Source organism: Cydia strobilella, chromosome 1, assembly GCF_947568885.1.
Source record: "Cydia strobilella chromosome 1, ilCydStro3.1, whole genome shotgun sequence".
NCBI classification, from domain to species: Eukaryota; Metazoa; Arthropoda; class Insecta; order Lepidoptera; family Tortricidae; genus Cydia; species Cydia strobilella.
The window spans coordinates 11,104,119-11,623,846 of record NC_086041.1 but is presented as its reverse complement, the minus strand read 5'-3'; the positions used below and the strand labels follow the sequence as shown (position 1 = coordinate 11,623,846).

At 36.2% G+C, this 519,728-nt stretch overlaps 6 protein-coding genes, 1 non-coding gene and 1 pseudogene across 14 annotated transcripts; 4 read left to right on the top strand and 4 right to left on the bottom strand.

Moving 5' to 3' along the window:
- Positions 1-11,401: 11,401 nt before the first annotated feature.
- On the bottom strand, positions 11,402-25,372 carry LOC134741204 (tol-Pal system protein TolA-like). Its single transcript, XM_063673970.1, has 7 exons — positions 25,214-25,372; positions 25,089-25,130; positions 21,187-21,393; positions 19,527-19,705; positions 18,963-19,094; positions 12,499-12,702; positions 11,402-11,659 (listed from the first exon to the last, which is right to left on the bottom strand). The coding sequence occupies exons 2-7, from the start codon at positions 25,117-25,119 to the stop codon at positions 11,471-11,473; spliced, it is 942 nt and encodes a 313-aa protein (XP_063530040.1). The 5' UTR covers positions 25,120-25,130; positions 25,214-25,372; the 3' UTR covers positions 11,402-11,470.
- Positions 25,373-70,614: 45,242 nt separating this feature from the next.
- Positions 70,615-83,787, bottom strand: LOC134741061 (gamma-taxilin). Its single transcript, XM_063673824.1, has 9 exons — positions 83,629-83,787; positions 82,412-82,635; positions 81,292-81,412; positions 79,737-79,934; positions 79,045-79,229; positions 78,381-78,480; positions 76,836-77,009; positions 75,795-75,926; positions 70,615-74,519 (listed from the first exon to the last, which is right to left on the bottom strand). Exons 1-9 carry the CDS (start codon positions 83,695-83,697, stop codon positions 74,025-74,027), a joined length of 1,698 nt encoding a protein of 565 aa, XP_063529894.1. The 5' UTR covers positions 83,698-83,787; the 3' UTR covers positions 70,615-74,024.
- A 4,513-nt stretch (positions 83,788-88,300) lies between these two features.
- On the top strand, positions 88,301-107,416 carry LOC134740898 (skin secretory protein xP2-like). 5 transcript variants are annotated; one of them, XM_063673557.1, is made up of 3 exons: positions 88,301-88,426; positions 105,647-105,823; positions 106,441-107,416. In XM_063673557.1, exons 2-3 carry the CDS (start codon positions 105,667-105,669, stop codon positions 106,653-106,655), a joined length of 372 nt encoding a protein of 123 aa, XP_063529627.1. In that variant the 5' UTR covers positions 88,301-88,426; positions 105,647-105,666; the 3' UTR covers positions 106,656-107,416. The 5 variants fall into 5 exon arrangements, with proteins under 5 accessions (XP_063529627.1, XP_063529622.1, XP_063529632.1 ...); XM_063673552.1 differs by having other exon boundaries at positions 88,301-88,430; XM_063673562.1 differs by lacking the exon at positions 88,301-88,426 and adding an exon at positions 88,437-88,567.
- A 4,424-nt stretch (positions 107,417-111,840) lies between these two features.
- Positions 111,841-124,048, top strand: LOC134741079 (uncharacterized). Of its 2 annotated transcripts, none has more exons than XM_063673856.1 (9): positions 111,841-111,966; positions 112,342-112,486; positions 114,498-114,611; positions 116,418-116,537; positions 116,852-117,015; positions 117,803-117,921; positions 120,279-120,390; positions 121,383-121,510; positions 123,905-124,048. In XM_063673856.1, exons 2-9 carry the CDS (start codon positions 112,386-112,388, stop codon positions 124,016-124,018), a joined length of 972 nt encoding a protein of 323 aa, XP_063529926.1. In that variant the 5' UTR covers positions 111,841-111,966; positions 112,342-112,385; the 3' UTR covers positions 124,019-124,048. The 2 variants fall into 2 exon arrangements, with proteins under 2 accessions (XP_063529926.1, XP_063529917.1); XM_063673847.1 differs by having other exon boundaries at positions 120,279-120,468.
- Positions 124,049-130,127: 6,079 nt separating this feature from the next.
- On the bottom strand, positions 130,128-153,693 carry LOC134741095 (putative glutathione-specific gamma-glutamylcyclotransferase 2). Of its 2 annotated transcripts, XM_063673867.1 has the most exons (3): positions 153,201-153,693; positions 147,087-147,122; positions 130,128-131,425 (listed from the first exon to the last, which is right to left on the bottom strand). In XM_063673867.1, the coding sequence occupies exons 1-3, from the start codon at positions 153,438-153,440 to the stop codon at positions 130,895-130,897; spliced, it is 807 nt and encodes a 268-aa protein (XP_063529937.1). In that variant the 5' UTR covers positions 153,441-153,693; the 3' UTR covers positions 130,128-130,894. The 2 variants fall into 2 exon arrangements, with proteins under 2 accessions (XP_063529937.1, XP_063529945.1); XM_063673875.1 differs by lacking the exon at positions 147,087-147,122.
- Positions 153,694-156,204: 2,511 nt separating this feature from the next.
- LOC134741027 (rho GTPase-activating protein 7) lies at positions 156,205-503,729 on the bottom strand. Of its 2 annotated transcripts, none has more exons than XM_063673759.1 (20): positions 503,519-503,729; positions 233,315-233,386; positions 208,984-209,132; positions 187,501-187,614; positions 185,683-185,825; positions 173,541-174,150; positions 173,286-173,428; positions 169,834-169,974; positions 169,279-169,388; positions 168,727-168,894; positions 167,929-168,041; positions 165,964-166,216; positions 165,761-165,864; positions 164,649-164,776; positions 163,037-163,196; positions 162,503-162,597; positions 160,904-161,041; positions 160,413-160,553; positions 159,811-159,987; positions 156,205-159,559 (listed from the first exon to the last, which is right to left on the bottom strand). In XM_063673759.1, the coding sequence occupies exons 1-20, from the start codon at positions 503,709-503,711 to the stop codon at positions 159,445-159,447; spliced, it is 3,267 nt and encodes a 1,088-aa protein (XP_063529829.1). In that variant the 5' UTR covers positions 503,712-503,729; the 3' UTR covers positions 156,205-159,444. The 2 variants fall into 2 exon arrangements, with proteins under 2 accessions (XP_063529829.1, XP_063529840.1); XM_063673770.1 differs by lacking the exon at positions 503,519-503,729 and adding an exon at positions 472,623-473,081.
- On the top strand, positions 372,211-372,984 carry LOC134747087 (3-oxoacyl-[acyl-carrier-protein] reductase FabG-like; annotated as a pseudogene).
- On the top strand, positions 503,375-503,447 carry Trnak-cuu (transfer RNA lysine (anticodon CUU)). The gene has a single exon. It is a non-coding gene; the product is annotated as a tRNA-Lys (tRNA).
- Positions 503,730-519,728: the final 15,999 nt, after the last annotated feature.

Genomic DNA, 519,728 nt, shown 5'->3' with positions numbered 1-519,728 from the left:
TAGTTTGTAGCTGTCGATGCAGAGAAGGCCTAGCCTGATTCTCTTGATTTAATTGTGACAAGAATCGCATATATTGGAAACAATAAGAAATCAATTTAAAACAAGCCTTTGTTTGTGCTGTCAAATGTTATATGACTAATATAAAATAGGCTCAACAAAAATATACATACATAGTTACACTCTGGCTGGCACACCCACTTTGCAAGTAGAAAAGGCGCGATATTCAATTTTTTTTGGGGATCAACCTTAGGCGCAACATTTTTTTAATTTGCCTTTTTCTACTGACAAAGTGGGTGTGCATACATAGAATAAAAACAATCACCAGATAGAACAATCATTTTTCGCACAATCTGATTGACAATTTAATTGGTAACGTGGAAAAAAAGGTCGCGGTGCGGTGCGGTAGTCTGTTACGGCTTATCCTTTGACGGTTGTGCCCTAGATTGTCTATCACTGCCAAGTAGATTTCAAACTTGGCTTAGGGACATAAGCTTGTCACTTGATTCACTAAATTATGCTAAAAAAGATGCCAGATGCTAAATGGAAATTTTCGATGCCATAGAGTGTGAAATTATGCCAGATATGGCACCAATTATGCCAAGTTGGCAACACTGCAGCTGTGACAGACGATGCAATAATTGTTTGATACTGACAGTCTCAAGTGACAGTTCTTTTTCAAGTTGTACGTTCCATTTGACGAACATTGGAAGTACTATGAGTGTTGCTTTCTTATACAATTTATCAAAAGCTAACAAAAAGAAAATATAGTTGGTCAAACCAAATTGTCAGTAAATAATAACAAAAACAAACAGTACTCATCCTTTTCTTTTGGGTGCTAGTACTAGTGTAAGACAAAGATAGTATGATTAGCTTTGTCTATGTTTGAAATGAGACAGTTAGACCTGTACCGCTGGCTATATTTTGACCCCTAGTTTATAAAAATATTAAAGTCAATTCTGTTTTCGCTTATGAATACTTTGTTAAGATGTAAATCTTACATTTTGTTTTGTGTCATATATATAATTTGCTTTTCTAGTAATTTGTTATTTTGTGGTAATTATTTTTTATTTTGAATTATCTTGGAGAAAAAAATATTCGAGAGAACACATGTAACTGTGTTGCATTTAGGATAGTGTTTTTAGTGTGAAAACATAGTTTGTGTCAATTACGTCCACTGCAATCTGATACTATGTCATAATATTCTAAATGACACAAAAAAAAATTAGAGTTAAAAAAAATTACTTAGGTCGAATTTAATCGTTTAAATAGGTCCATTAAATGATTTTGTGTCTTATTAAGGCATAGCTTCATAAGATATTTGATGATTTTGTTGTAACAGGCAGTCACCGTTACAAAAGAATATTAAAGATATTAGAGTTTACATCTTATTAATTTGAAATGCAAGATAAATAAGATGTATGAATTTGTGTCACTTGCATCCACTGCATAAACAAATATTACAAAAATATTATTTGCGTTCAAACGAAGCTAGCGGGCGGTCTGAATGGGCAACGGAGGCCGTGCAGGGTGGGGCCGCGGCGTGACCTTGCCGTACGCAACGCATGTTTACTTCGCCTGTGCGCCAAATTAACGCAACTTATTCAAAGAAGTTACGCAAACAACACAACAACAAGCAACAAGCAAGCAAAGAATGCGTCGAATTATCTTTTACCTATTTAAAACTCATAGATATTGTACAATGTCACCATTATGCAAAAGAACTGTAAGTACATGTTTGATTTGCGAGCGAGCTGGCAACATTGCGCAGGGAAATCTTAAAAATATCGCGTTTACGTGAACGCCACATACATTTGTGACAGTGATAGGGAAAAGGTACCACTAAAGTAAAATTTGGTTATTAATACCGTGACTTTCTTTCATTCTTTGATAAAAAAAATTGCTATTTATGCAACAAGTGCGGAAGTCATCTTTACGCACGTGTATCATACAATGTTTTACTATGCATTGTCCGAGTAAATAAAAAAACATGTCATGGCAAATAAGTTTAATTATTAAAAGGAGTGTTTTAAATCGACACGAGTTGCGAATTACTTATTCGCACGTGTATCGTACGTTTTACAGTACATATGGCCCTTTAAACTTTCGACATATGCACGGTAAGTGCTCTTTTCCGCACTAGTGCGAGAAAGTAGCACCATATGTACTGTAAAAACAAAAAGCACTAGTGCGGAAAAGCAGTACTTTCCGCACGATATGGCTCCGTAGGAAACGCACTTTTCGAGCACATGCATTGTAAAAAAATATATAGGACTGTATCTCCTAAACCATGCGTCGTTGCGCAAAAATAATAAAATTTTCGTTCCCCTTTATGTAACCCAAAAGACATACATGAAAATACAATGAAAAAAAAAGAAACAAAATCTTTATAGGGCTGTATTAGCTGTATCTCCTATATCGTGCATCGTAGCGCAAAAATAATCAAATTTTCGCTCCCCTTAAGAAACCCTTAATTAAAACTTTAAAAAAAAACCAGGAAAAAACTTTATAGAGCTATTATAGCTATATATATATATAGATATAATATCTCCTAAACCGTGCGTGGTGGCGCAAAAATAATAAAAATTTCGTTCCCCTTTATGAAGCCCCAAAGTAATATACTAAAAACACAATGAAAAAAAAGAAAAAAAATAACAAAAAAACTTTATAGGGCTGTATCTCCTACACCGTGCATCGTAGCGCAAAAATAATTAAAAAAAATCCCTTTAAGAAACCCCTAATTAAGATTGAAAAACGCAAAAAAGAAAAAGAGGAAAAAAAATCATTTTAGGGCTGTATCTCCTAAACCGTGCGTCGTAGCGCAAAAATAATAAAATTTTCGTTCCCCTTTACGGAACCCCAAAGTAATATACAAAAAACACAATGAAAAAAAAAAACAAAAAAAACTTTATAGGGCTGTATCTCCTAAACCGTCGTAGCGCAAAAATAATCAAATTTTCGTTCCCCTTTGTGGAACCCCAAACTAATATACAAAAAACACAATGAAAAAAAAAACAAAAAAAAAATCTTTATAGGGCTGCATCTCCTAAATCGTGCATCGTAGCGCAAAAATAATCAATTTTTCGTTCCCCTTTAAGGATCCCGTAATTAATACTTAAAAAAAAAAACAAAAAAAAACAGGAAAAAATCTTTATAGAGCTATATCTCCTAAACCGTGCGTGGTAGCGCAAAAAGAACAACATTTTCGTTCCCCTATACGGAACCCCTAAATAATATACAAAAAACACAATAAAAAAAAACAACAAAAAAATCTTTATAGGGCTGCATCTCCTAAACCGTGCATCGTAGCACAAAAATAATCAAATTTTCGTTCCCCTTTAAGAAACCCTTAATTAAAACTTAAAAAAAAAACCAGAAAAAAAAACTTTATAGAGCTATTATAGCTATATATATAGATATAATATAGATCTCCTAAACCGTGCGTGGTGGCGCAAAAATAATAAAATTTTCGTTCCCCTTTATGCAACCCATAATTTATATTTAAAAAAAAAACGCAAAATTAAAAAAAAAAACATATCATTATCTCTTAAACCATGCGTCGTAGTGCAAAAATAATTTAAAAAAACCCCTTTAAGAAACCCGTAATTAATACTTAAAAAAAAAACAAAAAAAAACAGGAAAAAAAACTTTATAGAGCTGTATCTCCTAAACCGTGCGTGGTACCGCAAAAACAATAAAATTTTCGTTCCCCTTTATGCAACCCATAATTTATATTTAAAAAAAACGCAAAATTAAAAAAAAAAATCTTTATAGGGCTGTATCTCCTAAACCATGCGTCGTAGCGCAAAAATAATAAAATTTTCGTTCCCCTTTATGCAACCCATATCATCATCATCATCATCATCATCCTGCCCTTTTCCCAACTTCATTTGGGGTCGGGCCTTCTTGTGCATCTGCGCCAGGACAATCTGTCCCGTGTTGTCAGTGGTGGGATGTTTTGCGTCTTCAGGTCTCTTTTGACAGTGGACCACCAGGAAGCCGGAGGTCTACCCGATGCTCTTTGCTTGGTGGTGATATTAAGCACGGTTTTTACGGAATAGTTGTCGTCCCGTCTCATCACATGACCGTACCATCGGAGTCTGCCCTCTCTGAGTTTTTCGGTTACAGGTGCCACCTTGAAGGATCCTCGTACGTACTCGTTCCGCACTTTATCTAAGCGCGTTACGCCACCTGCCCAACGAAGCATTTTCATCTCCGCTGTATGAAGTTGTTGCTCATGTTTCTTCAAGGCGGCCCAACATTCAGAGCCATACAGCATAGCTGGTCTAACGACCGTCTTAAATATTTTGCCTTTGGTTTTGATAGGCATTTTGGCGTCGCAAAGTACCCCAGTCAACGATCTCCATTTTAACCATCCCGTATTAACTCTGTGACTCACATCTTCGTCTATGCGTGCGTCGGCCGTCAGCACAGAGCCAAGGTACTTAAAACGGGACACTTTAGGTAGGTTGTTGCCGTCAATAGTGATGTCACCCCCGATTTGCTCAGATCCTCCGAAGTCGCATTCCATGAATTCTGTCTTCGTGCGGCTGACACGCAGGCCGTGTCTTTCAATTTTCGACATCCACTGATCGAGACTTCTTTGAAGTTCTGAGGCACTTTTCTCTACGAGCACGATGTCGTCAGCATACAACATATTCCATGGTATCTCCCTTTGGACTTCCTGCGTTATGTAGTCCATTGTTAAATTGAATAACATAGGGCTTAAAGCTGATCCCTGATGTACTCCAACTTTGACCAGGAATGGATCGCTTACACCTGCGGGGCTACGGATTTGTGTGCTGATGTCACGATACATGTCTTGTATAATATTAACATAGACCTCAGGTACTTTTTGGGCCCGCAGTGACTGCCACACCAGGTTTCTTGGGACCCGATCGAACGCCTTTTCCAGGTCAATGAAGATCATATACAGATTCTCCTTATTTATTTTATATTTTTCCATAAGTATCCTGATGGTCTGTATGGCCTCCGTTGTAGATCTCCCTGCTTTAAAGCCAAACTGGTTTTCAGTTGTTTCTGTTATGGCTGCTAACCTTGCCCCAAGGACTCTTTCCCATAGCTTGAGGGTGTGCGACATTAGTTTTATCCCTCTGTAATTATTGCAGTCTGCGATGTCACCTTTATTTTTGAATATAGGGCATAGGTAGCTCCTTCTCCAGGAGGATGGTATTTGGCGCTGTATTAATATTTTGTTCATGAGGTCTGTGAGCCAGGGTAGTGCTTCTTCCCCTAATAGTTTCCAAATATCAGCGGGCACATTATCCGGACCGATAGATTTATGGTACTTCATTTTGCGTAAGACATTCCCTATTTCTGATGGCGTTATACATTCAATTGGTCCTTCACAGTGAGGCATCGTTGACAGTGGTTCACTCGGATTTTCCTCGTTCAAGAGTACTTCATAATATTGCTTCCATCTTTATGCAACCCATAATTTATATTAAAAAAAAAACGCAAAATTTAAAAAAAAAATCATTATAGGGCTGTATCTCTTAAACCATGCGTCGTAGCGCAAAAATAATTTAAAAAACCCCTTTAAGAAACCCGTAATTAATACTTAAAAAAAAACAAAAAAAAACCAGGAAAAAAACTTTATAGAGCTGTATCTCCTAAACCGTGCGTGGTACCGCAAAAACAATAAAATTTTCGTTCCCCTTTATGCAACCCATAATTTATATTTAAAAAAACGCAAAATTTAAAAAAAAAATCTTTATAGGGCTGTATCTCCTAAACCATGTGTCGTAGCGCAAAAATAATAAAATTTTCGTTCCCCTTTATGAAACCCCAAAGTAATATACAAAAAACACAATGTAAAAAAGAAAAATAGAAAAAAACAATAAAAAAATCTTTATAGGGCTGTATCTCCTAAACCATGCGTCGTAGCGCAAAAATAATAAAATTTTCGTTCCCCTTTATGCAATCCATAATTTATATTAAAAAAAAAACGCAAAATTAAAAAAAAAATCATTATAGAGCTGTATCTCTTAAACCATGCGTCGTAGCGCAAAAGTAATTTAAAAAACCCCTTTAAGAAACCCGTAATTAATACTTAAAAAAAAAACAAAAAAAAAACCAGGAAAAAAAACTTTATAGAGCTGTATCTCCTAAACCGTGCGTGGTACCGCAAAAACAATAAAATTTTCGTTCCCCTTTATGCAACTCATAATTTATATTTAAAAAAACGCAAAATTAAAAAAAAATCTTTATAGGGCTGTATCTCCTAAACCATGCGTCGTAGCGCAAAAATAATAAAATTTTCGTTCCCCTTTATGAAGCCCCAAAATAATATACAAAAACACAAGAAAAAGAAAGAAAAAAATAATAACAAAAAACTTTATAGGGCTGTATCTCCTAAACCGTGCATCGTAGCGCAAAAATAATCAATATCCGTTCCCCTTTAAGAAGCCCCTAATTATGATTTTAAAACGCGAAAAAGAAAAAGAGAAAAAAATCATTTTAGGGCTGTATCTCCTAAACCGTGCGTCGTAGCGCAAAAATAATAAAATTTTCGTTCCCTTTTATGAAACCCCAAAGTAATAACAAAAAACGCAATGACAAAAAAAAGAAAAAAAAACTTTAGGGATGTATCTCCTAAACCGTGCATGGTAGCGAAAAATAATCAAATTTTCGTTCCCCTTAAGAAGCCCTTAATTAAGATTTAAAAACGTAAAAAAGAAAAAGAAAAAAATCTATATAGGGCTGTATCTCCTAAACCGTGCGTCGTAGCGCAAAAATAATCAACTTTTCGATCCCCTTTATGTAACCATTAATTTATACAAAAAAAAACGCAAAAAAAAAAAGTTTTTTTTTATAGGGCTTGATCTCCTAAACCATGCGTCGTAGCGCAAAAATAATTAAATTTTCGTTCCCCTTTATGAAACCTCAAAGTAATATACAAAAAACACAATGTAAAAAAGAAAAAAACAATAAAAAAAACTTTATAGGGCTGTATCTCCTAAACCGTGCGTCGTAGCGCAAAATAATCAAATTTTCTTTCCTCTTTATTCAACCCTTAATTTATATTTAAAAAAAAACGCTTTCACTAAACTGCTGTAACTCGGAAACTTAGAATCCACAAAGGGGACTTTACTAAATTATGACACATATTAAAGCCTGACCAGTAATATATGATCATTGTCAAAAGGGGGCTGTTCATTCTCACGTATAGGGTGACAGTTCAGTATAGTATGAAAAAATATTGTATTTAATGAACATCATCATCAATGTAATTAATGTTGCTTGCCACGCTTAAACATAACAAAAATCACAATAAATTGAGTCTTAAAATAAACTTAAAAAGTCTACTAAAAATCGAAACAAAAGTAATTTTTAAGTCGCTGATGTGACATTCTCAATCAAAAGGTAGGTACCACTTTGTCGTTTACCATAAAGACGAAATTTGATTATATCTTTATACAAATAACCTGACAGAGAAAGTGGTACCTTTTGATTAGGAACGTCACAAATGTTGGTCAGTATGAGGAGTGCAGCCTACAGTTTATTTTTAATTATATTTATATACCTACTACGGTAAGATTGATAAGACAATGTAATTATGCCTCCGAATGAAATAAATACACTGTATCGCAAAACTAAGTGGCGAGACAGCTCATAATGCCATCTCTTGGTTGGTCTTAACTTAACAAGGGTAAAGGAGATAGTATTAAGATCTCAGTCGCCAGCTGATATTGCGGCAAGTATAATAAGCACCCCACCCGCGTAGGTACCCTTCCCCGCGCACGCCCTTCTTGCTCAATTGAGTTTTATTTTGCCAGATAGAAAAAAAACCGTGGATCAAAATGACCCAAATTATGAATGATGTCTCAATGTGGTATTATAATATTATAGACGTAAACTTAATAATATGAATTTTTTTTTGTGGCAGATACAGGGTGTTAATTAGAAAATTTTTTTTTTTAAATAAAAGCGGTGGATGAATTTGACACAGATTTGTTTGAATAACATATAACAATGTTCTGTAAAGTACAACACTTCACTTACCGACTCTAATATTTTTTTAGGCGTTTTAGGATCAATATTAGGTATTTATTAAATGCCATTATACCCGTGGATGAAAATGACACAAAATGCGTGTGTACGTCGGAAGCCACTTTGCCTTTACAGGGAAACAAAGAATTTCGTCTCGAATATTTTTTTTACAGAATGCTGATTGAAAAAAGAAATACCTAAATTTCTACCTAAGCAAATACCTAGGATGACACAAAATATTATTTTTAGGTTTAGTATATGGTCTGGACACTATATATAAAAAATAAGCAACATTAATATTCTTATAACCTCAGAAGTTATTGGTACAGGTCTAAGTCCTTTGACATACAGACAGTGAGTATTATGGATGGTATCCATGGTGAGTATTATATTCTTTGATACAGACAAACTATATTTATCAAGTAAAATTTATATATAGTTGGTCAAGCAAACTATGTCAGTAGAAAAGGCGCGAAATTCATATTTTTTATGGTACGATATCCCTTCGCGCCTACATTTTTTAAACTTGCCGCCTTTTTCTACTGACAACTTGACAAGATTTGCTTGACCAACTATATAACATCATGGGCGGCGATGACTGCTTCCCATCAGGCGGCTCGTCTGCTCGTTTGCAAAAATGAAACCGAGTAAAAGTCGATTTAGATTTGCGTACGTTTAAATCTAAATGAGCGCGAAATAAAAACCAATACTTCAACTACAGTTTAATCACAAAAAATAACATTATAAAAACTTAAAAATACTTAACAATGTTATAAACTAAAATAACAAAACAAAGTAATGGCATGTAAATTAATAGGCGGCTTTTTGCGTCATTTATTCCTCGCAGTCTTCTTCTTCTTCTTCTTCTTCTTCTTCTTCGTCTTCAGCTGGTTCTTCTGCTACTTCTGAAAAATATATTTTACGTTCAAACAATAGTTCACAACACCTACTGCTACTGCCCCACCAGTCTCACCACGCATTATAATTATAAGTGACATTGAAATAACAGATCTAAATCAGCCAAACTTTTTTTTAGAGAGCCACAAAGACGGTTTTGGCTTGTAGTACCGGGCTTTTACCTAGTTCAGATGGCAAGTAAGAAGTATACCAGGATCCTGGCGGGCCACCAAAAAAGCACGGCGGGCCACAGGTTGAGTATGGCTGATCAAAATGTTTTTCTCGGTAGACCCTCAGTCCTCCTTTGCTTAGACCAATCAACGCAGTAGATGAATTCGACAGAAAAAGCCGTATTAAAATACGGTTTCTTGTTTTGCGATACCGGTATCGGTATTTTGTTTTTCGGGACAATTTCTTTGAAATTATTCTTATTTACTGTTTATTAATTGATTTTACGGTTTATTTTTAGAGCTTTGGTGTCACGTAGGTAGTAGAGGTACCTATATACTTGCAGATTATAAGGCCAACTTCCATCCAACCAAATTGATACTTTTCATGTACCCAAATCATTACTTAAGTATAAATACAGTATAAAAAGTAATGGATCAAAACTAGACTGCGCCGATTGGGGGTCTTTATACTTTGCATCGGCGACCGTAGGTTAGGTTGGTATTAGGTGAACGATCTGATTGCACCCTCAATTCGCGAGTTATAAAGCCAGTCATTATATTTTATGTAAAATTAATGGATAAGAAGTGTTTTTATTTTCCTACCGGCCTTAACACTCGCGATACTACTTATGATTAACTAGTATTGTATATAAAATCAAAAACACTTACCACTTTCCATGGATGAGGGTTAGTCACAAAGGTTTAGTCGTCTTAGGACTGACATTTCAGTCTCGAAGTCAGTCGTTATTCCATAGCATCGTTGGCACAGCTAAGCTAACCGAACATTTGTAAACTATATTACAATGAGATAAAGTCTACGAATGATCTGGGTGCCTAGCCAAGATGCCAATCGTTCGCTCCGTAGTGAACGATACGCTATATAATGTCTCTATCGCACAAATATGTAAGAGTGTGGATAGAGAGAGATTACCCTTTCGTTCGCTACGGCGCAAACGATTGGCATCTTGGCTAAGCCCTCTGTTAAGAGCGTTGCTGTTGGTATATAACGATCAGTTAACGATAGCCATGGAATAACGACTATCTGAGAATGTATATTAGTCACAAGGTGTTTAGTCGATTCAATAAGGCTGACTTTTCAATCTGGATGAACGTTATTCCACACGTAACGGTAGGTATGTTACGAAATAACGTTATATTGGAGAGAAAAATACAGTGCAAACAAAGAAGATTAGTCAGTCAATAGTAGGTAGTCGTTAAGTTAGAAATAAGAATCAAGTGAGATGTCGTCTAGTCAGATTAAGAGTCAAGAACAGTCAAGTAACAGTCAGAAACAGTCAAGTTATTAAAATAACATGTTATCACAAAATATTTTATTTAACAATTATACATTTGTTTGCTTTCACCATTCAGCAGTTGGACATCGCACTTAATTACGAGTTCTTATGGTCGAAATAGTATAAGGATTATAAGAAGTCAAATTTGCTTCACTACTCGCTATGGCCGGCATATCCTTAACACGGTCAACCTTGTACAAATTTGCAAAACTTTGTTATATGTAAAGTTACAAGTTAGTATACTCTCCCATATAAATTAAATTAACTGGATGTTGTTGCTTGTTGCCCAACTCAGTGGCAGTGATATCTTATCTTACTCATACTATTTTTCCCAAAGTTCACTGGCGTCAGATTAGTGTTGTTATTTATTTTATTGTACATGTATTTTCATTTGCATGACAAAATTGATGATATAAAAACTCACTTCGGTCTACTGTAAATAAATAAGTAAATTTTATAAAAAAAGCTATAAAAATCAAGTAAAAAGTATATCACAAAAAAGTTTCGTAAAAAATTCAAACTTGAACAACTAGGTAGAAAAACCTATTATTTACATTTTGTTAATTAGTTAAAATAAGAATAGGATTCCTTGAGAGCAAAATGACTGAAGTTAAGAACAGATTAACTAAATCACTTATATAAACATAATTACTATGTCTAAATAAATTATGGCTTCCTATTCTCATGTTAACCTTGTTAATTTGTATCTGGGATTTGGTTCACTTTGTTGATTAATTAATTTGTATCACTGGAAGTCGTTGGAGAATCTTGGAAATTAAATTGGTTTTCATTCACATTTGAAAGACGATCTGTTTTTTTGCCAACTCTCTTAGGTATACCTATATATATGCAAATGCTAAAAACGTTTCGAAACTTTTATGAGCATTAATATTTTACTAAAAGTTGCCGTCATTTTCTAATCATCAATATTGAAATATCAGCAAGCTTTTAGCAGTATTCAATCGATTGAAATATTTGAAATTGGTGCATAATGGCATATCAAAGCATAACGCGATGCGGCTTATTGTTTTAGGGACTTCCAATGATGCAAATTAAGAAACAAATATACCAATCCCAGACTGGACTAAAGCTTAGCTACTAGTGTTTGTAGTTCGACGGGACGTTGATATAGTACTCCTGCGGCGCCTCCTGCGCGGGCAGGGAGTACTGCTCGTAGCTCGTACCTTCGTGCGAGGCGTCCTTGTGCGCCGCGCCCGCGCTCAGCCCGGCCGCCGCGGCCTTCGCCGCCGCCTCCGCCGCGTTCGCTTGCGCTTGTTGGGCAGCGGCCTGGGGATAAACGATTTATGTTACTTGGATCACAATCATCATCAAAGACTGGATGAAAATAGCTCGTCTTTGGATCGCAAAAGAGGAGCTTTTTTCGCAAAAGTATTTTATTCGATTTATTATCACTTCATAATTAATACAAAACAATAAACATTACCTAATACCTACACCCAGTGGTCAGTTTGATTGGATTTTCTACCGAATCGAACGGACCACATATTGACCACATATACCTAACTTCAATTTAAAGACGAAGCTAAAAATGGTGATTTAAAAACCGTTAGAAAAAATAAACCATAGAAGTTGAAGGAGATGTAAGAAAAGAAGAGATAATTTTGACTAGGTTTTTATTTCAACAAGACTCTTTCATGCACCTTCGTTCTTCATTAAACTTGTAAGAGCTGTAAGTAGTGGATGGCTCAAAAGGTGATATCAATCGTTATGTCCTCGAATACGAGCACTGGTGGTTTCTTCGATACCTGTGTACCAAAGTGCAACCTGTTATTTATTTGTTTTGATTATTTCATAATTCTAATACTACAAAGTAAGACAAATGATTAGGCAGTTTCAGTCGACTTTTAGAAAGATTTAATGCCAGTTCTAATTATTTACGTAAAAAAAATCCAGCTATTTTTAGCCTGCAATGTTTGTTTTGAGCTCAGCAAGAGTGATTGAAGACAATACATGGCGGTATATTTCTTCATAGATCCACTAGAACCAAAACCATAGGTATCTGCCCTAATAAGTCGGCGTGATTCCGAAGTCGATCTCGACTCCATGTAAATCCTCCTAGAGTGCGTCAACCATAGCGCATCCTATTAATCGCTTTGCATATATACCTGCGCTTTCCTAGCAGCAGCCTGCGTAGCCTCGAAGTCGATCCTGACTCCGTGCAACTGCTCCTGAAGAGAGCCTAGCCTCTGCCGCGCCGCGCCAACCATGGCGGTCTGTGCACCGAGCTCGCCGGCCGCTTGAGACGCCGCCTCGTTAGCGTTCTCCGATGTCGCCTGCGCAGCGTTCAACGCCGCCTGGATCACGTTCACCTGGAAAATTGAGGTAAAGAAATTATAGTGTTGTTTGTGTTTCCAGTTCGAAAACCTAAAGAGAAAAGAGTAGGTATAGTAACTGAAGGTATACATGATCCATGCAACCCACAACACATGGTTGCTCTTAACACCCGAAACATTTCACTGCTCGGATATTGAACCTTAGCCCTCAGGTCAGGTAGGTTTCTTTAGTATTGAAAAGTAACTGAAACTACATTCGCAATTAATTCAAGTCAACTGGCACGCCTAGCAGAATCGAAAAATCATCTGCCGTGAAAGTGAAAAATCTACAAAAGGAACACAAGACACTTGTGGGAGGGTGAGATCTGTAGATACCTACCTATATACACAACCCTTGGATTGTTGTACGTATATACCTCCCTAAAAAAACATGCAAATACGTAACACATTTTCGATTAATGGTCGAATTTATTTTTCAATTAATTGAAAATGTAAACTAATCGTTCAACTGTTTAATCATTGATTAGACATCGGAGCTATAAATTATACACTCTCGTAATTCGAGAGAGAAAATAAGGAAGTGGTCAATGTAACACCAGTTAGATCATGCGTGGCAATGAACTTCTCACGGATTAGGTTTCTTGTGGTATTTTAACATGCCTCATGCATTCCTTACTAACAACATTATCATAAAATCATGACCGTTGAAGAAATCTATATAAGTATACAGCTAGGTCTAATTAAGAATGTTAATTCATAATATTGTCTTCAGTTACCGCGATAGTTACTCATGAAATAAAACTATAAAAACGGATTAAAGGATGACTCACGTTAGACCGGGACGTGTCCGGGCCGGAGCTTCCGGCGCTTCGTTTTCTATGGAAGGCATCACGTGATTACCTGTCATGTCATAGAAAAGTAAGCGCCGGAAGCTTCGGTCCGGACACGGCCCGGTCTAACGTGAGTCATCCTTAAGTATATCGCGTATATTGAATTTATAATACATCCCGATGTTTCGATACCGGGGGGGGGTTAACGTCGGGATGTATTATAATAAATTCAAAAACGCGATATAATCCGTTTTCATAGTTTTATTTTTAATGTTAATACATGATATGCAATACTGTTATTATAAGAATAAGAATATTTATTTAAAAGAAAAAACCTTATTAACATTAGTCGATGTCCTGTGGCCCCACACTAGGCTAGGCTATAGATAATTGTTTTAGATAAGATAAGATAAGTAACCAAACAAATTAAGTGAGTCTTAACACAGTGATATTTAATTGGTCACAATGCATGTCCCGCAATCTATACATATAATAAAGCGAAAGAGGGTCGAAAGTCTGTACATGGAAGATATTCGAAAAAAAATTGGCTGGGGATACTTAGAATCGATAACAGAACACATTCCAACAGTTTTTAGATTTTTTGTCTGTTTATCTGTTTGTCTGTTTATCTGTTTGTCTGTTTATTTGACCGCGCAACTAATGAAAACGGCTGAACGGATTTTGATGAAAACTTTACTAATCTGTCGAAAAAATCCACGGCCAGGTTATAGGCTATAAAAATTTGAGAAATTTTACCCCTAAGGGGGTTAAAAAGGGGATGAAAGTTTGTATGGGGTTCAAGATTTATTTTAAGCTAGCAATTTGAAACTTCGTAAGAAGATATATTATTGAAATACAAGAAAATTAATTTCAGCGTTTTTGAAAATTCATCCCTTTAGGAGGTGAAATAGAGGTTGAAAGTTTGTATGGAGATCAATTTTTTTTTTGAGTGCGTTACTTGAAACTGTATAATGGGCATATTATTATAATATAGGAAAAGTGATTTTAGCGTTTTCAAGAATTCGTCCCCTAACAGGGTTAAAAGGGGGTTGAAAGTTTGAATCCATTACAAATGCTTTGAAACTTCTTAGAAAGGTATGATAGACGATTACAAAAAAACTAATTTTGACGTTTTTGGAAATTTAACCCCTCAGGGGGTTGAAAAGGGGATGAAAGTTTGTCTTGGGGTGCAAATTTTATTTTAAGCTAGAAACTTAAAACTTTTCATAACTTTATTATATTAAAAAGCAAGAAAATTGCTTTCAGCGTTTTTTAAAAATTCATCCCCCCATGGTGGTGAAAAAGGGGTTAAAAACTTTATCTTGATAACTATATCATTTTAAGTACTAGGCCAAGTTAGGTATCGTTTTTGTATAAATCGGGTATGCCGAATTGATTTATGATATCAAAATGACACCATTCCCAAGTGAAAACACAAAAAAATATGAAAAAACTTTTTTTAATTTCTCTTTACGCTTAGACCGCTAAACCGATTTAGATAAAATTTGGTATAGAGATAGTTTGAGTCCCGTGGAAGAACATAGGGTAGTTTTTAACCAAAAAAATGGAGACTGCGTTTGCATGGAGAAGCGGCCGTGCCCTTTCCTCTTAATAATGGTCACGAAGGTGGGTACTTTAAAAAAAACATTTTTCATTAAATGTCAAACGATTTGGGACTTAAACGCGTTACCATGCCTTCCCGAAAAAAATCGAATCTTTCGCGAAAGTCTCGCAATGCATTGCGGCCACAAGGGGCACGGTCTCAGGAGTCTGAGAAAAACCACGGTGAGAGACTCAGTGGCGCTCTAGCCAGGCAGGTCGCTTCGCTTTCGGCTGAAACGGCAAGCCAGCGCGAGTTCGATTGTGATCCCAAATACATCGTACGTAATACATATGTAGGCGCAGATCCTGACGGAGTGTGGCGCCGGAGAAGCCGTGTTCATCCCGCGTATCCCCTTCAGTCCGAGCAACTTCCCGTTCCACTTCAAGCGCCTACAGGTCCCCGTGAGCGTCTGCTTCGGTATGACCATCAACAAGTCGTAGGGGCAGATGCATTTCCCACTCCGAAAACAAAAAAAAAGGGGCAGACGCTGCCCGCCGCCGGCGTCATGCTTAGACTGATTTGACTGGAGGACCGATTTGGATGCCATGATTTTGATGGGAACACCCAAATATTCCGAAATACGTTTTTCCGATTTTTATAACCACGACTTTCATAATCCCGATTATTTATAAGTCCGAAATATCAAAATTACGATTTTTAAAAACACGATGGAATAAAATCACGAATGCTATAAATAACGAGTGCTATTTCCGAAAACTTAAAATCCGATTGTCACTTGACAGAAAGCTTAAAGTTCCGATTTTACACTTTTCCGAATTTTTTTTTTCCGAATTCTTAAATTCCGAAAAATCATTGTCCGATCGGAAATAAAATAATTCGGTATTCAGAAATTCGGTTTTTTACAAGATCGGAAAAATGAAATCCGTGATATTCAAATGAAGACTCGCGTTTTAGTAATTATTACGGGTACCTGTCGTGCCGCATCATGTTAAATTCGGCATAAAATATTTTTGGCATAAAAATTCGGCATAAATAAACCGAACCCGAACTGTTGCTAGAAGTGGGTTAGGTTAGGTTAGAACTGCGACCCCCAAGAAAACGAACTGTTGCCAGAAGTGGGTTAGGTTAGGTTAGAATTGCGACCCCCAAGAAAACGAACTGTTGCCAGAAAAGTGGGTTAGGTTAGGTTAGAACTGCGACCCCCAAGAAAACGAACTGTTGCCCGAAAAGTGGAAATTAAAAAATTGGGATATTTAAAATAGGAATCACGTAAATTCAGAATAAGGGCAATTCCGAATTCGTGATTTTGAAAATCGTAAATGTTAAATTCGGTGTTTGCCACCATCGGAATTGTTATAGTCGGAATTATGTAGTTCGGAATTTACAATATTCGGCTTTTTGGGTTTTCGGAAATATAAATCTTCGTGATTTTCATCATTCGTAATTATGACAGTCAGAATTTTGATGGGTCGAGCATTTAAAAATCGGAATGATAAAATTCGACATTCTAAAATTCGGAATAAAAAAATTCGGAATTATGTAGTGTACCCGATTTGCATAGGTACAGTCAAGGACGTAAAAATACATAAATGGTACTGTATTTTTTATTATTTTGACCCATGTTCTTTCACTGATATGCGTTAAAATTGTTAAATAATAACAAACGAAACCGTCAACGCCCTCTATACGAGAGTAGGCAAAAGGTAGTAGCGACATCTGATCGAGAATCAAATTTTCGTGATTTTCGAGGCACGTTTTTTCCTTAGACTGTATCCATCTATTACGGAGTTATATCTATCTTTGGTGGTAGGTACCTAATTGTAAAATATTTTATCTGGACTACAGTCCTCTAGCGTATCCATCTGTCAACTTTACTTTAAGTTCTGTCTCCAGGGGACAGGGAGATAAATTAGGGCTGAATTAGCCGCTTACTGACACAGACCGAATTCCACGCAGGCGAAGCCGCGGGCACAGCTAGTAGGGAATATTACGCGAAACTCTACGTAGTGGCCGACACTACCACAATCTGAGGATCTATCGCGAAACAACAAAATCGAAATTTCGTATCTAACAGAGATGTTCACTCTTGCATATTCGAGCGATAAAGAGGCAGATAGCAAAATTTTGGATTCGCGTTTCCCGGTAGGTCCTCTGTAAACAAACCGCCTTGATGCATCAATGTCATAAATTTATCATCTCTGAAAACTTGTCAAAAAAAGTTAGTCACAGTATGTATAAGTTAGTGGCAGAACATTGCAGTAATACCCCCTATTGCTAATGCGCTGGGGCGTAGCAGCGTCGGAATTACTTTCGAAAAAAATGTCATTTCTTCAACTCAATAAGTACCAGTCTAATAATAGTGCGATAATAAGCTATTGAACTTGAACTACTTTAAAACATGACCCACATTTAGTCTAGTTTATATAATACTACCTATCTACTTAACATAATAAAAAATAATGTATTCCTACATTTTGAATGTAGCGCTATGTATGTTCAAACAAAACTTTTTTTTATTAATGTATATTTTAAGTGACGTTTCATAAACAGTAAAGTAACTGTAGATATCGAAGTTAATTACCTATTTAATTTGGTTTAGCAATCGATCTGGTGTTGTGACATGACGCACGTAACAAAAGCGGAGCTGCGCAAGAGTGGATTTTACAATTATTTGCAAATTTGCACTGCCTTGTGGCGTAAAATTAATTTATATTTATTTTATAAGACATTATTTACAAATGTCAAGTATGTAGGTATGTATTAATTTGTTGTATTTAATTTACTTTTTAAAATATTTTATGTTAAACGGTAGCACATTGGCAGGCCATAAAACGAAGTTAAATACTTATATTATTAAATGAGTAGTAATAAGTAAAAACGGTAAAAAAATTACATTTTCACCACACCAACTGGTAAAAGCTCTCTTGGTTGCTTAAAAACTGATTAGAAAGTTGCATTTTATCCACATGTGTGGCAAAGTAATCAAATGCAAATGTTAAGTTGTTCCCATACGTTGGCTGGTAGAATTGACTTTTAAATGATGATTTTGAATGATAAATTTAATAGGTATTTAATAACATTCATTTTGAATGGATTTGTTTTGATTTTGTTTGATATTTTACAGTCGGTATTTCCCTTGTGTCGGTGTGGTGAAAAACGTTGTATTTCACTCGGTGGCAAAATAGGTTTAACCCTCGTGCCTTAAAACCCTCGCAACGTTCAAGATTCCACTTTTCGAACCACTCGCTATACGGTTCAATTTTTGGATCATTTGCTTGCTCGGGTATCAATATTAGCACGAGAGGTTAAACAACAACTTTGCCCCCTTGTAAAACAAATAACTATTTTATTAATATTGAGCAAAAAGATCCAATAGCAAACTAATAGTACCTACCTAATAGTGCTCCATATTTTCGTTGACCTACTGCGTTTACGATAATGGCATTTAATTTTAATATAAAATTGTCGTTGTAGCAATTTGAACAATCTTACGTAAAGCGGTTTCGACGTTGACTTGTCTTTAACCTTGCGTAACTAACTTTTTGCCCAAGTGTTTCAGCTAGCACCTTTTAGTATGTTTTTTTCATTATTTCTTAAGTAGTAGTCTTGTTGCATTTGCATAAGTTGCAAAAAGTTCAGTGTCATATCGATAGCAAACAAAGCTTTTCTATTTAATAATTGAACATATAGAAATCGGTTATCTACTATATTTTGTAAGTGTATCCATATTTATAAGTTATGTATATACGTAACTTATAAACTAATATTAGTTTCCATGAATTATTATGCGTAATGCATATATTACGTAAAAAAAAGTAAGCTGCCGCTATTGATTAAAATGATTAGGTAGGTACTCAAATTGGGCCATGAAATTGTAAATAAGTAGAGCATCTTATACTAACTTGGTGCATAGCCTGCTGGGCCGCCTGGGCCGCGGCCTGCGCCGCTCGCTTAGCCTGCTGCAACTGCATCTCTTCACCCTGGAGGGCCACCTTGGCGTCACGTACTTGCTGCTCCAGGCCCGATAGGATCACCTGGATAAGATAGTAATTGTTAGTTAAATATGCATTGCATTCGTTAATAGTTCTAGGATATTCGTAAACGATTGGGCTCAAATCGACTTGTTCGTGATACGTACCACGTGCCAGTAATGTCAACGGATAATTGTAATCATATTGTAATGTTTAAAATAGATCCATATGTCTATATTAATATGGACGTATGGATTTTTGGCAGGCGAACTGGCAACAAATGATGTTGCGTACGTCAATCCGGCGGAGATGTTATTGTCTGGTGATCAGCAGTTTTCTGGTTTCCCAGTTGCTTGTTCATCATCAACCTGTTGCGCGAAGGTATCCTTGTAAACGGTTGCGGCTACGAATTGCCGGGTGGCTAGCGCGGTTCTATTATCCCATAGTACTCTTCCATTGCCTATAAATCTAATATCAACAGTCATTCAAACTAACCTGTTTGCCAGCAAGCGCAGCCTGAGCGGTCGCGCTAGCTTGCGCAGCGGACTGAGCCAGAGTGTTCTTGGCCACGTAGGCGGCCTGGTGACCAGCGGCGTTCTGATTGCCCAACGCGGTCTTGGCTTGGTTGGCCGAGCCGACGGCTATCGTTCGGAGACCGCTGCCTTGACTGTAACCTGGAGTAGAAGTTAAATGTTAATTTTGTAGAAAACTTAAAGGAAACGAGCTCTGCGCTGCCATCGGAAACAAAGGGCCTGTACTTTAATCATTTAAAAAAAAATTCAGGATAAGCCTTCCCATATTTAACGGGTTTTTGTTAACACAATAGTTCAACAGCACAGTAAATGGTTTAATTTGAGGTAATGCATGGTCTTATTACTGACGCGTATAATGTTACAGTTACATAACCGGAGCATGCAGAGTCGTTGTGAATGATCGACCCTCAGTTTTCCTGCTTGCATAAAACAGTGAAAGAAGAGAGAGAAAGTGAAAACATTGTGTTTTTTTATAACACCTCTGCACACTACACTTGTAAAAAAATTAATAACTAGGTACTTTGTATTGTTATTAGTTATAGGCCATTTAACTTTACAACTTGTATCTATTATTTAATTGCTACATTTGCCTGTAAACTTGTCTATAAAGTGTCATGTAATAAATTGTAGATATAGGGTTGAAATTCATACGAGTGCCAGGTAGGTTGGCTAAAATATTACAATAGCTATTTATTTCTTTATTTGTCATTTTTCTTAGGTTAGGATTTTATAACATGTATATAAAAGTAAAATACAAAAACACGTACAAAAACAATACAAAAAACCGGCCAAGTGCGAGCGGACTATCCACGCCATGTCCAAGATCACCGCCTTCTGCATCTGACCCTTAATCCAACCACCTAGCGAGAGTCTCTCAAGGTGTTGGTCGAGACTCTTCGCTATGAGACCGTTCGCTAAAACGGCTATCGGGACAATGATCGTCGAATCAGCATCCCACATGGCGGTAATCTCGAGAGCCAAGTCTACTGGACTTACTGGATTTGTCCTTCTTTATTTAATTGTTATACCACCCCGGCAACGTTGTTGTTTAATCCCTCGTGCTAATGCTAATAGCCGAGCAAGCTAATTGTTTTAAAATTGTTTCTAAAAGTTGAATCTTCAGCGTTGTAACAGTGAAAAGTGCGCGTAAGCACGGGTGCTGCAGCCGTCTTGTAGACGTACGCAAGTTCGGGCATCATACATAAGCTACTGAAATGATGGACTAGCTGTACCTTTCTTAGCACCACCACCACCGCCGCCGCTGGCCGCAGCCTTCACATCCTGAATGTGCGCGTCATAATTGCTGACGCTGGCGGACTCCTGCGGCTCCTGTGCGGTGTACGCCTGTGGGCGTGCGGCAGGCGTCTTATAGTCATACGCCACTTCATAGGCCTTAAGTTCAGGCATCAGTGTGAATCACAGCTGCTGGAACAAGGGCCTAGGTGTACCTTTCTTAGCACCACCAACGCTACTGGCTACGGCCTTCACATCCTGAATGTGCGCTTCATAATTGCTGACGGACTCCTGCGGTTCCTGTGTCTGCGCCTGCGCCGAAGCTGCACTCCACTTACTGGACTGCAAGTTCGGGCATCACTGCTACTGAAATGAAGGACTAGGGGTACCTTTCTTAGCACCGCCACCACCGCCGCCGCTGGCCGCAGCCTGTACATCCTGAATGTAAGCGTCATAGTGGCTAGCAGACTCCTGCGGCTCCTGTGCGGTCTGCGCCTGCGCGGGCGCGGCAGCCGATTCGTATTCGTAGTCGTACTCCACGTGCTGGGGCTGCGCCGCCGGCTCGGGCACCGGCGCGGATGACGTCAGCGCCACAGCTGAGGGAAATGAGAATTTATAAAGGTAACTACATGCAGGCAGCAACTTAACAATTATTGAAAGCGGAAAAGAAATTAAATATACATAATTTAACAAAATATTTACTTAATATGTAAGGGCTACTTTCACAATTCCACTAACCGCAGGGTTAACCGGTTAAACCTGAATTTACCATGGTTACCAGTAGAATTTGACACTGGGTCAACAGTATAACCGCTTAACCTCGGGTTAGTGGGATGTTGCAAGTGGCCCTAAGTGAGTTAAGACAAATCACTACAGCGAGACTCTAATTTTTGTAAGGTACATTTTTTTTTTCTTGGCCTATTTGAGTGTCCCACTGCTGGGTAAAGGCCTCTCCCCTGGTTCACCATAACTTCCGATTTTGTGCTTCCTCCGGCCAGTTGTAAAGGAAGGTGTCAAAATCGTCTCGCCATCTTCTCCTAGGCCTACTCCGCCCACGCTTCTTTACCGGCATCCACTAAGGGGCTATGTAAGCCCACCTATCCAGATGCATGCGATAGATAGATGTGACATTTGCATCCCATTTGCAATGCGGGTTTTGGAGCGCAGCGTAGTGTTCCAGACGCGGTCGGTCCTTCTAACACCTAAAATGCTGCGCTCCATTGCGCGTTGGCAGACCTTCAGTTTGGACTTATGATTTTCTGTGTGTGACCAAGTTTGAGCACCGTAGCCCAGGTAGCAAAGTGACGTCAGCGACGTCATAATGACGTAATAAAGACGTCGCTGACGTCATAATGACGTATAAATGCTACCTGGGAGGTTAGGACAGGCAGTATACACATGTCGACGAGTTTTCGCTTAATTTATTTATTTATTAAAATATTTTTTTACAGCATTACAGCTAAGGGCGCCAATGCGCTGTAAAACTAAGTAATTAAAGCTATATGTAATAAAGTTATAAAATAAATATACGGACAATAATTAATAAGCTAGAAATTTTCACATATTTAAGTGACAGTGGAAGGTTTCCCTTCATTAGCATAGGTATTTTAAGTCTATTAGGTATTTCCGGAACAGGGAAGAATGGGGTTCCGGATATTTGGAAGGCATGCACTGAGCCGAAGTCAACACATCTCAACCGTCGACACTCGACAATTTACTGAAACACCTACATGTTTCTATATGCAGAGGTGCTACTAAGCTAATTGCTTTGCTGACTGTACTTGTAAGATGTACACTCGTACAGCGTAAATATTGTAATTTTATTCCTTTTTATGTAGTTCGAGCATTTCCGATGTGGCTCGTACTACCACAGCTGGTTATTAACGTACTATATTCCGAATTACCACGGTAAACAACCATAACTTTCGGTTAAAACAATGCACATATATATTTGATATATGTTCTGCATTACGGTACAAGTATAACATATTCTTATGAATGAAAGTTATTTTAATTCCACTATACCTAATGTCAGTAATGTCTGAACAAATAGATTTCAAAAAGTACGTAAGGATTGTAAAATCAGTAAGTACTCGCGACATCAAACCAAATCAAAGAAAGCATTATTTAAACGGTCGTAACACGATTGCGTGTAATTAAGAGTAATTTTATTGTAATTTGTTTATGTAATTTGTCGAGGAAATGCGTGTTAACGATAGTTCCGATTCTGTTACATTGTGGGTACAGTCGAGTTCATAAATATGTATACATTTCTTCACCTTAATCCGTTGCAATAAGGTGAAAAAATGTATACATATTTATGAACTGGACTGTACATGTTCACTTTTACGAGGAAAGAAGGTTGGGTTTCACCCGTTATCACAAATCAGATAGGTATATAATATAAGTGTGTGTGTTTACATTACGCGTTTCAAAATACCAATGCCAAAATGTTCAGGTATTGCAATTTGTTTACTGTGATTAAGATATTTACAATTCATATAAATATTTAATTTACCGAACAAAAATGCAATAAATACGAATACCTACTTCTTTATCTCTACGGTGGCTGATTAATTAAATAAAATAGTACACTTCGATGCTAGTGCGGAAAGTATGTCATTACAAGAATGACATTTCCGCACGTGTATTTCGATACACGTGCAACTGTATTAAAAAACGTCGTTCGCGACGTTTTTTAATACAGTTGCGAAATAATAAGAAAAACAACAAGTAAGGAATTCGAAACTTTTATATTATTAATTCTGTGACATCATTGACATTGACATTATGAAGAGGTGTTTTTTTAGCTTTTATTCGACTAGAATGGATTTTGTTATTATTATTGAACCCACTTCAATGAGTTTTTTTTTCAAATGCGCATGCTCTATAAGACAGAAACAATTGTAAACATAAAACATTGTACTATTATTACCCAAATATCGTTATTTACGATTATTTGAATATCGTATATTTATAAAAACAATATCGAATGTTGCATTTGGAAACTTAAAACATGCTTGCAGTAAGAAACAACGCCTCTTCTTTGACAGGCGTTCCGTTCCATTCAGACAACGTATTAAGAACGGTTTTTCAACATTAGAAAATTAACGGGTTATAATACTTATAATAATGAAGAGGTAAGTAATAAAATATGAAATATGCATATTTTTCGTATTCTTACATTAACAGTAGGTTTTTATATTGATTACGACGTTTAAATGAAACTAATATTAACACTCATCAATAAGTAGTCATGAATTGGAACAAGTATAAATTTAAAAAAATTGGAACAGTAAAAAGCACTAGTTCGCGAAAACCAACTTTCCGCACGCTAAACAGCCACGAAAAGTAGCACTTTTTGAGCAACTGTATTAAAAACGTATTTTGCATCACAATTTAGATAAAATTAGCAATGTAATAAGTGCAAGAGTTTTTCAATTAACTAACCGTTAATCTGTAGATTTGCATACTGTTACGTTCATCAACACACACGAAAGAGCATCTAAGGCCTAAATATTTGTAGACCGGTACCTACTTACTTACTTTTTGCAAAATAAATATTTGAAAGTCTTTTAAGTCCTATTTGTATACCTATTTACTTGCAAAATAAATGTTTGAAAGTATAATTTAATGCATATTTATCTTAAAGAAAAGTAAATATCTTCATTGGTGAAATGAGATGAAATAATATAATTTGAAACTCTATGACATGTTACATGAGAAAATTAGGCACATGATTGTGACGCGCATCTAATGCGAGGCTCTACGGCGTAGCACTAGTTACGTAACATCCACTCATGCGCATTCGTAGCGCGTCCGCTTACAGTGGTAGATGTCATCGGAACTGAAATACATCCCGCCTATACTAAGTATAATCATTTGCTTTACTACGGCACTTACGTAGGTGATATTATTAATTGAAATGTTTTGTTATTTTTAAGTAGATAATAAAACCTTCAATAAAAATTATTTACGTACAAAATATACTTAGAAATAATGAGAAGTTATTATTGTTAAGTAAACAAATTGCTTTAAAAGTATACAAAACCAACCAAATAATTATAATACGTCTAGTTTTTACTAGTGACATTGAGCTGAACTTTATATTATAAACCCATTATTAGCTTTTTCTTTTTAATAAAAATATATACCTTACTGAAAATCTAATTAAGAAAGTAAGTAAATATTTTTATTGCGTCAATACATTTTACATACATGTAAAAGGTACTATATTTTTTTAATTATTGTTTTAATCAGTTTAATGTTTACCCATAATGAAAAGACTTACCAATACATAATAACAACGTCCTGGTCTTCATTTTCAGTCGAACTGAAATCACAACAACACTTTTATATATAAATTATCAAAAATTGACAAAACCAAGAAAAAGCACAAATTCACTGAAATCTAACCTTCCAATACTTTCACAAATGTAAGTGGTGGGGGGTGTGACCCCTTGGCTCGGCTGACGGTGAGGCAATGGCAGGAATGGCCGAGACACTAATATTTATAGTGAGCCGCTTGGACCCCAGAGAGAGGCACACGCAGGAAATATAGAGTTGATGCTACTCCAAAATATGATAGAACAAAGAAAATCTTTAGGATGCATTCGCATTTTGCAGGTTTTCTTTTGTTTATTTGATAAATTGGTAGGTTACACCTTTCTTTTGTTTTAAATACTTAATTAATTCCTGGGTTTATCTTGTCGTATGTCATCAATAATTATGCGAATAAAATCCACTTCGGACTGTTCTAATTTAATTTAGATGACAATGGAAGCTTATTATTGCGATCGATTATTGCATAACAATACCCACATATATACTTAGTTATTAACCAAATTTTTATTATTCTGTTCTTTATTTATTATTTTTACTTATACGACTTACCACCAGCAGCCAGTAAAACACTAAGAATTGAATGTTTGTAAGCGAAATTGAAATTACTAACGATGAATTTAGTATTTGTAAATTTAATTTATTTTATTTAAAAATAAACAATTAGCCCGTTTCAATTAAACGTTAAATAAACATACCTACTTACCCAGAATATGTACGTATGTCCGTTAAAATCAATCAGCCAACTAAGAAACGTTTAAATAATATAATATTACAATTTGGTTACTAACATTAATAAAAACAAAACTGCAAAATAATCAACAACGAAAAGTAATATTTATCATCTCTATGTTAATACAGGTTCTGAGCGCATACGTCTGCATTATGCGCAAACGCATAATGTGATTGATGAACCCGAATCCTTTATCAAAACTCATATAAGTTTTTTATAAGGAAAGGGAAATGCCATATCACTTTTATCTGCATGCATTCAAAACAAATTTACACTTGCGAAAAAGCATTCTCCTGCAAGAAAAAAACGGGCAAGGGCGAGTCGGACTCGCGCACGAAGGGCTCCGTACCATTACGAAAAAAACCGGCCAAGTGCGAGTCGGACTCGCGTTCCAAGGGTTCCGTACATTACACAATTTAAACAATGTATTTTTTATGTGAAATGTCTTTAAAAAACCCGTAGGGGTCGGATCAAAAACTAAGTAATTAAGTCCGACTTACGCTTGACTGCACAATTCTAATAGGTTTTCCGGTGATCTATAGGTAAAGATCTATTTTGAGTATTTTTTTCAATATTTTTGACCTAGTAGTTTCAGAGATAAAGGGGGGGAATGGTCATTTTTTGCCTATTTTCTTCTTCTTAAATCTTAAAATTATAAAAAATATATACTTGAGATTCTCACAATGAGCTCTTTCATTTGATATATAACACGATGTAGTTTGACAAACTTTTTTTTTTTTAATTTTCTCATTTCCCCCCAAAAGTGGCCCCCGTGTTTAAAATTAATTTGTTTACGTTACATGTCCATCTTTGGGTCACAAACTTACATATGTGTACCAAATTTCAACTTAATTGGTCCAGTAGTTTCGGAGAAAATAGGCTGTGATAGACGGACAGACAGACAGACGGACAGACGTACTCAAATTAGTCCGATTTGTGCAAAAGGTGGGATTTTTTTCGATAGCAAATGTATGAGAATTGTAAGGGGGTAATTCAAAGGGCTGGTGGGGGTAACGGCACCACTTTTCAGCCCGGCAACATCGGGTTTCTAGGAGCGAGGAACCCCACTACAAGGATCAGTCAAACTGTGGTCCGCACTTTTTGCAAACGAACATCTCATTAGAGCCTGCTCTATATACATATAAGACATGCCCATAATGGGCCATCTACGAGTATCTGCCAGTGATACAAAATTTGATGTAACAAATCCACAACAAAATATTTATCAGTACGGTTTTTACTCACTATTATGTAAAACCGTACTGATAAATATTTTGAAATATGTCTCACGATAGTTTAAGTGCGATTAAATCCACAACAGTTTTATAGAGGTAAGATCAGGGCATTTCTATTTCAAGTTGTACCCCAAACTTGCATTTTAGATTTTTATATTATTTCCACTCAAAATCACGAGCTATTTGACCGAGGGGGTACATCAATCAAGAGCAAGACTATGTAAGTACATAGATCGTTTGTAAATATAAATCGAACCACGAATTATTATTGTAGAAACTATAATTTTTCAGGGAAAAATGGCTGGTACCACGGTAAAAAATAAAAAATGTAAAGCAAGGATTTTCTGACAAAGTCGTAGCAAGGGGGATGATATATAATATCCTTTTTCAACACACTTGCCACCGATTTTTGGCTCATAATCCTAGATATTAAACACGCGTGGTCTTTCAGTGTATAATTCCACTCGTGCTTTTTCATTATATTATCCGACTGAGTTAAGAAGCTAACTGATTGCTAATAATATGCATGGAAATTGAGCCTTCTTTAATTGGTCGGACTGGCGGGCACCGGCGCGCCCGACCGCCTGCGCGGTGCGCGGCCCGGCCGGCCCGCCCGCCGCGCCGCCCGCGGCCGGGGCGAGCGAGGGCCGGCCGGCAGTACGAGTATGACAGATGAAACACACAATACTAACTGTTTTAACTATTAAAATTTGATTAATATGAAAGTTTCTTTTTTGTCTCGCAAGTGTGTTGAAAAACGTCGTATTTAACGCGTGTGCATTGGTCATTACACAATTTTTTACTCACTATTATGTAAAACCGTACTGATAAATATTTTGAAATATGTCTCACGATAGTTTAAGTGCGATTTAATCCACAACAGTTTTATAGTAAAAATCGCTTACAGCTCGCGCGCACAATATCGCCTCGTGTGTAATGACCAACTTAGCACACTTGTATCATAATGTACTATAATTATCGTTTATTGTTTTTTTTAAGGGGTACTTATTGGCAGAATGTCATTCCGAACCATAAGCAAATATTGGTTATAGTTTTTTTTTTTTGCTGAATGCCATGATGCTGTGTCACAAATATATGTGGAATGGAAATTAAAAAAGAGCCACTTCCCGGCCTAGGCCTGCAACTTCGTATGAAATTTCATTACAGGCCCCTCGTCTAGCCGCGCCGGAGTCGTGATACTTCCCAGCCAAATATAAAGAATGTAATATCAATATTACATAGCATGTTTGAGAAAATAACTATTCTCAAACATGCAATTAAATATTGATATTATGTTCTTCATATTAAGCTGGGAAGTATCACGTTTCGGGCGTGGCTAGACGAGAGGTCTTTAATGAAATTTCATACAAACTTACAGGCCTAGGCCGGGAAATTGTTTTTTTTTTTAATTTCCATTTCTCATATATTTGTGACACAGGATCATGGCATTCAGCCATTTAAAAAAAAACTAGGCAATATTTGCATTTTGGTTCGTTATGACATTCTGCCATTACGTTTATTTTTGTGTTTTTTATTATTAAATAGTAGTGTTAAAGGGGAACGAAATTTTTATCATTTTTGCGCTAAAGAAAGTAAAGATTTATTTATTTATTTTTACCAGAAGTTATTTAGTCATGCAGAAATATTTATACGGCTAATTAGGGTAGGGATAATTTTCGTTCCCTTTTAACGCACTGAATGACCTATCACATTAGAACATGAAACAATGAAATCATTTTTTTTATTTCATTGCATGTTTGCAAAAAGCACTAAGTATAAATAGGCGTGAAAAGTGATTGCCGGCCTCATAAGTCATAACTATCCGTCTATATGTACTCGGTCGGCAACCCCTTACTTCCCGGCCTGTAGTAATTAATGTACTTTTATCATTCTAGGATAAATAAATGGTCCCTCGAGGGTTTTAAAGAGTCCGCAACGCGCATGTAACACCACCAGAGTTGCAGACATCCATAGGCTACGGTGACCGCTTATATCTATCAGGCTATGCCATCAGGCGGAACGTATGCTTGTTTGCCACCGAGGTGGTATATACAAAAATGTCCTATTTCTAATGTTGAGGACACGACACAGAGCCTTATTTCATTAGTCATTACAATACAAATTAAAAGTTTAGCTGTCTCGTTTTATTTACTTATTATATCAAATGACAATCAATTACGTAGTGAAAGTTTTAATTGAGTTAATTGACAAATAAAACTGTTTAAAAATGAACCAAATAGAGCGGACATAGCTAAGTTACTTTAGACTTTAATTTGTCTAATTGTATAATATTGTCTAGACTTTGGTTTTGGTCTAATAAATACCGTGTAATACAGATTAGTAACAATTATACGAATTACTGCACCGGTCGAATTTAATGTAAATAGTATAGATACGTTTGTAGGAACTACCCAATTATGCCGTGTTAGACCGTGCAACGTATCAGGTTTTTACGTACCGCTTTAATTAAATATTCTCTGGATTACATCTGAATTATAAACAGACAAAGTGACATTGTAAGAAACACAGCGAGCCCGGTTCAGATTGAACCATTTGTTATGGTTTTGAACTGGTTTTGATACGATCTAGAAGATCGCTTGCGCTGATTGGTGCACAGAGCAACGAAGTGAAAGTCGTGCGTGTCGTGTGAGATGCGCGCCAATCACCAAGACAATCGTCAGTCTTATCAAAACTAGTTCAAAAACATAGAGTATGTGCGGATTTTCGGAAAAAAAAGTCGTGGAATATAAGGGAACCAATACATTCTACAACTCTTCTCTTTCCGCATAGATTAGAATCGACCTCCTTCTCATTTTTATCTGTCTTGATGTTTTCCGTAATTAAATATTAAAAGTTCACATTGAAATCCGTAAGCACTTTCATTTGATATGTGTGTGACACATATGTCAAGTTTACAAAGCTTTTTTTATTTTCAAATTTAAGTACCCCCCAAGAGTAGACACTGCCCCAAATTTTTATACAACATTAACATTATCATAAATATCACAGGAAAAATATAATCACACTTCCACTTCACACTTCCCCATCACACTTCTATCTTGTTGACTTTTTTTAATTATCAAAACACATTTTCTATTTTTATTTGCAAATAAACTCCAATATCTGGGAGACCGAGCTTTGCTCGGAAAACATATAAGAACTCAAAAATATGCGTTTTCCCAGAGATAAGACCTAGCTAGATCAATTTTTCGCCCCCGAAAACCCCCCATATAGCAAATTTCATCGAAATCGTTAGAGCCGTTTCCGAGATCCCCGAAATATATATATATATATACATATAGATTACATTGAAAACACCTTCTTTCAAATAAAACAAAAAAATTTGAAATCTGTTCACCTAATAAAGAATCAGGTATCACAAAAAAATCAACATAAGTATACACAGGTTAGGCGCAAATTTGTTACCCAATTTACCGATAGATGGCGCTGTTTTACAATTATGCTTAGTATACTTCTGATCAAAAGCCTTTTGTGTTTTTATGGTTCCGTACCTCAAAAGGAAAAAACGGAACCCTTATAGAATCACTCGTGCGTCTGTCTGTCCGTCTGTCACAGCCTATTTTCTCCGAAACTACTGGACCAATTAAGTTGAAATTTGGTACACACATGTAAGTTTGTGACCCAAAGATGGACATGTAACGTAAACATATTAATTTTAAACACGGGGGCCACTTATGGGGGTAAATGAGAAAATTAAAAAATAAAGTTTGTCAAACTATATCGTGTTACATATCAAATGAAAGAGCTCTTTGTGAGAATCTCAAATATATTTTTTTTATAATTTTAAAGTAAATAGTTTAGAAGTTATTCAAGAAAATAGGCAAAAAATGACCATTCCCCCTTTATCTCCGAAACTACTGGGTCAAAAATTTTGAAAAAAATACACAAAATAGATCTTTACCTATAGATCACCGGAAAACCTATTAGAAATGTGCAGTCAAGCGTGAGTCGGACTTAATTACTTAGTTTTTGATCCGACCCCTACGGGTTTTTTAAAGACATTTCACATAAAAGATATATTGTTTAAATTGTGTAATGTACGGAACCCTTGGAACGCGAGTCCGACTCGCACTTGGCCGGTTTTTATTATATGAGATAATTTAAAGTTTGTACAGAACCCTCGGTGCTGGAATTGAACGGACTTTCATTTGACCGTTTTTTTTTCTTTTTGAGGTACAGAACCCTATAAGACAACATTTATTTACATACAAGATATATACAGTGGTACTACGTAAACGAAATTAATAACTAGCTTAAATCTAAAATAGGCCCTTGAGGCATTTAAAGGCATTTAACCCTATTAAATTAGCCCAGATATACTAAATTTCAACTCCAATACATATTTGCCACTCATTGGCTAAATATGTAGATAATGAGATTCAATGCCAGATAGATAGGCTTAGCGGTGCAACGCGGGACTCGAGTGACGTGGACGTGGACGTGACCTCCGCCAATATCACAATATCGATATTATTAATATTATCACAGATACCAGCACGATTTGTTATGAAATAGATTTGCAACAAACTATTGTTACTGGAATTAATGGGAATGCCGTTGTTGCTAAGGGTAAGCAAGGGCTGTTGATAATACACGTTGTAGGTAGCATGTCATAGAAACCAATAATAATTTAACAAATTACTTAAATCAATCTAAGCAATTATGATCCTTTATTTAATTAATCATATTAATTAATAATTAGTGTTAGTTTCTAGGATAGTATAGTTTAGAGTAAGAGTAATTTGTTATTGTGATGTATAATTGTATATTTGATTTAATGTAATGTAATTTAGTATAATTTTTAGAGTATGAAAGATTGACTATTTATTACTTAAATTACTTATAATAAAAATGAAATATATTGTAATCAGATTTAGTTTTTTTTGTTTCTTATAAATTCAGTTAAACCGCAACACGTACGCGTTATAAGAAACATGCAAAACTATTAATTCAAATTAATTAATTAATTAATTGATGAAATATCAAACGAGGTTCCATTTTTAAAGGAGGGGAGGCCAACAGAAAACTGAGAACTCGGAAAACAATACAAGTAAATAGGTAGTCTATTAAATAGGCAAATGATACGAAGTCAGCAAATGGGGTGGTAATCTGATATCATCATAATATTAGAAGTTTAATTAACATCCAAAGCATGCACCTTGGTGGTAAACCGTAAGGTTACACGAGAAATACGGAAAGAACATTTTTAGTAATCTTCGTTAAAACAACTGGTTTCTTTTGCTTTGTTTAGCTATTGCATGATTTTAGGAAACTGAAAGTGATCTAGATTCCGGATGATTCAATCATCAAGTCGTCCTTTCTTGTCTGATCACGATTGATTTGGAAAGTGTCACGATAATTTAGCAAGAAGATTTTAACAATGGATTATTAAGTTAACTGAAACTCACCGTAGTTTATTGAGACGTAGACGATGGGTCAGTAGCCTCGTGATCGTTGGGGAGCACAGACGGGCGGTAGAAACGCGGCGATTAGAACGCTTGTAAATTGTTTTTAATTAAGAATAATTTAGGTAACAATATATTCGTGACCATTTGGTGCATTAATATATAGAATATCTGCATAAGTATTTTTTGCAGACTAAATAAGACGTGGACAGTTAGATATAATCATCGGAATAATTCCAAAATGTGTTAGCACTACTACTACATATACTGATATGATGCATCAATTCAGCTAGCCATCTTATTACGAGTAGATTTAGATCTTTAGCAAGTGATAGAATTTTTATGCGAAAGAGTAAATCGTTGAGTGAAGAATATGTCTAGTCATATAAGTACCATTGGTATATGCTGAAATACATTAACGAGTGTTGAACTCTTCGGATTGAATAAAATGGGCGTTTGTAGTAAAATAATTGGTATGTATTTACATAATATGAACAGACGACCTAGCCAAGATGCCAATCGTTTGCGCCGTAGCGATCAAAACGGTAATGTATCTCTTTCACTCTTCCATATAAGTGCGACAGAGGGACATTAGCATTTCGTTCGCTACGGCGCAAACGGTTGTCACCTTGTAGCCGCTCGTCTGCCGCGTTGAGAACGCGTGCGGGGACAGCAAAGTAAATAAGTGCAGTTTTTTCGGAAAGGGAAAGTGAACTGACAAGGCCCTTGACCTAGCGCCCGATATTGCCCGTCGCTTTATTTGCGATCATTTTAATTTTCTGACTGAAACACGACTAACGTTTTATAACAAGTATTATTATGGGTAACTCTTCAATGATTCCCCGGAAATCATATTAATTTACTAATTAATTACAGAAAATGCCTCAAAAGTCACAAAAGATAAGAAGACGGACGGTCAATGTTACATTGAAATAACCTCTTGCATTATCTACCCATTAATATCGATTACCAACTACATTCGATCTTTCTCAAATTTAAAATTAACCTGATAAAAAAATATTTGTTGAAATTTGAATTTTAATAGCTGTCAGCCTGTCAATAGAGTTGAATATCATACATATCCGCCATACATATATGAAGGGTACACGGAAAAAACATGTCTAGTCACTTTTTTCGGAAAATGAGATTTTAATCTCAAAATGTAGACCTCTTAATGAACTATTAGTTATATATTTTGCTACCATTGTATAATATATGTAACACAACTTTTTTTTAGTTAAAAAAGACCTGGTCACGGAATTACCATATACATTTTGACATGGTTCCAAATTTTAAAACCGCGATTACTCAAAATGTTACTTAAGTGACTAGTGACATGTTCTTTCCGTGTACCCTTCATATGACTTCGTATGCGGTAAAGGGTTTTTTGCGGACGGCCTTAAATCTAACAAATATTTATTGGTAAATACTTAGAACGTACTGATTGTTTGTGCCTGAAACACGATGTACCTAAAGTTGTATAACCAGTATTTTATGGGTTACTCTTCAATGGTTTCCCGAAGAACATAAATAGATCACGCTAAACCTATTTGTAAATAGGTAATTATTTCAGTAGAACACGCACATATAATGTGCATATATACATACAAATCACGTTTACATTGACATGGTTAACCGGCAGCATTAACTATTAGGTATACAGTATATTATTTCACGTTTGGTGCCGAGTTTACCGACAGTCCGGAACTCAAAGTAGGTATGTTAATTGTAGATGTAGACACTGCGTGCAGTTTCACGTACCAGTAACCTAATAACCTTAACATTAAAGCAGCATAATTAAATCGAATAGGTACTACTGAATCAACGCCTAACAGCAAGAGAAATAAATAAGAATCTGTTATAATAATTTTTAGGAAAAAAAACCGACTTCAATGGGGGATGCCGCTGAAAGTTCACTTATTGTTGATGGTGCACTCTTAGATTCCAGACAATAAAATGAAAAAGACAGCATCTTTTGCCTAATTATGTAGAAAAATGAGGTAAAACGATCCACTTTTCTAGTAGCATTTCGTTTTTGTAAGGGTCGCAGTTCTAATAACCTAACCTAACCTCTTTTCTGATAGCATTTCGTTTCTGTAAGGGTGACAGCTCTAACCTAACCTAACCCACTTTTCTGATAGCAGTTCTGTTCTGTGAGAATCGCAGTTCAAAAAACCCACCCACCCACCTAACCCACTTTTCTAGTAGCATTTCCGGGTCCGGGTCTGGGTCCGGATCCGAGTCCGGATCCGTGTCCGGCTGTCCGGGTCCAAGTTTGGGTCAGTTCGGTCCGGGTCCGAGTCCGGGTCCAAGTTTAGGTCTGGGTCCATAAGGAAGAAAACAAATCGCCAAACGTGAACTGTGTCATTGAAGAGTTCCATTCTGATCATCATCAGCAGTTCCACTTCATCAAATGTCACTTTTTTAAATGTAAATGCTGGATTTGTTGATGAAAATACAAAAATCACTGTATGTATGCCTTTCACATTTGAGGAGTTCCCTCGGTTCCTCGTGGGTCTCCTCATCAGAACTCGAGCTTGACAAAAATATGTCTTAAAAATTTAAGTTGCTTAACAAACATAAAGAAGAGGACAAATCGCCAAACGTAAACTATGCGTCATTAAAGAGTTCCATTCTGATCATCATCAGCAGTTCCACTTCATCAAATGTCACTTTTTAAAATGGAAATGCTGGATTTGTTGATAAAAATACAAAAATCACTATATGTATGCCTTTAATATTTGAGGATTTCTCTCGATTCCTCATGGATCCCATCATCAGAACTGCTTTTTGACAAAAACGGGACCAATCTGTATGTATATACTTATAATCAAAAAAAGAATTTTCAAAATCGGTCCAGAAATGACGGAGTTATGGAATAACAAACATAACAAAAAAAAAACAACCGAATTGAGAACCTCCTCCTTTGAAATCTTGAAGTCGGTCAAAAAGAGCACCGGTAAGGGAAGTACAGTTTAGCGGTAAGCAGCTCCTTCCAAACTGGACGCCTTGGATTGGAAGGATCGTACAAAGGAGGAAACACCTTTGAATTTACCAGTAAGGGCGAACCCTTCCCTTCCCGAAGGGAAAAGGATCGTGATGAAACCAGACTACTTAACAATAGAGTCTATTACTATACCTTCCCCTCCGAAAGATCACACAGTCACTTCCTGAAACGAATGCCTGCGTTAATCAATTTTTAGGATTAGGTTGCCAGATTGTGCTCAGCGGCCGTAGCACCGATTACCTGTCACGTTCCAACAAGTATGTAAGTGCGAAAGTGATAGGCATAGTGACAGGCGATAAAAATGGAACTATGCTGCCACCGCAGTAGGCCGAGCACATGATTGACGGGACAGTATCTCGCGCGCGAGATAGACTACCCGTCTTTTACTGACTGTGTGCATTAAAGGGGGACGGGTAGTCTATGACGCGGCGAGATACTGTCGCGCCAATCATGTGCTACGCAGCCCGTCTGGAGTCCTTAAGGCTTAAAGACGCAAGCAGGAAAGCGACAAAATGCGGAGTAGGTAGTTCAAATTTAAGTTTGCAGAACATTAAAGCGTTGGCGCACGTTAAGATAGTTAAAATACGTGTGAACTAGGTATAATACTGGTTTGTATGTTTTGACTACGATAAGGGCTTAATTACACCGGTCAAGTACACGGTTGTTGTCCTTCTCAAGTGGATACTTTATTCAGCCCTTTATATTAACTGGAAGTAGACAAAAAAATATCGGCGTAGGTCGTTTTAGGTACCTAATACAAATTGGTTAGAAACTTGTCACACAACTGCATTTATAGATTAATTTACTAATAAATGGCGGTAAATACCTCAAAAGCCACCAAAACTAAGAAGAAGGACGGTCATATTTAATTGAAATTACATTATCAAGTAAGAATTGATCTTTCTCAAATTCTGCAACTGCGGACGACACAAGTCTGACAAATAATTACTGATACTTTTAGAGTGTACCTACTATTTTTTTGTGTTTTTGGTAATAAAATATATATTTTTCTATTCGTCGACTGTAAAGGATTTGCCACACTGGATGCGTTCTGCGGGCAGCGGTCAGGTCAAACTTCAACTTCAAAGGTAGCTGTCAATGTTGTTAATACATAATGCGGGTTTGACCTGACTGCTGACCGCAGAACGCATCCAGTGTGGTGGCAAATCCTTAATGGTTGAATTAAGATTTCGTACACTAAACTGTAATTGCGTACTTTTCATGTATGGGATCCCACCACAACTATAATATGCATAAGCAAACGCTGTAGTCAACTTTAATGAATTTGACCAATCACATGGCGGCACCGCGGTCCAGTGGAAAAGATACCAACGCGCTACTATTTCATGAGTAATGTTCATATAATATGCACGCCTTGATGTCTTTTGTACTACGAAGATACTTACTTATTTTCTTTAATTATTTGGGGTTTATAGTATAAACAGTATAATTTTAAATGACTCGTAGAAAATTTTTTGTATGCTTTTTGTTAATTAAGAGGCCTACGAACCGACATTCAGCATTGAAACTATTATTGATGCTGACTGTACGTAGCGTATCGTAGCATGTAAATCATGTAATCAATAAAACCGCTGTGTTAATTGAAATAAGAATAGGAAGGATTTAGATCCTTAGATAGGTGAAAAATATAAATATCTCTTTTTCTTAGTGTTTTTTAATGACTAGGTTGTTTCATCATCATGATCATCATCATGTCAGCCGATAGACGTCCACTGCTCGACATACCTCCCCCAAGGCTCGCCACTCCGACCGATCCTGTGCCGCTCGCATCCACCGAATTCCCGCGACCTTCACCAGGTCGTCGCTCCATCTTGTTGGAGGCCTACCGGCAGTTCGTCTGCCGGTACGCGGACGCCACTCCAGAACCTTCCGGCCCCACCGGCCATCAGTTCTGCGAGCAATGTGCCCCGCCCACCGCCAAAGTGCCGCGCCTATTTATTTCAATAGAAGATATTTCAATACCTATATTAAATAAATAAGTAAATATAATGGGACGATCTTACACTAAACGACCTGGGGGCGTAGCCAACGTGCCAATCGTTAACGCTCCGTATGCGTATCGTAGTCATCTCTCTTTATTACTCTTCCCAACTAGTGCGACAGTGACAGTTGCGTTTCGTTCGCTACGGAGCATTAACGATTGCACGGCGTTACAAAAAAGTATCTTAGTTAGGTAAGTTAAATTGGATTAAATGTGGATTAAATTAACAATGACTGCCCACTGTAACGCACGGTAAGATTTGTTTATATGTATTCGAATTGCGTTAATATGCACGCCGCACACATCCACTATTACACTCTTTTAGTTTTCTTCTGCCTTGTGCCTAGGTATCTCATGTAAGTCCAATGCGTGAATTCAATATTGTAAGTGATGACATTAATGCTCTGGATAAAGGTAGGGAAAAACTGAGCCCACGTACAACGTATGCAATGCATTATGAAATCTGGACCCTTAAAATTTGTATGCTTAGAAACATACTTGTCATACGCAACCAATACGCAACGCAACGCATGACAAGTATGTTTCTAAACTAAACGTACAAATTTCAGGGTCCAGATTTCATAATGCATTGCATAATACGTTGCGTTGCCTGGGCTCAGTTTGTCCGTACCTTTAAGCTCTACCCACGTTTTACGAAACATGATCATTGTAATGTGTCTTCTTTACAGCATATACATCAATTCAAACATTATTTAGTGCTTGCCTTACTAACTGTAACGAGGTGAAGCAAAAACTGTCAAGTTTCATTTTTAGTATAAAAACAGCCGTACGCACACCTAGTTAGACACAGTTGCTTGAAAACAGCTGTTGATCCCTCTCACACTTACTGTTTCAGTAAAGGACAGACAGACTAACTGTTATAAGTACCTATTGAGATAACTGAAACGAAGAACCTATAGAACATTATAATGAATGTTTCAATAACATTAACAATTGTGCTGTTTTCAACCAATAGGGTACTTATTGTCGATTGTCAATAAGACGCTATTTCCACATAGCTTCAATTTGAAAACAACCTTATCTACAACTGACAATGTGGAACCTTTTAGTTGAAAACGTCACAATTCAATCTTGTAGTTAGGATTTTAGTCATAAGGTCAGGGGTAGGTACATTTGTAGAGCAGGCATGAGTCCTTATAAGAGGTGCCTATAGAGAGTAGAGACCATCTAGGCCTATGTAGAAGGTATGTAATTCATATAAATTTCCTTTTTATTGCGTTTGGAATTTCTTTCTTTCAATCATAGTAAATAAATGCACTAGCAAAAATAACACTTGCACAGTCTGGGGTATCAAAATCGCTGCCAACTTAGCTTAGCTCTATAAACCAGGATCCAAGGGGAAAATGATGAGAGTCCCTTCTTTAATGCTTCTCAGAAAATAGGCTACTTACGACTCCACTTATTTAGTATGACCCTTCAAAACGCAACAGTCGATTATACTTATTTAGTATGACCCTTCAAAACGCAACAGTCGATTATACTTATTTAGTATGACCCTTCAAAATGCAACAGTCGATTATACTTATTTAGTATGACCCTTCAAAACGCAACAGTCGATTATACTTATTTAGTATGACCCTTCAAAACGCAACAGTCGATTATACTTATTTAGTATGACCCTTCAAAACGCAACAGTCGATTATACTTATTTAGTATGACCCTTCAAAACGCAACAGTCGATTATACTTATTTAGTATGACCCTTCAAAACGCAACAGTCGATTATACTTATTTAGTATGACCCTTCAAAACGCAACAGTCGATTATACTTATTTTTTCATGTCGTAAAACTGACGTCGTTTTCCCCCTGAACTCTTCACCTGTAGAGGTAGATAGGTATACTTCAAGTGATCTTGCCACTGATTTTAACCAGCCCAGCCGTCAAATCAGTGCACAGAATGCACCATTACACCTGTGGGGTAATGGTGCATTCTGTGCACTGTCACCAAGTTTCGCGTCACTCTGGACGCCTGTAATCTCGAAATTCGACAGGGTCACGGTCCATAATCGGTTCACGTGCGCATTGCCAATCTTTGTGCAACTGATGTTCCGCAAGCCTCGGATCCTGGGAGCAAATTTGTGAAATTTTGCACTACTTTTCAATTTGAAATTAGTTTATGCACTTAGTTGTTTCAATATTGAAATAATTTTCACATAAACGAAAAAACCGGCCAAGTGCGAGTAGGACTGCACAAGAAGAATTCCGTACCATTACGAAAAAACGAAAAAAAAAATAACGTCTGTTGTATTAAATATTTATTTTATTCTGTTTTTAGTATTTGTTGTTATAGTGGCAACAGAAATACATCATCTGTGAAAATTTCAACTGTCTGGCTATCCCGGGTAATTGAGATACAGCCTGGTGACAGAAGGACAGACAGACAGACAGCGGAGTCTTAGCAAAGATAGATATAATTCCGTAATAGATGGATACAGTCTAAGGAAAAAACGTGCCTCGAAAATCAAGAAAATTTGATTTTCGTTCAGAGGGCGCTACTAGCTTTGGCCTACTGTCGTATAGATGGCGTTGACGGTTTCGTTTGTTATTTAACAATTTTAACGCATATCAGTGAAAGAACATGGGTCAAAATCATAAAAATAATTCATAAAAATAAAATAAAAAACATTTATCCATATTTAAATACATTTTATCGTATTTTTATAAATCTTCATTTTTAGTTTTTAAGTGTGTCGACAGATGGCAGTGAATTGACTGGGGTTACAAAATTTACTATGACAGTACCGCTCTAGTATAAGTTACTCTATGGTCTTAGTAATAGGGTCCCGTTTATACCCTTTGGGTACGGAACCCTAAAAACAATGCTCATAATGGGCCTGGTGTAGGCTAGACATCACCTAAGAATTTCCATAACGACCCAAACAGCGCCTCCATTACCCTCAAATCTGGTTAAGTTCACAGTTTCCCGAGGGATCATCTTCGATCCAGGTGGTGATCGCGTCCTCAGGTGCGCGGTTGACACAATACCTTTTGCCCTAGAGATCTGGCACACCGACTGTCAGTAGAAAAAGGAGGCAAATGCCTGATTGGCTATAAGATTGTACCATCCCTTCCCTTCCTACTCGTAGTGTATTGTGCTTGCCATAGTATTGCACGAATCAGAACAAAAGAGTACTGTGACAGTGACCATAGTTTTTGTTTTTGATGGAAAAAACGTCAAAAAACATTTAAAAAGAAGTACCACTTTTTTATGTGCTGTACTGCTGATCTTTAATGACATATTCAAATATGGCTAACTGGTCAAAAATAACCCTGTAAAAACAATAAAAAATACATCTTGCATTCAAATTAAATTGTAGGTAACTGTCAGTTTTTAGCTTGAAGAACATGTCTTGTATGTTTTCGAAAGTCAACCAAAACCATTTAGCCATTTTAACTGACAATGCCAAACTCTTCAACTTTTACATTCACCAAGGGGTTGACATTGACCACTTATCAATATGGTTCACCAACCAAGTTATCTGCAAATCGGATATTGATTGTTACTTAATTAGCTCTTTCGTAATACTTACTAACCGGCTAACCACAGTCCTTTAGTTTTATACAGTGATATTGTTTATTTTTTGCATTTGTTAGGCACTGTAATTTTAAAGATTTCATTTACCTACTAGTAAGATAATATAGACATAATCTGAATCTGGCTCGAATCCGACGGATCTTTTGTACAATTTACTAATTACGTACTAGACCGATAGTGGGACCATATTTTTGACCTTAAAGTTATGATAATTCTAAAGAAGGAAAAGTGATGCTTATATGGCAGGGGACATGTTTTTAAGCATATTTGTAATTTAAGAGGAAAAGTTAGAACGAGCGTTAGGTATAAATTAGGTATTTATATATTTTGATTGATGCTTTTTGAATATTGAATTAAAGTGCAAAGTTTAAGCTTCATCGTTTAAATTATGTATGACTCTTTAAACTGTTACATTTTTAGAAAAAAAATTAACGTGCTTCTTTGTCAAACTAAAATTAGCTTATTATTTTGTCGATATTGAATTAAAGTTTTAAAAATCCACAATAATATCTCTAAATTCTTAAGTTAATAGACAAAGCCGAAAAATTAGAAAAATAGGATTGCTGCTTAAATTTTAATATGCGTTTTTTTTCCTGTAAGGTCCAATATTGAATTAGAGTCTGTAAAGATAAGTGTTGAGCGTAGACTGTTTTTCCGATGAAGCTCGTACGCCGAAGACTGGAACGCGCTGGCCGAAGTGAAGCTACCGCTGCCAATTACCTCAGAAATACCACCACCATGTTACCGGGTTAGTGTGAGGGTTAGTAAGAACACTTATTTTAGGGTTAATAAGATGTTAAGTGTAGAGGTGTTGTAGAAAGACTGACGAGGCTAGGTTGGGCAGTCATATTTATATGATAGCGCGACCGCGCCCCGCCCACTGTGTCACGTGGGTGTGTTGTGCAGAGTCAGTATCCATTTATTGGCCAATCAGCTTACGCTATTTTACAAAGTTAGGGAATAGGTAATATTTATTGTGGGACATTGATTCTTATAACTATGCACGAAATATAAAAATAAAACATAAACACACAATGATTAAAAGACATAGAAAGTTACACAATAATAAAACACAAAATTAGAGAATCACAAAACGTACAATAAAAATATCTTAAAAGCTATATACGACAATCTCCCCCGCGTGTGCCAACACCGTCTCCATTCGTGGAGTATATAGGTATAAGCCGGGAAACTGGACGACGGACTTCACCCGCTCGGGTGCGAACAATGGCTACTCTTACGTGGCCATCCGGGCCGGGAAAGAGTTGTGCGATTTCGCCTCTAGGCCATGTTCCTCGTGGCATAGAGCTGTCCGCTACGATGACGATGTCGCCTATATTTAGCTTCTGCACGTTCTGGTGAGCACTGGGCCGAGGGAGGAGGCTGGGTCTGTATTCTTTTTGCCAGCGCCTCCAAAAGTGATCGGCTAAGTTCTGCGCTGTCTTCCATGACGACAGTGACATATCTTTGTCTGTGAAGACGCCCAGCGGTGCCATTGCGCTCGACCGGCCGATGAGAAAATGGTTCGGCGTCAGAGCCTCGACATCTAGGTCTGGATTCACAGGTGTCAGTGGTCTGGAGTTCACTACGTGCTCGGCTTCTAGCAGCAGCGTGTGTAGAACTTCTTCATGAGGTGCTCTCTCTTTTAGTGTAGCTTTCAATGCAGTTTTCACGCTGCCCACGAGTCGTTCCCATGCACCGCCGGCGGAAGGGTTGCCAGGCGGTATCTTTTTCCAGGTGATCGCTCGTTCAGTCAGGAATGGCTTTAGACTGTCTGGCAGCGTTTTCTTGGCCTCTGCAATTTCTCGTTCTGCTCCGTAGAAGTTAGTTGCGTTGTCGGAGTACAGAACGGTAGGCGTGCCGCGCCGAGCTCATTCTGCGCAGTGAGAGTATCATAGAGGATGCCGAAAGTGAGGCGGCAAGCTCTAAGTGCACAGCTCGGGTAGTGAGGCAAGTATATAATACGCCCCATCTTTTCTCGCGGCGGCGGCCTATTGTAATATTCATTGGGCCAAATAAATCTACGGCTGCGGCGGTAAATGGCGGTTGATTCGCCTGGAGCCTCTCTGGTGGTAAGTCGCCTACAGGAACCTTGAGTGTGGTCCCCTTATAGGTCCGACACCATTGGCACTTATTCGTTATATAACGAATGCTACCGCGCAGACCGATAATATAATATCTTTGTTTCAGCTCGTTTATCACTGTTGAATGGTTGCCGTGATTGTAGAGAGCATGAAAATGATGTATTAGCAGCTTGACGAAATCTTCTTTAGCGTGTAGAACGGGTATGTGTACATCTTTATCTATTCTGGCGTTCAGCACGATGACTCCATTTTTGTCGAGTTTTACTGCGATTTTATGGAGTGGCGATTTCTTCGGAATCGGCCGTCCAGTTTCCATTAACTTGATTTCCTCTGGAAAGGCTTCATGTTGACTCCGGCGTATAAGCAATATCTCTGCTAAATTCAAATGCCCCTTATTTATGTCTGTGTCTGGTTTCTTTTTAAGCAATGCGGCTTTAAAAACCTCGGCGGCAACCAGTGTTTTAGCGGTGGCGCGGACTAAGCGTACGAACTTTGAGAACCTACATACTTCCGGCAGGTACTCAAACTTATTTTTCGCGGCGCCTACCGAGCATACGAGCTTGTTAACGCGTTCTTCGCCCGTATCGGCGACGGGCGCGGGCGTTTTCTCTGTCGGCCAATGCTCCTCGCTTTTACGTATGAAATCGGGCCCTATGAACCATCGGTGGTTCGCTCCAAATTGCGTAGGTATACCGCGCGTCGCGTCGTCAGCTACGTTAGCTGCACTAGGCACCCAGCGCCAGTTGGCGGGGGTGGTAGTGTTCTCGATTTCCGCTAACCTATGTGCGACGAACGTTTTGTACCTACGTGGGTCCGACCGTATCCACGTGAGTGCCGTTTTGGAGTCAGACCAAAAATACTTGTCCTTTATTACGTAGTCTGACTCTTTGACTATGGTCTCCGCTAACCTAGTCGCTAGTACGCAGCTCTGTAATTCCATTCGTGGAATACTAACTACCCGGAGAGGTGACACTCGGGCCTTTGCGGCCACTAATGCGGACGTTCTAGTCCCCTCGGGGTTGACGCTGACTAGGTACACGGCCGCGGCATATATTTTTTCACTTGCGTCGCAAAAAACATGCATATATGCCTCCCTATTAAATGCGGGCACGTGTCGCGGAATTTCCAAGTCCCGTAATTGTTGTACGTTATCTATGAACGATCGCCATGCGGGTGCGAGCGAGACGGGTATGGGCGAGTCCCATCCGATTCCGGTGCGCCATATCTCCTGCATTAATGCCTTGCCTAAGACGGATATGGGGCTTACGTATCCGATCGGATCGAATATCGACATCGCACTACTCGTAACCTGTCGTTTTGTAGGTAATTTCTGACCGTTAAGTACGTCCTCGGGCGTGTTGCGAAAGTTTACGTTGAAACCTAAGGTGTCACGCTTGTGATTCCATTTCAAACCTAACGTACGTTCGCTCTCGCTAGCGCCTAACAATGACGTTTCCTCTTTACTGTTAACTACGTCAGCAATAACCGCAGGATGGTTCGACGCGAACCCGCGAAGCTCGAATGACGCGCGCATATTTAGTTCGTAAACCTCGTTTACTATGCGCCTGGCGTCGTCCTCGGACGTATCGAGCGCGATCAACATGTCGTCCATGTACGTATTTTTTATTGTTTTTTCAGCTGCGATCGGAAATTGTTCGCTATGCGTTCTTGCGTTTTCGTTTTTGACGTATAGCGCGGTTGTCGGCGACGCTGCCGATCCAAATATAAGCCGCTTCATTCTGTATTCTTGCGGTGGAGAGGTGCGGTCCTCCCCCCGCCAAACGAAACGTAACGCATCGCGATCTTGTTCAACTATCTCGATCTGTAAAAACATTTCTTTGACGTCCGCTATTACCGCGATTTTACCCTCGCGGAAACGCACTAGAACGCCAAAGAGTGACTCTAACAAGTCGGGGCCGGCCAAAAGCGCGCTATTGAGCGACCGTCCGTAGGCCGTGGCGGCCGCGTCCCACACTAATCTCATTTTGCCGCGTTGCGGGTGAAAAGTTGGGAAATGCGCTAAGTACCACACCCGGGGCGCATCGAGGGGGGGCGGCGACTCCATTTTCTCCGCGTAACCTTTGTCAAGCAAGTTAGCCATATGCTTTGCATATTCGGCCTTTAACGTTGCATCTCGGTCTAGTTTTCGTTCTAGACTGTACAGCCGTTTTAATGCTTGCGCTCGGTTATCTGGGAGCTTTTCGTCGTCTGTCCGCCATAATAAGCCCGCTCGATACCTATTCTCCCCCGGTATTTTTACACAGGTGGTTTTCAGCAAGTCTAGCGCGCGCTGGTCGGGATCGGCCCGAGGTAGCTTTTGTGAAACGCCTAATGATTCTATGTCAAAATGCCGTTTCATTAGCTCTAAAGCCTCGTCGTCCGCGGTTTTAGGCCGTGCGTGCCCTACAAAATTTACCGCGGCGCGGCGCGTTCTATCTGGGCCGTGTAAAACCCAGCCCAGTCTAGTTAGGCTAGCAATGGGAAGCTCAGGCGGGCCCTCTAAAATTTGCCGAGAAATGATGAGGTGCCAATTATCTTGTCCTATCACGATGGTAGGTATGCCGGTCGGGTAACTTAATTCGTCCGCGATTTTAGTCAAGTGTTCGCACTTGTCGACTACGTCACGCGGTACGCCCTGCATTCCTATGCCAATATCGCCAATCGTGATTACCTCCATCATTTCCATGTGTCGGCTACAAAAACCCCGTATTGCGACTCGTAACGTATACGAATCTGGATTTCTGACTACGCCGCCTATGCCTTCTATTTCCAAAGTTTCGCCTTTTACGCGAGGCGCGAGTTTATCGGCCGTTTCGTGAAGCATCAAAGTCATAGCCGCGCCTTCGTCTAGCAGCGCGAGGGTTTGCACGGTACCTAGCGGTCCCGACACCTCTACAGGCATGACTTTGAGGTACGTTTGCGGGAGCCTAATATTATTAACCGCTGCCGCCGGAGTACTATTACCGTTCGCGGGCGCGGCCGCGTTCAGTCCGTGTAATAGCTTATGATGTCCGGCTTCGCATTGGTTAACTCCGCACGCGATGTACTTGCACTTGAACTTACGGTGAGCCGCGTCTAAACACCTATAGCACAATTTAGCGCCCTTCGCTAAGTCCCACCGTTCAGGAATCGTCGCCGCTAAAAATTTACGACACGCGCTAACTTTGTGCTCGTGGCCGTTCTGGCAAACGGCGCACGTGCTGCGCGAGACAGGGACGGACGATGTCGGTTGTTTGGGCTTAGCTCCGGTCGACGCGGGTTTTTTTTTGTTACTATCGCGAGGCTTAACTTGCGCGATAGCGGGTTTATTACTACGCGGCGCTTCGCGTACGTAATGATCGTGGGAATCTGATTCCGACTCCGTGCTAGGATCGCGGGAAAACGCGGGGGCGCGACGCCTATCGCGAGAACTGCTTGCTCGCCTAGGGTCGTGCTCAAAAGATACCGTGTTTACTGTGTTCCGCAATCTGTTCGACGGCCTATGTCGGTTGACGCGTTTGGCTGCAGTGCTAATTTCGTTCAAAAACTCCGATAATGCAACTAGACCGGGAGTTTGACTATTAGACTGCCTATATTTTGCCCATTCGTAACGCACAATCAGATTAAGTTTGTCCACGATTTTGTTTACAAGTTCAGGCGCGTGTAGGTACTGCTCTTGTCGCAGCGAACGTATGGTTGCGACGGCATTCGCAATATGTGCGGCGAAGGAAGCTATGTTCGCGTTGTCTTCTGACAAGCGCGGCATACGTTTTATATTATGCAACTCCGTTAACACAATTTCCTCCGGGTCGCCGAATTGCCGTTCTAGCGCCTCCATAATTTCGTACGGGTCCTGAACTGTGTACATAATTGATTTCACGGCGGTCCGAGCCTCGCCTTTGAGCGCGCGCCTAATACGACTTACGTTATTGACGGCACTAAACATGGGAGACGTGTCCTCGAACTCTGCCCTAAATGAAATCCATTCGGTTATATCTCCTCCGAATGAGGGTAACTCGGGCGGCTTATGGTAGATAGGTGCATAACTGCCGTGTGGCACCTCTAAATAACGCGGTTGCGGCCTACTAGTACCCCGCTCAATGGCGGCGGCGCGCGGCGGCGGCGCTGTCTCCTTCGGCAAGGGAATTTTACTATTCACGATCGCGACGTCGTGCTCCTGCGGCCTACACTGTTGTCCTACCCAATTCCTAGTACGCCGTTCAGACTCGTCAGCCACGGTACTGCCTCTGTCAGAATTCGCCTCTAATTCGGCGATCTGCAGCTTTAATTTGGCAGTATCGGACTGCTTCTGAGCGACAACTAGAGCGGCTTTATGAACCTCGAGCTCGGCCATGAGCACCGATAATTGACTATCACGATCCCTATTTACCGATTCGCGACCTCTGATTGATCCACGAACAGACGGCGCCCGCGGCGGCGGCGGCGCGACCACGGGGTCTTTATTTACTAGCGTATTCGACCTACTGCGAACTACTACCGTATTTTCTAACGCGTCCGAGTGTACCGAATTGTTGTCTATCTCTCCACCGCTATTCACTTGGTTGCCGGTGGAGCCTTTGCTCCATGTATGTGTCTCGGTAGACGTGGTCTTGCCGGACGAGGGGGTAGGGGTCTCTGTGGGCGCGGGGGCAGGCGGGCCCTTAGCGCGCGGTCGAAGATTTCTCGTACTCTTCGTAGACATCTTCTTCTTTCTTGACACACACGCGGGGGTCCCTAACTATATACAAATTTACCTGCCTAACACCTATGCCCTGACGCCACAGAGCGCAACGTCAGTGCCCCTAAGCGTAAATCCCTCGATGCACTGAATCTCCCGCAATGACAAAGTGCAATGCCTAGAGCGTTCGAAAGCAGTGTGATGGCATCACCATGTGACACATGCAACGAAAGTTGCCAGGACGCGTGAGTGGAGGAAAACCTACAACACAGCACGGTCCGACCGGCAAGCCGGTATAGTGGGGTATGGAGGGGTAATTGGGTAAGGGTCTGAGCCGAAGCGTACTTCAAGGCTCAGCGCGTTCGTTTTTCAAGCTTCTTTTTTCTATCTGAGTGGAGAAAAATCTCGACACTCAGCGCGTACTTGTTTCTTTGTTCTTTCTTCTATCTGAGTGGAGAAATTCTCAACACTCAGCGCGTACTTGTTTCTTTGTTCTTTATTCGGCTATCGAAGGACCATAATTGTTGAGCGTAGACTGTTTTTCCGATGAAGCTCGTACGCCGAAGACTGGAACGCGCTGGCCGAAGTGAAGCTACCGCTGCCAATTACCTCAGAAATACCACCACCATGTTACCGGGTTAGTGTGAGGGTTAGTAAGAACACTTATTTTAGGGTTAATAAGATGTTAAGTGTAGAGGTGTTGTAGAAAGACTGACGAGGCTAGGTTGGGCAGTCATATTTATATGATAGCGCGACCGCGCCCCGCCCACTGTGTCACGTGGGTGTGTTGTGCAGAGTCAGTATCCATTTATTGGCCAATCAGCTTACGCTATTTTACAAAGTTAGGGAATAGGTAATATTTATTGTGGGACATTGATTCTTATAACTATGCACGAAATATAAAAATAAAACATAAACACACAATGATTAAAAGACATAGAAAGTTACACAATAATAAAACACAAAATTAGAGAATCACAAAACGTACAATAAAAATATCTTAAAAGCTATATACGACAATAAGTTTCATACTATAAAATAATATATGCAACCATATTATGAAAACTAAGAAATTTCTGTGTGTAGCTTCCATTGTTATAGCCAAATCTATTTAAAAAGGCGCGAAATTCATACATACGCCGCGCTGGTCCGTCAAGGTGCCGGCGCGGCACGCGGGAGCCTATCGTAGCATTCGTATCTATCTATACCTATAGGTACCTCGCCCGGTCGCCCCACCCCCCGCTCAGCTTCGTAAGTACTTCGTACTTTTCTTGTCATTCATTAGTTTGTTTACCGTGCACATAAATTAGATGCCGATATTACGTGAAATTAATGTAATTATGACTTCAAAATGAGTACAAAATGTTTGTTATGTGGACTGATTATTTGTAGTTACTTAGTGGTCCGAGAGCTGGTAGACATTTTGGAGTAGGTCCTTGAGGCAAGCTGAAAATTTGCCTGATACTTCTCCTATCATACCCTAACTTAGCACTGGAGGTCTGGCTGCAGGGTAGCGGGGCTAAATCAACCCTTATATTTTTTAAGATTTTTTAGGGCTCCAAAAAAGTTCGTGAGGCAATCTGTAATTTTTACAGGTTGAAGTTAACTATCTAAATAGTCACAAAAAAATAAGCCTGAACGTTTGGTCGGGTCTTTGACCTTGCCAGAAGAGCTAAAAAGTAACGTATGGCACTTACTCGTACGTAAAATTAAGTTTGTCTACTATAGTAATTGTATGCATTACAAAGTTATTTTTGTAGTACAGTAAATTAAAGACTACTGGGTAGGATGTACAGTCAGCAATACTATTCGCTTAGCACCGTTGCATACAAACTTCTTTACAGGGGTGGTATCTTTTCTCTGCAGCTGACTGTACAATGTGATTGTAACTATGACGATGGTGTGTATTTATGATGTATGTTATTTATTGTGTTTTTTGTATGTTACTTAAGGGCTTCTGTTAAGGGAACGAAAATTTGATTATTTAAGCCCTGTAAATATTTTTTTCTGTTTTTTTTTTCTATTTCTTTTTTTTTTAATGTTTATTAAGGGTCCACTGCAGGCGAACGAAAATGTTTATTATTTTGCGCTACGGCACACGGTTTAGGAGATACAGAATTGAAAAGGTTTTTTTGTGGTTTTTTTTAAATATATTAATTAAGGGTTTCTTAGTGGAACGAAAATTTGATTATTTTTGCGCTCCGTCGCACGGTTTAGGAGATACAGCCCTCTAAAAAAATTTTTGTTTTTTTTTTCTTTTCTTTTTAAATGTTAATTAAGTTGAACGAAAATTTTATTATTTTACGCTACGACGCTATTATTAAATTATGTTAGATTTTGAAATTTTTATATTAAATATATCTACTTATATATAAAGTTGAAGTTTGGTTATTGAATTTTATATTATATAAATATACAAAAAAAGAAATATAGGGCTGTATCTCCTAACCCGTCCGTCGTAGCGCAAAAATAATAAAATTTTCGTTCCCCTTTAAAAACACTTTTAATATACAAAAAACACAATGAAACACAATAAGAAAAAAAAAACTCAACACGGCTGTATCTCCTAAGCCGAGCGTCGTAATATAAAAAAAAAATACCAAAAAAGTCTTTATAAGGCTGTATCTCTGAACCGTGGGTCGTAGAGTAAAATAATAAAATTTTCTTTCAATTTAATTAACATTTAAAAGAAAAGAAAAAAAAAACAAAATTTTTTTTTAGAGGGCTGTATCTCCTAAACCGTGCGTTGTAGCGCAAAAATAAACTAATTTTCGTTCCCCTTTGAGAAACCCCTAAGTAACATACAGAAAACACAATGAAAAACTAAAAAGAAAAACAAAGAAAAAATCTTTATAGGGTTGTATCTCCTAAACCGTGCGACGGAGCGCAAAAATAATCAAATTTTCATTCCACTAAGAATCCCTTAAGTAATATATTTAAAAAAACACACAGAAAATCTTTATAAGGCTGTATCTCCTAAACCGTGCATCGTAGCGCAAAATAATAAAATTTTCGTTCCATTGCAGTGGACCCTTAGTTAACATTAAAAAAAAAAAAAGAAAAAAAAAACAGAAATAGTACATTCCGATGCTAGTGCGGAAAGTATGTCATACTTTACATACTTTCGAAGAATGACATTTCCGCACGTGTATCGAACGACGTTTTTTAATACCGTTGCGAAAAACAACAAGTAAGGAATTCGAAACTTTTATATTATTAATTCTGTGACATTATTGACATTAGACTTATATTGACCGGGATATAGACCGTGATTACCTTTTGTATTATTTGTGAGCTCCCGATATTTCAAAACCACCGTGAATCATTCAAAACTCTAATTATTGACATTGACATTATGAAGAGGTGTTTTTATAGCTTTTATTCGACTAGAATGGATTTTGTTATTATTATTGAACCCACTATATACAACATTATACACATTGTATTGTTTTACAAATATAAAACATTGTACTATTATTACCTAAATATCGTTATTAACGATTATTTCAATACTCAGTAATCAACATAAAAACCTACTGTTAAAGTAAGAATACGAAAAATATACATATTTCATATTTTATTACTTACCTCTTCATCATTACAACACGTCTATTTTTTTATATATTGAATATTGAAAAACCGTTCTTAATAAGTTGTCTGAATAGAACGGAACGCCTGTCAAAGGAGAGGCGTTTTTTATTTCTGCTTTAAATTTCCAAAGGCAACATTCGATATTGTTTTTATAAATGTACGATACACAAATAATCGTAATTAACGATATTTGGGTAATAATAGTACAATGTTTTATATGTACAATTGTCTTATAGAACATGCATTTAAAAAAAAAACTTTCATTAAAGTGGGTTCAATAATAATAACACCCAGCTAAAAAAACACCTCTTCATAATGTCAATGTCAATGATGTCACAGAATTAATAATATAAAAGTTTCGAATTCCGTACTTGTTGTTTTTCTTATTTTTTCGCAACTGTATTGAAAAACGTCGTTCGATACACGTGCGCAAATGTCTAATAATGACACACTTTCCGCACTAGCATCGAAATGTCCTATGACAGGGCTGTATCTCGTAAACCGTGCGTTGTAGCGCAAAACTAATCTAATTTTCGTTCCCCTTTGAGAAACCCGTAAGTAACATTCAAAAAACATAATCGAACAACAAAGAAGAAAACAAAAAAATAAAAAATCTTTATAGGGTTGTATCTCCTAAACCGTGCGTTGTAGCGCAAAAATAATCTAATTTTCGTTCCCCTTTGAAAAGCCCCTAAGTAACATACAAAACACACAATGAAAAACTAAAAAGAAAACAAACAAAGAAAAAAATGTTTATAGGGTTGTATCTCCTAAACCGTGCGTCGGAGCGAAGAGCAAAAATAATTAAATTTTCGTTCCACTTTAAGAAACCCTTATTAATATTTAAAAGATACAACCCTATAAAGATGTTTTAATTTTTTGTTTTCTTTTTTGTTTTTCATTGTATTTTTTTAATGTTACTTACGGGTTTCTCAAACGAGAACGAAAATTAGATTATTTTTGCGCTTCAACGCGCGGTTTAGGAGAGACAGCCCTGTAAAGATATTTTTTTTTTTGTTTTTTTTTTTTTGTTTTTTTTTAATGTTAACTAAGGGTCCACTGCAATGGAACGAAAATTTTATTATTTTGCGCTACGATGCACGGTTTAGGAGATACAGCCTTATAAAGATTTTTTTTTTTTAAATATAAATTAAGGGTTTCTTAAATTGGAATGAAATTTTGATTATTTTTGCGCTACGACGCACGGTTTAGGAGTTACAGCCGTGTAAATATTTTTTTCGTTTTTTTTTTGTTTTTTCTCATATTAAAAAAGGGTTTCTTAGAGGCAAAGAGGATATAATAAGATAGAGTGGTACTGTCATAGTAAATTTTGTAACCGCTTTAAATTCACTGCCATCTATCGACATACTTTAAAACTAAAAATGAAGATTTATAAAAATACGTTAAAATGTATTTAAATATGGATAAATGATTTTTTTATTTGCATTAATTATTTTTATATGATTTTGACCCATGTTCTTTCACTGATATGCGTTAAAATTATAAATAACAAACGAAACCATCAACGCCATCTATACGAGAGTAAGCCAAAACTAGTGGCGCCCTCTGATCGAGAATCAAATTTTCGTGATTTTCGAGGCACGTTTTTTCCTTAGACTGTATCCATCTATTACGGAGTTATATCTATCTTTTTTAGAGGGGAACGAACATTTTACTTTTTTTGCGCTCCGACGCACGGTTTAGGAGATACAGCCCTATAAAAAGATTGTTTTCTTTGTTTTTTTCTTTTATGTTTTCATTGTGTTTTTTGTATGTTACTTAGGGGCTTCTGATAGGGGAACGAAAATTTGATTATTTTTGCGCTATAACGAACGGTTTAGGAGATACAGCCCTGTAAATATTTTTTCTGTTTTTTTTTCTTTGTTTTTTTTTTAATGTTTATTAAGGGTCCACTGCAGGCGGACGAAAATGTTATTATTTTGCGCTACGGCGCACGGTTTAGGAGATTAAGCCTTATACGGATTTTTTGTGTTTTTTATATACCTATATTAATTAAGGGTTTCTTAAAGTGGAACGAAAATTTGATTATTTTTGCGATCCGTCGCACGATTTTTGCTCTACAACGCACTGTTTAGGAGATACAGCCCTCTAAAGAATTTTCTTTCCTTTTTTCTTTTTTTTTTAATGTTAATTAAGGGTCCACTGCAGTTGAACGAAAATTTTATTATTTTGCGCTACGACGCACGGTTCAGGAGATAGAGCCTTATAAAGATTTTTTCGTTTTTTTTTGTTTTTTTTTTAAATATTAATTGAGGGTTTCTTAAAGTGGATCGAAAATTTGATGATTGTTTTTGTGCTACGACGCGCGGTTTAGGAGATACAGCCGTGTAAAGATTTTTTTTTCTTTTTGTGTTTCATTGTACGACCGGTCTGGCCTAGTGGGTGACCCTGCCTGTGAAGCCGATGGTCGAATTCCGGTAAGGGCATTTATTTGTGTGATGAACACAGATATTTGTTCCTGAGTCATGGGTGTTTTCTATGTATTTGTATATTATATATATCGTTGTCTGAGTACCCATAACACAAGCCTTCTTGAGCTTACTGTGGGACTGTCAATCTGTGTAAGAATGTTCTATAATATTCATTTATTTATTTATTGTGTTTTTTGTATATTGAAAGAGGGGAACGAATTTTTTTTATTTTTGCGCTGCGACGGACGGTTTAGGAGATACAGCCCTATATATATTTTTTTGTTTATTGTTGTTTTTTTTGTATGTTATATAATATAAAATTCCATAACCAAAATTCTAATTTTTATATAAGTAGATATACTCAATATAAAAATTTCAAAATCTAACATAACTTTTAATAGAAATGTCCTCATACATCATAAATATACATCATCCTCATAGTTACAATTACATTGTACAGTTAGCTGCAGAGAAAATATACCACCCCTGTATAGGTTTGTATGCAAAGGTGCTAAGCGAATAGTATTGCTGACTGTACATCCTACCTAGTGGTCTTTAATTTACTACAAAAATAACTTTGTAATGCATACACTTTGTTTAGTAGACAAACATAATTTTGCGTGCAAAAATAACTGCGATGCATACGCTTTGTATAGTAGAGAAACTTAATTTTGTGTGCAAAGATAACTTTGTAATGCATACAATTTGTATAGTAAACAAACTTAATTTTGCGTGCAAGTAAGTGCCATACTTTTTAGATCGCCTGGCAAGGTTAAAGACACGACACGACCAAATGTTCTGGTTTATTATTTTTATGACTATTTAGATACTTAATTTTAACCTGTTAAAAATACAGATTGCTTTTAGAACATTTTTTTTAATTTTGTGAAATATTATTTTGCACGCGTCTAGCAAGGTTAGGTTACCCGCTAGCCCGTTGATCTATATACCGTTGATCTACCTATATATCAATACCGTTTGATCGCTGCCTCGGCGGCGCACAGCGCGGCGCGCGCAACCATGCCGCGCGTTTGAAATGTAACGTAAATATAAGCACGGAATGCATACGTATCAGTATTTAGTGACGCACAAATTTTATATTTCTAATCTTTTGTGTGGGAACTAAGATCATTGTCATGACCGTTTAATATTAACTCTACAAACTTTAATTCAATATTGGCTATACTGCTTAACCAGATATCAATATCTAGAGAAGCACATTGTCTACATTTCTAATTTTTTACAAGTATAATAAGCTGATCCATAATATCGTAATTTTGCAATATCAGCTACTCTAATTATTTATTTACAAAATAATTCATGTTTTTAAGTTCACCAGAAAGCACATGTTCCAGATTTCTAAAAACCGAATATTGTGTATAAATTAAAGTGGTATTGAATATGTTAAAGTTTTTTGTAACTTTAATTCTATATTTACAAAGTTATTAGCAGAAATTAAAATATTTCAATATATCCGAACGCTCACCCTAAAAATTTCTAACTTTTTACGAAAGTCTTATTTATCATGCTAACAATGACATATCGAAAAAGAAAAAACTTTAATATTATCAAAACCCATTTTTGTTCCACCGCTGGTCTATACCTACTAACCAAGTGAGCGTGAAGCGTCTGTTTCAGCTTGAGTACGTAGAGGCCGGTACAGACGGACTGCAATCCGACTGCCACTTATATGGGAACTTAACGCCGACGGTGCAGTCGGCGTGCAGTTCACATACAAATTGCAGTCGGGTTGCAGTCCGTCTGTACCGCGGCCCTTAGCTTGGTCCGACTATATGATATTATTTATTTATTTAAACTTTATTGCACAAAGATACACAATTATGTACAAATGGCTGACTTAATGCCAAAAGGCATTCTCTACCAGTCACCAAGAGGGCCAAACAGAAACACTAAAAGATGGTGCAACGAGAAACAAACAATGCAGTAAATTAGGCAATTGACAAATACATTTCAGAGGCCAACATTGTATAATATATATATATACTTACATAAACATACATATGTATATAAGTAATGTTTAGTCAAACTTAGATTTTACTAAGTACAGTCCGCATCAAATATATACTTAGTATATTTGATTCGGACACACACCGGTGTGAAGTTAGCGGCCAAAGTTATCGGCCAACGATAACCCGACCAAATTAAGAAGTCAACATTTTTTACTTGTGCATTTCTATTAAAAAGAGCTTAAGTCGGATATTAAATGGTCAAAAGTGAAGGAAAAAGTGAGGCATCATCCTATTAATAACATATCAGGATACATTTAACCAACTAGGTATCAAAAATGACTTGAACAGATCCCGACATAATGTACTATACAAACCTACTATAAACGCATTTTTAGACACAAAAACGCTTCAAATATATTATTTACAGAAATAAAAAGCTTTTATCAAAGCTTTTAAAACCAATTAACCGCGCTTTTCAGAGTTGTTACACGAAAACTATCCATTGGCCGAGTCAGCGGCCGAAAGCTTCACAAATCACCAATTTTACCCAACTTCTAGAAATAAAGACACTTTCATACTTACTTCAACGTACATAGCTGTCATAAGCTTTCGAAAAAAGCTTTCCGAACCGACTTTCCTCGCTAAATATAGATATTGCAAAAGAAAAATCGTTAGCGGCGAAACGATTCTGAAAATATTTTTTTAAATGATAATAATTTCTAGATATGGAAAGTAATTATTATTATTATTATTTAGCGGCGAAACGATTCTGAAAATATTTTTTTAAATGATAATAATTTCTAGATATGGAAAGTAATTATTACATCAATGTAAACTGTAAATCAAGAGCTTTTGTCAAAGCTTTCCAAACCCAATAACCGCGCTTTTCACAGTTGTTTAACGAAAAATATCCACTGGCCTAGTCAGCGGCCGAAAGCTACAGAAATCACCGATTTTACCCAACTTCTAGAAACAAAGACACTTTCAAACTTACTTCATCATACACAGCTGTTATAGGCTTTCCCAAAAAAGCTTTCAGAACCGACTTTCCTCGCTAAATATAGGTATTGTAACTGAAAAATAGTTAGCGGCCGAACGATTCTGTTTTTTTTTTTTTTAATGGTGATACACATCTAGATATGGAAAATAATTATAACATTAAGGATAAATATAAATCAAGAGCTCTTGTCAAAGCTTTCCAAACCCAATAACCGCGCTTTTCACAGTTGTTTAACGAAAAATATCCACTGGCCTAGTCAGCGGCCGAAAGCTACACAAATCACAATTTTACCCAACTTCTAGAAACAAAGACACTTTCAAACTTACTTCATCGTACACAGCTGTTATAGGCTTTCCAAAAAAAGCTTTCAGAACCGACTTTCCTCGCTAAATATAGGTATTGCAACTGAAAAATAGTTAGCGGCCGAACGATTCTGAAAATATTTTTTTTAAATTGTGATACACATCTAATTATGGAAAGTAATTTTAACATCAAGGATAAATATAAATCAAGAGCTTTTGTCAAAGCTTTCCAAACCCAATAACCGCGGTTTTCACAGTTGTTTTACGAAAAATATCCATTAGCCGAGTCAGCGGCCGAAAGTTACACAAATCACCGATTTTACCCAACTTCTAGAAACAAAGACACTTTCAAACTTACTTCACCGTACAAAGCTGTTATAGGCTTTCCAAAAAAAGCTTTCAGAACCGACTTTCCTTGCTAAATATAGGCATAGCAACTGAAAAATAGTTAGCGGCCGAACGATTCTGAAAATATTTTTTTTTAATTGTGATACACATCTAATTATGGAAAGTAATTTTAACATCAAGGATAAATATAAATCAAGAGCTTTTGTCAAAGCTTTCCAAACCCAATAAACGCGCATTCCACAGTTGTTTTACGAAAAATATCCATTGGCCGAGTCAGCGGCCGAAAGCTACACAAATCACCGATTTCACCCAACTTCTAGAAACAAAGACACTTTCAAACTTACTTCATCATACACAGCTGTTATAGGCTTTCCCAAAAAAGCTTTCAGAACCGACTTTCCTCGCTAAATATAGGTATTGCAACTGAAAAATAGTTAGCGGCCGAACGATTCTGAATTTTTTTTTTTAAATTGTGATACACATCTAATTATGGAAAGTAATTATAACATTAAGGATAAATATAAATCAAGAGCTCTTGTCAAAGATTTCCAAACCCAATAACCGCGCTTTTCACAGTTGTTTTACGAAAAATATCCATTGGCCGAGTCAGCGGCCGAAAGCTACACAAATCACCGATTTTACCCAACTTCTAGAAACAAAGACACTTTCAAACTTACTTCGTTGTACACAGCTGTTATAGGCTTTCCCAAAAAAGCTTTCAGAACCGACTTTCCTCGCTAAATATAGGTATTGCAACTGAAAAATAGTTAGCGGCCGAACGATTCTGAAAATATTTTTTTTTTAAATTGTGATACACATCTAATTATGGAAAGTAATTATAACATCAAGGATAAATATAAATCAAGAGCTTTTGTCAAAGCTTTCCAAACCCAATAAACGCGCTTTCCACAGTTGTTTTACGAAAAATATCCATTGGCCGAGTCAGCGGCCGAAAGCTACACAAATCGACGATTTTACCCAACTTCTAGAAACAAAGACACTTTCAAACTTACTTCATCGTACACAGCTGTTATAGGCTTTCCCAAAAAAGCTTTCAGAACCGACTTTCCTCGCTAAATATAGGTATTGCAACTGAAAAATAGTTAGCGGCCGAACGATTCAAAAAAAAAATTTTTTTAAATGGTGATACACATCTAGATATGGAAAGTAATTATAACATTAAAGGATAAATATAAATCAAGAGCTCTTGTCGAAGCTTTCCAAACCCAATAACCACGCTTTTCACAGTTGTTTTACGAAAAATATCCATTGGCCGAGTCAGCGGCCGAAAGCTACACAAATCACCGATTTTATCAATCTTCTAAAAACAAAGACACTTTCAAACTTACATCATCGTACACAGCTGTTATAGGCTTTCCCAAAAAAGCTTTCAGAACCGACTTTCCTCGCTAAATATAGGTATTGCAACTGAAAAATAGTTAGCGGCCGAACGATTCTGAAAATATTTTTTTTAAATTGTGATACACATCTAATTATGGAAAGTAATTTTAACATCAAGGATAAATATAAATCAAGAGCTTTTGTCAAAGCTTTCCAAACCCAATAAACGCGCTTTCCACAGTTGTTTTACGAAAAATATCCATTGGCCGAGTCAGCGGTCGAAAGCTACACAAATCACCGATTTTACCCAACTTCTAGAAACAAAGACACTTTCAAACTTACTTCATCGTACACAGCTGTTATAGGCTTTCCAAAAAAAGCTTTCAGAACCGACTTTCCTTGCTAAATATAGGTATTGCAACTGAAAAATATTTAGCGGCCGTACGATTCTGAAAATATTTTTTTTAACTTGTGATACACATCGAATTATGGAAAGTAATTTTAACATCAAGGATAAATATAAATCAAGAGCTTTTGTCAAAGCTTTCCAAACCCAATAAACGCGCATTCCACAGTTGTTTTACGAAAAATATCCATTGGCCGTCAGCGGCCGAAAGCTACACAAATCACCGATTTTACCCAACTTCTAGAAACAAAGACACTTTCAAACTTACTTCATCATACACAGCTGTTATAGGCTTTCCCGAAAAAGCTTTCAGAACCGACTTTCCTCGCTAATTATAGGTATTGCAACTGAAAAATAGTTAGCGGCCGAACGATTCTGAAAATATTTTTTTAAATGATAATAATTTCTAGATATGGAAAGTAATTATTACATCAATGTAAACTGTATATCAAGAGCTTTTGTCAAAGCTTTCCAAACCCAATAACCGCGCTTTTCACAGTTGTTTAACGAAAAATATCCACTGGCCTAGTCAGCGGCCGAAAGCTACACAAATCACCGATTTTACCCAACTTCTAGAAACAAAGACACTTTCAAACTTACTTCATCATACACAGCTGTTATAGGCTTTCCCAAAAAAGCTTTCAGAACCGACTTTCCTCGCTAAATATAGGTATTGCAACTGAAAAATAGTTAGCGGCCGAACGATTCTGAATTTTTTTTTTTTAAATGGTGATACACATCTAGATATGGAAAGTAATTATAACATTAAAGGATAAATATAAATCAAGAGCTCTTGTCGAAGCTTTCCAAACCCAATAACCGCGCTTTTCAGAGTTGTTTTAAGAAAAATATCCATTGGCCGAGTCAGCGGCCGAAAGCTACACAAATCACCAATTTTACCCATCTTCTAGAAACAAAGACACTTTCAAACTTACTTCATCTTACACAGCTATTATAGGCTTTCCCAAAAAAGCTTTCAGAACCGACTTTCCTCACTAAATATAGGTATTGCAACTGAAAATAATTAGCGGCCGAACGATTCTGAATTTTTTTTTTTAAATGGTGATACACATCTAGATATGGAAAGTAATTATAACATTAAAGGATAAATATAAATCAAGAGCTCTTGTCGAAGCTTTCCAAACCCAATAACCGCGCTTTTCAGAGTTGTTTTAAGAAAAATATCCATTGGCCGAGTCAGCGGCCGAAAGCTACACAAATCACCAATTTTACCCATCTTCTAGAAACAAAGACACTTTCAAACTTACTTCATCTTACACAGCTGTTATAGGCTTTCCAAAAAAAGCTTTCAGAACCGACTTTCCTCGCTAAATATAGGTATTGCAACTGAAAAATAGTTAGCGGCCGAACGTTTCTGAAAAAAATTTTTTTTAAATGGTGCTACACATCTAGATATGGAAAGTAATTATAACATCAAGGAAAAATATAAATCAAAAGCTTTTGGCAAAGCTTTCCAAACCCACTAACCGCGCTTTTCAGAGTTGTTTTACGAAAAATATCCACTGGCCTAGTCAGCGGCCCAAAGCTACACAAATCACCAATTTTACCCAACTTCTAGAAACAAAGACACTTTCAAACTTACTTCATCGTACACAGCTGTTATAGGCTTTCCAAAAAAAGCTTTCAGAACCGACTTTCCTCGCTAAATATAGGTATTGCAACTGAAAAATAGTTAGCGGCCGAACGATTCTGAAAATATTTTTTTTAAATTGTGATACACATCTAATTATGGAAAGTAATTTTAAAATCAAGGATAAATATAAATCAAGAGCTTTTGTCAAAGCTTTCCAAACCCAATAAACGCGCTTTCCACAGTTGTTTTACGAAAAATATCCATTGGCCGAGTCAGCGGCCGAAAGCTACACAAATCACCGATTTTACTCAACTTCTAGGAATTAAGACACTTTCAAACTTACTTCGTCGTACACAGCTGTTATAGGCATTCCAAAAAAAGCTTTCAGAACCGACTTTCCTCGCTAAATATAGGTATTGCAACTGAAAAATAGTTAGCGGCCGAACGATTCTGAAAATATTTTTTTTAAATGGTGATACACATCTAGATATGGAAAGTAATTATAACATCAAGGACAAATATAAATCAAGAGCTTTTTACAAAGCTTTCCAAACCCAATAACCGCGCTTTTCACAGTTGTTTTACGAAAAATATCCGGCCGCTAACTATTTTTCAGTTGCAATACCTATATTTAGCGAGGAAAGTCGGTTCTGAAAGCTTTTTTGGGAAAGCCCATAACAGCTGTGTACGATGAAGTAAGTTAGAAAGTGTCTATGTTTTTAGAAGATGCGTAAAATCGGTGATTTCTGTAGCTTTCGGCCGCTGACTAGGCCAATGGATATTTTTCGTTAACAACTGTGAAAAGCGCGGTTATTGGGTTTGGAAAGCTTTGACAAAAGCTCTTGATTTATATTTTTCCTTGATGTTATAATTACTTTCCATAATTATATGTGTATCACAATTAAAAAAAAAATGTTTTTCAGAATCGTTCGACCGCTAACTATTTTTCAGTTGCAGTACCTATATTTAGCGAGGAAAGTCGGTTCTGAAAGCTTTTTTTGGAAAGCCTATAACAGCTGTGTACGATGAAGTAAGTTTGAAAGTGTCTTTGTTTCTAGAAGATGGGTAAAATCGGTGATTTGTGTAGCTTTCGGCCGCTGACTCGGTGAATGGAAATTTTTCGTAAAACAACTGTGAAAAGCGCGGTTATTGGGTTTGGAAAGCTTAGACAAAAGCTCTTGATTTACAGTTTACATTGATGTAATAAATACTTTCCATATCTAGAAATTATCATCATTTAAAAAAATATTTTTAGAATCGTTCCGCCGCTAACGATTTTTCTGTTGCAGTATCTATATTTAGCGAGGAAAGTCGGTTCGGAAAACTTTTTATAAAAGCTTATGACAGCTGTTGACGTTGAAGTAAGTATGAAAGTTTCTTAATTTCTAGAAGTTGGGTAAAATTGGTGATTTGTGAAGCTTTCGGCCGCTGACTCGGGCAATGGATATTTTTCGTAAAACAACTGTGAAAAGCGCGGTTATTGGGTTTGGAAAGCTTTGACAAAAGCTCTTGATTTATATTTATCCTTGATGTTAAAATTACTTTCCATATCTAGATGTGTATCACCATTTAAAAAAAAAAAACAGAATCGTTCGGCCGCTAACTATTTTTCAGTTGCATTACCTATATTAAGCGAGGAGAGTCGGTTCTGAAAGCTTTTTTGGGAAAGCCTATAACAGCTGTGTACGATGAAGTAAGTTTGAAAGTGTCTTTGTTTCTAGAAGTTGGGTAAAATCGGTGATTTGTGTAGCTTTCGGCCGCTGACTAGGCCAATGGATATTTTTCGTTAAACAACTGTGAAAAGCGCGGTTATTAGGTTTGGAAAGCTTTGACAAAAGCTCTTGATTTATATTTTTCCCTGATGTTATAATTACTTTCCATAATTAGATCTTTATCACAGTTTATAAAAAAAAAAATTTAAAATCGTTCGGCCGCTAACTATTTTACAGTTGCAATACCTATATTTAGCGAGGAAAGTCGGTTCTGAAAGCTTTTTTTGGAAAGCCTATAACAGCTGTGTACGATGAAGTAAGTTTGAAAGTGTCTTTGTTTCTAGAAGTTGGGTAAAATCGGTGATTTGTGTGGCTTTCGGCCGCTGACTCGGCCAATGGATATTTTTCGTAAAACAACTGTGAAAAGCGCGGTTATTGGGTTTGGAAAGCTTTGTCAAAAGCTCTTGATTTATATTTATCCTTGATGTTATAATTACTATCCATATCTAGATGTGTATCACCATTTAAAAAAATATTTTCAGAATCGTTCGGCCGCTATTTTTCAGTTGCAATATCTATATTTAGCGAGGAAAGTCGGTTCTGAAAGCTTTTTTTGGAATGCCTATAACAGCTGTGTACGACGAAGTAAGTTTGAAAGTGTCTTAATTCCTAGAAGTTGGGTAAAATCGGTGATTTGTGTAGCTTTCGGCCGCTGACTCGGCCAATGGATATTTTTCGTAAAAGAACTGTGAAAAGCGCGGTTATTGGGTTTGGAAAGCTTTGACAAAAGCTCTTGATTTATATTTATCCTTGATGTTAAAATTACTTTCCATATCTAGATGTGTATCACCATTTAAAAAAAAAACAGAATCGTTCGGCCGCTAACTATTTTTCAGTTGCAATACCTATATTAAGCGAGGAAAGTCGGTTCTGAAAGCTTTTTTGGGAAAGCCTATAACAGCTGTGTACGATGAAGTAAGTTTGAAAGTGTCTTTATTTCTAGAAGTTGGGTAAAATCGGTGATTTGTGTAGCTTTTGGCCGCTGACTAGGCCAATGGATATTTTTCGTTAAACAACTGTGAAAAGCGCGGTTATTAGGTTTGGAAAGCTTTGACAAAAGCTCTTGATTTATATTTTTCCTTGATGTTATAATTACTTTCCATAATTAGATCTGTATCACAATTTAAAAAAAAATATTTTCAGAATCGTTCGGCCGCTAACTATTTTTCAGTTGCAATACCTATATTTAGCGAGGAAAGTCGGTTCTGAAAGCTTTTTTTGGAAAGCCTATAACAGCTGTGTACGATGAAGTAAGTTTGAAAGTGTCTTTGTTTCTAGAAGTTGGGTAAAATCGGTGATTTGTGTGGCTTTCGGCCGCTGACTCGGCCAATGGATATTTTTCGTAAAACAACTGTGAAAAGCGCGGTTATTGGGTTTGGAAAGATTTGACAAAAGCTCTTGATTTATATTTATCCTTGATGTTAAAATTACTTTCTATATCTAGATGTGTATCACCATTTAAAAAAAAAATCTGAATCGTTCGGCCGCTAACTATTTTTCAGTTGCAATACCTATATTAAGCGAGGAAAGTCGGTTCTGAAAGCTTTTTTGGGAAAGCCTATAACAGCTGTTTACGATGAAGTAAGTTTGAAAGTGTCTTTGTTTCTAGAAGTTGGGTAAAATCGGTGATTTGTGTAGCTTTCGGCCGCTGACTAGGCCAATGGATATTTTTCGTTAAACAACTGTGAAAAGCGCGGTTATTAGGTTTGGAAAGCTTTGACAAAAGCTCTTGATTTATATTTTTCCTTGATGTTATAATTACTTTCCATAATTAGATCTGTGTCACAATTTAAAAAAAATATTTCAGAATCGTTCGGCCGCTAACAATTTTTCAGTTGCAATACCTATATTTAGCGAGGAAAGTCGGTTCTGAAAGCTTTTTTTGGAAAGCCTATAACAGCTGTGTACGATGAAGTAAGTTTGAAAGTGTCTTTGTTTCTAGAAGTTGGGTAAAATCAGTGATTTGTGTGGCTTTCGGCCGCTGACTCGGCCAATGGATATTTTTCGTGAAACCACTGTGAAAAGCGCGGTTATTGGGTTTGGAAAGCTTTGTCAAAAGCTCTTGATTTATATTTATCCTTGATGTTATAATTACTTTCCATATCTAGATGTGTATCACCATTTAAAAAATATATTTTCAGAATCGTTCGGCCGCTAACTATTTTTCAGTTGCAATACCTATATTTAGCGAGGAAAGTCGGTTCTGAAAGCTTTTTTTGGAATGCCTATAACAGCTGTGTACGACGAAGTAAGTTTGAAAGTGTCTTAATTCCTAGAAGTTGGGTAAAATCGGTGATTTGTGTAGCTTTCGGCCGCTGACTCGGCCAATGGATATTTTTCGTAAAACAACTGTGAAAAGCGCGGTTATTGGGTTTGGAAAGCTTTGACAAAAGCTCTTGATTTATATTTATCCTTGATGTTAAAATTACTTTCCATATCTATGTAGATGTGTATCACCATTAAAAAAAAAAATCAGAATCGTTCGGCCGCTAACTATTTTTCAGTTGCAATACCTATATTAAGCGAGGAAAGTCGGTTCTGATAGCTTTTTTGGGAAAGCCTATAACAGCTGTTTACGATGAAGTAAGTTTGAAAGTGTCTTTGTTTCTAGAAGTTGGGTAAAATCGGTGATTTGTGTAGCTTTCGGCCGCTGACTAGGCCAATGGATATTTTTCGTTAAACAACTGTGAAAAGCGCGGTTATTAGGTTTGGAAAGCTTTGACAAAAGCTCTTGATTTATATTTTTCCTTGATGTTATAATTACTTTCCATAATTAGATCTGTATCACAATTAAAAAAAATATATTTTCAGAATCGTTCGGCCGCTAACTATTTTTCAGTTGCAATACCTATATTTAGCGAGGAAAGTCGGTTCTGAAAGCTTTTTTTGGAAAGCCTATAACAGCTGTGTACGATGAAGTAAGTTTGAAAGTGTCTTTGTTTCTAGAAGTTGGGTAAAATCGGTGATTTGTGTAGCTTTCGGCCGCTGACTCGGCCAATGGATATTTTTCGTAAAACAACTGTGAAAAGCGCGGTTATTGGGTTTGGAAAGCTTTGACAAAAGCTCTTGATTTATATTTATCCTTGATGTTAAAATTACTTTCCATATCTAGATGTGTATCACCATTTAAAAAAAAAACAGAATCGTTCGGCCGCTAACTATTTTTCAGTTGCAATACCTATATTAAGCGAGGAAAGTCGGTTCTGAAAGCTTTTTTGGGAAAGCCTATAACAGCTGTTTACGATGAAGTAAGTTTGAAAGTGTCTTTGTTTCTAGAAGTTGGGTAAAATCGGTGATTTGTGTAGCTTTCGGCCGCTGACTAGGCCAATGGATATTTTTCGTTAAACAACTGTGAAAAGCGCGGTTATTAGGTTTGGAAAGCTTTGACAAAAGCTCTTGATTTATATTTTTCCTTGATGTTATATTTACTTTCCATAATTAGATCTGTATCACAATTAAAAAAAATATATTTTCAGAATCGTTCGGCCGCTAACTATTTTTCAGTTGCAATACCTATATTTAGCGAGGAAAGTCGGTTCTGAAAGCTTTTTTTGGAAAGCCTATAACAGCTGTATACGATGAAGTAAGTTTGAAAGTGTCTTTGTTTCTAGAAGTTGGGTAAAATCGGTGATTTGTGTAGCTTTCGGCCGCTGACTCGGCCAATGGATATTTTTCGTAAAACAACTGTGAAAAGCGCGGTTATTGGGTTTGGAAAGCTTTGACAAAAGCTCTTGATTTATATTTATCCTTGATGTTAAAATTACTTTCCATATCTAGATGTGTATCACCATTTAAAAAAAAAACAGAATCGTTCGGCCGCTAACTATTTTTCAGTTGCAATACCTATATTAAGCGAGGAAAGTCGGTTCTGAAAGCTTTTTTGGGAAAGCCTATAACAGCTGTTTACGATGAAGTAAGTTTGAAAGTGTCTTTGTTTCTAGAAGTTGGGTAAAATCGGTGATTTGTGTAGCTTTCGGCCGCTGACTAGGCCAATGGATATTTTTCGTTAAACAACTGTGAAAAGCGCGGTTATTAGGTTTGGAAAGCTTTGACAAAAGCTCTTGATTTATATTTTTCCTTGATGTTATAATTACTTTCCATAATTAGATCTGTGTCACAATTTAAAAAAAAATATTTTCAGAATCGTTCGGCCGCTAACAATTTTTCAGTTGCAATACCTATATTTAGCGAGGAAAGTCGGTTCTGAAAGCTTTTTTTGGAAAGCCTATAACAGCTGTGTACGATGAAGTAAGTTTGAAAGTGTCTTTGTTTCTAGAAGTTGGGTAAAATCAGTGATTTGTGTGGCTTTCGGCCGCTGACTCGGCCAATGGATATTTTTCGTGAAACCACTGTGAAAAGCGCGGTTATTGGGTTTGGAAAGCTTTGTCAAAAGCTCTTGATTTATATTTATCCTTGATGTTATAATTACTTTCCATATCTAGATGTGTATCACCATTTAAAAAATATATTTTCAGAATCGTTCGGCCGCTAACTATTTTTCAGTTGCAATACCTATATTTAGCGAGGAAAGTCGGTTCTGAAAGCTTTTTTTGGAATGCCTATAACAGCTGTGTACGACGAAGTAAGTTTGAAAGTGTCTTTGTTTCTAGAAGTTGGGTAAAATCGGTGATTTGTGAAGCTTTCGGCCGCTGACTCGGGCAATGGATATTTTTCGTAAAACAACTGTGAAAAGCGCGGTTATTGGGTTTGGAAAGCTTTGACAAAAGCTCTTGATTTATATTTATCCTTGATGTTAAAATTACTTTCCATATCTAGATGTGTATCACCATTTAAAAAAAAAAAACAGAATCGTTCGGCCGCTAACTATTTTTCAGTTGCAATACCTATATTAAGCGAGGAAAGTCGGTTCTGAAAGCTTTTTTGGGAAAGCCTATAACAGCTGTGTACGATGAAGTGTTTGAAAGTGTCTTTGTTTCTAGAAGTTGGGTAAAATCGGTGATTTGTGTAGCTTTCGGCCGCTGACTAGGCCAATGGATATTTTTCGTTAAACAACTGTGAAAAGCGCGGTTATTAGGTTTGGAAAGCTTTGACAAAAGCTCTTGATTTATATTTTTCCTTGATGTTATAATTACTTTCCATAATTAGATCTGTGTCACAATTTAAAAAAAAATATTTTCAGAATCGTTTGGCCGCTAACTATTTTTCAGTTGCAATACCTATATTTAGCGAGGAAAGTCGGTTCTGAAAGCTTTTTTTGGAAAGCCTATAACAGCTGTGTACGATGAAGTAAGTTTGAAAGTGTCTTTGTTTCTAGAAGTTGGGTAAAATCGGTGATTTGTGTAGCTTTCGGCCGCTGACTCGGCCAATGGATAGTTTTCGTGAAACAACTCTGAAAAGCGCGGTTAATTGGGTTTAAAAGCTTTGATAAAAGCTTTTTATTTCTGTAAATAATATATTTGAAGCGTCTTGGTATCTAAAAATGCGTTTATAGTAGGTTTGTATAGTACATTATGTTGGGATCTGTTCAAGTAATTTTTGATACCTAGTTGGTAAAATGTATTCTGATATGTTATTAATAGGGTGACGCCTCACCTTTTCCTTCACTTTTGACCATTAAATATCCGACTTAAGCTCTTTTTATAGAAATGCACAAGTAAAAAAATTTGACTTCTTAATTTGGTCGGGTTATCGTTGGCCGATAACTTTGGCCGCTAACTTCACACCGGTCGGACACACCATTGTTACTATAGAAACAAAGATTCGTTCCGATGGTACTGTCTACCAAAGTGCGTGGAGCTAGCGTGGGCTAAACTTGTAACACACCCAGTTTTCTCAGAATCCTATTTTTTTTATAAATGTGGCTTTCCAAAGAAGGTTATGCTTCATGTGGACCCTTCTCTGTTGGAAAGCCACACATAATAATAGGTTACATTAGTTGCAACGTTGTTCCGATAGATGCTTCTGTCATTAGTTCATTACCTAACTCGTTGCTAACTGATTGGAACCAGCGGAAGTCTGCTGAAAAAAGATAATGCGGACGCTTTTTAGACGGCAAAATAAAATAAATTGCTATTAGATCTCGTTACTTGTTGCACTTCTTGATTTAGTCATCTCAGACTTACTATTGTTCATTCTTACTTGTCACTCAGATTGAATTAGATAATTACAGTAGCGGCAAAAAATCTATCATAATTTCATAATACCAGGCAGGTATTATCTTGCAGGCATTCACTGGAAAATTCGTGAAATTAGACTAACGTATGCGAAGTGAAATCTGGACAAAATTCAATGTCGTATTAAATAGAAACGACATGGTTATTTTTATAAATTTTCATGTATTTTAATAATGTATTTAACAACGTTAAATGCAAGATAAAGTTTACTCCAATGCGAGATGTTTAACGGAAGTTGTGATACTTTAAAGCCATCGGTGTCGAAAACACGCATGTTTGCATTTTTGTAAGAAAAAATTTTATCTTCCTTAGGAAAACTTTTTTAGAAAACATCGTATGTGCGACATATTTCACATTCTCGTCCGTTGGACCATTGGTGTTCTCAAACTAATAGTTACCTTGCCATAAATTTCCATTTTAAGTGACATATGATTAGTCCCCCATAAATCCCATTACGCAAAAACAGCTGGTTTTTACACATTTTGGTCGGTATGACGTTCCCACATTTTCAAAGTTATTTATTATTATTTTCAGATACGGTACCTTCCTTAACTTTTCTTAGATGTGTGCCGATGGTCATATCTTCAAGATATTTTTAAACAGTTTTACTGCCACATTTGAATAATCTCATGACCTCTCTGTAAGATTTTGTGACTCGGCGGGCCGTCATTTTCATTAATCGATCTCTCTCAGGAAACTGGCTAATGCTGGAAGGTTTACCTAAACTAGACTTTATACCCGTAGTATTTTTTAAAGAAAAAGGATGTAAAAATATTATAAACATATCGTCACCTCTAACTCGCTTCCACAAAATGTTCCACTATCTTCGCTTTCGGCCATAGGGAAATAGTACTGGAGAAATTACATACAGTTTCTCGATGGTGTTCTTCTAGATTGACCACAATTTCAAGAGAAAAAATCCAATGCCCATGAAACTTACCGGAATTATTGACAGATATACAGACTTTAAATTGGCAGTTGGATATAATCTCAGTTTAATTTTTTGTTTACTTTTTACATGTTTAAAACTTTGTCCAGATTTCACACCGCATACGTTATATCATGTAAGTAAACAATGATTGTATCATCATCACGATCTTATATATATATTAACGTCCTACTGCACGTGGCAACATAGGCAGCCACGTTAGCACAGTGCGGATTGGGGACTTCACACACACCAATTAATGTATGTTATAAATTTTGGATTTCTTATTTAAAAACACTCAAAAGCGAATATTACTAACAATAAAACCTAGATGGATCGATTTTTCACCCTCGTAAGCCTCAGGTTTAAAAATTTAATCGAATCATTACAATTTAATACCCACCGGGCTACCGCGAAAACTCGGGCAAACTAATTATTTTTAAAATGTACCCTAGTATGATAGAATTGTCCTTTTCATACGCTATACTGTAAATTTCATCGAAATCGCTAGAGCCATTTTTGAGAAATTACAAAAAAATATGCATAAGTATCTTAAACAAATACGATAGATTATTTTCCAGTACTGTATGACTAGACAGTCAATTAGTAAACAATGTACCTACCTACATAATGCCCCCGGAAATAACTTGAGACATTTCTCATTGTGTTAGTGTCGTGTGTACTGTGTATACTCCAGATTATGATCCGATCCGAATTTCAAACGGATACGTATATGCTTTAGTCTGAGACCCTTTCCCAAAAGATAGGTTGGTACTGCTGGTAGGTTTTTACACTTGAAACAAGTACACTGGACAACAATAAAAACGGATCAGCTTGCATAAAAAATATACAATGAGATCCATTCATTAGGTACTTTACACTAATATACGTACAAACATTGCAGATTAAATAAAAGCTTGTAAAATAGGATGTAAGAAGTAAAAAAATACAAAATTAAGATTACAAAATCTAACTTTATTACAAAAACTAATTAATCGTCCTGACAGACAAAAACCTAGCCCACAATGGACAGATGGACTGTAAAATTCGTAAGATTTGGTGAAATTGACAAGCAATACCTACAAATAAATTATATTATACACCTTGCCATTATAAATTCTGTAAACAAGGACAAGTGAACCAATAGACGTGCAAAAACAAATATTTCGTGATTTCACTTAAAAGTGATCGTGATCTCACTTAAAATGAATTTGACATGGTGTCCTAGTCATATCCACCCCACCACGCAAAACTACTCTACTCTACGCTAAATTGGGATACCAGCTCTAACGTGTACCTTATTGCACGAAAATACTGTATGAGTTTCCCAATGTAACAGAAGTTTTGTAGGCGTGGTGGGATAGAAAGATCTATACTTTTAAATTCTTTATTTGCAAGTCTATTAGTTTAAATCACAGATGGGCAAAATGTAATCGACTAACGATTAACGATTAAGATTACAGGAATTAATTGCGACTGACGATTGAAAACGACGATTGATCAATCTTAGTTGTATAGAGTGCAACTAATTTAGTTGCAACTAAATTAGTTGCCGATTGATTTCGGACAACTAAATTTTGTAATCGACTAATTAGTTAGACTATTTTCTCGCGACTAATGTTAGAAGCAAATTGAATAGAATACCTCGGTATGGCTATGTTGACAGACTGATTAGGACATCTTAACGGATGTTTAAAAATAAAATAGTCATGTATTACTTACGATATTTTGACCGTTTCTAAGGAGTGAGATCTGTTCTCACTATTATTTTGCTACTAAAGTAAGTAAGTTTAATGACCACACGTTGAAAACAAAATAGACCGCGTAGATAATAAACAACATGCAGATGTGTCATTCAATAGAACGTGTTATTTTTAGAAGATGCGTCGGCACTTGCACCAAAATGCAACAAACAACTTCCAGTTCTAGGTAAGTAGGAATATCCCATTGTTTTGTCACCGCGTGACACTAAAAAGAGTTTTACTATTGTCAGAGACAGCAAAATATTGATAGTTTCTATGTCTAAGATTTACTCAGTATCGTATAATTCAAAGTATTAATAATGCACCAACCTACTTTATTGTTTGCGATTTGTAAACAATGCAGTTTTTCGCTATTTGTCGTTATTACCAATATATCGTTATAATAATATTGGCATTATTTGCATTGTCATTCAAGCATTTCAAATTAAACGTGTATACATAATTTTAGCTCAATCGGATGAAGATATCTGCTTCAAAATAAGTCGCAAAGTTCTACCCAAACTAACATAGTTACAACATACGAGTACCTCCGTATGTTACATACATACGTACTTGTAGTTACATATTGCAAGATAAAAAATGCAAAAACGGGTAGGTAGATTTAATCGTGAAATTTATTCGATTGAAACTAAAACTAATTTAGTTGTTAGTCGAACATTCTCACAACTAATTTAATCGCAACTAAATTAATCGCGATTAAAAAATGACGATTGATATTTTTAATCGATTGATTAGTTAACTAAAAGATTAATCGATTAATGCCCATCTCTGGTTTAAATGTCTTTTACTTCGATTTTTACGACTTTTATACTTTTAAGCAGGGCTCGGAACCGGTATTTTTTAAAAACCCCGAAATAGCCCAATATTTTGAATTATTTTATGCTCATTACGTAGGACTGAATCATGTGTTTAGGAAACAATTTTGCATTATTAAAACGTTCCATTAAAAATGAAATTATAAACAAAAGAACGTAATAATACCGGTATTTTTGTATGGAGCAAATACCGGTTTCCGACCCCTGCTTTTAAGAGCAGTCTTTATCTATGTGATATAAAACAGTAAACAACAAGTGTCGCAGCATGGATCAATGGTTTTGGTTAGTCAAAATCAAAAATTGCAATAATTTGCGATGCTGTGGGCACTTAAGGATTCTCATAATTCTAGGCCGAAATGTATACACACGTACCTAGACTACAGTTCAGGGGTCGGCAAATTCGCAAGCCACACGTCACTCTTGTCAACGTTTTTTTTAATGAAATAATCAAATGTTGCTCTTAGAATTTCTTGAAACTGGTAATTATTAATGCGGTTGGCGTATCTCTTCAAAAACTTGTCGATTCCTGAACTAGAGGTATCAATTTTCTCATCTGATTAGATTATTTATCTACAATGTGACAAACCGTCAAATGTCCGCTAATATATCGTACAAATAGTAGTAAAAAACGGAAGCATAATTTTATAGCTAAAATGTGAACTACCACGAATCAACGAATTTAAATTATATAGCGATCATCATTTGGCCATAAACCATACGGCCTTTCTTGAATTTCCAGAGATATTTTTTCTAGGATTTAGGACACAACCATGTTACTCATATACCATTGGTAGCACACAAAAACACTTATCTACAGATATAACAACCCTTAGGAAGACTTCTTAGAAATCTTTTTACCGCTTTGTAATCCTTATTACAAAGTAATAAGGTCTTCTAATGGATACTTCTATGCTTTGTTTGTTAAATTTTCAAAGTGTATTATGTATTCCGTACAAAATGGTAGAATGCCGATATCCTGACTAGAGACATTATAGGCACTTTTGAATCAAATACTTTTGAGTTGTAGATAACTAAAATAACCTAACTAATCACACAAAAATCTAAGTTGTGCACTATATTGCACACTATTCGGCTCATGGTATAGCTAAATCGGAAAAATATGTGTCGTTTACAAATCATTGGCAAGCTTTTAAGGTAACATTAGGGTAAATTCCTTCATTAAATTTTAGCGCAATACAGAATACAGAACTTTATTGGTAAAAGCAAATTTTACAGGTCACATTTTACATCAATCAAATTATTTAGGATTTTTACTGTACAAAACTGGTTTCTATCAAGATCACATATTAGAATTTGACGTGTCACGTATACTAAAAGTCACCAGCTGATCTGCTTTTTCAGATTTAACTAAACACGTGTCAAATTAAGTACTGTAACATTATAATTTGCTTGTAGATTTTTAAACACTAAGCTTTCATTGGTTTACGTTGATTCTGGTCGAAGTATTTCGACGTAACTTATATATATAACCATGACATGAACTAGCTAAATTCCCGATTTCTGGCTTTATCAGGAGCTAAAGAATCAAATAGAACCTTGTCACATCAATAACAATCATATAATAAAATACTACCTTGCTTTTGTCAGATGAGGTCTTTTACGCTAAACGATACTCTATGTCCAATTTCCCTTCATACAGGATGATAATAGACACCCATAATGTTAGTGACCTGGACCTATTTATGAATCAGCACCTGACTAAAGAATACAAATTACACATCACTGATCACTCCTCTCAAATTTTGTTCGTAAACTACACGTTGTTTGGATTACGCAGTCGATATAGGTTTTACTTCGGTTATATGTGACACCTCATCATTCGATGTGTTGGCGATTTCATTGTGTGAACCATCTATTACCTTTTCAATGTCCACTTGCTCGTTATTTTCATCTACTGATAAATCGTGTAGATTTATGTTAGCATTGCTTATAGCTTGGATTAGAGTTTCCATGGCTTTCTCGTCTATTTTTTCTTCTAAGCTATCTATGTCGTTTTGGATTGAATCTTCATTAGGTGAGTGAGGTGGTTCTTCTGATGTTTCTTTATTATCATCTCTGACTGGTTCTTCGGTGACTTCTATAGAATTTGTCGCCTCCTGTGACTGTTTTTCCGCTTTCTTTTTAGATTTCTGTTTCTTGGGTTTGTCTGCTTTGGGTGCGTCTTCCTTGACACCGTTCTTGTTGTTGGTGAGGGTGTTCAGTTGGCTCTGGAGGTGCACGAGGCTCTGTCGAAGTTGTGCACAATTCGCCGCCATTTTGTCGACCTTAAAACACATATAAAACATTAAGACCCCGCAAAAGGTTAGCCCACAAATCAATTAAATAATTGATTGGTGTCTGAAACAAGACCTATTCTAACTACACTGACATTACCAGTATAATTTAGATGAAAAATCCCTCTAAATGCTTCATTTATCTTAACAGGATACTTGCCTGAGATGTAATTAATTTCAGCAAGTTGTTTTTTGTTGTTTAATCCATTTTCATTACAGACAGTTATCATAATGACGTATTCGCGAAAAACTATTGATTAATTTGAAAATTAGGCAAAGTTTTGCTGTGCACGGACAGCATAGGTCTTGACAGTTTGTGCGCGTAAGTTGAGAATAGCATCAGCATTCAGGAACGATTGAAAAGATAAATCAGAACCGACAGAATTTTCCAGGTACATTGACTAAATATCACAGTTAAATCTTGGTCTCAAAGGCAAAAGAACATTATTAATCTAAAGGGCCTGCGCAAACCGGCAGACGGTAGCGTATATCATCGAAGAGGATATCCGCCACGCAGCGCACACTGACGAGGGAAAATCTCCCGCGATACCGCGAGCGCCCGTCGGCGCCCAAGGGAGCACTCCGGCGCATACCGGGGATGCCGTGGCATGCTGGCGCCCACCGCCACGGTATCCTCTTTCAAAAGAGATTTGTGACCATTGTGCGCGTGTTCTCCTCAGTCTTCCCCTGAGTTGCGCCAAGCCTTCCCCTCCGGAGGTCCTGCTACCTAGGCGCACTCATACTCCGGCGCATACCGAGGGATGTAGTGGCATGCTGGCGCCTGCCACCGCGGTATAATCTAACGTGCTCCTCGATGCCGCGGAGAGAAATCCTTCGTGATGCTCCATGGTCGGTCTCAGAGCATTAAAATTTATACGATGTAATTGAAATAGGAAAAATATACATTGATAAATTTAATTTGCTCTGCGCTGCGCTCCGCCGGTGCTAGAGTCAGTTATCCCAAAGGCAGTTAGTTCATTCATGTTACAACAGGACAACAGAATGTTACGAACGAGTCATACATAAGCGAAGCGAAAATTGCCGCTCGATGTTGTCCTTCAGCGGGCCGAGCAGCATCGCGCTAGATTGTGCGGATAGTGAAGCGGGTCCATATACCTTGTCGTTGCTCTGCTTGCTGTGCGCAGGCGCGGGCGCGGGGGCCGGCGCGGGCGGCGGCGTGGGCAGCGGGGGCCGCTCGATGTTGTCCTTCAGCGGGCCGAGCAGCATCGCGCTAGATTGTGCGGATAGCGAGGCGGGTCCACATACCTTGTCGTTGCTCTGCTTGCTGTGCGCAGGCGCGGGCGCGGGCGCGGGGGCCGGCGCGGGCGGCGGCGTGGGCAGCGGGGGCCGCTCGATGTTGTGCTCCTTCAGCGTGCCCAGCAGCGTCGTGCGCTCCGCCTGAATACAATACAATGGTTATCAATGGACTTGTTTCGCTTTCATGTCTCACTCAACAGAACCTGATTTTTGCGGGTATTTACAGGGCAGCCGCAATAAAGCAACGCAACAGTTAGAAATGAGTGCCAATATCGGATGTTCTTTTTGGGCATCCGACGAAAGAAAGCTTAGCTCTCAGGGACAGTCGCACCTACCACAGTCGACGGACAGATTAACGAGCTGATGAGTGACGTTCATGATGAATGACATGGGTAGTTACCCATACAATAATATTTAGCGTACTTTTTTACGGTGACAGAGGTTCGGTGACCCGAACTGTCGCGGGCTGTTTCGACCACTACACATTATATTCGCTGCAAGCGTTACCATCTTTCACCAAGTCTTTTTAGCGCATCTTGCGACAGTCACTAGCGACCCGAAGCAGCTGGCATTAATAAAAATAAAATTGTTGACTTCGGAATTGTTGAGAAGCCATAGAGATGTGTTAGTTAAATAATGCATCTTAAGAGTCCCCGGCAAGCTCGACCATATTTTACCTTCCCATACAAACGGAGTTTCGTTCTCATTTTAAAACTACGGGTTGGATTGTAATGAAACTTTGCACATACAATGACCTGACGTATATCTAGGTCTGTAATTAGTTTATAAACGAAGTAGAGCAAAAACAAGTTTGTATGAAAAACTTTGCTGTATTTTTTTAACTTTGGTATCAGAAGCTACATAAACTAATTACAGACATAGATAAACCTTATCCTATTGTAAGTACAAAGTTTCAGAGCAAACTAGCTACTCGTTTTAAAATGAGAGCGTAACTACGTTTGTATGGAGAATCGAGCTTGCCGGGGACCCTTAAAAGCCTAAAGATTAGTGTACACAAAGAAAAAAGAAATAATGCAAATGAATAGGGACCTGCAGCGTGCGGCACAGGCTCTGCATGTGCTGCAGCTGCCGACTGGCGGCCGCCGCGCGCTCCTCGCTGGCCTGCCGCTCCCCGCACATGTCCAACAGTGCTGTTTGAGATGTCTCCCAGCGTTTTTTCCATGAGAGAGATTCCTTCTCTAGCTTTTTGATTTTCTTGGACATCTGGAATAAAATGAAAAATATTTAAAAAACCGGCCAAGTGCGAGTCGGACTCGCGCACGAAGGGTTCCGTACCATTACGCAAAAAACGGCAAAAAAATCACGTTTAAAATCAATTTTTTAACATGCAGATACGTCTGCGAGCGATACTCCAAATTTTATATTAAAGGAAAAAATGGAAAAAGTTACACTTCCACAAGTGTAACTTTTTCCATTTTTTCCTTTAATATAAAATTTTAAAATCACGTTTGTTGTATGGGGGCCCCCACTTAAATAATTTACCTATTTTATTCCGTTTTTAGGGTTCCGTACCCAAAGGGTAAAAACGGGACCCTATTACTAAGACTCCGCTGTCCGTCTGTCCGTCTGTCACCAGGCTGTATTTCATGATCCGTGATGCTAGACAGTTGAAATTCTCACAGATGATGTATCTCTGTTGCCGCTACAACAACAAATACTAAAAAGTACGGAACCCTCGGTGCGCGAGTCCGACTCGCACTTGGCCGGTTTTTTAGTATTTGTTATTATAGCGGCAACAAAAATACATCATCTGAAAAAATTTCAACTGTCTAGCTATCACGGTTCATGAGATACAGCCTAGTAACAGACAGACGGAATCGGACGGGGTCGGAGTCCTAGTAATAGGGTCCCGTTCTTACCCTTTGGGTACGGAACCCTAAAAATTCGATATAGATATTGTTTCTCATGTTACCACGATAATGTTATGTGTTATGTTGTGTATTGATGTATTTGTGTTGTGGAATAATGGTGTCTCCCAACTCCCAATAGAGGCATTTTAGGCCTTAATGAACGGCTCCATCCCCTAGATCATAAAAGCTATGTCTGTATCAAATCAATTCTTTACTTAAAACACTTGCGATGTGAGAGATGGAAAAAATCCCAGCAATATCATATAAAAATATTTCCATTGCGTTACGTAACCCTTCATTCAAATTATCTGTGAGCCTCAATCTATTGTTATACTTGGTATTTTGAGAACAAACTGCATATAACTTTTATTTCAACATGTTACGAGTATGTGGCATTCTTAACACAAATTCGCATACTGAAATAACAAGTCTCAACAAAAACTACCATTCTAATTGCTTTCATATTTCTGTTAAATAAGTTTAGTTTAATTCCTTTAATAAACACTTAAATTTTTCAAGTCAAGCAAACTCAAAGATTGTGATTTAAACTTTCACGATGTTTACTTTTACTCATTATTATTCACTGCAGCGGGACTTAATCACGTAAAAATAAGTTTTAAATTACGTCAGAGGTAAATTTTTACGCGATTAAGTCCCGTTGCAGTGAATAATAATAAACTTAAAGATTTTTCAATTTGAAAACAGAAACATTTAAAACCCTTACCTTCTCCATCTGTTCCTTGAACCCTCCGAACACCTGGTTGCTTTTCACTAACGCGTTCTGGAACTCATCGTACTTGTCCGTGTACACGCCAAGCTGACCCCTACAGTGCCAAAAAGTAAATATATATTAAAATTTGCACACACTATTTGTAAGCCAAAGCATTGTAAATTTTATTCTTGGATTAAAGATTTTATAATATTTAAAATCTTTGGCCCAATTAAAATGTAGCCGTGAGCATAATAAAACCCCACAAATTATAATTGTAGTTCCAACCTGGTCCCAATAGGGTATTCTCCTACTAGTCAAATCATTTTCTTTTTTAGAACTGTCAAAACGATTTGCTAATAATACCCTATTGCCTTGAAACTGAACAAAAGTCTGTAGTCTATGGTTTACGATTCTTTGGATTTGGATTTGGCATATGTTACACAGACATTTTTTTGTAACGTTTGTACCGTCATTTGCGTTAATTTTTGCGCGTTTATCCTCATTTATGGTTATGCAATGCATAGAATCATTCCCAGATTAAGTTTTAACTACTATGAACGGGACATTCTTATTTTACACGACTGCCCAAAAAAGGAGTGTATTTTCTTTTGGTCAGTAAAAGGCAAAAATCTAAGTCTGTCAGAGACTATTCAGATATTTTTTTTTAAATATGTACCTCAAAGCAGTCTCCGTCCCCTGCAGCTCCATGATCTTGGCCGTGCACTGAGCCACCGTGACCTTCAGGTGTTCCATCTCTGCTAGCAGCCTCTCTTTCTCTGCCTGGTGCTCTAAAGCTGCTTTCTGAAGTTTAGCGTCAGACAGCTGGGACTCTAGCGCCATTTGCTTCCCCATTTTTTCAACCTACAATTTAATGACAAAGAAAACTGTTACTTTAGTTCACATTTTCATTTTATTTGGTTTTGTAATCGAATCGAGATAACAATGATAATGACGTGATACAGATGGATGGCTAACATCGTCTTATTAACACATAATAGTTTTGGCTTGGTAAAATTATCAACTCAGAATCCAAACAAACCCAAAATCGCAAATTTTTACCGTATAAGTTTCGACTGTTCAGACGTCAATCGTTAATATTTATTCGCGATTTTGGATACTTAAGATCGTGTCACATAAGATCAGGTAGACAATAAGGTAGAGTCGGGCCAATCGTACTCTGCATGGCATTTGCAATGACAAAGGCCACACTTTGTCATTACAAATGTCCCCATTAATGCCGAATTTCTGTAAAAGTACGTTTATAATGACACTCCCACGCTTTGTTCTGTTTAAGTCAGACCTTAGAAAGACTATTCCCAAGTGTTCATTTTACCTTTGGCATTGAAACACTAAAAGACATAATCTTACTTGCTGTTCCCTCAGCTGGTACTGCTGCACCACACTCTTGAATTTCTCGCTCATGCTGATGTTGTCGTCTCTCAACTTGGCGTTCTTATCATTATTCTGCTGCAGGAGAGCGGTGATCTCGGTCAGCGTGTTCTGGAACTTGGCTTGAGTCTCCTTCCGGCGTTCCTCCTCTTCACGGATCTTTAGCAGGGACTCTTCCTGTTGACGTTAATGAAATATGGTTTAACTTCTGCACTTTATTTTATTTATTTTATTCGGTCATAAATACGTTGAAACACAATAATTGTCTCCTGTATTCACGATAGTCGATAGATAAGGATAAAAGAACCTAATTTCTGGTAACTAAATTGCCTAATACGAGTCCAAACCTTTTTTATGACTGTAGCAAAATTATAAAAAAATTCTAACACCAATGATTTTAACTTTTAGCTACTCAAAACAAATAGGCCAAGCAATAAGAAGGTATAGAGGGAAATGCTAGCAACACAATTTTTGACTCCGTAAAGTTTGGACTAGTTAGGAGGTAAACATATCAAAAGTCCCTGGTCGTAGCCCTGGTGCAGCGGGGGAGAGAGGGGTTTGAAGGTTCCATTTTTCGGTTTTTCGATTATATCTCGGAAAGTATGCGTCTGAGCGACATGGCCACTTATACAAAATGAAAAGTGATTTAATTTGTTACAAGTTTTATTAAGTCTAGTTTTTCGATACCTTGTATAGTTTTTGAGGTTTTTGAGGCTTCTGAAGGTTTATTTGGGGCTCTCAATTTTATTTAGATATCTACACCAATGAAGCTACTAGGCTATGTTTGGTATCGTTTTCATATAAATCGGGAGTGCCAAATTCCATAAATGAAATTCCTCCAAGTTTCATATTAAGAGAATATCCCCTGAAAGGGTATAAGCGCTAAATCTGGATTCAGCTATTATTTTCTATAACAAGATGTATTTTTTCCGCAAAGATTTCTAGGACTAAATATATAGGATATGTAGAATTTAATAAGCTTTAATGTTGCCTTACACCATATTTTAATAGAGAACGTATATTTAGAGTAAAACGCAAATTTCTCCAGGATGGTACACATTTTCCAAGATGGCTGCGATTCCTCGAGGTCCCCAAATGTCAAATAGTGTGGACATGAAAAAGAGACCTTTAATTAACATATATACCAAATTTCATATCTTTGGAAGGATTTCGAGGTCAGATTTAATCCGATTGTGCTATTAGTTAGTTAGTAATACTGGGCATTTTCCGCAAATCGACAACCATTGTGCCTATTTTGCGTGAAAACTGCGTGAGTAGTGCTGTCTGCACTACTCTAGCCACCCCAACTCCTCCACGAAACCTAGCAGTGTCTTCAGGTTGCTAACTGCCTCCTTTTGTGTGCACTTTCCTGTATACTTCTACCTGTTTACAGTGTAGGAGAATATGTTTTGCCGTTTCCTCTTCTTCAATGCATGCTCTGCACATGGGGCTGTCTGTTTTACCCATATTATGTAGGTGGTGGTGGTGGTACTTTTGCTGGAAAATGTCACAAGAGCAGAACATAGTTGATTACCTTGATGGCTTTGTTCTGTTTCTGCAGCTCACGACAGAGGCTCTCCAACTTGGACTTGACGAGGATGGTCTTGTTGAATTCATGTTGCAATTGCTCTTTTTCTTTCAATAAGATAGCATACCTGGTGGCCGAAAAAACAAATTGTAGGTCATTCTGAATCCTTGTTACTTTATATTAAGCATAAAGAAACAGTTAATAATGGACCTCAGGCTGATTGTTATGTGACACATCAACATCAGTCTTAGTAATTATATCTGAATATATATTCTCACCCTAATAAATTTAAAAAATCATTATAAAGAACATAAAAAAAAATTATTAAGGATATTGAGGTTATAAGCTCTTAGTCCAAACCACATTTAGATTAAGCTGTTGGAACAGTATATGTGTAGTAGAGAGTTATAATGATTGGTAGTGTTAAGGTGTTCCCCTTTAGCCAATAAAAACAATGGCTGAAACAGGTTGTTTGCTTCAGAATTCTGGTTGGACCCTAGAACATGCATTTAATTATTTAAACTTACTACATACATCCTCTTTTTTTTTTGAACCTGACTTGGGCTCTATGGCACTAGGGCCATTAGAGCGGTAGGACTGTGTGGGGGGATGGTAGCCTGGGGAAAATCCAGGACCCTTCCGCATCACACGAGACGGTTTTGCTATGCTGGAATACTCCTAAAGAGATTTCGCTCCAGCGCAGATCAGTTGAGCGGTCTCAACCTGATCTGATGGTGTAAAGGGAATCAAGCTAATGGGAGTTTTGTCGCTGGTTCGCTACAACCTAGCCTAGCCGAGAAGACACCAGCAAGAAACTCAGCTAGGCCCGACGACTGTCGGACATACATCCTCATCAATGTCATTATTATTAGGCAAATGCGTAAATACTCTGCAGTTGGCTTTTCTACAAGAGTTTGGAAATGATGGTAAGACAGACATTAAGGTTGTCTGAAGGAAATCACTGTTTAGCGAAAAGGCCACCTGTTCTTTACCTTTGTCTTTTTATTATTTGTCTTACTTTGTAGATTTATTTTGGGGTTGTGCAATAAGAGTTTTTGTATTGTGTTGTAACCAACTGCACCTAATGTGTGTTAAAAGAAGTCTTTTTTTAATGGATTGCACCTACCGCTTATCAGACTGCTTGATATAAAACTGCAGCTTCTTATTATCATCAGCAGTCTGCACATATTTCTTGCAGACCAGAGACAGTTTTTCCTCCAGACTTGGCACAGAGTTCAGTGATTTCATGAACTGTTCCACATTTTTATCATCCTTTTTATTGCGGTCTTCCTTCTTTGACTTCTTTGGTGTGTCTCGGATGGAAGGAATGGAAGGTGTAGGAGCCTTTTCCTGAAATAAGAGTGACATTATTTTAAATTGGGTATGTAATTTTGTTCACTTTACAAATTTAACCGTCTACTTGACACATTAATAAACTATTAGGAGGAGGCCTATGTCAAAGGACGAGTTGAGTTGAAGTTAAAGATGTTAAACCCAATAAATATGCTATGTACTGCAAACTTCAATAATAAAGGCTATTTTCATTACAATACAATATTTGATGTCAGAATAAACAGTTATTTACCATTTTCGGCCTAATAATTCAATTGGTAATCAGTATGGGTAATTTTTTATATAAAGACAACTTTCATCACCAAAAGAAAAAGTCTACGGTGAGCATACATTAAACCCACTTGTTTATTATAAGAGACTTGAAATCTTTATCCCACACTCACAACAGCAAATATAAGCTTAATTTGACCTGGCATACATAAAAGCAATGCAGCAGGCATAAGGAGTTTTGATTACAAAATGGAATAATGAGTGGATATTTCCAAATGTGTCCTTCCCTTACAATCCAGAACAATATATTAAATTATTGATACGTTCATGGCTATAATACAAAACCCTGCTAGGATGTAATACTTGATAAGCATTCCACAATCAGAATTAAATCTACCACATTCAAGATTCACATTACATCCATAGCAAAAATCTGGTTACACAATGCAGTGTCCAGGACAACTTGGCATCAAGTTGTCGTCAACCATAAAAGAAGAAAGCGCGGAACGTGCTTCCGAACAGAAATATCATAAACATTCCCTATTCTGGCATCATGCCAGGCGAGTTTTAGGTTAACTGTTTTACCTGTTTTTAGGTCTAATTTCGTAACAAATATGCAACAATAAACAGCTAAAAGCTCTCGAAATGGATGTATTAACAGAAGCGATATAAAATATTATGAATTAAGAACCAAATTCCTATGAATATAGAAAAGTATTTTACCGACATTCGATCGCATTCTATTTATAAATCAGATATAAAATAAAAACTTATACATACTTCGCCATTTTTTTCTTGTTGTTCAATATCAATGCTATCTTTTACTATCTCTTCTGCGGCGGCTTCCATATTTATTATTATTTAATTTTAAAATCTCTTGGTTATTCGTCAAACAACAATACCAAACGAACGAAATTAATACTGTAAATGCAGAGTACGTTCACTTTAGCGTAAAATCAGTATATATTTTTAATCTGAACTAAACTGAAACGCAACAAGTTAAAGTTCAAATTGAAATGTTATTAATGTTAAAAATAAATAGCGACAATAGACCCCTAAGATACTGACAATTTGACAAATGATTAGTACTGATTGCTACTATATCTGTGGCGCGGTCATGACACAGATAAGAAAAGGTAAGGAAAAACAAATATAAAAATATAGAGGCGAATTATGTTAAATTTAATCCTTTCTTAAGTCCTTTTCTAGATATCGATTTTAAAATAAATAAATTCTTTATTAAAATTTGAAATCTCATAAATATCCAGAATAAACCAGTTTTTTTCGGTTACACCTATTGGGTTGCCATCGATTGAAATTTCTTCTAACGTAGTAGAAAAAAAGGGATTCGTGCCTAATGGAGTTAGCCGGTCAAAATAATTAGCAGATGGCGCCAGCATAGCTTGCCCTGTCAATCCCTAGAATTGTGTCAAATTTTTGTTTTTTTAATACCCTGGATGCCAGCCCTTTAAGCCAAATCTTATAGAAAAAGGGGCAAGCTATGATGGCGCCATCTCTGCAAACCTTTGACAGTTGCCAACCCCATTCCCGATTTTGTACATCTCGATAATACGGCACACGTTACTTCGATGCTCCGGTATACTCTATAAAGGACGACTCACGTTAGAACGGTCCAATTCCGGGCCGCGGCGTTTTCATTTTCTTTAGAAAGCATCATGAGATCACCGATCACCCATCATTTAAAACGAAGTGTCGAATCGAAATTTAAGCCTGGGTCCGGACCAATCTAGCCTCTATAGTGAGCCCATGTTAGGTGAACGGTGAACTTTTGGATTTAGACTGTAAGTAAGGGCAAGCAAGGAGCCAACTTTCAAGTAACGAAATAGCCCAAAAAAGTGCTCAACATATGTAACATGGAAAAATCTGATTATAAAAAAGTTAAAAACTATTTTTTTTGCAAGTAAACCAATGTTCATGAATTAGGTTGTAGGTAACATTTTATCACGACATTACATTAAACTAATATAAAGGCCAGTTCTGAATAAAATTATGGTGGAATATAGAAACTCACATACATACATACAAACATGAACGCTGAAAACAATACACTCCTTTTTTGGGCAATCATGTAAAAACCAGCCAAGTGTGAGTCGGACTCGCCCACCGAGGGTTCCGTACTTTTTAGTATTTGTTGTTATAGCGGCAACAGAAATACATCGTCTGTGAAAATCTCAACTGTCTAGCTATCACGGTTCATGAGATACAGCCTGGTCAGACAGACAGATGGACAGACGGACAGCGGAGTCTTAGTAATAGGGTCCCATTTTTACCCTTTGGGTACGGAACCCTAAAAAGCACAGTATAGATCCGACTGGCTTACTCTGGAGGAGGCCATTACCTGAGAGAGGATTCTTGCTATAAAATAATTATAATTTAGTAAACAAATTACAAATAATAATATAATTGTATATGTATAACATAAGTGACCAAAGATTTTCTCAACACTGACTATAAGAAAGATAAATAAATTGTATTGTAAGAAATGTTATGTTTGACATTGTACTTCTATGCAAGAAATTAAAGGCTTTTTTATTGTTATTTAATTATTTATTCTCTTTATTTGTCTTTCATCTTATTTTTATTTATTATTATTACAGTCCAGTCCAGACGGGAACAATTTTACGCCAATCTGATTAAATTGCCTGATGAACTTGCCAGAGCCGGATCTGCAAACACCTTATACCTATAGGTCCGGAACCATTCGTGGGGTTCTCACTGGGAACCATTACAACGGCTATCAAAGAATGGGACAGTCTGACAGGTCTAAAGTACTCAAAGCTCTTAATACAAGGGGTAGACTCTGGTTGGAGCAAAAAGCTTTGGAAACTTAGCAAACGGCAACTTCAAATAATGACGGGGGTGTTTACTGGCCATTACGGGGTCAAGGGAATCCTGGCAAAGATGGGGCACGCTGACAACACCGATTGTCGTATGTGTGGCGAGGAGGAAGAGACAATAGAACACCTTATGTGTGAATGTCACGCCCTCGCCAGACAAAGAATGAAGGACTTTGGAACAGGCTATCTGGAACCAAAGGAATTCAAAACGCTACCCATGAGATCCATCATCCGGCATATGGAGATGGTGGGAAAAGCTCTTGAGTAGCGGATGGATCTTTCCTAGGGGGTAACTGCACAAAAGATCCCTATGGGTCGAAGTGTAACCGCAAGGGCCCCGAAACCATAAGATAAATTTCAGGTAGTGTATTTGCATCAAACGCCAACTTGGCTCGCCGATTTCGATCGCCGATTATGACCGATATTACAGATAAAATGGAGGTGCGGTCACAAGAATACCAATTTGTGACGGTATTAATTTCGTTTGGGGGCATTATTTTAATTTAGCGGGCTCAAATATAAATCTAACATTGTGATTAAATTGGAAATTGACTTCAATTTCTTTTCTGATCAAATCGGTCGATTTCATCTTCCCGTCTGGACTGCACTTAACTTACTTTTCATACAAAAAACTATTCTTACTATTTTATTAGTGTGTCACTGATTTGTACTCCCTTTTGTGGAGTTTAATTTTTCCCAATCCAGCCGCATTATGCTACACTCGGCGTCACGGAAATCGCACACCCACGGATTTTTATTTCAAGCCGTTATAAACCGTATGTTGTTGAAGGTAAAGTATGAGTGTGTGGGTTCATTTTAAAGATAATTTAACCCTTCATTTAAAAACAATGCAAAAGTTACTAAAGAGTAAAAAAAAAGGCATTTTTTCAATAAGAAATAAAAATCGTATATTCATGCAAAAAATCAACAAATTAAAACACAATAATATCAACAGATATTGGAATACAAATGCCTAAAACTAAACTTTAAAATCTAGTGTTGCCTCCTTTGGCCTTAATTACTGCCTCCATGCGAGCCTTCATGGACCTCACGAGAGTCACGATGTGCTCTTGAGGAATAGCATCCCACTCCTCAATGACGGCATCTCGAAGCTGTTCCAGGGTCGCAGGTGCAGGATCACGTGACCGCACCTTCCGTTTTAGCCGATCCCAAAGGTGTTCTATGGGATTCAGGTCCGGACTCCTTGCTGGCCACTGCATAGCTGTGATCCCAACCTGATCAAGGTAGTCCCGTACAATCAACGCTGTGTGGGAGCGGGCGTTATCCTGCATGAATGTGAATCCAGAACCGACAAATTCGGTGTATGGAACCACATGGTCCTCCAGGATCTCTGTGATGTACCGATGAGCAGTCATGGATCCCTGGCCTCGACCACCACCAGTGAGGGAAACACAAACGAGCTCGGTTTCGCCGGCGAGGGAAATGCGACCCCAGAACATGCAGGATCCTCCTCCGTATCCGACGGTTTCTTCAAGACAGGCCTGTGAATAACGTTCCCCTTGCCTCCTGTACACTCTTCTGCGCCTATCGTTGCTGAAAAGACACACCCTGGTCTCATCGGAGAAGAGAACAGCCTTCCATTGGTCGACCGTCCAATCCTTGTGTTCGCGAGCAAACTCACGTCTGATTCGCCGATGCTCTGCCGTCAATTTGGGACCCGTAGCCGCTCTATGGGGCATGATCTTCTTCTCCCGCAACCTTCTCCTTACTGTAGAGACGCTCACCACCGTCCTCCGAACTGCTCGTAGCTGCTGCTGCAGCTGGACAGCATTGGAGAAACGGTCCCGTAAAGACGTCGACACAATAAAGCGGTCGTCTCTCTCGGAAGTGCAGCGTTTTCCTCCGGATCCAGGCTTCCTGGTGAAGTTTCCAGTCCTTCGGAATCGATGAACTGCTCGAAGAACTCGGAAACGGCTTATGTTGAGCTGCCGAGCAACCGCAGACTGCGTCATTCCTGATTCCACCAGGGCTACTGCTTGAGCTGATGCTGCTTCCGTGGTATCAATTTTCTTGGGGTCTCCAGCTGTTCCGGTGTGACGTCTGTGAACCCTGGGTGCCGAATGACCCATATCTCACTTTTACCCCCCCTTTTATTCCTATCCAAGTTAACGCAAATAGCGACCCTTACAACGCGTATTCTAGGTGTTCTTTCAGAACGCCATAATTTCGTGATTATTATTATTTATTCCAAAAATGCTTTATTCATGCTTTAAAGCTTATTAATTGTACTTTTTAATGATATTAATATTGATAGGGGTATATACATATGATAAGAGCTGTGTTCGCTTGAAACAAAAATCGGTGGGTGTGCGATTTCCGTGACGCCGAGTGTATAATATATAACTGTATGAAACGAAAACTCGTTTGCTCAACACTTCCAACATGTCGGCTGCGATAGTTGTTTAGTTCTATCCACGGATGTAGAGTTCTATTTAACTCTCCTTCTCACTCTGATGGGTCGGTAATTCGATATACAGTATAGTACTCGATTATAGTCTGTCAATCCAGTAGAAAAAAAACGGCAAATTTAAAAAAATGTTGAAGTTGTTTGACAGACTATATATTTATAGTAAACGTTTGGAGAGCTCTTAACAGTTGTAGTAAATTGATTTAGAGACTTGCAACATTTTAGAAGAACGTCCATCTTTCTCTTTCTCTCAAACGCATTCCTTCAAAAAGAACGAAATCGGGTGGTGGTGGTGAGTAATCAATCTTTGCTTTGATAAAAATCGTTACTAACGCTTCTTCTCAGTAATATAATTATTTCTTTAATTCACGAATTTGTATTTGCGGTAAGCTGTTTTGAATATATCTTTATTGTGCCATCTACTCTTAGGTAAGTTTTTTGGTTCTTTTTCATATTTGCAAACCATCTGCAGAAAACGTTGAATATCAGTCCGTTATTTTTCAAGATTTCGTAAAGGTCAATGCGCTCAGTTGTCGTTAGAGAATGCTTTTATGCTGTCTGATATGGTTATATGGGTTATTTGCTATATATATCCTGTTAATATCGGGCATTTCTGTGCCTGGTAGTCGTAACGGACTGCGAGGCATGGCGCGTTCGAACAAAGAGGACACCGTTAGTAGTCCCGCATGACCGGCTGTCTCTGTGATAGATTGATGAACTACAGTTATGTGTATAAAATTACATTATAATTGCTAACTTTACATCATTATGTTTTTTACTGGCTCACAAGGTACATTGCATAGTTCGATGTGTGGTGTGGTCATGACATTTCACTATAATAACGATTTTCCTGTTTAGCTCGTTTTATTTCTTTTTAAGAATGTATTAAGCATTGTTACTTTATAACGTACTACTCGTATCAAATGTGGCTTGGATCATGTTCCATTTAAAAAACTTCTATTCTAGAGTCCATTTAATGACAGTACATACATTTAATTTTATTCACCCAGAAACCAAAATGAACGTTGTCAACTTGACAATGTAAAGTCAGTCTTACCAGATAGTTTACATCACAAATAATATATTGATTAATAATAATTTCATAAATAACAGGAAACCTCGAGTTATTTTTTAATAAATGGATGATAGTACTGAACAATGGCTTCATTGAAGCCAGCTGAAGTAGTGAATAAAGGAGATAAAGGTTATTGAAAGTTGGATTAAATAACAACTCTATCCTTTTAGGGTTCCTTACCCAAAGGGTAAAAACGGAACCCTATTACTAAGCCTCCACTGTCCGTCTGTCTGTCTGTCTGTCTGTCACCAGGCTGTACCTCATGAACTTGAATTAAAAGTGCTTATTGCTAGGCCTATTTGAATAAAGAATATTTTGACTTTTGACTTGAATCGTGATAGCTAGACTATGAAATTTTCTAAGATGTATTTCTGTTGCTGCTATAACAACAAATACTAAGAAGTATGGAACCCTCGGTGGACGAGCCCGACTCGCACTTGTTTGGTTTTTTCTGTCTACTTTATCTGATAAAATTAAATTAAATCGTGATTTTTTGTCAGTTAATATGTCTGGAATCGCTGCACCACAAGTTTGACCCTAACTGATAAAATAGTGTGTTGTTGTATATCTGTGTGATTATTGTAAGGGTCACTCAACTTTCAGTTGTTATGCTGTCCCATAATGCTGGAGACCGATTTCATATCTGCTTATAAGCAAAGATGAATTGAATATGGCAGTGTTTTACAGTATTTGAAATTAAGTTTTCTAAGATATAGTGTGACTATCTAATGGATTTTAGAACCAAACTTACAAAGTAACACAGGAGACATTGCCATTGCAATTTGCAACTAGCTTGTCTATAAAGGTTCGTATTTTAAAATTATTATATAAATAAAACCTAGCCCTTGTTCACTATGGTGTAGGTTTAATTTTATCCATTGTCAAGCATATTTTACTGATTCACAAAAGCCTCACTTGAAATGCCTAATAATAACTTGGTTGTTGCAACATGTCATGCAGTAGCATTCTGATTAATTATTTAAACAGTTGCACTAAGGGGTGCAATGGGTTTTCCCATAATTTCAATGGGGGGTTTTGCCCAAAATTAAAAGATATATGGGCATCATTCTGAACCAGGAATTTATTTTGTAATCTCAATGAGTTATAAAAGTCAATAGATTTCAATGGTATAACAGGGTCATTCCAAAGTAACGGGTGGGACATTTTTACTCCTTTTTAGGGTTCCGCACCCAAAGGGTAAAAACGCGGGACCCTATTACTAAGACTCCGCTGTCTGTCTGTCTGTCCGTCTGTCACCAGGCTGTATCTCGTGAACCGTGATAGCTAGACAGTTGAAATTTTGACAGATGATGTACTTCTCTTGCCGCTATAATAACAACAAATACTAAACTCAGAATAAAATAAATAAATACTAAAAACAGAATAAAATAAATAAATACTAAAAACAGAATAGAATAAATAAATACTAAAAACAGAATAAAATAAATAAATACTAAAAACAGAATAAAATAAATATTTAAGTGGGGCTCCCAAACAAACGTGATTTTTTTTGCCGTTTTTTGCGTAATGGTACGGAACCCTTCGTGCGCAAGTCCGACTCGCACTTGGCCGGTTTTCACCTACACTGATTTATTTCTTCCTAAAAACTACAATATCAGACCTGTTAGCATGAGTTGCGTTCTCGCGCGCGACTCCATATATCTAGCGCGACTTCAAGTATGGACTCGCGCGCGAGAACGCAACTTATGCTAGACCGCCTGTATGAAATAATATATAATCATAAACCCAAATAATCATTTTGTACTTAAAAAATTGAAAAAGTAATATATATATATATATTTTATTATTATTAGAAATGGATTGTATTAGAAGTGTGACAGGTGGGACATCAAAATGGCCCCTCCTCTGTGAGGTTGCTGAGACACTTTGCAAATTGTAACAAACTATGCAACTTTTATTAAACGACTTTTTTATATATTTTTCTGATGTCCTGAATTAGTAGGTACCTACATGTATAACTTATGCAATGAAATTTATGCAATTTGTAATAAAATATAGAAATGCTTCTCATAGCTTGTGACAGGTGGGACAGCACCTTGTGACGGCATTTTTAAAACTATGTACTACTATAGGCACATTCAAAAATAATTAAAATTCAAAAACGATTAAAATTCTAATCAAACATTGATTTCTAATAATGTGATGTGAATGATGTGGAAAGCCTCTAGATATTGATTTTAATGTAAAACAGTTTATGATTTTTTTCTCTGGAAAGACCCAACAGTGATTTATAGACAATTATTATCATTTAAATTGCCAAAGGATACCTATCAAATGGAACTATGACTCCACTGTCGCTGTCGGGCAGGGGACTGTGTCACATGAACCATAATAGGTAGACAATTGGAATGAGACTAATATTGACTGGGGTATGGACCGTGATTACCTTTTGTATTGATTTTGTGTCTAGTGAAACTAACCGTGAATCATTCAAAACTGAGACAATTGGAATTTTCATTGTTCTTTTTATGATTGTCACTATAATAACAAATTATAAAGATTTTTATCATGAATTTGATATTTTGGTGTATTAAATCGTAAAAATATAAGGACTGGTATTAAGTGCTCAAAAAATATGAACCTGTAAATAATTACTTTGGTACTTACTAATTATCGGTTTACATATTGTATAGGTAAAAAAAAAACTTAATAAAACAAGTTATTCAATATGGGAGTGAAGTGTCTAGGGGTCGATCAACTATTTCTTGTTGTTATTCTGTTTCATTGGCCAGGGGGACATTAGCACAGTTTGTTAGAAGAACTACCACGTAGAGGTACCAGGTTCTACTAACATGCATAGTAGATGACCCATTATGGAAAGGGTTTATGCCGTTTATGAACACCATAAAAAATCATTTGTTAATTTAAATATTAAAACCCGAGATTTAAGAGTCCCAGGGGTACGTAACCAGCGAGTGACAAGAAAAGTTGATTCACCCAGAACATGTATATTTTCTAAATTTAGTCTAAACATAGGGTACGTGCTTGAATACACTTGGTGTCCAACTGTCTAGGGTAGGGCATGGCGCCCCGCATGTTAAAACCCACGTTTAGCGTTTATCAGTTAAATGTTCCCCCTTAACGTCGCCTAATTGAACTATAAAATCTGCCTCCAACCGTGCGCACGCAATCTACCCATATTGTGGACAATTAGGTATAGTAAATAGCTATATCGTTAGGTTGCCCATATTAGCAAACAGATAGAGCATTATTATTCCAATGTGTTTCCTTACGGTATACATTGCCTTGTGGACCTTGTGGTTGGACTTGTGTGAACTGTCTTATAAATACATTCCATTCCGTAATTAAGTCATGTACCTTACTACCTTATTTCAAAGATAGATATAACTCCGTAATAGATGTTTACAGTCTAAGGGAAGAACGTGCCTCGAAAAAAAAAAAAAAAATTGATTCTCGTTCAGAGGGCGCCACTAGTTTTGGCCCACTGTCGTATAGATGGCGTTGACTGTTTCGTTTGTTATTTAACAATTTTAACGCATATCAGTGAAATAACATGGGTCAAAATCATAAAAATAATTAATGCATTTAAAAAAATCATTTATCTATATTTAAATACATTTTATCGTATTTTTATAAATCTTAATTTTTAGTTTTAAAGTGTGTCGACAGATGGCAGTGAATTTACTGGGGTTACAAAATTTACTATGACAGTACCGCTCTAGTATAAGTTACTCTATGCTTATTTACTTATGAAGATAGGTATACCTAGTCGGCTCATAAGTTCTGTCACTGGCCTTTAAAATTTAAATTTGGAACTCCTAAAACAAAAACCGTTCTGCATTTGAATTTCGAATCTTTATTAAATGTTTGAGTAGTATTCGCTCCGTGCAAAGCGGGTGGTGAGGGAAGCCGAAACGATCACAGCGCTCACTACGGCTAAAAAAGTCAACTACGTCGGGAGGCATGTCCTGTCAAATGTATGATTTTGTAGTAAACATTCGATGTTTTTAAGATAAAAATGGTCTACACAGCAAGCTGTGTTGTTATAAATTGTGAAAACACTAGCAGAAATAGTGACTGCAAATTTTATAGATTTCCTACAACATTGTGGAAACAAGAACAGCGCAATAAATGGATAATTGCCGTAAGAAGAATAAAGTAAGTCACCTATCCTAACCTCTAAAATCATACCTTCCTTAAATACGCAATAATTTGATTTATGTTGTAATCGTATGAAGTTTTGACGGTGAATTATTTTGTTACAGTCCCGATGGATCTCTATGGCACCCAAAACTGGACGACAGAATTTGCAGTGCTCACTTTATCAGTGGTAGAAAAGCTGATGAACAAGCCAGACCCAGTTATGTTCCAAGGATATTTCCCCCTGAGTACAAATCAAGGCGGATTGACGAAAATGCCGCAATATCGAGGTTTCAACGTTATATGGAACGAAGAAACGCGAAAAAAATAGAAGCAGTTAGTGCTAGTGCTAGTAATACAAGTGAGTTTGAATTGCTGGAAAATAGTGTTAGTGTGTCTTTAAAAATTTATAGTGAATGTCAAGTGGACCTATATCCAGATGGACAAAATCCAGGAAAGACGTTTACCTGTAACAAGTACATATTTTATGGAAAAGAAACATGTGATGCTGAAGTTCAAACAGAAATAGATATCAGTACAAAGATTATGAAGGATTTTAAAATAACAAAACACCGAGGCTGTAATACTGCTAAAAGTATTTCTGTGGATCAAGCCACCATAACTGACAATAAATATTTTGCTGGATTTCAATCTATTAAAACCGATAAACAGCTTCTAGATCTTGCAGGTGTTACTCTTAACAACTTCTACTTTTTATTAAAAACTACACAAAAAAATCACAAATATATGGTGAGCGAAAAAGATAGACTTCTACTTTTCTTGATGAAAATGAAACTTGGTGTCACATTTTCAGCACTGAGTGTTTTGTTCGGTATTCATAGAACAACAGTGTCAAGAATATTCTGCTCATACGTTGAAGAAATAGCAGCTGCTACATCGAATTTGGTTTTTTGGCCAAACAAAAATGCTGTGGAGCAGACAATGCCAGAATGCTTCCGTCCGGAGTATAGTAACACTCGAGTAATTATTGATTGTACAGAGTTTCCTATAGAAGTACCATCAAGTGTCGATAATCGTGTGTTATGCTACTCACACTATAAGAAGGGTTTTACAGCTAAAGTGCTTATTGGTATTACTCCAGGAGGCTTCATTTCGTTCAAGTCAAAAGTAAGTGGTGGAAGAAAAAGTGACTCACAAATAACAGTAGAGTCAGGATTAGTCGACTACTTAGAAAATGGGGACATTGTATTGGCTGATAAGGGATTTCCGGCAATAAAAAAGGTAATTGATGAAAGTGGAAAAGAAATTGCTATTATTATGCCACCTTTTCTCAAGAATAAAAGTGAATTTACAAGAGAAGAGACAGATGCAACTTATAAAATAGCTCGAGTCAGAATTCATGTTGAAAGAATAATGCAGCGACTAAAAATTTATCAGATTTTACATAAAATTCCTGAAAATTTATTTGATCACATTGATGATATTTTACATGTTTGTTGTGTACTGGTAAACCTGCAACCACCTATATTTTCCAACAAATAAAACAACAGTTTTCTTTACAATACTTATGTATTTGTACATTATTGAAAAAGCTATTAAAACATTGCATTTTAATTTGTTTTTATTTCACACATAAAACCTGTAAATGTTATGTTGCTTTTCATGCCTGATGGACCCTTATGCACATGGAGCACAAGGAACCATTATTAGGCATTGAACGCCACATATTTATAACATGGGCCCGTGGACCTATGAAAATGTGATAATCAATTTAAGGTATGTTATGACCTAGCACTGGACTGATCAAGATCTTCACAAGTCTACTGTACAGTCAAGTTCATAAATGTGTGTAAATTTTATCACCATATTGCAATGGATTAGGTGAAGAAATGTATGCATATTTATGAATTCGACTGTACATACCTACCATTTGTCATATATTTAGGTATGTTAGGATTCTAGGATATTAAAATGTTAAGTTCCTTACTTACATTTAGAAATGTGTATTGCAATTTTGAACTTAGTGTGATACTGCAATATTCAGCTACTTTACTATACCTATAAGTACATATAAAAAAAACAGTAATAAACATTTTCAATTACAACATTTAAACATTAATATAATTTAACTCTGTTAACTAAAATTTTATAATTAATCAGTATTTAGTACAGCTAACAACATAAATAGGTGATTCTTTTTTACACAAACATCTTTAATTCAAAACATAACACAAAGACTTGGAAGAGGAAAACAATGTAGAAGTTGACTTATGTCATTTATATTTAATAATGATGCTAACTGTACTTATTGAGATCAGTAATAGTTACCTTTTATTACATATTTGAAATGTTAATTACCTAACATTGTATTAATTATATTTTTACCTGTAAAACTACGCTGGTTTTTCTCACTTTGGCTTGTTCTTGTAGAATACAAGAGCGGTAGATAATAAGCAAAGTAAAATTCTTCACTTTTTAAAATTGCTGCTTTAATAAAGTCTTCGTCTCTGTCTACTCTTACTATGCAACTACCTTTTGGTGAATATATAAAGAGATCACATATAGTCATACCAGTGACATACATTTGCACTTGGATTTGGGTATAATATAATTTGCTTCTTTTTAGTTCTGGTTCATCATTCACAAACTCCAAATATTGCACGTTACATTTTTTTATATCAAAATCTACAATAGGTTGGTTTTTACAAGATATAGGACATTTAACTTCTACTAACATTCTGACACATTCATCGCATACAACTACACCGTCTACACTAGTGCACAACCAAGGCTGATCTTTGCTAACAATCACTCCGAGTCTAATTACTCTGCAGGTTGTCAAAATTTGGTATTCTTCCAATGCATACTTTTCATTATTTTTACCATACTGAGTAGCTGAGCAATCAATTGGATTTGGAAATAAAATCTGTTGTGCTAGTCTCTCCACTGTTTTTGTTTTACGTACTTTTATGTTGTGTACATTAGTACTGGAAGAAATTCTTAGCTTCCTCGCCGAGTACCACTCTTCGCACATTGATTGTTCTATTGTGTCACTACATAATTTAAAAATGTCTTTATCTTCCAACACAACATTTGTTTCATAAAAGTTTTTTAATGTTTTTTCTATAACTAGACTAGAATCACTTTTGTATACTTCAAACTCTTTTCTAAAAATATTAAAGTTTTCAAGGCATGTCACACAATCTTCTCTTTGAATATTAATATCAGTCTGTTCTACTAAATTTTGGACAACTTTGCTAACGGAAATTTCAATATCTTCTGCACAATTTTTTGCAGCAGCTTCCAGTACACGTTTCAAGGCACAATCTTCCTTAAAATCTGAGACACCAAACTGAAAAGCCTCACACTTGTGTTTTTTTGATGTAGGATACATTTCGTGGAAGTATCTGCCTTTGGAATACTTTTCGTTCGTAAATTGTCGGACACTTGGCTTGCCCCATCTTTGTTCCTGGCTGGTTTTAGTGGAACTCTCTTCATGATTGATGTAGTAAATTAGTGCTGCAATGTGCTTGCATTTTCCACTTTTGTTATAAACACAATCGCATGTTACACTTGTAACATGACGATTGGTATTAAGAATTAAGGCTGTCTTGTACGCTGTCGCCGTCACAGAGGCTTGACGAACCACTCTGGCTTTGATCATGTAGCTCCTGTCGCCTTGCCGGATGTCTTGCACCTCCACTACGTGCCCAGCTAACACCACATTTTTGCCCTTATTCATTGTTTCGGGCTGGAAGATAATTTCATGAGTAATGGCACGAAACCCTGTTTCCGTCACAAGCACGTTCATTTTTAACTGAAAACCACAATGCTAATGTAATTGGCAATACAACCACCGTCCAAATATGTCTAATATACTGTAAAATCATTAGATTTCATTGAAATTATTACGATGTTTACTTACTTCTCGTTTGAAAATTTTGTGACAGATTATCCCAAAGTTGCGCCCGCTAGGCGGCGCTGTCGTCGTGCACGGTCCCAATAATTTTGCAATTTTCTGTTTTCTTCAACATGGAGTGGACGCTTAAAGATAGCCGTACCGCAATAATTGCACTATATCGTTGTGGTCACTCGCCGACTAAAATTTTTAAGCTACTTGAAAATTTAAAATTCTCTTAAGATTTGTGTATCGTACCATAGAAAGATACAGTGAGGTCTCTAGTTTAAATGACAAGAAAAGAAGCGGTCGTCCGCGTACAGCTAGGACTCCAGCGGTTGTACAAGCAATTAGGGCACGCATTGCCAGAAATCCCGCTAGGAAACAAAAAGTTATGGCCCTCCAGATGGGTTTGAGCAAAAACACGGTGAAAAGAGTGCTTAATCAAGACCTGAGACTTCGTGCTTATAAACGAAAAACTGGCCATCTTCTCAATGGTCGGCTTAAAGCTTTAAGGCTTAAAAGATCTAAAGCTTTATTGAAGAAGTACGCTAAAAATAAGCACCGTTGTATACTGTTTTCGGACGAGAAAATTTTTGACATAGAAGAAAACTGTAATAAACAAAATGATAGAGTGTACGCTCGCAATAGTAAAGAAGCGTCTAATAGCATTCCCCGTATTCAAAGAGGTCATCACCCTTCATCTGTGATGGTTTGGATGGGAGTTTCTTATGCGGGCATCACTAGTATGCATTTTTGTGAGAAAGGAGTAAAAACTAGTGCCAAAGTGTACCAAGACACGGTGTTGACTAATATTGTGAAACCACTATCCCATACGATGTTTCTAAACCAGCATTGGGTTTTCCAGCAGGACTCTGCTCCAGCCCATAAGGCAAAGTCTACACAAGCCTGGCTCGCCTCCAATAAAATCGACTTTATACGGCATGAAGATTGGCCCTCCTCTAGCCCAGATCTTAATCCTTTAGACTATAAAATATGGCAGTATTTAGAGGAAAAGGTGTGCTCAAAACCTCATGCAAATCTAGACTCGCTGAAAAAATCTCTTGCTACGGCAGTGGCCAATATCGACATGAAAGTGGTGCGTGAATCCATTGACGACTGGCCACGAAGACTTCAAGCCTGTGTAGATAATTATGGCGGTCATTTTGAATAAATGTTATACATTTAGATTCTCTAGTTTATAAGCTTTCAAACGCTGTACAAATTATACGGAATAAACTTAAACTTTAGATTTTATTTGATACTATGTATATGACAGAACTTATGAGCCGACTAGGTACATCAAGCATAAGTAGAATGCTTCCTAATCTCCTCAGTCGTCCCTTAGCTAGGGACTAAACGGATACGGTTACCAGACAGACGGATTTTTGTAAGTATATCAATCTGCTTTACACCTACATGCAAAATAAAATTTTACTTGTTTTTAATTTAATTATAAATTTCAACACTTAAAATATTATAAGTAGGGAAATGTATAATGTATGTTTCAGAAATTGCACATCGCTAATACATATATCGAAATTTCATGTGATTTCTTAGAACAGCTAACTAGAAACTATTCCGGTTGATTAGGTCGGCAAGGATTGAATTCATCCTTATTTGCAAATAGGGGATCATCCATTAATAACATCACACGTTTAGGCGTAGGGAGGGGACAAGAAAATGTGACATGCTGTGACAAGGGGGGAGCGACAAACTTTTTGACGTCACTAACTTCATCAGTAACTGATTTTTTAGGGTTCCGTACCCAAAGGGTAAAAACGGGACCCTATTACTAAGACTCAGCTGTCTGTCTGTTCGTCTGTCACCAGCCCGTGTGTCTCATAAACCGTGATAGCTAGACAGTTGAAATTTTCACAGATCATGTATTTCTGTTGCCGCTATAACAGAATAATATAAATATTTAAGTCAGGCTCATTTATACAACTTTTTTGCCGTTTTTTGCGTAATGGTACGAAACCCTACGTGCGCGAGTCCGACTTGCACTAGGCCGGTTTTTTATTCGTTGTAATGTCAAATAACGAGTTTTTGGAACGATAATCGCTTTTATTCGTTTAATTTTCTTACCTAATCGATTTTGTGTTATAAAATTACTAATATTAGATTTCTTTTATCAAATACATAAAAATTAATAATAATACCTAATTCGAATTGCCGATATCGTTGAAAACAAAATTGCCAAAAATGTGACGTCACACCAGGGGGAGGGGTTTGCCAAATGTGACGAAGTGTGACAATGAGGGGGGAGGGGTCAAAAAACCTAGAAATTAGTGTGACGTAATTAATGATGAAAACCCCTCGTCATCGTCAAGCATTATTGAACTAAGTATAACAAACCTTATCACTTTAGTCACAAAGCGCAATAAAAAAAGATTAGTTTTTACGTCACTTTGAATTAGTCATAGTATACCTACATTACCTACTGTAATGAGAAAAATGACTGTCTGAATCAGTGAATCGATCTTATTTAGTAGCGAAAATTGATCTTACTTAGAGGTTGAGCAAAATTATCTACCTACCTACTTTCTGGGCTGTGTTGTTGAAGATTGTCACAGATGATAAACTTCCCGTGAGAATTTTACACGGTTCTCAGTATTATTATTCTTGTAAGTACTTACAAAAATACCAGTGTACCATCCTAATAAATGTATTGGTAGGTCCATATGACAATGGAATAGGCATTTTGAATAGTAGATGCAAAATATAATTATACGTAGCCAACATGTTCGCCTCTTTATTGAACGATCCATCCACTCGAGACTCGAGCATCCATTTAGAACTGTTTTTTATAGCTTATTATTTTACAAGTTAAGCTTTCGTGAAGCAGGTCTATGACAATTTCTCTTGTACAAATATTTTCTGTAAACGCAAATAAAAAAATATTCTGTATTCAAAGGCACCAATGCCAATATAATCAGCGTGAGCGATCTTCGAGGTCGTATCAAAATAATATCGCAACCGTAACAAGTTGTTAAATCTGAATCGGATCCCTGAGCCCTGAACTGTATTCAAATAATGTTTCATTATAGCAAGTAATACAATGCACCCATTATTCCTTGAGATATGGCGACACAATTATCATGATAATGAATGAGCTTTCTGTTCCGTCCGATCTTAATTCATGTTAATTCAAACGATGCCGTCACATAGTTTCACCATTCTCAGCACATGTTTTCAAACGCCGGCTTGCCAAGCATGCAAAAGCACGGGTAGTTAGTTGGGTACTGGGTATCTATGCTAGACGAAGGAGATGTATTTGAAGTAATAATACATACGGCTTTTTAATTAATAAGGAGGCCAGATGTCTTAATTATTGGCCCTAAGGAATAACAGAGCTGCAAATTGTGTTAATGTTGTATTGGATTGGATGGTTTGAAGAGCCACAATCGTACATCTAAAGAGCCTTATAGATGTAGTGAGCAATCATTTCCCATCGTTTTTTCTCGAAAACATTTGTTTTTATCATGCTACTTTAGTCAGCCTCAGTACTTTTTGTACTGAGAGTACTGAGACTAACTGAAATAATATTCCGAAATCATATGACACACCGCGAAAATACGATGGAAAAGGATTATTCACTAGTCACTAGATCTGTACCAATTTTATTTATTTTATCCGAGCATTGTTTCAAAATCTATGTCATTAGCAGTTCCTATGACTTTAAGAACTGGTGAAATAAATAAAGTGGGATTTCTCTTTTTTATTTAGATAGTTTAGACTCGATTGTTGACAGTTAGGGACGACTTATAGTGGCGTAAAATAGGTGAGGCTCATTAGCCACTAACATTAGTAGATCGATGTGACCAAAACTATAGAAAACTAGCACAAAAATATGACGGGTCGATATAAGAGCCATTATACTGTAATAACCATAACCTGGTCATTGTAATGACCAAGTAATGCGCACAGTTTTATCAACAAGATCAAAACGTATGTTTTCAACATGATGGAAATATAGAAATAGAAGTATTTTACTTTAAGCACAGAGAAGGACTAATTTGAACCAGTTTGTTCGTGTAAAAATACAAACGGAACTGGATTACAAGATACAAGATTAGACAGTTTTACGGCTTCGCGTCGTATTGTCATAAACTAGATCTCAATCGCGACGGTGCGTCATTAAACCTTTTATTACGTGCTTAAATATAACTTGAATATCCTGTACTTATGTTTCAACAATACTAGGATTCCATCTATTTGATGGGAATTCTTAGATTTTCTTTGTTCTACGTCTATTGTGTGTTTCTCATTATGTCACATATTCCTTATACGAATATAAGAAATAAAAATATGTAACACGCTCCACGCTGTGTATGTAAAATATGTAAATGTATGTAGCCTTCGTTGTGTAAGAAATGATTGAAGGTACAGACAGGCGCTGTATGTCCACACTGCGCGGTGACTAGAATATTTTACTGGACACAGTGCCGTTGAACGAACACAAGTTTCAAATAGGAAAGAAACAAGATGTGACATGCAGGTTCTGCCAGGAGTCAGAGGAGATTTCTATGCACAATCTCTGTTCCTGTGGACCACTAATGTCAAAAAGAAGTCCCTACTTAGGGCGACACGTAACCCTATGAGGTACAACGCATTACGGCCCAAAGAATCTGGAATTTCCTGGATTCAACGGGCATTACACGGTGTTCCCGCCGCGGGACAACAGCGGTCATAAGTAACTTATCTTCACTAGTGAATTACATAAGAGTTAGTTATAGGTTCCTATGATGGAGTTTATTATACAAAGATACAATGAATATATAATTAAATAATATTACATAAATTTGAACATAACATTCTTTATAGCTACAACAACTTAAAAAATAAAGGGTCACATGCACATATGACCTATAAAGAAATAAATTTGTAGCTATTAGCTAAGATGCTCGTTTGTTTCTCAATAAAAAATAATAATAATAAAATATGTAAACAATAAATAAAATCAAAACTAAACTGTTAAATTCTTAAAAATTACAATGCTTTTGGCTTGGTAATACCTCTTTTTTTTATGGGAAAGTTTCCGTGCAGAGTAACAATCTAAGTATTAAATTAAGTCGATGTTGGTTAATTCTCTCAACGTTTTCCAAGTATGCTGCCGCCTAAAACCTTCAAATTTTTATTATTTTTTCTTTAAAAAAATTGTCCAATAGACCTACTAAAGCTTTTTTGCCACTTCAGTGTTATAAATATTTGTGAACATAAGCTGTTACCTGCTTACCAGTATGGTAGATAATTATTTTCGTTCACTGACATACACCGTGTCCAATAAGTCCGAATACAGTACAAATATTGAGTAAAATAAATGTACGAATAGTTACAACAATTAAAATTATATTTTATTAATGGCACACTTATATAATATATATTTACAACAAACGTTTCGGAATAAATATAATAATGGAATAAATAACCTTTAACATTTTTTACCAGCCTCAAACGCTTGTCGAATGAATCACACGCATCACGCACCATTTCCATTGGCAATTCGTCCCAAATACGCTCGATAACCTTTTTGAAATGATCCAGGTTTATGATTTTATAATCATGTAGTTTCGAAAGCGTTCAAGTCTGGAGAACTGGGTGGCCAATTGGCCATTCATGTTTCGGCAAAAAATCTGTAAAATTAGCCAGACACCAAGCTTGAACAGCATTTACCGTGTGTGAAGGAGCTCCGTCTTGTTGGAACACATAATATTCAATCCCAAACGCAACAATCTTCTCCAAAACCTTTATAGTAAAGTGCGTTAATTTTAACGCCCTTATCTGTAAATACTAAAGGTAGTTTACCCCTCTTACATACTGCACCCCACACCATGACCGATGGTGAGCTCTGGAACCTAGGAACATTTTTCTGGTTGTCCGGAATGTCTTCAATCCGTGGCGCCCACAATCGATCATTTTGGGCATTATGAGGCTGTTCTAACACAAACAGTTTCTCGTCAGAAAAAACAAAACTCGTCACCTGCGTTCCAAGAAAGTATTATGTTAGATGTTTGCACTCTCTGTCGCTTCGGAAATGCCATGTACCTTGCGTTTTTTATAAGCATGGCATCCAAGATCCACCCTCAACGTCAACATAATTTTTTACTTAAAATAAGAATTTGGTGGCATGTAATCACGAAATATGAAACACGGGGACTATTTTTTTTCTTTAATAGTGACGTATTGAGCACCAATTCGATTATTATATGTATCTGAAAATTAAACTTAGGTTATTTCGTAGACTTTCTACGCTCAAGTAATATAAAAGCGTACAGGCTTCACCAAACCAAAGGTCGCAAGTACATAGTTGCATCCAACTTTCGTTTTATCAAAAGTATTCACTCAAAGGATTATTATTACAATAATATGTGTATATGTGTCAACACCTTTTGAATTCCCAGTTTTTATAAGTCGACGTGAAGTTAGGTATTAGACAAAATATTGAGGGTTAAAATCTGCGGCGTATAGGGCTCGGGGTTTAAAATAAATAAAACAATATAGTAAAATACATAAAAATAAATTGAACATACTTTTTTCTTGTATCTCCATGTCACTTTAGTAATAAAATAATACAAAACTTCCAGAAAAGTCACACCCAAAGTCAACTATCGGTCGAGTCAGTTGATAAGAGCGGTTGCACTAATTACAAATATTACCACAGATTAATAAATAGTTACTACGTAACAGATACATCATTCCCATTCAAAAGCGAAAATACCTACGCTATAATAGCCTACAAAATCTTAATAATAATACCTGCTGCTCAGGACGAGAAGAAATATACCATAAGTACGCGCACAAAGAGTCGAGACTGCCTTGCTCGCCGTGCGAGCCACGTGCCAACGCGTCATCGTAAGAATGCGCTAGGGTTGTACCATAGAGTAACTTATACTAGAGCGGTACTGTCATAGTAAATTTTGTAACCCCAGTAAATTCACTGCCATCTGTCGACACACTTTAAAACTAAAAGTGAAGATTTATAAAAATACGATAGAATGTATTTAAATATAGATAAATGATATTTTTATTTGCATTAATTATTTTTATGATTTTGACCCATGTTCTTTCACTGATATGCGTTAAAATTGTTAAATAACAAACGAAACCGTCAACGCCATCTATACGACTGTAGGCCAAAACTAGTAGCGCCCTCTGAACGAGAATCAAATTTTCTTGATTTTCGAGGCACGTTTTTTCCTTAGACTGTATCCATCTATTACGGAGTTATATCTATCTTTGGTTGTACTGTTACTTATGTTATTATTGTAATAAAACGAATGTTGCGAATCAACCATATTTTATATTAGTCAATCAAATATTTAAAAACAACACTTATAATACCTGACTCAAAAAACTCCTTAATTTACGATTTACCTACTTATGTTCAAAGAAATAAATGATGACAAAATTCATAAAGATAGATTTAAAATACTACTCACCTTTCTTCGTCTCTCGGAAATGAAAAAAAAACGACAAATTTTCCTTTGTTTTTTGACTTTTACACCCATCTACTGCACAATAATTACGTGGTTTCGGCATTTCGAAGCGTAGGCGCGGGAAACGTGCCGTGCGAGCGCTCAGGCGGGCGTTCGGCGGCCCTCTGTCGGTTGCATCGTCGACGATACGCCGAGCGGTAGGCATATAGCGCGTGGCTTTGAGCGAGTGAAGGAGGCCTGATATTACGATGTATAAACTTGCACGGTCAAAAACAAGGTTATAATCAAAATCAAAACAAATAAATAAATGCGTGTTACATCATCAAAAAGCTTGTTTATTTTTCTTTCGAAAGCTGTTACTAGCAGTCGTATTTGGGCTAATGACTTTTAGGGACTTATGGCCTATGGCGGGAACACTGTGCATTAGTAGTGAACTTTAAAGGGCCGTCACAGTAGATCACTGCTTGGTCGACGTGGCACTCAAAGGCCCACAATACCCCAATAATAATAATGTCAATGTCAACAGATGAGATTATGAGTTTTACGAGTTTTTAATATAGTTCTGCTGTTCAAGGTTTTTTCACTTTTTTCGAGTTCCTTTTTTTTGGTAGATCGTTGTTATGATAGCAAATACGAAATTAAATTCGGTTACTTATGTTTAAGATAAGAAATTAAAACGAAAGAATTTTATTTTTTAATAATATATTTCAGACAAACTGTATCCACCAAGTGCGAGTCGGACACGCGCACTGAGGGTTCCGTACTTTTTACTATTTGTTGTTATAGCGGCAACAGAACTACATCATCTGTGAAAATTTCAACTGTCTAGCTATCACGGTTCATGAGATACGGCCTGGTGACAGACAGACAGACGGACAGCGGAGTCTTAGTAATAGGGTCCCGTTTTTACCCTTTGGGTACGGAACCCTAAAAATGCTATATGCAACCAGTGTATTTTTTTAATTTGCTTGTACCTACTGATGCATTTTGTTCATAAAACTCGTTTTATCCTTCCAGATACATATCTAAATAACACAATGACTTCAGTACCGTTTAACGTTGGCCTCGGTGACGACAACCGTCTATCCAGCAGGGTGCTCCGCCCCCCGGGCGGCGGACATACTGACATTTTCGGAGGGGACCCGGAGCCGCCACGCGGCCGTCGCCAGAATCCTGCCGCTGCGTATGCAACATGTAAGTTTTTAATTCTTTAAATATTACGAGTACTGTACAAGACCATTTAATTTTATATGTTAAAAAATATTTGTAAGAAAAATACTACTGCCTCTGAGTTCTAAGATTGAGCAAGATGCAAGACATCATTTACGGGTGTGCAGCGTTTGAACCGCACCACGGCTCGATCCAAAAAGTTCATGTTATGTTCAAATTCCTTGTTTTTTTTTATACCACGTCGGTGGCAATCAAGCATACGGCCCGCCTGATGGTAAGCAGTTACCGTAGCCTATGGACGCCTGCAACACCGGAGATATTACACGCGCGTTGCCGACCCTAACACTCCTCTCCCTCGTTGAGCTCTGGCAACCTTACTTACCGGCAGAAACACAACACTATGAGTAGGGTCTAGTGTTATTTGGCTGCGGTTTTCTGAAAGGTGGAGGTACTTCCCCAGTTGGGCTCTGCTCTAGATCTGGAATAACATCCGCTGTCCTGTGCCCTACCACACAAAGCGAGATGTCATTCACAGTGCCCATACCTCTCTTTTGGACGTAGTTTAAGGACATATCCGGGTCCGGACGCAGTTTAAGGACATACCCGGGTCCAAATTTGATTTTGAAATTCGACCTTTTCAGCTCTCGGCGAGCATCAGCCTCAGAATGGCAACGCTCCGGCTCAGAATGGGCAAGAAGCTCCAGCACCAGCCCCGACTCCCGAAGCTCAAGCCAAGACTGAAGCGCCGGCCGCCGAGCCAGCCAAGCCGGAGCCCGTACCGGCCGCCCAGCCGGCCGCGGAGCCTCCGAAGCGCGTCCGCGTGCCCCCGGGCGGCTTCTCCTCTGGGCTCTGGTAAAACTGGATACCCTTAGCTTGGTTTCGCGGCGTTAACGTATTCTCGCTGGGACCAGTGATACTATTTTTTCTATTTAGCCTATTTGTCAAACGTGCCTTTGCCCTTTGTTACGAAAAGCTAAGATTTTCGGTTGTTTTGTTTGGAGTCGTTCTGGTCCCATGTTAGTTTTCTTAGCGTATTTGCTTAAAGTAAGCCAGTGTTGCATTGGTATTTGTTTAATCCTCGCAGAATGCAATTTTTATTTTTACTCAACATGTAACTTTCGGTACTAGTATTATTTTAAATTATTCTATATTTAACCACTGCATTTTGAGCTTTTGTCAAAGCAAAAGTTGGTAGCCAACTCTCTATTAGACTAACTTCTTGTCACAAAATTTTTGATAATTTTAACTTTTATTGGCCAAAAATCTATTTGTAATGTTTACACCGGGTTCTGTACCATACACGTTATAAACTTTTGAAAAATAAAGCTCATAGAGAGCTGTTTGAAAAACATTCCCCAATTTCTTACAGAGATGACAAGTCTGATCTTTATGCTTGGTATGGAGCCCCTAGTTGTTTCTCTATTTTAGTGTTGTAGGTTGAGAGCTTGTGTGTGTGGCTCTGACTGACTTGTGCCTCCACGTTGACATAATGTTGTACTTAAAGGTTTCGATCTTTTGCATTTAGTTTTATTAATGATGGCCTACGGCAAAGAATGCGATTATGTATATTGATAATTATAATTGTATTTTTATATGAATTAAAACACCATTAAAACACATTTTTGTTTTAGTAGTTTCTAACACCTGCTACTGGTATAATCTGCCCAGGGACCGGCCTGCTATCCCTTATCGGGGTTTTATAAGGGTATTGCATAAGGCTTAACTCACCATACCCTTTGCCAGACGAAACCCTTTGTTTTGCTTTTAAAAACCCTTATATAAAGCTACCACATTTGAGTAATCGGTAGCCCAAATACCCTTACAAAACCCTTATCATCCGCTCACCAACACCTTGCATATTGCTTATAAGGGTTAGCCTTATAAAGGGTTTCCCTTTTAGCATATAAGCGTGCTAATTTAAGTCGTCATAAACCTTGTTCATAAAGCACACATTACTTCGAATCCGAGCGATCGTCGGCGGCGTTCTTTGACTAGGCACGTATTTTCTTTCCTTTTCATACACTACCGTAGATATATACTAATCCCGTCTCTTTCACGCAAAGGGAAACCTTTATAAAAAGCGCTTAAAGATAAGGGTAACCCTTATTAAGAGCTAGCCTTATTTTTGGTTAGCTTTTCGGTAAGGGTTAGTCAAAGGTAGGGGTATGAATGGGCTTGCAGTTCAAAAGGGAAAGTCTCAATGTGTTAGCCGTGTTTAAGTGTTGCCCATTGAAAGGGTTTTATCGCGGAAAGGGTTGTCCGGTCCCTGAATCTGCCTCGGAAGTCGATAGAAACTTGGCATGTTCGGATGGAGTCTTAAGTTCAAAGTAAGTCAGTTATAAGAAATAAATAAAAAAATGATTCGAAATAAATAATTGAATTGAATTGATTTGAAAAGCCAAGGTGCTATTGTCCAGCGACTTTTGAAAGTCTACCGCATCCTGGCGACTACAGATGCCAGGGTTCCAAATATTGTCAAAGAGCTAAATAAATACAGTAGGAAAAAGTTACATAATTATACCTACCCTTTAATTACATGACAAAATGTTGAATTGGCAACTATCACAGCCAGAGTATTGTAATTTACTTTTAAAATTTCTATTATTATTTTTACTAAATTGTCAATGAGTAGTATAAAATCCATCGCTTAAAAGATCACACTTTTCTATTGAAATACAAGCTTGTTTCCATACTTTTGGCCTGGGGTGTACGGCCCCCCAAAGTGAGTATCAGGATGGCGAGTATAATAGTATTACGGCCCGGCCACGACATCGCGCGGCGGCGGCAGCGGCGAGCGGCGGCCATAGGTGGGAACGAAAGGTCCGATTGCTGTGTCTCGCTCCAACCTATGGCCGCCGCTCGCCGCTGCCGCCGCCGCGCGATGTCGTGGCCGGGCCGTTACAGCGATGTTTGGTGAGTATCAGGATGGCGGGTGTACATCAACAAATGGAGCTGCGGTATACGTCAGGAGTTAGTGCTAGCAATGTGCCAAATGTGCGCCAAAATTGGAGCAATGTGCTCTTTAAACTCCAGAGATATTTAGATATAAATGACGTCCGCCAACCTGACGTCAGGTTGGCGGACTCATTTCCAGTTCTAGCTAATGGCTGCCTACTCAAGGGTGAAAGTACTGCCTACGGTTAGTGCTCGCAATGTGCTTCCACATGTATGAAGCACAATCAAATTCAGAGAGCGGTTAAAGAGTAATATGGAATTGAATAACTATAATTATATATATATAGACGCCTGCTTATTTGAAATAGCAATGATAAAGATATGATTTGTGATATCGCTATTTCAAATAAGCAGGCGTCTATATATATATATATATATATATATATATATATATATACTGACGTCAGGTTGGCGGACGTCATTTATATCTTAATATCTCTGGAGTTTAAAGAGCACATTGCTCCAATTTTGGCGCACATTTGGCACATTGCTAGCACTAACTCCTGACGTATACCGCAGCTCCATTTGTTGTTGTACACCCGCCATCCTGATACTCACGATGTTTGCTAGATGCATATAACCTGCGTTTCTGCGTGCTCCAACATGTGAGTGCAATAGATGCAATGTTCTGCCACCAGAGTGCAGCAGTAGCCCGTTAAGTAAACCATAGAGTAACTTATAGGTATACATACTGTGCCTTTAACAGTTTTTTGACAAGTTTTCAGAGATAATACGAGGGTTGATCCGTATGCACCACCCCTAACCCTCTTACAATGAAACTACATTAAAAAAATTTTTTTATTTTTCTACATAGTCTTTCTCAACACTAATACACTTATTCCATCGGTGCTCCAGCATTTCAATAGCCTCCTGAAAAAAAAATGTCCGACCTCTGAAAACCACTCCTTCACAACAGATATCATTCTCTTGATTGTCCAAAAAAAAATTTCCACGTAAAAATTCCTTTAATTTTGGGAATAGCCTGTAGTCGCTGGGGGTCAAGTCAGGCGAATACGGTGGGTGCTCCACCAATTCGAAGCCTGCTTGGTGTATGGCAGCCTTAGCGACACAGGACGTATGGACGGTAGCATTGTCTTGGTGGAAGAGTACGCCACTTGTCAACTTGCCCCGGCGTTTCTCTTTAATAGCTTCTCGCAATTTTAGAATTAAGTTTGCATAATAGGCCCCTGTAATAGTCTCTCCCTTTTTCAAATAGTCAGCCAGGATTATTCCTTGAGCATCCCAGAATACAGACAGCATAGCCTTTCCTGCAGACGATGCCACTTTAAATTTACGTGGTGGCGGAGAACCACTGTGTTTCCACTGCTTACTTTGAATTTTAGTTTCGGGATCATAGTGATGTACCCAAGACTTGTCCATGATTACGTATCTATGGAGAAAATTATCTTTATTAGCTTGATACATATCCAACAGACGCTGGCAAATCAATACTCTATGTCTTTTCTGATCAATGGTCAACATTCGTGGCACCCATCTTGCACTGATCTTGTTCATACCCAATTCTTTAGTAAGTATCTGTTGCACTACATGATATGACAAGCCAGTCTCTTCAACAATTTGCCTGATACGTATTCGCCGGTTTTGTAACACCATATCGTGAAATAAAACTATGAAAACGGATTATATCGCGTATATTGAATTTATAATACATCCCGACGTTTCGAACTCTTTACAGCGTCCGTGGTCAACGGGTGACTGAGGAAAAATTACAAAATGCAAAAATACCCACATACTAAAATAATGAACAATCATAGACTACAAACTTTAAGGCTGGTTGTACATGCAAAATCGGTTCATAAGGCTAGTTATACACTATAATTATTTTTCAAGTAAAGATATATATATATATACGCGATAAAAATAAACTATGCCGGCTCCAACCCTACACCACGGACCCGAGAAGATTTAATTCCCTCCTAAATTAATATTGGGATACCCTCCTACAATTTAGGAGGGAATTAAATCTTCTCGGGTCCGTGGTGTAGGGTTGGAGCCGGCATAGTTTATTTTTATCGCGTATATATATATATCTTTACTTGAAAAATAATTATAGTGTATAACTAGCCTTATGAACCGATTTTGCATGTACAACCAGCCTTAAAGTTTGTAGTCTATGATTGTTCATTATTTTAGTATGTGGGTATTTTTGCATTTTGTAATTTTTCCTCAGTCACCCGTTGACCACGGACGCTGTAAAGAGTTCGAAACGTCGGGATGTATTATAAATTCAATATACGCGATATAATCCGTTTTCATAGTTTTATTTCATGAGTAACTATCGCGGTAACCGAAGACAATACCATATCGTGAACTTTATTAATGTTTTCGTCTGGAGTGACCGTTACAGGTGGTCCACCGCCATGTTGGTTTTCACAACTTGATCTTCCGCACTTAAACTCTCGACACAAACGTTTTACTATGTAATAGGATACTGCACACTCCCCTACAGTTGCCACAATATCTTGATGGATTTGAGTTGGTGTAAAATATTTTTTTGTAGATATTTTACTACCGCCCTCTGCTCAACAAAATTCATTTTCATACAAAAAAACCACGACTCAACAATTACAGTAAGCTGTAGCTCAATAGTTCGACATTTAAAAATGTTTTTTTTAATAACCTCTAAATGTCTATTAACCTACAGCAAATAAAAGGTTTTAATAACCAAGTGACTACAAAGAGGTCAGGGGTGGTGCATACGGATCAACTATATATTATACTACTCTTTGGGATCAACCCTCGTAAAATATGACATTGATGCACCGAGGCGGTTTGTTTACAGAGAACCTACCGGGAAAAGCGAATCCGAAATTTCGATCGCTCAAATATGCAAAAGTGACAGACAGAGATGTTAGATAACGAAATTTCGATTTTCTTGTTTTGTGATAGACCCTCAGATTGTGGTAGTGGCGCCCCCTGCGCAGAGTTTCGCATAATATTCCCTATTGCCGTACCTTATGGACCGTAACAAATAAAAAAGTTTAAGGTTCATCAAACTTGACGCTGAAACAATACAATCAACACTGGCCGTATTTTGACGGAACTGTCAAACTTCAAGCAGACTGGCAGACACTTGACATCCGCATAAAATGGCTTGAGTGCTGTTTTATTCAATAACATTTATAAAAATGGATTTGTGCAAAATAAAAACATCCATGTCGTTTTCACCTCATCAAAACTCCTTCTAAAAGGTAAGCATCTATTTCGCTTGTGTACCTACGTCTACGCAATATTAGCGCCCACGTCAGTTTTACGATTTAGCCGGTAGTAACACCTATTGTTTATATTTGATGTAAGGTAGTCGTTTCTTTACCACTTGCACATAAAATATGCTTTATCGCTGACGTAAAAGTATTACATGCGCGAGACGTATTAGATCTTTCTGACCTATGGTACCAGCATGTGACTAGATTAATGCTGAAAATCGATGATGTGGTTAATATCACGGAAGTGAATGGAGACCATCCCATCAACTACAAGCAGCATGCTGCCCTCCACGCGCAGATTGATTTGCATCTTTATAAAGGAGTGGGGGTAATAGACGTGTTCCTATTATTTTTTGCCAGTACCACCACGACACCATATCGTAACGGATCTTCCGCCCAGTCGAATGGAGGGTGGGAGGAGGCAATTGCGTCTGCTGGGTCGACTACTGGGGAAACTGCGCAGCGGTAACAACACGTTTGAAAAACGGCTTTCTACTTCTAGCGGGTAAGGCCTAATGCCCCTTAAATTATCTAAGTGCTATTAAACAAAGGGTCTTAGGGTTACCGTGGGCAAGACCACCACTTGTGCTTTATTTCCACTAGTTACCACCAAGTTGTTACCAGTGGTAACTACTGGGATTTTTTTTCCCAGTAGTTACCAACTGGTAAAAGGTGAGATTTTTTTCCCCAGTAGTAAACAACAAAATTTAGAGTTCAAAGGCTTTAATAAGTAACTATAAGTCGATTAGTGTTTCAGTAAACTGCCTTAAAAGTGAACTAAAATATTAAAACAGTTTAACTGGTACAAGGCAAAAACTAAAAGAGTTAAGGATAAATTTAATTATCCATATAGATTTTTTTCATTATCTGTTCTTCAAGTGATTTTATTAATTAAATAGTTTATGTTTAGGCATTTTTGTTCACTTTTAAGGAAGTTTACTGAAACACTAAGCGACTTAAGTATAGTTATTTATTAAAGCCTCTATATTTTATAGTATACAATTTATATTGTTTTTATTACTATCGAACTCTTAACAAATCCCCCTTTTTACCAGTGGTAACTACTGGGAAAAAAATCCCAGTAGTTACCAGTGGTATAAGGTGGGGAAAAAAATCACAGTAGTTACCACTGGTAACAACTTGGTGGTAACTAGTGGGAATAACCTGCACGCTACACCAGCGCCCCTAGCGGCAAACTCACTCGCATTAACCCAACTGTAGGAACTACAGTTACTACAAGAGGTTGAGGTTTTACTACATTTGCCCCCGCTACCTATACCCGCTTTACACGGTAATAGGTATATAGGCAACGATCTGTTTTTCTAGACAAATCCACGGTGTTTAAAGGTTTATCGTACGAACATGAAGTTATGTGCTACGAGAGTTAAATTGTGGTTTTAATTGTGCCTACTGAGTACTAAAATAACAAACGTCAAACCATTATACCAACCGATAAATATTACTTACTCGTACCTCCGGGAAAAGGTCCCCCTAGAAATTCCCACATCTACAAGACCTGTGCTGCGCTACACTTCTACACCGGTACAAAATCCTTCGTCTACCTTACTGAAGCTGACCGTACGCTACGTATGTATACTTGGTCGTCAATCAAGAAACTAACGACTACTACCTACCTTCTTCATTCTCGCAAGAAAACGGGAATATAGACAGAATAACTACGTTGTGAAGTGAGTGCTACGGGTGTGTGTAACGGCGGTGTTCGACCAATATTGACAACGCACCTCGGGACTGTTTGTGTCACAGTCAAGAGAAAGGAACAACAAATCAATTAATCAGAACCAGAAGAAAATCAAATCCGTAGCTGAACTAATACGGAATCCCCAGAACTTCGCAGGAAGAAACACTAAGGCGAGAGCGGTTCTAATGATTTGATTAATATCCGAGATAACGTAAAAACGACGGGGCTATCCAGGTTTCTACAAAGGAGGGGAAAAGGGGAGGGTCATAATGCAGTCACCCACGCAGTCAGCCACACACCTCGTATTTATTACACACCAAGTATAGTATCTTTCTTCCCCATGCTGACTATACGATGCCTGTAGCCCTGTATTCGGGTCGGCTGAAAATCCCCCGTCTCCTACCATCCTGACTGCAAATCCTACACTCCAGTCCTATCTACTGGGTGCTTCGGTGTCTCGGGCAGGCAGCGGGTGCCTATGGCGGGGTGGCAGGGGTTGCTGCTTAATGAGTTGGTTTGGACGCGTACTTTGTTTGACTTAGCATCTGAGGCTTAGCCGGTGTGATGTGACGCTGACATAGTGCACCGACTCGCTGCCGCTTAGGCTGAATCACCAGAGTCATGCGAGCTCCCAGTGCTATCTTGCCTCAACTTCGCCTTCCCTTCGTAGTCTCTTCTTCCTGGTCCTTGCTGCAGGATCTGCTGGCTGGAGCTACCCCAAGTATCAGTATCAGTATAGGCAACGATCTGGTTTTCCAATCTCATTAAATAAAATACAGCTTAATGTTTACTGTGTCTATTACGTCCTTGGAAACAGGGTTATGTTCCCAAGTACCATCAGCAACAGCGAGAGCACGATGACCGACGACGAAGACGCAGTGCCCTCTGTTACGTCCTCACGGAAAACCCTTGGCGCTAAGATCGATTTGAGGTTAGAAAATATGTTTTCATTTTTCATGCTCTGAAAGGGGGTCATTGTTGTTCTAAAAGGTGTGCAGAAAATGATACGTGTCTGCACTAGATCATTTTACGTTCGAAGTACGATATTTTTTTTGTACGATAAGCAATTGAAATTTGAGTTTAAATGGATTCTTTATACAATTTCCATTCTGATATTTGACTCTCCATTCCATAAATAACGATACTTTTGCCTAAATTGTTAACTGAAAGTACCCTTAACCTTTTGGACACCAATGACGGAATATCGGCACCGCAGGTCCAACGCCAAAGACTGATTAATCCGTCACAGGTCACAACAAGAAGCGCTGGTGGCCTAGCGGTAAGAGCGTGCGACTTTCAATCCGGAGGTCGCGGGTTCAAACCCCGGCTTGTACCAATGAGTTTTTCGGAACTTATGTACGAAATATCATTTGATATTTACCAGTCGCTTTTCGGTGAAGGAAAACATCGTGAGGAAACCGGACTGATCCTAACAAGGCCTAGTTAGTTCCCCCTCTGGGTTGAAAGGTCAGATGGCAGTCGCTTTCGTAAAAACTAGTGCCTACGTCGATTCTTAGGATTAGTTGTCAAGCGGACCCCAGGCTCCCAGGAGCCGTGGTAAAATGCCGGGATAACGCGAGGAAGCAGCAGGTCACAGACCACAGAGCAACATAGACCTACGTGTATGTGCATAAAGTTCACTTTCAGTTTTGACAATTCGGTGACGTGGCGTCCGAGTGACAGCTTTTGTGTTTGACACGGCGTCGAAAAGGTTAAGAAATACTATAAAAATGTATACTTGGTCATGTTTTAAAAAAAACACATGCATGTTACTTTCCTCGTATTCGAAATGAAAAGTAGAGTGTTTAATTCGGGTGAAAGGCATCATTTCAGTCTCGGACTATTGGCGCTCGAACGCAGTGAGTTAAGTTGATTTACTATAATCTACTATTGGTGCTTCCGCATTGCAGTTATATAACTGCCACTGTAGAATCACCATTACAAAAGACAGTAAAGGAGAGATATTAAGAAAATACCGTCCTGTAGAGCTGCACACTTAACAATCTACTATATCAGATTGTTAACAAAGGGATGAAAGGCACTCATTTCTGCCGAAGCTGAAATGATGCCTTTCACCCGAGTTAAACACACTACTTTTCATTTCGAATACGAGAAAAGCAACATGCATGCATGCAAGTATACTTTTTAATAATAATAATAATATATTTATTGCTTTCACATTGGTAAAATTACAGATGTTCTTAATCGATAATGTATCACAACATGACACCCTGTAAGGGTATTGCAATTTTATCTATCTACTCTAAACTAATACTAATACATTTTTATAGTATTTCTTAAGGGTACTTTCAGTTAACAATTTAGGCAAAAGTATCGTTATTTATGGAATGGAGAGTCAAATATCAGAATGGAAATTGTATAACAAATCCATTTAAACTCAAATTTCAATTGCTTATCGTAAAAAAAATTCAAAAAATCGTACTTCGAACGTAAAATGTTCTAGTGCAGACACGTATCATTTTCTGCACACCTTTTAGAACAACAATAACTCTCTTTGAGAGCATGAGAAATGAAAAAGAATAATATTTGTTTAATCACTTCAATTATAGTCACAACCACTATTGAACAATCACTATTGGAAAACTGGAACTAAAGAACTAGATCAAATTTACAGTTAAATCAGTGTTTATAAAAAATGCGTTTAATCGATCTATATGTTTAATTTAGGTAGGTAATAGGTACTGGAGTATAATTGTAAAAATGATACTCTGTATAGATACAGCGGGCAATGCCTGACGCCGGAGCAACTACCCGAATTCTGCAACCAACTACACCATCTGGTCGAGGTGATAAGAAACATCCAGTCTTATGGGAAAATCACTGGTGAATATCCAAGGTCAGGCATATATCAATTTACTGGTCTATATAATATATCTTCCTATGTTTTAGGCGATAGACTAGGTACAGTACTTTTTTCCACTTCGTTCTATTTTGGACATAGTCTCCATCCACCCAACAGGCATTTAGATCTTTTCTGATAACATTAAGTCATAGTTGCCTTTCTATTATATTTACCTCTTTGATTAGGGCCAGGCAAATTTTCCAGACGTTTCATTTGATGCTAGGTATACTTCATGTTAAATAATCATGATAAATCTGCACTGAATACAATAGAAATTACCTTTCTATTGTTGTAACTAATGTGTTCAGTGAACTTGAGAAGCGTTTAGAAAAGGAGGCGCGCGAACTTGCCGCGCTGGCGGCGGAGGCGCGTAACGCACGCGACGTGGTGACGCGTACGCGCGCCCAGCGCCGCGCTGTTCGCGCACAGAAGAAGCAGCTCGTCGCGCACCTCACCAGCCTCAAGGAAACTGGTGAGTTAATTTTATTTTGAGTGTTTAAATGAGTCGCTTGTTGTGTTTGCGAAGGCGCTTAACACGCGTGACGCTTTGACCGGATGACGCGAATACGCGCCCTACGCTGCGTTAGCGGCTCATTGCGCATCTGGTCAGCCTCAAAGAGAACTGGTTGGTTTATCATGAGATTGTATGAGGGCAGCAATGGGATAACTAAATAGGCACTCGTGACTTTTTCCATGCAATTGTATACAAAATCGACTTTCAGAATTTACCGCTAAGTTGCAGTCGGGTAACAGTTTTTTGTGGAGTTTACTTTTTTAATTTAACAGACTTATCGAGCTTCAAAATGATGTGCAGAATATTCGAGTACATTGCCTGTTTACCAAATGGCAAGCGTAAAAAAATCCATAAATCGTTTTCCAGTACAAAATCGTTTCATTTTGTATAAACTAGTACATAAGGGTTTTTTTAATCGTTGCATAAAGTAAACTCGAGATTTTAAAGGATGTCTTTGGCAACAATTTTAGGCTCAATATATTTACCTTAATAACAATTCAATCCAACATGTAAGAGAGTCAATTGCCTGCGATCAAACAGTATGATTTTGAAATCTACTTAAATACTTTTGAGCGGTAGTGTAGATCGGCAAAAAGGAAAAAAGCTCATTGACATCGCGCGGCATATTGTCTGTAAATTTGATGGCCGCTGGAATCGATGGTGTGGTCAATATCGCGTAACTGATGGATGAGAACTGCGCCCGCACAGGATAGCAGAGAATAAATGTATGTACCTATTCTTATAGAAACACGCGAACTGGAGAATACCATTCGACTGGCGGACCGAAAATTTTATTTGAGTTGGGAAGCCCTCAAAGATTCTACCGACCCGACTGCCTTGGACCCTTTGTTGGAAGAAGTTAAGGTGGGTTCCGTTTGATAAGTTACCCTTTGATTTCTACCATATAGGAAGTACAATAATATATTATAGAGATGAAATGGGGGAGGCCAGATGAACGAACGAGATGCACTTATGGAACTTTCAGTAGGAGTAGCAGAGAAAGCGCTATTATTGTTTGTCCTTGTCACAGTCTCACATTTTTTATTCCCCACCGTAAATTTAGTATGGTTTATGGTGGGCAACAAATAACCCGACCAAATTACGTAGGTTGTTTCTGTAAAACAAAATTATTAAAAATGAATTATGTTTATATCAGTGACAACCCTACAAAGTCATTTACATGTCATTTACATTTTAAGTTGACACATGTCATGTCATGTTTACCATATCTACTTCAGGATTTAATGTAATTAATTATGTGAGGGGACCAGTTGGACCCCAACGCGAGTAAATTTCATTATTTTACATTTTTTCCGACGTTTCAGCCAGGTTGCACTAGCTTTGTGGTGTCGTGTGGTGGTGGTGGTGGTGCTTGAGTTTTGTGTGTAACTGTGTGTGTGGTGGGGGTGTGGTTATTACATTACATTAATTATGTGTACAAAACGCGAGAGTTTAAGGTGTTGTATTCCCTGACATGACATTAATTATGTCAGGGGATCAGCTGGACCCCAACGCGAGTAAATTTCATTATTTTAAATTTTTTCTGACGTTTCAGCCAGTTTGCACTAGCTGTGTGGTGTGGTGTGGTGTGGTGGTAGTGGTGGTGTTTGCGGTGTGGTGTGTAGCTGTGTATGTGGTGGGGGTGTGGTTATTACATTACATTAATTATGTGTACAAAACGCGAGAGTTTAAAGTGTTAAACCCTGACATGACATTAATTATTTCATTAATTATGTCAGGGGACCAGTTGGACCCCAACGCGAGTAAATTTCATTATTTTACCTTTTTTCCGACGTTTCAGTCAGGTTGTCATAGAATCTACTTGCTAATATGTGCCTCGTTTTTAGCATTAGAAAAAGACTAGGTACACGATTGTGACGTGTTTCTTTATTGATAAACACTTTTGAAAAATAAGTCACAGCAAATATACAAACAATTATAAATCATATATGTATAATCATTTACATTCTTTTGCTTTCATAGGTTGTTGTAGTTACTGGTTTTTAAAAAGCGCTTTTCAATAAAAAGACACGTCAAGATTGTTTATCTTTTTCTAATGATAAAAAAACGAACTATAGGGTTGAAACGTACAGATTTTTGCACTAATATTTAACAAACTGTATCTCAAAAACGGTTATTAACGTGATTAATAAGTGAAAAACAAAGTAGGTACGTACAAAGTCCCTCATTCTGTTCCACCGGATATATACTTACTAGGTCTATGATTTCTACCCTTTTAGATTAGGTATCGTAAACTTCCTCCGCAAATTATTGCCTAGCTTGAAAAAATAGCGATTCTCTACCATAAAGCTGTCTATAAATATTTAATTCTTAATAATAGGAGAAGGGTGGCCATCATTTGTGATGTAAGATACTCATATTTAGGTATATTCTGGCTGAAGAGTGTCGTGTTTCGGCGGTTCCGGGGCAAACTGCCGAATCCGACACAAGACCAGACGATTCAACCCAGCCACGCCGTTTTGTCGCCTAAATAGGTAGTGTTTTAGTTTTAAGTTTATACAATGCATATACAAATGTATAATAATATGAGTCTGTAAGGTATTTGTAATACGGGCCTTGTTGCCTTAATTAAATTTTAAATAAAATAAATAAATATTTATTTACAAGAGCGATTTACAGTGTTAATACGAATTAAACTTGTTATTTAAATCAGGGACCGAATACCGGTATATTTTTCATACAAATGACCGGTTCATCATCATTTATCATCATATTCTATTTCGATATCACGGTTGTTTATGTATATTTTTGCACTTAATTTAGCTAATCTGATCAATCATTATCCTTGCCTAATTACTATTTTATAATATCAAAGAAATATGTATTGTAAATGCTATGAGATATTTTGATTTTTAGTTATACCGGTAACGATTTAAAGTAATTTAACAAATAACCGTAGTCATGTTTGTAACAATGTTAAAATAGACGAGGCGCTTGGACGTTAGCTTTATCTAGATCAGTGATCGACGAAAATGTCCACTTGTGCAAATGTGCGCAGGGGTCCGTGCGACAGCTGTTTGGTAGAGAATCACTGTTTTGAGCAAATTTCCTATGGAAATTTTGAAATTAGTACTTGATATTTTTAATCAGTCACCAAATGAGGTAAGATATTGCTGCGTAAAATCAATGTTGTGAAAATTAAAGAATTAATGTGTTCACCGAACAATCTGTTTAAATACATGTAACTTCCTTGTTTACAGACCAAACAAATAGCTTTGGATAACCTGGTGCGTCTGATAGAGTGCCGGCGTTCGTCCCTAACTCGAAGCGCCTCACCGCCTACGCTGTTCGCAGGAGCCGATAAGTCAGATGGTTCGTACAGAAAACCCACTGGCCTAATACCGACACGCGACCAGGCGAGACCAGCTCCTTCAATGGAAGCGACCGACGGTTCGTACAGAAGGCTTACTAGAAGCCTATCAAAGTTTACGCGATTATTGTGCCGATGGGTACGAAGTACCTACCGACCGGAGCTCATGAGAAGAATTATCATTCTTAAACAGTAAAATGGCGAAGGTTCAAAGCCCACATCAGCCATATACTTACCTGCTTATATAAATTCGAAGACAGAAATGTTTATACGACGAGTCACCGCAATATTACCTAATAACAATAACTTCGTTCTACGTAAGTATTTACTAAGATATACACTACCGCTCAAAAGTATTTAGGCACCCGCAATTTTCACCATACAATTGTATACAAAAATTATTTTCAAAATCATACTGTTCGATCGCAGGCAAATGCTTACATTTAATTTTTTATTTAGTTAAATATATTGAGCCTCAAATTGTTGCCAAAGACATCTTTTAAAATTTCGAGTTTACTTTGTGCAACGATTTAAAAAACCCTTATGACGATTTTGTACTTGAAAACGATTTATGGATTTTTTTACGCTTGCCATTTGGTAAATAGGCAATGTACACGAATATTCTGCACATCATTTTGAAGCTCGATATGTCTGTTAAATATAATAAAAAAACTGCACAAAAAACTGTTACCCGAGTGCGACTTGGCGGTATAATTCTGAAAGTCGATTTTGTATACAATTGTATGGAAAAAAGTACGAGTACCTAAATGGTTATGAGCGGTAGTGTACCTACCTACTTACATATCTTCTTAACTATTGTATAAGTAAACTTGTTATATACCTAATATATTATGATATCTAACCATTATGTGTTTTCAGAGACGATTTCATAAGCTGTATGAACCACTAACAACAAACTGATTTCTCTGAGCGATTTAGATTCACTTTATTTATTGCGGAAATGTGACTAGTTATTTTTAATTTTTATGAATAGACCAGTCGAGTGCCGCAGGCAAGAAGCGTTTCGACGGTTCCAAACGGGCCTTCAAAAGAAAGCGGGCGCGCGAGCCGCGTTCGGTGCCTCTCTCGGGCGAGCCTAGCAGACATGAGCCGCAGCAACAGGTAAAATATAACCAAATGTCTTTTTCGAGAACCTTTTTGGTTGACTTACCTACTACCGCCTGCAAACGCCGGTCGCTATATTTTTTCACCACACCAGCTGGTAAAGGCTCTCTTGATTGTTCAAAAACTGATAAGCGAGTTGCATTTTATTCACATGTGAGGCAGTTTGCTGGTAGAATTGAATTTTAAATGATGATTTTGAATGGTAAATATATAATAACATTCATTTTGAATCGATTTGCTCTGATTTTGTTTGATATTTTACAGTTAGTATTTTCCTTGTGTTGGACGTTGGTGTGGTGAAAAACCCTCGCAACGCTCAAGATTTAATTTATCGAACCACTCGCTACGCTCGTGGTTCAATTTTAGAATCTTTCGCTTGCTCGGGTATCAATATTAGCACGACAGGTTAAGCAACAACTTTGCCCCCTTGTAAAAAATAACTAGGTACTTATTTCTGTTAAAACTGACTTATGTTTACTACTTTCTTTTTTAATTTATTTAGAACACAAACAGTCATAATAAACATTTAACATATGTTGTACACAATGTACAAAAACTGAGAAGTGATACAAACAGACCTGGAGGTTCATTAAACACAATATTAATAAAATAAAAAGGTAGGTAAGAACAACGTAATAGTAGTTTAAGAATATATAACTAAGCATACAATCAAGGAACAATGAAAACGGGCCACGCTGTGTAGTAATTGCCACACAAACAGACCCATCCCCAAAGCCCCGTCGTAATGTTAAGAATACAGTTAAGAATTACTAATAGAGTTTACGTCTTACTAGCATTTTTAGACTAAACAAGGAATTATCAAAAGTATCAATACCGAACAAATATCTGGGGGCACGGCAATGCCCCCGCCAAGTCGAGCAAAACAAAGAGGCACGGCCGTACCATCCTTTTCTCGAAGCCACTCAGGCCATTTTCAACGTTCTATAATTTTGTGATAGTTTAAGCTAGAACCCTGAATTTTCAGTAACGTATTGAGCATAACATGATTTAGATATATTCTCAAATACATGTAATTTTAACATGTAGTTTAAGAATTATTGCATGACAAAGTTCCTTAGTTTTGTCACTGACACACTCACTCACGATCATCATAATTCTAAGGCACTTCTAGCAGACCCACAAGCACCAAATTTGAAACTTAATTAGTTTTTAGCGTATTAAGCCAATAAAAACTTAAAAATACTGCAATATCAGCCACGTTTTAGAGATTTAATACCTGCACAAGTAAGTTTGTAATCCTATATAAATATATGCGATAACAAAGTTACGTTTGCAGTTCCTACAATTAGTAGGTTAAGTATAAGGTACGTTACGTTGTACGATATGCGTATGAATGAAGATGTGTATACATAGTATGAGTATGGTATGGGTATGAGTATACGAAAAGAAGGACTGCCTACAAAAAGAGATGAGATCCCATCAAAAACATTACTATGTAAAAAGATGCAAGTCTCGCAACGCAATTCTTCTACTACAAAAAAGTTTTGAGATGTAATGTGTTTCACATTGTCTAAGTCATTGTATGTATTAAAAATAAAGATATCTAATATTGATACGATTTTAACACCCCCTGGCACTGACTAAAATACCGACTTGGTTTCACATTGCATCTCAAAACTTTTTTGTAGTAGAAGAATTGCGTTGCGAGACTTGCATCTTTTTACATACCTATATAATGTTTTTGATGGGATTTATTATAGAAACGGGGACTCGTCTGAAAAAGATATGTCTTCTTGTGAGAAAAGCTCACATGGAATAAATATCTAGGTCGTAAGGGGAGACGGGGACAACCAAACTTTTTGAATATCAATAAAATATGGTTAATGTTATTTTGCAACAATTATTTATTATTTTTAGGGTTCCGTACTTCAAAAGGAAAAAAACGGAACCCTTATAGGATCACTTTGTTGTCCGTCCGTCCGTCTGTCAAGACCCCTTTATCTCGGGAACGCGTGGAGGTATCGAGTTGAAATTAGAACCATGTACTCAGGTCTACAGCCCCTCGGAGCTGTGAAAAAATCACTTACAAGTTAACGTAAAAAAAATACGGCCGCTTAAGCCGCAAAAAACGTATATTTCGACACTCAAGGGAATCCAGATTTATGGGGTAAGTAATATCGTCTTACACTACAAGTACAGGGAAAAATCTAAAAACTATGTAAAATATAAAATTAAAAAAGTTAAAAGGAATAGTCGGAATGTCTACTCCACAAACCAGGCGCCTTAGACTCCGTGAAAATACCTAGAAATTCCGGTAGGGTGCGTAAAACCATAGTGGAGGGGCGTTTTTAAGGATTGGTAGAACTTTCGCTTATTGTCCATAGTTCAATGCAAAGATATCACCTAAATGTTAACACATTTTGTTTCCAGGATTCTGAGAGCACCCGCTACAGTGTGGGCAGCGCCGCGGCGGTGGCGCTGCCGCCCGTCGAACTGCCTTCCCGCGGAAGCTACCGGGATATTATCTTCTTCACGGTCAACTGATAAGAATCTTGAATAAAACAGTTAAATGTCTTCCTATGCCTAATTATTTTAAAATAACCTCAATCACGCTATTTGGAATATCGGCTTCACCGAAGCTGAAACGTACTACTTTGCTACCTAATCTAGGTAAACAGCATTGCACCAGACACCAGACGCATCGCTGATCACTTTTATAGTAGGTATATACTGTCGATGGCCCCAGGAGACGCCTAACAGCAATAAGGAAATGGCAGTAGGTATGGGAAATGCAACAACCAGGCAGAAGGAGATGTATCTCCCACATGGTTTCGTAGTTTTTGTTTCCTTTAGATACCTGTCAGCTAGACTTATATTGACCGGGATCATTCAAAACTCTACCTGTCAGCTGTCAGCTTTTACTGAAGTAAATACCTACCAGCCAATTGAAAGCATTTTTATATTAGGTACCTATTTTGTAGATTTTGAAAACACTATGTGGGAGGTGGGAGATATAGCTCACCGATCAAGAGCGATTTACCTACACTAAAATATGGAATATGCCGTTCATTGTCCAGACAGGCAATGGGTTTACCGTATCCCACATTTTTAGGGTTCCGTACCCTTTAAAGGAAAAAACTGAACCCTTATAGGATCACTGTAGTCCGTCCGTCTGTCCTTTAGTCCGTGGAGGTATCGCTCGAGTTGAACTTAAAATCATACACTCGGTCTACAGCCCCTTGAAGCTGTAAAAAAAATTAACTTCTAAGTTACGTAAAAATAAAAAGATACGGCCGTTTATGCCGCAAAAAAGTCAAAAAAACATATTTCGACACCCTCAAGGGAATCAAAATTTATAGGGTACTACCCGTTGACCTAGAACTATAAAATTTGGCAAGTAATATTGTCTACACTACAAGTACAGGGGAAAATCTAAAAAACTATAAATTTGTAAAAAATAAATAAAATAAAATAAAGTTTAATTTGTACGGAACCCTCGGTGGGCGAGTCCGACTCGCACTTGGCCGGTTTTATATGTTTAATAATAATAATACCATTTCGTACAAAACACAATATGGTTGCAAATCTATATACAAGGTATTTATTAAATTACACTTTTTTTTCACGACCTGGCAAAAGGTTAAGAAAAAATAGATTTCTATATTTCATTTATTTCAAAATATTTAACACATATTCGTGTTGGGCTTTGTTGTTTTCACCCATAGTAAACGACTTGGACGGGATCTTTAGAAGTTGTTTGAGTCGTGTACTTGTCGGCTACCCGTGGGCTTCTTCTATTGCGGAGGATGCGTCGACGGCGCTGCTGAACTTCCTTCGGATTTCTTTAAGGCGAAAAATTGAAGATATGTTTAATCAAATAATTTGTTAACTGCGCACCTTTCCCCTGCACCTGTACCTATCTATTCCGTGCCTTTTCCCAATACATTTTCACGGATAGGTAAATAATAATAGCGTCCCGAACATGACTATAGGTCCGCCGATTATGCAGGCCAGAGCACGGCAAATTTTTAAGAACAACTATGGTAGAAATCAGGTTCAGCAGGAAGATCAAAGATTCACAAATGTTGATTCTTTCGGAATAAAAGTGCCGGTTTGTATGGTCGGCAGCGTGGTAGACCGGGGTGTTCAAAATTACCTTGACATGCTCTTATTCTCAAAACATTAAAGAGGTGTTCAGTGTTCAGTGTTCAGGTCATTATTTTGAACACTTCGCTACACGAGGCGCGATTTGCTGACTCCTGATATATACCTATAGATACCTCCTCATATACCTAAAGCATATATAAAGCCCAGATCCGTTACCCATTAGGATCGGCGCTTACCGCGGGAGCCGCCGTTGTCTCCGACGCAGGATGCGTGGCAACCTCCGGCGCTGCTGGGGCGGCGGCCGGCGGGGCAGGTGGGGCGTCTACGGGCTTGTCATCGGGTACTGGCGCCGACTGTAGAATGTGCAACATCAGAAAAGTGTAGAGTACTTGACGAAACTACGCGTCATGTCGCCGACAAAAATTTAACTACCTATATATCGAATTTGGAATAGAGATATAGAGTTTCCACTGATTAAACATGAGACATTTATTTTGGTGAGGTATAAAATAAGAAATAATCTATTTAAATAAAATAAAATGCACGAGCTCAAATAGTCAGTAATAAGATTATTCGCAAAATATATGTAGGTTGTGCAAATATAGTAGTAGGTACCTGAACAGCAGCAAATGCGAATATGGCTACGGCGAGGACAATCACGAACTTCATTCTGCCCACGTTAAATAGCTCTGAACACAATAGCGTTTATCTATGTTTAGGGCAAATTTATAAGCGTTGTGCCACGGTCGAGGCAACACAACGATTAAGAAGCCAACAATCGCTGTTTATAAAACATGGGGAAACAATTAATTTCTTATCGTTTTAATGGTTTTATAGTGCGGTAACGCGGCGACGTCAGATTTTGTGGGGTGAGGCTCTCTAAGAAATTATATTCAGATTCTTTTTATTATGGCATTTTCTTGATTCAGCGTTTTAAAGAAACCCAGGATTTTCTTGGCAAGCGATTCCCTCGTAGGTATCTCGTAGCATAGCTAGGTATACTAGGTGTAACCAGAGTCTATCTAGCCTTTGAGCAAGTATGTGCTGGGTACTTTAGAATCTTCTTCAGTAGTTAATGGTTTCTAAAGGTAAAGTCGGCAATATAAGCATGTATTAAAAATATTTTTTTTACATTGTTCCTAACTAAGCGTTGAAATCAATTAGTCATCATCATAATTAAAGTCAATTTCATGTACGAAAATGCTACACGTGTTGCTTTATTTGAACAGTAATTAAAATTCGATGATAGATTTACAGCGAATCTAATCTATTAATTGCAACGAGTAATAATTTTAAAGTGTATAATATAAATCATAGTAATAATATTAGTAGGGCTTTATAGGGCTTGACCACTTATTGACCGAGGCGTTGGGTAAAGTTATTTTTAATACAGTTGCTCAAAAAGTGCTACTTTTCGTGGCTGTTTAGCGTGCGGAAAGTTGATTTTCGCGAACTAGTGCTTTTTACTTTTCCAATTTTTTTAAATTTTTACTTGTTCCAATTCATGACTACTTATTGATGAGTGTTAATATTAGTTTCATTTAAACGTCGTTATCAACATAAAAACCTACTGTTAATGTAAGAATACCAAAAATATGCATATTTCATATTTCATATTTTATTACTTACCTCTTCATCATTATAACACGAATATTGTCTTCGGTTACCGCGATAGTTACTCATGAAATAAAACTATGAAAACGGATTATATCGCGTATATTGAATTTATAATACATCCCGACGTTTCGAACCCTTTACAGCGTTCGTGGTCAATGGGTGACCCGTAATTTTGTTATTATTATTGAACCCACTTCAATGAAAGTTTTTTTTTCAAATGCATGTTCTATAAGACAGAAACAATTGTAAATATTAAAACATTGTACTTATTACCTAAATATCGTTATTTATGATTATTTGTGTATCGTATATTTGTAAAAACAATATCGAATGTTGCCTTTGGAAACTTAAAACATTCTTGCAGTAAGAAAATACGCCTCTTCTTTGACAGGCGTTCCGTTCCATTCAGACAACTTGTTAAGAACGGTTTTTCAACATTAAAAAATAAACGTGTTATAATAAAATAAAACTATGAAAACGGATTATATCACCCGTTGACCACAAACGCTGTAAAGGGTTCGAAACGTCGGGATGTATTATAATTCAATATACGCGATATAATCCGTTTTCATAGTTTTATTTTATTATAACACGTTTATTTTTTAATGTTGAAAAACCGTTCTTAATAAGTTGTCTGAATGGAACGGAACGCCTGTCAAAGAAGAGGCGTATTTTCTTACTGCAAGAATGTTTTAAGTTTCCAAAGGCAACATTCGATATTGTTTTTATAAATATACGATACACAAGTAATCATAAATAACGATATTTAGGTAATAAGTACAATTGTTTCTGTCTTATAGAACATGCATTTGAAAAAAAAACTTTCATTGAAGTGGGTTCAATAATAATAACAAAATTTATTCTAGTCGAATAAATGCTAGAAAAACACTTCTTCATAATGTCAATGATGTCACAGAATTAATAAAATAAAAGTTTCGAATTCCGTTCCTTACTTGTTGCTTTTCTTATTTTTTCGCAACTGTATTAAAAAACGTCGTTCGATACACGTGCGGAAATGTCGTTCTTCACTCGTCCCATACGTAATGACATACCTTCCGCACTAGCATCGAAATGTACTATTATATTTAGTACGTGCGACTGTATTTAAAAATTAAAAACTAGATTAAGTAAAACCAGAGAGAAAAGAGGGTTAATGACATAGTAAATTTGTAGTCCCAGTCAATTTACTGCCATTTATCGACACAGGATTAAAACTAAAATTGAAAATGTATGTGCCCTCTATTATTTTGACTTGTTCTGTAAGACGAGCAAAGCGAAGCCACAGGGCGGACACGCTATACATCAAAAATCACTTACGTTTCTATGTGTAAACGGCACGTCTGTACACGCGTCATAGTGTGAGTAAATAGTACTGAGTGTACGCCAGAAGTCCGCCAGATTTCTGTCGCGGGGCGAGATAATTCGAGTCAGGGCGGGGCGGTACGTGGCCGTTCTGTATGATAATACTATTACTTATTCTGTGGCGAAGCGAAAGGGTTGCTCCTGGCAGTAGGTAATACTTTCCTAAACTTCCTAATTTAGAGCACTTGCGGCTTTTATAACTACTATACTATGTCTATGGGCTTTTACAACCCGTCAGTCATGCCACTTGTCATGTTTGTAGTTTTCAAACGCAGGACGCACCTAGGTTATGGATGGTATAGAAAGGATGCCAATCTCTTATGGCAGAATTGTGGCAAAAGTGACCGCTTTCAGCTTTAAATAATAGTTCATAATCTCTCCGGTGGCGTTAGTTAGGCTCTGGGACATGAGTATAACATGAACCATATAAGGCAACAAATAACCCGACCAAATTACGTAGGTTGTTTTTGGTAGTATTTCGGTGTATGGTGGCGCCGCCTAATTACTGTTTTTTGATGGACACTTTTCACACATAGAGATTTGGCTCCTTTATATAGTCTCCATGACCTAGGTCCTTCGTGTAACTATGTAGTATGTATGTACATGGCAAGTAATTTGTGCAATAAGCAAGGACGTAAAGTAGGTAAGTGAAAAATTGAATGCGTTTTCTAATGTCACTTACGGTTCCTTTGTAACGGTAGGAAGTAAAGTGAAAAAATTAAAAAACGGGGGCAGATTTTTTTTAAATTGCGCGCCATACTGCGTTTTTGGGACGTATCCTAGCTCATTCGTGTTCATAGAAGGTAGTAGGATCCTATAGAAGTGGCCTACCGCGTGCGTCCGTGAGGTGAGGGACAGAACATACGCAATGGGACAATATGAAGGGTACACGGAAAGAACATGTCTAGTCACTTAGTAACATTTTGAGTAATCGCGGTTTTAAAATTTGGAACCATGTCAAAGTGTATGGTTATTCCGTGACCAGGTCTTTTTTAACAAAAAAAAAGTTGTATTACATATATTATAATACAGCTCTACATTTTAAAATGAAAATCTTATTTTTTGAAAAAAGTGACTAGACATGTTGTTTCCGTGTACCCTTCATAATTATGATTGCTGGTCGAGTAGATTATTAGGCCACCATAAGCCATACAAATAAGGTAAGGAATAAAAAAAATGTGAGACTGTAACAAGGACAAACAATAATAACGCTCTCTGCTACTCCTACTGAAAGATACCTACATAAGACTACACAGTTCTGACAGTTTCGCCACCACTCATACCTAATCCAGTTTTATACTAGATTCATGTTCGTGTTAGGTACACGTTTTTCTTTGTAAGAAACGCCATCTTAGTTGTAATCGTAGAAATCAGTTACACACAGTGAACTGCACGCCAACTGCAACGTCGGCGTGCAGTTCACATACAAGTTGCAGACGGGTTTCAGTCCGTTTGTACCGGTCCTGTCAACAGAGGTGACCACAGGCTGTCATCGTTAGCACGTAGACCACTAGGGCTTAGAACGGTAATCTTACATATATTATTGTTTTTAAATTAGAAATGAAACCGAACATGATTTAATTCATAAATTTATTTTTGTCGTTGTAATTATGGCGTTGCCTTACATTGTCATACAAATTGTTTATATCAAAATTATGCTAGTGATCATTGCGAACATACAAACTAGTTCAAAAATTACACGACGTACAAATTCAGCCCTTTAAGAGCATTTTGTTCCTTAATTACAAATTATAAAATTCTAGCACAGTAAATCTTATGCATCAATTAAATAGTTTTTTTATTGGTAATGACATATATAACAAACATAACGTCATAGGATATAAAACAAATTAGCATCACTTAATAAAATAATCACAAAATAATCTTAGTCTTAATCTAGATTCATAACATAATACTTGTCAATTTAATATTTTTGGTCAGTTTTAGTTGATTTGTAATCTAACTTAACCCTAACAAGATTGTATTAATTCAGTGTTTTGGGAACGTAACATTACCAACATTATCGTACCGATGGTCAACGGTTTAAATATTTATGAAATTGGCTATTGTAATTGTATAACAATGGCATGTTTTGCTAGCTGTCACGGAACCCTCCTGGGAAACATAATATACCTTACAAAAGACATGAATATCACATACATTTACGGAAGATTTATTAAAAAAGAGAGTGTACCATCATCGTTCAAACATGTCATGTCATACATTTTTAAAGCAAAGTCGAACATATGTTTGGCATTAGCACCTCATTCATTCCATATCATACTCGTTTGAGCTTAAAGCAACATACCTAATTACCATACAATCGAGCACTCATCACATGTTCACGCAACGCAACTTCTTTTCGGGAATTCTAGAAGCAAACTGGTAGCTGGGGACAACCGCCGTCGCTTCTTTCTCTTCCGATACCTCCACATTTTCCACAACCTGGTCTCCTCCCATCAAGTTTCTTAAGCAAATCTTCATATCGGCAGCAAACTTTCTGACGAGTCTCTCTAATGAAAACAAATGGTCGTCTAAAGCTTCAGGTATCTCTTCCCTCATGAAGTCAGCTAGCCTCAAAAGGTATTCGGCATTGGAGCCGGAAGATCCGGAACATTCGAGAATTTGTTTCGCGATGTCTGGTAAAGGAGCAGCGCCAAGCCAGTGCCGGTTTTCCGGGACTGCGATATATAGAACTGCGTCCTTTTTCTCGCTTGTGGAGCTTGAGGGAAGGAAAGATGGGCGAGAGTGGAAGTTGACGGTGTACGTCCGGTAGCCTCCGAGCTGGCACTCCCTTGTGCTGAGATAGGGCAGGGCAGCCTTGTTATCGGCGGCAACTAGGAATGCTTTGCCCCAGGTAATACCCTGGAATCAAAAAAAAGATCATGTTAGTTCGTAAATCACACATTCGTATATAAAATTTACGAGAGAGACTTTACTACTTTTGTAAGAAATTCAATTTAATATATTCTTAGACTTAGTTTTTACGATATACTTATGCAGTTACAATTACTGGTACGTAGAAACATTTTCTAGATACGGCATTCAGGTCGGTGCGACTGAATAGAACTTGATTAACCATGACAAATGGCTGTTTAGGTAATTTGATCGAAACTGAATTTGTTTGTAAACGATTGCTTCGCTTTTTGCTTTATAATTTCTAACTTCCTCAGTGTGACGACAAATATTGCCCGGTTTGAAAAAACTGTCTAATCTATATGTTACCTAGTCCCAATGGTGGGAGAATGGCGAATTACTTTAAGGAATTAGATTCAATCAACAAGTGTTTGATAGAAAATCACTGTAGGAGTATTTTCAAGGAAGGCTCCAAATACTTTTTACACACGACTCTGTTGTTATAGTAGATTGTGTCACAAGGGAGCAAAATTACATATCTACGGCGAGGGCGTACAATTGAATCCTAAACGAAGCGAAGGATCCCGAAAGTAGCGAGGGATTCTAAAGTAGAATCCTGAGCGTAGTGAGGGATTCAAGTGTGATACGCCCAAGATAGAAATAATTTTGCTTCCATGTGACACATACTGCTTTTCATATCACCTATGAGGTAATTATAATGTTTAAAAATATTATCAAAGCTAAAAAAAAAATTGCGCAAAAAAATGTAAAAATAGTGTCCTAGAACAGAAAAGTGTTACTTTGATCCCTCCTAGCAGGGAAGAAAAAGCCCTTTTTCGAATTGGTCACGTGAAAAAAGTATTTTGTGCATGTTATTTTACGGGGCGAAATTTTTATTATTTTTGTATCTAAAAATATGCTTTGCTGTAGGAACATCTAAATTGGGAAACTTTATTTAAAGAAACTGCGCGCACGCAATAGCAGACTTAACCTGTTTCTTTACTAGGAGATAATAGCGAATGAGTACGGAAATAAAAAGACAATTTATATCATGAAAAATGTGAGCGACCTTAATTCAGGCCTTGTCACTTACCTCTTGACAAAATTAGTGAAATATGATCTTTTAATCGCAATATATAGAAACATTGATACTATATATTTTGTTTGCAGGATATTTCTATACCATAATAACAAGATAAAGGTATTTGTCACATGCAAAGTTATCATAGTCTCTGAATTAATTAATTAGAACCCGTACTTAAAGGGTAAAAACGGGACCCTATTACTAAGACTCCACTGTTCGCCAGTCTGTCTGTCTGTCTGTCATGAAGCGTGATAGCTAGGCAGTTAAATTTTCACAGATGATGTATTTCTGTTGCCGCTATAACAATAACAACAAATGCTAAAAAATGAATAAAATTAATATTGAAGTGGGGCTTCCATACAATAGACGTGATTTTTTGCCGTTTTTTGGGTAATGGTACGGTACGAAACCCTTCGTGCGCGAGTCCGCCTCGCACTTGACCGTTTTTTTATTTAATAGTCTACTGACGTCTGATAACTATATAAAACAACGTCAAAGATTATTAATAAACGAGATTTGTGAATAAAAGATGAAAATCTGTTCTGAGTCTGTTGTGAGTAGATTCGATATGTCGTGATCAAAGATCAGGACCCAGAACCTTTTGTTCTGATAACAGCGATAAGGCGGAGGACGTACTGGTATTATAAGATTTCCCGTCTGCAATCATGGAGAAAGGTGCAACAATAATGTAATAATAATAATAATAACAACAAAACAGGAAAGCGGGACATAGTGTTTCTTTCATTAATCAGAATTGGTACGTCTAAATTCTAGACTCTAGAATAGGGTGTTAGGTATTGCAATTTGACCTTTGCTTGTACCCGTGAATTCCTTTCTTGACAACGAGGCTTCGGCAAATGCGAAATAAAAACAAATGGAAATATATAAATATTATTAAACACTTTTATAACATAAATCTGTCGCAGAATAATCTCCAAGGGATTAATCACATATTAGTTGAATGATCTGATCTGTTGTTGACATGTTCAGCTTATTAAGATAAGATTATGTGAAAATAATATTTCCATTATGCCACGTGTATGTCACAAGTGGCGAATTAGCGATATCAGATAAATACACAGTGTTAGGAAAATCACATGAACACAAGAATACAAGATACAAGACTATACACAACACACAATCTATGGATACAAGATTTGTACTGATAAAATAATAATATGTAGGTAAAAAGAGACTTACTAAGGACAAAAGCACCGCAAGAAATTGTCACGTGTGCATGTACTAGTTGGGTTTTGAAAGACAATATCGCCCCCGATACGACAGATACCGATAATGTCTATAATAGTACTTTGATACAAAATGTATCATGTTGATATTTATAGACAGGCTTTCAAGACGGCGCGACAGAATGTCTAATAGCAAAACCAACAATACCGTATAGCTATAATATTCTCGACATCAAGGGAGCTACCTGCCTAGCCTCTGGTACCTTAACGTACTAGGTAGATTGCTCCTGAAAGTAAGAAGAATAACATCTTGGTAAATAACATTGATTACTTTATTCTGATTAAGTTCTTCATAAAGTATTATGTAACTTGACAGTACCGAGAACAATGACAATATCGTTACAGTACAATCGAAGAATACCTACTTAATTACGTAATTAATTAATATTTCAAATACCCAGAGGAAGTTATTATCTCAGAACAATCAATAAGTAATGGTGTTAACAATATCTACTGTGCCATATGTACCCCCATTGTTTTATAACAATAACATAATTGACCCAGGGATCACATAATAATTACGTTTTGTTTAACAATTTGGTATGTTTCATACTCTTATCTTATTCATGCCATAATACTGATAACATTCAGGTATAACGAGGGCATGGTTTCGTTATTTTAATGTACAATTTTGGGTATTTGAAAATCAAGATTGATAATTATAAACAATTGTAAAATAGTCAAAGTATGGTATGGTTTTTTATTTATTTAAAGTAGTAGGAAAGAATAGGAATTATGTACCATACCTATAAAGAATATACTTTCTTTTGAAAAATATAGACTGATTCTTTATTATAACCACATAACGATGTTTGTAAAACAACATAGAGAGGATTACATGTAACATAAAAGAATTAAAGGAAGACATAACAAATAATAAATCGACTGACGTAAGAAATATTGTAAATAATTGATACGCAGTCACTCACTCAGGTTATCGGTTGTTAGCAGCTGGATGATACCAGATCAATATAAAATCATACAGTCCATAACCTCACGACCTCACAATGAAGATAATTTAGAAATCACTAGTTTCTGCAAAAATGTATCATTGGCACGTCTTGGTTATACGTCTGGTTGTACAGTGAGGATCGAAATTGCATGGAGAATGCAATTCAATTATGAATGAAATTACAATTTGAATTGAAATTGCAATTTCATTCATAATTTCTCCATACAATTTCGAAACTCACTGTACCTACAAACGAGGGTAAATCTAGATACTAAAAGATAGAGTAAGGTTTCCGTTAAGACTTTGGATTTAGCAAATGCATATATCAAAGACAACTTGCCAGACCGCATAAATGTCCTCGTAAAACGATTCTGCGGAGTCGTCGGAGGGCCTACAGCGAAAAATCAAAATTTCTATATTTGCCTCTCTGTGGCATGAATATGGAAGAGCGAAAGACAGGCATATAACGAAATTACGATTTTCGCGGTAGGTCTGATCGACTGTTACTAAATCTCGTGGCGCGCATTGAAACAGGGTGGCGAGCTGGTGAGTTGAACGAATTGAAAATTGCCGGATGCAATTAGAGCGCCAATAACTAAATTCCTTTATGCGGAACACGATTCATCTTTAGACCATACTCGTTATCTAACAATTCTAAACTACAAATAAAACGAAATCCCCCGTGGGAATTATATCTTGACTAATCTCCTGATTAGGAAATGAGAACATTGCACATTTGAGGCAGCATATATTACTAGAGGCTCGTCCATGCCCGAGCCTTTTCATGTAGAGTGACTGATATAGTTATTGGCCACTCCTAACAAACCAGAAAGAAACACGCCAATAAAAGTCTTATTGTTAAGAGTGGCGTAATTTTCTATATTTTTCTGTAATGTTCTTATGGCGGTCAGCAAAATATTATCGGCGCGTGTCGATAACTTAGTATAGGTTAGACTGGTTAGAGCAAGCGCTGATTTGATTAAGATAATGTCTGTACCGCCGTAGATTAGAGATGTATAAAACACTTGATTATGGTTTAATAAATCAGTCTGTCTACCCGTCAACGGTACCTTTTACTCACCCAACCACGTTCCTCTAAAGTTCTACTACTGTTAGTAGCGAATCAAGCCAATATACAGTGCATGTAAACGTGTATAGGTAGAATCTTGGTGAAACAATTTCAATAGTTATTTGTTATACAAGGGTGCAAAGTTGTATTTTACCCGCGAGTGTTTCAACACACGAGAAGATACATTTGCACCCGTGTGTAACACAAAACTTTTCCCCTCACTATAGCGAGGAAAGTGCAACATCCACAGGCGTTAGATCATTTTTTTACGATATTATATCAGAAAACACTAGAAATTCTGATTTTTACGTGAGTACAAACAACAAAGAACAGTAAAAATTTTGTTGACAATGTTGACATTTCTGTTCTGACGTATGAAATGTCAACGATGCGTTTTTAAAATTGCATCGACTCAACTTGTGCATTCAGAATTATATTTAACATCATTATAAAAAATCTAACGTTTCTCATGGAATTTTAAGGTTTATGACTTAAAATTTAAAATTAATAAATAAAGCTAAATTTGGTATTTTTTATTAGATTCTCAAACCATTTATTTAATGATAATTAATATCGAACGAACCATTATTATGAGCGTTTTACGTTTTGTTATCTGTCAAGCTACTTAAACACGCTCCATCCAAGGTCAAATTACTTTCCCCACTAGTGGATAAAATGCGTTTTTCTCCGCTTGTTTTAAAGGATAAAAGACGGCTTTCCGAGCTAGTGAGGGGAAAAATATGGTACCCAACACCTACTTATGTAACCCAATATTCATATGCAAATAAATCATTCGTTCAAATCATTCATTCATAGCCAATTACTATGTAGTTGGCCAATAACCTATATCAGTCACCCTACCTTGGTACAGGGGAATAAGAAACTGCAACAGTCTTTAGTTTAGACGATGTTATTTTCGTGGCATGGATAGTATTCAGGTACATGTTTAAACTAATAAATATATATAAATTAATTAATTAATCCGGTACGCTCGCGTGTAACCCATGAGACTGTGGCTGAAAGATTAATCAATTCGTATATGCCATTGAACTTTTATTGTTACCTAACCAAATTGCAAATCAAACTATGCTTAGAATTTTTCCTTTTTCTGGAACCACTATAGAAAGGGACGGGTTCTTTATCTCGTCTATAACGCGAATATTATAATGTATATATACATACACCTGATACACCTGCAATATTAAAGTGGCAGTACTATCTATTCTTATGGAGTATTTGTTTATACAACTTTATAAATACAAAACCAACACGTGTTACCGATGCGTCACACTCAGAAAGCGCAGTTCAATGACAATCTGATTGTGATTACTATTGGCACATGCTTTAAATGCCCGTCATACGCAATACATCGATAGCATGAAACGGTATAGTAATAAATCTATTAATGTATGCACGACTTGCACGAGTAACGTTCAAGCCGTTTAAGGACATACGCTGAAGAAAAAAGAACCATTTCAGAAAATATTTAGTGTAATAAATTAAATGCTGTATTAACACATTTCGTTTTTTTAGCATCACTGTCGCAAAGAATAACTAATCAAAAGACGAATGTTTCCTTTCAAGGTAAGATAACTTAATTTTTCGCCGTTGTGAGTAAAAAAAATTGAAATATACCTAAATAATTAAGGTTACGCCGTTTTCACGTTTCTGTTTATATTTAATAACACCAAAATAATAACTGTGCATAAATAAGGATAAATTTAAACTGAAATTATATTTATGTATTAGTCTTAGCTTATTCAGCACTAGCTGTGCCCGCGGCTTCGCCTGCGTGGAATTCGGTCTGTGTCAGTAAGCGGCTAATTCAGCCCTAATTTATCTCCCTGTCCCCTGGAGACAGAACTTAAAGTAAAGTTGACAGATGGATACGCTAGAGGACTGTAGTCCAGATAAAATATTTTACAATTAGGTACCTACCACCAAAGATAGATATAACTCCGTAATAGATGGATACAGTCTAAGGAAAAAACGTGCCTCGAAAATCACGAAAATTTGATTCTCGATCAGATGTCGCTACTACCTTTTGCCTACTCTCGTATAGAGGGCGTTGACGGTTTCGTTTGTTATTATTTAACAATTTTAACGCATATCAGTGAAAGAACATGGGTCAAAATAATAAAAAATACAGTACCATTTATGTATTTTTACGTCCTTGACTGTACCTATGCAAATCGGGTACACTACATAATTCCGAATTTTTTTATTCCGAATTTTAGAATGTCGAATTTTATCATTCCGATTTTTAAATGCTCGACCCATCAAAATTCCGACTGTCATAATTACGAATGATGAAAATCACGAAGATTTATATTTCCGAAAACCCAAAAAGCCGAATATTGTAAATTCCGAACTACATAATTCCGACTATAACAATTCCGATGGTGGCAAACACCGAATTTAACATTTACGATTTTCAAAATCACGAATTCGGAATTGCCCTTATTCTGAATTTACGTGATTCCTATTTTAAATATCCCAATTTTTTAATTTCCACTTTTCGGGCAACAGTTCGTTTTCTTGGGGGTCGCAGTTCTAACCTAACCTAACCCACTTTTCTGGCAACAGTTCGTTTTCTTGGGGGTCGCAATTCTAACCTAACCTAACCCACTTCTGGCAACAGTTCGTTTTCTTGGGGGTCGCAGTTCTAACCTAACCTAACCCACTTCTAGCAACATTTCGGGTTCGGTTTATTTATGCCGAATTTTTATGCCAAAAATATTTTATGCCGAATTTAACATGATGCGGCACGACAGGTACCCGTAATAATTACTAAAACGTGAGTCTTCATTTGAATATCACGGATTTCATTTTTCCGATCTTGTAAAAAACCGAATTTCTGAATACCGAATTATTTTATTTCCGATCGGACAATGATTTTTCGGAATTTAAGAATTCGGAAAAATTTTTTTCGGAAAAGTGTAAAATCGGAACTTTAAGCTTTCTGTCAAGTGACAATCGGATTTTAAGTTTTCGGAAATAGCACTCGTTATTTATAGCATTCGTGATTTTATTCCATCGTGTTTTTAAAAATCGTAATTTTGATATTTCGGACTTATAAATAATCGGGATTATGAAAGTCGTGGTTATAAAAATCGGAAAAACGTATTTCGGAATATTTGGGTGTTCCCATCAAAATCATGGCATCCAAATCGGTCCTCCAGTCAAATCAGTCTAAGCATGACGCCGGCGGCGGGCAGCGTCTGCCCCTTTTTTTTTGTTTTCGGAGTGGGAAATGCATCTGCCCCTACGACTTGTTGATGGTCATACCGAAGCAGACGCTCACGGGGACCTGTAGGCGCTTGAAGTGGAACGGGAAGTTGCTCGGACTGAAGGGGATACGCGGGATGAACACGGCTTCTCCGGCGCCACACTCCGTCAGGATCTGCGCCTACATATGTATTACGTACGATGTATTTGGGATCACAATCGAACTCGCGCTGGCTTGCCGTTTCAGCCGAAAGCGAAGCGACCTGCCTGGCTAGAGCGCCACTGAGTCTCTCACCGTGGTTTTTCTCAGACTCCTGAGACCGTGCCCCTTGTGGCCGCAATGCATTGCGAGACTTTCGCGAAAGATTCGATTTTTTTCGGGAAGGCATGGTAACGCGTTTAAGTCCCAAATCGTTTGACATTTACTGAAAAATGTTTTTTTTAAAGTACCCACCTTCGTGACCATTATTAAGAGGAAAGGGCACGGCCGCTTCTCCATGCAAACGCAGTCTCCATTTTTTTGGTTAAAAACTACCCTATGTTCTTCCACGGGACTCAAACTATCTCTATACCAAATTTTATCTAAATCGGTTTAGCGGTCTAAGCGTAAAGAGAAATTAAAAAAAGTTTTTTCATATTTTTTTGTGTTTTCACTTGGGAATGGTGTCATTTTGATATCATAAATCAATTCGGCATACCCGATTTATACAAAAACGATACCTAACTTGGCCTAGTACTTAAAATGATATAGTTATCAAGATAAAGTTTTTAACCCCTTTTTCACCACCATGGGGGGATGAATTTTTAAAAAACGCTGAAAGCAATTTTCTTGCTTTTTAATATAATAAAGTTATGAAAAGTTTTAAGTTTCTAGCTTAAAATAAAATTTGCACCCCAAGACAAACTTTCATCCCCTTTTCAACCCCCTGAGGGGTTAAATTTCCAAAAACGTCAAAATTAGTTTTTTTGTAATCGTCTATCATACCTTTCTAAGAAGTTTCAAAGCATTTGTAATGGATTCAAACTTTCAACCCCCTTTTAACCCTGTTAGGGGACGAATTCTTGAAAACGCTAAAATCACTTTTCCTATATTATAATAATATGCCCATTATACAGTTTCAAGTAACGCACTCAAAAAAAAAAATTGATCTCCATACAAACTTTCAACCTCTATTTCACCTCCTAAAGGGATGAATTTTCAAAAACGCTGAAATTAATTTTCTTGTATTTCAATAATATATCTTCTTACGAAGTTTCAAATTGCTAGCTTAAAATAAATCTTGAACCCCATACAAACTTTCATCCCCTTTTTAACCCCCTTAGGGGTAAAATTTCTCAAATTTTTATAGCCTATAACCTGGCCGTGGATTTTTTCGACAGATTAGTAAAGTTTTCATCAAAATCCGTTCAGCCGTTTTCATTAGTTGCGCGGTCAAATAAACAGACAAACAGATAAACAGACAAACAGATAAACAGACAAAAAATCTAAAAACTGTTGGAATGTGTTCTGTTATCGATTCTAAGTATCCCCAGCCAATTTTTTTTCGAATATCTTCCATGTACAGACTTTCGACCCTCTTTCGCTTTATTATATGTATAGATTATGATCGCGAATAAATTGTTAACATCCGCCGATCCATTCAGAGGATACGCAATGTTTTCTCAAAATGGATCGGCGGCCAAAGGGGACTGAAACGGACCGATGACAATTGCAATGTTGCGTTGCACAATAGGGTCTAGTCAAATCAGTTTCTTTTTTCGAACTGTCAAAACGATTTTGCTACTATGGAATTTATATGAAACTAGCAAATGAAACCACAATCAAATTACCTACTCTTTATAGTTTTACCCCCCTTTTCATAAACGTCTACTAAAGTTGAGAAGCCGCTAATAATCGTTTTTGTCCCTTTCCATCATACCAATACGTCGGAAAGGGACAAACGATTATGAGCGGCTTCTCAACTTTAGTAGACGTTTATGAATAAGGGGGTTATACAGCTTTAAAATAGAAATTGTGTCTAAAAATAACTGCTGTCTACGTTTCTCTATTAATCCTCTGGTGTTTTATTTCATGCATGGTGTAAAATAATTTATTTTAAATACAGTCAAAGACCCTGTTAAGTTTCTGCGATGTGGAACAATTCAACAATAAAACCGCATTATCGCTCGTGTTAAAAAAGGATTTTCAGTAAACTAGATCGATTTTGGAGGAAAAAAACTGCCTAAAACTCCGGTTGAAGCTAGAAAACACGAAGTTTTATTGTGGAACCGGATAGTCTTATCCCCTTATTCATAAAACTTTACGGGCCTGATTTATTTAAACTATGTTTTATCCCTTTCTTACAAATACAAGTCAAAATGACAGATAAAGACGAACGACAGTAACGCGTTTATGAATAACGCCATTAGTATTTTAAAATTTGTGACTTTTGTGAGTATCGACCTTATAGGTTATGGCTATGGTTCTATAAGGTGGTCGCAGGTGTTTCCGTATCCTCAATGAAAAAAAAAAAAAAACAATAGGTAGGTTTCAAATTGCTGAGGAACATATAGCTATTATTATGGAACCATCAAGGTAAGTATCTGACCAAAAGAAAATACTCCAATTCATTATTTATTCACATGCCCCTTTGGATTACTCATGGATGCAAGAGCACATATAAGTATATAATCATATAGCGCTATATTTGTCATAACTCCGCTATATTGTTAACGAGGTCATTACTCATTACATAGAGATAAAATCAATAACACCATGAAATCGCATTTTTATGACAAAAATACCTAACCTTTCATCGTCTAGACTGGTTTATCTGTTATATTCGTAACCTGGTTGTGCCATCATATTATCGTGGTGATTAAAATAGACATGGTAATCTATCATGTATTTATTTATCACATACGACATTGTTTTGTATTGATAAGCAGTCGTCAATATTCCCTGCACCATTACAATAGGGTATTCTCATACAAGTCAAATCAGTTTTTATTTTTTAGAACTGTCAAAACGATTTGCTAATATGTAATTTATATGAAACATTACACAATGATGTCACGGTCAAGTCACCTTTTATATTTATATCCGATTTATTAAATAGAACTTGTGTTTAAAAATCACTGCTATCCAAATAATTGGTTTTTCCAATAATTATCTGGTGCTCTTTAATTTACGCATGGTGTGAAATAATTTATTTTAAATACAGTGAAATACTTGGTCTATAGTTTACAATGTTAAAAAAAGCTCCTTTCTTTTGATAAGAATATTTAGGCTTCAGTTTATTCTTCTTAATTTGAAAATACTTTGATCTAACAGGAATAAGATTAGTGACAATTGGGTCACAGAATTAGACCTTATTATTCTTAATAGAGGCGGCGAGCGGCAAAGACAAGTCGGCAAGTAGAAAAGTATCTCAGTGATTAGTAAATCATCCATTAATGATTAAATGACCTCTAAAATATTGCAGGTATAGCGGATAGGCGAATAAAGGACACAATTATTGAAACAGAAGATTGTGAAAATTACGAAAGTACCAACGTAATTTAAATAAATCTACAGAGCGGAACTAACTAATAAAAAAATTCAAGTGCGTGTCGAACGTAACGCTGCGTCTTTACGTAAGCGAACAACTCGCGAACGCGAAGCGGCGCGGCGCGGCGGGCCCACGGCGTTCGCGTTCGCAACTTGATCGCCCACGTAGGACACTTCTATAGGTATCAAAGGATTGATTCGTTCCGCGCCGCATCGCTCCGCTTCGCGTTCGCGTGTTGTTCGCCTACGTCAGCGGTCGGCAACAGGCGGCCCGCGACCCTCTCACTTGCGGCCCGTGAGCCTCCCTGGCTATTTTGTATGTAATATTGACATACAACAATGTCTGATAAAGTTACTAACTTCGTTAACTACTATGTGGCCCTTGGCTGCTAGAAGGTTGCCGACCGCTGGCCTACGTATTAGTACGCTCCGTTATAAGGAAGGTTCTGTTCCTTCATATAATACAGTAACTGTTTAAGATATCGCTGAGACCAATACGCAAAAAAGTTGTATTTACAACCTCGATGTTATAGTTAGTGATATAAGGTCGTTTACGCATATTCTCAATTGTTCAACAACATATGACGAACAACCGTTTCTTGTGACTGTGATATGATGGCTCTTGTTATTTTTAAAGTCAGCAGATTGGGACGGACTGCGTGAGTTCTACGCGTCGTACCCGTGGAGGCAGCTCTGTTTCACATCAGAAGATCTTGACTCCTGCGCAGCCAATGTCGCCGAGACAATACTGGTGGGAATGGATTGCTTCATTCCCAACTCGGTAATAGCTGCGGGAGCAAAGAGACGTCCTTGGTTTAATCGGCCCTGTAAAGAAGCTACAGTTCGCAAACAAGCCGCTTACAGGGCTTGGACCAAGGCCGTAGCTAATAAGGATCCGAACGTTTCTGATGTGAAACGCAAATTAAACGCTGCCTCGAGGTCTAGTAAAAAAGCCATTGCCAGAGCTAAATTCGATTTCGTCGGCAGAATTGGTGAGAAACTAGCGGGCTACCCCACTGGGAGTCGCGCGTTCTGGTCACTTGCCAAAGCTGCCGAGGGAAATTTTTGTCAGCCGTCCTTACCACCACTGCGAAATGCTGATGGTGATCTGGCCCACAGTGCAAGAGAGAAAGCCGATCTTCGTGGTACTCTTTTTGCCTCGAACTCTACCTTGAACGACGACGGTAGCGCCGTGCCGCCCACGGATATTCGGCGGGAGTTGCTATCCCTGAACGTTCATAAGTCGAGCGGGCCAGACGGCAAACCAGCAGTTGTGCTTAAGCAGTGTGCTCCTGAGTTGAGTCCCGTGTTGGCGCGTCTTTTCACACTCTCTAGCGACAAACGGCATGTTCCATCTTCGTGGAAGACGGCCCTTGTGCACCCTGTGCCTAAAAAGGGCGATAGATCGGACCCATCGAATTACAGGCCTATCGCTATTACCTCCCTTCTCTCTAAGGTCATGGAGCGTATAATTAAAGCAAAGCTCCTGAGATACCTAGAAGAACACGATCTGATCAGCGACCGCCAGTATGGTTTTCGACACGGTCGCTCGACTGGTGATCTTCTAGTGTATCTCACACACCGCTGGGCTTCGGCCATTGAGAGTCAAGGTGAGGCATTGGCAGTTAGCCTAGATATAGCGAAGGCGTTCGATCGGGTCTGGCATCGGGGTCTCCTGTCGAAGTTACCATCTTATGGATTGCCGGAGGGACTATGCAAATGGATCGCTAGCTTTTTGTCCGGCAGACGCACACGAGCCGTAGTAGACGGAAGCTGCTCCGATAGCATGGACATTAACGCTGGCGTTCCGCAAGGTTCTGTGCTATCCCCAACGCTGTTTTTGCTGCACATCAATGACATGTTGTCTATCGACGACATTCATTGCTATGCAGACGACAGTACTGGGGATGCCTATTACACAGGCCGTGCCAACATCCTTCGTTCCGTGGTGCTGGAGAGTCGTGAAAAGCTTGTGTACTCTATCCAGAGTTTCGGTGTGGGGCCGAGACAATTTAGTGCGATTCAACCCCACCAAGACACAAGTTTGCGCGTTTACCGCTAAGAAAACCCCATTTACTGTGGTCCCTCACTTCGAAGGCACAGCCCTTACCATGTCGGGGAGTATTGGGATCCTCGGTGTCGACATCTCCAGTGACGTCCAATTCCGTAGCCACCTGGAAGGGAAGGCTGCACTGCCATCCAAAAAACTCGGTGTGCTCAATAAAACGAGGCGAGGTTATACTCTGGGGCAAAGACTGCTGCTATATAAATCGCAAGTCAGACCCCATATGGAGTACTGCTGTCACCTTTGGGCAGGAGCACCTAGATGTCAGCTTGGACCCTTCGACTCGGTCCAAAGGCGCGCTGTACGAATTGTCGACGATCCCAAACTCACAAGCGGTATTAAACCTTTAAGTCTAAGGAGAGACTTTGCCTCCTTGTGTGTGTTCTACCGCCTGTACAATGGGCTGTGCTCTGAAGAATTGTTTGACATGATGCCAACGGCCGCTTTCTATCACCGCACCGCTCGCCATCGGCAGGGCGTTCATCCTCACATCCTAGCACCTAAATGGTCGCGTACTGTGCGGTTTAAGAGGAATGTCCTCCCGCGTACGCTTCGGCTGTGGAATGAGCTCCCTGCCGAGGTTTTCCCGAGGGGCTACAGTATGGGGTTCTTCAAAAAAGGAGTGTACAGGTTTTTAAAGGGTCGGCAACGCGCATGTAATATCTCTGGTGTTGCAGGCGTCCATAGGCTACGGTGACTGCTTACCATCAGGCGGGCCGTATGCTTGTTTGCCACCGTCGTGGTATTAAAAAATAAAATAAAAAATAAAGTGACTTAATTTTTATTACTACCTGTTATTCGCTCCTTGAAAAGCGGGTGGTGGGGGAAGCCGAAACGAGAAAAAGAGCCCCGGGTTGGTCATTTTTTTGCTATTTTTTTTTAAATAACTTCTAAACTCATGAAATAAAACTATGAAAAACGGATTATATCGCGTATATTGAATTTATAATACATCCCGACGTTTCGAACTCTTTACAGCGTTCGTGGTCAACGGGTGACTGAGGAAAAATTACAAAATGCAAAAATACCCACATACTAAAATAATGAACAATCATAGACTACAAACTTTAAGGCTGGTTGTACATGCAAAATCGGTTCATAAGGCTAGTTATACACTATAATTATTATTATTATTTATTATTAGTTTGTTGAAATTTGGCATAGTGATCGTTTGAGTCCCGGGAAAGGACATATTTATTTATTTATTTAATCTTTATTGCACAAAAGAAAATACAATCGTACAAAAGGCGGACTTAATGCTATGAGGCATTCTCTACCAGTCAACCTTCGGGCAAAGCAGATAATTTGTAGGCGGTGCAACATAGTGATTACATATATACAAGTATAGTTAAATAATGGATAGGCATAGACATACATACATATACCTGTATATATAATATTCATATAAATACATACAATATACATACATACAAATACATAAGATATCAGATGAAACTTTCAAAACAGAAACACTAAGAATTCATCGTTCTGCCAGCAAAGTACTCACGTAAGGATTTTTTAAATGCAAATCTATTCGGACACTGTCTAATTTTAACAGGGAGACTATTCCAAAGGCGAGCTGCCTGAATAGAGAAAGAATAGGACATGAAACCTGTTCGGTGAGATGGTATGGACAAAGAAAGGTTGCCAGTAGAGCGAAGTTGACGGACACGAGAAACACCATAGTAGTTGAAGAAAGATAGATGAGATATTCGGGAGATTGGGGATCATTAATAACAGAAAAGAGGGTGCAAAGCATGCGAATATTTCGACGAACACGTATAGGATAGTTTTTACTGTCGGAAATCATCCGTAAAGAGGGTGACACGGGGGGTGGAATTGCCTGTTAATTGATGTAAGCAATTAAGCATATGCTCAAATTGAATAACTGCCATTAACTTTATCCGGGCGCTATACTTACTTTAGGTGCTCACTAATTCCACGCAGAGGAAGACGCGGGCAAAAGTTAGTATAAAATATATCAGAACTAGATGTTTGTTTGCTAGATACATGTATGTATACAGCATTAATATAGCGCGTGCTCATATTATCCTTTTTATTAAAGCTAGATAATGTTAGTGTTCTATCATGCCTTTTTCATATAAAAATCATGTAACCAATGTAGCCCAGCCCGGTGAAAAGATAACTTGTTGTCAGCAGGGGCAAGATAACATAACAGCTGATAAATGTCTACTCCATACTCCATCTTATTTATTTTTTGTAATTAATATTGTTTTTCGTTATGTACATTGGTTGTTCCCTAGGTTTAATCAACCTTACGTTATGCATATCTCAGCCCGATTGACACTTCAGTTATTATTAACCTAGTGTGAAATGAAGACATAGAGTATAGATATTTAATCAAGAAGCGTCCAGCTGCTTTCAATCTTGCAGTGATTTATGTATGTAGCTGTAGACCTGACATAGAAATCCTAAAAATATCGACACGCTCAGTGTGGACGAGGATTATTTTGAATATTAAATACATATACTCACTTCTTGGTCCTCTATTAGCGTAGCAACTCGACCGGGCTGCAACAAAAAAAGGAACAATTATTTAGGTAGGTTATATAACATGTATGAAAAAATTTGCCTGGGATGGGATTAATTTGAAAACAGAAAATGCGACTACGTTAAACCTTGGTTAATACAATTTTTATTTAGTTGGAAGTAAAGTACTGGAGTTACTGTCATATGGAAAATCTGAACCAGGGCACACCCAAAGTGACTTAGGTTAGGACACGCGAATCCCCAGGGGTTCGCAAGTGATTGTTGAGGGTTTGCACCAATACAGTATACGAAAGGTAACGTGACTTGCTTATAAAAAAGTTTTGAAAATAATGCTTGAGAAATAGACATGCAGTGACCCGGACACGGAGTTTACTAATAACTAAGGCAGTCGCAAAAAAAAATTGTAGCACGGGCTTACGTTTGCTAAATCTTGCCGTGTTAAATTATGTTATGTATAAATTTTTAATATTTGTTTAATTGTACATTTAACGATTTTTTATAAATAAATAGAGGTAATTGGTATAGCAGTTGTTTTTAACAGATGTAAGGTTCTGCATTTTAATTTATAGGAATGTGTTTTACAGAATACACAGATAACATAACTACAACAAATATGTAATAAATACACTTATTACTTTTTCTTAATAGAAATGCAAATGTTGGTGACTTATACATATTTTATTAATGTAGATTATGTTATTGTATATTGCAGTGTTTTTTACATCGCCCATCGCCCATCCCGGTTTTTTTTTATAAGATTACAAACCAGTTTGAAGAATTTTGAAACATTAATTAAACAATTTAAACACAAATCACTAAAATTACATTTATAACTTTATAACTAAACGCGTCTTTTAACAAGAGTTTGAAGAAGTCGTACCTATTTTAGTCCATTCAATTTGACGCACACATACACAGCTGCCAAATGTTTACATTAAATACGCGTGTTGTTAAAAATATAACTGAGTTTAACGAGGGCGCCACCGTCTATACATTACTGGAAGTTATCTGCTGTTTTTATTAGTTCACAGTATTTCCGTTGTCAGTTTTTAATATGGTTCAGTGGTATCATGAGGTAGTAGCGTGTTCTACGGCCAATATTCGCAAATCTATAAATAAATTGTTAGATCTGCGTCACTGTGAACATACTAAATGGCGATTGTAAAGCTTTTCCAAACATACCGTTCCAAAAATAATTTATTCATTCATTTACCGCATGATTATGGCTCAATGAACCCAAATAATCGAGGCGAATTGGCGAAGTCAATCGCACACCGCGATGTCGCTGAAAACACAAGTAACGGTCTGTTTCTTTCTGTAAATAAAAATTGCAAGGTAAATCAAAATCACACTTCTCGGTTTCCTATTGAACTCAAATTTACCATGTACCTGGTCTACATAATCTACGTTACTTCGGTAAAAGTTTAACGCAACGTTATGATAGGTACCTACTTGGTACCATCAAGCGGATCTGATGATTGTGTCAAAATGTTTTCTTTTGACAAAAACTTGTTGCCCTTTTACGATAATTTCCTGGAATATACAAGTATTTAAAATGGACAAAATGTGGTAATCCAATTCCAAACAAAAAGCCATGTCAGTGCGCCGAATTTAGTCCAAATCCTTTTTACTTGAAAAATAGTAAACATCATACTAACTCGTATTTACAATACTTGTATAATACGTGGTAAAAACGATGCTTCAACACCTGGCGTACCTACTGCATGCAATGGTAAATGTTATCTTGTATAATAAAACCAGTTATCAACGCCAAATACCTAATGAGAACTATTTAAATTAGTTTATTGTTCAAATTGGGTCAACCTGTGTTTGCCGTCATCGCCAGCTGTTTTGGCTATATTGTGGCACGAGTTTGGGTTGTTTTTATTATGACTGCAAAAGGTTCGTCGCATTTACATTAGAAGATAGTCTGTTCGGAAAGAGAAGTCATGGAATGTATTGGGCCATTTGGGCCCCATACATTCCACGACTCTTCTCTTTCTGCACAAACTCCACCGAAGCTTGAGACTATGTTGGCATTACGAAAATCATAAATTTCGGGTTCTATTTTTTCTTAACCATCGTTATACACTTAATTTGATCATTTTTGCATGATTCTTGGAAAAAAGCCTGCCGTCTGTAAAATCCTGTTTCAGAACTACTGACGTGTCTTTGGTTTCGACATGCATTCGAAATAGCGCAGCAATTGAAAACTTTGTAATTGGCAACAAGAGATATCGATTAAGCTGGTTTTATATATTAAAATAAAACTAACAAATTATGTATGTACAGTCGCTATCAAATATATCGGAGCGGCCAAGGTGCTCACAAATATCTGAACTCGCCTCTATTATCAAGGCGTTAGAGTGCGTGTTCAGATATATTTGAGCACCTCGGCCGTTTCGATATCTCTGGTGACGACTCTACCTATAGGGCATAATTATGAGATGTTGGGTTTTGAGAGGGACTGCCAAAATACGCAATCAACCAGGGAGCTGGCCAAAACTATATTAACCGGCAATATAGCTTATGACAAAGGCGAAACAGGTATCGACGATGAATAACAAAAAACGCAAGCATGACCTAAATTAAATGAAAATTTTAAGTTAAGGTCGCGGGTTTTGTGGTGGCCGGGACGGCATTCGTCTCGTAAGAAAGTGCAAGTCTTGAACTGGTGCCAACAGTATTATGCCAAAAACATTATGAATGAAACAAAGCTCTAGTCATACAGAAGTATCTAGACAAGGGCTGATCATTCTAAGTAATCCTCAGGAATAATTGCTTAGTTTGGATCAGTAAATAATCAGTTCATTAGGCTTATACTTAAGAATCTATATTGAACAGTAAAATATGTCCGTGTAGTGTAGGTTCCGTAAGCGACGAAAACCTTTACGATAATATAATAAAAATGTAGAGCGTGTAAAATTTACAGGCTAAATTAATTAAACGCAGGCTACAGATATATACTACGGGATTATAAATAGGACATACTACAAAATCTAGTCGAGAGCCTGCTTTTTCTCGAGATTCTTATTTTGTAATCATTTTAGATAGGCATAGGCAGTGCCAATCGGATGTGCTAGTAATTTTTAACGAATTAGATGCAGTTCAGCTTCTTGGTTTTAAGACTTTTAAGCAATGTTCTTTTGTCACAAGTTAGTTACCCAACGTCGCAAAAACATTGCAAACCACAACATTCAAACAAATTTCAATAATCAATTAGAGATTGACAAACAAAAGTAACCGAATTAGTTTTCAGATAGGTAAATAGGTACTCTGCCTGTTCCGTACCGCCATGCTGTCATTGTGTAAATTTTTACGTGAAGTAAATACAAAGACTACTTTAATTATTTTCTTTGTTAATTTACCTCCAGTAAGTGTTGTTTTTTTAACCCTAAGTATTACATATTGACACCCAGTTTTACATTATATATAAAAAACATGGAATGAAATCGCCGTTTGGTTTACTTTTTTGTGGAATATAAAGGCGGGATGCCACCAGTGTGCGGCACTGTGCGGCACAAGCATATACAGTACAAAAATGTTCGTGCCCCACTCTGGTGGAATTCCGCCTTAATGACTTTAAGAGCTCGAGCTTAAGTTTATTCTAGGTACTAGGTAGGTAGGTTTCTAAGTAGGTAGGTAGGGACACTACTTTCCAGTGACAGGGAGCATATAAAACTCGATCATCGGTGTGCCTTACATTTAAACATCGAGCAAACTAAAGTCTCATGTTATTTTTATGTTGATTACAATTATTCGACCCTACCCACTTGTATAGTTATATTCTGGCGTAGGTATTTCTGCACTATTCTTATTATCGGTACATCGTTGGTCACGTATTGACGGACTATCTGCTTGCCATTTAATTAGGATATCGCTAGTCCGCACTTCTAGCTAAGAACATTACTAAAGGGTAACGGTAATTATGATCGCGTAAAATTCGGTACATAGTGTTTTTGAAGTAAAACTTCTTTAGGCGCGACTAGTGGATGTCAGATATTTTTTCTGACGGAAGTAACGCTCAGTAGTGACACACGTCCAAGTGCCAACATAGCGATAAACGTCATCGCCAAAGAAGTTTTCCTTCAATCGCGCGTATAGATTACACGGACAATTTTTTTTTATTACAGATATGCCGAAGCGTACGTAATTCGCCTGAATAAAAAGGTAAGTAGGTATAACCTTTTGGGTTCGCTGTAGCGTGTGATTTCATCTTCTCCCTACCTATTGTCGCGAATATTTTCGCTCCGCGGGCCCGAAGCGACCAATTTTCCATTACACGCTCAGTTGATCCAGCTCCAGCATTAAAATTATTAAAAGACAATTTTTATTGTGACAATTTTCGCAAGGTCACTTGTAGCATTTGTAACCTAAAACTAAGTTTGATTTGACTACCTCCTACTGGCATAGTGTTGAATAGGACTAAAATAATGATAAGTAAGACAACAGTGTACCTAACTCACATTTTAACTTGTTAGCATGGAAGCATAAAATACCTACCACAGGTTTGTAATTAAAATTATATTTTCACCACACTCAATGGGTGATTACTGATTAGTATTGTAGTGACAGAATGAGAAGCAGTTTGGAAAAAAAATATTTTAATACAGGTGTTTCTATGAAAAATATAAAATCAGTAATAAGATGTACCTATATGACGATGTAATGAAATACACCCCTGCCTAAAGCATGTAGAAGGTAAAGGTAGCTTTACTGATAAAGATAATACAATTGTCTTATGGCGTTATTTATAAACGCGTTACTGGCCTGAATTAGCTATGAATTGTTTGTCTTTATCTGTCATTTTGACTCGTGTATTTGTAAGAAAGGGATAAAACACAATTTAACTAAATCAGGCCCGTAAAGTTTTGTGATAAGGGGGTTAGTTTTTTAAATATAAAAAAAAACAGACCAAAAATATTGACATAGGTACTTATATTAATAACTGATCTAGTTGGTAATGAATCTTTTAAAAAATTACGAATATTCTGGATGTATAAACACATTCTTTGGATGAAATGGTAAAACGCAAACCCTGGTATGTATGTATTATGCGTAAAAAATATCACCCCTTTTCTAAAAGCTTTACAAATATATATGTAGAACAAATAGATTATAGGTACTACAGATACATTGGAACCAGAGGTTGGCGGGGGTGAGATATTTACCTTATAATTTGACATGCCCTACTTCATATTATAAGGCAAATAGCTCACCCTCCCCGACCTCTGTTTAAAACACAAACTGTTGCAATATATATTTGGAAAATTATTCTAGGATGGCAGATAGGTACCTACTCTTGAAACATTGTTTCATCTGATATTATTGATGCTGACTTTACGAAATGGCAGCAGAATTTATGGATTTTATTACAAAGTTTTTGTAATAAAATCCATAAATTTTGCTACCATTTTGGAGGACTCGACTAGAAACTCGATCTTGAAATAAACTAGTTATGTAAACAAACATGTTATCAATATCTGTAACCCTTGATCTCTTGTCCACACCATAACACTTAAATCAATTAGCAATACACATACATTTATATAGTTTAGTTTTTTAGGGTTCCGTACCCGAAGGGTAAACACGGGACCCTATTACTAAGACTCCACTGTCCGTCTGTCTGTCTGTCACCAGACTGTATCTCTTGAACCGTGATAGCTAGACAGTTGAAATTTGCACAGATGATGTATTTCTGTTGCCGCTATAACAACAAATACTAAAAAGTACGGAACCCTCAGTGCGCGATTCCGACTCACACTTGGCCGGTTTTATTTTATTTAAGATTATCTCATCATGGTGCTCTAAGTATGTATAGTAAAAAACTAGCTAAGCGGCCCAGATGTTTCAACAGTAAGAATGGGTGTATCTCACTTACATAGGTATTTCTGCTAAGCTCACAATTTTAAATCTAAAAATCATATACCATAATTCCAATTATTTTTCTTGATGGCACCCATTGTCACAGAATTAGCACAATTAGAGACGTAAAGAAAATGTTTACGAATAAAAGGTGCGTGCCAACGATCGCTTTTTCCGGGTTGTTAATTGAAATTTGAAATTAACAAATATAATGTTCATACAATACATACATACCTTAAGGTCTGTTCCGCGATGCGTGGTATTCCCTTGCCAAAACCTTCTGGAAAACCCCTTCACGTAACCAGTAACACTCTGCTTATATTCAAATCCTGGATTCCAGCACAACGATCCGTAGCCGAAAACCCAAAAGGGTTCCTTTCGCGGCTCTATGACCTCCAAACACTGTGGCTGATCCAGTAGGTTCCTGGAAATACTTTCGTATTTGCTCGTACTGGCTTCATTGCTATTCTCCATCGTTAACTATTCCCTTATGCCGAAAGTATACTAGTGCAAAAACAACTTGCGAAATTCGCGACTACGTGTGACTTCAAATTAAGTGGTGAAAGTATAATATTGTAAGCTGTGTTAGATTAGAAGTAATTTATCACAGATATAAATGTCACGTTATTATTCTACTTGTGTCTCATCGTTGGTAATTTCGGTACGTTGTTACAATAATAATAAACTACGAGTATTTTGATCTAAGCCTTCCCATAACGACGTTCGATTACAAACTGACATTTGTTTTTTTATGAAGTAATGAATAAAACACGAATAAAGAGCAGATTTTTCAGTCATGGCAACATTACATTACGTTTCAGTTTACGCTGATGTTACAATAGAAAGGAAAATCACTTGTTTTTAACGATCATTCTATTGTTTTTTGAACAAAATATTCAGATTTCTAAACTAGTAGGAATTATAAGGTAAAAATGTATTTAAAAAAACATACATTTAATTAGACTCTTCAAGGTGTTATTCATTTCACGTTCCATTATTTATTTAGTCTGAATATTTTGTGGCTTGCAATACTGAAATTTATTTTAGACCAGTGAACGATCCTGCGGAACGATCGCTGCCAAAATGAATCACTTTCATTGGTTTATGTCTTGTCTGATGCAATTTTCGAAATGTTTTCATTTACAATCGATTAATATATTTAATTGTATTTTGTAACAATTAACGCAGGTGCAGCAATGCATATTGCTTAATTTTATCAATGTTGGACGACTATGTTACAGGATCTGCTTTAAGTATGTCATACCATTTTTTTAGGGTTCCGTGCCCAAAGGGTAAAAACGGGACCCTATTACTAACACTCCGCTGTCTGTCTGTCTGTCCGTCCGTCTGTCACCAGGCTGTATCTCATGAACCGTGATAGCTAGACAGTTGAAATTTCCACAGATGATGTATTTCTATTGCCGCTATAACAACAAATATTAAAAACAGAATAAAATAAATATTTAAGGCGGGCTCCCATACAACAAACGTGATTTTTTTGCCGTTTTTGCGTAATGGTACGGAACCCTTCGTGCGCGAGTCCAACTCGCACTTGGCCGGTTTTTTTAATAATTATAGTCTGTCAAACAACGTTGCCCGTAGAATAAGGCGCGAAATTAATTTTTTTTATGGGGCGATAACCCCTTGCGCCTACATTTTTAAAATTTGCCGCTTTTTTCTATTTACGGAAATGGCTTAGGGTGGTTCCTATTCCACCTGTCCAATTTCTTTGTTTAATGTGTATTTTCGTCTCGCATTTTGCTTAGTGAGAGAGTGAGACGCAATGCACTTATCACATTAACCTGTCGCATGTGTGCGGTGGTCTAAAATTGTGGGTTCAAACCTCGGTCGTGCCGTATCGAACAAAAAAATACGTTTTGGAAAAAAATGCAAAGAAACTACTGAAAAATTCGGCTCAGATCCTTATCAAATACAGACGAAAGGTTAACATTAAGTTCACTTATGATACTAAATAATTTTAAGAAAAAAAAAACCGACTTCAATGGGGGATGCCGCTGAAAGTTCACTTATTGTTGATATGTTGATGGTGCACTCTTAGATTCCAGACAATGAAATGAAAAATACAGCATCTTTTGCCTCATTATGTAGAAAAGGAGGTAAAACCACCCACTTTTCTAGTAGCATTTCGTTTTTGTAAGAGTCGCAGTTCTAACCTAACCTAACCTACGTTTCTGATAGCATTTCGTTTCTGTAAGGATCACAGCTCTAACCTAACCTAACCTACTTTTCTGATAGCAGTTCTGTTCTGTGAGATTCTCAGTTTAAAACGCACCCACCCACCTAACCCACTTTTCTAGTAGCATTTCCGGGTCCGGGTCTGGGTCCGGATCCGAGTCCAGGTCCGTGTCCTGATGTCCGGGTCCAAGTTTTGGTCAGAGTTCGGTCCGGGTCTGGGTCCGAGTCCGGGTCCAAATTTGGGTCTGGCGGGTCCATAAGGAAGAAAACAAATCGCCAAACGTGAACTATGTGTCATTCAAGAGTTCCCTTCTGATCATCATCAGCAGTTCCACTTCATCAAATGTCATTTTTTTAAATGGAAATGCTGGATTTGTTGATAAAATACAAAAATCACTATATGTATGCCTTTAACATTTGAGGAGTTCCCTCGATTCCTAATGGATCCCATCATCAGAACTGCTTTTTGAAAAAAACGGGACCAATCTGTATGTATATACTTACAATCAAAAAAAGAATTTTCAAAATAGGTCCAGAAATGACGGAGTTATGGAGTAACAAACATTTAAAAAAAAAACGTACAACCGAATGAGGGCTAACGCGTATGAATTCGCCGCTAGGGCGCTAGTGTAAATGGTGGTCTTTTCCATAGTTCGAAATGTCACTTGTCACTTCAATGACTGACAGCTGTTCTTTAGTCTTTTGGACCACCATCAACAGAGGCGCCAACTGGTGAGCAAAAAAACGATAGCCCTCATTGAGAACCTCCTCCTTTGAAATCTTGAAGTCGGTTAAAAAAAAGGTTAACGTAGTCACTAGAAAACAAGCGACCAATTTAAAAAAATTATATAGGCACGAAGGGTTACCGTCCCTTACAAAATTTGAATTTCGCGCCTTTTTCTACTGACAAAGTTGTTCTCTTTGTATACTTATGCCAAAAAAAGACTCAAACCAGATCGCCATCGCCATATCAAGAGGAATAATATTTTTTACGAGGTTTGGGTGGTACACTTTTACTCAATCAAAAATAAAACTTTGTCAATTCACAGTAATGGTCCATATATTTCATATAGAATAAAATCACAATGCAATAAGGTATAATTATTTTACACATTAATATAACAGACATTTTGGAGTATTAACGGTGAATATTTCAATAACTTATTTGCTATTTATGTAATACCAGTTGCATATATGTGCATACCGTATAAATGCAGCTCGCATACAGCATAATATTGATGGTGATTCTGAATGTAATGTATTGATGGTGATTCTAAACCTGATACAAAAAAGTAGTCCGACTTTTAAAATTGGTATTTTTAGTGAGTTGGAATAAATTATTTTAACCATAGCAAAAAATATATATTTACTTGCTCAAAATAAACTGTATGTACACTCAGCCTAACAATAATCTTAGCTAAAGTAGCCAAACATATTACAATTACAACATACCTTTGTTCCTACTATAGGAACAAGGATGGTTTGCGATATATTTGGCATCTTTGGCTATCACTGTCTATGTCTATTTGATGCTGACTATACAAATGTACATAGGCGATATCTATAGGTAATGTCATTTTGAACTTGGTACGTTATATTGACCATAAGTTACAATTTACATTGTATAAGAATAATTTTAATAGGTTTATTTAATTTAATATCTGAAAACTACTGGTCATTTATGCAATATTGTCAAATACTTTTCAGATTTTGAAATACAATAATCATTATGTGACAATATTTTGCAATGTCTGGCAGCATGTCTCGCAAACTTACTGTGTTTTTGGCAGGTAACTCATAGTAATGTGAAGGTTTCACAGTCCTACTAACACAACTTCAGTTTTCGTATACTGAAATACATACATGTAGTAAGAATGTGACTAGAACCCCTTTAAAATTGAGATTACAACGTTACCTAAGTATAGGTACTTAAAGATCCATTATTCTATGTAAATATATTTACAAATATTTAATCTAAATACAAATATATTATTTATTCCATAATGTGATTTTTTGGTTTGAATTTGTTTTCCGAAGGAAAGTATAGAAAAATATCGTGTGTTTCATAATAATAGTCCAAAACGATTTGTATTTATTATACGTCATTTGATATTAACACAAGTAAAAAACTAATCAAAATGTGAAATACTGGCCACTTTACGGTAATCTTAGGTATAGAAAATAGAAACCTACAGAAATGAAATGAAATTAGTCATTTATATTTTGAAACACATTTTATGAAACACATAATACAAATTTTTACTATTAGGTATACCTACCAACTAGGTATCTCTAAACATTTGATAGTTTATTATGAGATGTATTGTATATCCTTTTTTTTTGCCTAAATATTCGGTTTAAAAAAACTTGTGCTGAAAAATATGTTTTTTTTTTTAAATACTCTCACAAAGATAATTGTGATGAAATGTAGGTACCTAAATACAAAAACGAAATTATATAAAATTATATTCAGACTTTTTACATATAAAAATGTCAACCGACATTAGCTCTTTTTTAAATATTCACATTGACAATTATTCATTTTATATTTTACCCATAAATATAATAAAGGATTCAATATTTATTTATTATATTAGTAATATTAATGAATATATCATAAATACAATTTAATACTATTCCTGAACACAGGACAGGTACAGTTATTATGTGTTTAAAATTTATATATTTATTGTTATTTATTTATATATATATATGACTAGTGATATGTAACAACAACATTAACACGAAGGTATGGTAAAGTGATCCGCAAGTATTTGAGATTGTTGATTTCAATACTTTATAAAATATTTAATCTTAATATTGTATGCACCATGGGGAAACTAACATCACGATGGTAATTTAAAATATAACTAACTAATTACACATAAACTAATCTTATTAAATATATTTCAGGCTTTTTGGTAGGTCCCTTTACTAGGGAATTTAACTAGGGCAAAACAATCTTGAATATGGAGGTAGGCATTGAACATACATATTACAACTATGTTTATTATGCATTACACCCAGACACATTTAGAAGACTATAATTTTGGTCACTCGCACAAACTTACAAAAACCACACATGAATATCAACGATAATCGCATACAAAACAATGTTAGGAGCTACGTGCTTGAGTCGTCTTCGTATTTCTTAAGAACAACTTCAGATTTATGAAACAGTCTCAGTATGAGAAAACGCCCAAGTTTCTTCTCCGTATACCTACTATTTATACATTTTAGACTCATGATTATAGAACATCTCCAGATCTTCAGGCTTAAACTTTTGAATAATCTGTACACCACATCAAGTCACAGTCATACGTTTTAGCTTAGTTGCTTAACTTCCAATAACGATGTCAAATATATTAAACACCGTCTCCAACGGTTTAATAAGTTCACCAAAGGTCTTAAGTTATATATTTTAACAACAGACACTGTAGACGAATATGTTTTTGTTTTGCCAACTTGATTACTTATATACCATGCAATATATTTGTTTAGCTATTTTGGGCAAAAAGGATATGTTCATTGTATAGTTGTCATGGAACAGGAAACCTACATTATTTTATATACAATGGACTTGTGCAAATCGAATGCTGGTGCGTAGTTTAGTCAACTGATAATAGTTATTTTCGATACAAGTGCGGAAAAGAGGAAATTCGAAACGAGTGGCGATAAATTAAAACACGACCGCAGGGAGTGTTTTAAATCGACACGAGTTGCGAATTACCTATTCGCACGTGTATCGAACAACGTTTTACAGTACATATGGCCCTTTAAACTTTCGACATATGCACAAAAAGTGCACTTTCCGCATTAGTGCGAGAAAGTAGCACCATATGTACTGTAAAATATTTTTCTATTGTGCTAATTATTTTACTACAATAATCATCACATGAAAATGCTCAATTTTACGTGTTTAATGGTTACTCAATTTTATTAATTTATTTATAGGGTCTCAGAACACCTGGGTCTCTCAAAGTAACATCGCATTTATACTCTCACGTATTTTCTTACAACAATTACAAGAAAAGTCCCTTCAGTACAATGAATAATAACAATTGTTCATCCTTAATATTCTTATTAAGTAATTCCCTTGTGCTTAAGAACTATGATTTATTAACTACATTGAGACATCTCATGATGCACGAGTCTGCATTGTTTCTAGGAATTCCCCGAAGCATAAAATTATGCCTTTAGAATAAGGCTATGTACACACTGACGTCCCTTAACGTCAAACTTAAGCTGGCACTACATTGCCGGCTTAAGTGGAATGCTTGGATCATACATTCGACTCTGGTCCTTCGGTATTGTGCTTGAAAGAGGCCCGAATTCGTGCCAAATATAGCGCACATATGTGACCATAGCATTTGTTGTACCATTCTGGAGTCCGTCCCCTGCAATCAATAAAAAAAACTTAACATACATGCATGCTGACGCCTGCGTACTGAATAGGTGAAGAGCGATTACCAACAGAGCAGCACCCAGAAGGCTTAAAAACATCTCCTAGTCAAGTTACCCACTCACATGACACAAGTTTTTGGATTATTTATGTAGCTGAGCGGTCGCCGGAGCCGGATGAACAGTCGTCGTATCGAGTGTAAAGTTTCAACGACCTCAGTAAGGTAAGATCTGATTGGATTCTTACATAGTGTCAACCCTGGCCAGATGCACCAGTCGGCTGCGGCCCTTGCCGGCCGGCTGCGCGAGGTAGCGCGACGCAAGCACCACGCCGCGGGAGCCGTCGGTGGGCTGGTTGCCGTGCGCGACCGACGTCTCGGCCACCGCGCACCAACCTCCGCCACCGCCGCCTTGCTGCCAGGATCTAATACGAACGAACGTTAAAATACAGCTTCGCTTGGACAAAAATCGTAACGAACATAATAAGGACTACCATGGCTGGTGCAACGTAAGTTATGAAAACAATGCCCAACATGTTTGTGCAATTTGTTTCGGTTTGAAAATATTTTATACCTACGATTTAATTGAAGTTCCTATTAATTTTGTATGTTGTTTTTCCAATAACGTCACTATATACGTACTAACGAATTTCCTGTTTTTAGCCTTAACGTCATAACCCTTGACGTTATGTCACCTCGTCATGTTTAATCATTGTTTAATCCAAATGGTTCGTGATGAGTCTCGTCATGGTCCCTCCAACTGTGAGTAGGTAGTCGAAGCGGTGATGGGCGGGCCAAACATATAAAATTGCTCAAAAATAAATTCATTATGAAAAATATAAGTACCTACCTTAAAACACAGTAATCTCTTGGTGGCAGGTTGATGCTCGAGGCTGTTATGAACTGGAACACCTCTGCGTTCGTGCCGAGCTTCTCGGCGACCCGCCACTTCACTAACGAGTCGTCCCAGATGTGACGCTCGCGAAGAATTCTAAAATTAAAAAAATCACAATTATAATGGCCTGAAATAAGCAGATGAGAATGTAATCTAAACTCGTAAGGTTGATGCGCTGTTATTGGTTTGAATTTAGCCTCGTTCATAATCACATCACCGTTAATCCAACGTCCTAAAAAGTAAAGTGTATGATCCTAATTCACTCCTTTTAAACTAGTGCTTTTCTTGGTTCCTATTTAGTACAAAGCTTTCATTTAAAATTGAAACAAGCCGGTTCTACATTAAATATGGTACTTTGTGCTGAATGACTTATTAAGTTATTAAGATAATCAGAATTAGTATAGTTAAAGGAGTCCATTTTACTTATTGTGGCAGTTAAGACGAACCTCTGCATAACCTCCTGCGGCGGAGCCTCCACGTCCGTAGTAGCCCTCCATAGCCGCAGTGGGTGGCCATCGCCGACCTTCTTGCAGCACAACTCCACGTGAGGCGCTGCCCCGGACACTGACATCCATCCTCTCGTTCTGGAAGTTTCATGGTTTATTGGTTATATCGTTCACAATTCCTAACACTTATTTAAAGTCAGTTAGGCCCACTTGCCCCATCCCACTAACCCGGGGTTAAGCGGTTAAACCGTTAACCAAGTGTCAAATTGTACTGGTAACCATGGTGCAAGGGGCGATAAGAAGTATTGTTAAGACCTACATGGCTTTTTTATAAGAACACCGTGTTAGGTGTTTTACCTATTTATGAAGTTTCATTGACTTTCAAAATTTCTCCATTGGATAATAAGTGGAGGTAAACCAAGAAAAGTCTGCAGATATTTTGACAGCACACGCAGTGCAGGTGTTATTTTAAACGTCAAACTACTATGAAATTATGACATATAAGTAATACTGGCACTGCGTGTGCTGTCAAAATTTCTGCAGACTTTTCTAGGTCTAACTCTAGACAGGTAGTAAAAGTCTTGTCAAAGTTTTATAGAACGGTTTTAGAGTTGAAGAAGACGGTGCGGCACCATATATTTTGTGGTAATTGAGTTGTCAAACCTCAACTTCTGACAACTAAAGTTACCGTATAATGTACGGAGCCGCGTCATCTACATTAGCTGCCGAATTTGAAGTATGTAGATACCTAAAAAAAAATTTTTACACATCTAATACAATATATAATCAGAGATTAGTTAGGAAATATATAAGGTACTAGTATCTAATATGAAATTATCATATGTTATATTATTTGAACTATTTGAAAATTTATACTAGGTATAGAAAAAAGCTTAATTATATTAGCTGCATACTGCATATCATTAAATTAGTAATGCCCTAAGAAGTCGAAGACACTAACTAGTTAACAGAAAAAACAACAAACAAAAACACCTAAGTGGCCACTACAAATGAAAATGATGTGCCGAAGTTAGTAATTTTTTTTATTATGCCTACTCTGAACTGAAGCGCACTGATATTGTATCAAGTCGGTATTGATTTAAGAGTGAAATAAAAATATTATCTTATGTTACTTTATTTTATGTGCTCGATATTTGGTTTATTAAGTTGAATGTCGTTGAAATATCATAACCAGATAGCAGATAGGTACGGACAAAATAATAAAGCATACAAATCACGACTGTATTAACCCGACATTAACGAAAGGTAAAACAAGCTTACATTCGAATATAATGCTAATAAAGCTATTATTCCGAAAATTTATGAATAATTGTATTTAATGCTATTCTTTCAGTACAAAGCAGACATTCCATAAAAGGCTACATCAATGGAAATGAAGATGGCAGACGTTCTATATAACACCGAGTCTCACCTCTTTCCTGAACGGCCACAGATTCTAAAAAAGCACGAGAAAAGTTAAAACTATGAGAATTACCAATATCTGACAAAACATTTCTAAGAGAACAGGTCTACGTTAGTAAACACGTAAATATCGACGCCAAGTGAAAGAAAGTAGGTACGTATCTGAAGTTGACTTACTTTTCTTTGGCTTCTTTTAGTAAAGCTTTGATGCAGGCTTGTTGAAAACCTTTCCAGTCTTGGTTGAAATCTGCTCCTAATTCTTCTAGCGAAACCTGCAATGACAAAAAATATATATTATATCTCCTTATAATTGCAAAATATTTATTTTACTAAGGGAGCGAGAATCGTGAGCGAAGTGTCTCCGTTTCGTCTAGGGCAAACATGTTTTTGTATGTCCGGCTGTCCTCCTTTACAGGTCGATTTTTCAACCGATTGGGGTTGCGAGGCCTACACAGCGCCTAGTTTATAGTTAGATTGGTACCAAAATATTTTGATTGAGGGCCATCAATCTAGAGGATTCCTCAAAGCTCAGGGTCGTTAAAATCAGCGGCGCTGCTATTCGGCTGCCCAATCCAAACCCTTTGAGGTGTTTTGAGATAGACGACATTACTACTGAATAATGACACTCGTGGGTTTTAGATAGAGTCTACTCAAATCAAATCATAAAACCCTTTTCTCAATCTACACCAAGAAAGAAGTCATATTACTCACAGGCACACTCTCCTCGAAATAGTTGAACTTGCACCGCGCCAGCATATCCGCTGGCGCCAAAAACAGCTGCTGGTGCTTCTGAATGAGTAGTAGGAGACATGCATGAGCTGCGCGACTTTCGCTGATTTGACGCTGATCGGCCACGCTTTCTATTACCATTCTGGAATAAAATTATAATTTTCAGATTCATTATTCATCTACACAGACGGCGGTCTTTCGAATATCTTTCAGACCCCATTTTATGAAACAGCAAGTTCCAAGTTTAAAAATGTAAAACGGCTTCTGACATGCGTTTGACGAATAGCGAAAGGAGTGTTGGGTAGTGTTGCCGCTTTACACTTTTAAAACTATAAAGTGGTAGCGTTTCATAAAATGCCTCCCTGCTTCCCTCTGGCGACACCCTTGTTATTTTGCAATTTATTTATAAGTAGAAAAAGTATTGTATGCAACGTTGTATAAGTAGACCAAAAACTGCTCGTGACGTATTCCTTTACACTTTTGTAACCGACGCCACTCGCATTTTTTGACCCTTCTTATACAACGGTTGCATAAATAGTTATTTTCACCTCAGCAGCTCAAACAAGCCTACTTTCGTCACTCCCTGGAGTGAGGAAAGTGCGACTTTCCTCACTCCAGGAAGTGAAACAATGTAGCTTTTTAATTTAGTGAAGGCCATGAACTTCATACTTTTATTACATTTTTTTTATGGTACGGTACGGTATGGTACTGTACGGTGCGGTCCGGTCCGGTCCGGTCCGGTCCGGTCTGGTCTCGTATCGTATCGTATCGTATCTTATCGTATCGTACATATTATAATACTTTTTTTTTCTGTTTATTCTGTGTAATTCGAGATACATTTTAACCTTTAATATGTTCTCACTACTGAGGTGAAAAATTATGTGTGCAACACGAGAGCAAAGTTATTTTACATCTCGTGTTTTTGAGTCCCTCGCTACGCTCGAGATTCTACCTTAGAATCACTCGCTTCGCTCGTGATTCAATTATAGAATCTTTCGCTTTCTCGGGACTCAAAATAAACACTCGCAAGAAAAACCAACTTTCCTCTCTTGTTGCACAAATAACTATTGTGCAACAAGAGAGGAAAGTTGGTTTTTCTGGGAGAGCACAAATAAGTATTGTGCAACAAGAGAGGAAAGTTGGTTTTTCTTGCGAGTGTTTATTTTGAGTCCCGAGAAAGCGAAAGATTCAAAAACACGAGATGTAAAATAACTTTGCTCTCGTGTTGCACACATAATTTTTCACCTCAGTAGTGAGAACATATTAAAGGTTAAAATGTATTTCGAATTACACAGAATAAACAGAAAAAAAAAGTATTATAATATGTACGATACGATAAGATACGATACGATACGATACGATACGATACGAGACGAGACCGGACCGGACCGGACCGGACCGGACCGGACCGGACCGGACCGGACCGGACCGGACCGTACCGTACCGTACCGTACCGTACCGTACCGTACCGTAAAAAAATGTAATAAAAGTATGAAGTTCATGGCCTTCACTAAATTAAAAAGCTACATTGTTTCACGACGAAAGTAGGCTTGTTCGAGCTGCTGAGGTGAAAATACTATTACGAGTATCTTACCGGTTTGAATTTCCTTCCTTCGTGCTACCAGTCTGAGGCGGCGCATGATGAAGCCTTAGCAGCGTGGGGGCCAAACATACAGCCAAGTTAGACGCTGTCATCTGGTTCACCGCCGAATGCTCTGCAACCTGTAAGTTACCCAACATTAACAATTTAACAATACTACATTGAAAATAAACTTAAGCCTGGGTTGATGCAAATACCACTAATATAATCGGCGGATCGTACCTACTTATTCGTTGACCACCACATAAGTGGTTTTAGTTCTAAGTATGTAAACACACTCTCGAACTGTGATTCTTTCGAAATGGATCAGTTTTGTTTTAATATTTATATAAATACAAAGAGGATATAATAAGATAGAGCGGTACTGTCATAGTTAATTTTGTAACCACTGTAAATTCACTGCCATCTATCGACATACTTTAAAACTAAAAATGAAGATTTATAAAGATAGGTTAAAATGTATTTAAATATGGATAAATGATTTTTTTATTTCCATTAATTATTTTTATATGATTTTGAGCCATGTTCTTTCACTGATATGCGTTCAAATTATAAATTACAAACTAAACCGTCAACGCCCTCTATACGAGAGTAGACCAAAACTAGTGGCGCCATCTGTTTGAGAATCAAATTTTCGTGATTTTCGAGGCACGTTTTTTTCTAAGACTGTATCCATCTATTACGGAGTTATATCTATCTTTGATAAATATGACGGCAAGCACAATACCGCCCACTTTTGTATAAAACTATGAAGAGTTAAAACAATCATTTGCAAATTTTACGAAAAGTATATGAAAAAACAATCTGCCATTTACAGTGCTTACTAGTGCTTAGCTTACCTACCTACTTAAACCAACCTTGAGTAAAATGAATATGCCGAAAATACTATTTTTTGAACTATATAGGAACGTTAACCTCCAGAAAATAACATAAATAGGTATATCTAGGTGAACATGATACGGGTATGTTGATGACTCATTAGCTCATTACTGATTCAAATGGAGATTCTAGGTACTCTCTTGCATATGGAATAGCTCGCAACGCCATCGATCAGTTTGCTCTGACCGCCTCATGAGAAATATGCGAGAGATAGCTAGTTTATTTACCTCGGCAAGGAATATAAGTAGTGACTGCAATGCCTCCAAGTGTTCTTCAGGCAGCAAAAGTAATGCGCACTGTACTGCGTCAGGCCTGAGAGGTTCTGGTACGTCTGGAAATAATAAATAAAATTGAAACTAAGATAAACAATTTCATGTAGGTACATAATTATGTAATGTTCCACACGTTCCAGTACTAAAGTTTTACTCACGTTGAAATATCGCAATGAACGTTTCACTAAGTTTATTCGTCAGCAGCGCATCGGGCAACTCTCTGAAGTACTGTTTCACCATATCGGCCACGTCGTGGGCTTGGGCGCCGTCGAAGTTCAGGCTTGACTGGTGAGGGTCCACTGTGTTCATGTTTTCAATAGCGAAGGCGGCGTTCACGGCCCCTGCGCTTTCGACTAATGTGCGTAGCTTCGCTATTCTTGACTTGACACCGGCTTTCCGGAAGATACCCATCTGGAAATGGAATTATTTTGCGTTAAATACTCGTATTTAAAGAAAAAAAGTACATTTGGTCAAGATCAATCACCACAATGACAAAGATATGATATGGATATCCATACAAAAACCATCCGAATGTTGAACCATTTTAGAACCGGAAATTACGTTATTGTTGTTCATTTCCTGCCCACTAGGGCCTAAATAAATTGGCTAATTAATAATTGACATCAATAAGATGAGTCAGACAAAACAGCTTCAAAGGTATATACTTAATCGAAACTTCCAAACAATTCCCAGTAAAGAGCGATGACAAAGTCTGTTAAAATTAATTGTGTTTAAATACTTTAAACAAAGGACTTTTTGAAGTCCTTTTGATCACCTATATCTGTCAATTAGTTAAGTAATTGGTAGGTTGGCAATGGCAACGCACTGTGGGAAGAAATTCGGCTCTAATTGACATAGAAACCGAAATCGTTATTTTTATGTTTTTTTGATTGAAATAAATAGGTTTAGTCCAGCATTGTTATGGTAACTTATGAATTTTAGACGATTGGAAATGAAAACTATCGAGTTACCATTTAAAAAAAAATGTATGGAGCAGGAACAAGAAATCATTATTACTCAAGAACCGCAAAACGAACCGTAATATCCTCGCAGATGGTAATACTATGAATTATTTGTGATTTTTTTGGCATATGGTATGCTGGTATGGTGGCATTTGGTGCGTTTCTTTGTAGATCATTAATTGTTTCTATGAATAAATACAAAAACCAGTCAACATTTTAAGGATTTTTTGAATGAAATGGATTTTGCCCAGTACTCAGTTAGTACAGTTTCAGACGATTTGAGTTGAAAATAGTAGTTATGTTTTTTTTTTTATATGTATGGAGCCCGAACAATAGTACATTGCTATAGAGACTGCGAAGTAAAGGGTTGCAGGCCGAATGCGTAGACCGGATAGTTATGAGGCCGACAACCCCTTTTCACGCCGATGTATGTATAGTGCTTTTCTCAAAAGATCCAATGAAATAAATAAAGAAATCTCCACGAAATCAGTTTTATTTCTAAACTAAAGAAACAAACAAAATATAACTACCACCTATTCATATCTTTATCACACGTGTCGTATATTTTACACATGTAGTTTATCAATTTATTACACAAATCAAGATATATTTATGTATCTTTGATTTTTTCGCCTTCCATCCGTGGTCCGTCTGACTGTCGGTTTAGCCACATAACTAAGATTACAATAGTTTCCATTTCACATATATTTGTGACACAGCATCATGGCATTCAGCCATTTAAAAAAACCGGCCAAGTGCGAGTCGGACTCGCCCACCGAGGGTTCCGTATTTTTTAGTATTTGTTGTTATAGCGGCAACAGAAATACATCATCTGTGAAAATTTCAACTGTCTAGCTATCACGGTTCATGAGATACAGCCTGGTGACAGACAGACAGACGGACAGCGGAGTCTTAGTAATAGGGTCCCGTTTTTACCCTTTGGGTACGGAACTCTAAAAAGAGCCACGAGCCACTTCCCGGCCTAGGCCTGCAACTTTGTATGAAATTTCATTACAGACCTCTCGTCTACTCGCGCCTGAGACGTGATACTTCCCAGCCTAATATGAAGAACATAATATCAATATTTCATTGCCTGTTTGAGAAAAAGTTTAATAAATAAACCGAACATAAAAGATGAAACGCCACAATAGCATGCCATACCTGGTCGAGGGCGTTGTTTTTCAGCCAATTGAGTGCGCACTGTATGGACTTCGGCAAAGAATGGCCTGTCCTCTGCAGCGACACGGTGAGGGGCACGCCGAAAACGGTTTTATCTGAAAAACAATTTGTTGGAATATAGAAAAGGTTAACCAGGTTAGGTATTGCCGACGCGCACATTGATGACTTTTATGCGCTCATGCGCAGTAAAGCCGCGTCGCTCATCAGACGGGTTAGGGGAAGCCCCAACAGTCTCCTGCAGGTCGTGCCCGGGAGGCAGAACAGCGCCGTGCTCGGCAGGTTTAACGAGCTGTACGTGCGCCACGGTGAACCGCGCGCCGCGCCTGTTATGCAGGGCTCTTAGTTTATAATAGCTTAGGTTAGTTTAGGTTATAGCCGTTATAGGTAGGTATACCTTTGTTATTAATACTAACTCATTTTAGTTTTAGTATTTAGTATTAATAATTTTAGTTTTAAGTACTAAAAATGCTATGGACCCATAAATTTTCTGAAAATAAACGCATTTTTTTTTATTTAATTAATTACACAGGGTAGAAACCTTAATACCCAAAAATAGCCAAAATAATCTAGTCTTAAAAAAATGGCATACATAAAGGGTGCTAAGGATTTTAATAAAGGTTAAAGTGAAACTAAACAACATACTTTTTATTAGAGTATGTGTTCACTTTCTTCTCTTTTGTAGCAAAGATATGGCGTCCATGTAGAATTTCAGAGAAAAAACTACACATACTAGGTACTACATATATACCTATGTATTTTTTGTCAAAAGTGTTAAGGTACCTTTATAATCAGGAGTTTTGATCTTTCTAATAAGCTTTGGTAGTTCCCAGTTCCAACCGGACTTGTGTGAAGGGCAGTACCGCTCCATACATGCGGTGAGTCGAAGCAGTGCCAGTTTTCGCAAAATGTGCAGCTGCCCGCAGGACAGAGATGACATGGGTCGAGACACTGAGAAGGAAAAAGACAGGAAATATTAGCAGTGGTACCCTATTTTTAATAAATAATAGTCTATTACATCTTAAATCCGGTGAACAGTGGAGTCCTTTGCATGAGTTAACCAAGATAATATCCACTGTAGATAAAAAAAATAAGTAGGTAATATTTTGCAAAACTTTTGCTGGACTGCCATTCAGGTCCACCAACGAACAACTGCTAGGCAACTGGATCAAATGCCCAATTAAGCTTCGTAATTCTACAAATGGCAATGGCACAGTTATTTCTGGAGCAAGTCTCTCTCCGTCAAAACGTAATAAAACAGCTTAATTGAGTGCCTCCTTTAAGTAAAAGGCCATAATTACAATGCCACCAAATTACCCATAGAAGATTACTTACAATAGGCTTCTGGATCCTTTTGATTGGTTACTGGCTGCAGGGTATTGTGGGCTTTGGGACCGCCGTTTAGCGTAGTCGTCCGGAATGAATACCACCTCTGAATGTTATTTCTGGAAACATACGTGTTTATCATTAAAACCCATTATTTCTAATAGTAGTTTAAGTTTACTTTCAGATACCAAATTTAAAATTAGTAGGTACCTACCTACACTCGGTACACTTCTATAGAGACAACCCATAAAAAATGTTATTATCACTACACCTTATAAAACGACGCGTCTGTCTGTTTGTGTGTATGTATTATTTATTTTATTTATCGTATGGCAATTATATTTTACACTGTTCATTGAACTGTTCACTGTTCACTGGGTCATTGAACCCAGGCGCGTATGTGTATGTATATTCGCGATAAACTCAAAATCTACTGAACGGATTTTCATGCGGTTTTCACATATCAATAGAGGAAGGTTTAGGTGTATAATTTGTTAAGGTTTTTTGTAACCCGTGCGAAGCCGGGGCGGGTCGCTAGTTTGAAAAAAAATACAATAGACCTACTTTTTAGATTTGATGTCAACGCTGTCATCATCGTCGTCCTGGTCACCGTCATGGGACCGTGACCCCGCAGAATTGGGACTGCCTTCGAGTTCGGAACTCCTCGATGCTGACTTGTCTCTCTTCAAGCTTCTGTCCCTAAATCTGAAATAAATATGGCGACTTTAAATATTACTGAAGAAAGACTGAAGATATTTTACTTCAGTTTCATTGTATAAACAATTGAGCACAAAGTATACAAATAAAGTTTGGGTGCTTTGGGCTTTATCTAGTTTAAAACATCATCCCTTTCTATTTTTAGACCTTTCAGTTGCGCTTTTCGAAATTCTCAATTAATAATAAAATTATCAGACTACGTAGGTACTTGTAGTTAGTTAAAAGAAGATCAAAGTGATGTCTTATGGTCGGCACGAAGGTATGGTATTTACACAATCGATTTTATTTAAAATTTAATAATTAAATGTTTATAAAAACTCTAGTAAATTCAAATGATTTATAGGCGGTTTACTGATGTTTCGGCGAAAATTACTTGACAAACTTTCAGTTCCCAAACTATTTATCGCATATTTTTAGTTGGGCGAAATTTCATTGCGCAAATTTACATAATCCAACCTAACCTAACCCAACCTAGTACGTCATTTTCATTTCGCAAGTATGGACTTGCGAAATAAAATAGTTGCGAAGGTTATGCCAACGATTGGTTTGTCAAATGAAACTTTGGCGAAAAGTTGGTTGCCAAGTGAAAAGGAAGTTAGAAAAAAGGAAAAAGAAGAAGAATTAATGTAAACAAACTACTGTCACTGTCAAAGTGACACTTGCAGGTAAGTCAGGGGTTCTCAAAGTAAGGGCTCGCAGAAAAACTTAAAAATAAATGTAAGTAAGAAATGAATTAACTCAAAAACTATTTATTCATGACACACTATTACATATTTGTAATTAATCACGATGGACTAAATGGAAAACTAGAAAAAAATCCACAACAACTAAAAGCAAATACCTGGGTAGGTACAATATAAAAAAATAACATGTACTATAAAGTCCTTAAATCTTATAGGGAAGGGATTTCCCTACTAATGTTATAAATGCGAAAGTAACTTTTTAATACAGTTGCTTAAAAAGTGCTACTTTTCGTGGCTGTTTAGCGTGTGGAAAATTGGTTTTCGCGAACTAGTGCTTTTTACTTTCCCAATTTTTTAAAATTTATACTTGTTTCAATTCATGACTACTTATTGATGAGTGTTAATATTAGTTTCCTTAACGTCGTAATCAACATTATCAACATAAAAACCTACTGTTAATGTAAGAATACGAAAAATATGCATATTTCATATTTTATTACTTACCTCTTCATCATTATAAGTATTATAACACGTTTATTTTTTAACGTTGAAAAACCGTTCTTAATAAGTTGTCTGAATGGAACGGAACGCCTGTCAAAGGAGAGGCGTTTTTTCTTACTGCAAGAATGTTTTAAGTTTCCAAAGGCAACATTCGATATTGTTTTTATAAATATACGATATTCAAATAATCGTTAATAACGATATTTAGGTAATAATAGTACAATGTTTTATATTTGTAAAACAATACAATGTGTACAATGTTGTATGAAGTGGGTTCAATAATAATAATAAAATCCATTCTAGTCATATAAAAGCTAAAAAAACACCTATTCATAATGTCAATGTCAACTCGCCTCCAGGCCATAAATGATTAAAAAAAAAAAAAAATGTCAATGTCAATAATGTCACAGAATTAATAATATAAAAGTTTCGAATTCCTTACTTGTTGTTTTTCCTATTTTTTCGCAACTGTATTAAAACACGTCGTTCGACACACGTGCGGAAATGTCATTCTTCACTCGTCCCGAGTCTTGCCATTTGACATACTTTCCGCACTAGCATCGAAATGTACTATTAACGGCCCGCAACTTGGTCGCCCGGGTGAATCTCCATAGCGATACCAGTGCAATAAAAAAACTACACGACAAGAGCAGCTTTTTATTTTCCATAAATACATATATCAAAATGTTTTTTGTTAAAATTTAGTTTCCTTTTAACAAATTCATTATTTATGTAGTAGAATATAAAAATATTTAATAAATTATGGAAAATATGGACAATTTAAGTACCTTGAATGCTGCAAATTTTTTTGTCGCCGGCCACACCTTTGTTTACATTAATTCCGTGTGTTTAAAAATTCCAGCATAGTAAACAAAAAGAAATTACCAAAACAATACCTATTTATTTATTTATTTAAACTTTATTGCACAAATTTACACAAAAAGAGTACAAATGGCGGACTTGACGCCTTGAGGCATTCTCTACCAGTCAACCATTGGGCTAAACAAAGACAGTTAGTTTGGTGTAGGATTGTAAAGAGTAAATATGAAAAAGATCCAAGTCAGACTACTATGATACTATATTTACACAAATATCCATAAAGAAAATAATAATATACCTACATATATACAAATTTAATATATATGTAAATAAATATGTACCTAGTGTGAGACATCACGTAGACATTTAGTCGCGAATGTTAAATATACATATAAAAGGTCATTACCCATACTGGTCCGCCAAGCTGAAACGTATCCTTCTAAAAGGCAGTAGGCGCTGCAGAGAATCGCAACTTTTACTACTCGTTGTAGTCTATTACTTACATAAATGCATTAAAACTACAAAGGTCTAAATTGGTTTAAGCGCTATAGGAAAACTAAGCACATGGTGCGTTTTGTCCGAGGAGGTAATTCGTCACGACATAATTACCATGCGAATATCTTAAACGCGTTAACGAGAACGTTTGTAGGATAATCGGGTTTAACTAAAGGAGCAATTAGTCTTGGCTTTAGTAGATATTTAAAAATGGTTCATGGTGGTTAAGTTAGTCTAGTCAATTAACGTAAGCTGAAATAACTCCTAAACATGGCAATATAACATGTAGATACTAAATTCTTTGAACCTCCTATCCTAACCACTAATAGATTATTAAAAATTTGTAACAAGTTTCCAGTAAACAGAACGACTGGAAAAAAGTATTTTATTAATAAATGTACTCTAGACTTAGATTACTATTTTAATGCATGTAATTTCCGTTCTGATAGGTCATATCATTATATTATGTACTTGTACTCGTAATTATCTTTAACGTGGTAATAAAATAGCCGTAATCATATAAAAAATAGGTATTACTTATTTTAACCATTACTGGTTGTCTAAGCCGATCGTAAAGTTAATGCTAAAATATCAAAAACGAGATTCAAGATCCAATAACACTCATTTTCTTATTTTAGCAATATAAAATACCTACGATAGCTAACAACCAACAGTAAACAGCTTATATATTCTCAATAACAAACTCTGATTTTAAGTTTTCTGGATACCTAAACTTTGAATGTCTTGTTTTGGCATTATTTCTGCCACCCTATGTCATTTATGCAATAAAAAAATGCTTACTTCTGTCCATCTTTCCCCAGGTTTAGTGAGCTGGTGCGAATAGCCTGTCGTCTATGCGTTGTGTGTCCAGGAGACTTCTGTACCTCCTTCAGCACTGCCGGGTCTGGCTTTAGTTCTATTGGTGACGGAGGTTCCACGTACACCTGAAGCCAAAGTCAATCATTTTAATATAGGTAAGTAAAATTGCATAAAATATCATAACTCATAAGGTCAAATGATTTAGTAGCATTTAGTTCAATGTGTAAGACTACTCACCTCAGTATTGTGATGAGTATTATGATCTCTATAATAATTATGCCTCCAGCTGGCCGGTTGGCATTCCGAGTCACTCAGTGCACTGGAGTCATCATTCTTGATCCCTCTGTGGAAAATGCGCTTCGCCTTTCCTAATTTTGACTTAGAACTCTTATTACTCGACCCCATACTTCCGTCTGAGGCATAACTAGAGCTATCGTCTCCAAATGGATGATTTAAAACAAAGGACTGCTCCAGCGGAGCGATGGGAGATGGTGGCATAATGGTCATAGGTGAAGGAGGTTGAGTTCGAATAGCTGGAGCATGTAAAGGAGAACTAGCAAAATCTGGAAAAGGAAACGCTGTAGGAGTCGTGGGAGTCATGTCAATATAATTTAAATCTGGATATCGATCAGTTTGTGTATCTAAAAAGTGGGGAGAGGAGACAATGACTTCGGTTCTGTTTTGCCGTTTTCTTCTCCTAGTTTTGAGGGATTCTACACGTCTGAGCAAAGCTTTCGCGCCGTCTCGGAGTCGTTCTGAGCCGGTTCTTCTAAATCTAGTGCCATTTTCTTCTTCATCCTCCTTGTCACTTGGAAACTGTATCATTGGTTGGCCTGGTACCGTTAATCTGAAACAAAAGTATACGGCTGTCAATTTAAGTATTGCTTTGTGCTATTTTAGCAACTATTTATTATATTGTCTTCGGTTACCGCGATAGTTACTCATGAAATAAAACTATGAAAACGGATGGACGGAACGCTGTAAAGGGTTCGAAACGTCGGGTTGTATTAAAAATTCAATATACGCGATATAATCAATTTTCATAGTTTTATGTCAACTATTTATTGTTTCCTGCTAAGTATTTCAAATTAAGCCTCCAATTTTTCTTCTGCTTTAATACTAAGTATTATTTTACTGATAGAAGTTCCTAAGTTTTAACATGTAGGTACTCTTCTCAGAGCACGGTATTAAATAAGTTTTAGACAAAAATTTCATTTTTGGTACAAGCTTTTATCGCTCACTGTACTTTTTTCCACAGGCAACTAATACTCATCGAGACAATTCTAAAAACCCCAAACACGATTAGGTTGCGTTGTTTTATCACAGAGTTCCTATGGCCACCTCCTGTCTCCATCATCAGATCAGCTCGATGGTACCATAATATTGCATTGTCACACGACTTATAATCATAATCATAATCATAATCATCATTTATTAATAATATAAAATTACAAGTCAATAGGTACTACAATATGTAGGTATTATACAATATTAGTCTTATTCTATGACATGGGTTTACTTATAAAAAGCTCTTTGTGGTCATAGAACGTCTGCTCGAGGAGCCATTGTCTGAGTTTAGTTTTAAACATTGACGCACTTTTTGCAGTAACAATTTCACGCGGAAGGCAATTATACACTTTTCGACCCATAACATGTGATAGCTTTTTAGTTTTCGCAAGTTTGTGCGATGCGAGTGGCAGCATTCCGGCGCGCGCGCTGCGCGTTGCGTACCTACGCGGGGCTTCGATGATTGGATTGGAGTCTACTTCATCACGTGTATTTATTGCCATTTGCATTATTAGAAGCGAGGGCAGCGTAAGTATTCCCAACGACTTGAACAATGGCCTCGCGGAGTGACATTGAGGGACACGGCCTATCGCCCGAACGGCGCGCTTCTGGAGCCGGAAGACCCTCTCCCAATCGGCAGCACCGGCCCACAGTTCGACTCCGTACTGCAGGAGTGCGTGGGCTGACGCAAAATAGCATGCTCGGACCATTTCTAATGGAAGTACTCGAGCCAGCCGCCTCAACGCAAAGCATGCCGTTGCGAGTTTCTTGCACATCTGATCTATATGGCCACTCCAGGTGAGGCAGCTGTCTAACTCGAAACCAAGAAATTTGGAGTTCATGACTTGTCTGATTACAGTGCCATTTGCTATTACTGACAGCTGCCTAACCTGCCGTCCAGACAGATCAAAGCCGATGTAATGCGTTTTGCTCGTGTTTAAGATAAGTCCGTTAATGCCAAACCAATTCGAGAGTGATGCGGCGATCAAGTTAAGTTTGAGTTCGAGCTCGTCGTATGTAGGGGCGGACACAACAACAGCCACGTCGTCAGCATACATGAAGGTCTCTCCACCGGTGATAGCCTCTGGCAGGTCGTTCAAAAGTATAGAGAATAGAATATTCGACACCGACGAGCCCTGTGCGACGCCCATACTTGTGGTCGCGGCGTCAGATCGAACTATACCGCCATCAGAGACCACAACTTGTGTTCTGTTCCGTAGAAGGTCTGATAACAAAGTCAGGGCGGTACCTTCAAAGCCATAGTGACGAAGTTTGCTGGTCAGAACTTCGTGATCAGCAACGTCGAATGCCTTTGATAAGTCGCAGCATAAGACTGCGACTTGGTTCCTGCACTCGCGGGCTTCAGTAACCTGCCGAATCACGGTCCGAGCCAAGGAGGTTGTTGAGCGGCCTTTTCGGTAGGCATATTGCCTCTCCGAAAGCGCATTTTTGGAAGATAGAAACTCCGTTAATCTGGAACTTAAGCCGCACTCAAATATCTTAGCTATGACTGGAATTATTGCCATAGGTCTGTAAGCGTCGATATCCTCTCTCTTTCCTTTCCCTTTGAATAACGGAGAGATTCGGCTTTCTTTAAGTGGGTTCGGAAAGATACCTTCGCGTAGACACCTGTTATAAACTATGGCGAGCACGGGTGCTAGTTCCGCGGCGACGGAGTAGACTAAGTTCACAGAGATGTCAAAAATATCCCTAGTTGGTTTTTTAGCTAATCGGGCCGTGATAATGTAAAATACTTCGTCAGGGGTGAAAGGTTTCAGCCTGATGCAGCAGTCGGCGGGCGGGCGCGCGGCCTGCAGCGCAGCGAGTGCGCGCGGCACGTCAGCAGGTGTCGCGCTACAGGCCGCCGCCGCTCCGGCAAACCGTTTGTTTATAGCATCGGCTGCCGCCTTTTTTGTTTTAAATTTGTTTCCATCTAAGTCGGTAATTACCTCTGTAAAATCGAGTTGATTGTTGCACGTTTTGCCCCTTTCCCTGTTTAATACTCCCCACATGGATTTCACGGTGTTCGGATTGTTTTTTATTTTTTTTGTGTAGAACTCGGCTTTTTTTGAGTTAAGTAGACTAATGTATTTGGTGTTCATACTGGAAATAATTAAATTTAGTTTCTCGTTATTGGAAAAACGTCTTCCTAAGTCTATTATTTCAAACAGTAGGTTTTTTAGGTTGTAAGTTTCGTTCGTCACCCACGATTCTCTTTTTTTATTAAACACGGTTTTAATTGGGAAGCAAATATTAAATTTATTTTTTAGTATATTTATAACAGATGACGTTAGATTTGTGACGGAATTCCTATTTCTGTGTATAACATCATGCCAGTCCACGCTTTGCAGTGCGGCTCGAAATTCGTTGTAGTTTCGTGTGGAGTAAATCCTAGCGCGGCGGGTGCGGGGCGCGGGCGGGGCGCGCGGGCGCAGCAACTCAGCACGCACGGCTAGGTGATCGCTGAGGTGAGTGGTGACAGGAGCGGCGCTCAGCACTGAGCGGTCTCCGTTCCAGTAAATGTGATCGAGGTTTGTGGACGTAGTACCCGTGACTCTAGTAGGGAAATCCACCACATTTCTGAAGTCGTGGGCTCGAAGTACGTCGTATAATTTTTTTAAGTCTGGCTTTACGTTACTCACTGTGTCGTCTATGTTCGTGTCCCCTAAAATAATGCACTCCCTATCAAAAATACTTAATTTATCGAGCAGACGTTCTAGGTACCCTAGAAAGTCATTACTACTAATTTGACAGTTCGATCTATAAACACAAACTATTGTTATATTAAAATCTATAAGGTCAATAGCCGATATTTCGCAATATCGTTCTTCAGATAATGCTGTCAGTTCTAGATTTTCGATGGCCCGTATGTTATTACGTACATAAATACACGATCCACCGTGTTCATAACTCGAGCGGCAAAAATTTGAAGCTAGATAATAATCTTCGAGATATATGCATTTTAATTTAGCGCTACTCAACCAATGTTCGGTCATAACGACTTACATATGTATGCAGCAGCTTAATCGGAAACCGTGGGTCAAATTTAACTTGCAAGATTTGACCCTTACAAACATGTTACATACATACTTCATAGGTACATTGCAAGTTAAATAAAAGCTTGTAAAATCTTATAACCGTCCTCGTTGACAAGTCATCAGAAAATTCAACATAAAAATAGGCAGCTTTATGGAAAAATTTATTTTCCTTTTGTTGTAGTGTTCTAAAGTTTGTCGTTTAATCTCAATTTTGTCAAATTGAACTGAACTCCAACCCAGTTCAAAAGGAAAGGGGGTTAAGATTAAATAGTGCTTCTTTATTATGTTAATTACTAATTATGCTGAAATTTGCATATACTCGTAACGTAAATAATAGACCATACCAATGTCATACCATCTCGTCTAGATAGATTCTGGTTAGTACAAAAAGTACTTGAATATTTTATTTTGGAGATTGAAAATTGCAGTATAATCTCCTGACGTCTATAGTTAAAAAAATATAAATTTGTTTCATTATAATTAAATATTCGTTTACAAGCAACTTCACCATCATAATGATGGGTAGTCTTTGTGGTTAGGCCGGTGTCACTGCTTATACGAAGACCTTTGGACATTAGGAGAAACAGTTACTTGTTAATTGAGAAATGTACCGATACTTACTTGGACCTGACAGCTTATAGCTCGGATCTCTAGATCAATAATTGTCTCACGAAAGTCCACTATACAGTGTGGAAAAAAATATGGGGTCTGGAGGGCAAGTACCTTAAAACCTTAAGTTAGCTCATTTCACTTAAAGGAAACAGTTTTTTATTTTTAAAAAGAAACAATACTGCATTCAAAGATTTTTTTTAATTCGCTTATCTCGCCCGGGAATCGAGCCGACTAAAAATTCCAAAAAATAAACACCCTCTATTATTATTTTACTAGTCGACACAGTTAATGTTAATGATAACATGAGGTCTTACACTCGTCTGTCGTACAAAATATCCATAAAATCGAATATTTAGTACTCAAGAATATTTTTAGACAAGCAAAATTGAAAAAAATTATTAAAATATTTGAATGCAGTTTTGTTTCTTTTTAAAAATAAAAGAATGTTTCCATTAAGTAAAATGAGCTAACTTAGAGTTTTAAGGCACTTTCCCTCCAGGGCCCATTATTTTTTCCACCCTGTTATACTACTCGTAGTAGCATTTGTTTTGCAAGTGACGTAGATGGATTGAGCTTCACGAAGTCACAAGTGCGCAATCAAATCTCTTAAACTTAATCTTGACATTAAATTTAAAAGTGTATTGTGTAGCGATCCTGAACACAAGTAAGGAGGTCGCAAAATGTTACCCCTGAATTCGTAGCCATGCAAATTCTTGCCAACTTCCGAATTTAGATAAAGTATCTTAACTTTACAATAGCGTTTTGATGGAATATCAGGCTAAATATACAAGAAACGGTAAATTGAAAAAATTCAACGAGAATGGCTAATTCAATCTACAGTTATTCTTTATTCAGGGTAGAGGCAAATACCTTTAGTATCTCCATTGACTTGAGTAGGTTACCTACATACTTTGCTAGTCTGTGCTACAAAGCTAAGCATAGTACTTATTAAAATGGTTTGAACATAATTTTCCTTTCCTTATAGTACGTAATTTAATTGCGTCATAATTTGTAACTACAAAACTGTACTCGAGTTAAAGTCAACTCAACTTGCTAAGTAGCATCAACCAAGTTAATTCGACTAACATTAACTTGCCTAAGTTCAGGTAAAAGCAAACGATCTTAACGTTTTACCCAACTTTGTTCTTAGATCTCAAACGAGAAACACAGCTAAGGTAATTTACCTTTTTGCAGTTCGCAACTAAGCGACATGAATATACTTAACAAGGAGAGTATTGTCGTGGCTAAAAGTTTAATGCCATTTCATCACTGGAAAAGTTGCACGTGTTCCTGACAAAAAGTATTGATTTCCAGTCACGTAGTCTACTTAACTTCTTGGTTTGCCTTAAGCCAAGGTACCTAAAAAGACGGTGAAGTGGTCATTGAAAGCACAAAGCCTCATGGGAGTTTTATAGTTAGAGCCCGACTTAAGGGCAATCATGCAATTAAACTGCATGAGGCTATGCGCTTGGCGCCTAAGTACACGTAGGAGGCTGGTCTTCAACATAAGGACATGATGCCGCGATCCTCAGCATTTTGGAAACGAGTCATGATGGTGGTAATGAGTTTTCCAACATGTCAATAGAACTACAAATTCAAGCTTACTTTTAAAACTGCTGTTATTAAGATTGTTTTGGCTTTAAGAAAACAAATGTGACTCCGAGTCAATGTTTTACTGCGTCAATAAGTTGAATTACAGAAAGAGAAGTCGTTGAATCATTCCTAAACACATATTAAAGCGTAATGAGTTCGGAGTAAGTTTGTTCGTGTGGCGACGAAGTTCGTTAATAAATGGAAAACAATACCCGATTTAAATGCTTGAATACTCAGCATGTACCTAATGTCAAAAGTTAATTTAACTTCTGGAAGCCGTGTGTTTAACCTGCTGCTGAATTAAACACGCAATAGGTATATATTATTGCGACCACCACCACCACCTAGTGTATGTACAATTGTACATACACTAGGTGGGAACCGATTTTAAGGCTACAAGTAAAGATAGAGAATACTTGCATTAAAAAAATGGCTTCGTTCTTTTCGCTCCTATTTGTCACCGCTTTTGATAGATATCTAGATTTAAATAAACTTCCAATATACAAGAAAATTCGAATTCAAATTCATTTAATTCGTGCTTGGTGAAACATATGAAAATGTTGATGATTCTGCCATTTCAATATTTTAAATACTTACTATGTACATTCCCATTTCTACTGATGCTACTATAAATAGCGCATCGTAACGACCGTCTATGAAACTTTTCTCATTAACTGGTGTGAAGTCACTAGCTTATCTCCTTAAGTTCTTCTAAGTTTGCGCAAAACTACTAAAATATCTGCTACTTTGCCTAGTGCCTACTATGAGCCAGTACGTGTAAAGTTATAATGGAGTGGGTACTTTTGCCACTTAAGACTTATAATTTTATGAAATAATAGATTGTACATTAATAGAATAACGTATCTAATACAGGTACATGAAAATAAGATACGAGTATCTACATATGTCTATTGTTTATTGATATTGACCCAAAATAAATTAATACATTAAGTTTTTAATTGGAGTCGGTTAACAAAACCAATCCACTACAAAAGCACGGATTCGAAAATCCCGCACAATTCAATTTAGTTTAGTACCCAGGCGCTTGGCGCTTGTTAAAAGTTTTCCGACAGGAAGCAACTGATGTTGATTCCGAGGCGCTTATTCACAATGCCAAACACAACCACCGACAAACCAGTATAAATTTGACCATAATTAAGAAGAAAGTGGACGACCCCTTCTCCATTCATTTCCCTCTCTGGTCACATTATGGAAAATAACTATTCTAGAACGGCCAATGATCAGATGGACTAAAGCGTTCGTTCTCTAGCATTTTATTTTACGAATTTCAGGGTAAAGTAGTAAGTACTCGTAGAACAAAGAGGCGAGTAGAGACACATTTTTTGTGAATCACATAGCGTGGCGGATGCCGTAGGTATAAATTAGCACAGACCAAAATTGCAATGTCAGTGGACCGAGGTTGAACATAAGTTTTCTTGTTTTTTTTTATATCGCGAAATTTATACTGCATGTATAAATTAATCCGTGAATAAAATTCTAAACAACTAGTACCTAGGGTGCGCTTCAAAGAACGTAATAACATAAGGACGTTATTATAGATTTTTGTTAATCCCCGTAACAATATACAGGTTGAGAAAAAAAATGGGCTAAGCATACTACAAAAGCTTGACACTAAGGCGTAGGGTGCTTTTTTATGTGTGTTAAATTAGGGTATTGTCGGGGGCGCTTTTAATGCCTACGTTTTTTGGTAAACAAAAAGTCTAGTTTCACGTTATTAGTAATAGATGATTAAGATACAATAGGGGATATTACTGCGATGTTCTGCCACTAGAGTGCAGCACTAGCCTTTTTAATAAACCATAGAGTAAGTTATACATACTGTACCTTTAACAGGTTTTTGACAAGTTTTCAGAGATAATACATAATAAATATTACAGGACATTCTTACACCGATTGACTAAGTCCCACAGTAAGCTTAAGAAGGCTTGTGTTGTGGGTGCTCAGACAGCGATATAGTATATAATATACAAATACATAGAAAACACCCAAGACTCAGTAACAAATATCTGTGCTCATCATACAAATAATTGCCCTTACCGGGATTCGAACCCCGGGCCATTGGCTTCACAGGCAGGGTCACTACCCACTAGGCCAGACCAGCCGTCAAAATAATAAAATATGACATTGATGCATCAAGGCGGTTTGTTTACAGAGGACCTACCGGGAAACGCGAATCCGAAATTTCGCTATCTGCCTCTTTATCGCTCGAATATATATGCAAAAGTGACAGAGATGTTAGATATCGAAATTTCGATTGTCTTGTTTTGCGATACACCCTCATATTGTGGTAGTGGCCCCCCCTGCGCAGTTTCGCGTAATATTCCCTATTGACAGCTAATTGTAATCACAAACCAGCCGAATCGTATCTAACCGTTGAAAATTGGCCCGGGGCCTTTGTAGCTGCGGTTAACATTAATTTAAAACCAACAAGCCTGTTCAAACGCTGCCAAATCAAAGCCTTCACAAATGACTGCGCTGTATAGGGAATAGGAAATAGTAGGGAAATACGACTGAATTTTAATAACTTACCTATTAGGTACAATGGCTAATTGAACGGTCGCCGATTGAGTTACTATTTCCGACAAATATTTATAGAAATATTTCCTTAACTTTAGATATTTACTTAGATAATATGTTTAATTTCCTGTATATTTATTCGAGTATTAGATATTTTTAGAACACGCCTACTTTAGAAAATGTACTTACGTAGTTTTGAACTAAGCAATAGTAACAGGATAAATAGAAACTTTAAATAAGTACCTTATACCTTTGAACATTTATGCACTTCACTGTACCGTTTCAAAGGGCCAACACAATGACTATAATTAAGTCCAACGATTGTTCTACTTACAATTCGGGTACTTAGCCCTTCACCTATCACGTTTCCATTTCGGATTGCCAAAGCATAAGTAATAATGATAGGCTGTTAGTCAATGTATGGCGTCACTGAGAGCGGTGGATTCTAGCGAAAGTACATGTGATATTATTTATGCATAAACAGTTTTGATTTACCCGCCAAAAAATTTTTATTTGTATATTTTTAGTTTAAGTCATATATGTAAGTACCTATTTAAGTTATTTGTGGGCTCACAGCTAAAATGTATTTTGCACGAAAAAAAAAAGAAATACTCGTGTAAGTGAATATTCAGTGGCCGATTAGCCACGAGGTAAAAGGGCCCCGCGCACCTACGCATTGTGGCCGTAAAAAACCTGAGTTTCACTTCGTTTGCTTCGTCCGACAACAAAATTAAAACAATCCATGGTATGATAGAATTTGCTACAGGCCCCGCGCTGGCTAAATCCGGCACTGTGAATATTATGTAGTCTTATGAGAAAAAAAGTTAGATCTTTAAATCTAAACAAACATAGGTACACTAAGTATAGATTGCTAAAATATTAAACTGTCGCATGATAACGGGTTTGTGTGAAAGTAAGGACACACTGCAGGCGCGAGACTCTACGAGAGACTTACTTACCTTTTTTTTCTAATAAGTTTGAAGTCGCTCGCACTGACGACCTACGCGAACCTTAGTTGCGTCAATCCCAATAACCTACATAGACCTACATCTAGAGCGGAAACCTCTTATCATAAGATTAATAATATCTTAATAGCCTCTTGAAAGTGCAGTTTAATTAAAGAAACAAAACAACGTACTTAACGGTTATATTCACACGTTCATTACATTTCGAATGAAGTAATTAAAATTTTCTACTCCAGCACTCTAATTTGTAGATTAAATGAGTGCCAATGAGATTGAAATCAACTTCATAAGAAGTGCGGCGCGCGGGGCCCCGGCGCAGCAGCTGCCGCAGTGTTCTTAGGATCCTAACAGCAGTGTTCTTAGGAATACTCATTCATACAATATTATGCAACTGTTGTTTTTTAGGGTTCCGTACCCAAAGGGTAAAAACGGGACCCTATTACTAAGACTCCGCTTTCCGTCTGTCCGTCTGTCTGTCTGTCACCAGGCTGTATCTCATGAACCGTGATAGCTAGACAGTTGAAATTTTCACAGATGATGTATTTCTGTTGCTGCTATAACAGCAACAAATACTAAAAAGTACGGAACCCTCGGCCGACTCGCACTTGGTCGGTTTTTTTTTTAATTCTGACTTCTAGGCAAAGATCTACAAACAAATATTTACTTCGATTTTATTTATAATTTTAGGTGTTTGCTGCTGTCTTAGAAAAATATTGTGTGCGTTCGTAACTTCGTTTTATTTTGTAACTTCGGCCCTTGAATTTTAAGAACCCTTTTATGTACCTGTTGCACAAAATACTAATTCTGTGTCGCGGGAAGTAGCATCGCGACTTTATTTGTTCAACCAGTTGTATTGATGTTTTTTTATCGATATTGCTGCAAAAATGTCATATTGCTGCAAGAACTAGTTTAATTAAATTAAACCAGATCATGTTCCTCTTGAAAGTCACGTAACATTTTAGATTTCAATGCGTTTCAATAGGTTTGAACCAAAAGCGAATCCGATGTTTAGTTTATAAAGCAAGCCAAATAAGTGACACATACGAGTAGTAACTAATGGATAAATTGTTTTTGATTGAAAACGTAAAGATTCATTTTCTAACATTATGAATCTACAGTAACAGTAAACGCAGAAGCTTGATTCAAGATATCTCTTACTTAAATGCGTCAGTCATCGCCGTGGGCAACCATTTAAGTTATAAAATAGTGACCATGCCCATTGATTACTCTTATCTAAAATGCATCAACGGAAATAATGTCGTGATGATCGATGCAAACAAACAAATAGAGTCGGACACTTAACAGACTAGTCCATTAGAATTGACAGAGCGAGCCATTTAGCCATGTCAAGAGTCCGTGTTACAAAACGTGGTAGCATGAAAGTGACGGGCGCCCCATACGACGTGGAGTGTGGACCCACCAGGTTAAGAAAACCCCCACCTCAATACAAATTATTTTGAGATTGAAATGCAGATTAGAACTCAAAAGGGCATGAGGCTCAAGTTAGCTTTGAGATAAAGAATGACGGAGCCAAAGAGTTTTTCTTCACAGAGGCCGTTGAAAAGATACTCGTATGTTTTTGATTGGACGGATGTTTTGGCATTCAATCTGCTTAGGAATATTTGTGACAAATTTAATGTCTTAATGCATATTTAACATCTATAAGCGATCTTATGTTATAATGTATAAAAATAAAAGCCTTTTACTAAACTTTTCGAAATGATTTTTTTACGATGGATCTCTTGAAATGCAGTTCTTGGGTGCATTCTAGGTAGCAATCTTAGCAACTTACATTAAAAAGTATCATGTTTAAAGATCAGAGTGCACCATCTACCATCTATTATATATCTATTACGTTCCCTTTGTATCTAACATTTCAATCGTTGCGCAATCAAGGGCCAATTATTGGTGTGAGCCTTCGTGTACTGTTACTCGCTCATTAACATATCAAATCATATTTAAAACTTACATCTTATTCAGCCGTCACAACCAAAAATCGATCAAACTCCGTTCAACTTAAAGTTTACTTTTGAATTCAGCTTTCATCAGTTATATGAGCTTATAAAAGCAACCACGTGTTCTGATGTGGAGATACGGTCTCGTTAATTTCTTTGTTCGAGTATTGATTGTTATATGATCGGAGATTGATTTTGGTTAACTAGAAAGTGGCCTAAGGGCTATTTATTTTTCATAGTCTTCTGAAGAGTGCATACCTTAATAAAGGTGAATTTTAGTCTGTAGGGTTTTGTAACCAAGCATGCAAAAAAGAACAATTAGCTACTTATTTTTTGTTATGTCATAAGCTGTGGGGACATCAACGCCCTTTCTAAATCGCATTGTACGTACAAGTCAGGTTCAACATCGGTGTAGTGCCCATCAGCATCGACCAGTCCTACTCTGATGGTGGGAAGGGTGTCGTCCTCGTCGTCCTCCTCTTCCCCTCTCGCTTCTCTTGCTTCTCTCTCTGCTATCGCTCTTGCAGCTATCACCTGTAGGCAAAAATGTTACTTTTATTTAGCCCGTATTTAACCGGGCAGCTAAGTAACCTAAATCTGGTAGTTAAAAAAATAGGAATGGATAGGTTTGCATCGAATTCGGAGCCTCATAATAAGTATCTCCATATGAGTTGCATTTTAATGCGATTCTAGCTATTGATTGATTATAGGCAGGTATATACCAAGTATGGAAATAATATATGGGAGACAATTTAAAGACGATCTTTTTTAGGGTTCCGTACCCAAAGGGTAAAAACGGGACCCTATTACTAAGACTCTGCTGTCCGTCTGTTCGTCTGTCTGTCACCAGGCTGTATCTCATGAACCGTGATAGACAGTTGAAATTTTCACAGATGATGTATTTCTGTTGCCGCTTTAACAACAAATACTAATGAAGGCGGTTAAAAAGTACGGAACCCTCGGTGCGCGAGTCCGACTCGCACTTGGCCGGTTTTATTTAAAGAAGAAGTCCTTTTAAAATATTTTGATAGAAATGGAAGAAAAGTTATTAAATTTTATAAAAAAATTACAATATCCTTCTCCCTTATATTACCGCTTTCCCGGTTGCGCCCCAAAAGTAAGTAAGTAATAAATACTTTATTGTACTAAACAAGGAAACTGTAGGTAACAGGAGGGGCCCGAGGTCCGTATTAGCAACCTAACCCCAAGAAGTACCTATATTTGGTCAAACCAAATTGTCTATAAATAAGAACAAAAAAAACTATACTCATCCTTTTCTTTTGGGTGCTACTCATGCTAGTACTAGTGTAAGACAAAGATAGTATGATTCTCTCTATCTATGTTTGAAATGAGACAGTCCTTTGATAGACTATACCTACTGCGACTGCCATGCCTTCAGACCTTTTAACCCAGCGGGGTTTACTCACCTTGTTTTCATATTTTGACATAAACGTTTTTTTTATTTATAAAAAAAAAAAATATTATGCAAATACAGAAAAATTATGCAAAATATTTAGTATGTAAATTAGACTGCGATCCACCTGATGCTATCATGAACGTAATTAACCCTTCAACTTATCGCATAACTTTATAATTATCCCAAATTTGACCTTATCTCGTATATGAGCCACCGGTCTTCATATCATGGGCTATTTTGCGTTTATACTGGTATAATAAATACAATCTCTACTTTGCAGGTAACATTAGTTTTACTTATGCAAGTTACACCTGCATAATTATGTACACCTACATAATAAATTAAGATCCTTGTCTCCTTGATGATGCAAGAAAACAAAAAAAAATATTCACACCCTTATTCTTAAAACTTTACAAGCCTCAATCAGTTAATTTATGTTCCCTTTCTTACTTTCTTATGCATGTGTGAAAACTGTATAAATGAGATAAATAAACTAAACTAAAGTTAAATAAATAGGTACATATTTAAGTCAAAATAACAGATTAAGGCAATTAAGGCAAACGATTGATAGCTAAATGAGGCTTGTAGCGCATTTATGAATAATGCCATTAGACTCCCAGCACGAACTTTTTAAGTTCGAATGAAACTTTTTTAAATTGCATAATTAACTCATTACAAAAATTGCTAAAAATGTTCGGCGTTTTGTCTTGTGAACATATATTTACGGCGCTCTCGTACTGCCATTTGCGAGCGTTGGCCATCAGTAGGTATGCTCATAATCATGTTGCACACCTGTAACCTCCGCTGCGCCTGCGGTGTGATCTCGACGACTCGCGACCACCGCCGTGACTTCCTCTCGTACTGCCATTTGTCGCTGAGCGCGCATTGGTCATCGTCAGAGTCGTTCTGTAAACAAATTACTCATATTAAAATTTATGTGTGCAATTGAATAGGTAGAACGCAATTAATGCCTTTGTGGTTTCATATCAGCCTAGTTTGAGTAGGTAATTAAAAGTAGCGCTTTTTATTATTAAAGTGAGCACTTCCGTCCTTTTGAAAGCAAATTTAATCGTTGATGCCAGCTATCATTAGATAAAAGTAGTCCAGCAAAGTGCGACTTTCAGATGGCTCCAGACCATCAATTTAGTCAAACGCGTGCACCAATTTACGGGATTAGGACGAACAAAGGATGTGAAGTGAGTGAAGCTTGGATGGAAGCTTTATATTTATTATCAGAAATATTAAAGAAATGTATCATCCCTAATTATTTTTAAGTCATATTCTGACTTATGTTCTTAGTCGTCATCATCATCAAATGTAATCACTCAGCTCATATTATATACTCAGCAATGTCAATGTGTAATAATTTTTAAGAAAAAAAAAAACCGACTTCAATGGGGGATGCCGTTGAAAGGTTACTTATTGCTGATGGTGCACTCCAGACAATGAAATGAACAAGACAGCATCTTTTGCCTAACTAAAATGAGGTAAAACCACCCACGTTTCTAGTAGCATTTCGTTTCTGTAAGGGTCATAGTTCTAACCTAACCTAACCCAATGTTCTGATAGCATTTCGTTTCTGTAAGGGTCACAGTTCTATCCTAACCTAACCCCCTTTTCTGATAGCAGTTCGGTTCTGTGAGGATCGCAGTTCAAAAAAAAGTCCAGGTTCAAGTTTGGGTCTGGGTTTATAACGAAGAGAATAAATCGCCAAACGTGAACTATGTGTCGTTGAAGAGTTCCATTCTGATCATCATCAGCAGTTCCACTTCATCAAATGTCACTTTTTTATGTAAAAGCTGGATTTGTTGATGAAAATACAAAAATCACTATATGTATGCCTTTCTCATTTGAGGAGTTCCCTCGATTCCTCATGGATCCCATCATCAGAACTCGAGCTTGACAAAAATGTGTCTTGAAAACCTAACTTGCTTACCAATCATAACGAAGAGGACAAATCGCCAAACGTGAACTATGCGTCGTTAAAGAGTTCCATTCTGATATTTCTGATCATCATCAGCAGCTGCACTTCATCAAATATCACTTTTTTAAATGGAAATGCTGGATTTGTTGATGAAGATACAAAAATCACTATATGTATGCCTTTCACATTTGAGGAGTTCCCTCGATTCCTCATGGATCCCATCATCAGAACTCGAGCTTGACAAAAATGTGTCTTGAAAACCTAACTTGCTTACCGATCATAACGAAGAGGACAAATCGCCAAAAGTGAACTATGCGTCATTGAAGAGTTCCGTTCTGATCATCATCAGCAGTTCCACTTAATCAAATGTCACTTTTTTAAATGTAAATGCTTGATTTGTTGATGAAAATACTAAAATCACTATATGTATGCCTTTAACATGTGAGGAGTTCCCTCGATTCCTTATGGATCCCATCATCAGAACTGCGTTTTGACCAAAACGGGACCAATCTGTATGTATATACAATCAAAAAAAGAATTTTCAAAATCGGTCCAGAAATGACGGAGTTATGGAGTAACAAACATAAAAAAAAACCGAATTGATAACCTCCTCCTTTTGAAATCTTGAAGTCGGTTAAAAATGAGAACGTGCGTTTTCAGACATAATATATTTATTTCTTGCTTAGTATTTACTGGAATCTGAATTTGAAAAAAGGAAAATACAGTTGCCCTGTTAACGTCGGTGTGGTATAAAACTCGAAATAGTCAAGTCCCATTTGCGGGCTTACGAAATCTCGTGTTTTATAGCAATGTTTAAAATCGTAAAAAGGTTAAAATATAAAAACGACTCCAAAAAGTTCGCTGATCTTCACATTACTCAATCAATCAATCATTAATAACAACTAGTATAACATGACTTGGCGTTTTTTCTGTTCGTCATCCGTACAAATTGGTGAAGCGATGATGCGCTACAAATACCGAATTATTGACATTGTGTGTAAAACGGCCAGTTAATCTTATAGACCAGGAGACGGGTGGATTAAGGACCACTTCGAAGCTTTTAAAAATTATATCGTTATTTGACTTATTTGTGTCACGATGACGGTAAGATTTGTTGTAAGCAGAATAATGAATAGATAAAGGTATATGTATGTACCTATATAAAAATTAAGCCCCTTTAAGACGATTCAAGAACTTGCATGTGATTTACGTTGCGTTGCAGTATTTGGTCGATCGACTGAATTCATTGTACTCTGTAGTTAACAATCTATAAAATCTTTAAGTACATATTTCTGTCTTTGTGTATAAATATGAATTCCTTGACTGCTTTTAGCAATTTTGTAACAAATTCTAATAAAAGGTAAAAATATATTTTTGAGTTCCTTAAAAAATATTAATATTCAATTTAACTCAATTGTTGCAAACTTGTCAACTCTTTTACTTTTAAATCGTTTCCGAATGGTAGTTAAGAGGAACAGTGTCCGTAGCTCCTACTACTATTCGGACATCGTAAAAAACTCCGACAAGTATACTCGCAGATAATTATTTTAAGGTTTGTTTTCGCTTTTCAGTCAATTTTCCTCAAGTTATGCCATGTTTTCGTCTTTTCCTTCGTTTGTCATAGGCATAATTGCTTCGATTCCAATTTCATATTTTACAACAGCCGGTATACTTACTATATTCACGCTTCAGTACACTAACAAGGCTTCATAAATCATCCGGTTTTATTCTGCATCATTTGGTTTATTGAATTTTCAGGCGGCAAAAATAATTTTCCATTTAGTGGCTAAGTGTACTTAAGAGAATATGATTTAAAAAAATATGTTTGAGAATATATGTAATATTTATGGTAGTTATATTATCTAACAATAAACTGGAACAACAAATGGAGTATTAAAAAAATCAAGCTTTTTTTGTAGCTGTAAATACTATAGAAAAATTAGACAGATAATAATAAATAATTTACAAGATTTATGTCATTCGTTTAGGAAGTCCTTGTTGACGTTCAGTCCTTGTTGTATTCAACTTTATATACGATTGTAATAAAAACATGTAATACTTATTGAGAAATAAATGATCTAAATCTAACACAAAAAGTGATTTCGAGAGATATCCTTGAAAATATAGTAATATAGCTAATTATAAGTACTTCGAAAATAACAATGTAATTGACATAATTCATAAATAATGCTTGTCATAAATAATGTTGCTTCTGAGGAGAAGTATATACGTTCATTAATTAAGTATAATATTAAGGTTGTAATTTAGAAGGTATTTTACAGATGTAGTGGATAATTGTGTTCCATCGTATTTTCTCGGAAACGATCGTGTTTGTCATGCTACTTCAGTCAACCTCAGTATTTTTTGTACCGAGACTGACTGAAATAGCAAGGACACGTTCGTACGTTTCCGTGAAAATACGATGGAAAATAATTATGCACTACATCTGTATAAAGGAAAGCTTTTGCTAAAACCTCAGGGAAATGAAATTCACTAATGATGAAGAAAATGTTGTGTTGGCTAGTTGGGGAAGATAGCTACTGCGTTTCATGGCATTTAAGGACTGTTTTACTTGTCATTGCCGTGAAATTATAATACAGAAAACACAATCTCCATTAAAACAATGACGAGTTTGTTTTATATACCTATTATTACTTTAAATACCACAACTCTTCGCTAATATAAATTAGGAGCATGTTAATTACTTACTAGTATTAGTTACTCTTGAAAATACATTTACATATATAAAACATACATTATATTTGATGTACAAATTATGGACTTAAGGCCATAGGGCCAAACAAAAACACTAAAACTTGGTGCAAGGAAAACCAATCTACTTAATAAAGATAATTGACAAATACATTAACAACATTATCATTATTAATGAAAATTATAATAAATTTAATTAATATATATACTAGGGTTAATAGGGTTTTCTAAAATTATATTTTTTTTTAAACGAGACTCATGTATGACTTGTACGAGTAACTGTTATGTTTGAGGAACTGTAAACGATTTTCTAATACACTGCTACTAGTTAACAAGGAAGATTAATCCTCTTTGGCCTGGTTAGTGTTAACCATTTTAATTGGATTTCACTTCACGCTACCAAACGAGTGTATTCAATACATATGAATAGGTGTTCCGTCTTTTTGCATTTAATAGCGTAACAAGTCACTTTGTAGATGTTGATGATGTGTGCTGCTTAGTAAAGATTCAGTTGTATTTTTAATTGTAATTATACGAGTTTCACGTCCAGAAATACTTCAATGAAAACCACCTACACTAGATAATATAATCGCTTTTATTAAGGTTTAACATGCAGCAAAATATCAGCAACTTGTTATGTTGTTACCGGGATCTTACAAAAAAATAAGAAAGAAATTAAATCGGCAAGTATTAAAAAAGTCCATTATTCTGTTTTCTCACGCATTTTTAAGCCTGTCACTTAGGTCGGGTTGCACCAAACCGTCTGCTCCTTGACGTTGATCAGTCTGTTAATTGTGGTTGGTTAATATTTTAATTTTAAACTACCGGCATTAATTAGCACTTATTACACCCGTTAATTGCTAACGGATCGCGTGATCTGTCAAATTCTAAGGTTTAGAAATATAATTGATGGAGTCCATTTTAAACGTTCTCACGCAGTATATTTCTGGCTATCTGAATTTATTTACGATGTTTCAAGTGATTTGTCAGTATCGTTTTGAAAATATTGTGAAGGTCTTTACGTAATTTTATAAATGGTTTTAAGCTAAAGACGTTGGCTGGTTGGTTAGGTGGAGATAAGGTTTAAGGTAAAGAAGTGGTTGGTCGGTAATCTGCAAAAGGGCTGTTAGGTTTTGTTATTACAATTATTGTTCAATATTATTTCATATGTACATGCTTGGTTGCAAAGCAGACCCCAGGCACCCTACGTGGATTGTGGCTAAATGTCGGGACAACGCTAGGAGGATGATGATGATCAATGAGGTATGTATTAATTACAAAAAAATAGTCATATTTTTTGAGAAATAAAATTAAACTGGCAAGTTTATTCGTATTATTCACACCATTTTATAAACTTATTTATCATAGATTACGTTATTTAAGTTATGTAGGCGGTACATTCCATCATTATCACACGCACTCCGGGACGCACGTAGGTAACAGAGGCCATTTCAGGCATGACCGGTCTTTTGCACTATTGCAATAATCGCCTTGGCCAATGCACCTGATAGACCGGGCTCTCAGTGAAGTTCCGTTTGCAAAAATAGCGCACCGCAGTTTGACTTCTGATCCTTGTAGTGGGGTTCCTACGCTCCTAGAAACCCGATGTTGCCGGGCTGAAAAGTGGTGCCGTTACCCCCACTAGCCCTTTGAATTTCCCCCTTACAATACTCATACATTCGCTATCGAAAAAATCCCACATCAAAAATATAGCTCATAAACAACAAAAATATATCAACATTAAAAAAACCGGCCAAGTGCGAGTCAGACTCGCGCACGAAGGGTACCGTACCGTTACGGTATATATGTCACGTTTTTTGTATGGGAGCCCCTTATTAATTTTATTCTGTTTTTAGTATTTGTTGTTGAAGCGGCAACAGAAATACATCATCTGTGAAAATTTGAACTGTCTAGCTAACACGGTTCTTGAGATACAGCCTAGTGACAGATTGACAGTCAGACAGACAGCGGAGTCTTAGTAATAGGGTCCCGTTTTTACCCTTTGGGTACGGAACCCTAAAAACGCTGTTTTTAGCGTCTCCTGAAAACTAGCATTTTGTCCTTTACGCCAATTGAACCCAAAGGTATCGATATGGAAAGTACTGCCAGAGTACAACATTCATAATACATACATAGATTTCTAAAATACGTATATAACAACTACAAGCAAAATTGAACTCGAAAATACAGGTAAAAAAATAAAGATAGAAAGAGGAGTCAGACAGGGGCCCCAATATCACCAACTCTATTCATTGCCGTCTTACATAACATCACTAAATCTCTTAACTGGAGAAATAAAGGCATCAAAACCGACGGGAAAAGCTTAAACCATCTCTGCTTTGCAGATGATATCGCAATATTTTCGAACAAGCCCGAAGAAATAAATACAGGATATGATGCAAACACTTCAAACAACGAGCAAACGAATCGGCCTCAAAATGAATATCAATAAAACTAAAATAATGAGTAACGGAAAAAGAGCCAAAATATACAGGGTGGCTAAAAAATAAGTGCATTCCCGATGCCAGGGAGGTTTTGGGATTATACTGAGCAACTTTTACTATGGCACCAACCACGAAATCGTAAAAAAAATACCCTCCCGTAAAAAAAGGGACTGCTAAAATGTATGAAACAGCCAATTTTTATTCGCGTTTTCGAGGTTGGTCCCACATAGTAAAAGTTGCTCAGTATAATCCCAAAATCTCCCTGGCAACGGGAATGCACTTATTTTTTAGCCACCGTGTATATCGATACAGAAGAAATATGATGATGTCCTCCCAGACGTATCCGTCGACGGCGATATCCTGACAAATTAAATAAAAAGGGTCTTAACTATTACGTGCGTGGGCGCGAGCGTGGCTTGCAAATCCAAATTTAGTTTTGAAAATGCGACAACACAGAACACAGTAGAGTTGCCCAGATGCGTTGTATGTGTAATGGTAGGAGGGCTTGGGCCGAGTTTTTCGGAGCTGGCGTTTGGCGTCAAGATCTTCAAGTCGGGTGTGCTCAAAGTTATCAAGACCCGTGAAATAAAACTATGAAAACGGATTATATCGCGTATCGCGTATATTGAATTTATAACACGATACAATCCAATATACGTGATATAATCCGTTTTCATAGTTTTATTTCATGAGTAAGTATCGCGGTAACCGAAGACAATATTATTTATCAAGACCCGTATTGACAGCAGTTCGCCAGTCCGATCTCCGAGATGCAAGCTCCTCCCACGACTCGCATGATATGCCGGTGGCCAAAAGTTGGCGTTTCAAGACATCCCTGTATCGCAGGTACTGCCCACCAGCCTTGCGTTTACCTGAGGCTAGCTCAGAGTAAAATACTGCTTTAGGGGCAGTCTCGATGGTGCCATACGTACAAGGTGCCCACACCAACGCAATTGACCTTTTATGAGTAGACATTCCACCCGGCATGCCCGTTCGACGAAGAACCTCCGAGTTTGGAACACGATCCTGCCACTTCAACCGCAGTATTGCTCGGAGACATCGTAGATGGAATGTGTCTAGACGTTTAATGTCTCCTTTGTATAAGCACCATGTCTCCGAAGCATAGAGCAACAGAGGTAGAATAATTGCTCTATTGCAAGCTTTGTGTGGAGGCTAAGATCGTACGATTTCCAAACTCGTTGGTTCAGACCGCCAAAGGCTGCAGCAGACTACCTAGATACCTAAATGTACCCACTTCGTCCAGTGCTTTGCCCCTTAAATAAGCAGTAGCATCGTTCGCAGATTTCCCTCTTGCAGGTTGTTTGACAATCTGAGTTTTCGATGCACTAATTACTAGGCCAAATTTGCGGCATGATTCGTCTAAGTTTTCCAGATAACTCTGTAGGACTTCCATGCTATCAGCCATAAGACATACATCGTCAGCGTATAGAATTTCTGTGACCGAGACACACTGTAATTTGCTTTTAGCCCTGAGACGTGAAAGGTCAAAAATACTTTTATCCGTGCGAAAGTTCACCGATATCTGGTTGTTACACTTTTGAAGTGCATCATTCATGTAGAGAGCTATATTTAGGCAAGCAAATTTCATTCGAAAAGAACAGAGGAGTTAAGACTAACTGGACAGAAGAATAACAAAAATATGGAGCAAATTTTGGACCCTGAAAAAGCAATCTTCTAGTCCTAAAAAGCAATCTTCCAATAAGTTTAAAGAAAAAAGTTCTAGACTAGATTATTGCTTGACCTACGGCTGTGGGTGCCAAACTTCGTCACGGCGGCGCCACAGTGGCAACGGTGTGGGGCCACGCATGCTGTCCCCAAGCGCAGCGAAACCGCAATCCTGAAAGTACTGATGGTTAGCAGAGTGCTGAGTTTGCCGGAAGGGAGCACCTGTAGCCATGCGCCGGATTCATATTTCTTTCCAGCAAGAAGACGAACTCGCTCTGCAGGGCTAGTGGCCGTTTCATAAAGATTATCACGTATCAGCATGCAGAACAGCTTTTTTATTTTTTATTGTACATCTTGTTTAATCCAACGGCCTTTGAGAGTATAAAAAGGGACTATTACTTGGCAAGCAATTACATATTTTGGACATCACGAGTTTTACATGTAAAAATTATGAAGATTAGGTACTACAATGTAAAACTAATGTAATGATGCTAGGTCAATTCTTACGATAAATGTCACCAGAGAGAAAGCTCGCAAGTAAATTTACACACTAAAAAATATATGATACGTAAACACCTTCACATTATTTTTCAAAAAATTCTGACATCTATTTTTTGGCAAATATCCACTACCTGAATTGCTACATCAGTAGCAAGCAGTAACGTGTCGAAACGTTTCTATCATTAACTTGATCATCGAGAGTCGATAGATTTCGCGTGAGGTGAAATTGTTATGATCTTTGTATGACTCACGATGGTTACAATTTGACGTGACCTTACCCTGCGGTTACGACTTTAGGGCAACCGTTTATGTGCTCACGAATTTGGTTTCTACATAATTACCTTAGTGATTCCTGGAAAGGTACCTACCTAATTGTAAAAGTTTTGAATAATTTTAATTTTCTTGTCAATCTTATTTTTAGACTAAGTGAAAACAATAAATCAGCGAGCCCACAATAAATAACTTTAATGAATAGACATTTATTATTGGTACAACGATATTTTGATTTTCTACTTATGTTTATGATAATGGACACTTGATACATTTCGTCAATTATAGTGTTTCATAACCGGAAGCGTTTTAAAGTAAAATTGTTCATTATTTTAAATTAAAAAAACTATTTAAATTTCTAAGAACATTTGGAGCGAACTAGCTATTTTTTTTAATTCATAGTTGGGTAACTATTTTATTATACACAAAATCATTTCTAAAAAATTCCGGGGTATACCTATAAGCATTATTCGAATTTTGGGCAGTCTTAAATATAATATCCAAACGAAACATATGGTTTTTCTAAATTTTAAAACAAATAATTGGAAAGGCAGAGTTGCGGCACAGAGGCCATCACGAGCATGTTTGACATTCTTAGTTGCGCGTTGGAATTAAAAACAGGAAATCCAAATGCTTGTAGATAAAAAAAATGTGATTAAAAATAATAAAACAATATACAGTGTGGAAAAAATGTATGGGCCTTGGAGGAAAAGTGCCTTAAAACCTTAAGTTAGCTCACTTGACTTAAAGGAAACATTCTTTTATTTTTAAAAAGAAACAAAATTGTTTCCTTTAAGTAAAATTAGCTACTTTCCCTCCAGGGCCTATCAATTTTTTCCATGCTGTATATTCAGTTATTGATGCTAAAAACAATACCTATCGAATACATCTCGAACATATCAAATAGCGCTGTTCCGAACCTCCTACTCTAAAAACGCTCTATCGCCCATCTATAGAACAAACAAGTATAATTTGTATGATATATCGATATGCAAATAGTGGGAGTGGTAATCGATACAGCGTGTCGGTATCGAATAGACTTAGCCGATTATTCGATAGTATTGTCTTAACAACGGCTGATACGTTTGAATGGTCTTTATCTTCACACCTAATCTTGTTATAAAAGCTATTCGCCAAGAAAGAAAGTATATACTTAGTTATGACTGTCATGAGGCAAACTTGTTCAAAAAACAACTTAAACACATAGCGCACAATGTATAGTAAAAAAACCGGCCAAGTGCGAGTCGGACTCGCGTTCCAAGGGTTCCGTACATTACACAATTTAAACAATGTATCTTTTGTGTGAAATGTCTTTAAAAAACCCGTAGGGGTCGGATCAAAAACTAAGTAATTAAGTCCGACTCACGCTTGACTGCACATTTCTGATAGGTTTTCCGGTGGTCTATAGGTAAAGATCTATTTTGTGTATTTTTTTCAAAATTTTTGACTCAGTAGTTTCGGAGATAAAGGGGGGGGGGGGATTTGTCATTTTTTGCCTATTTTCTTGAATAACTTCTAAACTATTTACTTTAAAATTATAAAAAATATATATTTGAGATTCTCACAAAGAGCTCGTTCATTTGATATGTAACACGATATAGTTTGACAAACTTTATTTTTTAATTTTCTCATTTACCCCCCAAAAGTGGCCCCCGTGTTTAAAATTAATATGTTTACGTTACATGTCCATCTTTGGGTCACAAACTTACATATGTGTACCAAATTTCAACTTAATTGGTCAGTAGTTTCGGAGAAAATAGGCTGTGACAGACGGACAGACAGACAGACGGACAGACAGACGCACGAGTGATCCTATAAGGGTTTCGTTTTTTCCTTTTGAGGTACGGAACCATAATAAGAAGTACTTTCAATAAAAGTTATAAATAAACTGTTCTTAATAAAATTCATATCCAGTAACAAAAAGGCTGCCAATTTCATTTTAGTTCTTAGCAAACAACATGAAATCACGGTACGTTGCATGTTATTCTAAGACAGGAATGTTATTTTTACCAGACCGATTCCAAAGGATATTTGATACTTACAAAACGTTCGACAGCTAATTGAGCTTTGCATCTCATTTCGTACCTATTTTATTCGACCATAAAATCACAAACTAGTACAGCTAGGCCGTAATGTTGTAGATTGAATAAACATTTTGCTGGAAAATGAACATGGACGTTTAAGCTTTAAACGTGTAGGTAGGTATGTTACAATAAGCAACAATATTTACATTGTTAAAATAGGTACATTCATTTGAATCATCGAAGTGACCGCTATTTACTCACCTAATCCAGAATAGTTTGGCATTACTTTTGTGTGTAAGTTAGCAGCTGCAGTGGTTAAGCGAGCAAGGTGTTCAATATAAGCCAAACACAACTTTTTTGGATGTTTCGTCCGCGTAGGTATATATTATTATGTAACTTGTACTTTTAAAAAATATAGCCTCGATTTTTTTTAAAATAGCTTTCTTGGGGTTCGATATCAAGATATTACGTATCATTTGTGGTATATTGTACAAAAAAATCAGTAAGGTATATCGTAGCTGGAGGATACAACCTTGATATTTTGTGTCAATAACTAAACAAATTATACCAGCTGATGAAAAGGCGCAGTTAAAGGGCTAAAGAGGTATTTCCCGTTGGATATATGGATATTGCGTATCATTTTATGATTATTATGTACCGTATCTGCAGTATAGTTCCATAAGTCTCGTGAAATAGGTATTGAAGTAGAACTGTGTCACTTTGTAAAATTGAAAAATTAAAAAAAAAAATGTTAATGATATTATTTTCAAAATTGCTTTCTTGGAGTTAGACATGAGGATATCACGTATCATTTGTGGTATATTGTACAAAAAAAAATCAGCCATATCGTGTCTGGAGGAGCCCAAACTTGGTATGTTTCGAAAATTCTTTTTGTTTTAATTTAAAAAAAAAATGCCCGAAATGTAATGATGTGATATATTTTTAGAATCGCCTCAAAAAGCCCTTTCGTATGATACTACACACGATAGGTTTAGGAAAAAAATTTTTTTTTCCATACAAAAAAAAATGTTTTACCACTCCCCCTCCAGCGAAATTTTTTTTGGAACTGCGGGTCAAAAAAATTTATTTGACCTCTAGTATGTGTGTGCCAAACGGCTAACCTGTACATCGATTTGCGGTATTTTTATACGAACGGGTTAGACTATTTCCGTGTCTACGACTTATTTACTCATCCGACATGTAGCTAAGTTTTAGCTAGGTAGGTTAAAACTAAAGAAGTTTATTAAATAGTTACTGTAAAATAAAGTGTTTTTACCAATAGGATTTTTATTTTGTAATCTAGTCTTGGCGGTTCAGCGAGGAAACGCCAGCGTAATGGGCACCATGCCGCAGGCGGACCTGCTGGATGGGGTATTCTTTTCGTGACGAGGTATTTTGACGTGATAACGTCTTATAAATCAATGAACACCGGTAGCATGCACAAAAAAGTGTCACGTTGTGGAAAGACCTCCATGGTAACATTGTGGACAGATCTACGTGTGTTGACGACCGGTCTGGCCTAGTGGCTGCCCTGCCTGTGAAGCCGATGGTCCTGGGTTCGAATCCCGGTAAGGGCATTTATTTGTGTGATGAGCACAGATATTTGTTCCTGAGTCATGGGTGTTTTCTATGTATTTAAGTATTTATATGTAATTTATATCGTTGTCTGAGTACCCATAACACAAGCCTCCTTGGTCTTACCATGGGACTTAGTCAATCTGTGTAAGAATGTCCTATAATATTTATTTCCACACACTTGCTCAAAACGACGTTTTTATTCCACCGATTTTTGGCTCATAATCCTAGATATTAAACACGCGTGCTCTTTCAGTGTATTATTCCACTCGTGATTTTTCATTATATTATCCGACTGAGATAAGAAGGTAACTGATTGCTAATAATATGCATGGAAAGGGAGCCTTCTTTAATTGGTCAGACTGGCGGGCACCGGCGCGCCCGACCGCCTGCGCGGCGCGCGGCCGGGGTGAGCGAGGGCCGGCCGGCAGTATGACAGATGCAACACACAATACTAACTGTTTTAACTATTAAAATTTGATTAATATGAGTTTCTTTTTTTTCTTGCAAGTGTATTGAAAAACGTCGTATGAAACGCGTGTGCATTGGTCATTACACACATCGGATTTCTTATTGCACGCTCGCTTAGAGCTCGCGCGCACAATATCGCCTCGTGTGTAATGACCAACTTAGCACACTTGTATCATAATGTACTATTATTTATCTGTCTCATTTCAAACATAGACAGAAATAATAATACTATCTTTACACTAGTACTAGCACCTAAAAGAAAAGGATGAGTATAGTTTTTTTGTTCTTATTTACTGACAAGATTTGCTTGACCAACTATAGGTACCTATTATACAATTTAAACTAATATAATTAAGATAACCAGCTAGATAAGTACTTAACTAGGTAAGCTTCTGAAATATTACGTTCAAGTACGGGTTCATTCATTCATTTATTTATTTATTGCAATCATGTTCATTACATACATGTGGTAAATAAAATATAGTCGCTATATGATACCCTGTTAGGGCACAGCAAAATTATCTTAAATACTAGACTAACAAAACATTTTTTTTTAATTTTGATAAACATCGTACATTTTGATAGAAAATTACATAATTACTTAATATTAATTATTCATTCTATATTATTTCGTTATTTGTTTATATTATTATCATTTAGATATTCACTCAATGTGTAATAATTTTTTTTGATTAAAAGAGATTTAATTAACTTAAACATTTTTTTATCATTTCCTACATTTTTTATAGCCTCTGGCAGTTTATTAAATATTTTTATGGCCATTACATAGGTACTATTGGAGTGCTTTTTAATTCTAGAGGCCGGTAGTAGTAATTTGCTTTGATGTGTCGGTAGGTGGGTTGTGGGTAATTCGTATCTTTTTTTAAATATATGATTATTTTGTCTTGCAAATTTACACATTTCGAAGATGTATATAGATGGTAATGTGAGAATTTTGAACAGTCGGAAAAGTGGTTGGCATGTGTGTGTGTAGTTTACGTTGGCCAGTATGCGGATCAGCTTTTTTGCTGTATGCTTTTAATGATGGTACGTCAGTACTGTTCCCCCATAAAATGATCCCATATCTTAGCCATGCGTTGGCGTATGCGTAGTACCTACACGGCGAGGGCTGTCTGTAAGTTTGTGGTTTTCTTTATCTCGCTCAGCGCGTATGTAAAACTAGAGATTTTAGATTTTAATAATTGTAGTTTATATTTTTGTCTATAACAAGTTCAAGTAAAGAGAATTCTTCTACTACTTCTATCTGAGTGTTATTATACTTATTATAATGAAATACTAAATCTAATGGAGCTTTTTGATGAGGGTGGAAAGTCATTAATTTGGTTTTCGTGTAATTTATTTCGAGATTCAAATTGAAAAGCGTGTATAAATTAAATATTTTCTTATTACTGGATTTCAGCTAGATAATTAACTTTCTCATCGCAATTACCAAATTCTTTTAAGCTGTGAGGTCAAAAAATAATTGAACGATTGAATATTAAAATATGAATAAAACCATACCTATTACTTCATCAATATTCAATATAGGAAATAATTTACGTCAATTAGAAACGGTATTACTTAATATTATTACGGCTATTTCGAACGAACTGAAGATGTAATCGAGTAGAGTTCGTTTTATTATTACGGGCGGTATAGCAATAAGTAGGTAAGTAGAGTCAACACCAATAGTAGCGAATAGAACAACGGCCAAAAATATCTGCTATCCTCTAATAGTTATTAAATAGAGAGACGTTTTCACGCTATCAAAAATATTTTTCAAACTTTAAATTGTATTAGGCACTTACATTATAACTAACACATATATTTTTTATAAAGCTGTTAGAGAATACTTACACCCTTATTTATAAAACTTAGCAAACCTTTGTTAAATTTTGTCTCTTTCTAACAAACAATAATGACACAGGGACTAACGATTATCAACGGCTTGTTAGAAGAGACGTTTATGAATAACTAATACTACATTATTCACAGAATAATAGTACTTTTGACTCATGATTTCATTCTTTATTGATGGTGAGTGTACCTACTATATTTTGAGTATTTATTTACCTAACAATAACAATATAAATGCCGCTCCAGAGATTGTGTTGATATTCAGTTACACATGCCACAATTCAAGTCAATATATTCAAAGTACAACATAATTATATTGAATCTATTCGTTATTCCAACAACAATCTTGTACGTCTACTCGTACTTTATTCCAATTAAAAGTTATGGGGAGAAGAGAAAGGCCATGCCAGGATAAGCTAAGTGAGTCTGCCCCCAGCGAGTTTAGGCTTGTATTTTTTTTATTGATTTGTCTTTCTATTAGTATCAAGTATGCCAAATTTCAGCTCCCCAAACTTTATAGTTAAATAATAAAAATAAAATAAAAACAAAATATGATCTTTCTTCAATATTTTTTTTTCTAGTTAGCCGATTTTGACGTGCGTCATGTATATTGTGCATGTAGTAAGGACAATTACATGATATTAATTTTGTGACATATTGCCATACAAAAACTTAAAAAAAAAAAAAAAAAAAATTTTTTTAAAAGTATTATCACGCCAGCGACACCTCCAGATTTTTCAACAGAGTAGGCCTCTTTAATAAGCTATCAAATGAATATAATTACTTTATTTTATTTGTGGTAGAACAAGGTGTTCTTTTTACTCGTAATTGAATACATCACTATACATTTACTCGCATACCCGCTCGTTAAAACTAATCGCATAGAAACTCTTTAGAGAATCGTGCACGTTCGTCATGAACACTGGCCACTTAAAAAAATATAATTAAAAATGTGAATATGTTTTTTCTGTGCCGGTTTTTTAAATAAACTTTCGATATCGCAAGTCTTAATTAATAACTAACAAAAATATTAATATCATGTAATTGTCCTTACTACATGCACAATATACGTGACGCACGTCAAAATCGGCTGGCTAGAAAAAAAATATTGAAGAAAGATCAAATTTCTTTTTTTTAAATTATTTAACAATAAATACATTAAATTATAGTTTTTTTTTTTTTTTTACATTAACATTTAACATGTACAATTTAAACTTATGCTAACAAAACCTAAAACTAAACCTTAAATTTAATATAAAAGACTTCCCCCAAATCACCTCCTTCCGGCATGGTCGCAAGGACGCTAGCGGCGTTACCCCTCTGCACCGCCAGACTTAGCCTCTGGGCAAAGAAAGCGCCCGCCCTATGATCGCCTGAGACGCCTATCAACCGGACCGACACTTCCTTTACAAAATTCTTGGTGTCGGTCGACCACGGGCCCAATGTCTCCATTGCAAGCGCCGCAAACTCGTACTCATTCGACAAGAACGCGTATTTGCGGCGCTTGATAGTTTGGGCCTGGTCCGCGGCAGTCCCAGGCTTCCGAGCCGACCCCTCCACGTGGGACGGAGCCAGCGTGTCCACGCAGGTGGCGTCCCACGCCAAAGGGCGACCCAGGCTCCAGGGCACGAGCGTGCAGCCATCAGGTCTCTTCCCGTCAGCTGCGCAGAGACCTGACGGCTCCAAAGTCGCTGGGAAAGAGGCAGTGCTGAGGGCGCGGCGGATTAAGTCATTTAGGGTGGCATGCCTGTAAAGCCTGCCAGCGCTCAATCTGCAGTGCAGGCCATGCCGCCCCAGAGTGTCCACCGGCAGGGCGCACCGACTGCAAGAGTGGGATTCGCAAATTCGCAGACCCAGGCGAAGGCAAATCGCGATTCGCAGAGCTGATGGTTCTAGAGCGGAGCCCAAGTTTCGTGAAGGGAGCGCGTGCAGCCAATAACCCGATTCTTTTTCCGCCACAGCCATGAGCCTGGCTCGTTCATGGTGGTCCGCGGAATTTTGTAAAATAATTTGGTGGTTCCTCTTAACATTAAAAATGTCCCATGCCGCTTGGCTTGATTTCTCTCTCGGTGATTGATCAACGGAATGGTCCGCCTCCCAAGCCATTTCCGCGTCCGCCAGGTACGACACCAACACGTTAGCGGTTGCAGGATTTCGAAGAATACCGCCAACGAGGGTGAATGTACTGTAAGCAGACGACAAAAACGCCGGGAGGGCTAGATCTCCCGTCAAACGGATACCGAGTCCACCAAATTTAATCGGGAGGGTAGCCTGAGTCCAACTTGATGGTGTAAAATTGACGTTTAGGATCCTACTAACCGTTTCCCTCAGAATCTTATCGACGTTTGACGTAATTAAGGGAAATTTCCAGACTGGGGCACAGCGGAGAATATACATGAACCTTGGTGAAAAAAGGCAAAGCCGCAGAATGTAGATCGCCATGTGTGGGTTAATGTCGTATAACAAATTTGAACATTTATTAAAATGCTCGATCTTACCATTTATAGACAGCGGAATGGATTCCTCCAAAATAGGGGCTCCTAAAAGCGTAAGGGTGTCGCGCGACAAAACCGAAATGTTTGGCGTGATGAGGTTAAGGTCATCGATTACAGACGACCTGGCGTCGGGGGAAATGGCGTCCGAAATGAACACCTCACACTTGTCGTAGTTAATTGCCAAACCAATCTGCGCAAACCTCTCATTTATAGTCTTTAAATCCGCTAAAACCGATGCCTTTCTGCCGCCAATAGTGCCGTCGTCAAGGTACCAAAAATTTAAATCAGACGCAAGCTGGGTGATGATCGGGTGGATGGCTAGACTAAAAATTACTGGACCCAGCGGATCCCCCTGCTGACAGCCCACACAAGATGATATTTCCTTATTTTTATACATGAGGCTAGAGGCGGAACCGTAACATTGGCATAGGTAGCCGTATATTTCTGGTAGCTCTTTCTCTACTTGGGTCAGAAGAACGCCGCGATCGATAGAGTTAAACGCGTTACGGACGTCAATCTTTACCAGAATTTCAAAATTTTGGCTATCTATAAAAGATCGGGCCGCATGTACCGCTCCCTCGCACCCCCCCTTAAGGCCAAAACCCAGCTGAACGGGTTCAAACTTTTCGGTCAAGCGCGAATGGAACTCGCGACAGCAGATTTTAGAAGTCAGTCGCCGAAAAGTGTTTCCCACTGCTATTGGCCGAATACCGCCATCTTTTTTTTTTAGGGCGATAAGGTTAGCCCCATACAGTATAGGAGTAATTTCTCGGCAAACTTTGCCTGCGAGCATTAGGTTCGTCAGCGCAGTAAGCTCCTCTAGTAATGTTTCACCGGCATCCCCTGCGAGTCGGCTGGTCAAATCCTTTAAATGTTGCGGTGTGATGCCATCTAGGCCGCCGGCCGACCCCGCAGGAAAAGAAAGCACGGCCTGCAGAACTGCAGCCTTTGTTACCTGTAGTGGTTGGTGAGAGGGAGCTGGTGGCCCCGATGGGTTGGCTGAAAGTGAGGACGCGGAAGCGGCGGGATGCTTCTCCTGTAACGCAGTAAGTACGGCAGGGGAGTATGACGCCAAAGTGTCACTGGAAAACAATAACCTAGTCGCACCTTTTAAGTCGCCATCGGATATTTTTTGTTCGATTGCCCTGCACTTATATTTCGGATTGGCTTGGGCTGTATGGTCTGAGGCGTTCGGTGTATTAGTAGAATTTGCCTCGGGAAATGACGGGTGAGATAAGTTATCTTTGATTATGGCTGTTAAAGTCCGGTTTGATTTTGTATGAGGAATGTGAAAATTTTTGTAGGCAAAAGTAAGGAGATTTTCCCAAGCCGCGAAACTGTTTTCCGAAATTACTCTGGCTATGGACTCCGCTAAACTTCGTGCCGCAATTGCTCTAGCCCCCTTCGGGATTCTTTTTGTTACCTTACAATCGGACTTTAGGGAAGCCAAAGATTGAGCAAACGACACCGGGGCAGGGCCCGGATTTGCGTCACTATTATCCGTCACGCACTCAGTGCGTGGAGCAGTTGTTGTTATATCAATGCGCGGACTGTGAGCACGAACGCAATGTATTTTCAGACCCCGCTGGCCTTTGTAACGCTTATGATCGGTACAAATTGGACACTCCAGGAGCGGAACCTGTGGCGAGGCATCTGGGGTAGCCATTCTAATTTAAAACTAATAACTTATACTATTATCCAAAAATTACAATTTACGAATTACATTCATACATCAAAGTTATAAAATTTATCGTTATTATTCCAACACAACACATAAAAACGAGAGAGAAGGAAACATGTCAACCTAATAAATTACAAAAAATAAATTCTATTTTGCCAAAACCTACAAACAAATTCAGTCTTTTTTTTTATTCTATTCAAATTCGTAGTGAAAGCACTAAACAATTAATTAAAAAATATTAATACAATAAAAAATGTCAAACTATAACGCACTAAGTACAAAAATTTACCTAAAAACAAAATTAAATCACTAATAATAAAATAAGACAACCTAATATAGGCACCTTAAACACAAAAAAATATATCTATAAAAACACAATTAAGATTAAAAGTTACAGTGAATGTCATATTGTGAAAATTTGGTAACTATCCCCACAACAACACACTTAAAAATACAAAATGTCTCAATGAAAGTTCATAAACAGGCTGCTTGAAGTTGACGCGCTTGCTAGGAAACAGCTTGCCGGCGCCCTCTCTTGACACACGTACCAACGTAACACGTTCCGTTAAGCAGTGGCTCCGTCGACGACAACTTCTACATTCGTACAGTAAATAATACAAAAAGTTCATCGTTGCTGGGGATCGAACTCGGGACGCTGATGCTTTCACAGCCAAAAGGAGTGGCGTATGCCACTAGACCAAACGGGCCGATATAAGAACTGCGAATTTAAGAGTCTTATTACTACAGCCCAAAGACGTTGCCCGTTAGCCGTCACGACCGACGTTTAAGTTCACCCTCAAAAATAAAAAGATAAAACGAAATAGCACAAATCACTTCAACCGATAAATTGTACCTTTGTTCCTTTTTGTACACCACAACACTACTTAAACTTCCAGCACCGCACTCCTGGTGTTGATTTGCGTAAATAAAAAACTCCGTAAATTATAGTTAAATAATTAAAAAAAAGAAATACTCGATACTAATAGAAAGACAAATCAATAAAAAAAATTACAAGCCAAAACTCGCTGGGGGCAGACTCACTTAGCTTATCCTGGCATGGCCTTTAGCAACAATATAAGTATTTCAACGATACAAGCATTTCTCTACGTTAGCTGCTGGTATTTTCTAAACAGAAAGATAGATTTTTCTAACAACGTAGATACCACAAGTTTCAATTCCTGCTTCTTCTTCCTCGCGTTATCCCGGCATTTTGTCACGGCTCCTGGGAGCCTGGGGTCCGCTTGACAACTAATCCTAAGAATTGACGTAGGCACTAGTTTTTACGAAAGCGACTGCCATCTGACCTTCCAACCCAGAGGGGGAAACTAGGCCTTGTTAGGATCAGTCCGGTTTCCTCACGATGTTTTCCTTCACCGAAAAGCGACTGGTAAATATCAAATGATATTTCGTACATAAGTTCCGAAAAACTCATTGGTACGAGCCGGGGTTTGAACCCGCGACCTCCGGATTGAAAGTCGCACGCTCTTACCGCTAGGCCACCAGCGCTTCAGATACCAAGTATCAATTATTCTATTTTAGCCGAAGTATAACGAGACAAGTTTTCCAACTAAGTAGTAGTTTCCACAGACAATAGTAAGTACAGCGTAACAAATAACAATCTAACTTTTTCAATCAGTGTAGCGATTGAATCTTGCTTAAAGAATACAATTATAGAAAAAACCGGCCAAGTGCGAGTCGGACTCGCGCACGAAGGGTTCCGTACCATTACGGAAAAAAACAGCAAAAAAATCACGTTTGTTGTATGGGAGCCCCATTTAAATATTTATATTATTCTGTTTTTAGTATTTGTTGTTATAGCGGCAACAGAAATACATCATCTGTGAAAATTTCAACTGTCTAGCTATCACGGTTCATGAGATACAGCCTGATGACAGACAGACAGACAGACGGACAGACGGACGGACAGACGGACAGACGGACGGCGGAGTCTTAGTAATAGGGTCTCGTTTTTACCCTTTGGGTACGGAACCCTAAAAATGACTACAAAATCAGTCACTATATAATAATATAATGGTATATTTATTGTATATGCTAGCTGCGATATAAAAAGCGCACGAGATGTAAATAACTTTGATCTCGTGTAGTACACAAGATTTTTCACCTCAGCAGTAAGAACATATTTGAAAGGAAAAATACAACCTGAAAAAATATAATCCTTCTTCATCACTTTTTCACTCATGTTTTCATAAGGTTGATTAGCCATGTTTTACAATGTAATACTAGTTGATGCTGCTCTGAATCTTTTCGAGTTTCCATGACTTATGCGACCAAATAAGCAAATGATTAATTTATGTTGATTTTTACAACGGATTTCTTGTACTTATATATATATATTTGTGTAACAACTTTAGATAGAGTACCTGCAGGGTCAATGAACTATTTCCTTGTTGTTATTCTGTCCCGTCAGAACAGTTTCTAAGAAGAACTGTTGTACCCATTCCATTTGTTTTATAAATACTACCAAGAAAATTTAGTTTTGTTAATTTAAATACCATAAAATACGGGTTTACCCAGGGAATGTAACCATGGTAACGAGTGACAAGGAAAAGTTGTTTCACCCACCTATTTGAGTGAGGTTTAAGACACGATTAGCGAAGAAATAACTAAAACTCACCGATCTCTTCTGATGGTGATGGTGTTCTAGCTTCATGTTGGCGCATCGGTTGAGTGCAGTCAGTCGCCTGAAGAGGGACTGCAAAGAATCCGCATCCAGGAACGGGTGGTCGTTCTGTACCCCCGACACGTCGATGGGAAACTGGAGGTCTGTAACAAACAAGAAGTTATCATGTTAACTTTTTCACTGTAATTTGATTGTGCTTGTCGTATTAGCGGATACTACAACCTACAAACATGTAAAGACGGACCCGACTATGAAAGTATTGAAAACCACTAAAGAACTAATTAGTGATTACTCGGACAGCCTTGATCTGAATGTTGCAAGTTTAGTTCCTGACTGCCCCGTGCCTCCAAAGTTGTATGGGTTGCCAAAAATACACAAACCTAGTGCCCCACTACGTCCCATAGTGAGCCAGATAGATGCTCCCACATATAAATTGGCTCAGTACCTCGCGGGAGCCCTCTCAGCATTACGTGGTAGGGGAGATGCGGATAAGACGGGGACGCTAAGGTAAAGAAGTAAAAAATCAGGGTATTTAAAAATAATATCTGAGTTATTTATTAATCAAACATTCATTACTTATTATAGTTTTATTTGGCACAGCTTTGGACTTGCTAACTAATCATACAAAATTAAAAAAAAATCAATTAACAAAAATAGCAAATACACCATCTTACCCCACATGTGGGACAAGACGGGATACTAAAAAAAGGGACAATATAGGGACAAAGGGTAAGATGGGGACTTAATTCTCTTGACAGAAATACATATCAAGACATCTTCCAAATCTTCGTCGTCGACTCCAGCACAAGCTGTGTGGGCCCATCGTCCACACTGCTGACACCCAACGCAGTTTTTCGACGATTTTAGGTAGGAATTATTGAGCCCCATCATGCCTCGCATAATTTGCCCCGTCTTGCCTTCGCCACCATTGTTTACCAAAAATATTAGTAAAAAAAAACACACTAAACTTCAAGCATTTTGAGTTACGCCACACGATAATTAATACAATCACAAATGCTTTAAAAAATCCACGTTAATCAGGCTCTATTACTTACGGTTTTATAACAAGTTATTGAGCTCCCAAATAATAGAGCGATGAAATCGGTAAACACGTTTTGACCTGCACTGAACAAACGCACGCACTCTCACTCGCTGCCGACATCGGACTGATGGCCGCGCGGGAGGGGCGTCCCGTCGGCCATTACGATGCGTTAGTGTGACGTATAGTTTCGTCTATGTGTGGGTGGCCCCATCTTACCTCGTGTCCCCGTCTTATCCGCATCTCCCCTAACACTAGCACGCATACAAAGGATTCTTACCATTTCATCGGTGAGATTAAAGACCTAACATTGACTGATGATGAGATCATGGTCAGTTTTGACGTCCAGTCGCTATTTACAAGCCTACCGGTACAAGACTGCATTGAAATTGTCAAGAAGAGGTTATGTGAGCAGAACATGTCAGAGGAATATGCTAAGCTGTTGGAACATTGCCTTACATCTGGCTACTTGCTATGGAATGGTGAATTCTACCTTCAAGTCGACGGCGTGGCCATGGGGTCTCCGGTGTCTCCAGTAGTCGCTGACATCTTTATGGAGGACTTCGAGGAGAGGGCACTCTCATTGGCTCCTGTGCGACCGAAGATATTTAAAAGATACGTAGATGACACCTTTACTATACTTCCAAAAAGTAGTGTTTCAACTTTCTTGGATCACCTAAATTCCATCCATAGCAAAATAAAATTTACTATGGAGTTGGAAAAAGACTGTTCTCTCCCCTTCTTAGATGTATTGGTAAAAAGAAATCCTGATAACACCCTAGGTCGCACTGTGTATAGGAAACCTACTCATACTGATAGGTACTTAAATGGCAAATCGCATCACCATCCCAGTCAACTTGTTACAGTAGGCAAATCTTTGTTTCAGAGAGCCCAGAGGATATGTGATGACCAGCATCTGGCCGCGGAGCTCCAGCATGCCAGGCGCGCGCTCCAGGCAAACGAGCTCAGGATACCGCGGGTCAACCAGAGGTCCCACATTAAGATCCCCACAGTTGAGCGCAGGCCTGCCATTCTGCCTTTTGTCAGGGGGGTCACGGACAGGATCAGCCACATCTTGAAGCGTGCTTCTATAAAAACATATTTCAAGCCAATGAAGAAGATGTCACAATTCCTGAGGCCTGTAAAATGCAATACCCCTCTACAGACTGCAGGAGTGTACAGGCTGGACTGTGAGTGTGGCCCCTCATATGTCGGGCAGACGAAACGGAGCATTTCCACTCGGGTGAAGGAACACATAGCTGATGTCAAGCACCGTCGACCTAGGTCTGCTGTCTGTGAGCATGTCATGGATAAAGCCAATCACTCAATCAAGTTTGATAAGCCTCTGGTTCTTGCCAAGGAGAAGCGTTACATACCCAGAATGCTGCGCGAGGCCATTGAGATTAAGAAATATCCAAACTTTAATAGGGAAGATGGCTTTTCTCTACCACCAGCTTGGGATCCTGTAGTCCACCTGATAAAGGAGCAAGCGAGACATAGACTGTGAGACCGTAGTGTTGGATGATGCTGGACATTCTGATGTTTTGAAAAGATGTGTCCCGCCGAGTTTGTTGCCGGTCCCATATTGGGATACCCTCCTACAATTTAGGAGGGAATTAAATCTTCTCGGGTCCGTGGTGTAGGGTTGGAGCCGGCATAGTTTTTTATCGCGTATATAATATATATCTTTACTTGAAAATAATTATAGTGTATAACTAGCCTTATGAACCGATTTTGCATGTACAACCAGCCTTAAAGTTTGTAGTCTATGATTGTTCATTATTTTAGTATGTGGGTATTTTTGCATTTTGTAATTTTTCCTCAGTCACCCGTTGACCACGAACGCTGTAAAGAGTTCGAAACGTCGGGATGAATTATAAATTCAATATACGCGATATAATCCGTTTTCATAGTTTTATTTCATGTGCTTGTCATTTTAGATTCATTTTTAAAATGACACGCACAAGCACATTAACATCATTGTACAAGCTAGCATATTTAAACCTTGAAAGCGTACGTTTAAGTAAAAACGTACGCTTATTATATAAGCGTTCTTGGTGCTATGGAACCAAACCCACACGACACCTTACGGATTCTGTGGCGTTCACAACGGTATTTTACTTAGTAAATCTCATCGCGAAGTAGACATTTCGAGTAGGTAAAACGGATCCATAATTGAAAACTATAATATTAATCTCGGCAGAGGCGAATACCACTATACACTACCACTGTAAGTATGTACATATCTAATATGTATTTTATAGGGAGGTATCGTAGGAAACGTCATTCAAATTCTATGAATGAAACTTGCCCGTCGCGTCAACGTATGAAATGAATGGGCATCTACGTCACACAATTTGTGTTGGTGCTTCATATCGAATTCTATTCTTATCATTCTGTTAGGACAGAGCAATAATTGTCTTTGTAGTGTGATAGGTGTCTCATGTATCAGGGCAAGTTATCTCCTTGTGTTTATCTATTCTAGGGGAGACTCGGGCAAGATGAACCTTGGGACGGGACGGGAAAATGTGCTGTTGTGCGTGAGTTACGCACGATATTGAGCTACGGAAGCGCCATTAGTACCATTTTAAGTCGCGGTTCACCGGTCAATGGATTAGAACAAGCTCCTTCTTTTCAATAGATTATTAGTTGCCTGTGGAAAGAAAAATACAGTCAGCAATAAAAGCTTGTACCTACGAAAAAATATTTTTTTTTCCAAAAACTTATTTCTGCTGTGAATAACTGGCAATTTTTGTATAGATATTAAACTGTTTAATAGCAGTCACATCGTGGTTAAACATATGTATGTTAAACATATCTGTGTGTTAAGTTAAACACCTAAAATAGGGTTATATATAGGTATATTTTTGTGCTTTTAAAGATTTGAAGACTTAGTTGTGATTTAGGACAGCTCATTTTTTTTTATCTTGTAACTAATCGTTTTGATGTTTCATAAAGAGTAGCTGTTTTGATTCCGTAAAGTAGCCCATTGATTCAATGACGTGAAAAATTATTTTAAACTGAACATAATGTTAACTAGCATTAAACAGTATTTAAATACCCTTGTCTATCGGCCTTTTATTATTTAGGGTTGAAAGCTGCGAGTAGATAATATAATGTTATAAAATCCGCAACAAATTTACAACTGTAGCTGAATACGCCGTCACGCATATGAAAAGGTTTCAGCACAAACAAGGCTTTGTTATTCCTATAAAATTATGCATATGAGATAATATACCTATACATAGACCATAAAAACTTTTATAAAAAAAAAGATAAACCGACTTCAAAAAGGATGAAATAAAATATTATCCTTTTTAGGGTTCCGTGTTTAAGTATATGCGTTACCAACTAATATGTTTGAAGTCGGTGCCAAGCCAAATTTTAAACCAGGGATTTTGGTGCAATTCGATAAAGATGCGGCTATATAAGTATGTACGTTGGATTACCTAATGCAGCGTACTACGTAGGCTAACAACACGCGAATGCGAAGCGGCGCGGCACGGTGCCTTAAATTAATCCTTTGATACCTATATAGAAGTGTCCCACGTGGACGATCTTGTTGCGAACGCGAACGCATTGGGCCGGCCGCGCCGTGCCGCGTCGCTTCGCTTCGCGTTCGCGAGTGTTCGCCTATGTAAGACGCAGCGTTACACGACGACAATAAACAAACTTCCTGTACACCTCAGAACAGAACACACGGTTGAACCTTCTTGGCGCAGTTCGTACCATGCTTGTCGGCACGTTAGTGTAAATCTAATACGTTTTGTCGTCGTATTTTTTTAAAGAGCATTTCTTACTAATTCTTAAACAGTCATAGCACGCAAGTGTGGGATTGGGACTGAGTTATTTTCTGTCGCTTATCCAGTGGACTACATTTCAAAATATAAAACAATTCAAGGAACCTTCATGCAAAATTTCAGCTAAAGCGGTTCAGTTGTTTAGCCATGAAAAGGTAGCAAAGAGGCAGACATAATTGCTTTCACGTTTATAACATTTGTATAGTTGTAATGGGATTTATTGACATAAAGCTGATTATTTTTGACTGGTATTGTTACTACTTGGAGTACTTGGCTTGGCACCGACTTCAAACATATCAGTTGGTAACGCATATACTTAAACACGGAACCCTAAAAAGGATAATATTTTATTTCATCCTTTTTGAAGTCGGTTTATCTTTTTTTTTATAAAAGTTTTTATTTTTCCATTTTTAGTTTTAAGACATTGTTAAGAGCGTGACGCATGAATGAAAAACATAATCATGTTTATCTGTAAATTCGTAAACTTTATTAAATAATCAGAATTTTCCTCGAGTCCGTCTGGGAAATCATTCCTGTCAGTAAATCCATTCTCCGCCCCGCCACTGACCCAATCCCTCAAACCCCCCGATCACTCAACCTCACAGCACATCAACCCCTGATCACTGAACCCCTCGATCCTAAACCACCAACCCTTCAACCGCCATTCCCCGACCCCTAACCCCAGACCCCTTAACTCCTAACCCTAACCCCCAATCCCACTCCCAACCCCTCAGTCTCCGACCCATCAACTCACCTCCCCTCAACCCCCAACCTCAAACCCCCCAAACACTAATACCCTCTACCTTCACCTCTCAGTCTCTTTGGTTGTTTCCAACACTACCTACATCAAAAATCATAATACACATACGAGGGAAGTTATCAGTAGCCTTACCACGAGTTTGACATTGATATATTCGCTATCGTGTGCGTAACTTACTGTTTATGCATCTCGCTCGTACTGGCGTATTAGTACAAAGTAAGTTACGAAGAATATTTAGTGCCAAACTCGTGGTTAGGCTACAGTTGCACTACATCAAATTGGTGGTTTTGGTGAGGAAATGCTTGAGTTACTTTAGAAAACACCGAAATTACCATACACGTGCCTTTAAAAATTGAGGAGTTCCCTCAATTCCTCACGGATTCCATCATCAGATCAAAACCAAAAATATTACGAAAACACCTTGGAGAGGTAACTTCTTTCAAACAGAAAAAGAATAACTCAAATCGGATCATGGGTGCCGGAGTAATCGCTGAAAAAAAACAATCATCATCATCAGCTCCACTTCATCAAATTGGTGGTTTTCGAGAAAAAATGAACAAGTTGCTTAAGAAAACGACCAAATCACCATACATGTGCCTTTAAAAATTGAGGAGTTCCCTCAATTCCTCATGGATCCCATCATCAGAACAGCACCAGATTAATGTAGAACCACCTTGGAGGTAGTTCCTTTCAAACAAAAAAAGAATTGTTCAAGTCGGACAACGGGTCTCGGAGTAATCGCTGAACATCCTACATTAAAAAAATCATCATCACTACCTTCAAAACAATCATCATCATCAGGTCCACTTCATCAAATTGGTCGTTTTCGAGAGAAAATGCTCAAGTTGCTTATGAAAACACCCAAATCACTATACATGTGCCTTTAAAAATTGAGGAGTTCCCTCAATTCCTCAGGGATCCCATCATCAGATCAGAACCAGATTAATATGGGACCAACTTGGAAGTAGTTCCTTTCGAACAAAAAAATAATGACTCAAATCGGACCACGGGTCTCGGAATAATCGGTGAACATACATAAAAAAAAAAAAAATAGCCACAACCGAATACAGAACCTCCTCCTTCTATGAAATTGAAGTCGGTTAATAAAAAAAATGGTAAAGGGGAAGGCAAACCATGGCCGTGCGCTGGGTATTTTAAATTCTAAGGGTTTACTATATAGGTATTGATTTTTCTGCTAGAAATAAAGTTTTTATTTTCAGGATTTCAGGTCATTATTATCTTTATTTCATGTAACAATGTATGTATGCAGTATAAAATTAAATAAATTTATTTACTTAGTTGTTTACGAATATACATATACTTACCTAATGCATACTTAATAAAAACTTGTAGCACATTGTATTTAAGAAAAAAATCTCATAAATATTTTAGCTGATACATGTACATAATTTTTACTGTACATTTGTACACACAATATTCTATAGGTATTGTAAAAATATTGAGGGCGCGCTGGTTCCGGAAAAGGTTTGAATATACTTAAGTCTCAATATACTCGTAGCTACGTAAACATACGTGTGTTCGATATTATATTTGCGCTTACCCTTCCTACCCCGAAATTAAAAGTCTGTTTGGTATCAAAGTACCTTCCTATAGTACGAAAGGGACATGTACCTATGTATTTGTATATGTACATATATATACCATAACGTATACAATATTCACATATACAAATTACAATATGTACATATACAATAGTCTAAAGGTCCTTATAAAACAGATAGAATAGAGTTAGACCAAGCTAAGTTGGCAGCGATTTTGATAGCCCAGACTGTGCAAGTATTATATATTTAACCGTCATAAGTTCATTGAAGTTTGACGTTTAAAATAACACTTGCCCAGTCTGGGCTATCAAAATCGCTGCCAACTTAGCTTGGTCTAACTCTAGGAGTATTGTTTTCGTTTCGTGTGAGTTTTCTCGTACGGTTAAAACAAAATTAGATTTAGGCGGTGGCCAGGGGGCCACTAGCACAAATGCACGAGTTATAAAAATATCTATCACTAACTTGGAGGGCCTATAATAATTAAGGAAATGTCTTGATTACACTACGATCCCAGCATCAGATCCTTTAAAACAAAAACAAAAAAAAACAAACGGCCCAGACAGCCGTCTTCGAGAAATCGGGGTACGTACAATTTCTGCCCAATTTTGTACACAAATAAATTTTAAGAAAAAAAAACCGACTTCAATGGGGGCCGCTGAAAGTTCACTATTGTTGATGGTGCACTCTTAGATTCCAGAGAATGAAATGAAAAGGCAGCATTCTTTGCCTAATTATGTAGAAAAGGAGGTAAAACCACCCACTTTACTAGTAGCATTTCGTTTTTGTATGGGTCGCAGTTCTAACCTAACCTAACCTACTTTTCTGATAGCATTTCTTTTCTGTAAGGGTCACAGCTCTAACCTAACCTACTTTTCTGATAGCAGTTCTGTTCTGTGAGAATCGCAGTTCAAAACCCTTCCCAATCGCAGTTCAAAAGCATTTCCGGGTCCGGGTCCGTGTCCGGCTGTCCGAGTCCAAGTTTGGCTCAGAGTTCGGTCCGGGTCCGGGTCCGAGTTGGGGTCCAGGTTCAGACCCGGGTCCGGGTCCGAGTCCGGGTCCAAGTTTAGTTCTGGGTCCATAAGGAAGAGAACAAATCGCCAAACGTGAACTTTGTGTCATCGAAGAGTTCCATTCTGATCATTATCAGCAGTTTCCACTTCATTAAATGTCACTTTTTTAAATGTAAATGCTGGATTTGTTGATGAAAATACAAAAATCACTATATGTATGCCTTTCACATTTGAGGAGTTCCCTCGGTTCCTCATGGATCCCATCATCAGAACTCGAGCTTGACAAAAATGTTTCTTGAAAACCTAACTTGCTTAACAAACATAACGAAGAGGACAAATCGCCAAACGTGAACTATGCGTCATTGAAGAGTTCCGTTCTGATCATCATCAGCAGTTCCACTTCATCAAATGTCACTTTTTAAAATGGAAGTGCTGGATTTGTTTATAAAAATACAAAAATCACTATATGTATGCCTTTCACATTTGAGGAGTTCCCTCGATTCCTCATGGATCCCATCATCAGAACTCGAGCTTGACAAAAATGTTTCTTGAAAACCTAACTTGCTTAAGAAACATAACGAAGAGGACAAATCGCCAAACGTGAACTATGCGTCATTGAAGAGTTCCGTTCTGATCATCATCAGCAGTTCCACTTCATCAAATGTCACTTTTTTAAATGTAAGTGCTTGATTTGTTGATGAAAATACTAAAATCACTATATGTATGCCTTTAACATTTGAGGAGTTCCCTCGATTCCTCATGGATCCCATCATCAGAATTGCTTTTTGACAAAAACGGGACCAATATGTATGTACATACTTACAATCAAAAGAACAATTTTCAAAATCGGTTCAGAAATGACGGAGTTATGGAGTAACAAACATTAAAAAAAAAAACAACCGAATTGAGAACCTCCTCCTTTGAAATCTTGAAGTTGGTTAAAAAACCGGCCAAGTGCGAGTCTGACTCGCGCACCGAGGGTTCCGTAATTTTTAGTATTTGTTGTTATAGCGGCAACAGAAATACATCATCTGTGAAAATTTTAATTGTCTAGCTATCACGGTTCATGAGGTACAGCCTGGTGACAGACAGACGGACAGACAGACAGCGGAGTCTTAGTAATAAGGAAGGTTTTTACCCTTTGGGTACGGAACCCTAAAATAATACATCTGGCCTTTTTGAATTTTGAAGTCGGTTAATAAAACTGGAGAATGACTCGTATTCACTCGTAGCAGTCGTAATGATAATAGTATGGTCTTGACGGTAGAGGATAAGATTGTCTTTGTAAGATCTCTCTTTGTGTTTTTAGCATTTCCAAATGGAATCCATGATGGAACAAAAATAAAAGCTGACGTAGAATTGATAACCCTAATCTCAAATACGATGACATTGCAATGAAGCATAAACAAAGGGGTTGGAGTTTTAATGTCTTGTATAGTTTTTATATTCTCAGCAATTACCTGATTTCTGGGTCCTTGCTCAATATCAAAAATAATTGTACCATTGCAAACTAAATTCGGAAATGTTTTTTGTTTATTAATAACAATGAAGAGAAAATCAAGAAAAGAAGTGGTGTGATTGTATTTTTCCTGTCATATTTACTATTAATAATGTAAATGTTTTGTAAACAATTCATAATTTTTCTTCAGTAAGCTTCGGAGATAAGGGGAATGGTTTTTTTTTTTTATTTCGTTTATAAATATATATATTTTCACTGTGAAAAATAAAATAAAAAATTGTTTTAGAATTTACTTACAACTCAAGCTCTTTCAAATTATACCCAATTTGACCGATTTGAAATTTTGCGCCCCCTCCATTTTGGGCATTTACCATGGCCAGTATAATAATACATATATAACAATGAGTCTGGGTTAGCCTTGTTCATGACTATTTCAAATTTCAAATCGATAGCGTAAGCAGTGTTCCAGATATTTAGCAGTAGACGGACAGACAGAGTTGCAGCATAAGGGTTCCTTTTTACCTTTTTGGTGCGAAATCCTATATACCTAATATATTCCTAATTAGTTTCCATAACACGAGGTGATTTTGTATAATAGCCTTTTGTTTCGTGTGCTTAAAAGGATCTACTCAATAAACTAGTTATTAATAAGGCATCCGCAAGGAAAACATATTACGTAAATACTAGTAATAGTAATGAACCCTTAGTTTTGGTAGTCAAATTATGTTATCTCAGAGTTGCTCATTGATTCTGTAAAAAGTTCCATCATATTTTTTCTCCGTGATTTCGTGACTATAATCTAAATTCAAAAAAACCCTTACGACCGATACGTTCTATGTCAAATAAGTAAATGTATGTGCTGTTATATTTATATAGTTATCTGGTCATTCATTGTCACGATATTTCTGTACTGAAATATATTATCATTTGTAAACCCAATCTAAGCAAACTCTATTACGTTGACAGTGCATCTACATAAAGGTATGTGTTCATGTAAACAAACATACATGTTCCCGTTACATATCTCTATTCTAAGATTTTAATATTTCTTATCCAGCCGAATATATCGCCATCATAATATTTGATAGGTCTCCGCTGAAGCTGCTGGTTTTGATAGGTTTTTTTAAATAGCTCATTTCAATGTCCACATCACTGGAACAATAAGGGAACGTTTCACAATCATTGTAATGATAACTGACTTGCGATTTGCGCTGTAGCTGTAATGCGTTCGTCTGTGTGTTCTTCCCTTTAGTAAACTTAGTTAAATCTAGTCCGGATTCTCGCACACCCGCAAAGCGTACATTTGCCATTGAAATTGGAATATTTCGGAAATTTCTACTACGAGTAGTCGAGTACGCCTTATTTGTAAAGGTCAGTTAACGTCACTAAGGGTGAAGTGGAATTGTTACCTAAATACGCTCGTGTACATTTCGCTTTGTGTTTAGGGTTCCGTACCCAAAGAGTAAAAAAGGACCCACCAGGCTGTATCTCATGAACCGTGATAATAGACATTTCAACTGGTAGACAGTTGAAATGTTCACAGATGATGTATCATTTATATTGCCGCTATAACAACAAATACTAAAAACAGAATAAAATAAATATTTAAGTGGGGCTCCCATACAAAAGGGGAGCGTTGCGAGGGCTTCAAAGCACGAGTGTTAAACAAATTTTGCCACCGAGTGAAACACAAAAAATTTCACCAACACAAGGAAAATACTAACTTGATATTTTACTCGAACAAAATCAAAGCAAATCGATTCAAAATGAATGTTATTAATTCATTCACAGTCATCATTTAAAAGACAATTCTACCAGCAAACATAAGAACATGTGAATAAAATGAAACTTTCTTATCAGTTTTTGAACAATCAAGAGAGCCTTTACCAGCTGGTGTGGTGAAAATAACTATTTCTCATTTAATAGTATGAGATGAGGTAAATATAAACTCGCAATCAAAGCGACCCATCAAATACCAGCATTTATCGCGAAACGTCACGATCCCTCCGACGCGAACAATCCCTCAGGCAATCTTCAAGTCACCAGGTATTCATAACTGGGTCGTTCACAAAGCCTTCGGTATCGCGTGACGGCATTTCCGGTCCGACCGGAAATAGTGGGGGAAGCTACCGCCACAGCCGCCTGTCCCGCATGTAGGTCGTCAAGGAAATAGCTGTGAAAAACTGATTTCCTCGGCATGTTGGTGTGATGGATGTTATCTGATTTTGAGATTGCGTAGACTGTTTCCGATTTAGAGCTTGTGGATATTGGGTATTATATTTGAATATCAGTACCTAATTCAAAGAGTTAAAATGAGAGCTACAATTCACTTTCTGTCTATCGATACGGACGATTTTTTACGACTAGATGGCATTTTTTAAATTTTATTCTAAATCGTATATAGTGGGTATAGATAGGCACTAACGAACAGATAGCTCAAATATGAACCAACCATAATATCATAAAGTCGGTAAATAAGCTAGGTGGATTTTGCTCGTTTTAAATGTTACCTAATTCTCCGAAAAGCCAAACCTGCAATAGACAGACGGCAAAAAATTTGCATTTTTCTCTAAAGGGTAAAAAATTGAACAGTATTTAATTGTATGTAATTCACGAATTTTCCGTTTCTGAATACTGTAAAAATTTTTACGGTTACACGGTCAGAGAAACTTTTCTGAAATACTAAATTTTCAGCACAAAAGTGTTCTCGATTTTTGAACAAAAGGGTAATTATTTCCATTACAAAGCTATTGTTCTCAATTACAGGTACACGTTGTATAACATTCAAAGCATATTTATAGTCAAGGCAATTGTAGGAAAATATTTGAGAAAATAGTGTTAGACCTATTCATAATTGGAAAAGATATTTGTTTTCTTTCAATCTGTACAACCCTTTCTGTTTTAAATACCCAATAGAACACCAACAGGGGTTAATACGAGTATTAGCCCGTGCGCAGTGGCAGTGGAGCGCGCTCGCTCGGGCCACTGCGCCCGCCTTTCATCCCAAACCCTATACCTAGCTGTTAGGTTATACCTTCATGAATGATTGGCTGACGCTGACGATGAGTACTGTTTGAAGATTCTCGAGTGAGTGCCATTCATTAGTGTTTGTAGAGATTTTTGTTGATGTAATATGCACGATTTGAAAACAGGTAAGTACCTGTTTTTTGTTTAAAGATTAAATTTTCCTGTATTAGTTGAATATTGATATTATTGATAGAAAAATTATGTAGGAACCTAACTAAGTATTTATGCAAAACACGAGGGTCAAGAGAGAGTTAACGTTGAGGAAATGGCGTTATCAATATGTCATCATAGTGCCGTTATTTAAAAACCGGCCAAGTGCGAGTCGGACTCGCGCACGAAGGGTTCTGTACCATTGCGAAAAAAAAAACAGCAAAAAAATCACGTTTGTTGTATGGGAGCCCCATTTAAATATTTATATTATTCTGTTTTTAGTATTTGTTGTTATAGCGGCAACAGAAATACATCATCTGTGAAAATTTCAACAACCCCGACCCCGAGACGCAGGTCCTTATTTAAAGATTTTTGTGTTTGTGTGCGTCTTAATTTAATTTAATCATATATTATTACTAGCTTTTGCCCGCGACTTCGTCTGCGTGGACTTAGTAACCCCAGCAAGAGTAAGAATAGCGCCTGGAGAAAGTCTTATAGCAATTATTCAATTTGAGCATATTATGCACACAAATTAGCAGACACTTCATTAATTATCTTAATTCCACCCCGCTTTTTACTTTCTTAAGGGATGATTTTCGGGATAAAAACTATCCTATGTCCTTCTCAGGGACTCGACCTTTCTCTATGCCAAATTTCATCTAAATCGATTCAGCGGTTTAAGCGTGAAGAGGGAACACACAGACAGACAGACAGACTTTCGCATTTATAATATTAATATGGATGTAATTCGTTTTAAATGTTTTAACCTCATATGGAAATGTTTTCTGGATTAAATAATTTCATTCGTTCATTCATTCAAAAGGGAGTATCTACGCAGCAGCTACTTGAAAGGTCTTTTTACTAAGAAGGGAAGACTTGCGTAAACTGTAAAACAGCTTAACCGATCGTCTTCGCTATCGTTTTCAAGACCCCCTATTCATTTTGAAAGTCTTAATTAAGCTTTACTTTCATGTTTTTTTTTAAATATATTTTAGACCCACGGATCAAAAGTTAGAAGGGAGGAGGGGAACATTTTTTTTTCCTTTCAAAGGTATTATTTCCGATAATAATCATTCAATCTAAAAATGGTTTTTGAAGACCTGTATTCATTTTGAAAGACCTATCCAACAACATCCATCAATATAGGGTTAAAAAGAAAAAAAAAACTTCTCTACGAATATGGCAGGTACCTAACCTAAAAAATACGTTGTTTTTTTTTTTGTACAGACACGACGAAACAATAAGCATTCCTAGTTGACTACGGAACCTTAAAAAGCGGTATCGCAGAAGGGGATTAAGGATAGGGTGCAGCAACCAGAGTATTATCATTTCACTGTTCTAAAAATGCAACTGTAATCTTATACCTACTTAAGGCAGTATCTTTTGCGATAAGGGACAGGTAACAAATAATAGTTTTAAGTGTACGAGTAAGTATGCATGATTCACGTTTCCACAGACTTATCATTTGCTACTAATCTGTGTATTGATTGCTTAAAATGGCTTTTTTTCGGAGGTTCTCACTAATTTTGTGTTCCTTCTAATTTAAATCTAATGTTGTCGGAGGTAGAGCTAAAATGCGATTAAAGTTGTAATAAAAATAAGTTTAAAAAATATTTGAAGATGATCATTTGCGGGTTACGCTCAGGGACTGATTATTTTAATCTATGTTCTAGCCGAGCCGCCGCAAAACATAGCGGTTGTAATAGGACAATTTTTACAATCTTGTTGGGATTTTATATTATATATTAAAAATATTTATAAAAACCGGATATTCATCACCATCATCATTATCATCTCCGCCGAAAGACGTCCACTGCTGGACAAAGACCGGTCGGTCGAACGGTCATTCGCTGCCCTCAACCAACGGTTTCCCTCGACTTTAACCAGATCGTCGGTTCCTCTAGTCTGGAGCCTTCCCACGCTGCGTCTGCCGGTACGTGGTCGCCAATCGAGAACTTTTCTGCCCCACCGGCCATCGGTTCTGCGAGCAATGTGGCCCGCCCACTGCCACTTAAGTCTGGCAATTCTCTGAGCTATGTCGACAACTTTAGTTCTCCTGCGGACCTCCACATTTCTGATTCAACCAGATATTGCAACCTTACATTTTACATTTCAAACACAATAAAAGTTTATTTGAAGGGAATCAAGTTGGTTTGCGGTCATAGTGTCGTACAGTCGTGTTCACAAACATCTTTACAAGCCAACGTTCCAAAATAGTATATTATTGCAGAGGCCGGGAAAGGGCAATTGGCGGACGACTTTCGATTTTGTCGGACGACGTGAAGCGGAGTCAGACAAAGAAGACGAATCCACGAATTGCTATTCCTGCTGAGGCATATATAGTGCTTTTCTCCAAACATGCGAGGAAATAAGGTAAAACAATTATTATTTAAGCATCACTCAAACCGAACCTTCACATCAAAAACGTCAAAAACAATTTCCCTCTTTAACTATTTTTTAAAAGTTAAAGGCACAACTTATTCTGCCGTTCAGTACCATTCATTATAATTGTCCAATATAAATAAATAAATAAAAATAAAAATGTTATTTATTATATAGTTAATGTTATGTATTATACAGGTCAACCCATTACAATACAATAATAATAATTAGTACATGCCAACTATATTAAATTTAACTATTCTACACTAAACTAAAATTAAAGCCATAATTAATTCAAAAAAAATACAAATGAAATAGATTCCACTGCAGCCTAGCTCATACAGTAGCAGGTTCACCAGGTTACGTATATTAAGATGCATGTGCTGTCCTTAAAAAATATAAAAAATATATATACTCTGGCACAGCAACTTTGTCAGTAGAAAAGGCGGCAAATTAAAAAAATGTAGGCGTGAAGTTGACTACCCATAGAAAATTTGAATTTCGGGCCTTTTACTACTGAAAAGTTGGGTGTGTTTCACTGTAGTCTTTAAAAAACAGTATTCAGTTCAGTTTTAAGCAGTATTTGCACGATCATACACGACGGTCTTGTAAGAACGAGACATGTAAGGTCGCTTATCATACTATCTCAATCTATCCTATAGCTTGAAATGATAGCTGACCGGGTGGTGTAGACGCGACCCGCGACTATAATAATTTGCTGTTTGCATTTTTCTTAGTAGATACATATAAAAAAAGTAAACAATACAATAATGAACTTCCCGTCCGCTAAAACGGGACTAAAATACTTCTCGTACTTTTTTTGCTGCAATAAGGTAAACATTTCCGAGCATATTGAAGAAAATATATTTACACGCCTTTTACGCAGTTAACAAACATCTTTACAAGCCAACGTTCCAAAAATTTATTTACACGACCTTATTGTCAGTGTCTTAGACTGACAATAAGGTCGTGTAAATATTTTTTTGGAACGTTGGCTTGTAAAGATGTTTGTAATAGACCGCGGGCCAGGAACAGATTTCCAAGAACAATCGCCTTGCGGGCGAAAACTCGTATAGTGGTTAACGGCTATGTATGATGAACCCTCGTGAACGTCAGCTGCCGCTCCGTTGGTGGGTTGAGGAACGGCAGCAAATAAAGTCTATAAAAAAATATTGTCATCGCCTCCCGCTTGATACTTTGTCAGATGATAGTTTAGATGCTATTGTGATATTGTGAATAAACAAAATCGTCAGCCGATTGTATCGCTGTGGAAAGATCGTCAGCTAGTCACATGAACATGTAAAAAATAAAATTATTTTCAGTCATCGGCGTCATCGCCTCCCGTTTGATACTTTGTCAGATGATAGTTTAGATGCTATTGTTAATAAAAGAAATCGTCAGCCGGTTGTATCGCGGTGAAAAGACCGTTTTACGCGTTTGGTGGCTGCCATTCCTCAACCCACCAACGGAGCAGCAGCTGACGTTCACGAGAGTTCATCATACATAGCCGTTAACCGCTATACGAGTTTTCGCCCGGGAGGCGATGACTGACGAAATTTACGCCTGGCTCGCGGTCTATAAACTCGACTGTACACGTTTCAATTGTATTATTTGTTATAGGACATGAATCACATGGACTCATCTAATGAAATTTTATTTTTAGATTTGCTGAAAACCACATTTCTAGCAAGGCTATATTTCACAAAAGGTCAACCCTTTACCTATTCACATCAGACGCAGTCAGGGCGTCTGAAGTCTGCATACCAGTGTTTCTTACACGGGCATATCCATTTAGATTAAGTAATAACGAGTCTGTATTTCTATGGACTTTCTTAAAATTAAATTTTCACTTCTGCTGGAGCCAGGTTAAGAGATACGAGTAAATTATGTAAAGCAAACAACCATACTGCTTGCTTTAGGGCCAAGTTAAATAAGATCATAATTTAATTTATTCTCTTAATGCTTTTGTTTTAATTCAGCATGTATGCAATTTGACATTTCTTTGTTGTGTATAAAATGTTATATAATTTTTGTTATGTTATGGATCCTATTTATGACTTTTTCTTCTCCTCCGTATTCTTGTGAGGTTAAGTAAAATGCCCACCATCACGTTTACAGTGAATTTAAATCCGTCGACCTATCTACATAAAGCAGCCAAGTTATTCATCAGCAGGAAACCCGTCAACGAATCAATTCATGTTGTTGATGCAAGAATGGCGGCCATTGGCGAAGTTAATCGAATGCATGGTCCAGTGGACACAAGCTTGGATGACCTTTTAGCAGACAATGCTTAATTTGTGCAGTGAATAGCCATGTAAAATTTGTGCTAAAATAACATGAATTAAACTCTTACAGTTTATTGGCAGATCGATGAATGAAGTAAGTGTATAGTGGTATACATTGACGAATTGACTGAATGAGCGTGCCCCTTTTTTTCGTTGTCTATGGTATAATGTTGTCTATGTTTGATAACTAGCCATTTGCACTTTTGTTGTAGTTAGTGACGAGACACTTAATGAGGAGGAGTACCAAAAGAATAAAATAAGGTTACGGGAGAAGTATCAGGCAAATTTTCAGCTTGCCTCAAGGACCTACTCCAAAATGTCTACCAGCTCTCGGACCATAAGGAACAATCGTGCCAAGCGGCATGGCCTGAGACAAAAGTGCATACTCAATGCGCTTACTAACACCACTATGTGATTTACTAAAAACTATGGCATTGCATGGCATGGTAATTTCGTTTGAACCCATAGGGTTGTCCCAATTATGAGAATTATTTCAATCTTTCCACCCGAATAATGAGTACCTATACCGTCGCTATTTATTTTATTGAACGGCCCAATTCGAACAATGCTTATAAGATGTCACAGCGATACGATACCGATCTGTCAGTGTCAAAAGTGACGTTTTTGATTGAGTGAGTTGAATAAATGTATAATTTATTTAAAGTCTAATAATTCTCCATCCATCCAAATAGCAAGAGTATTAAAATTAAAATAAAATAAAGAATATCCAAAAGCCACATAAAGCCCACTAACTATCAGTCCGCCGGACGATATCGGCCTGTCAGTTAGAACAAAAATTTGACAGTTCCGAACAACTGACAGGCCGATATCGTCCGGCGGACTGATAGTCAGTGGGCCCCTTAAATTACCGAAAAAACAAAGTATAAGCTGCATAATTCGTGCGTTCTAGAGAGTTCGAGCGATGATCTTGTTTGTAACAGCTTGTAAAAGCCGATTCAATTTCAATTGACAAGTTTACTCCTCGGGTGCCGGGAACAGCCCGTAAAGTTCGCGAAAACAAACTTATACATACTTTGTCACCGGGCAAGGCAAAGGTTCTGTATATATTTAAAGGAATAATACGATATTTTTCTCGACTACGGCAAAGCCAAATGAAGGGTTTTGATAGAATTAATCTATGTACATACTCGTATAGTACGTAGGTGCGTGTGTAGGTATGTTTTTGTCGCGTGTTCCACGGTAGCGTCGTAGCGTCAAATCTGAGCCGATTTTCATGAATGATGCGCAATTTTGTTTCTTTAACCCCGGGTGACAGTTTTAATTTCAAACGCATAATAAAAAAACGTTCAAGTTGATAAGCCAGACCAAGCTAGCAGAAGCTATAGGGGCCGTGCGCGTTGGAGGATCTGCCATCTTGTGGCCTGAATCGTGACCACAATATGAAAGCATATACCTACTCTTTTTATTTACTTATTTATAGGTTTAAAACAGTTAACTTTCGTACCTTGTACCCGCATTTACGATGTTTTACCACTTAGGTGAATTGAAAGGACCCTTGGGACGGTCCGTTTTATGGCTATAGCCTTTTTTGCTAACGGTATTTTTACTACTCCTTTGTTTTCTTTGGTACGACGATAGTTGGCAGAACTGTCAGAAGACTAACTATTTAGGCTCATTATAAAAAATTGCACATAGATAATTCGTGTGTCACGGTGCCTATGCCATATACCAACATATCTGTACTTTCGTACTAAAAAATCACACCTACTTCTTATAACTTATATTGATGTATACAATTATACATTTTACTGCAAATACTAGTATTCGACTTTAAACTGTTGTGAGACATACTATCATCAAATAATTTCACGGTTTAGACTCACTTGTTTTAGTCACTCGCGCGACATGTTACTACTAGTATTCACTTTATATGTTCCTTTTTATCGGCAGGCATTATGTATTCCCTACCCTGTACATATATCAAGATTTCCTGTAAACATGAATAATTGAATCACAATGAAGTACTTATTGGTAGCATCTGGTGGCTTGACCTTGGCGGTTCCGCTCTGCATCAGCCAGGGAGGACGTAAGTATGAAGCGGTAGCGGGTACCAGTATGACGAAAAATAAACCCTAAATGGAAAGGCTTTTTGTAATGCATTTTTGCTTGATTTTAAGACTATTGCATTTACAGTGAAATGCAAAAAAAAATACTTAAGTAGTTAATCATAGCTAAGGATCTTTAATTACTTAATAGCTTCGGTGCATTCGTTAATCAATTAATCATTTGGCTCTTTTTAGGGTTCCGTACGCAAAGGGTAAAAAACACAGATGATGTATTTCTGTTGCCGCTATAACAACAAATACTAAAAACAGAAATACATCATCTGTGAAAATTTCAACTTTCTAGCTATCACGGTTCATGAGATACAGCCTGGTGACAAACGGACAGACAGACAGACAGCGGAGTCTTAGTAATAGGGCTCCGTTTTTTACCCTTTGGGTACGGAACCCTAAAAAGAGCCAAATGCTGATGTATTTCTGTTGCCGCTATAACAACAATTACTAAAAACAGATTAAATAAATATTTAAGTTGGGCTCCCATACAACAAACGTAATGTTTTTGCCGTTTTGTGCGTAATGGTACAGAACCCTTCGTGCGCGAGTCCTACTCGCACTTGGCCGGTTTTTTAATACGGGCACATAATGTTACTACTTTGTGTATGTGTGTTATGGATATATTGGAGATTTAGTAAAGGTTGATATAGTGTGTTTTACAACAGTATCCTTACCATGAGTTTGACACTAACATAATATGCGCTACCGACTGCGTCAAACTAACTCACAATTGACGTGATTGACGTTTCAGTTGACGCAGTTTAAGGTCGCGTAGTGAAAACCTAAACCGAGCAGTGCTTGATGGCGATGTAGACGGAAATATTTCGAAGCAAGTAGTCCAACGTGGCAATTAGGTAAGCGTAGGCTCTTCAACGAGGCATTTTCCTGACCGTTTAACTTAGTTATATATGTTCTTGTAGACTGTAGAGTACGCTTCGAAGGATACAAGTGTCTTTAAAACCCTATTCCGCCATTAGTTTATATTGTGAGAGACCTAATGACCTCGACATCTGGCTGCGATTATTATCAAATTAACGGTCGCGAATATAAAGACCCATTGATGAACAAGTAATGAGTTCATGAGGTCACTAATTAATTATTACTGTAAGTATAAGGCAACACAAGATATTATATATGAACGGCTCTAACTTTAAAAACCCCGACAATAGTACATTACGATACAAGTGCTAAAAGGAGGGAATTTGTAACGGCTGGCGATAGGTACTTATTTAAAATGTGAGAGTAACTATCGCAAGTCAAGATTAAATTTTAAGATAAAGAATTTAAGATACATATATGTTTGCAATCAATTATGATTTGAGATACTACTTGGCCTAGCTAAAATCGTAAAATTGTCACTTGCCTCAGGAGTTATACTTAGGAGGTATCGATATTTTAGGCACCGTACCCTACAGTCACTTGAAAGTAAGTACTTATTATTGTAATGTATGTAAAATGTTACTGTTAATTTGTTAAACTCTTTCGTACACCTTATAAACACAAACCTGGATTTTCCAATATGCAGTCCATTACAGCACAGTCGTAATAAAATGCACTATAATCCAAACTTTTAATGATATAATTCGGTGGTTATATTTTAAATATCCACTTTAACACAGTTGAGTAATTAATTTTTTATTTATTGCCCCACATCACCAAAATTATGACTGACCTCTACCACTCACAAAATTGGACTGGTACCTGAACTAATCAGAACAGACGAAAAAATATTTTGACAGATACGCTATTCGGCTGTCAAAAAGGACGACCCCCTACCGCCTTTTAAATTTAACAAAATACTGCGTACATTACGACTTTTCAATCAGATTGAATATCAGCTCTGACACCTTACAATAGAGTTGAAATTCAACTTATTGTTTTAGTTCAAAAATGGACTTCGTAGGTAAAGTTAAAACGAGAAATAAAATTCAAATTATGCAAATAGTAGCATTGGATTTGAAACCTTATTCTTAAAGTGAAACGTTTTTTGTTTGTTTGTTTTAACGAGTGTTTAAAAAAGGAATTTAGACATTTACAAGAAATGTATACCTGGATTCGAAATAAGGCTAATCGGTTATGTTTTGTTTGGTCACAGACTGACGTTAACGATCGTTTTGTAGTCTTTTGTGGTTAATGGCGGACACTTTCACTCAAACTTTGACGTCATTTTTGTTAAGGTAAATACGTGACGGTAGACACGGGCTTCTTTTGTCATTATAATAAACTATTAAAGTCCCTTTTTTGTAGGCGGACCGTTACATCACCAGTAAGTTTTAGTTTTGTTTAAAAAAGTAATACAAGTATTAGAACGTTCAGATAGCGATTATTTGGGTGTGATTTTATCCAAAAATACATACATTTTGAAGAATTATATGACATAAAAATTTGTTCATTAGGTTAAAGAAATGATATGCAAGCAATCCTTATGTTACTTATGTGTAAATATACACCGTGAAGCCAAAAACTTATCAGAAATCAGGAAGTAAACAATACCCAAGCAGTTTACATTTTGCTTATCTTATCTTTAAGATTAGTCGCTATATCTAAAACCAGTCGACACCAGGATTTTGATAGTTTGCTTGATTTTATAGTATAAATTTTGTTTTAATATACATTTTGGTGTAATTTTAGACATGTTTAAGATTTCAATGATAACCTTGTTAAATTACTTAAATACGTAATAAAAAAAATTGGTAAGCTTAGTAAATTTTCTTGATATAACTGTAATAGTAAGCTGAATTTAAAAAATAGTGATCCCACCAAAAACATTTTCATGGAAAATGTTGCCAAAAGGAGACCATAAATATGGCTCGCACTATCAAAAAGTTATCAGATCTCATGTAGGGCCAAGCTTCTAACTCTACACGCCCTAACTCTACAAGCCCTACAATTTCACAAACTACGCCTGTCTCAAAATATGTGGCTTGGCCGTTTTGTTACTACAAGCAGTGTATAAGAGAAAAGTAATCAACAACAACAACATATATTTTTTTACTTTACATCCATGTGACCGTAGCGAAATGGACAAGCCACATATTTTGAATAAGGTGTAGAGTTTGTGAAGTTAGGAATTTCAGTTTGTTATAAAATAAATATTATTTGCATACATATATTAAAATTTAAATACATGTGCCCTTTACTGACTAGTTCCGACGAATATTTAATAAAATACTTACGATGGAAAAAAGAAAACTACTAACCTCGGGTGTGAGAAAAGGACGATTTACTTTATATTGTCATGGTGGTAGGCAGGAATAGCATAGGATGGACAGGTACAGTCGAAGGCAAAAATATCGATACAGATAAATGGCTCAAAAATATGTGAACACGAATTTATTGTCCAAGGTGTAAGAGCATACACATGTTTTTTTAAATTTTGGGAATGTATATATACTTATGCCCTTGACTGTACAATTATAGGATAATAGTTTCGTACCTACATCATTATTCATTATTATTCAATTCAATTCTATTCTAAATTAAATTATAAGTATGCTTAATTAGTACAATTGTATACCGGAAAATACTTGACTGTGATGTAAAATAATTTGAATGTTTCTAAGTATTCTATTCTATTATTCGAAGCTTGTGGTTCTCGTATTAGTCAGGCTCTACAATAATTGGTGGTTATTAATTAATCATAGTATATCATAGCTATAAGGTAATTGTTTTTGTTTACCGCAATTTCTTAAGTCATCAACGTCATCGGAATATACTCAGTGGGATCTGCGAACCAGATCGTAAGTACTCAGATGCACTAACTCTTAGGCCGCTAACTAATCTAATTATGCCCTGATTGCTCAATTCGTATTGCATTTGTCTCGAGTATTAAAAATAAAACATGTGCAGAATATCTGCATATATTATATTACAGTGAAATGAGTACTGTGAGTAGATATAGACTAGGTACAGGTTGTAGTACCTACCATATATGCATAACTGACGTACTGACTAACGTTCCTTTACAAGTTCTATGAAATTTCTCATACAATACATATTAGCGGACGTTTCTAGAATTTCTGAATGTTTGGTGCAATTGATCCTAGACATTAAAACAACGACTTTAATCGAAATTTTTTTTTGGATAAAACTAGCAAAAGGCCTGTCTACGATGTACTTTCGTCACTAAACGTTAGAATAGCGGTCAATTGAATAGGATTTGATCTCATCCTCGCAGCTGCGCTTCGTTACCACGGGCAGGATGAATACACAGCCTCACAATTCCCAAAAGGACACGCATTTGAATGTACATAGCTTGAGTCTAAATTGTCTGATTGAATTTCCACCTCGTATATAGGTATGTATTTATCCAAAATGTTTGGTAAGGGTTGCATTCGGATGGCGATTGCAGGAGCGTTACTTCTGTAAAGTTTGATATATGTGCCTATAAGATTCAGTGGGACGGGTCACGTCCTAAGGGCTGTGTGTTTCTGGATTGGTCAGTACTAACTTGAATTTTTATTTAACTAGGATGAGGACCAGGGAAATTATGTACCTGTATTTTTTAACAGAAGCACTTGCCCCAACAGGATTTTGGCCACTTTGGATAAAGTTTAAAGATAATTTTAGTTCTTAGAATATTATGCCTGGCCAAGACGATGGGACAGCCCTCGATGCCGTTCTCCTCTCCTATGCAATAAAGTTCATTTACTACGATTTTGTACTAATAGTTGTCAACAGTTTATAGCGTCGTTAAAAAATCGTTTTCTTTTTATCATTTCATACATTTCGCAGTTTTTTCTGTATGTACCTATGAATGGTGATGTGGCTTACCTTCGTACATCTGCGCGTACTGAGGGAATCCGGCGGCTCGTAGCCATTTGCACGCCTCCGCCGCTTCGATCTCTGAAACAATAACACAATAACGTTAAAATATTTCACGCAAATATTGCTTATGCAACAAATTACATAATTGCAAACACGAAGCTACGATTTTATTTATTTATTTGGAAGTAAAGTAAATATATTACTATATATGTTTATAATATTATAACAATTCTTGATGAACATCTATTTGACTACGTCTCTTATAAATTCATAAGAAAACATGTAATATAATCATTTTATTGCAACATAAAAATAACGACAATTATTCTGCATCTGGGTTAAGAATGGCACGAGACAAATGACAGAGAAACTAAAGCGCCTCAAGCTTATTAAACTAATCTAATAAATAATAGCATTAGAAATTCAAAACAAATAAAACCAAATTATTTCCATTACTCCAAAACGGGGTAAACCGCTTACGCAAACAAAAAAACCTTCAAGGGCCGGACACAAACAATAGATAGAAACAAAATGCCTTTCTCCTATAAATATTAATAGTCGGACAACCAGTGTTATAGATCCATGCGTGCCTGACAAAGTTAATGAAAATTCAAAGGCGGCGGAGGTTCGAGAGTTCAAGTGATGTCGGTTACGTTAACTGCTTTATCCACGGTGTAGGCCATAGGGCCAATCAGTGCCATTGTAGGGCTGACGGCTACAAATGTCTAAATAATGGAGAGAAACCACTCTTGAAATAAAACACAAATCTATGAGCATGCGTGAAAGTGCAATGGATACGGCTGTCGACCTAACGAAGCATGTGACGAAATCATTAACTAAAGGGACTTAAAGTGTTTTATTTAAGAGAGATTTTACAGACTAACGCAAACTTTTTCAACATTAAGTATAGAAAAAGTAGTTTCGAGATATGAAATGAAATATATTTATTGTAAGAACATAGTGTTTGATACAATCGAAGGTCTTAAAATAAAAAGTAGTCCTTATGACCCTATGATAGGCATGCAATACAAAGCAAGCGGCAAGCAAGCATGCAAACATTATTTACAATTTAAAATATAAACATTAATAACATGTCGCGCGAGTGACTAAAACAAGTGTCTAAACCGTGAAATTATTTAACATTAATAACATATCGGATGATAAAAATTACAATAAAAAATTCTTAAATAACGAATTATCAGATTAGGTAATATAAAGTTAAACATGTCTATTTTAAAATTATTGAATTACAAATAAATAAATTACCAGACGTTAAATAATAATAATAAAAAAAGCAAATATCAATATGTCAACATGATAACAAAATAATCTACTTATTGGTTTTCGTCGGACATGAATTCTTGAACACTTTAATAATTACCATTCACGGAGGGATTTTTTAAATAGCCTCGGTTCAGTTTCTAATATGTATTTGGTAATTTATTATAAATTTGGATAACCATTGAGAATACATTATTTTTTAACACATTTTTTCTTGCTGGAAAAAAGGTAAAATTTGTGTCAAAATATTCAGGGTGCTCTCTCTCAAAATAAAGATGCCTGTAATACAGAGTGGGCCACTGAAAAATGCATTTTTTTTTAATAAATATTCATTTTTTATGTTTTTAAATAAAAATTATAATTATAATTTGGGATAAATAAATAAATTTTACGTTTTAAAAATTGAATAATCAAGATGTCGTCCGTAGCGGTTGCGGCACTCTTCCAGTCTTGCTTGTAAATTTTGACAGACTTTCGTTAGAAGTTGCGGAGATATTGATTGGATTTCTTGACGAATATTCTCCTTTAATTCTGCTGTGGCTGTCGGAATATTGGAGTACACTTTACTCTTCAAGTAACCCCAGTAACAAACAGAAGTCTGCCGGAGTTAAGTCAGGGCTCCTGGGAGGCCAAGCAATGTCACCTCGCCTCGATATCAATTTTTGAGGAAACATTTCACGCAAAACTTCCAGGGTCACGTTACTTGTATGGCAGGTGGCCCCGTCTTGCTGAAACTATGTGTTGTTGTTGTAACCATATGATTCGTGAAGTTTCGGAGCCAGGAAATCTCTTAACACGAAAGTCTTTCAAAATCTACAAGCAAGACTGAAAGAGTGCCGCAACCGCTACGGACGACATCTTGATGATTTAATTTTTTAAACGTAAAATTTATTTCTTTATCCCAAATTCTAATTATAATTTTTATTTAAAAACATAAAAATTATTTAAAAACATAAAAATTGATTATTTATTTTAAAAAAATGCATTTTTCATTGGCCCACCCTGTATATACATGCATGGCAATAAAATAACTTTTGTCGATTTAAATAGTGGTTGGATAGATGAACTTTACCAAAACACATCAGCATTACACTACTTCGTCGGGCTGTTGGCCTGATTGTAGGTATAGGTATACATACAAATAAATAATTAATTAATTATCTACCTATATATAAATACGATTAAATAAATATATAAATAATTATATTGCAAAAATACTCTAATACAGAACAATAACAAGTCTGGCACGTACTAGGTACACATCAAAATGGTCACCCGAGGAATTCAGAAATACCTTTGAAAACACTTAAGGACTTCTTGAAATAAATCTACACAAAATGCAAGCAGATATCTAGACGAATATTAGATTTAATCTACAAATTAATGGATACATATAAAAAACAAGTTTTGATATTTGTTCTGTATAAATACCACAATATCTACCACCAAAGTTTTAATATTTCTAAATCTGTTTACACTACATCAAGTTGCATCAAGATGCAAAAATTTGAAAGTGAGATCTCATTTGAATTACAAATGAATAGCTTATTTAGTCTTAATTCTACAGGCGATTAATTTTAACTACAAATGGTTGGACACAGTAACCTTTGGCTGAAGAATTTGTTGCATATAAGTAAAACGAATGTATATGTTTTACTTCTTGGTTAGCTCAGGAGTGAATCACGTTTCCTACAATAGGACAATAACCAGATCGTTGTACCAGAAGATATGTTACATAATGAAGGATCTTGTTATTTTCAATCAAGCCGTGTTTCATGTTTTCCGTGTATGAAATTCATCACAATATCTTCAGGAATCTTTTACTTGGATCAGGAGCCTCAATAATAATAAAATAGTATTTTATACAATCGTGATATAATAGAGAGCTTTTCAGTCGAGTACCGTGTTTAAGCAACGAAGCTTGCTGAGTTGCTTAAGTTAAGGTACGAGATTGAAAAGCTTGATTATATCACTATTGTATACAATACTTTTTCTACGAGACAAAAAAATAATACTTTCAACTAGTAGAATCATTTAGGTAAACAAACCAAAAGTATACAGCTAAGATACGCGAGCTGCCGCAGCCCGCGATACCTTCATACTCGTACGCGCGCCGGCCGCCGGGCCCGGCGCCCCCGGCGGGTTGGTCAACGACACCTCCTCGTAACTCATGAGGCCCTGGTACCTGCTCCTTGCTAAATTCAATTTTAAGACAGTTTTTTTCTCGATTTTGGCCACCGTAGCCTAAGACTAACAAGCAACGCTAAGCGGTTTTCGTAGGGTATGGATGTTGCTATATGAAGGGTGTCACATGCGCGTTTCTGACTTATGAAGCAATTGTTTCTACTACAACATAAAATAAAATGTTTTTGTTAGTCAACCAATCACAAAGCAAATGCGACGCAGCAGCGTGTTTAAGTAGGCTAATTTGCATTGAATCGAGTCTCCTTAAACAAGAAATATTTAATCGAAATGTATGAAGTTGTATTTTCAACATTTTTATAATTGACTAAACCGTATCGATAAAATTCTTATACTTGAGTCGGAAGTGCCATAGACTATCCAACGTTGAAAAGAGTAAGGTTGTAGTGTTGCTTATGAAGTTCTAATACACAGATTATACTCGACGAGTAGAAAAACTAAATGTATAATGTAAAAGAAATTCGTTTATAGCAGCAACTTTTGGGAGCTTTGAAATATAATGAGGGATTAGTACGAACCTAGTGACAATATTCTCAAATAGAACACGATAATACAATTGGAGCTTATATTATTATAACAGATAGAATGATTCAATTTATAAAAAAATATTTTATCTGTATTCAGTTTAAAAATCCTTGCATTTGGAGCCGCTTGCATTAAAATGCTGCAAAAGTGAATGAATTCCATTCATAAAGTGGGTATGCACTTTCGCAGTTCGATGTACCTTGTTTTTACCATACATATATTGTACTAATAAGGTTTTGAACGTACCGGCTTACCTTTATAAGGTATGGTACGTTTGTTAAAGCTTTTATCTCTGCGGGTATTAAAGATTGCATTGAGTTAGGTCACGAAAAATATGACGTCTCAGAATTCTAGCAAACATACATAGTCTAACAAACATACTAGTATACATATAAACAAGATGGAGATGCCTTATCCAGTCTACACTAGCGAGTAACTCCTCATTTCGGAAGGTATCGAGGTCGGGAGTTCAGATCAAAGTGGCAAAGTGTGCGGCAATTTTTCACCGCCGCGTATTGACTTACTTTGAATGTTTCAATAGGGTTCCTCACGACAACTGTTTGTTTAAAACAGGACCACTATGTAATTGCATTGTACTGTAAACTATTAATACTATTATGACAACAAGAAAAGTAAACAATAAACATGTGAAATGTAGTACCTACTAAGTTGTAGGTAGTTCTGGCGTCGCACAGAATTTTGATTTCAAATTTAATGGGTACACATCGACGCAGATTGGAATCTACTGGTATGTAAGTAGAGTGAGCGAGCCAATATTGGTTTCTGCATTGTACCTAGAAGGTTCTATTTTGTGAAAAGCTTGTACTCTAATTGGAACTTCTAACATTGTCCGATCATCGAGCTGATCGCCTTAGCTATAGGTATAGGTATTTACGCTGTAATAAAACAATTAGCGTCAATTTATTGCCGCTATGAACCTTTTTGCGTTGTTGACAGTGAATAAAATCGTACAACGAAAATATTTTTTTGACAATAACTTATTTAGTTTACGCTTCCGTCGTATACAGAACCCAATCGTTACTTTTCTAACAAGTTAGCAGCAACTACAATCTGAAGACGTATTACCCGTTGAAAGGGCCCCGTGTTTTGATACTAGCAAGTGATTTAGATAGTTCATCTCGGCTTTTATGTTATTTCGGTTATTTATTACATGTAAAGAGCCTTTAATTGGTTTCATCACCTGTGTTAGACCGTGGAATTGATTTCAGCCATTATTTAAGAGATAACTAGTTTTGTAAACGTTTTGTTTATCGCTTTCTTTCTTTAATGAGAATTTTAAGTTTGATCAATGTTTATTTTATTGCTTTATTACTTTTGAGTCCAGCGCTCATTAGAACGGTTGTATTTATTTTGATAAAATGATGAAGTGATACTCTCATTGATGTAAAATTGAGCTGTATCCGAAATATCATTAATAGTTTATTTTGTACCTACTTTAGGTATATGTTCTGGTTTGCCGTTAATCGTTGACATACTTGGTAGAGGAGGTGAGACTAATTTCAGACTATTATTAGAGATAATAATGCTTGCTGCAAATAATGCTGCTTGTTCCTCGGTATACGAGTAGGTATGGAGTCAATCGCTTTGTGCGTTTTGTAAGTGCAGACATCTCCACTGTCCACCTGTAATGTCATAACACACAACGTTTTTAATTCAATAGTCGTCACTGAGCAGGGTATGGCCTAGTTGTATTAATGAGGCGGTATGCCGCACGCTATTTGTTCTGGACTTAATTAAGCCTTGTAGTTGACAGACGAGTAATATGCGCTCGGCCAAATAAAGGTTATCACAGAGGCAGCTAAGCCATTTGTTCTTTATGAAGCGTAATAGATTATTCTATTGCATAATATAATATCTACTTACGCTATAGGTATGTATATATCATATACCCATTGTACCGAACTCGATTAATTAAAAGTATACGTGGCATATATATACAAAAATAAGCTTTGTGATATATTTTCAGTTAAAGCATCATGCATTGGTAGGTATTTGACTGGGGATGACTGGGTGTTAGTATTAGCAATTCTATGCAGCCCTTCCTAGTTATGACTAACGGCCTGATTCGAACTTTAAGATACGTCCGAAATTTGCTAAAGATACGACACGGATCGGATATGTCAGTGTCCGATCATATCGTATCTTTAGCAAATTTTTGACGTATCTTAAAGTTCGAATCAGGCCGTAACTAATTGCATGTACACAGTCAGCTGCAGAGAAAAGGTACCCCACGCCCACACAAATTTACAGAAATATGTATGCAGGGGGGGTGCCTTTTGTGCAGCTGACTGTACCTATCTAAATAACATTCTTAAGTGAAATATTCAAGTAGTTATTAGTCTCTCTTTAAATTAATTACGTAGTTTCACATAACGACGAGTACTATATGTAGGTACTATTTATTTATACTTACTGTAAGATAAAGAAGACGTAAGTAGCCCTGTAACTTTTAAAAAGCTAAAACCATAGCTCATTATTTATTTACCTAAGAATTTTCTCAGCTGTTAAACAATACTGTTTCCTATACATATTTTTACTTATGCAAGTTACCGGTTTATAGTTCTTTACGCTTTAGGACCTAGCTGGTTGCGAATTATCAACGACTATAATGCCGTAGGTATTTGTCGTTTGTTTAAACGTTGAAAGCAAATAAAAAGGTGTCAAAAACACCCATATAAGACCTTTCACACTTTTGTGATACTATTATGTGTGTTTACAATTTACATAACTCGATTTTACATTATGTTGGATTTGCAACATATTTCAATACTAGATAAAATAATTCTAATAATAAATTAAGGGCTGCGGTATATGAGGTGATTACAGAGTAAATAATAATTGACATAAAATATACTTGAACAAATTCAAAGGTGTATGTGAAGTCTCCAACCCGCATTGGGCTAACGAAGGGAGTTGGGGACATTAGCCCAAACCCTCTAGCGCATGAGAGGAGGCCCTGTGCCCAGCAGTGGGACGTATATAGGCTGAATTATTTATTTTTATACTTGAACATAGTTTTTTTCATGTTTTCTGATGTGCGTTTAATAAAATTATTTTACAAATTATTTTTTTACAACAAAAAAAAACCGAAATGACGGATACAGCAAGCATTTATCAATGGAATTTTACAACACCAATAAGTACATAATTAGAGTACGCGTTCCAGTTATTTCTAAGCAGATAATGAAGTGAAGTGGACATCGTTACGATAGTGGCCCGGAAGGTGTTAACGTTTACATAGACGAGCCATCTACTGCTGATGTCAGAGCCGATAACATTTCATCTGTTTTGAGCACGGCTTGGTGCTGGTGGGGGCTGTTACTTAGTACTTTTTTTGTTGGGTTAAATGCATAAAGGTATCTATGGAAACTAGTTAAAATTAAGTAGCTATGTAGCTTAGGAATTGTCTGCCTGCAGTTTCGATTGATGAAATAGGTACCTAAAATATAATAGGTACATAATTGTGTATAAGAAATAAGAAAAAAATAAAAACAGAACACTAGTATTTTCAGTAATAAACTGACTCGAAATGTTGTTGGTTTATCTTCGTATTTAAATGTAAATTGCATGTATATGTACACACAGCTATAAGTGCATACCCACTTCATGAATGTAATTCATTCATATAATGAATGTAATTCAATCATAAAGTGGGTACTTCATATGCGCTTTTGCAGCTCGCTATAGAGGTAATTGGGTTAAACGTGGGTTAAACAAAATACAATTAAAAAGATACTAAATATTAGAAAATAAAAATAAAAACCTGTGATTTGCACTATGTTCAAATTAGGAACACTCATGCTGGCTCGACTGCCCACCAACTCACTTGCACTTCGAAAATCGGTTAAAATCGTTCATGCATTTATTAACACCCTTTTCTACACAAATTAACACATTTCTAACGAACAGTTTTCCATCACGTTACACCATCAACCGGTTCCGATATAAAAGAGTTATGGTTTTTATGGTCACGTTATACGTTTACTTTCACTCGGTTTTATGGTTATTGTTGATTTTCAATGGGCTTTTCGCAGCGGTTGCGTAAAGATTAATAGAAAATTTACGATTGAAAAGACATTTAAATAGTATAAAAAACCGGAATTAGAGCGAAACAATTTTGATACTTTTCGGTCGAAGTCATTAATACTGCAATAAACTTGTAACTAAATCCATATAAACAAGCTATTTCATTTCATTTAAAAAGCATAGTAAACTACTCGATAACCAGATTTTGCGCTTTGACAAACATAACATTAAATTCAAAAACCAGTTTCCTTTTTTAAATTTAAACAATTTTGTTCTTATATTTTTTATAAATAAAAGCAAATCACATCAAACACAAAAACATTTTTCGTAAATTTAAAACATTTTTCACCACAACAATACACTACAATCACATTTTTCTCGTTGTTTTTCGTTAAAAAACATGCGTTCGCGCACCAGAGCTGTGCTGGAATGATTATCAGTTTTTTATCAGAAACTAGTCACTTACGTATTGTGTATTAGCGTCTGCGATAGCGGGACTATGATTCAGTATTGGAAATTGTTTTTGGATACGGTAATTTTGTTTTAGTTTATGGGTTTTTAATCTGGCTTTTATGGTACTTACGTACCTAGTTAGGTTAGTATTACTAATTCTTCTTAGCAGTTAAGTCGATTGGTAACGGAAAAAATCGATACGTATCATTCCGTTGAATTCATTCATCGTTCTATTTAGGCATGATTGTATACACCGTGTTTTTTTTAAAGTCAATTAATTTTAAGGGTGCATTTCTAAGCTTAAATGAAGACGTTAGTATTCTCAAAGGGAAGTTATACGAGCGAACTTGTAGTTTAAGAATTATTGCACGTCAAAGTTCCTTAGTTTTGTCACTGATACACACTCACTCACTGACGATCATCATAATTCTAAGGTACTTCTAGCAGAACCACAAGCTTCAAATTTTAAACTCAAGTAGTTTTTAGCTTATGAAGCCATAAAAAACCTAAACATATTGTAATATCAGTCATATTTTCAAGATTTAAGAACTGCATAAGTAAGTTTGTAGTCCCATATAAATATATGCTATTACAAAGTTACTTTTGCAGTTCCTACAAATAGTAGGTAAAGTAAACAAAGGCCTAAGATGTGAGTATGAAGATGTGTATAGTTATAATATGTGTATAGTATGAGTATGGTATGGCTATGAGTATGGTAAGGATACAGTCATCGTGTTAGATGACGGCGACCCCAAATAAACATAATGGACGTTGTCTAGCGTGAGCCCTAATGTTGCTGGCCAGGCCGAACTTGCTCTTATAGTATTTTATACAATCGTGATATAATAGAGAGCTTTTCAGTCGAGTACCGTGTTTAAGCAACGAAGCTTGTTGAGTTGCTTAAGTTAAGGTACGAGATTGAAAAGCTTGATTATATCACTATTGTATACAATACTTTTTCTACGAGACAAAAAAATAATACTTTCAACTAGTAGAATCATATAGGTAAACAAACCAAAAGTATACCTACAGATAAGATACGCGAGCTGCCGCGGCCCGCGATACCTTCATACTCGTACGTGCCCCGGCCGCCGGGCCCGGCGCCCCCGGCGGGTTGGTCAACGACACCTCCTCGTAACTCATGAGGCCCTGGTACCTGCTCCTTGCTAAATTCAATTTTAACACAGTTTTTTTCTCGAGTTTGGCCACCGTAGCCTATGGAGACTAACAAGCAACGCTAAGCGGTTTTCGTAGGGTATGGATGTTGCTATATGAAGGGTGTCACATGCGCGTTTCTGACTTATAAAGCAATTGTTTCTACTCCAACATAAAACAAAATGTTTTTGTTGGCTAACCAATCACCAAGCAGATGCGACGCAGCGTGTTTAAGTAGGATAATTTGCATTAAATTGAGTCTCCTTAAACAAGAAATATTTTATCGAAATGTATGAAGTTCTATTTTCAAAATTTTTATAATTGACAACCGTATCGATAAAATTCTTATGCTTGAGTCGAAAGTGCCATAGACTATCCAACGTTGAAAATAGTAAGGTTGTAGTGTTGCATATGAAGTTGTAATACACAGATTATACTTGACGAGTAGAAAAAATATTATATGGTACAGGTATGAGTGTGGGTATGGTGTGGGATGGGTAATGGTTATAATGAGTATAAGGTACAAGTAAAGTTTGGTATGGCCATGACTATTGTATAGTTATGAGTACGAGTATAGTGTGGGATGGGTATAAGTATGAGCTTTGAGAAAAGTGCTAGCTGACGTACAAAAAGTAGTACCCGAAAAGAAGGACTACCTACAAAAAGAGATGAGATCCCATCAAAAACATTACATGTAAAAAGATGCAAGTCTCGCAACGCAATCTTCTACTACAAAAAAGTTTTGAGATGTAATGCGAAACCAAGTCAGTTATTTTATAGTATCGGTATTAAAATTAAAACCTTATCAATATTAGATATCTTTAATTTTTAATACATATAATGACTTGGCAATCGCAGCTAAACTGTGGGATGAACCTGCGGTATTTCCGGACGGATACGACCTTCAAACCTTCAAGAAAAGATCGTACTTCCATCTTAAAGGCCGGCAACGCACTTACAACCCTTCCGGGGTTTCGGGTATCCATGGGCAGCGGTAATCGCTTACCATCAGGTGATACGTCTGCTCGTTTGCCTCCTATATAATAAAAAAAAACATAATGCTTTACTCGTATACCGTACTCGTAAATTGTTTAATGCTCAAACTGCATGTGATTAGCGTTATGTTCAATTATAAGTAATTATTTTCAATAGTTGACCATGATCCTTATAATGTCATTATGCAGCCGTGCGATGGCCAACTCATTATACGTATTAAAAATTTAAGATATCTAATAATGATAAGGTTTTAATTATAACACCCCCTAGCACTGACTAAAATAACCGACTTGGTTTCGCATTACATTTCAAAACTTTTTTGTAGTAGAAGATTGTGTTGCGAGACTTGCATCTTTTATTACATGTAATGTTTTTGATGGCAGTTTGCATTTGCTACTAAACGCAAGTACAATCTCGGGCTAACAATATAAGAAATGACATTGATATGTCATAGTTTTCAATTGTTTGGTCGAGTTAAATATAATGCCCGTCTTACAACACCCGTGCCCGTGCCTGTGTATTATGCAGCATTTAATTACTTTTTATGAAAAATAAAAAAAGCGCCGGCGGCCTAGCGGTAAGAGCGTGCCACTTTCAATCCAGATGTCGCGGGTTCGAACCCCGGCTCGTACCAATGAGTTCTTCGGAACATATGTACGAAATATCATTTGATATTTACTAGCCGCTATTCGGTGAAGGAAAACATCGTGATGAAACCGGACTAATCCCAATAAGGTCTAGTTCACCCTCTGGTTTGGAAGGTCAGATGGCAGTCGCTTTCGTAAAAACTAGTGCCTACGCCAATTTTCGGCATTAGTTGCCAAGCGGACCCCAGGCTCCCATGAGCCGTGGCAAAAGCCGGGACAACGCGAGAATTCAATAAAAACACCGTGTATTTTTTTTGCATCATTTAGATAAACCATTGTTAGGATTCGTAGTAAAAATGGCAAAAACGGAATGTTTATAATTTCGTAATGCCCGTCCGTCCGTCTGTATATATGGTTGATATGAATATCGCAGGTACGATGAAGATATGGAACGCTCCATTATGCATGGCTAGACACGCACTTGGTATATTGTTTTTACTGAATTGTAAGTCTCTAATCTATGTCTAGATAATAAGTTGTATGCATGTAAAATAAATAAGAAAATAATAAGTACATAATATTTATTATAAACTTTAAATAAACATCCAATATCTTATCCAAGTTTTCTAACATCACGTTTCCTAACATCCGTAACGTCTTTAAAAATTAAGTAAAATATTTAGAGCCCTTGTTATCAGTGACTGTCATTCAATATGTTATTATTTGTACACATATTTGGGTGACGTAGATCAACATCAGAACCATGTTTAATCTTATACTTTTGTCATAGAGTTTGTTTTGCATTGATGCGGTCAGTCATTAAAATAAAATAAATAGGAACTAAGGATTGGAATTAAAAGTTGATTTTTTCCTGTGTACGATTTTTGAATAATGATCGATTACAGACGTCAGGAAGTCTAAAATATAACAAACAATGCATGCACTGAGGCCACGCAAACTAGGTAATCGGACCATTACCAGAACCTTACTCATACACCGTGCGGAATAAATCAGCGCTAAACAACATTGCACGATAGCCATCAATCACTATCGATAGTAGGTACTCTTACATAAAAAGTCACATCATACAAAAGAATTCATGGCACTTATAACACTTTTTTTAAAGAGCCGTCGATGTATGGTGTGAGTCATATACGCTGTTATCAGTTTCTAGATTTGCGAGATCGGTGAATGAATGTGTCATCGCAGGTATGAAAATGTTGAATAGCATTATCGTGTTACCTCACTTACCAAGTACATTGTTGAGTACACAATGCGACTTGATAAAATAATTTGAAGCGGTATTCGAACTTTAAAATCTAAACTTGATTTGATAGTACTTGTAATGTATCGCGCGCAATCATATAAAATGTTATATTTTGTGGATTTTTTTAGAATGAAAGAGGCAAATGATTCATAATCATAAAACGTGGATGTGTTTAAACTGAAAATCACTTTTACTTTCGTTTTAAAAAGTCCTTGTTATTAGCGCTGAATGGGCACCCTACGCATAAATCTTTACGCCGATACTCGCGGTCGCGGTGTTAATGCAGCCAAGAGCCCATATTTCTGCGTGAAGTGTGGTTATACGAGACAGTGCTCCTCTTGGGTCTTATAAAGATATTACGATGTGTGGGGTTAAGCACGTCCCTATATTAGAGATGACTATAATATAATAGGTAGCTGAGAAAATCAAGTCCACTTTAAATTCTTGTCATTTCGAAAGGCATTAATTGTTTACTTACAATGCGTATTTATGTAGAAATTTTAATTTATGTAATTAAAATTATATTATTATTATTATTATATCTCCTTGGATATCACGGGCCTATAAATCCCGGTCTTTTGATAGGCTTGCGTGGGGATATAGATCCAACACGTAGAGGCCCCTTGGAGAGCTTTAATGTCATGTAGAACGCCTGCTGGAACCCGTTCACAGGCGCAACAATAGACACCCATGAACCGGTCGCAGCAGGCATTGGGACTATTGCAGAAAAAGTGAACAGTATACCGGTCTATGGATTGAAGTTTGGGTGGGCAATGAGACTGGGCTATTGTAAAGAACTCCGGACACCTGCCATAACAATATTAATACACGTTATCGCGGCAGGTGGTGACTTGCCGCTGACTAGATGGGCCCCTGAAACTGCCGTCGTGAAGACGACCAGGAGCAACACCGGTGTGAGCGGCTCAGGGGTGTCGAGAGGTGTGCGCCGCTTTCTACCCAGTGACTGTTAACAGCCACTGTGCCAACTCGCGTCTTATGCATCTTTCACTTCCACCCCTGGACCATATAGCTCTTACGACTCCCCTCTGGACGGCCAATGAAGGCAAGCCAGAGCTGAGAGTCCTGCGGGTCCCCTTGGGGTCCACTCCGACCGACGAAGACACACCGGAGACGGAGACCCTGACCGACTCTCTGGAGCACTCGGGTCCGTGGGGTCGTCACTCCCCAACAGCTCGCCACAAGCTGCCCTGCGGGCTTATTATTATTATTATTATTTAATTTTAATTATAATAAATTAATAATTGTAGTAGGTATAGAGTAAGACGAAAATGGAGCAATTTTATCATAGTGAGATGAGTTTGACAATTTAACATGATATATGCGGCATCTTGTAAGGCAATTATGTAGGTCTATAATTCTTTCGTTTCTAAATTATCCTTTATAACTTATATCGGTGGCATATTCATAGCGAGTTTCTATATTCACATGCCTTATGCCAGTGCTAAGTAGCACAAACCAGCCACAGAACAGAAGTATATTTGGGCTTTTACGAATTGCCAGATGTTCCTGCGAGTATGTTTGAAATAGGACGCTAATATGTATATTCCGTATTTTATTGCGACTTGGTGGAGGGTGATTTAGAGTAAATTCGCGTGCTGATTAGGGCTCATTCAGGTAACTCGTAATGTTGGCAAAGCCTGTTTGTATGAAGATGTATATTTAGAAATGCGTAAAAATGGGTAAGCAACGTTTTGAGTTTTTCGGACTTATGTTCTGTAACAGAGAAAAATATTTATTTATTTATTGACTGCGCTTGTTTCAGAGGGAGTCCAATTATACGAAATTGAATTCATTTAAGAGCCTCGGCAAGCTCGAACGAATTTTACCTTCCCATACAAACGGAGTTTGGTTCTCTTTTTAAACTACGTGTTGGCTTGTAATGAAACTTTGCACATACAATGACATGAGTCACATGGGTTATATCTAGGTTTGTAATTAGTTTATATAGCTCCAGTTTATAAAACAAACGAAATAGAGCAAAAACAAGTTTTGTATGAAAAAGTTAAATTTGCTGTATTTCTTTTTGATCTGAAGCTACATAAACTAATTACAGACATATGTAGATATACCTTATCCTATTGTAAGTACGTACAAAGTTTCAGTTCAAATTAGCTACTCGTTTTAAAATGAGAGCGTATATAACTACGTTTGTATGGAGAATCAAGCTTAAAATTAGCAAAACATTTCCGCAGGAGTCAGTTATCGCTTTATATATATATTTAAAGAAGTCTAATCGTCACTAGACATTAATATATTTACTTTAAGAAAAAGTACAAAAAATATCTGATCACTAAATAATGGGAAGGTTTAGGATATAATGCCACGCTAACAAACATATTTATATAAAATAAAATTGGGTCGGCGGTAAAAAAATATACCGACTATAAGAATGCAGTCGTTGACATTATATTTTTAAAGTTAGTTAATTATGAATAAAAATCGGTTTGCTTTTAAGAACCCACAACAAATAATACCTACCTAATTTCGTGTATGTATTATCCAAAAAAATTATTGAAAACACTTAATTAAGGTTTAAGGACTATAATTGTCTTATTTGAGCGTTTCAATATTTTTAATGCTAACCAATGAGACTTTATATTGCTGTTAAATATTGGATTTAAAACAATAAATTATTTCTGAAGATAACTGCATAGCATAGCATTATTGTGTTTTAATCCACATAGCAAAAATAAAAACGTGTATCTACTTACATACGTAATTCTACATTTACTTGGAAGTATTGTTTTAGTCTGTGCTCAAACCTGATAATGGGAATCCAACAAATTATCATAATTTACCGGGCCATAATTTTCATCATTTGGGGAATTTTCTATGAAATCGGAGCATCGTAATAATGGCGTAAGCACCATCGACAATAAGGTCCCTTTTTAGAGAAAATACCACATTTTGTTGAACGAGCAAAGTGCAGTATTTTGTCAACAGATTTTAAACGCCCACCCGCATTAATTTCGCTTTTCCAGTTGACTATGAGTATGGCCGTAACGAACAGTTAAAAGGTGCAAAGTGGCACTCAGAATTCAATTTCGCAGAGAGAGAGTGCGTAAAGCTCGTCATAAAAACATATTCACGTGAAACAAGGCATTTGTTGCAGTGGACGGGGTGTGGACTGCGGCACGCCTTGGGATAAGCGGGCCGGGTAGCGTGTATTGTAGCACTTGCTGTTTACATGTATAGCACTCACACATTTTGTTAAAAAACGCTACAGCAGCGTTATGACGAAGAGGAAACGGTAAGATGATTTCGTTGTACTACTATGTATTTTTATCTATGCACATATCGTTAGTGCTCTAAAATGCGTTCAGAAACCGTAGGAAATGACCAGCATTATTACAACCAATTTTACTATGAGAACTTTCTTATCTGTGGTAGTAGGTAAAATCTGTACTTTAATGTTATTACGTTATAGATTTTTGTAAGGTTATAAGTTTAAATTTGGAACAGCTGTCGGAACTCAAGTGGGTCCCTATTCTAGTATCCATAGATATTAAAACAGTTATCGAAACGAAACGTCAATTCAGTATGTTTTTTAATATAAACCGCACGACATTTGATCCCGAGTGACATGAGAATAGGGACTTCATTCGTTTGTCTATAATTTAAAAAAAAAAACATTCGTCTTGACGGAGGATCGAATTGCCGCCATTACTGTTATCATTGTTTGTTGGTTTTTTGACTTTTTACTGTTACGAAAGTAGAATTGTGAAAAATTGTTTGTAATTTACATTTTAGTTTAAAATATGAGTAGTTTGTTTCTGTATTTGTACAAATTTATTTTTTATTGCATTATTTTAATATCTATAGTCTTTAGATATTTTACAGGTTGCACTAGTAACAATGCAGGTCATTTCTCTACGGCTTCTGAACCCGTCTTAGAGTACTTATGATATGTGTGTAGATAAAGTAGTGTATGCAACTGTACATAATTAGGCCTTAAAACACTCGTGTGATTCTATTATGAAACTCGCTGACACTCGTTTCGTAAAACCACACTTGTGTTTTAAGGCCTCTCATTATGTATCAGTTGCATAAACTACTATTATGCCTTACTGTTTAAGCGGCTTAACGGGTTTTTATTGTCGTTAGAATCGTGTCAGTTGTGGAAATAACGAAAATTGATGATGATGTTGATGGCGATGTCATATTAAAAAAAAAGAGTTGTAATTAGTCGATTTTTAGGTCAATCAGATTAAACAAATATATTCGCGAATTACGTTGTACATAGGTATATGCTGCTTCAGCTGTGTTTTCTGACATACCTATGACACGCACAAATAATTATGAGGCACTTCGCTTTGAAAGTTCTTGTTTAGGTAAGTATCAAGCTAAGCCATAGCCTTACTCGAATCACATACAAATTCATGGCCTCGACATAGGAGGTTCAGCCCATAAAGCATGACGTTAGGACATTTTTACGAGACCCCGTGACTAGTTCTATTCGAGATCTTGATTTTATATTCTGTTTAAAATTCTACTACTTAGGAGATGAAATGTTTAGTGGTGGCAATAGATTTAGAGACACGATTATTTTAGCCACAAATAATGAAGGCCGTATACTTGTAGATTCAACACCTGTTTATTTTAGTTATTTGTTGTAGACGCAAAATACAATTTTTTTAACAGAATTACATATTTTAAAATATGCCTCGTCTATTTTGTAAATATGTATTCATGAACAATTTTACGTTATTCTTTACAAGCTACACCAATACCTTTTTTTATACATTATCAAATCTACTTACTCATACTCATAATCTTTGTTGTATATCACATTGTATCTTAACCTATTACATGGAACTTATTTAATGTATGTACCTACGCTATGGCATTTAAAATGGGTAATTTATGTTAAGTTGTCAGAACCAGCTGCATTTTATACAAACTCCATCTACTCAAGTCTTATCTAACTCATAAAACTAACAACTTCCTACTGTCATCAAAGTTTTAAAAACTTTCGTTTTCAGCTTTCTGCGCTAAGACATAATTTAAACGCCATAAAGATGCCTTGAAACAGAGGAAAGTGACGGCCGCGCGAGTTTATGGCTAACTTATGCCAAGTTAAAGCAGCATTTTATTGGCACTACACTACCTTTACACATGACACTTTCGCATATTTTTACTTATAGTTAATAGTTATAGATGAATACTTATAGATAAAAAACTAGAGAGGTATATAGATACTTACCTATTTAAAGAAAAAAACAAATGCTATTAGGCAATTCGACTGCTCGTTTGCCTACTATATCATAAAAAAATATTGTGATTTTAAACTCGGTTGAATAGTCTAAGTAAAGAAAGCATATACTTACATATAGTTGCATATGACGCTGAGATCAACAGTAGGATCGGTGCTGCAGCTGCAGCATTTGGGAAACTGTGTTCCAAGGTCTACTGCTCGCACGACCTAAAACTGGCCCCCAAAATTTCTGTTTACATTGCTATCGTGCTGCTAAACCTTATATACTCGTACCTACTCTTCCGAGACGTGATGCGTGTACCGTCATCAGTCATCACATTCGTACCTACTGGTTCCACCTCAAATGCTTGCGTAAGATCATGAACATCAGATGGTCTGACCTAGTGCGAAATACCGAAGTTCTGCGACGAGCCAAGGTCAGTGGAATAGAGGCTTTTCTTTTCGGTGGTGTGGTCACGTATCGCGTATGGCGGAAGAGAGAGTGGCGAAGCGCATCTTTTATTCTGAGGAGGGTAACCGGAAACTTGGCGGACAACTCCTCCGATACAAAGATGTTCAGAAGCAACACATGAAAAGATGCAACATCGAGCCCTCTCAGTGGGAATGCTTGGCAGCACAACGTCCTGAGTGGCGTAGGCTGGTGCAGGACAAAGTGCGTGATTTCGAGGAGCAACGTAAAGTTGACATCGACGCGCTACGTGCGACGAGCTGAAAACACGCCAGCCTGCTCCCATTCACTACCACTACGTGGCTGGTGTCCTCACGTGCACTCAATGTGCGCGGGGGTTAACCTCGAAGATCGGCTACGTCAGCCATCTTCGGGCGCCCGAGCGCCGAGCAAACTAGGAGTTGAAGTGGTCACCATGGCCGAAATCGTCCGGAAGGATCATCATAGCCGTCATATAGGATGTTAACCTATACAGTGAATAACGATTACTAAAGACATAAAAGCAATGAATGAGCCCAATGCTCCCCCTGAAAAGAGGAACCACAAAACGCCATTAAAACTGTTTGAAGAGGATAATTAAATCCTTAATTCACCCGATGCACAAGACGATCAAATCTCACACTCGAATCGAAGAAATCCTTAAATCTTACGAGGAAAATATTTGCAGGAAATAAATTCCATTCTAATTCATTTTGTGTTCTCATACTGTGGGAGTCTGATTGCCAAATTACCTATAGTTAAAGTGACAAGGCGTGAAAATGATAGGTTTTCGAAGCCACTCGTATCCGCTTCACGTATGTGAGTCTATCTTGCCTCTAATGTATCTTGGGGGAGACCTCACACCAGTCACACCTTCTGTCATCAGTAAATCAAGCTAATGATTGCTAATGGACGATGACGCAGCGATAATTCATTGTGCTACAAATGTTGTAACGCTGAATTAGCATCTGCCCACGTACTCATCCCACTAGATCCACGCCAGTTTGCTGTTGCAAAATATGTACTACATGTGTCATTACTCATGACAGTTGGACCAGGAGGTTGGACAGTTGGAAAGGAGTCCCTAATAGTTTGACAATAAGTATTGAGTGTCGTGTTGCTGGCACCATCGCATCGGCTGCTCAGCTTCAGAAATGTAAACTTATGCAGGACATTATTATTCACAACGACGGGGCTTAATCCCGTAAAAAAAGTTCGGGGAAACGAAACGTACCATTGCGAAGCGAGTTAAGGAGCATATCGCAGCTGTCAAGAATCGTCAGGTAAACAAGTCTGCCGTTGCTGAGCATCTACTAGAGTCAGGGCCAAACCACTGGATTGAGCTTCACAACCCTAGAATACTTTCTACAGATCGTGGGTTTTATAGTAGAAAAATCCGTGAAGCCATTGAAATCAAAAAACAAAGAAATTACAATCGAGACTAAGGTTTTAAGATCTCATCCACATGGAACCCAGTAAAAAAAAATAGTGAGTAAAAACTGTACTGATAAATATTTTGGAACCCAGTCACGTAAGTGTAAGCGAAAACAAATATCGAAAGTTGAAAAATCGAATATTGTGAGTGTTGTGTGTCGACCCGGTGACATCCCTAGTGCGCAAAACGTTCAAGTTAATAAACAAGACCAAGTGCGGGTAGTTCGAAAAACTCGCGCGCCTAGAAGATGTGGATGTCAACTTGAGCCAGTCTTCTCCGAGACCACGGGGACAACGCCGTCCTCGAAACATCGGAGGTGAATTTAAAACTTTTTTACGCGATTAAGTCCCGTCGTTGTGAATAATGATGAGTAAAAATCGTGAAAGTTTAAATCAGTGTTATGCAGGACAGTCATTATACAGTGATGACTGAAGTGGGTGATTGCTGGAACAAGAGCACTTCTGACCATTGGATGCTGTTTCAGAACTTCTACCGATCAATGTGCCTACGCTCATTATTGTCTGACTTCAAAATCTAGATCTGCAAATATTGGGATTAGGTCAGGAAGCGTCTCTCTAGCTTCAAAGCTTTATTATAATAAAACTTTATTATACAAGAGAGTATCACATGAATGATATGTAAATAATAGTTACGTAAATACGGTCAAACTTGTTGCCGACTAGAAAAACACTGTCAAAACTGTAACAAGGGCTAAATTCTTAAAAAGTGAGGGTTTACTCGTATTTTAAAAATGCATTTTTACACATTAGCTTCAAAGCTTTATTATATTACAAGAGAGTGTCACAAGAATGATATGTAAATAATAGTTGCATAAATACGGTCAAATTTGTTGCCGACTAGAAAAAAACTGTCACATACAACGTCACAAGATAAAATCGTAATTATAACGCTAAATTCTTAAAAAGTGAGGGTGTACTCGTATTTTAAAAATGCATTTATACACATTGTCGTTTATAAATATAGTAAAAAGTAAAATAGAAAGATAGTTTCAGTCTAATACATATTTAAATTAATTTCATTTTACCTTCGTTTCTGTACCAGTTATCTGTATATTAAGCTTTTTGGTCCAGTGTTTTACTGAAGTCAGTAAAACGAGTGTGACGCGTAAAATGTAATTCGCCCGTGAAAGGCAATTGCTAATTAAGTTTGTTTTTTAGTCTTAAAACTTTTCTTTATTTTACTTGTGATAAAATGAGAATTGAGCAATTTTAATCAATTTAATTACTTTAGCCACGAGTTTTTACAAGTTTGGAACAAGAGAACGCACTCAGGACTTTCATTATTGAAATTGTTATAAATTATAATCTTGCCTTGGCGATGTGATCAAGTAAAGATTACATTTGTTACGGCAAGGGCAGCAAAAAAGGGCGGTTATATATTTTCGCAATGCGCTAGAAGCTAGAATATCGGTTTAGGTTTAACATTACGTACTTTCGATTAAAATTAGGCATGGCCCTTATTGTTTTTCAAATACAAAAAGTGTAGGTACATGAAGTTATAATACTTTTATAATCTGAAATTCTTCTTTATACGTCCTTTAACAAAACAACTACAATCTTAAGAGTAGTGACATCGTACTATGTATAATAAATGTCGATTGTGGTTACCAGATATATAGATAGTAGTAGGCTGTTTCCGCTCTGTCTTGTGACTTAATTACTTAGCATTATCAAGCTTCATAGGCAAATATGTTACGTTTAGTTTTGTGTATTTATTAACGCAATCACACTTACGACACACACTTAGTGCGAAACGTGAGGTTGTGTTTTCAACGGATTCTTAATTTCGTTTAACAAGAAGTAGGTATTGTTATTTTTTACACGTGGTGTATTCGGATCTTTTATAAACAGTGAATAGATTCGTTCAATCTTCAAACATTATTTAATGTGCTGGGACCTACTTATGCTAATGCTAAAAATAGTTATAAGTACTTACACTTGTCTGTTTATCTTGTCTTACTTACTTGAACATACCACGATGAATCCTTATGAATTGCAATAATTCTCTCTCTCTAATATTTATTTTTTAGTCCTAGTTTAAAAACGTACGCAATATATAAAAACACCTGAAATTGTTGATTTAAATTATGCAAGGCGTGGAAGGTGTAGTTGCGGTAGGTAATTCGTAAATTTCGCACTCTGCGCTGTTGAGTGATCTCTGACCTATAATTACGGATACTAGGCAAGAATACATGTGTCAAATAATAATGGAAAAAGTTTATCGCGAATTATAAACTTAATTAAGAATAGCGTAGTGGTACGTGGCTCATCCTTTGAATTAAGAAAAGTCTACCCTTTGTGGGCACTTACCTTTTAACTTATCCCAGTCAATAACGTGAGGGCTCTTTACACTGTACGACAAAATATTTAAAAACTTGAACCAAACAACCCAACCATCTGATAGTATGGGACCACCTTAGCTTATGGACACTTTCAAGTCTGCATTGGGCCTTGTAAACAAATATCGCCTTTGCTTTTGTTTAGACACATTTAAGATACTCGTCAAGACAGATGCGAAACCTGTAAACGGCACAATATTCTTAATTTAATTTATTTTTATAATTATTTCGACAGGAGTAAGTCACATTCTGTAAAAAATAAACAGCCTTTTGACTGACGAATAGGCGTACAGAAGGAAAGCGAAGACTTATATCGGCTGTCCTCTTCGGGTACATAACAAAATAAGAACTACATTAATTGCCAAATATTTTGAGTTCTTCTACGAGCATGAAATATAAGCAAGTGAACAAAATAGCGTCGCATAATGTAAAGGCTCGAGCCCCGAGGGTAGTAGCCTCTCTCGGCAAACAAAATGTTTACCGAAGCGGACGCCTTTGTCTTATTCCCTTATTTGTTCAAAAGTGGACAAGAGGTACGCTTGCTCCCAGCTTTGTCATGTGGAGAACAAAGTATCGTTCGCCACGAGATTACTGTCAAAGGTATTTATGGAGATTAATTATTATCATGAAGTAAAGATTTAAGAATTATATCATGAACTGCTCATGGTATAAACAAATATTTTGCAATAACGCGCTAGAGATTGATAATTAAGGCTCTGAAAACTAAGAAACTAAGATGAAATCATCAAGGAAAAAAGGCAAGACATCAAAAGCAGAGAAAAAAGCTAAAAAAGTAGAATACTAGCTTTAATTTTGGAACCTATCATAACAACACTAATGAAATTAAAAGTAAAAAGATCCGAGCTGAGAAAAGAGTGGAAATATGGACTAGAAATTTGAATATCGACAAATGCCTATTAGTTTGGCATTTGACCGAGCTGAAGAATAGAATAAGTAGTATCTAGTAGCCTACTTAGACGCTGACGTGGAGTCACGATCCTTCGCAGTTATGTAAAAAATGCTAACTTGTAATTAGGCATAAATAAGATAAAAATAATTATACATTTAATACTTAATTTTACGCGATTAGGTCCCGTCGTTGTTCTAATAATGAGTAAATATCGTGGAAGTTTAAATCAGTGATAAATAAGTTTAGTATTGTAATGATATCAGAAAAAGTTCTGCCTATAGTGTTCGCGGTCGTGTCCGGGTTTCGTATACCCATCGGCGGGTCCTCATTTCCGTGTAACACGGTAATTAGGCCCCGTGTTATTAAACACAATTATACGCGGGCCTAACCCGCGTTGACGTATAGTGGTGACGGGTAGACAGAATACACGTGTCGGCGTGTAACACGGATATCGGGAGCTCTAGTCTAAACCTCTTTAGCTTCCTTTATCCGAACTAAACGGTTATTGCGCTTATTGAGCTCCGTTATATGAATAAGTGAATTTGTTTTGATATTTTCTAACAGATATTTCTGAAAAAGGCCCCGTCGAGCAGTGTTTACGAATTTGCGTAGGTAAATCATATTCCAATTTGATTCCCAGTAAAGATGACACATTCAAAAAGGCATTTTAGTTTACAATCCCGTAAATCCCTAATGGTACGAGTATACAAGTTAAGTTGGATTTTTTCTGTATGTTATAATAAAATGAAACAAATTTACTTTTGGGGTGACATTTACAGTAATTTGAATTGAAAATAAACTACAAGAAATTTAAAGCTTATGTTAAGTTCCCATGCAGCCCGCGTTGGGCCAGTGTGGGGACATATCCCAAGCCCCGCGCGTGAGAGAAGGCCTGTGCTCAAACAGTGGGCCTATATAGGCCGAGAATGTCTTTACTCATCACGGAACATTGGTGTTCCTGACATTTGGACGTGCGCTGAGCCGAAGCCAACACATAGAAAGAAAGAAAGTAAGAAAGAAAATACATTTATTTACAACATAATTTGACTACAATACTATAAAAAAAATACAACCCAAAATAAATGCTAAACAGGATCCCCACTCAGCGTATTCCCACGGCAAGCCACGGCGCTGATTTTCAGTAGTTACCTGACTAAAACTAAGCTAGAACTAAACAAAATCTAAACGAGTGACAACACACAGTTCAAAACAGATTACAGTATACCGACACGATAAACAAAATAAAATAAACTGAATTTGGCGGTAGATAAAATACAGGCCCTTTTGATATTTAATGAGATGTAAGGGGTACACCGAGCGGATGCTGCCCTTATCATGGGAATCACGCAGATACAGCCAGGGACCGTGTACCTCTCTAATCTCTCTACTACTACTACTACTTAATATAACTACCAGAATTGTTTGAAAAAAATTAAATAAAATATATAAATTTGGCCATGTGATCGTCTAATGTTAAAAATACGTTGTGAACCTTAGTACCCATCGTCTTTTATGTGCAGATTGATTAGATTTGGATTTCAAATACTATCCCTAAATATTCTAATAAATTTGTAAATATTGCTACTATGTTTCTTTTATGACTCTATTGTATGATAAATAAAGAGTAAAATATATATTTTTTTGAATTTATCTCCTACCGGGCCCTACCGTGACCAGTTACCGTGGACAGTAGTAAGTCCTTTTAGTTTGTAATTTAAACCTTATATTTTCCTTTTATATATATCCATCCGCTAACCTAGCTAGCTAAAGGAAAATAATTATATTAATGTAATGTAAAAATAGTACGTACAAACTTACTTTATCTACTGCCACGCCCGGATGAAGACGGGTCCCTAATCTAGATAATACCCATTTTATTTTATTTTTATTTTTAATAGGTATCCTATGCACTATGTAATATTTATTTTACCAGCGTTTCGTAACCTAATTTCAGACGAGAAGAAACGCCAAGAAACTCATCTGAATATACTTTAAATGAATGAAATACTGAAACAATCGTCTATTAAATATGATTTATACCCTTATTTACCCAGTTATAGAAAAGCTCAATTGTCACTAGTGAACTGCTCTGCCTGTCACTAGCTCCCTATAACAAAATTATTTAGTATGTCCTCAAATAACTTTGTTCCCCTATCTCACCCAATATAAAAAATGTGTAAACCTTTATATCATATTTAATGTACGAGCCACAGTAACCCATCCATATGCTACTGAATCTAGATATTTATTTTGTATTTTGAACCAATTAGCACTATAAAGTTTTTTTTATACTGTACGCAATCGAACTATGTGTGAAAGAAAATAAATAAACTTAACACCCAAATAATGACTCTACCCTAACTCTACCCCAATTTCACCTATTCTAATAAGTAAAACTAGAAGCGAACCACTAGTTTTACAGGGAGGAATGTGTAAGAGGGACCCTAATCTAAGCTGTAAACGTTCGGCCGACAAAACCGAGGTATGCAAACCCTAGTGTCTGTGTTCTTGCCTCCCCCCGTCTGTGTAAGCCGAAGCTAAGGGTACAAACGAGTAAGGCGCCCTATCCAGATATATAATGTGAATATATATAAATATACATAACAAGACCACGCTTCTTCAATTACTAACAGATTTCAATGAGCCTGGATTACTCCAAATGGTCCACACGTGAGACCCTCACATCCCTCTGTCAGACCTTGAAGAGAACGTAAGAGGTATATTCGTCACCTGTGTTGGTAAAAAGGTTGACGCCAGGCCCCTCTCGCGACCTGGACCTAACACTCTACTGGATTCCCGGAAATGCCTGTTTAACAGCCGCAAGGTTAGGCGTTTCCGGTAGATCGACCATGCGATCTGACACAAATCTGGCTCTAAAACACAATAAAAATCACAAAAATAGGTAAACACTGACACTAAAAATAACAATTGAACAGTTTGACAAAAAGCAGCATAATAGCTACGTCATGTCATACTTTCAACCGTCAAAATAACCACCTTTGTTTTAACGTCTACGAATTAGCCAGAGATTGTGACAATCCGACGAACAAAAATTGAATAATCCCTTCCCCGCTTGGTTTAGGGGTATTTATAACCAAACAACACATTAAGAAAACGCATTCCTCGACGTGCTTTTTTAATAACTCGAGCACCATACTTGAATAGTTTCTGCAAAGATATTATGTGACTCGTATAAGAGAAGCAAAGTTTAAGCAAAAAACGCTCATCGGAAACCAAGGAACAATCACTCTCAAACAGATGGTGCCACACCTCTGATACTTAACAATAGAGTATTATCCCTCCAATCGAGCCAGTTTCTCCTTTTAGAACGGTCAAATCGCCTCGCTAATATGGAATTCATATGAAACACCACATAATGACGTCACGGTCATCTCATCCTCCTTTTATAATTCTATCTGATTTATTAAATATAACTTGTATTTCATAACAACTGCTATCTATGTTTTTCCAATAAATATCCGATGCTTTATTCCATGCATTTCATTTATTTTAACTACAATAAAAATCCTATTTTAACACATATTAACGAAATAACATGGGTCAAAATCATATGATGATCCAATAATAATAATTTACATATATATATATATATATATATATATATATATATATATATATATATATAAATCTTTTCGTTATTTTTATACATTTTCATTCTTAGTTTCTATGCTGAGTCGACAGATGGTAGAAAACGAATTATAATCATAATCAAATTGTTAATAATAAAAATTACAAATCATAGTTATTGTCTATATCTAATAGGCAAATATCAAACACTTTTAATACATACAAAATACTGTACGTAGCATTACGTATCTGATTTTATAAGACCATAAACCTAGAATTTACCATAACAACAACCCTCTTAACAAACTATTCTCTTTGGTGTCTGCAATCATTTTTTCTGGTTAACGGCCCACTTGGACACATGATTTGGTTAGAGTTTTTGTTTGTTGTTTGGGATTTGGCGTGAGAACACTTTTGCTTTTATTTACATATTGATTTACTGAATGCATACGTATTTACTTTCATGTATTCTATATGTAACATTGATACTTAGTAATCAAGATTTTAAGTTTATGAAAATATTATAGACTGATCAGCTGTGTCGATCATCCTAGTATAAACCAAAGTCGCTTTCCGCTGTCTGTATGTCTGTCCCTATGTATGCCCAGATCCTCAAAACCACGCAACGGACCTTGATGCGATTTTCCCCAATAGATAGAGCGATTTAAGAGGAAGGCTCATATGTATAACTTGTAAAGATTTTGTTTAAATCAGTTGAACCACCCGTGCGACGACGGGGCGGGACGCTAGTTTTATAAATTAACTAGTTCAGCTAGTGCGTCTAGTTACAATCGCCCCCTCGAGAATTCGCAATGTATTGTCATACACATACATGTAGTATTCTCGGACCCTATTCCAATAAAACTGAAAACTATCTCCTAAATTTGTTGGTATTATCCCCTTTCCCCCCTCTATAAACGTAATCGTGTGGTGTATGATGTGTGTTTAAACCAATACTCATTGATTGCGATTGATTCGGTATAAAACTCAGATCATTGAATTCTATTAATGAATCATGATTATCTTTTCGTCACGATTTTCCTACCAGCACAGGGTATTGGGTTGTGAATCCAATAAACTCTAGTAGTTCGATTTTATGGTCGCATCCTAGTCTATGGATCTTTCTATCCGGCGACTTAACCACATTGTCCGGTTAATAGATGAACCAGCAAAACCTCCCTTCACGAAATAGGAAAAACATTTGGTATAAGTACTGGGATACTCATTCCCCATTAATTAAAAATCAATCCGAATTCCAATACCAAAGCATCCCTCCCAATCAAATTTTCTTGGAGCATGTCACATACATGAACAAGATATTTGTCCAGACTTATTCCCATATTAACAATAAAGTATTTAAAAAAAAACCTAAAATACCATGATAATATCCTGATACTTGTATCAAAATATTACCTTTACAAACATAACATAGATATAAGCAAAAAGATACTATGCAATGTCTGCAAATAGATATTAAAAATATTTTTATTTATTCAATCGAAAAGTTTTCTAAATTTATAATTTCCTACAATAATATAAATACTTCACCATTATAACGTATGAAAATAAGTCTTACTTGTAGATATGTAATACTACTATTTATTTTTCTATTTAATAAATAAATTCATAAAACCATTTTTTACACAAAGCCGTATTTCAAATGTCATTAAAATTTTATAAAAAATATATTAATAATACTTTCTTTAGCATATAATAATATGATAATGCATGTTCATTGACATATCATTATCAGATTTGATATCAAAGATCTTATTCACGATGTGGTGTGTAATTAGTCATGGTCTTAGCTTCTTGTGTAGTGTATAGTCAACAAAAACTACCCTTTGAAATGGGTCGAATCGTCATACGATTTTAGCCTACTGATAAGAATTTGTTGACTATTTTGTGTATTATTCGCAACAAAATACCAACAAATCCAGGTTGACTGCAATCTAACAGTTGTCTAACCGTAAAAATCATTCTTACAAAAATACAAAAGTTTCACACTTTTCTTGCAACAATAACAAATATCCATCAACCTTTTAAAATTAAATTAATCATTAAACTTTCATTGCCTTTCATTTGCCAGTTCACACAATCCATACCAGGCCATTTCTACAGATAGCCAACGTTAACGATATGCAATCAAAATAAAATGAAACAAATGAAACTAAATTTTTTTTTAAAGACAAATCAATAATTCTAACATAACCCCAAGTTCCCTCCTATTAATTGTAAATCAATAACAAACGTAATTTTAATTTTGCAAACCTATTTATTATTAAGTTAAAAATTTCAGTTGAGATAACGTTATTACCGATTAAGTTAACGTTACGTTATTATATCTTACTATGGCAACACAATAACTCATTATTTTATCACGGCAACCCCGCAAGGATGCGTCGCAAAGTGACAGTAAAAGGGGGAAGATGATTCGCGCCTATCTGACCGTTGTCAGTTTGAATGAACAGTTTTAAATTTTACTCAGTGCTGTGTAGATCAGTTTAATGTTATTGTGAATTGTGACTAGTGAAATTTTGCTGCTGAATAAAAATCGGTAAGTTTGGATATATTTCTTACTTTTTACATCCTATCTAGTTTTTTATTTATACAACTTAAATCGTTAATTTTGTACATTAATGCCATTGTTTCTGCATTATGTATATCACGTGTATTATTTTATTACCATCTCATGTAAAATATGTATTATGTAAAATTAATTTTAAAGTATTACCTTCAAATATATTTTTAATTCTTCTTGATATGTATTTTAAAACAAATATTTAATTTCCATCGTTTTAATCCAAAGATATCATATTTTATGATACTATAACAAATATTATATTAAACTATTTATTTAATAGTTTAATAATCAAAAGTATCATTGTATTAATATTTTGTTAAACATATTTATAGACATGTTAATATCTCTACATTTATACTATACATACTAAAGACCACAAATAATTGCAAGTAACCGGCATTCGATCTATTCGATCACTCTTGCTAAATATTCAATATTCAACTAAAATCACTATGCGTGGCATATTTATTAAATACTTGTGTTAATTTTTAGTATCTAGATCAGTTAAATAACATTCTATCTCTATCTTTGTACTCAAAAACCCCACACATTTCGAACCCAGGTATAGAATCTTCGAGGCGCTGGACGAACTTTTTTTTTCAACAATTTCAACATGTGCAACCAGGCTGACTCTTCTTCGAAAATCTATTGTCTTTAACGGTCTTTTGTTTATACGACCAATGGCTCCGGTTCCAACTTATCAATTTTATGACTTGAACATGTTTTTATGGTAGTGAATAATGATAATTACTCAAACCCAAGTTAAAAATATTTTTGAATGGTTATTAATATACTATTGCAAATAATTTGATTGTTAGCAACATTGATGCTACTGTTAAAACTATGACTATGGCGTCCTCTGTGGCGCCCCCTGGCATAAACTATAAGTTACAAATTGGCACTTCGGTATATCCAACGTCAAACTCTTATTTGAAGTGCTAGCTTGTGCTTGAAACGTGTTAATCATGAAACTTGAAAATATTGACCTTTTGATCTGCGACTTTCCAATAATTTGGGATAGAAATAATTTATTCTATGGAGACCAATTTTTAACTGAATTGGCTCGTAAAGAACTTTTGAAAGTAATCAAAAATGAAAATCCTCATTATAACATAAACATGGTAAACCAAAAAATTAGAAATTTCAAGGACCGTCTCCGTAGATTAACGGTATATATTTTCATGTTTATATATTTATTTATTTATATACTTGTTTTGACAAAACATTTTATCATAATGATCTCTTAACTATTATCATAAAAATGTTTAATTCTAATACCAAAACATTTCTTATTACAGAAAAAACTAATCGACAACAGACAACATTTCCGGTATAAAATCCGAATAATCCAATCGTCTCCGGGATTCCCACACTACGCTACTATCACCGTTGAAGAAATTCAAGATCAAAATCAAGTAAGTATAATCAACATATTGATAACCTATTTTATTTATTCATTGTTTAGCTTTTTGTTAATTTTATTGTGTTTATTTATTTTTAGATTCCATCACAGTTAGAAAATTTACTATTCGACATCCCGGAGAAAGTGGTTGAAAACGAAGAACCTCCTTTTGACATCAACGTACGTTGTTTTTTTTTTTATTACATATATTTTACTTTCTTATTCCATTATCAAAACTTATAATAATGCTTATCTAAAGAAATTTTAGGCCCTAATCAATGAATCCGGATTGCTGAAGGACGGATGATCATACTTGATCCTACCCTTTATGTAAGTAATACACTGTTCTTTCTACTATCATACATTTCTCTTTCTCTTTTATGCAATGTTTTTCTAGGAATGCCAATTTGGTAGAACACGATCAATTCTTTAAGTATATAATGCATTACGTAATGCTAATTTATACTTAACATTTAATGAATATCTATTTATGTTGTACTATCCTAGTGCCATTTTATTAACTCATTACGTATAAGTATAGGTATATTATATAAATTCAACTCATTGATCTATACCAATTTTTCTCGTCTAAAATCTTTGTTTACACTAACTTTACAGCTAACCTTTTTTTTCCGATCCCTTTTAAGTGGCTGAATGCGTCTCTCGATGTTCATCAGCTAATTTTGGAACATTTATATGTATTTGTTTTACAGTTTGTAAATTTTTACTTAAAAATGATTTCAGACACGTAAGGCGATCGGGCAAGCTGATTATATGTAATTAGACCTCCTAATTATGTGACAACAGTTTCTAAGTAAGTATGCTTTTCCTAACCTTATAATATTTCATTTTTATTTATAAATTAACTAAAATAATTTTAATGAACTATCAAACATCTTCATTATAACAAATTAATAAATTATATTGCAGTAATCAAACATTTACTCTATTTTCTTATTCAGATTAATTATTTTTAACCAAAAATGTTTTTAAACAAAAATGATATTTGAATATGTCTTATTAATATGCCCAAGTTTTTTTTTGTTCTGTATGACATATTGAAATCTACGACTGCCAAAATAAATACAAATCGATCTTTGTTCTTTGTCTAAATTGAATTCTTCCCGTTTTTCAGATGTTCCACCTAACTAGAGACCGAGTGTGGCTGAAAGCTGGCTCTTCATTTTATTAGAGGTAATTAAATTGCTTACTTGTTACTAACATACCATTCACTTTTTCTATCAGATTATAATATGATACCATTTAAATATACTTTTCAAAATGATTTACTGAATTCATAATAATTACTACTAGTCTCTTGTTGATTTAAAGATATTTTCTGTATATACTTTATTTTTATTTTTTTATTTTTTTATGTATATAAAAATATTTTTTATTTTTTTTTGTGAAAATCCACTACCCCTATTTGTGCCTTCGGGTAACATAAAGTAGCCCAACACTTTATTTTTCATGCTTAAAGAATTATTATAATTAACACATATTTTTCACTTATTTAAAACACCCATTAAATACACTTATGTAACACAACTTTCACTGGTTTTCTGTGCTGAGTTGATAGTAACAATACATATATGTATACGCCCGCACATATACATATATGAACATATTTGTTTGTTAAAAACAAAACTATCGCCCCCTATCTTTTTGAACTCGCATAACGCATTGTATTTTTAGCTAATTTATACTAACTTGTTTATACTAATGTATTTTTGTGTTTGTTACAGGTGATATTACGCTAAGCCACGCTACGTCGCTACACACACATCGGTACAGTGAAGTCAAGAGGAGGAGAATTTAATATTGATGTTAAAATAATATATAGAAATAATGTATAATTTTTAGAAAAATCCAAATCAAATCAACTCACATTCCAGTTTTCTTACGGCAGCAAAAATGTAGCCAAAGAGGCTACTTTCTATAATAAACTATTTATATATTTAATCCTGGTCATTCTGGTACCAAAAATGTACCTCTCTAATCTCTCTACTACTACTACTACTTAATATAACTACCAGAATTGTTTGAAAAAAATTAAATAAAATATATAAATTTGGCCATGTGATCGTCTAATGTTAAAAATACGTTGTGAACCTTAGTACCCATCGTCTTTTATGTGCAGATTGATTAGATTTGGATTTCAAATACTATCCCTAAATATTCTAATAAATTTGTAAATATTGCTACTATGTTTCTTTTATGACTCTATTGTATGATAAATAAAGAGTAAAATATATATTTTTTTGAATTTATCTCCTACCGGGCCCTACCGTGACCAGTTACCGTGGACAGTAGTAAGTCCTTTTAGTTTGTAATTTAAACCTTATATTTTCCTTTTATATATATCCATCCGCTAACCTAGCTAGCTAAAGGAAAATAATTATATTAATGTAATGTAAAAATAGTACGTACAAACTTACTTTATCTACTGCCACGCCCGGATGAAGACGGGTCCCTAATCTAGATAATACCCATTTTATTTTATTTTTATTTTTAATAGGTATCCTATGCACTATGTAATATTTATTTTACCAGCGTTTCGTAACCTAATTTCAGACGAGAAGAAACGCCAAGAAACTCATCTGAATATACTTTAAATGAATGAAATACTGAAACAATCGTCTATTAAATATGATTTATACCCTTATTTACCCAGTTATAGAAAAGCTCAATTGTCACTAGTGAACTGCTCTGCCTGTCACTAGCTCCCTATAACAAAATTATTTAGTATGTCCTCAAATAACTTTGTTCCCCTATCTCACCCAATATAAAAAATGTGTAAACCTTTATATCATATTTAATGTACGAGCCACAGTAACCCATCCATATGCTACTGAATCTAGATATTTATTTTGTATTTTGAACCAATTAGCACTATAAAGTTTTTTTTATACTGTACGCAATCGAACTATGTGTGAAAGAAAATAAATAAACTTAACACCCAAATAATGACTCTACCCTAACTCTACCCCAATTTCACCTATTCTAATAAGTAAAACTAGAAGCGAACCACTAGTTTTACAGGGAGGAATGTGTAAGAGGGACCCTAATCTAAGCTGTAAACGTTCGGCCGACAAAACCGAGGTATGCAAACCCTAGTGTCTGTGTTCTTGCCTCCCCCCGTCTGTGTAAGCCGAAGCTAAGGGTACAAACGAGTAAGGCGCCCTATCCAGATATATAATGTGAATATATATAAATATACATAACAAGACCACGCTTCTTCAATTACTAACAGATTTCAATGAGCCTGGATTACTCCAAATGGTCCACACGTGAGACCCTCACATCCCTCTGTCAGACCTTGAAGAGAACGTAAGAGGTATATTCGTCACCTGTGTTGGTAAAAAGGTTGACGCCAGGCCCCTCTCGCGACCTGGACCTAACACTCTACTGGATTCCCGGAAATGCCTGTTTAACAGCCGCAAGGTTAGGCGTTTCCGGTAGATCGACCATGCGATCTGACACAAATCTGGCTCTAAAACACAATAAAAATCACAAAAATAGGTAAACACTGACACTAAAAATAACAATTGAACAGTTTGACAAAAAGCAGCATAATAGCTACGTCATGTCATACTTTCAACCGTCAAAATAACCACCTTTGTTTTAACGTCTACGAATTAGCCAGAGATTGTGACAATCCGACGAACAAAAATTGAATAATCCCTTCCCCGCTTGGTTTAGGGGTATTTATAACCAAACAACACATTAAGAAAACGCATTCCTCGACGTGCTTTTTTAATAACTCGAGCACCATACTTGAATAGTTTCTGCAAAGATATTATGTGACTCGTATAAGAGAAGCAAAGTTTAAGCAAAAAACGCTCATCGGAAACCAAGGAACAATCACTCTCAAACAGATGGTGCCACACCTCTGATACTTAACAATAGAGTATTATCCCTCCAATCGAGCCAGTTTCTCCTTTTAGAACGGTCAAATCGCCTCGCTAATATGGAATTCATATGAAACACCACATAATGACGTCACGGTCATCTCATCCTCCTTTTATAATTCTATCTGATTTATTAAATATAACTTGTATTTCATAACAACTGCTATCTATGTTTTTCCAATAAATATCCGATGCTTTATTCCATGCATTTCATTTATTTTAACTACAATAAAAATCCTATTTTAACACATATTAACGAAATAACATGGGTCAAAATCATATGATGATCCAATAATAATAATTTACATATATATATATATATATATATATATATATATATATATATATAAATCTTTTCGTTATTTTTATACATTTTCATTCTTAGTTTCTATGCTGAGTCGACAGATGGTAGAAAACGAATTATAATCATAATCAAATTGTTAATAATAAAAATTACAAATCATAGTTATTGTCTATATCTAATAGGCAAATATCAAACACTTTTAATATATACAAAATACTGTACGTAGCATTACGTATCTGATTTTATAAGACCATAAACCTAGAATTTACCATAACAACAACCCTCTTAACAAACTATTCTCTTTGGTGTCTGCAATCATTTTTTCTGGTTAACGGCCCACTTGGACACATGATTTGGTTAGAGTTTTTGTTTGTTGTTTGGGATTTGGCGTGAGAACACTTTTGCTTTTATTTACATATTGATTTACTGAATGCATACGTATTTACTTTCATGTATTCTATATGTAACATTGATACTTAGTAATCAAGATTTTAAGTTTATGAAAATATTATAGACTGATCAGCTGTGTCGATCATCCTAGTATAAACCAAAGTCGCTTTCCGCTGTCTGTATGTCTGTCCCTATGTATGCCCAGATCCTCAAAACCACGCAACGGACCTTGATGCGATTTTCCCCAATAGATAGAGCGATTTAAGAGGAAGGCTCATATGTATAACTTGTAAAGATTTTGTTTAAATCAGTTGAACCACCCGTGCGACGACGGGGCGGGACGCTAGTTTTATAAATTAACTAGTTCAGCTAGTGCGTCTAGTTACAACCGGACAACCCTTTCCGCGATAAAACCCTTTCAATGGGTGACACTTAAACACGGCTAACACATTGAAAGACTTTCCCTTTTGAACTGCAAGCCTATTCATACCCTTACCTTTGACTAACCCTTACCGAAAAGCTAACCAAAAATAAGGCTAGCTCTTAATAAGGGTTACCCTTATCTTTAAGCGCTTTTTATAAAGGTTTCCCTTTGCGTGAAAGAGACAGGATTAGTATATATCTACGGTAGTGTATGAAAAGGAAAGAAAATACGTGCCTAGTCAAAGAACGCCGCCGTCGCCGCCGACGATCGCTTGGATTCGAAGTAATGTGTGCTTTATGAACAAGGTAGACGACTTAAATTAGCACGCTTATATGCTAAAAGGGAAGCCCTTTATAAGGCTAACCCTTATAAGCAATATGCAAGGTGTTGGTGAGCGGATGATAAGGGTTTTGTAAGGGTATTTGGGCTACCGATTACTCAAATGTGGTAGCTTTATATAAGGGTTTTTAAAACCAAAACAAAGGGTTTCGTCTGGCAAAGGGTATGGTGAGTTAAGCCTTATGAAATACCCTTATAAAACCCCGATAAGGGATAGCGGGCCGGTCCCTGGATACAGCACCCGCTAATAGGGTGTAAGGACTATTGAGAGTTGAGGTGATCTAAAATGAACTAGGCTACTGGGTGAAAACGATGGACTAAATACCCAGTATTTAGTCCATTTAGGCGACACATAGAGAGAAAGAAAGAAAGAAAATACATTTATTTACAACATAATTTGACTACAATACTATAAAATAAAAATACAACCCAAAATAAATGCTAAACAGGATCCCCACTCAGCGTATTCCCACGGCAAGCCACGGCGCTGATTTTCAGTAGTTACCTGACTAAAACTAAGCTAGAACTAAACAAAATCTAAACGAGTGACAACACACACTTCAAAACAGATTACAGTATACCGACACGATAAACAAAATAAAATAAACTGAATTTGGCGGTAGATAAAATACAGACTTTTGATATTTAATGAGATGTAAGGGGTACACCGAGCGGATGCTGCCCTTATCATGGGACTCACGCAGATACAGCACCCGCTAATATGGTGTAAGGACTATTGAGAGTTGAGGTGATCTAAAATGAACTAGGCTACTGGGTGAAAACGATGGACTAAATACCCAGTATTTAGTCCACTTAGGCGATGCAAAGGTGCATTGCACACATCGCCATTCAACGTGGTAATGCGGCTAGTGTGGTACCTTTTCGCCAGGGATGGTTTGAGGGGGACTGTTTCTAGGCTTAAGCTATATAGTCTTGTTATAATTTTGTTGTTATTGACAGGATTTTATTGGAAATAAATTTATTACTCTTATAAAAATATTAAAACTGGGCTATGGGATATAAAACCGGATGCCTCTCTTATTATATGTTATTATTTAAATATTTATTAAATAATTTATAATATGGATAGTTTAATGTTTTATATCATATGAAACGAAATGAGGAACAATATATTCCCAAAGTTATCACTTTAATCTTCGTTGAAAGTACAATAATGATATGAGGCGCAATTATGATTCTCACCATTGTGTCTCTTCTCACGGAAGTGCATTAGTGGACGGCGCCTTAGTTTGATACGTTAGAGATAAACGGTACTACTTTAACTCGAACGGATTTCTATAACACTAAATTTATTTTGAAAATAATTTAAAACGAGCTCTGGTATTAAGGACTCATAAGTGTCCGCTTCAATTTTATTATTAGGGGCATTTCACGTGAAGCGGACAGGACAGTCGAGAACTCGTACATGTGTACCACTCGAATACCTATACTTAACCGAAATCGGAAACCTCAACCAATTTACCATGTCCGCCTCACGTGAAATGCCCCTAGTATAGATACATACATATTCCATAGCAAACGGGATTGCGTTACCTTAATCAGCTCATGGATAATTAGGAATTAAACGAACTTACCTGTAAGTGAAGTTCGATTCTAATTATATTTCGCCGCACAAACTTCTTCAATGATGTATACAACTTGTAGTAGGCGCTATCAGCGTGCCTTTGATCATGACTTTTAGAGCAATAATTCAGAGTAAAAATAATACATCATAATTTCATAGAAGTTTGACGTTTAAAATAACACTTGCACTGCGTGTGTTATAAAAATCGTTGCAGATTTATCTTGGTCTAACTCTACCTATAATCGTAAATAAAAAAAAAATCATACTTATTATGTTTTACACAGTCAAGAGTGATGAAGTTATAGGTTTATATATTTCCCGTAAAAAGTGCACTAAGTTTTAAATTTAGCATAAGTTTTTTAATTAGAGTTTAATTATTACACCGTCCATTATTAATATGCTTTTTTCGCCTTATTTAGGATTGACGTACCTGAAACAAAACAACCAATATATGAATAAAATATATTTATGATGACATAATCTTGACATTGACAAATACTAAATTATTATTTTTTCAGTGATAAAAAAATTAAAACCGAATTGTTTTCGAGAATAAGCTGTAGCCAAACAGTGGTTCTTGCATCGTCCCCAAAACAATGGAGCTATGACAAATGCATAGTGGGCTCAATACATCTTGGTGAGAGATTTGTCAAATTTTGTCCGTAATCCCATCAGTCCGTTGACAAGCCCACCGGGCAAGACGGACTTATCATATGTATGAATAGGTACATGTCGTGGCGTTTATTGATCGTTTTGAAACTGTTTAGTATTTAAATAAATAAATAAATATTATAGGGACATTCTTACACGAATCGACTAAGTCCCACGGTAAGCCCAAAAAGGTTTGTGTTATGGGTACTCAGATAACGATATATATAATATATATATACTTAAATACATAGGAAACACCCATGACTCAGGAACAAATATCTGTGCTCATCACACAAATAAATGCCCTTACCGGGATTCGAACCCAGGACCATCGGCTTCACAGGCACTACCCACTACGCCAGACCGGTCATCAAAGTATTTCGATTTCGATTTGCGTAGTTGTACACTAAATGTGCATAAATTTTGAAATAGAATTTATTTATTCCTGTTTTTATAAATGGTGTGTTTTTAAGAAAAGTAACAAGTTAATTTCATAATACAAAACCATACAAAAATTTGTTATGAATTTAAACGTTCACTGAGTTAATTTAAGTGCCCATACGGGCAACATTTATTTCAATATTAATAGTAGGTTGATAAAACCAGACGAGTCAAAAGAGTAGTTCCAACAATGAGAAAAACTAACAAAGGATGCTTGTGAGTGGTTGATCGATTTGTTTACGAATTAGTGTTTGTACGGAGACCGCAAATAAATCTAAAAGAAGGTCGAGTCGTGTTTGACAAGCGGCAAACATACAGTGAAGAAGTACTTTTTTAAGGGTCATATCTCACACATGTTTTGTGCTTGTTCCTTACATTTAAGAGTCCAAGGCAAGCTCGGCCGAGTTTCACCTTCCCATACAAACGGAGTTTCGTTCTCATTTTAAAACTTGCGTCTGCCCTTTTAACCTATCTAAATTTAGGACCCGTTTGATTAATACAAAGCGAATATTTAAATTAGTTCCGTACCTAAATTTTTAAACTGCCAATCAAACCTAAAACAACATTATAACCGAACCTTTATTTCAGAAGTGAGTACTTATTACGTATTGAAGATATTTTTATTCTTGATAAAAAAGCTTTAGATCTCAGCGTGTATTTAGGGTAAAAAAGCTGAATAGGGCGAATATTTTTGCCATTACATATTAGTTGTGAATAAAAATTGTGACTCCATAAATATTACAGCACATGTTATTTACCTACATAATATAATCCCTTCTCAATAGTCATACATAACTTTAATATCACGTAAGATTACGTGTAGGCAGAATGCAATCCATCACCCACGCATATACTAAACTATATCATTATAAACCTTGTATAACAATGTTGCATAAAAACAGTGAAACCAATAGGTTAGGCTATGTTTTATTCATGGCAAATACTCTGGCTATCAAAGGAAAACGTCATATGTTGGCATCATTTTATAAGATCGTAGGACTTTATGGGTGTGATAAAGCGTATAATATACGTGTCTCATTGTATTCAAATGTAGCAAACTTTCCCCAATTACAATGATGCAGTTAGTGCTTTCGCAGGCAAAACCTGGGTAGACCGCTAGTGGATGAGCTTTCGAAATAAATGACATTAGACATTATATAAATAATTTTCAAAATATTAACTTTGTCACCGCGTTTAAGACCGCGTTCACACACGATTATGTAAGCTAAAACTGTAAAATGAGTAAATATTTCTATAGTAAATAATTAAAAATGAACAAACAGAACTAAGAACGAATTTCTACAAGTTAACTGCACAACACCAACAAAAAGACCCTTGAAGACAGCCATGAACTGGACCCTAAAACAAGAAAAGCTGATTTAAAGTATAATTCCCTTATTATCTTTAATTGTATAGAAAAAAGCCAATGGTGCAAACAGGTCTTGATCAAAATGCTGCATTATTAACTTTTTTGTCGCGAATTGCGAAGCGGAGACCCACTGTGCTGTGTTTAAATTTCTTTGAACAATAGGGGAATTTAAAGTGTTCAAAGGAAATAATTAATTACCCTTTTTACGGAGTTTGCTGCTGGTTTCGTCAGGAAAATGTTTCAAGTATATTTGTTTCAGGACTGGTTTTCAATTTGAAGAACGTTATGTTGGGCCAATAGTTATACTGAATATATGAAATAGGTATAATATATTATGTTAAATAATCAGTTTACACGTGAATTACTTTGAGAGCAAAAAATATTCTGGTAAGTAGATGTTATTCAAACTGTCAGCACCTACAACTAACCCTCGTAAATTCTAGTGTAAATACATTTATAACTCGAATCCAGCAGACATCAAAGACAGCTCTGAAAAAAGATAACAATATTGAAAAAATACACTTGTAATTTCGTAATTTTCTTATGTCATAGTAGTTTTTTATAGTACACAGACCAATAAGAGTTTTGAATGATTCACGGTTAGTTTCACTAGACTTATATTGACCGGGATATAGACCGTGATAATCACGGTCTATATTCCGGTCAATATAAGTCTACACAGACCAAGTTCTGTGTTATAGCAAAGTGGGAAACACGTTAAGCTAAAACACTCAAGAGGACCGGTTTTCATTCTGTTAATATTCTAACTGCAAGTTTTCAGACGTAAAGGGGCCCACCCATTATCAGTCCATCGGACGATATCAGCCTGTCAGAACAAAAATTTGACAGTTCCGAACTGACAGGCCGATATCGTACGGCGGACTGATAATGGGTGGGCGCCTTAACAAAATAACGTATATGTAACTTTTCTAACTGAATATTATTATATTTATTATTGCATAATTTCCTAATATTACTCGTAGTTCTCATGGCACTTGGAATTTGGAACAACAAAATACATCGCGGTAATGTCAGATTAGAAACACTGGGACCAGTGAGCGCAGGTTATGTGACGTCGACCTCAATTCCATGTAAGGAGGGTACTAAAAGAAAATAGCCTTTGTCGTAGTTCTCAATAGTACACATATTGTGCGGAATGCATTTGACTTGCTGTGCCCATTACTTGCGTCTACTAGAGGAATAAGGCAAAAACATTTACCTATGTATATATGTATTGTACCTAAAGGTTATCGGGGCCATTTAGTGTCTAGTGGCATAGTTGAAGTATGAATGTGTTTTTATCAAGATATGTCACCTACATAAATTACTGATGGTGTTGCTTTTACACGTAGAACTAAAAATAAAACCCAAATTCCAAAAGTAACAATCTGTAATTTGATCTGAATTTCACTTTCCCATACAAACACATACATTTTAAAACTACGTCTTAGATTCTAATGAAACTTTGCACTTACAATGACATAAGGTAAATCTATGCCTGTAATTAGTTTATATAGCTCCAGTTTATAAAACAAACGAAAAAGAGGAAAAACTCAAACTCGCTGTATTTTTTTTACTAAGGTATCTGAAGCTACATAAACTATTTACAGGCATAACCTTATCCTATTGTAAGTACGAAGTTTCAGAGCAATCTAGCTAGTCGTTTTAAAATGAGAGCGTAACTACGTTTGTACGGAGAACCGAGCTTGCCGGGGACTCTTAAGAACGATTTTAAGGATTTTAAACGTCGATTACAACACCCACAAGCTCTTATTAATTTCGAGATAAAAATTAACGAAAAGATTCAATTAAGTTAAAAACCATAAATTACACTAATAACTTATCATTAAAATTAACGATAGATAGTGCTAAATCCTCGATGGATTGCCGTCCTTATACGGAACTAGGGGCCTCAAAGTGTATCTAATTGACATGTCCAGCTTACTGGTTAATGCGTTGACCGGGTTCGGGATCATTAGGCAATACACATGAATAAGTGGCTACTGAGGTAGGTATGTGCAGCGAAAGCGTGTGTGCGCAGAAAATTAGAGTAGGTACTAGAGGCCCTTGATCAATTGCTGCAAGTCATAAGATTCTGCGGTGTGAGTTTTGGGCACATGAAATTTATTTGACGACAAAAAGCCGTATGTTATTCGTATGTTATTTCGAGAAATGCCTTTACATTGATTACCATAAAGCACGCCTGTCGAATGTCAGAAATCACTGACCATCAATCGTAGGTGATGTTTCACAACATTAATTTTTCAAAGGAAATTTATTGAGAAAACCCTTTCCTACACACCAGGTGAAATAAAACAAGTCAACGCCAGAAAGACTTTTTTAGACTTTTTTACTAGCTGTAGGAATCTGAATTAAAGTTATAAATACTTAGTCCAAGTTGCGAATAGGCAAAGATAGATATAACTCCGTAATAGATGGATACAGTCTAAGGAAAAAACGTGCCTCGAAAATCAAGAAAATTTGACTCTCGATCAGAGGGCGCTACTAGCTTTGGCCTACTGTCGTATAGATGGCGTTGACGGTTTCGTTTGTTATTTAACAATTTTTACGCATATCAGTGAAAGAACATGGGTCATAATCATAAAAATAATTAATGCAAATAAAAAAAAATCATTTATCCATATTTAAATACATTTATCGTATTTTTATAAATCTTCATTTTTAGTTTTAAAGTGTGTCGATAGATGGCAGTGAATTTACTGTGGTTACAAAATTTACAATGACAGTACTGCTCTAGTATAAGTTACTCTATGGAATAGGTATGTTACCATTTTAATGGAAAGGTTGTAAAAATACGCTGACTAAGAATAAGAAAATATCAAATAAATATGCGGAACTGTAATAATGTGACCTACAAACCCATAGTTCATTACAAAACAAGCTTTAGCAGATTGAGCACTTATTGACATTACTGGCCGTCTCATCAGCCCATATCCGACCAAAGCATAGTCCGAATGTCCGCGTAAATATATAATGTCGCGTCGGCCTGATGAAAGAGATTTATAATTGATCCGTTAATTTATGTGATTGCTGCGTGTGCGCTACTTTCGCAACTTGTGACGAGTCCTCTACACTTATGTGCTTGCAGTATGAAAGAGTTAAAGTATGATTGAATACCGTTTTCTAACCGGGATAAACGCTCAGATCTGAGATGAGGGAGAAAGGTCGCTTTATTACAATAAGACCCATTGTAATAAACTTTTTAAAACAATGAACAGATCTCGTCGTAAACATTGAACGAACGTCGTGAATGTTTCATTGAGGTAGAGTCCCGTTGCAATAGTATCCCTTATTATCGTCCGCAAAAACATCTTTTTAAAGGCCAATAAAATACAATAAAAGCATCTTCTCAGGTTCCTTCGCGATGTATGAATGAGATGTTTTTCGGGTGCATTTTTATGGTGGTGTTCGGTAAACGGGTCTTATTTTAGTGGATGAAATGTGGTATGAAAGGAACATTCATTGATAATGTTATGTACCTACTTACCTATAGTACTTTTAGATGTTGTCCGCTTCTTTCACAGAAAATTGTTTCATAGAATGTAATGTTTCGCAGAATTTTCATTAAATATAAACTTTTTTTTCAAAAACCGTTAACTTTTTAAGTACAGCTAAAAGGTCATTGTGTAGAACCCATATTAGGTCTAACAGAAAAGTAGGTAAGGTTAGTTTGGAACTGCGACACTTTGTGAAAAAATATGATTTCTATGAAATGAAAATTCTGCAAAACAATACATTCTATGAAACAATTTTCTGCAAAACAAGGTTGTATAACCACGTTTAGATAAATGAAAATATAACATACTTAATTTTGTTGTCTACAATAAAAGTCTATTATTTATTGAGAATGCCTTGGGTTACCATAGTGAGGGAAGTAGACACCCAATGTTTGGGAGGTGCAAATTTTAGTAGGTATCGGATAAATTCATTTAAAAGTGGAAAAATTACAGTCTTAGGTGAGACTTGAACTCACGGCCTCTGGCGGAGTTCAAGTCTCACCGAAAACAGTAATTTTTTCACTTAATTTTTTTAAGCTTTAGCATCAGACCTTAAGCGACAGTCAATAACTAAGTTAAGTATATATTCTATATATTTTGCATAAAAAACAACTTAATACTTGCAACAACTTATGTAAGACTAGATTGGAAAAGTTCCTAGGCACCACCGCGTACCATGTCCGATTTTTTTAAGATAGATGTATTATGATAACTATATATAAAAAAGTACATATTTTTAAAAGCTAGATGAATAGTCTTTTAGATAGTATTTTTATTTTTGCATAAAATACAGGATTTTCAAAGACACTGATAGTTAAATAAAAAACAATTGCAAATGATTTTGATATGTTCTTCAATATTTTCCTTTTTTTTTCTATTTAACTATACATTAAATGTCTCAAAAATGGATTCCTCGTGCCCGATTTATCAGAAAATGACACCACACTCAAGGTGTTAAATAGAAGCTGATATGTTTTTTTTTCTGAAGGCGGCGGGTAACTTAGGATGCCCCTCCTGGTTACCCACCAGGGGGTGCCGGATGGCTACCGGGCTAAATTAGCTTAGCTTTACGTATATTACATCTGTGCCAAGTGAATTTATCCGATGCCAAAATTTGTACCTTGACACTACTTCCCGTACTACCATGGAAAAAGTAAATAATTAACGTATTGTCATTATACGGTACTGTTAGTAAACCGTCCGGGAGAACAAAATTGTTTTTGAAAAACAATATTCGCTTGAAGGTAGGTATATTCAATAAAGAAGTATTTTTTTGATATAACGGTGTGATTTCCACAAGCGGCGGGATACTTTACTCATCAGTATTCCCGGTGTGCCGGATTTCGGCGCAAACGCATTCAAGTCAATGCGGTTGCGATTTCTTAACCGGCCCGCGTGTCGTTTTAGGGTTGGCACTAGTCTGTTTTTATTTGGGTTCTAATTATTGTATTATAATATAATAACCTAACCTATAAAAATGCAGTCGGCGAACGAAATAATAGCCCTAAGCGACTAGTAGCTGATTTTATAATTTACGTTTCTATTTCCGATAAAACTACTAAATTGATAGGCCGATATGTAAACTGGATAAGTCATTTGGCCCAGTTTACTAAAAGGAATGTTGTGAATCATGTTGGCTTCGGTAGGTACGTTAGTCAAAATAAATGATTAACAGAGGATTGTGGACTTGTGGAGAATAGAAAATAAAATAGAACGAAAAACGCTTAAACTATGCTAAGGGTTAACAACAAAGTCTTCAATGTTTTTTTTATGTAGGTACCAATGTTTACAGAAAAGTATCTATGTAAATAAGGACATTAAACTTAAACAGCGTGTATCTAACATGCTGTTTAAGTTTAAATTAAATACGTTTCATTAATACCTATATCTACTTGCTCAATATGGAACATCACAAAAAACTCTAAATTATGATTTAATATTGAAATTTACAATAAATAACGTTTACGGTAGGGGGCAACCCTGAATGCAATGTTCAAGTGATTGTCACGAAAAAAGAAAATGACATCGAGGCTTCTGAATGGTGGACAAAAAAGTAAAGTCCCTTCAGACATTAACTGAATGAAAATATATAAATATATTTCTTTGGTCATTGCCCTAAGACAATGGTGCATTATTGCGACATTAAGATTTGTATCGTGAAAACGAGTGGAGTTTTAAATGCGTTTCATAATCTTTTCCAATAAAACTGAATACATAACATATTACATACATACATACATATTACATATTCTTTTACCTTCCAAGCGATTCGGTTGTGGAATGCTCTGCCGTCGGAGCTAAGACGAGCTAAATCACTCCCCATTTTTAAGGCTCAGCTCAAAATCCACTATCTGTCCCTTCCTCAAACTCGTTAATTATTAGATTCTGTCTGTCTGTCTGTATTGTGTGATATGTTTATATATATATATATTTATTTATTGTATATATTACATTTATGCATGTATTGATATTGTTATATATTTAATTGTGCTGATATATTTTTTTTTTCCTGTACTCGTTCTCCATTTATTTTTGCTACCCTTATACATATTTCTTCCTTGCGCTAATTTCTACTACCTGAAGGTTGTCTGGAAGAGATCGCTTTTAAGCGATAAGACCGCCTGTTGCTGCTTAGTTTTTTATGTTAATTTGCTGTATTTAATCATGTTTCATTGTGCACAATAAAGAATATTATTATTATTATTATTACATATTATTCATTAGTTTAAGGCAATTTAGCCTAAACCTAGGCTTGCTCTACTTGTACTTTACTACAAGATAGATTTATTTGTCGATCAGTAAATACTGTCACAAAACTATTTTACATTAAGTTCGAAATCTTTTATTATATTTATTGGCAACAAGTACAGAAATTATAGTATTTTAAATTGTACTTTCTGTGAATAAATTTTAATTAGTTTCAATAAGTTTGATGAAGGGCACAGAAAAACTACCACATGTCAATAATCAATATGAACGCTGCCATTTAATACTGACCAGTCCTCTCAAATATCACCGGTATCGATCTTTTTTTGCTCAATTGATTAATATTAATTGTTCCTTTAAGGAAAATTGATTACGAGTGAATCTTGCGCATCAATCTGAGCAGTCGCTTCAGTGAAGCTCATACATGATAATGATAACGATTTCATTTACTTTTATTGCTTATTCAGTTATCGTGGATACCGAAACCGAATATCATTAGCCATGTTAATTCCAAGCTTTTTTGACGTTGACATTGACTATGAAACAATGCGATTTTTTATTCATAATGTCACTTAATAAATGATGCAACAGGTATGTCACGACGTTGCCTAATGTATAAACTTCATAAAAATTTGTATACACACAGGTACAGTAAGCATTAAATAGATAGTGATGGCCAAAATGGCCAAACATATCGATTCATTTGTTACCATGAAAATAAAGGTGTGTTACGATATTTCGGCCACTGTGGCCGACACTATCTATGTGATGCGACTTCTTATTACTTTCGGAACCACGTTTTAGAAAAACTGACATCCTTTTGTCATTCTAACCGCGCATACATCACTTAATTTATGTTAAAAAGATTTGTTTCATATGAATAGCTATTAAAATATTTGTGGATCAGCGGTCGAGGTGTTCTAGGAATTAGGGTTGTACAAGTCAATATCGATAGTTAAGTTCAACGTTCAACAAAAAAACTGACTTTTTTAAAAATGTTAATGTTGCGGAGCAATGTTTATTTAAATTCGCATAAACAGAATCATAGGTTTTTATAGTTTAGTTTAGGCTTAGTTTTATTTATAGTCAGGTTTAGCTGTACGTCGTTTTCTGTATTGTGTTTTTATGAGTAATAATTTTTTTTTTAATTAATGTGAAAAAAAACAGAATCATGTACATGTATATTTTATTCATATTGCTCTTACATTGGTATTTTTTCCAGAAGGTTTTTAATTAATTTTAAAATACTTAAGTATTTTTAAATGCGTACTCAGGTATCTTTTTCATGGTTTGTGTAGGTTGGAGTCACATATATATATATATATAGAAGGAAACTCGGATTCTGACTGATTCTAGATCAAAATAATAAAAATCACAAGATAAGACGAAAACACATTGAGTGCCAGGAACCCGCTCGGCGGGCGCTCTTTTCGTAGTCGCTTTCCTCTACAAATCGGGAAAACGCTCGAATCGGCTACGCGTGTAGCGCTACGAAAACGTTGGCAGTGAATTTGTTAAGACCCACATAAAAACTTATAAATGTGATGATTTTTAATATGTCACTGTTGATCCCACAGTCGAAAATGATCTTACCTATAGTTTTAGCATTAACCTCTAGCCAACCTGTAGCATATAAAAATGCTTTTCATTGTATTTTGAATCTTTATTTTGACAAATCATGTTCATCATGAAATCAAATCAATTTTGATTTGTGAGCGTCTCAGATATAAGCTACATCTTATCAAAACTAGATCTTAGTCTCACATTATATTTATGCGAATTTACGTAGTAAGTGAAACAGCGGTTATCGATATCGATAATATGGATACTCATGCACTACGAAAAGGGTTTGGCAGCTCCAGTATTTATTGATTTAATCCTCTTAGTTGCACTAGGACATCGTCTGAGTCGATCTTTATGATTTGTGTTTGTCCAGGGTGTTTTGTATGTTTAAAATATTCTGTACGGTGTACTTTAATTTTGAACGGCAATTTACTTTACCAATGTTATTATTATTATCGGTTTCCATGATCTAAAAAAATATGTATTGCAACGAGTACCTATCTAAGATAAAATTGAATTAAGTAGGTATTTTTTACCACTTCTGTTTATCAAAATACCAAAGCCTTACTTCTTGAAATTAAACTTCTATACCATTTTAAACGAAGTATCTAAATAAGTATAATTATGTTTAAAAGCATCTTAAAAGTCATACGAACCCGCCGCCAAGAAGCCGGTTCCATGCACATATTTATATTGATGTTATGTAGGAAAATATTCAAGTGAATCAAAGTGCCTTGAACGTGACTTGACCTAGTTGACCTGGTAAAACAGTTTTCTTTGTAGTCACTCTAGCCCAGTCTTTTTTAGAGGCAAATGTCACGTAAACATACATGCCATGTCGTTTTAAAATGAGAGCGTAGCTTCGATTGTATGGCGACGGCTAGGTTCGTGTGACTCTTAAGCCACAAAATAAAGGAGCAGCATAAAGAAACTGTAATAGAATAAATAGGTGTAGCATGTATTTGTCGCTTTCTTACGTTACCCAAATGTAATTGAAATGTTTTATTGAAATAAACGAATGTCCTCGGTTCGTATCGCAATAATTAGATTTTCACCAAAACCTCGTTAGAAAGCTTTCAAGATTTAACATAATTAAATTTGTTTTGTCTAGCGGAAGGTCCTTGAAGAAAGACGATTGTGTTTAAAATTATTTTGCTTTGTCTTATACTGTTTTATATTGTTACGACGATAAATCACTTTTTTATACACAGATTAATGGTTTTCTTTTTTTTAATTCGATAATATACATGGTGTCGACAACAACAGATCTATTTAAGTTTTTATGCATAAATATTTTTATGTCTACTAAAACTCCAAATAAAAGCTGTAAACATCATGGGTTTACTGAAAAAGAAGAAAGAAATATACTTATTTATATAAGCTTTTGACTAGTTTTGAGTGATACAAAATATTATAAAAGTAGCAAATAGGAGGTAACAGAAAGTAAAATAAGCCATGGCCGATATTTTTATTCTTAATTAGTTCCGAGAATTCTGTTATAGAACGTCCTGTATTCAAATGAATAAATGATGCTCTATGATGAAATAAAAATATGTCAGTAGCTGTATGATAGTATTTGTCGTCGCGTAAGCCGCTTTTGCTTCAACCCAAGTCAGACAAATAAAAACTTTGTTTATAAGGTAATAAAGCTGGAATTTGAGAATCGAGTTTGGATTGTCTCCTGGGCCAGTAACTTTTTTATGGGGGTATTATGTTTTTAATCTCATACGCAACGATTGTAAGGGTGGGATTTACGTTATTTATTCGAGTCAAGGTTGGCTCTTATAGTTAGTTTTTATTGAGAATCGGCTGAGCGTTTTATGACTTAGTCTTGAGCTAAATGATGAATGACGATACATTTTGAGTGTAATAACTTAGATACAGACATATTTATTATACTAGAGATTCAAACGTTATTGAAGTACAATTTGCCTATGTAAGGTAATTTCAAAGTGTAACTACGCTATTTCGCTACTAATTCTAAATTCTATGTTTAACAAAAGAATTAATGAGAGTGGTAATTATTTCATCTCACCTCAAAATTGTGTATTGTAGGTATTTGTTGATTGTTATTATGCAAACTGCTCGTACTGCTATTCTAGTGTGACATAGTAAACTAACTACCTAATGAGGTACTTACATCATTAGTGATTTTTGAGAAGATATTTTCTAACATCATTAATCTTTTTTATTGTGCCTATTGTTATTTGAAAATGCACCATTCTCCAAACATAAAAAACGTAATTTTATCTTTTTTATCGCGGACCCTTTAATTAATGTTATGTTTCTTTACAATTCCTATCCTTTTATTGAGATATTATCTTTTAGCCTTAACAACCCTCGGTTCTTAAAAGGGCTATTACATTTAAAGGAGTGTAAGTTTTTACAGATCCAATTTGTAATTTGCCGTGGAACATGAAAACCAGGTGACTTTATTTACTCATGTAGTGAGATAGAGGTAGCCAGTTAAGTAAATAATAAAGCTGTCACTACTATGTATACACGGGTTTGTCCAGCATGATTTTTGTTGCTAAGATATTATAATTTAAATAAGTTTGAAAAACAAGTTAAGGTTATTTAGGTTATTTGAATAGGGTTACTCACGCAGGTTAATTTTTAATTCGACCGATTATTCGACTAAAATTAAATGTCGCTCGACTAAAATAGTTTAAAAAAATCGAGTCTTACGGTTTTACGTGACGGCGAAAAGGTTAAATAGTAAGTAAGTGATATGTAAGTAATAAGCTGGTTTTTATCAAATCCTTTAAAAACCTTAACAGATAAATAGAATATTATAAATGCATGGTGTTTAGTTCCATACCTTCACGACTAAAAGGCAGAAATGAAAACCTTAGCTTAACAACAGCATATTATTATTGTCATGGAAGTCATGGAACCAGTATAGCCCAGCCCATTGTCAAGTTTGGCTGTGGTATGGCAGGGTTTATTTAATTTCCAACCCTTATTTAATTTCCTGCTTTTTATTAACTTTTTGTTAGTAAGGAGTCTCGCGTTTCTGTTTGTTATTTGACTGAATGGGTATTATCACAGCTTTGTCGTTACATATTAAAGCCAAACAAATATTTTTCAAATTAAAATTATTGTTTAAAAAAACAAAGATTTCGTCGAATTGAGAACCTACTTTTTTTTTGAAGTTGATTATAAACGTGATTAAAGCCTTGTATTTATTTAATAAACACACAGCATTCTAGGTTCCATTCCAGAGGCGGGTAGTTTAGGAGAGGTATTTTATATTTAGTTCGTATTTAGATTTAGTTTTAATTTTTGTGTAATCAACTTACTAGATTTCGTTGCTAGAAATTGTAATACAAAGAAATTAAAGTACAAAAATATATAAATACAAAGGTAACTATGTGAGTTATGTGACAGGATATTTTAAATATGTAGCCGATTTAATGTAAAACTATAGGTGTTGAACTTAGGTAGGAGCAATAAAAATACATCATTTTACAAAACAATGTACAAATTATGCAAACAGACAAAAAATACCTTATAATAGTTAGGTATAATGAAATGTTTCCTTTTATGTCTTCTTTAAATTGACTTTCTTATAATCATTTATAACATGTACTTACATATTTCTCCAGCCATTGTAGGTATATTAAGCTAAATAAATGTCACGGACGCATTACGTGCTAACTATCCCGAGTTTTGCTACATATCGTAGCAAATTATTTCGTAGCACAGCTGCGCGGTGAAAGTTTTATTAACGGTAATTATGAGGAGAAAATAACGAATTCTGTGTTAAAATATACTGTCTACCGTCCCCATACAGGTCTTAGCAACGCGCGGTGCTTCCCATCTAACGATCGGATGTCATCAGTCAAGTGTCGGCCTGCCGAGAATGCGTTTATTTGGGCTGATCGCGATATGAGTACAACGTGCCGACAAATTATTTTAATTTCCTGGGATGTGTTGTGTACGTAATTGCTGTGATGTGCGTGCACTGCACAAATGCTGTAGTTTCTACTGCATTCTTGATTTTTACATACTGATTTATTTTATTAAACTGTTCTTGACTTTTGCTAAAACTCAAGAAATAAATGTATTTGTCAGTGTCAAATGACATAATGAAATACTTACGACAAATATAAAGCGAGGTTTACTAGCAAGAAGCACTTGCATGCAATTTACGTTACATTGCCGACTACTAAGGTAAACTGCATTCAAAATGTTTATCAGATACCGCAATGTAATGAAAATTGCATGCAAGTTCTTGCTAGTCTAAACCTCGCTTAACATATGTATTAAAAAAAAAAAGTTATTATACGTACTCATGCATATCGTAATTAATAGTAATAGGCTTAGGTATGTAGCTACAGAAGCTTTTTGCAATAGTAACCGTAAGGATATTTGTGACAACTCCAGCCAGCAGTTCTGTAGCAGAAATCGGAAGACGTGCCTACGACTAGGAGGAAAGAAAATGCCTATATATATATAGCATAAGCGGACACACAGACAACAAGACAAGACGTATTTTTTTTACATTATTTTGACAAACTTAAGTTTTTACGACAGTACTTATATTAAAACCCCGTTTATGCACATCCTTAATATTATAAATTGTTGTTGCATTAAGAATCATCGTATCCCGTGCCCTGCAGTGTACACATACTGTTAAATTGCATTATCTAGCATCTTTCATTTAATGTATTCTTCAGAGATACTGTTTATTGATGTACATTACGGCTATTCGGGCCAGCAGCTTATCAAAGTATATAAATTAAAGATTAATCTTCATTGGCGCAACGAAACGTTTAAACGAGAGATTGTGTTATGGGAAAATATGTGAAATAAAATACTTGCACATTAAGATAAATACTTTTTTATTTGAGCTTACGTTTGTCAGATTAGTAATAAAGGCCAATATGTACAATGTTTGTTTGCTTAGATTGTTTTAAGAACTAGGAGTTTAGTTTAGAAATGCAGAAACTACAGAAAACATTCCAGTATTTAGAAAAGGATCTTCCAATCAGTACGGAACTTCGCTCATTATACACTCTAGATCAAGATCAATGAAAGCGGGCCACTTTTTGTTGACATTCACATATTATATGAGTACGTGTATAAAGTGACCCGTTTTAAATTAAATTAAATTAAATCATTTATTCTCATGTAACTGTGACACATACATTTTGTTAGTAAAAAACAGTTTCAAAAGGGTTAGTACCTAAGCCTAATAACAATTATACCTATACCTAAACCTACACACTTAACCTACACGTTACCACTGTATGGAGCCCATTGGGGAATGTAGCCCCGCACAGCATTAGCGGACAATCCGGCTTATCCGCTATCATTCTTAAGATGATGTTGGGACTGTCCCGCACCCGGCGCACCAGGGATGCGGCGCGCCTGCGCAAGGTCGTCTGAAAACAATCAACGCGCGCCTCCGCAAACATTCCTGATGCGCTACAGAAGCGAGGCAGTCCCACAATCACCCGGAACGCGTTATTATATTGGATACGGAGAGCCCCATAGGCCCGCTGCGAATACTGAACCCAAAGGCTGCATGTATACAGGGAAGTACAGAACGCTATAAAGAGAGTGATCTTTACCCCCCCGGAGCAGCCCGCAAACCTTCGAGCTATCATATTCGCCCGCACCGACAGGGCCCTCCGTTCCCGTTCAATATCCATATCGTCCTTGAGGTCGGCCGCAACAACATGACCTAGATATTTAAATTGGGTTACTCGGTCCATCCGGCTACCATTGAGATAGATTGCGGGAAACCCCGAAGACCTGTCGCGGCTGCTCTTCTTCTCATTATATTTGAGCCCGTGACACATCGCATAATCCTCACATACCTTCAGCAACCTACGCATGCCACAGACCGAGGCGCTCAGAAGCACCATGTCGTCTGCGTAACTGATGTTATTTACACAGACTCCGTCTATATGGCATCCGATATGGATGCTGCTGAGCTCCTCGATGAGTTTGTTCACATACAGGTTGAATAGCGTTGGTGAGCTCAAACCCCCTGCCTCACCCCACACTCTAACCTGTACTCGTCCGACAACGCATTTGCCCATCTAACGCAGTTGAGCTGGTTTCCATACCAGTACCTAAATATACGTACCGTTTCCGGTGGTATACTGGTTTTCCTTAATTTTTCCCATAGTATGTCATAGGAAACCAGGTCAAATGCCCTAGAAAGGTCCAGGAAACATGCAATCACCGGGGTCTTACTCTTGGTGTAATACTTGACAGTATGCTTTAGACACAGTCACAGACACAGTTTTGATTGTTCTTGAGCGGAACATTGGAAAGTGACCGAATCGTCCGAATCGTTGTGATTATAATGAGTAAAAATCGTGAAAGTTTAAATCAGTGTACATATAATATATTCGCAAAATTCTAAACAATCTGGACATACTTATACCTAATACCGATGCCTATTAACTATTGCCATAAATACTTACAATACAACACGTAAGGTTAATACCTTATGTGCTGTATCCGAACTATCCGAAGGGAGTCCGAAAACATTCCGAAATGATTATCATAAGTAAAATTTTTAATTCAATTAGTTGCACTAGACCTTAAATATGCTCTTTGGAAAACTATATTTATTAATGAGCAGTTTTTATATCTATACATGATAATACAAGACATAAAGGTATATATACTATGTGCCTCGTTCGTCTTTTCTCATCAGTTGCAAACCTTTTTGTCATGTCGGATCTGGATTGCTTTTATGCAGCCAAGTAGCGCAACTATTTATCTATGTTGAAGGGAAGGGGAAGAGACTTGATGGTTGAAGATGATAAGATAAGATCTTTCTTATGTTACTGGTTTTCTTCCTTTAGGTGTAACGCGTGGACAGCTTTATATCAATAATACGCAAGAGAATCGCTTCCCTGATGCGCCGCGTGCAGGAGAGTACCAACAGTCTCCTGAATCTGTTGTCACAGTGCCCGACTAGTGCAGTCTGGCGGTACTAGAATTCCATTCATATGGAGTCAAGAGGTACTGTATATAACATATTTTAAGTAGTCTGTAAGTTGCTAACGTAGAAAATAAGTTTTGTTAGTTACTAACATTTCTATGGACTAATTATGTCGTTATGTCTGATACAAATACATTGAATTGAATATGAGATCTATCAGATAGATAAGCACGCATTGACATAATTTCTTTCGATTTCAGTCTAATTTCTTGCGGTTTCAGTACTTTCAATCTTGCAAGTGCGTGCGCTTATGAAGCATGCCATATATACGTTACACATTTTGCGGTTCTGAAACCGTGCGTTCTAAGCCTTACATACCTTACTTTAGCAGTTATTATAATTTTATGGTGACAAACCACTTTTAGAATTGAAAATTTTGAGATCTAGGGTTCTAGCCTAGTTCCATAAAACCGACATGTTAAAAAGAAAAACCAAAATACCAATAGGAACCTCTATATATGTCGCTCATAAATACAATAAACGAGTAGGTAAATGAGTGATACTACAATGTAATTGCTACTACATATATCAAAATAAAAATGGCTTCAGTACGGTTGCCAGTATTCACTTTCTAGTCTTTGGTATTTTGTTTTAAATCATGTTTCTTGATGCCCCCCTTAGTCCTATTTCTGCCAATGTAACATGACTTGGAAATTTTTGGGCCCATAAAATACATATTCTCCAGGAGCATACATATAATTATCATTAGAGGTTCAGTTGGGTTCATTTTTTTACGGTAGCTTTTTGATTAATTATCATAATGATAAAAAATGTTCCACCGTCAAGTAGCACTGAACTAACGAGTCCTAATTAGTTCTAAATTAAACTTTATAAGCTTATCTTTACATAGTTTCTTTGAACTGCATATTTATATCTTTTCTATACGAGAATCAGTTACCTTCTCACGTTTTTATTGAGGCTAAGTTATAAAAAGAAGCGGGTTTTAGAAAACTAAAATTGATGATCAGGGTATACAAGTTCTTTTATGTAGGAACATAAACCTGTATGAAAAACTGCAGTTATCAGTAACCCGAAACAAATAAATAACTTACAAACAAAAATAATATCGAGGCATCATACAGATGTAGTGCATAATTGTTTTCTATCGTATTTTCTCGGAAACGTTCGTATTTGTCATGCTACTTCAGTCAATCTCAGTACATTTTGTACCGAGACTGACTGAAATAGCAAGACAGGTTCGTACGTTTCCGTGAAAATACGATGAAAAAAAAATATTTTGGAGAAATAAACCCTATTTTTTTTTACAATTTATTCTTCTGCCAAACTGCAAGACAGTTTGTTGGCAGAGGGAACTCTCTTAAAACATAGATGGGTAGACTTAGCTAATTAAGTAATTTCCTAGTTAATTATTAAGTACATACATCGTATTGGTTTTGGTGGTAACTTCAATTTAATTTTGTTAAAAAAAACCGCCTTCAAATAACCAACCTACTGAAAAGCACAAAATAATTTTTATATGTACGAGTATACCCCACACCTATCCTTGTCCAGTCCCTTTCCCTTCGTAAAGCAAATTTCTGCCAAAAAGTAATTAATACCTAATAATAAGCAAATTAATAACCATCCGGGTAATTACTTAGTTTTTGAAGGCGGTGCCAATTGGTACCATCCATGTTATACTATAACCTTCTCCAGAAATGTAACAAACACTTTTCTGAAAACCGCATCAAAATCGGTATACAAACATACGGGTCTAACTGAAAACCTTCTTGTTTTTTGAAGGCGGTTAATAATTATGCACTACATCTGTAATTTGATATTATTAGTCTTAGGGATTGGTTAAAGCGAGATACACTAATCCATGTGATTTGTTAGATAATTTTCACAAACGCATTTTTTCTGAGTAGCGAATTTTCACATTGCGGTTTATCACGATCGCAAATTTCTTTATTTTTTTTAATGTTCGCGTTTATTTTTGTCGCTTATTTTACCAGTAGATTATTTTATCAGTCGCATATATTTTCAGCAGCATTAGGCAACCCACGCCTTATGTCGGCGGAGCCTCGCTTCGCGGGGCACCTATTTCTAGGTCTAACGAACCTAACCTACCTACCTATTAATGTGTAATAACGTGGACACTAAGGGGTAGATTTGTAAAAATAATTATTTCGAGTAAAATATCTAACAAACTGCACCATATTATACTGATAATAGTTGCGAATAATAAAATAATCTACTGGTAAAATAAGCGAAAAAAATAAACGTGAACATTATAAAACGCTTCATGAAAAATCGCTACATGAAAAAAGACGAATAAATAAATTTGCGATCGTGAAAAACCGTGAATTGAAAATTCGCTACTCAGAAAAAATGCTTTTGTGAAAATTATCTAACGAGTCATTTGTCACATTATAATATACCTTAAATTAAGACATACATGTTAACACATGCACTGCCCCCAACGCACATGTGCGTTCACCGTCATACAAGTTTGTTCCTAGGCCACGCCCCCTGGCAGCGTTAAAAGACCAAAGAAACTCAAGTCTAGGCAGACGGTCGTTGTCATAATCGCTAGACTCTCGTCGCTCGCGTCACATCGGAAGGTGTCAATTATAAAACGTATTCGATACTCAATAATTATTGTCCAGTGCGCATTGGGAATTGGGACCGAGTTCTCACGATACAGGTTCTTATAACATTTTGTATATTGTACACTGGATTATTATGCCTCATTGAATCCGAATTGAATTAACAGGCGATATTTTAAAGCAAGTGTTTAATTAAAGCGTTGATTAAATTATAGCGGTAAAATTACATTTTTCCAGGAAATTATTTTCGATATTTGATATTTATATTTTATTGTACTATTTGGTAAGAGGATTGGAATTTTAATAAATATACAAATACCTATTACGGTGAAACCGACGTATACTTTTTTGATATACCTATTTCCTAAAATATATGTTTCTCTTTATTTACTATTCTCTGTTTAAATTATGTGTAGCTTTATTCACAAATGCATATAATCATCTAGGATTAGGATTGTTTTAATTAGGTACATACAATCCTGTTAATCTTACCCTTGGGCTGAGATTACACTTTACACATATAAGTACCGAAAATATCACAATTGAGGGTACCTACCCTAAAATATATGCTTACTTACTTCAAAGTAGCAGAAAATACATATAACATTTCAACACAACACGTAGGCGAGTCATGCGTACTGCGTACAGAAAAGGTTACAATTCATTACGCAACCCGCATCACCAAAATTTTTTAGCACCCTTTTCATTCCAAAGGTAAAAAGCTCTCATATAAATTACGAGCATATTCATGTAAATACATATGTGTACATGTACAATATTCATTACAAATAATATATGCTCTCACGTGAAAAGGGCGTAAGCCTATTCATACACTAATACACGACCTTTACGTGTACACCGTGTAATGTCACTTTGCCGGTAAATTTGAGACAAATTGGTGAATGCGAGTTGATTTATTCGTGGTGACGTTTTATGCTCGTGACGTCATGGGCTTAAATTGAGTTTGTGACAACATGGCGTCTGAAGTTACACAAATGTAATTTAGCATTTTGACGAGTGTTTCTATACCTACTTCATGTTGATAAGATTCTACGTGTTATAGTTGTACTTAGTTGGGTAAAATTGGAGTTTCTGTAATAATTGGATATTATAATATTATCAAGTAATAAATGTCATACACTAAAGAAAAAATGGAAAAAGGCTGTAGCGTCCGAGATTCTACTTTTAGAAAACACATCTAATTTATTATAAAAATGGTTTGTCGATCCTGTCTTTTAAATTACTAGAATTGTTGCATAACTCTATCTATAATAATAACAACGAATACAAACACTCTTCAGTTAACAGGCGGTAACGCACTATTATCACCACGACGCGATCAGTTAAGTAACACGAAACTTGATGCTTTGACCTCGCCTTATCACTCCTCTGACACTAAAAAAAAAACAATTTCCTAACCACATTACCAGAATTAAATGTGTAATTAGTACATTCAAGTTGATCCTATTTCAACCCAATAAGGTCCCTTGTTCTTCTTGCAATAACAAAACATTACTTATAGAATGTTTGTGGTTTACCAGTGTTCCAATTCGGGCTCCTCTTTGATGTATGAAGTGTAAGGGCACTACCGCTCTTCCGATAGTGGAATACTTTATGACGTGGTTCCGTTATATCAAAAGGTAACTAACTCTCTTCATCGCATATTAAGATTTTTCGTATCATCACAATGTAACTTAAAGAGCGCTTGAGCCAGGATTATAAATTAATATAACAGTTTTGGGTCAATTTAAGTAGCTAAATATGTAGTTTTGTTTTATTACTTTAGATACTGATCGGCTTCATTTCATCATAATCAGTACGAAGGAATTCGGTTAATATTTGCCGTAAGAATTGTAAGATGAGAGATGAGTCAAGATTTATTTTTTATAAATCATATAAAATTACTAGGTATTTACATAGATAATGCTCAATAAGGGTGAAAATTACGTTGACAAGATAGCCAGTGGCTTACCAATTTTTTTTTGTTTTCGAAGACTCATGGATAAGCGTATCTACCCCCTTCACAAGCTACACATGTAGTGTGGGTCTACGAGTACAGATGAGGAGTGATCGATCAAAACAGAGGAAGGTGCGCCGTCGTCGCAGCCCACACCTGCGCCGGTTCACTTTGATGCCCTCTGTTACGATACCGTAGGGAAATGAGCTGTCAACGTCAAGCGGGACATGGCACTTGAAATGTCAGCGACTTTGTTAAGCCTTGGTCTTAGTCTCCCGTTGACGCCAATCGTTGCGAAGAACGTCTCGTTATAAGGTCAAAGCGCGGATAGCATCCAGAACATTATATGGACATGTTAATATTAAATGAATTGCCGTCAATCTTCATGCCATTAAAATTAGTTGGAAATTATATAAAGATGTATACATAATTAAAACATAATGGAATATTAATTTTAACCAGCTTTTAAGTCACAGATGGTTGAATAATCTTTGAACAGATGTTTATGTTACACATAACGACTTCAAAAAGGGCGAAAGTAAAATATAACTTTATCGTAATCGACTAGTCTATACAAAACATCATTTGCAAGAATAATACAACACTTTAAACATGTTTACAATCCCTAAGTCCGTTTTCAATAAAAAAACCCCTTCTAATGCCAGGAAAAAATAAATTAGCATTATTCATCCTACTCGTACTGTCGTATTTAATTTACTTACACATAACCGTAGGTTCCGCATAAAGACTTAAAATACAAGTACAGTGTAATCTCGATAATCCGGCACTTCGACAGTCCGGCCGGTATACCCAGTAATCTGGCACTAAAATTGGGATACAAATAATCTTTCTATGTATGTCCTAATTTCGCCTTTCAATCTCTTTATAAATGTATTTTCGTAAAATGTATTTCTACGACATATGTCGGTTTTTACCACGTCAGTAATATGCAGATTTGCTCTAACTTCCAGTAATCCGAAATTTGCAGTAATCCGGCCCTTTTGTGTCAGCATTAGTGCAGGATTAGTGAGATTGTACTGTAAATACATATTAGATGCGCATTGATAAATCTACTCACAATATTGTTGCCGACTTATTACCAGACTGCGTCAGAAGGAGGGTAATGTTATTCGAGCGTATGTCCATTTCTTTGGAACGACCTATAGCCCAAAAGGCTGGATAGTTTTTGACGTGAGGTGTCGTTGAAATCGTCAAATTTTAATAGTGACATAGTTACTGGCCTGAAATAGCTATGGATCGTTTGTTTTTATCTGTCATCTTGACTTTTAACTTGTTTTACTTGGATTGAAACAATTTATATATACCTAGTTGTTATAACTACATAAGGAACCTAAAAACCAACTACTTAATTTGGAAAAAAGAATTGTTGAAGCGGTTGAAGGTTTTCTTCTGTATGGAATAACAAAATCCCAAAATATTAGTATGTAGGTACGTAATTCGTAAGTACTTACTCGTATTATCATTTTCCTATTTTTTTTGTTTGTGTTTTAAACGCCAGCATTGTACGATGGTGTTGCTTATTTCCCAAAACGGAGTTCAACGATTTCGATTGTCTATAGATAGACCCCTCAATCGCAATATCCATAGCTAATTCCATACGGGACATGAGTCAGCACTTCCGCTATTTTGTAAATAAGCCGCCATGATGGATAGCCGCTTCCGCTGCAGTGTAATTACTCATCGTGATCCTCTTCCGGTTACAATAGACAGGTGATGTTTAGAAGGGTTGTCATATAAGGGAGGAAAGAAAGGGTTGGACAAATGGACAGTTCTTTATGAATTAAGCAAACATGACGAGTTATATTTTAAAACGCGTGCTGAACGGCAAAAATTTGGATTCCCGGGTTACCCTTTCATAATTTTATTTGAAAGACATAAATCAATGAAAGCTTGTAATGTTTGAGACACAAAACTGATATAGGTACTACTCATGGCACTGTAAATTACCAATAGATCCGCCCCTCTCTACTTAATTCAATTAGAAAAATAAACAGTCTATCTAGCGCGCGAGATAGTGTCGCGGCGCACTCGTGGTAAGCCTACTGATCATAAAAAACATTTTTATACTGACTACAGGAAATACGCCCGCATTCCGGTAAGTACATTTTTTACCCCTAAGACAACAGAATTACTAGCGACCTGAACTTAAAGAACATTTTAGTAAATAGTTATGAGCCCATAAGTACAGTAAAAACGATTTAAATATAGAAGGTGCACCATTGCGCAAGCAACAGGCGAACTGATCTTGATGCGCGGGGGCAACCGTTACGTTCTATTGCCTTTTTTGTTTGCATTCCTTTTGTTTCGCGCCGGCAGTATTGCTATGGCTCATTATAGTTTTTCTCACGAGTTATTTTGGGTAACGGGAGGTAGTAGGGTATGCATATACACATATTGCAGTTACTGTTATTTGTAATGAATCACAAGAAATGTAGAAAATTGAATTATTCAAAGAATTAATCCTATAAATTACACACCCAAAAGCTCGGCACCGTCTCAACCCGATCCGCTCAGTATTAATTGTTGAAAACTCCATACTGTAACGTGTAACGCATATAACGAGCGCATATATTTCTCTCTCTTCTTCTTCCTTGCCGCATCCGGCAATGGCGACTCCATTAACAATTCTTGTCCGGATTATGAAATGCCCTAATGTGGCTCGCAAAACCAAACTTTGTCTTGAGCAGCGATTGGAAGACCTAGATGCTAGGCGTCATATCCGCTCAACTCAACTCAACAGCTTCATTGCGCATCTTGAGACCGCATCTTCAAAGCATATATTTAATAAGGGTGTGTAGCGTTCGATGAAAACTTATGGGATGAGCTTATACTGCATTTTAACGCTTTATTATGGCAATATTTATTACTAATTATATGTAGCTATTCGTCCACTCAGTGTTATTGGGGTGTAATGGGCCTTTAAGTGCCACGTCGCCCAAGCAGCGATCTATTGTGACGGCCCTTTAAAGTTCATTACTAATGCCCGTTGAATCCAGAAAAGGTACTTCGTTTACTTATCAACGCTTCCTTATAATTGTATTAATTGTATACATATCCCCCCTTAATTATAAAGCTTATAGGAACCTCTTACAAACCTCTGTCAATATTTGTCTCTTTCTAACAAACAGAAATGTCAAAATGAGGGACCAACGATTATTAACGTTTTGTTTCACCAACGTTTATGAAAAACGCCAATAGTCTTTTTGTGTACAAAAATCGTGATGTTCAAACGATAATCAATATTCTTCATTACTCTTTATTCGTGATTTCCAAAATTAACCTCACGTTCTGTTTTCAATAACTAGATAGTGCCTAAAAAGGGTTAAGATCGCTCTAGTTATTATTTACCTCGTAGACAGATGTTTCCAAAGTCAACTGTACCGGCGTTAGTTCACTCTGTCCAGAGAAAGCCACAACACCATAATCAATGATTTTTAGGGTCAAAAGTCATTTACTTATTAGGCAATACAGAATCTTAATGAAAACCATAAAAGCTGCTTCAATACGCCAAATTGAAGCATAAAACTTAGTTAAAGTAGTAACGTACTTTTGTTGTTGCTCGAATTTAAACTTAAATGTCTTCAATTAGGGTTTCAAAGTCGGGAATGGTTGGTTAGATAAGAGCTAGACGAATTATCTGTGTAATAAGTTTCGCAATACATATTTAGACAATAAACCGTGGGTGCTCTTGGGTCACGATCCGTTGCAAAACCTTTTAGAGGGCTTACTAACTAATTTATTGTTTAATTTATATCGGGATAGGCTTAGTATGGTAATGGTTATAAATTATGTGCAATCATAATATATTTAGTTAGATATTACATACATAACAACGTGCATAAACCAAGCTCTATAATGTTCTAACGGTGAATTCAGACGTTAGTCCATAGAGGGTCCAAAGCTCGAAACATATAATTTCGAATACATTGGAAATATTTTGGTAAACCTAGGTGGAATAAACAAATAATTTTAAATTACCTAAAAATATTTAAGTTGTTTTATGGAAACTGTAAAATTTATGTCAACAGTATCAGTAGGTACAGACAGATACATCACTGTTAATAATGCAGTATTTAATTACCCATTCTTTACAAAAATGCTCAATCATAAATTCGGGTCAAGTTAATTTATCCAATAAAAGCACATTTTGCTGTAAAAAGGTTAAACAGAAGAGGTAATCATTTATTAAAATAGCTTTCGAATTTTGAATAAAGTAAATTTACAATTCGAGAGTGATATTTTACTGTAGCGTTCCTAAAACGCGTGAAATTTCATTACCTACGTGCTGCCTTAATCCCGCCTTTTCGGACGTGATGCCGAGTGGCTCAAATAATATGAATATCTGCTACTATCAATTCTCGGAACGTTAAGGCAATACTCGTTCTGAAATAAAAGCAATTACGACTATATGACAAACTAAAAAAAAAGGCTAACACTGAATAATATTTATCATTTATTGTTGAATCAAAAAATATTGTGCAAAATCCTCTATTCGAACAAATATTAAAATTGATTTGCAGGAAGGTATTCCGTAGTACCTCTTTAAACGTGTATGTGGAATGTTATAATTATATGCTACAGTCAACAACAGTTATAATTATCTCAGTTTGATATTCAGCTCCAAGAGCGATTTGTGTTCTAAAAATTATTGTAACAATTTCGTAGATGTGTCCAAATTACATTAAATAAAGTTCAGTGTAAAAAACATTTCACAAATGAACCCTGGGAGGTAATTTCGAGATCTGTGGCAACCACATCTTGACTGTCATACACAGATTTAAGTTTGAAATTATATGCTGCCTCAATTCATATTTTTGGGTAACACAGCAACTTGGCAACTACGTTTAAAAATTGAAATCTTAGAAATCGCAACAAACATTTCAATTTCTTTTGGTAGGTATAACAAATTCATATTTACTTCTCTAGTTGTGTTCGTAAAGTGCGATAAGCTGACTGACAAAGTGTGGTTCGACTTGCGGTAATGCAGCAAAAATAACATTAAATGCATAGGTATGATAAGTATTAGACTTTTTATCCAAATCCAAGACAACAAACGATTACACGTGTACGTATTCGGCGTTCTTCAACTATCTTAAACAATCGGATGAGTGGGTTGAAAACGCGGCTAGTTGTAAAACTATCCTATATTGTAGAAGAATTTGAATGTGAAATGTGTAGGTTTGTACTGTCACATAGTGACGTGAAGAAATTTGGGATCGACCGAAATGGTACTAGTTAAGACAGCTTTTAATCTTAAACCAAAATTTCAGTAGGAAATGAGTGCGGCACTCCTACTCGGCTCTACGTCCGAGTAGGGCGGGAGGCCGAGTTCTGTGGAGATCCACTACATTAGGCCTACGGCTTTCGGCCTCTTCCAATGTCTAGTGGAGAACGATTGCTATAGAACTCATTTATATGTAAAATGAAATATTGTGATATTGCTACAATTATTCAAAAACATGTTTTCAAAATTGTTTTCTTAAACGGCACGATTGTTCGTACAAAACAGTTTATTATTCCAACATTGTCAGTCAATCCTTCCTCAGATCGACACCCGATATCACACATATCCGTCCGTCTGTTTCCTTGTGCACTCATGTGTTATGCATCGGGTGAATGCACTTAATCGACTGCGAAGCTAAGACACGTCACGATAAAGATTGAGAGGGCCTTCCTAATGCGGCGTACAGTTTTTTACAAATGTAAGGGATTTGTAAACTTACTACGTATGCTCATAATTGTGACGCGTGATGCGACTATCAGTCAGTGATCTCAAATTTGTAATTTTTTTTTCAACAAATGTCTTATCTTCAAATCCACACGGTATGTAAACGTAAACCATTATGTGCATATCATAACAATGTTTACATTACTTTTAAGCTATATATTTACTCACCGAAAGTACCTACAAGTACTACACCACACATAACTCGTATAGATACATCAAAATTAAAACCCACGTATAAACAAAGAAACACACATTAGAGAGGAATTATCCTGTCACAAAAGACGGTGTAATAATTTATTAACATCGGTGGTATTAAGAAAAGGGACGAATCAACATCATATTAATAAAGTAGAAACGCCAACTTATTTATACAGGTGGACAAGTCGTGAACTAGTTTAAGCTGTAGTATTTTCCTCGTAAGCAATTGACAGAAATGCCAGACTTAACATCATTGATAACATGGTATTTGGTTAAGATTTTAATCCACCTCTGGGCGTCCCAAAGTCTCGTCGGTAATCTTTTAAACATTCTAACAGATAAATCGTAACATGATTGTAATAACTGAGTAAGTTGACATAATAAACAAACAAAAAAAAAAAACAGATTAAACTATCTTGGAACAAGCAACAGCCAAAAACAATTTACTTGTATAATAATAAAAAAGTTAAGACAGGGCCTATATAAGTGTAAGTAAGGGACAATGCGACTGTTATTAAATCAAGATCACATGTTTCCAATCTAATAAACATTATCCCACCAAAAACATTTTCATGTAAAATGTTGCAAAGACGAAACCATGGCTCGCACTGTCAAAAAGTTATCAGATCTCTTGTAAAGCCAAGCCATACAAACTTCAACCCCCTTTTCCCCCCTAACGCTCTTTTCCACCCCCTTACGGGGTGATTTTGGGGTTGTTAACTATTCTATATCCTTCCCCATAACAAAAACTATCTACATACTAATTTTTCAACTAAATCGTTTAAGCGGTTATAAATTCCCCATACAAAATTTCCACCCCCTTGTCACCCCCTTAGGGGTGAAAAATTTCAAGTTTTTGAATTTTTCTGCGGTTTGTGTACTAAGACTATCTTACATACTAAATTTCAGGTTCCTAGGATTTCAGGAAGTATCCTAAAGGGTTTTGATGATCATCAGTGAGTGAGTGACGAAATCGGGGTTTATAGATATGAATAAAATCTAAAGTATAAGAGCTATGTAATTGAATTTTTTTGTGCTTAATAAGTCCACTAATGACATCATATCGCGAGAATTTTGATTATCTAGTCTGGTATAATCCAAACCCAAGTTATCAGGGTTAAAAAAAAACGACGAAGCGCTTCAAGAAAAGGTAGGTAGTGCCCTTGCGCTTCGCTTTGCTCGTCTTGGCGGGGGCACGGCAGATGCTGATGTGGGAAAAATACATCATTGCTTTGAAAAGTTAAACGTAACGTAATCCATTATTAAGGAACCCTAATAAACGTGGTGTGAGGTTACCCACCCACATTTTATCGGGATCGGGCAACAAGTCAATACATACAAATGAAAAGACGGGCTTTGTGTGATGGTTCGATTAGAATCAATTTGATTCAGTGGATTTGTTTTACATAAAAGGGAGAATGTAAAGTTACACAAGCTTTTGATGGTAGTAGGTATTTACTAATTGTTGTACATTTTATCTACTCTACCCGTAGTTCGACCATTTATTTAATGTATTTAAATAGCACGGCGTGGTGCCGCAGAGCACCAAATGCTGCTGGCGAGTTCAAAATGAACTAAATACAAACCTTTAGATTCCGATTTTACAATTTGTAATTGATGTCATTAGGCATCTCACGCGCACCAATAATAACACGATTCTGATTGAATTTTGAATTCACACCAATCAGCTAAGATCGTTCGTCAAGCTATTAAAACAAAAATCATAACCTTGTTAAATAAAAAAAATGTTTTATAGTTTACGAGTAAAATGGCCGTGACATGTGTGTGTAGATGGACAGGCGGACATAACGAAACTATAAGGGTTCCGTTTTTGCCATTTTTGAACCCTAACTTGGTATCTAGTTCAAGCCACTGGCAAGTTAGGGGCCGCTTTTCACCGTTGTCGGGTTCACCGTAGTCAACTCGAGGGGTAGCGGTAACAGTTTCGCTGTTGCAGTCCCTCGCGGACTACGGTGTAAACGGTGTAGGACAAAATAATCTTTAATTAATTGATTTAAGACTAAAAACCAGCGGGTTTTGATGGTGATACAACCGTAAATCATAAATGGGGATTATTCTTAATTTACGTCACATTTTTCCCGTTTCTTTTTCAACGTCCCAATTTGATTTATAAACTCCGACGCAAAAAGGGGTGTAATAATTTAGCATGTATGTAGCCGTGTGTCTATCTGTGACATCGTGACTCCTAATCGAATAAAACCGATTTGGGCCTGATTTTTGTAATCAAAAGTTTTGTCTTTATTTTGTTCTAGCTATATGTATTTTTGTTGAAATCTGTCGAATTTATTATATCGTAGGTATGTTTTAAACATCTTCATTTGCAAAGCAATAAAGCGGCCTCCCGTATCAGATAAACATTTTACACATTTACCTATTTGTGCTAACAAAGCTTTTATTGTTTCCTCAATCGCTTATTTCCATAATATCTTAAAGTTTATCAGTTTTCTGACAATGACACATAAACAATCGCATCTGCACTAACAATAGTCGAGACTGGCTCTTTTATTAGCGCGGAATTGAAACTCGAAGAATTTTCACTTACCTAGCGAAATTTTAAATAATAGAAAACAGAAAATTAACATTTTCTGAGTATGAATGTGGCTATGGGAGCTTCCATGCATGGAGCCTGATTTCACCGTATAGAAAATGAAAACGTAATATGCGGGTTTATTTTATTTCACAGGGTTTATTTTATTTAAATGACAGAAAGTTGTGGGCTTCCTAGTTAATATAGTGTACTATCAACAGAATGCCCTCCATAAAACTTTTTCAATGAAAGCAAATTCTTACTGTTTGTCATTTCAATATGGTGATGGTGGTCGATTTTCTGACAGTCTTGTGTATGTGTAACGATTTCTATCAAAGGTAGGTAGGTAGGTGAAAAAATTGAATTCACTATGTATAACTATATGATTTAGACTACTTTTGCTCTAACTTTTTGGTTTTAACCGTGTAATTTCCTTAGGTTTAACATAAAATGGTCAATAATTACCGACAGCTAATCACAACAATTAACATGCCCAGATAACCTATTCCCTTTTCGTTACAACTTTCCTTTTTAGTACTAGTACTAATTTAGATAAATGATACACGTGCATTTTCTCTTTACCACTAACTGCAAGACTACCAGGAATCAGTAGCTTTGGTCATCATAAAATCAATTTTACGTGGTTGCAGGGAAATGGAAATCGTAACTTATTTATTGTAGATTAGAACAGCCAAGTCAATAGTCAAACGCAACGCTTATCTCAATGCTGTTTACTGTTTATGTTTACGAGCTTTGTTCATGCACTGTCACAATAATAATGGCTATATATACATATATACATATCAGTATATTTTATAACACCCCATAAATTATCGACAACCACTGCATAATTCAAAACTTAGAGTGTTCGTGCTAGCTTAAGTTATGATAGTCAGATTAGATTAAGTTATATTCTCGACGTACATAAATACTACATTGATAATTATATTGAAAAACCTCGTTCTCTTGGGATCATTTAAGTGGATGTTATTGCTTCAACATCTTTTGCTCACAAACACATTGCCCACAAACAAAACGAAAACGCAGCACTAGTATGTACACAGCAAGTTATATTAAAAAATAGTGCGTGGAGTCCCTCCGCGCGAAAGAAGTGAAACTAGCATCAATTACCCTACTTTCGGAAAATTACCCTATTCAACTTACTGGTCACACTCTTGTTTCGAAGTTTGATAATTTATAAAAATTTTAGCGTAAACCTCCTTCATAGTTATGTTCGCCTGGTACATGTATGTATATTCAAACAAGTATACAGAGAGAGAGAGAGAGAGAGAGAGAGAGAGAGAGAGAGAGAGAGAGAGAGAGAGAGAGAGAGAGAGAGAGAGAGACAGAGAGAAAGAGATAAGAGACACCGTGCTGGTCGAGCGAAAGTTAACTTTAGTGAGTTAATAATAGAGTATAAAATTAAATTATCTATCGGCATTTTTCCCTATCATCTCTCCAGCTATATTATTCTAACTTCATGGAAAGATTTGAGCGTAAACCTCCTTCATAGTTGTTCGCCTGGTATATTACTAGTATATTACTATCTAAACAGTGCTTTCATACCCCCTCCATGGTAGCGTTAAACGTTTAACGCAACCTTGTTGGAAGTCGCATTAGAAGTTTCACTTCAATAAGTATTGCTATACTAAAGCCCCGTTTAGACTGTTCAAGAACTTGCATGCAATATTCGATACATTGCTGAACTACAAAGTACAATCGATCGATCAAATATCGAAATGTTACGAAAATCGCATGCATGTTCTTGAACCGACTAAATGGGGCTTTTAAGTGATTTTTTGATGAATAAACCTGCTGTTGATAACTATTTCTACCTTACGATACGACACGGGAAGCTACAAAAAGCCGTTAAGACTGATTGCCTTTCGCTTTTTAAGGCACAACCAATAAATCCCACTATACATAGCTAATCAGTACTTAACGCAATTATTAAACCGATTACGCCGATTACCGATTTGAACGCCAGCCCACGAATAAAGTATCAATTCCGAATATATATGTCGCAGTACGATAGATAAAGCCGTTATATAATTATAACCCTAGGGATATTATTATATGTCGTAACATAGTTCTACGAAAGCGATTCATTACTATCTTACTAGGAATATAACTATAATACGTCTTTAGTTTAGTGATATAGTTATATTGCTGGATTAAGTTTAGTGAAATAATTGTAGGTAGGAGTGCGGCGGTGCGGCGGAGGTATAGTTATATACGTGCAAAAAATGATTACGAATCTACCAAATGATTTGAATCGTAATACTAACTTTGTAGCTGGAAAAAGGAGCTGTATTTTGATACTGATGCCTATGCAATTATTAGGTATGCTTTTGTTCAAGTTTTGTGATTTTAATTACCTAGTAGTAGAATGATATTTTTCATACGCGCATAAATGCATAAACAGTGCTATCTACAAAGACGTACAGGGCGTTGTATGGTTAATGTTTTTACCACTTTACTTCTCTCTGCCATTACCTATGTTACTACGTAGGTACCTACATACATACCTTTATCTTGCTGTCTGCGCGTTTCGCATTAAATAAGTAGGTACAATAGAAACTACCCTCCAGTAGGTTTGGACGACTTACCTGAAATTAAAAATATACATTTTATTAAAAGACTGTCCGAAAACCCTTGAAATTTCGCTACATCTATACATGAGCTCGAGTGCGACCGATTTTAACCACATTCCTGGCCGCGTAGCCAACGTGCTAATCGTTAATGCTCCGTAACGTATCGTAGTTATATCTTTCTACGACTCTTCTATACTTAGTGCAACAGTGACAGTTGCGTTTCGTTTGCCACGGAGCGTTAACGATTGCACGTTGGCTACGCACCCTGAGGTCAAAAGGAGCTAAAAAATATTATATGTACAATATTATATGTATAATATGACATTTGGTCAAATTCGGCAAAACAATATTTTTTGTGTGTGTGCTTTTATTTATTTATTTAAACTTTATTGCGCGACATAAAATTGTACAAATGGCGGACTTAACGCCTTAATGCATTCTCTACCAGTAAACCATTGGGTCAAACAGAAACGCTTGCTTTCTGTATACGACACGTTATTTCTTTTTACATCTTGGCGAAAAAAGTAATTACAATGAATATGTGTTTTTTTAATTTACAGATAAATTTTGCGAGTTTCCTCTCATGTTTCATTAAATAATGTCTGTCGGTAGATATGTCTAAAGTGTCTAAACCAAATCACATAGTGTATATAGAGCTACAGGTAGGTATATACCTACCTATATTTTTACGAATATCTATTTTTATGAGGCTATGCTGGAATAATAATGCCATTGATTACGGTTTGTAATGAAGATTTTCGCATAAAGTTTATTTGAAATGGCGAATAAAAGAAGATACCAATCATAAAATTGCTTTTTCATAATAATAATTGTAAACCCATATTCAGTAAATAAACAACCTCAAATTTAAAATCACACATTACGACCAGTGCAAGTTAGCGACATATACCTATTTAATTGTCTAAAAAAGTTTTTTATAATCATTTTCATAGCACGACCTCTTTGGTCATCGTCATGACAGAATTTTTCACGACCGATTCGACATGAAAAGCCCTCATTCGATTTTTTTCTTTACATTTGCAAACCGTCACCACCAATGGGAATCCGAAACAATTTACCAGGGATCAGAACCGGGGTTTTTGCAAAAACATCGAAATAACCATATATTTCGAAATATTTTGTACTCGAAATGTAGGACTCAGTTGTGTTTTTAGGTAACGACATCGCATTGCGCAAGTAGAAATGAAATAATTAGCAAACTATGAAAAAATACCGTTTTCGTTCCCATACAAAAAATACCGGTATGCGATCCCTGCAATTTATTTAAGTGTTCACTTTTCTGGCATTTCGGTCTCACACCCTTAAACATAGCACTATGAATAGTTTACGACTACCGGGGACACGAACATAACGGCGGTAGCACGGTCGCATTTTTATCGCTTGTCACCATGCCTGTCACGTTCTAACAAGTACCTAAGTGCGAAAGTGACGGGCATAGTGACAGGTGATAAAAATAGAATCATGCTGCGCCAACCCTGCCGCTGCCCTGACGAAGCTATTGGTGCTTCTAAAACATAGAATACCTGCTGTAGACTCCGCATAGTCACTTTTTCCTGTGTCATTTCGAAGTCTCGTTAAGTGTCTCATAAATACAAATTTATTCACATTTTCAATGTGTTCATTCTTAATACCTAAACTGTTATAAATAATATGCGTCGAAATCGAAAATACATTATCTTAGACAAAAACATGACTTAGAAATACATGATCTCATCTAGACATTTTTTCGTAAGTACGTTGAGCAAAAGAAATCCTAAAGTCTTAAGAGTCCCCGACAAGCTCGGCCGAATTTTACCTTCCCATACAAACGGAGTTTCGTTCACATTTTAAAACTACGTGTTGGATTGTAATGAAACTTTACAATAAAATGAGGAATATCTAGGTCTGTAATTAGTTTATATAGCTCTAGTATATAAAACAAACGAAATAGAGCAAAAACTAGTTTTGTATGAAAAACATAAATTCGCTGTATTTTTTAACTATTGTATCTGAAGCTAGATAAACTAATTACAGACCTAAAATATACCTTAGAAAGTTTCAGAGTAATCTAGTTTGTATGGAGAACCGAGCTTACCGGGGACTCTTAAAAACACAAACTTTTACTTTACATAAAAATGCATGCAAATGTTTATTTACTAAATCATTATTCTTTATTGTTATATGTTGTTCAGAATTATAACGTTATATTTGTTGTGATCGTTGGCTTTAATTGAATTTAATTTAATCCCCGCTATTAAATGAAGAAACGATTAATATAGTTTTCACCACACCAGCTGGTAAAGGCTCTCTTGATTGTTCAAAAACTCATGAGAAAGTTGCATTTTATCCACATGTGGGGCAAAGTAATCAAATGTAAAATGTTGAGTTGTTTCTTTATGTTTTCTGGTAGAATTGATTTTTAAATGATGATTTTGAATGATAAATATTTAATCACATTCATTTTGAATTGATTTGCTTGTAACAAAATGTAACAAAAAAGCTCATAAAAATAAGTCTTTATTTGTACACATTATAAGCACGATGATGCTTAATTATAATTATCATAAATATAGTATACATTATGTAAAATTTTTGCTGACCATGTTGACATTTCTGACAATGCTTTTTGAAATTGCATCGACTCAACTTGTGCGTTCAGAATTATACTCAACATCATTATAAAAAAAAACCAATGTTTCTTATGGAATTTTAAGGTGTATGACTTAAAATCATTAAACAATGCTACATTTGGTATTTTTTATTAAAATCTCAAACCATTTATTTAATGATAATTAATATCGAACGAATGGTTCGTTCGATATTATGAGCGTTTTACGTTTTGTTATCCGTCAAAAACTACTTAATTAAACACGCTCCAAGGTTAAATTACTTTCCCCACTAGTGGATAAAATGCGTTTTTACCCGCTTGTTTTAAAGGATAAAAGACGGCTTTCCGAGTTAGTGAGAAAATAACTATTTCTACCTATGAAAAGGTACGGTCAAGGAATGTGATTTTTGCGCCTGCGCACATGAGATCTCTGGCGGCTTTCAAATATATATCGCGCATTGTCACTGAGACGAGTTACGAAGTGGCAAAGAAATCAAATTTCTTAACTTTAATCACCTATCAATTCTCTCTGCACGTCTTGCGTTGGTCCACGTGACTTGATAATGTCAACTTGATGTTTGTAAGTACTTGTAGAACTAACGGGAACCAGAAATTCTGGACCTTTGCTCTAAACATACCTTGGATATGCTATCTTTATTTTGTACTAGACTTAGAAAGAGATAACATTATGCTGAGTAGGTATAATTTGAATCACGGCTGATGCATTATTGATGCTTTGACACCTGTTTTTTTTAACTGGTTCTGTGAATAGTAATAAGTCCAACGGTTTTTGCTGGTAGTCTTTGTCAGTTACACTATCGAAGAATAATCTAATAAAATAAATATGGATGATTAATTGTAGTAGGTTTGTTTTAGAGATAGGCCGAATTTGAAGTTTGCCGAATACGAATATTCAGTCGAATGTTCGGTTCAGATCTTACCGAACCGAATATTCGGCCGAATGATTTGGTTCATCTGTATTATTCTAATAAATCAATTACTTAAAACGCTTCAATTACATTATAATATAATAATAATAAAATTCTTTATTTCAGGCCAGATTGCCCATAGATTGTTAGTTATATGTATACAGACTTATAATATTAGAGTTAGTACATCTTAACCTAGGTATTACAGTTTTTTTACTCATTTGGGGTCCCGGTAAACAGGACGATGAGCCGACGCCCAGTGGCTAAAAAACGGACAATCCCACCTCTCGGCTATGTCTACCAGCAAGCTGTTGGTGCTACCCCGCAGGCGATACATTTGAGAGGCGATTCTTTTTCTCATTATGGCATGAAAATTGTCCATTCGTGCTTCCGCAAACATGCCTGATGCACTGCAAAAGCGTGGTAGCCCCAACAGCATCCTGAAGCCGTTATTGAACTGGACACGCAGAGCACTGTAAGCACGCTTCGTATAATTGATCCACAGGCTGCACGTGTAGAATGATTGACAATACGACATGAACAATGTTTTCTTGACCTCCACTGTACAATGCGCAAACCTGCGAATCAACATATTAGCTCTTACTGCCAGTGCTGCGTTCCCTCTCAATATCCGCATCGTCCTTTAGATCCTCGGTGATTACATGTCCCAGGTATTTAAAACTGGATACTCTGTTCAAGGCCACACCGCCGAGTGTCACCGGCTCAACTATTGGTAGGGTCTTGTTACCAGCTCGGAAGATGAGTGTCTCACTTTTTTTAATATTATAGATGAGCCCGTGAGACTCCGCATACGTGTCACACACCTTTAATTGCAGCGGGCCGCATGTTACAGCGGGCCTTATCGGTCCGCTGTAACATGCTGGCGCGCAAATTTGGCAAGTGTGGCAACGACGTTAAAATAACTTTATTCAATGCATATTGCCAATGTTTTTACACTTGTCAACTTTGGACAGCTTTTCGACGAAAGTCGTACAGCAGCATGAGGGTGCAATACAATAATGCATTTCGCGCCCTCATGAGGCTGCCACGCTGCTGCAGCGCGTCCGGCATGTTTGCCGATGCGCGTGTGCCGGACTTCTACGCGGTGATGAGGGCACGTGTGGCTTCCTTTTGGGAGAGGCTGGGGCGCTCACAGAATGAAATTTTAAAAACCATTTTTAGGGATCCGGATAGCCTATTTTTCCGATATTGGCTGTCTGTACACCGAGATGAGAATCGGAAATAACGTCGTATGATGTACTTGTGACATATTTGCAATTTATTTATTGTAAGCTTAGTTAAGTAGTATTTAGTGTTAAAGAGTGTGTAATATTGTAGTTGTCTTTAAATTTTTCATGGGTGATCCTTGCCTGTTATTAAACGTTTTATTTTATTATTATTATTTATTATTATTTAACAATTTGTTCATAGCACTGATCGACGGGCTCAACAGCACCATGTCGTCAGCGTAACTTATGTTATTTACCATTTTACCGCCGATCGAACAGCCAACCATGGTGCTGCTGAGCTCGACAATCAGCTGGTTAACATAAATGTTAAACAGTAGTGGAGATGTAAGTCCCCCTTGCCTTACTCCACACTGAGCTCTATAACCATCCGATACCGACATCCCCCACCTCACAAAATTATACTGATTGTTGTTCCAATATTTTAACAGTCTTATCAGTTCGTGAGGAAGACCCGACTTCTGCAGCTTCTCCCATAGTTTTTCATATGACACTAGGTCGAACGCCTTCGAAAGATCGAGAAAAGCAGCGCACACGGGGGTTCTCCTGTCAGTGTAGTACCTGACGGTGTGCTTCAGAACCAGAATAGCACTCTCAGTAGACAGACCAGCACGAAAACCGAATTGTCTATCATCTAACACTGCATATCTACTGAGGTGACGCTCAAGCACACCGTCAAGAACCTTCGCTGCAATTGTAGCCAAAGAGATTGGCCTATGTATCAATGTCAGATACATCGCCGGTTCTATTTTTTACTATCGGTACAACAATCGTTTTTAGAAACTCGTCTGGTAAGTAGGAGTGTCTCAAGCCAAGGGTAAAAAGCATAGCCAACAGCCTATGGATGTGATGGCCAGCGTGTTGCAGGTGCTCGATGCTCAGCCCGTCGTGCCCTGGAGATTTTCCCCGAGTCATTTTATTAATTACAGAGGCAACATCTTTAAACACATTAGCAGCTAAATATGAATCGCTTCCTAGGCAATTTCCTAGAAACATCCAGGTCAAAAGGTAATTTCAACACACTGATTTAAACTTTCACGATTTCTACACATTTGTTTAAGTATTTTTTGCGGTTGTTTATAAGTCAATCGGTTGTGTTGTGTCAATATGTAAAAAATACCGCGTATTGTATAATATATACAATGAACTCCTTCAATCGCAATAACTATTTCCCGATTATTTCGGTCTATTTTCTACGAACACATTCAAGACTCGACAGTAGGTAGTTTACAAATTACACTTAAAATTTCCTCACAGTACAGTGGCATAATACAATAGAACTCGTATAATTTGTCAAATTGAGCATAATAATCGTCCACTACTGTTTCGAGTAATTGCGACGGACAATGCGGCGTACGCGCACGACATTCGGACCCCGCTGCAGAATAGAACAGCGATGCCACTTTCTGTATCAGCCGCTAAATTTAGTGACGGGTTGTTAAACCTCACTTGTTACAGTTATGATTCGTATTTTTGATATCTTACAGATAAATATTTGTTAGAAAAACAAAGACAGTTATTATATTAGGCTTCTTTACTAAGTTTCTTTACTCAAAGTAATAAGTTTATGCATTTGAATTTTTCGTGTGCGTAACCAAAAATTTTATCTAGAGCGTGAGTATTTCCAGTCCTATTTTTGAGGCCTTTCTTAAGAGGGAATTTTGCGACTGACGATGTTTGGATTGGAGATACGTCACGCACTACGGTTTTTAGGCCGGCAACGCACTTACAACCCCTCTGTCATTGTGGGTTTCTAGGGGTGACGGTAACTGCTTAACATCAGGCGATTCGTCTGTCCGTTTGCCTTCTATATCATTGAAATATAACTACAAAAATGTTAGATGTAATTAATAGTTTTAAAGTTATTCAACAATTTTTGAACCAGCACTTGCTGACTTTGTCTATGCTGCGCGGCCATTGTTCGTGATCATCATTCGGCGTGGCCGAGCGTACGTGATTATACGCTTTACTGCTTACAGGGCTACCTAAGCTAAATCCACATGCCACATTAACAATGCTTTGTGAGGGACCAGTAAACCTAATACTTAATAGTACTACCTACACATAGTACCTAGTGGTAGCTCTTGCTGTGTAATGAATAGACACTACACTACCAAGGTTTTTAAAGTAACTATACACAGTATTGGATTGTTTAAGGAGTGTATTTGAAAGGTTCGGCAACATGCATATGAAGAGTCGGGCGGAAGATCGTGTAGGCTACGGTATCCGCCGGTTACCCGGCGGAGTGTACGCATATTTGCTGTCAAAACGGTAGCAATTAACAGCAGAACTATCTAAGGCCACTTTATGTGGAAATGCACACCCATCAGATGCAAATGTGCATGGCCATTTCATGAATGAATTCTATTCATGATGTGTCCATACACTTTTGCAGCTCGCTGTACATCCAAATTGACACGTTTTTATTGCTCTTGAGAGTAAGTACCTATTATTTCGAGTAAAAAGCATGCATGCACTTTGAATACTTCTTCCATTTAGCTACTTCTGCTACTGCTGTACCTATTACGATACAGCCGTTATTTAGCCCCATATTAGCCGAAATCTAGCCGAATTATCGAAAAGAAGTTGCCCGTATTGCCACATTTTTTATTTTCTTACATAAAAATTAGCCTTATTGTTTCGGCTATACGTTTTTATTCACGCATGGCTGCAAAATATGATGCTGCTTCACTCAAGGCTTTATTTTTTTATTTATTAGCCTACTTTGGTGTCCCACTGCTGGGCAAAGGCCTCCCCTCGTTTTTTCCACTCGACCTTGTCATCGGCATTTTCCCACCATTTGGGGTAGAATGCGTCCAAGTCGTCCCGCCATCTCCTTTTCGGTCTACGTGAACCCCGGCCTGCTACTCAAGGGTTAAGAAATTAATATTCTCCGACATTACAAATGGGTGTCAAAACGATTTTTGTCATGTTGCGTCTGCTAACCCTAAGTTCTAAGTAACAAGCACAGACAAACAGCTGCTCCACTCGTGCATTAGCGTCCGCCCGCATTTAATGGGCCGTGCGAGCTTCGCGTTTCACTAATTTGTGGACGTAATTGGTAGCATACGAAATAATGCCCATTGTGAAGGGACACCAAGAACATACGATATTGAGTTGTTCTCTACTAGCGCATTGTTATTGGTTAACTTTTTCACACATAATTTAACAAAACGGGACTTTGTGGCGTACGAGGTGTTCGTTGACGTTACAGTTACAACTAACTAACGTTCATGGTCTCGAAATGATGGGTTTTTACGTATTTACATACATAGAACATACATAGAAATTTACCTAAGACTTGTCGATGTCGTCACACACTCAACGAAAGTAGATAAAAAAATTGCTTTCTTATGTACTGCCATCAATAAGCCCTAGTTAATTAGTCTTTCAAAACATGCACCGGAGAGGAATTAACGAGAGAAACGGGCGAAGAATATTATTTGACGTGATCACGTCACTCTTTGATACCAAGAATAAGTAGAGCGATTTCAATTAAATGTGTATGAAAAGTCCTAAATGGTGCAAAAAAATTGCTACATAATATTACTTTTCTATATATCACTAAAACATGGTTAATCAATAGTGATAACAATGTTACGAGTATAAATATAAACATCGAATATGTTTTATTAATGCCTAGTAGCAAAATATTTATGTCATATCATTAACCTCCTATTGATTCAATTTGCGGTATCGTATAATTATTGAGTTGCAGGAAATGACTCATTGTATATTATACAGGGACTTTCCGCATGTGTACGAATACGAAGGGAAACTATTTGTAGGCGGGGAGCGATTTATGGAAGCCACATCTGGACGAAAGTTTGGATAACGCTTGAGGACCAACAAATTACACGCGATTTGTGATAAAATAGTAATTTGTTTCGTATGCAATTTTCTGACTTTGCTTAGTCATAAAAGCACATCTGACACTTCTTATAATAAGTAAAGTGCTTTGCCGTGCAAGTGAAGAACGAATCATACCTACTAAAACCAACAAATATTACAAAAACCTATTCTTAGGATCATCTCTTTTATAAGGGTGTCGGAACATTTGTCAACGCAGTAACGGCTTGTGTCTATCAGAGAAAGCTCATGTCAATATCATCAGGGCGATATCTACTTAACAACGTGACCTAACATCGATCGGTACCGTATGATGTTTGAAATATGTAACGTCATTTTCTCTTACCGAAATACTAGGACTGAAGAGAAACAAAAAATCTAGCCTGGAGAAGAAATCAACCATACAAATGGATAAGCAGAAAAAATAACCTACTAAACAGATAATTATAAAATATAAATATAACCAGACATTGAGAAACAGTGATCTTCCTTACACTTGTCCCACACATATCGTAATGATATTTTGATTGATCCCATTAGAAGCTCGGATACGAGATCCTCGTGTAAGCAAATTGTATTTATATTAATTTGATTAAGGTACGGTAGTTGTTATGCTACTATCGAGGGTCGATGAAAGCTGTTTTGATACTTCATTCATTTTAATTTAATAGGTGACATACTCAGTATACACAAAAGGCGAAGTCAAGCCAAGACTTGTTGAAATTACAATGAGGTATTTTTTCATTATTATTTATCTCCACGGGACTTAATCGCGTAAAATAGTTTTAAAATGTACCTCCGACGTTTCGAGGACGGCGTTGTCCCCGTGGTCTCGGAGAAGACTGGCTAAAGTTGACATCAACATCTTCTAGGCGCGCGAGTTTTTCGAACTAAGTTGAAAAATCGAATATTGTGAGTGTTGTGTGTCGACCCGGTAGCATCCCTAGTGCGCAAAACGTTCAAGTTAATAAACAAGACCAAGTGCGGGTAGTTCGAAAAACTCGCGCGCCTAGAAGATGTTGATGTCAACTTTAGCCAGTCTTCTCCGAGACCACGGGGACAACGCCGTCCTCGAAACGTCGGAGGTACATTTTAAAACTATTTTACGCGATTAAGTCCCGTGGAGATAAATAATAATGAGTAAAAATCGTGAAAGTTTAAATCAGGTATTTTTTCGCTGTTATTATTTAAATTTCAATCTCCCCTACACTTGTCCCATACATATCGTAATTATATTTTGATCGATTCTATTAGAAGCTCGGATCTCGGATACGAGATCCTCGTGTGAGCAAATTGTATGATTAAGGTACGGTAGTTGTTATGCTACTATGGAGGGTCGATGAAAGATGTTTTGATACTTCATTCATTTTACTTTAATAGCTGACATACTCAGTATTCAGTATACACAAAAGGCAAAGCCACGCCAAGCTAAGACTTGTTGAAATTACAATGAGGTATTTTTTCGCTGTTATTATTTAATTTTCAATAACGTTACGGTCGTACGCAGCGTCTTATGTAAGCGAACAACTCGCGAACGCGAAGCGGCGTCGCGGCGAGGCGCGGCGCTGTGGGCCCACGGCGGCGTTCACGTTCGCAACGAGATCGCCTACGTAGAACACTTCTATAGGTATCAAAGGATTGATTCACCCCGCGCCGCATCGCTTCGCTTCGCGTTCGCGTGTTGTTCGCCTACGTAGTACGCTGCGTTAGGGCTAAAAACGGCGTAAAATTGGATGCAGAATGCAGTTCATATCGACTGCGACATTGTCGTGTTGCAGGCGACTAACTGCATTAGAAAAAAATATTATGGAATTGATCACCTATCTATTCATGCATTTGCCATCCCGATAAGTTTTCTTTTTCGATTGGCATTTGGCGATAAACTATAATCATTTTAGCTACGGCCCCTAGGCGTCGTGCGAATGACACACGACTGCATTGAGCAGACGGTCTCGACCGTGTCCCTTGTCGAGCCGTCTCACCTCGATATAAATAATTACTCGTATAGTATGAATTTTCTCAAATGATTTTTAAGCCTCAGACCCTAATCCGTTAAACAAAAGCCTTTGTTTCTTTTATGGAGAGGCGCCTTAGTCGCGTGCCGAGCGCGTGTCCAAACAACCATATCGATAAAAAGCATCTATCGTGATAGTATTAAGGTTCAGGTTATAGTTCAAATAGTATGCGTGATCTTAGCTTAGACCTAGTTCTTACTAATCTTGAGGGCATGCGCGTGATCTCTGGTCCGCTTATAGACAAAAGAGCACTAACATAGTCTGTCAAGCCATTTCCGTCAGTAGAAAAAAGCGGAAAATTTAAAAAATGTAGGCGCGAAGGGTTGTCGTCCCATAAAGACAAAGTTGTTTGACGGGCTATACATAATAATGCCAGGGGGGTGAAACTGTTCCTTTCGGGCATTCTCGGCTCCGTTCAGCTCAGCATTGATCCGACTTCCGAGCAATTATAATGTTAGGGTGGGCACAACTTTACGTCCCCTTGCGTGCGCAGCCACAGATAAGATAATGACTTGAATTTTGACAACCTTAAATAGCCGAAAGGGATAGTGCCATACATTAGAAAGGGACAGCACGGTTCGTCCCTGAATCGCTGTCAAACTTCGGTTCTGTAGGAAGTTTCATTTCTGTACGGCACGTACTACTTATTCTGTGCTAATGCGTAGATTTATGCAAAATATATATAGACGCACTGTTGTCGCTTGACAATTCAGTTACCAGCTGCCACAGAGCGCCATCTATTTCAGCTGTCCGATTTGCGGGTACAATGTTATATACGCTAAAACGTAAACGAAAAAAATAACAGCACCGTTTACGACGCTGAAAGAAATGATCGTGTGCTTACTGCTTACCTACGCCAAAAAAGTCAATACTAGGTTTTTACGTCGCTTTCTATTAATTTCTATTGACAATACAGTTAGAATCGATTTCTTAACAGCGTTTAAGTGGCTACAATGGGTTTGGCAAAAAATTACCAACTCGCCCACGTCTGACGTGTAGGTACCAACACCTAAGTGCATACCATGTACTTACATATACTATATCTGTCTAGTCAATGTCCATTGTTCATTCATATTTTATTTTATTTACATTTAATATAATAAATAGGAGTTAACATGATAACTAATTATTTGCAAGTACATAGTACTTCGTACTTCGCAAATTATACATCCAGTCGAATTTGCTCCAAAGTCATGTAAAAGCAGATCGATTTAAACCTACTTTCGCTTTTACTTAAGTGGTATAGGATAACTCGCCAAAATCAAACTTGATGAAAGCATTTAACTTTTAAACAAACATTTCGTATTAAAGCAATACATTATTTAGAAAAATGCTATAAACCACTTTTACTCTCTTACGAGCAAAGGGGCGCCGGTGCATTCAATTAAACTATACATATATCGCACTACACAGATCCTGGTCAGCAAGTAAACTTAGGTATGCAACAAGAATAAACTACACTCGGCGATCCGAAGGCTTCATATGAGCTTAGCGTAAATTCGGCTCTCGGAATGTTTGAAACATCCCGCTGAGTATGATCGGTATATACAATAACAGACTAAAATATGTATGATATGAACTTAATTCAAACTGTTCTTACTGTCCCGTCTTGTTTATTAAACTTGCCTATTGACGTCAGGTCGGGTTCAGACCTATGTGTCAGGTACGTTTAAACAAGAAGAGTCATGTTGTTTTATGAGCTGTGCAGTTTTTTTATATTTTATTATTTGTATTAACATTATAGTCAGTGTCTTAAATATAGTAAGTAGTCATACTGTTTGTATTCTACCAACTATGTCGATTCTTGATTGGAATGGAGAGGTTATAAATTTTATTATTAGTTATCGCCCGTAATTCGCCCGTCTGCTTGTCCATGACGTGGAGCTATGAAAACACCAGCGAATGGTGGTCCACAAACTATAAATTTGAAGGCAAACATTGGTAATAAATAAATATGTTACGTCGATGACATTGACAACTTATTTTTAAAATCTGTATACATAATATCTAAATGTCCAAGCGCTGGTAGTCTAGCGGTAAAAGCGTGCGATTATTAATCCAGAGGTCGCGGGTTCAAACGCCGATTTGTACCAATTAGTTGTTTTGAACTTTATATACGATAAATATTTACCAGTCGCTTTTCGGTTAGAAAGATATCGTGATGAAACCGGACTAATCCCAATAAGGTAAAGTTTCCCCCCCGGGTTGGAAGGTCAGATGGCAGTTTCTTTTAGATGCCAAGCGGACCCCAGTCTTCCCATGAGTCCCATGCAGTCTTTCCTTTTACGACATACAATTGTAGTTTAGGTATATACACTTTCAGTGCGTTAAAATAACTAATCTTAGAAGCTATAGCTAATAAATAAGCTTAGATAGTGATTAGGTAAGTAGTTAAGTACCTCTACATTCTATTCTTGAGTAGATTCTGTAATTTTTCTAATTTCTCAAAGGGTAAAAACGGGACCCTATTACTAAGACTCCACTGTCCGTCTGTCTGTCCGTCTGTCCATCTGTCTGTCCGTCTGTCTGTCACCAGGCTGTATCTGATGAATCGTGATAGTTGACAGTTGAAATTTTCACAGATGATGTATTTTTGTTGCCGTTATAACAACAGCCGTTTTTTGCATAATGGTACGGAACCCTTCGTGCGCGAGTCCGACTCGTACTTGGCCGATTTTTTATTTACTTTAGACAGATAATATGTCTGTCACTGCCTTTAGTATCGTAGTAGTTTAGCTTCTTATGTAGATTTGCTTTTCTACTTTAATTTTTAATTTTGAATTCAAAACACTTGTTGTTTTACGCTAATATCTTCAGTTAAAGCAAATTACATCTGCCAATGTATACAAGTTCAATTTCCCACTAGTTGAGCCTGAAATCGATGCCTGCGGAGCAAATAGTGCTATCATTATTCGTCGTAAAATGTAATCAGTATAAGTATAAGTATACGAGTATGTATGCATTATGTTATGTCGGCCCATCTACGATCTTTTCTTGACCAAGCATTTAAGCGATCAAGGTTTAGATCATTTGAATCATTGAGCAATTAAATGAAAACAGATGTTGCCAACTTGCCATTAATCATTCTTATCATTAAATAAATATATCAAATCATTCTCCTACTTAATATGTCTAAATATTAAGGTACCTAAGGCATGTTTTGCTGACATTGTAGAGTGTCAGCAAAAATATTGGTCTGGAACTGAATACATCAAAAACTAAAGTTATGAGCAACGGAGCCCAATATCCAATACATGTCAACGAAAGTGGCCTAGAGTATGTGGAAGAATATATATTCTTAGGAAAACAAATAACATTCACAAAAACAAGTTCAACAAAACAGTTATTTATAAACAATAAACAAATAAACAGACGAGTTGGTGTCACTTGGAAAAAGTACTGGAGTCATAAAGAAATTCTAAAATCCAACCTACCATGACATTGAAACGCAAGCGGATGCCAAACATGGATCTACAACGCAAAGACAAAGAATAATATCCAGGTGTGTCAAAGGAGTGAGAAAAGTGTACTCAACATAAAACTTAGAGACAAGAAGAGATGCTCAGAAATAAGAAACACAACTAAAGTGATAGATGCTCTCGACCACTCAAGATCCTTAAAATGGAAGTGGGCAGGCCACTTAGCCAGAATAGAAGACCAGAGATGGACCAAAGTGGTGACAGAATGGCATGGACCTCATGGAAAAAGACACAGAGGGAGACCAAATACCAGGTGGATAGATGATATTGTCCCAATAGCTGGACAAAGTTGGATGAAGAAAGCACAAAATAGAACACATCGGAAAAAGTTGGAGGAGGCCTATACCCAGAAGGGGTCCTTAAACTAGAAAATAAATATAAGCAAAATGAATTGTGACTACATGTATACTTAAGGAATAAAAGGCTCATATATATATATAAGGCATGTTTTACTAACATACTATACGATCAGCCATAAAGGCTCTTAGCTACTAAATTAATTAATATGTTTGATGATAAAATTCAGGACTGAACTGAAATCCATTCCAGAAATTTCAGTTCGCTCAAAATAGCCTAAACGTTACATTTAATCATTTACCTATATTATTAAAAATACAATTAGAACTGTTAAGTGACGCACGGAAAATACCAACAAGAATATTAGTATTATTCTAATTACAATTAACACTCCATTTTCTTCATCATTTAAAGTATTGTAGAAATGTTAGTAGAAAACTCCCGCGGTCGTCTAAGCGAGCTCTTTCGTAAATCCACGGCCAACCATAGTATAGGGCAAAGCGCAATAATTATTTCACAATTTTATCTGCCCGATTATTTTACTTATAGCCACTAGTTTGTTCCCACTGTGCATGACGAAGGCTGCCTGATCATTGTCGATATCGATAAATTTAACGTCGGAGATTTTATGTAAAAGTAATAGCTAGTCGTTATGGTACAACTATCCCATTATTAATATCTGAATGACAAGAATTTTTACAACAACATTTACTTACATTGAAATCCCATGTTGTAACGTAACATGTCAATTTTATATTTCGATGATAATACGTTGATTAAAGGTCATAATATAACTAAACATTGACATTTGTGCCATTTTCATCCAAAAGGGTACATATTGTCGCTTGTCAGTAAGGCGCTATTTCTATATAGCTTCAATTAGAAATCAACCTTATCAACAAGCGACAATGTGGTACCTTTTGGTTGAAAACATCACATATGTTCCTCAATAATAAGGATAGAATTTAAACTCTACGTAATACAATCAATGTAGGAAATTCTCGTTACTCCAAAAATTTTCCTATAGGCTAGTTCGACCGTACCTACAAATTCGAATAACATCTAACTGATGTTTCATTAATCGTGCATTTCGCTCGTACTTATCCGTACATGTATTGGCGCGGGCGAGACGCACGATAGCTAAATAACATGACTGAAATATCATTCTGATGTTAGTGTACGTTCGAATTGGCCTGTTAGTCTCGTCCGATGCCAATAGTCCTTCAAAGCTGATCAGGTAATACAATTATCGACAAATTTAGCTAAGTTAGCCGACAGTGCTACGTCACTAGAGCCATCAGGGCAGTATGCGGGCTGCGTGTTCTTATATCTATTTATATCGGTGGCCACTGCGCATCGCGTACCCTTGTTATTAACTCGCTGTTACCCGTACAGTCCATAAAACACGTTCATAATTATAAGGAGCCGACTAATTCTATAATCATTCATAAATGTAAACTATTTTGGTACCTAAACGAATACACATTGATTCTAGATTAGCGCTGGTGGTCTAGCGGTAAGGGCGTGCGACTTTCAATCCGAAGGTCGCGGGTTCAAACCCCGGCTCGAGTTTTTCGGAACTTATGTATCAAATATCATTTGATATTAACCAGTCGCTTTTCGGTGGAGGAAAACATCTTGAGGAAACCGGACTAATCCCGATAAGGATAAGGCCTAGATAGTTTACCCTCTGGGTTGGAAGGTTAGATGGCATTGCAGTCGCTTTCGTAAAAACTAGTACCTACGCCAATTCTTGGGATCAGTTGCCAAGCGGATTCCAGGCTCCCATGAGCCGTGGCAGAATGCCGGGACAACGCGAGGAAGATGATGACGAATACACATTGATTCTTTATCGTTTACCTTACGATACTTAAGAGTATACTTGTGTTTGTGTTGGTATTGGTATACGATTCTTAAGAGCTAGTAACAGATTTTTACCCACTGCTCTGCCTATATTTTATACACACAGGCGTCAGCTTTTGTAAAACAATCGGAATTTAAGTAGTTTTATTGTAACAATATACAAAATAAGACGCGTTGTTAAGGACAGACAGATAACGGTTGGTAAGGATAATAAGGGACGCGAAAATACGTACAAAATGATATTAAGTGCATTTTTTAATTGTTTTCAGATCGGGTGGTGTAAACGGGACATTAGGGAAAAATGGCCTGTAATGATTTGGTTGTTATTTTATATAAATGAAATGTGGATCAATGCGACGGAGGTATTTTCATATTTATTGCTACTATTGTTGCAAATAGTAATTATACGAATGTGAAAGTAACTATCAATGTCAAATTTGTATTGTAACCCAATAAATCATACCGGCCTTATAACGCTTTTTGGTGCCTATAAAAGAATCGGTACAAGTTACATGTACGCACAAATTAAAAGCTAATTAAAATGTTTCCATTCTGGGTGGTACAACGAAAGTACGATCAAAATGGGGTGACGAACAAAAAAGGAAATGACCGCATTTCAAAAAATAATTTCTCGCATCAAACTTGATTCTACGAAACGAATTTAACCTACTCCAATTTAAGTTTATCCTGGGCTTCCGCTTCCAGCACTAAGTGTGTAAATGAGGCTTTATTGTTTAAGCGAAATGCATTTTGCATTGAACTATCAGCTTGCTTTTGTGCTAATAAATAAGGGACAGACATATGCATTTAGGTGAAACATCTAGTTTTATAGGATTCTGCACACTGCAAATAATGTGTGGTATAACATCACAGAGACAGAGAATTTACTTTATTAATTTTCGATTCGATGCAGTGTCTAGTGCATACAAACGCAGGAATTGCTTAGTTCTTCTAGCCTCTAATTAACCCAATCAAAATAATAATTGGATTTCTGTTTTTTTTTTTGATCACAATTTATGTAGGCCTAGCCTAGCCCTAGGTATAATTTAGGTGTGGATAAGCGCGAGCTGTAAGCGAGCGCGCAATGAGAAAGCCTATGTGTGTAATGACCAATGCACACGCGTTTCATACGACGTTTTTCAACACACGCGAGAAAAAAACCAAACTTATATATTAATAAAATTTTAATTGTCAAAACAGTATAAGTACAATTTAAAAAATGGTGTCTTACAGTTTTAACAACGAATAATTGCTGTACCAAAGCGTGCTGGGCTTGTAGGCACTTATTTACCAGTTCATTGAAGTAAGCTAAAAACACGTTTTTGCTGATTTTCCATTGTATAACAGTTTCATATGTCGCCAATTATTTAACATCCGATTTTGATGATAAAAAGCTATTGTTCTCGGCTCTTGCCTCTATTATAGTATTAAGTGGCAGCGTCAATTTAATGTGTTCTCCATTTTCAATGCTTGAAAATGACATTTTCGTCAATATTTAAACTAAAAACATACAAAAGTGTTCCAATTATGTACAAAAACGGAAAATGGTTGGCGCGCGCGCAAGGCAAAGACGCGAACGAAATCGACAAACAGCCAATGTTAAAAATGTATAAAAAAAGCTATAATGTATTAATTTTATCACTTTTCTTTTTGCACTATTTGCCCCATTTGTTTGGTCCTACGGTAGAGATTGTTATTTGCTATTAAGTACACAATTTGCACATTGCTGTATTTTGTGTAATAAAGTTTAAATAAATACTCATATATTCACACACTCTGTACGGGTGGCCACGGTCTAATGACTAAATGGAAATCAAGTTTGTATCATATTTCACATTTCTGAAAACGTCTTGACTTTTGTGTTCGTTCAAAGTAAAGTAACAGTATTTAAACTTACAGATGCAGTTATTTTGCATACTGATGTTTACACAGAAAGTTATTCCGAAGAAAGACGGGCGTTGGGTCCAGGTGATTATGCGTCAATCAGCCGGGAATCAGCAGGTGTCTATTACCATATTAGAAAGCGTGGCCATTAAATTAACATATCACTGGATTCGATTCAGTGACAATTTAACAGCTGTCAGTACCATTGCTAGGGTTGGCTACTTAGAGACGCAGTTGACATTGATTAAGAATTTCTCTAATACAATTTGGTGTGAAGATTGAAATGGAGGTTAATCGTAGGTAATTTATTTATATTAACAATTTTCCATATTCCTAAAGTATCTGATGGTTTGTTGACAATTAAAATATCCTGAATTCTGCAGGTAGTTTAACTTATTAGTGTTTGGATGTTTTAATTATGATACGTTAGTTTTTACATAAAAAAAAATGTTTTATTCGTGTGAATTTCATCACTAGACCAACGCACGACATATTTCATAGAGCCTAAATAAGTATATTTTCAAGCGTCGAGAGTCAAGACTGTTAACAGTGAACAAAATACATGTCAGTAAAACTATAAGAATTATAGTTATAATGTTAGTATATTATGTAAACAGTAAACATTAGAAGTCCTAAAATGATTTGATTATTTAAGGTACTTATATAAAACTTGAAACACATACTTTCAAGTAAATATGTACCTATTTCCCCGACCCTGAAAATGATTTTCGCGAAGCGTTCCCACAGCCCATAATTCTCTTAGATCCATCCATCGGAAACCTATAGCTATTACTTGTGAAACCCAGAGAATGTCGTCCGGATCACTTTCCTGCCATCGATGGTATAATTGACAAAGCCTTTCTCGTCCAATTTCACCACAAACACTCAATAATCGATCGATCGCATCACTAGCAGGAAACAGAACGTGTAATGTGATAAATTGTTTTATGTTGAAAGTTGATTTGACCGTAAGAGAATCTGCGTTGCAATCCAATGGTCGTCCAACTTGGACGATCTTAAGTTATAAAATGGTGCGTAATAAAACGAACTATTTTGAAATCATCCAAATAAATTGTAATTTTCTTTCCTCGAATTTGTACTAAATGTATAAACTCTTTGTCTTGTCGCCTTGGCTTTGTTTGGGATAGAATTTAAAATATTGCAACTTCAATCTTTTAATTTTACAAACCCTTTCTACTTTCACAAACTATAAAAAAACAAAAATCATTTGTTCCTAATATAACAATCTTTTTTACATCCAATAATCGACTTTTCACCATCGTATTACAATACAGTCGTACGAAATTTTCACGAAATAGTACCTACTGAAGTCACTATAAACCTTGAGTAGCACTGATAAGGTACAAAAAAGTTCATATTACTTGTAACGGTAGTATGATTTGATAGCGATAAAGATCGGAGGCGCAATGTCTATGGATTCTCTTGCAAGCCGCTATTGACAACAAAATTGCTACTTTATTTCGATATGTGCTTGCGTAATTTCTATCATCGGACGAGATGGGGCTATTACTGCGTCTATCACCAGTGTACTTGCCGTTTATTTATAGAAAAAACATTGTGTTCTAATGTTAGCACATTCAAGTATCTATCTAACATATATACCTACGTTATACATATTATAATATATAATACAAGGCAATATGTAGATGGTGGGTGTTAAATAGCGCGTTTTTAACAGATTGAGATACTTACACCTTACACGACTTGCTAGGAATTATACGCTATATAATTCGTTTCCATAGTTTTATTTCATGAGTAACGGTATGAGTAGCGGTAACTGAGGACAATTTTAATAAGAATTAATTGTTTCACCTACATTACACAATTATTCTAACCTTCAAGAGTTCATTGGCTTCACATGTCCCTTGTAACTGTTATAATAATATGATGACAGTGACATCGACCCAGATGATTTTGTGACACCAAAAATATTGAGCACATGCTTATGACATTCCACTTTGACAGGCAGTGACGGAACAGTAATGCAAAGACAGGCAGCAATGACAGTTGCTATTGCAACTGTCATTGCTGCCGAAATCCGGTTAGAAATCAAACGGAATTTTTTTTTTCGCTATGGGTTATTTATCTACTGACATGCAAAGCCTCCAATTGCAACTTAGTCCTAAAAAAGAATTCATGGCCATAGGTCTGTTAAAAATTATGCAAATTTGCATTGACTTATTTGGTTTTCTCGCTTTCGAAATGAAAAGTAGTGTTTAACTCGGGTGAAAGGCCTATTACATCCTTTGGTTAACAATCTACTACAGACACTAGAGTCAGATCAAGATAACTCTGCAGCGATTTTTATAGCACAGACTTGACTTAAAGAACACTTGCACGTCTGTGCTATAAAAATCGCTACAGAGTTATTGTGGTCTGACTCTATGTATTATACTAATAGCTCCCGTTTAGTACGGGATACGGGTTAACTACGGAACCCTACACTGAGCGTGGTCCGACATGCTCTTGGCCAGTTTTTACTTTACTAGTTTATATCAGTATTTAGTAGAAGTCGTATTTTGTTGTATAAAGTCAAATTAATTTTTGACTTCGAATGAAATACATAGTTCAAAAATATTGTACAAACTACATATTGTACAATATTGTACAAAATACCGCAAGGCGAGCAAAACAGACCAATGGAAACAATTCATTACCTTACACAATCGTTCGATAGTCGATACTCGATAGCAATACCGATTGCAGCTGATGCTATCGACACACGGGTGTCGACCGATTGTATCGATACCTCGTTCTTTTCTCGTGATACCATCGATACTATTTACAATCTGTGGCGCACTTGATTTGTTTAAAAGTAAATTGGTATTGCCAGTGCGATGACAGTCGATAAGTAATTTAGGTAATAAGACGGAGAAAAACTTTCATTTATTTGTTAATATTATTAGTATTATTACGAAATTATATGTAGTCAGATTATAGTTTTCATAAAGTACTAATTAAACGATGTTATTTTATGATGAACTAATACATATTAAGAAATGTTATGTAAATGTGTGAATTTATTTACGCGAAATTTAATCTGAAAAATATTGTGAAGAAAGGAGGAAGAAAGATTTGTCACCAAACTTCTGTAATATTAGCCGTTTTCAGAATGGTTCTCTTAAGGGCCCTCCACACTCATGCGCGAATCGCGGCGCGAAGCCGCGAACGCGAGTCTGGAGCCTAGTTCGCTGAATAGCGAAATCGACCCCACACTCGCGTTTGCTGCTTCGCGCCGCGTAGTCTGGAGCGCGGCCTTTAGAACTGGCTTATCGAATTTTCAAACATTAGCGGCCAGCATTTTATCCCCTTAAAAGAAAATTTGCAGGATAAAAAACATTTTATGTTAAATCCGATTTTAAACTACCTATCTGCCCAATTTCATCTTAATGGCGAATAAAGCGGGCGACGCTTTCGCTGTTGTTTTTGAAGAATTTTCTAAGATAAAATTTGATTAAGTATATTTACAGTAACGAAGTAAAAAGGACAATACAATAGTTTCAAATTGACACCATGCAAGTAACGAAAGTGTCACCGTGTCACGCAGTGTTGCCACAAATCATCGGTACAGATAACGATCAACTTTTACCTCCTAACGATGTGCGGATACCACAGATAACAACTGCAAGATCGAAGAGGCGATTGGTCACGAGATCTGCCGGAACAGAGCTTTATTGTCTGTGGTTTAAATTTATACGAGCAGCGTTTGTCTTTGAGGCAATTGAAAGGGTTCCGTGCAGTGTTTGCAAGAAAAGTAACTAAACCCGTAGTTCTTGCAATTACTGAGTAAAGTTTTTAAGTGCAATTTCTTATAAATATTTGTTTTATTTTATTACCCTTTGCTGTAGTAGCGTCACGCGTCGACAGTGCGGTATAATGCCATAGGTTGGTAAATTAAAAAAATATATTATGCTGAAAGCTTTACTAACTATATATTTACTATAATATAGTAAATAGATATTTAGTTTAAATATTACTTTATTTGCTTAAAACTAATATTCATGACAAAGAACAATTCTTTTAGAAAACATATAGTTAATTTACAACTATACTGTCCGCGCGCGAATTCCGTGCACGGCTGAGGAATGTTAGGAATGTTGGGCGTCATGACAGAGTGGTGTCATTTTGTACGTACGGGCGCGGCGCAAACCCCCCTACTTCCTCAACCTCCGAATGCACGGAATTGGCGCGCGGACAGTATCTAGATACTTAGTCTGGTCACGTGATAAGTGATAGAGAAGGGCATAACACATACCAGGGCTGAAACTAGAGCGGAAGAGGTAATTAAGGCTATTCTACACTACAACCTAGCAAGAATCTAATTTGTGCGTATGCTTGATTTATTTAGTACATGACCTGACCAGTATAATAAGGGGTTGCTGGGCTATAAAACATCGCAAACAAGAAAAATTAAGGTTTCAGTTAGGCGTCGTTTAAGTAATTTAATTATTTAATTAAACATTTAATCTTCTCATTACTTGTACTTTGTGGCTGCGAAGACACTAGCGAGGTGTGAAATTTTGAGACTGGGATAGACACCAATTAGCGACGTCCATATTTGCGACCTTAGAAAGTGTCCCTCGACTACGAATCATTGAGATAAACCTTTAGTTCTCATTCTCGTAACGGATCTTGCCGTTAGGATTTATGGCTTGTATAAACGGTATGGAAATACGTAAATGTATGATGAATTGTTATGATGAACCTATCAGCATCGTTTGGAACCGGCATACCTAACTGCGGAGCTAAAAATATAAACGGACATCGGAATTTTTGGTGCACGATATTTGTACGCCTTTATGTAAATTATTTTATCCATCGTCATCGATAATTTGTGTTCATGAATTATGAATCAGTACAGTCAGCAGCAGCAGTTGCTAAGCGGGCGAGGTGTTCAGAATTACCTTGACACGCTCTTATTCTCGTCAAGATCATTTTGAACACCTATACCTACCTAAAAATTTACAATAATCGTTATCGAGAGAAGCACATCTTTCTATAAACGTCCAACAATGATTGAATTCGAATGAATATAAAAATAAGTTTAAAGTGAGTAAGTAACCACTCCATAAAGGGAAGCGTCATTACCAAACAGTAGTTAGTCATAAACGAAAGTGCATTAGCGCCATTGTATTTTATCCCCGTGCTAATTACAATTAAAAGTGCTAATCTGCTTTCCACGGCAGTAAAAGTTGCGAAGTACTTAGTACGCTCGTGGGTTCGACATTATGCCTCCTCCGTACGTTACTAATACGTTATTAACATATAATAAAAGTTTCTTCCGATTCAAGGTGTTTTCACTAGGCTTAATTTATGACAAAGGATGAACATTACATTACATCTTACTACTCTTACGCACACTCATGGCTTACGTACGGCATCATACTATAGGGAACCAGTACAGAAGCCGAAAATCTTTTTATCCGTCAAAAAAAGTGTGTACGAATAACAGCCAATATACAAATCCCAGAGAGTTAATGTACTCCTTACTTTAGAAAATATGATATATTGACACTAGTTTCCATATACATTTATGAGGTGTGTAAATGTGTCGGAAAAAACCCGCAACTATACACTTCTATTCTAGATCAGACCCCCCGTTACGAATCTAGGTTCAAAAATAATCTAGTTACAGTGTCAGGATCTACAATGAAATTACACAGCACAAGTCCACACACCATGACCATTAAAATTTATAATAAATTTAATGACACCTTAAAAGGAGAAAAAAACAACACAGTATTTTTTAAACAATTAAGAAAGAACTTAGTAGACAAAATTTGTCTACTAATATTTAATATTACTACCATATATAAGAGTTTTTCAACGACAAAGATGTTTAGTGTGCATAAGTTTTGTATATATTGTTATTTATTATTTATTGTAATTAGGATAATTTAGTATTTAAGCTCTAGATAATAAGTTAAAAAAAATAGGTATCCGGTATACATATACTAACTTCCAGAATCATTTCTTATGTAGTCCGTTTAAATTGTTTTATTTGAAAACAACAACTATACACTTATAATACTATATTACTAATTAAAAAAATCCTTAATAAAACCATGCACTGTCAAACTGCTTTCAAAACAAATGAGGAGAGCGGCAAGAGAAACCTGCGTAGCGCAAATAAGTTATCCCTACCATTTATACGAACAAAAAATTTTGGCACAAAAACGTAACATATCAGGGAGCGCGCATGTACAATGATTTACCACCAAATATTAAGAATGCACCGACTTTCAACATTTTCAAAAACAAACTAAAAACATTTATTTTAGATAATATTTCAGCCATCTAAATCCGGCCCTGACAAACGGCAACACGTTATCGCCTTAAGCCGGGAACAAAAGAATCTATGCCTACCCGCCACATGTTTTAGAATCGCACACTTGGGAATATAAAAACACCACAAGAAGTTATTATCTGTTAATTAGCTTATGTCAGTTTTTATTGTTTTGCTCATTTTGTTATTACTGTCCCTCTAAAAAACATAATATGTATTTTGCATTACTGTTAACGCTCAGTAGCCAACATAATTTTTGCATGTATTACTATCTCATTAAGTGAAATGTAATATTTCTTTTGAGACAAATAAAATATGAAATAAAACTATGAAAACGGATTATATCGCGTATATTGAATTTATAATACATCCCGACGTTTCGAACTCTTTACAGCGTTCGTGGTCAACGGGTGACTGAGGAAAAATTACAAAATGCAAAAATACCCACATACTAAAATAATGAACAATCATAGACTACAAACTTTAAGGCTGGTTGTACATGCAAAAACCGGTTCATAAGGCTAGTTATACACTATAATTATTTTTCAAGTAAAGATATATATATATACGCGATAAAAATAAACTATGCCGGCTCCAACCCTACACCACGGACCCGTTTATTTTTATCGCGTATATATATATATCTTTACTTGAAAAATAATTATAGTGTATAACTAGCCTTATGAACCGGTTTTTGCATGTACAACCAGCCTTAAAGTTTGTAGTCTATGATTGTTCATTATTTTAGTATGTGGGTATTTTTGCATTTTGTAATTTTTCCTCAGTCACCCGTTGACCACGAACGCTGTAAAGAGTTCGAAACGTCGGGATGTATTATAAATTCAATATACGCGATATAATCCGTTTTCATAGTTTTATTTCATGAGTAACTATCGCGGTAACCGAAGACAATATTACAAATAAAATATCTTTAACCCGATAAAAATTGCGAACATATAAAACAGCCTAGTCTTACTAAGATGACATATAGTCGAGAAATTCGGACGGGCACCGCCGTGGCGGGGTGGCCTAGGGGTTCATGGCGTTAGCCGCGATAGCTAAAGACGCCGGTTCGAATCCGGCCTTCACCACTGGAGGGCTTCGTCACTTTTTCTTTAATATATGACATCTATTACAGTTTTTTTTTTATATAAAACAGTATCAAATAATACTTCATTGGATTGATATAATGTATCAATTTTAAGCACAGTTTTGGTAGTATTGCGTTACTATAACCGACTCGCTGCCGCTATAAAAGTGCCCACTGATTATCAGTCCGCCGGACCATATCAGCCTGTCAGTTAAAACAAAAATTTGACAGTTCCGCACAACTGACACGCCGATAATATATTGTCCGGCGGACTGATAATCAGTGGGCCCCTGTAGGCTGAATGAGTTCTCGAGCGAGCTATTTTGCCTCAACATCGCCTCCCCTCGCAGTTTCCTCTTCCAAGTCTTGACTGCAGGAAATGCAGGCTGGAGCTACTACAGGTATCAGTATCAGGTTTATAGTAGTCCGTTACGAGCTGTAATACCTACACAATACAATACAAATATTCTATATTGCTCACCAATATGAAAAAGAATATGATATACAAATTAAGCATATAACTTAAACTATGGTAGACAACAGGCGGTCTTATCGCTAAAGAGCGATCTCTTCCACACAACCTTAGAGTAGTAGAGAGAAAGCAAAAAAAAACATTTTCCCCTCACTAGCTCGGAAAGTTGTCTTTTATCCTTTGAAACAAGCGGGTAAAAACGCATGAAGCGTGTTTAAGTAGCTTGACAGATAACAAAACGTAAAACGCTCATAATAATGGTTCGTTCGATATTTATTATCATTAAATAAATGGTTTGAGAATCTAATAAAAAATACTAAATTTAATGATACTTTATTTAATGATTCTATGTCATAAACCTTAAAATTTCACAAGAAACGCTTGTTTTTTTAAATAATGATGTTAAATATAATTCAGAACGCACAAGTTGAGTCGATGCAATTTCAAAACGCGTCATTGACATTTCATACTCAGAAATGTCAACGTTGTCAGTAAAATTTTTACTTAAAAACTTCTCACGTAAAAATACAGAATTTCCAGTTTTTTGTTATAATATCGTAAAAAAATGAGTGATTCCAGTGATGAAGATGATCTAACGCCTGTGGATTGCCCAATGACTTAAAACTAGTTGAAATGTCCGACACCATATTTATAACCAAGCTCAAGGAGTACTTAATAGAGAAAGCATTTTACTCGTTAGATGAATTTATAAATCGAATAGATTAACATAATATTCTAAATGCCTGTTACATATTGCTATATTTTATAATTTAATTATGTTTAATAATTTAATTGGATAAGTCTAATGTAATCCTAGTTCTATATGAATAATGACATATTTATAATTGTATGTAAAATGTGCTAAACAGAAAATAATGTTAAATGACGTGTAACGCTTGTTATCAATAAACGATTGATTTATTGATAAATTGATGTTGCACTTTCCTCGCTATAGTGAGGTGAAAAGTTTTGTGTTACACACGGGTGCAAATGTATTTTACTTCTCGTGTGCTGAAACACTCGCGGGTAAAATACAACTTTGCACCCTTGTATAACAAATAACTATTTTAATATGGAAAACTTGCCGCCTCGCTGCCGCGCGGCGCACGGCGCGAAAATTTTAAATCTTGCTTTGCCGCCCGAGGGGATACATAAATAAATTTCATATACTTGTAACATATTTACGAATATATATAAAACACCACAATGCGGCCAACAACAATTTAAAGGGAAACAGGAACAGGACATAAAATAACATTACGGAAGTGATAAGTAATATTCTTTTACATGACTTAAAAGTATTAGTTTTAGTTAATCGCTACAAGCACAAATTTAATTTGCCCTTGCATATCTTTCATACAAACAAGTTACGGATAGGTAAGTATCATAATATATTATAATGCATTTCCAAACACGCGTGGCGTAGTGATGTAATTTTTCACTAACAGATCGATACCGATAGTATCAGTGTCATTGAATGAATGAAATTGTTAAAAGATTTCTATGGACGACCTTGCGCCTGATTACGTTGCGAAACGCTTGCTATTGAGCTTAATGCGCTAGATTAGGTAAGTTGGCATGGAATATGATCACGATTTTAATCAGGGTCTGTCGAATCAAGTAATCGATTATCTGATTGTAATCGAACCTCTATAAGGCGAAATCCTCGCTAACACGAAATAAAATGCCATTCTTCCCTTCAAAGCCCGAAACCTCCATAACTCGAAATATTTAATCTCATTAAGGCGAACTAACTAACGATCCAGTACAATTTTTACCTCTATAACCGGAAATAAAAATAGGTGTACTGTTTTACCACCTCTATGACTTTGGCACCTAAAATGGACTAATAAACGTTAGAAGGTTCTTTGTTGCTAGCAGTAGTATCTCTATAAGAACCGGATTTTACGTCTATTCAGAGATAACTTAAATCCTGGAGAGGCGGGCGGAATCTGTAGCGTTATTAACTGATTAATAACATACTGAAGTTAAAATGAATAATAAAATACATACTTATATTAAATAGTTCTACGTTGTCTCAGAACTTTGTCTCTCAAGTTATTTACTAACGCTGCGTCTTACGTAAGCGAACAACTCGTGAACGCGAAGCGAAGCAGCGCGGCGGCGTTCGCGTTCGCAACGAGATCGCCCACGTAGGACACTTCTTACACTTCTATATGTGTCGATCTGTCGAAGGATTGATTCACCCGCGCCGCATCTCTTCGCTTCGCGTTCGCGCACCTTAGTATACATTAATTTAAGGCACAAACACTAAACGTAACGTGTGGCAAGATAAATAAATGTTCAAATGTTTGACACCCTGGTTATGATATGCATTTGAATTCAGTTTGAACGTGCCATATTCCTATTCGCCTATTCGTTTATCCTGTTAAAATAAAGACAAGGTATTACATTCAACATTTTAATTAGAATTTTATTTTATTTAGCAAAATAGCGAATCTTATATTTTAAGGCGTGGTCTCGTCAATGTCATGCATGTAATAGTTCCTTCGACCCACGTCAGATTTCTTAACGAGTGATGGAAACCGTCCACCGGTGAATAATTATAACGTAGAACCAATTAATATTTAACAATCTAACGAAATTTCGGGCTTTATGCGGCTGACAAGTTACATGTAGTTATAAACAGAAATGAGAATGAGAAGATCGAAATGTTGCAAGTCAACTGCAAAATTGTTATATAATTTATGTGGTGTGGTGGACATAAAATGTATATATATGTTAGTCTGGTATTCGTAATATGGTATCTAGTCTGATTCAAATTATTGAATAAAATGAATACGAGTAAAATAAAAAATGTAATGCAATGAAATATGTAATTACATTGTATTTTATTAAAGTAAGATTATTCCCAAGTTTAAACCGTTCAATACAATGAAAATGTAAACAAGACAGCAATGCCTTTTTCACTATGATAAAGTAACAGCATGAACTAGTTTGGTCTCTATTCGAAACTCCTTCGATTCTGCAAGATTAAAGCGATAACGATAGCGTCGCATAGTTGTTTATCGACATTTTCTGTCGATAACGGCGCAACACTGTATGTGTTGACAACTATCCTAAGTTTTTGTCTACGTAAACATGGATTTCGAGAATTAGTCTTGCTCCTAAGTAGCCCGAACCTACATTAAGGGGTCAGAATTAACAGAGTAGATTGTTATTAACTTATTTCGGAACAATCGATACCTCTACCTACTTACCTATTTCACAGATTCAGTACATAGATAGATTTACTGACGCAAATCATACCCTTACATATATTTTTTAGGGTTGCGTACCTCAAAAGGAAAAACGGAACCCTTATAGGATCACTCGTGCGTCGGTCTGTCCGTCTGTCACAGCCTATTTTCTCCGAAACTACTGGCCCAATTAAATTGAAATTTGAAATACATATGTAAGTTTGTGACCCAAAGACGGACATGTAACGTAAACAAATGAATTTTAAACATGGGGGTCACTTTTAAATGAGAAAATAAAAAAGTTTTTAAAACTATATCGTGTTACATATCAAATGAAAGAGCTCATTATGAGAATCTCAAATATATTTTTTTAGTAATTTTACGATAAACAGTTTAGAAATAATTCAACAAAATAGGCAAAAAATGACCATTCCCCCCACTTTATCTCCCAAACTACTGGGTCTACAATTTTGAAAAAAATACACAAAATAGATCTTTACCTATAGATGACAGGGAAACCTTTTAGAAATGTGCAGTCAAGCGTGAGTCGAGCTTAATTACTTTGTTTTTGATCCGACCCCTACGGGTTTTTTAAAGACATTTCAATCACGTTTCACATAAAAAATACATTGTTTAAATGGTGTAATGTACAGAACCCTTGGAACGCGAGTCCGACTCGCACTTGGCCGGTTTTTTTAATGTTGATGTGGCAAAATTTCCGTATAAAGTATATCGTACTAATGAGGAAGTAAATTTTTGTATTATCAATAAGTAAAATAAAAAGTTACAAATAGACGGGCAGAGGTTATATATAAAGTTACATATAGCGCCTCTTTTTCTCCATACATATACCATGAAAGAAAAGGGATGGGTTGAATTGATTTACTCTGCGTGTAACTCAATTGAGTATCAGATTAGGAAAAGTTTTTCTAACTAATGAAATAAAGATGTAATTTCCTTGTAAATGAGTCTCCGCTTAGAAAGTGTTAACGCCAACGTTATTCAGTTCCGTTGCAGACTTGCATTTAAATGTTTTTTTTTTGTAAAAAAAGTTAACAACATATCAACACACCGGTAGACGTAATAATATACAGAATTTAATTCAAAGTATGTTATTTTTTATTTCTAAAAAAATAAGTATCACGATTCGTATTATAAATTAAATTAAATTAAATTATTAGCTGTGAAAGTTGTCGACAGTAGAATATCATCTAAGTACGTGATATTTCTAGCAGATCCTACGCGAAATATGACCCGAAGTTCTGTAAGTTGGCTAACTTGTTTAATAAGGTTTGTCATTACAAACTGGCGATGAGTTAATGTGACTTTAAGAAATACTAACTTATTGGTTCCAGCGGCGCAAATGTAATAATCAGCGGTGTCTTTGCGAGACACCTCCTACTCTCCTTCGCTCTGGCAACCTGTGGTGTCACCACTGCTGGGGATTCAATAACGGAAATAGTTCCTTTATTATGGTTTTTCCGATCGTTAAGCTCATGATTTGTTTTTTTTAACACACCTGAGGTGGTGGCACGTAAATATGTATGCAAATATTAACCCCGAAGTACAAGAAACTTTAAAATTCCAAATCATGTACATAACTAACGCTAAAAACACACTAAAAATACTACTGGAACCACATAAAGCTCTGAAGCGTGGTTATAAATAGATATCCACATTATTAACACTAAGTTGGCTAAGAACTAAAGTTTAAGTGACAAAGATCTTATTAATATTTCTTGAATTAGGTAGGTATATAAAACATTTCATTTAAAATAATACCATTTAAAAAAAGCTATACATTATATTTTACAAATAAGTTACACTAGGGATACACAGGGAAACTGATAAATATATGTGAGTATGTAGCTTATTTTATTACTGAACTCGCAAGTGCCTACAGGAAGACGATATAGTATGCGAATGTATTTATTACTTGACAATTTCTCGTACCTACCGAAGATGAGAAGGTAAGCATCACCATCAATTTGAACACGTAATGAACATCCACGCGTGCGGGGCATGATCGTTGTTTAAGTTTAGTATAGGCTCGGAGCATTTTATAAACCTCCTAAAATTTACTACTTGCTGAATAATATACTTCCTCGGTATTGAAATATATTTGTACATAAAATTATGGACATTGATCAATAATTCAAACGCATCAATTCAACAACATGCGTGCAAGAGTTAGGTCTTAAAGCGAGCCATAAATACATATAAATGATAGTGACTAGGTTATTGTCTGTAAACGTATGTACAGGTAAAATACTCCTGTGTCATAGGTAATAGGTTAAATTCCCATTAAAAATAGACTTTGTTTGATAAGATAAAACCTACTTTAGTACCTAAATATACATGAATAGGTAGGTATTAATATCATTAAATATAATAAAAGGAGGAAACAATTGTAAACTGATCTTTACGAAATAGCAATATTTTCAAATTTCTACAACATGTTTTGGTCAAAAGGTAATTGAGACTATTAATGTGACTAATTACCTAGTGAGCCTGAAAAAAGGAACTTTCTTTACCGCAAAAGATGGCGCCGTATAAGCGCCACCTAGTTCTCTTTATAGTAGGTAATAGACTGAAGTTCAATATTTTGATATACTTATCGTTATATGGTATATATCTACTAGTACGTTACGATTTTAATTTTTAGTTAAAAATTTCCGGCACGAAAAAAAAATTAAAGGTGTACCAACGTATTTGCACTAGGCAACTGGTGGCCTCGGGTCGACATTGCACAGGCTAGAGATGTCCTTAAAAGTCGATATCGATATCTACGGATAAAATAACTACCCAATATAAAGTAAAAATATTAGAATTACCAAGATTTGAATAATGCGAAATAATGCAAATTAAGTATATATGTAAGTACATAAAAGTTTATTGTCAATTGATATCAGCAAGAGTCAAAAACTGTAATTATAATTATTTAAAAACGATGTAAACGGATTTATTGCGTATTTTCGCTGCTCAATTGTGTTTCTTTTATTAAGAAATCCGACCTCCTTCGATCATAATAACAAATCAATAGGTAAATTTTTTAGAAACTGCAAACACTTATTTGAAAAGCTCGTTTGGTATTGTAAACCCAACATTAAATGGTATCTATATAATCTTCTTTTAATGTCCTACAAAGTGATTCATTTGCATTAAAGTCGTTTTTATTATCAAACTTGACTATCTTCTAGGTACACGTAACATTAAATTAATTTTATTATGCCGGCATAAATTAATTATCATCATTAGAAAGCTTTCGAATTAATGGACACTTAAAATAATTAAAAGCCAATGACTGCACGATGATGTATTTGCAAAATCATCGTGATGAAAAAATTGCTACCATAAACACTAAATCAATCTAAACGTTACAGTTATACTAAGCACATTTTATTATGTGGCGTGAAAATTTGCAAAATCTAACACCAGAACGCAGCAGTCGATAAAATGACTGGTTCCTAAGCGTATCAGGAACATTTTATTTTAATGCCCGCAAATAAATTGTTGTTCTAAGCTCATGAGAATCACGCCATGACCTCATCAGTCAGTTTGAGTGCTCTTGTGAGTTTGAAATATGTTAATAATTTCGTTCATTGATACAGGGTTCTATAATATTATGAAAATTTAAAGTTATGAATTAAGTCCTAAAGTTGGATGTTTTAAAATAATAAGTAAATTTTGCAAAAATAATTTAGGTACAATGCAGAGTGAGGTCTCGTATTTGAATAACTTTGACGTTATTTAAGTTTAGAGAGGCTATTACTTAAAAGATTTTGTGGTGACAAGTTTAACCTCTGAATTTTATTAAGTTTGCTAGATTTTATAACGACATTCCATTTATTTAACTTTTCGGTTTAAATATACTTAAAAGTACAAATACAAGTGAGCAAATAAATGTTTCGTAAAATAAATACACACCTCAAACAAAAACAGAACATAGCAGTAAACCTACGGATGGTCTCTTCCAAACGATTCATTACAAACTCGGCTATTTCTTGTGCGATTCATAACATATAATCCTCTATAACAAACCTTTCATAGACAAGAAGATTACGGATCCCTAAATATAAATGAACGTTGATTGGTGGTAAAACGGAGCATCAATGACTCGTGTTTACTATATCCATTGACAGGGTCGATAACCTCCAACTATCTATTCTGTTGAACCCCGTATTATTTTAGTTATTCTCAGTAAGAACTTATTTATCTTTGCTTATCGTATTACTTTGGCGTTAATGGCAAGTATGAAACAATATACTAATCCAAGGACTTGAATTATCCCATTTTATAATGAATGAAATATTTGGATCAGTTACCAACATTATATTGTCTTAAATAATAAGAAAATTATATCTATTGGACATAACTTTAAGACGAATTTTCGCTTCGGTTAATATAATTAATTAGTAGTAAAAACTAGTTACTGACTTGTTCGTATTAGTTTTGTCGTTTGTTTAAAATTACAGAGGATTTCCATCAAATTCCAAAAAAAAGTTGGGTCTTATTTTGAATGTTCCAATTTACAGAATTAACATTTTTGTGTTTATTAAGATATCTCATTTATGATGCTCTTCAGATTAATATGAAATTATTTATGATTAATTACAGTGATTTTCTTTGCTTCTATTACAAAAAAAGGGTTTGATAACACATTATTCCATTTTATATATTAGTGCCAATAAAATCGATTATACAGATAACTGTGATGTAACTGAATACTAAGGCATTGTGTAGGTACTCGTAATTTTTTATAACTGTTTACGAAGGAATTATATTGTTACTTACAGGAATTATCGATATCTCGCATCGATACCACTGTAAAACTATGTAGTTGTCGACCGCAGCGCGTCATGCAGTCTGCCGATCCTGCCGGCCGAGGGAAAAAACGAGCTCGGTTTACATTGCCAGCCTCTAATATTAAACGAAGTCTCATTTTTAGCGTCGCGGTTTTTACTTGCTCTAGGGACTAGTGCCAGTAACTCATTACCTTAAAAGGTAAAGTTACTAGCAATTTCTAGTATTGTCGATAGAACGCGCACAGTTTGCGATTTTGAAGGTACCTTATTAAAAATAATTGTTAGGTATTGCAATAAATAAGGTTTTATAGATATACTTATTACATTTAGGACTGAAAACACAATATACTGCTTGTTTTCAGAGTAGTCTATACTTATAGGTTAGGTACTTATCTACATCTTAATAGGTTAGGAGATTTTCATATCACAAAATAGCCCATGTCTCCATTTATAGGAGGGAATGTATTTATACTATTTTACATTCGCCAGTGACAGCGACATTTTAAGAGTATAAGAAAAAGGAAGAGAATTCATGAATTTTCCGTTACAGTGACATACTTAATTGGAAATTGCCCACTACTGATTTACATAATTTTCTCCGAGAAAGATAAAAATCTGTATTGGATACATATGTACCTATATAAAAAGATAAGCTAAACAAAATTATTCCGTGCGTAAGACCAAAACAACTAAGTACTTAATCGATGCCTCTACGTTTTGATGAAAAATTCAAAGTATTACTTATACCTTGTTGAGTAAAATATGGTTGGTTAGCTACCGCCGTCTAAATAGGTATTTAATGGTGCTAAATTGGCACTTTATATGACAAAAAAAACTCAAATTGATACTTTATGATACTTTACAGGCGTGGAAATAATAAGTGATTCCTTAATAGCCGGAGTCTTGCTTGAGGCACTTCGATTATAAAAAACCGGCCAAGTGCGAGTCGGACTCACGCACCGAGGGTTCCGTACTTTTTAGTATTTGTTGTTATAGCGGCAACAGAAATACATCATCTGTGAAAATACGGTTGGTTAGCTACCGCCGTCTAAATAAGTATTTAATGGTGCTAAATTGGCACTTTATATGACAAAAAAAAACTCAAATTCATACTTTATTAGTAGATTGTTAACCAAGGGATGAAAGGCACTCATTCCTGCCGAGGTAGTTTGGCGCTCGAACGCAGTGAGGGCCCCAATAGTTCGAGGCTGAAATGATGCCTTTCACCCGAGTTAAACACTCTACTTTTCATTTCGAATACGAGGAAAGTAAAATGCATGTGTTTTTTTAAACATGACCAAGTATAAATTATAGTATTTCTTAAGGGTACTTTCAGTTAACAATTTAGGCAAAAGTATTGTTATTTATGGAATGGAGAGTCAAATATCAGAATGGAAATTGTATAACAAATCCATTTTAACTCAAATTTCAATTGCTTATCGTAAAAAAATTAGAAAAAATCGCACTTCGAACGTAAAATGCTCTAGTGCAGACACGTATCACTTTCTGCACACCTTTTAGAACAACAAGGACCCTCTTTCAGAGCATGAGAAATGAAAAATACTTTACAGGCGTGGAAATAATAAGTGATTCCTTAATAGCCGCAGTCTTGCTTGAGGCACTTCGATTATAAAAAACCGGCCAAGTGCGAGTCGGACTCACGCACTGAGGGTTCCGTACTTTTTAGTATTTGTTGTTATAGCGGCAACAGAAATACATCATCTGTGAAAATTTCAACTGTGTAACTATCACGGTTCATGTAATACAGCCTGATGACAGACATACTGACGGACAGACAGACAGACGGACAGTGGAGTCTTAGTAATTGGGTCCCGTTTTAATGCTTTGGGTACGAAACCCTAAAAAGGTGAGATACTTATATAAGGTTTGCTTCTTTACGGAGAAAATCCTTTCAAGTTTTACGCATCACAAACCTAAATTTACCTACCTAACCCTCAACAATTTAAAAGCAATATTATTGTTACTATTTGACAGGTATTATACTTGTACGTAGACTAGACTAGACTAGACTTAGGAATTTTACGTGAGTAAATAGGAACTACTACTTAGTATGGGGTAAAACACACAAACTTTTGGATGCAGTTTCATCGGGATCTGTATTTTTGTAACCTTCATTTTAGCTTACCTGAAACAATGGAGAGCACGAATTTAATTAAATAGTGCAACTTTCAGAAGTATAAAGAAAGTATAGCTCGTATTTTATTAGCACAGAAGTAACTTACTTAATAAGACAAGACGTTTCGTTCAAGCGAGCAAAGACCGTAAACGGTACGGTCTTTGCTCGCTTGACAAATTTTTGCTGTCTTTTAGGACATCCAAATATGAAAGTGCATTGTCTTATTGCTTTAGATACCATTCAAATTTGAATTCGTAATCGGTTTGTATTAAATAGACGATTAGACGATTTATTTTTGAAATTGGTTAGTAATGACGGTTGGTAATTATCTTTACACGTAATGATGTTCGTTCACAATAAATTTATTATCAAGTGATGTTTATGTTAACGGGTATCTTAACGGTCGGTTAAATGGTTATCGCAAACCGTGAACAAGTACGAGTAAATATCGTTGGAGCTAATTACAACATTTACAACATAATAATGTGAACCTTATAACCTCATTCATGTGATAACAAAGTTGCAAATAAAGTCATATCAATAGAAGCTTTTAACCAGGGTAAAATTATTCCTTAGTACTTATCTATCTATTTCGGCGGTGACCATAGAAAATAAAATTACAGAGAGAAAACTAGGCCTTATTGGGATTAGTCCCCTAATATCTATGAGACTGTAATTAACGATATAGCTCTGCTGTGCCTTAATGACTGCTATGTATGACATTTTGGTCAGGTTGCCTCGGAAAGGTAAATGCTTAATCTCGAGCGCCCAGCGTAGATGGGGCTTCGGATCGTATTGAACGAGGAGAACGCAGGGTTCATCAGAAGCTATTTAATTTTGTAGTACAGCTAAACACCGTGCTAAAATGAAAACACTTCATAAAACGGATCAAGGTGGTTAGTAAGTAGAGCACAGCAAAACTTCATCTCGCTTAGAAGAGAGCGCCATACATATTAACAAGAACAATGAGTAAAATAATGTTGTATGAGGTTCCGTCGTGTGGTAATAATTATTATGGAAAAAGAAGTAGAAAGTACTTGGTCCCCAAATTGTATAATGAAATACCGAATGATGTAAGGGAATGTAAATCATTTAGGACGTTTAAGTTTAAAATGAAAATGTTTATATAAAACGAAATTAAATTAAAGTTACCACCGTAAGCAATAAGATGCGTCTATGTACGCTATGTACTTATTAATTAACTAGACAACTAATAATTAGCTAAGACTACCCATCTGTATTTTAACGGAGTTTAAAATTAATGTAAAAATAGGGTTTATTTCGCCAGAATAAATGGTTTTTTTTTATATAACATTGTTCTGAAATGGTTGTATGGATGGGTACAAAAAGCTTCAGAAGACGCATTGAGTGGATCTGTATTTTTATGTAGTGGTAACGTCAGCAGTTACCATAAAAAAAAGTTTTGCCTATATGATATCTACAAATTAATATTAAGATCTATGTAAACTGTTAGAAACCAGACGTTTTACTTACTTACCTTTTTTCTGGAGGGAGGTAAGCTACCTTATTTATTTGACGCAAGGGTAAATACAGGGGAAGCTTACCTAACCCAAGCCGATTTATATGAGTAACCTCCTTAACATTAACATTCATGGTGTTACTCGAAATAATACAAACTTATCCAGACGAGGCTATGAGGTGAGAAGTAGCTTAAAGACGCGGTTTTAAAGTTTAGGTATAAGTACAAGATTTTTTCTAAAGCCCCGAAACGAATTTATACTTTTAAACTTCACAGCGTACGGTTTAAGTCAAGGGCTAAACAATTAAATTAAGCCCTTCTACAATCTTGCAGGTTTCCTGTTGCGAAGATTGAACCCATTTCATATCAAACTGTCATATGCAAACAAAGTTCACAGAACATGATCATACGTCGGACAGAGCCTGAAGCAACGTTCAAGCGATGGGTATAAAACGGTAAAGAGCATTGTGCAGAAATTCTGAACATGGACAATAATAAAAAATTTGCGCAGACTTTACTTGGAACCGATAAATAAATAAACGTAATTAATAAACATTTCAGGGCTAACAATTTTATTTTGTATGTTAGCAAAAAGTATACAAGGTCAGATCAAAAAAGTTGTATATTAACGAACTTTATCATTTGAAAAGTTTTAAACTACTTACGCGGGTATGTAATTTTGCAAAACGAAGCCTTGTATGACGTGTGGTAGGTTTTGCCAAGGATGTAGCATCTTTTCACAACGCGGCAATGAGACGCAGCAACGCGGACGTCACAGTAAATTAATATAGAAACCAAGTGGGTAAGCTGTACTGACTTCTTACTATCGGATGGGCTGTAAGCCTGTTACCGTGTGTGTTAATGGAGTTCCATTAATGGATACACCGGCTTGAATACTCTATGTTGTGTGGCTATAGCCCATGACGCTTATATTTGAAACAAATCTGGGAAGAAATCGTACGTATTGCAAGCTGTCAGTGTCAGAGAATGCATCCGTCCCCTGCGGCTCTCACTTATTCCGCAACTCGTTCTTGGCTAATTCTAATTCCTAACATAAGTGTTGCAAATAAGTTACTTACCCATGTATCCGTGGATCCATGCAAATTATATGTAATCGAATTTAAAATATCGTGAGACATATTAAATTAACTAACTTAGCGGTTTCACTCACGTATTTTTAGTCGCTAAATGGAGACCTAGGCTCTCCGAAACATGTCGCGCGAGTGACTAAAAATACGTGAGTGAAACCGCTAAGTTAGTTAAATTATATGTACCTAAGATAATTTGATATTCGTCTTGTTTTGTTGGTTATAAGTCGCAACACTACAAGCAGTCACATCCTTATGGTCGAGCACTATATCAATTTTACGGTGACAATCCTTTTAATTTGCCTTTCCAGTGGCAAAGAGGTCTTTCAGTCGCTTGATAGTAAACTGCAAGCGTGCTTATACATATATGAACGCTGAAGATCCAGAGATGTCACAAACTTCAACACAGTGATCTTTTAGTTACGTTTAACGTAACGTAACGTTTTATTAAAAATTCCTTTTTTTACACAACATAGTAATGTGGACTACCATATAACACATAATTATTTAATTTAAGTATACTCACTCAATCGAGCCGATGGTGCGGCTAATTACATTGCATCTCAAACATTACGGTTTGGTGTTTATTTACCATTCATTCCGCTGGCAAATAAGTACCCCTGTTACACCAGAAATTTGTGCGTATCAGTACATAGGTGAATTTCTGGAGTGGTTGGATTCTGTTATTAATTTAAAAGTTAATTTGTTCTACTAATTAATATAAAGTAATTGTACTATATATGTGCTTGTTCAAGTTCCACGACAAAGAAAAACGACCTATATATATGTTACGGGTAACTTGATAAGTCCGGTCACTATGAATAATGACCGGTCTGTATGCATAATGCCCGCATCAAGTGAGCAATGTAATTAAAACTGCAAGATTTATCACTTTGACCGGTCAGTGTGAATAATGAACACCCTACCTTGGGCAATGTAATAAAACAGATGAATTAATCACTTTGACCTGTCAGTATGAATAATGACCTACCTTGGGCAATGTAATAAAACTTAGAACTGCAACCCAGCACCGAAAGGAGCTACTTACAGAAGATTGGTTTAGGTTAGGTTCACTTAGAACTATAACCCCCCACAGAAAATAATTGTTTATAGAAAAGTAGGTTTAGGTTAGGTTAGAATTGCAACCCCCCCCCCCCACAGAAATAAACTGCTTCCACCACGCGGCGCGACCAAATTTATCACATTGCCCGGCTAAAAGTAGGGAAGTATACATACTGCCCGGTCCAAGTGATAAATTCAAGCTATCTCAAACCTTAATTTATCAAATGGACCACGGGCCGTCGGGCATAATTAATACGGAGCGGCCAAAGTAATAAATTTATGACTTTGCCCGACGCTCGTGGGCATTATTCATAATGACTGATCATTATTTATATTGCCCGGTTAATCAAGTTGCCTGTAACATATATATGGTGTACTTCCTTTTTGGCGAAATTTATTTCGCCAAATTTCACTTGGCAACCAACTTTTCGCCAAAGTTTCATTTGACAAACCAATCGTTGGCATAACCTTACTTCGCAACCATTTCATTTCCCAACCCCATACTTGCGAAATACGTTATAACCAACTAAGCTAACTTTGATTTTCCAAATATGACTGAAACTTATCTCAACAGGGTCAATAAGGTGTTCCCTGCTCAAAATTATTCTTTATTAAGTAGTGGAAAATATTCGCTTTACACACTGTCAATCGATTCAACTAGGGCAACCTAAAATATCCAACTCAACGAGACTTGTAATGAATTCATTAATAAGTTAACGACAACATAGAACCCATTAATGATGCAATGAATAAAACATTAAACATGGCGGCTAGTTTGGAGGTGATTGGGAAACGACAGTTTGCATCATATAGCTAATAACACCTTAACTATACGCTAACATGCACTCGAATTTAATTCTTATTACCGTTCTGTTTGGTCTAGAATAGTTGTAGCTATAAAGGTTTTGATGACTTTTATAATTTTTGAGTAGTGGGAACTCAGTCAGTATCAGTAAGTTTAAGAATGTGGTGTAAATTTAAGGGAACATTTTACCTTAAAGTATAGGTAGACGATATAATGATATTTTTGAACCGTATACCCCTTGCCCTGGCCCTTGTAAACCGTGAGAATTTAAACTTTATAATACTTAATGTAACAAGGTGTTTTAGACGTTGTCAAACGAAGTCAGGGTTCTTTATAATAAACGCATTTATTTCAATACCTATTTACATAAATCCTAACTTTGTTAATTGGTTTGGCTAATTTAACTAGTCACTAAATATTAGATTCTGGATGTTTGAACATTCTTCTTCTCATGTCGATGGTTTCAGACTGTGCGGGACCAGAAGGTAGCGACATTTATCGCCCTGTCTGTCGCATCACGGAGGTCCTGCTCAGAGCAGGCATGCGGGCACGACGGATATCATGTGCTCCATCGTTTGTGGAGCCGTCCCATTTGGACATTGGGTGTCTGAGCCGCTTAGAGCGCCCCACTTCAGCATGTTCTTGCTACGGCCGACCCGGGAGCGCAATCTGTTCAAGGCTTTCCAAGGCTGCTTGTGCCAAGCGGGAAGCGTTTCAGCGGAACGTTGACTACAACATATTTATTATAGTTTTCACAGCTGCAACGTTAATTGGTTATATTTACTTATTTTTGGAAAGAATACAAGGTAAAACTTTACACGGTGTGGCTAAATGCTCAAATGTTGTGAGGATCATAACTCACTCAACGTTTAAACTGAAAAACTAAATTAGTTTTAGTTTTTGGGTTGAGTTGCTAGAACTAGTAGATAACCTACTTATACTGATATGTTTTTCTATAGTAGATTGTTAACATTTCTAACGAGGTATTCTGACTCGAAACTATTTTCGCTCTTACTCAATTCGAGCGAAAATAGTTGGAGTCAGAATGGGTGCTTTACACCTGAGTTAAACACTAATTTTAATTTCGAATACAAGGAAAGTAAATAACTATTTATACTCCTGAAAATGTATTAAGTATTTCTTATTGTTTATGGATGGTATAGAAAGGATGCCAATCTCTTATGGCAGAATTGTTGCAAAAGTGACCGCTTTCAGCTTTAAATAATAGTTCCTAATCTCTCCGGTAGCACTAGTTATGCTCTGGGACATGAGTATAACATGAACCATATAAGGCAACAAATAACCCGACCAAATTACGTAGGTTGTTTTTGGTAGTATTACGGTGTATAGTGGCGCCGCCTAATTATTGTTTTTTGATGGACACTTTTCATACATAGAGATTTGGCTCCTTTATATAGTCTCCATGTTATTGTTGCTTGATTTTCATAAATGATACCTAATCTGTGTTACGTCAGCAGTGTTTGACTTAAAAATGTTAAAATATCAGGTCTTAAAAGCGGCGCCTAAGCGGTGGACAGCAACGTCAGCAACAATTAGTCATTGTTTTTATGTCATAGATGCATAAAACAATAAGATAAAGAGCATTACGACTTGCAAATTATCTAAATATAGGTATACTAAATAATATCCACAATAGCCATAGGATAAAATAATCCTTTGTGTCTGTCAGTTTTTCATATACATACTCGTGTTGTAAGCTTAACCGGGGCTAAAATGATGTCAATTAAGCAAATAGGGAGAGATCTTTTAACAAATTACTAACACACAATACTAGGAAAAATACGGTGAATTTTACACTTTAACTTTACATTCATTCAAATCCTTTATTGCATTGTTGCCTTTTATGAGAATGCCAATCTCATCAAAAGTCCAGAGAACAAATAAAAGTTTTATTTTATACTGTAAGCAATTATGGTGATAACGGAGGTAAATAGTGCTGTAGTAGTATCATGTATCGCAAGTCCTTTAATTTCGACAATATGTTAATGTTTGAGTACTTTTTTGCGTTCCTATTTAATTTAATTTTATTTATTTCTCAATTATAATTTATTAACATATCTTGAATCTTGAATGCAGAAAAATAACCACCCCATTCTATTTTTCTCGAAAATACCCAAGAAAAAGAAATGTAAAATCCTAAAGGGTTTATTCGACATTTTTAATGTAGTCTTCACCTCTAATATGTATATACATATGTAGGTACGACGTTATGGACGATCAGATAATTTAAATAGTGTCATCGGGACCTCACACGCTGTCGTAACATCAAACAATCCAGCTATAGCAAGCTTGCATTAAGATGTGTCACTCAGTTAATATGCGTACTTATACCATGTGGGTTGCCTACGTTTATTGTAAACCAGGCTCATACTTTCCCAGATTTCGTAAAACAAAAGAGTAAATAGCCTCATTAAAGCTAACATATTTAAATAAAGACATGGCGAGAATACTGGTCACGTAAGCTTCACAATGTTTACGTAATAGTACATTTCGATGCTAGTGCGGAAAGTATGTCATTACTTCACGAGTACCGAGATATCTTGCCACGAGCCGTAGGCGAGTGGCAAGACTCGGGACGAGTGAAGAATGACATATCCGCACGTGTATCGAACGACGTTTTTTAATACAGTTGCGAAAAAATAAGAAAAGCAACAAGTATTAAGGAATGGAATTCGAAACTTTTTATATTATTAATTCTGTGACATCATTGACATTGACATTATGAAGAGGTGTTTTTCTAGCTTTTATTCGACTAGAATAGATTTTGTTATTATTATTGAACCCACTTCAATGAAAGTTTTTTTTTCAAATGCATGTTCTATAAGACAGAAACAATTGTAAATATTAAAACATTGTACTATTATTACCTAAATATCGTTATTTACGATTATTTGTGTATCGTATATTTATAAAAACAATATCGAATGTTGCCTTTGGAAACTTAAAACATTCTTGCAGTAAGAAAATACGCCTCTTCTTTGACAGGCGTTCCGTTCCATTCAGACAACTTATTAAGAACGGTTTTTTAACATTAAAAAATAAACGTGTTATAATACTTATAATGATGAAGAGGTAAGTAATAAAATATGAAATATGCATATTTTTCGTATTCTTACATTAACAGTAGGTTTTTATGTTGATTACGACGTTTAAAGGAAACTAATATAAACACTCATCAATAAGTAGTCATGAATTGGAACAAGTATAAATTAAAAAAAAATGGAAAAGTAAAAAGCACTAGTTCGCGAAAACCAACTTTCCGCACGCTAAACAGCCACAAAAAGTAGCACTTTTTGAGCAACCGTATTAAAAAAGCATTTATTCAAGGAAGAAAGCTCCATATTATTTTCAGAATATATAGCATTCACATTTCTTATTCTTGGTATCTCTGATAAAGCTTTTATACATATTGCATACGTGTAATATATTCAAGTATTTTCTTAACTTGGCTTGAAACATGGAATAATATTATGTTTTATTGAATTTATAATACATCCCGACGTTTCGAACCCTTTACAGCGTTCGTGGTCAACGGGTGACTGTACTTTGCACTTTGTAGTTTTTTCTCAGTCACGCTCAACACAAAGTCAACGCTGTAAAGGGTTCGAAACGTCGGGATATATTATAAATTCATTATACGTGATATAATCCGTTTTCATAGTCTTATTTCATGAGTAACTGTCGCGGTAACCGAAGACAATATTTTATATACCTATCTTAAGAAATAGCCTTTTTAACCGAGACCACTAAATGGCCGATTTTCTTCAGTTTCCCATCAATCACAACCCTTATCAATAACAGCACAGCGATTTATTCTCCGAGTGCTCTCTCTTCGCTCTATGCGTCTGTGTCTGTGCCGATAGGCAGTTCATTTTATTTGATTGATTGACATATTGATAGACTTTTATTGTACTATTGATTCAGCTCGAATATTTTGGTAGCGAACTGACGACGTGATAAATTGACTTTACTATATTGTTATTTGTCACAGCAATATAGGACAAATTTTATATTCATAAGTTTGATTACCAAGTGTCTGTCAACACTGCAATTATAGGTCATAGAGTAAATTTAAATCGCGTTGTTATTCATAAACGCGTTACTGGCCTGAATCTTTGAATCGTTTGTCTTTATCTGTCATTTTGACTTATGTATTTGTAAGAAAGGGATAAGGGATAAATTATTATCAATTACTATTATTATGAAAACATAATTTAACTAAATCAGGCCCGTAAAGTTTTTTGAATAAGGGGGTGTCTAATACCAATACAATATCTACTTATTAAATTCGTAAAGAAACTTGAGAAGTTGTTCTCTATTGCTTTGCAGTATCTAAATAGTACATGATTCCAAGTTGCATTGTCAATATTATTATGTAGTTTCCCTAAAAAAGTTTTGTGGGGAGCCGACATGTACCTTTTATATTTATATTCCCAATTGGGCGATACCTGAAAACTATAACCTGAGCATTATAGCTTATACCTACAACTAGCTATAGCGACGTACATAAAAATTTGTCTAGACATTTATTTATAATATATTTTTTATATTACATATAGACGAGATGCTATTTTTATTCTGACCATGAAAATTCATCAAAGTCCAAATCGCCTCGACCGCTGAATGAATCGAGTTTACGAGCAATCGACTCCGGATCAAACGTGCCGATGAATGCTCGGCTAATAATAGATCAAAGCCTGCATCTTCACACGAGCGCGGGTAGCAACAGTGTTCATATATTGTGCTATATGCAGAACTTTCAGAGGTCACGCTACTATTTGAAAAGCGCGCAAAGCTAATCATAGTCATATTAGCCTTTTTCCGGCTGCATTTTTAAGGAGCTATGTCCCCCAGAGCTTAATTATACTAAAAATTGGCGAAGAAGCTATAAATATAGTATTTCGTCCAACCGAGAAAAATAGGCCTTTATTTTTCGGTTGAAGTCGATCATCTCGCTACTTCTTTCCCTTTTAAAAATAAAACTACGGTGAAGGTTGTAAAGGTAAATATATATAAATATACCTATGAATATATGTATATATGTATACTATTTGTATATATATATATATAGAAGAATAAGCATGTTCGTATGTCAGAATACTTACAAAGTGGATGTTAGTGTATGTTGAATAGGTGTTTTCAAATTAAGTAGCTGCATACATACCTGAAAAAAAAAATCACATTAACATAATACAATTATGTCAAATCCGTATATATGTAGGTACATATACGAACACACAAATAATACAGTTCGGGAACATCTAATCCCGAACGTTTCTTTTTATACTGCGGTACTGAATATTTTCATGAATGTATTTAATTGTTTGAACAGTCAGTTTCTATGTCTTTATTTCCGTTTATGATTTAATAGTGCAAAGTTTCGTTAAAATTGTTTAAAACAGTTGAATATAAAACTCAAACAGAGAAGAAGAGTGATATATATTCATTAACTAGTATATATTTATTCATTATTTAATATGATTATGTAGAGGTACGCTTCTGTCTGTGATGAGCTGTGACACGTAAATAAGTAAAATTTAGATCTAATATTAAAACTTATAAAAATGCACGAGAGATCAACTTATAATTAAACTCTAAATTATGCTTCAAGAGATTTTTAAGTACCTATAACTACCTATTGTATTTTTCATATACATAGCTTGGGTAGGTATGATTACAGTTGTCATCTCCATACAATTTATAACGTTAAAACGAAACTTATCAAAATATGTATAGAGATGACAGTTGTCACCGTACCCAAACTATGTGAAAAATACTATAGAGAACAAATCAAATTATTTTATGGTTTGAGCCCTGGGTATTGGTCTATTGGAGGCATTGATAAGTGAGTTTAACTAGTTTAACAAATCTTTTTCACATCACCTATTCGAAAAGGGAACTTTTCTTCCCTGCTAGAAGGGATCAAAGTGGCACTTTTCTGTTCAAGGACATTTTGTTGCCAGTATGAAATATTGACACAAAGACATATGAAATTAGTATGCATATAATCGATTACAATTTCTTTATAATCGATTACGTGCATACAATTTTTCTAACTTAAATAATATTTTGTTGTAATTGTAAACAATAAATGTAATTAACGTATTTTAAATTAATTAATATCATATTTAAATTAAGTAAATTAATTAATTAGCGTAATATTTACAAAGAAACGTAAAAAAACTTTAGTTTAATAATTTAATTTTTATTTTGACATTTTAGGTCTCCATAAACGCAGCCATACTTGTCTATGCAATTTAAAAAGTTTATATTTAAAAAGTTTTGTACAAATATTTCACAAAGCATTATGCGGTTCTGTATTCTGTATAAATTTGTAAATATTTATTTATTTATTTTATTTTAAACTTTATTGCACAATATAACAAATAAAGTACAAATGGCGGACTTAATGCCTAAAGCCAGTCAACCACCAGGCTAAACAGAAACAGTGATAGGTGCACGCATTGAACAAAAAAAAGCAGAATAGGTAACTTAAAACAAAAAATATAGCGATAAATAATACACACTACCGAAAATAAACTTACATGTACATACTATAATTAAATAAACTTACATATATATTACTTTATTTTATGTACCCAGTGCAAATAATACTATGCCTACGATGGACAACTAACCAGTGAGCTTGTCGAAATAATGCTTGCGTAACATGCGCTTAAACGAGAGCTTGGTTGGAGCCTGTCTGATGTTGAATACTTAAATTAATTTTTAACAAGCAGAAACGTCTGCGATCGATGCTATTAATTATGCCAGAGGCCGTGAGTTCAAGTCTCACCCAAGGCAGTAATTTTTCCACTTTTAAATTTATTCTAATTTGAATACTTAGTTTAAATCAATAATAATAGGCCTTTTCATCTGTGTTAGATGTTTTAAGCAGCATCCCGGTAATGACACTAATAATAATAAATATAAGTGATATCAGTCTTCATAGTGTTCTTCCGAAGATTTGGTTCAAAGGGGTAAGAGCTAATTTGTTATCAGAATCAGAAAAATCTACAAAAATAATGTACTTGATTTTCATTGTATCATTTTAGTTGTTTGCTACTGTTTTGAAAAGATATTAGGTACATAATTATGAGCTTTAGGTACTTTTAATTTGTCAGTACAGTCACGTCTGAAAATATCGATACGGACAAAGTGCCAGAAGTATGTACCTATACTAAGGTCGTGTATACATATTTTTGGCACTTTGTCCGTATCGATCTTTGCTTAAAATAATAATGTTTTGAAACCTAATATATGTAAGTATGTAATTTCCTCATAGGTGATGTGAAAAGCAGTATGTGTCACATGGTAGCAAAATTATTTTCACCTTGGGCGTTACCACTTGAATCCCTCACTACGCTCAGGATTCTATGTTAGAATCCCTCGCTACGCTCAGGATTCTATTATAGAATCCTTCGCTTCGTTTAGGATTCAATTGTGCGCCCTCGCCGTAAATATGTCATTTTGCTCCCTTGTGACACAATCTACTATTAATTCGTTATTACTTTTTCTTCACGCGAAAAGCTTTTGATATGAATATAATGCTTGACGAGCTTAAGGTATCTACGAGTATATAAAAATTGTGTGAGATTACAGAGCCAACACCTTTCACGGATATATCGAGGACAATTTCATCGCCCTTTTTACTAATGAAAAGTGTTGTTTTAATTGGCTTATATGAAAATGTTGTAAGTAGGTTTACCCCAAACGTTCGATGTCGGAATAAATCTATTTTGCAATTATAATTATGGTAAGTACCTATTTATGGTATTTGCGGTATTATAGATAAGTATATAAGGCATATCGGAATAGTGCAATGTCTTATGGGATGTGCTATAACGTCCTTTAATAGCCGATATCGTGATGCAGTGTAAACAGGCCTCGATAGGTACTCGTATTTCAAAGGTGTATATAGAGCTTAATTCAGGCTGTATGGGGATTAAAGCCCAGTCTTCATCAATGGAATGATTCGAAGGATTTCCCATGAATACTGAAAGGGATGGTGTAAAAGGGGCCAGGCGTTGAGGAGGACATGTTAAGTGTTTAAGATGGCCGATGGTTTTGTTTTGTGGATTAAAAACAATTAAGATGGAAAGGAAGTCATTTCTTTACCCTAGTGGGTAACCCAATTATATATTCAGGAAATAAAGCATATACTTGTGTTAAATATACTAACGCTTGGCTATTTCAAAACTACCAACCAAGCCCGCAGTAAAAAATGGCTAAAAATATACTATTCAGAGAATCTGTTACATTCCTTCCTAACCTAATTATGGCACTTCCTGTAGAATGCCTAATACTTCTGAAAGTAATCAGACACCATACGCTTTAGATGGATATTAATTTGTACTTACCATTGTATTTTTTTAAACTACTACTCAAAGTTAACAACCGTGTGTCGATATGTATAATAAGGTTACCGGCCTTGTCGGCTCGTTTAAAACTTAAATTATCGGCAGTTGGCAGCGTGAAAAAATAATAACATACTTAAGACAAACAAATGTTACTTCGAAGGTCTAGTCAAAACGGAGGCCACGTTAAATAATAAAAGGTTTTCTTAGACAGCTTGTGTAATGATCGCTTGGCGTCGCTTCCTGGGACCTTTAGTGAGTTAAAAGCTAACTAACTACTTAATCATCAAAGAGTCTTGGAACGACGAGAAAATAAGTAAAGCTAAACGGAACTATGTAACTACCTATGATATACATTTTTTTAATGTCTGATTCTTCAAACATTGTTTTTTTTTTCAGTTACATTTAAAAAAACGTGGGATAAAATGTGGGTACAAATAAAACTCGTCATGTTATATTGTAGACACTTTGAAATTCCGTGAAAAGTTAAAAGAAAGTAATTTAAAATGCTCACATTTCACGAACTGAAAGAAAATTCTGTATTTTGTTTAAATGCAGGTTTTATTGCGAGTTTTATTCGACTAAGATAAAGTAACTTCTACATAATTATCTACAATTCTGCGCCATACATATGATATGATCTGTGACATTGACAATAATGTCAATGTCACAGATCATATACATACTTGTATATTAAATACAAGTATGTACTTCTATACTTACTACTGTATAATCATTAATCACACCTGTTTTTGGCAGCCACTTATTAGGATCCTGTCGTATTCGTGTCGTGTCCAAAACTATAAATCTTAGTGACGTCGGCCAAAAATATGTTTTCATGAAAACAAATAAAAGAATAGCCAACGGGTGGAAAAAACTTGGGACACTACACTAAACTTAAAGAAATCTTGGAGAGTAGGTAGGTAATGTCAGAAAAACAGACAAGAAAGAAAACCATGATATACTACTGTCATATACTACGATGCTCAATTGAAAAAAATACCAAGAAGCTATTCCATCTATGGTAAAAAAGCATATCCAATTGCAAAACGGAAAGAAGACATTCGTCTCACGCTGGGGCTGTGCTGGGCGAGGGTTGCAGCAGTGCTTAATGAAGACAGTTGGAGGAGGCCTAATAGGCTTTACGGCACACTGAATTACGATACATCGTCTTATAATTAGGTAGTACTTAGTAGTAGTAGTTTTCACTTAATTGTACATAACACAGGTTTACATAATAGAAATAAAGATACACAGGTGAACTTAACCCTATAAGGGATCTCTTCCAGCTAACCGACGCTAATAAAAAAACTGCATAATTTATAGGTAATTATAAATTACAGCTATAATTATATAACGTAACGAAGTGTTTAAATGTTCGGAATAAATTGCTTTATTATTAGTACCTTACAATATAGGCCGGGAAACGAAGGGTTGCAGCCTAATTGGCCTGCAACTTGCATTATAAAGTTTAAATAAAATTATGTTTCCCAGTAACTTTATGAATTATGACTAAGTCTGTGGTCTTAAAAGTAGTCAAAATTCATAACAGTTACTTATTTACCGATTGGTTACCCTACTTAAAAAATATTTCATGAATTATACTTATCTTTAAAACAATGTCATTTAGTAAGGAATGATTTGTATTCAACCGGTAATTGAAATATTATATTTTTTGTTTGAAATAATACTGAAATCTGGTGACTATTATTTACAATTTCAATTATTTTATTCAAATTGACATTACAGTCATGTTCTTTTTAAGTAAATTCAATCCAAATCAATTGTTATTATTTACTTTGTTTCGAAAGTGTATTTCCTTATACAATGAAACCTGGATAAGTGGGACCTGGGTAAGTGAGAAAACTCTATAACTGGGACGCATGCTGCGGTCCCGACACTACCACTGAATTATCTCTGTTAGTGTACCTTCTGACAGTTTTGTAATGACCAAAACAATTCAGTAGGGATATCTTAATATTCCTTGAACTAAATGGTAATAACTTTGAGATTTATTTCGCCGATAGCGTCATGGCTAACGGTTTGACAATAAATGAAACATTACTATGAATTTACTGGAAACATTTGAATAAATATAACATCGCAATAACGAATAGGTGAGAAAATTTCAATAGAACTATAACTTTCACGATTTGAGTCATTTCAGTGACTCACAACGGGAAGTCAAATATATGCTATGTTGTGCCACATAAAGTTTTGATATGCTGATATTTAGGTACCTGTTAGGATATCATGACGAAAAGATGAAGCGTGAATCGGGAACTGGGTACTTACAACCATAACTTAAAATTTTTGAAAACTGATAGAGCGGGGGAATTATTTAAATACTCTTATTAGACCAGAGAGAATATTGAAGACCACTAAATATCCTTGAACTTAGAAATTTGTAGGCATTTACGAAATATTTAGGTGTAAGTATTAAGCAATACTATAATGGAAATAAATATTTCAATCATTTTTTTAGTACTTGGAATTCGATGATTACTAAAATAATTTAAAATCGAAATTAATAAGCAATTTACAATCAAAACGCGTAATAAAACGAACACATCACTGCTATAGTGCGTTAGGTGACGTAAACGTTCCATAAGTATCGAGTTTAGGATAGTAAACGTTATAATAATCTAATAATGGCACTCTTTTAAATTTGAACCAACTTACAAATTGTTGTCAATGCATTTTATATCAAAACAAAATATCCCATGATCGGTTTTTGAACAGTATTTCGTAAAAGATTCTAACTGGCTTGGAGTACTTTAATTGGATAAATAAAATGAATAGGTGAAAATATCGCAATAATCGATGTTGGTGTTATTCTTTACCATCCACTATAATAATGAATAGGGAAATAGATGAATAAAGTTTTATGACATAGCTGATTGTTTGCTCATTTGTGAGTTTTACAGATATTAAACAATACGAGTAGATATTCACACATTATATTCAAATTTATATTTTGTGCATGCATTGGTCTAAATGAGTGTTCAGACATAAAATATAAGTGAGCAAAGAAATAAAGAGGTAGGTATTAATAAGTATACAGGTGGGATGGGCGATTCGAACTTTATACCTAATCTAGTTATAAAACATTTATGGAATGGATATGGAATTATGGATATGATTTGTCATATGTCAACAGGTAATTTCTTCAACCACAAATATTTCTGTTGACACTGTTGACAGCTTGCAGATCATATCCGTAACGGTGTCATTACAAGATTAGGACTTCCGGTTCAAACGCCATCTTGATAGTAGCCTCGTGATTAATTCCTTTGTTTTTGGCTCATTAATATTGTTTAAAGTGTAATATCGATAGCTTTATTATACAGTAATCTAATGTGGTAGTGTGCAGTGAAAGGAGAATTAATCTCAAAGCGTGTTTAACCACCATTTTGGAGTCAACGGCCGGTAGTCCACGTGCTTCTCGTAAAATCCAGCTATCGGTTTTACGAGACAACAACAATCACTACCGAACAACGTCGTGCTCTAAGAGCATTTGGTATTTCTATCTCTAACCGTGTCTGGCTAAAGCCCTAGAGGCACATAATTTTATTGTTTACCGTACACTGGCAGAAATATTATTCAACAAATATTAATTCGATCCCACGTGGATCCCACTTTGACGTTGGCGAAATCATCGACAGTATCGATGGAGCCATACTACATAAAGATTGAATTGAATTACAAGATTAAGTATAAAGATCGAATCACCCTCTTGGTAAGTTTTTAACACGTTCCGATAAGGTAATTATTTTTATCAGGATACTAATTGAGTGAGAACTGTGGTTTTGGGTCACATTATCTATTTTATTATTGTATTAGAATATAAATGAAAGTGTAGGCGTCATTCCTAACACTAACATTATCTGAAATAACTAAATCAAAATGTAAATTTAATCGATACGCGTGGTGACTGAATCAGGTAATGTAGCACAGAAATTCAGGAATTATAGTGGAAATAACAAAATTTGCACCTAACTAAACATTTATGGCGTTATTCATAAAAGCACTAAAATACACAATTAGCTAATAATTGTTTTTCTACTCCACCACTTTTATTTTTAGATTAAATGACTGCCATTGAGATTAAAATCAACTTCATAAGAAGAGCGGCGCGCGGGGCCCCGGCGCAGTGTTCTTAGGATCCTAACAGCAGTGTTCTTAGGAATATTCATACAATATTATGCAACGGTTGTTTTTGTTTTTTTATTCTGACTTCTAGGCAAAAATCTACAATTATTTACTTTGATTTTATTTATAATTTAAAGTGTTTGCACTGTTTGCTGCCGTCTTAGAAAATATTGTGTGCAACGGTACATAATTTAGGTCTTAAAATTCTCGGGCCTGTCTTTACAAAACTCAACTTCGTTTCGTTTTGTAGCTTGAATTTTAAGAACCATTATTATGTACCGGTTGCGCAAAATACTATTGTCTTAATCTGTCATGTCGATTTATGTATTTGTAAGATAGGGCTAAAATGTAAATTAACTAACTGAGTATCGCTAAGCAGCACACGCCAACGATACCAAAATATATATCGCTCTCTGTTTAGCACCTACATTTTGAGATAGACGAAATATATCGCAAGGCATCTGCAGATGCCTTGCGATAAGATATCGTAAGATACCGAAATATATAAGTATTACAGCTTCGTGTGTGGACTCTGCCAATTAGTACGTAAAAGATATCGGCAGATGCCGTTTCATACGGTATCTGCCGATATATTATCGCTTCGATGGGCTGAATGTGACGCGATGTGCGAGGAATAGGAAACGTGACATGACGTGAAATGAATTTGAGTCCATACAGCGGTGAGTAGAAACATTCTTGGGGTAAACATTAAACAACTTGTGTTTGTAATGCCGTCATTAACCAGTACATTTTAACACTGGGTTAACGGTTTAAGCGGTTAACCCCGGGTTAGTGGGATGGTCCAAGTGGCGCTTAGCCGAAAAATACAATTTAGGTATGATTCTACCAAAGTTGCCACCCCCACATAGATATTATTAACCACTTTTGGAAGATGCAGATGTGAAGTACACAATAGCTTCGATCACATTTCAGTAGGTTGAAAATGTTTTTTTACTATACAGGATTTATACTATTATATCATTGTTATTTTATGTACTTATGTATTAACAACTAGTAATAAAATTAAACAATGATAATAAATATACATATTCATCGATATAGCTTTTCGAAATAAAATAAAAAAGATATTATATACCGGATGTCAAAGTTCTTATTATGGCACAAACCATAATAAGAACTTTATGACATACGACGATAAATTCTTGGATTTGCGTTCCTCAAACTTAAAGGAGCAGTCAGTCAGTGCTGCTGACTTTAACCGCTCGGCCACGAAACGCGCTTTCCGAGCGTGTATAGTCGAAGAAATATTATTTGCACCGATGAATGTTAGCTCCAATAAATGGGTTAATAAGTAAAACAGTTAGCACTCTGTTTTGCTTAAAGTATTCTTGAGCTAAACAATCTTGATCCCAGCTACTTTTCTAAATTTTAATTTCTAAGTTTTCCTAGTATTCCAACATTTCCAACTTTTCAATACGCAGTCTATTGTATAAAAAAAATAAGTAGAGAAACATTAATTTCAAAGTAAATACGATTTGTGTCAACAAAAAGTTTCATTTAGCTACCTAATAACGTGTCGACATTATTCCAGGAACATTAGTATCATAGTTATTCCCACTATATGGATTGGACGTGCGGCAAAGCACTTCACACTTCTTTTGTCCTTTTGTATTCGAAACTCCTATACGTCAACTATACGTTCCACGTTGACGCCAACCACGATACATTGGTTAAAGTTACATACGCTCGGAACAGTCGGAACGTGCTTTCCGTGGCCCTCGGGTAAAGATCCCGTAAGTAATACTTAGCGTGTCAATAAACTGATTAACTGAATTACCTTCAAACCTTTGCAATATAACTACGAGCTGGTAGGTAGGTGTTGCTATTTCTCGAACACTTTCAGCAAGACCTTAGACCCTTGAATTATAAACATCCTACTCTGAAATGCTTTCCTAACACAGTAATATAAGATATAGATAGTAAGCCTAATAAAAACAACATGTAATAAGAAATAACTAAATAGTAAATAATAAATTGATAAATAGCATTAATGTACACATGTATAATTACCTACTTATAAATATTATACATTATTACAAAGTATGACTAGGGTCTAAGTCCCTCACGCTGCTTAGTGAAATAATCGTAAAAATTAAATTTATTTTACCGTTAGTGTCACGTTTAACTTTACCCACAAATATGTTATTCATTAAATTTGGTTTTGAATAGACAAATCTAGATACGCGGTAGCGTGTCAAGCCAAGTTCAGAAGAAGAACTGGCGACGCAGCGGCCGTGTGTTATATTACACGAACCATTTGCAGCCCCTTTTGACCCCTACGTAACTCAAAATCTGAAATTTGGTTCATTTATTAAGACTTAAGGCTAATTAGAACTCCAAATTTCATGAATATAGCTCAACCGGTTATTTAGATCTAGAAATCGGGATTTTTCTCAGTGACTTATTGACTCACCTAACATCAAAAACCTAACCCACTTCCAGATGACCTAGCAAGTTGAAATTTGGCATCCAGATGGGCAATTGTGTGGTTACAAAACTGAGATAAAGTAAGTAAACAGTGATTTTTTTGCGATTTGTATTATTTTCCAAGAAACAGTTTTTATTTACACACTAAGCGCCTAACGAATTTGTAATACCAAAAATAAATGTTAGTTTGGAAATCAACTATGATGAATACTAATAAATTCTGCACAAAAAGTAATGACTAAAGTTCAGGATTTGCCAAATCCTGAACTTTAATTACATTCCAAGCAAACTCTATAACTTGGCACCCATATAGATCTCAATTGTTTTTTTTTTCGGCGAAGTCAACAACGACGAATATTCTTAATATTGAACTTGGCTCTCATTTCACATTTATGTTTTTGATGGAATCTACTTATACAGGACAATTCATCATATTTAAACGTTTCTGAAACAGCCGCCTCATAATAAAATATGAAAATGTACTAAAAACTAGTCAAAGGTCATGAACTTGAAGAATTATATAAACAAATCGTTCACGTGCTACTTTTCTCACCCGCCTTTTATTATCTGGTTTGTATCGCTTTAGAAGTTTATAATAAGTACCGGTTACGCAATAACACAATGATGATATTTCGATTATCTTCCTATTATGAAAGGAATTGGTAGATGGAGATTGTGCCTTTTGACCAGAGAGATTCTATTACGTGTACCGGATGTTCAAAAGGCCTATAAGGCCCACTTGCACCATTCCACTAAGCCGGGGTTAACCGGTTAAACCTGGAGTTACCATGGTTACCAGTACAATTTGACACTTGGTGAACGGTTTAAGAGCTAAACCCCGGGTTAGTGGGATGTAAAGTAAGTTGGTGTAAGTTGGTGGTTGGTTGTAAGAGTAGGCTTCTTTACAACTAATTTATTATTACAATAATACCTGCTTGAAATACTCGTATTATTTAACGCACAAATTAACTATAAGGCAATAAATACCTTAATTAAATATATAATTTCACTAGCAGTTTAATATTGCACAAGTTTGCGAAATGACAAACTGTAAGTTTTTTTTGATAATTAAGGTTCTGGCTGAACACACTTCCTTGCGCAGGGGAACTTTTTCAATCGAGAAGTAATAAAGTTCCTAAGCTGCTTTGCAAACTGCAGCGTCTACATAAAGGATTGTTTGTAATATCTGCAGTTAGTCCATTCAGCTACTTGGACTACCTAGTCTATTTTTTTCTACCCTGAACCGAGATGCATGAAAATAAAAACGTTCCTGAAGATATTTTAAGCGGTTATATTCCGGCACCATCCCACTAACCCGGGGTTAAGCGGTTAAACCGTTAACCAAGTGTCAAATTGTACTGGTAACCATGGTAACTCCAGGTTTAACCAGTTAACCCCGGGTTAGCGGGATGGTGCAAGTGGGCCTAAGATGCTGTTTTAAATGTCAATAAACATGCAATAAACATGTGCATGCAGTGGCATGCATATTAAATCAGAGTAACATGAAACGAAATCATAATAATTATATTGTTTTCTGGCGTTATAAGTTTAACCCATATGTGTGTGTCGGTCTGCGGCAGCGTAGCTCTTAAACGGCTAAACTCATTTAGATACGGATTTTTTTAAATATAGAAGCAGGCTTTCTAGCGGTGGCTCTTAGACATGTTTTATCAAAATCAGTTAATCCGTTTGTGTATTGGGGTGGTTTTAAATTTAATGTACCTTTACCTTAATGCTATAAAGTTTACTATTGCATAAATTGCATGTTTCTAAGTTAATTAAATGCCCACTTCGATAACCAAAAATAATTGTTTTTGTAACCTCGATTGCCATCCCAATCGCAATCGAAAGTCAGTCCACACCTATACGTAACCCAACCCAAACAATCCGTCCGGCTATCAACTCGATCGCCTGACGTCTCCCACGTCGGGTTCAAGTTTGGAGTGTCAATGTCGTGCAACAAAAGGTCAAGTTTGGGCACGATGCTTTAGACTTTGGTGCGTGTCAAAACTGATGATCACCGGAGGTCACAGATTCGGTGAACAGCTGATTGATTGGGCGTTCTCGAAGCTAAGAATACCTATGTAGAATTTATTTTAGTGCTAAAATTTAAAATGCCGTTAAGAATTTGTTACGTTTTTATGTACAAAAATTAGGTATACAGTTTTGAGTATGACTAAGGGCCACTTGCACCATTCACTAACCCGGAGTTAACCGGTTAAACCTGGAGTTACCATGGTTACAAGTACAATTTGGCACTGGTTTAACGGTTTAACCGCTTAACCCCGGGTTAGTAGGATGGTGCAAGTGGGCCTTAATAATTACTGTTAGTCCCTACATATATAAAATGAATTAACACCGTACTTCACAACTAACCTTACCACTAGCGGCCCACCACCACCTTACTATGTTGGTCATATCATATGTTTGTTTTTAATCGTGTTCGCCAAGTTCTTACAATTACCTATTAGTAAACTTTAAGTCCGCCATTTGTACTTGTTCAATAACATTAAGTGTAGGTATTAATATCCGATAAAAATCGTCTGTTATCACCCTAAACAACTTTTTTATATGTTCTTATATATGTATGTAGTCCTTATATGTATACGTAATTCATATCATTGTAATAGACATCCACAATGGTTTCGTTCAAGATAAGCCAAGGACTACGCCTATACACGCTCCTCTGCGAATATTTGCATATCCCTAGACGCCTGTTAGTCCACGCAGTCCGCATTAAACATTCAGCTTTTCATTACTCGTACAACCACCATAGGGTTGCCGCAGTGCACTTAAGGTAATGTAATAGTAAACAACTACAGAGGCCGTGAAGTAACGGGTTGCCGGCCGAATACATATAGACGGCCGAATGTAGCAAGGCCGGATAGTTATAAGGCCGACAACCCATTTTCACCCCGATGTATGTATATCATCATCATCATCAACAGTGCTTTTCTTTCTCAAACATTCAATGAAATAAATAAAGAAATCTCCACGAAATCAAAGTTTTATTACTAGAGAAATTAAAAATTAACTAGACACAAAATATAACTAACACCTATACCTATCTTTATCACACGCACACGTATATTTTACACAATCATGTAGTTTTTCAATTTATTACACGTATATATTGATGTATCCTTGATGCATGTGAGCATTTTTCTTAGTTTTTCAATTTATAAAATTGCCAAGCATCCATATACTTCGCCTTTGTTTTTGGCGGCAGCAACTTATTGGAAGTCAATTCTGCTTCTGCTCTCAATTTCGTAGGAGTACAATTAATATTCATTTCATATTTTCTTCGAAACTCATATTAAAGAACACAATCAACAAAGTGCAATAAATCCAATTAAATAAAATTACAGAATGAAATGAAATTAAATAGAAATCCAAAACGATTAAAAAAAATACCTACGCGTGTTTGAGTAGACATTTTTACTGCTAATATATAAATGAAATATTTTAAATATGTATTTGTGTAGATAAATTTGCAATTTACATTTATAGGAATTTGTTAATAATGTATTATTTATTATGTTCATGTCAACTTTATATAAATAAAACTGCAAAATATAGCAAACATCGTTAATTGTTGTTTTTTTTTAAGGCGTAGTGGCAGAATGTCATTACGAACCATAAAGCAAATACTGCCTATGTTTTTTTAATAGCTGGATGTGTCACAAAAATCTGTGGAATTGAAATTGAAATTAATAAAGAGGCACTTTGCCGGCCTAGGTCTGCAATTTTGTATGAAATTTCATTAAAGACCTCTAGTCTAGCCGCGCCTGAAACGTGGTACTTCGCAGCCTATTACCTATATAAGGAACATAATATCAATAATTATTTCATTGCATTTTTGAGAAATAGTTATTTACGATACAAGTGCGGAAAAGAGGAAATTCGAAACGAGTGGCGATAAATTAAAACACGACGGCAGGGAGTGTTTTAAATCGACACGAGTTGCGAATTACCTATCCGCACGTGTATCGTACAACGTTTTACAGTACATATGGCCCTTTAAACTTTCGACATATGCACGAAAAGTGCTCTTTTACGCACTAGTGCGAGAAAGTAGCACCATATGTACTGTAAAGGTATTTTTTGTGTGTTTTTGTGGGTCCTGGATTATGACGACAAAGTATAAGTATATAACAATAAACAATAGCTGATATAATTGTAGAAAAAACATGAAAGTGAATAGGTATTTAAATCGTGCACAAAGTGACGTAGGTAGGTGACTGATATACACAACTTTGGTAATTTGGGATCAAATCAAATTATTTTTATAAAATATTTTATTTGTGTGTTTTAGGTGGTCACATTCTATATAAATTATAAACCGAAATAGATATTAAAGAAAAAGTGATGAAGCCCTCCAGTCCAGTCCTAGGATATTCTTTCGTGGTTTAATTAATATTTGCCATCTTTATATAATAAAATTTTGCTTATAATAGGTAGATGTTTGTATTTATGATGACATTTATCCTTTACGGAAAAGTTGGCTGGTATCATAATAACGATTTACTGCATTAAAGTTTGTTTGACTAACAATTTTAGTATCACCCGATATGAAAATTAAAAAAAATTGCCTGGATATGAAAGACCTTCTGTTTTGATGATTGATGATGTATTACAGAATTATTAAATATAATATTATTATTACACGAAAATATTATAAGTACATTTTACGTGAATAAAATTAATCACTCGATATTCGTTGTTATAGTATATGTAGTTGTAAATTGTAGCATGTAAATTGTAATTCTATGCAGCAAAATCAGCAAATACACCTAACACGATTTCCTGAGGTAACGTGTCAACCCTATCTGTCTACATAAAGCCTACTCCAAAAATAGTTTACGGGTGAAAGTAGTCGGCCTTCGCGGAAACGCATGAAAACTTTATTTTCAGGAAAACACATTATTTTCATAGGGTATATACAATATAATTATTATCCCTCAATCCCTCAAATTGTAAGCTGCCGCTTCGCAAAAATATAAAAAATATTTTGGTTGTTTACTCTACACGTTTATTATTTACACTTTTTCCCCGTGTTCTCGAGACTTCTGGGCCTGGCTCGGTCAGACGCAACATACATACAACAACAACGTACTACATACAGTAAGTAATACACTTTGTATTGTTATGCTTCTACAACTTTCGTAATTTTCGGCAACAATTTTTTTTATGTTATAGACAGTGAACATCTTGAATTCTTGAACGCCCAAAATATACCTTAAATTATAGTAAAATGAAAATGAAAATTTATTAATAACAATCGTTATAGGTCTGTTTATGTGTTATACATATTAAACCTACAATCTACATACACGTGGTAAAGTTGAGGTTTTTTTTAGGCAGACAGTCTTAATGACAATTATAATTTCATTACATATATGTTTATTTGTTACATTCATTTAACTATATTATATTTAGAATTTATAATTATTTATATGTTTCATGTATTAATTTATATATTTCAAATTCATAATTTATCATTATATTATAAGGTAAGTGAGTATCATCTTTTTGGCATGTCAAAAAATTCATTGTAGTCATAGAACATATTAGTAAGGAGCCACTTGTTTAGCCTAGATTTAAAACCGGCGGTGGAAGATGCATTTCTGACGCATTCCGGGAGGCGGTTAAATACTGATGGTCCGAGACAATAGACCGACTTCGCTAGTCTGTGGCGCTCTGCTACTAGTCTATCTGCGTGTATGTTGCTCCGTAGAGGGTACTTTAGGTTTGTACCTCTGCATTGAAATAGCTCTCGATTAACGTATGTGAATACAGATACCTGTTGTATAAGTATACAGGGTAGGGGCATGATTTTAAAATCTATAGAGATCGCGGGCAGGGGCGTCGTTGGGCTTGCCGGCCATACCGCGGAGTGCTAGCTTCTGGAGGGAGAAAACGCGGTACCAATCAGCGGCCCGGGCCCACAGCTCCGTACCGTATGTCAGTAACGAGTGGACCGTTGCAAAGTAGCATTCCCGCACCGCGAACCGGCCGGCTGTTCGCGCCAGGCGGCGCAGCGCGAAACATGCCTTACCCAATCGGCTGCATATCTCATCTATGTGCTGCTCCCATGTAAACGCGCTGTCTAACCCTGTGGAACCCGAGCAAGCGAGTACAGGACACTTGCTGTGAGGGGGAGTCGTCTGCACACACGTGTAGGCTTTCACTGGGGTGGCCGTTTAGTTTGACTGTCATGAAGCAGGTCTTGTTTTTGTTTAGTGCCAAACCGTTTGTTTTAAACCACTCGTTAAGCTGCAGTGCTACGCTATTTACGACGGCTCCTAGTTGATTTTTCGTAGGCGTACTTACAACTACCGTGACGTCGTCGGCGTACATTTAGATATCCGCACCTTTTATTGCCAGCGGTAGGTCGTTGAGGGTGTTTGAGAGGCAGGACCCCTGCGGGACTCCCAATAGGTTCTGGCGCTCCGACGATGTGACGCTGCCACCTCCTCCAACGACCACTTGGGTCCTACCAGTCATAAACGAGAGCAAGAGATTAAGTGCAGGGCCACGGATACCGTAGTGCTCAAGTTTGTCTGCTACAAGTCCGTGGTCGGCAGTATAGAAAGCGCGTGAGAGGTCACAGCAAATGATAGCCACGTGGTGACCTGCCTCGCGCGCAGTGTGTCACTTCCCTTACCAAGTCGGTGGTCGATCGGCCCTGGCGATAGGCGATAGTCAGCCAAAAGGACAGCAACCTTTTGTTTAAGCCCACTTCGAGGCACTTGCTGAGAGCTGGTACTAAAGCTATAGGACGGTACGATTTAGGGTCTTTTTTGTTGCCTTTGCCTTTGTATAACGGGCAGACCTTAACTTTCTTCAGACGGTCTGGATATGATCCTAACCGCATACAATTATTAAATAGCTGTGAGAGTACGAAGCTCAATACCGGGCTAGCTTGTTTTAGTAGGTATGCGGATAGGCCGTAAACATCGGTGCTATTTTCGTAAATCACTACACCTTATAAAACAAAGTATCCCGCCACGTCTGTCTGTCTGTGTGTACGCGATAACTTAAAAAACTACGGAACGGATTTTCATCTATCAATAGAGTGATTATTGAGGAAGGTTTATGTAGGTGTACAATTTGTTAAGATTCTGTGTTACCACCCGTGCGAAGCCGGGGCGGGTCGCTTGTTTGTACCTAATATAACCTTGCATTCTCAGTTGCCTTTAGTTGTCTTGTAGTCTTTTCTTCTATATTTTTTTTAACCATACTCCACCATACTCTCATTCTCTCGGCTGTTCCTCCATGACTTAGTAGGTATTTTTTCAAACAAGCGAAACAGCAAATATTGTGTTTTTAATTATTTACAATCGTCAAGTGTACCATGCATATTAAAAACAAAACTCCTTTTGGTTGTAGCCGACAGTCTTATAAAATTTACGATAACTGCCAACAATGTTTGCTTATCTTAAATCCTTAAGCTTACCCATAAAAATACCTTAAATTCCCATCAGATACGCTATAATTTGCCATATACCCAATGGCTCTCACTTTTGCGCGCTTTCTTTTAATAAATTCGAAAACGCCACCATAAAATACCCGTGGAACCAAAAATGGAACTACCGGTGCGCAAAACAAAAGATAATGGTTCCATTTTCAATATAGAACCATAGAAGGTCCATGACAAAATCCGCTTTATACTGTTGTAAATTAGGAAGGTTTTTGTTTCAACGTACACAAAAGTTAGTCAAACTTATGTGACGTGTCCAACAGATACAAAATGTTTATTAACGTCCGTATATGTCCGGCGGTCGTGTGTGGTCTTATCGCGTATTATACGACAAAAATTAAGTTATTAAGCTATGTAAATGAAGGTGGTAGGTCCGGGGTTCGTAGCTCAAATTGCGGGCGTATATGCATGACCCACATGGGTGTGAATGTGAAGATGCATATGTATGTGTCCTGTTTTGGTCAACAACTGAATTTTTTTGACTGTTTAGATCCAACTGTAATAAACAGCTAGCTGTGTTACAAGTGTCGAGTAAAAAAAAATGTTACAAGTTAAATTTGAATTCTTTCTTAGTTTAAATTGAATTTTTGCAGGAAAGCAAGCATATATTTTTAAATGACAATGTTTGCTCATTAATAGGTCTTTTATGTAGATCAAGTATTTTTGTGCAAAGTAAAATACAACCGGCGTAAAAGCTTGTCACAAACATTAGCTACCTACCAATTTCTAAGGGACTACTTTAACTTGTTATTATCACAAAAATGCTTGATCATTGTTAAGAAACGTTGAAGGCAATAGTTTGTTCTCCTTTACTGATATAAACCTAATTTCGTAATGTAATATTGAAGTAGATTATATCTCGCATCAGATAGCGTTTGTTATTAACATTCCTTCAGCTGTCGTATTTAATGCAATAAACACTATAATTCGATAATGCCTCTACAGTGAAGTGACGGATAATTCGCCAAACATTATCCTAGACAATTCGTAGTAGGTGCATTATTACAAAGGACTTGCCTACGGATTGTGATATAAAGCGCCGAGCGAAGCGAGGCCATTTTATGAACACAAGGCCGGGGAAAAACTATCCCTATCCCTAACTATACATAATGTAGGTATAGCGAAAAACAATAAATAACCTAAAATTTTAATTTACGACGCGGAGTGTGACATGCGATAAAGGTTATTGTGTCGGCCTAGGCCTGCACATTTGCACGAAATCTCATTGCCGGCACGCTTCACTTAGCGCGCACAACACGGCGTTTCGTTTATTACGAACGTAATGATGATTTTTGATCTGATAGAACTGCATTCCGTGACTATGAAAGAATATAATATAATATTATTATCACTTATATTTTATTCAAAACTTCTGTCAAACTGAGAGCATCAGAGCGAAAAACTTGTGAAAATCCTTAAAATACATTCGCTACATAATTGATTTATGCCACGATATCTGCGTAAGCAGAAATTATAGTAGGCACATAACAAAATTACAGTATGTTCACTTACTACATTTTTTTGGTCGCTTGGTGCTCGCACTGTAAAAATAACTGTGACCCTACTACGAGAACATTTCTATTCTGTGACAGCGTAAACTCGACTGCAGTCAATAAGTAATTACTAGAACAGGCGCGGCAACATTAAAGGGCGAATGTCACTCGTAATCAGAGTCATTAGGACGCAATGTTGTGTTGGTAGCGGCTATTTTATAGCGGACGAAAATTTGCTAACTACTCAGGGCGCGCTTACCTACCTACGTAGTAGTTTTGTTGTAACTTTAACAGTTTTTCTCGAAATGGTGAAAAACTGCAAATCGAGACAAAAATTGGGGGAGGTGGGCAAATAAATAACCACTTGATGCCACATGCCAAGATTGCCAAGTTCCAGTTATGCTTTTTGTCCCACAGACCATCTTTTGAGCCAAGAACGCGAATAATACATTATTTTGTTTACAATCTCAATCAAAGCCAGATTTGATTGAGATTGTAAACATAAGATTGTACCTACCTAGGTACGCTACTATTTTTCAAATCGAAGTTAACGACCTAGTTACTCACTTGATACTATTTTCTATGCTGATCGTCGAATCAAAATAAAATAAAATGCCCGCATCCAAATTGAATAACGATCTGCAGAGCTACGATAAACAAACAGAATTTCAAGAGTGCATTTCATTTTAAAGCGCCGAAAAACTAATTTCAGTCCGACAAAGCTTTTATTTAAGTTTCTATTCACGCTAAAAGTAACAACTAGCAATACTGTTTTTGACAAATGTTTAAAATGTTACTCCCCATTTGCTACGTTACAAGTAATTTACTTACTTGCTTTTTGGGGATAACGGTTAATCATATCATACAAGAATATTATAATATATTATCAAAAACCATTTTTTTAAACGGGTAATTTTGCGAACCTTCGACGAGCGAATCTAACTCCCACTTGACCAAATTGTTGGACACCTATAAACCGGACCTGCCGCGTAAATCTCAAAAGGTGGAGGTTATCAATTCGGTTCTGTTTTGTTTTTTAAATGTTTGTTACTCAATATCTCCGTCATTTCTAGGCCGATTTTGAAAATTCTTATTTTAATTGTAAATATATACATACAGATTGGTACCTTTTTTGCTAAAACGCAGGTCTGATGATGGAATCCATGAGGAATTGAGGGAACTGCTCAAATATTAAAGGCATACATATAGTGGTTTTAGTATTTTCATCAACAAATCAAGCATTTAGATTTAAAAAAGTGACATTTGATGAAGTGGAACTGCTGATGATGATCAGAATGGAACTCTTTAACGACGCGTAGTTCACGTTTGGCGATGTGTCCTAACTCTTCGTTATGTTTGTTAAGCAAGTTAAGTTTTTAAGACAGATTTTTGCCAAGCACGAGTTCTGATGATAGAATCCATGAGGAATCGACGGAACTCCTCAAATCTCAAAGGCATGTATATAATTTTTTGTATTTTCATCGGAAAATGAAGCATTTACACTAAAAAACTGACGCATTTGTTGAAGTAGAACTGCTGATGATGATCAAAACGGAACTCTTAAATGACGCATAGTACACGTTTGGAGATTTCGATTTCGACTTGGACTGGGACCCGGACTCGGACCCGGACCTGGTTAGAACTGCGACTTACAGAAACGAAATGCTACTAGATAAGTGGGTTAGGTTAGGTTTGAACTGCGGTCTTCACAGAACACAAACTGCTATCAGATAAGTGGGTTAGGTTAGGTTAGAACTGCGACCCTTATAGAAACGAAATGCTACTAGAAAAAGGTGACGAAAAAAATTATACTATACATATAATTATGGTGATCAATTAAATTCCAGCCAATAATTTATATGGCATTTCACACTGTTTTGAGAAGTCGGTTTTTTTCTATTAAAGATTATTTACATCACGGAATGTAAAAAAAATAAATGCAAAAGTCGATATTGCGTTTATTACCATAAAATTCTTGCCGACACGACACCACATCATTCACATCTCATATTATTACCATATTGGAACAAGACATTATTACATTATTACCATTGGCAGTAGGCGTAAAGAAAAGTGGTTTGAAAGAAACAGGAGCATAAATATAAAGGTAAACACACACAATAGGTACAGTGTAAAACACTGGAAGAGATTTCTTAAAAGATTAAGTTCGTCCTTGCACTTGCCTTTTTTCTCTAATAATTAGTTTAAAGCACCCAAAATACCAAATAACCTTATTAGTAGGATGGTCTTTAGGGCTAAAAAAAAGATTAAAACGTTCGCTAAATTTTATTGTATGGGAAGTTTCATAGATCTCTGCTGAGTGACGTTGATCAGGCTGTTAACACTGGCCCTTAATATCGTTTTTTAATCGGTAAATCGATTGATGCATCGATGTCAATGTTTGCTCTAAATAAACCATTTTCTAATCTTTCATGTTTTTGATGTATGTTGTGCCTAATGTCCTAAAACAACATAATTATGATACTGGGTGAATAGAAAAACATTTTCAACGATACCCGGTTGTGTAAAAAATAATGTTTAATAATATTTTTACCGGTAAATATTAATAAACACGATCATTTACGACGCCATAATTCAAGTTAGTAGTATTTTCACTATTTTGATGTACTACGGCAATCTAAAGTGTAACAATAAATTTAGATTGTTAAACCAGATTTAGGGGGTCGTAAAATTGTAATTATTTTGTTACGCCATAATACTTACGTTTTGTGGCGGGAAGTCAGTAGAATGTGACTCAAATAAATGAAATATTACTGTATTGATGCAACTGGTTGTAAGAACAGTTTCATTGCCCTGTTAGCCCTCTCATGATCGATGTAATTGGCATCAAAAAAATTGCAGCCCACATTAGGTCGTTGATATTGGTTTTAAAATATTATGTTTTGTAAAAACAGCTTACGTAAACGTACCTACTTTAAATATGAATTATCAGGTAGTGAAATTACGCCGAGAGCTAAGAAGCACTCGAGTGACCGATTTGTGATATAAGTGAGTTCGACGGCCAATGTATAAGCAATTGATATCAAGTTGCTGGTCCGTAGGGGTACCACTTTTCAGTCTTACAACATCGGGTCCCTTGAATAGAATAATTTTTATTCGTAAAGACACAGACATTAAAAGAACATAGTGAAAATAAAGTGTCACGAAATGGCCTCATCTCAGCATGCTGCTGGCGACTTCCAGCGCTGATCTTTCGAAGAACAAGAAGATCTTGAAATCTAGGAACACCGCTACAAGGATCAGAAGATTCAGAAACCATGGCCAGAGTCAAAATATTGTATCATCGCGTCGGCATCATCGCCCGGCGTGAGAAATATTGAGCGCAATTTCTCATGAGAGATTTACGTAGATCCTTATAAGTATTAAAGTTATTGCACTTTAAATAACCATTCCTTTAATTGTAGATGGTTTAATCTTGGCAATTTGTTATTTTAGCATTTCCATATACGAGTATGTTACAATTATTAAGTTAACATACTATAATATTGTCAGTACTATTTAGGACAGTTTTTTCAGGACATGTGTATCCTTTAAATATATTACTGTTATAAATATGAACTCAATATTAGCACTTTCTATAGAAAATTTTAGAAATCGTCCTTCAGTCAAGAGAGACTGCTTAACATCAGGCGAGCCGTATGCTTGTTTGCACCGACGTAGTATAAAAAACATGCCTGTTTAGCGACCATACTTTTTTTTACTGGCAACTTAAAAACCGTCAGTGTGAATCTGATATAATGTTAAAAATTGTAACATCCTGCTGTATATTAGTCGAAATCAATGAAAATCTCTATTGTTTGTACCTACCTATATACAACAAATAGGGTAGGTATGTATTCAATTAGGGAGGTATTCTTATGCTTACGTTGAGCATAAGAATATTTCTGTGTTCTTTCGCGTTTATTAACATTAATAGTTTACAGTCAAACACATATAACTATATTATTATGTAATGTATCATATCAAAATAGATCATCCCTTATCGTCCTTTGACGTCTTTATCAGTACTACACTTAGGTATCAGTATTATTTTGTTCAAAACTGTTCAGTTTCATCGTTGATTTGCCGCAAAGGTGACGCTATCCGTAAAAAGAAGTATGTCTTTCAATAGTAAAGTAGTGTTAGTGACTGGCGCTAGCTCCGGCATCGGCGCAGCGTCGGCGTTACTCTTCGCGAAGGAAGGCGCGGACGTGGCTCTCGTAGCGAGGAACCCGGCCAACCTCGCAGCCGTCGCCAACCAAATCGAAGCGCTCTAAGAAGCCACTGATCATCCAAGCTGATATTTCCAATGAAACAGAAGCTAACACAGTCGTCTTAAAAACGATCAACCACTTTGGAAAACTAGATGTACTCGTCAATAATGCTGGAATAGCCATTGAGGGATCCATTCTGAACGGTAATGCATTAAACGCGTACGATAAAGTAATGAAACTAAACGTTCGAGCAGCGATCCAGCTGACTACCTTAGCCGCTCCTTTCCTCGCTAAGTCTAAGGGAAACATAGTCAACGTTTCAAGCATAGCGTCAACACTCACGAGCAAATCGCCCACGGGCCTACCATATTGCGTATCGAAGGCGGTGTTGGACCATTTTACTCGGTGTTCAGCTATGGAACTAACTTCTACCGGAGTCAGAGTAAACAGCGTCAATCCTGGACCGGTCGACAATGAATTTGCTACCAACAACAATCAAGGTGATTCTAGGGTTATTACTCAGGAATGCGCGAAGATCTCTCCCCTGGGATTTCTGCCCAAGAGCGAGGAGATTGCAGATGTAATCTTGTTTCTAGCTAGCGAGAAGGCTAGAAGCGTTACTGGTTCCAGCTATTTCATTGACAACGGGTTCCTTTTGAAGGGGTAACACAAATAAACCTTATAGCAGTAAAAAGTGAAGAACATATTAAATTAATTTTATTTTTTGTAGTTGTAATACATATTAATAAATTAGGTATATTGGGACTGTCTGTTTTAATGAGCAGATTATGAGCTACTACATGCTTACCCGATACAAAGCGCGGGCTGTGATGTCACATGCTGCACGGCTGCGCCAAAATGTATGAAAATAATCATGAAACAATAGTTTTTCGTCACTTAAGCTGTACAAAATGCGTAAGTATATATAGTTCGTAAAATTTACATTCTTAACAGTTTCGAATGATTCACGGTTAGTTTCACTAGACTTTTATATTGACCGGGAACAATACAAAAGGTAATCACGGTCCATATCTCGGTCAATTTACATTCTTGTTAAACATAAAAAATTATTGTGATTAATGTAGATATGTGGTACTTACTGTATTTCTTTACTTATACGTTTTTCTTATAATAATAAGTAAATTGTCTCGTTTGTAATTACGAATAAAAATATAGCTGCCGTGCCCCTAGATTTGTAGTCTGTTCTGTATGAGCAATAAAAAAAATACGAATAACTGCTCATCTCGCATTTTTGCTATATCATTTAAAAATTTATATTAAAGGGAAGGAAGGATTATAATTATTTATCATCATGCATACTATGCATAGCCATAGCCCATTTTCAATTTCAAATTGGTTGACAGGACTGCAACTGTATTAATGTCATTTGCCAAAATACAGGATTCATCGAACTAACGGCCGAGCTTGGCAAATGATTGAAGGATTCATTAATCCGAATTGACGGCGTTGTCAAGGCGATTCTCGGGTTATTACTCAGGAACGCGCGAAAACCTTGCCCCTGGGATTTCTGCCCGAAAGCGAGGAGATTGTAGATGTGATCTTGTTTCTAGCTAGCGAGATGGCTAGAAGCGTTACTGGTTGCAGCTATGTCATTGACAACGGGTTTCTTTTGAAGGGGTAACATAAAAAAACCTTTTTGTAGTAGAAAGTGTACACAATATTTATTTATCTAACTTAGCGGTTTCACTCACGTATTTTTAGTCACTCGCGCGACGTGTTTCAGAGAGCCTAAAAAGTTAGTGCTTAGAGTGGAGTGTTAGTGCTTGAAAATGGAGACCTAGGCTCTCCGAAACATGTCGCGCGAGTGACAAAAATACGTGAGTGAAACCGCTAAGTTAGCTAAGTTAATATGTCTCACGATAGTTTAAATTCCACAATATTTATGACGTTAATTTTATAATCATTTTATGTTAATTGTAATATCAGGCCTATGGAACTCTCCGCGCGAGCTCGGATTTATACCTACGACTCGCTTCCCGCCGGCGGTACTGCGCTCACGCACGCACGTCAAAGCGCGCTATGCCAAAGCTATGCTATGTCTTCGTAACGAACAAATAACACAGCTTGTAATTTAGATGGATGCAGAAACAACAAAAGAAATAAAAAATATCGTGTTTTCCTCTTTCGACAGGAAAAGTAAGTCGATATTCTCGCTTAAGGTGGTTCGATTTTCATACAAAATTCAATCTGCTTTAATTAAGGCACTACACAATATTACTACACAAATATTTGCTCATTTATCTACTTTCGAATATTCGTTTGCGCTAAATTAATAGAAAAACTTTGTTTCATACAGAAATCATACATAAATCAACGTAATTTTTTCATCAATTTTACGTATGTGTGTGTCACAAATGTCGTGTACAAATACGTTGCGTGCGGCGTTGCCGCTCTATGACGTTGGCGACGTTGCCTGGCCGACCTGGCAGGATTTGCAGTGCCGTCATGTTTAGTGCATTTTTATTTGACAGTGTTGACACTGACACATAGGGTCATGTTTATTGTGACTTATCAACATGGATACCTACATCTATGCTTATCAATTTGTTTGTATAAATTGAAAATGATAGCAACGTCTAAATCAAGTTACAAAAACCATCGGTGTTCTGGTCCGCGAAAATCCAGAAAAATTCAGACTCAATTGAAGCGGAATTCATGATGGTGAAGTTTCGTAAGGTAGGTACAGTTTCATTCCTTCATTGTACATTGTAATTTTCTCGTGCCGATCTTTTTAGAAAATAATTCTCACTTCTTCCGTAATGGTAGATATAAGCAGTGAACAATACCTATATAATGTAATTATTACTGTTTTGGTTGCCGAATAGTCAATGTGTCACTAACTCTAGGTTTTTTTAGGTATTGTGCAAAATGAAGAGGCATTCTTGGAAATAAAATGTTTTCCTTCATTAGCCAGAAAAAATCAGGACATCCTCACTGCAATAAAGTAAAATAAAACATTTCCTGGGGATGAAAATTATGGAATTTTGTCTATGAATGAAAAACACAATTATTACTAGGTAAGTAAATGATAACTTTATTAGAATCCATATTGTTGCATCATCTTTCTTCCTATAACATTAGAGATTTTGTGCTATCATGATATTATTTTTCTTTCAGGTACAGGGACAACTACGGATAACAAATATGAAAAAATGTTATTTCATTTGTTGTGTGAATCCATCTACACCAACAAGACATCCACTGCTGGACATAGGCCTCCCCAGGGATCTCCACAACGACTGGTCTTGCAAGACCGGCCAAAATATCGAGAAATAAATAATATAAATAAACATGATAAATATCCCGTTTTCTATAATAGTTATAATTAGAAGGCCATGCAATGTTGTTACTCACTGTACCTACTTGAATCAAAAAAAAAATATATAAAAAAAGTTTTAATTTTATTTTACAATTACTACTTTATTATTAGTACATTACGATACAAGTGCGAAAAGTAGGAAATTGGCAACGAGTGGCGATAAATTGAAACACGACCGAAGGAAGTGTTTTAATCGACACGAGTTGCGAATTACCTTTTCGCACGTGTATTGTACAACGTTTTACAGTACATATGTACTGTAAAACGTAATAATTATATAATTATGGCCCTTTACATTTTCGACATATGCACGTATTGTACTAATTACCGCACTAGGGCGGTAACGTATATGTAGCACCATATGTACTAAAAAGTATTTTACAGTACATATGGTGCAACTTTCTCGCCCTAGTGCGTAAAGAGCACTTTTCATGCATATTTCGAAAGTTTAAAGGGCCATATGTACTGTAAAACGTTGTACGATACACGTGCGAATAGGTAATTCGCAACTCGTGTCGATTAAAACACTTCCTTCGGTCGTGTTTTAATCTGTCGCCACTCGTTTCGAATTTTCTATTTTCCGCACTTGTATCGTAAATAACTATTTCAAACTGCAAGGGTACGATGATAGATCTCAATTCAATATAATTTTGCAACATTTGGCATTATTAGGTTATAAATTGTATGGAGATGAAATCTATCATCGTACCCTTCCAGTTTGAAAAATACTATAGAGGCTGGGCAGTAAGGGATTGCTTTACTTGTAGAACTATATTTAGCGCTTAAAAAAAAACTGATACCTGACACTTACAAACCTGGACTTCCTTGGGCTAGTGCTACTAAGAATCGTCAGTATTCTCCATCCTTTCTGAGTTGGAAGAACCCAAAAAGGTGAGATTTGTGAAAGTCAGGTTTTCAATATATGTGGCGTTTTCAACCAAACGGGTACCTACTTATTGTTGTCATATTTCAACCTAATCGACAACCGACAATGTGGTACCTTTTAGTTCAAAATGTCACATATTTTTATAAAACGTTATAAACGAATTTATTAATAATACTGAATATCTGGGAGAAAAAGGAAAAATAAGTAAAAACTCAAAAACGCTCGTTTTCCCAGAGATAAGACCTAGCTAGATCGAACCCCTTACAGCAAATTTCATCGAAATCGTTAGAGCCGTTTCCGATATCACTAAAATATATTTCGGTTATATCGGAATCGGACAATAATTCGAAGAATAAAAGGTATAAGAAACATAAGATAACACAAAAAGGACAAAAAAAGTACCCCTGACGTACCAGTCTCGAACCCGAATCCTCTTGCACGTATTTCCACGAACATACCGCAACGCCATTGCAGCATACTTACACTGCATGAAATTGTCTACTACAAGCATCACGGAAACACTGTTTGCATGTGTGAGTAATAGTAGGAAATAGCATGACAGAAACACTCTGTCGACTTTAAAAGTTTTTTTTGCACTAATGAAGTATTCAATGTTTATTATAATAGTTCAATATTTATGTAAAGAGTGCGCTAAACATACTTTTACAGACCACCACTTTTACAGATACAGATACCAACACTATTCCGCAAAAAAATAAAACCTGAAAATTTGCTAAAGTGACGCCATCTAGCGGGGTTTAAGCTTTGGGTAACCTAGTCGAACCACCAGGCTCGCTTAAAAGTAACGCTTCTAGCCTTCTCGCTAGCTAGAAACAAGATTACATCTGCAATCTCCTCGCTCTTTGGCAGAAATCCCAGGGGAGAGATCACCTTGATTGTTGTTGGTGGCAAATTCATAGGAGTCTGACATTGAGGCTGAGATTTCATAAATATTACTCGTAAACCGGAACCCAAATTGGGTCTGATAAAGGATTCAGGCGACTCTTGAGATGAATGTCGTTTGTTTTATTGGTACTATAAATAAAGATCTCAAATTGCACAATAGGTAATAGCGAATCACTTGCAGACACAAGCTTCTGAAACACTCTTCGAGTTGCGAATTACCTTTACGCACGTGTATTGTACAATGTTTTACAGTATATAATTACATATGGCCGTTTAAATTTTCGACATAGTCACATAATTAATATTTACTAGTAACCGCACTAGGGCGGTAAATTAGCATCATATGTACTGTAAATATAACAACTACACCAATATTGTATTATTGTATTGTATTGTATTGTAGTTCGTGCGATTTTCCGCAACTCGACGACTGGCGCCTATTTTGCGTGACATGGGGGTGGGCTAGTCCTGCCAGCCCAGCTCCTCGAGGAAACCTATCAAACCTTTGATGTTCAGTAGGACCTCGGGGAGGTCATTTTTTTTTATGTGATATTCAGCAAACGAGCAGACGAGCCGCCTGATGGGAAGCAGTCATCGTCGCCCATGGACGTAAGCAACATCACACGAGCCACTTAAGCATTGCCGACCCTTGAGAACCCTAAATACCTGCTTCTTGAAGAATCCCATGTCGTAGCACAAAGGAAATACCTCAGGAGGCAACTCATTCCACATTCTGCACGTTCTGGGAAGAAACGAGCGGGATGCCCGCTTATTCATGGTGTGCCATGTGTCTTAGAAGTGAGGATGAGCTTTGCTCCTTTGGCGGGAGGTGCGGTGATAGAAACGAGACGATGGCATCAGATCAAAAAGTTCTTCGGAACATTCCCCATTGTCTCTTGGGGATCCGAGATGTTTTGCCCTGTATGGGGCCACTCCGGTTCACTCCAGCACCACGTGAGAGGCTGTTTCTTCTGTCTCCATGCATCCTCTGTATAGGGGACTGTCTGTGACACCTGTTATAAAAAGATGTTTGTTAAATAGTCCATGACCTGTTATGACACTGGTTACCATGCTCAGTCGGGTCTTTCCTAATTGAAGGAGCACCCTTGTGAGCTTTCCGTTGATGCCAGGCATGGCTTGTTTGGCCTGTCTGCATCCAGTCTGGTTTAGCCAATGTTCTGTGTGTAGTTTCCCTGTACGTGCCAGCAGCATTGAGCGTACCTTGCTAAACGGTATCGGGAGGATCGGTTCTGGGCCAATCGCTCCCGCACTCGATCCTTGCCTGGCAAGCTCGTCCGCAGCATCGTTACCCCGGGATCCGCTGTGTCCTTTGATCCATTGTAGGGTGATCTTATTGTTATGACATACCTCCATTAGTCGTTCGTGGCATTCGTGTATAAGTTTGGATGTGACTATATGGCTTTTTAGAGCCATCAAGACTGCTCTACTGTCGGAGAGTATGCGGATGGAGGATCCTACTACCTTCCTTGCAGTGATGGCAGCCGCCGCGTTTATGATGCCCATGCACTCAGCCTGGAATACCGAGTTATGGGCTCCTAGCGGAGTGGTGATTGACATGTTCAGGTCTTCTGAGAAGGTTCCAGAGCCCGATCCGCTGTCTGTTTTGGACCCATCAGTGAAGATTCTGAGCTCCCGAGGATTGAGTCCTTCGTAATTGTCGTCCTCGTATAACTGTATTTTGTACCTTTTGTCGAAGATAGCTTGTTTATGAATCCGATCCGTGCCCGAATTGAGCACTGGAAATTCGTCATATACCTTATCCAGGCAAGTTGTGTGAAGAGCTCCTATGATGTTGGACCAATATTGTATTATTTCCTACTATGAATTTTAGTTGTAGTTATAGCTCCGGGTTTTTACCAGGGACCGGCCCGCTATCCCTTATCGGGGTTTTATAAGGGTATTGCATAAGGCTTAACTCACCATACCCTTTGCCAAACGAAACCCTTTGTTTTGGTTTTAAAAACCCTTATATAAAGCTACCACATTTGAGTAATCGGTAGCCCAAATACCCTTACAAAACCCTTATCATCCGCTCACCAACACCTTGCATATTGCTTATAAGGGTTAGCCTTATAAAGGGCTTCCCTTTTAGCATATAAGCGTGCTAATTTATGTCGTCTACCTTGTTCATAAAGCACACATTACTTCGAATCCGAGCGATCGTCGGCGGCGTTCTTTGACTAGACACGTATTTTCTTTCCTTTTCATACACTACCGTAGATATATACTAATCCTGTCTCTTTCACGCAAAGGGAAACCTTTATAAAAAGCGCTTAAAGATGAGGGTAACCCTTATTAAGAGCTAGCCTTATTTTTGGTTAGCTCTTCGGTAAGGGTTAGTCAAAGGTAAGGGTATGAATGGGCTTGCAGTTCAACAGGGAAAGTCTTTCAATGTGTTAGCCGTGTTTAAGTGTCGCCCATTGAAAGGGTTTTATCGCGGAAAGGGTTGTCCGGTCCCTGGTTTTTACATTATTTCGAAACGCGTTTTCCAGTTGAAGTCTTTATCATGCGAACCCTGGTAGATTAGTTTAATATAAAAAAATATCTAGCTTGGTCAGAACCCACGTGAGCGGAATATTAAATGTACTATCAGTCTGACACATAATATGTCTGCCCTAAAAAAACGAAATGTCGACACGTGACTTAAAAGCCTACTTTGTAATTTTTTGAGAATAAGCACATTGAGTAAATTAGAAAAAAAAAATACTTTAAAAAAATACTAAGATAAGGTAAGGTTAGCAGTCACCGTAGCCTATGGACACCTGCAACTCCAAAGGTGTTACATGTGCAAAGGTGATACTTATTTATATGTCATAATTAACAACAACAACAAATTTATCGTTCTTTCCAATCACGGAACAATGGTGTTCCGGACATTTAGGAGATGTGCGCGGAGCCAAAGCCAACACATAGAGGACACTTCAATAAAATGTAATGGTTACACCGAGCGGATGATACCCTTGCCCATGTCATGGAACGCACGCAGAGGCAGCACCCGCTAGGATGTAAGGACTTTTGGGAATTGATGGAGTCTAAAAGTGAACTAGGCTATTGAGTGAAAGCGGGGGACTAAACACTGGGCAATGGGATATAAAACGCCTGCTTAATAAAAATAGTATACAATTTTATTTCCAGCTGACGGTGACTCGCCCCCACAAGATAGCCCCCCCACAAAAAGCGACATCTAACATGGCTCAAGTAGCTTACGAGTATTATTAGTTACATAGTTGATTTAATTATTATTCAATATTGTAGCCGCAATAGAAAAACACACTAAGAAATTTCAACTAGTAGACAGTTGAAATTTCTTAGTGTGTTTTTACAACGGCTCATGATATAAGCCTGCTAACGCACGAACGAACGGACAGCTAAAACTTAGTACAATAGGGTTCCGATTGTCACCCTTCGGGTAACCTTACTTCGGGTATTACTTAGGTTTCCAGTGCTGAATATTTAGACAAATAAAATAAAATAACAAACTATGTGACGTAACATTAAATTTAGATATGATAAGGTTTGCATAATCTAGAAATACATTTTGTATAGATCTAAATTGTTATAAATAACTATGACGAGTTGAAACAATAGATACTTGTTACATAAGAGAGGTAATAGAGATATTTCAAAGAGTGTCAATGTGTGGCATTTGTCTTTATCTAAAATCTTACATTATGCAATAAACAAAGACTTGCGGCTATTTAAAAATCGTTCCTATAGTCAATTATGTAAAAGAGAAAATGTTCCTAGTTGCCAAATCTGATTTTATAAGTTCGCGATTTTAAAGTAATTTAGTAAGTGTTCAGAAGTATAGGATGACTTGTGGAGCAAGCACGTCTACGACTCACTGTTGGGTGTTGCGTCGGGTGCTGACAGTGCTGACGTGGCACGCCTTAAAGTCCTTGAACGACCAGAGCCTGGAGCGTTGTTACATGCCTTGCTTTCGCCGCAGCTTGGGACGCTCTTAGACAACGATTCTTTGAGAATTTCAGCGGCTCTCAGGTTGGGGGCAAGGGTGTGTGAGGCCCATCGTTGCCGTTCTGTAGTATTGGTGGGGGAAGATGGACACCACGGTCTGAGTTGCCAGAGATGTGCTGGGCGGTTCCCGAGGCACCACTCGATTAATGAGATCGTGCGGCGGGCTTTACTGTCGGCTAACGTGCCGTGCGTTTTGTTTGAGCCGTTGGGTTGAGCCGCACACACGGTAAGAGGCCAGATGGACTTACCTTGATTCCGTGGCGGAGGGGGCACTGCCTTTTGTGGGATGCAACTTGTGTTAGCACTTATACTGCGTCCCATTTGAGGCAGACCAGAAGCTGTGCTGGCTCAGCAGCGGAGTCCGCGGCAAGGGCTGAGCACGCGAAGTATTCCGCGCTGGAATCCTCGTATGACTGTGCCGGTGGCTATCGAGACGGCAGGGCCTTGGGGGTCAGTCTCGCCTTTCATTAAAGTAGGGCGTCGTCTGCGCGAGAGTGGCAACGATCCTCGCTCTGGCTCGTATCTGGTTCAGCAGGTTTCCATAGCAGTTCAGCGGGGAAACGCAGCGGGAATAATGGGGACCCAATGGCTCAAAAGCCAGGTACGATTCAGGGTGGTTTATTTTAGATTTATTTTTTAATCTTATTATGATTATTATTATTTTGACTAATTAATGTATTGTGCTTTAGTCGAATTGTTATTATTTTTATTAATGTTAATGGATGGATTATTTTCATGCGGATTAATTGTATTAGGTTAGGTTATTAATTATTGTATTTTGGAACATCTTTATTCTGTAATTTTTGATTGTGAACTGTGTGATTGTAACGATAATGAAAAATTAATTTAAAACATGTTAAATAAAAAAAGGTAGTTTCCTTAAAATATCTGAGTTAAAATTTTGCCGCCAACTAGCATTAATGAAGAAATATTTGATAACATTCGTGTCACTATGCACTAGAGATGGGACAAATGATTACGCTAATCATATGTTTTTATTCGAGGTATTGAAAGTAACGATTTGTGTAATTTTAACGTGGGCGTAAGGATATCGATTTTGTCAAAAATAAACAATAAGAAACATAAGCTGGCAACTACGAAAGTAACACACTTGTAACAACAAGACAATTAGACACATGCCTATTTCAATATTGGTGTAGGCACTCACTGTCACGTCTAGAACTGTAGGTTTCCATCAAAACTGAACTATATTGCGATTGCTTACGGCACTAGATAAGGACCAAGTATCAGTTATCAGTACAATTCTTTACTCATTAGCTACCACAGTGTGTCAAGGCGAGTGGGCACGTCACTAATGCTGATTTTCTCCTTTTACGGCCGAGTGCGATAAACTTTTGACAGCTCTTTTAACAGTTTTGAATGATTCGCGGTTAGTTTCACTAGACTTATGTTGACCGGGATATGGACCGTGATTACCTTTTTGTATTTTTGTATTTTCTTTTGTATTTTGTAATATCGGGAGCTCAAAAACAATACAAAAGGTAATCAAGGTCCATATCCCGGTCAATATAAGTCTAGTTCTTTTAACGCCCGACACAAACGCGAAAAGTCGATAACTGCCTTTTTAATCTACTTCTATTTATTTCATGTAGGTAGTCATGTTAGTCCATATTAGTTTACCAAAAACAGACATAAGTTTCGTTGCGTTGTAAAATCTAAAAATGTTACAAAAATAATTATGCAACAAAGGTAACATAATTATTGTACCTTTGTCCGAAAGTAACAATAAGAAACGAATCTACTAGTACATATCTTTTACTGAAGCACAGTTCTGGAATACTTTTTTAATCTTATTTGTGACTTTCTGCAATAAATTGTAGCATCTGTCTTAATCAGTGGCAGTTCAAATACACTAATCACGTTTCTAAAAAACGTGTTAGTGTGCGTTTTTGCTGGCACTGACAATTGTAAGGTATTTCACACAATATACGCGCACCTCGTAATAAATAAGTTTTGAATGATTCACGGTTAGATTCACTAGACTTATATTGACCGGGATATAGACCGTGATTACCTTTACCTCTTAATAAAGTTACACACAGGGCAATACAGGAGCAAACTCCTTTGTTTGCCAATGCCCATGCCAACGTCAATATTAGAGGCCGGCAGCCGAAGTTTGTCTAGGTACTACATATATTAGCCAGTCGCCTGTTTGGTCACTAAACCACTTCACTGTATCGATTAAAATTGACTTTAGTAATTGAAGTTAATGTAAACCTAGGTTTCTTACAGCGAGTGTTAATTTTTTTGTAAATCTGTTCTAAAAATAGTGCTCTAACGAAACGATATCGATTTTAGAAACGCAAAATGCACTGAGTATTTGAAAAATCTGATCTCGCGAGTTTTTCAAATAAAACACAAGCTAGAGAGTGACAATAGTAAACTTGTTGACGTGAAACTTCAGAAGATTATCTATAAATGACAACCAACAATGTGGTATATTTTTCAAACTTAGCACAAATATACCCATCAAACAGCGAATTCAAGTTTTATTAAATAATACCGACCGACGACAGGTCTGGCCTAGTGGGTAGTGACCCTGCCTGTGAAGCCGATGGTCCTGGGTTCGAATCCCGGTAAGGGCATTTATTTGTGTGATGAGCACAGATATTTGTTCCTGAGTCATGGGTGTTTTCTATGTATTTAAGTATTTAAACATATATTATATATATATCGTTGTCAGAGTACCCATAACACAAGCCTCTTGGGCTTACCGTGGGTCTTAGTCAATCTGTGTAAGAATGTGCTTTAATATTTAATGTTTATTATTTAATATTTAATACAGGTTTACTTTAACTCGGCCGTCGTCAAATATTTGCGTCCGGATATTTTTAATTTGCCCTTTTCACCAGGCACGCCAGCGAATAGCCGGAAATGAAGCATATCCTGCCGGCTCCGTGAAAAGTCCGGTTGCAATTTTAATTTTAAATTAATTCCGTTTTAGAAGCAGATTTTACAGAAATTCGGAGTTCCTTTGAAATGAAGGTTAAAGTAATAAGTACTTATTTTAAATTCCCGCTTATTTCTGAAGTGAAAGGTGTTGAAGGAAGTCGATATCTTTCATTCACAATATCGTCTAAATTGAACTAAAAAAAAATACGAAATTAAGTTTACTATCAAATTTTTCGACAGATTTTTTTTTACTTTCTAAGCAATTGCTTTAGCCGCCGTTGGATAAGGACGAAATGGCAGCAAATTTGCTTAAACTGACTAAACTTCACTTTCTCAGGAAATCAAGCAACAGTAGCCTTACCTTACCACGACTGCCTACACCTAACGTCTGCGTAACTTACTTTCTATACATTTCGCTCGCACTAATATGCAAGTACGAGCGAGGTTACTTTACGAGTTAGGCACACGCTAGCGAATATGTCAGTGTCAAACTGGTGGTACAGGCCGCGTAGCCAACATGCCAATCGCTTCCTAAGCTAAGCGATCGAAATGTAAGTTTCGTTGTCGAAGCGATTTGTCACCTTGGCTAGGCCGGGTGATCGGATTAGAGCCCGCCTGGAAATGCAATTTGTCATCAATAGCTAATAAACTTGCTAGCGTGAAAAATTTATAAATGCATGTATGTATTTCATAAATATAATTCATAAATTTTGTGGCACGATTGCAGAGAAGAAGAAGGGTATTCTACATTTTTAGGGTTCCGTACCCAAGGGTAAAAACGGGACCCTATTATTAAGACTCCGCTGTCCGTCTGTCCGTCTGTCTGTCCGTTTGTCACCAGGCTGTATCTCATGAACCGCGGTAGCTACACAGTTGAAATTTTCACAGAAGATGTATTTCTGTTGCCGCTATAACAACAAATACTAAAAAGTACGGAACCCTCGGTTCGCGAGTACGACTCGCACTTGGCCCGTTTTTTATGAATGGTATCAGTCGATCAGGTTTGTTTTGAGGATCAAATGTTTGTATGGGACCCATTGTCTTAAAGAAATACAAGTCACAAATGATGGTCAAAGTCTGACACCCGCACTTTACTGACGGGTACCATTATTTTTTCCTATTTGGAAGTTATTTTTTTCTTTTACTGATGTATTTATTTATGAAACCCATATTTTTTAAGTTTTCAAGTTATTGTGATAAATTGATTATTTTCTATCTATTTAGTTATAAAACAAAATACAACATGTGGAAAATACCCTATAAGTTATTTTACAATTAAGTAGGTACAAGAAACTATTCTATTCTTATTTTGAAATATCTATATAAACAGACTTCTAATACAAACCACTGATTAAATTCCTCGGGCATCTTCAGCTGTTATAAAGTAACGTGACAGTACGTTGTATTAATAAATGACTCCAGTCCCGGTTAGCAAGAAACGCTCATTCATGTCACGCTGCGCGGGGCTTGGCTCAGTACGAGCGGAAACTGAAGCGCAGCGATTAAACTATATATGATTTCAAATAGGGATTATAAATAAAAACAAAAAAAGCTATTTACTTTTGTAGAGTAAAAATAACTTATATTTAAGTACTTTAGGTAAATTATGATTCTTTTTACTAGAAACTAGTATAACGAAACTGGGTCCTGTAACACAGGGTTTCCTAGCTCAGGACACAGGGCAGTGATTTATTGTATGTTTAAATTTACACAATAAACTTTTTTTTTTTACTGTTAATAAGAAACTAAATATTATAACCAAAATATGTAAATTTATAAATAAAAAATATAATGTGTATTAATCTTATAGTGGTGTTAGCGATCCAACCTTTGTGGTCTAGCGCGGATGCTACTTATAACAACTATGATTTCAAATATATGTCATTTCATTCGCTATAAAACAATAAGACAAATGTCAATACATTCAATGTGAAGATACAATAAATAATCTTCTAATTTATTATAATAACAAGTTTTCATTATTCTACAACAACAAAATCAAGAATATAGTTCACGCCTCATAGGCGCGTGAACAAGTGGCTAAGGGTAGAATAGACAATACTGTGCTGAGGATGATACATAATTTGACATTTACCTATGAAGGACTGTATATAATCGATAAAGTATGTATATTAATTTAAAACATTCATGGCAATTTTATTTGTCAAACCTAATAAATTTTTGATAAAATGATAATGGATTCTGTTTAGTCATTCTTTAAAAAATACTGTATTTTATTATAGTACCGAATTAAGATTAGACATCTTCTAATCAAAAAAGTAAATAAATAGTTATATCCGCTTATATTGAGGACTCATCCATTCATAACTTCTGTGGCACTTTTTACAGCCCAGGATACATGTAATGGTTTCTTACGACGAACTTTATTCTTTGAACGCACCGTCTTCCGCTACCAGTGGCTTTTTTAATTGATTAAAGATTTAAAGCTAAGAAAATACGAGAAAAACTACGAACTCAATTTTTTTCTGATTCATTAGATGTACGTCGTTATCTTCCATGATTTCGTAGTATTACGGACAGTTTTCAGATGACTGGATAAAGGCAGGATGGCTCAGTTTTTTTGTCGTCTTATATAGTTATAAGTATATCTTTATTGCAATGGATTAAGGGTTATTTTTACTTGTAAGGATAGGCAAGTGACTGAGAACAGGGCGCTGGTAATGAAAGTAACGGTGGGTGATTGAGTGTTCCGCTCAGCTTGACGGTAATAGTTCACATGCCGATCTCGAAGTTATTTACACCAAATAACTTAGTATTACAAGATAATTATGGTACGGCTGTTTATTTAGTTGGTACCGCAGTAGCGGGTTGTTAGCTCAATAAAATACTGAAAATTTTATTAAAATTCCATTTCTTCGTAGTCATGGACTACTAAGCAGTAAATGAAGATGCTATTGAAATAACGTTACAACTAGAGAGTGACATGCAGTGAGCAATCGTAGTTAGGTCAGACTTGATCTAGTCACGTAGTGCCCTGAACGTAAACCTGGAAGTATGCTAAGTTTAACACTCCTCTCGTTTAATTTAAAGAAATAATAAGAACCCAGGAACATAAAAATGTTTTCCTATACCGGAATTCAATTCTCCGACGACCTCCTATTTAGCCTGCCCACGAAAAGGAGGAGGTCACGGGTTCAAATCCTGGTTAGGTAATTTATTTGTGTGTCTACCACAAATGTTCTTGAGTTATCAATGTTTTCTATGTATATAAGTATTTATAGAGGCGGTTTTTTTAACATTATATAACTTTATACTATATAATTATATCGTCGTCCAGCCTTACTGAGCTTACTGTGGGACTAGGTCGATCTGTGTAAAATTGCCCTATAATAGTTATATTATAATCATAATAATCATAATCATACTTTATTGCGACTATGGATAAACGTTTGTCCGATATTCAATCGGTTTTTAAAGTTATTTAGCACTATATTCTTGAAAAGAAAATAAAACATAAGATAAAAATTGCTTATTTTATTCATTAAATTGGTATTTAATACTTAAATTCTTTAAAATACTTCTATTATGTTGGCTGAATGACTGGGGTGCCATTGACTAATGGGAGTTTTAGAACGAAGAAGTAAAAAATTAGAAAGTAAGAGGCAATCCCGCTGATTTTGATACTACCTATAATGAACAAATAATTTTGAAATGACTGCAGATTATAAAAATATGTGTGTTTTCGTAAATATTGCAATCTAAATATTTTTCGCTAGGGGTTATTTTATCTTCATACATGTTAGCAACACTGTTTGTAAGGATCATTATTTATTAATAGCTTATATTTTGATCATTCTTACTTTTACGATTAGCTTAAAAAAGAGTATCAGCTGACCCTTACTTGTCACTGGTTCCCGCCATCTTGAATTGTTATTAAAAAGGCGGGTACACTGTGACAGGGGTAGTTCGTGTACAGACTAGTTACAGTGTAGACGTCTTGGAATATTTATTGTAAATTGGTTGTTATTATGTTGGTAACGAACCAATAAAGTTAAAATATTGGTACAAGTATTAGTTTTCATCATCAACCCGGTGGTAACCTAACATACATGTAAAGTCTCCGATTGCAAGTAAGTCCTAAGGAAAATAGGTCTATTAGGTATTCTAATTACTGATTTTGCAAAATTGCCTTGTCTTTTTTTGGTTTCCTCGCATTCGATATGATAAGTAGAGTGTTTAACTCGGGTTTCAACCCTTGGTTAACAATCTACTATTGTGAATAGTGTCGCAGGATTCAATCTATTCTGCTTAATGTAAGTGCGCACTGCTCCGACAACAATGGGCAGTTCCAGCTTCCGCTGATCGGCGCACGAGTCGATCAGTCAACGATTGTCAAGCTACTTGTTTACTGAACTCTGGGCCACCATGAAAACATTTATAAATGAGGTATATATTACATATGTAAATTAATTTGGAGGAAAGTTCTTATTGTAAGAGTATGCTGTAAAAATTTTATGTGGCTAATACAATATGTGATGAGAATTTGTATTCGATTAGGTTTTTAGAATGAAAGTAGTAAAAACTATGACTGTCATGTATGAAATGTGGTTTATTGTCTTTCCAAACATAAATGTCCACATATCGCAACTACTAGATGGAACGTAATTCGATACCTCCGATAAGTATAATGAGGCAAGTCCAAAATTAGGATTTTGCAGAAGAGCGGTTCAAAGGCATATGAAATAAATGAAGACCGAGCAGACGAATATGAACACGACATAAAAAATGCACTTATAACTGGTAGATAAAAGCAGTGTGTAATAAAATTAATAAAATATATCATTACAAATTATTAGGTACCAAAATTTATTTACATCGAATTTTATAAACTAAACTTACTGTCCCCAACGCCGCAGCCACGCGTGTTTTTATATTTTAACAATGTAATTGTGTCATGTCATAAATAACTGACTTGTGTCATTTCATAAATAACTGACCTACCGCTCGGCTGTCAAACGCGAGTTGATTATAAAAGCCGTTGGCGGCTAACGACAGGATAGCACGTCAAGGGTTGACCGTTTCCAGCCGCTATTACATACAAAACAATATTAATTTATTTACACACTTTTACTTAGCTTCATGTATTTGTATATAATATATTCAAATGTTTACACGGTGTAACATAAGGATACCGAATAATTTTAACAGCGTATTCCTGATCATATTTAAAGACTAAAATGTCGTATAAACTTTTCTGTAATTTGCCTAGTTTCAGAGTTAATACCAGTTAAAAAAAAAAACAAGTTTTCATTGTTACATAGTGCAAAACGCATTTTTGATGTCGATGTTGCCACTGTGGGACGAAGTCTAAGTAACCTTATTGATAGATGTCAAAAAGTGACAAGTAACACTTTGTAAAAACTACGTTTTACGAAAAAAAAGTAAAAGTCCATTTTAAGTGACAAGTTTACTAATAATATTTACTTTTTATGTACAAATACATCTGAAAAATCGAAAAAAAAAACAAAAAAATTTTTTTTTTGCGAATTTGTGCTAAACTTATTACATTTTTTCCTTCTTTTGGCCTCAGAAAGGCGTGGTTAAAATCTTTCGGTTTCCTCGTGAACACCTTGTATATACATAATTGACTAAAATGCCTCTTCCCGGTGTCTGTTTGAGTTGGAATTTAGTATTTCCGTAATTCAGGTGACATTGCAATAATATGCTACCATGGAAGTGATCTGATTATGCAGTCGGCAAGTAGCCAAAATATTTCCTCGGAAAAAATAGTACATTACTAAAAAAATTTTTTCGCGATTTCGTCGTTGGTACCATAGTAAAAGTTGCTTAGTAAATACAAAGAGGGATATAATAAGATAGAGCGGTACTGTCATAGTAAATTTTGTAACCACTCTAAATTCACTGCCATCTATCGACATACTTTAAAACTAAAAATGAAGATTTATAGAAATACGTTAAAATGTATTTAAATATGGATAAATGATTTTTTTATTTGCATTAATTATTTTTATATGATTTTGCCCCTTGTTCTTTCACTGGTATGCGTTAAAATTATAAATAAGAAACGAAACAGTCAACGCCCTCTATACGAGAGTAGGCCATAACTAGTGGCGCCATCTGATCGAGAATCAAATTTTCGTGATTTTCGAGGCACGTTTTTTCCTTAGACTGTATCCATCTATTACGGAGTTATATCTATCTTTGGTAAATATAATCCCAAAACCTCCCTGGCAACGGACATGCCTGTATATCAAATATCGTTTATTGTTTTTTTAGGGTTCCGTACGCAAAGGTTAAAAACGCGACCTTATTACTAAGACTCCGCTGTCTGTCTGTCCGTCTGTCACCAGGCTGTATCTCATGAACCGTGATGTATTTCTGTTGCCGCTATAACAACAAATACTAAAAACAATAAAATAAATATTTAAGTGGGGCTCCCATACAACAAACGTGATTTTTTTGCCATTTTCTGCGTACGGAACCCTTCGTGCGCGAGTCCGACTCGCACTTGGCCGGTTTTTTTATAGGTGTATTGGCAGAATGTCATAACGAATCAAAAATCAAATATTGCTTAGTTATTTTTTTATACGAAGATCATAATATCAATATTTCATTTGCGTGTTTGAGAAAAAACTCTTGGTAGGTTTAATAGACAGGTTTATTATAAATATAGTAGTTACAGTCAGGACTTAAAGCATGCATCAAAAATATTTTTTGATGGTAACTTATTAAATACCTAATATACTATGATGGTAAGATGGTAACTTGTTAAATACTAAGCTACGTTGAACGTCCCACATATCACATAATTATATGTAAGACAAGAGGGGTCGCACATAATTTCAAATATTGCTGAGCATGTTTCGCACATAACAAGATTTATCTACATATGATCGCATTTGCTACCAGACGCAGTCGCAAACACAACAATACGCAACAATAACAGTATTTACTTCTTGTTTTTTCTCTGATTATCCGTTTATAATATTAATATCAGGATTATAAAACTGTTTGTATGGCAACCGGGACATCCAATCACTGTTTTAAGTTGGCCCGACGCACTAAAACTGTAGGACGCTATGGCTCGTTTATGGGCCATAAAGGGCCAGTGTGCGGACGCCCTTATCCAACGGATTTTCTATCGATATTATACCGTCCTTTGTTTTTTTATGGTATAGAAAGCCCGGGTACTTACTATACTTACTATTTGTTTATGGAAGTGTATATAGCCTAAATTACCTTACTTAAGTTAATAAGCGAAAGCGAAAGGTAATTGTAATGATTTGCGCGTCATAATATTATTTACTTAATTAAAAAAGTGTTGATGGTTTTACGTTGTATTTTCGTGAATTTATTCCGAAAAGGAATTGCCAGCGTTGTATGTCTAAACGGTTGTCACAATCGAATGACAATCCATTCTCTGTAGTAATGTACCTATACCTATTAAATTACTAAAAAATACCTTATAATATATTATATTAAATTAAGTAATGATATGTGTGGTGTGTGGTGACTTCTCGTGGTCTTGTTTTGTATTTATTTTTAAGGTTTTTTCGTATATAACTACATCGTATTTATTTACATGTATTTCCGCTTGTATTGCTGCTCTTTGGCGCTTTTTTCCACGCCAGGAAAGTCAGAAAATAGTACATTACTACAGAGGCTGGGAAGGAAGGGTTGCCGGCCGAATGCATAATGGATAGTTATGAGGCCGACAACCCCTTTTTACGCCGATGTATGTATAGTGCTTTTCTCAAACATGCAATGAAATAAATAAAGAAATCTCCACGACATCAAAGTTTTATTTCTAAAGAAACTAAAACTAAACGGCACAAAATATAACTATGTACAGTCGCCATCAGATATATCTGAGCGGCCAAGCTGGTCACAATATCTGAACACGCACTCTAACGCCTTGACAATAGAGGCGTGTTCAGATATTTGTGAGCGCCTCGACCGCTCCGATCTATCTGATGGCGACTGTACCACCTACTATCTTTATCACACGTGTATATTTTACACATATAATTTGTCAATTTATTACACAAATTTTCAAGATATATTTAAGTAGACTGTCGTTTTAGCCACATAACTAAGTTTACATAGTTATTAGGGTTCCGTACCCAAAGGGTAAAAACGGGACCCTATTACTAAGACTCCGCTGTCCGTCTGTCTGTCTGTCACCAGGCTGTATCTCATAGCTAGACAGTTGAAATTTTCACTGATGATGTATTTCTGTTGCCGCTATAAAACAAATACTAAAAACAGAATAAAATAAATATTTAAGTGGGGCTCCCATACAACAAACGTGATTTTTTGCCGTTTTTTGCGTAATAGTACGGAACCCTTCGTGCGCGAGTCCGACTCGCACTTGGCCGGTTTTTTATCTTGATAATATGCTTCACATACATCGTTGCCTTAGGCATGGAGAATAATTCCCACAGTGTTGACGTTTTTATAGTTACCTACATTTAGTTCTTTAAAATATGCCACAATAACTTTCTGATAAACTGTGAGCAGAGTATTTCAATTTATAAAATTGCCTTAAGCATCCATATACTTCCTTATAGGGATAAATTCACCTTTGTACATGGTATATATTATTATTATTTGTGTTTATAATCTGTCTTATGTACAATAAAGTGTTTACATACATACTTCGCCTTTGATTTTGGCGGCAGCAAGTTATTTTAAGTAAATTCTGCTTCCGCTCTCAGTACAATTAATATTCATTTCATATTTTCTTCGGAACCCATATTAAATAGCACAATCAACAATGCAAAATTAATCCAATAAAATAGAATTACATAATGAAAAAAATGTTCAACTTTGCCTCCAAAACGATTAAAAAAAGAATTTTGTATGAAATTTCATGAAAGACCTCTATTAGTCTAGCCGCGCCTGAAACGTGATACTTCGCAGCCTATTATTTATAAGGAATATAACATCAATATTTCATTGCATGTTGAGAAAAGTATATTAAATAGTCATATACCGCCTCAATTCGGGCAGGCTGAAAACCAGCGCTGAAACCACGCAGTAAAGGCGGGGCTTCCAGCACATTAGCTGAGACTGTCCTATTGTCACGTAGATATGTAATCTGAACTTATTTATACATAAATTGTCTAGTTTAAGTATAGCATAAGTGTGTAAAAATAATTGAAAAAACCCTTGTTGTGGCAATAAATTATTTATCTGTCTATCTATCATATATGGTACTACATGTCTCCTAATTTCCCGTTCGCCAGGCGACAACGTTGACACCGAACATCTCAAATAACTTCTTATTGTTCAGCAGGCGTCGTCGGAGTACTTAACAAACGAACAAAAAAGTATTTACGAAAAAATATAAATTCTAATTTAGAATCTTGAGGCATCGACATAAGGTTGTTTTTGGAAAGTGTTTGTTTTCGACTTGGTTCGTTATTATTTCGAGGTATTATTGCTATGTGTGAACTGCCGCAGATGGCGGAAATGAAGCCCCGTGGAAACCTCTCCGTCTAACTAACTACGCTACGCCTTGAATCATCGATTACCTCATACAGATTCTACATTGTAAAGCATTTGCAAAGACTAGAAAAAAGTATAACCAATACAACTACAGAAGTTCCTAAGCAGGCGAGGTGGTCAAAAAGGAGATCATTTACTGAACATTTTTTCTACTGCTGTCTCCCTATGTAAGATACGTACATAGAACTCACTTTTAGATTTTCTCTATTTATACGCGCGAGACGTGAACGTTGGAGCAAGTAAAACGTGTATCGCTTTTATACGTGGTGAGTACGAATCTATTCATATGTTTCGTCTAGCAGGCAAGTGATCTGTGTCTTGAATGGACTGACTGGAATACTAGAATCCTAAAAAGTATATCTTTACACATGAATCATAGTTACATACGACTTTTTAGCGATGGCAAAACTTTAATGTATTAGACAGATGGACATTTGCACAGCGTGTTTTCTATTTAATCGTCGCTTTTCATGAAACCCGGAGAAAGTAAGGTTTTTTATCCAATTACATATATGATGTAAGGGTGCCCCAACTCAAGGGATTCTTACTCAATGAGTTATTAGACGAAGGAGTTCCTTATTCCATTTTTAAACCCATGTGAGATTACAAAGTGCTAAATTAGCAATACACAATTGCACAATTTCCCCGAATTTCTTTGCATAAGAAATAAGAAGCTATCATTAAGTTAAGATACTACTGACACTAGTATAATTATATCTTCTTTTAGTGTCTACTAACAATTATCCCTTCGTATGTCTAAGCACTAATCAGTGCGAATGAATTTAAACCTATCGTATTAAACAATGTATTTAAATGAGAGACAGGGATAATGTTATATGATAACTGTAGACAAACACAGAGTTTTTTGGGTATTAGGAATTACCACATATTTGAGGTTGCAGAACGAGTTCAGTTTAAAAAATGTCATCTTAATCTATTCTTAATCTGTTTTAATTATTCATTATTATTCCTAATAAAACTAGTGCCCACGCCAATTCCTGGGATTAGTTGCAAAGCGGACCCACATAAGCCGTGGCAAAATGCCGGGACAACGCGAGGAGGATGATGATCTTAATCTATTATTTATATCTGTATATAAGTGAGAGTGAATATTATTATACGTATAAGTGCGGGCGAGATACACAAGATATGAATAAGACGAGAGTTCTAAAGTTCGATTGGCCTCTATGGTCCTGTAAAAAATATTGTTTTGTGAAATCGTCGATTCAAACCTACCTACCTGCCTCTTAAATTACGAAAAGATTGGAATCCAACCGGACAAGGGAAAGTAATGAGTTTGCGAAGTATGTCGGAATCCCACAAACTGCAGATTGGAGACCAAGGGTTATAATCTGGGGGCTTTAATGTAATTTCTGTAATTTTTGCCATTTTACTACCAGCCTACTTAACTTGCCGAGGTGTTAACCGGTAAAGTTTAAGTAATATGCTCGAGATAGAGGTAACATCTTATTTAAGTTCATGTTGGACAGCTTAATCACGTGTTTTTGGCCATTTTGTTGAGATTATTGCAAGGAGTTTAGCAACTTACTTATAACAGTACCAAAACATTAAGGGAAAGTACAAAGGCATACAAAGGTTCCGCAGACACTACAACTATATTTAGCCTATCATAAATGTTTGATATGTAAACAAAATGAAACTAATAGGTACTGACTAGATTATGTATATAAAAGCTCGCTAGAATACTATGAAAGACCCCCATGGGTTCGAACTCGAACATTTGATATTATAACCTACTCGTTCGTATGTATAAATAGTAAGACAATTAACAAAAGAATACCAGGAGCAGTAACATCTTATTCATTAAACAATGCAATTTACTACCTGCTTACATCGTGATCCCTTTAGACATAAAAGAATCATATAAAAGACATTCAACTCATGTTTCGGCATTCCTTAACTTTAATGGACAGTCGGCCTTATTGTCAAAGCCGCAGATCCATGTTAAGCTTTTTTGCACGACTAGAATTACATTTTATTGAACCCATCACATAAAAGCTAGGCTAGAGATGGGAGAGAACCTACCAAAGCAAACTACCTATTTCGATACTTTAACTTGTCGACAAAATCAAATCGAGTCAAAAATGTTAATAAAATAAAACATAAAACAACGATGTTATGTCCCAGTTTCCCCAATAATTTATTTAAGTGGCAAATTGGTTCACGTTTCCATTTACATTTAAATTATTCGATTACAAATTCACCTTGCCATCATAAAATTACGTTACTGAAATCACAATCACTTAATTGATTGAAGGAGCGATTGGTGTGGTATCGGTATATAAGACAAGTAAACAAATAACTATTAATATTGAATAGGTAACATTATCGACGCGTGTATAATTTGTGATATAATTATAACTATATACCTATATTATACCTAAATAGGCAAATAAAATCTTGGTGAATATAAATAAATACAAGCGCATATTATAAATATAAATTTCTTTTTAAAATAATATAAACAATTAACGTTTTTTTCTAGTCTCGTTTTTTATTTTATTACATACAATTTGGAGTATTTAAAATTGTTATACTTATACTAAGACTCAAAATCTGTTTTAAAATGTTTTTTATCGATATCGAGCAAGCAGCACATCACTACACGCGATCAGTTTTGCGTCGGCCCACGCGCAAGTTTGTACAATGCCTCGTCCTTACATTGATTTAATTTGCTACATCAACACGCGCGGTTGATTTGTATGGTCATTGTTGTGTCGAGGCAAAAAACATATGTTTTTATTACCGCCATAAAATAGTTTAATAGACTGTCTATTAGTTTCAAAATTATGTCTTGTGATTGATAATGTTGCCAAGCTGTGATATAGTATGAGAGAACAATGCGCAAAAAGCTCATTATTAACTACAACTACTACAAGTACGTATTTTTACCTATCTCTAGATAGAAGTATACAGGATACACCTAAAAATTCACATTAATAGTTATTTGTGGTATATATTTTCTTCATATTTTACAATCAGCCGTTGCTGTCAAAATACGTATAATATTCAGTCATATAGTTCTCTGTAAACACACCGCCTTGGTGCATCAATGTCATATTTTATTATCTCTGAAAACTTGTCAAAAAACTGATACAAGGCACAGTATGTATAAGTTACTCTATGGTTTACTAAACGGGCTAGTGCTGCACTCTGGTGGCAGGGCATTGCAGTAATACCCCCTATTGGTCGAACATGATAGCCCGCCATAGTGCGACTTTTTGCAACGATTTGCTGGAACAGCTGCTCTCCAAGTACTTGTAGTTTAATATCTCTTACGCAAATCTTTTTAAATTCGCTTAAACTCGTTAAAGACATTGAGAGAATCGCGCTGTACGGAACGCAAGGCATAAATTAAATTAAATTAAATAATTATTTATTTCAGAAATTCAATTTCCATAATATATTAGTAACTTATTCTATTAACTCTTAACCTATGTTAGTGACAATATCTATGTATGTAATCTATGTATACTTTAACTAATTATAAACATGTAGGCTACTCCAGTATTTCCAGAAAGCGCCATCTATCCTGTCTGCGACTGTGGCTAGGATGCTGTAAGTGCTGCCGCGCACGCGCCGCACCAGCGACGCCACCCGCTTGCGCATGATGGCGTGGAAGCCGTCGGGGCGCGGTCGTGGGTGCGGCGATAAACAATGTATGTATTTTTACGTTAACCTTAAATACCTATTATAAGTTATAGAAGCTAGTGAAGTAATAGTATTTTATATAATCGTGATATAATAGGGAGCTTTTCAGTCGAGTACCGTGTTTAAGCAACGAAGCTTGCTGAGTTGCTTAAGGTAAGGTACGAGATGGAAAAGCTTGATTATATCACTATTGTATACAATACTTTTTCTACGAGACAAAAAATAACACTTTCAACTAGTAGAATCATATAGGTAAACAAACCAAAAGTATACAGCATACGCGAGCTGCTGCAGCCCGCGATATCTTCATACTCGTACGCGCCCCGGCCGCGGCCGCCGCGGGCCCGGCGCCCCCGGCGGGTTGGTCAACCACACCTCCTCGTAACTCATGAGGCCCTGGTACCTGTTCCTTGCTAAATTAAATTTTAAGACAGTTTTTTTCTCGATTTTGGCCACCGTAGCCTATGGAGACTAACAAGCAACGCTAAGAGGTTTTCGTAGGGTATGGATGTTGCTATATGAAGGGTGTCACATGCGCATTTCTGACTTATGAAGCAATTGTTTCTACTACAACATAAAATAAAATGTTTTTGTTGGCCAACCAATCACAAAGTAGATGCGACGCAGCAGCGTGTTTAAGTAGGCTAATTTGCATTTAATCGAGTCTCCTTAAACAAGAAATATTTTATCGAAATGTATGACATTGTATTTTCAAAATTTTTATAATTGACTAAACCGTATCGATAAAATTCTTATGCTTGAGTCGGAAGTGCCATAGACTATCCAACGTTGAAAAGAGTAAGGTTGTAGTGTAGCATAACAAGTCGTAATACTTGTAATACACAGATTATACTCGATGAGTAGAAAAAGTATATATATTGGCTGTAATGGCTATAATATAACTTTAAAAAAAAAGATCGGCGATTTGTTGGAGTCAGGTTTCCACCTGACTAGGTCTCTGCTCCCTGTTCATTTTTTCTTGGATATTTTCTTGTATTTTTTTTAATAAAACCTTAACAGAAGGGGACTTGTTTACATAAGATATCTTAGAAGCATCTTATTATTATAAATGAAGTGTCAAGCGCATACCAGACAACTTGACAAGACTCGATAACGATGTTATGATACATTTCTTTTTTCCCCTTAGTACGACTACACCCCTTTTAAGCCGCTTCCTGATTTGATTTTGAATGCATGCTTTCTGATTGGCGCGAGCTGCGCGGAAGCGTGCGGCATGCCGGTGCGGGCAATCAGTAAAATCCTGCATGCCGAGCCGAGCGCTAGTAGTAGGAGATACGTTATATATGGTCGACCTTCACCCATACGTCTGACGGATGAAACTTATATTTTATGAAAGAAAATATGTTCCTGAACATAAATAAATAGGGTTGCCTAATGAAATATGGTCAAGGCTATTTTTAATAAATTTTGGAAAAAAATTTTTTTTTCTTCAAATTTCACCGATTTGTCTGACGAACGGAATAAGTTCCAATGGAAAGTATACAACTTCTACAACATTAATAAATTAGGTTGCCTATGTTTTTCCGGCCACTATTATGAGGTTGCCGTGTTTAGGTGAGATAAAATCGATAATTGCACCCATCTGTCTGACGCTTGAATTATATATCAAAATAATGGTAATTTCATTGCGAATACAACGGTATAGGGTTGCCTGCAAAAATCCGGTCACAAATAAGGGTTGTATACTTTCCATTGGAACTTATTTCGTTCGTCAGACAAATCGGTGAAATTTGAAGAAAAAAAATTATTTTAAAAAATTTATTAAAAATAGCCTTGACCATATTTCATTAGGCAACCCTATTTATTTATGTTCAGGAACATATTTTCTTTCATAAAATATAAGTTTCATCCGTCAGACGTATGGGTGAAGGTCGACCATATATAACGCATCTTAGACTATAGCTAGCCGCTTGTGATTAGTGAACAAAATGGCACAATTAGGCACAGAAGTTCACGATAAGTTGGTTTTGAATACAAGATTTCAAAACACACTGCATTGCCTGTTTTTTTAACCGACTTCAAAATTTCAAAGGAGGAGGTTCTCAATTCGGTTGTTTTTTTTTATGTTTGTTACTCCAAAACTCCGTCATTTCTGGACCGATTTTGAAAATTCTTTTTTTGATTGTATGTATATACATACAGATTGGTCTCGTTTTTGTCAAAAAGCAGTTCTGATGATGGGATCCATGAGGAATCGAGGGAACTCCTCAAATGTTAAAGGCATACATATAGTGATTTTAGTATTTTCATCAACAAATCAAGCACTTACATTTAAAAAAGTGACATTTGATGAAGTGGAACTGCTGATGATGATCAGAACGGAACTCTTTAATGACGCATAGTTCACGTTTGGCGATTTGTCCTCTTCGTTATGTTTGTTAAGCAAGTTAGGTTTTCAAGAAACATTTTTGACAAGCTCGAGTTCTGATGATGGGATCCATGAGGAATCGAGGGAACTCCTCAACTGTGAAAGGGATCCATATAGTGATTTTTGTATTTTTATAAACAAATCCAGCACTTCCATTTTAAAAGGTGACATTTTATGAAGTGGAACTGCTGATGATGATCAGAATGATACTCTTTAATGACGCATAGTATACTTTTGGCGATTTGTCCTCTTCTTTATGTTTGTTAAGCAACTTAAGTTTTTAAGACATAATTTTGTCAAGCTCGAGTTCTGACTTCTGATGATGAGACCCACGAGGAACCGAGGGAACTCTTTAAATGTGAAAGGCATACATATAGTGATTTTTGTATTTTCATCAACAAATCCAGCATTTACATTTAAAAAAGTGACATTTGATGAAGTGGAAACTGCTGATAATGATCAGAATGGAACTCTTCAATGACACATAGTTCACGTTTGGCGATTTGTTATCTTCCTTATGGACCCAGACCTAAACTTGGACCCGGACTCGGACCCGGACCCGGGTCTGGACCCCAACTCGGACCCGGACCCGGACCCGGAAATGCTACTAGAAAAGTGGGTTAGGTGGGTGGTTGGGTTTTGAACTGCGATTCTCACAGAACAGAACTGGTATCAGAAAAGTAGGTTAGGTTAGAGCTGTGACCCTTACAGAAACGAAATGCTATCAGAAAAGTAGGTTAGGTTAGAACTGCGACCCTTACAAAAACGAAATGCTACTAGAAAAGTGGGTGGTTTTACCTCCTTTTCTACATAATTAGGCAAAATATGCTGTCTTTTTAATTTCATTGTCTGGAATCTAAGAGTGCACCATCCACAATAAGTGAACTTTCAGCGGCCCCCATTGAAGTCGGTTTTTTTTCTTAAAAAATATTTTTGTGAAATTCATCTTGTGAAAGTTGTTGCGCCGCAACAAAAAGTCTGCAATTAATATTTTTGGTAATGTAGGGATGTACTTCTTTCTTTTTTTTACGCAATCGCAAATGTATGTAAAGTATCTTCATCTGACGACATTATCTCGCGACGGCCAAGTCAGGAAGCGGCCTTAGGAGCATTCTCCAGCCTCTTTTGACAATGATATCCTAATTGGGAGCCAGATGCTCTACACACACGTGCCGATGGCGCTTTCATGCCACTCAGATGGGACTGATTATACCCAAGCAATATTCTGCCTTATTATAGTAAGTTAAGGTCTAAACACCTAAACCTATCTGCTCATTCTGTGCTGCTCAATGATTGATTTTAACGTTGAATGGAAATGTAACTTTATGCTTTTGAATCAAAGTTCAAGATACAATAGCACTATTTAGATATGTATAACCTTAAGATTATCAAAGCTGCAGAATGCGTCAAAAAAAGTGTGGTTGGATCGCGTTTCTGACTTACTTATTCCAAAGAAGCGTATTTTGTTATATTGTTGATGCACTTAGGCCTATTTGGAACGCATTCCAGTTTTTTTGACAAGGTCGTGCATTCGGTTTCCGAGAAAGGTGCAAAATGTAGTTTGTGGGTCAATCGGTGTAAATCGCTCCTTGACAGATGTTCTGGATATGTTACCTTACATTTTGTGTCCGATGTCGGCTTACCTGATATGAAACAAGGAATTATTAGCAGTTTGCAATCAATATTGCACACAATACACATTGCAAAAGACCCTGATATTAAAGAAGAAATAAAATACTCGTATAAAATAGTCGCTCATTAGCCTCAAAAGTTAGATATTATTTACCGTAAGCAGTACAGGGCTGATTCAACATCAACTAGACTTATATTATTTACCTATTCGAACATTCTAGCACTGTGATGTTATTAAGAGTACTCGACCGCACGACTATAACTTTACAACAGCAACAGAGCAACATTGCTGCTCTCACCATTCGAATGTAACCTTTAGTTACCATTACCACAATAGGCAAATAATGAATTAGACTAATTAGTAATTAAAGTGTGACCGCAGTATGCGACTATAAACATTTAATGTCAGTGAACCAATTTAAATTTGAATTCTAATGTATGTACGACAATTTTTCAATGCAGATTGTATTTAGCTTTTCAAATGCGAAATCCCCGCTAAATAATTAACTAATATACATTTATTTTATTTACTTTAAAACTAGCTTTAAATTTAGCATTCGTAGGCTACATAATCTACATATACGAGTACCTACATATATGCCTTTTTCTTTTATCTATGCAGCTTTTGTATGCAAGGGTGCTAAGCTAACGTTACCAAAACTATTCGGTAACTGTACTGATTCAGTTGCCCATGGGCTCAGAGGCGGTTTCTTTAATGTGTTTCAAGTTTGTTCCCCTGTCTTTGGTCAGTGACAAAAGCCATCACAAGCAATAAAAGAAAGATGTCAAGGAAAACTTATTTAGTTTTAGTTGGTGGTAGTAAAACAATTAGTGGAAAGAATAGACTTCGGACGTCAGCCATTAATTACTTTTCCTCATTTACACTATCCGGTCGGAATGTGTCGGGTATGTGGGCAAAATAATTATCGCTTTGGGCTGAATCAATCAATCTCATACGTAAGACAAAAAAAGTATGTCGTACTATACTCGTATCTCGTATATATGTTACGGGTATTGTTAGAAGGTTAATTAAACTCAAGTTTACCCTGATATAACCAGTAAACAGTATTACCCGAGCCTTTAATTCCGAAAATTATAACAACATTAATCTGTATTCGGCGTTTACCCGTACACATCTAGGTCTACCCAACACTGGCTGGGCAATGTTACGTGTTGCATCATCACTTCTGACATACCCACCCAGTGTTCGGTAGGGAGCTAAGCTAAGCTAAGGAGGCAACTCATTCCACATTCTGCACGTTCTGGGAAGAAACGAGCGAGATACCCGCTTATTCTTGGTGTGCCATGTATCTAAGAAGTGAGGATGAGCTTTGCACCTTTGGCGGGAGGTGCGGTGATAGAAACGAGACGATGGCACCAAATCGAAAAGTTCTTCGGAACATTCCCCATTGTACAGACGGTAAAACATGCAAAGAGAGCCAACGTCTCTCCGAAGACTAAGAGGTTCTAAGCCGTCAGTAAGTTCGGGATCGCCGACAATACGAACTGCCCGCCGTTGGATGAAGTCAAGGGGAAGGAGCTGGTATTGTGGAGCGCCAGACCAGAGATGAGAACAGTACTGTAATTTGTAGGTATTCGGCGTTCACCGGTATACATCTAGCTCTATCCAACACTGATGTCAGAAGTGATGATGCAACACCTAACATTACCCAGCCAGTGTTGGGTAGACCGATGTGTACGGGTAAACGCCGAAAACAGATAAATGTTGTTTAAATTTTCGGACTTTACTCAAAAGGCTCAGGTAATATTAGTTATACCAGGATCCCGCACTATAATCGTTTCAACCCTATAGTGTGGGATGTCGTTGAATAGGTCTTTCAAAATAAATAGGAGTATTTAAACAATATTTTTTGATAAAGTGAATCATTTCGGACATTTAGAAAAAAAGGGTTTTTCTTTCTACCTTTTGAACCATTGGTCCAAAAACTAGGAATAAATCACAAAAATAGTGGTTAAAAAACACATTCGATAAAAGTTAACACAATCGTGATCAGTTATAAATATAAGCCGTTTTTGAGTTATTGCTAAAAGTCTTTACTTCTTATTTCATTTAAAAGCCTAACAATCCTTATTTGTGATCGGATTTACGCAGGCAACCCTTTACCACTGTATTCGCAATAAAATTACTATCATTTTGATATAATTCAAGCGTGAGACAGATGAGTGCAATTAGCGATATAACCACATAATAACCGGAAAAAGATAGGCAACCAAATTGATTCATGTTGTACAAGTTGTATACTTTCCATTGGAACTTATTTCGTTCGTCAGACAACTCGGTGTCAAATTTAAACAATTTTTTTTTTCAAAAATTACTGAAAAATACCCTTGACCATATTTCTTTAGGCAACCCTATTTATTTATGTTCAGGAACATATTTTCTTTTATAAAATATAAGTTTCATCCGTCAGGCGTATCGGTGAAGGACCAATCGGTGATCGACCATATATAACGTATCTGAGGCTACATGTAGCTTTGAGGGTTTATTATTTTTACTATTCGAATGTTCACAAGTGCCAGAAAATAAAAAATCGTTTATACTGCAGACACTTACTCTAGACCGCGAGCCAGGCGCAAATTTTGTCAGTCATCGCCTTATAGACTTTATTTGCTGCCATTCCTCAACCCACCAACGGAGCGGCAGCTGACGTTCACGAGGGTTCATCATACATAGCCGTTAACCACTATACGAGTTTTCGCCCGGGAGGCGATTGGTCATGGAAATCTGTGCACGCAATGTTACTAAATATGTACTAATTGACCTATAAATTCTCAAACACATTATATTGATCGATAAACTAACTTGGAACCTAACCCTCATATTGGCGATTCGTGCCGGCAAAGCTCATTAAACTAAATTGATTGCATGTCTAGAACGATTGTATTTATTAATAAGTAAATTAAATTCGACTGACCTTGGCCACATTAGTCGGTAAACGATCAATCACGAGAAAGTTATATTTTATGTAACATAATTGACCAGCAAAGGCGAATTCGAGAGATATTTCGGTACATTTCACACGAGTCTCAATAATGATTAATCGTAGAAAAGTAGAGTTTAGCAATACACTTTCATAAACTACCAAACGCAAAATTTATAAACCATTTTGCTAGAAATTAATGAACTAACTAAATAATGTCTATACTGACACTGGAAAACTGTACAAAATAGCGAAACAAGAATGAAAATTAATTAGTTTTTTGCTGAAATAATAACTAAGAACAATTGTTATCACAATGTCACGTCTATTATGAGGCTGTCAGCTAGGATTTCAAGAACAAGAATGACAAGAGGCACAATATAATAAAGCTGTAGGTATATTATAATTTATTACACTTTCAACCAAAATGTATGTGAGAAATTAAGTATGAAACAACCAGTGACATGATATTATGCTAAATTATGTGTTTGAATGTCGTAGAATAAAAAAAATGTTGTATAAGCATTACACAGAAAATATATTACTATACACTGCAACTAAAGAATTAACGACTCATTCGTTTGGTAATTGTTGGTCCATTCGGAAATCATAATTAAAAATGACAACCTTAACCATACTAGTATTTAACGATATATTATAGTTAACATAAATTAAATGAATTAACTTTTTATTAACTACAATATAAGTACCTCGGTAAGCTCCTGCAGTGAGGTAACGATTATTAATTATTATTACTTTGTCATTGTATTTCTTGATTGTATTTTTAAATGGCTGGTTGGACTGCAATTTAATGTTCAATTGAATTATTCGACGAGAATTTTAAATTATTTGCCGTCTGGTTATAATTGTATCATTATGAATTTAAATTGACTTCATTTGCAAGGGATATCAGATACAATTACGTTTGTAATTGTTTTAATGTAGATACGGGTATAATAACCCAGGGAATATAAATACTATGTATTTTATTTATTACTTTATGAAAACAATATCAAAGTTGCTAATAACTTAATAAAATAAGATAAAATTCTTTTATTTGCATAAAATATGGTACAACAAGGTGATATTGGAAAGATTTTCCCGTACAGTGACATATTTTGCTGGTTATGCAAATCTTTTGAGCGATCGTTGTTCGCGCTGTTGCTTTCAAACTTTATTTGGATAATTTTACTGCTATTAAAGCAAATATTAAATGGGTTTTATTTTAAATTAGGCTTTATTCTCAAACATCGAACAGTTAGCACCGTGTATGTCAAGGTAAAGGAAATATTCATATAAATAAAAATATATCTTATTGCCAATATAAAAATAATGTATATACGAAAATATCATGGATATACTTTAATTCCCCTGTGTTATTAACTTATTACCTACATAGATCATACACTGTTTAGCAGCTCATGATCTAACTTAAATTAACAGAAAACATTTTAATTACAATAAAGATAAACGATAATTTTATTAAAATAGTCCGAGCCCACGAGCGCGCCCACCATGCACGTCCTATGGCCCCATATAATGTAGAAATATAGCATTTAAACACATATAGCATTTAGCAATTAAAGAAAATTACGAACGTTAAAAGGGCCATTAATTGTAGTAAAGTATGTGTAATGATATTTCAAACAGCCCTTACCAATATTTAAAAAATACCGGATTAAAGAAATACAAGTACGTTATGCGCAATTTATGTACTATTTTAGTTTTAATTTACAGTGTTCATGTCATTTACATTAAATCCTATTGACTTTGGCGAGTTCCCGATATTATACATTGCCCATGTCAATGCCATATTCACGAAGTAACTGCTGTACTGCTAATTTAATTGTGGTGTCACTTTACTGCTACTGTCGTACGCATACAAAGTAGACTAGAGCTCAGCCAAATAATTTTGTAGATTTCATTCGTAGTTCTGCTGCTGATTCTACATCACTGCGCATTTACAAATAAATAACGCGTACGAGTATAAGTCTTCTTACACCCCCTGCTGCGCTTCAACAGCTGCTAATGCTGCTATGCAGTTCGACAACGCGATCTCAGTTTGCACATTGCTGTCTGCATTTTTTATACCTTCATACCTACGTAGTTAAAAACCACAAGTTGCTTTTTTCATCGTTATTGATACCTATATCGATTTTAGAGAAAACATATAATTATTAGGTATTATATTTAAGTGGGGTAAAACCGGGACGCTAAGGGAAATGTTTATTAAAAAATATATTTGTATAAAAATCTACGAAATTTACTATTCTCTGTTTAAATGACTTAATTAACTACGTGTTTAATCAGTGAGATCACTATTTACATTATCACACGTGCAACAAAACAATAATTTTTTAAATCTCCATTTTGTCTAATTTTGCCCCATGCCTTGTCAAAAACCGGGTATACCAAATCCTATACCCGAATCCTTCAGGTTCCCAACCAGTACACCCTTCATGGGCTACATGGGTACACATTCTGGAAAATGTTCAGAAGATAATATTTGTGATCGGTGTCAAATGATTTTAAACCGTCCATGCCGGTGCTAGGGGTTCGAAATATAGTCCGTCCGGTACTAGGTGCCCCTTGCTATGAACGAGTTTTGTTTCACTAAAGTTTACTTTTTGTTTTTGAATTAGTAGTATCAGTTGCATTTGTGTTATTTTATTTTGATTATAAAGTTTGTTGACTAAAGTAATTCATGATTTTTCAAATACTTTTTTATTTCCGTTAAAAAGGCTTATGTTGGGGGACTCCACTGGGGGACTTCCCCCTACTTTAGTTACCTATCTATTATTATATTAGCGGTATTGCTACCGAACTTGTTTATCAATACCTATTGAGGTATACACGGTGGTTAAAAAATAAGTGCATTCCCGTTGCCAGGGAGGTTTTGGGATTATACTGAGCTACTTTTGGGACCGACCACGAAATCGCGAAAAAAAAAATTTACCCTCCCATAGAAAATAGACCAGCCAAAATGTATGAAACATCCAAAAAAATTATCGCGATTTCGGGGTTGGTCCCATAGTAAAAGTTGCTCAGTATAATCTCGAAACCACCCCGGCAACGGGAATGCACTTATTTTTTAGCCACTGTATATAATATACCCAATAAAACTTTCAAGTTCACGGGTACGCAATAATATAAATCATTAAACAGCAGATCACGGTAGGCCTTAATACACAAAGCTGTATATTTTATACAAAAATATGCGATAGCATAAACAAGTTTGTGAAAACTTTTGCTTAAAACATAAGCTTAGAATAAACAAAAGCAATCCGTATTAATTTTGTGTATTTACCTTTATTAAAAAGAGTGCGTTTGTTTAAAAGGTTTAACTTTTTTTAATTTATAACAATTATAACAGTAAACTCAGTAAAGTTAACCAAATCGATCATATCATAACCATAAAGGAACGACAATTAACTACCTGTTCGTATACCAAATAAATAAATTAGGTTACTTTTGACGTTTATCGAATGTAATCGTATATTATTTCCCAATGAAAACGAGTTTTGAAACAAATTTAAGAGCAACGCATAAGTATCGTAAACATACATCGTATCGCACATGTCGAAACACATGTAAATTGTGCGAAAATTATGCTTCAACATAATTTGTTGGCAGTTAGTTGTATTTTGTATTTAAAGCCGGTTTGGTTATAATAATGATCTTAATTTTGCGGGTTGTTTAAGCAGCTGATTGAGTAACAAGTCTTCACCTTCTTGATTTCGAATTATAGTTACGTGTTACCTAATAATTGTTCGTGTAATTTCATACCATAATTGGTTATTTTAATAGGATTTGCATTAAGCTGTAATTAATACGAAAAACAAATGTATTTAGGATGTGTTATTAAACATATCATTTGTTGTTGGTTCCACCGAATTCTAAACCCTTCTGAAACCCGATGTGCCTTCCTTCAATCTTCGTGCCATCCCAAATAAACAAACTTGGCTTGGTTTGTTTGAGTAATTTACAAGAAAATAGATCGATCGATGTAGCCCTGTTTAATGGGCTGGAAGAGTTTTTGTCCTCCTGTGTGGTCGGACCGAATTAGACTCTCGACCGAGTTGTTACGAGGGCATGATGTCGCTTTACCCACTTCTTAATTTGTAACAATATTTACCCTTTTTGAAGAGACCGTTACAAATTATCCTTGTAAGTCCCCAGGTCATACATATATGTAAATTACATAGGGTTTTCACTTTTTGTTCCGTACAAAGTAAAGTACAATGCTAAAGTTTAAATTTGTCTGAAAAATATGTCGCCAGCGGGCCCCAGGAGGACAAATTATTAGTATCTAAATCCGATTATTAAATTATTAAATTACTAAATTATTACTCATCAGCGAATTAAACGTCAAAAAATCGTCAAAGCGCAATAAAAATATAATTTTAGCCGATTACTTATCATGTTATCAATTTATCATAGTTGTTAACTGGACTGGAGAAGTGATATCATTTTACACTTACATATTTATTAAAAAAAACATAAACAAAATTTTTTTTTTAATTAATAGTACTCTCACTTGCAAGTTATTTTTTTATTTTTATTTAAAGCATTGTTTAACAAGTATAACATTTTTATCTTTACATGTTTTATAATTATAACGTTTTAACGTAACTGCTGTGTGGGAATAACCTTACGTGGGCTCAAAGTTTGTCATATGGGAGTTCTACCGATATAGTACATTTCAATACTAGTGCGGAAAGTATGTCATTACTTCACGAGCCGCAGGCGAGTGGCAAGACTCGGGACGAGTGAAGAATGACATTTCCGCACGTGTATCGAACGAAGTTTTTTAATACAGTTGCGAAAAAATAAGAAAAACAACAAGTAAGGAATACGAAACTTTATATTATTAATTCTGTGACATCATTGACATTGACAATATTGACATTATGAAGAGGTGTTTTTTTTTAGCTGGGTGTTATTATTATTAAACCCACTTCAATGAAAGTTTTTTTTTGTAATGCATGTTCTATAAGACAGAAACAATTGTAAATATAAAACATTTTACTATTATTACCCAAATATCGTTAATTACAATTATTTGTGTATCGAACATTTATAAAAACAATATCGAATGTTGCCTTTGGAAACATAAAGCAGAAAGAAAAAACGCCTCTTCTTTGACAGGCATTCCGTTCCATTCAGACAACTTATTAAGAACGGTTTTTCAATATTCAATATAAAAAAATAGACGTGTTATAATGATGAAGAGGTAAGTAATTAAATATGAAATATGTATATTTTTTGTATTCTTACATTAACAGTAGGTTTTTATGTTGATTACGACGTTTAAAGGAAATTAATATTAACACTCATCAATAAGTAGTCATGAATTGGAACAAGAATAAATTAAAAAAAATTGGAAAGTAAAAAGCACTAGTTCGCGAAAACCAACTTTCAACAACAGCTACGTAAAATAGCACTTTTTGAGCAACTGTATTAAAAAGTAAGTTTCGAAAGGTAACTATTATAACTATATGTATGTCGTGTAAACCCTTCAGCGGAACAACATTAACATCAAGAGGATCGTCCCAAATTTAATACATATTACTTAATATTTTCACCCCACAAGAAGCAGGACGATATATAGAACCATTAATATCCCAGGGACTAGAAATTGATACAACTAGATCATCAATAATTAATATTAATAATCCAAGCTACTTAGATTTGGTGGTGAAATATAGAAATGGAAGGTGCGTTTACATCAGGCCTTAAGTTATTGATAATTCTTTTGTAAATACGCTATTTATAAATACCTACTTTGATGAAAATAGGCTACAATTTGTAAGAACTTTTATTATCGTGCAAAACTAGATATACTTATTTTCTTGTAGTTTAGGTAATCCGATAATATTTATGTAGTTAAAATTGCCTGATTTAGTGAATCCTGGTTAATAAAATAAAACCTTTTTACACAGTTGTACATAGAAAGGAAAAAGTCACATAATCTGGTTAAGCTTTCCTCTCATTTCCCTAACTCGTAGTGAAATTTTCATAATTTATACTTTGTGTAGGTATAACGCATTATCATTACATTATGAGTAGTTTTGAACAAATGTCACTAAGGCCGTTTTATTGGGGTTCATAAGGTAGTTTAATACGCATGCATTAGCTCTACTACTCTTGTGGGGATCAATTAAGGCTATTATGGCAGTGTTATTAACGCGCGGGTTATCATTTACTCGTACCTAGGTAATTACTAAATATGTACACTGGACTTTACTACAAAACTTGTATGTAAAGTATGAATACTTGTCTTTGGTCAAAGAAGTACTTGTCTTATGTTAAGTTAAATGAATAGTGATTGCATTAATAGGTTAGTTTTATAGGAAATAAAGCGAAATAAAACATAACATCTGTGTATTATTTATAAACAGACGTTAAATAAGCATAATGATTTTGTAGCTGTTGGTACTCCTTAAATCATAAAATAAAATAAGTAAATAAATAAAATAACTAAAATTAGCTGTTTGCAACCTGCAGAGGTATTACTCTGGCGACGTCGTTGTTGTGTTGTATATACCTGTCAATTTCCTAGATTAAATGAGTGACGGAATGAACGTCTTAATCGCGGCAGTAATGCGGCGGAGAACGTCACTCATTTTAATAAGGAAATTGACAACGCCGCAACGACATCAAATCGTCACCTTAACTCCATGCCGTGCAGCCATTGGTAGAAACCAGTTGGAAATTCAAATTTTTTGTCCGAGAATACGGTACAGTTTTCCGATGGCTGGCTGTTATGCCTAGAGGGAGAGAGCGGTGGTAGTCAGAAGGTTCCACATGCTTATGTACTCACATTTGATGGTCTTATTCAAATAATAAGAATACTTCTGCCTAAAGATGAAATAGGTCCGTAGTCAGTTGTCATACTCCATATAGGTCTTCGGCGCCTTCTGGATCTCAAGAATGTTGTTAGACTATCGCTTTGTTTAGTTTGTGTATCTGCCGCATGGCGTTAGTTATTCTTAGGCATAATGTACGGCCAAACTGAGTTCGGCCGGATATAACAGCTGTACGTAATAATCAAAGAATATGTAATAATCAAAGAATATGTAATAATGCCGTTTATTGTAATATGTATTTTTAACTTATCTCTGTTTTTGTCTTTTGTATGTTATATATTAATTTTGTTGTTTTTTTTGTTACCTGTCGTGATTGTTTCACCGGATGGTCTCACCGGAAGATCAGCGCTGGAAGTCGCCAGTAACATGCTGAGGTGAGACCATTTCGTGGCACTTTTTCTTTTTTATGTATGTATGTATGTATGTAAACACTTTATTGTACATAAGACAGATTACAAACACAATAAAAGAACATAAATATATACAATGTACAAAGGCGGACTTATCCCTATAAGGGATCTCTTCCAGTCAACCTTTGAGCAATTGAGAATGAAACAATAAACAGATCAAGATAGACAAACGAACACTATGAACAGAAAGTAAATTATGGTTCAATTATTACAAACGTAAATAATTAAAACCTGTAATCTAGAATATAAAATAAACATATATATACAATACATATCCATATAAACACATTTTATGTTTCTCTGTTTTGTATAATTTTCTATTTGTGTGTGCTAACGAATAAATTATTTCTATTCTATTCTATTCTTTGTCCTATGTTGTTCATATTCGAGATTTATTTCATTCATTCTTTTAAAATTATGACTTCAGTCCAGTGGGACTATTTCGCCAATATCAAGGTCTTAAGAGCTTGAATTACCTACTGAAATTGTACGGTTAGTACAAGACAGTGTACGGTGATTTTATTAGCTCTTGTAAAGCGATAGCGACTTTACAACCAAAAACGTCACTTGACACTGACAGGTCAGTATCGTATCGGAAACAGATCGAATAACTAAAACTCGAATTGGCCTGTGTCCATGTCCAATGACTTCAGCAGTGCGGGTCAACTTTACTAGTAAAAGGATGTAACAGGGTAAAGTGTGGTTAGGTTAGGATAGGGTAACTATTGGTATGCTTCATGTGATTTAGCATTGATCAGTGCTTCCCTACATTCAATTTAACTAATTTTATTTATTCTCAAAGTTGTGTTAATATAATATGTTTTGAACAGCCAACATTTTACATTAGCATACGAACGCCGAATCCAAGTAACCGCTTTGTCAAAATGTGTGGATTGCGGTCGCGTCAAGCTACGAGTTGTCAGTGGTTATGTCAGTTAGAAGTTGGAACAATTAATTGTAAGCATATATTAATATCTTCAAATGTAGCTGTACTAACAATCAGAAATAGAAACACAATAATATCAACAGAATGTCTTGTTTTCAGAATCCCGCGTAGAAGCTTTCAGACGGCCCCAGGGAACCTTGCTTTCACAGTCAGGGACGTTACTTACGGCGAGCTTTTGGTGATACGTACATTTACATAGTTTACCCATTTTCGTAACAATTATGAAACTGTAGAATAGAATTTAGTCATTTTAATAGATACAAGTAACTTAAAAGTATATATGTTATTATAGTATCGATAACTACATACATATATTTACATTGAACTCTACCTACGATTATAATCTTAAATTAGTTTACAGGTCGTATGAAGCGTTGAGATTTATTGAATTGATTTAATATGTATCCCTAGCTGGAAGTTACCAAAGTGAACCTAAGATCCAACGAGGAAACAAGTATGGGAGACCGGGGCTAGGTGTTACCGGGGTAATGTATTCCGACGATAATAACTTTGTAAGTAAGTAAGTAAATGCTATATGGGGGTTTTCGGGGGCGTAAAGCTCGGTCTCCCAGATATAAATTAATAACTTTAGGTAACTTTGGCAGTCATTTTAGTTGCGTTAGCAACAACGTTGTCTTCAGGAGCTCTCAAAATGCAAGTATATTTTTGTTAAAGTGAAACTTATTGTATCGCCCCAAATTTTTTGGGCTGTCTTTAGCATGTCGCGTGATGCATTACAGCATTAGTAAATTTCTACTTTATTCCTAGTATTTAGAGTTCATAGTCTTTAAAATAAGCATACGACTTTTTGTTTTGTACATCACGGATACAATACTTAATTCATTATGGCTGATATTTGCTTATAATTCCATACATTTTAAGGACAGTAGACCTTATTAACCTTTATTACGGTAATAATATGTCACTCTCTTTTTCTGTCAAATTCTATGGTGAATGGTTAATAGACATGTCATAATAGAAAGTAAATAGTCACATATGACTTTTTGTTTTCAAACTTTACGGTTAACGTTCCAACGGTTGGCTACTCGCAAGCGTGTAGACATCTCGCAAACGCCTGTGTAACATGACCGTGAGATCCGTAAATCGGAGAATTTACGTAAACCGGTTTCTTTAGCCATTGACTCACGTGTGATAAGTGACCTAATTGTCGCAAATTTTATGCTCTACAATTCTTACCTACATGTAAATAACATGGGAGCTACAGAAATTTTGATATCCGCGAAAAACCGATTTTTATGACTTTTGACCTCGAATAACTAATGACTCGCACACGATATGCGTCGACTTTTAAGAGAACCTTTAATACCTCATAACGAAGGTGTATACGAGTTTCCAGCTTATTATCTCTCATTTCGAGGTGAAACCCTTAATTTAACTGGGCCAATAATCTGTTATTAAACTTATTAAGAATGTACCTATACAAAATCGAATAAAGCAATAGTAATTCTAATTATAAACTTAGTTATTTAAAATTCCCGATATTATACCATAAATTTAATGCTAAATGATGCTGTTAGTGGTAACGATTCTTTCAATATAGCGACAGGATGCAGCTAGGAACTTGGTCTCGGTTGTTACAAACATATCAAGCTGGTTCTACATCTTGCCAAAAAAATTGTTGCATTTAGTCGTGCAAGCCATAAACTGTACCTAACGCTCCAACTTGGGAACAAATCAAATCATTTCGTAATAGTTATTTACGATACAAGTGCGGAAAAGAGGAAATTCGAAACGAGTGGCGATAAATTAAAACACGACCCCAGGGAGTGTTTTAAATCGACACGAGTTGCGAATTACCTATTCGCACGTGTATCGTGCAACGTTTTACAATACATATGACCCTTTAAACTTTCGACATATGCACGAAAAGTGCTCTTTTACGCACTAGTGCGAGAAAGTAGCACCATATGTACTATAATAGTACATTTCGATGCTAGTGCGGAAAGTATGTCATTCTTCACTCGTCCCGAGTCTTGCCACTCGCCTACGGCTCGTGGCAAGATATCTCGGTACTCGTGAAGTAGTGACATATCCGCACATGTATCGAACGACGTTTTTTAATACAGTTGCGAAAAAATAAGAAAAGCAACAAGTATTAAGAAATGGAATTCGAAACTTTTTATATTATTAATTCTGTGACATCATTGACATTGACATTACGAAGAGGTGTTTTTCTAGCTTTTATTCAACTAGAAAAGATTTTGTTATTGTTATTGAATCCACTTCAATGAGTTTTTTTTTCAAATGCATGTTCTATAAGACAGAAACAATTGTAAATATTAAAACATTGTACTATTATTACCTAAATATCGTTATTTACGATTATTTGTGTATCGTATATTTATAAAAACAATATCGAATGTTGCTTTTGGAAACTTAAAACATTCTTGCAGTAAGAAAAAATGCCTCTTCTTTGACAGGCGTTCCGTTCCATTCAGACAACGTATTAAGAACGGTTTTTCAACATTAAAAAATAAACGTGTTATAATACTTATAATGATGAAGAGGTAAGTAATAAAATATGAAATATGCATATTTTTCGTATTCTTACATTAACAGTAGGTTTTTATGTTGATTACGACGTTTAAATGAAACTAATATAAACACTCATCAATAAGTAGTCATGAATTGAAACAAGTATAAATAAAAAAAAAATGGAAAAGTAAAAAGCACTAGTTCGCGAAAACCAACATTCCGCACGCTAAACAGCCACGAAAAGTAGCACTTTTTGAGCAACTGTATTAAAAAGTACTTTTACAGTACATATGGTGCTACTTTCTCGCACTAGTGCGTAAAGTGCACTTTTTGTGCATATGTCAAAACTTCAAAGGGCCATATGTACTGTAAAACGTTGTACGATACACGTGCGAATAGGTAATTCGCAACTCGTGTCGATTTAAACACTCCCTGCGGTCGTGTTTTAATTTATCGCCACTCGTTTCGAATTTCCTCTTTTCCGCACTTGTATCGTAAATAACTATTTTGATTTTTTTTAAGTAGTTACTACTATATATAAATTATAAACTGAAATAGTTATCATACACGAAAGAAAAAGTGACCAAGTCCACTAGTGGCCAATGGTGGTGGACTTGGACTTTTTCGTTAGTGTATGATATCTATTTCAGTTTATAGTACCTAACTCTTATAAGAGTCTACAAAAGCTATATGAAATTGACAGTTTTTTTTTACATTATATAAGGGCAAAGATACTTTGATTGAGTAAGATGCGTAAAATCTTAAACAATTTCGTGCTTCGAATTTGACAGGTATACGAGATGGCGCTGTACAGTGTACAGCTCTATAGGTATACATTTTGCGGTAACTCTGATTGTCAAAAGTTGACGTTTCACAATTCAGTAACTGCAAAACATATGGCGACTTCCGGTTCGAGCGCCATCTTGATAGTTAGCATCGTGATTAATTACTTTGTTTTTTGCTTATTAATATTGTTTAAAGTGTAATATCGATAGCTTATTATACAGTAAACTAATGTGGTAGTGTGCAGTGAATGGAGAATTAATTTTGAAGCGCGTTTAACCACCATCTTGGAGTCAACGGCCGGTAGTCCACGTGCTTCTTGTAAAGACTAGCTATCGATTTACAAGAGCTAACAAATCACCGTACACTGTCTTGTACAACCGTACAATTTTTGTCGTTTGTAAACCTCTCAATACCTTGATACTGGCGAAATAGTCCCACTGGGCTGAAGCCATAATTTTAAAAGAAGAAGAAGAAGAAAACATATGGCGCAATACAGCTCCATCTGTTTTGGATGTCAAACTAAAGTGGCACGGTTTTTTCTTAGACTACCTCTCAATTCTTTTTGATATGGAGAACAATTTACCTCAAAGGAATAACTTGTCCTACAGCGGGGCTAAATATTGCGCTCCGAAATAAGTCAAATAATAGCTTCTACAAAAAAAAACTAATGAGATATTAGTAGAAAAAAACTATATCAATACCCTTATTTTATATCATAATTTCATGTTATTTGAAAATCGGAACTACTAGCCCCGCGTACTATTCACATTTTAGTATACTGAACAAAAAATAAACATCAATAACTTGAAACCTGTATTCAACAACATTGTTGTTGTTAAACATTAAATAATTTCACGGTTTAGACTCACTTGTTTTTAGTCACTCGCGCGACACGCGATACACGGCCGTCGTGAACGCTGCTCGCACTAGCTGTTAGTGTTTGAGAAAGGAGACCAAGGCTCTCCGATACATGTCGCGCGACGCGAGTGACTAAAAACAAGTGAGCCTAAACCGTGAAATTATTTAATGTTAGTATGTCTCACAACAGTTTAAATTCGATTATTGTTGTTGTTGTACAAGCAAAATTAAATCCAAGCACCACATCATTCCAAACTCGTGAAAGTGTCAAAGTCTCCACGTTGTTTACCGCAACTTCGACGGACGCCGGCGCCGCCGTAACAGAATTTTCCAAGTTCTGATTGACATGTTTACCGTTCATGAGATGATGGATGTGCCATTTTTTGCCTAAAATAAAATTTACACGATTATACTTACCTCTAAAATCTTTTATAAGTGAGACACTTTTGACGCCATGTTTGAAATTATTATACCCGCGCCGAGTATTTTAATAATAATTCGTATTCACAGTAATGACACTTTTATTGCCGGCAACGCGCATGTAGCACCTCTGAAGCTGCAGGCGTCCATAGGCTACTACGGTGTCTGTTTACCATCAGGCGGGCCGTATGCTTGTTTGCCACCGACGTGGTAGTGGTATACATTTTTTTAGATAAAATAGATCCTAAACTTGCAATCTGCGAATGTTTAAAAAAGCTTTTGTGCCAACAGAATGTATCACGAGTGAAAAAAATCCACTTTTCAGACATAGAGGTGAAAGAAGTGGGGTTTCGAAGATTTTTTAAAACGTTTTTACAGTCCTTAAGTCTGGCTAATTAATAAGAGGTGATTTATGGTAGAGGTTTAAAAAAGAATTAACATATTATATATGAAGTGAAATGCATTTATAAATCAGAGAAAGTTTTTGATATGGTGCGTATCTAGTAAGTTAAAAATAAATGAGGAATTAAAAACGACATTCTGATTGTGGTTTATACAGAATATGTTAGTGTTTAATATGCCAAAAATGTTATAATAATTTGTAATGCGGTACCTACGCAAAACATCGTAATGTGTGTTATTCCATCCAAAAAGTAACGTGCCTACTCGAAATTTACAGCATTACTAAAAGGCACGTCAACTTCAGACAATATTTTACTCAAATTTTAACTCTCTAGTCTCTCCCGTTCAACAAACTTCCCCAAAATATAGTTGAAAACAACTTATCGCTAACTATTATCAACTTTGCGGCTGTCACACAAGGTCGGAATTCAAATTATATCTAAGAATCTTACCGGTGCATTATTGTAAAGATTTTGCTTATCGAAATTCGACCTTAAGGCTGAGAGGTAAATGTGTTAGAAGAGTAAAAAGGTATAACAACAGGATAAGGTCACAGCAAAGTTGACAATGTTGACATCCATTTTTCTCGAGTAACTGTGAACGTCAGTCCGTCAGTACGTTGTGTGTCTCTTGCCCAATGAGTAGATCGATAGGTGTTTGGTGCTACAGACGTTTCGGCTTAGTTTTGAATGGTAATAGTATGACTGAATCAGAAAAAGTTTAAGAAGGAATTTGCATTTATTTATTTACTCGCCGCATTCTATAGATATGTTTATGTTGCGTGTTTTTATATTATCTGTTCACCATTATATATTTAAATATTTTAGGTTGAATACGTATGCATCTATGTGTCGTCATCAAGCTGACGTAATTCTAAACAAACATAATATTTAAATACACGTATTGCATTTTCTGGAGTGATGTTGAAGTGTTCGTTGTACGCGGAGCAGTTTCTTAGCTTGAACTGAAGTAGAAGTTTTGGGTAATGTTTTTTATTGGTTACAAACTGTTTTATGGGCGAGGGATATCTTCGCGTGCGCGTGCGTGAAATAAAATGAAATGTATTTATTTGTCAGAATATGGTACATTGATGTGATCTTACGTTAGAATTAATGCAAGTTCCATCATATTTATCGTGTGATTAGCTCGCCTCCGACTGATATAAGTTATGTATAATATCTGTTCATTCTGTGTCAACAAATGGTTTTCAATTGTTACCGTTCTAAAAGAAAAGGCGTGCTTTACGTGTGTACAGGCTTCAATGACCGCATCGGTCTCTAACTGCGACTGAATAACGGAAAACATTGTGTAACGACCATGCTTTTTACTATTGAAACCAATCTGCCAGAGAACCACAAACAAAAACGCCAGGTCGTGCCGCGCACGACTCGTGCGCATCGAGTACCTACCAACAACGTAAAATTTTATTTAATACATTTTTTTAAAATCTTGATCATATGCAAACTAGTAAATTCAAAGTATACGTCGACGCAGTTGTCATATTTTTTTGTTTATTAAGAGTCTCCGGCAGGCTCGGCGGAATTTCACCTTCTCATACAAACGAAGTTCCGTTTTTATTTTAAAACCACGTTTTGGATTGTAATGAAACTTTGCACATACAATATCATGAGGTATATCTAGGTCTGAAATTAGTTTATATAGCTCCAGTTTATAAAACAAACGAAATAGAGCAAAAACACGTTTTGTATGAAAAACGTAAATTCGCTGTATTTTTTGAACTTTGATATCTGAAGCTACATAAACTAATTTCAGACATAGATATACCTTATCCTATTGTAAGCACAAAGTTTCAGAACAAACTAGCTACTCGTTTCAAAATGAGAGCGCAACTACGTTTGTATGGAGAACCGAGCTTGCCGGGGACCCTTAATTGAAAAAATATATAATGAAGGCTTTATATTAGAAACAATATAAAAATATCTGAAGAATTGACGATAAATAACTAGTTTAGGAAAGCCGTAGGAGTGAAATGTTTATGGTAAGTTGCCTTACTGTATAGGTACTTGCCTTGGTATGTAATTAAATGCGAATCACGAACAAATTAAAAACCTTTTCTTTAACCCAAAAATCACAATACATAGTAACAAAAGTATCTACATATACTACAGAGCTGCATACACTTGGACACATGGAAAGTGAGTCACCACGACACTGTTCTCGAGACACTAAACTAGGTACCTAGTAGTACAAATGCGTGAATAGCTGAGTGGAATGTCAACGGGGCGATCGTCGATTTGTTGACCTTTTGTGGAGTGCTTTACATATGGGAATTAAGGCATTGTTCGGCGATGGGGATTCGTGTTGAGAATTTAATCAGCTTTTGTTAAACGATACTTTAAATTAAGGAGTCGATGCTAGAACGTCGAATTCGTTTTGAAATTGAGTTTTACTTGATTTAAAATTGGTTGACTATCTCAACCGTGGCAAATACAAGCATATAGCTCGTTTTCGGAATAATTAAAAGTTACGTTAAAATTATCCGACAGCTCAGGTGTTACTGTTAGGTACAGCGCGCTAGGGTGAAGTTTAAAGTCGCGGGTTTGAATGTCGATTAAATAAGTCGAGTCTAATATAGTTATTCAATTCTGATGAATTATGTACTGACTAAAGGATGACTCACGTTAGACCGGGCCGTGTCCCGGCCGGAGCTTCCGGCGCTTATTTTTCTATGACATGACAGGTGATCACGTGATGCTTTCCATAGAAAACGAAGCTCCGGAAGCTCCGGCCCGGACACGGTCCGGTCTAACGTGAGTCATCCTTAAATTACATTGCCTGGCGCAGTCGCTAGATCATAGATGCTGCTTAAATTATCTGCAAAGATGTACAAGGCCTGGTGTGTGTCTGTGTGTGTGTATCGATTCCCTTATTGTAGAGATTACTTTACCACATGCACATCTTTCCCCATATTTCGGAATAAAATTGTTTACTCCTTTAAACAAAGCCACATAAACCATGCCGCCGCGCCGCGCCGCATTGTCAACTCCCTAAGCAGTAGTACATAGATCGTCGGCAGTTAGATCGTAAAGGAATGCGCGCGAGCTCCGAATGTTAAGCAGTTCGTCACATTCCACGATCCTATTTACAAACAGACGTAACTACTAATATATAAGTTACGCATTAAGTTAAGACCTTTCGTATCAATATCTATTTTAGTACAATTAACGTTAAAAGATTTACGTACAGTCAAAGATTTACTGTATGACCTTTTGGAATATTAGTAGTAAAGCGGCACTTCAATAGTAGATTGTTAACCAAGGGATGAAAGGCACTCATTCCTGCCGAGGTAGTTTGGCGCTCGAACGCAGTGAGAGCCCCAATAGTCCGAGGCTGAAATGATGCCTTTCACCCGAGTTAAACACTACTTTTCATTTCGAATACGAGGAAAGTAAAATGCATGTGTTTTTTTAAACATGACCAAGTATAAATTATAGTATTTCTTCAGGGTACTTTCAGTTAACAATTTAGGCAAAAGTATTGTTATTTATGGAATGGAGAGTCAAATATCAGAATGGAAATTGTAAAACAAATCCATTTTAACTCAAATTTCAATTACTTATTGTAAAAAAATTAGAAAAATCGCACTTCGAACGTAAAATGCTCTAGTGCAGACACGTATCACTTTCTGCACACCTTTTAGAACAACAATGACCCTCTTTCAGAGCATGAGAAATGAAAAAGTATATATTTATTGTTTTTTCTTGGTATTCGACGCATTAAGGTTGGAGTTATGACAGCTCGTTGCAAGTCGACAATTAGGGGCCCATTAACTAACCCTTTTTTGATATAACTTTTGTAAAAGGTAGTGAATGTAGTGATAATATATTACCTGTAACCTGTTTGTTTAGATTTCCTGATTAAATGTCAATAATATCTCTGCCTACAGTTTTTTTTCCTTCTTAGGTTAGGATTTTTAAAATATGCATATAAAAGTAAAATATAAAAACACAAAATAATACAAAAAAATATAAACTCATTATAAAAAACTTAACCTATTAGGGTTCCGTCAGCAGCGGGGCAGGGCCCAAGCTGCCGGTGATCAGGACCGCAGAAAGAGGAACTGCCGGACTATCCGCGTCGTGTCCAAGACCACTGCCTTCTGCATCTGACCCCTTGATTCAACCACCTAGCGAGAGTCTCTCAAGATATTGATCGAGACTTCGCTATCAGACCGTTCGCTAAAACGAGTATCAACATCCCACATACTGGGCTTGTCCTTCCCGGCTTTTACGAGATTCTCATCATGTGGGATGGTGATGTCGACGGGCATGCCATTATTAAAAATATTCACCTATGTACTATCTATGTATGTACAGTCAGCCAAACTATTAGCTTAGCACCCCTGCATACATATTTGTATGAGTTTTGCTGACTGTACATAGGTACCGACATATGCAACGCTAGTCAAAAGTTCTCTTTTCCTTTTCTTGGCAATGTATCTTTCAAGATAAGTATATAATTTTACACCCTCTTTATGTTTTTGTTTTCTAAAAGCATTTTTTTTTGCTCTATCGGGCGCAATTTTTTTTTATTTGCCAAGAAAATGGTTAAAATAAAATATTCTTTTGGTCTTGAAGTTTTATTTTCGTCCACTTATACATTGTGATCTTTTGTTGAGTTGTGCAAAAATTTAAATAGGTTCCCAATAACAAAAAATGCTGGGTCGTAAAGTTGTCCAAAATAAATTAAAACGTGCCTCTAAAAGCTGTAATATTAAAATAATATTTCATAGCCTGAGGAATGCACGTAAAAAAACAAAACATGCACGACAAGTCTAACATGGCATGATCCACGATCAACTGGCAACATTGCTCAACTTCGCTGACCTCAGGTTCGCGATCTCAATCCTGAGCGGTCATCACTCAAAACTGCCAAGGCCAAGTGTTAATTATCTTTTCGGGTTTATGAAGAAGAATTGAGCATAAACCTTGGTCAGCGATAGTCTCTAATATAAATTATCCATTGTGCGATGGAAAACAATTCTTATTTATTCTAAACATATCTGAATTGAATTGCTACACGTTTATTTTAGATGGAAGATTGCAAGCAAATGTAGTCTGAATAGAATCACGTCAGCGGCTTGTTTCAGAAAGCTTTAAACGCCGTTGATTCCTATGAAACCAAGCCATTTCGTATTACGAGGGATTTGCTGCTATATTCTAATAGCTTACCGAAGTGCATGAAGGACCTGTGTAAATGTGATCTCAAAATAGTACATACTGTCCAAGTTGTGTGATTTTGGCTCGAAAACTTTCGTAAGTACGGGGTAAATATTATTACTCCTAGTTTAACGCCGTAGAAAATTTGAGGTAAATTGACTTATCCGCCCAAGACCTACTTAGAAGCTCTGAATTAGACACCAGCCGCTATTGTAAAAATAAAATATAAGGCTAATTCTTGAAATTAAATGTCTAGGTCTAGGCGACCCTGGTTTTTTAGGATTCATCCAGCAAATGAATTCAGACCGAGGTCCCACTTATACTGGGTTACCTGGGGCGACTTATCGGTAAGCGTTAGCATACATTAAGCCCTGACCAGCCATATTGAGTCCGCCGTTAACCTAGCATTGGTCGCGGATTATCCGGATTTGGACGCTCTGCCTACGAGCAGAGCAATACATGGTAATATTGTTTAAAGCTACTTACAAGGCGGCTATAACAAACATGCCAGTGTGCAGCGTTTAATTTAAAATATATTCCCGGTTTGGTTCAGATTGCACCAGACGGTAGAGATTGAAGAGCTAGCAAAAAAACATGTACTGAACCGTCAAACTTATGAATCTCTCGTGCACCAATAAACATTTATGTCACTGTTTGACCGAATGGTTGACTGGTAGAGAATGCTTTTAGGCATTAAGTGCGCCATTTGTACATTTTTCTGTGTTTGTGCAATAAAGTTTTAATAAATCAATAAATAAACTTAAAAATCCGTGCCATCTTATATGGATACAGGAATAATATTTAGTAAATTTTAATTCATACCTATTCTTAAACCGGCCAAGTTTGGTAGTTCTGAAAATCATGCCACTTAAACGATGTTTATACTTTTATACCATCTTTCGTCATCCAATTAATGGGCATAAAGTCGAGTCGGATGTCTTGATGTAACAACATAAAAAACTACTTACGTGCGATTATGTCCCGTTTACTTAAAATAATGTGTGAAAATAGATAACTGTTAAATCAATAAAATGGAATGCATGTTTATTGCCAGATTAAAGTACATATTTTCATATATCCATGCTGAATACTCATACTCATACTAATTTATTGATAATATTCTTAAAATATTACATATCAACATATACTTAAATTCAATGTTCTCTACAAACCGTGACCTAATTAGAAATCTTAATACAATAGTAATAGCCATTTGACAAATCTTCAAAACAGACAACATTAACTTAGTAATGGCAGCCATTAACAATATAGACAAATATTCAAATTAGGCGCAATCCAAACTTGCATAGGTAAAAATAAGCCACTGTCCACATTACGACAGCACAATAAATTACAAAACAACATTATAAATACACGTGACAAATAGTCAAACTAAGCAATCTGCTTACTAACTTTGCATAAACTAATACCAGTGGCGACTCCGCAAACAGCACGAGATAACTTTGTCTAAACTATAGAAGGATCATAGTAAGAAGACACTGAAAAACCTTAAATCGACGTAATAAAGGCTGCTATCGTTTGATTGGGGTCATTGGCTGGTACGGTCGTCGTGGGTGACTTAGTGGCAGATGGCGCGCTGACGAAATCACTGTTTGTGGCGTTTTGTTACGCATTCCAAGTTTGTTGACATTGTGACAGCTGTCAAGAGTTTGGCGGGAAGCGCTTGACCTTTCAAGATGGCGATCAGTATGCAACATGCTATGAATGTTGTTGTACAAGTAGGACCTTTTCAATTATTAAGAACAAGCCCTGTGGCAAGTGCGCTCTTCTAGAAGCATGAGTTGAAGGTAAGACAGAAAGGCACATCCACTTAGGCCAATTTTTCATAGTTTTATTTGCATGGTTAACTATTCTCCTTTTTCGAGATTCAGTTCTGATTTCTGATACGGGCTAAATAGATCCGGGGATCCGAAACTTATCTATTCTACCTTATTCTTGCAAAGCCTTCCAGATGATTCTACTCATTCTACATACGAGTTATGTCTATCGGTTGGTGTTACCCGCTACAATAAAAGCTGAGAATAAACGAAGCGATAAATCAAAGTACAATTCCACAAGCAGTGTTGCCACTTGGCAACCATAAAACGTAATTGAATAATACCGGCCACAAGACCGACCGCGAATGGAGGCTGCCATAAAAATTAAGAAAAAATATTCCGCATACCGACAAAGGTGTTTTATTATGGCAATGTTGCGCATTGTTACGTTTACGATTTCAATTTTTAATACACCTTAACACTGCAGCGAATGAATATGTGGGCATTTACATAATCGAATTAGGATGAAACAGGATCGGTTCTAATAACCGTTCGTAATGAACTAATGATAATTACTTTACTTACCTACGTTCGCTTAATATCAACTGAGCGCCTGTGTCTTACACTAAGTTGTACCAATAAAGAGAAATCTATCTATCTATTATTAGGTATATGGGATGTGACCAGTGTTACGTTACCCCCTATGCGAGCATATAATGATCGCGTTTATCAGTATCACAGCATTATGACAAATTAGTAACAAACAGAAGCTTTATCTTATCACGTGTTAGACTTTAGCGCCACCTTAATTATTTTGAGACTCGTTGTATTGTGCTATGATTGCATGCAAATCGTCAATCATCCCATTAGTCGTTGTGGTAGAAGAGCCAGCAGTAAAATTTCGTACCAACTTGATACCGCGATGAGATGCACAATGGTTTCCCATAAAAGTGATGCTAAGTCCGAATTTGATAGTCTGCCACGGCGGAACTTGCCGAAAGTACAAAAAAGATAGCCACTTCCGGTGCGAAAAAGGGGGGGTCATTTAACCCATCTGATACTGAAATAATAGTTATGGCATCAGTTAGAAATTTACTGGTAGCTACAGAAAAGCGAAATCTGCCAGTATTTTTCTTGCCGGACAGTGCTTGGCAGACGCTGTCAAAGGTGACCATCGGGAGCCCTAAATAAACCCATCTGATACCAGCATGAAACCAATTTCAGTCGGTAGGTATGAAACTTTACTTCAGGAATATATAAGTCTGCCAAGGCTTTTTCTGCCGAAACACCTTGACGTGACGTTTGAGAGCGTCTGCCAAGCACTTCCGGCAAGAAAAATACTGGCAGATTTCGCTTTTCTGTATCTACCAGTAAATTTCTAACTGATGCCATAACTATTATTTCAGTGTCAGATGGGTTAAATGACCCCCCCTTTTTCGCGCCGGAAATGCCTATCTTTTATGTACTTTTGGCAAGTTCCGCCGTGGCAGACTATCAAATTCGGACATGGCATAAATTTTATGGGAAACCATTGTGCATCTCATCGCAGTATCAAGTTGGTACGAAATTTTACTGCCGGCTCTCCAACCATTGGGATTATTCCTCCTGGGAAATTTGTACATGCAAACAAGAGGATAATCCATAACCGAGTATCCTATGTACTAACAATGGCCGATACGATATCTGATCAGATTTAACCGATAGCAGGGATATGATTAACGTGTCACATGATATAGTAAATTTTATGATATTTACGTGGATAGCCAGAGGAATATATGAGATAGCTATAAGTTTTATATGAGCTTGAAATGAACGAACACAGGATAAATAACACCAAAAATAGTTGAGACCATATCGATTTCTCGCCTGATCACATATTTGCTGAATCTCTAAAGTAAAAGTGTATCTGAAGAGGATATTTAAAAGTCGATGATCATACATCACACGTCCTTGAAACATGTTCATGTGTGCGCATCTCGAGTGTTTAAACTGTTTAATCGCCGTGTCAAATTGACGGGCAGGTGACGTAACTTCGGCCATCTATGGTCAAAATAACTTGGTTTTGTAAGTGAAAATGTAGCGAAACCCGTGTTTTGGTACTTTAAATATTACATTCTTTCATGAGTTGAGCGTTACGTAGAGAGGGCAGTTATTAAGCCAATTCGCTTGGAGTAGGTATATTTATTGTATTAATGTACCTTCTTGTTTTCAATACTCAGAAACCAAACGGAATATAATTAATGTTTAGGGTAGGACGATCACTTACTTCTGGGGCTTAGATCAGCGGTCCGGAAACTTTTTAGAAGATCATAGACTTTATAGAGATAAATCGCTAGTTTTTGGCACCGCAAAGATGTATAAATATTGGTTTTAGTGTCGGTAGAACTCAGGGTTTTAAGTTTTGGGTGAATTGAAGAGCCCCAAATGTACATTCAAAGAGCGGCATGCGACTTGCGAGCTGTGTTTTGCGGACTTCTATTAGCTTAAACAAAAATTCGCGATTACATTTATGTAGTTTTACTCAACAGGCTTATAATTTTATATATATAATTTTATGAATGGTCTCGCATCTTTGACTTACTGCGATTTTATCGTAAACCTCACAGTCGACTCCGAAAAATTATTGATGTCTGCTGTCTAAAATCAAAGATAAATTTAAACTCCACCCGCACAATGACTCTTGTCAAATTGACAATCAGCATAAGCTTTGTGCTGTCAATTTTGACACTTGAACCCAACGTATTTCGTAATGGCCACGGCCATGTATCAATTATCTACTGTCAGTATATCTATTGGTGTGTATGTGTTAAGTATGACGTAAGATGACTGCTAGAGTTGTGAGAAACTTTGATTTTGTTTAAATAAAATATTTAATGTTCTGCTTGTCATTTGAGAAGGTTAACCGATTCGATACGTTTCGAGGAATTCGGTTGTTTATAGATTCCTATTGAATGTTAACAACATATTAAGATCAGATCAATATTAACATATGTAGAGAAGAAAAATACCTACTCAAAACGTTAAAAGTCGTGCTCTTATTATAAAGAACTTGTTTAGGGTTTTTGAAAGGATTACAAACTGTTAATGCTCGTTACAGAGGGTGCATAAGGTAAACAAATATGTAATTAAAAATTTGCAGTAACGATGAAAATGTAAAACACGCTAAATTTAAGTTTTTTTTTTTGTTATGAGCTTCAACTCAATAAACAAGAATAAATAAATAAATATTATAAGGAACATTCTTACACAAATTGACTAAGTCCCACGGTAAGCTAAAGAAGGATTGTATTGTGGGTACTCAGACAACGATATATATAATACTTATACAAATATTTAAATACATAGAAAACATCCATGACTCAGGAACAAATATCTGTGCTCATCACACAAATGAATGCCCTTACCGGTATTCGAACCCAGGACCACTACTAATTAATTAAATAATAAAATTATTAATTTTAACTATTTTAAGACTGGTAATCTCATCGAAATCTTATCTGTCCCATCACATTAAGCTTTACGCGTTTAACCTCACTATGGCAAGTTTAAAAATGACCATAATCGTAACAGGTATCCTTCGTACCGTCGTGCACAACTAGCAGAACCAAAAATTAACATAAAACCAAAATCTATTGTTGCCCGTGGTTACGGTGTCATCGGCCCAAATACCGCGCTCGGTACAACAGTGCTTCGTTGTGCTTTGAGGAAGCGTGTTTTTTTAAAGATATAGGTCAATATGGAGCATAGTGTTGGGAGAAGTCGATATAAATTGGAACACCGTACTTACGAAGTTTATCCGAAAGTGAAAAAGCGCCGTGAAGCTGAGTACCTACTTATATGTTGTGTGTTGTTTGTTACCCAGATGCTTACCTGCGGACAAAACAGTTTGTTACACTAAGACATTAATGAAAACAAATAACAGTAGGCCCTGACCTGTATTACGACCAATTGAAGTAAAAACAGGATTATATTCCTATACTGTTCCGTATAAGTATGTATAAGTACAAATTGCTTGCTTACATATTTCTAAAGAAAAATTATAATACAATTATTTATGGACAGCTATGCCCATCCCTACGAGTTGCATCATAGTAAGCATCGGCTAAGATTCGTTCGGTTACGCTTAAACTAATTTTACTTCGTTTTGTTTTTTGTTCGAACAATGGAGCTTGGGGCCGGAAAATTATTTATTGAGGACACGAAGCCGTTTCCTTTTATGTTTCAGTTGGTTAATAGGTCTGGTTGTTATTTTCAGCAAGAATTAGTCAGATGACTGAACTGGACTTGTTTATTCTCAATTTTTGTACTGGTATACGTATTAATTTGTCTTCCAAAAAGTTCAACAAATGAACTTATCTTTGTCGAACAAGCAACCGAATTTATTTAAGATTATTAATGCATGCGTCGCATTCCTGCATTAATATTTATAGTTTAAGCTTACACTTGTAATTTACAAGTTGTTAATCCAATCGTGACACGTCTTTAGCACTCTTTAGAATAGACCTACTGATTAATGTAATTCTGGACACTGCCTCGTAACGATCCAATGCCTATTCAAACACTTCTAATAGATCAAAAGCTGAATGACACCATCGATACGGAACCGATTTTATAAATTAAAAGCTACGCTTGGCCGATTTGGATAAGGTTAATTCGTTTGACGGATGAGTGTTCCGTTTCAACTTAATACTACAAACTTTAGTATTTCAGTTCGCCTAACCCTACTTCACTCAAATAAAGTGACTTACAGCATTTTCTAACTGCATGAGTAAGTTTGTGTTTTTTAAAAGGGACTTTCTGTTTCTGTCTTAAATTTCCTGTGGAACATGTGTACCAAATCATACTTTGGGATGGCCTATTTAGCATTGTTTAGGCTGGGATAGTGGGATTCTTGATTTCCGTGGTTTGAATTGGGTTGACGTATGATATAAAGCAAGTGGGTACCGTTTACACGAAACCTAGGATACATAAAAGATTATTAAATTTGTACATTGCTTTTAAGAACCACAAGGTAGCTAGGCTAGGTACTTGTCAAAATAATATAAAACAACGATACATAACATACATAGTATAACTTCATGTTTACCCTACAAAGTGAGGTTGAAACACCATGGTAGAACAGATGAACCAACAACCAACGAATCGCACACATTTTACGAGTACCTATTCTGCTTTAAGTATTAGGTAAGGCAATATAAATACACTTTTTCAACTATAATTATGAAAGGCAATCATCCTATTTACCGAAATATAATTTTGAAGTTTGTTCCATAGTTATTAAGACATACCTATGACGCAACACGAACGCGAATACAATCCAGTTGCCGGCAAAAGTATGAGAAACTGCATTGCCGTGAACCGTGAACTAACTGCTGTTTGAGTAAATTAATTTCAACAGTACCTATAATTTGATGAAGCCCCATTTAGACGGATCAAGAACTTGCATGCGGTTTTCCTTACATTGCGGTATTTGGTCGTTCTGCTGAATTAAATGTAGTAGTTGTTATAGCAATGTATCGAATATTGCATGCAAGTTTAAATTATGGGGCTTAAAAGTAGCTTCTCATTGGGGAATAAGCAGACCCATATATGGTGTTTTTCTTATGAGATATAACCATCTCAAAAGAGGGCTGAGTATAGTTTTTAAAGTGAAACTCGCATCAAATTTTTTAGTCTTTTTTTAGCATGTCGCATTACAGAATTACAGCATTACTAAAATTCTACTTTATTTCTAGTACTTAGAGTTCATAGTCTTTCAAATAAGCTTCATTATCGGACTAAGGTACAATACTTAATTCACGAAGGCTGATATTTTGTAATTTCATACAAAGTTTTAAGGACAGTACAACTTATTAAACTTAAATACGCTGAGGTTTAATACGTCAAAGGCGCTCTATCTGTCAAATTCTACGGTGAATGACAAATAGTCATAATAGGAAGTTTCCAGTCGCATACGACTTTTTCTTTTCGAACGTCACGGACACCACGGTTCCGTCAAACAATTCCCAACGATTGGCTACTCGCAAGCGTGAGAATCGTGAGATCCTTGACAACCTATGCGTAATCGGAGAGCTTACTTATACCGGTTTCTTTAGTCTTTGACTCGCGTATGATAAGTAAGCGATATTAATAATAAATTACAGCGCCATTCCGTGTTGAGTACATTGAATGAATTGAATTACCAATGTATTACCAATGTTTAACGCCAATGCGTTAGGCGAGCTTTTGTAAGATAATTTAAAGCGGATATTTATTAAGTTAAGATCAAAAACGCGATTTTAATACCCCAATTCAAATAATTTTCCGAAATTTTTCAGTTCAATGCCTACAATTCGAAAAAAAGTTTCACTTGCATGACTTGCATCGTAGTTTCATAAAACCACACAATTACTTTTTTATTCTACTGTTATTAATAAAATTAGTTTGCCAGACTATACAAAAGCCTTTTAACAATTATACACTATAATTCATAGTATAATGACGTCGTATCACGGCCGGGTGTTCCAGACCTTCCCGTGGCCAACTGTGCTAACATACTTTGACGTCGTATTGTCGTATTTTTGAGCAATGTATATTTATGTTTCATTTTATATTGTAGATGATTCACCTTGCCTTTTGTAATATTTTAATTATGTCCGGCCTCGCCCGCATGGCTCTCATTTCGATTTCCAGTGATAAAAATATAGACTACGTAGTTTATGTTGATTCTGTGTTACAGGCCAATATGATACTGATCTGCCAGTGTCAAAAGTGACGTCTTTGGTTGAGAAAATGTCACTTTTGACACTGACTGATCAGTATCATATCGAAAACAGATCGAATGCCTAACTAATACTCGAACTAGCCATCGACGATTGGTAGTGGTACTATCACCTTTTCCTGATAAGCTCATAACTAAAATGTTTACAGGCTTATTTAAGACAATTGAGCATTTTTAGGAACTATAATTTTTTAAAAACAAATGTAAGTCAATAACCTTTCGTACAGCTTATCGTATATGCATCGAAACCGTTTTGTCTGACGATAAGCTGTACGAAGGTTATGACTTACATTTGCTTTAAAAATAGTCAAATTTTTAGACGCACGGAATTAATGAAAACAAAGGTGTGGCCGGTGACAAAAAACATTTGCAGCGTTCAAGGTACTTAAACTGTCCATATTTTCCATATTTATTAGAAATCTTTTTGTATTCTATTACAGAAATAATGACTTTGTTCAAAGGAAACTAAATTTTAACATAAAACGTTTTGGTATATTAATGGAAAATAAAAAACTACTTTTGTCGGGTAGTTTATTTATTGCACTGGTATTACTATGGAGGTTCACCCGGGCGACCAAGTTGCGGGCCGCTAAACATTATTTTTCACTAACTTTCGAGATTGAGTGCTACCGTGATCGCTTTTAATGGCTTTAATTTAAACCAACTTTAAAAAAGGTAGAGGTTATCAATTTGATCGTTTGCTTTGTAATGTAAGTATGTAGGTATGCTACCGCAAAACTCCGTCATTTCTGGACCGATTTAGATATTTTTTGTATGAACTCATATAGTTTCAGGTTGGTTCCATTTTGGTCAGAACCCAGTTCTGATGATCGAACCCACAACAAATCAAGTATTTGCAATAAAAAGAGTGCCATCAGATTTATTTTAGCTTAAGAAGCACCGGTACAAATGGTTTTCGTGGCTTATCTTTGATCTTACTAATCATTTACCACGCACATTTAGGTGTCAGATCAGCAATTCACTTGGGCGTTTGCGTAAATAAGTGTCAGGGTTTCTTTTTTTTTCAAGAGTAGAAATGTAATACAACACGAATATTTGGGCAAATATGACTAAAAATGAAGGAATGAAGCCTTAGACACCCATGAAAACAAACATCCAATATACCCCATAATAATAAAATACCGATGCCGTAACTATACCGTCACCATTTATAACACCATCATCTATTTGCATAGCTTGATGGCGACCTTGACAAAAGGCAAAAACTGAGGAATGTTATACCTTATACCTGTTTGTAAAGGTATGTTTATATTACGTAAATTTTACTTTAAAATTAAAAGACGAGTAAGAAATTAAGAATACAACTTAATTAAATTATATTTATATACATTGACCAGTAGCGATATTGTATTGAACGATACCTCGAGGTAGATAAATATGTTAATAATTGAACTTAAAATGCCTAACTAGTATTTAGTAAGAAGATGCTATTCGGATTCTACTTCATATACTCTCTCCACTAAAGAGCGTGAGTAATTCATTACTTTGTACTTATTTACTAGCAACCCCATTACATAATTACTTGAGTATTTTACTGACCTATTCTACAGCTAACTGTATTCTAAATCTGTATATGTATGTACATACAAATTGTTAAAAGCAGATTATTATGGACTGGATTTAACTAGTAAGATAAGGGAATAAAACATGTCAACATTTAAATTCAGAATTTGTTTCGCAGAATATTCTGGCGTGACCCTTGTTTCGTTGAGATGGAAGTTTTTGTTTTGACATATTTATGTTAAAAATTATTCACGGTTATTTAGGGCCTGTAATTTTTTTTTTTGGATAACTTATTTTGTTACGGGGCTACCTAATGTTATAGGTACCTAGTGTATATATTATCATTATCTGGAGCATATATTATTTTGTAATGAGGTTGAGTAGATTTATTTTTGTGATATATTTATAGATTGAACAGGTTAGGTTTTTTTTTTAATAAGTTTATAAAGTATAAGTGTATAAAGATTTATTTCTTAAAACAATAATAAGAGGTTATAAACCCCACACACTTATTGGGGTATTATCCAAATACGTAGATTAATATCTAGTAATATGTAATATAACACATTCAACAATACTATTCTCATCAGTGTTCGCTCTTCTCCAAGACCACCTAGTCCATGTTTTTCAGATAAAACAGATCGAAGCGGCAAGTTTAAACGATTTGATAGTTGATTGAATCATAAAACGAGCTATCGGATATGTTTTCAATAACTATACTGTGTGTGGTCCGATAACCTATGAATTAGATGGCAGTTAGCACTAGTTTAGACAAAGCGCAATAAATAACTTTAACATTCGCGGTGTATACGTATTGTTCTTTTGTTTAAACAAATTAGGTGCCGGAATTCAAGATGTGATGATTCACAAACAGCTTATGTATCTAAAAATGGACAAGTGCGTGTCAAATTTAGCAACATGGGGATTTCTACTTAACCATTAATTTTCATTGAACATCAACATATCACTGGCCTTCATTTGATCCGTACTAAACGCGACACCCTGTTTGATAATTATTGATAAATAAATTTACTACTACACCTATTTACAATATGCATCGCAACAACTAGATTCCTTATTATTTTCCCCATCAAATCGTACAACTTCAAACACTCAAACCTTAACGATATCAATAAGTTACGTTAAGTATCACTCGCTGAAGCCAATAATATATAAAACATATATATTTCCCTAGGGAAATTGTATCTCTTTTATGCTACGTTTTATGAATGACGCTGGCATTGAGTTAGAATATAGTTAAAGAGCTCAAATGTCAATTGGGTTACGTATTTGGGTCGCCTGGCGACGTATGTGCTGCTATGCTTTGTCAAAATGTCGTATTTCCATACGAGTTTCGTAGCAACATATTGCGTTTTGTCTCAGAAGGGTTGTAGGTGTTAGTGTTGTTGTTGATTGAATTGTTTGGCATTTAATAGCTTTGAAACACGTGACTTGGCGAGGGCTTACAGGTTCTCCCGCTTTCGAAAGGAAGCGGTAAACAAATTTTTCATTGTTATTATATAATTGTCCCATATAGGTACGTACCTATGCGTAGAAATTGTTTTCGCGGGGTTTTCTAAGATATCATACATCGTTATTTGAATAAAATGAAGAAGGCGCCAAATAATTGATAAAATATTAAATATTGATACAAATTTCGTGTCAGATCATTATGATCGTGCACATGACATTAAAATATTTTATTATGACAGGCGAAACAGTAAAAAATCTTAAAACATAATAATGCTCCAGTGGCCAGAACTTGCTGGAAGTCGAATTTTAATAACAAAATACAAATAATAAAATAAAAGCGTTGCAAAATTTATGGACGATACGATGCCCTCTTGACCGCTGGTTGAAATGAAACTGTATTTCCTTTAAAACACATGTGCTCGGAACCCAACATTCACAAGTAGGTTTGTATAGTCTTACGTAACATCCATCATCCTAATTAACCTTATTGCAAAGACAACAAATAGTCCGTTAAGAATGTTCGTGATTTACATAAGTTAAACAAAGTTCTAACAAATTTAACAAACCGTTGATAATCGTTTGGCCCTATCCGTCGTTTTGATATTTCTGTTTGTTAAAAAGAAACAAAATTTAACAGAAGTTTGTAAGAGGTTGCTGAGTTTTCTTAATACCGCTAATTTAAAGTATTTTTTGATAATGCATCAAATACCTGAAAACGATCCTAAAGATTATTTGGCTGAATGTGTACCCATAAGGCTTTAACTACTCATATTTTTTGTACGTATTGATCTATCATACACAAATAGTATCTTTTCGTACCCTAAGTAGTACACGCATAGTAGTAGTACCTACCTAGCTACCTAGTCTCCGTAGTAGGGGATTAGTATTTTAAAGCATTTTTGTGAAGACAAAAATGCTACTACTATACTATACTAAGGTACTTTTGGACATTTTGAAGATGATGTCGATCAGCTTGGTAAAAAGACTCCATAATTTTAACTTCCCATACTATGCGATTGCATGCATTGTCACTGTAACCGGAGCCGCGTGCTGCCTGCGCGGTGCTCGTACGCCGCCGCCGGTCCCACATTATTCCCCTGTCAGCGCCCAAATTAAGCATTGATGTAGCCAATTTTTATCGCTGTCACCGACACTTTCCGGCTACATTCAACATACATATCATTAAAGATTGTTACATAACAAATTACTCACTGCTTTGAAAAAATATTTTGGATTTTTGGAAATAGTGATAAAAAGGCGATGACAAAATAAACAAAATTATATGTTTTATTAATGACATATAATTTTGATCTATCAAGATAATTAATAAAACCGGCCAAGAGCATGTCGGGCCATGTTCAGTGTAGGGTTCCGTAGTTACCCGTACGTCAAAATATACTTTTCGCAAAAACTAAAAAACGGCTGAACCGATCAGGTCCGCTATAGTTTTCTTGAGTCTTCATTGAGGTTCAAAAGTTAGAGGGACACAATTTTTTTCTTTCAGAGCGATTATTTCCGAAAATATTACGTTCTTCAAAAAATGCTTCTTGAAGACCCATATTCGTTTTAAAAGACCTATCCAACGACACCCCACACTGTAGGGTTGAAGCGAAAAAAAATTAAACATCCCCACTTGTCGTGTAGGGGAGCCACCCTAAAAAAAATATTCTAGTTTTTATTTTACGACTGACGGCGTACCCCATTTATTATTTGTGCCAAATTTCAGCTTTCTAGTACTAACGATCACGGAGCAAAGCCGGCGGGGACGGAGAGATGGACAGACAAACAGACATGGCGAAACTATAAGGGTTCCTAGTTGACTACGAAACCCTAAAACGATTGGAATTCCCTTAACGTTAATTTTCTTAAGTCGCAAGCAAAACGAAAATGAGCACCAAGTGGTATTTTTTACTTTACGTGCACTTAAGCGTATCTATTCCCTTCGCTCCGCGTACGTATGAAATGCTGCTTTATTCTATAATAAAAATATGAAATATGAAAGCAAAAGCGGCTTTAATAGTGAACTAAAATTAGCTAGCCGCTTCGAATTAAAGTCTGTTATAATTATGATCGTAAACGCAAGTGCTAAAATTAATATTAGATAATTCCGCAGTTGTTAAGGCCGTGTTAATTGAAGTCAGAGCTTTATTATAATCGCCATTTAATAAGCATTTTAAAATGAAATGGAAAATCTTTATTTTAGGCAAGTAGTGGTCCGGATAAATACCTATGTACATATACTCGCATAAAAATTAAAGGATACAATTTAAATCTAAAACCACAGATTATGGCTCGGATGCATTATGTAACCCCGTATATTATAATATTTTTGTTATCGACTTCAAAAATGGATATCAGCTTAACTCAAAATATTTAGATCAGTACGGTTTTTACTCACTATTATTTTTAGTCGCTTTTGGCGACATGTTTCGGATTCTTTGGGAATCCTTCCTCAGGCACGAGTGTCCGCGGTGGTCTAAATATTTTGAAATATGTCTCACGATAGTTTAAGTTCGATCAGCTTAACTGCTGCGTTTTTATAGTGTACCTTTTTATTCATAGTATTTACCTACCCAACTTTAGTTTCCATTTGTTTAATAAGATATTTTGTTCCTATTAAGAAATTGTTACGTTTCCGCATGTGGAAAACTCACAATTTATATCGTATCGAAATGTTATATCGAATCGAATAAGTAACTCAATAAAATTAGGAATTTCAAACCTTGTTTACCGACGGAAGTATAAAATGTAAAATTTTATGAATAAATAATTGAATTGAATTGAGACTGAAGTGTTCAATTGATAATTATCCATTTTTACCATTTCCCACGTGGTGGTTATATTTGACGTTTGACGTGACGAGGGGTACACTGGCGTTTTTTAGGCATAATAAAATGTAAAATGTGTAACATGATATGGTACTTAAATACCACCTAAATTTACGTTTTTGAATAGGGTTACCTTTAGAGGGCTACAGGCCTACAGCTGACGCAAAAGAAACGAACGATTAAAGTGATATGTCAAATAAATAAGGGCACTTTCAAGGGACTATCTAAAGTGCTATAACGGTTTACTCAATGATTGAATTTTATCTTGTATAATTATAATATATACAACATAATAACAAATAAATATTATAGGACATTATTACACGAATTGACTAAGACCCACCTGTAAGCTCAAGAAGGCTTGTGTTGTGGGTACTCAGACAAGGATATATAATATATAAATACATAGAAAACACCCATGATACAGGAACAAATATTTGTGCTCATTATTCAAATAAATGTTCTTATCAGGATTCGAACCCAGGACCATCGGCTTAATAGGCAGGGTCACTACCCACTAGGCCAGGTCGTCAACATAAGATTCTTACCTTTAGCACTGACATTAAAATTTCCACTTTTCTATCATGTTTAGCCAGTATGATGTTTATGGGTGTAGTGTATTCGCGTGGCCACTCAGTTGTAAGATTACTGCACAAATGTGCAGTCAAATAAGTTAAGTAGCAATTTACTTGGAGCTTTAGTATTTTTGTAAGTATTTTCTGAAATAATATTTTCTTACCTTATTGGAATTATTTTTGATTCTGTACACTAATCTTTTTTCAATAAAAATCTCTTTGATCTTAATTTTTGTGACACTTCCTGTAATTTTGCATCCGTTCACTTTTTATAGCGTGATTAAAAAAATTGAAAATAGAAGGAATAAAGGAGGAAATTAATATTATTCAATTTATTTTTAATGTAGGCATTGTATGAACTTCATTCATTACCGGATTTACCGGTCATAAAAATGTTGGGAAACGAATTTATTATTTACGAATAAACGAATTAAAATTCAGCCTTATTTTTTTTTTGTCTAATGAAGTTGAATAATACAATTGAATACATCTTGGAAAATCTACAACTGAGCAAACCTCGGTAATCATGAAAGTAGTGTTTACTAATACCTACTGTAAATAATTGAAATTCACCTCTCCAGCAGCACCACCAAACATAATAAAACGCTCAAAGGTTAAGTTTAGAAAGGTTAAAGGTTGAGGAATGCTTTGAAAAGATCTTTTACCCTTGTACATATTATATTGTTAGATTACTGGAATACTTGGCAACATGGCGTAGGAGATTTTGCAAGTAAATGGGATGAAACTTTATTCTGTACACAAATTTAATGTGGTTTATCGTCGTTAATAGATCAAATTGGGATTGAAAAAGCCAACATCGGTCTTGTCACAGTGGCAAAACGCAAAAAAAGATGCGTTTCAGTTTTGCTGACTTCATATTAAAAGTTTCGGCGACATTTCATAAAGTCATGTGCGTTCCTATTTGATTGAATCCGAAATAAAAACCTTTGATAGTCATGTTCTTCTGTTATAAAGCTACATAAAAATAAAAATGTAATTTTATTTTGTTTATTTACACAACTAGTGTGGTGTTTGATATACCTGCTACCTGCTAATAAATAAGATTCAAATATGTAGTACAGTTGACATCATTAGTAGCGTATAGCCATTGTATCGTGTTTATTGGTATTGGAGCCGCTTAATTCAGGTGTTCCATCGATCATATCGAACAAAGGCTAGATACCTGTCGTCGACAAGCGTCACTGACATATTGCACACTGCGTCTGCTACACATTTGGCTATGCAGAGAAGCTGCAACATATCGGCAGCATAAATGGAAATACGAGTGTCGGAAATAAACCCAGTGGAGCTGCTTTTTCACTACCTGTGTGATGAGTAAAGTAGATAAGGATAGATATGATATTCGCCGATAGTTATTATAGTATAAAAATATATATGCCTATTTCATCTATAGGTAAGCTTAAGTTTGGATGTCGAACTAAAAAATGTCTGCATGTTCTGCAGGAAAACAAGAAGATTTGAGGAGAATAGTGTGGGAATGCCGCCGGGACAGTAACCTGCAGCTCCAACTCCGGGGAATTGGGCTGAATGAACGCGACAAGCGATCGACAGCCCGCCTGCTTCCGGCCGGGCGTCCCTACACTACATCTACATCTACAAGCTTAACTTTCTGGTGTTCAGTAATCAGTAAATACCACAGGTAACGCATTTAACTAATTATTTATATAATTTACAAAGGTCAAAATTGTTTGTACGATAAAAGGTGAGATAAATATTTAGGTTTGCGGAACTATGAACCAGCTTATAATATCCACGCGCTTTTCCATAATAGACCGCGCCCACCCATACCGCGAAATGCTTCACTTTGTTTTATCTGTTACAATATTCCCACATCAATCTGTAGATGGCGTTGGCACAATAGCAGCTATTGATTTGAGCACGCAAATGCCTGCGCGTGGGGGCACATCCTGTAGCTAGGTGCAGCGGACACAGGGCAAGTGTGCCATGGTCGTTTGACTAGCGAAGGTTGCACTAAATGTAACATTCGGATCTAGGCAGTTGCGACCTGGTAGTAGCAACCGACTGCCGCGACCCATTGTCACTGCTGTGCGGTGCTGCCAGAAGCTTTCGGATAGCAGCGACCGCGGCCCGGGCAGCGACTGCCACGCGCACTAGTCAAACAGGAGTCAGTGCGAACAGTTGTGCGTTCCGGTCGTATATCAAAGATTAACTATATATGACATTAATATCTGACTATATTTAAATAAAGGAAAGCGAGAACTCGTGAAGAGATTGCCAGAGGTGATGAAATAATGTACTTATGTACTCTTACTCTTTCGAAAAACATTATCCTTATATACAGGTTTTGAGTCGAGAATCGTAAAGCGGTGGATTTTTTAATAGCAATTAACCCTACTAAAAACTCGTTATTGTCATCGGTAAACGTCGCCATTGCGAGCGGACAGCGCAACCATAGTTACTGCTCCCGGAGCGGCTCGGCGGCGCTGCCGAGGTCGCGCGCAAGCCATGCCCCCCGGCCGCACTGCACGGTCGCTTGCGTCGGAAAGCGTTGTATACAAAACCCTACAAAGCAATGCGCCGCGACCAAGCGACTGTTGTGATCCGAATGTTACCTTAAGGTGTTACTTATGGTCACTATGTAGGTAAAGAAGTGACAGTTTTTGCTACCATAAATAAATCGTACATGATAGTTACAGTGCTCAGCTACATCTTTTAAGTCTGATTGTATTACTCAACTGCTAAATTAATATTAGTTTTGTGTTAATTAATATCTGTTTTAATTGTTTATTGCATAAAAGCTTGATTTTTTCTGATTATACATTTGATTAAGTTTGGTTATAATATTGTCTTCGGTTACCGCAATAGTTACTCATGAAATAAAACTATGAAAACGGATTATATCGCGTATATTGAATTTATAATACATCCCGACGTTTCGAACCCTTTACAGCGTAAGGATGTATTATAAATTCAATATACGCGATATAATCCGTTTTCATAGTTTTATTTCATAACTTTGGTTATGTTTCTTCTATATATGTACTTAGAACTTCTATAGGAAACCCATTCAGTGTATTATATGAGGCACGTAACAAGACAACTTCCTCCGGCCATAGATGTTATTGGTTCTAGGGATAACGAATTTCTTATTATTATCAGCCAATTAGTTGATTGCAGTACCTATACCTTGCTAGGTAATTATTTTATTTTATTTTATTTTATTATTCAGAGCCCACTGTGTCCCACTGCTGGGCAAAGGCCTCCCCCCTCTTTTTCCACTCGTCTCTGTTTAATGCTATATCCGGCCAGCCTGTCAAGAAGGAGTCCAAGTTATCCCGCCATCGCCGACGAGGTCTGCCGGATCCCCGGTTAGACTCGTGGGGCTCCCACTCCGTGGTTAACTTGGCCCACAAGTCATCCGGCATTCGGCAGACATGACCAGCCCAGTCCCATTTCAACTTGGCCGCTTTCCGAGCTACGTCTATTATTTGAGTCTTAGAGCGCAGCGTGGTGTTTCGGACTCGATCTCTTAATTGCTAGGTAATATAAAATATAATCTAAATTGTTGTTTTTTGTTTTAATACAAAAAGAAACAGTACAATACAAAAAAATGCAAAGCGACAAAACTACATTTTGAAGACAACTATTTATTATCAGGACAAGATACTTGTAAACACCTAAAACATGTCAAAATACTAAAAAAAAGATCAATAAAATACAAGTATACAAAATACAGCCATCGGGGAATCACATATGGATCGCAGGAAAAGAAGAATACATTTTGCCGTTAGATATTCTGAAAAGAAAAATAATTCGTAAGTAATCCGAAGTCGTTTACATCGAGAATAGAATCTCGTAACTTATTGACAAAATTGGGTGCTTCCCACATGATCTGTGATATCCTTGAAGATTCTTCCGACACGATTCCGTTTCATGGAACCGATGAGGAATACCTTTTACTTATATACGTCCCATAAAATTTCACAAGTATACGCCGCGGCTCTATGAGTCATTCAGTTCTGCTCGCGCAAGCTAACATCGTAATTATGCACTTGGGCAATGTACTGTTCACTGTTTCGCCATGTTTATTAAGAGGGGCCTAAGTGCAAAAATATTCTAACGGCTATACGTCCTTTACAGTCACGGTAGTATTATGTACGAAATCGACAAGTTTGGTTAGGTTTATTGAGATGTGCTGCGTAGGTTTGACTAACAGAATCAATGTTTACGAGACAGTAGTAACGACAAAAAAACCGGCCAAGTGCGAGTCGGACTCGCGTTCCAAGGGTTCCGTACATTACACAATTTAAACAATGTATTTTTTATGTGAAACGTGGGTGAAATGTCTTCGGATCAAAAACTAAGTAATTAAGTCCGACTCACGCTTGACTGCAAATTTTTAATAGGTTTTCCTGTGATCTGTAGGTAAAGATCTAATTTATGTATTTTTTTCAAAATTTTAGACCCAGTAGTTTCGGAGATAAAGGGGGGGAATGGTTATTTTTTGCCTATTTTCTTGAATAACTTCTAAACTATTTATCCCAAAATTATAATAAAAATATATTTGAGATTCTCACAATGATCTCTTTCATTTGATATGTAACACGATATATTTTGAAAAACTTTATTTTTTATTTTCAAAAGTTTCAAAAGTGTGTGTTTAAAATTTATTTGTTTACGATATATGTCCGTCTTTGGGTCACAAACATACATATGTATACCAAAGTTCAACTTAATTGGTCCAATAGTTTCGGAGAAAATAGGTTGTGACAGACGGACAGACAGACAGACAGACAGACAGACGCACGAGTGATCCTATAAGGGTTCCGTTTTTTCCTTTTGAGGTACGGAACCCTAAAATGATTGATCGATTATGCGTTGCGAGATTATTTAATTTATTACATAAGGTAGAGAGCTTTCCAATTGTATAATGCTAAAAAGGGCTTTCCGCGTGATCTATCATGCAGAAAGACAGACATGAAAAATATTATATCTAAGACTACTTAGTAAGTATGTATATTTGTAATTTATTATATGTGCACATATTTGTCTTTATTTGATAATTGTTTAGGAAACTGCGACAATTTGGTCATATATTTAGTGCACATACCAGAAAGAATAAATACAGTTAAACTTGGTTAAGTGAATAACCCTGGATAAATGAATAACGTCCATTACTGGAACTCAAGGTGAGGTGATGAGGTCCCGACAATTTAGCACCTCTGTTAGTGAGATATAACAAACTTCTATATCTGGGATTAGTTTTTTCGATTTTAGAGCCCGCGCCCACAGAGCGGTCTGGAGTTCTGCGTTCCACGTTCAGTTCTGTGTTTTATGCCATGCAGGTAGCCCCTAACTATAAGGCACACAGGAGGCGTTCAGACCGCGGCGGTCAGAGAACGCCGGCGGTCAAGAGGTCTATTCCCGCTGACACAGAGAACGCCAGACCGCCAGCCTTTTTTTGAAGGAATCGACTTCCTTTTGCTTTTAAATATCACTTAACGATACTATACAATTCATAAAAACAAATTTTTTGACATGCGAAAATAAATAAAAAGTCTTTTTTCATGTCCAAGTAATTCGTTGAAAATATTATGGAATTCACCTTGTTCTTCTTGCGTCGCGTTGTACTCATATTTATTGGATGAACGCATTAGTACTTTCTTTTTTTTAGATGTCTCTAGGCTCCCTAAAAGTAAGGCTTCGTCTTCGGAAAATTAACTATTAGCTACATGTTGCACGTACGATAGCATAAACAAAAATGGAACGCAAGATTTTGGACGCCCCTCTGCGTGCGAGAACGCTTTTGTAAATCAAGCGGTCACGCTGCGTCTACGCGAACACTCGCGAACGCGAAACGCGCGGCGCGGCGTGGCGCGGCGGGCCCAAGGCGTTCGCGTTCGCAACGAGATCGCCCACGTAGGACACTTCTATAGGTATCAAAGGATTGATTCACCCTGCTCCGCGCCGCGCTGCGCCGCTTCGCATTCGCGTGTTGTTCGCCTACGTAGTACCCTGCGTCAGCGGTCAACAGAACGCGAAACTCCAGACCGCTTTCTGTGTGCGCGGGTATTTATCATCATAATTAGTAATTACCTCTATAATTCTGCCGCGCTAAGCATAAGAGCACTAACTCATTTTGAAATCTCTTTCAATTGTAGAACATATTGTACAAGTACAAGGTATATAATTGAATGACATTTCAAAATGAGTTACTGATATCGAGTATATTTTACCTTTAGACTATAATAGGCATTTTAAATAACACTAGTTGTTTACTCGATTGTTTCTTTAATTTTATACCAGTCAACCTCTGTATCTAAAATGACGTCAGCGTATGACCGCTCTAACTGGACTTTATTGTAGATAAATTTCCGTTTTGTTTACTAATTCTTAGTCTATCCACAAATTCCGTACTTGGTTAATTGTGTCAAGTCTTAATTCAAGTTTCAACTTAGTAGTTAGTTAGTAGTAGTGGTTAGTTAGTTGGTCTTCGTTATACAGCCTCTTTGATTGAAGAATATTTCAGGTGCTACTAATAAATAGAACGATTCTCTAAAGGTTTACCATCAAACAGGTACCCTTGAAGTTGGTATGTAACTGTGACCAGCTGGCGTCGGTATGTCGGATCGACTAATATGGCTGAACACTTGTTTGTTTGTTAACTGTTAATGTTTACTTATGTTAGTGCGTTTACGGAACGCTGCGCTGTGAGATTGCTCAATCGAATCGTTAAGCTAAACCGCAAAATAGGGTTTACTACGAAACTGGGGTTTATTACGACAGCGGCATACGTTGTGGCGATTTTTGACATCTGTAAACAGGTATAGGGGTGATAAGCGATGAGCTGTCAATCGACAACGCATACAGCGACACTCTTTGATATTTTCTTCTTGTCTTACGTTATGTCATTCAAATTATTGTACTAGATCAGCATTTCCCAAACTATGGGTCGCGACCCATTGGTGGGTCGCAAGTGACTATTGAGTGGGCCGTCTGACACTACTAGGGAATCTGAGTTACCAATAATATTTTATGCCCCCTTTTTAAGACGGCCAAGAGGTGGGTCCCGAATTTGGCAGTTTTTGTTAGGTAGCTCGGAGCCCAGTTAACTTTAGAAACCACTGTACTAGATGATGATGTTTCAGTGATAACATACATAGGGGAGCACAAAAGAAACGAAAGGAAAACAATTAAATAAAATAAAAAATAAAGCAATTTATACATTTGGGTTAAATGTCGACTAAATTACCCCTCAAATACTACGTACAAAAACTATTTGAAATTCCCAAATTATGGGTCGCGACCCATTGGTGGGTCGCGAGTGAGTGGGCCGTCTGACACTACTAGGGAATCTGAGTTACCAATAATATTTTATGTCCCCTTTTTAAGACGGCCAAGAGGTGGGTCCCGAATTTGGCAGTTTTTATGGTTCCGTACCTCAAAAGGAAAAAACGGAACCCTTATAGGATCACTCGTGCGTCTGTCTGTCTGTCTGTCTGTGTCCGTCTGTCACAGCCTATTTTCTCCGAAACTACTGGACCAAATAAGTTGAAATTTGGTACACATATGTAAGTTTGTGACCCAAAGACGAACATGTAACGTAAACAAATGAATTTTAAACATGGGGGCCACTTTTAGGGGGTAAATGTGAAAATTAAAAAATAAAGCTTTTCAAACTATATCGTGTTATATATCAAATGAAAGAGCTCTTTGTGAGAATCTCAAATATTTTTTTTATAATTTTAGAATAAACAATTTATAAGTTATTCAAGAAAATAGGCAAAAAATTACCATTCCTCCCCCTTTATCTCCGAAGCTACTGGGTCAAACATTTTGAAAAAAATACACAAAATAGATCTTTACCTATAGATTACAGGAAAACCTATTAGAAATGTGCAGTCAAGCGTGAGTCGGGTTTAATTACTTAGTTTTTTAAAGACATTTCACTCACGTTTCACATAAAAAATACATTGTTTAAAATGTGTAATGTACGGAACCCTTGGAACGCGAGTCCGACTCGCACTTGGCCGGTTTTTGTTAGGTAGGTCGGAGCCCAGTTAACTTTGGGAACCACTGTACTAGATGATGATGTTTCAGTAATAAAATACATAGGGGAGCACAAAAGAAACGAAAGGAAAACAATAAAATAAAAAATAAAGCAATTTACACATTTGGGTTAAATGTCGACTAAATTACCCCTCAAATACTACGTACAAAAACTATTTGAAAAGACTAGTTCCAGGCGGGTACTTAGAAATAATCGATACAAAAAGGTAACAAAGAAATAACTTGGGCAACGAAATATACATGTACCTATTTAACCTCGCTTTACAGAACAGAAGACGACTTAAACTCTACAGAAGGCTAGGCGCCTTTGACCAACTCTAAGGGCGAGTAGTGTGCGTCAAAGGCGCCTAGCCTTTGAAAGATAGCATACACCAGAGAATTTGGGACGGGTACCGCCGTGGCCGGGTGGTCTATATAAATAGTGGTACGTTAGCCGCGTATTAAGCTGAAGACGCGGGTCCGATTCCCGGCCACCGGTGGGCTTGGTCACTTTGTAATAAATCTTCTCGGGTGTAGGGATGGAGCCGGCGTAGCTTTATCGCGTATATATATATATATATATCTTTACTTGAAAATAGTTGTATTGTATAACTAGCCTTATGAACCGATTTTGCATGTACAACCAGCCTTAAAGTTTATAGTCTATGATGGTTCATAAAATTTTTTCTATGTGGGTATTTTTGCACTTTGTAGTTTTTCCTCAGTCACCCGTTGACCAAGAACGCTGTAAATGGTTCGAAACGTCGGGATGTATTATACATTCAATATACGCGATATAATCCGTTTTCATAGTTTTATTTCATGAGTAACTATCGCGGCAACCGAAGACAATATTATTGGTCACTTTTTCTTTAGTGTATGATATCTATTACAATTTATAGTCGGGTTTTTTAATTTATCTTAACCCTGTTTATACCTAATAATTCCTGAAGCGCACAACGCAGCTGATAAATTAATTTATTTAATGGTTTTTCCTTAGCTCTTGATCCTAAGGGACACATTAAGATAGATCATGGAAAAAACCTTAGATGTTTACTTGAAACTAAAGTTTAATCGTGACTCATTTTATGTTCACTCTGCTTAAGGAGGCCGGATTTTTTATGGGCTATGGAGTGGCGTGCGCTCATATTAATTGTTTAACTACTCGTATTATATTATTTAGTATGTATGATTACATAAAAATCTAACATAACATTTAAAAATATTTGTAATAAATAAATAATAAATAGCGGGTAGGATACTAAATAGTGAAAAAGTTTCGTATTTAGTCCAAAAATGCAAAATGAAATACTTAATGAAAGGAAATATTTTTTCGTAATTTTCGAAAAATATACTTAGGTATTTAATTTTTTTAGCTCTATTTTTCCATCCGAACCGCAAAAAGGATATGCTTCACTTTTAAAAAAATCGGCACCTGTGACTAATTTTTTATTTTAGGATAAAATAAAATATTGTGATGTTTGTGACTTAAATTTAAACAAGGCGTAATTACGTGAGGTAAAAAACTAAAAACGTTTTGACTGTGTGGAGGGGTGCAGAGCGGGCACAGGTTTATTAAGGACTACAGGAAAATAAGGTACTTCCACCACCGCAGCCACTTTCCCTACCAAATAATACCTTATACCTAAGCTAAGCTGTATGACCCGAGTAAAAAAAAACAACGAATAATTCTTAAATTACTATACTATACTGAATCATCTATTATTATATTCAAACTTGATATTACCACTACCAGATTTCACTGAAAGGTATTTTTTGCCTTATAACTTTAACCCAATCCTAAAGAACCAGTTATACTTCACAAATGGTCAGCGAAATCTAATAATAAATCAATCGTATGATTCAAAGTGCAAAAACCACAGATTTTTCTCAGAAACTTAACAGGAAAATAAAATTATAAAGTATTTTTTAAACAACTGCATTATTATTCGCATACCTATGTTAAAGATATAATAGTACATTTCGATGCTAGTGCGGAAAGTATGTCATTACTTCACGAGTACCGAGATATACTCGAGATAGACTCGGGACGAGTGAAGAATGACATTTCCGCACGTGTATCGAACGACGTTTTTTTAATACAGTTGCGAAAAAATAAGAAAAGCAACAAGTAAGGAATGGAATTCGAAACTTTTATATTATTAATTCTGTGACATCATTGACATTGACATTATGAAGAGGTGTTTTTCTAGCTTTTATTCGACTAGAATAGATTTTGTTATTATTATTGAACCCACTTCAATGAAAGTTTTTTTTTTTTCAAATGCATGTTCTATAAGACAGAAACAATTGTAAATATTAAATCATTGTACTATTATTACCTAAATATCGTTATTTACGATTATTTGTGTATCGTATATTTATAAAAACAATATCGAATGTTGCCTTTGGAAACTTAAAACATTCTTGCAGTAAGAAAATACGCCTCTTCTTTGACAGGCGTTCCGTTCCATTCAGACAACTTATTAAGAACGGTTTCTCAACATTAAAAAATTAACGTGTTATAATACTTATAATGATTAAGAGGTAAGTAATAAAATATGAAATATGCATATTTTTTGTATTCTTACATTAACAGTAGGTTTTATGTTGATTACGACGTTTAAAGGAAACTAATATTAACACTCATCAATAAGTAGTCATGAATTGGAACAAGTGAAAATTTAAAAAAATTGGAAAAGTAAAAAGCACTAGTTCGCGAAAACCAACTTTCCGCACGCTAAACAGCCACGAAAAGTAGCACTTTTTGAGCAACTGTATTAAAAAATACCTTAAAGCTCATGAGGTTAAAGAAGAAACGCTTTTCATATAGATTTTCGTACTTTTACCCGCCTGTTGTTATCTCTATTGCACGCGCATAATTATATTCCTGTCACAGTGACATTGACAGCCAGCATCATGGGCGGGACAGCAATATAATTATGCGCGTGCAATAGAGATAACAACAGGTGGGACAGTGTACGAAAATCTATGTGGAAAGCGTCTCTGCTTTAACTAATTGTAGGCCAATATTTGCCACCCGATAAAGCGTAGCGGGATTTAGGCGTATTCTTATGCCACAAATTTAAAAAAAAACCGGTCAAGTACGAGTCGGACTCATGCACGAAGGGTTCCGTACCATTACGCAAAAAACGTCAAAAATCACGTTTGTTGTATGGGAGCTCCACAAATATTTATTTTATTTGTTTTTTATTTGTTGTTATAGCGGCAACAGATATACATCATGTGTAAAAATTTCAACTGCCTAGCTATCACGGTTCTGGTGACAGACGGACAGACAGACAAGACGTCCACGGTCAGCGGAGTCTTAGTAATAGGGTCCCGTTTTTACCCTTTAGGTACGGAACCCTAAAAATGCAGAGCAATCCTGTATAAGTATACTTGTCTGTAATCGCATCGGATTAATTTCTTTTTGTGCAACTTCGTTAGCCCAAAAGGAACAAAGAGATTTTTTGTTCTCCAAAGATTTGCAAACGAGGACCTTTTATGATCTCGGGCTGAGATAACAATCTGGAATACGCAATAACAATAACATAAGCATCTTGGTCAAGTAAGGTAAGAGTATTAAAAACACAATTGATTTAGACAAAGCTGTTTGGTCGCTGTTTGTGTCATGGAATAATAAGTTTAGTAGCGGTCTGTAAAAAATTGACTTTTTTTTTATAGTTGCGTAGCGTAGCGTTTTGTTTACCTTTAAAAAAAAATATTTTATTGTATTATTTCTTTTGTTATTGTTCTTATTTAATTATTAGTTTTTTCTAACTTGTGTATTATATATTGTTTATTTTCCCTTTTCTAAAGTAATTAAGTATTTTTATTTCATTAAATAGAGATCTTATTGGCATCATGTGTATTATAGTTAAAACAATTATTGTTAATTAAATTATATTTATAATGAGTATGATTCATAATGAAGTGTTTACATACATACACACATACATACATATAAGCAAAAAAACATAAATGCTCCTAAAATAGCAAAAATATTCCTTTGCTATAACCAACACTAATCGGTTCATAAAAAAAATCTTCTTGCGTTATCCCGGCTTTTGCCAGGGTCTGCTTTCCTACTTGCCTAATAAAAATAAAAAAATTGAAAAAATGTGCCATATGACATATCCTTATTTTACTATAGGATAATTACAGAAACTTGTTAACAGAAAATCATCACAAAAGTGGTACACATCCAACATATTATTTGTGTGTCATGTCATACATTGTAAGTACGTTTAACATTTATTCATCAAAAACGGATAAATATGACAATAATAAAAATGCTTTTATTTCATGATTACCACTATATTCAAAATATTTGAATGGTGCTATAAATAGTAAACATATACATGTGCCTAAATGATAAATAAATTCAATATTTCATAAATGTAAATCTTTCCGAAAAATATATTTCTTTTCGCTCTCCTGCAAACCAATGTAAGTGGCGTATGGCACAAACGTATTCTCAGTTTCTCACCCGACGATTAGGCACTATTTAGATTAAATCACACTGATACAAGCAACTCATTAATTATAAATATTAATCGTTTGTAATAAATCATTCAACACTTCAAAGTATCAACAGAGGAAAAATACCTAGGTACTTACTTAATTTAATTTTTAACAAGCAGAAACGTCTGCAAACGATGCTATTAAGCTTAGAATAAAAAAAAGTGGAAAAATTACTGCCTTGGATTAAACTTTTAAATTTATTCTAAGGTAGATTAATTTTTAACAAGCAGAAACGTCTGCGAACGATGCTATTAAGCTTAGAATAAATTAAAAAGTAGAAAAATTACTACTCGAACTCACGGCCTCTGGATCTAATGTACTTACTTAGTCAAGAATCTATTTGCAATTATTCTGTACAAAGCTGAAACCACGTTAGGAATGCAACTCAATCATTTATTCATTATTTGAATACGGTGCATATCGTAAACATCTAAGCATTCCTTCCTAACAATTAATCGAAAGACATTACCTACTCGTATATTCGCAATAAACCGGTACATTAATATAAAACTCTGAAGTAGGTACCTTAATGCCTGTGTCACGCTTAATTAATAAGCATCTTTTTGTATCTGTAATATATAAGATTGATTGATTGATCGAGAAGAATTGAATATTTGAGCAAACTATTAAAATGTGACTAAGTGCTACTAGAGGTACTCGTATTTTGTAAAGCCTACCTAGAAATATGTTAAAACCAATTATTTATATCAGTTATATTATCACACTTATTATCTACATATAAAAGACACATTCAATAGTGTAGAAAATAGAACAATCAGAGGTACGCTATGCCTAGTACCATCAGGTTCTAACAAACCGCAGCAAATGAACCCACCTAAATGTATTAAGTTTATCATATTAATATAGTAAATCATTAACCACTAAGAAAAAACTAGTCATTACCTCATAACCATGGCAATTAAGTTCAGATTAGCATAAAATCGTCTTTATCAACACCACATCTGTCTCGACGCTATAAATCTCCACACGTACACGGATTGGTAATAAGTTCCTGATTGACAGTAAGCCCTCCTATTTCGCTTCTGATTAACATAATCTGTGACTGATGTAAACACAATGACAATGGTCGTGACGATTTTTTTACTTTAATGATTAATGACAATCTCTCTTTATATGGCTTTCGCGGATATGAATAACAAGCACGAAATATCAGGCAGGGTCATTTTTTGTTTGCATACGTACGACCATATGACTCATATTAAATTTAAACAATTGCATTGCTGATAGTTTTCCGCGATGAAGGTAAATGGTAGTACATATGTATTTTACACCGTACAAATAAAATTAACCTTTGTCATATTTAGTTGTACTGCTCCCTGCTCCTAACATAGTACAGTACGTAGATATTTTTATATTGCAAATGTTATAACACGACCAATATTAAAACAATAAAACAAAAACCAAATGGATTTACCTACATTTTCTAGCAATGTCGTAGGCACCGCTGAATATACATACGACCAACTTATTAAATTGAAAATGGAATAAGAAAATGGAAAATGGAATGGAATGGATGGAATGGTGCATTAGTTTGTACTGTTGAATGACATAGAACATCGTTAAAACACACTACAAACGTACTACATACATTACTAAACCATGCACTTAGGTCACGCGGTGAAGAATGAACTGACGTCATCACAATTTAACGAGAATTATTGACTCATTGCGGAACAGAAGCTAATCATTGGTAAGTCAACTAAGTACAGGGAGCTACTTTTGAAGGAAACGTCATACCAATAGGTAGGTGGTTATCATATTCCAGTTGAAGAGCTTCTGAGAAATAAATAACTTTATTTATCGGAACTTAATCCATGTCGAGTTTTATGTCATTTACAACTACTTAACCCCCTGCCCGCGACTTATCCCATATTTGTACTCCCGTACTTTCATGCTCCTTTTCACCTTCCTAAAGCATAATTAGAGTTAGAAAGTATATTCGTCTTATTCCAGGTTATAAGTGTGCCAAATTTCTTTCACATCCGATTAACCGTATTCGGGTGATTGAGCAACCAGCATCCACACATTCAGAGTTCTACATTACCAATACCTACTTAATGCTATATTTTGAACAAGAGATTTACTTATAAATAACTAACTGTACAGGTTCATGTTTATTCCTCTTAAGACCGATGAGGAGACTAGAATTATTTTTTATTTATATGGAAAATAATTTTTATTTTGGTAAGTTAAATAATAATTTTATTATAATACTTCTTGGGTGGTCCGAAGTCCGAATTAATCTCTTCTTCTTTTACGGAATGAACTTATCGTATTAAATCCTAAATCCTCAATGGAAAGTTTATCAATGTTGGATAGATTAAATGTCACACGAAGTAGTTTGGATTGAGAAGTTTTTGTTTGAATTAATCTCTTTTTTACACGCTACAGCCACATTGCCAGATGCTCAGTTCTGATCCATTAATAACAGTATCAATGTACTGCTCAATGTTGCAGTTTATCACAGCCTAACTATGTAGGAATGTACAAGATGTAAGAGGCTACCTGTACATTTTTGCAAAGACAAAATCAGATTTATATGGGAAAGAATTTTTTATATCTAGGCTATTTTAGAATAGTTAAATTAATTAAATTTTAATTAAATTCAAGCTTAGACAATTTGACATGACAAAAATGATGAAATTTATTGATAAACGGACAAAATCAAATGCAGTAAAATAAACTGACTTAAGAAATAACTGAAATTACTATGATGGACTTAGAAGAGTCATAATTGCATTAAACGTATTTATTTTTATTGCTTCATCTATTTAGGGAAATAGTTCTATATCTTTAAATTCGTACTTACAACGAAGACCATTAAATAACTCTTAGTGTGAAAACTAGATAGAGCATTTTGAAGTCACCTCGGTGCAGTCGGTACTGTACTGAGTAACGCCATCTTCGAAGCGAAACGAAGAGAAGACAACGTAGGTAGGTGTTTTTCTAAATTAAAACTAATTCACTTTCTAGCGTGTTCAAACTAATCAAATTACGGTTCGTCCGTGACGTTTCGCAGTGCGACCACGCCAAACATTCGTAATGGACGGACTGTTTGAGTAAGTAGGGTTGGCAGTAGACGGACGTCGAAAAAGTATATTGATAAAATTACGACTTTTAATTTAATTTAACTTGTAGCACTCCTACACATTGTTAGAAAAGTACCTATAAGAGAGAAGAGTGGTAGTTATAAAAAATAGTTTTTTAATAAAATATATCTTTGAAATTGGTTACGGTGGTGGGGTTTTAAAAATAATATTGTACGTATTGATTTTATTCGCGAAATGTGTGAAGGAACCATATACCTATATTTTCGTTACTACGTACTATGCATTAACGAGAATATATGTTTGAAACTGTTACAAAAGCTACATCGCGCACTAGATAAATATAGCAATGATACGTTTGAATAAGGTCAAGTACCAGTGGTGCAAGCTATAGATTTAAGTCGTAAAACCAGAAATACGATATAGCCGATATAGCGTTTTTAATATATGGTTCTCGTAACAAATGATGGCCTAAATCTGTGTATAGGTATTTTATTGCAAGAAACAAGTAATATTAGATGTTCTGGTAACTAAAGGTACAACTGTACCTAATAAACTGAAATAGATGTCATATACCGAACCACCTTCACCTCTCCACCGGTGGCGTACGTATCATACCTGGCATAGGATATATGTGCTGTTTAAAATAGGTTGAACGTGAATATTTATTTATTTAAAAATTTCAATCATACTACAAATACCTTACAGACTAACATATAAGTACCTACCTATATGCATTTTATAAACTTAAAAACTAAACACTATTTAGGCGACAAAACGGCGTGGCTCCGTTGAAACGTCTGATCTTGTGTCGGATTCGGCAGTTTGCCCCGGGACCTCCGAAACACGACACCCTTCGGCCAGAAGTCGGCGCACTCGATGGTCCCATGCAGCGGTCGCGGCACGCGCACCACAAAAGAGTTGAAGCGCACGTAGTGCCGCGACCGAAGCTGGAACACCCTCAGCGTGTAGCCGGTCTTCTGGTTTACATACTCCACCACTTCAGCAGCCGTGGGGTTTAATGCAGGCGCGACATATACAGTGCCTTACTCGGTGGTGGCGGAATATGATTAAGTAAGCGCGATACGACACAATCAGTTCTTTATCGTCCTAAAACATATTTTATCACGATAGATATAACTATACAAGCAACCAAGTGCTAACCCTAAAGTGTGGGAAAGTGGACGAAAAATAGTGAAATTCGTTGGCTTTGTCAGACGTGTGAAAACACGCTTTCCACGAGCTGTTCGTTTTAATTGAGTACCTTTTGATTACACTAATGAGGTATAAGTGGTTTCACATTAAACGTGTTTGTTTCATATTTTCAGAAATGCACCTTTTAGAACAAAATTGACAAATTCCACTAACAAAGAACATTTTTATCGTGAATATTTTAAACAAATCATTATTATGTTTTGTTATGAACATGTGCAATAACATCATCACTCTTAACCATACAGATCTTATATCTTTGTAAGAATCATTACGAATTGTTAGTTAACTGCGTGGATGATGGTACAAAGTTTGATGTGTATGCTGTGTGACGTGTAAGATTATTTAATAATGTTATCAATAAATTTCTCATTCTCATTCATTCTCAGTTTAAGTCATAATTTAGTAAAACACTTGGACACCATTATGTTTTGACAGCTCTGTGATATCGTCGATTGTTGAAGCGATTTGTAAAAATTTGGTATTCATATTAAATTAAGAAGCAGAAACAGAAAATTCAATATAGATAACGTTTCATAATATCACGACGTGTAATGTATATATTGACACGTCATAAAAAAATCGCAGTGAGGCCGGGAGAAAGATCGAATGGACTTCCTTCTACTGATTATAATTATTGACAGTTATCCGAAACCTTAAAGACTGAGCACATTAGGCGCAAAAATCAATACGAATCGCTATCGATCACCTAATTAAATCGAACCCGTTTTACAAAATGGTTGGCCGGCACTAATTAACTCACGGTTGGTCCGAACTGGCAAATTTACTTAGCAATATTAATATTTATACGGCTCATTGAACGAATTCTTCGCGTCCTTAAAAAACAACCTTCGCTTAATTAACTTGGAAATTGAGTTGAGTGAGAAACTTTATGTGTACAAAAGTGAGGGTAAAACCTTAGAGGGCTATTTTTATCTTAATGTAGAACAGAAATTGGCAATAAGGGCACGTTGGAATTTTAGGTTCATGGTGGATTTTAAGTTAAGGTTTATATTATTTTGCGTGCGTTTTTACTACCGTTAAATGTAAATGAGTCCTTACAATAGAGCGTTCTAATCTAGGTCTAAGCTAACGCACAGCCCTGTTTATTATCTTACAATACCTCTGGTACTATATATATGGTACTATAATAAGCACATTACGTACCTACGTCGAAAATTTAAAGGGCCATATGTACTATTAAAACAGTCCTCGGTCGTGTTTTAAATTTCGCCACTCGTTGCGAATTTCCTATTTTTCGCACTTGTATCTTAAATAACTATTATGGGAATCCCAAAACGAATAATTATGATCCGGCAGTTTTGTCGGTGACTCATTACACATATGTATATATCGGTGCTAATTTTATTTCAACCCCACTTTGTGGTACAATATTAAGCCAAAGCGTAAAACAATAATACTTATAATGTGGCCATTGAATATGCACATTTACCTTTACACGCAAAACCACAGTGCACTCAGTAACCAAACTTATTTAAACTAGTACCTATTTTAGAGCAACTGCTTAAAGTCTAAAATTGAACACACTGCGCAAGAGAACATTTTCGCATATGTTTTTTGCATACGTAGATGTCATTGCGACGAATCGATTTGTTTGTCAATTTCAAATTCAAATGAGTACTTAGTAAACCGTTGGCAAATATATGCCAAGGTACTGTACGTGATGTGAGAACAGAATGTTTGGTTTGAGTGCTCGTTCCGTCCAGGCTAAAATATGTTCAAAAGTTGGAATCTTATATGAGTCCCCGGCAAGCTCGGCCGAATTGCACCTTTCCATACAAACGTAGTTCCGCTCTCATTTTAAAACTACGTGTTGGATTGGATTGTAATGAAACTTTGCACATATACAATGACATGAGGTATATCTAGGTCTGTAATTAGTTTATACAGTTCCAGTTTATAAAACAAACGAAATAGAGCAAAAACAAGTTTTGTAAGAAAAACTTAAATTCGCTGTATTTTTTTTACTATGGTATCTGAAGCTACAAACTAATTACAGACATAGATATACCTTATCCTATTGTAAGTACAAAGATTCAGAGCAATCTAGCTAGTCGTTTTAAAACGAGAGCGGGACTACGTTTGTATGGAAACCGAGCTTGCCGGAGACCCTTATGCTAATGACATAAGTTCCATAATGTATACTTACGTTTTGGTCTGTCCTAATGTTTGTTTGGTAAATACAAATTTAGAGGAACGCAAAAAAAAGGTTTAATTACTGGATTACAGCACCTAAAGTAATTTCAAAATTAGTGATTAAACTTTTTTTTTCGTTTCTCTAAATTTGTCATTGAGTGTATAAGTAATTAAGGATTTAAAAATTATTATAAAAAAACCGGACAAGTGCGAGTCGGACTCGGACCGAGGATTCCGGTGGGCGAGTCCGACTTGCACTTGTTCGGTTTTACAAGAAATACTTTTTAGTAAGTATTTGTTGTTATAGCGGCAACAGAAATATCTACATCATCTGTGAAAATTTCAACTGTCTAGCTATCACGGTTCATGAGACAGCCTGGTGAAAGACAGACGGACAGTGGAGTCTTAGTATAGGGGCCCTTCTTACCCTTTGGGTACGGAACCCTACAAAATGGGGACACTTTTTTTCTATGATATGATGTGATACATTTTGTCTAAAACCGACAAAAAATTCCATTGCGTTGCTGCCATTTTATGACGAAATTATGCTAAACTAAACTAACTAGTTCAATCTGCATTTACTATAAGTTTAACATATTCAAATATTTAAGTAGAAAACATAGAAATCATAATCTGTATTTCGCATAACACAAACATGCCATAAAAATGCACATTTTCACGTAAATACAGAGCAGGATTCGTGCCGATATGCAAGTAGGTTGCAGCACAATGAGGTGGCCCACTTCGCCGGAAACTTTGCCTCCATGTAGGGCTCGGAAGGGCACCATAACTGTCTCTGCGTTTATGGCATAGGGATTGTTTACTTCTCGCGCTGTTCGCCCGAATTCTGCAACGCTAGCATAATCCGCTCTACATTCAGAAACTCGTTCAACTACATATCTTATTCTTAGGCAATAGAGTACATGTTTGAACTATTATTCAAATGCACATATACGATTGACCTGGCTAAGAGGCAGAATTGAGATAGAGGTGAATCATGTCCCACCGCACGGAAAAATACATCGAAGCATAAATTCAATCTCATTTAGCTCTTGATGCACCATAAGTTAAGTTCATAATACGTTATAGGACAATGTTTATTTATTTAATGTATATGCTTCTTGTCACTTAAAGTCGTATGTCATGTATAGAGAGTCCAGTTTACAGCGGTTTGATTACTTTAATATTTTGTGTGAATGCAATACAACTAAGTTTAATGTAGACAAATACAGGTACGGTTATTTATTTCAAATACAAATACATATCTAGGTAACCAAGAAAACTGATTTCCGAAGATTTAAACCTGCAAAGATCATTTAATAGTATTTGTAGGTAAGCTCTTAAATTGTGAATAACATGTTTCCATACATGTTCCCTTCAAGAACTGATTCAATTAGGTAGGTAGTAGGTATCATCAACATATAAATAATTAAAATAGTTATTTACGATACAAGTGCGGAAAAGAGGAAATTCGAGTGGCGATAAATTAAAACACGACCACAGGGAGTGTTTTAAATCAACACGAGTTACGAATTACCTATTCGCACGTGTATCGTACAACGTTTTACAGTACATATGGCAATTTAAACTTTCGATATATACACGAAAAGTGATCTTTACGCACTAGTGCGAGAAAGAAGCACCATATGTACTGTAAAAACTATTTTTGGTTTTTTATACCATCTTTTGAGCAATTTAATTATAAAAATAAAAAATAAAAAATTATAAAAAAATGTTCGTGTCAATAAATTTACCAGTTACGTAGGTAATATTCTTCAACTACGATTAGGTACCTTAACGAGGGCCCTCTAATTTATATTACTAAAGAATTGTCTGAACTTTGTGCTGAAATTAGCAGTCTGAACAAACTCTGCGAACCAATCGTTAGATTCTCGTTTTTGAGGTAGACGCCCGCAAATTAGACTTTATCTAACTTTTTTAATGTCTAATGGTTGTTCTTTTAAAAATAAGAGGAAGTTTTTACTTTTAAATATAAAAATTTAAATAAGTAGGTACAGGTACTTATGATTAACATACATAACATAATATACATAAGGTAGATAAGTGAGGCTTAGAATTCAATAAAATAATGGATAAATGTAATTGCATATCGATAGGCATGTGCCTAACACAAGGACACATAATTATGCAGCGGCATACCTACAGGCGTATACATCCTCTGAACTAAGCTACCTAGTTTAGCTTATTCCTAAAGTGTGCGTAGGCTACCGCATGCTATGTGAAAAGTCAATAAAAATCAAAACACGCCATACTTATTAAACAAAAGATACGTAGTAGTTGCACAAGCACATAATAAAATTAATCTTATCTAACTGAAAAGCCCACATAAGCTAATTAGTAAAAACAATTTAAATTTAAAATATTATCTAATAAGAGGTGAACGACCCCAGAGTGAAGTTATAGAGATAAGTATGAGCAACAATGCACCGCAACACGGCGGTAATAATTTTATCTTTCCTACTCATGTACGCCTTATTTAATTGTTGTAAGGTGTAGGTAGTTCATAAGTAGGTGTTTTATTTCTTGACTAGTATAGGCCAGTTTTATCTTAAGAGTTCCCGGCAAGCTCGGCCGAATTGCACCTTCCTATACAAACGTAGTTCCGCTCTCATTCTAAAACTACGTGTTGGATTATAATGAAACTTTGCACATACAATGACATGAGGTATATCTAGGTCTGTAATTAGTTTATATAGCTCCAGTTTATGAAACAAACAAAATAGACAAAAAACAAGGTTTGTATGAAAAACTTAAATTCGCTGTCTTTTTTTAACTATGGTATCTGAAGCTACATTAACTAATTACAGACATAGATATACCTTATCCTATTGTAAGTACAAAGTTTCAGAGCAATCTAGTTAGTCGTTTTAAAATGAGAGCGGAACTACGTTTGTATGCCTTGAAAATACGTAGCCTACTATAAATGCGTAGGAAACGCATTCTATTCCTTAGAAGTTCACAAAGATGGGAAAGGTGAAATTAAACGCTGTGGTGTATTGAATTTTATTTATATATCGTTCCCGTACTACAACAATGGTGTCCCAGATAAATATTTAGGAGGCGTGCGCAGATCCGAAGCCAACAGGCCCTCTCTACTATTTAGAGGCCTTTTCGAAAATTTTATTATAATTAAGACTAGAAAATTTGCTAGGTGAACTATTTATTTATAACCATTATTTCTTGCAGTGTCGGAAAACCAGTGTGGTTTCGTAGCTGGAAAATCAACAACTGATGCGCTGCACAGCCTGAGGATCTTGTTGGAGAAGAGAAGACAAATAAAAAAAGACGTTCATCTGGCATTCATAGACCTCGAAAAAGCATTCGACAGGGTACCACGGGAATTAATATGGCAATCACTACGGTCACAAAACGTGCCAGAATACTACGTAAAAATCGTAACTGACATGTACAGCAACGCCACCACCAAAGTACGATGCCCGGCCGGAATAAGCGATGAATTTGAGGTAGCAGTAGGTGTACACCAAGGGTCAGCGTTGAGCCCACTGCTTTTCAATCTCGTAATGGAGCACCTCACAGCAAAAATTCAGAAGGAGCCACCCTGGGACCTACTTTATGCGGACGATGTGGTCCTAATAAGAGATGGCCACGTTGAACTCGAGGAATCGCTTGAACGCTGGAGAACTGCACTAGAATCCGCTGGACTTAAAATTAGTCGAAACAAAACCGAGTACATGCAGTGCTCCTATTTGGTAGCCAACCAACACCAAACTGTCAGTTTACAGGACCAGCCACTAAGCAAAGTCGACCATTTTAAATACCTGGGATCTGTTGTTTCAAACGACGGAACAATCGACGCTGATATAACCCACCGAATTAACACTGGCTGGATGAAGTGGCGAGAATTATCGAACGTACTATGTGACAACAGAATGCCAGTGCGCATAAAGGGAAAAATATATAAAACGGCTGTGCGCCCCGCCCTTACATACGGTGCTGAATGCTGGCCAGTGAAAAAAGTCTATACCACTAAAGTGCATACGACGGAGATGAAGATGCTGAGATGGGCGGGAGGTGTCACCTTGTTAGACAGGGTCAAAAATGAGTTCATCCGTGGCAGTTTTAAAGTTAGACCCATTGAGGAGAAACTCGCTGAAACCCGTCTAAGGTGGTATGGACACGTAATGAGGAGATCCGAGGATCATATGACCAGAAAGGTCCTCAGTATAAACACCGGTCCGAAGAATCCCGGTAGACCCCTTCAAACTTGGATGTCTGTCATCAACAATGACCTAAAGAAAGCCCAAATCAACGACACGACGACCCAGAACCGAAGAGTGTGGCGAAGATTGACGAGGAGAGCCGACCCCAAATGAAATGGGACGTGGCTAGGCAAAGAGAGAGATTATTTCTTGCAGTTACTTATACATCGTACCTGTAGGCTTAGTACAGGAGTAAATAAGTAGTACATAATATCTAAATAGTAAATATGTTATGTCTTTATTATGTTTGTTTTTTTTTTCTAAATAGTTATTTATAGGTAGTAATGAAAAATTGAACTACAGATAACATTTTAAAACTTGTTTGAAAGTGATGAAATTCTTAAGTCTCGCTTTTGTAATTTTTATTTTTTATTATCTTTTTTATAATTAGATTCAGAACATGGAGTAATGCATTAACTTCATATTTCCACCGCGGTTTGACCCAATTTGTGTGTTTTTTTTGACTGTGTAAATTTATTTTTTCCATGCCCATAAGCCCAGTGTGCAGAATCCCCGTTGTTCCTTACATGCAACTATATAGAATACATTATTACATAAGCAAGTTATCAATCAAGCCACGGAATGCGGGCGCTGCGCTGATAAGCGCATCTGCTACACTACACATACAAGCGTCGTGTCGACACACGCTTTCGGTGTGGGAGCTTTGGGCCAACTTGCGGAATGGTGTAGTAATCATTGCTATAAGTATACCGTTTAACTGAGGCGGTTGGTAAGAAGTTATTATGGTCAGCTACGGACTGGATGAAGACAGCCTGAACCTGGCTAGTGTTATCTTAAATACTTACGTAAGGGAATATCTAATATATAAACTAGTTTTAGTCCTGAATGTCAGCTTTCTTCTGCTAGAAAAGCACTCACCAAGTTCTTTACCGCCTATGTATATGATCCATGGAGTGTATGTTGAAAATGAGTTGCTTACCATATACCTATATTCAATGTATTCTGAGGATATAATAAAAAGCGAACTAAAAATAGGGTGGAGCGCTAATGGTGCATGCGTATTAGACGTAGAAAATGGTGATGGTATAGAAGATGACACCTACCTGATTGGACGCAGGGTATGACAAAAATCAAAATTATTTGTCAAAACCACCTGAAAACTCATGGGTTCCTATACAATTTTACAGCATCAAATTACCATAGTGCAAACCTTAATGCAATATCAGGTAACTTTACAACAAAACACAAGATGTAAAACGTTAATGTGTCGTAATAGAGGTCGTTTAAAATCTCATTACAGTGCGAGAAACTAACGAGTTGTTATTTATAATAATTAATCTCAAGTCATATTGGCGAATGCCCTGTGGTCATCCCTAATTAGCTCGTGAAACAAGGCTATTAGAAAAGTACGCTAATGCAAGGCGTTTACGGGAACTTTATAGGAAAGACTTACTTACCTTAACAGTTAGGTACAGTTGTGGTGTGTTAAGGGTCTCCGGCAAGCTCGGTTCTCAATACAAACGTAATTCCGCTATTATTTTGAAACGACTAGCTAGATTGCTCTAAAACTTTGTACTTACAATAGGATAATGTATTATCTTTGTCTGTAATTATGTTTATGTAGCTCCAGATACCATACCTAGTTAAAAAATACAGCGAATTTAAGTTTTTCATACAAAACTTGTTTTTGCTCCGTTTCGTTTTTTTTATAAACTGGAACTATATAGGTATAAACTAGTTTCAGACCTAGATATACCTCATGTCATTGTATGTGCAAAGATTCATTACAATCCAACACGTAGTTTTAAAATGAGAGCGGAACTACGTTTGTATGGGAAGGTGCAATTTGGCCGAGCTTGCCGGGGACTCTTAACATGCTCTTTATCGAAACTAACTATGAGACATTTTGCAACAATAACATGGGCCATAAAATAACTAAAACACCAACGGCCCGAAAAGTGACTATCGGAATTTAAATATTTATTTTAAACGATGAATTATACGAGTACATGATAAGTTTATGGTAAAAATTACTATATACTCGTACACTAACATATATTATATATGCCGCTGTGAGCTAGGTATGAGTATCAACTATTAGGACAAACAATATTCGGTTGGATTTCTGCTCTGGCCAATTTAACAAACTCGCAAAATAGTTGATAAAATTATAAATTTAGTTCTTAATTTAGCACCTTCATAAAAAATCTTTAACCAGTTTTGCTGTTCCGACTAAATAACTTGCGCTTTCCAATACGCCGATAAATTTTGCTAAATTAAAGACTAGTTAAGTTATTTGACTTGTAGTTAATATGAATATACAAATTAATAACATAATTTATGTATGTATGTAAATTGAATTCAGCAAATTTCACGTTGACTGTTTGGAATGTGTCATCAATTTAACCTTGCTCCCGATGGGACGGCATTATACATCTGACACTATATGTACAAGAATAAATTTAATCTCTATTATTCTTTGAATAAGATTCACTTCCGTATGTATACTTGCAAATACTGATACAGGTGTAAAAGAATATTTATGTTGTATAAAAAGATAACTTAAATCGGTTGGCGTTTGCGTTTCGAAGCGACAAATTTGCATTAAAGCATCGTTAAAAATATCGTAAGTGCCAACAGCTCTAAGGTGCCTTTAAGCGACACGACATAATAAATAATAATATACCTACTATTTTGCTACATTGTTAGATGGCTATTATGGTTAATAGTTACGTTTTTGTTTGCAAGTATACACAAGGAACTACTTAATACGTCAGCACGGAAGCATTTCAATGGCAAATACATGTAAAAACCATTCGGCTAAATGTGCTCAATTAACCTAATGTTGATCGACTACGCTATTCCGCGTATGTGATTTGATTGTGAATTCCAATGTACAGGAAACTGTTTTCCTTCATGAAATACTATACTGCCTACTGTATCATTACTACGGTACCTTAATTAAAACTATAATTCTAAATATTAATCTCGAACAAGATGCAAAAAATATACTAACAACGTGCTCACAAATATCTCTAGAGCAACTTAATTCAATCGGTCGTTTAGATGTTTTTGCATCATCAAAGTATATCGCCAATTTCAGAATAGTTAGCTATTATTCGCTAACCTCCCCATTGTCGTAAATATAACCCATAACATATTTATTGACTATATACCTGCATTAAGTAAAAAAAATAAATAATTGACCCTTTAAAACCTCCCGATTGAACACACGGCGTAGTGATAAATTATTTTGTATTCCCTTTACTAAAAATAAATACAAATCAAACTCGTTTCTGATAAGAGCTTGCTGATTTAATAATGATATTTTCTCAAAACTTGATATATTTAATGACTCCTTGTCTAAATTTAAACGTCAAGTACTTTTGGTTTTAAATAAACAAACGAATTAAATACACTGTAACTTTACACTTAATTGCAAATTTAATGTATAAACATAGTTTTATCTTCATTAATTAAGCCCCTGTCCTAATTCGACCCTCGTTGTTAATCTTTAAGTTTAGTTATCCCGTATTTTGTTTTTCTTTAATGAGCTATTAAGTGGTGGCAACTGTCCTTGTTTATGAATTATGTATAAGAAACATGTACCGTTTGTGCCCAAATAAACATTAAAACATTTATTTACCAACTTGCAGTTATTATTATATATAATTTTTAAAGTAAATAATGCAAATTGCTGAATTTTATCGACCTCCTGACACGCAACTTTTAATCAAAATACCTAATTACCTATTTAATTTCTTTTAGGTAATCATTTCACATTAAGTCGTCAATAATGAAATTCTAAACAACTCCATTCGTATATTAGAACATATCACTGGAGTTTTTGCCATTCGCCAACCTCTGCGTCACGCGTGACATTGACATCATTTTGATATGTGATGTGTTGCCGACAAGAATTGCAGGCATTAAATATTCCTCTAATAAAGGGGCCCACTGACTATCAGTCCGCCGGATGATATCGGCCTGTCAGTTGTTCGGAACTGTCAAATTTTTGTTCTAACTGACAGGCTGATATCGTCCGGCGGACTGATAGTCAGTGGGCCCTTTAAGTAATTTAGTTTCTAGTCATTGACTATTTTAATGGCAGTCTTTAAAATTATATCATTTATTTATGGAGGTGATATTCAGCGGGTGACTGCAGCAGTTTATCGCTGCTGTAACGTTACTGCTGCATCGTTGAAACGGGCGATGTCACTGTCAATTTCCTTTAAATACTGCGTTGATGTCGTTGTCGCATTATATCGTATATGTCGCGATTCGAACGTTCAATCCGTCAATATCACTCATTTTATACAGACAATTGACAGTGACACCACACCATGAAAATATAAAATCACAGAAATGTATTGTATTATAAATAGACAACATACATACTTAACCCTTTATAATGCATAAGGGTGTCAGAAATTATGAATTGAACCCTATCACTGAAATAAAGTTCAAAATGAGATAGGAACTATATTCCCTCTTGCCTTATAAAGGCTTAAAACAGTACTAGATATAATAAGACAATCTTACCCCATAATGAATCTTAGGTAGGTATATCTTTCAAGCCTGAAAATTTCTCATCACATTTTTCGTTTTGCAATCATCGTTGTAATCTTTGGTAATTGAATGAATAGTTAATTAGCGAGGCCGTGTTCTCACTTTTTGTGAGCTGAGGTCATCGATTCTTGACGTAAACGATCTCCTTAAATTATATGCTAAGGTTTTTTTACCCTGAACTTTATGTTGGAGTGTTATTAAATTGAGGCTTGGATATCGAACGCTTTCTGAGGCCTGTTGAGTTTGCAAGCACTTGAAATACGCCAGTGGCTAAAACGTTATTTACATTTGTATTTGTCTATTTATGAACACATAGAAGTAAAAAGGTAAATAAAATACAACTTGAAATGTAGTATACGTTGGGAAACGAATATCATCGATGTTTTTTGTTCTCCTCATAAAGCTCCTCATTTTCATATTTCTCCGTAACACGATAAGTGAAAATACCTAACAGTGCAATGAAATACCAGGCATATCCTAAAACAAACTTTAGCATTTAACGAGCCAGTCACATTCTTGAACAGAAGGTATCCAATGCCCAGCATATTTAGGTTACAAACTGCCCATTGTAAGCTCAGCGTCAAAAGTCACTGGGCATTTTAGTATTACCTTGTTGCTTATACAGATTTGGCTTGACATATTTAAATTGCCGCTTTAGCCTCCTAAGACCCGGGCTTTTAAAATATTACTTGTTAGAAAGACCGAACTAGCTTTTAAAAGAACAAAATGGCAACCATTGTTAAGTCCTGACGATTTGAAAATTACAGGTCTCGTTATAACCGAACTACCTATTAAAAGAACAAAATCAATTTTAAAACTTTATTGCGATATTTTAGACCTAAACGCCATTATCTTAGTGTTTATATATGTGTCCCTGTCACACGCGTTAAATGAAACGAAACCAAGTCGCCATATTTGTTCTTAGTGCCCAGCAAAAGGGGACAATGGCAGCATGTGGGAAACAACGTAAGTAAATCCATTAATACTTCATAGTAATATTGGTATTTCTTGCAATTAAAATTGTGTTTTTTTCTAATGAATTAGTAATATTTAACTATAATGTATTATTTTTGACAAACATGCGACGTAAACGATGTTTTTGCAAGGTAATTTAGTTTGTTCTTTTAAAAGTGAGTTCGGTTAATAAATGGTATTTCATTCTAGTGCTACGCGACGTGGACATAGTGCAGCTTCTCAATGAATCTGAAATAAAAGACACTGAGGATGGCGAAGGGTCGACTTATCAAGACCCTGAAATAGACGTAGTTTCTGGTAAACGTAGCGATGACCATTATTGATGCGGACTCGTCTAGCTCAGAAAATAAATATTCTTCTGACTCGGAAAATGAGGCTGATTACCCCTCTACCAGCAACCGTCGGGCCAGGATTCAACGTTGAGGAGTTGAGAAGCGAAGCTTTGTGCGTACGCGTGGTGAATTTCTGATTTGGTCAAGAAAATAAAACCAAATAACCAATTACCCATGCTGTTTACCTATAATTATTACATTAACTACTACATACTAAGCACGAGAGTTCTTTAAAAAGAACAAAAGTATGGATTAGTTGACTTAGTGCAAAAAAAAGTTTCTTTGGTACTGAATAATGTTTGTTCTAGCAAAAATCGTATAGTCGGGTTTGAAACAGATTAAATTGCTGCTATAAGTTCAGGACTCAATGACTATAATACATTTGATCTTTTTAAAGGACATTCGGTTATAGTGACATCTTCTTCGTAGCAATACCCAGGACTCAATTATGAACGCCATTTTGTTCTTTTAGCAGGCACTTGGGACTTAGGAGGGTATAGTGGTTAGTGGTTACTGCGACAAAGTATTATTTCTAACAACTTCCACACTTCCAGACAATGTTAACTCTATTAATAGGTATTTACGTTAGCCTGGAAACCAGCATCATGGCATTACATCTGTAATAGCATACTGAGTAACAACCGTTTTCTTAAATTCGTTGTATTTTTCTAAAACAGTCTAAGATTAAGTACTTACTACCTGCCTGATAAAGTATTACCTCATGTGTACAAATGGATTTTTAGCAAATAAATAGATTTTGTATTTGTATTTACGAGTACTACATAAGAACGTGGCTGGCATTATTATATCTATATATATTAGGCAGTCCTCCTTTTCGGGTACTACTTCTTACAAGAAGTACACGTCAGCTACCACTTTTCTCAAAGCTCATACTCATACCCGTCCCACACTATACTCGTACTCATACCTATACAATAGGTACTCATGGCCTACCAAACTATACTTGTATTCATACAATACTCATACCGAAGTCCCCATCACACACCATTACCCGCACTCATACCTATACCGTATCCATATCCTTACCATACTCATAGCAATACCATACTCATACTATACACATCTTTATACTCACATCGTACATCTTAGACCTTTACTTTACCTACTATTTGTTGGAACTGCTAAAGTAATTTTGTAATAGCATATTTTTATATGGGACTACAAACTTATTTATGCAGTTCCTAAATCTTTAAAACGTGACTGACATTGCAATATTTTTGGGTTTTTTAAGGCTTGTTAAGCTAAAACCTACTTATGTTTAAAATTTTAAGCTTGTGGGTTGGCTAGAAATACCTTAGAATTATGATGATCGGTGAGTGAGTGAGTGAGTGTGTCAGTGACAAAAGTAAGGAACTTTGACGTGCAATAATTCTTGAACTACAAGTATAAATTGAATGTTCTTGGGAATATATGTAAGGCATATCATGCCCTATATGTCACTGAAAATTCAGCGTTCTAGCTTTAGCCAGCACAAAATTACCTACAGGACGTCGAAAATGGCCTGAATGGCTTCGAGAAAAGGATGGTACGGCCGTGACACTTTGTTTTGCTCGACTTGGCGGGGGCACTGCCGTGCCTCCAGATATGAAGAGAAGTCACTTGAATGCTTATTAATGTTTATTACAGTGTTACCTATAACGAAATCTTGACCGTTTCCCTGTGGTCTCAATTATTCTGACAGATTGTAACCTACAACTTGCCCCGCTTAATACTATGTTGCCAATTCTAACATACCACATCCCATTTCTTATTTATCTTTGCAGGTCTACAATAGACTTAGGTTTTATTTTCAACTCTATGATCTTTGTTTTAAGGATATTTTTCTTTTAATTAACTGCATGTAGCTTGTTAAATAAGTGCGGTGGTCTAGTCATCATCATTACTAATAGTTATTACAGCCAAAGTCGTGTTTAACTTAAGCATTTTCTCCGTTGAAACGACTTGTTATTTCATTGCTTTTTTAATGTAGGTATTAAAATGTGTGTCATTGCATTTCGTCTATAATACTATAACTGTCAGATTTTCTATATTATGTATAATAGACTACTTATAAGACCATTCATCATTAGTTATGCCATGTTGACAATGATAAATCGATATACACAAAGTTTTACGAAAACTTGTTTTATTAGGACATGTTAAATAACATTGAAGATAACAATAATATAATCTATGTCAGAACCGGTTAAGTAGTTTGCCTATTTACACACACCAACACACACTTCAATAATCGTGCAATATTGGCTATGAAAAATAGTCAATGTCAAGAACAAAAGTAAACATTACATAAACAGTTGAATCCAAATGCCAAGACGATGACTTCAGTACCAGGAGGTTGATCAATACTTATTGGAACAACCCACGAAATCTGCGACTTGTAAGAAAATAGTCGATCAAATTAAGGCTCTGGTATAGGTATTTATATAATATGTAAAAGGAAACAATTTTTTCATTTCTCATGCTCTGAAAGAGGGTCATTGTTGTTCTAAAAGGTGCGCAGAAAATGATACGTGTCTGCACTAGAGCATTTTACGTTCGAAGTACGATATTTTTAATTTTTTTACGATAAGCAATTGAAATTTGAGTTTAAATGGATTTGTTATACAATTTCCATTGTGATACTTGACTCTCCATTCCATAAATAACGATACTTTTGCCTGAATTTTTAATTGAAAGTTCCCTCAATAAATACTATAAAAATGTATTATTCGTCATGTTTTTGAAAAAACACATGCATTTTACTTTCCTCGTATTCGAAATGAAAAGTAGAGTGTTTAACTCGGGTGAAAGGCATCATTTCTGCCTCGGACTATTGGCGCTCTCACTGCGTTCGAGCGCCAAGACACCTCGGCAGAAATGAGTGCCTTTCATCCCTTGGTTAACAATCTACTATTTTTAAATAAGTAATTCAACTATTCTTATATTTGAAGGCGGATTGTTTCAAACGGTACCTATATGTAATCGTTACATTTGTAAAACGCACAACTATTTGCTTATCATAAAATGATCCAGAACAATACTGATTTTGATAAATCGTCATTCCAATTTTATATTTTACACTTTAGAAGTTAGTTAGTTTAGATGTCCCTGATTTTGTCATTTTGATTTTATCAACCCAATGTTACACGAAAAAGTCAAAAGACAGAAAAACAAGATCTTAACCGATCTAAATTGGACATAATATAAAACTAAATAAAACTTCTAGAATTAGAGCTAGTCTAGAAGTAAATAGCATTTCTATAAATGAGCATATAATAATAATTACTAATTAGTTAGGTACAGTTATAGTGTATCTGTTAAAACTGATTAGAACAAAATTCTGTATTGCTTTTATAATCCGTAAAATCAGTTCTAGCCCGTTAATACTTGCGTATTTTTTGCGTCCAATTAATATTCTCATCCTCCCGCAGCAAAAATTAATATACAATAAACCACCACCAAAAGTACAAGACCTGACAGGTGTTTTGTCTCTCTACGACGCAAGGCATCATCAGGAGATGCTGGATGCTGACGATATTGACGGTCTGCCGTCCGGCAACGGAATTGTACCTATTAATTAATTACTGTTAGGGCCTGTTTCACAATGTCCAAGTAAAGTATTGGATAGCTAATTAACAAATAAATTAACTGCCAGATAAAATTTCCTACAAAAAAAGCACTTTATCCAACAGATAAAGCTTATTTGGAGATTGTGAAACGCCAACGATGACTTTATTCGTCAGATAAGTGGCAAGTAGCTTATTCAGGACTTTACTTGCATTAAATCGCACTATAGGAAATTCTTAGATGTTCGATGGCACGACCAGTCATACAATATAAGCATGATAGAGCGTAATTCTTTACTAGTTACCATCTTTCGACTTTTTGTAAAGCTTTGTTTCCCAAATCAAGACCGCCTTTAGAAAAGAAATTCTGAAACGTATTGTTAGAGTGAACGGGTCCTAACGAAGTTACGTGGGTGTTATATTATCAAAGGAATTTGACCGACGATACGTTTATGAAATGACGTATCGGTAGTAGGTAGGATGCAGATGAAATATTTATGCATGCCGCCTGTTCAGACAAATGTGTCTTTATTACAGTTACTTATATCAAACTTAGGTATAACACAAATAAGTGTTATTTCCATTGTTAACGTTTTGAAGGGGAGTCGCGTTCCAGTGTAAATATGACCTTCCTGATGATCCATCCCAAGTAGCAAAATGACGTCAAATGACGTCAGCGACGTCGTAATGACGTAATAATGCCGTCATTATGACGTCGCTGACGTCATTTTACGTCATTATGCTACCTGGGATATTAAGTTTGCGTGATAAATAAGAGCAGTTTCGCTAGTTCTAAGTGTGGCTTGCCAGCACTCGGCTAGCGATTATAATAAGATCCAGCTTCTAATTAGATTTCTAATTAGAATGTTGAGATAGATCTGCAATTAGTTTTATAGGTAATAAAACATCCGTCCGACTGAGCAAGCTGTATGCTTGCATATGTAAATCATTCCCGAGTTAAACATTATAAACAGGCCGCGTAGCAACATGCCAATCGCTTACGCTCCGTAGCGATCGAAACGCAACTGTCACTGTCACACTAATATGGAAGAGTGACATAAAGCGTTTCATTGTCGAAAATAGAGCCTACCCAAACAGAGATATATTTTTCGTGCTAAGGTTTTTATTTATTTATTTGCCATTTGTGACATTTCTTTGACCAGAAATACGAGTATCATATCCATTTCAGTTTTATAACCTGATTATAAAGTTCGAATAGAAGTTCTAATAAGAGTTTATACGTAATCTCAAAACGCAATTTGTATAATATTTTTTATACACACAGCAACACTGCAGTATAGCTAAATTTTTATTTATTCCAGATAGCCGCAAGGATCCCAAGGAGCTAAAAAATATCGGTCAATTGAAATTGGTACTTTGGGGAAACCCAATGTGACATTGAGGACAGAGCAAAGTTTTTAATCAACTTGACAATATTGCGTCTTATAATGAAGTCCTCAGGGCTCGCACCAGGCGGCCGGCAAGAATCTAGCTCACCTTGGGCATTATTTCCTACTTGCCTACCTACCGATACCGCGCGCACGCATCCTCAACACTGAACGACAAAAATGACCAATACATAGATTACTTAGGTTTTAAGTACAATATTTTGAGTATTATATTATATAAAATACCTATTTCAATTGTTTTTTAAATGTCAAAATTAACAAAGATAACTGACATTAAAATAACTAATTTACGTTTTTAGATTAGCAAAGTTAAGCAAGGAAAGTAATATTTTTTTAATAAACCTCTATTATTTTTAAACAAATTAAAAATACATAAATAAACTTAAGTTTGTACGCGATTAAGTCCCGTGTTAGTTTTAAAATTTTGAGTGAAAATCATGTTAGTTTAAATCAGTAAATTAAAAATACGCCCAACGTTTAGAATAATATAAACGTTAAAAGCAATGTTTTCATTTGTTGGTCAGTGACTCGCGAGCTGAGCGCGCTCAAAATGTTGTTTGTGTTGTGCTTGTGCGCAAGTGCTTGACATTATGCCGCGAAGTTGAGTAGCCAAGAATTTGTTGCCTAGGCCCGGACACTAACCAAGGTCTAACAGTAAAGTAATTAACTCTGCTCCCTCAGAGGTAACTTTACGATTCGCCTCGGTAGACACTTTAAACGCGCGCACTTACAATTCAACGTCATTGGCAGAAAAACAAAACCGGATCGTTAACGTGAATGAAACCTACCGTTTTGCAACGAAAGAGCAAACAACTCCTCGTCCTGCAGCCATCGTAGGTCGCTAATTATAGACATATCAGCGTCGAACGACATTACATGATAACAGCATAACAACGACGAATCTTCGAAACTAGTTTACACAAAACACAGCACTCGATACAATCAGAAATCATCACTAACACAACACAAGCGGGCACGTCAAAACATTTTTACGCAAGTCGGAATTCTTGTTAGAACAATGTCTTCAGTTACTTGGTTTAAATGTACTTTGATTACTTAGTAATCGTGGATTCTCCCCGATTACGAAACGTCAAATTTGACAGCTGACGATCGAGCTAGGGGTGAACGAACGCGTGCGCAGACGTCGACACGCACTCAGCGCGAGCGCTTGGGGCCAACTGATCACGCTACGGACGAACTCTACTAAGCGGGGGGCACGACACGTCCTAAAAACGATGCCTTATCGATAACTTCACTTGTGTTAAAAAATACTTCTGCATATTCACGCGTTTGCAGATTGAAGGTGTTCTAAGCATGTGACTGCTTTTTTTTAGCGAAATATTGGTTTTACTCATTGCTTTCCGATACTTAATTCTGGTTTTCTCTATTTAGTACTGCTTTAACTATGTATCGAATATTTGTTTATTTTTATCTAAATGTGTATGCATTATTTTATTGGTATATTTCTATTTAAGTATATTTGTACTTTTGTAACAATGTGTATTCAAAACTTGCATGTCATTAATTTTAGTGATTGTACATTTTTGTTTTTGTTTGTTATTCATCTTTACACCGGTTCTACTCATTTCTTCAAAGGTTAACTGGAAGAGATCTCATACAATGGATAAGTGCGCTTTTGTTGTATTTAATTTACTATGTAACTGTGTTTCTGCTTCTATGTACAGTCAGCTGCAGAGAGAGGTGACCCCCCCCCCCCGCCCGCACACAAACTTCTATGCAGGGGGGGGGTCACCTCTCTCTGCAGCTGACTGTAAAATAAAGGATATATACATATGTAGTACATACTACATACATGCATACTTATTTTTATAATGCCGGATTAAATAATTTAATCAAATTGTAATATTTTGTTGCCCACATCTAGTGGATGACCCCGGAAGGGGTATCACTGTATATAAATGTTTAAATGTCAAACAATGCACAAAATGGATAACATACTCTTATCGTACATCGTATTTATAGCGTAAAAATATAGGTATAGGTCCTACCGCAGCTAAATTGAAAATCTCTTATCTGGAGCCGGTTATAAGATATTACGACTGGAAAACACTAAATTGATACGAAACATAACTACAAAGTTTCTAGGTAAAGAATTAGTCAGCGTCTATATTTAGAAGAGCACTCATCTTAAGAACTGTGTTTATCGTACAGTCAAATAAAAAAAGATAAGGCTAATTAAATTACAAAACCTTGTTGAGATAACGCAGCCGACTGTAATAAGGCGACGCCATTTTAACTTAACTATGCTAAGCTATCTTATACTGTTAATTGTATTTTTTATTCATAAAAGACTGGGGTTTTAAAAAATCTAGAAAGGAACATAATTTTAACTATAAAATTCCCGGGAGCCTCGAACATAATTTAACTATTTTTAAGATGACATTTAGGGCCAGTTGCACCAACCATAATTAACAGACTGATCAACGTCAGCCAGCAGAGAACTATGAAACTTCCCATACAATAAAATTTAGCGAACGCTAAAATGGTGACAGACGGTTTGGTGCAACCCTACCTTATACTTATTTTGATTTCATACATACCCACCTATGTACAATGTATAATTAAAATTCCAAAAACCGCTTAAACAATTTCGATTACGAAAGTGAAAAGTAACAGGTTTTATTTTTTGGAAGATGCATCCTCTTTCTGTAAATCAGAAACCACTATGGAAGCATCTTTGGAAAAATATTTAAAGAAAAGATTGTTGTGTTCATTTTAGAGTTACATTTATCCAATTCTTTGCTTACTGTTTTATTTTTTTTCTACTCGTCGAGTATAATCTGTGTATTACAACTTTACATGCAACACTACAAGTACTACAAACAACCTTACTCTTTTCAACGTAGGATAGTCTATGGCACTTCCGACTCAAGCATAAGAATTTTATCGATAAGGTTTAGTCAATTATAAAAATTTTGAAAATAGAACTTCATACATTTCGATAAAATATTTCTTGTTTAAGGAGACTCGATTCAGCGCAAATTAGCCTACTTAAACACGCTGCTGCGTCGCATCTGCTTTGTGATTGGTTGCCCAACAAAAACATTTTATTTTATGTTGTAGTAGAAACAATTGCTTCATAAGTCAGAAACGCGCATGTGACACCCTTTATATAGCAACATCCATACCCTACGAAAACCGCTTAGCGTTGCTTGTTAGTCTCCATAGGCTACGGTGGCCGAAATCGAGAAAAAAAACTGTCTTAAGATTTAATTTAGCAAGGAGCAGGTCCAGCAGGGTCTCATGAGTTACGAGGAGGTGTCGTTGACCAACCCGCCGGGGGCGCCGGGCCCGGCGGCCGGGGCGCGTACGAGTATGAAGGTATCGCGGGCCGCGGCACAGCTCGCGTATCTTAGCTGTATACTTTTGGTTTTGGTTTGGTTTGCTGGTATGATTCTACTAGTTGAAAGTATTATTTTTTTGTCTCGTAGAAAAAGTATTGTATACAATATAGCTTTTCAATCTCGTACCTTACTTAAGCTACTCAGCAAGCTTCGTTGCTTAAACTCGGTTCTCGACTGAAAAGCTCTCTATTATATCACTATTGTATAAAATACAGTTAATTTAAATTGAAGGTACCGACGTAGTTGGACGCTTATCATCATTTGATTTTGCGACGAAATTGAGCTCTTAACCCTTAAATGCATATTGTTGCCAAATGTATACAAAGCATTGGACAGCTCACAGATTCAACAGAAAAAAGCTTAATAACTGAATAAAAACATTTTTTCAACCAAAAATAAAAAATCATGCATTTAAGGGTTACCTAATAGATTTTAACCTAAATGTAACTTTTTTGACTGTGTACTTGAAATAATTTAAAGAAGTAAATTATAACACCATCATCCCATATCGCAATGAAAATTATTTTAATAAAGAAGGGTGCTGTTAAATTAATTGAATTTTTCTATAGTTGATAAATTTTCATATTTTTCATGGCCTTAAGATGGCTACGTACGAAACGTAAGTACATACGTACATTACAAGCTTTTCAAAAACACATTTAAAAAAATGAATCCCATCTTTTAATCAATTCTTTTTGTATGATCACGTTTTTTAGACTATGTTATTTTATTACAAATTAAGTGTTGTTTTATACCATTAAAATATTCATCAACTTTGGAAATATACTAATACTTTTCCGTACTTTAAATAAATAAATAATTTTTTTTAAATTATAAATACTCATATTTATAACGTTGTGTGAATTGTGTCGTTTTTGAACAAATTATCGTAAAAGGAAATACGTCGTTTGTTGCGCAATTATTTTTTCTAATGTAATCACAAACGTAACGAAACACATTCCGGATGTGATGGTGGGGTGAACACTCCGTTGATTGCCATTGTCTCTACCACATTAGCATTAAATAACGTTTAAAGTTTGACAATACAATTCGAAACTGTTGCGTTACAAACCTATTGACTTTTTTTGTTTCAGTTCAATGCGGTTACATTTTTGCGCCTATTATTGAAGCTAGTATCGTTCGCTACGGAGCGTAAACGATTGGCATGTTGGCTACGCACCCTGTGCCGGCAATGTTGCATGTAAATCTGTTGCCGGATGCCGGCGCGTTTCATTAAATCACCTACAACCTGATATTTGGCAGCCTATTATCACAAATAGAAAGACAATAAGTATTTCCGTATTGAAAAATATATAGTACATTACTACAAAGGACAGCAAATAAGTACTATCCCGGACAAACAACAATTCGAATTTTGCTAAAGGTGGATTAAGACTATACAATACACGTGAACCCTCTATTATCCGTTCTGCTAACGCATCAGCCTCAGCTCTTCAGTATGACAATGCAAAAGACCTACGTTTTTCTTATTTTCTTGCTTTACCAACCACTATACGACATCGCTTTTGCTAAATTTGAGCTGTTTCCTATGCTCTTGCGCCACAAATCTCTCAGCGTTTTAGTCTTTTTCGCGGCAGTTGATTGCGACCCTTACTAGCGATTGTATGGTGAGTAGGGGGCCACTTAACACCTTCCTTCACCCATTTTACTGTCCACTTTTCACCTGCCACGACACTTAAATTACGGTAAGTCTTCGGCTTCATAAAATCAGTGGCCGCAAATAAGCCTGTTGCAAAAGTCCTAGTGTAACTTCTATTTCGGGAAGGATTTTAGTACCTACTATCATAGAGTGTAATATAATAACATATCGCAGCTTCAAAACCATTGCAAGTATCAATCGATTCAGACGACTTTCAATGAAAAAGGAGCCGTAATCCGGCCGTTTTTGAAGGCACTTCCGATGATGTTTTCATATTCATCTTTAGGTATTTATATTATGTGTAGAAAATTTTGACACTCCTTGTACATAATACAGATTTTTATTGGTAAAATTAAAGTAAATTTTACAAGTCAAAATAAAATACAAGTTTTACAAGTAATAATTATAGTTCAATAAAACCAAACAATGTTTGGCCGACCAGATGATCTAGCCGTAATAACTTCTTGGTTCCTAAAATTTGACGATTCTGGAAACAAGGTTCATTATATTAGTCGTAGGTAGGTAGGTAACACGAAATCATTAAAAAAAATTTATTTATTAGTTATTTATTTATTATATACAACACATAGTTCATGATCAGCAACGCAGGCTTACAGTCAAGTGCTTACAACAATAAATCAGCTACAGGCTTCGTCACCTACTAACAAATGATATAATCCACAACAGGCTTTGTCAATCTTAAACACTAAATTAAACTAGGCCAAGTCCCCACACACGAAATTATAATTATTATATGTATACTAGTATCATGGAATTTAATTTCAATTTAAAATAAAATTCTTAAAATAGAAATTTGTGGAAAGAAAAAAGTCACAGATATTTTGATAGGTACTTTTATAAAAAAATATTTGCCCTTTACTAGAGCTAAGGGGCCCAGGCCCACTGACTATCAGTCCGCCGGACAATAGAGTTTAGACCAAGAAAAGTCTGCAACGATTTTGTTAGTACACGCAGTGCAAGTGTTATTTTAAACGTCAAACTTCTATAAAATTATGACGTATAATTAACACTTGCACTGCGTGTGCTAACAAAATCGTTGCAGGCTTTTCTTGGTCTAACTGCATCACAATTCACAATACATTTGTTTAAAGAGCAGTTTTCTCGCAGTCTTATCCTATCAGAGTCCGATCCCATAAAAATCCAAATCCAAAAATGTCTTCTTGTGAAAATGTCGAAGAGCGGTTCGTCCATTATTATTGTACAATGTGTTTTGCATAAAAATACATTTTACGTGAAATAATTTTCACTTGATTTAAACTGCTATTTTAACTATAAAACTATGAAAAAAGACCTCAAAAATTACTGTATCAATCTCATATAAAAAAAGGCAACTTAAATAGATAATTTTTAATTAAGTAGGTATCTACAGTATAGTTTACAAAAACAAAAGGCATATTTTTTGTAATACATAGCTTCCTTTATAGTAGTAAGGTTTTTCCAGGAGCAGAAATCAATTGAGACGTTAGGTAGTGAAGAGTATTCGTGGTCCGAACGGGTGATGTTTACACATTGATGATTCCGGGATGCGCCTGTCATCGCAGCTCATGACAGCTCTAGTGAAAATGCGCCACAGAGCAAATACTAACAGCTGGCTCTCTAGCTTCACTAATAATGCTTGGTGAATCTGTTGAGATTCAATAATAAATGGCCAATCTATAAAGATACAGCATGTATTTTATTACAACATCAAATTGAAACTAGCTATAGGTTTTATTAATAGATACGAAACGATTTTAAAAGAATTTTTAATGGAGCCTTTACTAACAAAGTGCAATTTATGTTTGAAAATGTTTCGAGCGGCAATGTATTGCGTACAATCGTAGGTACCTCTACATCGTCATCACTTGTGTGACGGGTGACTTGAGACGTCGCGTCTGTAAGTACGACCTTTTGAATATAAAAACAAAGTAATGATAAATTGCACGCTAATAGTTATTTGTTTCACAAGGGGGCAAAGTTGTTGTTTAACCTCTCTTCCTAATATTGATATCCGAGCAATCGAAAGATTCAAAAAATGGAATCCTGAGCGTTGCGAGGGTTTCAAGCGTTGCGAGGCTTAAACAAATTTTGCCACTGAGTGAAACACGTACATTTTCACCACACCAACACAAGGAGAATACTAACTGTAAAATATCAAACAAAGTCAAAGCAAATCAATTCAAAATGAATGTTATTAAAAAAAATTCATTCAAAATCATCATTTAAAAGTCAATTATACCAGCCAACATAAGGAAACAACTCAAAATGTGCATTTGATTACTTTGCCCCACGTGTGGAAATATAAAAGCCGTATTTTTTTGTCAAACATAGTTAATTCATTCGAGCCTATACTAACTGCCCTTAGAATTGGTCGTATCAAAAATACATGATGTATAATAATAATTACATACTACATGTGTTTATTAATTTACTTTTATTAGGTAGGTAACTATTATTTCTTTGATTTTGTATAACTAAATGTAAAAATTAACAAAATTAACGGCAACATATGCCTGTTCATATGCAATTCTTATGAGATTCATATATCATGTGGGCTTCAAAACTATCTTGATCATTATTTTCTCAATAATTGCGTAATTTTTAACATATTAATATGCCCGGAGCTATCTCGGAACCAACTGTCTGTTCTATTCTGTGATTTTGTTTAGAGGAAATGGGCATTCTGTTTGTTTTGTTTTAATTAAAGTTAGTCGAACGTCGGTTAAACAGCTGCTTCCAATGCCCATGTCTCCGCAGGGCATTGGTTTACCTTACGAGTGGCCAACATTGGCACAATACAAATTAATTACTATTTGTGGACCTTACCTACATTGCAATAAGGTTTAGGGTTGTAGACGATTGTACGATAGGGATGGGAAATGAAGCAGTTTATTTTAGTTTTCCGGTTAAGCTGGTGACTTGTCTATCAGGTATATCTAATTATAGTAATTATAATTACTTTCCAGTGTTTTAAACAAATTAAGAGGTTCTAGTTTGTTTTAGCGGCGTCAAATTCATTGATGGTGTTGTGGCGGTGACGATGACGTGAAAACAGCTTATTTTTCAGATTATTAACATTACCAACTATACCTAATCTAGGTAGAAATAGATATATAGCGTTTGTGTCGAAAGCAGTCTACTTAGAAAATGTACTATTGTCTATACAATAGTTAATATTATAAAGCAAAAACAAGGCTGCAACTTCGACATCGAACTTTATAGACGACATACACTTTAACTTATGTCACTCGATTCGTACTTGGCTTCTCGTTTTAACAATTGCTAATTACAGAACGATCGTGTTTCGGCCGGAAGGCGAAGCGCGTGCGCGGAAACCAAAACCTGCCACTGCGCAAGTGCGCAGTTGACTCACAATTATCGGAGGGCCCAAGTCACCAGAGCAGACGAGCTTTGCCTATGGGTAAATTAAGAAAAAAATAAACAAAAATTGTATAGCTAATTTTTGTAAATTTTTTCATAAGGTAGGTATTGCATTGTTTTGTATTATATTTATTTAGAATTAAGTATTTTCATATCACAATGGATTCAATTATCTTATTTAAGGCGAGTTACAGTTTTTTTGCAATTGTATGTATGTATTTGCGACATTTCGCACACATATGTCACATATGTCAGACTGTGCTCACATATTACACATGTTATCAAAAACATAAATGTGAAATGAGAACAAAGTTCAATATTAAGAATACATATGCGTCGTTGTTGACTTCGCCGGAAAAAGAATTCAGATCTATATGAGTGCCAAGTTCTAGTTCGCTTGGGATGTAATTAAAGTTCGGGATTTAACTTGGCTAGCTTTTACGTACACGCTATATTATATTTGTACATAGACAAATATAATATACTTTTCTTAAATTTAGTTTGTTGGCATAGCAAACTTCATATGTTTAAGTTTAATAGATTTTCAGTTACGTAGGGGAGAGTGGGGCAAGACGGGGTGGTGGGAGAGACGGACGGACGGCTTTATATGGCGACACGATTGACCAACCAGAATCCCGTTAGTGCATGACGATGCCTCGCCATCATGACAATAAGTTCGTTGACGCCAACAGCTAAGGACTTGTTTGGTTTCAAATAATGAATGGGTTTTTTTGTTACAAAAAACTTTCTAATTTCATTAGGCACATGGGAGCAAGATGGGGTACATCTTGCCCGCCATAGTTTAAAAGTGATGAAGAATTGCGGATTTGAATATATTTATTTCTTCTCTTGTAGAATGGTGAAAAAGTATAAAAGAGAGTCAAATAGAGGAGAGTGGTTAGAGGAGGCCATGAAAAAACCGGTGGATGCTGTTATAGAAGGGAATATGGGGTACATGTTAGCTGCAAAAACATTTTCTGTCCCTCAGACGACTTAAGAAATAAAAATAAAAACAGTTCGTGAGAAGTTATCAGACGACGGTTCAAATCGCCAAAAATTGAAGTTTTGTTTAGGCCCTCAAGGATACTGTTTCTATGAATCATTTTTATCATTCCCATCTTGTCCCGTAGGGGTACCCCATCTTACCCTATCTAGGGGGCAAGATGGAGAGAAGGCACCTTTTGCCTTTTTTTATTTAATTATCTAACTAGAGTTCCTAGTAAGTGTTGATTATGAAACCTGATTATACCAAAGATAAAAATAAAAATATCAGAAACTTAAAAAGAATAGCATTCATGCCCCTTTCCCCTAGGGGTCAAAAGTGGCTCCAAATGGTTCGTGTAATATAACACACGGCCGCTGCGTCGCCAGTTCTCTTCTTTTGAACTTGGCTTGACACACTGCTGCGTGTCTAGACTAAGGTTTAGTCTAGATAATATTGGCAAAGTAGGAGGATCGATATATTATACTAAAAGAAACGAAGTCCCTAAACACAGTGAAATGACAGAATATAAATATTTTATTTTTAAAAGACCTTCAGAGATAGACAACGCAGTTATTACGTTTTAATGCAAATTCAAAAAAATTTGGTCACCGCTTTGCTCTTCTACATGAAAAACCTAAACTCAACTTATGTTACACGTAAAACGGTGGCTAGTATTTCTAAAAATAAAATAAAAAAACAATTTCCGAACAGGGTCGGTGTTTTAAAACAACTCCCCAATGTGCAGATACCCGATAGGCAACGGGGCGGGAAGTCAAGGAAACCGTGGAGTCGACTTTGTCAATAATGAAATATTACACAATTCATGTTCTCAAACCAATGGTTTTAAGACCATAAATATTAAGGTAAACGTACTAGTGCTTGACATGCTAATGCGCAGTAGATGACGCCCTGCTGTCACCTCTATTTACAATGACTTTAGTTTAAAGATGACATGTACTGGGACCGTGACGAGCACTATCACGTTTACCTTATTCCGAACAAAAAAGTTGTTGTATGTTAATTTTCACTCACCCTGTTCATAAATAATTGAAATAATTTTAATAACATCACTGTTTTAAATATCAAACTGTAAGTAAGCTTAATCTTTGTACCTATATTTTTACTAAAACATACCTAACAAGGTGCATTGGAGTAACTTCGGAAACGGGGTAATTCTGGAAATCACTAATATGCTGACATTGCTAACCGAGAGACAAAACCTGCTAACTAAACAAGCAGCATTTCATATTTTGGTGACAGTTATTCTAGTCTAATACAACGCTCACCAAGGCATCTTATTTATAGGTACTGTTGGTAAAGTATAAAGTGTTTCTAGTTTAAATATGTATTTTTAGCCATTTATAAATTTAGCATAAGTTTCTCTTCCCAAACGATTCATTTCACAGATATTTTACTTACAACGTACATAACCTTTTTTTAACTAAAAATGCTTTGGTTTTAAAATTTGCTATTTTCAAAATTATCCCGTCAAGTCACTTGCAAAAGTACAACCTACCTATAGGTACTTTTGACTAATTATGGTGCTTTCGATTGATTCCAAATATCGAAAGCCGTCGGATAATTCGGAAAAGGGACTCATATTATGATGTAATTTTGGGAGAATTATCCGACATGAGAAATTACCCGAATAAACGTTACATGATTTTTTGAAACCTTAAAGCGTTTTATATTTATCTCAAATGCGAAAACGCACTTTTTCAACGAGTGTTCCTTAACTCCCCTGTTCTGTACAACAAGTCGCGTCAAGCCCTAACAAGGTCTCTTTGTATTGTAATTACGGATTATTCAGACGCAATTAAAACACGACTTTAGAGTCGGTGGTCTTGTGACTCAACGGAGCTTATATACAACCTTTTTATTTTAATATTTTTAACACAATGTTTAATAAAGTTTCTTTTGTTTTAAAAGCCAACAATATTAAACGAACTAGGTGTATCGGCTTTACCTAAAGAGTTTTAAAGTTTTGTTAAAATACTACCTGCCTATACCTATATAGTCGAAACAATTAAGTAGTACCTATCTCAAATATAACTATATCTAAGTATCAATGTCTCTAAGCATAAGTTAAAGGGGCCCGCTGTCAGTTGTTCGGAACTGTCAAATTTTTGTTCTAACTTAAACTGACAGGCCGATATCGTCCGGCGGACTGATAGCCAGTGTGAGTGGGCCCCTTAACGTTAGTTTGTAGTGCATTGTAGGTACCTAAATAGGTAAGAAAAACATCTTCACTTTTTTTTCTTGAAAATACAATTGTAAGTTCGCTCGTATAAAAATATGCGTAGTTTTGTTCGCACAGACAGCAATTACGAGTATATTATCAATATTCTTTCTTGCCACAAAGTCCCCATTGCCTAATTTGAAATAGCGGAGAAAACGAAACACGAGATGGTTCCATCGTACAAAATTAAATTAACCACTTTTTCATTACACGGTCCCGAGTTTATAGAAGGCAATTTAAACCGACAGCTTGATTTTGTTTTTTTTTCTTCGAGTTTTAATTTCAAAGTGAAAATGGCATCTAGGGTAAATGAATGAGTCGTTGTGTTACTTTATCATTTCCATTCATAAGCAAACCCGGGATAACTCGGGGCACTAAAGTAACGTAGCAAAATATTTTATCGACAATTAAATATATCGATGTTACTGTCAACATCTAAATGTTCCACAAAATAAATATATTCATTCTTTTTTTTATGAAATAGAAGGCAAACGAGCAGAGCAGACGGATCACCTGATGGTAATTCATACAAACTTTGTATACTGCTTCTTAAATTCTAAAATGGTGTTGTTTCGAAGAATTTATTTTATTTTTAAACCAGGTCAGTATTTCCGCATTGGCACTAAATGTTTTATTCTAATCATTTTATATCGTTATTTATTACTAGCTTTTGCCCGCAACTACGTCTGCGTGGAGTTAGTAATTTGGGTAGCTTATTTTTTATCCAATCTGCTTTTTATCGATTCCCCATACAAACTTTAATCCCCCCCCCCCCCTTTCATCTCCTTAAAGGATGACTTATGGGATAAAAACTACCCTAGCTATGTCCTTCCCCAGGATTCAAACTATATCTATACCAAATTTCAACTAAATCGGTTCAGCGGTTTAAGCGTGAAGAGGTAACAGACAGACAGACACACTTTCGCATTTATAATATTAGTATGGATATAGTATGGATTTCTTAAACATATTCCATTTTCATTTATTGCTAAAAGTACATAAAAAGTGAAATTTACCTTTTCATAAAAATACCTACCATTAGGTACATATACCATTTCGAAACAAATTTATTTTGTAAAATATGCCTGAGAGAAGATCTTTATCAAAACTAAAGAATCTGACTAATGGGTGGCTGACGGATGCAAACTATATTCTTACCGACATGTTATTTATCGATATCAAATCCCTAGAATGTGCCCCGAGTTATTACAGGTTTGTTCATAAGCCACTTGGACCCTAGACATTAACATAGTATGTTACTGTCTATAGTACTTATACTAAATATCCATAGTATCCATTACGAGTGCAACGACCCGTAACAAAACTGTTGCGGATTTTTTTTGTATTTTTTTGTTCAACACAAAACTTGAAGACCATTGTTATGCTTTTGATGAGACGTTAGCTTCTCCTTTTACATCGCACTATACTTGTTTCATATATTACCTCGCTATAACTAGGTTTTCTGTTTTTATCAAAAAGCTTATTCTCTCTTACTTTCTTTTGTATCTTTATTCTTGGTACAAAACCAAATTTTCCCGCGTTTATTTATCCGCGCTAAACATAAAGTGAAAAATATTTAAGGCTGAAATTCATTTTCTTTTTCATTGAATATTTGTATTTTTCTTGGGTTATTATTTATTCTCTACTTAGTTTTGACCAGCTATTAAAAGACCAACTTTATTTGCGGTTTTATGTAGAGTATGTACCTACCTACCTACACTATCCCATGGCGACAGTTTTATGGGAGGTAAAGTACCAAATACTGTTGTAACTTTTTTATATATTTTCATCCCTTTCTGCTTTTAATCACGTTTGAGCTTACCAGCCAGATTTGTGACACAAAGGTTTTTTTGTGTGTTTAGGTTAATAAAAAATATGTTGAGTATCTGTGACTGTATTTTTCACTATATAAGTAGTCTTTGTTCAAGTTTTATAGCTATTAAACGCACAAAATGCTTCCAAAACTATTAAAATCAAAATGTATGTAGGTATACATCGCAATTCTGTAAAACAGAAACCTTTTCACTACGTCAAACGGGTACCTAATTAAAACTAAATTTCATAATTTGGTATTTATAGATATTAACTGCGATTGGCACTACGGATCAAAATAGGTACTTACAGTAAAAACTTCGTATCGCGTCTACACACACTGATAGATGTATGTATGTATGTATCTGGGGCCAGCTAAATAGGAATAAAAGTCGATGCTAATTGATCGAGTCAAATGGATGGGTTGTTTATAAAGCACAAAAGACGAATGAAATGGGTAATTAATTTTATTCATTCGCATCGCTTAAGGGGAATTACTATATAGTCTCACCCATTTTCTTATTTATTTTATATGTAGATTTTCCACAAACTCACTATCTCTTGTTGAAACGCAGCCTTACCGGCCCATGAACTTTAAGTCTGCAAATACCCCCTGAACCTTAATTGTTGTGAAATGAACATTTAATCCGTGGTTCGGTTAGACTCCTCGTTAGCTCAGTTGGGCGAGTAACTTAAAGCGGCAGGATCAAATCCCGCTCGAGGCAACAAATTAATTAGGTACCATACTATATATTGATTAAAATGTTTACGATTTGTGCACATTGTACCTACCCGTAAGGCCGAAATAATTGTAAGTGCCACTTGCACCATCCTACTAACCCGGGGTTAACCCAGTGTCAAATTGTACTGGTAACTATGTTAACTCCACGTTTAACCGGTTAACCCCGGGTTAGTGAATGGTGGAAGTTGTAAATCTATCTAAAATGAACTATTCAAGTGAATACTGACAGTTTGTTGACCCAAAGAGGATATAATAAGATAGAGCGGTACTGTCATAGTAAATTTTGTAACCACTGTAAATTCACTGCCATCTATCGACATACTTAAAAACTAAAAATTAAGATTTATAAAAATACGTTAAAATGTATTTACATATGGATAAATGATTTCATTATTTGCATTAATTATTTTTATATGATTTTGACCCATGTTCTTTCACTGATATGCGTTAAAATTATAAATAACAAACGAAACCGTCAACGCTCTCTATATGAGAGTAGGCCAAAACTAGTGGCGCCATCTGATCGAGAATCAAATTTTTGTGATTTTCGAGGCACGTTTTTTCCTTAGACTGTATCCATCTATTACGGAGTTAGATATCTTTGGTTGACCTGAGGACTTATTCTATCTAGCTTCAGATAGGAACCGGCAAGTCTTTTTTAACAATGCAGCTAAATTGATACATTAGCTAAAATATAGGTTTGTTATTTCGATCTGTCTGTCTTCGCTATTCATACCTACTTCTAAACTCCGTCAAATCAAACTAAATTATCAATGCCGAAAAAAAATGAGAATTAACAACTAAAAGAATTTCCCCTTAATAAATCAATCTATCAATTGCAAAAAGTGGTCCTCCGGTGCGCGAGCGCAAATCGTTGGGTCTGCTTTCCATTCACCGTGTTCTACACGAATTGATTCAACGCCCGTTCTTTTTTTGTTTAAATCACGTGTAGTTCCTACTTGTATAATAATACCGCTGTAATTTAAGCTTGCACCTTCTACTGTTTTTTACTTTTTTTTTTGTTGTATACTTACTTAATAAATGACTTTTTTTTTTATTATAGCGCGTCAGCCTGTATTATAAACTAGGTAGGTAAGGTACCTACTCGTACCTACTTATTTATGAGATTAAAAGCAATTCTTTAGTGTTTGCGCAATACCTGATTTAGAATTTTTACTAAAATTCTCTGGGTCGAAATTAAATAAGTTCTGAATGAGAATCACGCTAATATACATATCTGACACCAAACCTAAAAGTGTGTCAAATTCAACGATGGATTCACATATAAAAATGTAGGTTGATAGGTTCTAATTTGTCTTTTCTATTCCCGAAAGTTATCGAAACAAAAGCCCACAATTTGTTTTCGTCGGTCGTCAGAAATAAACCTCTTATATTACAAAGCTCCGGTAGTATAAAATACCACTTTTATTTTTACGTGTGTTTACGACCCGGATTTAATGTACCTACTTTTTTACAAAAAAAACAGCAGAAAGGTTTTGGTGGGTGCAAAAGTTGTTGTAAGGGTAAAGGATGACTCACGTTAGACCGGGCCGTGTCCGGGCCGGAGCTTCCGGCGCTTCGTTTTCTATGCAAAGCATCACGTGATCACCTGTCATGTCATAGAAAAGTAAGCGCCGGAAGCTCCGGCTCGGACACGGCCCGGTCTAACGTGAGTCATCCTTAAACCTATTTCGCACAGAATGTGTAAAAAACTCCGATATTTTTAGTTACAGCTAAGTAGGAAATAAAAACATACTAAACTTAATCAACCCCATTTTACTCGCGACTTTCGTCCAAGTATAACCCAGGAATCCGAGTTCCATACAAATCTCCAACTCTGCCTTCAACATATTTTAAAATTTAACGATGAACTCTGGTTACATAATAATTTGGCTAGTTAATAAAATGAGCTTTTTTGACTCGTTTCTTTAAATAAATATTACCTTCAAACGAATACGTACAATTAGACCCACAATAAAGATCCGACCAGTTACTCTTAAAGTCCAAAGGACTCTGTAGCGCGGATCTCTACAAATATAAGCGTCATTTAACATAAAAAGCGAGAGTGGAGCCATAATTTCTTGCCATCCACTTTTGCGGTTGACATTTACTGGGTTATATGAGGTATTCAGCGCCTAAGCGCGCGTCGGCATCTACTGAATATGATAATTATTAATTATACTATTATACTTAATCGAGTTTGCGGGCTCGATTCATTAGTAAGGAATTATTGTCAGCACGAATGATAACAAATTGGCATAAACAAATGAGATCTGACTGGGATTGATTGAGTTTCGTCATATATCCGCTATGGAGCAATTAAAAATATAGACATTCACTTAATAACATTTATCTTGTTGCCATCAGATATATTCAGATACGATCTGAGCGACTCAGTTGCTCAATACTTAAACACGACTCTACTATTACAACGTTAAAATGCGTGTTCATATATTTTTGAGCAGCCTCCTATCTAAAGTGCAAGTATTCTGGTTGTCAATGACTATTTCGAGCAAATTTATCAGATGTCAATGACGACGATTTCTAATTGCATTTTATATGCAAGTGTAATAATAGTAGCTACTGATGAATGTTTGTAGGATAAAAGTTTATCTATTGTGTAAAATGTTTGTCAGAATATTACGTAAAGAAGCAAGTAATTAATTTTATTTCTAAATTAATTTTAAAATGAATGGACTACACAGGGAATGAAACAACAACATATACAAATACTATATTAATCCGTGTATTGAATAACTGGACCATACGCTAGATGTCGTTGGTCTAGAAGAGCGATTAATTTCATAGAAAGTCAGCAAAATTAATTTGCTAGGAATTGGTAGATGAATGCATACATAACTTGTTTGGTGATCATCTCAGGTTATCTCGTAATTCGAGTTAAACTTAAGATTTATTGCCACAAAATTTCTTTTGATAATAATCTCGCTATTAAAATTACGTAGAATTATATTTTTTGTTAATAATATTAATTTACTTTTTAGAGTCGCGTCGCAGGTGGTCACAAAATTAATGTAAAGATATTGTCTGTTTTCTCGTGATAACTTGATCACATTTGATCAGTCGTCGTTGTGTTGTGTTAAGTGTTTTGTGCCCGTTATTGTACAAAATATGTACATATAACGAAACTTACTAACTGGCTTAAGAGTTTCTTGTAGGTAGGTACCTAAAAGTTTATGTAAAAAACAGTATTGTGCTGCATATTACAAACCACTTTTATACTCGTAAGTATGTAAAAGAAAAGTTGGAAGAGGGTGCCTGGGGGCCTCGCCAAGTGGCAATTGTTTACAGGAATAAGAAATGCTTGAATAGGAGCATTCCATGAAAACAGTAAGTTTTTCATCAAGTTTTTTTTAACAAAATTCTTTATTAATTACGCAATGTCTACGTGTAGGACAAAGTGTTAGCGTATTTTACATGCGAATCGCTACGAAATATTTGCTTTAATTCCGAATTACTTTGTCGACTTCCGTATTATTGTACCTAAAAGTGAATTAAACAGTTTATTAAGAAACAAGCAGCTTTAAGATGATACCAATATTACACTATAAAAAGGGAAGCCACTATAAAAATGGGTCCGAATGTCCCTTACGTAACGATGGAATGCTCCAATAGCAATTTGAAATTGAAATAACTTACGGGAATGACCTTCCGCTTGCATCTGTCATCCCGATATATTATTATTATTACTTTTCGATTGCCATCTTCTCTACGGCTTGCGGCCTCTGGGGGCCAGTCAAGATGACATATGGACTCCAAACCACATAATAAGTAATAGTTACTGCCGTACAGAAAGGACACTTCCTACAAACCTGAAGTTTGACAGCGATTCTGGGTTGAATCATGCTGTCCCTCTCTAATGTATAGCACTATTTCTTTCGGCTATTTAGGGTTGTCAAATTTCAAGTCATTATCTTATCTGTGGTCGTGCACGCAAAGGGACGTCAAGTTGTGCCAACCCTAATAATTGCTCGGAGCAATGCTGAGCCGAACAGAGACGAGTTTTCCTGAAAGTTCCTCCTTTTGGGAAAACAGTTTTTTCGTTTCCCCACTGGCCAAACAAAAAAAATTTATCCTTCCAATGTGTTAAGGTCACCGCTGTTCATAACTATTCCTTTCAAATCGATAGCTTCAGTAGTTCTCGAGATATTTAGCAATGACAGACAGACAGACAGACGGACAGAGTCGCACCATAAGGGTTCCTTTTGTACCTTTTTGGGACGGAACCCTAAAAAGAAAAAATATATCGAGATGACAGGTGACGAAAAGTCACGTGATTATTTCCATACATTGTTCAAGTTTCTATTGGCGTTTTCTATCTACGATTGTCATCTTTGTTAGGCCCCCTGGTCACATCTCAGACGCCACCTTGTATAGGGTTCCTGTAATGTTAGCATTAGCACCGCAACATAACACGTTTTCCCGGGACATTTGCACGAACTGTCATTATCATCTGAGGATACACGTTAAAAGGCTCACGGGGTTGGCTGTATTTGCTGTTGTTCTGAGAAAGCAGTAGTAACTGAGCTTGATATTCCGCGTTCCTTCTAACATACTTACACGCTACATTGATAATAGATGTTTGGCACTTTTTTACGTTTTAAACATAATTATAATGATTAAAAAACGTTGCATGATTTTATAGGGTGGTATGGTAATATGTGCCTTAAAATATAGATTGTACTCTATAATGGATTTAATAAGATTAATTCAAGAAGTTATCTTATTAAGTTATCTTATTATATTAATAGCAGTGTGTAGATATATCAGTTCTACGCGGGGGACTTTGTGGACAAAACCCATTTGCACCGATTATTTTATGTACTTATCTTGTATCCTCGATAACTGTCGTATCCAACCACCCAGATGCTGTAAAAGAGTAATTAACTAATTATCACAAGCCATGGCAATGACCTTAGTGACAACCCTAAAGTTACAATGTGAACAAATAAAGTTCTGTTAGTAAATTAAACATGCACAGTTAAAGTACTCGTTAAATACGACGTCATTCACTCCCTTCTTAAAAACTGTATCTTTGGACACATCAGTTTAATGTTAATTAAATAATAATGAAGCAGTGATCATTATCATGCCAGTATCCCATAAGGGCAATATTTTACTTGTCGCGACTTTATAAACGTATTGTAAATTTTTTATACGTACTTGTCTACTTTGGTCTTTTACTTACATTGGTCTATAGACCCTACATTGGGGACTTCATACTACTGCGCTTGGGGACTTCACATACATCTTAGAATTTCTTTCACAATGCACGATGTTTACCTTCACCGATAATCTAGTGGTAAATGTCAATTGATATTTACTAAAGTTCCCGAAAAAATCATTAACACGAGCCAGGATTTGAACTCGCGATCTCCGGATTGAAAGTCGGAGTTATATACCACTCGGCCACCACGGCTCTTGCATTGTTCTAGACGAAGAACCCTGAACTTCCTTTAGTTAAAATGCACCTACATCAACCAATAAATATAGTAACTAACGTGTTAATGACCCTGCTAAAATGGCATATCTTAAACAATCTACATCACTATAGTAGTTAATTGCCATCATCCGGTATGTTGCTCACGTAACTTCCTTAAGGCACTCCAACAACTCCTTCCCGACGACAACTTACAAGTGAACAATTTCCATAACGTTACAAGCGACCTTTACTTCGTATTCAATTACAACGACTTTACCCTGCGTATGTTAGTTGTATTGATGCCAAAATGACACAAAACATCTATTTTTTGACTGACTTAGGCCTTTATGACATTAGCTGTGTATTTTGTATAATTACCATACAATACATGCATGTGTCTGCACATCAATGATGGAGAGTCTCCATGTTTTTGTTTATTTTTTGTTCTTTGGATGACCTGTGACTTATCGGAGGGTTTGGGTTGAACCCTAAAAAAAACTTGAATTAACAAACAATGCTACACTTCTTTTTGCCATTGTGTTCCTAAGGATAAGATAAAAAAATGATAAAATAAGCAGAACCTCCCTGTTCATCATCAAACAACCGAGAAAGAAAAAAGCTTGTCGACGTTTCATGTTTTAATTTATCAAAGGTGCCTCGAGTAAATATGTCGCGATGGGTCTTGGAGGATATAACCAACGGAGACGCCTTGTCCGTAATTTGCTGTACAAAAAAGTCTACCAATTTTTGCAGGGGAGGGGAACGTCAAATGTACCTATACGTAACGTCAAAATAGCCATGTCAGATAAACGACAGTATGATACATTGTGTATGACCATTGGCCGACTATTTTCGACAGAGGGGAATGCCTGTTAATGGCTATTCCGTTTGGTTATATCCTCTAAGCGATGGGTGTTCAAAACTTATAAGTAAATTGATAATTACAATAATTACCTACTATAAATATTTGATTAAACAAATAAGTTAACATGTTAAATGTAATTTAATGTCGTTAGCAAATATTATTTGTGTCCTCATCCTTAGTTAATACTATACTGTAATATTAATATGTCTGTCTGTCTGTCTGTCTGTCTGTCTGTGTGTTACCTCTTCACGCTTACCGCTTAACCTTAACCTAACCTTAACCGATTTTGTTAAGTCTGGCAGGGCAGGAGAAGAACATAGGATAGTTTTTATGTCGGAAATCATCCCTAAAGAGAGTGAAATTGAGTGATTTAATGAATTGCCTGATAATTGATGTCAAGCAATTTAAGCTTACTCTCAAATTGAATGATTGTTATTACACTTTATCCAGGCGCTAAATTTACTCTAGATGCTGTTACTGATTCCACGCAGACGAAGTCGCGGGCAAAAGCTAGTACTTATATACAGTACGTAGTTATTAGCAAATCTTGCGAAGATAAATATATTTTACTATTCAACTCTATATTTATTTAACGTATTTTGTCCGAAATATTTATTCTAGGCCCCAATCATTTTTGAATTATTAAATATGTCATCAGAATATTAGGTACTTAAAAAGCCGCTAAGACAAGCTAATCTAAACAGTTTAATTAAAACAATATCACCACATCTAATCTCCGTATCTCTGTCTGGGCAGATCGCGAGGCCACCCACCGCCCGAGGGTGTATTCAACTATTCAGAAATGTAAAATATTACACTAATTTGATTAAAATAATGTTTGCTTTGGTACACCATACGGCGAAAAAGGCAAGCCAAGTAACATTTGGCTAGCCCAACGAATAATGGACGTTCCACGTTACCACATTAGGTGTGTGTGTTTGGAAAAGGGTTTTTTAATTTAGTTGCTCAAAAAGTGCTACTTTTCGAGGCTGTTTAGCGTGCGGAAAGTTGGTTTTCGCGAACTAGTGCTTTTTACTTTTCCAATTTTTTTAGTTATACTTGTTGAAATTAGTGATGTGCCGTTACCGTAAATTACGAGAACAAAGAGAATCGTCGGGTAAATTACGCGGTAACGTTCTCCGTACGGGTAATTATGGAGAAAGTTGTCTAAATTTTAATTTTTTTTACCTTTTTTTACAGAATCTATTTTTATTTTGGTAATACAATTTGTACTTAAATTTTCAAAAAAAACAGTAATCTTCTCCGCGAATGTTCTCGGGTAATTTTTCTGAGAGAAATTTTAACTTTAATCAATGATATAAATAGATGTTAGAGATGAAATACACAATAAATATTAAACTATTTTACTAATGTTTAATAATTTTTATTCGATGTGCGATTTAAAGTGTTTTTAATGAAAGTAAGTACTTGCCTAACGAAAAATAAAGTTAGTTCTATTATTTCAGCTTAGTTGTATAAAATCCATCTCATAATGAATACATTTATTCTTTTAAAATTAAAACTTATTATGTACAGTGATGTAATCTAAAAACCGGCCAAGTGCGAGTCGGACTCGCGTTCCAAGGGTTCCGTACATTACACAATTTAGACAATGTATTCTTTATGTGAAACGTGAGTTAAATGTCTTTAAAAAAAACCCGTAGGCGTCGGATCAAAAACTAAGTAATTAAGTCCGACTCACGCTTGACTGCAATTTCTAATAGGTTTTCCTGTAATCTATAGGTAAATATCTATTTTGTGTATTTTTTTTTAATTTTAGACCTAGTAATTTCGGAGATAAATGGGGGGGAATGGTCATTTTTTGCCTATTTTCTTGACTAACTTCTAAATTGTTTATCCTAAAATTATAAAAAAATATATTTGAGATTCTCACAATGAGCTCTTTCATTTGATATATAACACGATATGGTTTGAAAAACTTTCTTTTTTATTTTTCTCATTTACCCCCCAAGAGTGGCCCCCATGTTTAAAATTCATTTGTTTATGTTGCACGTTCGTCTTTGGGTCACAAACTTACATACGTATACCAAATTTTAACTTAATTGGTCCAGTAGTTTCGGAGAAAATAGGCTTTGACAGACGGACAGACAGACAGACAGACAGACAGACAGACAGACAGACAGACAGACAGACAGACAGACAGACAGACAGACAGACAGACAGACAGACAGACAGACAGACAGACAGACAGACAGACAGACAGACAGACAGACAGACAGACGGACGGACGGACGGACGGACGGACGGACGGACGGACGGACGGACGGACGGACGGACGGACGGACGGACGGACGGACGGACGGACGGACGGACGGACGGACGGACGGACGGACGGACGGACGGACGGACGGACGGACGGACGGACGGACGGACGGACGGACGGACGGACGGACGGACGGACGGACGGACGGACGGACGGACGGACGGACGGACGGACGGACGGACGGACGGACGGACGGACGGACGGACGGACGGACGGACGGACGGACGGACGGACGGACGGACGGACGGACGGACGGACGGACGGACGGACGGACGGACGGACGGACGGACGGACGGACGGACGGACGGACGGACGGACGGACGGACAGACAGACAGACAGACAGACAGACAGACAGACAGACAGACAGACAGACAGACAGACAGACAGACAGACAGACAGACAGACAGACAGACAGACAGACAGACAGACAGACAGACAGACAGACAGACAGACAGACAGACAGACAGACAGACAGACAGACAGACAGACAGACAGACAGACAGACAGACAGACAGACAGACAGACAGACAGACAGACAGACAGACAGACAGACAGACAGACAGACAGACAGACAGACAGACAGACAGACAGACAGACAGACAGACAGACAGACAGACAGACAGACAGACAGACAGACAGACAGACAGACAGACAGACAGACAGACAGACAGACAGACAGACAGACAGACGCACGAGTGATCCTATAAGGGTTCCGTTTTTTCCTTTTGAGGTACGGAACCCTAAAAACCATTAATATTTCAATAAGTCATATGTAAGCTAGCTTGATGTGTAAGGTAGAGTTTGATTTGTAATGGCTTACATTACAACAAGTGTGTTTGACGATATTTTATTACATTTCATGTTTATTTTAAGTTAGGCTGTTGTATTGTGAACAAGTAAGCGCTTATCAGCTGGGTTCGCAAAGTTCCACCACCAGTTACCGCAGGTAAAAAAAAGCTCGTGGAAACTGCAGTTTCTGTACAGTTTGGGTACTAACGGATTAAATTGGTTCCTGATGGCCCTCAAGAATCAAGATACTGCATTCATAGCGCTCGTCTTTTTTATCTCCTGTTACTCGTCTCGATAGCGCCAATAAGCACGTGATAGGATCTTTCAGAGTGATCCTATTACTGACAAACTAAAAGAAGGTTTAGATAGTCTGGACATTAAATCCGTCTTACATTCCCACAAACCATGAGGTAAATACTGCAGTCTCATGAAGGTCATGCTAAACCTTCCACCGCTTCACCTACACATACAGCTAGAGGCCACTCGCCTACGGCTCGTGGCAAGATATCTCGGTACTCGTGAAGTGATGACATACTTTCCGCACTAGCATCGAAATGTACTATTGTCGGAGATCTACGAGTAAATCGGTATATCCATACGGCTTCTCTTAAAGAACTGTCGCTATATTACCATAAAGCGACACCTATTTTATTCTTATTTATGAAGATCGTGGCGTCCTTATGGCTTTTATCTTTAAATACCGATAAAAGACTTAAATAAAGCCACTGATATGTGTCCCTACTTGTTTACCAAAACCGCGTTAAATTAATTACTTAACACTGACAAATAATAAATCTGCACGAAATTTTTATTTTAGTATTTAATTAAGAGCTAAGTTAAAAGCTAAGTGTTTAAACCTTTTATTGTAACCGTGTTCTTGCAAATAAAAATTTATGATTATGATTATGAAAGAGACTACCGCATATGCAACCATATATATATATCGCAGTTTTATATATTCAACTCTATTGACAGCTATTTAAGTTCAAATTTAAACAAATATTTTAATATGATATGCGTTAAGGGGTTAGGTACCTTAGGTATTATGAATTTCAAATATGGGACTCATCAGTTCCACCAAACACTTCTCACGCTTACAAACTGGGCTTCAGCTATTTTTAGGGTTCCATACCCAAAGGGTAAAAACGGGACCCTATTATCATGACTCCACTGTCCGTCTGTCTGTCTGTCTGTCCGTCTGTCTGTCACCAGGCTGTATCTCATGAACCGTGATAGCTAGTTCAAATTTTCAGAGAGGATGTATTTCTGTTGCCGCTATAACGACAAATACTAAAAAGTACGGAACCCTCGGTGGGTAAGTCCGACTCGCACTTGTCCGGTTTTTTATTCCTAAGTGTTACCTATGCGTAACAGTCAGCGACCAAAAAAACACTAGCGTGTTGCGTTATTATGAGATTACATTATGTTATTAATGATAAATAATACTTCGGCAATCGATATATGTAGGATATATATAAGTAGGTAAATGTTGTATGTGCGAAATTGACTGTTAAAGATGGATGATTCACGTATGGTAGCACATATTTTAACTTGATAACTTTATTCACATTTAGTATAAAAAATATAGGTAATAAGTAAATATTCGCGTTATAAAATTAATCGAAAAAAATACTGCAGATGAATAATAATGAAGTTACTTACATTATTAACTCACTAAGCGACAACAAAGCAATTCGCTAAACGAGCACGATTGCAGATTTTTTGTCACAGGCGTTAATGTTGTTGCTGAATAAATAAATGTCATTTGCACTTTATCGCGTGAAGAGTTGTTTTCTCGTTAGTAACTGTCGTGAGCTGGCTGGGTGCCAGAACATTTTACGACCTATTACAGCACACAAAATATACCTATCAAGCGCAGGACACACATATATAAAAATGTTGCAATTTTAAAAGAAAACATCAATTTAAAGGTAAGAATCTAATTTAGATCTCTATCTTCAGTTCTCTATCCTTTTGCAAATATTGGCAGTCAAATTCAATCATCTTTTCGTAGAACCAGTGTATGTATTTTGTAGTCAAGAAAGAAATCAAATACCTACTTGTAATACCACGGACCTATATTCCAAAAAGCTCCCAACGATGGCCCGAAACTTACTCGAATATCTTAATTCCGGTGTGAATATTAGTGGAATAACTTAAATAACTATAATTTAAATGTCACAGTTATAAGGTAAAAAAAAAATATATAAGGAAGAAAAAACAGGCAACACCAAAATGAAGCTTGGTATTGATTACTGTTCTGTTATTTTTTGATTATGCGTTGAACTTGTGAATCATAGTTGTAGTAGGTACTGGACTCGGCGGGCGTCCTTGTGGCGGGCTGGGGGGGGGGTCCGCTACAATGCAGAACGGAAGCCGAGGAGGAAGGCGCGTCGTACCATCTGGCGCGCCTGGCGTGAAGGGCCTTCGGGCTTCGTGGGCGGCTGCCGCCGGTGGGGTCGCGGATGAGTACGTAAGCGTTCCCGTAACCCCACCAATAGGGCGGCGAGGCGACATATGGGGGGTTTTTAGTGGGTACACCGTGGGCCTCATTAGCCTAGACGGGAGTCCCACATAACCACTCGGGACACCCCCCGCACCCGGGTGGTATGCGGAATGCATTTTTCCCTCCTAACAAAAAAAAAAGGTACTGGACTATAGTTGGGTAGGTATATTATATGGCACCTATGTATACCTATTTGCCAACGAAATTAAATAACTAGGTAGGTATGTATCTCTGTCTACTATTGTAACGTCGTAATAGGTAGGTACCTATATTTTTATGAGAAAGGAATACTAGAATTCGTTTACTGTGGATATAGGTAGGTAGGTCTGTACACCTATGTACTTTGTTTTTTAAGAGTATTTTATAATTACTATGAAAACTATATTAGGTCCTATTAAAGTAAAATTAAAGTATCATTAAATAGAGAATCAAGTAAATGTATGTTTCTGACTTATCTGAGATGGCTGAATAGTAGAGATGGCGAAATAATAAAGATAGGGGCGATCTCGACCAGGTTTCGTTTAAATATAAACAAAGTTATTTAATAACTCGTAAACAACGACGAGGAGAGGGCAATAGTTTGTAAAAATCCTTGAAACAGGCAACAAAATAGGCAAAGTCAAAAACACTATCAATATTTAACAACCTCCAGCCACTCGTGTTTTGAAATAAAACCACCCATTCATCACTAGATTGTCGCTTTTACAGGCCATTTGGTAAAGTATAACATTTACGGCGTCTCTTTATCTGTTTCAGTACATTTTGGTTTACGGCACCCGATCTAATCTTCGGGGATAGGAGTTTAAGTTATTAAACTGTTCAAGTTTTCTGTAGTATTTTTATCGGAAGAAGTACATAAAATTGAAAAAAAAATTATTACGAGACTACAGGTGGCACCGGGACAAGGTACGGGACAAGTAGTTTAAACCAAACTGGAATAAGTTTTTAGCAAAGTCTGCTTATTGCAGGTGGTATTATTCATAAATTACTTCCCAACAAATATAAGTGAAAAATCAATCCTAACAATAGACATTGACATTTTTAAGTGTGCCTAACCCATTATGCGAGTCTCAAATTGAGTAGTATCTAAATAACAATCTATACACAATCTAATCCCGGTTTTTATTCCTATTCACCCCGCCATCCCTATTCACCCCGGTTGACGATATCAAAATTAGATCGAATTCGTAGCGTGGTTATCTATTGGGCGAACTTCATGCAATCTACACGATAAAGTTTAGTAATGTCACGTTAAAGTTCCAAATTAGCGAAAAAATAAACAATTGAGCTTCCTCAATAGAAAATCAATTTTAAAATATAACAAATCGCGGCCATATAAGTACACGGTAAACCCCAGTTGGGACTCGGCGATGGAATTTGACTTCGTACACGATTCGATTTTGTGTACCTGTGTCTGTCTGTAGTAAAATAAAAATGATAAGGGTTTTATTCCTCTGATAAATCAAATGTATGAAAGTATGAAAGTAGTATGTCGTTTGACTGCTATGACCTAAGCCTATTCTATATCCTTTTTTCTAGTGTTTCACTTTATCTAGTCTCAGATCATAACCCCGTGGATTTTAATTTCACACACAGCGGAGTCTTCACGATCGCATCACATAAAGCTGCGCTCATGAGAGCTTTATTAAAGCACAAGCTCGCTGTAGAAATTCAATATCTCTTAGGACCAACATTATCATTTATCATCATGCACAGGTATTTTTGACTCAAAGCCTTATTTTAAATGTGAATTAGATGTTTTGGAAATATTTGGCTAAGTAGATAAATATAAAATATTATATCACCTCCACGGTATAACTCCTGTACGGTATAATTTCTTTTATATATTTGTGAGTGACTTCCACCTCACTGTTTTAGGTAGTCTAGTAGTATTCCTTTGTACGGGCGATGAGAAAATTTTGGTTTTTTCTTAAAGGTTTTTTTTTAAGTATTGTTAACTTCATTTTTTTACTAGAGGTTTTTAGTAATAAGCTGAGTATCCTATTGTAATTCACAGTATTTCATTGCAATATTCGTCATATATTTGTATAAAATGACTAGCAAAATATGCAATCTACAAACTAACCCATATTGTTTACTCTACATACAAAAACACTCAACGGTGATATATTATTGGCCGGTACTGTATGTGGCTTATTTTCATTATAGTGTTTGTAATGAAAGTGATGGCCACTTTTCATTGATTAATTTTATCTATTCATTTGTACAGGTAACAACAGTTCCTGCTATAGCAAAAACCTTCATGATTAAAGCCACTTATAATGTGACCGAACGAATACACACCACATAGAAATATTTTACCTTGAATGAAACCTATTCCAACCCGTAACCCTAACCTTTCGCCTAATCAAGCCATATGACCTGAACGGAACGGCCCGGCCTTCTCGGGTACGCAATTTAGACAAAATAAATATAACCTAGCCTGACCTAGCCTATCCTCAGTAAGCACAAAAGGCTGCAGGGCTACATATTTAGTTTATTCATGTAATATCTGCCGAGGGTGAAGGGAATCCCAAATTGTATGTCAACTGGATACCTAGTTAAAACTTGCATGATTAGCTTTAATGCAGTTAGCTGTTTGATGAGCTATCAACTAATACCTAGGTAGGTACCTACTTATACTAAATGTATTAGTACCTACCAATTTTATTAGAGATTGTATCACATAACATTTGGATATGTATTAGTCACGCGAAAACGGCCGAACAGAGGCCATACTGCAAAAAACGAAAATTGAAATATCTTTTTTTGCCTGTCTATCGCTCTCTATACCTTTTCATTCATCCCCTACATTGCCGAAATGGGCTGAAGCTGGTGCAGTGATGTAATTATCATAAATATGTACCTACCTCTAATTAACGCTGTTGTGCCATGGACTGTTATTTAATAGAATGAAAATGCTGTTAACAAGAAATAGAAGTTCATTAGCGATGGAAATCAAGCCTGAGGGCAACGCAGACTTACTTAGATACTGTAAGGTCTGTAAGTCGATGTTTATCCATAAGATTAACCTTTTTATTAAAGAAAACAAAAAGACTTCTTTTTAAGTCTTAAAAATGTTATCCCATTTATATGCCCTAGTAATTGATTTTTGATTAAAGTCGGTGTCAAGTTAAATCTTAAACGCATCAACACACTGTCGAACCGAATGCCGATCTTGGTGTTGTTCGATTTGAAGGAAAGATATTAAGATATAAGATTTTTTTAAAGGTTAATTTTAAATTTCCAGGTTTACTTTTAAGTTTTTGTATTAGTGTCGCAGGATTTTGCAGGACGTTCCTATCTCGCCAAACACTCATGTGACATAAAAATTTTGCGCTTCGGGTACGTTTCTAGTTTCAAGATCTGGATCTGAATGCATCATGATTTGAGGAGTTCCTTCAATTCATCATCAGAACTGGACCTTGACAAAAATGTTTCTTTGAACTTTTCTAGCCTAACAAACTTAAAGAAGAAGACAATTCACCAAACGTAAAACTCGTCGTCAAAATCTTCATCAGGCATTCTTGATGACAATACAAAAATCGCTAAGCGTATGCCCATAAGATTTGAGAAGTTTCCTCAGTTTCTCATCGATCCCATCATCAGAACTGGGATTAACGAAAATGGGACACTTGGAACTATGTGCATTTGAACAAAATAGTACATTATGATACAAGTGTGCTAAGTTGGTCATTACACACGAGGCGATATTGTGCGCGCGAGCTGTAAGCGAGCGCGCAATAAGAAAGCTGATGTGTGTAATGACCAATGCACACGCGTTTCATACGACGTTTTTCAACACACTTGCGAGAGAAAAAAGAAACCATATTAATCAAATTTTAATAGTTAAAACAGTTAGTATTGTGTGTTGCATCTGTCGTACTGCCGGCCGGCGCCCGGCCCTCGCTCGCCCCGGCCGCGGGCGGCGCGGCGGGCGGGCCGGCCGGATTAATAACCTCCTCCTTTTTATTTGAAGTCGGTTAAAAATTACGAAAGAATAAGGCATAATAAAGCCTTAATAATGCTTTTGTGAAATTTTAATCATATGAATTAAGTGGGCGAAAGAGGATTGCAAAGCGGTCTTAGGTCCATGGCAATGCGAAAATCGGTGCAGTCGGTTCAGACAACGGAGTTTTTAAAAGTCGTAGCGCTTTTTTGGATCACAATACGACTGCCATAAATTTAATAAGCAATCTTGAGGCCTTTCATGAGGGACTTAATCGATTCAAATTCTGAGTTTTTTTTACTTTCTCGCGATATAAATGCACTTGCGTTATTGTTTTCAACTTTATACCATGTATTGGCCCATGCCATCTATAATTATACTTAAGTATATACCATCTATAATGATATTTTCGTGACAAAATAACAAGTAGCAGTAGTAGCACTCGATTTTAAAGTCAATTGATTTAACTTTATTTAAAATCACGAAAACCAAACACGATAATTATAATATCCTGTACAGTTTTATTAAAACTGATACCATCCTCTTCCTTAAACCTCTAACGTCGAAATTAATAAAGTCAAACAGCAGTGCATGTGTTATGTTAAAATTGCATTGCATTTGCATTTTCTTTCGCAGAGTTTTGCATTTTCTTCAAGGCAAGGCAAGGCAAATTCTTGCAAGGCTAAAAGAAGTGTGACACATGTCAATAAAGAAAATTCACCAAATACTTGAACGATTTAGTAATGGAGACGCCATCATGTAGCTTCCCCTCTGCCAAAAACACCGGAACAATTTTCAGACCATTTTTATAAAAACCGGCCAAGTGCGAGTCGGACTCGCGCACGAAGGGTTCCGTACCATTACGCAAAAACGGCGATTATTTTGCCAAATCGCATACAATTCGTATTTGAATTTGACTGATATAGAGAGTTTGACGTCACCGCATTTATGTTAAATAAGGTCTACTGTTCTTAAAATGTTGTATGAAATTGCAAGCAAATATCAGCCTTCGTGAATTAAGTATTGTAGCCAATGTATAGCCGGGTCTACCTTAGTCCGACAATGAAGCTTATTTCAAAACATTTAAGGTTGAATATTTATACTACTTATTACAGCGTGCGTTAGACTTCAATAGTGCAGTGTTATTCTTTACGATAAAATATCTATGAACAATGAAATATTCTTTTAACATAAAATTATAGCATAACTAATTAATTGTATTCATAGTAAAATTCATCGGTGCCGCTATGTTTAACTAAACAGTGCTTTATTTGGTACTTTCGATAGTATTTCAATTATTGAAAAATACAACGCATTGTTTCCAAATTGTATATTAGTATGTAGCTTAGTTTTTTCTTCCTTTAGTCTTAGTAATAGGGTCCCGTTTTTACCCTTTGTGTACGGAACCCTCGGTGGGCGAGTCCGACTCGCACCCGGTTTTTTTCCGTTTTCTGTGAGAAGAATATTATTATGAACAGATAACATAATAGTTTAAAATGCGTAATTTCAAACACGTGGCAACACCCGGCTAGCTCAGTCGGTAGAGCATGAGACTCTTAATCTCAGGGTCGTGGGTTCGAGCCCCACGTTGAGCGCATATTTTTTTTTTTTTTCATTTTTCAAATAATTTATTAAAATTAAATGTTGGTAATAATTTGGTACATACCTGCAATTTTTCGCTCCCTCATCTTCCGCCATAGTTGTTCTGCTTTTCTCATTGGCCAGTTCTCCACTTTAGCACTGAAGCTTCTAAAGAATTTATATTCTTTGAAATGAGACATTCTTCGTTCCATTTTACTGGGAGTATGTCCCGGTGGTGGCGGGGACGGCGCCTTTGGCGTGTTTGAAGGAGTCGCCATATTGGATTTCAAATTCAAAAAAGAACACTAAAGTTACGCGTGTTTCACAATGTTTTTTTTTATTTAATTTTGGTCCTGAATTTCACATTCGAATTTATATTTAAGACACAATTTTCTTTTTATTTTCACTTGATACATTCTTAAAAGTATAGATAATAATTATTTATTATGATTTTTACTTGTGATTTCTGGATAATTATGACACTAGTACTATAATAAAACCATATTTTTGTAAGTTTTTAAGTTAATACTTATTCAACACCAGCAATGTAATTGTTGATATTTAACCTGAAAAAAAAAAAACTTGTTAGTTAATTTGCAACAGTGTATGTATTCTCGTACAACTAAAGTAAGTAATATTGGAATTTTAATTGGATTGGTATTGGTAACGGCACTTTCGCGCTCACTATATCTATGCCATAGACCTATGCGTAAGAGCGGAACGCGAGACGGAAGTTACGAATTTTGACAGTTCACACATTATAAATTGGTAGGTACCTACAGTAAAGTCACGGTGGATAGTAAAAAGTTTAAAAAAACCGGCCAAGTGCGAGTCGGACTCGCGCACGAAGGGTTCCGTACCGTTACGGAAAAAAACAGCAAAATCACGTTTGTTGTATGGGAGCCCCATTTAAATATTTATATTATTCTGGTTTTAGTATTTGTTGTTATAGCGGCAACAGAAATACATACTCTGTGAAAATTTCAACAGCTATCACGGTTCATGAAATACAGCCTGGTGACAGACAGACAGACAGACAGACGGACAGACGGACAGACGGACAGCGGAGTCTTAGTAATAGGGTCCCGTTTTTACCCTTTGGGTACGGAACCCTAAAAAACACACTACGTCTTTGACATGTTACGAGTAGCGACCTACTTACAGCAGCGTCATAATAAAGTTTTTTAATTTCGGAACACAACGTAATTTAAGCACACAGAGAAAATAACTAACTACGGAGAAAGTTATATGTTAGCTTATACAAGTTAAACAAAGAAACTTGTCTGTCTGTTTATTTAAATGCAATAATAGAAAATAGGTGTAACCTAGTCCAAATTGCAGTCCGCCTATGGGTAGGTACTACAATTAGGTTGATGGCGTCAAAAACAGAAAATTACTCACTTTCTTCGATATACTATATAACTACTCTTAACGCTTATTTTGTATGTTCTAACGCTAAACCGAAATTTTATTTAAATTTAATACTTGGTATAATTTATGAACGGTTGGCGATGACGGACGGCTCCGTAAACAAACGGTTTTGATACAAATAGACCGAGTTCAAAGGAATCGTGGATTGGTTTTGACATATACCTACAACTACTCCAATCAGAACTCTTCAGAACCAATAATATTATATTATATTGCTGTTTTAGTGAAAAAATAATAATGTTTTTTGTTTTACAAGAGGCAAAGATGTTATTTTACCTTTACCCCTACCCGAGCAAGCGAAAAATTCTAAAGTTGATCACGAGCGTAACGAATGGACACTAAGCCAGAATTTGATAATTAATTGTTTATATTTGTATTACAAACTAACCTTCACAAAACATGATGCAAAAATGGCATTGTCGATAAATTTGATTATTTACATAGGTACAGGATATTTGAGTAAATGTATGGATATTTGAGTGTATGTTTGTGTATAGATAATTGATTAGGTATATGATTTTTAAATATAAATGAAAAATGTATTCCTCAAGTAACAGAAAAATATATTTTCATTTCTCATGCTCTGAAAGAGGGTCGTAGTTGTTCTAAAAGGTGTGCAGAAAATTATACTTGCCTGCACTAGAGCATTTTACGTTCGAAAAACGATGTCTTTAATTTTTTTATGATAAGCAATTGAAATTTGAGTTTGAATGGATTTGTTATACAATTTCCAGTCTGATATTTGACTCTCCATTCCATAAATAACGATTCTTTTGCCTAAATTGTTACTTGAAAGTACCCTCAAGAAATACTATAAAAAATTATATAATTAGTCATGTATTAAAAAAACATTCATTTTACTTTCCTCGTATTCGAAATGAAAAGTAGAGTGTTTAACTCGGGTGATAGGCATAATTTTTGCCTCGGACTATTGGCGCTCTCACTGCGCACACTTCGGCAGGAATGAGTGCCTTTCATCACTTGGTTAACAATCTACTATTCAGTTATGAATTTTGAGGTTTTAGATAATGTGATGATAATATACGACTACCCCCGGGCGAGTTGACAACACGAAACAGGAAAGGTCACGCTTACCAAAAATAATATAATATGAATGAATGAATGAATGAAATCGTTTATTCACAATGAACATATGGTAACATAAGATCTTAATTTATATACATTGCTTCCCACTATACATTCAGTCAAGATAGACATGTGAAAATATTTGTCAGTGATATATATATGTCACTCAGTCTGATAAAATTTGAATTAAATACAATTACACGATTAATTACAATTTGGCGCAAATATTTATAATAGTACATAATTAATTTAGTAAGAGATCAATAGTGATGATAATTAGATTAACAGAAAAAAGAAATTACAATTAAAATTAGAATAAGTCAAGTTCTTTTAAATACATGTAAATTAAATGTCAGTCAATATTCAAAATGTATACAATAAAAATTCGCTAATACTATAAAAACATTTATCAATCAATATTTTATACAATTTTGTTTTAAATTCGTTTATAGGCGATGTCTTTATGTCAGCTGGTATTTTATTAAATATAGTAATACACATGTTGTGAGCGCTTTTTTTTCTTAGTACTAATTTGCTACTATTTGTTAATGCTAACCTACAGCGTCTATGTGACCGTGTTGTTTCCTTATCTTCTACGAACGTGAATAGTTGAATATTGAGTTTTACAAAAACACATATCTCGTAAATATAGAGGCAGGGGAAGGATAGTAACTTATGTTTAATAAATAATGGTTTGCAAGGCGCCAGTCTATCTGCTCCACAAAGGGTTCGGATACATTTTTTTTGAGCGACAAAGGCGCGATCAGCGTTTACAGAGTTACCCCACATAATTATACCGTATCGTAAAGTAGACATAATGTATCCGTGATAGATTAGTAAGGCAGTTTTGAATGAAACAGTTCGTTTAATGCGCCAAAGCGCAAAAATAAATTTGTTTAGTTTCGTACAAACTGTGTCTACATGTTCTTTCCAACTACAATGTGTGTCGAGTGTCATACCGAGGAAAACAGTGCTATTTACTTCTTCAACTAAACCTAAGTTATGTTTAATGACAACTTGGTGGTTTTTAGATTTATATGATTTAAATAACATAAATTTGGTTTTGTCCACATAAATTTTAAGATTATTAAATTCTAACCAGTCGATAACATCTCGCAAAGCTGTATTTATTTCATTTTCAAAATTATCTACGTCTATTCCCTTAATTACTAGTGTAGTGTCGTCAGCAAATAATATGCAGTTATGGTTTGTTGAGTCAGGTAGATCGTTTATATAAACAAGAAATAAAAGGGGTCCTAAGATACTCCCTTGCGGGACGCCATGCTTATTTACTTGAAAGCACGACTGGACCGCAGAGCGCTCGTTGTTAGTGACTTGTACTATTTCAGTGCATTGCTCTCTATTTTGTAGGTAACTCTCAATCCAGGAGTAGGCTGGCCCGCGTATTCCGTATTTCTCCATTTTGTCGATGTATAGTATTATAGTATATAGTATTATTTATACATATTATGATTGAAGATATTTGTTGTTGATGAAATAGTTTTAGTTAGAACTTTCTAGGTAAAAGATACCACATTGTTCAAAGGTTATTCATAATTGTGTTCTTTGCATACATCCAGCCAAAAATATCTGATCGCATAAAATGTCAAACGTATCTAAGCAATAAAGGCGATCACAAATATCTGCACATTTGAGGAAAATATACCTTAAGTCATTGTCATATGTCATATAATTTGTTAGCTAATAGTTAAAGTTACGATTTGACAGATATGACTGAAATAACTCAAAATAAGACACATTGACAACCGCCAATAAGTTGTTTTTTTTTTAACAAATCATAATATTCGGCCCAAGTTTTGTTGCCTAGGTTTTACTTAATTTGATTTTAAATAGAAATTAGTACCAACCTAATACATATATATAGTAGTTGATCCATGTTTATTGTTTTACTTTTATGTGGTTGATTATTGATTAAATAAAAAAACAGCTTTACAAAATCAATATCGAAGCAGCGACTTAGTGTTATAAAACTACTGAAAGTAGCTTTTGATTCTACGCAGTTACTCTAAATATAAAACTGCGCTTCGACATACGGCCTCGTTTGAAAACAAGCTAAAAGAATTTACGGATTTTTGCTTTTAAAATGGCTCTTTTGACGAATTAATCAATTTAAGCTGCGCATCGACCGTGAGTGATCCTACAAACACGAATATCGGGGCAGAGGCCGGAGCGGCTGAATAATTCCGTCCTCGATTCGGTTGGATTTTGCGTCTATGGCAAGCGGATATGGAATATTGAAATGATAGTGACTTTCCCCGCATTATGAGATTTCATTTATTGAGTTAGATAAAGAGAAATTGTAATAATCAAATTAATTAACGTGGGGTTCCTTTCATTATCTTATCGTAAATATAGCAATGATTTGTAACAATGCCATCATCAAATATGATAAAACCCTTTTATTAAATAAAGATTTAAAAAAATATACATATACAGGTTGTCCCTAGCCATTGGACACAACCGAGATGTACATATGCATTAGGGTATTTAGAACCAGCGGTTACGAAGAAATTAACAAATTACGATTTTTTTATTTCGGAGCAGCCTGTATGTGTTAGTAGCTCGTGAGGTAATAAATAGTATTAAACCTTCTTCGACCTTTTTAATTATCTTTTTTATTTATGTCACTAATAGGATTCTGACTTTTGACAAATGTCATAATCTTTGCCGCACATTTTCGAACAAATTGTCAAAAACACTGCCAGTGATGAATACAGTATGTTTCTTTTTGTTGTCGATTTTTGGAAATAACTTTTGTTTGTTTTTTGTCTTTTGTTCTAATTAAAAAATATTAACGTTAGAGCATTCCTGAGAAGTAACCCTACGTGGGATTTCAGGGTTTGTCCAATGGCTAAGGTCAGCTTGTATAGCAATGAGGGTTGATGTTGGTATTGATTTAGACACTTTAATTTTATAGATCAGATCAGACCCTGCAACAAGTTACCTATATGAGGAAGAGGAATGATGAATCATGAAACATTAAATGAATATATACGATTGAATCGACTTTTTCTTGTCACTCGTTGCCATGATTACATTCTCCTGGATCACTCTTTAAACCCTGGTTTTATGATATTTAAACATTCACTTTTGTGGTGTTAATGTGCCCTTTCCATAAGATGCCGTCTACCAAGCGTTCGCGAACGCAGAATAATCAGCATCATAGTGTAAAACACATCCCTCCTACTTCGTTTTAATAAAAGAGCGCGAACAGAAACCGCTAACCAATTCCAAGTCAATTACAGTACTTTATTATCATTGGAGGAATTAAATCATTTTATTCATTCATAGAATATGTCTAAATTGATCTAATCATATTTATGATAATGTAGATTTGCTATTTAACACACTTATAACTTTTAACCATTGGACAACACTTTAGTACCATATTTGCATACTAGGGGATTTCACTCGAGTTTACTTAGTCAAAATATGACTATTAATTATAAAGAAGCTTACAATAGTGATGGCCAAAGTCGCCAAACATATCGGAGCCCAGTCATTCTTAATGCTAACTCTTGAATACAACAGACTGACAATTGAACAAGAAATAGTAGATCCACCAATGTATTTTATTTTAGTGTATTTACTTGCTTATTTTATTATTCTTTCAGTGAAGAATTGAGTTACCTATTTGATATGAACCCCCTGCTGCTACAGGGGTCTGTAGACATAAGCGTCCTCTTACTTTTAGGTCGGCATTTATTAGCGATATTCATAGTATTTTTTTCTAATTAATTGCGACGTCCGTTCGCAAATACTTGCATGGTCTTATGTTTCTTTTTTATTCCACTATCTACCTAATGTTTAATAAGTAATAAACTTAAAGAACACATGAAAGTTTCTGAATATTGAACAATTTTTAGTGATCAACAATGACAATGACAATTTTAAGAGAGTGTATAAGGGAGAGGTAGAAACGGGAGTTGGAAGGGGTAGACCTCGGTAGACTTTCTCTGATCAGATCGAGGAAATCCTGAAGAAAGGCCAGGTCAAGAGCACTCTAAACCGGCGCGCGTGTATGAGGAATGTTATGAAAGTCAAAGAAGCGAAAGAGGTATGTCAAGATCGTAGCAAGCGGAAATCCGTGGTCTCTGCTTACCCCTCCGGGAAATAGGTGTGATTATATGTATGTATATATGTATGTTTAAATGATCTTACTCTACTGGAGGCATCTCAGTAAAGGTTGAAGTGGAGAGATTTCCATACAAAAATAGGCGGCACTGATTGGTACTATTCAGTGTCAATTATTGGGTAGTTACTCTATATGTAGGTACCTATATACGTAATTGTGTGCGATATATAAATAGGTGTATGTCCTATTACTGCAAACAAATATTTATTTATAAACATTTTGAGTAATTGTTTTATATCTTAATGACATAAAACATAGTAAATAACCTAATATATAAAACGTATTCAACACAATCTTACTTGAAACTAACCCATCAAAACCATTAAAATATACTATTTTTAACTTCTCTACGCTACTATGTCTTACCTCACTATGACGTCTTTCAGTATTTACATACACTTATAACTATGTTATAAAACACTAAACCACTCACTACACAGCACAATTTCAAATTCGGACACAATCTTTAAAAATTCAAAAAGAGAACGACATCCGTTGCGGAAAAAAAGTTACGTGCCTAGAAATTTTCAGTAGCGTGCGAAACGTCCCAACGGTTTGCGCGAATCTACAGGTCTGCCTGCAATGCCTCACAGTTTCCCGCGCCAATGTGCGAGTGAAACAGGAAAATGAACAACTTGCATGTGAGAACGGGAAAGTTAGACCTTTCGCAATGCGCACGTGGGGTCGGAAAAGCGCTATAGATTATGGAAGTTGTGTATTTTTTTTATAATGGTATTGTTGTAATATTACCGCGAAGGCTTTTGAAAGGTTATATTTTATATTGAATGGTAATAGAGTGCTGTGTGGAATGATGATTAGGCACAGAAAAAGGAAAATAATGTGTGTTACGGTATTCGTGCTTAAAAACAATTTTAAATAAAAAAATGATAAAATAATCTATACCTACACATAGATGAGCATCTAACTACAAAGTTCGAAATCGCACATTAGTGTCCCTCTGTCCGGATCCATATTTTTGACCTTGACAGTAACGTCAGTAACTACGTTTTTCAAGTACCCTATAATATTCAGTCTCTAGAGGAAACCTCAGCAGGGAGTTCATTCCACAGCTGGAGCGTGCGCGGAAGGAAATTCCTTTGAAACCGCACAATACAGGGTGTGAGAATGAACTAAGTACCTGCCGACTGCGAGCGGTGCGATGGAAGAAATCTAACATTTTGTCCGAGCACAATCCATTATACGAATAAGACAAATAACGTATAGAACTTGAGTACTTAATAAATAACACTTATCTTTTGTACCTACTTATAAAAATACATATTTTGTAATTTTTCTAGATTTTTTTTGTATTTTTTTAAATCTTTGCTGCACAATACATGATGGTACACTTGGTGGTGGCGGACTTAATGCCGTGAGGCATTATCTACCAGTCAACCAATAGGTTTGACCATAAAGAGTAAGTAGATGCACGATCGTTTAAATAAAGGAAATTATAGTCAATTCTTGAATTATTTTATACACGAATGGAAAAATAATTAACACAGTATCGGTTTTTTTCGTTAACTGCATACTATACTTAATTATTAATATTATTATTCTCTGTAAATAGGTACCGATTGTCATACACCAACATATAGACAAGGTTTACTGTGATTATTTTCGCGAAGCATTACGACATATATTCGTTCTTAGCCTTAATAACTCATTTAAACACCACTCTGTATGTAGAGATGAAATATTCACATAGGTACACATCTGTGTAATAAAGGGCGACTGGACGAAATGTACATTATGACTGTAGGTAGAGTTACGTATAGACATTTAATGTACTCTTTTGCAATGACTACCGTATTTGAACGTTAATGAACGTTAAACAGCTTAAATCTCAAAATAATCAGAACCAGGTTGGTTGATGCCTGAGGTTATGTGTTCTAAATTGCCAGTGTAAAATGTACACCATGTAAAACTTCATTGGTATTCAAAGTGGTGATGGTATAAATGACACATTGATACACTGATTCAAATGATATTACTTACTTCAGATATTGAATCATTTATTTCTAAGATAAACATCTACTAAGAATTATATGTAAATAAAATCAAGGTCTTCTTTGCTCTGCTGAGATCTGATGAAAATTTTCCCGCCAGTATGTTCGAGTATAGGTACTTCGTTCCATTATAATTTTCCCCCCAGTATGTTCGAGTATAGGTACTTCGTTCCATTATAATTTGAATAGGAACAAGCTTTTACCGGTAGCTCCTCCCTCGTCGCAGCGTTTATGGCTTATCCCTCGGCAACTGTGATTTTCGGTCTGAAAGCCTCTCTCCGACCCATAATCTAACTCTGCAACGTTCGGAATTTATAAATCTTATCTTGATTTCATGTTATTCTTAGTTTATGTGCCAGAAGTGCGAGCGATCATTGTGAGATATATCAAATCAAGGTAGGATTTTTAAAGTTTAGATGCCGCTGGTGTTGCCTCGTGGCTCTGTGAGATAACAAAAGCCAAAATTCTTGTTTAAGTGCAAAATTTCAAATACAAAAATACAAAATATCTTTATTTAGTAGTATTTGCTTACATTTTTGTTCACATGTAGTTTAGTAACCTTAGTCATTAAGTGCAAAGATAATGTCGTAGTTATCGTGTTGGGCACTAATAATATGAATCTGTTTAGTCAATGTTGTTTAGTAGGCAATAAGAAAATTTGAGGTGTTGTAATATTTGATGACGCATTGCTAAGCTAAACGTTAACAATAAATCCTTTTGATCTATTTCATGTGCTACTAATAGTTGGCATGGTGGTATGGGCAGATAGTAGACAACTTAAAACACATTTAGTATTGGTACACTACCAAAAACCTCGAGAATTTAGCCCAAAAATATCGACAACTAATTTGTTTACACACTGTATACATGATACATGTTTAGTCTAGTTATAAATAAATAAATATTATTGACACATGACGCTATAACGCTCTACTTATTTCGTTAAACAAATTTACAAGTTCTTTGGGCAAATCATTTCATTCCTAAGGGCCAACTGTGAATCATTTATTACGTTAGTTCGTCCTTTTCCCCCTCTATAGCAAGAGTGATGAGACAGAAAACTAAATTACGACTTTCGCGGTAGTCCCTCTATATTTGTGCTCCAAATTCAAACGGTACTCGTATTTTTTACGCAAACTTCTATAAGGACTATGCCGAGTAGGTCGATTTGTGTAAGATTCTCTTATAATATTTATCGGTTTAAAGACTTTTCGCATTTAAACAAACAGTTCACAGACATGATTTAGCACCTAGTGTTAGTAAATTAATAACTGTATTTAGTACCCTAAGAGTAGTTGTTTAAGTGTAGTATTAAAGTATATATATATATATATATATATATATATATATATATATATATATTGTAGTATTATTCTATTACATGTTTTAGTGAGAGCTGTTAAGGCAATAAGTGAATGTCCTTAATGTGTATTTGTAAACTCATCTCCTGCTTACTTATTTCTGTTTGCTTTCCAAATAAATAAAATAAAATGATTTAAAGATTTGTGTTTATTTATTTTTATAACAGAAAGACCACGCTTAACTACTTCCATTAAAATTAAATAAATAATAAATATTATAGGACATTCTTACACAGATTGACTAAGTCCCACTGCACGGTAAGCCCAAGGAGGTTTATGTTATGGGTACTATAATGGATGGGATATATAAATACTTAAATACATAGAAAACACCCATGACTCAGGAACATATCTGTGCTCATCACATAAATAAATGCCCTTACCGGGATTCGTATCCAGGACCATCGGCTTCACAGGCAGGTTCACCACCCACTAGGCCAGACCGGTCGTCAAATTAGACTCAGAATCGGTATCTAATTTTTATTTACACATGGAAATAGCCCGTAAGAGCCATTTATATACTATATTCGCTGCACCTAATATCTACACTTACTCTAAACGCAAGCGATTGTTTTTGATTGGCAATAAAATAATATTTTTCAACAACGTTTGTTTTGTTTTGGTACTTTATAGTTCTGACGTACTCCGATAAAAATTAATAGGCATTCTAAAGTAGAGATGAATTCGAAACATTTTATAGTATTAGAGTGGCTGTGGTGAGAGGTTAGTTGAGTGGGTTGTTTTTGCAGGTAACAGTGGCGGCGCGTCGAACATTTTCGTTGGGCTTGCCTGGGCTTATTTACATTGCTTTTTCATTAAAACTTGTAGCTGTGCTCAGTAACAATGCTTATATATAGTACGTCTTTTTTATAAATTTTAGTTCTATCAAAGCTTCATTGAATATATAAAATATAAGGAATACTCTTGAGACGATGAGACTGTATGGCGCTATCCGTTACTGATTTGTTAACTATAGCCACCGCATAATGTACGTAACCATACAGCGCCATTAGCTGTCAAATTCGTCTAAGGCTTTAGGTACACTACACTGCAATCACCTACATAGTAGTAACCTAGTCATCATATATTGCGCTTTCCTGGCTGCATGCTCAAGCTGTGGCCACAGAGTGTCTCGCCTACATGATCCCAAACATTTTATTTAGGTAGTAGTATTTAAGATAGTCACTAAAAAGTACCTCAAATTTGTAACCCATTAGATAACAAAACTATGACGATTAGTTTTTGTCAAGTAAGTTTAGGGCCATCATCGGACCGTTCGTTTCTAACATTCAAGTTATTCTAAGGCACGCAGTTATGCGTTAGGTGAGAGGGAGCAAGCGATATTGATATCTCGTTCCACTGCATAGGACGGACTTTAAGGCTCTATTCTTTTTAAATATTTAAAGAGAAAACATTTATTCAACTTGCCACAAACTTACAACAACGGTTACAACAAACTTAATGAACTGAAAATCAAAGCGCTTGTAATAATTTTAACCTGAATAAATTATTTTATACTGTCTTGTGTCTTGTTACAAACTGGCTTATAAAGTAATAAAAAAACTTTACGGGACTTTGTGAAAGTAAAGTTTTCAAAGCGCTCCACTAACACTTTGTTTTAATCCTTAACTACCTACGTCCGATTTCTATAGCATAACCACCTACGAGAGGTCATTCAGACCACTATTTGAAATGGGTCTAAAATATTTATAAGAATTATGTTAGAGGAACAATTAAATAATATTTATCTATCTAATGGTTTAAAGCATTTATTAACAAATATCGATACAAGATTAATCAATAACATATAACTTGAACTTAACATATAACATTTTTCTTACTTTTAACAAAAAAAAAAACATTGTAAATCCTTTGGGACAAGGGATTACAAAATATTATTTGCATGATATATTTTTTTATTAATAAATCTTAAAGAACAATAATCAGTCTAGCTAATCAGCTATAATTTTTATATAAAAACGTATTATTATTATAAAATTGCAAGCTATTCAAATATCCATTTTTCACGGCAGCCAATGCACAGCCAATAAATACAATACTTACACATTTTATTCAATACTTCATGATATCTGTCCTAGAAAGCTGAACTTTCCCATGTAGTCTAGGTTTTAGATACCTACATAGAACAGTAAAACTAATAAATTTGTAACTTTCACCCTCCCACCTCTAAAAAAGGGGGTGCAGTTCTGAATATATTACAAGTAAAACTAGGACACTTCTCGATGTCCTGATGAGCCTAGGGTTTACATAAAACGCTGTACTGTACGATCACATGGCCGGCACTGAGACGGCTGCAGGGAAAGGTACAAGGTCACAGAGGTCCGTGCAATGAACACGTGTTGAGTTATTCACTATTTTGTATTTGCAAAGGTCTTGCATAGGTGGTTAAGGGTTAATAAACATTTGAAATTAGGAGTATCTGATGAGATATTCCGAAGTAACTTTTTAATTTATTGATTTTACCCAGCTTGGTAAATTTTTACCCTATATTATATATTATAAACAATATGGTTATTTGATTGTACACCGTATTTCTGGGACAGGCAAAAAAAATTGTATAGCAAATCAGATGTATTAACATGATTTATGTATATAGTGTTTATTATCAAGGCGGGAATGGCGTTTTAGCTTTTTTTACAACCCTATACGTAAATATGTCTCTATACTTGTGTTTTAGGGTTCCGTACCTCAAAAGGAAAAAACGGAATCCTTATAGGATCACTTTGCTGTCCGTCCATCCATCCGTCTGTCTGTCAAGACCGTGAACGCGTGGAGTTATCGAGTTGAAATTAAAACTAAATATATACACAGATACACACCCTCCACACACGCACACAGTGTCTGCAGTCCCTTGAAGCTTCGGAATAGTGTCAATGTGATACCAGTAACGAATTTGGCACTCCCGATTTATACGAAAAGTAAAAACGATACCCAACATGGCCTAGTAGCTTCACTGATGTAGATATCAAGATAAAATTGAGAGCCCCAAATAAATTTTCAAGAGATAATATCTCGAAAACTATTAAAAATATCGAAAAACTTGCCAAAATAAAACTTGTAGCAAATTTAATCAGCTTTCGGTTAGTGTTCCAAGATACAAATTAAAACCCGAAAAATGCGACCTTCAAACCACCCTCTCCCCCGGCTCAAAGGCTACGGCCGGGAACTTTTGATACGTTCACCTAACTAGTCCAAACGAAGTTACGAAGTGAAAAATTGTGTTCTATATACCTTCTTGTTGCTTGGCCTGCAACTAAATAATTTCGTACGGCACTGAGCACTGAGTTTAAATTACCATCGTTTTCCGAATGTAACTACAAGAACGTCAAGTCTTAAAAAAGTCAAACCTGTGGGAATTGAGTTCTACACATGCCTTACAAGAACTTTACACCGTGGGAGAGCGCAAAAACCCGCCTTTTGCAAAACGAATAAAAACTTAATGTCCGTTAACAATATTGCAAACGGTTTACACTTGTCGGTTATGTCTAGTGGGCGATTGTGCGTGGGTCTTCATGTTAAGATTTTCCACCTTATTATAATACTGACATATTATCATGACTATTATCTTTAGCCCCTTAAGATTAAGGTAGAAGATTAAATGTACTTAACATAACATCAACTGAAGTTTCCGGTGTCGTCGAATTTTATCGGTTTTCTACCCTTACTCAATACGGTATAGCCACGTATATTATTTAAATTCGTTTTGTTATGATATTTCAAATTGCGCCGTTCCTATATATTCAATTATTTAACTCATGACAAAGATAGATATAACTCCGTAATAGATGGATACAGTCTAAGGAAAAAACGTGCCTCGAAAATCAAGAAAATTTAATTCTCGTTCAGAGGGCGCTACTAGTTTTGGCCTACAGTCGTATAGATGGCATTGACGGTTTCGTTTGTTATTTAACAATTTTAACGCATATCAGTGAAAGAACATGGGTCAAAATCATAAAAATAATTAATGCAAATAAAAAAAATCATTTATCTATATTTAAATACATTCTATCGTATTTTTATAAATCTTAATTTTTAGTTTTAAAGTGTGTCGACAGATGGCAGTGAATTTACTGGGGTTACAAAATTTACTATGACAGTACCGCTCTAGTATAAGTTACTCTATGCTCATGATAATGAAGCAAATTTATAAATACTTTTTGCCACATGATAAAAACGGTATTCCTCCCGGGCTATCGTTTTTGTAAAAAAAATCGTACATCGTTATGAGACCCGAGTGTAGCGTTTTTAGGTTTTTACTGTAAAGATGACAATGTAGTGAGGTGTGTGTGTCTATTATTAGAAGCGTCGTGGCTTAAGGCGGTTCCCTGAGCCAGAAGGCAAAAAATCCCCTTATATGATCCTGTTTTTCTAAGAGGCGTTGATATTTGTAGACGTGGAAAAAATATATGTAGAACTTGACTATATTATCTTTAATATCATAGCTTCCGATACACGAATTATGACACTTCGCTCGATACAATTAATTCCCAAAGTAACCTCTAACTCGGACTTTTAATCCAACTTTACTCGGTTATTTATTATGTGATACTATAAACAAAAAAAGAAGAAAAAACAATCTTAACTTAAATAGTAATTTCATAGCTTTCGAATTTCGATATTGTAGGGTAACGTTTTTAAAATAAATAAAAATCGACAAAATTCGATCAAAATTGACACTTGGCGCGCATGATCTTTCCCGTTCTTTCTTGCGAAATGTGACAGAGACAGCGGCAAACCGAGGGAAAGGCCTTAAGCTTATGTGGGAAAATAATAATTCAAATTTTTTGGATTTACCTATATACTTATACCTACGTGACCAGGTTTCTGTTAAATTCTTCATCGCATCTTATGTGTCCCGGAACACGTCTCCTGAAATACCCTGCATATTAACCAAGTATTACTACATGCATAGAAGCCCACCTGAAAAGAAGCAAGCTCGAATGTATATCCTTTTTGTACAAAGAGTAACTTTAACCTATTCGGTAGCCTCAAATTTCACCAGCAAAGAATGAGTAAAAAAAGTACAAGTTTTAGGGTTCCCTACCCAAAGGGTAAAAACGGACCCTATTACTAAGACTCCACTTTCCGTCTGTCACCAGGCTGTATCCCATAAAACGTGATAGCTAGACTAGACAGTTGACATTTTCACGGATGATGTATTTCTGTTGCCGCTATAACAACAAATACTAAAAATAAGAGTTTTGAATGATTCACGGTTAGTTTCACTAGTTAACCTTCACTAGACTTATATTGACCGGGATATGGGCCGTCAACAAGTCACCGTGGACAAGATGCATGTAACCGCGTCGAAATATCGGGAGCTCAAAAACAACACACACAGTAATCACGGTCTATATCCCGGTCCATATAAGTCTAGGGAAATAATAAAAAGTATGGAACCTTCGGTGGGCGAGTCCGACTCACACTTGTCCGTCCGGTTGTTGTGTGGAACGGCGGATGTAAGAATAGTTATATTTGCACATAATTTTTTTTATTTTTTTTTCTTTATCAGTATCACATTAATATAAGATCATACACTTTTTGTTATTTTTCACAATATATTTATTTACAATTGACAGAGAAAGAAGTGACACACAGTTAAAACCTTGCAGTAGTGGTATGCCAGTACGTTAATAGATCTCCAATATCGTTTTTTTACACGACTGCCCAAAAAAGGAGTGTATTGTTTTCAGCGTTCATGTTTGTATGTATGTGAGTTTCTTTATTCCACCATAACTTCTGAATGCCTTAACCGATTTAGATGTATGATATATCATTGGAATCCTTACGTCATCCCGGGTGACATAGGCTATGTGACGTCATTATAAAAACAACATGGCGGACTTAATACGCCATATTACGCCACCTTTAGAAAAAAATATCTTGAAAACCTATCGAGTGGGATATCAAAATGAAGAGCTTTGAAAGACGATTAATAATATATATGCAACATGTGGGTTTAAGTCTAATTTTGAGAAAGTAAGAATTTACAAAATATTTTTTAGCTTTTCAGTTCGCTTTTAAACTGCAGTCGTGTTTTTTTAATTTTTAATTAATTTATTATTATTATCGCTGTTCAAAGTCGCTGTTAGTAGTTTTCTGTAAGGTGAAGGGTACCTTCCAGATTGTAGATGTATAGTTGGTCAAACCAAATTGTCAGTAAATAAGAACAAAAAAAACTATACTCATCCTTTTCTTCTGTGTGGTTGTACTCTTGCCATGTTGCTAATT

Excerpts from the sequence above, each read along its gene's own strand:
- LOC134741061 (XM_063673824.1), bottom strand. The coding sequence starts at position 83,697 with ATGGAAGCCGCCGCAGAAGAGATAGTAAAAGATAGCATTGATATTGAA. Across the intron at positions 81,413-82,411 it reads ATCAAGCAGTCTGATAAGCG|GTATGCTATCTTATTGAAAG; the intron begins GTAGGTGCAATC and ends TTCGGCCACCAG. Across the intron at positions 74,520-75,794 it reads GCAAGCAGAGCAACGACAAG|GTCGACAAAATGGCGGCGAA; the intron begins GTATGTGGACCC and ends ATGTGTTTTAAG.
- LOC134741079 (XM_063673847.1), top strand. The coding sequence starts at position 112,386 with ATGGAGGGTGGGAGGAGGCAATTGCGTCTGCTGGGTCGACTACTGGGG. Across the intron at positions 114,612-116,417 it reads GGCGCTAAGATCGATTTGAG|ATACAGCGGGCAATGCCTGA; the intron begins GTTAGAAAATAT and ends TACTCTGTATAG. Across the intron at positions 120,469-121,382 it reads TTCAATGGAAGCGACCGACG|ACCAGTCGAGTGCCGCAGGC; the intron begins GTTCGTACAGAA and ends TTTTATGAATAG.
- LOC134741027 (XM_063673759.1), bottom strand. The coding sequence starts at position 503,711 with ATGGCGACTCCTTCAAACACGCCAAAGGCGCCGTCCCCGCCACCACCG. Across the intron at positions 162,598-163,036 it reads ATTTCGAGGAGAGTGTGCCT|GTTTCGCTAGAAGAATTAGG; the intron begins GTGAGTAATATG and ends TTGTCATTGCAG. Across the intron at positions 160,554-160,903 it reads CCGCAGGAGGTTATGCAGAG|AATTCTTCGCGAGCGTCACA; the intron begins GTTCGTCTTAAC and ends TTTTAATTTTAG.
- LOC134741095 (XM_063673867.1), bottom strand. The coding sequence starts at position 153,440 with ATGGAGAATAGCAATGAAGCCAGTACGAGCAAATACGAAAGTATTTCC. Across the intron at positions 147,123-153,200 it reads ATCGCGGAACAGACCTTAAG|CCCGGTCGAGTTGCTACGCT; the intron begins GTATGTATGTAT and ends TTTTTGTTGCAG. Across the intron at positions 131,426-147,086 it reads CGCTAATAGAGGACCAAGAA|GGTATTACCTGGGGCAAAGC; the intron begins GTGAGTATATGT and ends TTTTGATTCCAG.
- LOC134741204 (XM_063673970.1), bottom strand. The coding sequence starts at position 25,119 with ATGAAGACCAGGACGTTGTTATTATGTATTG. Across the intron at positions 21,394-25,088 it reads GACGTTGTTATTATGTATTG|CTGTGGCGCTGACGTCATCC; the intron begins GTAAGTCTTTTC and ends CATTTCCCTCAG. Across the intron at positions 12,703-18,962 it reads CCCAGCAGGCTATGCACCAA|GTGAACGTGATCCAGGCGGC; the intron begins GTTAGTATAAGA and ends TCAATTTTCCAG.
- LOC134740898 (XM_063673557.1), top strand. The coding sequence starts at position 105,667 with ATGACTTCAGTACCGTTTAACGTTGGCCTCGGTGACGACAACCGTCTA. Across the intron at positions 105,824-106,440 it reads TGCCGCTGCGTATGCAACAT|CTCTCGGCGAGCATCAGCCT; the intron begins GTAAGTTTTTAA and ends CGACCTTTTCAG.